The sequence below is a fragment of the Dendrobates tinctorius genome, unplaced genomic scaffold (assembly GCF_039654945.1).
Source record: "Dendrobates tinctorius isolate UK_male_01 unplaced genomic scaffold, ASM3965494v1 ptg000107l, whole genome shotgun sequence".
NCBI lineage: Eukaryota > Metazoa > Chordata > Amphibia > Anura > Dendrobatidae > Dendrobates > Dendrobates tinctorius.
Genome location: NW_027361775.1, coordinates 15,665,652 through 16,233,102, shown reverse-complemented (window position 1 = coordinate 16,233,102; position 567,451 = coordinate 15,665,652). Strand labels below are relative to the sequence as shown.

The following is a 567,451-nucleotide window of genomic DNA, read 5'->3' as shown; positions in this document are numbered from 1 at the left end:
GGCGGTGGTGGTGCTCCATACAGGAGCAGCGCTTGACAATAGTGGTGGTTGTGGCGGAGGAGGGTCCAGCAGCACTCAGACTTGGGGTGGTGTAGTGGTGTCCGGCTTCGCTGGGAATGCAGGTGGCCGTGCAGTGGTATGCAGCAGAAGTCGGTAGTGTGGTAAAGCGAGTCAGCAGTGGAACTGTTGGAAATGACACCACTGACTGCTGAACATACCTATTCTGCTGCATAGCCTGCAAGTGAGCAGTGTTGCAGGCCTGTAACACACTCAGCTGTTGCTCAGGACTAAGGTGTTCCGCCATGCCATGTTCAATTTTACTGAAAAAATGGTGCGCCGGTCTGTTGAGGTCGGCCTCCAGACGGTCAAGGCGGTAGTCAACAGAGTGGAAGCGGTGTTCCATGTGGTTAAAACCACATTCCATCAGGGAAAAACTGCTTTCCGTTCTGGCAGACAGCGCCTTGAGGCTGGCCTGAAAGTCCTCGCTCAAGTGCATGAACTCGGGCATAACAGGCCTGTCCGAGGTCCTCTGCCGCTGGCGGGTAATGCCCGCATAACCAGAGACCTGGGACAGGGGAACACCTGATGGACCAGCTTCCTGGTCACCAGCTGTCTGTGTTGCTGACCTGCAAGATGCTTCCTGGCTGTCGGATGGCTGGGATGGGTCCGAGGTCGATCGATGAAGAACCGCTCCCGGGACAGGTTGCAGGGTGCTGCTCCAAGTGCTGTGTAAAGAAAGGGAAAACATTAGTATCATGTATTTACAAGAAGCATCACCTGTTGAATTGAAAAGCACATAGTAATAACAAAACAAACAAAAAAAAAAACTTGCGCTCTGCTGGCAAGGACCGGTCTCAGGAAAGCCAACTCTCAATAGTAGCAGTACTTTCTTCTGCGCCTTGCCGCTGAACCACTCCGAACCTGTCCCTCAGCACGAACATCAGTGTTGAAGCGGTCCTTCATTGAGCGCCAACGTGTGCGTATTTTGTTCACTGTTGGGGAAAAAAGAAAAAAAAACAGAATAAAATTATAAAATGCACTTACGGCAACTTAAATATCAGCACACACAACAGACTGAACTTTTCACTACAATATATCTAACCATAAAAGCACCAGCACCATGAGGACCATAAATCAATGCAGCAGTTGAAGACCAAAATCAATCACAGTGTGCTACATGGCATTGGTGTTTTTAATGCAAGAATATATCTTGCCAAAAAAACACCAGCACCATCAGGACTAAAAATCAATGCAGCAGTTGAAGACCAAAATCAATCACAGTGTGCCACATGGCATTGGTGTTTTGAATGCAAGAATATATCTTGCCAAAAAAACACCAGCACCATCAGGACCATAAATTAATGCAGCAGTTGAAGACCAAAGTCAATCACAGTGTGCCACATGGCATTGGTATTTTTAATGCAAGAATTATCTTGCCAAAAAAACAGCACCATCAGGACAAAAAAATCAATGCAGTATCATAGAGCATCTTTATACTTACTGAACGCACTTTTGGAAGCTGCAGAGGCACTGTCCCAGACATCCATCATCGCTGCGGCCACCTCATTCCAGAGCTGCCGGGTCACCACTGTGTCTTTGTACTGCTGGTCACGGCTGTCCCACAACGGGATACGCTCCTCAACGAGGCGGATCAGGTGTTCGTTGTCGATGTAGACGTCTTCGTCATCCCGTTGTGGAACCTAGAAAAAAAGAAATATATTAGAATGTAATTTTGGAGAATGAAAAAGATAGAAAAAGAAACAGAGAAGAAGCAAGATAAAAGACAAAAATAAAGAGAGAAAAAAGGCACATTATATACTCACATTGCGTCTCCTCGCCATGACTTGACTACGCTGCTCCCGCTCAGAACGCTCCCGCTCAAACCGCTCCCACACTCGCATCTTCACTGCCCGTGTCCGATGTCTGTAAAGAAATCAAAAATTAAAACACATTTCTAGAGGCAGCTATACTTGCCCAAAGGCAGCAAGATCAGCTTGGGACAGTTCTTGCCGAGATGGCGAATAGACCGATCCAGAAGAAGACATGCTGAAATGAAAACAAAATAAACATTAGTACATTATAAAATTGTACAGGACACACAGACATTATGTTGAAGAATACTCACATTTTGGCTCCTGAAGCTTGAATCCACACTTGGAAGGCTCTTCTGGGCTTTTGTCTGCTCTCTGCAAGGCTGTCTGTAGAGTAATTGTCTGACCCTGAAGACACCTTCTTTTATCTACACTCCTCCCAAACAATGTTGCTTGTTTAGGGGGAGTTTTAGACAAGTGTCTAGACATTGTTTACTCAAAGCGTGTGCGCGGTGCCAAGCGCTCGTCAGCGATCACATAGACTGTAATGCTATTGTGTGCGCGATTTTTTTAAGTATGTAGGCGGAACAAAAAATGCAACATGTAGCATTCGGCGCGTCTGGGCGCACACCTGTAAAATGCGCAGCGCATGCTAAACGCTGATGAGCGCCTACATTCGCAAGACCCTGCGATCACCATGTTAAAGATAAGGGAACATTGCGCGTGCTCCCGATAGTGCACTATGTGCTGTGTGATCAAACGCTAGTGTGAAACCAGCCTAATTCTGGTGCGACAAACACTGGGGTGGAGGTGCCTTGTATGTTTCATAATGGTGAGAACAGATGTCCATGCAAGCACTGGGCAACGCACATTACACAAGTCTGGGATGGTGGCCCAAAAATGGTGAAGAAGCCTCGACTTAAATATCGTCATAAGAAACGTCAACTCAAGTTTGCAAAAAAAAAGTGCAAAAAGAGGACAGTAGAACATTGGAAACGAGTGACTTGGAGCAATGAGACGAAAGTCAATAGACTAGGCTCTGGTGCAAATGGGTCTGGAAGAAGCAAGGGGAAAAGAGGCTAAAGGATCGAGAAATTGAAGGAACTGTCAAGTTTGGTTGAAGCCTTTGATATGGCGTTGTTTCACAGCCAAAGGCGTTGGATTCTTGACCAGGATCAATGGTGGACTCAATGCTGAGCAATATGTGATTATCCTACGAGATGAATTACTTCATACACTCGAGTACTATGGGTATGAAAAGGAAACCATAGTGTTGTAGCTGGACAATGACCCGAAGCATACATCGAGGTTGGCAAAGAAACGGTTCAATGACAATGAAGTAGAGGTGCTGGATTGGCCCCCACAGTCCAAAGACCTCAATCCAATTGAACACTTGTGGGTAGAGTTGGAGGAAAAGCTGTATACATACCTAACTGAATGAGTCGACCAGTGTACACCAACTTTGGGAAAGTGTAGCAGAAACCTGGGATCAGATTTCAGTCGAGACATGCTTGAATCTGATATAGAGCATGCCCAAAACGATTCAGTGGAATTACAAATTACTAACAAAATAATAACAATAAAAATTTTGATTTTTAAGAGCAAAACAGTAACAATGCAGTGACAAGACAAAGATCTGCATAACTAATCATATGCAAAAGAGTTGCACGTCAAATTTATGTATGAGACAGCCAATATGATTGTCTATAAAATGATAGTCTCACATTCGAAGCAGTAGTAGATGGTGAGATATGGAGCCTGAAAGTCAAAAGTTCAAAACATTGTTCCCGTTTTGCTCATCAGTAGACATTTATATGAGGTCCACATGCAGTGCAGAATTTCTTTTGTGGTTTTCACTACAAATTCATTGTATTCTACAGCAAAATCTAACAGTATTGCATTTGGATTTTGCTATGAATTCACTTGATTTGATCATTGATTTTAAATTAAACAGCATGATCATATTTCTGTGTTCAAAAAGAAGCAGCTGTTCAAAGAGACCTTCTATAAAAGAGAAAATGGAGAAGCAAGGAGAAAAAGTGAAGCTGTTTGACAGGAAATAAACACCAGGCTTCACTGAAACTGCAAATCTTTTGTGACAAGTATCTGTCTGGGTTGATCTTGAAACCTCTGCTAAAATGTATGCAATAATTTCTCATGTGTGGGAATTGCTTTGAATTTTACCTGCAGATTTAAACATATCAATTTTAAAGCAAATTACAACAGCGGGCATCTTTGCCTGATCTGAAAAATCTAATCGACGTGCTTATGAAATTTTTTGCATGAAAAATTGACATGTGGTGTGAATCTTATACATTTAATAGCATCCTAAGGGGTGCATGCGTGTGGGGTCTGGCACGTGTCCCCCAGAACCAACGCATTACAGCAACTAAGCATCGAGAAGCTGCAGTTATTTCCACAGCCGGGAATTAATATCTCTCTTTACACAGGTTCAACCTCTGCTTGCTGACATCTACTGTTTATCATCCTGCAACATTTCCTTTAATGGTACAACCTCTGCTTGCTGTCATCTGCTGTTTATCGTCCTGCAATATTTCCTTTAATGGTACAACCTCTGCTTGCTGTCATCTCCTGTTTATCATCCTGCAACATTTCCTTTAATGATTCAACCTCTGTTTGCTGTCATCTGCTGTTATCATTCTGAAACATTTCCTTTAATGGTACAACCTCTGCTTGCTGTCATATGCTGTTTATCATCCTGCAACATTTCCTTTAATGGTACAACCTCTGCTTGCTGTCATCTGTTTATCATCCTGCAACATTTCCTTTAATGGTATATAACAGTACCTGCAAAATCTTTGTTAAATTCATTTGTTGCATTGTACTCAATACTCACTGCTGTACACTTCCTGACAGAAGTTATGTCGCTTATCCATGTTATGTAAATAAAAGCTTATAACCTGATGTTAAATTCATCCATTGGTTGTATAAATTATTCTTTTGAAAGCTGAAACCCCACCCGAAATGTCGTTTAGGTTAAGAAAATAAATTACCATCAATGCAGAAATATTGATCATTTAATGGACACAGAATGGTCAGATTTTGGCAAGACAAAAGTTTTGTCGGCCACAGAAAGTAATGTGATATTCAAACACATAATTAACTTAAAATACAAATATATGTTGCATAACATTGGTGAATGAAGTTAAGTTGTGGTGCTATTAGTCATATTTAATATTTTGTGTGACTTCCATGAGCTTGAAGGACTGCATCCATGCGGTTCAACAATGATTCATACAATTTATTAATGAAGTCATCAGGAATAGCAAAAAATGCAGTCTTACATGCCTCCCAGAGTTCATCTAGATTCTTTGGTTTTGTCTTCCAAGCTTCCTCTTTCATCCTACCCCAAACATGCTCAATGATGTTCATGTCAGGTGACTGGGCTGGCCAGTCCTTGAGCACCTTAATCTTTTTTGCCTGGAGGAACTTTGTTGTAGAGATGGATGTATGAGATGGAGAATCATCCTGCTGCAGAATTTGACCCCTTTTATGATTTGGAATATTAAGAGGTAGCTAATACTTCTTGATATTTTAGGCTATTGATATTGCCTTCCACCTTGCAGATGTTTTGCACACCCCCAGACTGAATGTAACCCTAGACCATGATCTTTCCACCACCAAATTTAAATGTTTTCTGGGTGTATTTTGGATCCATACGGGCTCCAGTAGGTCTCCTGCAGTATTTGCGACGACTGGTGTAATTCTACTGAAGATTCATCAGAGAAATCCACCTGCCACTTTTCAAGCATCCATCTGTTTAGCAGGGTGTGGGACTTTGCAAATGCCACAGGTTTTTTTTATTTGCCTTTTGTTTAGTGCTGACTTCTAGGCACTGATTCGACCATGGAGGCCATTTTGAGACAGAATCCTACAAACTGTTCTAGTTGACACAGGGACATGAGGTGACCAGGCCTGCTGGAGCTCTGCTGCAGTGGAAGAGGGGCTTGCTTTGGATTTTCTAACCAACAAACGTTCCTCCTGAGCAATTGTCTTGCGGGGTCTGCCAGACCTGGGCTTGTTAAACACATCTCCAATCTCTTCTAATCTTTTTTTAATTCTTTGTACTTGACGCTGAGTCACATTAAAGGTGCCAGCCACCTCTGCAGTGGATCTGGTCTTCAGCCTCTTGATAATGCAGGCTTTGGTTGCAAGGTGGATTTTTGGCATGTTGTCAGATCTCAAGTTGCAGCTCAAGTGAAGGTTTGGGGTGCTGGGTTTCTTTTTATACACACCCACTAATTAACCGATCATTTACTGAGCACAGGTGACGATGTAAACTAGGATTGGGTGCATTATATGACCAGGCGACAACTTTTGTCTTGCCAAAATCTGACCATTGTGTCCATTAAATGATCAATATATCTGCATTGATGCCAATTTATTTTCTTAACCTAAACCACATTTCGGAGGGTTTCAGCTTTCAAAAGAATAATTTATACAACCAATGGATGAATTTAACATCAGGTTATAAGCTTTCATTTACATAACATGGATAAGCGACATTAGGGTACCGTTACACTTAGCAATGCACCAGCGATCCCGACCACGATATGACGTGGTCAGGATCGCTGGTACATCGCTAAGTGTTCGCTAGTGAGCTGCCAAACAGGCAGATCTCACCAGCGACATAACGGGGGTCGTGGTTCGCTAAATACCTGTCAGACGCGGCGATCCTGGCGTCCTCCCGCCCGCGTCCACGCCTCGCTCGTCGGCGCCACAGGAAGCGGCTGACGAGAAATTATCGAGGACCTTCTCGCGCGACCAACGATAATCAGCGGGGGAGCTGGTCGGAGGTAAGTATCACATGCAGCGATATCGCTAGCAATATCGCTGCAACGTCACAAAATCGGTGACTTTACAGCGATATTGCTAGCGATATCGCAGTGTGTAACGGGGGCTTAACTTCTGTCAGGGAGCGTATATCCATGCTGGGGTAATTAGAGATGTTATCTGGTGCAAGGTGTTACAGCATATGGATGTAGCCAGACCCAGTGTCTTTGATCAGCTATCCTCCCCTGGTGTGCTAGACAACAGCTAACTTATCCAAAACCAATTCCCACAATCCCTCTCACCTGATCCTTTACTCAGTCCTATAATAATAAATAATAATCTTTATTTTTATATAGCGCTAACATATTCCGCAGCGCTTTACAGTTTGCACACATTTTCGTCACTGTCCCCGATGGGGGCTCACAATCTAAATTCCCTATCAGTATGTCTTTGAAGTGTGGGAGGAAACCGGAGTACCCGGAGGAAACCCACGCAAACACGGGGAGAACATACAAACTCCTTGCAGATGTTGTCCTTGGTGGGATTCGAACCCAGGACCCCAGCGCTGCAAGGCTGCAGCGCTAACCACTGAGCCACCGTGCTGCCCTATAAATTTAGTAGCATCGTAAGGGGTGCACGCGTGTGGGGTCTGGCACGCGTCCCCCTGCACCAAAGATTCACTGCAGCTAAGCATCGAGAAACTGCACTTATTTCAACGGCAGTTTGTCACGGCAGGAGTCAGGACCCCACACTATGTATCTGTCTCTTAGGTATGTCTACCGAGTAAGGACTTCTTATTACTTGGACCTGGCTTTTCTATTAACCCATCTTACTCCTTCACCATGTTTACATATGCCCTTACAGTATTTGCTCCACTAATCCTCACTCTCCTTCGCTATCCCCAAACCTCAGCACCGTCTAACCAAATAATCATCTCTCCTTCCCTCTTAACTCCCCACCTGACCACCTCTGTTCCTCAACCCAGGACCCCAGCGCTGCAAGGCTGCAGCGCTAACCACTGAGCCACCGTGCTGCCCTATAAATTTAGTAGCATCGTAAGGGGTGCACGCGTGTGGGGTCTGGCACGCGTCCCCCTGCACCAAAGATTCACTGCAGCTAAGCATCGAGAAACTGCACTTATTTCAACGGCAGTTTGTCACGGCAGGAGTCAGGACCCCACACTATGTATCTGTCTCTTAGGTATGTCTACCGAGTAAGGACTTCTTATTACTTGGACCTGGCTTTTCTATTAACCCATCTTACTCCTTCACCATGTTTACATATGCCCTTACAGTATTTGCTCCACTAATCCTCACTCTCCTTCGCTATCCCCAAACCTCAGCACCGTCTAACCAAATAATCATCTCTCCTTCCCTCTTAACTCCCCACCTGACCACCTCTGTTCCTCAACCTCAGATCTCTCCTAATAAAACATAAAACAAGCCGGCAACTCTCCTCCCACCTTCTTTCCCTCTCTCTGCTTCTCACAACTGGCGACATATCTCCCAATCCTGAACCCCCACAGCTCATACCTCCCATTACTACCCCCTCCTACCGCTCCCAATCTAATATGAACTACCGCAATCTTTCCAACGTAAAACCCGTGCTACTGATGCCCACCCCCTGCCCTCTCTCTCTGGAGCACTCTGGAATGCCCGGTCCATCTGCAATAAGCTTCATGTGATTCATGACCTCTTTCTCTCTTGCACTCTTGACTTCCTCAGCCTCACAGAAACATGGCTGACACCCACTGACACCGCCTCCCCTGCTGCACTGTGTTACGGCAGCCTTCAATTCACCCACATGCCTCGGCAACAGACATGGAGGAGTGGGTCTTCTTTCCACTAACTGCACCTTCAACCCAATCCCACCTCTACCCTCCCTTATCCTCCCTTTTGAAGTTCACTTAGTCCGCATCTACTTTCCCTCCTAGTGGCAGTCATATGCCGACCTCTGGGCCCGGCTACTGCCTTTATTGACCAATTCTCTACCTGGCTTCTTCAATTTCTTTCCACTGACATACCCACTATCATCATGGGTGACATCAACATCCCCACTGATGCCCTTCAGTCAACAGCCTTCAAACTTCTGTCACTTCATCTTTTGGACTTACTCAGTAGTCCTCATCAGCCACCCACACAGATGGACATACATTAGACCTGGTCTTCATACATCTCTGCTCTCTTTCTAACTTCACCAACTCCCCTCTCCCTCTATCCGACCACCATCTACTCACTTTCTCATCCCTCTCCTCCTCACCTGTCACCCATGTCCAGCAACATGCGCACCCCCACAAAAACCTATACGCTATTGAAACGGTCGCCACTCGTTCATGGCAGAGTGCGACATATCAATAGAAAACCCTGGCACAATAACATCACTAAAAAGCTCCGGCAAGCATCCAGGGTTGGAGAGCGACGTTGGAAGAAAACAAATTCACATGATTTCACTGCATTCAAACAGGCAACGCTCGCTTTGAAATCTGCCCTCAGCTCTGCTAAACAAGACTACTTCACAACCCTTGTATCTTCCCTATCCTACAACCCCAACCAGTTATTCAAAACTTTTAACTCCTTCCCCCTCCAATCTCCCTCATCTTTGCTCAGGACTTTGTCAAACACTTCAAAAATAAGATCGACCAAACAAGGCAAGTCTTTATTGTTCAACCACAACACCTTTGTATACCAGACCAATGCCCAAACCCTATAACCTCCCTCTCCAACATCACTGAAGGGGAGCTTAATTGTCTCCTCTCCAAATCACATCTCACCATTTGTGCACTAGACCCCATCCCAAATCCCAAACTGGAGAAGTGGGCAGCAACTAACAGAATGGTTTTTAACAGGGAGAAATGCAAAGTACTACATCTGGGCAATAAAAATGAAAAAAGCATATATAGAATGGGAGGAATAGGGCTAAGTGACAGCACATGTGAAAAAGACTTGGGTATACTAATAGATCACACTGAATATGAGTCAACAGTGTGATGCAGCAGCAAAAAAGGCAAATGCAATTCTAGGATGTATTGACAGAAGCATGCAGTCTAGTTCACGTGAAGTCATTATTTCCCTCTACTCTTTGGTCAAACCTCATCTGGAATATTGTGTCCAGTTTTGGGCACCACATTTTAAAAAAGACATCAACAAAGTGGAGCAAGTTCAGAAAAGAGCGACCAGAATGGTGACCAGTCTGCAAACCCTGTCTTATGAGGAAAGGTTGCAGGATTTGGGAATGTTTAGTTTGCAAAAGAGAAGACTGAGAGGAGACTTAATAGCTGTCTACAAATATCTAAAGGGCTGTCACATTGTAGAAGGATCAACTTTATTCTCATTTGCACAAGGAAAGACTAGAAGCAATGGGATGAAACTGAATGGGAGGAGACACAGATTAGATATTAGAAAAAACTTTTTGACAGTTAGAGTGATCAATGAGTGGAACAGGCTGCCACGAGAAGTGGTGAGTTCTCCTTCAATGGAAGTCTTCAAACAGAGGCTGGACAGACATCTGACTGGGATGATTTAGCGAATCCTGCTTTGAGCAGGGGGTTGGACCAGATGGCCCAGGAGGTCCCTTCCAACTCTATGATTCTATGATCCCAACCTCACCACCACCACATTTATCCCATCCCTATCCCATCTCTTCAACCTATCTCTATATTCTGGTACCTTACCTTCTGCTTTCAAACATGCCACAATCACGTCTATCCTTAAAAAGTCAACCCAACTGCTATGTCCAGCTATCGCCCAATATCGCTGCTCACTTTCGCTTCCAAACTCCTGGAGCAGCACATCCATGCTGAACTTTCCTCCCACCTCTCATCTAACTTTGCTCTTTGACAATCTACAATCTGGTTTCCGTCCCCATCATTCTACTGAGACTGCCCTGAGCAAAATTATTAATTACCTACTTACAGCCAAAGCTAACAGACAATACTATATACTCCTCCTTCTAGAACTGTCCTCTGCTTTTGACACAGTTGACCACTGCCTCCTAATACAGATCCTCTCCACTTTTGGCATCAAAGACCTCGCCCTATCCTGGATCTCCTCATAACTTTGCAGCCGCACATTCAGTGTCTCCCACTCCCACACTACCTCCTCATTCCACCGTCTCTCTGTTGGAGTCCCCCAAAGCTCTGTTCTAGGACCCCTACTCTACTCAATCTATACACTTGGCCTGGGACAGCTCATAAAGTCCCATGGATTCCAGTACTACCTGTATGCTGACGACACTCAGATCTACCTCTGACCCAGATGTCACCTCTCTGCTGTCCAGAATCCTGGAGTGTCTATCAGCCATATCCTCCTTCTTCACCTCTCGCTTCCTCAAACTCAGTGTGGACAAATCTGAACTCATCATCTTTCCTCCATCTCACAGATCTTCCTTACCTGATCTATCTATCACAATTAATAACATCACGCTTTCCCCCGTACTGGAAGTCCGCTGCCTCGGAGTAACCCTTGACTCTGCCCTGTTCTTCAAACTGCACATCCAAGCTCTTTCCACCTCCTGTCGCCTCCAGCTAAAGGATATCTCCAGAATCCTCCCTTTCATAAAGCCTGCCTCGACTACTGCAACATCCTTTTCTGTGACCTACTTGCTAACACTCTCGCACCTCTCCAGTCCATCCTTAACTCTGCTGCCTGACTAATTCATCTCTCTCCACGCTACTCCTCCGCTTCTCCCCTCTGCAAATCTCTTCACTGGCTCCCATTCCCTCAGCTTATCCAGTTCAAACTACTAATACTGACCTACAAAGCCATCCATAACCTGTCTCCTCCAAATATCTCTGAACTAATCTCCCGATATCTTCCCTCTCGTAATCTCCAGTCCTCCAAAGACCTCCTACTCTTCTCCACACTTATTCGCCCCTCACCTAATCGCCTTCAAGACTTCTCCCAAATATCCCCCATCCTCTGGAATTCTGTGCCCCAACACGTCCGACTATCAACCACATTCGTATCCTTCAGATGGATCCTGAAAACCCACCTCTTTATGAAAACCTGCAATGACACCGCTGCCTCCTCACCAACACCAGAGCTACCACTTCACCAGCACCGGAGCTGCCGCAACACCCAACCCTACTGTTTCCTTCACTAGTCCTCTCCCCTCTGTATCAGTCCATTATTGTAGTTTGTTTACTGTAAATGATACCTGTAATTTGTTTGCAACCCCTTCTCACAGCATCATGGAATCAATGGTGCTATATAAATAAATAATAATTTTTCAGATTGTTTACATTGACTTTCATGCGGAAGAAAGATCCTCAAGTAATGTTATGTGAATTTCAATATAATATGCAATAATCTATGGGATCTAGACTCTTGTAAAGCATGGGTGGGGAATCCTTTTTCTGCCAAGGACCATTTAGATACTTATACCATTATTTAGGGGCCGTACAAATTGCGTGCTAACTCTGCCCACAAAGTACGCTGATGCTAACACTGGTGACAAGAAGTAAACTTTCATTGCATGCGCCTTAGAGTTCAGCAGTGAACACTGCGTGAGCATGCTCACAGAGTAAGGAGAAATTAAAGGGCCAGCGGCCATCAAGATACAGCTGTCAGCCCAAGTACTGCAGTCCCCAGGAATCTCCCCAAGGGCCGGATAAAAGGTCGATAAGGTTCTGCAGGTCTGAAGTTCTTCACCCCTGCTGTAAAGGACAAGAGATATGTTAATCTGCCCATCCTCTATTCATTATGCTGCTATAAATGATGACTTGCATCACCCCTTTTTTTTGTATCCAAAATTGTGTTGGGCTGGAAAAAGTTTCAGAAAATTTGCATATATGATGTCACAATACCAAAACATGGGAAATTTCCTAGTATTTCAAACTCAAGTTTTAATTTACCTATGACGTACACTTTTATTATGTGTCGCTAAACAAAGTATGAAGACGGCTCAGGAGCAAAGCATGCACCATACCAGGCAGATGCCAGCTGTGTTACATCGTCGGCATCTGTCTGTAACTGCAGCGATTGCAGCGGAAGCTTAATTATTTAAATTCAATCTCTGACAGTGGCATTCAAATGATGAGGGGAACCGAAGGTTTACCATGGCAGTTGGGGTTCTGCTGAAGGCCTAGTAATTGTCATATTACTCCTCCTATAAAGCTTAGCCATAGGCTAGGCTTCATTTGAGCATCATGATTTTGAAATATAGTACAATTAGGGTTGCGCGAACCCGAACTGGAAAGTTTGGGGTCCGTATCGGACGGCTAGTGTCTGTTACCGAACCCCGAATATGGACTTTTTACTGTACATCATTTTGCTGTTTGGGTTCACCTTTCTCATAAAGGTTGCTGAAAGGCTGCAGCGCAGTCAATCAACATGATTTAAACTGTGGGAACTTCCGGAGCCATCACAGCCATGCCAAGTATAGGCATGGCTGTGCCAAGTAAAGGCATGGTGGTGATTGGCCAGCGCAGCATGTGAATCGGCCTTTGTAAAGGGCGGATAACAAGTGCAGCCTACATTATGCTCTCACTAGTGTAGGGATAGGATGCAGCTGGAGTGTGGGACAGATTGTTACTGCACACTCTTAAAAAAAAAAAATGCTGTATGTACTCTGCATCCCATATCTGTGCTAGTACTGTGCTATCCGCTGTGTGTACTTTGCACCCATGTCTGTGGGAGTACTGTCTTTTAAGCCACTGTGTGTACTCTGCAACCCTGCTTGTGAGAGTAGTATGCTAAAAGTAGCTCTGTTATACTGACATTACAGCAGGAGATCACAGAGGATACATTTTGTGAGGTAAAATGTTGTTTAAAAACAGCAAGTGAAATATTTAACCTCACAAAATGAATCCTCTGTGATTCTCTGCTGTAATGTCAGTATTGTCTTTTTCTTCCTCCATTACCCAGGAGATGTGGTATGCTCCGTACACGGTCAAACACACACAATTTTTAAAATGAAATTTCGTTTGTGGGAAAACCCCTTTAATGTGACTACAGGCTTCCTCTGCCTGTAGACACGTCGCGCATCTACCACCGGGATCAGCCGAATGATTCACTGCGCCTGCGCGGAATTCGTGCAGGCGCAGTACGACGGTGTTCCGCTGGTGGTACCGCGCAAGAGGCTGCGTGTGAGAGTGTGTGTGGTGCGTATAGAGTGTGTGTGTGTGGTGCGACGATGTGCCGTTGGTGGTATCGCACAATAGGTTGGTACCAGCAGCCATTTCCATATTGAGACACCCATCACTTGGGTGTCCCAATATGGCGGTCAGTGAACTTCCTCCGCTTGGAATTCTGGGATACGGTGACATCTAGACAGAACAGGAAATTAAAACATTATAAGGCAGTTATATAAATAGATGCTTCATTGGCTAGAAAGACCCTCTCAATGTTTCAAAGAATTAACCCTTGAATGACTGGCATTGTTCCTTTCTCCAGAAGTCTGTAAAATAATTTATCACTAGGCAGGACCCTTATCGTTATTATATTTTATAGTTTCCCTAACCAAAGTCTAATTAGTGAGTGTATCTCCAGATTTGATGCATAACAAGCACAATACTTCCCTTAAGCCCTACTATATGCATAAATGCACAATATGAGTACAGAGCCATACTTTAGAGAATGAATGATACAGAGGTCAATGCAATTAGATAAATAAGTAGAAAGCCAAACCAGGGTGTTTCCCATGATACAATACACTGGAGAGGAATGGCATGCATGGGTGTTGTACACAAAGGAAGCCACTCCTAAAGCTGAATCACAAAAAAGCTCACTTCCCAGTTGCCTGGGCCAATGCAGAAAAATGTGAAGACTACATGGATTCTATACTCTAGAGTAATGATATTGTTGGAAATTATGGCTTCAAAACTATATGGTATCACAAAGGTGAGTAGTGCAAATAAAAATGCATGCTCCTACAGTGAGACATGGTGGTGGCAGTGTCCTAATGTGGAGTTGCAAGAGTGCTGTAGGTATCGGGAAGTTACATTTCGTTGATAGTATAATTAATTCACAGATGTACTGCTCTATATTTGAAAGAGAAGATGCTACCATCACTTCAACGCCTTGGTAGACGTGCATTTTCCCTACACAATGATCCTAAATATGCATCTAAGGCCACTGTTGCATTTCTGAACCCAACTGAACACCTATGGGGAATTCTGAAGTAACAAGTTGAGCGTCACAAAAAAATCAGATTGCACTCTGACTAATGTTATTCAGTGATATAGTGTTCATCTGCAATTTTTTTTCTCAGATGGAATCTGGATGAGAAAAAAAATCACAGCATGCTGCAAGTGGCTTCGTACAGTGCCTTGAGAAAGTATTTGGCCCCCTGGAACATTTCAACCTTTTCCCACATATCATGCTTCAAACATAAAGATACCAAATGTAAATTTTTGGTGAAGAATCAACAAGTAGAACACAGTTGTGAGGTTGAACGAAATTTATTGGTTATTTTAAATTTTTGTGGAAAGTCAAAAACTGAAAGGTGGGGTGTGCAATATTATTGAGCCCCTTTAACTTAATACTTTGTTGCGCCACCTTTTGCTGCGATTACAGCTGCAAGTCGCTTGGGGTATGTCTCTATTAGTTTTGTACACCGCAAGACTGAAATTGTTGCCCATTCTTCCTTGGCAAACAGCTCGAGCTCAGTGAGGTTTGATGGAGATCGTTTGTGAACAGCAGTTTTCAGCTTTTTCAGATTCTCGATTGGATTCAGGTCTGGACTTTGACTTGGCCATTCTCACACCTGGATATGTTTATTTGTGAACCATTCCATTGTAGATTTTGCTTTATGTTTGGGATCATTGTCTTGTTGGAAGACAAATCTCCGTCCCAGTCTCAGGTCTTTTGCAGACTCCAAAAGGTTTTCTTCAAGAATGGTCCTGTATTTGGCTCCATCCATCTTCCCATCAATTTTATGCATCTTCCCTGTCCCTGCTGAAGAAAAGCAGCCCCAAACCATGATGTGACAGTGGTGATGGTGTGTTCAGGGTGATGAGCTGTGTTGCCTTTATGCCAAATATATCGTTTGGCATTGTTGCCAAAAAGTTTGATTTTGGTTTCATCTGACCAGAGCACCTTTTTCCACATGTTTGGTGTGTTTCCCAGGTGGCTTGTTGCAAACTTTAAACAACACTTTTTATGGATATCTTTGAGAAATGGCTTTCTTCTTGCCACTCTTCCATAAAGGCCAGATTTGTGCAGTGTACGACTGATTGTTGTCCTATGGACAGACTGTCCCACCTCAGCTGTAGATCTCTGCAGTTCATCCAGAGTGATCATGGGCCTCTTGGCTGCATCTCTGATCAGTCTTCTCCTTGTTTGAGATTAAATTTTAGAGGGACGGCCGGGTCTTGGTAGATTTGCAGTGGTATGATACTCCTTCCATTTCAATATGATCACTTGCACAGTGCTCCTTGGGATGTTTAAAGTTTTGGAAATCATTTTGTATCCAAATTCGGCTTTAAACTTCTCCACAATAGTATCACGGACCTGCCTGTTGTTTTCCTTGGTCTTCATGATGCTCTCTGTGCATCAAACAGAGCCCTGAGACTATCACAGAGCAGGTGCATTTATACGGAGACTTGATTACACACAGGTGGATTATATTTATCATCATTAGTCATTTAGGACAACATTGGATCATTCAGAGATCCACAATGAACTTCTGGTGTGAGTTTGCTGCACTGAAAGTAAAGGGGCCGAATAATATTGCACGCCCCACTTTTCAGTTTTTGACTTTCCACAAAAATTTTAAATAACCAATAAATTTCGTTCAACTTCACAATTGTGTCCCACTTGTTGATTCTTCACCAAAAATGTATATTTGGTATCTTTATGTTTGAATATGTGGGAAAAGGTTGAAAAGTTCCAGGAGGCCGAATACTTTCGCAAGGCACTGTATATCAGTCGAGCCTCACCAATGCAAATAATCAATGGGTGCGAGAATTAAAACGGCCGGCACACGGACCATCTATATGTCGTCCATTTTTACGGATACATTACCATTCTGTAGCATAGAACACTGTAAATGGTCCTGTAAATGACAGTAGAATAATAGCTGCAGAGAAAAAAAATGCATGCCATAGGGATGCTACATGCATTTTACTAGAATGTCACTCATCCTATTTTTTTGGATCAACATTGGAGCAATGTTTTAAAGACAGATGAGTGCGAGACCGAAATTTCAAGATTTTTTTTTTTTTTCATGAAGGTTATATTATCCTTATTTTCATGCTAGAGATTAAAACATTTTCTGTGAAACTCAGTCTTGTCAAAATTTTAGAAATTGTTCAGTGACTGATTAAAATCTTAGTTTTCAAAGGGTGTGTACTCATTTATTCTGAGCAGTGTACGGTACAGACCAAAAGTTTGGACACACCTTCTCATTCAAAGAGTTTTTTTATTTTCATGACTATGATAATTGTAGAGTCACTCTGAAGGCATCAAAATTATGAATTAACACATGTGGAATTATATAATTAACAAAAAAGTGTGAAACAACTGATAATATGTCTTATATTCTAGGTTCTTCAAAGTTGCCACCTTTTGCTTTGATTACTGCTTTGCACACTCTTGGCATTCTCTTGATGAGCTTCAAGAGGTAGTCACCGGAAATGCTTTTCACTTCACAGGTGTGCCCTGTCAGGTTTAATAAGTGGGATTTCTTGCCTTATAAATGGGGTTGGGACCATCAGTTGTGTTGTGCAGAAGTCTGGTGGATACACAGCTGATAATCCTACTGAATAGAATGTTAGCTGCGTTTTTCTTGCCATTACAAATTATAAGTAAAGAAAAACAAGTGGCCATCATTACTTTAAGAAATGAAGGTCAGTCAGTCCGAAAAATTGGGAAAACTTTGAAAGTGTCCCCAAGTGCAGTGGCAAAAACAATCAAGCGCTACAAAGAAACTGACTCACATGAGGACCACCCCAGGAAAGGAAGACCAAGATTCACCTCTGCTGCAGAGGATAAGTTCATCCAAGTCACCAGCCTCAGAAATTGCAGGTTAACAGCAGCTCAGATTAGAGTCCAGGTCAATGCCACACAGAGTTCTAGCAGCAGACACATCTCTACAACAACTGTTAAGAGGAGACTTTGTGCAGCAGGCCTTCATGGTAAAATAGCTGCTAGGAAACCACTGCTAAGGACAGGCAATAAGCAGAAGAGACTTGTTTGGGCTAAAGAACACAAGGAATGGACATTAGACCAGTGGAAATCTGTGCTTTGGTCTGATGAGTCCAAATTTGAGATCTTTGGTTCCAAACACCGTGTCTTTGTGCGACGCAGAAAAGGTGAACGGATGTACTCTACATGCCTGGTTCCCATGGAGGAGGAGGTGTGATGGTGTGGGGGTGCTTTGCTGGTGACACTGTTGGGGATTTATTCAAAACTGAAGGCAAACTGAACCAGCATGGCTATCACAGCATCTTACAGCGACATGCTATTCCATCCGGTTTGCGTTTAGTTGGACCATTATTTATTTTTCAACAGGACAATGACCCCAAACACACCTCTAGGCTGTGTAAGGGCTATTTGACCAAGAAGGAGAGTGATGGGGTGCTACGCCAGATGACCTGGCCTCCACAGTCACCAGAGCTGAACCCAATCGAGATGGCTTGGGGTGTGCTGGACCGCAGAGTGAAGGCAAAAGGGCCAACAAGAAGGGCTAAGCATCTCTGGGAACTCCTTCAAGAATGTTGGAAGACCATTTCCGGTGACTACCTCTTGAAGCTCATCAAGAGAATGCCAAGAGTGTGCAAAACAGTAATCACAGCAAAAGGTGGCTACTTTGAAGAACCTAGAATATAAGACATATTTTCAGTTGTTTCACACTTTTTTGTTAATTATATAATTCCACATGTGTTAATTCATAGTTTTGATGCCTTCAGAGTGAATCTACAATTTTCATAGTCATGAAAATAAAGAAAACTCTTTGAATGAGAAATTGTCCAAATTTTTGGTCTGTACTGTATATCATGCTGACATTCTTTAAATACGGTAGTTCATTTCAGGTGCAGGTTCATTTTCTTTTCGTGTAGTTCTAGAGTGGATTCTACACCAAAGTCTGCGTGAAATCAGGATTCTAATTTCAATAAGAAAAGTGATTTTGTTGGATAAATGCATGATTTCCATATTTGCTGCAGATTTTCAGCACCGCACTATAACATTGGCCAGATGAGATTATCAATTTGACAACCAGTACGGAGTTTGAAATTTGAAGCATGTCAAATCTTTAAATGTTGCAGGAAAAAAAAATGTGTCAAGTGACTTTATCGAGGTGGATTCTGTGTGAAACCCCTTGTGGATTCCACATGCATTAGCCACATTGAATGAGATTCCACATGAAGCTGTACCTCTGCTCCAGAAATCCAAGGGTTAAGGGGAACCAGTAACCTTGGAAAATGCTATTTACCTGCAGATATAGGGGAAATCTGTAGGTTAATAGCGTTCCAGTGGGGGAAGATGAACTTTATTCCTCCCGGGAGCCTCTGGCTTTTAGTCATGGGGTTGTCGACAGGTTCCCTTTAAGCCGTGTCTTCGGTACGTGTAGTGACAGTGTTAACACGTACTGGAGACACACACGTATACCCATTCAAATGAATGGGTCTGTGCACATGTCAGTGTGTTTCCACTGACCGTGTGTCTGTGTGCCCCACAAGTAGACATGTCTGTTTTTTACCGTCAGCACGGATGGCAAAACATCCCGCACATGGAGAACACACATTGATGTCCTCCGTGTGACATGCATTGGCACTGGGGAAGAAGCTCTACAGTAAGCGCTGTTCCCCAGCGACAGGTGCTGAAGATGGCTCTCATCATTCTCCCCTGTTCTGCCGTCGATCGGCGTGAGCAGAAGAGAGTGATGAGTTATATTAAAGTCAGATTGATGACAGCAGGTGGAGGCTTTTGGGACTCTTACTCCCATCATCCGACACCTGCTGCCGCTAATAACAGTGACAGCAGGAGCGGATGATCGGGGTATTCCTCCGAGGCCACCTGCGATATAACAAAATGAATGAAAAAGCCGACGTGGGTTCCCCCCTATTTTCTTGAACCAACCAGGCAAAACACGCAACTGGGGGCTGCAACTCTCAGCTGTCAGCTTCAGCAAGGTTGGTTATCAAGAATAGAGGGGGTCCCATGCCGGGTTTTTTATTTAAATAATTTTAAAAAACGGCGTGGGGTCCCCCCATTTTTGACAACCAGCCCTGTGAAAGCTCACAGCTGGGGCTGGTATTCTCAGGCTGATAAGGGGCCATGGATATTGACCCCCAGCCTAAAAACAGCAGCCCGCAGCTGCCTAGAAAAGGCGCATATATTAGATGCACCAATTCTGGCGCTTTGCTCAACTCTTCCCACTTGCCCTGTAGCGGTGGAAAGTGGGGTTAATATTTGTGGGGTTGATGTCACCTTTATATTGTCAGGTGACATCAAGCCTACGGCTTAGTAATGGAGAGGCGGTTAATTTACAGGGCTATAGTCTGTTCAGAAATGACCGTACAAATAAACGAGGGGGAGGCATGTGTTTATATGTAAAATCATCCTTAAAACCCATCCTGCGTGATAATATATATGAATCTAATGAAAATGTAGAGTCCCTGTGGGTAGAGATAAGGGGAGGGGGGAAAAATAATAAATTACTGATAGGGGTTTGTTATAAGTCTCCAAAAATAATGGAAGCAACAGAGAATATCCTCATAAAGCAAATAGATGAACAGCGACTCAAGGAGAAGTCATTATTATGGGGAACTTCAACTACCCTGAAATACATTGGGGAACCGAAACCTGCAGTTCCAGCAAAGGTAATAGGTTTTTGACAACGATGAGAGACAATTACCTTTCACAACTGGTTCAGGATCCAACAAGAGGGAGGGCACTGCTAGACCTAATATTAACCAACAGGCCAGACCGCATATCAAATGTAAGGGTTGGGGGTCACTTGGGTAATAGTGATCACAAATTAATAAGTTTTCATGTATCCTTTAATAAGATGTGTAGTAGAGGGGTTACAAGGACATTAAACTTCAGGAAAGCAAATTTCCAACTGATGAGAGATGATCTTGGTGCAATTAACTGGGACGATATCCTGAGACATAAAAATACACAAAGAAAATGGGAGACGTTTATTAGCATCCTGAATAGGACCTGTGCACAATATATACCGTATGGGAATAAACATGCTAGAAATAGGAGGAAACCACTATGGCTAAATAGAGCTGAAAGGGGTGCAATAAGAGATAAAAATAAAGCATTTAGAGAATTAAAGCAAGTAGGTAGTGATGAGGCATTAACTAAATACAGAAGATTAAATAAATTCTGTAAAAAGCAAATCAAGACAGCAAAGATTGAGACAGAGAGACTCATTGCTATAGAAAGTAAAATAATCCCAATATATTCTTTAACTACATAAATAGTAAGAAACTAAAAAAATGATAGTGTTGGTCCCCTTAAAAATAGTCTGGGTGAAATGGTGGATGAGGAAAAAGCCAATATGCTAAATGACTTTTTTCAACAGTATTTACACAAGAAAATCCCATGACGGATAACATGATCAATAATAAAGTAACTTGTCACTCCTGAGTGCCAAGTTACTTTATTATTCACTTTGGTCTGGGTAACCTACTTGCGCACCCTGCGGTCGTGCCACGCTATATTGGATAACATGATCAGGGATTAAAATTCTCCATTAAATGTCACCTGCTTAACCCAGCAGGAAGTACGGCGGCGACTAAAAATCACTAAAATTGACAAATCCCCGGGCCCGGATGGGATACACCCCCGAGTACTGCAGGAATTAAGCACAGTCATAGATAGACCATTGTTTCTAATCTTTAAAGATTCCATAATAAGGAATCACAGGACTGGCGTATAGCAAATGTGGTGCCAATATTCAAAAAGGGGGCAAAAACTGAACTTGGAAATTATAGGCCAGTAAGTTTAACCTCAACTGTGGGTAAAATCCTGGAGGGTTTTCTAAGAGATACTATACTGGAGTATCTGGAGAAGAATAACCTCATGACCCAATATCAACATGGGTTTACAAGGGACCGTTCCTGTCAGACTAATCTGATAAGCTTTTATGAAGAGATAAGTTCCGGACTGGACCAAGGGAATGCAGTGGACATGGTGTACATGGACTTTTCAAAAGCTTTTGATATGGTGCCACACAAAAGGTTGACACATAAATTGATAACAATAGGGATAGGGGAAAATATGTGTAGGTGGGTTAAGAGCTGGTTCAGGGATAGGAAACAAAGGGTGGTTATTAATGGAGCACACTCGGACTGGGTCACGGTTAGGAGTGGGGTACCACAGGGGTCAGTTTTGGGCCCGCTTCTTTTTAACATTTATTAATGACCTTGTAGGGGGCATAGAGAGTAGAATTTCAATATTTGCAGATGACACTAAACTCTGCAGGGTAAACAATACAGAGGAGGACAATTTTATATTACAGGAGGATTTATGTAAACTAGAAGCTTGGGCTGATAAATGGCAAATGAGCTTTAATGGGGATAAATGTAAGATCATGCACTTTGGTAGAACGAACAAGATGTATAAGTATGTGCTTAATTGTAAAACACTGGGCAAAACTGTCACTGAAAAAGACCTGGGTGTATGGGTGGACGACAAACTCACATTTAGTGGCCAGTGTCAGGCAGCTGTTGCAAAGGCAAATAAAATAGGATTCATTAAAAGAGGCATAGATGCTCATGAGGAGAACATCATTTTACCTCTATATAAGTCACTAGTGCGACCACACTTAGAATACAGTGTACGGTTCTGGTCTCTGGTGTATAAGAAAGACATAGGTGAACTGGAGCGGGTGCAGAGAAGAGCGACCAAGGTTATTAGGGAACTAGGGGGTCTGCAATACCAAGACAGGTTATTACACTTGGGGTTATTCAGTTTGGAGAATCGAAGGCTTAGGGGTGATCTTATTACAATGTATAAATATATGCGGGGACAATACCAAGACCTATCTAATGATCTTTTTACTCTTGGACCTGTGACGGGGACAAGGGGGCATCCTCTACGTCTGGAGGAAAGAAGGTTTAAGCATACTCACAGACGCGGATTCTTTACAGTAAGAGCAGTGAGACTATGGAACTCTGCCATATGATGTTGTAATGAGTGATTCCCTACTAAAATTTAAGAAGGGACTGGATGCCTTTCTTGAAAAGTATAATATTACAGGGTATAGACACTAGTTTCCTTAATATTGCGTTGATCCAGGGAGCTAGTCTGATTGCCGTATGTGGAGTCGGGAAGGAATTTTTTTCCCCAATGTGAAGCTTACTGTTTGCCACATGGGTTTTTTTTTTGCCTTCCTCTGGATCAACATGTTAGGGCAGGTTAGGATAGGATATGGGTTGAACTAGATGGACTTAAAGTCTCCCTTCAACCTTAATAACTGTTACTATGTATAAGACACCTATCTATTACTAAATATGTGGTAGATTTATTGGCACATGAATAACATGTCCGCCAGGGAAAAGATATGAGGAGTGAAGAACCAGCTGACAATGGCCGTTTCGCGCTATCGAAGCGCTTCAACGGGTCACCGACATGTTATTCATGTGCCAATAAATCTGCCACATATTTCATCAGCTCGTTGAGTGCAACCATTACTCTTTCCTTCTGGATGAATACAACGTTGTGGAATTCCAGGTCAGCACCCGAAGCTGCCATACACCAGCGCTCCGTATGCCGCACACCACCTGACAAGTCACGGTAATAGCTGTGCCGTCCGTGTTTTTCTGTTTCTTTCTATCCCTTACTAATCCTATAGTTATGTGTTAAATACACAGCCAGAATAAAATCCTTTAATTGAAAAAATGACAGACTCCTTTAATATTCTCAAGTAAACCATACTTCCGACCTCACCTAATTCCATCGAGCCCTCGCTCTCCTGTAATAAAAACAAAATAAAAAAACAATATACCATACCTGTCCGTCGTTCTGTCCTATGCCGTAATCCATGTCTGGGGGATAAATAGTTGTCAACCTGGACGGTTCCAAGATAAAACAGTCCAGGCTGAAAACCAGTGGTGAATGAGATGCTGCGAGCGCAGCTTCAGTGACTTCACAGTACCCTGCAATGGATAAGGATTACAGGGGAGTAGTTCAATGAGATGAATGAGCAGAGAAATAGAAAGTAAAAAAATTGTAAGAATATATATACAAAGAGAGAGAGAAAAATCACAAAAAAAGCAAAAAATCATATGCAACTAGGTAAATATGCATTTTTATCTAAAAGCAAAAATACTCAAAAAAGTACCACTGCGTCTGGATTGACCTGATCTATAGAACTGTCACACTATTTAACCCCCATGGTGACCACCGTAAAATAATAAGTAAAAAAAATGACAAAAACAAAGGTTTTTTTTGTCATAACACAAAAAAAAAAAAGTGTAATAAAACGCGATCAAAAGTCATATGTAAATGAAAATGCATTGCTGAAAACAACATCTGATCTCACATAAAATAAACCACAAATCACCTCTGTTAGCAGAAAAGGGAAAAAGTTATAGGTCACAGAATATGGCAATATAAAAACAATTTCATTTTCCGTTTAAAATCTTTTTTAGTGTGCAGAAGTAGTAAACCATAAAAAACCTGCATAAATATGGTATCAAACTAACAAAGAATTTATTTACTTTTTTTATTATACTTACTGATACAGCATTGTCACAGCACTTTATACACATTATCGTCCCCATCAGGGCTTACAATCTTAATTCCCTATCATTAAGTCTTTGGCATGTAGGAGGAAACCCACAAAAACACGGAGAAAACATACAAACTCCTTACAGATGTTGTCCTTAGTGGGATTTGACCCCAGGACCCCAGCGCGACAAAACAACAGAGCTAATCACTAAGCCACCAAATGAAGCTTAAACCTTATATTGCATGGAGAACGGTTTAAAAAAAAAAATTAAAACGATTCCTAAATTGCTGCTTTTTTATTAATTCTGTCTCCCAAAAATCAGAATAGAAAGTGATCAAAGAAAAATATATCTATATTTGCTAGTGTTTACCATACCAGTCTTGATGAAGGGAGTACCGGAGTTATGCCACATTCCTACAGCCGTATGCCACAGTCCGAGCACGGACTGTCCGTGTGTCTCCTATCCTGACATATATGATATATGAGGCTGTCAGGGGTAAGAAGACCTGCAGACAGTCCGGCCATCATTGTTAGTGCTCAGACCATAATACACAGATCTGTGAACGTGGCATAAAATGCGCCACTGGAAGAAATATAATTCAGTCTGGAACTGTTGGTCACAGTTTCCTTGTGAATTTACAGTATGTACACGTGTGTTTTGATTGTTAATGTTATATCATTGGTCATCAATAACATGTGATTCCATGCATGTTTTTATTTAAGTCGGTATTCCCTCCATTTTGGCATAACCCTGAGTAAGGCGTAGCTGAATTGCATTGGTTGGAGACCACTGGAGGAAACACTAGCATCTTATGATGTCTTAATAAATTCTGAAGTATTTTCCATTCAACTGTTTGCTAGAGATTTTTTTTTACCTTTCCTTACACATCACCTAGGTCATCAATATCAGATTGGTGGCGGTCCTGCACAGATACAGTAACCCAAGTCATCAATATTAGATTAGTGGTGACATCACTTAGGTCATCAATATTAGATTGGTGGCAGTAAGGCACATATCACCTAGGTCATCAATATCAGATTGGTGGCAGTAAGGCACATATCACCTGTCATCAATATCAGATTGGTAGCAGTTCTATACAGATCACCCAGGTCATCAATATCAGATTGGTGGCAGTTCCGCACAGATTACCCAGTCATCAATATCAGATTGGTGGCGGTCCCACATATCACCTTGGTCATCAATTTCAGATTAATGATGGTTGTCTGATATGGTTTACCTAGGCCATCATTATCAGATTGATGGTGGTCCAGCATGGATTACCCAGATCATCAATATCAGATTGGTGGTGGCTCCACACAAATCAACTGGTCATCTGGACTTTCGTCCATCCATTCAAAAGCCAAGAGATTGACATCCAGGAAAAATATCGGCGTCAACAATTCTGCTCCTCACAATGTCTATTAGTTATGGTGTATACCAAATAGTAGAAAAGACAGCGCCTCAAACGTTGGTGAAAAAGAATTTACATTTTATTCTGCCTCCTGTGGCAACGTTTCGATCCAAAGATCTTTCTCAAGCTTGAGGCGCTGTCTTTTCTACTATTTGGTATGGACTTTTTTCCAGGATGAACTCCCTGAATATGACGTGCGTCTTACTTAGTGTCCTGTAGGACTCTGGCTATATGAGGAGCGGTTTAACTTATAATTTTTGATCAGTTATGGTGTGACAAACATGGAGATGGCTTGTATGCTTCATAATAGTGAAATCACAGACGTCAATGCAAACACCGTGCGTCACATGTTACAGAATTCTGGAATGGTGGCCCGAAAAATGGTGAAGAAGCCTCGACTTCAATATCGTCATAAGAAGCATTGGTTCGAGTGTGCAAAAAAAGCATGAAAAGTGGACAATAGAAGATTGGAAATGGGTGATTGTGAACGATGAGATGAAAGTCAATACACAAGACTTTCATAGGTGCAAATGGGTCTAGAAAAGACAAGGAAAAAGGGGCTAATGGATTGAGAAACTGAAGAAACTGTCACGCTCGGTGGAGGAAGCCTGATGATATGAGTTTGTTTCACAGCCAAAGGTGTTGGATACTTGACCAGGATCGATGCTGGTCTCAATTCTGAGCTATATGCGACGTCACCACTAGTCATTGATGCTGCGCTCGCAGCAGCTCATTCATCAGTGATTTTCAGCCTCAATGGTTGCATCTTGGCACCGTCCAGACTGAAAACTGTTTATCCCCCAGATAAACCGATAGATATGTCTTTTCTGGGTGGCTGCTGGCTACTATTTTTAGGTTGGGGGGAAATATCTATGGCCCCTTACCAGCCCGAGAATACCAGACCCCAGCAGTCTGCCTTAGCTTGGCTGGTTGTCAAAAATGGGGGGTGACCCCACATCGATAAATTGTTTATTAAAATAATTTAAAAAATTGGAGTGAGGACCCCTCTATTTTTGATAACCAGCCTTGCTGAAGCTGACAGCTGAGGATTGCAGCCACCAGCTGTGAATTTTGCCTGGCTGGTTATCAAAAATACAGAGGAACCCATGCCATTTTTTTATTTAATCATTTATTTAGAGCGCAGGCGCTGGCTGATGAATACTCCCATCAGCCGACACCATTAACCTGAGATAAACTTTTTACCTCTGATCACAGCTTAGGGCTCATGCTGTCATTTGACAACGTGGGAATCGCAGCTGTCTGACCGGCGGTAATGATTTTACTGCCGATCAGAAGCAGCGTTTGCCGCGCTGTCTGTTATGAGCTCATTTTCTGCTCCACCAGTTGAGAGTTCCCCTTCCGTTCTCCCTCTGGTGGTGACAGGAGGTAGTGAGGTTGGTTTAAGTGGTAGTGATCTGCCACCTGGTGAGAAAGATAATGATTGGATCTCTGGAGTATCAGACTGGATATAAGACAGCCGACTCCCTATCCTGGTGCTGGTGATTCAGTCTGCTTCTCAGGTCTAGGACTCATCTCTGTTCCAGTCTTCTCAAGATAAGTTTGTTTTTTGCTAATGTTCACACTTGCTCTTGTTGGTCTTTTCAGTTTTTTGTGTGGTCAGCCAGCCCGGCTGAGCTGTGCTGAATTTCCACTCTTATTTGCAAAATTGCCTTTTTCTGTCCCTTATTAGATTGGCCTCTTTTTGCTCTGTCTCATAATATTTCAGAGTGCTGATATAGTGGGAGAACTCTAGTGACTTCAGGGTTAATTTTGCTATCAGTTGTGTTGGACATTTTGTAGGGTTTTTTGGCAGACTGCAGACAGTGTCTTTCCTTTCCTGTCCCTTCTAGTTATTTTGACCCCATCGTTTGCTCAGCCTATTTTCCTGCCTTTGTTTGTGTTTTCATCTTTTTTCACCGTCAATACATGTGGGGGGCTGTCTCTCCTTTGGGGTCTGCTCTGGGGCAGTTAGTTTTCCTCTTTTCCTGTTTTAGGCTTATTTAGTTCTCCGGTTGTGACGAGGCGTCTAGGACCACCGTAGGAACGCTCCACGACTGCTGCTAGTTGCGTGTTAGGATCAAGGGTCTGCAGTCTGCATAGTTACCATCCTCTTTGGTTTTCTGAGACTTAGCTTGTGTTGTTTTTTATTTCCTCCTTGGCTACCCATTCATAACAGCTGTCATACACATGATAGGGCAACAAACACCCGGTGTTAGGGAGGCCGAACCCAAGCAGGAACATGGACTTCCCCGTAAAGTCCATGTTCGGTGTCCGTGACCGAACAGTAGGTGTTCGGTACGGATGCCAAACTTTACTGTTCGGGTTTGCCCATCTTTACTTGTGGGGAGAGCTGAATAAAAAGCTGTATTCATACCCAAGTGAGTTGACCAGTATGCATCAACTTTGGCAACATGTAGAAGATACCTGAGATCAAATTTCAGTCAAGACATGCTTGATTCTGATTGGTAGCATGCCCAGAAGGATTCAGGCTGTGTTCTAACTCAAAAGTGGATTTAAAAAATACTAACAAAATAATAAAAATCAAAATTTAGATTTTTAGGTGAAAAACACTAAAAATGCAGTGATATGACAAGAATCTGCATAACTAATCATATGCAAATTAGTTTCAAGTTAAATTTATGTATGAGACCGCTAAGATGATTGTCTGTAATCTCATGTTCAAAGCAGTAGTGGATGGTGAGATATGGTGCCTGGACTTCAAAGATTCAAAATATTGTTAGCCTTTTTCTTGTTAGTGTACCTGTCTGCGGCTTTCAGTTCCACTGCTAATGGTTAGATTCTCCTGGACATTTCCTATCTGCCTGCAGATTCCATGGTTTTCAGGTATTCCAGTTACTCCAGAGTTCTGTCTCCTACCTGTTGTCGGTTTTCTAGGACCTCTGCTGCGTGTCCGCTGGCGGTCTCCAGGACGTCTCCTAGCCGCCTGCATCTCCCAAGGTATTTAGACATTCTTGTAACTCCAGAGTTTTGTCTGTTACCTGTCTGCAATCTCAATGCCCGTGACTTCCAGTCTTTGGGTCTCCAGTCTGCCTGCGGTCTTTAGGAAGTCTGAAATTTGCCTGTGGTTTCCAGGAACTCTGCTCTCTGCGGTCTCTCAGACGTCTCCAGTCTGCCTGCGACACCTACTACTCTGCAACCTAGCTGCCTACAGCTTCTAGTCCCTGAGTTACACATCTGCAGATTTCAGTACCACTGCTATCTATCTGCGGTCTTCAAGTAAATATATTTCTAAAGGTGCTATTTACATGAAATTCCTACCAGATGATGATAACAACCCATCCAATCCACACAGACAAAGGGATCAAACCATAAATTTCCATAAATTAAGTTATAGTAATAATGAGAAATGACACAAGAATAAAGTATTGGAAACTCTTACTGAAATTTATTCAGTACTTTGCACAAAAGCCTTTGTTGGTAGCTTCAAGACACCTCCAGTATGGAGAAACTAGTCGCAATGAGACAGGTGTGATGTTAGCTCATTCTTCCACACAAATATTTTTCAAATCCTGAAGATTCCATGGGCTCCTTCTGTGAACTCTGAGCTTTAGTTCCTTCCATAAATGGAAATTGGACTAAAGTCAAGTAATTGGCTGGGCCATTCTAGCAGCTTTATTTTCTTTCTCTGAAACTAATTGAGAGTTTCCTTGGCTGTGTGTTTGGGATCAATGTCTTGCTGAAATGTCCACTCTCATTTCATCTTCATCATCCTGGTAGCAGATTTTTATCAAGAATGTCTTTGTACATTTGTTCATTAATCCATCCTTAAATTATATGATGTTTACCAGTGCCGCATGCTGAAAAACATCCCCAAACCATGATGTTCCCACCTCTTAACTTCACTACTTGTATGTTTTTTGGGGGTGAAATGCAGTACATTTTGGCCTCCAGACATTGTGTGTGTCACAGAGAAAAATGTGTAAAATCCATAAAGAGATCTCTGGAGAGGGGGGCATATTACCCTCACATTGAACATATGGGATTAATTATAACTGGGGAAGTGAGAAAGAGCTGACACTTCAACATCCATTGAAATAGGACCTCCTGCCATGAACAGGTAATTACAACAGAGATCTGCTCAGAGCCAGCCACCAAGTCTAGGATTTGTATATTCAGAGGCAGAGCAGTACAATTCCCCAAGCAAGAGCTTTCTTTGTTCAAAGGAATTATCTTAGATACTCTGGATCTAGTCGTCAGTGATGAATATTGGGGTTTACATTGATCCGATATTTATGGAAGATATATTGTCAGCATCATGGCTAAGCGGCAAACATAACGCATTCACTAACCTTGATCTGACAAAAATCAGAGTTTGGGTTCTTGTCATTTGTCAGTACTGTATTATAATGCTTGCTGTGACCCTGTTCATTTTCCTAAAAGAGGTGCTTCCCTCTGCTAATATCTGAGCCATTTCCAAAACACAGGCTTAGTACTTTTATTTTATGTGATTGTATATACTGTGTTGTTTTGCTCTGATTTTGTATCACCTTTGTATATTTTCTAAAAATACTGCCCACTTTTCCGGATTAAATACATAAAATGTAATAGCTTAGCCAAGTGGCAGTATTGTTTTCTAATTACTGACAGATTTCAGGTGGTGTCAGGACTTTTCATGTTTTTTTTGCAGCTCTCTTCATGTGTTCAATACTTTATCCATGTGTCATTTCTCATTATTACACATAAAATAATTTGTGGACATCTTTGGTTTGATTACTTTGTCTATGTGGATTCGGTGGCCTGTTACCATCGTTTCAATGACACCTTTAGAAATATACTGCTCAAAAAAATAAAGGGAACACTTAAACAACAAAATGTAACTCTAAGTCAGTCACACTTCTGTGAAATCAACACTGATTGTGATTCAATTTCTCCTGCTGTTGTGCCAATGGAAAAAACAACAGGTAGAAATGATAGGAAGGTCACTAACATCCATGTGTCTGCTCAGTAAGGCTACTTTCACACATCAGGTTTTCGGCGTCAGGCGCGATCCGGCGTCGTGCCGGAATGCCGGATCCGGCAAATGTTTTGTAAAACCTGATGTGCCGGATCCGGTTTTCAGCCGGATCCGTCTTGTTCTTGACAGACAAAACCGGATCCGTCTCATCCAGTTCATCCGTTTTTCTATCCGTTTTTCGACGGATTATGCCGGATCCGGTTTTTAAAATTGACCCTCAAGGCAGAGTACACTGGCAGGATGACAGAGTGTGAAAGATTTGTGCCCTAACCAAACTTGTGTACCTTCTGTACCAACAGTATATACCTTTGCCAACCAAAGTTGGCTATCTTGTCATGGTCTTACTATTTTTAGCTTTAGGCCACAGGTGTGTACCTGGTTGTGTTTTATGCAAAGTATTTCACCTTTTAACAAAAGTTGTGTACATTGTTAGGAAATCACCAACAATAAACACAACTTTTTAGGTGAAATACTTTGCTTCAAACACAACCAGGAACACAACTGTGGCAAAAAGCTAAAATTTACCCACAGTTATATACCTGGTTTTGAATACCTTTTTACCTTTGAAATACCCTGTATTTAACCTTTTTTTTAAACATAGTTCGCCGCAGAAAGAAAAGACAGACAACCATTGTGAAACGATAATTTAACTTTTATTTAAATTTTTTTTTTTTTTTTTAAATGTTTTTAAAGTGCAAAAAACTTTTTTAATAAAGGTTTTAAACCCAATGGGCATTTTTATTAAAAAAAAAAAAAATTACAAATCTGTGTAGTGTGGGGTGGAAATACTGCTGGAGGGGCTGCGGGACACTTCGACACTGGGTGTGTGGAGAGAGGACTGGGATCGTGGTGGGGAAGGAACAGTTAGAGGTGAAGGTGTGGAAAAAGCTACAGAATGGGTGGACATGTTGGAGGCAGAAGAGGTGGTGGGCGGTGGAGTGGAGGGTTGGGCAGGGACTGTAGGAGCAGATGATGTTGATGGAAAGTTGTATGGGGAAGGAGTTTGGTACGGGGAAGGAGTTTGGTACGGGGAAAGAGTTTGGTACGGGGCAGGTTGCTGGAAGTGGGGAGATGTCTGGTACTGGGGAGGTTGCTGGTACTGGTGAGGTTGCTGGTATGTAATAGGAGGGGGAGGATGGAAAGTGGCTGGAGGGGGTGCAGATGTAATAGGAGGGGGAGGATGGAAAGTGGCTGGAGGGGGTGCAGATGTAATAGGAGGGGGAGGATGGAAAGTGGCTGGAGGGGGTGCAGGTGGAGGAACTACAGTGGTGGGAGGTGGAGGTTGGGAGGTAACCTGCTGTAGAGCACCGTGGCACGAATGCATTACATGCATCTGCTGGGTAGGAGATAGTGTTGCCATGCGCTCCACAACAGACCTGAAAAAGGTGTGGTTTGGCGAAGATCTTGCTTCTGAATGCATGGTTTGCAGAAGTGTCTTCACCTCCAGAATGCTGGAGTTGATCTGCTGAAAGCCTGCGGAGATTTGCTCTGACAAGACTTTTAGACAGTTCTGGAAAGATGCATTCAGATGCAAGAACTCTTGCGCATAACTCTTTTCCTGACCCCTCTGCCGCTGCCGCCCAGTACCCGCAGGTGTACTAGAGGTGGCAGGGGCAGAAGGGTGGGGTAAAGGGAAAGCGATCTCCTCACCAGCAGCTTCATGTAATGTAGGCGGCCACGATGCTCCTGTGCTGGTGGATGGGACAGATGGGTCGAATGTGTGGGAAGGCTGGGAAGGTGCAGATGTACCGGGGCGGTCGAAGTGTCCCTCGGTGCCGGTCTCCTCAGGGATCGCCTCAGAAGGGTCCAATCGTGCAGGCTCCCGAGTGCTGCTCACCGTGCTGTGGAATAAAGAGAAAAAAAAACAATTAAAATACTGACATGGTATGGCCCTGGCTGAAAAAAAAAAGTTACATCTAACATTTTTTTTCACATGTGGTGTGTAATATTTACCTTCTGGTGAGCATTGTTTCCCGGAGGAACGACAGGGCTTGTGCGTACTTGTACTTGCTCCTGCGTCCTCCAGATCCACTCGGGGCCCGCATCTCTTTATTGAACTCCTTCTTGAAACGATCCCTCACAGACCGCCACCGATTCACAATTCTGTTCCCTGAAACGAGAAAGGAGTGGTTAGTATACAACATCAGTGTTTCACAAACTCCAGTCCTCATGGTCCCCAGGGGTCATGTTTTCAGGATTTCCATAGTAAATAGAAATCCTGAACACATGATCCGTGGGGACCACGAGGACTGGAGTTCGGGAAACACTGGTTTACATCAAGCAACCGGTACTGTATATACTTACGCTCTTTAATCTGGGCCCGAACATCGAGGTCCTCCCAGCGGCCCACAAGGAGCGAACAGATTTCCTCCCAGAGTCGTCGGGTAACGATCAGGTCAGCGTGGCGGCGGTCAGCCATATTCCAGAGCGGCTCCCTTTCTCTGACGAGATCGATGAGGCGGTCCACATCAATCCCTCCATCCTCACCGTCAGAGTCGGGAGCACGCTGTGAAGGCTGTTAAAGAAAAAGACAAAAATAACATAATTAGCCTCCACAAAAGAAATGAAATAAAAAGTGCAAAAAAAAAAAGCAAAAATATTTATACTTACACGATGGTGACCGCCGCGTTGCTGTCGCCGACGACCCTGGGAGGCACTGCGAGGACCTCTTGGCCGAGCACCAGATTGGGAAGACTAGAGAAAAAAACAAAAATGTTATGTCTTTGGATGTAGGCATTTGTTTGCTGTGTGTGGTCTGCAGAACGTTGTTTTCTATGTGTTGTGTGTAGTGTGATGTGTTTCTGCGTTTGATGCAAAAAACTTACCAATTGTGAGCCCACTCCAGGTGTCTGTCCACCCCTTCCTTCTTCTTCTGGGAGCTCCTCTTCATCTTGTGATTCCTGTTTTGAAATAAAAGGCAATGAATAGACATATATTACAGAGATGATGGATTTTGGAAATAAAAACTTACCGTCAAACGCTGACGATGCGAGGGAGGGCTCCCAGAAGAAGATGTGCTGTCCTGTTGATGGCCAGACTCCATGGCTGTGGGTATTGCTGCTGCTGTTGCTGCTGCCAGTGATGCCATTTCTGCTGCTGCTGCTGCTGCTGCATCTCTTTGGCGGCTGTTGAATAAAGAGAAACAAAGGGCCAATGAATATCTTGATATTCCATGGCCCTAGTTTGGAGGAATGGGGGATTTGATAATTACCGTCTCTCATCTGCTGCTGGACTCCCCTCCTCAGCATGTTCCATTTGCTGCTCCATTTGTGGTGGTGCTGATGGTGCTGCTGCTGCAGATGTCTGCTGCCTTCTCCTGCTCCTGGTTCTTGGCTTGGGTGGCATGTTGGGTGTGGCTGAGGGTCCCATTGTCTTGCTTTTATATATCTCCTGTGGGCAGAGCTACTGAGCATGCTCAGACCAAAAAAACGGATCCGGCGCATTGCGGCGCTCATAGGCTTTCATTGTGTGAAAAAGCCGGACGCGCCGGATCCGGCGTGTCCGGCTTTTTCGCCGGAGACAAAAAACGTTACAGTAGCCGTTTTTTCCAGACGCCGGATCGCGACACATTGCCGGATCCGGCGAAAACCGGATGAAACGCATGGCCATCCGGCGCAAATGCAAGTCAATTGGGGGGAAACCGGATCCGGCATTGCATTTCGCCGGATCCGGTTTCTGTCAAAAGCGCCGGATCGCGCCTGACGGCGAAAACCTGATGTGTGAAAGAGGCCTAAGAGTGTCTAGTGTTCCCTTTATTTTTTTTGAGCAGTGAATATTACTTAAAAAATTGGTGATTTATTTAACCCGCTGTACATCACATGAGACACTGGGGATAGAGTATATAGAATAGCAGAGACTGGGGTTGGAGTACATAGCATAGGAGACACTGGGGTTGTTGGATATGCATCACAGAAGACGCTGGGGCAGAAGCATATACTGGTGCACTCATCACAGGATATATTTGGGGTTGGTGCAGGCATCACAGCAGACATTGGGGCTGGTGCACACATTACAGGAGACATTGGGTGTTCTGTCCATTAGAGTAGAAGACGAGGTTAAATTATTGTTATCACTTTAATAAGCTGTAATACTGTTACAGATGTTTGAGGTAATAGCACCATCTGGTGACATTTAATTGTATTACATGTTATTTTTCTGTAAGGCCGGTGTCCCACTTGCAACTGCAATGGGAGAAGCTCGCTTGAGTCTCTCACCTTAATACCCGGCACTGCCGGGTATTGAGGTGAGAGACTCGCGTGAGTTTCTAGCATTGCAGTTGCAAGTGGGACACCGGCCTAAAGCAGTCGATTGCATTGTGGGAGAGTCCAAAGCATGCTGGGTCAGAATGTCCTTTTTGATAGAGTTTTCCAGACACGTGTGTTTGTCTTGTTCCCTGCATTACCTTACTTGAGCTCTATTATCCCGGACAAAGTATATACGTTTTATCACATACATTTCAATTCTATACATCCATCTGTTGACAAATAAACAAGTTAGACTACAGAGACCGGTCTGTTTATTTTTGAAGACAGAAGAGGTTTATGCTGTATGTTAGATTGCACACTGCATGAACGTAAAAAAAAAACTAAACAAATGAACTGGGATATAAGTTGGCGTTCATGCAGCATGTAAGTGTCTGTTCACACTGGCCACTAAACAGACAAAACACAAAATAGAAACATAATAAGCAAACACCCTGCATTAAATGAACATACACCACTTAGGCAAGTTCCGGGGCCCTGAAGAAGAGGGTGGGCCCACTTGCCGTTGGGGACACCATCTTACTATGAGGCCCGTGAGTCGGGAGAGTCTGGTGCCAGTGCCCATGAGTGGAGGGCATCGCTTGCAATATCTCTCTCTGTTACTCTCTGATTTTCCACCTTTTCAGACTTTGTGACATCTCAGGGCAGAGGGGGCAATGATATCACTGCTGTTCGCCCTCTGCTCTGAGCAGTCACAGTGCAGAGTCGGAAAACGGTGAGCATTTGATTTTTGTTAATGTATAGAACAATATATGTGGCCCATTCTATATGGCGCATTATACGGGGCCCATACATTATAACGCAGTATATGGGGCCCATAATGTGTAGAGTATTATATGGGGCCCATACTATATAGAGCATTATATGGGGCCCATAATGTATGGATCATTATATAGGGCTCATTCTGCATGGAGCACTATATGGTGCCCATTCTGTATGGAGCATTAGATGGGGCCCATAAGGTATGGAGCATTATAAAGTGCACATTCTGTATGGAGCATTATGTGGGGCCCATTCTGCATGGAGTATTATATTGGGCCCATTCCATTTGGAGCATTATATGAAACCCATTGTTCTGAATGGAGCATTATGTCGGGGCCATTATTCTGTATGGAGCATTATACTGGGTCCATTATTCTATAAGGAGCGTTATATGGGATCCATTATTCTACATGGAGCATTATACAGGGCCCATTCTGTATGGAGCATTATATGGGGTCCATTATTTTGTATGGAGCATTATATGGGGTCCATTAATCTGTATGGAGCGGTCCATTATTCTATATGGAGCATTATACAGGGCCCATTCTGTATGGAGCATTATATGGGGTCCATTATTCTGTATGGAGCGTTATATGGGGTCCATTATTCTATATGAAGCATTATACAGGGCCCATTCTGTATGGAGCATTATATGGGGTCCATTATTCTGTATTGAGCATTATATGGGGTCCATTATTCTGTATGGAGTATTATATGGGGTCCATTCTGTATGGAGCATTATATGGGGTTCATTAATCTGTATGGAGCATTATATGGGGCCCATTATTCTGTATGGTATGTGTTAAAGGGGCCTACTAACTTATTCATGAATACCTGGAGCTGGCGCAGCCAACTGTCCAGAAATCCCAGGACAGTTCGTAAAAATAACCGCATTGTCGGACTGGAGCACCTTGGGTCAACTATGTAGCTACATAAAAACAAATACAAAATCACCAATTATGCGGTAAAACACGCTAATATTAGGTATAATATAAGGTAGTACATGTCTTAATGATATAGCAGGGGTTGGGGTAGCCCCCCTCATAGAATATAATGTAGCATCCTCATAGAATATAAGTTTTTTGACTATCAAAGGATTGTAAACCCAAGTATGCATAAGGTGTCCCAGAAGGCACTGCTAGGCATAGAACAACCAAAAACAAAAAAAGTGCCAGGACTGAAGTTATACACCAATTGATTAAAAATGTTAAACTTTATTAAATACTAAATATAAAAATATGTAATAAAAATCACAAAATACAGACACAAGGACAAATTGGTGGATAAGCAACTATAGGAACTCCAATAGCAAAAAAGTCCCATTCATAGGACAAAATATATACACGTAATGAAAGATAGACAAAGTATATAAATATATACCAGTATTTTTGAGTCATAGTCCAAGAAAAAAATTGTACTCAGAAACCAAATTTACGAATGAAGACATATAAACTTTATTTAAACACATACATATAAAAAGAGTTAAAAAGGACAAGATCTTAAAAAGTGGGAAACCACAAAATTGGCACCATTACCCACAAAAAAGCCATGAGGAGGCTGCACACACTATAGACATCCAGCAAATGCTATCCATGAGCTAATATCTAAAGCCTCATAATGGCATAGTGTACATACATCAACAGCGTACCGCTAGTGCATAAATAAACAAAGAAAGGTGCAAATAAGTGTTACCTCCTGTGGGTGATGGTGTCAGCCCAAACGTACGTTTCGGCAAACATGCCTTCTTCTGGGGGTGACATCACACCAAACAGAGTAGGGTTTTATAGCCCACAAGGACCAATTAGAAAAGAGATTACATAAATGTCTACACTAAACGTGATGGTGATAGGTCAGGAAGGGAAAGGTCTATCCGGAACTACATATAGGAGGGGTGTAAAATTACTAAACCAATGGAGCAGGGAAGGGGAGTGATATGCCAAAATTCCCCCACCTATAGGGACACAGAAAGTCAGATTTGGGGCGTATATAAGCCTACTATAATAATGCCCCTTTATAACAAAAGAGTCCCATGTTGTAGCAATATGTTATATGTTGATGTGGCCTCTAGGGGTCTCACTACTTTGATGTGTGTCCTATAGAGTGTAAGAACTTGTTGGTTAGTTGTTAGCAGACATCTTGTAATGAAGGAATTTATCACAAGTCTCATGTAATAAACAGTGAAAAATGAGGATGAATGAACTCATGGAGATCAACATCCAACACTGCGAAGACACCATCACATGTTTCTCAACGCAGTGATTCTAGAGCAAAGCCCCCATCCCTTATGGGAAATATGTAAAATATGCAAAACACAAGCCGCGGAGACACCATCACATGTTTCTCAACGCAAGCAATGACTAGCCAGGTCTTTCACTGGGAAGGAACAACCACGGGAAGGGCAGTCTCCAATGAAGGAAACCACCTATGCCAAAACATGGTATCCATCCACAGACAGTTGTTTCGGGGTATTGCCCCTTATCAGTGTGGAGTAGGAAACTGGCCAGTAGGAACAATGCCTAGTAGAAGACTGTGAAAAATGAAGATGAATGAACTCATGGAGATCAACATCCAACACTGCGGAGACACCATCACATGTTTCTCAACGCAGTGATTCTAGAGCAAAGCCCCCATCCCTTATGGGAAATATGTAATATGCAAAACACAAGCCGCGGAGACACCATCACGTTTCTCAACGTAAGCAATGACTAGCCAGGTCTTTCCCCGGGAAGGAACAACCACGGGAAGGGCAGTCTCCAATGAAGGAAACCACCTATGCCAAAACATGGTATCCATCCACAGACAGTTGTTTCGGCGTATTGCCCCTCATCAGTGTGGAGTAGGAAACTGGCCAGTAGGAGCAATGCCTAGTAGAAGACTGTGAAAAATGAGGAAGAATGAACTCATGGAGATCAACATCCAACACTGCGGAGACACCATCACATGTTTCTCAACGCAGTGATTCTAGAGCAAAGCCCCCATCCCTTATGGGAAATATGTAAAATATGCAAAACACAAGCCGCGGAGACACCATCACATGTTTCTCAATGCAAGCAATGACTAGCCAGGTCTTTCACCAGGAAGGAACAACCATGGTAAGTCTCCAATGAAGGAAACCACCTATGCCAAAACATGGTATCCATGTGCTCTAGAATCACTGCGTTGAGAAACGTGATGGTGTCTTCGCAGTGTTGGATGTTGATCTCCATGCGTTCTTTCATCCTCATTTTTCACAGTCTTCTACTAGGCATTGCTCCTACTGGCCAGTTTCCTACTCCACACTGATGAGGGGCAATACCCCAAAACAGCTGTCTGTGGATGGATACCATGTTTTGGCATAGGTAGTATCCTTCATTGGAGACTGCCCTTCCAGTGGTTGTTCCTTCCCAGGGAAAGACCTAGCTAGTCATTGCTTGCTTTGAGAAACATGTGATGGTGTCTCCACGGCTTATGTTTTGCTCATGTAATAAACAAGCCTGGAGATATCCAAGGAGTGTGATCCTTGACCGGAAATACATAACAGAACATGGTGGCAGCTGGGCACAGAACCTGCAAATCCTCAGAGCTTGTGTGAGGCTGGGTCTGTACAGAGGATCACAGAGAATCACAGCACCTGTAAGTACAGACTCCCTGACATCACTGCAAAATGGAGACTGGTCTGAAGCCCCCTCAGGGACTGGATGTTACTTCATGTAATTTGTCCCAGACTTGGAGACATTGGAAGGAAGAGTTTATGTGGATCTCACAGTGGCCAACACTGATGACAAATGAAAAGTGAAGCTGTTTTATTACCTTATTGGGGAAAATGGCAGAGAATTAGCCCACACCTTACTCCTACACACAGACAACCTCCTTCTAGCAGATATTGTGCAGGCATTTGATAAACACTGTGACCCAAAGAAGAATGAGACAGTGGAAAGATATAACTTTTTCACAAGACATCAGGAGGATGAGAAAATGTGGACAGATATCTGACAGAGCTGAGGAGGCTGGCAACAACATGTGGTTTTGGAGAGATCAGGGACAGTCTAATCAAAGACAGAATGGTGTGTGGCATAAGAGACAGTCATCTCAAAGAAAGATTACTGAGAGAGGAAGACATGACTTTAGAAAAATGCATGCAAATTTGCAGGGCTGCTGAACTGACAAAACACAGCCTGAAGATGATAAGGTACATGCAGTATCTATGAAAGGAAAGACAAGACCAAGCTCCCCCATAAGCACTGTCCACTGCATGTATTGTGGGAAAAGACATGAGAGAGGCAAAGCCAAGTGTTCAGCATATGGTGAAACCTGCAGATTGTGTGGAAAGAATCATTTCTCAGCTGTCTGCAGGCATGGAACAGGCAAACAGTACAGACAGCTTCACGCTGTGACACCAGACACTGACAGTGCAGAGGACAACTGCAGCCTGCAGCAGAGAAAGTCAATGTAGTCAGGCAGTCAGTAGGCAAGGATGCCAAGCAGCTTTATGCAACATTCTTGTTGGATGAGAAGCCCATTAGATTTCAGCTGGATTGTGGAGCAAGCTGCAAAGTAATTCTATCTGCTCTGCTGAACAAACAGGTTTCTATTGAGCCATGTACAACAAAAGTGTTCTGAAACCGATGGGGACATGTAAGCTCAAAATACGGAACCCATGTAACAGAAAGAGTTATAGAGTTGAATTTACCGTGTTGCATGGTGGTAACCATGTACCATTATTGGGAGTAAAAGCTGTTCAGGCAATGGACTTAATAAAAGTAGTCACAGAATATTATGTCTGTTGACATTCCCCAGGATATACCAAATCCCAAACTAAATGCAGAGCACAACTTGGATATTCAGAAAATGAAAACAAAGTATGCTGATTTATTTGAAGGTGATGGGTGCTTTGAAGGTAAATATAGGCTAGAAATTGACAACACCGTGCAGCCTACCAGATTACCTACAAGGAGAGTGTCTGTAGCTTTAATGCAACTGCTGAAAGTAGAACTGCAAGATTTACAGAGAAGAGGCATGATAGCACCAGTCCATAAGAGCACAGATTGGATCAGCAGTTTGGTCATAGTGCAGAAACCATCTGGCAAGTTAAGAATATGCATTGATCCTAAGCCACTCAACAAGGCGCTGAAAAGAAATCATTACCCCATGCCGACATTAGATGATGTTCTACCAGATCTATCAAAAGTTAAAATATTTTCTGTATGTGATGTGAAAAATGGATTTTGGCATGTGGCACTGACTGAAGAATCAAGTTCACTGACAACATTTTCTTCACCATTTGGACGTTTTAAATGGCTGAGAATGCCCATGGGACAAAAACCTGCTCCAGAGGTATTCCAGCAGACGTTAATGCAGGCTTTGGAAGGACTTCCTGGAGTGAAGACAATAGCAGATGATATACTAAAAGTGGGAGAAGGTGAAGATATGGAATCTGCAATCAAGGATCACGATCAGAAGATGATACACTTTTTGGACAGATGCAGAGCAAAACACATAAAGCTGAACTTGGACAAATTCAAACTGAAAATGACAGAAGTGGCCTATATTGGACATCGTCTGACTTCAAACGGTGTAAAAGTGGATCCTGAAAAGGTGAGAGCAATACAAGATTTGCCTACCCCTACTGATGTTTGTGGAGTACAACGATTTTTCGGCATGGTAAATTATCTCTCCAAATTTTGCAGTCATCTGTCAGACATGTGTGAGCCACTGAGACAGCTAACCCACAAAGATGTGCTCTGGGAATGGACGGAAATCCAGAAGACTGCTTTCCAATCAGTAAAGAAAGCTATTGCAGATGCAGCAACCCTAAAGTATTTCTATCCAGATCAAGAAGTAGTGGTACAATGTGATGCTTCAGAAAAAGGCCTTGAAGCCACATTAATGCAGAACAAACAGCCACTCACATTTGCAAGCAGAGCCCTTACAACAACAGAGCAGGGATATGCTCAGATTAAGAAGGAACTGTGGTATTTGGGTTGGAGAAGTTTCACCAACACACCTATGGTTGACGGGTAAGAGTACAATCGGATCACAAACCTTTGGAGAGCTTTACAAAGAAACCACTACTGAATGCCCCATAGAGACTAGAGCGCATGCTGTTACGACTTCAGAAATATGATTTTGACATCGGGTACTGTCCAGGAGAAGACTTACTGATTGCAGATACGCTAAGCAGAGCTTACCTTCCTATCCCAAATGATGAGAAAGACATTGAAACCATCAATATGTGTAACTATCTTGCAGTGTCAAAAGAAAAGTTGAAGAAAATCCAGACTTTCACAGAGAAGGAGAAAAGTCTCCAGAGTTTAAAGACTGTCATCCTGCAGGGCTGGCCAAAATACAAGCAACATGCTCCAAGGGAAGTTTCACCATTCTTCCACATAAGAGATGAATTGTCAGTGCAGCAAGGAATCATCTTTAAATGAGACAGGGCGGTTATACCAGACGTTCTCAGAAGAGACATACTGAAAACATTGCACTCTTCTCACTTAGGCATGGAAGGATGTCTACGTCGTGCGCGAGAATCTGTTTATTGGCCAGGTATGAATGACCACATTAAAAATTATATAGCACAATGTGAAATATGTGCATCCTGCAGTGATAAGCAATAAAAGGAGACATTGCAACCACATGAAATTCCACATAGGCCATGGTCAAAAATAGGAACGGACTTGTTCACATGGAATGACAAAGAATACCTGATTACAGTGGACTATTTCTCTAACTTCTGGGAGGTTGATTTGTTGCAGGACACAAGGGCGGGAACAGTGATTAAAAAACTCAAGGCACATTTTGCCAGGTATGGCAATCCAGATGTCGTTTTCTCGGACAATGCGGCGCAGTTTACTTCGGAAGAGTTCAAAACCTTCAGCAAGAAATGGGAATTTGAACACCAGACGTCTTCTCCCAGATATCCTCAGAGTAATGGGAAAGCAGAGTCAGCAGTAAAAACAGCCAAAAGACTCATGCAGAAAGCAAAACAAGCAGGTACTGATGTATATCTGTCTTTACTGGATCATAGATACACACCCACTCAAGGCCTAGACAGCAGTCCGGCACAGAGGCTCATGAGTAGGCGTACAAAGACACTCTTACCAACTGCTAGTCATCTGTTAAAGCCAAAGTTGCTGGGAAACATCAAATCTAAATTACAGAAGAATCAAGATAGGCAAGCTTTCTATTACAATAAATCTGCAAAGGATCTGCCTGAGCTCCAGAGAAATGACAACATTCGGCTACAGCCAAGCAGCACGTTTGACAAACACTGGCAAAAGTTGTCCAGAAACTAGGACCTCGGTCCTACGAAATTCTAACAGAGGAAGGAAGAAGAGTAAGGAGAAATCAGAGATATCTGAGGAAATCACAAGAAAGAGATAATTCATTTTCATGGCCTTTTGAGCAGTATCCTGACACCCAAGACAACGAGGCAGCAAGTACAAGTCAAGTACCAACAGTGACAGCTGACCATCAGGGTGAGGATTCTGTCCAGAAACAGACAATATCAGAAGGCATATTACCAGAATCAGAAGAACTACAAGATGTAGGCAGTGACACATCTTATGTTACTAGAGCTGCCAGAATTATCAGAAAGCCGGCGCACCTCAAGGATTATATCTAACTGGACTTATTATGTTATAGCTCTAACTTGGTCATGGTATACCGTATTTTCCACTTTGTAAGACGCACTTTTTTTCCCCCAAACTTGGGGGGGAAATGGGGGTGCGTCTTACAAAGAGGATATACCCGATATACCTTACTGGGTGTACGCCGCAGGGGTGTCCAGGTGTCCGTCGGCGCTGTGGGTGTCTCCGGGTGCCCAGCGGTGTCTCCGGTTCCCATCCCGGGGATCTGCCGACATTTTGCGACAGGCCAGAGCCCCGGGGCTCCCTCTCGCTTCCCTCTGTATTGGCTCCGGCAATATGGCGGCCGCCGCCGGGGGCAGCGCATTCGCTGATGGTGATCTCGGGACTGAGTGTCCTCAGTACTAATCTCCCCCCACCTATAGGAAGGCAGAGAGTCACATTTGAGGCGTATCCACGTCCTCTTAATCACGCTCCTTCATATCAAAAGTTCCATATACATTAATAATGTGTTAACATTGTATCAGGATCTTGATCCAACTCAATCAGGTTCAACTGGCGCACCCCGCTCTGACAAGAAGCGGGGAGAACATCGCAGCAGCGGGGCAGGCCCGGCGCTTCGGCCGCGAGTCAAGCCACGCCCACAATGACATGGACAAGGCTGAGTCACATGACCGTCACGTCGAGCTGGGAGGCCGCACCCCGCGATGTCTCCCCGCATACAAGTCAGGCGTGTGCGCACAACCTGATGAGCGGATGGGAAGTTAAAGTGCCAGAATAGATACTAAGTCCTATGGATGAGGAGTACAAAGAGCCACCTAGTACATACATATATCATGGGTCCTTTCAAATGTACAAATAGGTTCAACAAATCTAATTCTAACAGGAAGGACTGTAAATTACAATATGACACAATGATATACAGTATGATATAGTGAATAGGATATAACTGCCATTCTAACAAATACGCAATCATTATTTATAGTATATAAAATCCTCAAATAGAATTTGACACATAAATAGACAGTAAGTATCATGCTTATGCAATATAAAGTCATCATAACACTCCACATAAAATATAGGCAGCATACGAATATTAACATACTGTAACAACCCTGCTGGCATCACTGCCTGGCCTCCCATCCCCCGCACATCAACTTACTGCTCCGGGTCATGCTGTGAATTCTGTCTATTGCCAGCCCTGTGCTCTGTGCCTCTGCTCTTCTGTATGTTTCCTGGCTATGTGTGTATAGGGGGGCGGCGCCAGAACTCTCTGGTTCTTATGCAGTCAGGGTGCACCTGTCTAATCTGTCCCTGACCAATCACCTAGAGCCCTTGACTATTTAGTTCTGCCACACCCACTGAAACATTGCCTGTGCAATGTCTAATTTCAGTTAGTATCTTGTTGCTGAGGAAGCCAGGCCCTGTCCTGTGTATTTCCTCCTTCTCTGGAGGAACACTTCTTGTCTTGTTTTGTACCTTGTCTGCTTGCCAGGAGGCTGAATATCCTTGCCCTTGAGTCTTGGTCCCAGTACCTTGTTTGTACTCTGTCCTACCTTAGTCACCCTTTCTCCTTGTCTGTGGCTTCCTTCCTTGCTGTGTCTTTCCTTGTGTCCTCCCTGTCTGTACATCTACACCCTTGCCGCTCTGTCTGTGCTTCTGCACCCTTGCCGCCCGGCTCCCTTGCCACTCTGCCTGCCCAGCTCCCTTGCCGCTCTACCTGCCCAGCTCCCTTGCCGCCCAGTCTACTCCGCACTCCTGCGGCTCAGTTCCCAACCTGTTCCAACATATTCCACTCCTTCCTGCCTGTATTCATACCTGCACCTCCTGTGTGAACAGGTCCATGACAAATGGGTATTCGTGATTCATGTGAGCTTCCATACCTAGTTATTTAAAACTCTTATTGGCCACCCAACCCCATCGATTCATACCCCAACAAAATAAACACTCCAGAGGTATTTGGATAAATTGGCCACAGCAGCCTTTTATTAAACATATAACATAACATTTTAAACGCAACATCCCAGAAGGGGTGGTCCTCGAAGCCCCAAACCATAAAACTCAGATTTGATATTCCCAACTTGGTCCCCAGGTCGAGTCTTGCCTCTAGCACCAGCTCAGAGACACATATCAACCCACCTGGCCAGTTTCCATTACCATTAAGCATGGGTCCACTTTAATCCCTTCCGCGGGATAATTCAATTACCAAAACCATAAAACTCAGGTTTGATATTCCCAACTTGGTCCCCAGGTCGAGTCTTGCCTCTAGCCATTAAGCACCAGCTCAGAGACACATATCAACCCACCTGGCCAGTTTCCATTACCATTAAGCACGGGTCCACTTTAATCCCTTCCGCGGGATAATTCAATTACCCGTCCACTTGAATCCACCCAGGGGGGAGTCCAGGACCTCTTGAGATCCCCCCCCTGAACCACTATTTACCAGCACCACCAACTTCAAGGACCCCTCCCCACGCCACCAACATAAATGTTTTGATACCTCAAACATTTATGTCCCTCCACACATCAGAGCCTCTTTTCAATGTCCTCTGGTTCCACCAAATGCCACGTATCCAAACCGACCCTGTTTAGGCGTATCTTGTTTCTCTTCCAAAATTCCCCATTTACCAAATTCCAACTCCGTGTGGCGCACCACAACCTCCCCATTCCTTGCCATGAAAGACAGGACACTGCTTTATTCACCTTGATCCCAGATTTGTTCACTCACTGAACAGACCTCGCTCCATGCCACACCTTTCCGAAAACTATATGATACCCAACCACCAAAACCTAGGAGACATAGCCATAGCTGCAACATATCAACTTCATATCCTTAATCACATCCCTGCAGGGCCTTTTCCAAAAACCAATCTGTCCCAGATGAATTGCCAGTACATCTGAAGCTTGGGCCCAAGCAAACAAATCTTTTAAATTCGGAGCGTAACTGTTTTCAAACCATCCCCCCGCCTTCTGATCCACCGTGAGACCGCTAGATTCCTTGGCACCCAAGCTGCCAACTATCTCGGCAGACCGCTGCCCTCAATGCTGCCCAAAAGACAAATGAACGTCCTATAATCCACCAGCGCAGTTATCCATACTTAAACAAAATCAACGCTGGACCAACGTACTATTAGAACCTCACAGACTCCCAACGGCCGATCCTCTTCGTCACTTCCTAGCCTAAGCCTCTCCTGACTGTCTCCATGGCTGCTCCCATCAGAAGTTAATGCCCTTTGTAATCCTCAAAAAGGATAACTTCCTAGCCCAAACACCTTTTTTATTGCCTCAAATTGAAAATGTGACAAAAAATAACCATCCTTATGTATCAATAACAGGGCTCCCAACATGCCCATTATCCACAGAAAGAACTCTTCATATAAATCCACTTAACATATAAGAACTAACCACATCAAACAACCTTGCAACCTTTGCCTTTGACATCCGTCTTGGAGGTACGGATAAATGTCGTCCCTCTGATCTCAAACCCATTCGCATCCCATTTCCGCAGCACTCCATCCCGAAATCTAGAAGGACCGACGAACTCCCTCAATTGAAAAGAAAAAACCCAAAATAAGGTTGCTAGGAAAGCACCCTGAAAAGGAGGTAACTCCTGTGAAGAGGAACAGACATCCACTAGCTGGTTGACAAAATCAGTAAATATATGATAAAAAACCAGCCAACTTCCGTCCCATACCCTTAGACCAGAAGGATTTTTGCTAAATCCTAAATACCCCTGAACTTAAAAATTCAAAAGCTATATCCGATATGAATTTATTCAATTTAGAAACAGAAAAACTCTTCTACCGACTATACCCAACCAATAACACCGAATTGCTCTCCTCCTCCAACCCTTTGCCCAATGCCGACCTCCAATTCTCCCAATTACCACATGCCTAAACATATTATGTCCACATACATTAAAGACCTAGACAATAAATCCCTTACTGCCATTACTGCCTGATGGAAAGTTCCAGATCTCAACCGGACACATCCACCTTGTTAAACTCGCTCCTACTGTGGACCCGAAAAAGCTTCAAGAATAGAATAGAGTAACTCATGCCACGCCCAACTTCAGCTGATAACCACGAGTCAAATTAGGCCCAACCAAATCGAATGCTGTAACACAGTGGCCGCTCGGGAGGAGGTAAGGAATTTTAGGGTCCTATCCTCCCAAACCTTTGAAATCGAAACCAAACCGAATCTTCCACCCTGAGAAGAACTTCATTAACCTACAATGATAGTTCCACCATGATTTGGAATACCTGACCCAAACCCGATTATACGCCAGACCATTATTACTCCCAACACTTGGCCCTGACTCTACCAACCACCATTACTAAACCAAACCCTTTGTCCCGACTCTACCAACCACCCAAACTGAAATGTACAAATCGAAACCATGCTGACCCATCAAGCCAACAAAAGGACCTAAATCCACCAGTGCAATCCAGATGGACCTGCTATTATACAACTCTCTTTTGAGGCAAACAAATGCGTAGACACTGTCACCATAGATAGCCGACGGCAGAACACTTTGCCCAATGGCATAATCTTACAGGCAAAATTAGCTTGTCCAGTGGAGATTGAGCCATCTACAAATTAACCGACTCGCTTCTGCCTTCATGTCAACCATCATTTTAACCGGTGACCTGCCGTCCAACGCAAATTGTATCAATTTGATACCCAAGAAAAAAAAAAACTCAATACTGTCACAGGGCCCACCGTATTTTTTTTTTTTTTTTTGGGCCACTTAAGTGGCCGAAACTTCCTGGCCATGCTCTCCATTGTCCATTATAGAATGAACAATCAGGATCCTGTGCCAAACCAGTGACCAAAAATTCATCCAATTAATGAATAGAGGAATTGAAAACAAACATCTCTGTAAGCGACCATTCCAAAAAACCAACCAAGCGTCACAAGAATATGAACATGAAAGGGGACACCCCATAAGTAGACAATGATCAACAAGGAAACCCGATCCCTAAAAAACAACCCAACCAATGCATACTATCCGTTTTGGCCTAGTTCCCTTTCAACACAACCGTACCCAATCCATAGCAGCAACAAAAGAAGTGTACAACACCAAACCCAACCGAGGGTCAATACCCTCAGTCACCGATGACCTTTACGTAAAAGAGTTGTGATGAATTTCTTTAAATGTACTAGGCCCCTCCATTTACCACCACATAAATCGTTGAAACCCTCAAATTGTTGAAGTAGAGCCTATTCAAACAGTCCAGCCCTTTTACCCAAAGCCACATCTTTATATAATTGTTTAGAAAGCAAAGCCCACTTCAAGTTTCGGTAGACAACCAAATTTTAACGTCAACAAGAGGAATCCTGAAAACCGTCCCTAAAACCCTCTCGTACCCGTGGGCTGCCGTCTTATGAAGACACCTATTTAGGAAGCCTCTCTTCCTGACACAATGACCTCGACCCTTTTTTCAATTCCCTCATTATCTCCTTTGCTTTCTTCACATGAAACACTTTACCACCCCATGACCTACTTAAATAATAAACACTCCACTGCCACCAAGTCTCCTGACCGCTACAAAGTCCTGGTGCATACAGGAAACGATTTCCTATGCCCCAGCCTACCCGGGGCCCTTATCCTGTTTTTCACTGTCGGAACTGCTCAACATATTTAACCTAAAAAAAAAAAAAAAAAGATACAAAACCCTCACCAATCATATCCATGTAACCACAAATCCCAAGCAGTTTTCCGGGGACCTTTCGTAAATAACGATAGCTAGTATAGCGGATAACTGTACCCATTAGAGAAAATTCTCCAAATTAAATGAACCCTTTTTCTTTCTCACCTCACCTTGTCTAAATTAAAACGTTCCACTTGAAGCAATGAAAATATCTCAACATATTGTCCTTTCCAAATCGTGTCCCCTACCCCATGTTTCAAGTGCACCCCCAAAGTCCCCTCAAACCCAAACTCACCCTTAGCATACTCATCTAATGGCAATGAATCCACACTTTCCTCCTCGCCTCCTGCCTTCACTAAAAGGCTGCACTTCATGCTGAACTGGATGTATGTATCTCATCCACTCATATCGCCTTAAAAAACACCTATCCTAAGCACTACCCAGCCTTGCTGCGGAAGGTGCTACCCTGCCTTGAGGAGTCCCGGATCCCTATAACCGGACAAAATTCCATAGCCCATGCAAAATAAACATCATGCCTCCGCTAGCTCCCCTTAATAAAACAAAATTTCTCACACATACACTCATAAAAGGCTAGCAAAGGGGTTAAGAGTAAAGACAAAATGATCAGTCTCACCTGGCTGCCTGGGTGCTGTGATCCCAGCAGCCGCAGATCCTGAATCCAGTTGAATCGATTCGTGCGGTGTCCTAATGCTTCACACCATCCTGGTGTTCGATCTGCTGCCTGCATGTTCCATCAGGCTCCCCCTTGCTCTTTGCCCCCGGGCCAGCCTGACACTGCCCGCCATCTTGCTGAAGCGCCCCTTCTGCTGCTGAATGGGTGGTGCCGGCCGGCTGCCGCACGCAATGGTATCCTCGCTGAGGGGCCTGCGTACCAGGCCCTCGTCCCTTTCACCGTATCCTCCTGACCACGCTGAGCAGATCTGCCACTCGACAGGGCGTCCGCCGCACCCGGACCGTAAGCCTTCTGTGATGATGTAGAGAGGGAGGCCGACTCGTCCTCCGCTGCAGGCCCCACCGCCTAATCGGATTCCTCCCGGTTCTCGTAACGTGAGCTGCCAGCTTACAGCTCACACCCCGAGCCGGAGGGTCCCAGTAGGGGCTCCTGATGCGGTGCCGAACCAGAAAGGGACCTGCGGACTAAGGTATGCTGGAGAATTAGCTTCCTGCGGCCGACATCCATCCTGCAGTGCATGAGGTGACCCAGTCACAGCTCCCTGTAGCAAGTTTATGTAGTAGTAGATGTAGTTTGCATCCAGCCAGCACCCTGCGACTCCTCAGCATACATCAGTTGTTGGAGCATTGTTTCCACCTCCATAATTCAGATTCTTCAGGAAAGACCCCGCAGCTTCTTGTCACTATGTGGGGGAACCTAAAATGGTTGCCACACTAAGATGGTCACTGTCTTTAGAATGATAGCTCCTACTCCAGCTCTGACCCCGCCTCCCCCTCATCCCAGCACTAGCCCCCACCTTATCCAAATACATTAACTCCGTAGTACCATCCTAATCCTTAACTCCAGCTCACTATATTCCCACTCAACCCTGTCATGTCGGCCTCCCTTTTAAGGCCTGTGGCCCAGTACGGCCTCTCTAACCTGTTCCTTCATACACCACCCCTGCTTGCCCTGTGTCTCCAAGCCGTGCCTGCTTGCCCAGTGTCTCAGCCTGCCTGTTAGTCACACCTGTCCAAGTGACTTGTCCCCGAGTGGGATCAGCAGCCACAGCCAGACACCACCCTGGAGTGGCACCCGGCAGCTACCTGCCGCACAAGCCTGACCTCACCATCAGAGGCTCCAGTGAAGAACGAGGTAGCTGACGTAGTTACGCCCCTTCCAGGGTAGTCTGGTTTGTGGCACAGTGGGGCCACAACCCCCCAGCTCACTCCATTCAGCCAAGGCGCGAGTGTGACACATACTATTCATTCAGTTATTAAATATAGGCAGCATACGGACATTAACATACTATTCATTCAGATACTAAATATAAAGGAGGTATAAGTCTTGCTTTATGATTTCTCCAGTATAACATATGATGGAAAACTTCATTATTCCCCTTCATCCCATCAATGGTTAGGAATGTTCAAAAATAAACTTCTGTAACGAATCTTGGTCAGTGTGGACAGTTTAGAACCGTACTCTGAAGTAAAGGTAAAAGAATACATTAAAACCAGGAAAAGAGAAAACATATAAAAAAGATGTGATTAAAAATGAGACAAACAATCTTAAAGAAAAGTAACAAAGTTTAAAGATTCGTTGAGCCCACGTGGAAGCATGGTTCCCAGGGTCCAAATCCACCTAGTTTCTAGGCATGCCAAAGGACGGCTCACTTCTCCCCCTCTCACACCCAAAACCAAACAGTCAATCCCCCGTACCCTCAAGAGACTGGGGTCACACTGATGTCATGTGACTCAGCCTTGTCCACGTCATTGTGGGCGTGGCTTGACTCGCGGCCAAAGCGCTGGGCCTGCCGCGCTGCTGCGATGTTCTCCCCGCTGTTACGGAATGTGCTTAGGATGGCAAAAGAGAGCAACCCGGAGTGGACCCTCTGGGTCACGGCTCCAGAGCCCCTGCAGGCGAGCTGGACCAGGTGGAGCCACCCCCTATACAGGGAGTGTTAGGGGCAGGCCCACAAGGGATGGAACCGTGACAGCCGGAGCCAAAGGGACGACTGGGTGAGCACCAGGGGAACTAGGGTGGAGAGTCAGCGGAGCAGCGGTACGGGAGACCGCGGAAGGAGCCAGAGAAGCGCAGAGACTTGGAGGGTTCAGAGCTGGTAGTGGCTGGAGGCTGCAAGAGAGAGAAAAGGGGTAAGAGAGTACACGGACAGGAGGGTCACAGGAGAGCAAGCACACAGAAAGGACGGCAGGGACAGCGAGAGGTGAAGGCACCAGAGGCGAGGGAGAACCAGGACCACCGGAATGGCGAACCCAGAGAGAGACAGCAGAAAACCTAAGTCAGCAAAGCAAAGGGAATATGCAGGGCCTGAGAGCGAACTGAGTACTGGCCAAAAGGACAGCGACCCGGGAACGATACACAGGCATCTTACCTGGGGAGACGCCGGCCAGAAATAGACGATGGGCGCCGCCATGTTGGGGGCGGAGCCACCGCGTCACATGGTGTAGTCAGAGCGCCGGCCACAGGAGCGTGGGAGCGACATCGGGGAGGCCGGAGGACAGGAGCGGGCACGCGCCGGGGTGCGGGTGCGCGCCGGGAGGTGCGCACAGGACCCTGCAGGTGAGTATCAGTGGCGGGCGTGACACCCGCTTCTTGTCAGAGCGGGGTGCGCCACTTGAACCTGATTGAGTTGGATCAAGATCCAGATACAATATTAACAAATTATTAATGTATATGGAATTTTTGTTATGAAGGGGCGTGATTAAGAGGACGTGGATACGCCTCAAATGTGATCGTCTGAATCAATAGGAGACCCACTCTGAAAAACCTTATCCAGCTTAGTCCGCCAGGACACATCCCTGGCCTTATAGTCCATCTGACTACAACAACGAAGCTGTGAAAAAACACAGAAAGTAGTAAACCACAAATAAGTTGTATTCATAAATATCAGGCACCTTGATACACACATTGGAAAACCAAAGTTAATAGTGCCAAGTATAGTTATGGACACTCTAATCGGTTTTGTACACTGAAACATAGTCCGAGAAAAAAATTGTACTCAGAAACCAAATTTATGAATGAAGACATATAAAGTTTATTTGAATAGTGGAAACTGAAAGGAAAAGAGCGCAATAGGGTCTTATCCGAGAAAATAAAGATGTAAAACAATTAGTTATACTCACCCTATGCAGGAGAGTAATAGGCATAAAGGAACACGGTCAGCTTGCTGCACATCCAAATGACCACGCCGTGGCCATAAAATCTTCAGATTCACAAGTAGAATTTTTTATGGATTAAGCGTGCGCTGCCAGACCATCACTCCTCACAAGTTGTGTGCTTAATACATTTATTACCCAACGCGTTTCGAAGTTAAAAACCTCTTCCTCAGGGGATGACATGTACAGACAGGTAAAGACATCGCCGGTTTTATACATACACAGTTCAAAAATTGGCGCCAAGAGTCACATGTTGGGAGGGGAATAAAAGTCAGAGGTCAACAGTATCAAAAAGTGTTAAAAACTTGATACATCCAACAAAATTAATTCATTTGGTATATTTCCAGGTAATTGAATGAAAGGAAAAGAAGAAGAAAAAAGAAAAGAAGAAAATAAGATGAAAAGAACGCAAAAAGAACCTGAAGGAACGGAGTCAAAAAGGAGCAATAGCCAGTGTATAGTCCGCCACTCTAAATGAACGGATGATATGTCACCGAGAAAAAACGAAAGAAAAAAAATAAATGAACATCTTTGTATGGAAATATACGATATTTATAGAAATGAAAATGAATATAATTGATAGACTTTAAAAAATGGATATATTAAAAACTTTATTGTGTGTAATAAAAATGTAGAAAAATATATGAATAAAAAATATATATGAATAAAAAACGCATCTGATCAGATTAAAAACGCTATGAGAAATGGAACACTAAATAAAAAATGGGAAGTTGGTAAAAACAAGAATAAAAAGGTTTGTAAAAACAAAAAAATGTGTATGCATGTCAAATCCACTTAAAAAGTATATCTGGTAACGAATTATAGAGAAAAGGAGGGGGCGCTGGAAAAACGATGTTTCCATAGACAGTCCCACGGTCAGTGGCACGCAGAAGAAGGAGCCGATTCCAAGAAAGAAGTATACCCAGAGCACCAAAAGGAGAAGGATCGCGTCCAGAGGGGGGAAGGAGAAGAGAATGGAGAACGGAGAAAGTCCCACACATTGAAAGCGTGAAACAAAAAACACTGAGCATGGAGAGACTAGTAAAATAATACGCAATAATTTTTAAGCAGTAAAACTGCATATGACAAGACCTAAAGTAGTTATAGACACATAGCAAGTTCAGAGAACGGGGACCGGAATTGAACATAAAGTCGCTATCATAAAAATATATTGCAGATAAGAAATAAATGAGAATCAACTTAGCTAGACCTAAAGTAGTTATAGACACATAGCAAGTTCAGAGAACGGGGACCGGAATTGAACATAAAGTCGCTATCATAAAAATATATTGCAGATAAGAAATAAATGAGAATCAACTTAGCTAGACCGAATATCATCCCAAATAATTATTCAAACCAGGAGAAGAGGTATTAATTTATCTTTACAGAAAAACTTCAGTGATTTCGTTAAGACCATTAGGTCTTAAGGTATTCAGCCTATAAATCCAGAAAACTTCCTTTCTATTAAGTGACCCCATTCTGTCAGCAATATTATTCGGAATGTGTTCAATGGGACTGATTTTCAGACCATTTGGATTTTTATTGTGTTCAACTGTACAATGTCTAGAAAGACCATGCTTTAAAAAACCTTTTTTGATATTGTGTCTGTGAGAGTTAATTCTTAAATGTAGTGGTTGGACTGTCCTACCCACATACTGCTTCCCGCATTCACACTCAATCAAATAAATCACAAAGTCAGTGGTGCAGGAAAGAAACTCCTTGATAGGGAAAACTTCGTTAGTACTAGTAGATTTAAAGTTCTTATCTTTATGTGCGATACAAGTACAGCATAAACAATTCCTCTTGCCGCATTTAAAAATACCCTTGGGGGGAGCCTTATATGCAGATAAAAACTCGTTACTATTTTTTACATTTTTTAAACGGCTAGGAGCCACTGCACTCTTAATGGTGGGGGCTCTTCTAAACGTTACACCAGGGTTACTTGGGAGGAATTTCTGCAGTATGGGATCATTTAATAGAATATGCCAGTTACTACTCAGAATTTTCCTAATTTCTATATGTTCAGAACAAAATTGCGTAATAAAGTTAGTCATGAATTTATTGCTTTTAGATTTAATATAACTATTTGTATCAACATTTTTGAAAAAGGTTTTTGTTAAAATTCTATTATTCTCAATATAAATAGTTAGATCCAAAAAATTAATATTTTCCTTGTCAAAGATTGCTGAGAAGTTTAAACCCCAAATATTGTTATTAATGTCCCGAATAAAATCACCAATATTATTTCCAGAGTTGTCCCATATAAGGAACAAATCATCTATATATCTCTTATAGAAAATACAATTACTGTACCATCTAGATTTAAAAATATAAAAATCTTCAAATACCCCCATAAAAATATTAGCATAAGTTGGGGCCACCTTTGAGCCCATCGTGGTCCCGAGTTGCTGGTGGTATAAAATTCCATTAAAAGTGAAGTAATTATTATTCAATATAAAATCCATACCCTTTAATAAAAAGTTTTTTTGTCCTTTACTAAGTCTTTCATCTTTCAATAGGACCTTATTGAAACATGCCAAGCCCAAATTGTGCGGGATGTTTGAATACAACGAAGATACATCCATGGTCACCAGTATATATTGTGAATTCCATTCAATATGTTGTAAAAATTGGATTAATTGGGTAGAATCTTTAATGAAACTTTTTAGTACAGGAACATGAGAAACCATTATTCTGTCGATGTAATGTGATAAATTACTGGTTAATGAGCTGATGCCAGAGATGATAGGTCTCCCTGGGGGATTGACAAGGCATTTATGGATTTTAGGCAAGTGATAAAAGAAGGGGGTCCTTGGATTCATTATATGAAGAAACTTCAGTTCATTTTTATCAAATATATTATTATTTTTACCCTCCAAAATTAAATTGTCATAGGCAACTCTGGACCTGGTTAAAGTCTCAAAAGGGACTTTGGTATAATATTTATCATCTGAATAATGGTTTCTCATGTTCCTGTACTAAAAAGTTTCATTAAAGATTCTACCCAATTAATTACATTACAGTCTATGGGAACGCAGGCGTGCGCTTGGACATGCGTACGCCTGAGTTTGAAAACGCAAGTGTTTTAAGAGTTAACATGGATAGAAAATGGTTAAAACGCATGCTCCTAAAAAACGCAAATGCATGCAAAAACGCATGATGCGTTTTTAGTGCGCACGAAGTGCTGCGCAAAAAAACGCTAATGTGAAAGTAGCCTAAGAGGGTGAACTGTGATTACAGTGTTTTTGTAGGTGATACTCATTGTGCCATTCCAGGGGGTCCCTTGATATCACTACATTCGATTAACACCTGTTCTCTGAGTACCTGAATTGACCTTTCTGATAGGTAATTTTATTTCAAACCCCTGTGTAATACACTTTTCAGGGAACCTTGGATTGGCATAGTGATTTCAGCTCCGGCTGAGTGAGTGTACTGGATAAGGGTATTTCAATCTGTTTCTTCCATATACTAAGTTCTACTTTATCTGCTGTTTGAGTAAAGACACTTTTGGGATTTCTGCCTCAGTCTCAGTTTATAACCCACTGGATCTTATTCGGACCTCCGGTCATTACCTATGTCATCGGGGTGGTTGGTAGAGATAAACCAGCTATTTAAAGTGCAGATAGTCGATAGAAGACTGGTAATTAAACCAGGGACTCCTATATTCAAAAGACAACACAACAGTATGGGGCGGCATGGTGGCTCAGTGGATAGCCTTGCAGCGCTGGGGTCCTGGGCTCAAATCTCACCAAGGACAACATCTGCAAGGAGTTTGTATGTTCTACCCGTGTTTGCGGGAGTTTCCTCTGGGTATGATGGTGAAGCAGAAGTCCAGCGAGGTGAGCCCTCGCTGGACTTGTGCTTCACCTTCACACTACTTGCAGCACTGCATGATCCGCGTGGTGGGACAGGAGAGGAGGTGAGCTGATCTTTGTTGCTTCTTTTTTCCTCCGGGTTCTCTGGTTTCCTCCCACACACCAAAGACATACTGATAGGGATTCTAGATTGTGAGCCCCAATGGGGACAGTGCCAATAATGTCTGTAAAGCACTGTGGAGCTTATGGCGCTATATAAATGAGTAAAATAAAAATGATAAACACAGCTGAATGACAAAGGAACCTTACGTGCTGTATATGCTGTTGGAAGTCTTAGTCATATGCTAATTAATCACCTAATTGTGTTATGAGACGGAGCCCCTGGTGTCGAGCAGCGTGTGTGCAGTCAAATGTAGTCATCTGACAACAGAGTCATGACGCGTCTGAGTCAGTGTTCTTTTGCGCAGGCGGGACAATAAAATGAGCCCACAGGACAGTCAAATAACGTCGGTCAGGTGACCTACGCGCCATAGAGATGTTTAGGAAATTTACAATGTGCCCAGTGGCTCATAGGACGAGACCATGAAGGAGGCCGCTGCAGCGAAGATCAGGTCCATGTCCTGGCATGTTTTTAGATTTATTTTGATTGTAATTAGAGAGTTGTGACTTGTAATCCAGAGACAATAAAGTCAAGTTGGCGACCCTGGATTAGTGGCAACTGGCAACCTGCGCCCCACCAATCCGCGACGATCAGCTTTGTAGGCAGCCTGATGGAGATTCAAATGACCAGGAGCCGAGCTGCAGATCAGCAACAATCACAAAGCGTACAGAGCGGTGCTGCCGGATGCAGCAGATCATAAGAGGGGCTCGGTGTCGGCCCACCACTGATCTGCCCGATTGCCCGGTGGACCAGTCCCTGCTCATCAGTATCAGGCCATGTTCACACACAGCGTTTTTTTAGCGGTTTTGCCAAAAAAATAAGCTTTCCATTAATTTCTATGCATTTTGCACTTTTTGTGCATATTGACGCGTTTTTTACCACGAAAAAAACGCATCGCGGTAAAAAACGCAGCATGCTCATTAATTTCTCGGATTTTTCCGCGTTTCTGGCTAGTTCAATGCGTTTTTAAAACGCGCCGGAAAAAAACCGCAACGAAAACGCAAAGACAAAAAAGGCGCGGTCTCTGGGAAGGGAGTCAGGTTTTTGAGCAGAAATTTTCTGCTAGGTGTGCACTTAGCCTCAGTGTTGTACTACCTGGCTAGTGCTGCGCAGCACAGACATTGGTGCCCTGTATTTTACCCAGTGTAGATTGTGCCCAGAGCGCCTCCCAGTGGGCGCCATGGCATCACTCAGGTCCGTCACCTAATGAGTGCATCTGCCAGGAATTTGCCCCAGCACAGAATCTAAACATGGCCAGTGGTGTTATCGAATGTGTGTGCAGCTGTAACCTGTGGCGCCTTATACACTCACTGGCCACTTTATTAGGTACACCTGTCCAACTGTGTGTTAAGACTTAATTTCTAATCAGCCAATCACATGGCGGCAACTCAGTGCATTTAGGCATGTAGACATGGTCAAGACAATCTCCTGCAGTTCAAACCGAGCATCAGTATGGGGAAGAAAGGTGATTTGAGTGCCTTTGAACGTGGCATGATTGTTGGTGCCAGAAGGGCTGGTCTGAGAATTTCAGAAACTGCTGATCTACTGGGATTTTCACGCACAACCATCTCTAGGGTTTACAGAGAATGGTCCGAAAAAGAAAAAAAATCCAGTGAGCGGCAGTTCTGTGGCCGGAAATGCCTTGTTGATGCCAGAGGTCAGAGGAGAATGGGCAGACTGGTTCGAGCTGATAGAAAGGCAACAGTGACTCAAATTGCCACCCGTTACAACCAAGGTAGGCAGAAGAGCATCTCTGAACGCACAGTGCGTCGAACTTTGAGGCAGATGGGCTACAGCAGCAGAAGACCACACTGGGTACCACTCCTCTCAGCTAAGAACAGGAAACTGAGGCTACAATTTGCACAAGCTCATCGAAATTGGACAGTAGAAGATTGGAAAAACGTTGCCTGGTCTGATGAGTCTCGATTTCTGCTGCGACATTCGGATGGTAGGGTCAGAATTTGGCGTAAACAACATGAAAGCATGGATCCATCCTGCCTTGTATCAACGGTTCAGGCTGGTGGTGGTGGTGTCATGGTGTGGGGAATTTTTTCTGGGCACTCTTTGGGCCCCTTGGTACCAATTGAGCATCGTTGCAACGCCACAGCCTACCTGAGTATTGTTGCTGACCATGTCCATCCCTTTATGACCACAATGTACCCAACATCTGATGGCTACTTTCAGCAGGATAATGCGCCATGTCATAAAGCTCGAATCATCTCAGATTGGTTTCTTGAACATGACAATGAGTTTACTGTACTCAAATGGCCTCCTCAGTCACCAGATCTCAATCCAATAGAGCATCTTTGGGATGTGGTGGAACGGGAGATTCGCATCAGGGATGTGCAGCCGACAAATCTGCGCCAACTGTGTGATGCCATCATGTCAATATGGTCCAAAATCTCTGAGGAATGCTTCCAGCACCTTGTTGAATCTCTGCCACGAAGAATTGAGGCAGTTCTGAAGGCAAAAGGGGGTCCAACCCCTTACTAGCATGGTGTACCTAATAAAGTGGCCAGTGAGTGTATATGCGGGCCGTGAGGTGAAATAACGCTGTGCTGAGGAGAGGACGCTGCGGCCCCGGCAGAATGCAGATAATGGTACGGTCCCCAGTCACGTGATGAAGCGTCCTGAGAAGGCCGGAAGTGCTGTTGACTGTTGATCACGTGATGCCTGCAGGCTGTCAGTGAGAGTGTGGACGGTGCTGTGAGCGCGGTGTGACCTGCAGCCTCCTGTGAGTAGCCTGTGTGCAGCTGTGTGTGTAGTCTCTGCCATTGTGCAGGTTGTTCTCGGTAGTGCAGTGTTATGACTGTAGTGTCTGCTCCGTCCACAGTGGAATCCTACACCTCGTCCTCAGGACTGTCAGCTGTGCTGCCTGGTAGTCTTGTATGGCCATGTTGAGTTTGGCTTAGCTCCTGTGTGCTTAGACCGTCCTCACATGCTGGATGTGGCTTGGTCAGTGCCGCCAGGGTGACGTCCTCCTGTAAGGGGGGGGACACATCGGGGGTCAGTGCCGCCAGGCTGACGTCCTCCTGTAAGGGGGGGGGGGACACATCGGGGGTCAGTGCCGCCAGGCTGACATCCTCCTGTAAGGGGGGGGGCACACATCGGGGGTCAGTGCCGCCAGGCTGACGTCCTCCTGTAAGGGGGGGGACACATCGGGGGTCAGTGCCGCCAGGCTGACGTCCTCCTGTAAGGGGGGGGGGGACACATCGGGGGTCAGTGCCGCCAGGCTGACGTCCTCCTGTAAGGGGGGGGGACACACATCGGGGGTCAGTGCCGCCAGGCTGACGTCCTCCTGTAAGGGGGGGGACACATCGGGGGTCAGTGCCGCCAGGCTGACGTCCTCCTGTAAGGGGGGGGGACACACATCGGGGGTCAGTGCCGCCAGGCTGACGTCCTCCTGTAAGGGGGGGGACACATCGGGGGTCAGTGCCGCCAGGCTGACGTCCTCCTGTAAGGGGGGGGGGGACACATCGGGGGTCAGTGCCGCCAGGCTGACATCCTCCTGTAAGGGGGGGGGCACACATCGGGGGTCAGTGCCGCCAGGCTGACGTCCTCCTGTAAGGGGGGGGACACATCGGGGGTCAGTGCCGCCAGGCTGACGTCCTCCTGTAAGGGGGGGGGGGGACACATCGGGGGTCAGTGCCGCCAGGCTGACATCCTCCTGTAAGGGGGGGGGCACACATCGGGGGTCAGTGCCGCCAGGCTGACGTCCTCCTGTAAGGGGGGGGGCACACATCGGGGGTCAGTGCCGCCAGGCTGACGTCCTCCTGTAAGGGGGGGGCACACATCGGGGGTCAGTGCCGCCAGGCTGACGTCCTCCTGTAAGGGGGGGGCACACATCGGGGGTCAGTGCCGCCAGGCTGACGTCCTCCTGTAAGGGGGGGGGCACACATCGGGGGTCAGTGCCGCCAGGCTGACGTCCTCCTGTAAGGGGGGGGGCACACATCGGGGGTCAGTGCCGCCAGGCTGACGTCCTCCTGTAAGGGGGGGGGCACACATCGGGGGTCAGTGCCGCCAGGCTGACGTCCTCCTGTAAGGGGGGGGCACACATCGGGGGTCAGTGCCGCCAGGCTGACGTCCTCCTGTAAGGGGGGGGGGGGAGACACATCGGGGGTCAGTGCCGCCAGGCTGACGTCCTCCTGTAAGGGGGGGGGGACACATCGGGGGTCAGTGCCGCCAGGCTGATGTCAGGGGTGGGGGGGACACTTTGGCGTCAGCACAAGCCCCTGACCCAGATCGGTGTGTGACCTGTCTCCTATGTGTAGCCTGAGTTATGACCTGTAACTAGCGGGTGACACTCTGGATATTGCTGTAAGGTCTTGTTCACACAACCATATTGTCGGTCTGAATGCTGTCCATAAAAAATAAAAATGGCCATTGCTCGGACCAATGTTATGTGATGGGACAGTATAGATGTTTTTCGCTGCCTTCATCTAGGTGTGAAATAGCAGCATGCACGATTGTCTTCCCTAAATCAGCTGCGACTCGCCCATTCAAATGGATGGGAGTGTTTTAAAGGGAACCTGTCACCAGGAATAATGCTCTTAGCCTGCAGATATGGGGTTAATCAGCAGGGTAACAGCGTTCTGACGCTGCCTGGCGCCTGCATGTAGCTGAATGCAGCGGGGAGGAAATGATCTTTATTCTCCTCGCCTGCATTTGGTTTTAGTTATGGGTTGGTGCTGGTTCAGTCAAAGATTGTATATGGACTGCACAAATGAGAAACCCATCGTCCCCCTCTGCTGGATGAGACTGAATGATTTGGGTTTCCCCCTTGTGTGACCCTAGCCTCGGTGCTGTCTGCTTCCCTGCGGTAACAATAGAGAAGTGAAGCTGTCACACTGCATGGAACGTTATATCATGAGGTTCCTGACAGTCAGCTGCCTCAGTCATGGGACACGTGCAGTTCTTATTCTGTGTGGGGCCCCATCAGCAGAGTTTTGTTTCCGATTGAAACTGTTGGGGCCCGTTCCTAAACTATAAAGGGTTACAGTGATTTGTGAACCCCCCCCCCCCCACCCAGCTGTCATATATGCAGGCGACTTTAGAGGTGGCCGCTGGGGGGTTTAGTTTGTTAGTAAAAGATCATCTTGCGTCAAATGTAAAGATGTGGGCGGATGTCTTCATAAACACAGAAATGATGCCCAGTAATGGCCGTAATGTAACTGTTGACTTCTTGAAATGGTTTTTGTCTATAGACTACAATCAGCTCTGAGACAGCAGCAAAGACCTAGTGTGACTTTAGACAGTCTAGCTAAATCTGCGCCTGTTATTAAAGGGAACCTGTCATTAGTTTCAGGCTATCGGTCTACCTGAACTGTGGGCAGCATGACTTCGGGGATGGCTGCTTGGAAAAACTGGGATGTTTCAGCATAAATATACTTGGGGTCTGTAGGGAGAGACCTGGCAAGTCCGCTGCAGAACCCGGGGAGCTTCTCGCCAAACTCCAGTACTTCAATTACCTCTGCAACACACAGGTGATGATCAGATGAGCGGTGACCACCGGGCAGTCCTCATAGCAGTCCAGCAATGACAACTATAGCGGTCTGCTTCTGACCTCTGGTTGTCATGCTGACCCATCAGCGACCTGCAATCGTGACGGGGTCACTGATAGGTGGGATTAGCAACACGCGTCTGGTAAGCACAAGTTGAGGTGCTACTGTCATTTAACTAGTTAACAGTTAATATAAAGCTGCTGCTTCACCTGCGCTGGTTATAAAAGGGCATTCCATGCTTTGGTTTTTTAAAAAAAAAAAAAAAAAAAACACATTTTTTTGCGCTGGCTGATAAATACACTAATCAGATTGGCCTGCTCTTGCTGCTATCAGCAGGACCAGGTGTAGGATGATGGTAATACTAATCACCTGACGCGTTCCCATGCTGTCATCTGACAGCATGGGAACCGCAGCACTCTGACAGGAGGTAACTATCTTACTGCCAATCAGAACCCATGCTGTCAACATGAAGAAACAATGGATGTTCCGGCCCCCCATTCATCTAAATTGGGTTCTGATACCCCTGTGGTACTCAACCAAACGTTTTTTTTTCTTTAAAGTTCGGCTGATCCAGCCATACCTGAACATCTTGGGTTTGCCCATCACTAGTCTAGATACTGTAAATTCCTTGAGGGGTCTAGTTTACAAATTGGGGTCTTTTGTGAGGGAGTTCCACTGTATAGGCACATCAGGGGCTTCCCAAACATGACATGACATCCACAGACCATTGCATCAAAGCAGCACTCCTTCCTTTCTGAGCCCTGCCATGCACCCAAACTATTACCCCTCCCCCGCATATGTGGTATCTGCGTACGCAGGAAAAATTGCACAACAAATTTTGGGTTCCATGTCCTGTCACCCTTATGAAAAAAAAAAAAATTGGGGCTAAAATATCATTTTTGTGGGGAAAGTGTGATTATTTTCACAGCTCAATGTCCCAAACCTTTGTGAAGCATCTGGTGTTTCGAGGTGCTCACCACAAATCTCGATACATTCCTTGAGGGTTCAGGTTTCCAAAATGACATCACTTATGGGGGTTTCCACTGTTCAGGCACATCAGGGGCTCTCCAAACAAAACATGGTGTCCACTTTTGATTCTAGCCAGTTCTGCGTTCAGAAAAACAAAAGGTTCTCCTTCCCAGCCCTTCCCCACATATGGTGTATCGGTGTTCTCAGGACAAATTGCCCAACAAGTTTTGGGGGTTAATCTTTTTCTGTTACCCTTGTGAAAATTTGGGTCTAAAGTAAAAATTTTGTGAAAAAAGTTGAATTATTTTTTTTTTTTTTTTTTGTTAAAATGAGAAATCACTGGTCAACTTTTAAACCCTTATGTCCTAACAAAAACAAACTTTGTTTCAAAAATTGTGCTGATGTAATGTAGACATGTGGGAAATGTATTAACTATTTTGTGTGACATATCTCTCTGATTTAAGGGCATAAAAATTAAGTTGAAAAACTACATAATGTTCAACATTTTTGCCACTTTTTTTTTTTTTTATATATATATATATATATATATATATATATATATATATATATATATATATATATATAATATACCAAATGCAAGTCCCATCAATCACACTTTACCACCATCATGAAGTACAATAAGTCACAAAGAAAGCAGTCTCCGAATCAGTGGGATCCTTTGAAGCATTCCGCAGTTATTACCACATAGAATTCTGACCAGTGTCATTTTAAAAATTGGGCCGGTCAGGAAGTTGAAAACAGGGTGGGGATGTGAAGGGGTTAAAGACTGGCTGCTTATTTTCCTAGATTCAGAGGATTGGCATGCACACGGTCGATTTCCGAGGTGCAGGTGTAACAAGGTACATGGCCCCTAAACCTGAGGCAAGAGAAAATCACCGCATACTTTATTTCATTGATGCAAAAAAGTTTATTGTGGGAGCGGATAAAGACCAAATTATAGCTCTGGATTAAGCGACAAAATGTAATGTTTCAACTAGGGATGATCGAGTAGCTTTGGTTAAGTGCTTGTCCAAATAGCTATAGCACTTACTGAATAGCTGCATTGATAACCTGGATACCTGGAGCGCTCCTGATAATCAGCTGTTCGGCGTCGCAGCTGTATGACCGTCACAACCAACAGGCTCTCCATGCATGAGCTGTGACAGTGACACAGCCGCGACACATGGAGCTATGGCGCTGATCAGCCGACTAGATCCAGGAAGAAGGTTCCCACTGCAGCTTATTCGGTAAGCGATATAGCTTTCTGAATAAAAGGGAACCCGAACATATTCGCTCAACTCAAACTATGAAGCAATACATCAGAATATGCTACAGAATGCAGGGATTACATAGCAGTGGGTAAAGGGCTCCAATGTTACTCAGTATATGAAAGGCGACTTCCTTTTAGGTGGTTGGAGAAAGAGAAAATTTTCTCTAAGTGCAGAGTATGTGCTGCAATGGAAGGACATGTCACTGATGGCAGGAAAACTCAGCGTTGCAGAGGACACATTGGTGGATTAGTATGGTTACCTATGTTGTTGCTGCTGGATTCGCGCTCCCGCGCCTGTAAAGCTGTCGGGCAGTGGCTCAAATGAGGCTGGGTGTTTGGTTTCAATGCTGGCGTGTACCGCCGAACCAGAAAAGCGTCATGGCGCAACCACCCACTGGAAGTGATGCGACAAGCAGGTCCTTGCTGTCGGCCTGTGTGCGGTCACTGCTATGGGAGCTGGGACGCTCTTAAGCCCCCGTTACACACTGCGATATCGCTGCAAAGTCACCGATTTTGTGACGTAGCAGCGATATTACTAGCGATATCGCTGCATGTGATACTTACCTCCGACCGGCTCCCCCGCTGGTAATCGCTGATCGCGCGAGAAGCTGCTGGACCATTCCTCGTCGGCCACTTCCTGTGGCGCCGACGAGCGACGCGTGGACGCGGGCGGGAGGATGCAGGATTGCCGCGTCTGACAGGTAAGTAGCGATCCCTGTCCCCAGCGATGTCGCTGGTGAGATCTGCCTGAGTGGCAGCTCACTAGCGACCACCTAGCGATTCACCAGCGATCCTGACCGTGTCATATCGCTGGTCGGGATCACTGGTGAGTCGCTAGGTGTAACGGTACCCTTAGAGGCTGTGTGGACTGCCCGTGTGTGTTTACCCTGATAACTATGGCCTGATTAGCAGGGACTTAAGCGAAAAAGACCCTGGTGGCGTTGAAACGTCTAAACTGTGTCTTAATCCAGAGCTATAATTCTGTCTTTATCCGCTCCTGTTTTGCAGGTATTGCTGACATGTACTCTCCGGAATATGTATAATATGATGCCAGTATACATGTAGAAGGAATCACATACACGACTCGTTCTTCCTGGAAGATGGCTGCTCATCGTGATCTCGTAGCTGCCCTGAGCAGTTTAGACTTTGATTTGGACTACTCATCATGGAACACCCGCCTGACGCTGATATTGGGAGGATTCCTATTTTATGCCGGCGTTTTTGCATTTGGTCACCTTGCATCACTCGTGCTTTTTGCCACTTACAGATCACTACCTGCCAAAGAGAAGGTGTTTTGGAACCTTGCGGCTACACGGGCAGTATTCGGGGTCCAGTGCATTGTGGCTGGGCTAAATGCACTACTCATTGACCCAGTTCTCACTGCTGATCAGATCACTGGTCAGCAGGGGTGGGCTGCTTTTACCATGTTGATAGCAATTGGGTTCTTTATATTTGAAAATCTTGTTCTTCACACATCTAATTTTGTGTTCTGGACATTTGACATCTTTTTGGCTGTCCACCACTTTTTTGCTTTTATAGGATATTCTGGTGCTGTCATCTGTTGCACAGGACATTATATGCCCATGGTCACGTTATTATTAGAGATGAGTACGCCATTCACCTGTATATCATGGATGCTGCTAAAGGTAAGAATACTTTGTTGGATTTGTCCCATAAACCGAAAATGTTCACCTATCTACAGGACATGTTGGATGGCTTGGACTCCAATGATCATAATGGATATTCCTGAATCCCCATAAATGACCATGAGTTTGTTTAAATCAACTGAACAGTAATACAGATTATTCAGCCAATACTGTCAGATGTCCATAACTGGTGTAGTGGCTACTACATCAGTCATTAGAGCTAGTGCAGGACATTGCTGTTGTGTCAATCTAGGATCGCTTGCCAGGAGTCCTGTGAACTACCTGCCAGCATTTGCGGCTTTTCTTTTGATCACCTGGTATGTATATCATATTATGACATTGCGCCAGGCTGGCTATTCTAAAGACTAGCTAGGGATGCTGTCAGGTAAAAGGGGTTTGCCAGTTAGGTCTCCCATCCAGTGGCTACAGATTACTAATATGGATGATTGGGCTAGGTTCTTTGCATAGATTTGCACCAGCTGTAATGACCACTGTAGTATCCACTACAAGGATACGTCAGCTGTGGCGCAACAATCTGTATTAAAGGGAACCTGTCAGCAGGATTGTGCACAGTAACCTACACACAGTGTCAAGTCGACACCGTTATACTGATTAAAATTATACATTGGTTGATGAAATCCATCTTGTGGTTGTTGCTTAACCTTTATTTTCAGTTTTGAGTTAATGATATGCTCGTGCTCCGTGGGGGTCTTCATGTGGTGCTCTGATTAGGTATTCATATGTATGGTTTCTGACAGGTCACTGATCCCTCACTAATTTTAAAAAATGACTGTCACATCCAAGCATAAGCATAGTGTGAACAGGTGCTTAACCTAGAGTCACCAACTCGTATACATTCAAACAAAAAAGGAAGCAGACTGTAGCACCATAACATGCAAACATGAAAAATGAATTGCATTACTGCATTAGAAGTATGAAAAATTGAGAGAGTTCAGCGCATAAAATGGCCAAGTTATGTGTACCTGGAAGCCAGTGGCGTAACTACAAAGTTATGGGCTCCGGTGCGAACTTTCAAATGGGGGGGGCCCCATGCCAAAATACCTGAACATCTCCGCTCCGTACACCTCGTACACACGCACATCTCTGCTCTGTACACCCTGTAAACCCCTCCTGACCCCACACAGAAACTTTACCTCATCCAGCACCATGACAAGCAGCACAGCAGAGTCCTGCAGACAACGAGGCTCCTGATCATGTGACTTCTGACTCCTCCCCTCCTGTGACTTCATCATAGGTCCTGTGCGCACAGAAAAGAACAGCCTAGGACTTCATTGCAGGCTGTGGGAGGGCTGCGGTGGGTCTGTCTGAGGGCGAGGATGGGGTGCATGGGGGGGGCGTGGCGGCTCAGTGCAGGAAGACACGGAGAGGGGGGGGCAAAAAACGGGACTGTCCCGTGAGAATCGAGACAGTTGGGAGATATCATGGTCTGACCTGCCGGGCCCCTGACTCCCCCGGGCCCGGTCGCAGTGGCGATTGCTGCGACCCTGGTAGTTACGCCCCTGCTAGAAGCCACAGTAAGGCATTTCTCGTTTTCCAGGACCCTATCTAATGCCAATCCTAACTTAGGGTACCGTTACACTTAGTGATGCACCAGCGATCCCGACAACGATATGGATAGCTGGTGCATCGCTAAGTGGTCGCTAGTGAGCTGCCACACAGGCAGATCTCACCAGCGACATCGCTGGGGTCAGGGGTCGCTACTTACCTGTCAGACGCGGCGATCCTGACATCCTCCCGCCCGCATCCATGCGTCGCTCGTCGGCGCCACAGGAAGCAGCCGACGAGAAATGATCCAGGACCTTCTCGCGCGACCAGCGGGGGAGCTGGTCGGCGGTAAGTATCACATATAGCGATATCGCTAGCAATATCTCTGCTACGTCACAAAATCGGTGACTTTACAGCGATATTGCTAGCGATATCGCTATGTGTAACGGGGGCTTTAGACAGAAGTCTTTAAATTGAATGGTAACCTATATAAATCCTCTGTTTAGACTGAATTATATATCTCTGTGGAGGGGTACTGGCCCTGCTTTAATTAAAAACGCCTGCGGCTAACAGGTGGAGTGCTCAGTCAGAAGGGTAATGAATACAAATTTCAAAAATTGAAATTGAAAAAAAATTTTGTCTCCACCAAGATGGCAGCGCCTGCGCAGTAGCATCTGTCAGATCACTGATGAATGCAACTGTTGCAGGCGCCCCCAGCGCCATTTTGACACTTTTTTTTTTCAGAATAAATGTATATCGCTAAATAAAATGTAATGCATGTTCTAGATGTGCTCATGCTGCAGACGCCGACGCCTTCCTGCTGAATGTGAATTTTATTTTTCAGTACACATTATATTCAGTATGTAAAATAGGGGGCAGGTCATTGAGCGATCAGTCAGAAGCCAAACGTATGAATAGCTAATCACAGCACCACATGAAGACTCATCCCCCACACTTCAGGCCCACTCCAAAGCACAAGAGTCTCATTAACTGAAAGTACAGATTAAACAACTAGAAAAAGAATCTCCTCAACCCAGGTATCATTTTAATCAGTATAACGGCGCCGACCTGACACTGTCTGTTGGTTATTGTGCACAGTCCTCCTGCTGACAGGTTCCCTTTAATGTTCATGATTGAACATTAAAATCGGGGAACATAAAAAAGCAAGAAACAACACATAACAGCCACCAGAGGGCACCATGGTACAGATCAGTCACAAAATATTCTAGGTTTGTGATGCATACGACTACATAGCGTAAATGCGCAATGCTCAACTGCACAATGGGGTAAACAAAGCTGGCAAAATGTGTAACAAAATATTAGCTGCATGGTTTACCCCTAATACAATCGTATATGGATTTGTTCAGTAAAATGCCACTCAGATACAGGTGCTTCTTGCAAAATTAGACTAACATCAAAAAGTTAATTTATTTCAGTTCTTCAATACAAAAAGTGAAACTCATAATATATAGAGTCATTACAAACAGAGTGATCTATTTCAAGTGTTTATTTCTGTTAATGTTGATGATTATGGCTTACAGCCAATGAAAACCCAAAAGAATCCTTCTCCACACTGATGAGGGGCAACACCCCGAAACAGCTGTCTGTGGATTGATACCTGTCATTGGTATTTCCCTTGTCATATCTGTAAACTCGTAAAGAGCTGGATATTGACTGAAAGGGCCACTTAATATGGTGGTTTCCGAAAGGAGCCACCCCTTGGCTGGGTCCTTCCCTGGAGGAAGATCTGGCTAGTCCCGTGATTGAGACTCTTAAATGAGGCTCCACGGACTTTATTTGCATATCTCAGTAAATTAGAATACTTTATAACACCAGCTTGAAAAATGATTTTAAAATCTGAAATATTGGCCTACGGAAATGTATGTTCAGTAAATGCACTCAATACTTGGTCGGGGTTCCTTTTGCATCAATTACTGTGGCGTGGCATGGAGGCGATCAGCCTGTGGCACTGCTGAGTAGCCCAGGTTGCTTTGATAGCAACCTTCAGCTCATCTGCATTGTTGGGTCTGGTGTCTCTCATCTTCCTCTTGACAATCCCCATAGATTCTCTATAGGGTTAAGGTCAGGTGAGTTTGCTGGCCAATCAAGCACAGTGATACGGTTTTTAAACCAGATATTGGCACCTGTCCCCACTGCCAAAAGTACCAAGTCCTGCTGGAGAATTAAATTTCTAGCTCCAAAAAAAGCTTGTCTGCAGAGTGAAGCATGAAGTGCTCTAAAATTTCCTGGTAGACGGCTGCGTGCTGACTTTGGTCTTGATAAAACAGTGGACCTACACAAGCAGATGATATGGCTCTAGAAACCATCACTGATTCTGGAAACCTCACACTAGACCTCAAGCAGATTGGATTGTGTGCATCTACACTCTTCCTCCAGACTCTGGGACCTTGATTTCCAAATTAAATGCAAAATTTGCTTTCCTTGTGGAATGTGTCAGTGACAGCCTTCTGAACATCTGGCAAGTCAGCAGTCTTCCCCATGATTGTGGAGCCTACTCAAACAAACTAAGGGACCTTTTTAAAAGCTCATCAAGCCTTTGCAGGTGTGTGTTGTTTTTTTTTTGTGTTAATCATTCTAATTTACCGAGATAATGACTTTTGTGTATTCATTGACTGTAAGCCATAATAATCAACATTATCAGAAATAAACACTTGAAACAGATGACTCTATGTAATGAGTTTCACTTTTTGTATTGAAGAACTGAAATTAATTTTTATGATATTCTTATTTTGTGAGAAGCACCTGTGTATTTACAGTTGTGTGAAAAGGTGTTAATCCCTTCTTGATTTCCTATACTTGCTATTGTTTGTCACACTTAAATGTTTCAGATCCCCAATCAAATTTAAATATTAGACCACAAATAAACACGAAATGCAGTTTTTTTGTTTTGTTTTTTTTAAATGAATGTCTTTATTAAGGGAAAAAGAAATCCAAACCTACAGGGCCCTGTGAGAGAAAGTAATTGCTCCCTAAACCTAATAGTTGGACCACCCTTGACAATAACATCTGCACTCAAGCGTTTGCGATAACTGGCAATGAATGTTTTACAATGCCCTGGAAGAACTTTGGCCCACTCCTCTTTGCAGAATTGTTGTAATTCAGACACATTGGAGGGTTCCCGAGCATGGTCCTTCTCTTTAAGGTCAGGACTTTGACTAGGCCACTCCAAATTCTTAATTTTGTTTTTTTTCTAAGCCATTCAGAGGTGGACTTGTTCTGTTTTGGATCATTGTCCTGCTGTATAACCCAAATGCGCTTGAGGTCAAGAACAGATGGCCTGACATTCACCTTCAGCATTTTTTGGTCGATGGCAGAATTCAGGGTCCCATTTACCACAGCAAGTCTTCCAGGTCCTGAGCAACAAAACAGCCCCAGACCATTACACTGCCACAACCATATTTTACTGTTGGAATGATGTTCCTTTTCTGAAATGCTGTGTTACTTCTACACCAGATGTAATTGGACATACACCTTCCAAAAAGTTCAACTTTTGTCTTGTCAGTCCAGAGTATTCTCCCAAAAGTCTTGAAGATCATCAAGATGTGTTCTGGCAAAACTGAGTCGAGCCTTTTGTTATTGCTCAGCAGTAGTTTTTGTCTTGGAAGTCTGCCATGTAGGACATTTTTGCCCAGTCTTTCTTGTGGATTCATGAACACTGACCTTAACTGAGGCCTTCAGTTCTTTGGATGTTGTTGTGGGGTCTTTTGTGACCTCTTGGTGTAATTTTGGTCCGCCTGCCACTCCTGGGAAGGTTCACCACTGTGCCATGTTCTCGCCGTTTGTGAATAATGGCTCTCACTGTGGTTCACTAGGGTCCCAAAGCTTTAGCAATGACTTTATAACCTTTTCCAGACTGATGGATCTGAATTACAAGTTCTTCATTTGTTCCAGAATTTCTTTGGATCGCAGCTTGATATCTAGTTTTGAGAATCTTTTCGTGTACTTCTCATGCATGTCCTATTTGGGTGATTTCTTGATTGAGAACAGATGTGGCAGTAATCAGGCCTGAGTGTGGCTAGGGAACTTGAACCCAGCTTCCCAAAGATCAGATAAACCACAGTTAATTTGTTTTACAGGGAGGGTGGGCAAATCGGTCCCCCCCCCAGGCCCTGTAGGTTTGGATTTCTATTTCCATTAATAATAAAGACTTTCATTTAAATACTGCATTTTATCTTTGTCTAATATGTAAATTTTGTTTGGTGATCTGAAACATTTAAGTGTGAGAGACCTGCATAAGAATAGGGAATCAGGAAAAGGGGCAAGCACTTTCACACAACTTTTGAGTAGAATAAAACCCTGTAATATATCTGATTAAAAAAAAAAAGTGAGCAGACTAGTGACATCACATGCGGAAGTGACAGGTGTCCTGCATCTATCCTAACAAATAGGATAGGTGTCATGGGTTTACCACGACAGAGGAGCCAGGAGACCGCAACGTCTGACCCTGTACTCCTGCACTAATTAGAAGCGCTTCACCTTCATATTAAACGGTGCAGGTTTCTTCTAGCGGTGTAGGCGTTAATCTGCTCAGTTGAGAGTTCTTGGAAGTTTTCCCGCATTAGGGTTCTCAGGTGTTCACTGTTAGCCACTCCCATCTCCTATATAATCTGGGCCATGGCAAGCACTTTTTTTTTTTTTTGTGAAGGTGTTTGAATTTATCTGAGACTGTTGCTAGGTTCTGGATGTGTTAATTCCCCTCCTTCTTTTACTTTGGTTTGACCCCATCCTACACTCCCCAGTGAATAACTCAGTTATTTGTGTGATTTGGTATTTAACGTGTACCTCCCAGAGTAGAGGTCGCCATCTGGCTATAGTCTACTTTCTGGCTAATTTTACATGCATTTTACTGTGTCTCCTCTTTTCTCTTTTAGGCAGGTTGGTCACAGATGTTATTTTGGAAGGTGAATCAGTGGGTTATGATTCACATGTTCCATTGCCGTATGGTCCTTACCTATCATATGTGGTGGGTATCTCTTTACAACTGGGATCGCCTGCTGAGCTCTGTGAATGTGCTATATGTAGCTTTCTTCTTCGTTGGACTCACTTTAATTACACTCATACTAAACCCATATTGGACCTATAAGAAAACTCATCAGCTGCTGACACCTGTTGACTGGAACTTTGAATCAATATCAAAACCATCGTCAAGGGCTAGAAATGGCGGAAACTGCATAAAGAAGAATCAATAGTGCGCTGTTAAGATGGTCACACTTATTGCTCTCTCGAAAGATTAAAATAGAACAGTGTTTTCTTCTGTACAGAACGATCCCTTTGTTCAGGTCTGATAAAGAGAAGAGTACTTCTATTTGTAAAAAGAGAATTGGGCACCAGTTGCTGAATTTGAAGAATGTTCACACCTCAATATGCCACCTTAGGATCTCTGTAGGGTGGTGCACTCACATAGGTAACATCAAGGTAAATCATAAGAAATTGAAAGAATTGGAGCACTCACCCAGATCCTTCTTGATGTGCAATTTTATTCCATTTTAAAACGTGACATCAAACCATATTAAAGTGCGGAGTGCCAGTAGCAGGGGAGCTATGCAGGTGAGAGAGCCTGATGGACTACGGTCCATAGACCTGTAGAAGCGCTAAGCAAGTGTGAAACGACCATAGTCCATCAGGCTCTCACCTGCATAGCTCCCCTGCTACCTGCACTCTGCACCTTAATATGGTTTGATGTCACGTTTTACCATGGAATAAAATTACACATCAAGATGGATCTGGGTGTGTACTTCAATTTCTTATGATTTACAAAGATTGCTGTCTTCTACTCTTGAGTTAATCTAGACCATGTATTCCAATTTCTGCAACACAGTTACCTCGTTCTTTTCCCTCACATGTTTATGGGAAAAAAAACTTTCTACAAGGCTCAAATATAGCACTTAATAATAATGCTACAAAGGTGCCATCTTTTGAAAGAGATAACAGGTGACTGTCTACACCCTTTAAAAAAAAAAAAAAAAAATCAAGGTGATGTGACCACAATGAGGTTTTTTTCTTATTCAGAAAAGTTATTATAACTGCTATAGAATATTTTTTTTTTTTTGTTTATGGGAACATGTTAATCTAATAGTATTTGTTCGCCAGCTTTTTGCAATATAACACTGTGGTGCATGAGTATTACTTTATGCTTTGGGTCTTTTGGAAATACTCGCTCAGTATTTTAAGGCTTGCACAAAAGCTAAGTTAATCCTCATCTTACAGCTCTAACGGGACTGCCCTAGTTTGTACGTAGGAATGTGAAAATGATGCACATATAACCCTATTTAATTTCTTAGCTACCTTTAGGATTATCCCTTTATGTTGGAGTCCCCTGACAAGTCGATCGGTATCTTGCTGCAAGGACCAGTAAATTCAGCTGGAAATACAAGGGGGGGGGGTGAATTGTTCTCCTATAAGTTTGTCTCTTTTGGGCATAAAAGTATGTACATCAATCCTACCAAAGGAAGAAATGATGCAGACCCTAATGAAATGTATTGGCTGGCTGTGTAATGTACAGAAATGCCAGACTGCAGAGAATTGTTCTAGCTTTTCAGTTTAGAGAAGTTAGTTGAATTGAATTTGTCATTTTTTTCCCAAATTACTAGCCAAAGCCAATCACTCCACTTGTGATGTAAATGCATCAGTGGTGCTGCTTTTCATCCTCTGTTATAGCTGCTGGAGAAATGTGCTCCTCCGTTCTCTGCGTTAGGCCGGTGTCACACTTGCAACTGCAATGCGAGAAACTCGCGCATCAATACCTGGCACTGCCGCCGCCACTCGGGACCGGAGCGTTCAGCTCCATAGAAATACATACAGCTGCACACTCCGGTCCCGAGTGCCGGCGGCAGTGCCTGGTATTGATGCGCGAGTTTCTCACATTGCTGTTGCAAGTGTGACAATTGGCTGGAGTGTAATTTATGAATATGCCAACCCTTTTATAAAGGGAGACTCGTATAGAAAGTGTTAACTATAGTATAACTTTAGACTGTTTATGTAATCAAAAATGTCAATGGCCACTTTATTAAACACCTGCATCCACTCCAACACGCTCTATACTAAAGCTGGACAAACTGCGTCCATGGGGGCATATTCGTCCATTTGGCTGTTCCTCTCTGGCTTTGGGGTCAAAGTAGCTAAAGGGTTGGAAGAAGCTGCCTTATAGCTGATAGTGGCCGCTGTGCGATTTGCAACTTGGTACTTGTGAGTGCAAACAGGAGGCCATCATACGGTGTGCAGGGCAGTGTAGGCTTCATGCTGCCTTGAGGGGAGCAAGGTCCATCTATATATAATATCCTTTCAAGGCAGAATAAAATGAACAGAATGATTTTCCACAAAACAGTAACTATATGGTTTTGAATAGCTGCTACTGGTGAGACAGCAGGTTAGAAGCCATGTGGTAAGATATATTGGCAGCAAGTCCATACTTGATTAAAGTGTGGTGTTTGTATAAAAAAAAAAATATTTCTCTTTTTCATTGCGGAGATATTTTGGTAATGACCAGGTGAACAATAACCTGAGATTTGTCACTGGGGGCGTGTACTTCCTACACTGTATGAGGTTAACCAATCATAAGCCAGAAGCATCAAGCATGGGAGAAAAGAATAGCCATTTCCTCACTGATATACAGTAGAGCTGTTATGTATCACTACAAACCACTCCTGATTTCATCTGATGGCAGTCAGTGTGGGGGAAGAGTGAGAACTGACAGGACTGTGATATGAGACTTAGAAGGGTTTGTAGTGATAAATAACTCGGCTCTACTGCATCTCTACACAGCTGAAGAGGTTCGTGAGAAGATGAGGGCACTTTTTTTCCCCACCTCCATGATGATGCCTGCTTATGATTGGTCAGTTTCATACAGGGCAAGAAGTACATGCCCCCAAAGACAAATCTCTGGTAATGCCCAGATGTCTTGCCTTTCTGTTTCCGTTAGATAACAGTTGTTTATAGATATCCATCTCAATAAAAAGGGATCCTGTGAATATTATCAACCCTATTCTTTTTATATCATTGCATGGCAAAACTCAGTAAGGTGACAGTTATTAACATGATGGCTCTGGCTAGGCTAGTACTGATATATGTATTGTTGAAGTCATTCAGATAGTGTGAAAATAGCACAGAAACTTGTCCATGGGAACCTGATTTTATGCTGCCGTATGGAACATTTGTTTGATTTTCATACAGGGTATCTCTAATAAAGTGGCCATTTGGAATAGATTGAGGAGTGTAGCTTTTGGGGTCACAGATGGTGGGTTCGGCTCAAGAGGATTTGACATGCCTGTATTCTATAGTTGCCTATTCATTTGATTGTCACTTAGTATTTTTCAGAATCTGTTGATCTTACGGTGAACTGATGGTACTTCTAATGTGTTTTTTAAAAAAACAAATGCTTTGCTCTAACAGTACAACCCCTTCAAAATATAATGTAGTTTTGCACAACATATGTTACAGAAATTCATTAGCAAGGCTTAGATTATAAGTATTAAAACGTTTTCATTAAGGCAAGTGTTTTAGACATCCGTTAAACAACTAATGCAATAAAGTCCATTTTTAAAGCTTGGATATTTTCAGAATTGAAAACCTAGAAGTGTGAATCTGTATTTAATGTTGTTGATCAGTGTCCTCATGAAGTATGTCAAGATGTTCCCTTTACCTCTTCTTTTTTTTTTTTTTCATATTTTGTATTGACATTTTGTGAGAGCTATTTGTTTAACACGGTTTTCCATTCCTTTTGAAAAGCTTACTGTGTACAGATATTTATGGAAAAAAAGCAATACTTAAAAGGGTTGTCCACTATTTGGACATCTCCCTTCTCATTCCTCATGTTTGGCCCCATTTAATTAAAATGCCTCTACTAAGGCGCCGTTCCAGCGATTGTCGGCACTCCTGTTCCCGGCCCTTACTTGAGGTCGTCATTTGAGCCCTTCACCCAATCAGCACTGGCATCACCGTGCCCACCTTCGGACAAACTGCTCATCATAGGGAAGTCACAACAGCCGCAGTGCTAACTTCTTGTTGATGTTCAATATGTGAGATGGTGGAGCCAGTGCTGATTGGGTGCAGGGCTCACGTGACACATCAACCTCACATGAGGTCTGACACTGCAGGAATAGCGCAAGCGTCGGAGGTAAGTATAGGCGTTTTTATTTTAACTGAGCTAAATTTGCGGAATGAGAGGGGCTGTCCAAGTAGGGGATAACCCCTTTTAACACTAGTATCTGCTGCCGCCCCAATGCTTTCCATTGGGGCCAGAAGTGACTACTCTCCATCCACTAGTCACGTGACTGCTGAAGACACTGGTTGCAGTGTCAGGTAGTTGGACCGTCATCACTTCTAGTACTGATGAGGAGCAGAAGTGCTGGAGCTGCAAGAGATTTTAGTGCTTGTTTCAGAAGAATCTTTTACTCTTTTTGTTATCTTAACAAAGAACAGAGAATCTCTTTAACTTTTGAAATTAAGGATACAATATTTGTATGTCAGTGTTCTGAACATTTGCTGCATAGGTATTAAAACAGTGTACATTATCAGTGTCTGAGATTTCTTAATTTCTATCTAATGCTAACTTATTCTGCTGCACTTTATAACTGGAAAAATGACTTCTAATTTAAGTGGAATGCAGGAGCAGCACAACAGCTACATCTTTAGGGGACCGGTGTCTTCATATTGTCATGGAGAGTACAGATTAAGCCAAGTGAACTTATCTAGCCAACTCCGCACCGATTGGGACCTGTTCAGGTGGTGCACTGGCTATGGACCATAGTTCTGTGACACATTCATTCTTTTTACAATAATCTGTCACCAGGATTTAAGGCCCCGTCTCACATAACGAAATCGTTAGCGAGATTGCTGAAACGTCACAGATTTTGTGACGCAACAGCAATCTCGCTACGTGTGACACATAGCGGTGACCGGGCCCCCCCAACTGGATATCGCAGATGGTGCTCGAATGTCCTAGGCCATTTTTTGATCGTTTGCGTCCCGCTGGCCAGCATGCTTCGCTGTGTTTGACGCCAACGAGCGACCTCGTTGGTGATGCAGAACTCGGGGACGCAGGCGTGAGTGGTCAGAATAGCTGCTGTGTGACAAGGTCCCAACGACCGCCGAGGTCGTTATACGGATCGCCGTATCGTTGCTGCGCCGTTGACTAGATCTGCCCGTTTGACAGCTTACTAGCAACCATGTAGCGACGTACCAGCGATCCTTACCTGGTCGTATCGTCGGGATCACTGGAGCGTCGCTATGTGTAACGGGACCCTTAGTCACTTAATCTGACAGCAGAATGATGTGGGACAGAGACCCTGATTAAAATGATGTGGCACTTGCTGGGCTGCTTGCCGTGACTGATCTCCTGCTGATAAAATAATTTTATCACTAGAGGACTAGTAAACCTGATGCCATATAGTCTACCCTTTCTTTCTGCCTATGCCCAATGTACACAAAGCTGTCAGTGTTGTGGATGGGGTTACAGGGAACTGGCAGAACTGCAACAGATAAAACAGACTTCATCAATGTGCAGCGTTAGCGTTTTTCTACAAGGCTTTCTCAAGTATTCAGGATGATCATCTGTGACGTCTTGTAACAAAGGATGCCAAGCAATGGAAGGATGGGATGAGATGCTGCCACCATGTCCAGATGCTAATTAATATGACGGGTGAGAAGACTATTGGTCATTGGTAAGATGACATGAGGTTGGTTTGTGATGAATGATCCCATCCACCTGATGATATTTTCCACGAAATCTGCTTTGGAGTAGATGCCATTCCTGAAGTAACAGATATTTTCCTTGTTTTTACAACTGCCCTTTTTTCTTGTATTGATGCACTTTTCTCTCATTTGGTGCTTGTTGAAATATACAATCACTGACTGCTATTTCTGAATTTGGGATACTTTTTATATTTTGCCCTAATTTCCTTTTGTATTTGCTTAATTATGGCCTTATTTAAAACATGTTTTCAAATTGCAGCAGTTGCTGTTGTATTTTTCATGTTTTTTTTATATTTAGACCTTTTTGTAGCTTTTTTTCTTAATTACTACACTATCTCAATCATTGTCCTATACACTAATATTTTCTTGCTTTTTCACCACTGTGGGGTCTGCTCTGTATCTACTTGTTTGTTAAAATCAAGGTCATTGACCCCTATTTGCACATATTACCATTTGTACACCTATATACTGATATTTTATTGGCCTTCTTTGTCTGTTTTCTCTGATGCCTCCTTTGCCATTGACACATTTCTTTAAACATTCTTTATTAAAAACAGAAAATTAAGGCTAAATACTTTTTTTTTGTATGATATTTGCTCAAATGTTATTTGATGGGGTATACATTATTGCTACATTATTTGTTGCACATACACCGTGTACAGAATTATTAGGTAAGTTGTATTTGCGAGGATTTTTTTTTTAAACAACAACTATGTTCTCAATCAACCTAAAAGACTCATAAATATCAAAGTTTAATATTTTTGGAAGTTGGAGTGGGTTTTTTTTTTTTTTTTAGATTTGGCTATCTTAGGAGGATATTGTCACGTCCGCCATGTCTGCCATGTTTGTTTGTCTCAAGAACTCCTGGAGCGATGTGCATGCGCATGTTTTGTCTGCTGTCCTGCATGTTCGCTAGAGCTGTGTGCAGACTCACCTCATGTCTGAGCTGCAGGATCCCTGCGTTTCTGCTCTGCCTTCTGTGATCTTCTCGTCATGTCTGGAGTCCTTGATCATGTGATGTTTCTTAAGATCCTGCACTGTCTGGTTCTGCAATCATCTCGTCATGTCTAGAATCCCGGATCATGTGTTCTTCCTAGGATCCTGCACTGGTTGGTTCGGTGATCATCTCGTCATGTCTGAAACCCTGATCATGTGACGTTTCCTAAGATCCTGCACTGTCTGGTTCTGCTATCATCTCGTCATGTCTAGAATCCCGGAAGTTCTCCCCTGGTCCTGACCTCGAGGAGGAGGTGCTATGCCCTATATCAGGCCGCCTCTTCCTATGCTCAGGGCCTGATTATTGTGTTGCTTCCCTGCAAGGCTCTGGGTCTGTGGGGTTGCTCCCTCTATTCTGTGCCCTTGCACTTTGCTCTGTAGTGCGTCTCTGCACACGCTCCGTGCTCGTATTCCGCCTCTTGTCTTGTGCCATGTCTTGTGTTGTCTCTCGTGCCATGTTTGTCTTTGCCTTGCTTTGCCTTGTAGTCCTTCTGCTGTTCTTTGTCTTAGTCTGTTTTGCTATGTCTCGCCTTAGCTATGCCTTGACTTGTAGTCCTTCCTGTGTTCTCTGCCTCGCCTGTTTTGCCATGTCTTGCTTTTGCTATGCTTTGACTTGTAGTCCTCCCTGTGTTCTCTGCCTTGCTATTCCTTGCTTTGTGTTCCTCCCTATGGTCTCAGTCTTTGCTTGCTCTGCCTCGCTCTCTCCTATGGTGCTCTGTAGTGCTCCCTGGCACACGCACCATTTCTCCTCTCCTTAGTGCTCGTTTCTTTGTCTAGTCCCAAGGTCTTCCCTTGGCCCGGCTCTGGTCTTCTGCCTACGCTCCGCTGCTAGACTCTGTCCTCTCTCTGACCTGGCTCTGTTTCTGCCTGTATTCCTTGCCTTGTTCCCTGCCTTGTCCTTGCATTGAACCCCGGCGTGGGTTCCCCTTGGCCGTCTCCTGTGCCGTGGTAAGTGCCACGTGTTTGTGTACAGCCGTGTGCACTGGCCAGTGTGGCGTGCCCCCTGCGTGGCTCCTAGCACGCAGCCCTTCCTTGTGCCCTGGCGTGGCTCATAGCACGCACCCTGCCCTGAACCTGGCGTGGCTCCTAGCACGAAGGTTCCTTTGCCCCCTCCTGTGCCTTAGTCGTGCCTCGTGCTGGTGTTACAGCCGTGTGCATTGGCCAGTGAGGTGTGCGTCCCTGCTTAGCTCCTAGCACGCAGCCCTGCTCTGAACCCTGGCGTGTCTCTACACGCACCCTGTCTTGTGCCTTGGCGTGTCTCTACACGCACTCTGTCTTGTACCTTGGCGTGTCTCTACACGCACTCTGTCTTGTACCTTGGCGTGTCTCTACACGCACTCTGTCTTGTACCTTGGCGTGTCTCTACACGCACTCTGTCTTATTCTATGCTTTGGCGTGTCTCTACACGCACTCTGTCTTATTCTATGCTTTGGCGTGGCTACACACGCACCCTGTCTCGTTTGCGAACCTTGGCGTGTCCCCTACACACGCACCTCGCTTTGAACCCTGGCGTGTCCCCTACACACGCACCTTGCCTTGCACCTAGTCTTGAACCCTGGTGTGTCCCCTACACACGCACCTAGCCTTGGACCCTGGCGTGTCCCCTACACACGCACCTAGCCTTGGACCTTGGCGTGTTCCCTAAACACGCACCCTGCTTGGATATCTGTTGTGCCTCCTTGCCTGAACCCTGGTTTGCCTGCCGGATGCCCGGAACCTGCCGACTGTTGCCAGAGGTCCGGAACCAGATGACTACGGCCTGATGTCCGGAGCTGACGTCCGCAGCCTGATCCCTGGACCCTGTCGGTTTGCCAGCAGTCCGGAGTCCGATGCCATCATGCCATTACCTGTGCCTAGGCGTGCCATCTGGCACGTACCATGTTATGGACCTTGGCGTGCCCACGCGCGCACCTTGCACGTTTTGCTTGTTTTCTCTGTATGTGATCTTGTGTTATTCTAATGAAGATACCTTGCACCTACGTCTAGTCTTGTCTTGCTTCCTGCTCGTCCTTGTCGTCAGACACTCGTCTAGTGTCCCCTGAGCCGGCCGTCTGGTCCCAGCAGTCGTGGTGGCTCACCCCCTTGGTCTTGCCCCTGACACTCCCTGTATAGGGGGTGGATTCTCACAAGGTCAGCTCGCCCTCGGTGGGTGGGTGCCACGACCCAGAGGGTCCACTCAAAAAATGGGCTCAGCAGGAGCTGAGTCCGTCACAGTTATCTGTTTTTGTAGGTAAGTATTAGGCCGGGGTCACACTAACCGACGCAAAATACGGTCAGTATTTTACATGCGTAATACGGATGAATGGCCCCTAAACAGTGCTCCGTATATCATCCGTAAGCAAGGTGTGGTCGCGTATTTTGCGCATGTAAGCATCCGTATGTAATCCGTATGGCGAGATTTTCTCGCAGGCTTGCAAAATGGACATATAATGGAGCCCTATGACAGGGTTTCTAACAGAAACCAAAGAATAGATATAGACACATAGAATGCATATATATATATATATATATATATTCTATGTGTATATATCTATTTTGTTTCTTTATTAAAACTGTCAGTGTGAGTTTACTGTATAGCGCACTGAATTGCCGGCTTTGCTAAAAGACACCGGGTGCGTATTTCTCGCAAGTCACATGTGTGGTCCGTGTGTAATGCGTATTTTTTTGCGCACCCATAGACTTGCATTGGCGTTCTACGGGCGTAGTACGCTGACAATCACAGCATGCTGCGATTGGCACGGAGCGTAGAATACTGATGAGAAATATACGCCTGGTGCGAGGGACCCCATAGAGAATCATTTGTCCGTGTCTAATGCGTGCTTTTAGCGCCTCTCACTCGGCCGTATTCCTCGCCAGTGTGACCCCGGCCTTACCGTGCGGATTTATTAGGCAACTTTAATAAAAACCAAATGTATACCCATATCACTTGTTTATCTTCACCTGGTAAACCAATTTGCCAACACAAAATTTAGAAATAAACATTTCTGACATTCAAAAAAAAAAATCAGTGACCAATATAGCCAGCTTTCTTTACAATGACACTCAAAAGCCTTCCATGCATAGATTGTCAGTTGCTTGATCTGTTTACGATCAACATTGCGTGCCGCAGCCTCCCGGACACTGTTCCGAGAGGTATACTGTTTTCCCTCCCTGTAGAGCTCACATTTTATGAGAAACCACAGGTTCTCTATGGAGTTCAGATCAGGTGAACAAGGGGGCCATCTCATTATTTTTTTTTCTTCTTTTAGATCTTTACTGGCCAGCCACGCTGTGGATTATTTGGATGCATGTGATGGAGCATTGTCCTGCATGAAAATCATGTTTTTCCAGGTCCCTTCCTGACAGCACGATGGAGGTTGTCCTTCCTTTCATCCTTACAAGGACAGGAAATGCACGAGAGGTTAAAGGTACCCTCCCACACCCACCCTCCAGTGTTTTTCCTGTCCCTGTAAGGACACGAAAAAGACGTTTCGGTCAATGTGACCTTCTTCAGTTATGAGGAGAATCTCTCAGGTAATGAGCTTGTCAGTATATAGGAAAGGGGCAAATGTGCCTCCAGAGGCCGTGTCCACCTGTAAGGACAGGCATGAGAGACGCCGTGGAGGAAGTTAACCGTGGCATCCAGCACTTACCGACGGGCCCAGGGGGATTGGGGTCCACACGCCAGCTTCCCCCTGTGAAGCGGTCCGGGGCGGCACCCCCCTGAGGTCCCGTGGAGCGCGGCTCCGACACTCAGAGCCGCTTCCCCTCAGCGGGGCTCTCGGCTCCCGCCATCACACGCCGCATCATCCTAGAGGTCGGCGTCCGGGCTCCCGATTTCCGGTTGCGTCACGGGGTACATCAGAGGATGTGGGGGATAAAGGGGGGGTCGGTCATACAGGTCTGCTGCAACCGCACGCCACCATGGAAAACGCCGCAAAAAATGTCGAGAAGCCAGCGTCTGTAAGTAGGGGGCACGGTGGGCAGTATATACCAAAAAGGAGCTTTAATAAAAAAAAAAAAAAAACTGCTTTATATTAAGGAAAAGACAGCACCGACTCCTGCAGCATCATCCGCCAGGACATCAGGCAGACCCAAATGCCCCATCTGTGCCAGAAAACTACTGGGGTCATGGATAAAACCCTTATGTGAAAACTGCACCCTTAGGATCATCAGAGGCGAGCAGGCCTCTTTCCTTGCAGAGATGCGCCCAATGATCAGAGAGGTGGTCCAGGCCTTAGTCTCCGGACTGCTACCTGCTCAGTCTTCCAGCCAGGCTAAGAGACCAAAATGGGGGTCCAATCAGTTATCAGATGAAGAAATCCAGGGTACGAACTTGGAGGAGGAGGGCGAGATCACCTCAAAACCCCCTGAGATAGGGAAAAGATACTTCTCAGAAAACACGGACGAGCTCGGCGCCGTGAGAACCACTATGCACATTGAGGAAACCCCAAAGACTCAATCCATCCAGGACGCGATGTTCAGGGGCCTAAGAGCTAGGATCCATCAGGTCTTTCCAGTTAATGGCCATATACGTTCAATGATCAGGAGGAATGGGAGGACGCCGAGAAACGACTGGTCGTGCCTCGAGACTTTAAGCTTCGACTACCATTTAACCAGGAGGACATTAACACTTGGGACCAAGTTCCTAAGATCGACACCTGGTGGCCAGGGTGTCAAGGAAGACTTCAATCCCTTTGAAGATTCCTCTAGTCTCAAGGAACCCATGGATAAGAAGGCTGACATGCTCCTAAAGAGGGCTTGGGAGGCCTCTGTGGCGGTTATGAAGACAAACATAGCCGCCACATCGGTCGCCAGATCCATGCATCTATGGATCCACCACTTAGAGCAACAATTAAAAGAGAAAACCCCCAGAGGCGATATCTTAGAAGGCCTTCCCCTGTTAAGGATCGCAACCGGATTCCTGGCGGACGCTTCAGCTGAATCCGTGCGGTTTGTGGCCAGGAATAATTCTTTATCCAATGCGGCTCATCGAGCCATATGGATGAAGACCTGGTCAGGGGCCTACCAGTTGAAAAATAAATTATGTGCCACACCCTCAGGTGGGAAAGTATTTGGGCCGGCCTTAGATAAGATTCTGGAGAATGCCTCGGACAACAAAAAAGGTTTTCCCGAAACCTAAAGCCAAAAAGACATTTTCCCTTTCAAAGGTCCCATCCTTACCAAAGGCAGGAATATAGAGGGAAGGGGAAATCATCTCGCTGAGAGTACACAAGGGGGGGGGGGAAAGTACGGCTCCCCGTCTCGCTCCGGACAAAGTTCCAGAAGCAGGAGACAATGACGCCATACCGGTAGGGGGTCGCCTCAGACACTTCTTGGAGGCATGGGAACGCCTCTCCCAAAACCGGTGGATTCTCAATACGGTCTACCAGGGCTATACCCTTGAATTCACAACCCCCCAGCATAGTTGGTAGTTACAAATCCCTGGTCCAAAACCCTTATAGATCCTATATGGACAGACATAAAAGACCTGCTAAGGTCAGGGGTAGTGGTTCCAGTTCCAGAAATAGAGAGAGGTCAGGGCCACTATTTAACCCTCTTCACAGTAAAAAAAAACATCGGGGGAAAGTCGGACCATTATAAATTTAAAGCCGTTAAATCAATGGATCCGATACAAAAGATTCCGAATGGAGTCTCTGAAAACCACCATCCCGCTGATAGACTGGAACGCCGCAATGTGCACAATAGATCTAAAAAGTGCATACTATCAGGTTCCCATCCACCCTCTCAGAAATTCCTGCGCTTTGCACTAAAAAAAAGAAAGCCGGTACTACTTTCAGTTTCAGGCTCTTCCTTTCGGCTTGGCTTCAGCACCTCAGGTTTTTACGAAGCTGGTCACCGAGATCGTGACACACTTGAGGCAGGATGACCTAATCATCGTGCCATACTTGGACGACTTCCTTGTGATATCTCATTCAGCATCGGAGTTACAAGAACAACTAGTCTCGGTAATTGCCACGCTCGAAAATCTAGGTTGGATCTTGAACGAAGAAGAGTCGGACCTGCAGCCCAGTACCCAGAAGAAATTCCTGGGAGTCATGTCAGAGTCCAAAAGAAGAATCTCATTTTTACCGGAGGTAAAAAAAAAAAAAAACCCATCATGGACAAAGTTCATCAGCTATGGCGAGATCGAATATCCATAAGGACTGCAATGAAGATCCTGCATACCCTGCGTAATGTGGAGCCAGGCTCACACAAGAAGCCTACAAAGGGAGATCCTGACAAAATGTGACAGAGATTCTGCCGTCCCCAGCCTTGAGATCATCTCTAAAGTGGTGGATCAGTCACAGAAATATCAGCCAGGGGTGCTGTTATGATTGGGTCACCGAAGAGGAGAGCAAGACCAAGCTAAGCCACAGAAAACCAGAGAGGTTGGTAACTAAGCGGATTGCGGACCCCTGATAACTGCCCCGGAGCAGACCCCAAAGGAATACATAGCCCCCAAACATATTGTCGGTGAGACAAGATGAAAACACAAACGCAGGCAGGAAAATAGACTGAGCAAACAATGGGGCCCACACTAACTAGACAGGACAGGAAAGACACTGTCTGCAGTCACGCATAAAACCCTGCAAAAAATGTCCAACACGTCTGATAGAAAAATACTGAAGTCGCACGACTTTGCCCACTATATCAGCACTCTGGTATATTCTGAAAGCAGAGCAAAAAGAACCACTCTAATAAGGGACTAAAACAAACTGGCACAAGCAGTAACATATGGATGGAGATTCAGCCCAGCCCCAGCCGGAGCTGGCTGACAACACAACTGAAATAGACAAACCCAGATCAAATGTGAACAATAGCAAAAGAACACTTAGTTTCCAGCTCAGTCCCTGCATGCTCAGCTAAGACCTCAGGAGGCAGGAAAAAATCACCAGCAGGGATAGAGGGAGTCGGTTGTCTTAAATCCAGTCAGAAACTCCAGATCTCCAGTCGTCTTCATTATCAGGTGGCAAGCCTCTGTTAATCAGATCAGCTCCATTACCTCCAGCAACCACCAGAGGGAGCCCAGAAAGAGAACTCGTGACCCCTCTGTCAATATAACAAGCTCCACTACCTTCACTAGTGACCAGAGGAAGGCCAGAAAGCGAATTCACAACAGGGTGCCTTGTATCCTGTCACCATGCGTGACTATCGTCACGAACGCCAGCAGAGATGGATGGAGAGCCCATCTGGAAGGAAGGTACCTGCAGGGAACATGGCCCGGAAACATTAGCTCACCGTCCTCAAACTACAGAGAGCTACGAGCAGTTTGGGAGATGCTAAAACGAAGCAGGTCGAGTCTACGGGACCAACATATAAAGGTCATGTCAGACAATGTGACCACAGTAGCCTTCTTACGCCATCAGGGGGGCCCAAGGCACAGTAAGCTTCAGGACTTAGCAGCCCGCATCCTCACCTAGGCACAGAACGTTTGTTCCTTGTCAGTGGTATACCTAGAAGGCTCCAGGAACAACATAGCCAATTATCTGAGCAGACAGGAAGTCCGAGCCACTGAGTGGGAACTAAAAGAAGAAATCTTCATATACTTGTGCCAGCGGTGGGGAACTCCCCAGCTGGACCTCTTCGCGACAAGAAAGAACACCAAGCAAAAGAGATTCTACGCCCTCAAGCCAGCGGACCATCCAGAGGGGGTCGACGCCCTGAACCAGAGTTGGGGAGGGGGAGTTGCTATACGGGTTTCCCCCTATCGCCATAATACAGAGAGTCCTCAGAAAAGTTCAAGAGGAAGAAGCTTGGGTGATGCTAGTCGTACCCTTTTGGCCCAAGCGAAGTTGGTTCCCCCTCCTCAAGAATATGGCTCAGGAGGGTCCACTCCATCTACCGACGGCAGAGGATCTGCTTTCCCAGGGCCCAGTTCTGCACCCAAATCCGGAGAACCTACAGCTGGCAACATGGATCCTGAAAGGGAGATCCTAAAATCCAGAGGCCTCTCTGACCAAGTGATCTCCACGTTGCAGGCTAGCCGTAAGCCCGTTACGAGTGCAATATATCGTAAAATTTGGAAGAAGTTCTGCTCGGAAGATGGTAGTACCACCATAGACCTGTCTCACCCAAATATCCCTCAAATCCTTGACTTCCTGCAGGCAGGATTTAATAAGGGTCTAAGTCCGAGCACATTGAAAGTCCAGATAGCAGCTTTAAGTACTTTCTTTGCTTTGTCCTTGACTTCTCATACATGGATAGCGCGTTTTACAAAGGCCATCCAGAGATTGAGATCCACGTTAAGGAAAACAATCCCCCGTGGGACCTAAATCTGCTACTTAACGCTCTATGCAGGCCCCCTTATGAACAAATATCTGAAATAGACTTCACAAAGCGTACTCAAAAGAAACATCTTTTTGGTAGCCATCACCTCAGCCAAGCGGCTGGGCGAGATCCGGGTCCTGTCAGTCCAGAACCCCTACATCCAAAGTTTCGAGGACCGCATAATACTAAAACTAAACCCAGGAGTATCTCCCCAGAATCTAAACCAGGAGATAGTCCTACCCTCATTTTGCCCATTCCCGAAAAACGATAAAGAAAAACTCACTCGTTAGACGTCAGACGAGCGGTCACACACTACTTAGAGGTCACGCGAGAGTGGCGACAGGACACAAAATTGTTTATCCAGTACGGTGGTAAAAATAGGGAAACACAGTTGCCATATGGCAACAATGATGTACTAGTCCACAAACATTTATATTCAAATAGAAAAAGCTTTATTGATTAAAATACATGCAAAAAAACTGAAAACAGATCAATACACTGGTTGGTATGAGGGACAGATGGAAAAATTGTGCCAAGAATGCTGCTGCATGAATAGAAATGGCCGCACAACTACCTAGAGCCCATAGGGGGAGCTATAGCGCAAGTGCAAGGAATAGCAACTTAAATGGTTTATTAATATTGTGGAGCCAGTGAGCCAGCTAGGAATAATGTCCCAGAACCACCGGTGAATGCATAGTATGTAATTTTATTTCTAATGCCATTAGTATATTACCTGGATGAAAATGACAGGCTCCAGCTTCCCAATGAGGTCCAGGGGGATGTGCAGGCCAACCCCGTCGCGCGTTCAGGCAGTGCCTTTCTCAAGGGGCGTGCATACAGAGCGGGCAATCATCTTTACATGCGACATTCCGGAAATTAAGATGACGTCACGTCGCCATGACTCCCGCCATGCCCACAGCGCCGTGCGATGCAGGGCAGCCGAAAACCGGAAGCAGGTGGGGCCCCATGTGACCCGGAAATCAGTGCACCGCCGCGTCATGCAGCAATGGACACAAGAGGGGCATGGCGCGTGTGCATACTGTGCGGTGGTCATATAGCTGCAATGTATAATGCTGGCAGACTGCGGGCAAGCAGTATAGTTTAAAGAATCAACCGCGATATAATATATATATAATTAATTAGCCACATCTAGGCAATAGAAATATCCTTATATAGCACTTCATAGATAATAAGCTGCATAATCAGAACAATGCTATTCACAGCAAACACACACAAAAAGGGGATCATTATGAAAATAGCCCATTAGAATTATAATATTTTAGTAGGTATATATAGGCAATATAAATGTCTTACATAGCACCTCATAAATAATAAACGGCATAATTAGAACAATGCTATTCATGGTAATTACACACAAGGCGAGATCATTATAACAATAGCCCAATAGAATTGTAACAATATTATAGCAAATCTATATATACATGAATCAATATTTCATAATGAGGACCTATATAGAAATGTTACCATAAAAAATGACCAATAGAGAATATTTTTTTTTTTTTTGGTCAAGATCCTCACATTGTGTGTATATACTGTACATATCTAATATATAAAGCTCAATGTGTGGGTATGTCCAGGATTGGCATCTGCACCGTCGCAGCTACAGCCACAAAATTTTGCAGTCACACGTCTGGACCCCGAGAGCGTCATAAGCTATGTTGTGAGGCGAAATTTTAACCCCGTGCGTTCCAATTCACCAAACAATTTTGCCTATTATTCTTATCATTTCTATGGTGTTATCGTCCTTCTGTAAAGCTGGAAATAACACAATTTATTACCGTGCCATCACAGACCACCCTCTGACACAGACTGCAGGGGGAGCCCAGTATCACACAGGAGAGGATTAGACACACGGCTCAGCAGTCAGTATCACACAGGATAGGATTAGACACACGGCTCAGCAGTCAGTATCACACAGGATAGGATTAGGTACACAGCTCAGCAGTCAGTATCACACAGGAGAGGATTAGATACACAGCTCAGCAGTCAGTATCACACAGGAGAGGATTAGACACATGGCTCAGCAGTCAGTATAACACAGGATAGGATTAGACACATGGCTCAGCAGTCAGTATCACACAGGATAGGATTAGGTAAACAGCTCAGCAGTCAGTATCACACAGGAGAGGATTAGACACACGGCTCAGCAGTCAGTATCACACAGGATAGGATTAGACACATGGCTCAGCAGACAGTATCACACAGGATAGGATTAGATACACGGCTGAGCAGTCAGTAACACATTAGGATTAGATACACAGCTCAGCAGAAAGTATCACACAGGAGAGGATTAGGTACACAGCTCAGCAGCCATTATCACACAGGATAGGGTTAGAGACACAGCTCAGACACGGGATGTGCCAAAGGAGAGGACATTTTCATTCCAAGAATTCCACTCATTCCATCTTATTTGTTTTTTGATTTTTAACGCCTCCAGTTTCCAGTTCAACTGCTATTTGCAATGTCCATTAACAATGCTCAGGGACAGTCCTTGAAAGTAGTAAGGATCGATTTGCAATCTCCATGCTTTTCTGATGATCAACTTTACGTGGTCTGTTCAAGAGTTGGAACTGCCAAAAATCTGTTCATCTTTGCACCGAAAGGAAAAAACAAAAATGTTTATCAAAAAGCTCTTGAATGAGTTGAAAATAAAATACTATCAATACTTGGGTAATTGTTTAGTTAATTTGTGTTGCAAATCTGTAGTGTTGAATATATGATGTAAAATGTTTTTATGTGCAATATAATCATAATTTGTTATAACTAACCACAGTTGGTTACTATGCCCAGGCAACGCTGGGCTCTTCAGCTAGTAGACTATATTACTGGATTTCATTTCAATTTATGAGACAAAGGGTAGAAGAATACAGATATTACAATCATCATTATAAAAAAGTCCCATGAATTTAGCAGCTCACATGTTGGTCAGAAGTGTACCTGTAGAAGTTGCCACGAAGACGTCACCGAATAATTCGTCCATATGGTGAAAACTACGAAGGTTTGAAAAAGCTGGAACCCGCGTAAGTAATTGGAAAATATAGACGAGCGGTCACACACTACTTATAGGTCACACGAGAGTGGCGACAGGACACAAAATTGTTTATCCAGTATGGTGGTAAAAATAGGGGTAGAGGTGCATCTACACACACCCTAGCAAGATGGATAACATCAATTATCGCCTCAGCGTACGAGGCCGAGGGATTACCTATACCAGAGGGGCTTAGGGCCCATTCCACTAGGGCAATAGCGACGTCAAGGGCAGAGAGGGCGGGAGCCTCCGTAAAACAAATATGCAGGGCCGACACTTGGTCAACAATAAACACTTTCTGTAAAACACTATAAATTGGACACGCTAACAGCTAGCCCGATGACCTTTGGTCGTAAGATGCTACAGGCAGTAGTCCCACCCTAACGAATTCCTACTTTGGTATTCTCCATCATGCTGTCAGGAAGGGACATCCTGGAAAACAGATTAGACCTACCAGTTCCAGGAGTCCATCCTGACAGCACTGGTAGTTCCCTCCCGATGATTTGTATTTGTGATAATATGCTTGTACTAAATATGAATAAATAATAATTGCATCCATACTGGTGTGGTACTTGGGAAAATCACTGGAGTGTGGGTGTGGTAGGGGACCTTCAACCTCTCGTGCATTTCCTGTCCCTGTAAGGATGAAAGGAAGGACAACCTCCATCGTGCTGTCAGGATGGACTCCTGGAAATAACATTACCAGTAGGTCTAATCTCCATTTTCTTGAACGATACCAACTTCTTCCTGTACCACTGCTTGAAGAAGGTGTCTTCCAGAAACTGGCAGTAGGTCTGGGAGTTGAGCTTCACTCCATCCTCAACCCGATAAGGTCCCACAAGTTCATGTTTGATGATACCAGCCCATACCAGTACCCCATCTACACCTTGCTGGTGTCTGAGTCAGAGTGGAGCTCTCTGCCCTTTACTGATCCAGCCTCGGGCCCATCCATCTCGCCAATCAAGAATCACTCTCATTTCATCAGTCCATAAAACCTTAGAAAAATAAGTCTTAAGATATTTCTTGCCCAGTCTTGACGTTTTATCTTATGTTTCTTGTTCAAAGGTGGTCGTGTTTCAGCCTTCCTTACCTTGGCCATGTCCCTGAGTATGGCACACCTTGTGCTTTTTGATACTCCAGTAACGTTGCAGGTCTGAAATATGGCAAAACTGGTAGCAAATGGCATCTTGGCAGCTTCATGCTTGATTTTCCTCAATTCATGGGCAGTTATTTTGCGCCTTTTTTATCAACACTCTTCTTGTGACCCTGTTGGATATTTGCCATGAAACGCTTGATTGTTCGGTGATCACCCGTCAAAAGTTTGGCAATTTCAAGACTGCTGCATCCCTCTGCAAGACATCTCACAATTTTTGACTTTTCAGAGTCCGTCAAATCTCTCTTCTGACCCATTTTGCCAAAGGAAAGGAAGTTGCCTAATAATTAAGCACACCTTTTATAGGGTGTTGATGTCATTAGACCACACCCCTCATTACAGAGATGCAAATCACCTGATTTACATAATTGGCAGTTGGCTTTCAAGCCTATACTGCTTGGAGTAGGACAACATGTATAAAATGATGTGATCAAAATACTCATTTGCCTAATAATTCTGCACACAGTCTAGTGATATATTAACCCCTACACGACCCATGACGCCTACGTAGGTGTCATGAAAAGTCGTGCCCAAATGACCCATGATGCCTACGTAGGCGTCATGCTATAAATCGCGCTCCTGCTGGTCGGGTGACTGGGGTCACTGAAAGGTCACCCGACCCGCACAAAGAGGACAATCTATAGTTAATCCCAGGGGGCGTGGCTTAGCCCCCCACGTGCCTACAATCGCTCTGATTGGCTGTTTCACTTTTAACAGCCAATCAGCAATTTGTAATATTTCACCAATGAAATTTGGTGAAATATTACAATCCAGCCATGGCCGATGCTGCAATAGCATCAGACATGGCTGGACACTGACACCCGACCCCCCCCACATCGACTGGCAGGGACCCATCGCTGCCGTCATCATCTGCACCCCCTCCCCTTCCTTTCGCTCCCCTCCACCTTCCGATTGCCCCCCCTGGTACCTCCGATGTCCTGCTGTGGCTCCCGGTGTCCCGCCGTCTGGATCATGGGCGCCGCCATCTTGGAGAATGGCAGGCGCATGCGCCTGCCATTCTCCAAGATGGCGGCGTCCATGAATTTGCCGGCTGCCCATTCATTTTTCATTTTGATCACTGTGATAAACTTTCACAGTGATCGAAATGAAAAAAAAAGTAAATACACCCCCCGTTTATCACCCCCATAGCCAGGCACAAACAATAAAATAAAAAAAATATTTTTTTTTTCTATTTAGGGTTAGGGTTAGAATTAGGGTTAGGGTTGGAATTAGGGGTAGGGTTGGAATTAGGGTTAAGATTAGGGTTAGGGGTGGGTTGGGATTAGGGTTAGGCTTGTAGTTAGGGTTAGAGTTGGGATTAGGTTTAGGAGTGTGTTAGGGGTTAGGGTTGTAGTTAGGGTTATGATTAGGGTTGGGTTGGGGTTACTGGTGTGTTGGGGTTAGAGTTGGAATTGAGAGGTTTCGACTGTTTAGGCACATCACGGGGTCTCCGAACGTGACATGGCGCCACGATTTATTCCAGCCAATTTTGCATTCAAAAAGTCAAACAGCGCTCCCTCCATTCCGAGCCCCGACGTGTGCCCAAACAGTGGTTTACCCCCACATATGGGGTATCAGCGTACTCAGGAAAAATTGCACAACAACTTTGGGGGTCTAATTTCTCCTGTCAACCTTGTGAAAATAACAAATTGCGGGCCAAAAAATCATTTTTTGAGGAAAAATTTTTTTTTATTTTCACGGTTCTGCGTTATAAAGCACTTGGGGGTTCAAAGTGCTCACCACACATCTAGATAAGTTCCTTGGGTGGTCTAGTTTCCAAAATGGGGTCACTTGTGGAGGGTTTCCACTGTATAGGCACATCAGAGGCTCTGCAAACGTAACATGACGCCCGCAGACCATTCCATCAAGTCGGTATTTCTAAACGTCACTACTTCCCTTCCGAGCCCCGACGTGTGCCCAAACAGTGGCCCCCCACATATCGGGTACCAGCATACTCAGGACAAACTGGACGGCTCTGCGTTACACACTTCTGTAAAGCACCTGGGGGTTCAAAGTGCTCACTATGCATCTAAATAAGTTCCTTAGGGGGTCTAGTTTCCAAATTGGGGTCATTTGTGGGGGAGCTCCAAAGTGTAGGCAGACAGGGCCTCTCCAAACACGACATGGAGTCCGCTAACAATTGGAGGTAATTTTCCATTCAAAAAGTCAAATGGTGCTCCTTCCCTTCTAAGCCCTGCCGTGCGCCCAAACAATGGTTCCCCTCCATATATATGGGTACCAGGATACTCAGGACAAACTGAACAACAACTTTAGCGGTCCAATTTATCCTGTTACCCTTGTGAAAATAAAAAATAGCGGACTAAAAAATCATTTTTGAGGAAAAAAAATGATTTTTTTATTTTCATGGCTCTGCGTTTATAAACTTCTGTGAAGCACATGGGGGTTCAAAGTGCTCACTACACATCTAGATAAGCTCCTTTGGGGGTCTAGTATCCAAAATGGGGTCACTTGTGGGGGGTTTCCACTGTTTAGGCACATCAGGGGCTCTGCAAACGCAACATGATGCCCACAGAACATTCCATCAGTCTGCATTCCAAAATCGCGCTCCTTCCCTTCTGAGCTTTCCCATGCGCCCAAACAGTGGTTCCTCCCCACATATGGGGTATCTGTGTACTCAGGACAAATTGCACAACAACTTTTGTGGTCCAATTTCTCCTGCTAGCCTTGTGAAAATTAAAAATAGTGGGCTAAAAAAATCATTTTTGAGGAAAAATTTTTTTTTTTTATTTTCACTGCTCTGCGTTATAAACTTCTGTGAAGCACTTGGGGGTTCAAAGTGCTCACCACACATCTAGATAAGTTCCTTGGGGTGTCTAGTTTCCAAAATGGGGTTACTTGTGGGGGAGCTCCAATGTTTAGGTACACAGGGGCTCTCCAAACCCGACATGGTGTCCGCTAACGATTGGAGCTAAATTTCCATTCAAAAAGTCAAATGGTGCTCCTTCCCTTCCGGGCCCTGCCATGCGCCCAAACAGTGGTTTATGACCACATATGAGGTATCGGTGTACTCACGAGAAATTGAGCAACAAATTTTAGGATCCATTTTATCCTGTTGCCCATGTGAAAATGAAAAAACTGAGGCTAAAAGAAAATTTTTGTGAAAAAAAAGTCCTTTTTTTTTACAGATCAATTTGTGAAGCACCTGGGGGTTCAAAGTGCTCACTATGCATCTAGATAAGTTCGTTGGAGGGTCTAGTTTCCAAAATGGGGTCACTTGTGGGGGAGCTCCAATGTTTAGGCACACAGGGACTCTCCAAACTCAACATGGCAACCGCTAAATATTCCAGCATATTTTCCATTCAAAAAGTCAAATGGTGCTCCTTCCCTTCCGGGCCCTGCCATGCGCCCAAACAGTGGTTTATAACCACATATGAGGTATCGGGGTACTCAGGAGAAATTGCCCAACAAATTTTAGTATCCTTTTTATCCTGTTACCCATGTGAAAATGAAAAAAATTGATGCTAAAAGAAAATTTTTGTTGGAAAAATTAAAATGTCCATTTTTTCCTTCCACATTGCTTTAGCTGCTGTGAAGCACCTGAAAGGTTAATAATCTTCTTGAATGTAGTTTTGAGTAGCTTGAGGGGTGCAGTTTTTAGAATGGTGTCACTTTTGGGTATTTTCTGCCATATAGACCCCTCAAAGTGACTTCAAATGTGAGGTGGTCCCTAAAAAAAATGGTTTTGTAAATTTTGTTGTAAAAATGAGAAATCGCTGGTCAACTTTTAACCCTTATAACTTCCTAATAAAAAAAATTTGTTTCCAAAATTGTGCTGATGTAAAGTAGACATGTGGGAAATGTTATTTATTAACTATTTGGTGTCACATAGCTCTCTGGTTTAACGGAATAAAAATTCAAAATGTGAAAATTGCGAAATTTTCACCAAATTTCCATCTTTTTCACAAATAAATGCAAACATTATCAACCTAAATTTACCACTAACATGAAGCCCAATATGTCACGAAAAAACATTCTCATAATCGCTAGGATCCGTTGAAGCGTTCCTGAGTTATTAACTCATAAAGAAACACTGGTCAGAATTGCCAAAAATGGCCAGGTCATGAAGGGGTTAATTAGGCATGCACCCATATTTTCCAGCACATTGCAAAGATCAGATGGGAAGGAGTGCCATTTTGCTGGAATAAATTGTACACGCCATGTCACATTAGCAGGGACCTAAGGTGCCAGAACAGCAACCTCTCCCTAAAGGGACCTAGCATAACAAAATGCAGCAGCGTACACAGTGTGAGCACTGCTGAATTGAGCCAATCTGTTTCCAGAACCAGGAACTCGGCGTACTTGATATTGAGTCAAACTCTTAAGGAAAAAAAACAAAATCGCAAAAATTGTTTTCCTGTTTGGATATAGCAATCTGAAAAAAAAAAGACTACTTTAATCCTTTTATGACCTTGGCCATATTCACACATCCAGGTTGGATGGTATGTGGCAAGTTTGGACCTATGAATAAGGCATGGCGATTTTGCGCGCACCGAGGCTATGTGCGCGCGATAGCAGCCGGGTGTCAGATGATTTTATGATTTTTGACAGCTGACACCCAGCATTGACTGCTAGGTGCGGTGCCTGATGTGGTACTTTAACCCCCTAAATACTGCGATCACTACAGATCACAGACCACAGCATTTTGCGGGTATGCACACTTCATCGGGGCATGGGGGTTAATGCAATGTATGACGGCATCCGTTTTATCAGGCACTAGCAAGTTAGTCAGATCATGCGCATGTTCTTACTAACTTGTGTCTGCAGGGCTGACAGTTCAAATGCAATGCTAATGCATTAAAACTGCAGACTGCAGAAAGTGAAAGTCCCTCGCAGGGACTTAGTGGGGAAAAAAACCCTATATTTTTATAAGGAAAAATAAAGTACACATATTTAGTAGCGCCGACTCCGTAACTACCCAACCTATAAAACTTTCCCACCAGTTAACCCACTCAGTGAACACAGTAAAAAGACAAAATGATGCTTTTTCATCATACCACCAAACAAAAAGTGAAATAAAACGCAAAACATTTTGCCCTGCAAAAAACAAGCTTGCCATACAGCTCAAGCAGCGGAAAAATAAAGTTTTATTACTCCCATAATAATTTTTTTTCTCTAAAATAGTTTTTATTGCGTTCAAGCCCCAAAACTATATAAATGTATCACTGTAATCGTACTGATCCAAACAAAGCTGCCTTATCAATTTTACCACACTTGAATCAGCATAAACACACACGCGTAAGGGGAAGGAACTAACTAGGCATGTCTCCTCCGTGAAGGATCCAGAACCATCGGGGCTGTCACCTATATTGCGGGGTATAGAGCTTTGAGACTCCAGACGGTATTCTGGGTTTGAGAGAAGGGGGCGTAGCTAAGCAGTCAGAGCTGCAGCGCGTGAGTCAACAGACAGTTTGGGCGGGAACTTCGGGCGCATGGGACACCTGTGAGGTAAAATCAGCTGAGAGGCGTCAGGGCAGAGCAGAGCCTGGGACGTCGGAGCGTTTTGACAGGAGACCGTTGACTGAGTACTTCTCAGACACCGCTGTCCCAGCCGCCATCGCTGCCCTCACTGAGACCGCTGCCACAGCCGACAACGCTGCCACATCCGACAACGCTGCCACAGCCACCCCCCGCTGACTACTGACCATGAGAGACAAGGTCTTGGAACGGGACTTAGGCGTGTGTCGATTCGGCATAGCGAACCGGGCTGCCCATTGTAAACTGCGTTTGAAAGTGCTGCAAATCTCCGTAGTGTTGGGACACTCACCACTGAGGATAAGGACGTATCCCTCTTCATCACCTCATCTGCTGGACCCAAAACCTGCATCAGGATCCCGAGGATTCGCTGCCATCGTCAGGACCACGGAAGGACACCGCCAAAGTCAAAAAGATACTACATCATTTACCTCAGGATTGTGACAGACCCCCACTGCGATGCAATCCACGCAGCACCAGTCACAGACAGAAGTTCAACCATGACTGGCGCCAGAGTGATAAGTTATATTTTATTGTATTGTCGGTTTTACTTGTCCCTGTTCCTTAAGTTATCCCCATTAGCCTTTTGCTGTATTAGGGAATATTATCCCTCCATTTTCTCCCTGCGTGGAGTTTCTACTGTATAATAAACCCTTTTCACCCTTGGTCTGTGTACAGTCCGTTACTGCATCCTACGTGCCTGCAGTCTCCTCACACACACACAAAAAAAAATTCTGCTTGTTCATTCTACCTCACAAAATGGAATGAAAAATAAACCAACTCTTCACTTGTTGTTGATTTGTTCATACTGTCTCCCAAAGATTGCAGTAAGGCTTGGTACATATCCTGTGCTCTACGCTGAGTGCTTACACCATGGTTTCCGTGCAAATCTCTGAAATATGTGATTAAAATGGAACCTGTGGCAGAAGATTCCTTATAGTGAGTCAGATAAAGGCACTGTGGATGCTGTCTAGCCCATGATCCGGCGGTGTCCATCTTTTTGCATAAAAGTGCCGTCAGTTTTGTGCACCTCTGAAAAAGATGCTGCTAAACCGAGGCCAGATGGAGTCCAGAATTACTCTGCTGCCTAATTATAGTGAATGGATCCCTCGGGGGTTTCATCTGAATCTCGTCACTCGGAGACTTCGATGTAAACTCTGGTGTAAGTGCTCAGCATAGAGCGCTGGATAAATGTGATTCCAAACGTTATGTAACATGTTCCTAACAAAAGTTTAAAATCAATCCACAAAAAAAAAACATTCGGGTCCCTTATATGTCAATGGAAATAAAGGGGGCTTCCACGTTACTAGTAGTGCAAAGGCTCTGGAAAACAAAAATTGGCTCCTCACCTGCAAATGGAAATCCATCTAATTCTGCTCTTGCAAAATGCAAATGTCCTTCTCACTTCTGAGCCCCCAGTGTGCCTAAGCCACATTTAGTTTCCACGTTTGCCATTTCGTAGCGATGAGAGCTCGCCTAATTTACAGGTGCGTGTCTCCAGAAGCATGAGCTGAGCACAATACTACTGGTCACTACAATGGCAATTTTCACTCAAACATCCACTGCTTCTTGTTTCTGGAAAACGCCCATAGAATCAAAATAGTCACTACTCCTGTATATAATTTCCAAAGGGGTATAATTTCCAAAATGGGGTCGCTTGAAGGGGGATTTGGCTCTTCTAGCACTTAGGGGTTCTATGTATGGAGTCCGCAAAGTAATCTAGGAAAACCTGCGCTCCAGGAGGCAAATAGTGCTCCGTCCCTCCGGAATCTTGCTGTTTGGCTAAGCCGTACTGTACAGCCACATATGAAGTTTTTTTAACATTCAGCAGAATTTGTGAGACCAATTTTGGTGCCATTTTTCCCCATTTCCCCATGTGAAAATGTAAATTCTGGAGCTAAAACAAAATTTTAGTGATAAAAATGTAATTTTTTTTCTTCCCTGCCAATAGTCTAAACCTGTGAGGAACGTATGATCACTGGATTCCTAGATGAATTAATTGAGAGGTGTAGTTTGTAAAATGGGGTCACTTATGGTGGGTTCTGATCTGGCACCTTAGAGGCTCCACCAATGTGACATGGCACCCTCAACCAGTTCAGCAAAATCTGAACTCTAATATAGCACTTCTTCACTTCTGAGCTTTGCACTATGCCTCAAAAGTAGTTTTTGACCACATATGGGATATCAGCGTGCTCAGGAGAAATTGCACCATTGGGGTCCATTTTCTCCTGCTATTCTTGTGATAATAAAAATTGTGGGGCTAAAACAACATTTTTGTGGTAGGTTTTGTTTGTTTTTTTTGTTTGTTTTTTTTTTTCATTTTCACAGATCAACGTTGCAATATTCTGTGAAGCACCTTGGGTTCAAGGTGCTCACCAAACATCTAGATAAACTGAGGAGTCTAGTTTCAAAAATTGGGTCACTTGTTTGGGTTTTATCCTGTTTAGGCACCACAGGGGCTCTCGAAATGCGACATGACAGCCGCAGACCTTTCCATCAAAATTTGCATTCAAAAACATCACTCCTTCATTTCTGAACCCTGCTCTGCACCTAAACAGTAGTTTTCCTCCACATATTTGGTATCTGCGTACTCAGGGGAAATTGAACAACAATTAGAACTGTACAATTTCTCCTGTTACCCTTATGAAAAAGCATAATTTGGGGCTAAAAACATTTTTGTGGGAAAAACGTGATTTGCTTTTTTTTATACTTTTCACAAATCCGAGTCAAACTTCTGTTAAGCACCTGAGAGTTTAAGGCTCCATGAGGGTTCTAGTTTCCAAAATGATGTCACTGGTGGGGGATTTCCACTGTTTAGGCACATCGGGGGCTCTCCAAATGATGGCGCCCCCTAATTATTCCAGAAAATTTTACATTAAAAAAGTCAAATGGTGCGCTTTCCCTTCTGAGCCCCGCCGTGCATCCAAGCAGTAGTTTCTTTACACCCCCATCCACTCCACCAATAAGGAATTTGGACGTACTCAAGAGAAATTGCACAACAAAATGTATTTTGCAATTTTTACTGTTACCCTTGTGAAAATGCAAAATTTGGGGCTAAAAGAACATTTTTGTGAGAAAAATGCTTTGTTTTTTTTAAATTATTTTCACGGCTCAATGTTATAAAACACCCGGGGGTTCAAGATGCTCACCAAACATCTAGATAAGTTCCATTAGGGATCTCGTTTAGAAACTGATTTCCCTTGTGGGCGGTTTCCTCTGTTTCGTTACGTCAGGGGCTCTTCAAACGCGACATGGCATCCGGTAATTAGTCCAACAAATTTTACATTCGAAAAGTCAAATGGAGCTCTTTCCCTTACAAGCTGTGCTGTGAGCCCTGTGATTTTCCCCCAAAGATGGGTTATCTGCATGCTCAGGAGAAATTGCACAACAAACTTTGGGATCCATTTTTTCCTGTTACTCGAGTGAAAAAAAAAAAATAGGGGTCTAAAGTAAAAAATTTTTGAAAAAAAGTTAAATCTTCATTTTTTTTCCTTCTACATTCCATTAATTCATGCGAAGCACCTGAATGGCTAATAAACTTCTTGAATATGGTCTTGAACTCCTTGAGTGTGACGGAGTCAGCTATCGCTCAGTCGTTTTCTAGAGTGGACCCTCTGGGTCATGGCACCCACCCACCGAGGGTGAGCTGACCTTGTGAGGAACCACCCCCTATACAGGGAGTGTCAGGGGCAAGACCAAGGGGGTGTACCACCACGATTTCTGGAACCAGACGGCCGGCTCAAGGAGACATAATGTGAAGTGTCTGACGACAAGGGACGTGCAGGAAACAAGACAAGACAAGGCGTGGGTTCAAGGTATCTTCATTAAGGGTAACTCAGGGTAACAATAGGTGCAAAACGTGATAACAGGAAAACACAGCAAGGTGCGTGGCACGCCAAGGTCCATGGCATGGTACGTGCTAGATGGCACGCCTAGGTACAAGCAAGGCACGATGGCATCGGACTCTGGACAGCTGGCAACGATCGACAGGATCAGGGCATCAGGCTGCGGACATCAGCTCCGGACATCAGGCCGCAGTCATCAGGCTTACAATCTCTGGCAGCGATCGGCAGGTTCCGGGCATCCGGCAGGCAAACCAGGGTTCAGGCAAGGAGGCACGACAGATCTCCAGACATGGTGCGTGTTAGGGAACACGCCAAGGTCCAAGGCAAAGTTCCAGGCAGGGTGCGTGCTAGGGGCACACCAGGGTCCAGGGCAATGTGCAAGGCAAGGTGCATGTGTAGGGGGACACGCCAGGGTTCAAAGTTCAAAGTACAAGACATGGTGCGTGTGTAGGGACACGCCAGGGTTCAAGATCCAAGGCAAGGTCCTGCGTGTGCCGAGGAACACACCAGGGTCAGGGTACAAGGCATAGTCCTGCGCATGCAGAGGGGCACGCCAGGGTCAGGATCAAGTCAGGGGCCTGCGCGTGCTAGGAGACACGCCAGGGTTCAGGCTAAGGCAATGGCCTGCGCGTGCTAGGAGGCATGCCAGGGTTCAAGCTAAGGCCTGTGCGTGCAAGGGGGCATGACAGGGTACAAGCTAGGGCCTGTGCATGCAAGAGGGCATGACAGGGTATAGGCTAGGGCCTGTGCATGTTAGAGGGAATGACAGGGTACATGGCAAGACCTGCGCGTACTTTTACAGAAGCACGGATGTTACACCCGGCCCTTGTCCTGGCGCAGCGCCCAGGTCTGCTACTGTTACACCTGGTCTCCGTCCTGGCGCTGCATCCAGGTCTGCCGCTGCTCCCCGTTCTGGGCACTTACCTCGTGCCGCGCACGCTGTCTTTAGGCAGCAGCCTGCCTTCTCTGTGTCTCATGCTGCTGCTCAGCATTCAGGTCGCTCCCCTGCCTCCACCTCCTGGCGTCCTGTTGGCAGATCTGCAACTAGAGCTATTAGGGCCCGCCCGCGTGCTCGCCTGCCTTCTTAAAGGGACAGCGTGCATTTTTCAAAAAGTGCAATTATCCAATGGGAGAGCGCCGGAGCAACGAGTATCAATCATTGCTACATCCGGTTCTTATGCTAACCTGTCTGTGCTGCGTCTGCAGTCTCTGTGCATTGTCTAATGCTATCTGTCTCCACAGAGTATCAGTATCCTGTGCTTCCTGGTTATATCTGCAACCATCTGGGCGAAAGCCATCTTGTTCCGCCAACAGCCATCCGAGTCCAAGGACTGTGTGAAGGTCACTGGAACCGACTCCTTACCAACTACCTGGATCCAGGACCCATCTCATTACGGACTCTGCTGCAACTACTGTTATCCCTTTTGGTCCCGTTGGGACAGCTGCCACGTGTTCGGGGTCTAACTGGAGGTAGCACCTGTGTCCTCCAGGTATTCCATTCTGGCCCTGTTTGAGGGGCTTTACTACGGGTACCCGGGGCTCACTAGTCACGCCCCCTTCGGAGCCCCCCGGACCATGGTTCCGAGGTTCCATTTTAAAAATAAAAATGAATGTGAACTTCACCATCTCTGCCTCCGCTTCCATTCGTTACAACGGGGAGGTATGCCAAGGAGCAGGCTAGGGCCTGCGCGTGCTATTAGAGAAGCACGCAATGCACAGTGTGGGGCAGCATGGGTGCAAGGAAGCACAGAGCACGGCTGGGGCACTAGCTAGCTGGTCGGGCTGAGGCTCAGACCAGCGGGCAAGACTGAGGCGAGCACGGTTGAAGCACAATAGGTGGACACAGCTTAGTCACTGGCCGACGAGCATGGCTGAGGCACAAGCAGGTGGGCACGGCTAAGGCGGGCACGGCTGAGGCACAAACAGGCGGGCGAGGGAAGGCCAGGCGCATGCAAAGGGCACGCGGAGAAACAAGGCAAGGCAAGAAACAAGGCAAAGTACAGAACATGGAGCGGAACATAGACAGAAGCACGTAGCCGGGTCAGAGAGAGTATAGGGCTAGCAGTGGAGCGTAGGCAGAAGCTCAGAGCCGGGTCAAGGGAGAACCTTGAGACTAGCCATGAATGTGCAAGAGAGCACCCGAAGACAGAGTAAGGAAAACCAGGCAAAGACAGGGAATGTGGAAGTACTACAAGGCTAAGAATACCAAAGGCAGACATGGCGAAACAGGCAAGGCAGAGGACATAGGAAGTACTACAAGGCAAAGCATAGTAAGGACAAGACATAGCGAAAAAAAAGGCCAAAGCAGAGAACATAGGAAGGACTACAAGGTAAAGCATAGCAAGGACAAAACATGGCACAAAAGACAACACAAGACAAGGCACGGGACAAGAGGCAGAGTACAAGCACAGAGCGTGTGCAGATAAGCACTACAGGGCAGAGTCCAGGGGCACAGAATACAGGGAGCAACCGAGCAGACCAAGCAGCCATGCAGGGAAGCAACACGATACTCAGGCCCCGACCCTAGGAAAGGGCGGTCTGATATAGGGCATTAGCACCTGCACCTGCACTTCCATGTCAGAACCAAGAGAGGACTTCCGGTTCAGTCCTCCAGGATCATAGAGAGGCTAGCTAGATCAGATTCTGCTGGACCATAGAGAGGGTCACATGATCAGGGCCTCCAGGACCATAGATAGGATTGCTGGATCAGATTCTGCTGGACCATAGAGAGGGTCACATGATCAGGGCCTCCAGGACCATAGAGAGGATTGCTGGATCAGATACTGCTGGACCATAGAGAGGGTCACATGATCAGGGACTCCAGAACCATAGGGAGGATTGCTGGATCAGATTCTGCTGGACCATAGTGACGATCACAGCAGGCAGAGCAGAGATGGGAGGTCAGCCAGCAATGGCGTGCAGCCATGAGGTAAAGCACACGTGCGCACTGGCAATGACGGGCAGCCATGAGATGAGGCGCGCGTGCACACTGATGAGGCATCTTGCAGCACAACAGTCACGAGGTGCATGTGCACACTGCTCCAGGGATCTTGCAGCGTAAGACACAACGGGCATGATAGTTCGGTGCGCGTGCGCACTGCTCCAGGAGTCATGCGGCATACCAGACACGGCGGGCATGATAGTTCGGTGCGCGTGCACATTGCTCCAGGGGTCATGCGGCATAACAGTCATAGCGGGCATGACATTGAGGAGTGCAGTTTTTTAGAACGGTGTCACTTTTGGGTATTTTCTGTCATATAGGCCACACAAAATCACTTCACCTGTAATGTGGTCTCATGTAAATTTTGTTGGAAAAATGAGAACTCGCTGGTCAACTTAACTTATAACTTCCTAACAAAAAAAATGGTTTAACATGTGCTAATGTAAATTAGACATGTGGAAAATGCTACTTTGTTAACTATTTTGTGCGACATGACTCTGATTTGAACCCCTTCACCCCAAAGCCTGTTTTAACCTTCCTGACCAGGCCAATTTTTACAATTCTGACCACTGTCAATTTATGAAGTCATGACTCTGGAACGCTTCAATGGATCCCACTGATTCTGAGACTGTTTTCCCGTAATATATTGTATTTCATGATAGTGGTAAAATTTCTTTGACTCGACTTGCGTAGCTGCGGCTGCATGGCGAGCTGTTGACACCCTCCCTGGAAGTGCCGGCTTGCTACATCTCTCTCTAAACCTGCTGTGTCTAAAGGGCAATACATTTTTTCAGGGTCAGTGCATAATACACTGCACAGTACCACTTCTCCTGTATATATACACTGCACAGTACCACTACTTTTGTATATATACACTGAACAGTACCACTTCTCCTGTATATATACACTGCACAGTACCACTACTTCTGTATGTATATATATATATATATATATATACACACACACTGCACAGTACCACTTCTCCTGTGTATATATACACTACACAGTACCACTTCTCCTGTATATATACACTGTACAGTACCACTACTTATGTATATATACACTGCATAGTACCACTTCTTTATATATATGCTGCACAGTTCCACTTCTCTCGTATATATAGACTGCACAATACCACTTCTCCTGTGTATATATACACTGCACAGCACCACTTCTCCTGTATATATACTCTGCATAGTACCACTTCTCCCGTATATATAGACTGCACAGTACCACTTCTCTTGTATATATATATATACACTGCACAGTGCCACTTCTCCTGTATATATACTCTGCATAGTACCACTTCTCCCGTATATATAGACTGCACAGTACTACTTCTCTTGTATATATGCGCTGCACAGTACCACTTCTGTATATATACTCTGCATAGTACCACTTCTCCCGTATATATAGACTGCACAGCACCACTTCTCTTGTATATATACTCTGCACAGTATCACTTCTCTTGTGTATATACGCTGCACAGTGCCACTTCTCCTGTATATATACACTGCATAGTACCACTTCTGTATATATACGCAGCATAGTGCCACTTATCCCGTATATATACACTGCACAGTACCACTTCTCCTGTATATATACACTGCACAGTACCACTTCTCCTGTGTACATGATGCACAGTACCACTTCTCCTGTATATATACATTGCATAGTACCACTTCTGTATATACACTGCACAGTACCACTTCTCCTGTATACAGTATATACACTGCATGGTGCCACTTCTCCCGTATATATAGACTGCACAGTACCACTTCTCCTGTGTAATACGCTGCACAGTACAACTTCTCCTGGATAAATACATTGCATAGTACTTCTGTATATATAGACTGCACAGTACCACTTTTCCTGTATATATAAGCTGCACAGTACCACTTCTCCTGTATATATACGCTGCATAGTACTACTTCTCCTGTAAAAATACGCTGCATAGTACCACTTCTCCTGTGTGTATATATATACACTGCATAGTACCACTTCTTCTGTGTGTATATATATATATATATACACACACACTGCATAGTACCACTTCTCCTATATATATGTATATATATATATATATATATATATATACTACACAGTACCTTCTGTCCTGTTGTTGGAGAGGATGAATTGCACTTTGAGAAAGTCATTATTATTTTTTATATTTCTATGGCCAAAAATCTTGGAAAACCTGTTTAAATGGGTTACCCCTAGTAATCCCCTCTCCTCGGGATATGGGATAACATTCCAAACAGTAGGACCAACATAATCCTGAAGAACACCATCTAAATAGAGCTGTGGTCGATCCTGCGCAGCAACATTTACATGTGGCTCTTCAAATAACTCAGTTAAAGCCCCACTCCAGCGTTTCTTTATTCCACCACTGGAGTGGGGCTTTAAATGTAAGTCACCTGCCCCGTCTGACACTCACCTTCCGTTGCCTTCATTCGTTTCCAGCATTGCTCCGGTTCATCTGCTGTGAAAAGTGACCTGCTCACAGCTCCAGTGTTTCATGGAGTCCTTCGGAGGTCACCTTTCACTAAAAGCTTATGAGACCCTATTTCTGGCTCTCATAGACTTAAGGCCCCGTCACACTAAGCGACTTACCAGCGATCCCGACACCGATATGAAGGTTTCAGGATCGCTGGTAAGTCGCTATGTGATCGCTGGTGAGCTGTCACACAGACAGCTTCACCAGCGATCAGCACAGCGATGCCGAGCGCCCGGCATCGCTGGCTATCGCTGTAGAAAATAGTATCAAAATAAAAAATATAGTTATTCTCACCTTCCGACGTCCCGTTCAGCAATCCCGCCTCTCTCCTCGCTCCGGTCCCAGTGATCCTTTGCGAGAATGACCGCGAGATGTCACGGTCTCGCGGGATAACAAAGTCTCGCGGTCATTCATGCAAAGGATCACTGGGACCGGAGCGGGGAGAGAGGCAGGATGGCTGAACGGGACATCGGAAGGTGAGAATAACTATATTTTTTATTTTTTTTAATTATTTTTTTACACCTGATCGCTGGTCTCCCGCTGTCACACACAGCGATGCGTGCTGGCCACCGGGAGACCAGCGACCAAAGAAATGTCCAGAGGTTTCTTGCAGCGATCAGCGATACCGGCAGGGGGGCCGCTCGCTGATCGCTGTCACACACAGCGATCTCGCTGGTGAGATCGCTGTTACGTCACAAAAGTTGTGACTCAGCAGCGATCTCGCTACCGAGATTGCTTAGTGAGACGGGGCCTTTACATTGAGAACTTGTGATGTAGCTTCTGACTTCTGTCTGCCAGAAGCTGTGCTTACAAAATGGCGCCTTGGAACCGGAGCGGTGCTAAAAAGCGGGGAAGATGCAGGAGGGTGAGTATATCACTGGGTCAAGGAGGGTGAACCCATCACTAAACTTTTTAGTATTTCATTTAAAAGCAGAGGTAATAACATTAATCATTTGACAGAAACATAAGCAAAGAATTTACCAAGTGGGAGATAAACTCCCTCCCCTGCTCTGGTGACGTCACTACCTCCCCTGCTCTGCTGACATCACTCTCCCATGATGCAGTGCAGCAAGGAAAGTGAGCAGCAGTCTGCCGGCCTGTGCACTGCCCAGGCACTGGGGCTGATGCTGGATGTGCTGTGCTCAGTGCTGCTGATATGTATGTGACGGGTAAGCAGTGCTGCTGACATGTACAGTGGGGCAAAAAAGTATTTAGTCAGTCAGCAATAGTGCAAGTTCCACCACTTAAAAAGATGAGAGGCGTCTGTAATTTACATCATAGGTAGACCTCAACTATGGGAGACAAACTGAGAAAAAAAAATCCAGAAAATCACATTGTCTGTTTTTTTTCATTTTATTTGCATATTATGGTGGAAAATAAGTATTTGGTCAGAAACAAGCAATCAAGATTTCTGGCTCTCACAGACCTGTAACTTCTTCTTTAAGAGTCTCCTCTTTCCTCCACTCATTACCTGTAGTAATGGCACCTGTTTAAACTTGTTATCAGTATAAAAAGACACCTGTGCACACCCTCAAACAGTCTGACTCCAAACTCCACTATGGTGAAGACCAAAGAGCTGTCAAAGGACACCAGAAACAAAATTGTAGCCCTGCACCAGGCTGGGAAGACTGAATCTGCAATAGCCAACCAGCTTGGAGTGAAGAAATCAACTGTGGGAGCAATAATTAGAAAATGGAAGACATACAAGACCACTGATAATCTCCCTCGATCTGGTGCTCCACGCAAAATCCCACCCCGTGGGGTCAGAATGATCACAAGAACGGTGAGCAAAAATCCCAGAACCACACGGGGGGACCTAGTGAATGAACTGCAGAGAGCTGGGACCAATGTAACAAGGCCTACCATAAGTAACACACTATGCCACCATGGACTCAGATCCTGCAGTGCCAGACGTGTCCCACTGCTTAAGCCTGTACATGTCCGGGCCCGTCTGAAGTTTGCTAGAGAGCATTTGGATGATCCAGAGGAGTTTTGTGAGAATGTCCTATGGTCTGATGAAACCAAACTGGAACTGTTTGGTAGAAACACAACTTGTCGTGTTTGGAGGAAAAAGAATACTGAGTTGCATCCATCAAACACCATACCTATTGTAAAGCATGGTGGTGGAAACATCATGCTTTGGGGCTGTTTCTCTGCAAAGGGGCCAGGACGACTGATCCGGGTACATGAAAGAATGAATGGGGCCATGTATCGTGAGATTTTGAGTGCAAACCTCCTTCCATCAGCAAGGGCATTGATGGTGAAATGTGGCTGGGTCTTTCAACATGACAATGATCCAAAGCACACCGCCAGGGCAACGAAGGAGTGGCTTCGTAAGAAGCATTTCAAGGTCCTGGAGTGGCCTAGCCAGTCTCCAGATCTCAACCCTATAGAAAACCTTTGGAGGGAGTTGAAAGTCCGTGTTGCCAAGCGAAAAGCCAAAAACATCACTGCTCTAGAGGAGATCTGCATGGAGGAATGGGCCAACATACCAACAACAGTGTGTGGCAACCTTGTGAAGACTTGCAGAAAACGTTTGACCTCTGTCATTGCCAACAAAGGATATATCACAAAGTATTGAGATGAAATTTTGTTTCTGACCAAATACTTATTTTCCACCATAATATGCAAATAAACTGAAAAAAAAAAACAGACAATGTGATTTTCTGGATTTTTTTTTCTCAGTTTGTCTCACATAGTTGAGGTCTACCTATGATGTAAATTACAGACGCCTCTCATCTTTTTAAGTGGTGGAACTTGCACTATTGCTGACTGACTAAATACTTTTTTGCCCCACTGTATATACTACATGCATGCAACATGCATACTACATATATACCACATATATACTACATGCATGCAACATACATATATACTACATGCAACATGCATACTACATATATACTACATGCATGCAACATACATATATACTACATACAATACATTCATACAATACATACATATAGACATACAGTACATATAACAGAGTACTTACTCACCATCACTTGTCACTTCGATCCCCGAAGCCATTGTCATTTTTGGAATAAATATTAAAATAACAAACAAACAATATACTCCCTGATCCGCAGAAATCCACGAGAGTCCCACGACGATCTTGCGTGGAGAACTGCAGCATCAGCTGATGCTACCGTTCTCTACGGGGCCCAGGAAACCAGTGTCGGAGGTAGGTATCCTTCCGCCCTGTATTCCTCCGCCAGTGTAAATAAAAAAAAAAGTCCCTAGTCTCACTTTATGGCAAAAGCTGCATGGGAAATTTTTCACACAGCAATGCCATAAAATGAGACTAGGGACTTTTTTTTTTCTTTACAGTGGCGGAGGAATACAGGGCGGAAGGATACCTACCTCCCGACACTGGTTTCCTGGAGCTGATGCTGCTGTTCTCCACGCAAGATCGTTGTGGGACACCCGTGGACTTCTGCGGATCAGGGGTGAGTATATTCGTGCTTTGTTATTTTAATATTTATTCCATAGATGACAATGGCTTCGGGATCAAAGTGACAAGTGATGGTGAGTATGTACTCTGTTATATGTACTGTATGTCTATATGTATGTATTGTATGAATGTATTGTATGTAGTATATATGTATGTTGCATGCATGTAGTATATATGTAGTATGCATGTTGCATGCATGTAGTATATATGTTGTATCTATGTATGTTGCATGCATGTGGTATATATGTAGTATATATGTAGTATGCATGTTGCATGCATGTGGTATATATGTAGTATGTATGTAGTATGTATGTTGCATGTAGTATATATGTATGTTGCATGCATGTAGTATATATGTAGTATATATGTAGTATGCATGTTGCATGCATGTAGTATATATGTAGTATGTATGTAGTATGTATTTTGCATGTAGTATATATGTATTATATATATGTTGCATGCATGTAGTATATATGTGGTATATATATAGTATGCATGTTGCATGCATGTGGTATATATGTAGTATGTATGTTGCATGCATGTAGTATATATGTAGTAAGCATGTTGCATGTAGTATATATGTATGTTGCATGCATGTAGTATATATGTAGTATATATATAGTGTGCATGTTGCATGCATGTGGTATATATGTAGTATGTATGTTGCATGCATGTAGTAAGTATGTAGCATGTATGTAGTATGTATGTAGCATGTAGTATGTATTTTTTTTATTTTATTTTTTTTACATTCAACACATAGGCCGGATGATTGGACTACTACTGTCCCATCATTGGCTAATGTGTCAATCACCGTCATGGTAGCAGGCATCGCCCGATGGGACTTGTAGTCCCATCGGACGATCCTGCACAGACCCCCGCAGCCTGCACAGACCCCCGGACAGTCGGACAGCCCCCCGGCAGGCCGGCACAGCCCCCCCCGGCAGTCGGTACAGACCCCCGGCAGGCCGCTCAGACCCCCGGCAGGCCGGTACAGACCCACGGGCAGTCGGCACAGACCCCCGGAAGGCCGGCCCGGACCCCCGGGCAGCCGGCACGGACCCCCGGGCGGCCGGCACGGACCACCGGGAGGCCAGCACGAACCCCCGGGCAGTCGGCACAGACCCCCCCCCGGAAGGCCCGAACTGACGGCGCATCATGATGACGTCATTTCGGCAGCCAATCAGAGCCACAGCAGTGGCTCTTTGCATTATGGGAACGTCCGATTCCGATATCCGATATTGAAAAAAATATCGGTACTAGGTATCGGAATTCCGATACAGCGAATATCGGCCGATACCCGATATTTGCAGTATCGGAATGCTCAACACTACTGGAGAATTAAAGCAACAGACGTGTGGCTGCGTCTCATGCTGTCGCAGAAGCAGCCCCCCTTTTCAGCTACGACCACTAATTACTCCGCAGCCGCAGGTCAAAACTCAGTGGTCATACGAAAACCCGGGGCCTGCTGGCTGTTTAACGAGGGAAACTGCCGTTTCCACATGCTATGCAAATTCAGACATGATTGCTCAGCTTGCGGGGGGCACCCAGCATCAAGGTGCACTCGGGAGCCATATAGAGCGCCTGCAAGACAGAACCCTAGTGAGCGTAAACACGATGGCCCCCTGGCTAGATCTCTACCCCAATAAAAAAGCGGCACAGCAACTACCATCAGTTTTTACGGACGGCTTTTTTATCCCTTTCAAGTTTACAAGAACGCCAACCCTATCCAAGAACCTAAAGTCTGCTCACAAATTCCCCGAAATCCTAAGACAAAAAATACATAAGGAGGTGGAATTAGGTAGAATAGCAGGTCCCTTTCAGTCACTGCCATTTAAAAATATCAAAATATCGCCATTAGGTATTATCCCAAAAAAGGAACCAGGTAAACATCGCCTAATCCATCATTTGTCTCATCCAAAAGGGCGAATCTGTTAACGACGCTATCTCCCCAGAAGAAGCGTCTGTCACATATGCGTCTTCCACATATGCATCTTTCGATAAGGCAGTAGAACTAGTCCGGGCAGCCGGACCCGGCGCCCTGCTGGCTAAGGTCTGTTTCACACTTCTATTTTTTGATGTCAGTCAAAATCCGCCTTTTTTTAAAAAAAAGCGGATCCGCCTTTTTTCCCTATAGACTTACATTGTGGTGGATGGTCATCTGTTACAACTGCCATTCGGCAGATCCGCCATATTTCTGGTGGATCTTGTCTGAGGTGGACGGACTTTGTAACGTTTTTTGTCTGTGTCAAGATGGCGCATCCGCCGCCGTCTGCCATCTCCTAGAATGGCCGCCTATGGGCGGCGTATCCGCCGTGATCCGCCATTTTGCGGAATCCGCCGGCGGAATCCGCTTTTTCGAACTGAGCATGCTCAGAAGAATTGATACTTTTCCAGGCAGCCCCAAAACTATACAAACCTGCAAGGTGGGCTTCATTTCTCATTGTGCCCAGCCATCCAGAAACAGCACCAAGAGGGAAGACAAGAAGAGACACAGCCTGCCAGCACCAAGAGGCCTGCCACCACCAAGCCAGCACCTGCCCAGCACCAAGAGGCCTGCCACCTCCAAGCCAGCACTTGCCAGCACCAAGAGGTCTGCCACCACCAAGCCAGCACCTGCCAGCACCAAGAGGCCTGCAAGTGTGAGTATTACCAGCGTGTGTTTGTGGCCTGCCAGAGTGATTATTGCCTGTGTGTGTGGCCTGCCTGTGTGTATGTGTGTTAGTGTTTGTGTGACCTGCCAGTGTGAGTATTGGCTGTGTGTGGCAGAGGCGTATCTAGGCTTTCTGGCACCCGGGGCAAGAATTCGGTTCGGTGCCCCCCCCCCTACCCCGCACAAGTACATATGCGACTTGCACACTTAGCCATGTACCTGCGAGCTGCTCTCCCTAATGCTCTCAATGTTCAGTAAAAAACTGAGAGAAGCAGGAAGAGAAGCTCGTTGTCACAGGACCATACCTATGAAAATCGCATATGAGTGAAGTGTCCATGTGATGACTGCTGGAACCTGCAGAGCTGAATCCTGACATTGCAGCTTCTGAATTCTCACAACGAATGCACTGCACACTTTTAGGATTCTCCCTTGCCGATGTACAGTCATGTCAGCACAAGCATGTGATTTATATACTTCTGGCCACATTCCGACTAGACGTGCCCGGCCTCGCTCCGTTCATTTTCATTGAGTGAGGCCACACATGTCTAGTCAGCATGTGACCGCATGTATGTAAATTACCAGCACGAGAGAATCCTAACAGCATTCAGTGAGCACTGTGAGAATTCAGAAGTCTGCAGTCACATAGAATGACTGCAGACTCAGCACAAACCTGGACAACCCCTTTAATGCTCCTAACAAATAAAAACATGAGAATTAGTCAGTAGCACAAATAACATTTACATCCAAGTACCTTATAGATGACGTCATCTCTGGAGTCAGTCACCTTTTCTTCTAGACCCCATGATGAGTTTTCTCATCCACATCTCGTCTCTGCAGACTTCCATCTTCTCCGGTCTTTTGCAGCAAATCTCCACACGATACCCTTAAAGATAGAAGTGTCATTATAATGCTCCTAAATAAAAATGTCTGCAATATACTGTCTCCTCACACTATTCCCCTCTATCATCCCACCTGTTCACCATACTGTCTCCTCATATATTTACCCCCTCACTCTCTATACTGTCTGCTCACACATTTCCCTGACTCCCCATACTGTGTCTGCACACACCCCATCACCCTCACTCCCCATACTGTGTCCACTTACATTAACCCATTCGCTCCCCATACTGTCTGCACCAATACCCCATACTGTTTCCTCATACATACTCTTTATTTTGTGTCCTCAAATCTCCCCACACATTAAATCCCCCCATCCCCAATCCCCCACACACATTAAGTACCCCCATCCCCACTCCAAATCCCCCCCACACATTAACCCAATCCCCATCCATTAACCCCCATCAGCACTCCAAATCCCCCCACCCCCACTCCAAATACCCCCACACATTAACCCCAACCCTACTCATTAATGCCCCCACACATTAACCCCCATCCCCATTCATTAACCCCCGCACACATTAACCCAATCCCCACTCATTAATCCCATCACCACTCCAAATCCCCCCACACATTAAATAACCATCTCCACTCCAAATACCCCCACACACATTAACCCCTCATCCCCACTCATTAACTCCCATCCCCACATTAACCCCCATCCCCACTCATTAACGCCCCCACACATTAACCCCCATCCCGACTCATTAACTCCCATCCCCACATTAACCCCCATCCCCACTCATTAACGCCCCCACACATTAACCCCCATCCCCATTCATTAACCCCCGCACACATTAACCCAATCCCCACTCATTAACCCCCATCACATTAAATAACCCCCATCTCCACTCCAAATCCCCCCACACATTAACCCCATGGCATCCCCACTCAATAACCCCCACACACATTAACCCCCATCCCCATTCTAAATACCCCCACACATTAACCGCCATCCCCTCTGCAAATCCCCCCCATCTCCACTCATTAACTCCCCCTCATCTCCCATCTTCGGTGGTTCTTCAGCTCCACAGAGGAGCACACTTACCACCAGCGTTTGCTTTGGGCGCCGGGGAGTGACATCAGCAGCGTGATCACATGACCTGATCACGATGCTGACGTCGCTCTGGCCCGGCGGTCAGAGCTTCATTTGTACTGGTGTCTGTACAGACGCCAGTACAATTGTTCCCGGACCCTGGGAGCCGGCACGCGCTTCTTCTCTGCGCCGGCTGTCAGCTTGACAGCTGACACAGAGAACCGCCGACTCCCAGGCCGGGAGGGCGGCAGAACGCAGCCGCCAAGGAGGACACTGCGGACCGCTGCATTAGGCGGCCCGACTATGCCCCCCTGCTGGCTGCGCCTGGAGCAACTGCCCCAGCTGCCCCCCCCTAGATACGCCCCTGGTGTGTGGGGTCTGCCTGCCTGTGTGTGTGTGGCCTGCCTGTGTGTGTATGGCCTGCCTGATTGTATGTGTGCCAGCTCGTGTGTGTGTGGCCTGCCAATGTGACTTGCATGTGTGTGTGTGTTTGTATTCTGCCTTTTTTTTCATACTTTACTTGTTTTTCCAACTGTGGTGTGGCGTGTGTCCTGCATTTTTTTTTTCAAACTACTGTACTTGTATTTCAATATTTCCAACTGTGCTGTGACTGTGTGGTGTGTGTGTGTGTGTGATTGTATGTGAATTGCATTTCTTTTTTTCATCATACTGTACTTATATTTCCTACTGTTATGTGGCATATGTGACTTTGTAGCATGTGTCTAGCCATGTTTTTTTTGTTTTTCCTTGACTGTAGTTGTATTTAAAATAAAGAGCAGAGTAGGTCCTACTTGTTAAAAAAAGTAAAAACCAAAAAAAATAAAAAAATAAAGAAATAAAAACTGTCTCCAAAAACTGTCCGTAGTATCATTTAAAAATAAGGTCACTTTAAAAGTGTGGGTATACGTGCAATACAAAGGTGTTTGAGTTTTGCTTTTTTGTAAAGCATATACAAATAGGGAAAGCTGAACCCCCTATTATATTTTATCTCGGTATTTAAAAAATTAACTATAGGGTAAATGGAGTTCTAAGTGGGGGATTAGGTATTTAACATTGGGAGAAGGGTGTTATTTTAAGGTGTGTGTGTATGTATGTGTATATATATATATATATATATATATATATATATATATATATATATATTTCTGCCATTCCCTGCTGGGGTGAGCTGAATTCCTTTTTGCTCTGTCTTCAGAAAATAGCTGAGTACTGATATAGTCTTTTTGAAGCCTAGCGTCTTCAGGGCTTTTTTCCCTATCAGTCTGTTGGCTCTTGTTTTGATAGGGTTTTGGCGGATTGCAGACAGCAGCTTTTCTGTCCTTTCCTATTTTGTTAGCTTGGGCCCCATCATTTGCTCAGCCTATCTTTCTATCTGTGTGAGTGTTTTTTCATCTTGCTTCACCGTCATTATATGTTGGGGGCTGCCTATTGCTTTGGGGTCTGCTCTGGGGCAGTTTAGATTTCCCTTTCTGTCTTTAGGCTATTTAGTTCTCCGGCTGTGATCGAGGGGTCAAGGGCACCGTAGGAACCCGCCACGGCTACTGCTAGTTGTTGTTGATAGGTTCAGGGGTCTGCAATCCGATAGCTGCCAACTTCTCTGGTTTTCTGGACTTGGCTAGTATTTCTGTTTTTGCCTCCTACGGTGACTCATTCATAACAGTAACCCGTATTGAAGCAGTCCCTATCTAATGTATTTAAAACCTGAACATGTGAACAGTGTCTAAATGAACAGGATGAAGACAGGCGCTTCCTAGTATGGGCACGTGGTGCAAGCCAGCTCTTTATGTGCATGTCACACAAGAGAGGGGTGGGGTCTCTCAAATCATGCATAGGCACAGAAAAAACTGGATTAAAAACACATGTGACATGCACACATATGAACAAGTCGGTAGGACACTGTTCATACCACCCACTGACTCAAACACAAGCAAAGAGCACAGAGTGACAATTGTGCAGAAATATCCTGCAGTAAAACATATAGCAGTAGTCAGCAAGTGCTGATAAAAAGATGATAACAAATACAGGGTATTTAGTCGATATGTTTTTTTGCAAAAAAATGTATACCAAGCTGCCTCACCGCGTCAAGGTAACCCGTATTGAAGCAGCCCTATCTAATGTATTTAAAACCTGAACATGTGAACAGTGTCTAAATGAACAGGATGAAGACAGGTGCTTCCTAGTATGGGCACGTGGTGCAAGCCAGCTCTTTATGTGCATGTCACACAAGAGAGGGGTGGGGTCTCTCAAATCATGCATAGGCACGGAAAAAACTGGATTAAAAACACCTGTGACATGCACACATATGAACAAGTCGGTAGGACACTGTTCATACCACCCACTGACTCAAACACAGTGGGTGGTATGAACAGTGTCCTCCCGACTTGTTCATATGTGTGCATGTCATATTTGTTTTTAATCCTTTTTATTACCACAATGAATGTTAAACAAAACAATTCAGATGCAGTTGAAGTTCAGACTTTCAGCTTGCATTTGAGGGTATCCACATTAAAATTGGATGAAGGGTTTAGGAGTTTCAGCTCCTTAACATGTGCCACCTTGTTTTTAAAGGGACCAAAAGTAATTGGACAGATTAAATAATTGTAAATCAAATGTTCCTTTCTAGACCTTGGTTGAAAACCCTTTGTTGGCAATGACTGCCTGAAGTCTTAAACTCATGGACATCACCAGACGCTGTGTTTCCTCCTTTTTGATGCTCTGCCAGGCCTTCACTGCGGTGGTTTTCAGTTGCTGTTTGTTTGTGGGCCTTTCTGTCTGAAGTTTAATCTTTAACAAGTGAAATGCATGCTCAATTGGGTTGAGATCAGGTGACTGACTTGGCAATTCAAGAATATTCCACTTCTTTGCTTTAATAAACTCCTCGGTTGCTTTGACTTTCTGTTTTGGGTTATTGTCCATCTGTAGTATGCAACAATGACCAATCAGTTTGGCTGCATTTGGCTGGATCTGAGCACACAGCATGGCTCTGAATACCTCAGAATTCATTCGGCTGCTTCTGTCCTGTGTCACATCATCAATAAACACTAGTGACCCAGTGCCACTGGCAGCCATGCATGCCCAAGCCATCACACTGCCTCCGCCGTGTTTTACAGATGATGTGGTATGCTTTGGATCATGAGCTGTACCACGCCTTCGCCATACTTTTCTCTTTCCATCATTCTGGTATAGGTTGATCTTGGTTTCATCTGTCCATAGAATGCTCTTCCAGAACTGTGCTGGCTTTTTTAGATGTTTTTTGCAAAGTCCAGTCTAGCCTTTTGATGCTTGATGCTTTTGAGTGGCTTGCACCATGCAGTGAACCCTCTGTATTTACTTTCATGCAGTCTTTTCTTTATGGTAGATTTGCATATTGATACGTCTACCTCCTGGAGAGTGTTATTCACTTGGTTGGCTGTTGTGAAGGGGTTTCTCTTCACCATGGAGATTATTCTGTGATCATCCACCACTGTTGTCTTCCGTGGTCGCCCAGGTCTTTTTGCATTGATGAGTTCACCAGTGCTTGCTTTCTTTCTCAGGATGTACCAAACTGTAGATTTTGCCACTCCTAATGTTGTAGCAATTTCTCGGATGTTTTTTTTCTGTTTTTGCAGCTTAAGGATGGCTTGTTTCACCTGTATGGAGAGCTCCTTTGACCGCCATGTTTCCTTCACAGCAAAACTTTCCAAATGCAAGCACCACACCTCAAATCAACTCCAGGCCTTTTATCTGCTTAATTGAGAATGACATAACAAAGGGATTGCCCACACCTGTCCATGAAATAGCCTTGGAGTCAATTATCCAATTACTTTTGGTCCCTTTAAAAACAGGGTGGCACATGTTAAGGAGCTGAAACTCCTAAACCCTTCATCCAATTTTAATGTGGAAACCCTCAAATGAAAGCTGAGAGTCTGAACTTCAACTGCATCTGAATTGTTTTGTTAAAAATTCATTGTGGTAATGTCTAGAACCAAAATTAGAAAAATGTTGTCTCTGTCCATATATATATGGACCTAACTGTGTGTATATATATATTTTATTTGGGGGGGTTTAATACAGGTGGTGTTGAGGGTTTGCAAAGTTGTGCATAGCGCATATCACATCAAGTTGGAAGGAGTGTGGGAGGTATTTTCAAGGTGTTTTTTCTTTTTGAGGGGAACAGGAGAGGTGTACGGTTGGGAAGGTTGCGCAAAGTGCATATCAACATTCAACGATATTAACCATTAAATTAAAGAGGAGGGGGAACCGGTCAAGTACTTAGAATTTTTGTGGTGTTAGGTTTAAATGTTTGGGGGTGGTTTTGAAAACCAAATATATCTGAAGATACCTTTTTGCTTTTCCTAACAGCGGATAACACAGAATCAGTACAAGTGTATTTATACTTTCATATCCTTACAGTGACCCACACAGGCTGCAGCAGACACCGCCAGGCCATAGCAGACACAGCCAGGCCGCAGCAGACACCGCCAGGCTACTAGTTCAAGCTTTGCTGTAAGTATAAAGGCCTGAAAGCATTTTATGATCCTTTGTATAGTAGCTTACAAGTGTCTTTATACTTGCAGATCCTTTGATGAACCCCCGCCAGGCCGCAGCAGACACCACCAGGCTACTAGTTCAAGTAAAGTATAAAGGCCTGAAAGCTTTTTATGATCCTTTGTATAGTAGCTTACAAGTGTCTTTATACTTGAAGATCCTTTGAGGAACCCCCGCCAGGCCGCAACAGACACTGCCAGGCCGCAGCAGACGCCACCAGGCTACTAGTTCAAGTAAAGTATAAAGGCCTGAAAGCTTTTTATGATTTTTTGTATAGTAGCTTATAAGTGTCTTTATACTTGCAGATCCTTTGAGGAACCCCCGCCAGGCCGCAGCAGACACCACCAGGCTACTAGTTCAAGTTTTGCTGTAAGTATAAAGGCCTGAAAGCTTTTTATGATCCTTTGTATAGTAGCTTACAAGTGTCTTTATACTTGCAGATCCTTTGAGGAACCCCCGCCAGGCCGCAGCAGACACCGCCAGGCTGCAGCAGACACTGCCAGGCTACCAGTTCATGTAAAGAATAAAGGCCTGAAAGTTTTTTATGATCCTTTGTATAGTAGCTTACAAGTGTCTTTATACTTGCAGATCCTTTGAGGAACCCCTGCCAGGCAGCAACAGACAATGCCAGGCCGCAGCAGACACCGCCAGGCTACTAGTTCAAGTTTTGCTGTAAGTATAAAGGCCTGAAAGCATTTTATGATCCTTTGTATAGTAGCTTACAAGTGTCTTTATACTTGCAGATCCTTTGAGGAACCCCCGCCAGGCCGCAGCAGACACCGCCAGGCCTCAGCAGACACTGCCAAGCTACTAGTTCAAGTTTTGCTGTAAGTATAAAGGCCTGAAAGCTTTTTATGATGCTTTGTATAGTAGCTTACAAGTATCTTTATACTTGTAGATCCTTTGAGGAACCCTGCCACATTTCGGTACAAATGTTTTCTGGGAGCCCCCCCCTCACAACGTCAGTTAACTAAGGTAATAAAAAATTTTTTTCTTTTTTTCTCTGATTTGTAACAGGTTTTTTTTTTAACCCTATATGCATGTATTGTTTTCACAGGAAGCTGAATCAGAGGATCTTCCAGAAGACATGCAGGTTGGAGAAATGCTAGGAGAGGGCACGCAGAGTGTAAGTTTTGCAGATACAGATACTCGCATACATCACACTACACCCAAAACAAACATTCATCACAGCCCACACAATACACAATAACTATTCCTTCATCCAAGCACATAATCCTGTTTTTATTTTTTATAGTTTTCACAATCCGGTGCCTGCACTAGAGCAACTCCCAGGACATGCCAGAGTCGTCGAGGTGATGCTCGCGGCGGTCAGCGAAGAGTGAGTAAAAATTTATTTGGGTGTTTGATTAATGAAGTGCATGTGCATGAATTTATTATTCATTTTTTTTTTTTCACAGGTTTCACAGTGTGCTCCCGACACAGAGTCCAACGAGGGCATTATTGATGTGGACACCCTTATCAATGAGGTGCGAGAGCGGGAGCCGCTGTGGAACATGGCGGACCTCCGCCATGCTGACCATGATGGGACAGTAGTTGTCCCATCATCCGGCTAATGTGTTGAATGTAAAAAAAAAAAAAACAAAAACATACATACTACATACATACTACATTCATACAACATACATACATACTACATATATACAACATTCATACAACATACATACTACATACATACTTCATAAATACTACATTCATACAACATACATACATACTACATATATACTACATTCATACAACATACATACATACTACATATATACTACATTCATACAACATACATACTGTACATACATACTACATATATACAGTTGTGGCCAAAAGTATTGACACCCCTGCAATTCTGTCAGATAATACTCAGTTTCTTCCTGAAAATGATTGCAAACACAAATTCTTTGGTATTATTATCTTCATTTAATTTGTCTTAAATGAAAAAACACAAAAGAGAATGAAGCAAAAAGCAAAACATTGATCATATCACACAAAACTCCAAAAATGGGCCAGACAAAAGTATTGGCACACTCAGCCTAATACTTGGTTGCACAACCTTTAGCCAAAATAACTGCGACCAACCGCTTCCGGTAACCATCAATGTGTTTCTTACAATGCGCTGCTGGAATTTTAGACCATTCTTCTTTGGCAAACTGCTCCAGGTCCCTGATATTTGAAGGGTGCCTTCTCCAAACTGCCATTTTTAGATCTCTCCACAGGTGTTCTATGGGATTCAGGTCTGGACTCATTGCTGGCCACCTTAGAAGTCTCCAGTGCTTTCTCTCAAACCATTTTCTAGTGCTTTTTGAAGTGTGTTTTGGGTCATTGTCCTGCTGGAAGACCCATGACCTCTGAGGGAGACCCAGCTTTCTCACACTGGGCCCTACATTATGCTGCAAAATTTGTTGGTAGTCTTCAGACTTCTTAATGCCATGCACACGGTCAAGTAGTCCAGTGCCAGAGGCAGCAAAGCAACCCCAAAACATCAGGGAACCTCCGCCATGTTTGACTGTAGGGACCGTGTTCTTTTCTTTGAATGCCTCTTTTTTTCTCCTGTAAACTCTATGTTGATGCCTTTGCCCAAAAAGCTCTACTTTTGTCTCATCTGACCAGAGAACAATCTTCCAAAACGTTTTAGGCTTTTTCAGGTAAGTTTTGGCAAACTCCAGCCTGGCTTTTTTATGTCTCGGGGTAAGAAGTGGGGTCTTCCTGGGTCTCCTACAATACAGTCCCTTTTCATTCAGACGCTGACGGATAGTACGGGTTGACACTGTTGTACCCTCGGACTGCAGGGCAGCTTGAACTTGTTTGGATGTTAGTCGAGGTTCTTTATCCAACATCCGCACAATCTTGTGTTGAAATCTCTTGTCAATTTTTCTTTTCCGTTCACATCTAGGGAGGTTAGCCACAGATGGGCTTTAAACTTCTTGATGACACTGCGCACGGTAGACACAGGAACATTCAGGTCTTTGGAGATGGACTTGTAGCCTTGAGATTGCTCATGCTTCCTCACAATTTGGTTTCTCAAGTCCTCAGACATTTCTTTGGTCTTCTTTCTTTTCTCCATGCTCAATGTGGTACACACAAGGACACAGGACAGAGGTGGAGTCAACTTTAATCCATGTCAACTGGCTGCAAGTGTGATTTAGTTATTGCCAACACCTGTTAGGTGCCACAGGTAAGTTACAGGTGCTGTTAATTACACAAATTAGAGAAGCATCACATGATTTTTCGAACAGTGCCAATACTTTTTTCCACCCTCTTTTTTATGTTTGGTGTGGAATTATATCCAATTTGGCTTTAGGACAATTCTTTTTGTGTTTTTTCATTTATGACAAATTAAATGAAGATAATAATACCAAAGAATTTGTGTTTGCAATCATTTTCAGGAAGAAACTGAGTATTATCTGACAGAATTGCAGGGGTGTCAATACTTTTGGCCACAACTATACAGTACTACATACATACTACCTATATACAACATTCATACAGCATACATACATACTACATAATACATACATACTACATGTATACTACATACTTTCATCAGGGTCAGAATCTGGCTCAGTAGACTGCGAGGGCAATGCAGTGCTCTGGGTGAATGTACCAGCGGAATCATATAGCACGGGCTGTGCATCAGTGCACTCCATGTCATATTCATCTTGGACTGGGGAATTCAGGTATTCACTTGATAACTTAGGCATGGTATGTGAAAAGAGCTCCAGGGAGTAATCTGAAGTATGGCCTGCGGGATCCTTCACTTTTGGTGGGGGTGAAGGACACGTGAAGGACACAAGAAAAGGCGTTGTTCCTGACCAGAAGCCAGCACTGACGACTCAGTGCTTGCAGTTTTTGAAACTTCAGAAGAAGAGGCGATAGAGCTGGAGGCTGTTTCGGCAATGTAAGCTAAAACCTGTTCCTGATGCTCGGCTTTAAAAGCGGTTTACCTACTCCCAGAAAAGGGAGCCTTCTGGAGCCAGATGATGATGCAGGCTCAACACCTCCTTCCTTAGGTGCTATTGTGCTTTTGGCACGACCAGCAGATGCATCACCATCAGTACCAGCTGCCCCCCCGCCCACGTCCGCAGCCTCTTCCACCATACTTCCTCATGTTTGGGAAAGTGTACCAAAAATACCAGCAGATATATGGTACTGTATGAGGAGCGTACAGTTGTATACAGTGTAGGGAAAAATTTAAATCACTGTATATATTTCCGGAGTCACACACAGACGCTCACTCAGTATGGATTTGACCGTAATACAAACAGCAGATATACGGTACTGTATGAGGAGCGTACAGCTACTGTATATACGGTGTAGGGAAAAATTTAAATCTCCGTATTTATTTCCGGAGTCACACACAGATAGTCAGCATGTATTTGTCCGTGATACCAGCCGGTACACGGTAGTGTGTGAGGAGCGTACAGCTCTATACGGTGTGGGAAAAAATGAACAGTCGGTAACTGTGCAAAAAAAATAATAAAAGTAGTAGTGCTGTGTAAAAAGCAGTCTGCACAGCAGTGTACACACAGCAATACAGCTATCAATCAGCCTAATGACCAGCGCTGCTGCACACAAGAAAATCCTCCCCTGTCACTGCACACTAACTGTACAGCACAATTGCTATCAGCACAAGCACATAAGAACTTCTTATATCTTTACAGCCCTAACTCTTTCCCTACTGATAAACAGCAACCTATCCCTACTGTTAAGATCAGAAGTAAAATGGAGGTTGGCGGTCAGGGCTTTTATAGACACTATGACGCCCCCCAAAGCAAGCCAATCACTGAAATGCCCTTCTCTACGATGGTGGTGGACGCTGCACATGTCATCTCGTTGCCCACAGTGTACGTCCTTGCTTATTGGCTGAAAAAAAGGCACCTGTAAGCATTCTGGGAAATCCGACTTTGGCACTCGTTTTTCCAACCGCATGGCCGACTTCACGCTATGGTTGGGTTTCAGTCGGCGAAACCTGACTTTGGCATAAGTCGGCGACTTATGAATCTAGCCGACCTGTTTCTCTCAACTCTAGTTACAGCATGTAAAGTGTTGAATACTAACCATTTTGTGTTTTCACTTTCAGGTGACAGGGTTATCACGCAGTGGCGGTCACTCAGGGATCACTTCTAGAGGGAGTTCAACAAGGAAATGCAGGCCCCGAGTGGATTGTTAGGACGCAGGAGCAGCCGGAATAAGTACTACAGAGCTCTGTTGTTCCTCCGGTCGACGATGGTGAGCAGAAAGTAAATATTCCACACACCATTTCTGTAATACATATGTTTACATCATGGGTCCTCAAACTATGGCCCGCGGGCCACATGCGGCCCGCGACGGACTTTTATCTGGCCCCTGGCCAGGCCGACATTAAACTGCACTGATTACAGGGCAGACGGGCCCTGTAATCGCGGGCGGGATGAGGCGCTGAGGAAAGGCGTTGCGCAGCCCTCAGTATGCAGCAGAGACCACACAGGCGACGTGATCATCATCACGCCGCCTGCGCGGCCTGATGACGTCACGCCGCCTGTGCCTGTGCTGGAAGAAGAAGGAGATGAGCGGGCGCCTCTTCAGAGCAGCAGGGGGCATAGGTGAGTACTGTTTTTTTTTTTCTTTTTAACTCCGGGTCCTATTGGGGACCTGTGCTGCATAATGGGGACCCGTACTGCCTTTTGGGGACCTGTGCTACGTATTGGGGACATGTTCCTGCCTATTTGGGACCTGTGCTACCTACTGGAGACCTGTGCTACCTTTTGGGGACCTGTTACAGTACGTATTGGGGACATGTTCCTGCCTATTTGGGACCTGTGCTGCCTACTGGGGACCTGTGCTACGTATTGGGGACATGTTCCTGCCTATTTGGGGCCTGTGCTGCCTACTGGGGACCTATGCTACCTTTTGGGGACCTGTGCTACGTATTGGGGACATGTTCCTGCCTATTTGGGATCTGTGCTGCCTACTGGGGACCTGTGCTACCTTTTGGGGACCTGTGCTACGTATTGGGGACATGTTCCTGCCTATTTGGGACCTGTGCTACCTACTGGGGACATTTACCTGCCTATTGGGGACCTGTGCTACCTTTTGGGGACCTGTGCTACCTGTTGGGGACATTTACCTGCCTATTAGGGACCTGTGCTACCTATTGGGGACCTGTAACTGCCTATTGGGGACCTGTGCTGCCTATTGGGGACCTGTACCTGCCTATTTGGGGCCTGTGCTGCCTATTGGGGACCTGTGCTGCCTATTGGGGACCTGTATCTGCCTATTGGTGACCTGTATCTGCCTATTGGTGACCTGTGCTGCCTATTGGGTAACTGTGCTGCCTTTTGGGGACCTGTGCTACATATTGAGCACATTTTCCTGCCTATTGGGGACCTGTGCTGCCTATTGGGGAACTGTGCTGCCTATTGACAACCTGTGCTGCCTATTGGGGAACTGTGCTGCCTTTTGGGGACCTGTGCTACATATTGAGCACATTTTCCTGCCTATTGGGGACCTGTGCTGCCTATTGGGGAGCTGTGCTGCCTATTGGGGACCTGTGCTACCTGTTGGGGACATTTACCTGCCTATTAGGGACCTGTGCTACCTATTGGGGACCTGTACCTGCCTATTGGGGACCTGTGCTACATATTGAGCACATTTTCCTGCCTATTGGGGACCTGTGCTGCCTATTGGCGACCTGTGCTGCCTATTGGGAAACTGTGCTGCCTTTTGGGGAGCTGTGCTACATATTGAGCACATTTTCCTGCCTATTGGGGTCCTGTGCTGCCTATTGGGGACCTGTGCTGCCTATTGGGGAACTGTGCTGCCTATTGGGGACCTGTGCTACCTATTGGGGACATTTACCTGCCAATTAGGGACCTGTGATGCCTATTGGGGATCTGTGCTGCCTATTGGGGACTGTGCTGCCTATTGGGGAACTGTGCTGCCTTTTGGGGAACTGTGCTACATATTGAGCACATTTTCCTGCCTATTGGGGACCTGTGCTGCCTATTGGGGACCTGTGCTGCCTATTGGGGACCTGTGCTAACTATTGGGGACTGTGTTGCCTATTGGGGAACTGTGCTGCCTTTTGGGGAACTGTGCTACATATTGAGCACATTTTCCTGCCTATTGGGGACCTGTGCTGCCTATTGGCGACCTGTGCTGCTTATTGGGGACATTTACCTGCCTTTTAGGGACCAATGCTGCATATTGGGGATTGTTGCACCACACTAGTCTGAGACTGTGGTAAAAGTGGAGTTCCACCAATATGGGCACTGGTGAGGCTGCATTGATGTGCACTGATCAGGCCGCATTGATGGGCACTGATCAGGCCGCATTGATGGGCACTGATCAGGCCGCATTGATGGGCACTGATCAGGCTGCATTGATGGGCTCTGATCAGGCTGCATTGCTGGGCGCTGATCAAGCCGCATTGATGGGCACTGATCAGGCCGCATTGATGGGCCTATTTTGTTTTATTATTTCTAAATAAGATATGTGCAGTGTGCATATGAATTTGGTCCTAATTTTTTTTAAACTATATTCCAGCCCTCCAGTGGTCTGAGGGACTGTGATCTGGCCCCCTGTTTAAAAAGTTTGAGGACCCCTGGTTTACATGTTTAACCTTATTTTTTTTTCTTTCAGCAAGTGCAATGTACTATCAGTATATTAATATTTTTTTTACAGCACCATCTACAGCACTTGGGAGCCTGCTTCTGAGTTGGCTCCCTCTGGAGGGATCCCTTTGGAGACCGCCACCAGGAACTACGTCGAGGTACCCGACCCCTCTGCACCTTCCCTCTTGTCTCGTCCCTCTGTCCCATCCACCAGCACTGGAGCAGCAGGGCAGTCTTCATCACATGAAGCTGCAGCTGACGATTTAGATTACCCTTTACCCCACCCCTCTGACACTGCCGCAACATCTCTACCAACTTTTGGTTCTGGACGGCAGCGTCTGAGAGGTCAGGAAAGGCTGTTATTTTCTGAATTTTTGAGTCTGAATGCATCCTTCCAGAATGCCATCAAACTTTTAGGGCAACAAATAACTTCTGGGTTGAACATGATAAATCAAAATATCATGGAACTCAGAAGTTATATGGAGAGGATGCATTCAGAGCCAAGCCAGACACCGAGACATATTTTTTTTCAATCAGTGGTCCGGCACATGGAAAATCTAAACCCTCACCTGCAGATGCATGTGATAGAAGGCTGTCACAATGCTCTAGTGACTGCAATATCACAGGCCTCCCAACCTACCCATCTACCTATTCCATCACCTTCTCATTCCACTGTCCATCCTCCTACCGTCCATCCTCCTACCACTCCGTCTCCCTTACAGGTTTCCCCATTCCATTCTTCCCAGTACCTTCCTTCCCCATTGCATTTTACCCCCAATGACCTCACCGTACCCACCCACACACCTTCAATGTTCCCACAAACGTCCATTTGTCCATCAACTCCCGTCCCAACCTTATGTTTTCCACCCCCCTTCCACTTCTGATCCTCACCAACCTCGTTCCCAGTCCACCCCCCCTCGACGTGGTCAACCCTGTTAACCCCTCCGATGATATCTCCACCCAACAGTATCGTCAGTTGTAACACTTTGTACAAAATTGTTAATAAAAGTTTTTTTGTTCAAAAGAATTTTATTGTCTTTCCTTTTTTGTATTGTTAAGTTAAAAGTTAAAAACATACACAACTTTTTGGTAAAGGTGCACATAGTAACATAGAGACATAGTAACATAGAGAGTAAGGCCAAAAAAACACATAGAATCATAGAATCATAGAATCGTAGAGTTGGAAGGGACCTCCTGGGCCATCTGGTCCAACCCCCTGCTCAAAGCAGGATTCGCTAAATCATCCCAGTCAGATGTCTGTCCAGCCTCTGTTTGAAGACTTCCATTGAAGGAGAACTCACCACTTCTCGTGGCAGCCTGTTCCACTCATTGATCACTCTAACTGTCAAAAAGTTTTTTTCTAATATCTAATCTGTGTCTCCTCCCATTCAGTTTCATCCCATTGCTTCTAGTCTTTCCTTGTGCAAATGAGAATAAAGTTGATCCTTCTACAATGTGACAGCCCTTTAGATATTTGTAGACAGCTATTAAGTCTCCTCTCAGTCTTCTCTTTTGCAAATTAGTCCATCCAGTTCAGCCTATAAAATTCTGTCAGAATAAATCCCCAGATCTACGTCCTTCTAAAGAACCTAACAATAACTGTAAGATACAATATTGTTACGCTCCAGGAAGACATCCAGGCCTCTCTTGAACCCTTCGACTGAGTTCGCCATCACCACCTCCTCAGGCAGGGAATTCCAGATTCTCACTGCCCTAACAGTAAAGAATCCTCTTCTATGTTGGTGGAAAAACCTTTTCTCCTCCAGATGCAGAGAATGCCCCCTTGTGACCTTCCTTGGTATAAACAGATCCTCGGAGAGATATTTGTATTATATACTTATACATGGTTATTAGATTGCCCCTCAGTCGTCTTTTTTCTAGACTAAATAATCCTAATTTTGCTAATCTCTCTGGGTATTGTAGTTCCCCCATCCCATTATTAATTTTGTTGCCCTCCTTTGTACCCGCTCTAGTTCCATTTTATCCTTCCTGAGCACCGGTGCCCAAAACTGTACACAGTACTCCATGTGCGGTCTAACCAGAGATTTGTACAGAGGCAGTATAATGCTCTCATCATGTGTATCCACACCTCTTTTAATGCACCCCATGATCCTGTTTGCCTTGGCAGCCGCTGCCTGGCACTGGCTGCTCCAGGTAAGTTTATCATTAACTAGGATCCCCAAGTCCTTCTCCATGTCAGATTTACCCAGTGGTTTACCATTTAGTGTGTATTTGTGATATTGATTCCTTCTTCCCATGCGTATAACCTTACATTTATCATTGTTAAACTGCATCTGCCACCTTTCAGCCCAAGTTCCCAACTTATCCAGATCCATCTGTAGCAGAATACTATCTTCTCTTGTATTGACTGCTTTACATAGTTTTGTATCATCTGCAAATATCGATATTTTACTGTGCAAACCTTCTACGAGATCATTAATGAATAGGTTGAAGAGAATAGGTCCCAACACGACCCCTGCGGTACCCCACTGGTCACAGCGACCCAGTTAGAGAATATACCATTTATAACCACCCTCTGCTTTCTATCACTAAGCCAGTTACTTACCCATTTACACACATTTTCCCCCAGACCCAGCATTCTCATTTTGTGTACCAACCTCTTGTGTGGCACGGTATCAAACGCTTTGGAAAAATCAAGATATACCACATCCAGTGACTCACCTTGGACTCACAAAGGGTTAAAGTACACAGTTGGTGTACAGGTCACATACACAACTTTTTGGTAAAGGTACAAAAAGGGTCAAAGTACACAGGTGGTGTACAGGTCACATACACAACTTTTTGGTAAAGGTACAATAAGGGTCAAAGTACAGAGGAGGTGTACAGGTCACATGCACAACTTTTGGTAAAGAAAAATTGGTGTAAAGGTACCAAAAATAATAAACAAAAAGGGTAAAATTCCAGGTTTTTGTTATCAAAAAATGGAACCTTGGTATAATCTTAAAAAAAAAAAAAATTAAACCATGTCATCCTGCCAGTCAAGTCCTCCTTCTGGTGAGAGAAAGTAATCAGCAAATGTGTCCCTCATTTTTGAAACTGACAGAGTACTCCCACAAGGTTGTTTCACGCAGATTTTCCTCAATGGAAACTGGTTCCTTTGAAATGACAAAATTGTGCAGGATCACACATGCATTCACCACCTCATCCACAGTCTCAGTTTTCAATTTCATAGCAGATAACAGGACTCGCCATTTTGCAGTTAAAATCCCAAAAGCGCACTTCACCACTCTTCGCTCTCTGGTTAAGCGATAGTTGAAGATTTTTTTCCTTTGCGTCAATCCATGACTCATGTATGGCTTGAGAAGATGTTTAGACAGTTGAAATGCTTCATCACCAACACACACAAATGGCATTGGAGGGCCTGTGGTTCCAGGGAGTGGTCTTGGAGGTGGGAATTGAAAATTTTCTCCATATAAATGACACCCCATTGCAGACATCTTGAAAACCTGTGAATCATTTGATCGACCATACGCACCAATAACGACTGTGATGAATTTGCATTTTGAGTCAGCAATTGCCATCAGTACAATTGAAAAGAATTTCTTATAATTGTAATATTCTGATCCGGATCCAAAGGGTTTCACAATCCTTATGTGCTTCCCATCCACTGCACCAACACAATTAGGAAACTGACATACAGTATTTCTTGAAAGTTGTCAGCAATCTCCAGCCACCTTTCCTGTGTTGGATGTGGGAAGTACTCCTCGTGTAGACAATCCCACAATGCCCGGCAGGTCTGTTGGACTATTCCAGATATTGTAGATATCCCCAGCCGGAACTGGTAATAGAGGGAAGAAAAGGATTCTCCAGTTGCCAGGAATCTGTTAAAAAAAAGGGAAAAAAAGAAAATTAATATAAACTACCAGCAACAACATGAAACAAGAAGTCTGCAGAATCAGAAAACATTTAAAAAGGTAACTTACTGAAGGGTCACCATCAGACACTCCGCCGGTGATATTGAAAACCGCAAGTAGGTGTCCCTTTTCTGGATTTGAGCTCCAACACGCTCCACCTAAATCTCAATGAGGTCCGGTCTCATCCGCACATAATTAAAGAACTTCTTCGGGTTATTCCTCAATTCAAGATAAAGCGTAGAAAATACACCAAGGGTCAATCGCTGTGCATTGATAGGATGAATCCACTGACGTCTCTTCCTTCGCAGACGCAGGATGCGCAGTCTTGTTTCCTCCTTGTGCCGAGCAATCCTTGCCAAACGATTGCACTCAAAATCAAAGTCCACACATATGCTTACAATGTTCGCTATAACTCCTTCTATCTCTGCCACTAGCTCTACAACCTTTCAAAGATGTGGTGTTAAAACACGCTATATAGAGTTTTCCAGTAGTTTCCAGTATCCAATCACATTTGGGATCATTTTCCAGTAGTCAATCATGTTTGGGAGCATCCCATTTGGGAGGTCTGGAAAAAACGGATCAGTCGAAAAATAGATCTAACGGATGGGAAAAACGGATGTAACGGATCCATTTTTTGACGGATCCGTATAGCGATCCATATAGCGGATCCGTCAAAAAACGGATCCGTTTCATCTGCTTTTTCACATTTTTGGTGGATCCATTAATCCGCCACGATGTCGGATTCTGACTGTCGTAAAAAAACGGAAGTGTGAAACAGGCCTAAATCTGACAGAATCGGCATTCCGTTTACTACCTGTGCACCCCAAATGTTTTCACCTACTGGGCTGAAAAGTGGACCAGCACTATTATTTTGATATGTGCTTACCAATGGGATGTTCCATCTCATGTCAACATTTCGAGTTATTTAGTACCTTCTTGGATTGGGTAGTTCGGTACGAAACAGTCAGCAAATCCCTAATTCACTACCTCGACGATTTTTTGTTCGTCGGCCCCAGAAATTCAAAACTCTGCACCTACCTACTAGAGAAATTCAAAACTATCTCACGGCAAATCGGTGTACCATTGTCGCCTGAAAAAACAGAGGGACCATGCAATATTTTGCCTTTCTTAGGTGTTCTGCCCTCTAATATAGGGCAGTCTGTTTGTGTTATGTGCTCTGAATAAAGCAATATGTTTGTATTTTGTGCTGGGTTAATTATAGCACCATCTAGTGGTGGCTGAATTTATAGCAGTGTCTTTGATAGCATTATATAGTCTGTGCCTTTAACAGAAGCAATGCACATGGGATTGAAGCAGTGCTTTGTGCGAAGGAAGCAATGTATTCTGGGATGAAGAAGGGCCATTTTGCTTCTCTGTATATCATAGGTTGCACGTGTTTACCTGTCCTCCATCTTAATTCTCCAACTTGAATTCGTTATCCGGTTAAAGCATATCTGGTAAGCTTAATCTTTCTTCCAATGCAGTGTGTGTGCAGAGAGTTTATTCAGTAGATGTAATTAGACACCTGTGTTTTTTCTATGTAGATTGCATCACACTAAATGCTTCCTGTATCTGTGTTAACTGTGTGATCATCTACCCAATACTTATGTATGTCATTGTATTCTTTACAGTTTTACCGCATGTTCTATACTCTTCACAAATAAACAAGTTAGACTACAGTAAACAGTCTGCTTATTTTGGAAGACAGAGCTGTGGTTTATTCTGTATGCTGGATTGCACATCGTGTCAGCGTGCCTCAAGGTAGAATATTAGGCATCGAGATAGACACCAATTCAATGGCTTTCCGCTTACCAGCGGATAAAATACAAAAAACACAGCGCAGATGTTGGAAGGCTTCTGCAAAGTTAACAAAGTAACACTCCAGCAAATGCAGGCATTATTGGGTCTACTGACGTTTGCCTGCCACGTAATGCTGGTCAGCAGGGCATTCTCGCGCAGACTATCATTGGCAACTAAAGGCGCTTCTCAGCCCGGCCATAGAATAAGACTCACTCGCGCGTTAAAAGCAGATTTACTAGTATGGCAGACGTTCCTGCAATCGTACAACGGTCACACATAGAATCATAGAATCGTAGAGTTGGAAGGGACCTCCTGGGCCATTTGGTCCAACCCCCTGCTCAAAGCAGGATTCGCTAGTCATGGCTAGAGAGACTGCAAGCAAGGACTTGGGGCTGGCATTAGGGTGGAGCAAAAAAGAGGGTTTTGCGGCAATCTACAAAAACCAATGGTGCAAAAACGACATGGCCGGAGCTATGGACCACATCGAGCTGGGGTCGCGACCCAGCCCTATGGAAGATATTTGCAATAGTGGCAGCTGTTGAGGTATGGGCTAATCAGTTGAAAAATAGCAACATTCATTTCTGAACAAAAAATACAAAAATAGCAAGGTGTCTAAATCACATGTCATCTTCATCCCTGCCCATACTTGCTCTATTACATAGGCTAGCGCTGATATGCCTACAAAACAATATTTGGTGTATAGCCACCGTTGTGGCGGAAGTAGACGACAACATTATTAACGTATTGTTATTTTCCAATTGGCAGGCTTTCAGAATCCAGCATCCCAACGCACAACAACGGAGTATTCAGTGTCCGCTATCCCTGTGAGACACAGTGGCCAATCACTGATACCACTAATCCGTGCCTCCATGTCGCCGGCTACCTGGCAGGTCTATGGTAAGGCTTGGGAGGAGTGGTGCTCATTAATTAAGGGTAGGCCAGTCGATAAATGTGATCGAACATGAGGCTCAGTGACGGCGGAATTTCTAGTACGGCTGAAGGAAAGCGGGTTGTCGGGGATGTCGGCGCAACGGAAATTATCGGGGTTAGCCTTTTTCTTTCAAGTAATGGGATGGGCAGACATAACAATGTTTTGTTTCATTAAGCAAGCCATTAAAGGATGGAAAAAGCTTCAACCAAGCCAAGAATGCTGCCGCCCCATTTCACTGAGATTATTGCATGACATTATTTCCATATCCCCATCAGTCTGCACATCGCAATATGAGACAGTCCTCATATCTGCAGCTTTTGCGATCGCCTTTTTCGGAGCACTGCACATTAGCGAATTACTACCACGGTCAAAAAATGCGTCGGAAGGTGGCCTAGTTAACGAGGACATAGTTATATGCAGCGACGTTCTGCGCATTCGGGTGAGGAAATCCAAGTGCGATCCCACTGGTAGGGGCTCATGGGTTCTGGTTAATGCATCAAATGGCCCAGTTTGCCCGCTAAAGATCATCGAGAGATACGCCATAATAAAACACGCAAGTAGATTTTTCTTCACTCATACAGACGGGTCCCCTCTGACCAAGTACCAATTCCAATCAATGTTCAAGCTATGCTTGGAAAAAAACGGCGCAAATCCAAAAGTGTACGGGACACATTTGTTCCGAATCAGGGCAGCCAAATAAGCAGCTAGGGCAGGAGTGTCAGAGGCCGAGGTGCAGAGAATGGGTCATTGGAAATCCGCATGCTTCACCAGATACATAAGACCTGATTTGCTGAATTAACATATGTTATCACTTACAGGAGTTGAAGTTTGGGTTGTAGGACATTCCTATGTCTATTGGGTGGAAAAAAGGGCCAAACTGAGTCCGGGGGGAAGGAATCTTGGCCTCCCGAGCCTAGAGGTTAACTGGAGGGGTATCAGAGGCCTCCAATGGAAACAGGTGTTCAAAGAGATGGTTGACATTTCAAGGAGGGCAAAGCGCCCGCTGATAATGGTGTTACACGTGGGTGGCAATGATCTATGCAAGCAAAAGGTGGCGGATCTGTATAAATGGATGACAACGGATATAGAACGGTTCACCTGTTTATTCACAAATATGATACTCGAGTGGTCAGAGATGATACCACAGGCCGTGTGGCGAGGCGCAAGAGATAAAAAAGCCAGAGAGCGCACAAGGAGGAAATTCAACTCCCGGATGGGAAAATTTGTGACAGGAAAAAGCGGTATCGTTATCCGTCACCACCAGCTGCAAGGGGATAACACGAGACTATTAAGACCGGACGGAGTTCACCTGACTGACATTGGCCTTGATATTTTTCTGTCTGATTTACAGGATGGGGCTGAACAGGCCCTAATGCTGATGGGTGGGGGTCAGAGACCCGTATAGGTTATACACAGGATCCTCCGTGGCGGAAGAAGCAGAGGAGGGAAAAGGTTTGTAACCGCTCGATGCTCCAACTCACCTGCCGATTGTGGACAGGATCTCGGCACGAGCCGCCCTGTTGTGAACTCATTTTCTGGTCTGCCTCTGGTTTCTGAAGAGGGAGCTGGTTGTGCTGACAGAGGAGTTGTGAGTTCTCTTTCCGGGCTCCCTCTGGTGGTGGCAGGAGGTAATGAAGCTGATCTAATTAGCAGAGACCTGCCACCTGATAATGAGGATGAAGATTGGACATCTGGAGTCTCAGACTGGATTTAAGACAGCCAACTCCCTATTCCCATGCTAGTGATTTTTTCCTGCCTCCTGAGGTCTTATTTTCCAGCTCAGTTCCTGCCTTCTCAAGCTAAGTGTTCTCTGCTAATGTTCACATTTGTTTTGGTTTGGTCTATTCAGTTTTTTGTGTGGTCAGCCTGCCCCGGCTGGGGCTGTGCTGAATTTCCATTCTTATGTTACTGTATGTGCCAGTTTGCTTTTTGTGCCTTATTAGATTGGCCTCTTTTTTCTCTGTTCTCAGAATATACCAGAGTGCTGATATAGTGGGAGAAGTCTAGTGACTTCAGGGGTTTTTTGCTATCAGAAGTGTTGGACATTTTTGCAGGGTTTTTTGACGTGATTGCAGACAGTATCTTTCCTTTCCTGTCCTTTCTAGTTAGTTTGGGCCCCATCGTTTGCTCAGCCTATTTTCCTACCTGTGTTTGTGCTTTCATCTTGTCTCACCGTCAATACATGTGTGGGGGCTGTCTATTCCTGTGGGGTCTGCTCTGGGGCAGTTTAGATTTCCCCTTTTCTTGCTTTAGGCATATTTAGTCCTCCAGCTGTGATGAGGCGTCTAGAATCATCGTAGGTACGCTCCACGGCTGCTGTTAGTTGTGTGGTTAGGATCAGGAGTCTGCAATCCGCGTAGCTACCAACCTCTCCGGTTTTCTGTGACTTAGCTTGGTCTTGTTTTCCTCCTCGGTGACCCAATCATAACACCGCCCGTTACAAAGTGTAATTGCCTTTCTCTGCTTATGGAATTAATAAACTGTGACCGACCTGTTCAACCTACCTAGGATTGTCGGTGTTCTCATTACGGGATTGGAGGGAGGGGGAGGGCACTGGTTACGACATACAGGTTTCCACAGTCTGGCAGGCGCAGAACTGCATAAGGAGCGTGCCTCTGACTGTGGAGCCCATGTTACAAACAACAATAAAATACTGCCAGTGCCCAGTCCCCCCTCACACCAATCCCCTTGGTGATGCACTAATTGGGATGCCCCTGCCGACCAATGGTTCTTAAAGGGGAAGGGTCCTACGGCCACACCTACAGGGGTTAAAACCAGGTGTCCGTGCCATTAACTTCCTCTTTTCCCCCCCACAGACACCTGGAAGCTATTGTGCTATTGTCCCACGCTCCTTCCCTTATAAGGGTTATTGGAGGTGAATGGCCATACTAACTGGCGGATAGATGTAAATTTGTAATTTATATTATTAATATTAATTTAAAAAAGTATATATGTGTATATATAACTGACTATTGTTACCTTTACTAAGTCACAGCGGAAGAAGCAGAGGAGGGCAAAGGTTCGTAACCGCTCGTTGGGCCAACTCGCCTGTCGTGGATAGGATCTCGGCGCGAGCCCGTTACGAAGTGGAATTGCCTTTCTCTGCTTACGGAATTAATAAACTGTGACCGACCTGTTCAACCCACCTATTTTCCTACCAGTGTTTGTGCTTTCATCTTGTCTCACCATCAATACATGTGTGGGGGCTGTCTATTCCTTTGGGATCTGCTCTGAAACAGTTTAGACTTCCCCTTTTCTTGCTTTAGGCATATTTAGTCCTCCGGCTGTGATCAGGCATCTAGAATCATCATAGGTACGCTCCATGGCTGTTAGTTGTGTGGTTAGGATCAGGAGTCTGCAATCCGCGTAGTTACCAACCTCTCCGGTTTTCTGTGACTTAGCTTGGTCTTGTTTTCCTCCTCGGTGACCCAATCATAACAGAATCACCAGCCATACCGCAGATTCTAGGGTACTCAAAAGCAGTGATGAATTGTTAACAAAAAAAAAAAAAAAAATTCTATGTATTTTTTCCTCTTTTTCTCTGGGGCCTTAGGAGGACTTTTTCTCTAATGGAGATTAAGCAATTGTCTGATCGTGTGGAGCAGCTCGCTGCTGAAGTGCGGGGAATTTCCGCCTATCTCACTCAGTCACATGCTGTTGAACCAAAAGATCCCTATTCCTGATGTGTTTTCTGGGGATGGGTCTAAATTTTTGAATTTTAAGAATAATTGTAAATTATTTCTTGCCTTGAAGCCTAACTCATCGGGGAGCTCTTTGCAGCAGGTTAAAATTGTCATCTCCTTGCTGCGCGGCGATCCCCAGGATTGGGCTTTTTCTCTGACACCTGAAAATCCTATTCTGACTAATGTGGACGCATTTTTTCAAGCCTTGGGGTTGTTGTATGATGAACCTAATTGTCACGGTCACGTGTGTCTGGGCGCAGCGAGTACCGCAAGGCGAACCCATGTGACGCACGTGACCCTGGATACACCGCCTCCAGTGGGGCAAATTTAAATAATAAACACGTGCAGTTGGATACACCACCTCCAACTGGCGAATTTAGACATTACACTATATAAGTCTGGAAACCCCGCCTCCAGTAAAGCGAATTTAAATAATAAGGGAAACCTGGGAAACATTAACAATGGTGGGCCCTGCGATAGGGAATAGGGAAGTGGAGACCTCCTGAGCTCCCCTGAGCCAGTGTCCCTGCACTCCTAACGTTCCCTATGCCGGTTCCGCACCGGGCGCGCAACAGGAACCTAAAAACCCTAGCTTGTCCTGACCTAAACCCTCACTAGGGAATTGGTCGGTGCGGAAACTAATCCCACCACTGCACTAAAACACACATGAGGAAAGATGACAAAACAGGGGAAACACCACTTAGCTTTGCTCTGTTGCGTACGCTCCTAGCAACAGAACCCACCACCTGTGTGCATCTTCTCCTCTACCCGGATCCATCACCATAACTGGATCCTTCACCATAGTGCAGCCTTGGAGCAGAGTCCACCACCAATTGCAGAAGTCCAGTAACAGAGTCCCAAAGATGAGTTCAGCTCCTGCCCGAAAAGTCAAGCATGCTTGAGTCCAGCTCTGAGCAACCAAGTCCCGCAAGCTGAGTGCAACTCTCTCCATAGTCGTCACTCCACCAAGCCATGCAAGCACTTCCTGCCGACACCATAAACAGTGACGCCACCACGTCATGCCATACCTTCTTGCAGACCACATAGCTGCCACTCGTCCCCTCTAGCTGGGCTGCGCAGGACTCATGTTCAGCTCCTTCCTCACCCAGGCTTCCATGCCAAATGAACACACAATATCACCAACAGTGATTGAACCCACCTGGCTCTCTTTTATTGAGCCTAACACCTGATTAGTAATTGTGTGCACATTAACCCTAAAACTAAGGTGCGATACCACTCACCACCACCGGGCAACTTAGAATGAAACACCACATGTAATAATTCTAATGGCCACCGGGGGCAATCACATCACTTTGGCACCTAGCGAAAAAGGAAAAAAGTTCAACTTTGTCCTTTTAAACTGTCAGATCCAGCCTGGATCATGACAGTACCCCCTCCTTAATGAGGGGCCTCTGGACCCTCAAGACCACTCTTCATTAGGGAAACACCTACAGCAGGGATGCCCAGATCCTGAGTTAACCCCACCACTACCTGAACTTCAGGTTAATGACAAACGCACCGCTGGTATGTTCTGGAGGCACCACACATCTCCACAGCGCCGACCTGGGGAACAAGTTTATGTATGTGTATGTTTGCTATGAGCTGATCAGACTCCACAACACACTTCCACAAGATGCTTCCTGGTGGCCACCCACACATGCTCGCTCACACACAGGTCCGGACCTGAACGTTTATTGCACACATTCGTTTGTCATATATTTGGTGAACTCCTTCTGGACACGACAACAGAGGCGTCCCCCTGCTGTCACCACACTCACTCTCCCGCTATTCACCAAGAGACACCACCCTCCAACCCTTTCACCATGAGGTCTGCGCCTCCCCGGGTTGGTTAATGGCGAGAGCTGAGATTTGTCCCTACTCCCCCGCAGCACACCTGCCCTTCACACCTGGAGGAGAAGGGGACAGGAATATGGAGGAAATATACACTCGCTGGTCGCCTTCCTCCAAATGACCAGGAGGGAGGCCACTTCGGTGGTATAGAAGATTTAGAGTGAGCCCCGCGGACTATCACCAGTCTGCTCACTACAGGGACGTACCCCTTCACCTCGGGGAACCCCAGACAGCTCCATGGGGATCACCAACTCCACCCACCTGTCTGGTTACGTCCGCCTGTATGAACAAGTCCCGCTCCCCAGCAGCGACTCTAGGGGGCACTTTACCAAAGCCGCAGGGACATGGAGGAAAAATACACTCGCTGGTTGCCTCCACCCGACCAGGAGGGGTGGCTTCTTCGGTGGTATTGAAGATTTGGCGTGAGCCCCGTGGACTATACACCAGTCTGCTCACTACAGTGACGTACCCCTTCACCTTGGGGAACCCCAAACAGCACCATGGGGATCACCAACTCCACCCACCTGTCTGGTTACGTCCACCTGTATGAACAAGTCCCGCTCCCCAGCAGCGACTCAAGGGGCTTTTGCCAGACCCACAATTTGCCAAAGCTGCCATTTTGATTTCCTGGTTACCTGAGCAGAGGCCCCAGACCCTGATAACTGCTGCTGCAGCGGCTCTAAACACCTTGCCGCTCCCCACTCACCTCAGTGAGGCCCAGCAGCAATTACTCAGCGGTCTCCACATGGCCAAAGCTCACCACAGAAAAAAAAATATAGGGTTGGTGATAATGTCACGGTTGTGTCTGGACGCAGAAGAGTACCGCAAGGCGAACCCATGTGACGCACGTGACCCTGGATACACCGCCTCCAGTGGGGCGAATTTAAATAATAAACACGTGCAGCTGGATACACCGCCTCCAACTGGCGAATTTAGACATTACACTATATATGTCTGGAAACCCCGCCTCCAGTAAGGCGAATTTAAATAATAAGGGAAACCTGGGAAACATTAACAATGGTGGGCCCTGCGATAGGGAATAGGGAAGAGCCAGTGTCCCTGCACTCCTAACGTTCCCTATGCCGGTTCCGCACCGGGCGCGCAACAGGAACCTAAAAACCCTAGCTCGTCCTGACCTAAACCGTCACTAGGGAATAGGTCAGTGCGGAAACTAATCCCACCACTGCACTAAAACACACATGAGGAAAGATGACAAAACAAGGGAAACACCACTTAGCTTTGCTCTGTTGCATACGCTCCTAGCAACAGAGCCCACCACCTGTGTGCATCTTCTCCTCCACCCAGATCCATCACCATAACTGGATCCTTCACCATAGTGCAGCCTTGGAGCAGAGTCCACCATCAATTGCAGAAGTCCAGTAACAGAGTCCCAAAGATGAGTTCAGCTCCTGCCCAAAAAGTCAAGCATGCTTGAGTCCAGCTCTGAGCAACCAAGTCCCCCAAGCTGAGTGCAACTCTCTCTATAGTCGTCACTCCACCAAGCCATGCAAGCACTTCCTGCCAACACCATAAACTGTGACTCCACCACGTCATGCCAGACCTTCTTGCAGACCACATAGCTGCCACTCGTCCCCTCTGGCTGGGCTGCGCAGGACTCATGTTCAGCTCCTTCCTCACCATAGCTTCCTTGCCAAATGAACACACAATATCACCAACAGTGATTGAACCCACCTGGCTCCCTTTTATAGAGCCTAACACCTGATTTGTAATTGCGTGAACATTAAACCTAAAACTAAGGTGCGATACCACTCACCACCACCGGGCAACTTAGAATGAAACACCACGTGTAATAATTCTAGTGGCCACCGGGGGCAATCACATCACTTTGGCACCTAGCCAAATGGAAAAAAGTTCAACTTTGTCCATTTAAACTGTCAGATCCAGCATGGATCATGACACTAATGCTGTTGATCAAGCTAAGAAAACCCTGCTGGCATTGAACCAGGGTCAGGATTCTGCAGAGTTATACTGTCAAAAATTCTGAAAGTGGGCGGTCCTTACTACATGGAATGATGGTGCATTGGCAGCTCTCTTTCGGAAGGGTTTATCAGAGACCGTAAAAGATGTTATGGTGGGATTTCCTGTTCCCTCTGGTATTGATGATGCTATGTCATTAGCCTTTCAAGTTGATCGGCTTTTACGTGAACGTAAGACTATATGAGAGGCGTTGCCACCTTTTAAACAAACGTCTGAACCTATGCAATGTGATAGGGTTTTGTCTAGGGCGCAATGTCAGGAGTTTAAAAGGCGTAATAAGCTGTGTTTTTTCTGTGGAGATGCCTCTCATACTATTTCTGTCTGCCCTAAATGAGAGAAACATTTTGCACACACATTTACTGTGGGCGGTGTGCAACCTAAGTTTCTTTTGGCAATTACTCTGATCTGCTCTTTATCCACATTTTCCGCTAAGGCTTTTGTAGATTCAGGAGCAGCTTTGAATTTGATGGATTTGGACTAAACGTTGTGGTTTTCCCATGATACCTCTGCGGACGCCTATTCCTTTGAGGGGTATTGATGCTACTCCTTTGGCGGAGAATAAACCTCAGTTTTGGACCCAGGTGATAATGCGAGTTGCCCCAGACCACCAAGAAAATTGAAAATTTTTGGTGCTGCACAATTTGCATGATACTATTGTTCTGGGTTTTCCCTGGTTACAAACTCATAATCCAGTTTTGGATTGGAAATCTGTGTCTGTGGTGAGTTGGGGTTGTCAGTGTGTTCTTAGGGACACTCCTGTTTTCTCCACCTCTCCTCAGTCTCATGATATTCCTGATTATTTGTCTGATTTTTCTGATGTACTTAGTGAGATTAAGTCTGCGTCTTTGCCTCCTCATAGGAGTTATGACTGTGCAATTGAGTTGATGCCTGGGTGTAAATTTCCCAAGGGTCGGCTTTTCAACTTATCAGTACCCGAACATGATGCTATGCGATCCTATATTAAGGAGTCGTTGGAGAAGGGTCATATTAGACCATCCTCTTCACCCTTAGGTGCTGTTTTTTTTGTGGCCAAGAAATATGGTTCATTAAGACCTTGTATTGACTATCGTTCCTTTAACAAGATGACGGTTAAATATCAGTACCCGTTACCCCTGATTTCTGATCTATTCTCCAGAGTTAAAAGTGCCTGCTGGTTTACTAAGCTTGGCCTCGGGGGGGCGTATAATCTTATTTGCATCAAGCACGGGGATGAATGGAAGACGGCGTTTAATACTCCGGAGGGACATTTTGAGTACCTGGTGATGCCTTTTGGGCTCACTAATGCCCCTTCTGTCTTCCAATCCTTTATGAAAGATATTTTCTGGGACTTTGTGGATAAGTTTTTGATCATCTATCTGGATAATATTTTGATCTTTTCCAGTGATTGGGATTCTCATGTGGAACATGTCCGGACTGTGTTCCGAATTTTGAGGGAGAATTCCCTGTTTGTTAAGGGATCGAAATGACTCTTTGGTGTACAGAGGATTTCATTTTTGGGATTTATTTTGTCTCCGTCGACGATTGAAATGGACCCGTCCAAGGTACAGGCCATTTATGATTGGGTTCAGCCCACTTCTTTGAAGGCTCTCCTGAAGTTTTTGGGTTTTGCTAATTTCTATCGTAAATTTATAGGTAATTTTTCTGGTATTGTCAAACCACTGACTGATCTGACCAAGAAGGGCGCTGATGTGCTGAATTGGTCTCCAGAGGCTGTCTCGGCATTTCAGGAGCTTAAGCGGAGATTCACTTCTGCTCCAGTTTTACGGCAACCTGATGTCTTACTTCCATTTCAGGGGGGACGTAGATGCTTCTGAGATTGGTGCAGGAGCTGTTTTGTCCCAAAAAGATCCTGTGACTTCTAAAATGAATCCCTGTGGCTTCTTTTCTCGAAAGTTCTCCCCATCTGAACGTAACTATGACATGGGGAATCGGGAATTGTTGGCCATGAAATGGGCATTTGAAGAGTGGAGATATTGGTTGGAGGGAGCTAGACAACAAGTTGTGGTCCTCACCGACCTCAAGAATTTGATTTATCTGGAGTCGGCCAAACGCTTGAATCCTAGACAGGCTAGGTGGGCCTTGTTTTTCACGCGTTTTAATTTGGTGGTCTCTTTTCTTCCAGGCACTAAGAATGTTAAGGCAGACGCCCTTTCTAGGAGTTTCTTTGCTGATTCTCTTATTGTGACTGAGCCTACTACCATCCTAGGTGAGGGGGTAGTTCTTTCTGCCATTTCGCACGATTTGAGATGCACCCTGGAGGAATTTCAGAAGGATAAACCTGACCGTTGTCCTATGGGAAAATTGTATGTTCCTGACCAGTGGAGGAAGAGAGTGATGTCTGAAGTTCATTGCTCCGCATTGGCTGGTCATCCAGGTATTTTTGGTACCAGAGATTTGGTGAGTCGGTTTTTTTGGTGGCCTGCCTTATCTCGTGATGTCAGGAATTTTGTGCAGTCCTGTGGGACTTGTTCTTGGTCTAAGCCCTGTTCTCGTTCTAGTGGGTTGTTGATGCCCCTGCCGGTGCCCAAGAGGCCATGGACCCATATCTCAATGGATTTTATTTCTGATCTTCCTGTCTCTCAGAGAATGACTGTTATCTGGGTGATTTGTGATAGATTTTCTAAGATGGTCCATCTTGTACCACTCCCAAAGTTGCCATCCTCCTCAGAGTTGGTGCCCTTGTTTTTACAACAGGTGGTTCAGTTGCATGGGATTCCTGAGAACATTGTGTCGGACAGAGGAGTCCAGTTTGTTTCCAGATTCTGGAAAGCCTTTTGTTCCAATCTGGGAATTCACTTATCCTTCTCCTCTGCGTTTCATCCTCAGACCAATGGGCAGACTGAGAGAGCAAACCAGACTTTGGAGTCCTATTTGAGATGTTTTATATCTGCTGATCAGGATGACTGGGTCTCATTTTTGCCCTTGGCCGAATTCGCGCTAAACAATAGAGCTAGTTCTGCCACTTTGATGTCGCCCTTTTTCTGTATCTTTGGTTTTCATCCTCGATTTTCGTCAGGGCAAGTGGAATCTTCAGCCTGCCCAGGTGTGGACACTGTGGTAGAGAGAATGCAGCAGATTTGGGACCTAGTGGTGGATAAGTTGTCACTCTCTCAGGAAAAGGCACAGCGGTTTTCCAACCGGCACAGGACCATTGGTCCCCGGTTTAAAGTGGGTGATATGGTTTGGTTGTCGTCAAAGAATATCTCTATGAAGGTTGCATCTCCAAAGTTCAAGCCAAGATTTATTGGACCTTATAAGATCTTGGAGATTCTTAATCCTGTTTCTTTTCGATTAGCTCTTCCAGTTACGTTTAAAATCCATAACGTGTTTCATAAATCTCTGTTGAAGAGGTTTGTTGAGCCAGTAGTTTCTATGGCGGCACCTCCTGACCCTGTATTGGTTAAAGGCAATGTGGAATATGAGGTAGAGAAAATATTGGATTCTCGTTTGGCTAGACAGAGACTCCAGTATTTGGTCAAATGGAAGGGTTATGGCCAGGAGGATAATTCTTGGGTCTCTGCCTCTGACATTCATGCCAATAGATTGGTTCATGCTTTTCACCAGGCCCATCCTGATCGGCCTGGTGGCGTGGATGAGGGTTCGGTGACCCCTCCTTAAGGTAGGGGTACTATTCTGAACTCATTTTCTGGTCTGCCTCTGGTTTCTGGTGAGGGAGCTGGTTGTGCTGACAGAGGAGTTGTGAGTTCTCTTTCCGGGCTCCCTCTGGTGGTGGCAGGAGGTAATGAGGCTGATCTAATTAACAGAGACCTGCCACCTGATAATGAGGATGAGGATTGGACATCTGGAGTCTCAGACTGGATTTAAGACAGCCGACTCCCTATACCCATGCTGGCTGGTGATTTTTTCCTGCCTCCTGAGGTCTTAGTTTCCAGCTCAGTTCCTGCCATCTCAAGCTAAGTGTTCTCTGCTAATGTTCACATTTGTTTTGGTTTGGTCTATTCAGTTTTTTGTGTGGTCAGCCAGCCCCAGCTGGGGCTGTGCTGAATTTCCATTCTTATGTCACTGTATGTACTAGTTTGCTTTTTGTCCCTTATTAGATTGGCTTTTGCTTTGTTCTCAGAATATGCCAGATTGCTGATATAATTGTATACACTAAAAGGTTGAGACAAGAGCGCAATAGGGTCTTATCTGGGTAAAACGTATAAATGAAAAGGTATTTATACTCACCTTTTCGAAGAAAAAGTAAAGCCTGTATAGTATGTCAGCCACAGTGGTGACCGCAACAAAGATTCTTAGGAATAAATTCTTGGACTTTTAGGTGCACTACAAGACAAATTCCATAACCACACAAGGTTAAAAAGTTAACCCTTTAATCCCTACGCGTTTCGAAGCATAACACTTCTTCTTCAGGGGTTGACACCTGAAGAAGAAGTGTTATGCTTCGAAACGCGTAGGGATTAAAGGGTTAACTTTTTAACCTTGTGTGGCTATGGAATTTGTCTGGCAGCGCACCTAAAAGTCCAAGAATTTATTCCTAAGAATCAGAGTGCTGATATAGTGGGAGAAGTCTAGTGACTTCAGGGGTTCTTTGCTATCAGAATTGTTGGACATTTTTGCAGGGTTTTTTGGCGTGATTGCAGACAGTATCTTTCCTTTCCTGTCCTTTCTAGTTAGTTTGGGCCCCATCCTTTGCTCAGCCTATTTTCCTACCTGTGTTTGTGCTTTCATCTTGTCTCACCGTCAATACATGTGTGGGGGCTGTCTATTCCTTTGGGATCTGCTCTGAAACAGTTTAGACTTCCCCTTTTCTTGCTTTAGGCATATTTAGTCCTCCGGCTGTGATGAGGCGTCTAGAATCATCGTAGGTACGCTCCACGGCTGCTGTTAGTTGTGTGGTTAGGATCAGGAGTCTGCAATCCGCGTAGTTACCAACCTCTCCGGTTTTCTGTGACTTAGCTTGGTCTTGTTTTCCTCCTCGGTGACCCAATCATAACACCGCCCGTTACAAAGTTTAAATGCCTTTCTCTGCTTATGGAATTAATAAATTGTGACCGACCTGTTCAACCTACCTAGGATTGTCGGTGTTCTCTTTACGGGATTGGAGAGAGGGGGGAATGCACTGGTTTCGACACACAGGTTTCCACAGTCTGGCAGGCGCAGAACTGCATAAGGAGCGCGCCTCTGACTGTGGAGCCCATGTAACAAACAACAATAAAATACTGCCAGTGCCCAGTCCCCCCTCACACCAATCCCCTTGGTGATGCACTAATTGGGATGCCCCTGCCGACCAATGGTTCTTAAAGGGGAAGGGTCCTACGGCCACACCTACAGGGGTTAAACCAGGTGTCCATGCCATTAACTTCCTCTTCCCCCCCCGCGGACACCTGGAAGCTATTGTGCTATTGTCCCACGCTCCCTCCCTTATAAGGGTTATTGGAGGTGAATGGCCATACTAACTGGCGGATAGATGTCAAGTTGTAATTTATATTATTAATATTAATTAAAAAAAAGTATATATGTGTATATATAACTGACTATTGTTACCTTTACTAAGTCACAGCAGAAGAAGCGGAGGAGGGCAAAGGTTCGTAATCGCTCGTTGGGCCAACTCGCCTGTCGTGGATAGGATCTCGGCGCGAGCCCGTTGCGAAGTGGAATTGCCTTTCTCTGCTTACGGAATTAATAAACTGTGACCAACCTGCTCAACCCACCAAGGATTGTCGGTGTTTTCATTACGGGTTTGGAGGGAGGGGGGAAGGCACTGGTTATGACACACAGGTCTCCACAGTCTGTGTATGTACACTGTCTGTGCTCTGCCTCCCTGTGTGTATATGTACACTGTCTGGGCTCAGCCTCCCTGTGAGTGTATGTATGCTGTCTGTGCGCAGCCACCCTGTGTGTGTATGTACGCTGTCTGTGCACAGCCAGTCTGTGTGTATGTACACTGCCTGTGCTCAGCCTCCCTGTGTGTGTACGTATTCTGTCTGTCAGGGGTGAACCTAGCTTCTCTGCCGCCTGAGGCGAACTGCACAACGCCCCCCCCCCCCTCCAGTAAGTTTTTCAAATCGGTAGAAATTAATCTGGTTCATACAGATTTATGTCTATCCTGTAAAAATTTGTACAATAGTGGACATATTAATTTAGAGAAATAGAGAAAAGATGTCTGAACACAAGGATGTCAGCGCCATCACCGCGCATACAAGAACCACACAGAAGAATCCAGAAGAGGGATAATTAATGGCAATGGCAGGCCTGGCACAGCATACAGTACACCACATATCCCTACATACAGTATTATGGGCACTGCATAGTCCTACATACAGAATTATGGGCACCACATAGTCCTCCATACAGAATTATGGGCACCGCATAGTCCTTCATACAGAATTATGGGCACCACGTATCTCTCCATACAAAATTATGGGCACCATATATTCCTCCATACAGAATTATGGGACACCACGTAGTCCTCCATACAGAATTATGGGGCACCACGTAGTCCTCCATACAGAAATATGGACACTGCATAGTCCTCCATTCAGTATTATGGGCACTGCATAGTCCTCCATACAGTATTATGGGCACCGCATAGTCCTCCATACAGTATTATGGGCACCGCATAGTCCTCAATACAGAATTATGGGCACCGCATATCCCTCCATGCAGAATTATGAGCACAATGTAGTCCTCCATGCAGAATTATGGGCACCACATATCACTCCATGCAGAATTATGGGCACCGCGTAGTCCTCTATACAGTATTATGAACACCACATAATCCTCCATACAGTATTATGGGCACCACATAGTCCCCCATACTGCAGTATTGGCACCACGTAGTAATCCATATAGTATTATTAGCACCACATAGTGCTCCATACAGTATTATGGGCACTACATAGTCCTCCATACAGTATTATGAACACCACACAGTGCTCCATACAGTATTATGAGCACCACATAGTCCTCAATACAGTGTTATGGGCACCACATAGTCCTCAATACAGTGTTATGGGCACCATATAACCATCCATACAGTATAATGGGCCCCATATATTGCTCCATACAGTATAATGGCCCTATATCTTATATCTTACTCCATACACTCTCATGGGCCCCAAATATAACTTCACACAGTATAATGGGCCCTATATAATACTCCATACATAAAAAAATCATCAAATACTCACTTCTCCCTGTACCCCACTGCTCTGGTCTCCTCAGCGTATTCTGACCCTTTGCTCTGCTCGGCACAAAGGATGCGCTGTAGTGATGTAATTGTGCCCTCTGAGCTAAGACGTCACAGAGCTCAGACACAGAGGGGGAATGATGGGAAAGGGAGCATCTGCGCATGGCTCCCTCACTCATCATTGTTTTCAACTGTGTCGGTGCTGGCACTGGGGCCCCACGACTTACGAGCCCCATAGCATGCCATGTCCTCGATAACTGAGCACCACCAAATATTAACCAGTGGGTGAAGTGCTTTTAGGACACACACCCTTAAATCAAAGTGATTTATAAAAAGAAAATAATCAGCACACCGATTAAATAAGAGAAAAGTGGAGGACTCTTTATTAGCTCATGTGGTAATATTTCAATTCCATAGCAGAGAAATATTCTGTTATGGATCTGAAGCATTGCCACATGGGCTAATAAAGAGTACGGCACTTGTGTGCTTCTTATTTTCATATATATAGACACTTAGAGTAGATACTTATATTTACACCATGTATACAGGACAGGAGGAGTATACACAATGTACACAGCTCCACAATATATATCGTGGTAAGGAATATAGAGTGGAGCTGTGTATATACTATATAGTGTAGAGCAGGGCCGGCTCCAGGTTTTCCTGGGCCCTGGGCGAAAGAGTCTCAGTGGGCCTCTTTAACACATACCACTATTCATGATGCACAGATACAGCAAAGAAATATAGGTATAGTACAATGCCAATGGATTCACCTACTTCTTGCATTATGTGAGTAAATTATTGTAAATTCTATAATAAGTCAGAAACCGGCGAATCCTCACAGCACAAAGGACATAAAGTGACTGCAGACTTATCATTTTAGACCGGACAGTATAGTCCTCCATACAGTATTATAGGCACCACACAGAGCTCCATACAGAATAATGAGCCCTATATATTGCTTCATACTGAATAATGAGCTCTATCTATTGCTCCATACAAAATAATGAGTCCCATATATTGATCCATATATTGCTCCATACAGTATAATGAGTGCCACATAGTCTTCCATACAGTATTATGGGCACCATATAGTCCTCCATACAGTATTATGGGCACCACACAGAGCTCCATACAAAATAATGAGCCCTATATATTGCTCCATACAAAATAATGAGCCCTATATATTGTTCCATACAGAAAGATGAGCCCCATATAGTCCTCAATACAGAATAATGAGCCCTATATATTGCTTCAAACAGAATAATGAGCCCCATATATTGATCCGTACAGTATTATGGGCACCTCATAGTGCTCCATAGAGTATAATGGATCCCAAATATTACTCCATACAGAATGATGAGCCCCATATATTGCTCCATCCAGTATAATGAGCCCCATATATTACTCCATACAGAATGATGAGCCCCATATATTGCTCCATACAGTATAATGAGCCCTATATATTGCTTCATACAGAATAATGAGCCCCATAAATTGCTCTATGCTCAATAATGGACCCCATATAATGCTCCTTACAGAATAATGAGCCACATACATCGCTCCATACAGAATGGGCTTAAAGGGAATCTGTCACCCCATTTTTCGACTATCAGCTGCGGTATAAGCCCCCGATGTAACCTGAAAGAGAACCAAAATGAATTATATTATACTCACCCAGGGGCGGTCCGAGTCCGGTTTTGGTCTGATAGGTGTTGCGGTCCGGTGCCTTTCATCTTCTATTGGTGATATCCTCAACTTCCCATTGCGGCTCCGGCGCACTGCTCTGCCCTGTTGAGAGCAGAGTTCTGCAGTGCGCAGGTGCCGGGAAAGGTCAGAGAGGTCCGGCGCCTGTGCACTGCAGGACTCTGCTCTGCCCTCAACAGGCGCCGGACCGGACAGCGACACCCATCGGACCAAGACCGGACTCGGGCGGCCTTCAAGTGAGTATAATATAACTTGCATTTCTTCTCTTTCAGGTTACATCGGGGGCTTATCTACAGCATTAAAGAATGCTGTAGATAAGCCCCTGATGGTGGTGCCGGCCACAGATAGGGCTAAAAATAGGTGACAGATTCCCTTTAATATACTACATAAAGAATAATGGACCCCATATAATGCTCCATACAGTATAATGACCCCCATATATTGCTCCAAACTGTATAATGGGCCCTACATAATGCTCCATAAATAATGAGCCCCATATATTGCCCCATATATAATAGGCCCCATATAATATGCCATACAGTATAGGATGGTCCCCATAGAGTATAATGAGTCCCATATATTTCTCCATACAATGTATAATGGGCCACATATATGATGCTCTGTGTATGATGGTCCCCATTTCTCCTCACTTTCTGCTGCTCTGGTCTGGACTCCTCAGCGCCGCCATCTTTCAGATGTCTGCATTGAGTGTTCAGGCAGAGGGTGTACAGACTTGACGTTATTGTGCCCTCTCACCTGAACATCGCAGTCAGGAGATATTGAAGCTGCCACAGAGGTAGAGCAGGGAGAGGTAAGTATCGCAAGTGCCAGGTCCCTGAGCAAGCAGGGGGCCCTTTCGTGGGCTCTGACATTGGCACAGGCACTAGGCGCCCATAGCATGCCGGTGTCCCTGACAGCCAGTGGACCCCCCACCTGCTCAGGGCTCTGGCACTTGACCGGGTGCGCAGGGTGCTTACGCCGACCCTGGCTGTTGGGGGCTATTCCCCCCCCTCTCCCCCGGGTCATTTGCCCCCACCCCGGTTCATTCGCCCCCTGGCTCATTCTCCCCCCGATTCATTCTCCCCCCCAACCCCCAGCTCATTTGCCCCCCGGCCCATTCTCCCCCCGACTCATTCTCCCACCACCCCCAGCTCATTCTCCCCCCACCCCCGGCTCGGCACGCTGCTCACCTGAGTCCTGGCGTGGTCCCTGCATGTCCGGTATCTTTTTCCAGTGAGAGTGCGTGGTCACGAGGTACCGCTCATTAAGGTAATGAATATGGGCATCACACCTATGAGAATGGAGTGGAGTCCATATTCATGACCTTAATGAGCTGTACCACTTGACCGTGCGCTCTCACAGGGAGAGGATCCTGGCGCCAGAGAGCATTGGAGCTGCAGGCACCGCTGGAGGAGGTGAGTATAATGTCTTGCGGAGGGAGGCAAAGGGCGGAGGGTGGAGGGCGGGGGACCGACCACAGACTTATAAAAAAAAAAGCCTTACTCAGGTGCCGAGTGGGTCCCCCAGGGCCCCGGCACTTGCCCGGGTGCGCCGAGTGCTGATGCCAGCCCTGGTGTAGAGATGTGCCAGTGTATATAGTGTGGATTCGATACTATATACACAGAAATATACTATATGAACAGCTCTACACTATATACACACACAACTCTACATTATAATTAAGACAGTATTATACTATATTATGATGCATACATCACATAGGAGACACACATATACTGTATATCATATAGGAGACACCGCAACTGCTGAATACATATATCACATTGAGACTACTGTATATACATTATATAGGTGATACTGCTGTATATAACTGCAGTATCACTTATATATTGAACTAGCTGAAGAGCCCGGCGTTGCCTGGGCATAGTAACCAACTGTGGTTAATTATAACAAATTATAATGATTACATTGCACATAAAAACATTTCACATCACATATTCAACACTACAGATTTGCAACACAAATTAACTAAACGATTACCCAAGTACTGATAGTATTTTATTTTCAACTCATTCAAGAGCCTTTTGATAAACAACATTTTTGATTTTCCTTTCAGTGCAAAGATTAACAGATTTTTGGCAGTTCCAACTCTTGAACAGACCACGTAAAGTTGACCATGAGAAAAGCATGGAGATTGCAAATCGATCCCTACTACTTTCAAGGACTGTCCCTGAGCATTGTTAATGGACATTGCAAATAGCAGTTGAACTGGAAATTGGAGGCGTTAAAAATCAAAAAACAAATCAGATGGAATGAGTGGAATTCTTGGAATGAAAATGTCCTCTCCTTTGGCATATCCTGTTTCTGAGCTGTATATCTAAACCTATCCTGTGTGATAATGTCTGCTGAGCTGTGCACCTAATCCTCTCCTGTATGATACTTTCTGCTGAGCTGTGTATCTAATCCTATTGTGTGTTACTGACTGCTCAGCCGAGTATCTAATCCTATCCTGTGTGATACTGACTGTTGAGCAGTGTATCTAATCCTATCCTGTGTGATACTGACTGCTGAGCCGTGTACCTAATCCTATCACGTGTGTTACTGACTGCTCAGCCGTGTATCTAATCCTATCCTGTGTGATACTGACTGCTGAGCCATGTATCTAATCTTATCCTGTGTGATACTGACTGCTGAGCTGTGTATCTAATCCTATTCTGTTTGAACTGGAAACTGGAGGAGTTTAAAATCAAAAAACAAATCAGATGGAATGAGTGGAATTCTTGGAATGAAAATGTCCTCTCCTTTGGCACATCCTGTTTTTGAGCTGTGTATCTAACCCTATCCTGTGTGATAATGTTTGCTGAGCTGTGTACCTAATCCTCAGGCGGGTGTCCTTTGCGTGCCGCAGCGGCGGCCTTTTTAAACTTCTGCACAGGACCTGGTACGTATGCTCTCCTGTTTGCCCGCACTGACCAGGGCCGCAGACGAGCGCAAGAACGAACAAGGACTATGGGGGTGCATTATGCAATAATGAGGACTGTGGGATGCATTATACTATATTGAACACTATGGGGCATGTAATATACTGCATGGAGGTGAAGCGAGGCTCACCCCTCACCGAGTCCATGGCACAGCAGTGGGCACACAGTCCTGGCAGCCATTAGCAGACAAATGGCAGCTGTATTGTGCATGTCAGAGAGAGAGGCCACATACTGGACAGGTGCCCAGTCAGATACAGGGGGTGATACCTAATAGAACAGGCAGTGGGCAGCATGCCACATGCTGGGAGTTGTAGTGCTGATCAGCAGGAGAATCTCTGGGTACAGATCCCACAGACTTGGATAGAACAGCAGCAGTGCTCCATCACTGCTTATAGGCAGGAGTCCAGGACGAGTACTCCATATCTGCACTGCAGACATGACACTGCGCTGTGCCCGGCTCACACCCATGTGTGACCATGGGAATGGACGGGGCAGAGCAGCATGTCGGACACTGAGGGGGCTATCTGCATAGCCGTGGGGTGCACTTCATGTGATGGGGCACCCAGCACGGGAGGGGCGGCGCCGGCACGTACCAGGGACCGGGGCACAAGGCTCTTTTTTGGCTGCACAAACTTCGCTGTAACCCGAGTATTAGCCGTAGAGGAGTGACTACAGGACCTGTGATGATGTCACAGTCATGTGACTAGTCATGTGAGGGGAGGGGTGATGCGGGCTGGAGTGTGCTGTGCTGCATGAGGGAGTTGTCTAGTGATAGGTGTGAGGACGCACAGGGCAGAGCAGCTAGATTCAGCTATGGCTGGGAGCGCTAGTTCTCCTTGTATACAGCCTCTTTTGCATGGCACGTTATCTGATTGGTTGGAACGGCGCTGCGCTGCCGCCCCTCTCTTCAGGGACTTGATGCCGCCTGAGCTGATGGCTCAAATTGCCTCATTATAGATGCGGCCCCGCTGTCTGTGTGCAGCCAGCCTGCGTGTGTATATATACTGTCTGTGCGCAGCCTGCCTGTGTGTGTATGTACACTGTCTGTGCTCAGCCAGTCTGTGTATGTACACTGTGTGCAGCTAGCCTGTGTGTGTATGTATACTGTCTGTGCTCAGCCTGCCTGTGTGTGTATGTACACTGTCTGTGCACAGCCTGCCTGTGTGTGTGTAGGTACACTGTCTGTATGCAGCCTGCCTGTCTGTTTACTGTCTATGCGCAGCTTGCATGCATATATGTACACTGTCGGTGCCGGTCCATTGTGCGTATTTACACTGCCAGTCCGCAGCCAGCCTGTATATGTACACTGTCGGTGCGCAGCCAGCCTGTATATGTACACTGTCGGTGCGCAGCCAGCCTGTATATGTACACTGTCGGTGCGCAGCCAGCATGTTTATGTACACTGTCGGTGCGCAGCCAGCATGTTTATGTACACTGTCGGTGCGCAGCCAGCGTGTGTATGTACACTGTTGGTGCACAGCCAGCGTGTGCATGTACACTCGGTGCACAGCCAGCGTTTGTATGTACACAGTTGGTGTGCAGCCAGCATGTGAATGTACACTGTCGGTGCGCAGTCAGATTGTGTATGTACACTGTCGGTGTGCAGCCAGCCTGCGTATGTACACTGTTGATGCGCAGCCAGTGTGTGTATGTATACTGTCTGGGCACAGCCAGCTTGTGTATGTATAGTAGATAAAAAATGTATTTAGTCAGCCACCAGTTGTGCAAGTTCTCCCACTTAGGGCAGAGGCACCCTGCTGTATTTCGCATGCGAAAATCGCATGGTAAAACTCGCACTGGCTGCCGACTCTCATGACTCTGGAGAGGTTGACTTCCCATGACTTCCCAATTCCCCCCCCCCCCCCCCCCCGATCACCCTTCTTCCATCGTCGGGTATCCCCAAGGTTTTTCACCAGACCATCACCAATACTAATCCCACAAAAAGGGGATCTATGCAATGCAAGAATCCCCACTTCCAAATTTTAAACCAACTTCGAGGACCCACCAACGCCACACCGAGAGCACCTCAAGTGCTCGAGACCCCACCAACCACCTATGCGTAACCCCTCTTGAAGACCCATAATCCACAAGTCCGTCCCCACTACATTCAAGTGTACCCCGTCTGCCATCCAAAAAGTCTAGATCCTTATGGCGTACCGCCACTCCCCCATTGCACCACAACAAATTTGGACACAGATTTGTTTACCTTAATGCGGGCCTTATTGATTCTTCGAACTGACCGTGCCCCACGCCAACATTTCCTGGACACAATGTCAGACCACACTACTTTTATATTTGGGTAAGTAATGCTTAGCTGCCTTAGAACCTCTTTGATATTGCTAGTCAGACCCCTTCCTGAGCATTTTGCAAGATCGTTGCCCCCCACATGCAAAACTAATATATCTGGTGGCCCATGGAGGTAAACCGCCCGCTGAAATTCACGGAGTACCTGGCTCCAAACCAAACCCCTATACCCAAGCCACTTAATTAACGCTACTTCCTTTGTAAAACCTAGCTGTCTCCCGTCAGTCTGTCTGTCAACTCGTCGTGCTCCCCAATAAACGTAAGAATGTCCTATAATCCAGATTAGAGTTGGAACTTGTCCTGTAACAAAACAAACATAAGTTAATGAACATTTTAGTTGCTTGAAGGGTTGGCTCCTTCATATACTTGAGGTCGTACGTAGGACCTGTATCGTTGTGACTCCCACCGACCAATTCTTTTTAAAATTTCCAGATTCAAACCTCCTACTGCCGCCTCCATTGCGGCTCCAATGCGAAAAGAATGGCCCGCATAAAAGCCCGGTTCAATGCAAGCCCCCGCCAAACACTTCCTAAATACCGTGATGAACTGATACCTCGACAAGAATGACCCATCTTTATGACATAATAATGGTCCCTTCTGCTGCAGCCTGATGGTCATAAAAACCTTAAAACACTGTAAAGGGCACATGACCGAACCTTTCACCCTTCCTAACATAACCCTTTTGCCCTTTCCCACCTGATCCATTTTTGACTTCCTTATCCTAAATTCTATCCCCTTCTGGGTTTCCCTGATGTCTTCTGATAAAATGCCCCCAACCTTGGTTCTGCTCGGTGTTACCAGTTCTCCTAGTCTCATAGCCCCGAAAAATGCCAATTAAAACGCCAATCTAAACAACCCTATCTCGAAACGTGACCTGCAAATTGCCTTTAACTGAAGGCCTAAATTCTTCAATACCTCAAATGACACTGGTCGCCTGCTATCTCTTTGACCTTTTCCTTTCCGAAAACCCTTGAGCACCTGTTTGACTAAAAAACTCTTTGTCAAATCAGCTCTATTTCTGATTTTAAACCCGAAGGCTAACCCTGAAATTAATTGATTTAACTTTGCTGTCGACCACTTACCATCTGCCGCCTGTCTAATTCCCATCAACAACACCCCTATCTGCTCCTCCTCTGTTAAGTACTCATTCCCTCATCCTAACCATTGTTCCCACAATTGCCATGCCCGTACATAAGCTGCCCAAGTTCTACCTGACTCCAGAGCCCGGGAGAGCAGGATAGGCCATTTTTCTTCTGCGTTCGGAGCCAATGCCCGGAAACGCTCCCACTGAAAACGAGAAAGTGCGTCAGCTGTTGAGTTATATTTTCCGGGAACATGTGATGCAGTGAAATGAGCATTGATGGACAAGCACTCTAACACCATCTGGCGCAACACTCTAATCACTGGCGGTGAGGATGCGGTGATATTATTTATAGCCATAACCATGCCAATGTTATCGCATTTAAATCGAACCTTTTTATTTTCTAGCCATTCCTTCCATAATGTCACAGCTACTAAGATAGGGAAAATCTCCAGTAACGCTATGTTTTTGACCAGTCCTGATTGAACCTATTCGTTTGGCCATTTGCCCGCACACCATTATCCCTGAAAGTAAGCTCCAAAACTTCCAGCTGCGTCTGTGTATAAATCAATCTCCGAATTGCAACAAACACCTTCCATCATCAGGGATCGGCCTTTATACTTTTCTGAGAATGTGCACCAGACTGCCAGATCCGCTTTGTTATGCTAGTTTCACACTAGCGTTCTTGGGCGCAACGCAGGGCCGCTGCTAAGCCCCACCCCCAGCCGCGCCCCCTCCGGTCAGTTCCTCCTCTGATTGCATGAGGCTGCATGCGATCAGCATATCCTATATTTAGCGTTGGATACGCTGATCGTGCGCTGACCATGCGCTGGTCTGATTTTGCTGTGTTGCATTTTTGTGCTCTGGGCGCAGCGCCAGCAAAATCAGACCAGCGCACGGTCAGCGCACGATCAACATATCTAATGCTAAATATAGGATACGCTGATCGCATGCAGCCTCATGCGATCAGAGGAGGAACTGACCGGAGGGGGCGCGGCCGGGGTGGGGCTTAGCAGCAGCCTTGGGCTGCACCCACGGACGCTAGTGTGAAACTAGCCTTATCAGCCGATAACCTAACATAAAGATGAGGCGTTTCACTCCAGCCGTTGCTCCTGCTAACTTCCTTGAAAAAATTCTGCCCATAGGCATGACACGACAAGCAAAATTTAAGCTGCCTAGCAAGGGCTGAACCTCCCGTAACCTCAGTTTTTCTAATGCTCTGCCTATTACAGCTTTTAAAGCTGTCAACTTCTCCTCTGGCAGCCAGCATTCCCACTGAACTATATCGATCACAATACCAAGAAAAGAAATACAAGAAGTAGGCCGAACCGTTTTTCTGGCGCTAAAGGGACCCCAAATTTCTTTGCAACCCACTCCAGGCACTTTAAAATGGTATCACACACTTGCAATTGGGGTGGGCCTACACACTAAAAATCATCCAGATAATGGATTAAAGATCCCAGACCTGAGAAGTCTTTCACCACCCATTTGAGAACGGTACTAAAGGTCTCAAACAATGAACAAGACAAAGAGCAGCCCATAGGTTAGCACCGTCAACAAAATATTCTCCTTCCCAATGGCAACCGAGCAAAGGCTGGCTGTCTGGATGTACTGGCAGTAACCGAAAAGCTGATTCTATGTCCGTTTTTGCCATCAGAGCTCCCTTACCACATTTTCTCACCAACTGCCCTGCTTCATCAAAAGATATGTATACCATCGGATCAATGCCGTCATTGATGGACTCACCCCGAGGGTAAGACAGGTGGTGAATCATCCGAAACTTATTTGGTTCTTTCTTTGGCACAATACCCAATGGAGAAACTACCAAATCTGGGATGGGTGGGGCCTTAAATGGGCCCGCCATTCGGCCCAAGAGCACTTCTTTTTGTAATTTTTCTCTAACCACCCTAGGGTGCTGATAAGCAGAACTTAGATTTTTTAACTTTCTTTGTGTTTGGAGTGTCGGGGAGGGGATAATGAAACAGTCTCTGAAGCCTCTGGTTAGTAGGTCAGCTTTTTGTCTATCCGGGTACCTATTTAGGTAAGGCAGCATTGCGTGAAATCTGATTGGTGTTCGGCCCTTGACCATAGCCGGCTCCTCCTGCCTTACCGCTGTTCCTTCTGAGACATTTAATGGCCCCGTGTGATGTTCCATTACAGACAGAACACAGGTGTCTAAATTTGAAACCAGGGCCGAACCTGCATTGACTTTCATTAAACTACCAGTACAAACCAGATTTCTGTGTGAAGTTACGACCCTGAAAACTTCCTGCCGCCTGACTTCCTGAACCATACCCTGCATGGCCGGCATTACCGGCCCACCCATGAAAGGGGTTCCCATACCTGTTGCTAGGGGCCATAATCTTAAGCCAATGGCCAATATCTTTCTGATCCCATCTAATAGAAGGGCGAATAGCCTTACGCTGACAAAATTGCTCGTCGTATCACAACCATGCTTGCCCTCCATACGCTCTGTAAGCTTCTCCAATAGAGTCCATGTAGCAGAACAATTTTGAGCAGTTTTCAGGCGCTTTCTCCCCTATGACACTGGCTAAGATGGCGAAGGCTTGTAACCAATTTGTGAACGTATGACGTATCTGACCTTGTCTCCTTTCCTCCTCATCCTTTTTACTTCCTTCCTTTCCTAACCTCTCCCCATTCAACTTATCTAATGGTAGCAATGAAAAGATGTCAACGTACTCATCTTTTCAAATTTTTTCTCTAACATCTTTTTTAAGATGAGCACCTAGGGGACCTGAGAAACAAATATATACCTCCCTTCGGGCCCTGTCATCTAAGTGATCACTTTCTCTCTCCCCAGCTGACATAGTTTCAGACACGTTTAAAGCACCGTTTACCAGCGTTTCCCCTTTGAGGTGTGTAGGGGCTAGTCCAGGCGGATAAATGCGCTGGTTCTGACCCTTCAAAGCAGTCCATCCTCCTCATTAGGGTTGATAACAATATTCCCAACTCATTGCTAGGTGACTCTGCGGTTAATGTAGTGTGATTTTTTAAATTTCCTCCCAGGGATCCCTGATAAACCCTACCCCTTTGTGATGGATCTGCAAAAGAAGACATACAAGACGTGGAATTATAATTACCAGGCCGCCTGGGAGTTGTCATCCCACCGGTCGTTGTGGCTCTGGAATCCTCCACGTCGTCCTCCTCCTTGAATTGGTCCTGTGTCGGCCGGAAAAGGGGTCTTGTCCAACCCATCTCCACATCCTCACGCGGCCATCTGTAGTTTGCCAGAACAGATGTGCGTGCTCCGAGCTTCTGTCGCTTTGATGGCTGGGGCCCCCCACTGATCATCGTGACTGCATCTGACCTTCCACAGCCGCCCTGGGGGGCATGCCGCAATCTCTCCCCCTGGGCTATCATCCTGCCTATTTAATGACTCCCTCCTCACCAGGGGCATGCTTCTTCTAACATGACCCGGGACTGGAGGGTCTCTAGAGGGGCTTCTTGCCCACCGCTGCCCCCCGCACAGGCATCTCTAACGATAGCCTGTCTGGGGGCCTAGTTATGCAAGTCAGCCTATTGGGCCTTCCTATTCCTTCCTCTCTGGGCATCCCCCCTCCTATTTGTACTTCTGATACAGGCGCCTCACTGGGCGACCTGTTTTCTTGTGTCCTTTGTAAAGGACCCTGGAAGTGACATGCTCCAGGCATTTCCTGTGGCCACCCCTTTTCTGCCTCATTCTCCCCAGGCACCTCCCTGGGCAGCCCTTCTGTACAGGACCTTGGAAGATGGCGCTGCCCAGGACCCGCGATTCTCCTGCACAGCGGGGGGTCCCCTGTTATCACCAACGGAGTGTGCAGCATCCGTCGGGAGGGATTCTCCTGAAGAACCCCGCTCCTGCCTGGTGCCGCTCCTCGCTGAAGGCGCCGCGGACCTCTTACTTGACCCTGCCTCCTGTGGGACCTCGCATCTAACCTCCAGATGGCTGGCTCACTGGCCCCCCTACCAGCGCCACCTGAGCCCTCCTGTAATATTGTATTAATCGCCCCCTCCAGCCAGCCTGGGGGGCAATCCCTGGCCACTGCCTGCAGCCTGCTTACAAGCCCTTCTACATCCATCTTGGTAAGGATAGGGACAGATCTTTTTATAAGGTAAATAAATAGTAGGATTGCGGGGACCTTTGTCAAAGGAGAGGAGGGGACCCTTAACCCCTTCACTACCAAGGGTGGTTTGCACGTTAACTACCGGGCCAATTTTTACAATTCTGACGACTGTCCCTTTATGAGGTCATAACTCTGGAACGCTTCAACGGATCTAGGCGATTCTGACATTGTTTTCTCGTGACATATTGTACTTCACTTTAGTGATAAAATTTCTTCGCTATAACTTGCGTTTATTTATGAAAAAAAACGGAAATATGGCGAAAATTTAGAATATTTTGCGATTTTCAAACTTTGAATTTTTATGACCTTAAACCAGAGAGTTACATGACAGAAAATAGTTAATAAATAATATTTCCCACATGTCTACTTTACATCAGCACAAGTTTGGAAACAAAATTTTTTTTTGTTAGGAAGTTATAAGGGTTAAAAGTTGACCAGCGATTTCTCATTTTTACAACAAAATTTACAAAACCATTTTTTTTAGGGACCACCTCACATTTGAAGTCACTTTGAGGGGTCTATATGGCAGAAAATACCCAAAAGTGACACCATTCTAAAAACTGAACCCCTCAAGCTACTCAAAACTACATTCTAGAAGATTATTAACCATTCAAGTGCTTCACAGGAGCAGAAGCAACATGGAAGGAAAAAAATAACATTTAACTTTTTAGTCACAAAAATGATCTGTTAGCAACAATTTTTTAATTTTCCCAAGGGTAACAGGAGAAATTGGACCCCAAAAGTTGTTGTCCAATTTGTTCTGAGTACGCTGATACCCTATATGTGGGGGGGGACCACTGTTTGGGCGCACGGCAGGGCTCGGAAGAGAAGCAGCGCCGCTTGACTTTTTCTACCTAAAATTGGCTGGAATTGAGATTGGACGCCATGTTGCGTTTGACGAGCCCCCAATGTGCCCAAACGGTGGAAACCCCCCACAAGTGACCCCATTTTGGAAACTAGACCCCCTAAGGAACTTATCTAGATGTGTGGTGAGCACCTTGAACCCCCTCGGGCTTCACAGGAGTTTATAACGCCCGGGCGTGAAAATAAAAAATCATATTTTTTCCACAAACATGATCGTTTAGTCCCCAATTTTTTATATTCCCAAAGGTAGCAGGAGAAATTGGACCCCAACAGTTGTTGTCCAATTTGTCCTGAGTACGCTGATACTCTATATGTGGGGGGGACCACTGTTTGGGCGCACGGCAGGGCTCGGAAGGGAAGCAGCGCCGCTTGACTTTTTCAACCTAAAATTGGCTGGAATTGAGATTGGACGCCATGTTGCGTTTGACGAGCCCCTAATGTGCCCAAACAGTGGAAACCCCCCACAAGTGACCCTATTTTGGAAACTAGACCCCCTAAGGAACTTATCTAGATGTGTGGTGAGCACCTTGAACCCCCTAGGGCTTCACAGGAGTTTATAACACCCGGGCGTGAAAATAAAAATTCATATTTTTTCCACAAACTTGATCGTTTAGTCCCCAATTTTTTATATTCCCAAAGGTAGCAGGAGAAATTGGACCCCAAAAGTTGTTGTCCAATTTGTCCTGAGTACGCTGATACTCTATATGTGGGGGGGACCACTGTTTGGGCGCACGGCAGGGCTCGGAAGGGAAGCAGCGCCGCTTGACTTTTTCAACCTAAAATTGGATGGAATTGAGATTGGACGCCATGTTGCGTTTGACGAGCCCCCAATGTGCCCAAACAGTGGAAACCCCCCACAAGTGACCCCATTTTGGAAACTAGACCCCCTAAGGAACTTATCTAGATGTGTGGTGAGCACCTTGAACCCCCTAGGGCTTCACAGGAGTTTATAACGCCCGGGCGTGAAAATAAAAATTCATATTTTTTCCACAAACTTGATCGTTTAGTCCCCAATTTTTTATATTCCCAAAGGTAGCAGGAGAAATTGGACCCCAAAAGTTGTTGTCCAATTTGTCCTGAGTACGCTGATACTCTATATGTGGGGGGGACCACTGTTTGGGCTCACGGCAGGGCTCGGAAGGGAAGCAGCGCCGCTTGACTTTTTCAACCTAAAATTGGATGGAATTGAGATTGGACGCCATGTTGCGTTTGACGAGCCCCCAATGTGCCCAAACAGTGGAAACCCCCCACAAGTGACCCCATTTTGGAAACTAGACCCCCTAAGGAACTTATCTAGATATGTGTTGAGAACTTTGAACCCCCAAGTGTTTCACTAAAGTTTATACTGCCCAGGCGTGAAAATAAAAAATCCTATTTTGTGCCCACAAAAATGATCGTTTAGTCCCCAATTTTCAATTTTCTCAAGCGTAACAGGAGAAATTGGACCCCAAAAGTTGTTTTCCAATTTGTCCTGAGTACGCTGGTGCCCCATATGTGGGGGAAAACTACTGTTTGGGCACACGTCGGGGCTCAGAAGGGAAGAAGTGACGCTTTGGAATGCAGACTTTGATGGAATGGTCTGCGGGCGTCATGTTCCGTTTGCAGAGCCCCTGATGTGGTTAAACAGTAGAAACCCCCAACAAGTGACCCCATTTTGGAAACTAGACCCCCTAAGGAACTTATCTAGATATGTGGTGAGAACTTTGAACCCCCAAGTGTTTCACTAAAGTTTATACTGCCCAGGCGTGAAAATAAAAAATCCTATTTTGTGCTCACAAAAATGATCGTTTAGTCCCCAATTTTCAATTTTCCCAAGCATAACAGGAGAAATTGGACCCCAAAAGTTGTTGTCCAATTTGTCCTGAGTACGCTGGTACCCCGTATGTGGGAAAAAACTGTTTAGGCACACGGCAGGGTCGGGAGTGACGTTTTGAAATGCAGACTTAGATGGAATGGTCTGTGGGCGTCATTTTCCATTTGCAGAGCCCCTGATGTGCCTAAACAGTAAAAAAAACCCACAAGTGACATTGATTTGGAAACTAGACCCCCAAGGAACTTATCTAGATGTGCCCCAACTAATCTAATGTTTCCGGTAATGAAATTTAGTAGTGCATTGAGGTGTGGTACAATTTGAAGCAATCCTTCATACACAGGCCAGGTTTTTCGGGGCAGGTGTCGCATTGATAAATGGTGTCCTTGCGTATTCCGTTTTTGTAACACACTCGGCACCTTTTTTGCGATTCACCTCTTTTTCCAGTTTGCGGGACCTCCCCCGGGAAATGCTGACCTGGTACAATACGAGCACCTTCAGTTCCGGAAGTTCTGGGGCCCGCTCCTTCCAGAGTGCCAAACATCAGGGCCTTAACCACTACCTCCTGAAACTGAAGGTACGACGTATCGCTGGGGCATGCACATTGTGACAATAGGAATGCGTTGAGCATTGCCAATTGGACGATGTGCACGACCAGCTTTTTGTACCACGCCTTGGCCTTTCTCAAAGCATTGTACGGTTGGAGGTATTGATCTGAGTGATCAACGCCCCCCATGTTTTTATTGTACCCCAGCACACATTCAGGTTTGCTGACCTGTGCCGAGGTACCCCGTACAGTGCTGAGGGCGCTGCCATCACCGTGTATGGTGGTCAAGAGAAAGACATCCCTCTTGTCCTTGTACTTGACCACCAGCAGGTGGTCGCTACATTGGGCCCTGCTCTCACCTTTTCGGAGCATCTGCCCAAGTAGCGTCTTTGGGAGGCCTCTCTGATTTTTGCGGACAGTACCGCAAGCTGCGGTACCTCGCGCAAAGAGGGCTTTGTAGAGTGGGACACTAGTATAAAAGTTATCAGTGTAGAGGTGATAACCTTTATCCAGCAGTGGGTGCACCAAATCCCACACAATTTTCCCACTCACTCCCAGGTCAGGAGGACACTCAGGGGGTTCAATCCTGGTGTCCTTTCCTTCGTACACTCTAAACTTGTGGGTGTACCCTGAGGTACTCTCACACAGCTTATAGAGTTTGATTCCGTACCTGGCCCTCTTACTGGGCAGGTATTGACGGAATCCGAGCCTGCCCTTAAAATGGACCAAGGACTCGTCCACGCAGATGTTCCTTTGGAGCACGTACACTTCAGCAAACTTTTTGTTGAAGTGTTCGATGACCGGCCGAACTTTGAACAGACGGTCAAAGTTGGGGTCATCTCGTGCGAGACACTGTACATTATCGTTATAATGCAGAAACTTGAGGATGGCCTGAAAACGCGCCCGGACCATGACCATTCGGAACACTGGAGTGTTGTATAAAACATCAACACTCCAATATTGCGAAATTTCAGGCTTCTTCAGGATACCCATGTGGAGGACCAGGCCCCAAAACTTCGTCATTTCAACTGCGTCCACAGGAGACCAGTTAGTATAGGATGAAAGCGGGTTTTGCTCCAAAAATTGCCGAGCGTACAAATTAGTTTGCTCCACCATGTGGTTAACAAAATCCTCAGAGAAAAAGACTTTGAAAAAGTCAATTTCTGTGAGGCCGGTGGTGTCAAATTGATTCCTGATTCTGCCACAAAATCAGGAATCAGTGGCTTGTAATTTTCGGGGGGCGAGGTCCACACAGGGTCTGCTGAATCAGCTGCGGGCATGGTGGGCGCTGCCTCATCTTCTGTCCTGGAGCGTCTGCGTGGCGGTTCCGCAGGACCCGAGGAGGAAGATGAGGAGGGGGAAGAGGAAGAAGAAGAGGATGAAGAATCCAAAAAATAAAGAAAAGTCGGATCGTCATCCTCGCTATCAGTGTCGGAGGCAAGGTAAGAATATGCCTCCTCCATTGAATAGCGCTGTTGGGAGGAACGTGATGGGCGGGACATTTTTTTGTGTAAATATGGTGCTTGGGTGTACTTTATTTATAACTGTGTATGTGGTGGGGGGCTAGTGATTGGTGCACACTATCCTGTAAGAAAAAGCTAAAAGGAAATGTGGAAAAAAAAGTCTAAAACAGCAGGACCTAGATATGGTAAGTGAACGGCGTCACTTACCAAAATTTAGTGGCTGCTGGATGTGTGCACAGGGGTGGCTCAAAGGGGGGGGGAGGTGAAAAAGAAAAATGGAAAACAGCCGGCACGAACTTTTATAAGTGAATTGTGTCACTTATCAAAATTCAGCGGCTGCTAAATGTGCACACGGAAACGGCGCAAAGGGGGGTAAAAAGAGGGGGCTGGGGGGATTGGGGTGGATGAATAGAGATCGGACAGGGATCAACAGTTAGGGTTGTAGTTAGGTGGCACAAAAAGGGGAGAAAAAAATTTAAAACGGCAGGCAGGTGGCGCAAAAGTGGGGTGGAGGGGGGTGGGGGATGGGGGGATTGGGGTGGATGAAGAGAGATTGGGCAGTGGTCAGTTAGGGTTGTTGTTAGGTGGCACAAGGGGGGGAGAAAAAAAATGAAAAACGTGATGTGAGTGCGAAGGAAAAAAAGCGAGCACGAGTGTTGATCGGTGAACTGCGTCACCGATCAACGCTCGGTGGCTGCGCACGGAGGTGGTGCAAAAGTGGGGTGGAGGGGGGTAAAAATAGGGGGAAGGGGGATGGGGGATTGGGGTGGATGAAGAAAGATTGGGCAGGGGTCAGTTAGGGTTGTAGTTAGGTGGCACAAGGGGGGGAGAAAAAAATGAAAAACGGGATGTGTGTGCGGAGTAAAAAAAGCGAGCACAAGTGTTGATCGGTGAACTGTGTCACCGATCAACGCTTGGCGGCTGCACACGGAGGCGGGCCAAAAGGGGGGGTGGAGGGGGTAAAAGGGGGATGAGGGGGGTAAAAGGGGGGACAGGGGGGATGAAGATAGGTGGGGGGGTGAAGATAGATTGGGCAGGGGATCAGGGATCAATTAGCACTTACAGTTGTAGTTTTCTTTCTTCTTCTTCTTTCTTCTGCAGGGATTGTGATGCTACAAGCTTTGGCACCACAATACCCAGCACAGGAGCTCTTGCTGCGTCCGACCTCTCTGCAGGAATCCTCAGCTAGAGTGAGGACCCCTGCAGACAGGTCAGACAGGTCAGAGGCAGGTCAGGGGGCAGGTCACAGAGCGGTCACATCGCTGCTGTGACCTGTCATTGGTGGGATCGAATGATTACATCGATCCCACCAATCCCTGATCTGCCTGGTGACCATGGTAACTGCCTAGGATTGGAGCTCACAGCTCCGATTCCTAGGCAGGTCATGGCCAGGTCATCAGCAGGGCACAGAGCGGTCACATGGTGACCGCAGCTGTGCCCTGTGGCTGGCGCGACCGCCGATCTAATCGATCGCGCCAACCACTTCCTGCAGGCCCTGCTGGGCCTGTCCTAGGCTCTGGCCTAGGATCGGTGCTATTACAGCACCGATCCGGGCCGGTACCGGCAGGGCACAGCGGCGATATTGCGCCGCTGTGCGCTGCGATTGGCGCGATCGATTAGATCGGCGATCGCTCCAATCTGGGGGCTTTTCTCCGGTGCCTGGCGTTGCCAGGCACCGTTCCTAGGATCGAGTACATCGGTACTCGATCCTAGCCTAGATTCCTGTTGTTTCAGCCAATCTGATTGGCTGAAACAAAGAGAATTGCTGTGATTGGTTGTTCTGAATTGAACAGCCAATCACAGCTCAGAGAGGGGCGGGCCAGGGCGGAGACTGCCCGGGATGCCGAGGCCATCTATCCTGAGGTAAGATGGCATCGGCATTTTAATGCGATCACCGCGACTTAAGTCGCGATGTCGCATTAAAGGGCATGACGTAATATTCCGTCCATGGTAATTAGGTCCATGGTCACATGGACGGAATATTACGTCAATTGTAGGTAAGGGGTTAAATAAGGAAAGCGGGGGGGCAGCTGCCGGTCTTCTTACTGTATGTCTTGCTGTCCAGATGTCCGTGGTTGAAGAGGACAAATCCCCCCTTGCTCTGTCCTTTTGTCCCTGGAACCCCCACCTCTGCCTATGTCATTTCCTCACTCTCCGAGTCCCATCCACATTGGCTACATTCAGTCAGCCTCCCCTATTCGCCCCCCTATCCTTTTTTTCTACTTCATCCATAGGTCACTTCCTCCCTTCCAGGTTCATGCCCTCCTGCCCTATACGTGTTGTGTCTGGCGGCTAACTGACCTGAGCTTGACAGATGCACAGTAATCAATCATGCTGTCATGCTCGGGTCAGGAGAGGTGTCGGGCCAGTCTGTGCAGTGCGATGCGATTGTAGCACGAGAAATATGGCAGTGTGACTCCAGCCTTAAAAAGATGAGTGAGGCCTGTAATTGACATCATAGGTAGACCACAACTATGAGAGTCAAAATGAGAAAACAAATCCACAAAATCACCTTGTCTGATTTGGCAAGATTTATTTTACAAATTACGGTGGAAAATAAGAATTTGGTCAACTAAAAACATGCAAGATTTCTGTCTCTCACAGACCTGTAACTTCTTCTTTAAGAGGCTCCTCTGTCCTTCACTCATTACCTGTACTAATGGCACTTGTTTGAACTTGAACCTGTAAATGTACGTGTAGCAGACCTGTGTGTCAGTGTAAATGTGCATGTAGCAGAGCTTTGTGTCCATTGTGAGGCAGTGGCAGGGGTCAGTTTTTTCTCCCCAGGATGAGCACAGAGGCGTATTGAGGCTGTGGGGGGCATTGACGTGGCATGAGCATGATGGAGCAGCCTCTCCGTCCAGGGCCATCATGGCAATCTCTGTCTCCACTGCAGGGGTAATGGGGTGCTTCCTCAACATATCCCTGACCCGCTCAGTCCAGAGTGTTGCTCCTTGCAAATTTTTGGAGGTTACTCAACATTGCCCCCAGTGATATGCTAGCCCTTGGCAAAGCGCATGGTGCTAAAATACCAAAAAAGTGGAAATAGGAAGCATTCCGAAATTCGTGTCGGTGTGTGCATATCATAGCAACCAGGAGGAACGTAAAGGTATAGACCTCCTATTTCCACTTTTTTTGGTATTTTAGCACCATACACTTTGCTGTTTTATGGAGTGTTGCCTGCCTCCTATTGTAGCCCTATGGCACTTTGAATATTACAATTGCACTAGTTTTCTTTTCCCCTCACTATCTAGATTTATGTTTTTACACTGTGATTTTTTTAATGTATATTTATATAATTTTTGTTGGGAGGTACTCTTTGAGGTGTCCATATTGCTATTCTGGTCTATATATATATATTTATTTGTATTATTTATGGCCCACGTTCTTTCATTGATTTTATTTAGGTCATGATTGGATTATATTTTTTATGTGTACTATGTTGTGTGCATGTTTTTAATTGGTATCTCTCTTGCTATTATATTTAATAAAGGCAGATAATTTAATTGCACAATCCTGCCTGGGCTTTTTATGGTTTTCCATAGGTGTTTTTATCCTTCCTTGAGTGGTGTTCACTCGTTTTTGATAGTACATTAGGGCTATTTGATATCTGATATATAATTTTTTTTTTGTTATTTCTTGAATATTGATCCATGTTGTGCTACTATTGTATTGTTCTAATGGAATAGTCTCAGCACAGTCCTATTGCTGTGTGTGTGAAATTTCCACACGCAACCAGGTGAAAGCCTTCAGATTTAGAATGGAAGCAGCGCTCCATGGAAATAAGTGAGAAAGGTGGATTTCAGCCAGCCTTGTCAGATGAGTGAGGAATGTCGACCTTTTTCACTTATTTCCTCTGGAGCGCTGCAGCCATTCTATTATATACAGATACATAGACACACTTGCTCCTGATTTAGCCAGTGGATATAAATGTGAATTTTTATTAGCTGATATGGGTAACTTTTTCCTGGCTCCACAGAGTATATATTGTATGTGTGTGTACTGTATATACCATTATTTTCGGATTAGAAGATGCATTTTTCTCCCAAAAAAATTTGGGCTGAAAATGGAGGTGTCTCTTAGGCTGTGTGCACACGCTGCGGATTCCGCTGCGTTTCCGCAGCGGTTTTGGCCGCTGCGGACACGCAGCAGTTTTAGCTGCGGTGTACAGTACCATTCATTTGAATGGAAAAACAAAAAACGCTGTGCCGACGCTGCGGAAAAAACCGCGCGGATTTGCTCCGGTTTTGAATCCGCAGAAAGAATTGCATGTCAATTCTTTCTGCGGAAACCGCTGCGGGTTCCTATCTCCACCATTGTGGAGATAGTGAATCCGCAGGACCAAACCGCAGGCAAAACCGCAGATAATCCGCAGGTCTTTGGACCTGCGGATTATCTGCGGTTTTTGCAAAATCCGTGCGGATTAATCCGCAGTGCAATCCGCAGCGTGTGCACACAGCCTTATAATCTGAATGTAGCTTACCATAGGGGCGGCTGTGGTGGAGCAGGGTCCCAGGAGGCAGCATCGTCTCGTCTCCCAAGATCTCGGTGCCGGGATAATAAAATGAAAGTTCACTGATCTGGGGTGGGAAGTGTTATTGTATGTGGGCTGGTGGGATTTGTGTGGCAGGGCAGCTTTTTTGCCCCAGTCCGGCCCTGGCTTACTTCCACTCTCATTAGCAGTAGGTCCTTGGCCTGTGTCACTGGTAATAGGAAGCTGTATATTGAAGATAGAGGAGGGAGGGATGTGAGTGGAGTTATCAATGGGTGTGATTGGTGATGGCTTACGGGCCAGTGTAAACCATGGTGAAACATGTAGTAATACATTGCCGGAAGCTCTGGGGAGAGGAAGCAATGGATGTAAGCATCAGCGCTGCAGCCAGCAAAGAGAAAGTGCTGCTAACCGCATGATAAAAGGTATATACTGCTAAAATAAGATTATAGATATATTTAGAGGCAGATAACAGCAATATTTATTGAAGAAAACAAAACAGTAACCTCTTAATAATCAGACAATACATAGCTGTATAAATTGACAGGCCACTGGAGTTTAGAGCATGGCCTGGCGATGGAGCTGCGCAGGTAACAGCACCCTGATCTTCATGTCCTTCCAGTAATTTTCAAATGTACTTTTGGTGCTTTACCTGAAGCAATTGTTCCGACAGAGAGGACATGTAGGGTTGGACTGGAGCCAAGTCAAGATGCAATGCCGATGGTAGTTGTGGTTGCACGGAAGCATTGTAACCTGCTCCCCAGTCTCATACTCTGTCATACATATGACGCATGACCCAATGTCCTCCTGTGATGTTATAGTCCTGGTTGGGAAAGTGTCAATTTGCAGAGTTCTAATGCTGGGCTGAGAATGCCATTGTTCTTGATAAGCAAAATTTTGTGCTGGTGATGCTTGTGCCTGCACCTGTGGCATTGGTCTTCTCATTCCTTGCACCCGAATGAGAATGTTGAGAATATTGTTCACATTTTGTACCTCACTAAATCTGCCGTGAGGTGGAATTGGATTTGCCGGTCGATATTCAATGATGATGTCTACAGATCCACTTCTATTATGGCCGGCATTCATGTGACTTTCTCTAGTTGTTGCTGGAAGCTCCCTGGGTCTGTAGTTAAGTGAGATGGAAATTCGTGGACCGAATCTAAATGCTGTGGTGGTTGTTGCAGATTCATTTCCTGGAGCTAGAACCTCCCTGGTTGTGTGACTCTGCAGGATGGTATCTGGCAGTTGGAATTCCAATGCAATGGTGGTGGCTGAAGATCCACTTGCTTGTTCATCATCCTGGCTGCTGTGTCCTGTGGTGGTTGTTGCAGATTCACTGCCTGGAGCTCGAACCTCCCTGGCTGTGTGACTCTGCAGGATGGTATCTGGCATTTGGAATTCCAATGCAATGGTGGTGGCTGAAGATCCACTTGCTTGTTCATCATCCTGGCTGCTGTGTCCTGTGGTGGTTGTTGCATATTCACTGCCTGGAGCAAGAACCTCCCTGGCTGTGTGACTCTGCAGGATGGTATCTGACGTTTGGAATTCCAGTGCATTGGTGGTGGCTGAAGATCCACTTGATTGTTCTTCATCGCTGCTGCTGTGTCCTGTGGTTCTTAAAGATTCCAAAGGGACACGCCTTATTGGAGACCTACTTCTTCCAGTACTTCTTTCTTGTCCCCTATGATGTGGAGGGGCTCTGGCACGTCTCCCTCTTCACTCAGTGCCAGAGGTGCTGAAACTCTGTTGGCCATCATTAGCAGAGTGTCTTCCCTGATGTCTTTGAGATGACCTCAATCTATGGACAATTGTTGCCTGACCTGCAATGACAGACATTATAATTTAGTTAACAAAATACCTTTTAGAAATTTGGGTGGGCCTTGGTATTACTATGTCGTTTACAGATATGGGAACTTTTAACTAAAATTGTGTGAAATGTGAGCTGAGTAAACCTGCTCAGTGCATGTCTTTTCGGAAGACATCAAATGGCAGGGTTGGAACTGGACATTTGGTAAATTAGCCCCCAAGTAATAAGGATAGAAGGTGGAGAATGCACTGACACATTACTCGGCCAACCCATGGATAACTCTACCCAGGAATGCTCAGATATGAGGAAAATATTGTTTTTCTACCCCAAATGTTTCTCTTACCTCGATTTTGTGGTCGGCTCAACCATACTTCATTGTCCTCAATCAGCTGTCTTAGCTCTCGGGAACTCAAGGCCTAGTTTCCAGAGGCTGGGGTGATGGAGTATTTGAGAGATAACTTCTCTGGCAGCACCGATATTATTGTGCAAATATCAAAGAATAAAAATAAACAATGCAGAAACACTAGATATGTAAAACAATCTAGAGTGCTTTCCAAAACCAAAGTGATGTCTTAGCTAAAGCATAAACTCACAAAATGGCGCTGAAGTCACTGTGCGTAGTGATTGCCTAGCCTTAGGACATTCTAGAAAGCCAGTATGACATCACTGGTGATTGTGACCTCACCTTCTCCTAAGACGTGACTTTCACCCCTGATGATAGCTTTGTGACACCATGGCAGTCAGGCTTCAGTGCTGCTTGCTAACCATTGCTGAACTACAGGGCTGAGAAATGTTCCTAACTGCACCATATTGTAATCCACACACTTTTATATAAATTATGAATAGGAAATAAAATATTTTATTATTAACTGGCTCCAAGTTTGTACAAAGCAGATATTTCACCTATTGGCATTAATGACATATGGGTTAATAAATGCTCACCTGTATATTATAAGTAGATTAGTCATTAAATAAATGCGCAATGCCCCGGGTGACTCTTAAAATTCTTATAAGTTATAACAGAGATTACATTATTCGCTATAATAGATATCTTCTGCTGCATATGCCGTTCTCAAAAGCAACCTGTTTCTGAATAGTAAGCCTGAACTTAGACATCCATAAAACACGATCTGAGTACAATTGTTATTTCCAGAATGGTCAAGGAGCCATATTTATCCCAATCATGCCAGGCCGCATGTTGCTGGTGCTACTGTGAGCGGCCTGCATGGCCTGAATGTGCTTCCATGGCCTGAAGCATCTCTAGACTTGGCTCTCATCGAGCCCATATGGGACCTCATAGGTGAGAAATTACAAAAGGACCTGTTAGCAGTGGATCTTGAGGATTTGCATGCCCAATTGCATTTAGCATGATAGAACATTACTCAGATAACCATTAATAACCTCACTGATGGCATTGAGATGTTTTGAAAACTGTTTCCATTTTTCCATCATTTGCTTATCAATAACTTGTCTCACAATCCCACAATTTTTATTTTTATAATTTCACATTGTTTCCTTCTTCTGTTGACATTTCAATATTGTGGAGCATATGAGGCTGCTGAGTTTGGGTCAAGAGACCTAGAACCTGTCTGGTCAACATGGATCGTACGTGGACCACATTTCAGACGTCTGATTTAGGACAAAGGCCTAATGTTAGGTAGCGAAAATCTTGGAACTCAGAAAATTGATGAGATGAATATATCCTTTTAACCCCTTTCTGCCATGTGACGTACTATCACGTCCATGTGCCCTGGGACTTAATTCCCAGGGACGAGATAGTACGTCACAGCGATCAGCGGCGCCCACGTGGTGAGTGCCGCTGATCACGGCCGGGTGTCAGCTGATTTTCACAGCTGACACCCGACACAATGTGTCAGGGGCGGTCACGGACCGCCCCGACACGTTAACCCCTTGCACACCGTGATCAAACATGATCGCGGTGTACCAGGGGTTAAAGGGAAGCATCGGCAGGGAGGGGGCTTCCCCCGTGCTTCCCTGAGCCCCCCACAGCTGCGCAATGTGCAGCGCTGCTGCGGGGGGGCTCCTTCCCTGCAGGTCCCCGGATCTAAGATGGCGACGGGGACCTTTGGGGGCCTGCAGGGAGCGCAGGCAAGAGGAAGTCTGTTTCAATGCCTGTGACAGATCACTGATCTGTCACAGTGATCTGTGATGTGACAGATCAGCGATCTGTCATAGGACAGTGATGTCCCCCCTGGGACAACCTAATAAAGTAAAAAAAAAGTGTAAAAATAATTTTAAATAAAATCGCTAAATAAATTAAAAAAAAAAAAATATTCCCTATTAAATTCATTTTTTGGAAATAAAAAAAACAAAACAATAAAAGTACACATATTTCATATTGCCGCGTCCGTAACGACCTGCCCTATAAAACTGTCCCATTAGTTAACCACTTTAGAGAACCCCTTAAAAAATAAAAAACGAAGCAAAAAATAATGTTTTATTATCATACCGCCGAACAAAAAGTGCAATAGCGCGCGATCAAAAAGACGCATATAAATATCCATGGTACCGCTGAAAACATCATCTTGTCCCGCAAAAAATAAGCCACCACACAGCATCATCAGAGAAATAATAAAAAAGTTATAGCTCGCAGAAAAAAGCGATGCAAAAATAATTATTTTTTATATAAAATTGTTTTTATTGCAAAAAACGCCAAAACATAAAAAAAGACATAAATGAGGGATCGCTGTAACCGTACTGACCCGAAGAATAAAACCGCTTTATCAATTTTACCGCACGCGGAATGGTGTAAATGCACCCCCAAAAGAAATTCATGAAACGCTGGTTTTTGGTCATTCTGCGTCCCAAAAACCGGAATAAAAAGCGATCAAAAAATGTCACATGCCCGAACATGATACCAATAAAAACGTCAACTCGTCCCGCAAAAAATGAGACCTCGCATCACTCGGTGGGTCAAAATATGGAAAAATTATAGCTCTCAATATGTGGTGATGCAAAAACTATTTTTACAATAAAAAGTGTCTTTTAGCGTGTGACAGCTGCCAAATATAAAAACCACCATAAATAGTAAATCAAACCCCCCATTATCACCCCCTTAGGGAAAAATAATAAAATTAAAAAAATGTATTTATTTCCATATTCACATTAGGGCTAGGGTTAGGGCTAGGATTAGGGCTAGGGTTACGGTTAGGGTTAGGGCTAGGGTTAGGGCTAGGGTTAGGGCTGAGATTAGGGTTAGGGGTGTGTTAGGGTTAGGTTGGAGTTAGCATTGGGAGGTTTCCACTGTTTGGGCACATCAGGTGCTCTCCAAACCAACATGGCATCTGATCTCAATTCCAGCCAATTCTGCATTGAAAAAGTCAAATGGTGCTCCTTCCCTTCCAAGCTCTGCCATGCGCCCAAACAGTGTTTTACCTCCACATATGGGGTATCAGCCTACTCAGGACAAATTGCAAAACAACTTTTGGGGTCCTATTTCTCCTGTTACCCTTAGGAAAATAAAAAATTGGGGGCAAAAATATCATTTTTGTGGAAAAAAATATGATTTTTTTATTTTAACACCTGGGCGTTATAAACTTCTGTGAAGCACTTGGGGGTTCAAAGTGCTCTTCACACATCTAGATAAGTTCCGTGGGGGTCTAGTTTCCAAAATGGGGTCACTTGTGGGGAGTTTCAATAGTTTAGGCACATCAGAGGCTCTCCAAACGCACATGACACCCGCAGACCATTCCATCAAAGTCTGCATTCCAAAACGTCACTACTTCCCTTCCGAGCCCGAAGTGCGCCCATACAGTAGTTTTCTCCCACATATGAGGTATCAGCGTACTCAGGACAAATTGGACAACAACTTTTGGGGTCCAATTTCTCCTGGTACCCTTGGGAAAATAAAAAAATTGGGGACTAAATGATCATGTTTGTGGAAAAAATACGATTTTTTTATTTTCACGGAAATTTACATTCTTTTAAAAAGAAACATTTTATTAAAATATTTGAATATAAAAACTGTTTAAAACAGGGAGATGTGACAATGAGTGCATCATCACCGGAAGAATATGGGAATCCACAAAAATAGATGGAAATCAAACAATATTAAATATCAGTCCAATGGTACTGGAACAAGTAGATAAACACTCGAATCAATAATCATCAAGTGTGTAAGGGAAAAATAAGCTCCTCAAAAAATAGTACAAATTGTCAATAACTGGAGAACAATATTGATATGACCAAAGAGAATATAGAATGAATAGAAAAATATTCAGGATTGAGAGTCCTCAGTAGTTGATACCTTTTAATGGCTAACTGAAAAGATGGTAACACATTGCAAGCTTTCGAGACTACTCAGGTCTTTTCATCAGGCTAGACTAATACAAAATCTGAAGTCACATATTTATGCACAATACAGCCTAGAAAAAATGCAATAGATAAGACAAGTGACGTGAAGCAGAACTATCAATATGGGAGAGGGAGAAACATAAATATAAACATTGGACCAGTTCATAGATAAGGAGTCCGGATGTTTTATGGTCCTCTGATTGGGGTCTAGTTCTGTGTTGTCTAGCCCAGGGTTCCCCAACTCCAGTCCTCAGGGCCCACCAACAGGTCATGTTTTCAGGATTTCCTTAGTATTGCCCAGGTGATAATTGCATCACCTGTACAATGCAAGGGAAATCCTGAAAACATGACCTGTTGGTGGGCCTTGAGGACTGGAGTTGGGGAACCCTGGTCTAGCCTGATGAAGAGACCTGAGTAGTCTCGAAAGATTGCAATGTGTTACCATCTTTTCAGTTAGCCATTAAAAGGTATCAACTACTGAGGACTCTCAATCCTGAATATTTTTCTATCTACTGGCTAACACGGTACAAAGATATACATCTTTCCTGTATAGAATGAATAGGAATATTAAAGGCAAGAGATCAGTACAAGACAGGAAGAAGTTTTCTATATAAACAGAGCTCTAGGTCAAAAGAAGATCCTAAATAATGTAATATATCCAGACCTGTCACATGCAAAAACCCTGTATAAAATCGGCCCCAATATCAAAATTATTCTCATAAAGCAAACATAGATGTTAAACAGATCTCAGAAAAATACATAATGTAACCATATATAACCTGGTGATGGGATGCAACTAACCCCAACGCGCGTTTAATGTCTGACATACCAAATTTTTCAAACTATAATGCGCATTCTTTAACCAGAAAAATTCCAGCTAAAAAGTGTGCACGTCTTATAGCATAGTTCCAAACCGTCCTGGATTTGGCGGGATTGTCCCAATATGAGGGCTCCGTCCCATGTCCCACCACATCTCAGCTGTTCTCCCGGCTTCTATATTCACCTCTCTGATGTTTTCATCGCTCCGGTAGATCCTCCTCCTCTGGGGACGGGAACGCTACCTCTGATCAGTTCATAAATTCAATCACATATTCACTTCTCCCTCCTGTGAATGGTCTCCTCAGGACTCAACCTTCCATCTCAGTGTCTGCAGGCTGTTACATTACCAGTAAGCCACAGCTCACAATGCTGGAGATAAGAGAAAAGCAGAGTATACCTTTCCATAGAAATACACTGTGTATATAACAATGTATTTTTATGGTAAGGAAAAAGAAAAAGGTCCAGCTTTGCAAATTCAAGTGCAATTTATTGTTAAAAACAAGTCCAAAACAGAGCAAAAAATATTGTGTTCACATGAGTAACAAGTAGTAGATTACGCGTTTCGAACAATAGCTTGTTGTTTCTCCCCGCTCTCTTCCCCTGTATGTCAGCCGGACATCAGCCGTCAGCGGCGTACTGAGAGCACATTGCATCAGGCTACACAGCGTTCTACTGCTCAACAGCGGTACCCCGCAAGTTTGTTCCACAACTTCACGAGTAAGTGCCGAAGCTCACCGTTACCTGCCGACAGCAGTGAGGGCTTAATGTGCACAGCATCCTTGCGGTTTAATTATTGTTTGCTAATCAGTTCATCACTATTTAAGCAACAACAGTGTGGAGCATTGCTGAGGGGTCATTTCTTAGAGTATACATATGGTATAACGATCATGTGGTATATATCCATTCAGATTTTTGGAGTATAAGCGCAGTGAATTTTATATATCCTTGTTTTCAATTTCATTTATTCAACAGGATTTGCACAGTGCCTGTATTTCACTTGCAGCTATCTCGGCAGTTTTTTATTCTAAGGTGGAGCGCCAGTGGGCTTAATTGATTGTTTTAAAGTTTAATATGGGGCCCTAAATGCGAACATATTGCACATCACACAGAAGCATTTCAATTGTAGTTATGTGTGCTGAGTTCAGGCCGCTAAATGAGTGTGATCGACAATATTGAAGTCGTTCAACACTTGTTTCCTGGCCTCTTTCCACCGTCTGAGAAAGAATGATGGGGATAGAACAATCACTAATGGATCACTAACAGATCACCATACATGTAAGTCCGCAAGGACAGAGTCCTCTCCCCTCTGTCTGTCTTTGTAAATTTGTTTACTGTTAACGATATCTATAACTTTGTATGTAACCCCCCTTCTCATGTACAGCACCATGGAATTAATGGTGCTATATAAATAATAATAATAATACAGTATCATGTTATCAGCAGCACATCTACAGTTTACACCCCATAATCCTCCATATAATATAATGAGCCCCATAGTCCTCCATATAGTATAATACAATCCTCAGTCCTCCATATAGTATAATACACTCCCCATAGTCCTCCATATAGTATAATAAACTCCTCCATATAGTATAATACACTCCTCATAGCCCTCCATATATTAAAATACACTCAGTCATCCATATAATATAATACACTCCTCATAGTCCTCTATATATTAAAATACACTGCTTGGTCCTCCATATAGTATAATACACTCCTCATAGTGCTCCATATAATATAATACACCGCCAGTCATCCATGTAGTACAATTCACTTCCCATAGTATAATGCACCCCATAGTTCTTCATATAGTATAATGTATTCCCCATAGTTCTTGATACAGTATAATGCAGCCCACATATAGTATAATGCAGCCACCCCATTAGAGCATAATGTAACCCCCCATAGAATATAATGCAGCCCCCCTCTTATAGTATAATGCAGCCCCCCATAGAATATTATGCAGCCCCTTATATAGTATAATGTAGCCCCTCCAAAAAATCCAATGTAGCCCTCCTCATATAATATAATGCAACCCCAATAGAATATAATGTAGCCCCTCATAAAGTATAATGAAGCCCCCATGCAATATAATCTAGCCCCCCATAGATTATAATGCAGACCCCATAGAAAACAATGTAGCCTCCTCATATAGTATAATGTAGCCCCCTCATAGAGTATGATGCAATCACCCCCAATAGAATATAATAAGCATAAGACAACTCACCGCCCCATAGAATATAATGTTGCCCCCAATATTATATAACACAGCCTTCCCCATAGAATATAATGTACCCCCATGGTATATAACACAGACACATATTATATTGCACAGCCCCACATGGTATAAAGCACCCCCCCCCGAGTATGGCCCCACAGTCCAGTACTCACTGTTACATTAAAAAAAAACAAAAAAACACTATCCTCACCTCTCCTTGTGCCCGTGCTGCTCCCGGCTCCTGCCTCAGCCTGCTCTGCCTTGCACACAGTGAGTGCGTAATGACATTATCGCGCACCCACCATATCAGAGGCAGAGCGGGGAATGATGGGAGAGGGAGCGTCAGCTGACGCTCTCTCCTCCATCATTGCTTTGAACTGTACCGGCGTCCATGATGCCGGTAGAGTTCAATGCGGCAGCGGAGGGAGTTGGCGCTGGCGGCAGGCGGGCCCCCCTGCCTCACAGGCCCCATAGCAGCTGCATGATGTGCCGCTAGCTGGGGGCCCCTGGGATAGCGGGGGCCCTAGGCAGCTGCCTGGTCTGCCTGCCCCTAACGCCAGCCCTGTATGCAACTTATTATTGTTATAAAGTTATTAAAGATCTCCTGCCAGCTGATACCTGCCGCCTAAACCACGTGCAGCGGGTACCATCTCAGCCAGGTATGTCTGTCTCTGGAATGCTGTGGCATTTCAGAGATAAAACATGATTTTAATAGCTGCTGAGGACAGAATCGCGCTGCGCACTAGTTGTACAGGTGGTTTCTCCCCACCTGTTGACAGTGACTGACAGGTCTCTTTAGTCACTGTCACTAAAGAACCATTATTGTTTACACGAGCGCCAGTAGCGCAGCTACCAGGTGGGTAGAGGGTACGATCACCCCAGGGCCACCCGCTTGGAAGTGGTAACCCAGAGTTACCACCACTCCTAACTGTATCGGCATATGCAGCTCGCTGATATAAATACCAAAAAGAAAAAAAAGAACCAAGAGAAAATGAATAAAATATCTAATTTTATTAATATCCAAAAATTAATAAAATGAAAATTTATAATGAATCAATCACATAATAAAAATAAGGGAATCAGCAACACCCAGTTACCACATACAGATAGAAGGAAGTAGAAGTGGCAATGTGCAAACAATTGCATATAATGATTATAACCTTGTGAAATGCACAAAAGGATATAAAAGGATACGAAGAGAATTCTATATATATTTTTTTTCTTTAAAAAGACATAATCTGTTCTCAATATTCATATAAAGTGCAATAGTGCATAATAAAGTGATCCATACTAGGACCTACAGATGCATCTACCTCCTTCTATCTGTATGTGGTAACTGGGTGTTACTGATTCCCTTATGTGATGGATTCATTATAAATTTGCATTTTATTAATTTTTGGATATTAATAAAATTAGATATTTTATTCATTTGCCCTTGGTTCCATTTTTTTATTTTTGGTATTTATATATTGATTTAATGGATGAGCTTTAATATTAGTAGCCGTTTTTGGTATTTTTAGCTCGCTGATATAGTTAAGCTCTGTGGTAATGCAGAGCGACATAATCTCCCTGAACTATTGCTCTCCATTTTGTAGAACGCATATCATTTTAACATAGCAACATAAGTAGCAAGGCTGAAAAAAGACATTTGTCCATCCAGTTCATCCTATATTCCGTCAGAATAAATCCCCAGATCTACCGTCTTTCTAAAGAACCTAATCAGGGTTGGTCTGGCCTGGCGGGATACCGGGGATTTCCCCAGTGGGCCCTTGGCTGTGGGAAGGAGAGAAGAAGAAAAAAAAGTCTGCGGTTTATAGGGGCGCGGGCCCTTTAAAAGCGCAGGCCGCGTATGTGCAGGGGCGCCCGCATGCAGCGTTCATTACCTGAACCACTGCGGCGCATATCCCGATCAATACTGGCATGTGTGTGCCCAGCGTATGATGTTAGTGTCAAGCGCCGGACGCACACATTCACCTGCCTCTGCTATGTCGGCGGCCATTTTAGTATGAGCCCGCCGACTGCAGAGGAGGACGCCACTGGGAGCGCAGGAAGGTAAGAGCAATATTATTTTTCTTCTCTCTCTCTCTCTCATAAGGGGGCCAGGATGGATATATATGGGGGAAGGGCCTAGGATGGATTTACATATGGGGGAAGGACCCAGGATGGATATATATACAGGAGGAATGGGCCCAGGATGGATATATATACAGGGGAAAGGGCCCAGGATGGATATATATATATATATATACGGGGGAAGGGGCCCAGGATGGATATATATACGAAGAAGGGGCTCAGAATGGATATATATACGGGGGCAAGGGGCCCAGGATAGATATATATATACGGGGGGAAGGGGGCCAGGATGGATATATATATATGGGGGGAGGGGCCCAAGATGGATATATACAGGGGAGTGGGCCAGGATGGATATATATACAGGGGGAAGGGGCCCAGGATGGATATATACAGGGGAAGGGGGCCAGGATGTATATAAATATATGGGGGGAGGAGGCCAGGATGGATACACATGCGGGGGTGGCCAATATAGATACACATACGGGGGTGGGCAAGATAGATACACATACGGGGGTGGCCAGGATGGATACACATGGGGGCCAGGGGCAGCACAAGGAGCCAGGATAGCTACACATTCAGGGGGAGCAGGATGGATTTATGGGGGGCAGGACAAGGGACCAGGATGCATTTATATGGGGGGTAGGATGGATATATATGAGGGTGCCAGAATGCATATATGGGGGGCTAGGATGGATATATGGGGGAGGGGCAGGACAAGGGACTAGGATGGATATATGGGGGGCCAAGATGGATTTATGGGGGAGGGTGGCAAGACAAGGGACCATTATGGATATATGGGGAGCCAGGATGCATATATATATGGTACAACCAGGATGCATATATAGGGGGCAGGTTGCATATATGTGGGGCCAAGATGGTTATATGGGGGGACAGTACAAGAGACCAGGAAGCATATATATGGGGGGCCAGGATGGATATATATGTGGGGCCAAGAAGGATATATGGGGGAGCAGTACACAAGACCAGGAAGTATATATATCGAGGGGCCAGGACAAGGGACCAGGAATGATATATGGGGGTCCAGGAGAGATATATGGTGGGGCAGGACAAGGGACATATGTGGGCCAGTATGTATAGCTGGGGAAGCGGGATGGATATCTGGGGGCCAGACAGGACAAGGGACATAGGGGGCCAGGCCAGGCTGGGGCATATTATAAAATAAAGGGGGCCAGGCTGGGGCATATTTTAGAACAAAGGGGGCCAGGCTGGGGCATATTATAAAATAAAGGGGGCCAGGCTGGGGCATATTATAAAATACAGGGGGCCAGGCTGGGTGAGATTATTAAATAAAGGGGGTCAGGATGAGGGACTTAATTACTGTTTGAGGGCCAGAATGAGGAACATGCTATATTAGTTTATGGTGACAAGTGGGGAACATAATTTATTTAGGGTCCAATTAGGGACATTATTACTCCTGTAATATAATTTACTTTTTAGGCAACGGTTTTCCATGGAGGGAACAAAAGGAAGGTCCTTTTACTGTGCAAGGCTGTACTATGTCGCTTTTCTTCTTCATCTGACGTAGTGTAGAAGTCAGGGAAAAAGTGGGGAACGTGCTCTGGAAGCGATCAGCTATTGTTGACTGTTATTTTTTGCAAACACGAGTCCTGGCTGGAAGAAGTGATGGCCGTTTGTGCTGGTTGAAGAAGAAAAGCGAAGATGAAGGACTTCAACTACAGACGTCACTGGTGAGTCAGTGTATTACATGTACACACACACTATATACTGTGTACAGAGCTCCTGTGTATAATGTCACTGGTAATCACTGTATTACTTGCACACTGACACTATGTACAGATCTCCTGTGTATACTGTCACTGGTGTTCACTGTATTACCTGTACACTGACGCTATATACAGAGCTCCTGTGTATAATGTCACTGGTGATCACTGTATTACCTGTACACTGACACTATATGCAGAGCTCCTCTGTATTTCACTGGTGACCCCTGTATTACCTGTACACTGACACTATATACAGAGCTCTTGTGTATAAAGTCACCTGTGATCACTGTATTAGGCTAGTTTCACACTAGCATTTATTCGACGCAGCGCACGGCGCCGCTAAGCCCCGCCCCCTACTGGCTCCCTGCCCGCCAGATCCGGTCATCGCCGCCTAGTATCGCACATGGACGCTTGCGATCTGCGCACCCTATCTTTAGCATAGGGTGCGCAGATCGTGCGCCAGTAGGATTTTGGCGTGCGCTGCGCACTTTTGAAGGTGCGCCCGTGCGTGCCAAACGCAGAATGTTGCATTTCGGCGCGCACAGCGCACCTTCAAAAGTACGCAGCGCACGCCAAAATCCTACTAGCGCACGGCCAGCGCACGATCTGCACACCCTATGCTAAAGATAGGGTGCGCAGATCGCAAGCGTCCATGTGCGATAGTAGGCGGTGATGACCGGATGGGGCGGGCAGGGAGCCGGCAGGGGGCAGGACTTAGCGGCGCTGTGCGCTGCGTCGAATAAACGCTAGTGTGAAACTAGCCTAACCTGTACACTGACACTATATACAGAGCTCCTGAGTATAATGTCACTGGTGATCACTGTATTACCTGTACATTTGCACCAGAGCTCCTGTGTATAATGTCACTGGTGGTAATAACAGTGTTGTTAGTAATGTGATTTGTATTCGTAATTAGTATTGTAGTATTCGGTCACTATATGGTGGTAATTTGTGGTCTGGTCACGGTGTGGCAGTATTTCTCCTTGTATGTGGTATTATTTGGGCCCTATATGCTAGTAGTATGTCATATTATTCAGTCACTATGTGGTGGTAATATTTGGTCTGATGATGGTGTGGCAGTATTTGTCCCTTGTAAGTAGTATTATTCGGTCACTATGTGGTCTGGTAATGGTGTGGTGGTATTTGTCCCTTGTGTGTAGTATTATTCGGTCACTGTGTGGACTGTTCATAGTGTTTTGGTATTTCTTCCTGTATGTTGTGGTATTGATCTTGGTATAGGGGATTGTGTTGTGTATGGCGGTCATTTGTTCTCTCTGATATTAATTTGGTGATTCTTTATTTCCATTAGAGATTAAATACTTTGTACACAGCGGCAGAGATGCACTTACAGGGGTTTCCTGTGGAAAAAAGTAATCAGCTCTCTACAGGATAAGTGATAACATATTGATTGGTGGGGTTCTGACTACTTGGACCCATTCAGCAAAATGTGGAACTTTGTACCCACATTAGACTGGAGTGGCATGTCTGACTTGATCACTGATCCATTCATTCCCTCCATGGCTGCACTTGTTTTTTTCTAGAAGCCCCAAAGAGAATGAATGGAGCAGTGGTCAGACATCCCACCTGCCGCTCCATTTTAAAATGAGGATGTGTTCTATCAACGATAAAACTTCCCCATTCTTCCAATCGGTGCAGTTTCTAATGGTCGGACCTAAGCTATCACATATCCTGTGGAGCCCATGGATCGGTGATAACTTGTTTCAACCAAATAACCCCATTAATGTAAAATACCATAATTATACAGTACATCCCAGTTATGGGGGCGCACAGTATATGTGCAGGAGTCGCCTGTGTTTTACAGCCGATGCTTCTCTATAATGGGGATAACGACTGACAGATATTTACTTATAGCTGAAGGGTGGGCCCCTAGAGTTCATTCCCCTGGTGGGCCCCAGACACGGCAAGGTTCAGAAGAGAAGGAGCGCTATTTCACTTTATGAATGTAAAAACTTGCTGTATGCCCAGCTCGAGCTTCTGGAGACATGCACCTGTAAATTAGGCAGGCTCTCATCACTACAGAAATGCCAACCATGTGGGCGCTATATGTGGTTTAGGCATACTGGGGCTCAGAAAGGAGGGGGCATTTGGATTTGGGAGCAGAGAATTTGCTGATTTTCTTTTTTTGTTTGGGGGGGAGGGGGCGAGGAGTCATTTCACTTTTCCTGAGCCTTTGTGCTTCCCGTAATGTGAAAGCCCATATATTTCTGTTAACAGAGACAGACCTGAGTGAGGGCTTGTTTTGTGGATTGAGTTGAAGCTTTTATTGGGAACATTTTGCATAAAATTTATGATCTGAGTGACGTTATTCAGATGAAACCCCAGAGGGATCCATTCACTATAATGAGGCAGAAAAGTTACTCTGGACTCTGTTCAGCTGTGTCCTTCTTTTCAGAAGTGCACAAAACTGTGGCTGACAGGACTTCTATGCCATCCTAAAAAGACGGACACCTCCAGATCACAGGTCCTATGGCGTCCACAGTGACTCCATCTGTCTCATTATAGGGAATCTTCTGCCGGGGGTTCCGTCTGAATTGCGTATTTTAAAGATTTACATGGAAACCCAGGGGTAAGTGCTCAGCGCTGGATAAATGTGTGCCAAGTCTTACAGCGGTCTTTGGGAGGAAGAATGAAACAAATCAACAGCATGTGAAGACTTGGTTTGTTATTTTTTTAATAATGTATGTGTTACATTTGATGTCGGAAGTATAATTTAGACGCAACAAACCATGTTTCTCTATAAATCGCTAAACCTAATTGGGGGGGGGGAATAACGGCAATTTCACATCAGAGGTTTTTCTTTCAAATTTTCCACAGTATGAGGCTTCTTCCAATAGAACATCAAAGGAAGAAGTCTGATGGTGACAGATGCAGTCACAGTAAGTCCACTTGAAATTACCTTGTTGATGAAAGAGCAGTCAATATTTTCCATTTTATTTCCACCTTTAAACTACTCTGAATTCGACACATTTGACTAAATTCTTTCACATTTTCATGTTTCTTTTGTACAGTAACTTTGACTTTTTGGTCCTTTATTTCGTCAACTTTTTTTTTTCTTAAATTTGTCCTCTGAGCCTTTAAAATGTCATTTAATTGACTTCTACTTCTTTAATAACTGTTCTGATTCGTTCAACCTCAATTTTTTTCACTATATCAGCATTTTACATAATCTTTGACACTTACCAATTTCTTTTTCTTCAACTTTTTTTTTTAACTTAATTCTTCAATATTTGATTTAGACTACATTGACTTTGACTGGAACTCCTCTTTGACTTTTCCTTCAACTGCTTTGACCTACTTGAATTCTCTTCCTTTGTCTTTAACATTGTTAACTTTCACACTATTTTTTTATATCTTACTTTTTAGAATTCATATTTTTGAATGTAACATTCTGCTTGATAAGATTTTCTTTTTTTTCTTAGTATACTGAAATTCAAAGAATAGGTAAAAAAAAACAAGAACCAACAAGTCAAGAAGTTGAACAAGTCAGAAAATATTGAAAAGTCAAATAATTTAATTCTAAACATTAAAAGTAGTAGACAATGAATGGTTTAACTTTGTACCACTTGCTGTACCTATGCGACCAATGATGTATAGGTACATTATGGTGATCGTGCGTGGCACAGGTGCTGTACACGCACGATCGTTGCCGGGGGGAGCTTGCAACGTTTAGGAGGCTGGGTGAGGGGGCTCTCTATTCCTTCCAACTGACACCTGCAACATCATTGCGAGAACCTGGTGGTAGTCATGGCAACCTGAGATTATCGTGACGACTGCCAAGTCTGTCAGCTACGGTGGCCTGTTAGACCATGTCAGGAGCATTGTGTAAGAGGTGTTTTGTCAGTATAACAATGATGGTGCATTGCAATTCATTATACCAGTGATAAGAGTATGTAAAGTTAAAGTCTCATACAGGGACTAAGTAAAAAAAAAATATATATACAAAAAAACCCACAAAATAATAATAAAAAAAAAAAAATTAAACCCATAAGTACATGTATTGTATGGGACGTCCTGATCTCTAAAACTTTCAGACTGGCTAACCCCATTCAGTGAACAGTGTAAAAAAATAAATAAATAAAAAAGTGGCAAAAAAGCTATGTTTTTTATCATACCACCAACAAAAATAGAATAAAACGCAATCAAAGCGTCAAATGTAGATACAAATGTTTTGGCTGAAAACGTCATCTTGTCCTGCAAAAAAAACCCAAAAAAACAAGCCACCATACAGCTCTGTCAGTGGAGAAATAAAAAAAGTTATAGCTCTCAGAATGTAGAGATGCAAAAACAATTTTTTTCCTATAAATGTAGTTTTTGTGTAAAAGCGTCAAAACATAAAAAAATATAGATGTGGCATAGCGGTAATCATACTGATCTGAAGAATAAATCTCATCAATTTTATCACATGGTGAGTGGCATCTTTTTAAGCGTGCATAAAAGCAACGGCCGCCACAGTTTTCTGCACTTCTGAAAAGGTCAAGGCTGGACTCAGTCTGACCTCTGTTCAGAGTAACTCTACTGCCTCATTAGTGTATGGATCACCAAAGGGGTTCCATATGAATCACGTTATTCGGAGATTTAGCTGGAAACCCCGATGTAAGTGTTCAGGGCAGAGCACGCGATAAATGTGATCCAAAATGTTATGTAACATGTTCCCAATAAAAGCTTCAACTCAATCCACAAAAAAACAAGTGACCTCTTAGGTCCATCATCTGTCAATAGAAATAAAGGGGGCTTCCATTTCACAGGTTGCACAAAAGCTCTGGAAAAGCACTATGGCTTCTTGACCCCTAAATGAAATGCAGATAATTCTGTGCTCCCAAATCCAACTTTTCCCTTCTCTTCTAAGCACCACAGTGTGCCTAAACCACATTTAGTGTGCACATTTGCCACTTTTGTAGCGATAAGAGCCCCCTTAATTTAAAAGGTAGATGCCTCCAGAACCACGACCTGGGCATAATATAATGGGCATAACACTGTATGGTCACTACAATTACTAAAACAGAAAAAACATATTTAAAAATTGGCTGCGCTGCTGGAAAGAAGTCTCTTGCTGTAATATTTATTGGAAGGTTCTTTATTGTCCACTACACGTTTCAATGCCGTAAGTGTAAAGACTTGATAAAGATGCCAGTACAGCATTGAAACTTGTAGTGGACAATAAAGAACCTTCCAATGAATATTACAGCAAGAGACGTCTTTCCAGTAGCGCAGCCAATTTTTAAACATTTTTTTTCTATTTTGGTAATTTCCCTGTGGAGGACCCTTTCCCCAACCACGGGGCAGAACCAACTGGTGGTTGTCTTCACACAAACACCCAAGGTGAGCAAATCTATTGTTTTTACTGTCTCCTATATTAGGGTTTTACCATATTGTGCACAGTCACTGTATATTCATGAGCACTACAATGTCAGACAAATTTCACTCTGCAACATCCACTGCTGCTTGTTTCTGGAAAATATCCATGGAGTCAAAGTTGTCAGTACATCTGTAGATAAATTCCCTGAGGGGTATAATTTACAAAATTCTGTCACTCGTGGGGGTATTCTGCTCTTCTGGCACTCAGGGGCTCTGTATATGGAGTCCCTAAACTATTATAGAAAGTTTGTTCTCCAAGAGTCAAGTAGCGCTCATTCCTTCCTGACTCTTGCCATGTGGCTAAGCAGTACTGTAAAGACACATATGGGGTACAGCCACATTCAGCAGAAATTGTGTGACAAATTTTGGAGCCATTTTTACCCATTGTGAAAATGGAAAATCTGTGGCTAAAACTTTTTTATGGTGAAAATTGTATAACTTTTTCTTCCCTATCCAATGGTAAATTCTGCAGCAGAGCTTACAGGATTATGGAAGGACTGCTGCTGCAAATGTTTGTAATGAAACAAAGTTCACTTCTGCTGTGATAGTTCTGATCTCACTGCAGAGCTGTGTGTGATTTATGAGAGCAAAATGTTAGTTATTCAACATCACACTGTTAACTCCCGATTTCATTGAAATTTAAGCACTGTAGGCAGATTTCTCATGCAGATCAGTGTCCGGCCCATGGATCTTAACAGCTCATTTACATACAAGAAAACCATAGATTTATCTGGAATGATATATCAGACTAGCTATGAACCCGTACTCCCTCATCCCCCAATCCTGGTATGCATGGTCCCCTCACCCCCCAATCCTGGTATGCATGGTCCTCTCACCCCCCTATCCTGGTATGCATGGTCCTCTCTCCCCCCCCTATCCTAGTATGCATGGTTCTCTCACACCCCCTATCCTGGTATGCATGGTCCTCTCACCCCCCCTATCCTGGTATGCATGGTCCTCTCACCCCCCCTATCCTGGTATGCATGCTACCCCTCATCCCCCTATCCTAGTATGCATGGTCCTCTCGCCCCCCCCAATCCTGGTATGCATGGTCCCCTCGCCCCCCAATCCTGGTATACATGGTTCCCTCAACCCCCTTTTCGTGGTATGCATGGCCCCCTCACCCCCCTTTTGTGGTATGCATGGTCCCCTCACCCTCCTTTCGTGGTATGCATGGTCCCCTCACTCCCCTTTTGTGGTATGCATGGTCCCCTCATCCTCCTTTCGTGGTATGCGTGGTCCCCTCACCCCCCCTTTCGTGGTATGCGTGGTCCCCTCACCCCCCTTTCGTGGTATGCGTGGTCCCCTCACCCCCTTTCGTAGTATGCGTAGTCCCCTCATCCCCCTTTCGTGGTATGTGTGGTCCCCTCACTCCCCTTTCGTGGTATGCGTGGTCCCCTCACTCCCCTTTCGTGGTATGCGTGGTCCCCTCACTCCCCTTTCGTGGTATGCGTGGTCCCCTCACCATCCTTTCGTGGTATGCGTGGTCCCCTCACTCTCCTTTCGTTGTATGCATGGTCCGCTCACTCCCTTCTTTCGCGGTATGCGTAGTCCCTCTCCCCCTTTCCTGGTATGCATGGTCCCCCTCACCCCTATTAAACTACACACATACAAAGAAAAAATTTATATTCAGCCTTCTTCCCTGTGCTCCAGCGCTGCCTGTCACGTTCTGCTGGAGGCCGGGGAGGAGTCTAGTGTCGGAGTACGCGCATGCCCATAGCGCTGTCCGGCGCCATATTGCTGAAGACATACTGCAAATCTGTCTTCAGTAAAATGGCACCGGATCGCACTATGCACATGCGCGATTCCGGCCGCATTCCTGCCCCGGTCTCCGGCCGAAGAGAAGCGCCGCGGCAACGCTCCTTCCGGTCAGTTAAGTTTGGTGCCGGACATAGCGGTATTCAGTGTGTATGCCTACCGCCATCTCCGATGCCATACACATTCCTCACCGCTGGATGCCTCATTCTGTCTGGAGCAAGACTGCGCAGGTGCGTCGCGCTTGCGCAGTCTATAAAGGCTTCGGACAGAGTGACGCTTAGCCGGTTATATTATAGATTGCAGATATCAAGGTATCATTTTATTCAGCTTACTATGACCTGCTGTAAGGCCACTGCTGGCCTTCCGGCATGGTTCCCTTTCCCCCTTCATGCAGCGTGGCGTGTCTATCGATGTTCTCCCTGCTTCTCTGTGTTCTCTATGGCGCGCCTAGTGCATGCGTGCTGCCCAGTTCTTTAAGGGCCACGATGTGCATCTGCAAGATGGCCCCCAGCCAATAGCTGGGAGGCTCCTTGTATAAAAGACACCCTCCCCTATAAGGAGGGGCCAAAGCAAAGTTAATTCATTTGTGAGTAAAGTTTACTGCTAGTGGGTTGTTAGGTCCCCTAGTCCTGGTGTAGCCAATGTCCTGAACTCATTGTCCCTGGTCTTTGTGTGGCCAGTCCTGAACCCATAGTCCCTGGTCCTTGTGTGGCCAGTGCATGAACCCACTTCAGTGTTACTTGAATCTATATCTGAGACCTGTGTGTCATGTACCTACCCCAGTAGTCCGTGTCAGTAACCATTCTGCAGAGGATCCAGAACCCAGTAGTCTGAACGGAGCCCAAGTCCTATCTGTGTCTGTGTACCTGACCCTTTCAGTCAGCAGCTGAAGAAGACCCTTTCTTCTAATGGACAGTAGAAGTTGTGGTTCTGAAGAGAAGTCGTGGAAGTTGGCCTCCAACTTCTCTGCAGAGTGCCCTTGCAGGCTTAAAGAAGACAGGGCATAACGGGGAATACTGTAACTGCCGGCGTCCCCACATTGCTCCCATTCCCCTCCATGCAGGGATGCCGACTTACGACCCTGGCTGTGTGTCATATCCCTTGGCATTCTCCCGGCCTCCTTTTTATGTGTTCTCGGCGGCACGCCTAGTGCGTGCACTGCCCGGTTCTCAAATGGCTAGTGCGCACCTGCAAGATGGCCCCCAGCCAATAGCTGGGAGGCATCTTGTATCAAAGACACCTATATGGAGGGGCCGAAGCAACATTTATTCATTAGTGAGTTAGGTTTACTGCTAGTGAGTTGTTAGGTCCCCTGGTTCTTGTGTAACCAGCGTCCTAAACCCATAGTCCCTGGTCCTTGTTTGGCCAGTTCTGAACCCATAGTTTCTGGTACTTTTGTGACCAGTTCCTGAACACTGAAGCCGATGTAACAGGCTATAGTATACCCCGAGTCCAGACTATAACCGGGGTTAAAGCGGCCTAGGCTTGTATCTACCCTGGGTATATTATGGCCTAGGACAATTTATACTCCGAGCTACAAACTGGCCAAGGCCATTTCATACCTCCTCATGCCAGATTATACCTCCCCCTTGATAGCAGTGTTGAGATACAGTATGTACACAAGAATTACTTAATTTTCTCCTTCCCCCATGACAGCACTACGAAGAGAGGGGATCCGCCCATCAGGGACAGGAAAATTACAGATAAAAAGGAGGTACCTCTCTTCCTGCATCAGTTGGTTTCCTGTCTCTGACGGGGAACCTACAGTCGATGTTGGAGGACAGGCTCTGCAGTCCCAGTCACTTCATCATCACGAGCAGCAGTAAAAGAAACAAGCAGCAGGAGACCCTTCACATCGCCATAAATGGAGCAGCAGCGGAAGTGGCCACTCAGGTTCCCAGCACAGCAAGGGCTCCAGTGTGGCGTAGGGCGCAGGAGAGAATCCATCTTTAGGAGTGGTTCCTCCTCCAAATTCGGGGAATAAAAATACAAGCAAAACTAAGTATAAGATCTGTGAACTCTGTACGGAAGGGCTACCCACTACGTGGGAAAAGAGACTTCGTAACTCCTTCATAGAACAGACAATCTGCGAGGAGACTCCGGGGTTTGCCTCAGATCTTAGATCTTTAATTAATGGTCAGGTAGAAAACACCTTAAGGCTCTTCAGGAATCAGGGAAGAAATGGCACAAAACTAGACACAGACCCTTGATCCCAGGTCTAGTAGTATGGCGAGCGAGGGAGGCGACTCAAATACATCCTATTCATAATCATCAACATCTTCCTCTGGGGATAGAAATGGATGCAGCTGTTTTCTTGTAGAGGAAACAGCCTCGTTAAGGCAGTCAGAACCACCATGGGACTGGTAGACCCTCGCCCCAAAAAAACGGTACAGGACATTATGTTTGGGGGACTAGAGGAAAAAAAGGGGAGGTCCTTTCCATTGCATGAAAAAAACAATACTTAATTAAAAGGGAATGGAAAAAGCCAGAAAGGAAAGGCCTTCTTACCCCAAAAAAGAAATATCCATTTGAGGACCCTGTTTGTTCTTTCTGGGAGAAAGCACCAAAGTTAGACGTAGCAAGTGCCAAAGCCTCCAAAAAGTTTGCACTTTGAGGATATGGGGGTGATAAAAGATCCCATGGACAAAACAACTTATACGTTCCTGAAGGGTTCACGGGAGGCCGCTAGGGGTGGGCTAAAACCAGCGTTAGCTGCCACCTGTACGGCCAGGTCTCTAATGGTCTGGCTGGACCAGCTAGAATCACAGCTAAGGGACAAAACCTCTAGAGACACGATATTAAATTCTATACCCGTAATGAAGGGGGCTGCTGCCTTTCTGGCGGACGTGTTACGGGCTGGCGGAATGCACCAAATAATAAAGAAGGTATTTAGGTGTGTTAGCAGCCCGGGGTCCACCGTGCAGAGATGGTAACTGCTGCTCTGTAATGACGGACGTTATATAGCGGTAGAATAGAGGAACACATGGGGTTAACTCCACCTAGTGTGTACAGAGGCGGACTCTGTTACCTCACAGAGCCGCCCGACCGCCAAACACAAATGCCGCATCCTGTTTATGCTCACAGAGCTCGGCAATGTGAGCCCTGGTGTAAAGACACAGGACTTTACCCCTGAGACACAGGGTTAGAGTCCCTCTAGTCACAATAGTGCAACTGTGGTAGCAGGAAGAGACAATATTAATAAATAAAGCGCACTATGTGTGAACTGCACTGCTCTGGCGGACACCACTAACCACCCAGACAAGGGAGGAAAGCGCTAGACTTGCGCACAGCGTCGCACTGGCGGATGCAGCCACTTAATTTGGTACTGAAGGTGCCCAGAGCTGGACAGCACCATATGGCGCTGAGAGAGGTGCTGAGACGTGGAAGCACCGTGGCGCAGACCAAGCCACTAGTAGGCGCTGACTCTAACTCTAAAGCCCTATAACATACGTATCCAAGGGAGGGGAGTTATAATGCCTCAGTCACCAGTTTCATGCATCCATCATCACTCACACAAAATACAATAAGAGACTATACTAGCGTATGGCCATGCGACTCTTTTACAGCAGCGTCCTTCTGGGACCTTCCTAGTGTTCCAATGGGAGCAGCAATAGGACCTGAGCATGTGACCTCAGACCTCCAATGAGAGGACTTCCCTCGGGTATGCTGAGTGGGCCGAAAGAAGGACTTAGTCCCAAGAGCTGCTCGCTGCTGGCTATTGCAGGTTACTATAGCTGAACCCTGATTGGCAGCAGTAAACAAGCCAACAGTAGTAGACTGAGCAAGACGCCGGGAACGACATCTTTGCTGAGCAGACTCCTCTGTGGCCGGAGAGGAATGGGAGACCACAGAAGGCAAGGCTCGGGATTCCTCCTGTGCAGAGGCAGGAACCCGATGCCTAACAGGACGCATCAGCGGAGTCGGTCAGGCTAGCCGCTAGATTGGCATCCTTCTCCAACGCAGCCTGGCGAGCACTCTGGCTTAAGTGTTGGCTGGGAGATCACCAAACAAAATCAAAATTGTGTTCCATACCGGGCGAGTTCTTGTTTGGCTCCACGCTGGATGATATTCTGGATAAAGCAGGGGATAAAAAGAAACGCTTCCCTATCCTCTTCAATCAATCCTATAAACGGCCCTTTCGGAATAACAGATTTATCCAGAGGAAACCCCCCCCAAACTTCCCCAGGATAAGTGGGAAGGTAGAAGCACAGGGTTCATGTTCAACAGGGGCCCCAATGACAACAAAAAGCCATCCCAATGAGGGTTTTCCCCAGGTAGGGGGAAGGCTTTCTCGCTTTCTCCCGGCTAAGGAAAAAATATCCAATTGGACCTGATATAATCAGGCCTATTACTTGGTTTCCATTCCCCTCCACTTCCATCCTTCATAGTGACTCCTTAGAGATCCTCAGGAGAGGAACAGCTAGCCTTAGAACAGGAGATTCTAGGTCTAGTGGAGAAGACAGCTCTTCAGGAGGTCCATCACCAAGAAAGAGGCGAAGGATTTTACTCCCCCCCCCCCCTCCGACGTTAACTAAAGAAAAAATTGGATGGGACATTCAGAACGATTACGAATTTGAGGAAACTGAACAAGTGTCTGAAAGTGCAATCCCTCAAGATGGAAACAATAAAGACATCAGTAAGAATGCTATGCTACTTCCATCCTGTTTCATGACTGTTCTGATTCTAAAAGACTCATATTATCACATCCCCATCCACAAAGTCTATCAGAAGTTCCTCAGGGTGGCGGTCACAATGCAGGGGGTGATAAGACATTACCAGTTCTAAGCCCTTCCATTTGGTCTGGCCATAGCTCCATGGGTATTCACCAAGGTGGTGGCGGAGGTGAATGCTAATCTAAAGGAACAAGATATCTTGATCGTCCCGTACCTAGATAACTTCTTGATAATAGGCAACTCCCACCCAACACTGCAAAGACCAGCTAGAGAGAGTCATGAGTTCCTTTACCAACTTAGGCTGACTCATGAATCTAGGGAAATTCAGAACTGTGCCGAGCCAGGTACAAGAATACCTGGGCATCATACTAGCCTCAAACAGGAGTGTTGCCTCACGGTAGAGAAAGTTCAAAAGATAGTAGAGCTGGTATCTCAAGCAAGGGACCTCCCCTACATAGGGATCTCCCCTCCATAATCTTACGGAAGGCGATGTCACTTCTAGGGTCCATGACATCTTGTATCCCGGCAGGTCATTTGGCTCAGGTACATATTAGAGAGTTAGTGGGAAATATTGACAGCAGAAAACTCTTTAGAAGGAAATTTAGAAGGGCAGTTAACCATGTTATCAAAAACAGCTCTCTCGCTGGAATGGTGGATGAGGGTAGACAACCTAACTCGGGACATTCTTTGGGTATTACCAATTTCCAAAGTCTTGACAACAGCCGCAAGCCCCGGGGGTGAAGGGCTCACCTAAACGACCAGATGGCTCAGGGGGTCTGGACTGAGGAATTAAGATCAGTATCCTCAAACATGAAGGAACTGTTGGCAGTGAAGTTTGCCCTTTTAAAATTTTTGAGCACCCTTCAGTCACATCATGTGATGGTATTTTCGGACAACCGAATTGTAGTAGCTTATTTGAATCTCCAGGGAGGAACCCGGTCCGCCCGCTTATGGAAGTAACAAGGTCCATTTTCCAGCTAGCCGAGGACAACTTGGGGTCTATTTTGGCAATCAATACAAGGGGGGGGTAGAAAATTGCAGGGCAGATTTTCTGAGTCAGACCCAGCTGAGGCAGGGGGAGTGGGAACTGAATCAGGTAGTGTTCGATCAAATTTCAGAAAAGTGGGGGTACCTGGCCATAGATCTGTTCGCCAAAAGTCAGAGCCAGAAAGTAGACGCTTTCTGCTCAACAGAGCCCCTGGGGAACCCCGTCGCACTGGACGCCTTCATGATTCCATAAAACTACCATCTAGCATATGCCTTCCCTCCAATTGCCCTGATCCCGGCAGTTCTGAAGAAAATACGGGCAGACAAGGCAAGAGTGATTGTAATAGCCCCCTTCTGGCCAAGGAAGACATGGTTTTCTTGGCTGAGGATGATGTCCTTCTCCGACCCTTGGGTACTTCCGGAGATTCCGGATCTTCTTTCTCAGGGCCGGTGGTTCACCCGCAGGTAAAAAACTTGCACATGACAGCCTGGAACTTGAAAGGGCTCTCCTGAGCAATAAGGGGTTTTCACCAAACCTAATCTCCACTTTGCTTCAAAGTAGAAAGCCTGTGACCACCAAACTGTATGGGAAGACTTGGAAGAAATTCCTTTCAGCTTCAGGCTCCAAGTTAGATGGAGGGGGGGTACCACTAACGGCCATCTTAGCGTTCCTTCAGAAGGGTTTAGAACAGGGGCTGGCCACAAGTACTTTAAAAGTTGAAGTCGCAGCTCTGGGGGCCCTGTACAATTACGACCTGGCTGGGAATCGGTGGATATCTAGGTTCAAAGCTTCGGACAGGTCTAGACCCATCCCCTCCCAGTGTGCTCCTCCGTGGGATTCAAATTTGGCCCCCTTTTGAACCCTTGTTGGAAGCCTCACTGAAAGTCTTGTCCCTGAAAACATCACTTCTTGTAGCTCTTACATCAGCTCGTAGGGTCAGCGACATTCAGGCTCTATCAGCCTGCCCACCTTTCACACAAATTTTAGAAGATAGGGTTATTCTAAAAACTGACCCAGCCTACCTTCCAAAGGTGGCGTCACATTTTCACAAATCTCAGGAGAGCTAATTTCCCTCTTTTTGCCCCAATCCCATAAATAGGGTAGAGGAAGTTTTATACACACTAGACGTCAGAAGGTGCCTAATCCAGTACTTAGTGGCCACACGAGAGTGTAGGAAGGATAGGTCTCTCTTTGGGTGCTTTCAGGGTCCTCAAAAAGGGAAGAAAGCATCCAAGGGCATGCTAGCAAAATGGATAAGAGATGCCATCACCCTGTCATATTTCTCGCATGGGGTGGCTGTCCCGGAGAAAATAAAGGCTCACTCAACAAGAGCATTGGCGACCTTCTGGGCGCAAAAAGCCGGCGACTCAATAGATCAGATATGTAAAGCCACGGCGTGGTCTTCCCCCTCTACATTCTTTAATCACTATCTGCTGGACCTAGCCTCTTCTTCAAAGCTTACCTTTGGGAGAAGGGTTCTGGAAGCAGTGGTCCCTTCGTAATGTACAAATCTCTGCAATTATCTCCATAGTGCCGTCATGGGGGAAGGAGAAAGACGTAGTTACTTACCGATAACGGTATTTCTTAGAGCCCATGATGGCCCATGTACATTCCCTCCCTTCACGTGTTTGTGTGAACACTTAGTTTGGTTAACGTTAATACTTAGAGGTAGCCACGCAGTGTCTCTGTTAAGCTTCATAGTAATGTTAAAATTTTGTTATGTTCCTCTCATGCTCTGTAAAACAACTGATGCGGGAGAGAGGTACCGCCTTTTTATCTGTAGATTTCCTGTCCCTGATCAGCGGATCCCGTCTCTCCATGGTGCCGTCATGGGCTCTGAGAAATCCCGTTATCGGTAAGTAACTACGTTTTTTCAACATGTTATTGGGGGTTCAGGTTTGTCAGGTAAGTTATGTGAGAAGGCTTTTATTATTTGAACCAGAAAACTTCAATCAGTAAAAATATTAGCGTATGTGCCAACGATGAGGAACTGCTGCAGGTTTGTTGCTACATATTTTTGCAGCATCAAACCCACAGTGGCCAGCTGTGTCAGCATAGTGGATGGGATTTGAAGAAATCCCATGTCCACTATGCGTCCACAGACGCCAGCAGATCACCTGCAGACACTGACATGCGGCGCGTCTTTCCAGACCACAATGTCAAGAGAAATGACATCAATAGAAATGTATTAAATGCGGTAAATCCGCATGGTTCAATGAACACATGCGGATTCATCTGCGTTCAATAGCAGTCAGCGCTTTGGATGCAGCGAATGTCTGCTGCATCCAAAGTGCTGCTAGTCCCGGATCATGGGCACCCGACCTTAGACTTTCACTTTCTCGTAGTTTGGCCTAGGTCTTTATTATATTCTGGCCTGGGCCAAAATATACGCGGGTTCAATCTGGACAAGGGGTTAATTTGGCCTTTTACATCAGTCCCTGAATCTATATTCGACATCCATGTGTGAACGTGTGCCTATCCGAGTAGTCCGGTCTGCATCAGTAACTGTTCTGCAGAGCTTCCAGAACCTAATAGTCTGAACGGAGCCTGAATGTTATCCTTGTCTGCGTACCTGACTCCTTGGGTCAGTAGCTGCATTACCAGGGACTGATTAGTAGTGATGAGCGAGTATACTCGTTACTCGAGATTTCCCAAGCATGCGCGGGTGATCTCCGAGTATTTGGATGTGTTCGGAGATGTAGTTTCTGTTGCCGCAGCTGCATGATTTGCGGCTGCTAGACAGCCTGAATACATGTAGGGATTTCCTAACAAACAGGCAACCACCACATGTATTCAGGCTGTCTAGCAGCCGCAAATCATGCAGCTGTGGCGACAGAAACTAAATCTCCGAGCACATCCGAATACTCGGAGATCACCCGAGCATGCGCGGGAAAGCTCGAGAAATGAATATACTCGCTCATCACTAATTAGGAGTGGTATGCGGCAACTACCTGCAGCTCAAGTCTGACTCCACCATCAGGAGCTCCAGTGAACACCAAGTAGCTGCCTAGCTATGCCCTTCTTAGGGTGTGTGCACATTGTACACTACCTTTCTATTCAATGGAAAATGAAAAACGCTGTGCACATGCTGCGGATTTTTCCGCGGTTTTAAATCTGCAGCATGTCAATTCTTTGTGCGGAATCCGCAGCGCCTTGACACCTGCTCCATGACCAGGTGTCAAAACACAGGGGAAAACCGCAGGCTAATCCGCAGGTAAAATGCAGGTCTTTTGATCTGCGGATTTAGCCAAATCCGAGTGGAAAAATCTGCAGCACAATCTGCAACGTGTGCACTCACCCTTAGGCAAGCCCGGCCCTGTGGCAAAGCGGTTCCACAAACCACATGTGCCACGTGAGTGTCCATATCAAAGGCTTAGGATGGTGAATGCTACTGACAGATGCCTTTAAAAGAAAAAAAAAAGACAACTTAAAAACTAACGCAAAACTTATAGAGGGTAAGGTGCAAATACTAAAGCCACTAAAAGGAGGAAATTCTGTCAGAAAACTGGAGACTAAATGATGAATTTGGGCCATAATCTCTTCTTTGTGGAATTAAAGGGGTTGTCCAGTGAAAGCAAGTTATCACCTATCCACAGGTGTGTCGGTAGCCTACTGATCGGTGGGGGTCTGACCACTGGGAAACGCAGAACAGTGACATTTTATCCCCGATTGAGAACCTTTATACCCATTACAAAACGGAACTTGATTGTTAGCCGACCGCTCTTTAATTTTCTGCGTGACTTCCAGATAAAGCCGAGTGCAGCTCAGCAGCCCCGTAAGGAATGAATAGAGCACGCGCACTCACACTCCATTCTAATGGGATAAAGTGCCCCGTGCTGCCGACCAGTGCAGGGTCCCAGCGATCAGACTCCCAATCAGGTGAACAGGTGATGCCTTGTTTTCACAGGACAACCCCTTTAAGTCACCCTCTCTATGCATTCCTATGAAACCTCCAGTGCCAGTCTCATACAGGGAAGCCGACTTCCAGTCCATCCTTGTACGGCTGCGTGACGTGGGCAGCCAGTGTCGGGCGCGTACTACAAGGCTCGGAATTTAGAAATATGGCATCAGGTAAGAGAACTAAAGGCCACTACTTTTTACAAGATGGTAACAGAGAATTAAAGGGATTGTACAACACCGAAATAACTTCTTCATTTATGGTTTTAAAAGGCTAATAGGAGAAACCATTCCCCTTCCAACTCCACCAGGCATATGCTGCTCCAGAAGCAATGTCTGCTCCATCTGGAAGACAAGGGACCGCTGCAGCTTGTGATTGACTGCAGCAGTCAGGGGACTAGAAAAACATCTGAAGACTCCATGTTCTAGTCACCTGGCAACCGTAACCAACGACAGGCTGCAGCGGTCCCGTGACTACCAGTGGTGTGACCAGCTGGCTCCGCTGTGGGAAGACGAGTATACTTCTGTTTATTACTTTCATTCCATCAATACCTAAAGAGTTCCCCTCGGTGCTGGACATCCCCTTTAAGGGCTCTACTAGTTTCAGGACCAGAGGATAAGACGCCCGCTCCTGCCTAGTTATGGGGTCGCTCGCGGTATATGGCTGACTCCACATTCCAATACTGGCCAGGTGACTAGTGGGCAGCTGCCGCCTTCCCGGTCCCCGCTGGTCGGTGATGGGGCGGCCATCCAGCTGTTGGGGTAAATGCCATGGGGCGGTCAGGTGACCGGAGAGGAATGCCGCCGCCGCGCATAGAGCGTGTGTGGGGGCCGGAGGCGCAGTCTACCCCACGCCCGCATTAGACTGACGCGCGGCACAACCAATGGGGGTGGAGAGCTCCATAAATCCAGCCAATCAGCTTCTCGTTCTAGCCGGCGGACGTTTTGTACATCCCAGTTTGAAAAAAATAGCAAAAATAATGAGGCGAATCCTCGGGTGAGTGTCGGTGGCAGCGGCGGAGCGGGATGTGAGCACTGAGGCGGCTCTCTCCAGCATGGTGAGTGCTCTGCTTCTTCCCAGAGGCGCCGCACACTTTGGGGATGGAAAGGGAGTTTAGTGACGTGTCTGTGGTCTGCCGCACTCCGGAGTGACTGCTTACTAAGGGGTTAATGCTGCTCATTAATCACCTGGTCATTAGCAGTTCCGGTCCGATCCAGTCCGGTGTGACAGCCCCATGTGTGCAGCCGCTCGGGGATCGCCACTGTGTCTGCAGGATTCAGGCTGAGGCCACGTTCACACGGTCAGGATTTTACCTCAGCATCTGTAACCAGAAGTGGTGACGAGTTTCTATTATCTTCTCCTGTCCGGATTTTGACGTAAAAATACTGCGGCAAATTACTGTCCGTGTGCATTGGGCCCGATGGGTATGTTTGCAGCTGCAGACATAGGTGCTGTTCTGCCCCCTCACTCCTGGATGTCTGGCCCGTGGCTTGGTGGCCACTTTGGCAGCAGAGTTGTGCCATAACTAACACCTCCAGTATAAGCCGTGGAATCACTGGTGCTGTGCAGAGCTCCTCCTTGACTTCTCTGTGACCCGCGTCCTGAACCTGCTGCATGTTTTCCTCCACACTTAACATTTCTGGCTTATCTACACACTTATCGCCACCGTCAGCCGTTCCCAGCCTTGTCAGACTGTGGGTGTTAAGGCCCCGTCACACTTATACTGCCCGTCACGGTAAGGTTAGCGCTCCCAATATGGAGGATAAACTGCATGAGACCCTTCCTGGAACGTCTTCCCTGGCCACTGCTCCATCGCAGGGGACTGCACAGTGTGACCCGCAAGGCACAGAATGCTGTTAGATTTTCAGCAGCTTCTTGTTTGTCGCGGCACTATCTGACCCCATTCACTTGTATTACGCTGCCGTGTGCCCCCGGCCTTAGGCTGTGTGCACACGCTGCGGATTTTTCTGCACAGATTTGTCAGAAACCGCAGTTTTTCTGTGGTTTTTCCCCTGCGGTTTGACACCTGCCATGGAGCAGGTGCCAAACCGCAGTGGAATCCGCATAAAGAATTGACATGCTGCGGATTTGAAACCGCAGCAAATCCCTGCGGAAAAATCTGCACCGTGTGCACTGCGGTTTTCATTTTCCATTGATTTTAATGGTACTGTACACCGCAGCAATAACTGCTGCTGATCCGCAGGACCAAAACCGCTGCATATACTCAGCAGAATCCGCAGCGTGTGCACACACCCTTAGTGGCCATGCAATGGTCAGTCCCACAGTCATTGTGGCCACTGTGTAAGTGGAACTGTTATGTGAGCATCTCTAGTCTCTGCAGCTTCTATGGGAAGGGTGGAAGCCACGAAAACAAGCCCCCTGGCTGACCTGCACTGTGTTCCAAATTATTATGCAAAAAATATTTCCTCATATTTTCTCTAAATTACCTATATGAATTGCAGTCATTGTTATTTTCCAGTCATCTAATATTCTAGTATAATTGCAATGTTTTTGAACAAACTGCCTATGAAAACAGTATATTTTTAAAAATAAGAAACTCAGAATGCATGTTCCAAATTATTATGCCCAGCAGAGTTTTCAACCTTTTTATTTTTATTTTGAACAAAAAAATGGTCAATTGTGAAATGATAAGCATTATCATCTTATTACAAAATGAAATAAAACAGTTTTCAAGTCAAAACTTTCTTCTAGGTGATGTTACATTTGCACATAGGACCCCTTGTTCGAAAGAAGCTTCTGAACTCTCTCGCCCATTGAATTTGTCAGTTTTTGGATGGTTTGTGCTTTAATTGTTTTGCATGTGGACAGAAGACCCTCCCAGAGCGGTTGCTTAGATGTGAACTGCCTCCCGCCATCATAGACACTCCTTTAGATGATGCTCCAGAGGTTCTCAATGGGGTTGAGGTCAGGGGAAGATGGTGGCCACACCATAAGTTTGTCCTCCCATAGCAGCCAGAGATGAAGATGTGTTATTTGCAGCATGAGACGGTGCATTATCATGCATGAAAATGATCTTGCTGCGGAAAGCACGGTTCTTCCTCTTGAACCATGGCAGGAAGTGATGTTTTAGAAACTCCACATAGATTATGGAGTTCATCAGGGCTGTGGAGTCGGAGTCGGAGTTGGAGTCGGTATAAAATGGACCGACTCCTAAAATATATAATAAATTGGGTACAGTAATTCAATGCAGGATGTGCTGAATATTTTTTCATAGGAGTTTGGGAAAGTTATTTAATGTCCTATAAATGGCTGTTATATTCCTGATCTAAGGCTACATTCACACACAACGTTTTTCCTGTGTTTTTTGAGGATACGTTTTTCAGCTGCAAAAGCTGATCATCTTTTTAAAAAACTGCATCACCTGAAAGGTTTTTGAGCTCATAGATAATGTTTTCAATAGCAAAAGCAGATTAGAAATCTGCTCTATCTATATATCCATTTATCCATATCTGTCTATCCATATCGTATCTGTACCAAAAAGAATGAAAACCGGGTAGTACACCAATATATATTCTGTTCTATCTAAACATCTTGATTATTGGATCATAAAAATGATTAAATGTCTGAGGTTCACATTGTACTACAATAAATTTTTCACTTAAATATAAGCAATATGTGTGGGAGTCGGAGTCGTGGAGTCGGAGTCGGTGTGAGGGAAATTGAGGAGTCTGAGTCGCAGGTTTGGCTTACCGACTCCACAGCCCTGGAGTTCATCTTTACCCCTTCAGGGATCCTAAAGGGGCCAACAATCTCTCCCCATGATTCCAGCCCAAAACATTACTCCACCTCCTCCTTGTTGGCGCCTTAGCCGTGTTTTCATGGGGTGTCCATCAACCAGCCATCCTCCACTCCATCCATCTGGACCATCGAGCGTTGCACGGCACTCATCGGTGAACAAAACAGTTTGAAAGTCAGTCTTCATGTATCGTTTGGCCCACAGGAGCCGTTTCTGCTTGTGTGCAGTGGATAGAGGTGGTCAACAGGATGGCTTACGCACAGCTGCAAACCTCTGAAGGACCCTGCATCTTGTTGTTCGGGGGACATTGGAGGCGCCAGCAGCTTCAAAAACTTGTCTGCTGCTATGACGAGGCATTTTTGCAGCTGCTCTTTTAACCTGACGCAATTGCCTGTTGGAAAGAGTCCTCAATTTTTCCTTATCAGCACGCACACGTGTGTGCTGGGAATCAGCTACATACTTCTTGATTGTGCGATGATCACGATGAAGTGTCTTGGCAATGTTGATTGTAGTCATGCCTTGACCTAAATACTCCACAATTTGTTGCTTCTCAGCAGCCGACACATCCTTTTTCTTTCCCCTTTTTGGCAAAAAATGTAGGCTGCTTAATAATGTGGAACAGCCTTCTTAAGTAGTCTTGCCTTTATTTGGACACACCTGCCAAACTAATTTGCACAGGTATCTGCAATTGCTTGCAGTGATATAAAGAGCCCTGACACATCCCCCATCAATGAGTTTAAATGACAAACAAAAAATTCTAACCTTATCACTCCTAAACTCTTTTTGCATAATAATTTGGAACACAGTTTAGTGCTCATCTCTGCTCTTAAATTGTCGCATTCACCCATTACAGCACGGTGGCTCAGAGGTTAACACTGCAGCCTTGCAGCGCTGGGGTCTTGGCTTCAAATCCCACCAAGGACATCTGCAAGGCATTTGTATGTTGTCCTAGTGTCTGTGTGGGTTTCCTCATGGTACTCAGGCCTACTCCAAAAACATACTGGTAGAACATTTAGATTGTGAGCCCCAATGGGGACAGCTATGGCAATATCTATAAAGCGCTGCAGAATATGATGGTGCTTTATAAGTAATGCATAATAAATAAATTGAAATCTGATGGAAAATGTGGTCCTGGTGCTTTAATAGTATGGCTGCTTTACTATCCATACTGTGCCCTACCACCTGCTTCATCCTAGAGACGATGTAAAGAGGCTCATAACTTGACTGCCTGTGTAGTGTATATAGATGTTGAATTGCAACATCTCCATCCTTTTGTTCTCGAGAGCCAAGAAGTCAGAGGTGTGTGGCAGTGGCTCATTTCCTTCTTACTGCTGCATATACAATACATGCTTGCTCAGCTGAACGTAGAATGAATGTTTAGGGGGATTGGGAGGAAATTATCAGCCAAAAGTGCATCGTCCTACAGCTATCTCATACATAAGGGGACCTGGAAATGGTTCTTAATTTGTTTGTCAGATGCTACACATGCAGAGAATGCCTAACAAACAGACCCTCCTTGCATGTGTTGCAGTTGTCAAACAGCCACGAGACATGCAGCCGCGGGGATTTGAACATATTATTAGAGTATGCTGAAGATGCTCTATTAGCACCTGAGCGTGCTCGTATAACACCTTATCGTCGCTCATCACTATTCTGCAACACTTAAAACTGCAGCTGAAAATCACCATTCTGTGACAATAAAGGAGTTGTCTCAAGTTCATGGATAAAGCTACAAACCTTGTAATCCGGGGGAAAAAAAAAAGGAAAAGTGAGATCCAGCTCCTTAAAACTCAATACTTACCGTATTTTATTTTTGCTTAAAAAAAAAAAAAAATTCCGTATCACCGGGTAAAATTGGCAACTTGTTTTGCGTGCACTTGGGCATTCTTTGTGTAAGCTCAGACGAGTAACGCCAGAGTGAGTTCGAAACACGTTGGCAGTTTTACCTGCTGATATGGAATCTAATTTTCTTTCTGCTTAATAAAATCTCGCTTTGCTGGATATCCCTTTTTTTTTTTTTTTCCTTTTTCTCGGATTACTACTTTTGGTCACAATGGATGTCTTTGCTCCTACACTCCTTTCAAATCAATGGTGAGGTGGTTCCAGAAACATTTTTCCAGTATTTATAAAATAAAAGGTGTCGAGAGCAGTGTGCTCCTGAAGATACATTTTGATTACAACCCCTTTAAGCATTTTTGTCATTTACATGTATTAGAAACTTAGAAACCATATGACAGTCCTGTATAATCAACAAGCAGCTCCTAACAAAAAGAAGCAAATGTGAACAGGTGCAAGCTGTAGTGTGTATTGTATCCAAATCAGAGAGTGCAGCAGCTCACTGATGTGTATACAAACGTTGAATATATTACATTTAAGCAGTATTACGGCCATATAGACAATTCTTATGAAATTGAGATACTAGGCGCAAAAAGCAAATTTGTGTTCCTACCACTGCTACCAGCTATGGCGAGGCTCAGTAGTGAGGCAGTGCTGTGGAGCTGTAGTGGAGATGAATCTGTGCTGCACTTTATGTACATACTCAGTAGTGAGGCAGTGCTGTGGAGATGAATCTGTGCTGCACTTTATGTACATGCTCAGTCAGAGGCGTATCTAGGCTTCCTGGCACCCGGGGCAAGAATTTGGTTCGGCGCCCCCCCCCCCCCCCCCCCACACCAAGTACATATGCGACTTGCACACTTAGCCATGTACCCACGAGCTGCTCTCCCTAATGCTCTCAATGTTCAGTAAAAAACTGAAAGCAGGAAGAGAAGCTCGTTGTCAAGTATGAAAATCGCATATGAGTGAAGTGTCCGTGTGATAACTACTGGAACCTGCAGAGCTGAATCCTGACATTGCAGCTTCTGAATTCTCACAACGAATGCACTGCACACTTTTAGGATTCTCACTTGCCGATGTACAGTCATGTCAGCACAAGTATGTGATTTATATACTTTTGGCCACATTCCGACTAGACGTGCCCGGCCTCGCTCTGTTCATTTTCATTGAGTGAAGCCACACATGTCTAGTCAGCATGTGACCGCATGTATGTAAATTACCGGCACGAGAGAATCCTGACAGCGCGCAGTGAGCACTGTGAGAATTCAGAAGTCTGCAGTCACATAGAATGTCTGCACACTCAGCACAGACCTGGAGAACCCCTTTAATGTTCCTAACAAATAAAAACATGAGAATAAGTCAGTAGCACAAATAACATTTACATCCAAGTACCTTATAGATGACGTCTCTGGAGTCGTTCTCCTTTTCTTCTTCTTGTCCAAACCCCATGATGAGTTTTCTCATCCACAGCCGTCTCTGCAGACTTCCATCTTCTCCGGTCTTCTGCAGCAAATCTCCACACGATGCCCTTAAAGATAGAAGTGTCATTATGCTCCTGAATAAAAATGTCTGCAATATACTGTCGCCTCACACTATTTCCCTCCCTCCTCTAACATCCCTCTGTTCACCATACTGTCTCATCATACATTTACCCCCCTCACTCTCTATACTGTCTGCTCACACATACCCCTGACTCCCCATACTGTGTCCACATACATTAACCCGTTTCCTCCCCATACTATCTGCACCCAACCCCCATACTGTTTCCTCATACATACTGTGTCCTCAAATCTCCCCACACACATTAAATCCCCCCATCCACACCCCAAATCCCTCACACACATTAAGTAGCCCCCCATCCTCACTCCAAATCCCACAGACACATTAAATAACCCCCATCCCCATTCCCAAATTCCCCCCACATATTAACCCCATCCCTACTCATTAACCCCCCCAAACAATAACCCCCATCCCCACTCATTAATTCCATCCCCACTCATTAACCTCCCCTGTCCCTACTCCCAAATTCCCCGACACATTATGTACCCCCCCACTCCAAATCCCCCACACATTAACCCCCATCCCCACTCATTAACTCCCCACTCATTAACCCTCCACAAATTAATTCCATCCCCACTCCATAACCCCCATCCCCACACACTAACCCCCATCCCCACTCATTAACTCGCCACACATTAACCCCATCCCCACTCATTAACCCCCCACACATTAACCCCCATCCCCACTACACATTAACCCCCCACTCATTAACCTCATCTCCACTCTTTAACCCCCCCACGCATTAACCCCCATCGCCACACATTTAACACCCCCCATCTTCGGTGGTTTCTTCAGCTCCACATTGGAGCACACTTGCCACCAGTGCTGAGCGTTCACTCTGGGCGCCGGGGAGTGACGTCAGCAGCGTGATCACATGACATGTCACGCTGCTGACGTCGCTCTGGCCCGGCGGTCAGAGCTGCAATTGTACTAGCGTCTATACAGACGCCAGTACAATTGTTCCCTGGGAGCCAGCATGCGCACCTTCTCTGCGCCAGCTGTCAGCTTGACAGCTGACACAGAGAACCGCCGACTCTCAGGCCAGGGGGGGGCGGCAGAACGCAGCCGCCAGGGAGGACACTGCGGACCGCTGCATTAGGCGGCCCGGACTGCGCCCCCTTCCAGCAGCGCCCGGGGCAACTGCCCCCCCAGATACGCCCCTGTGCTCAGTAGTGAGGCAGTGCTGTGGAGTTGTAGATGAGATGAATCTGTACTGCACTTTATGTACATGCTCAGTAGTGAGGCAGTGCTGTGGAGTTGTAGGTGAGATGAATCTGTGCTGCACTTTATGCACATGCTCAGTAGTGAGGCAGTACTGTGGAGTTGTAGCTGAGATGAATCTGTGCTGCACTTTATGTACATGCTCAGTAGTGAGGCAGTGCTGTGGAGTTGTAGGTGAGATGAATCTGTGCTGCACTTTATGCACATGCTCAGTAGTGAGGCAGTACTGTGGCGTTGTAGCTGAGATGAATCTGTGCTGCACTTTATGTACATGCTCAGTAGTGAGGCAGTGCTGTGGAGTTGTAGGTGAGATGAATCTGTGCTGCACTTTATGCACATGCTCAGTAGTGAGGCAGTACTGTGGAGTTGTAGCTGAGATGAATCTGTGCTGCACTTTTTGTACATGCTCAGTAGTAAGGTAGTGCTGTGGAGTTGTAGGTGAGATGAATCTGTGCTGCACTTTATGTACATGCTCAGTAGTGAGGCAGTGCTGTGGAGTTGTAGGTGAGATGAATCTGTGCTGCACTTTATGCACATGCTCAGTAGTGAGGCAGTACTGTGGAGTTGTAGCTGAGATGAATCTGTGCTGCACTTTTTGTACATGCTCAGTAGTAAGGTAGTGCTGTGGAGTTGTAGGTGAGATGAATCTGTGCTGCACTTTATGTACATGCTCAGTAGTGAGGCAGTGCTGTGGAGTTGTAGGTGAGATGAATCTGTGCTGCACTTTATGCACATGCTCAGTAGTGAGGCAGTACTGTGGAGTTGTAGCTGAGATGAATCTGTGCTGCACTTTTTGTACATGCTCAGTAGTAAGGTAGTGCTGTGGAGTTGTAGGTGAGATGAATCTGTGCTGCACTTTATGCACATGCTCAGTAGTGAGGCAGTGCTGTGGAGTTGTAGCTGAGATGAATCTGTGCTGCACTTTATGTACATGCTCAGTAGTGAGGCAGTGCTGTGGAGTTGTAGCTGAGATGAATCTGTACTGCACTTTATGTACATGCTCAGTAGTGAGGCAGTGCTGTGGAGTTGTAGGTGAGATGAATCTGTGCTGCACTTTATACACATGCTCAGTAGTGAGGCAGGACTGTGGGGTCGTAGCTGAGCTGAATCTGTGCTGCACTTTATGTACATGTTCAGTAGTGAGGCTGTGCTGGGGAATCGTAGTTGAGAGGAATCTGTGCTGCACTTTATGTACATGCTCAGTAGGGCCTGCGTACCCAATGTTAAAAATAGGTACGCAGGATGCATGCAGACGTAGGCGGAGCTGAAGGAAGAGGTGCGGCAGTGGGCAGAGCTTAACGGAGGAAGTAGTAGGCCATCCGCAGCGCTACACAACGCAAGTGTGAAGCCAGCCTTACACTGTCATGACTCATACAATGCAATACATGTTGTAGTGTTGATCAGGAGACCAGTGATCAGAGAAATAAAAATTGAAATGTTAAAAAAAAATAAAATGTTTTCAAACTATAAAAGAAAGAGAGAAAACAATTAAACCAATAAATACGTATATTTATGTAAAAACAAAAAAATACACATTTGGTATAATTGCGCCCAGAACAACCTGACCTATCAAACTGTACCACTAGTTCACTCCTTCAGTGCACACCGTAAAACAAGGAGCAAAAACCTTTGCATTTTCATCATGCCGCCAAACAAAAAGTATAATAAAACACGATCAAAAAGTCAAATTCAGTAACAATGGTAGCCATGAAAGCGTCATCTTGTCCTGCAAATAAACAGCTGCCATACAGCTCCAACAGCGGAAAAATTAAAAAGTTATAACTCTGAGAATAAAGCGATGCAATTATTTTTCTATAAAATAGTTTTTGTGTAAAAGTGCCAAAACCTAAAAAAAAGAAAAACCAGGGGTATCACTGTAATTGTACTGACCCAAAGAATAAAAGTGCCTTATCAATTTTACCACACATAGAACAATATAAAAAAAAAAACCCACGACAATTCCTGAAATGCTGGTTTTTCGTTCTGTCTCCCAAAAATCGGAATAAAAAGCGATCAAAAAATGTCACGTGCCTGAATATGGTACCAATAAAAATGTCAACTTGTCCCGCAAAAAAACAAGCCCTCACATGACTCTGTGGGCCAAAATATTGGATAATTATAGCTCTCAAAATATGGTGACGTTAAGGCTATGTGCCCACGTTGCGTGTTAAAACGCACTCAGAAAACCGGACTCCTTCCCAGAAATCGTGCGTTTTTATGATAGCGATTTTGCCGCGATTTTCGCGTGCGATATTCAAGCACTTTCCAAGCGATTTGAAGCATCGCTTGGAAAGTGATTGACAGGTTGGTCACACTCGTCAAACATAGTGTTTGACCAGTGTGACCAGGTTTTTACTATTGAGGCTGCCTATGCGGCATCAATAGTGAAAGATAAAATGTTAAAATGCTAAAAAAAATAAAAAAATCAGGGTATATTTACCTTCCGGCGTCCCGCGCTGCCATCCCGGGCCTCAGCGTTCCCAGTAATGCCTTGCGAGACCTGTGATCACGTTGGTCTTGCGTTACTATAGCGATCTCGCGAGACCACGTCATCACAGGACCTTGCCGCAAGGCATTACTGGGAACGCTAGGCCGGGAATGCAGCGCGGGACGCCGGAAGGTAAATATACCCCGATTTTTTTTTTTTTTTTTTTTTTTTTTTTTTTTACAGGGGTATGGTACCCAGGGCCTGGAGGACAGTCTCCTCTCCTCCACACCGTGGGTACCAACCGCACATGAGACACTTAACTTCCCGCATGGTGGGCATAGCCACATGCGGGAAGTAAGCGATTCTCATGCATTCCTATGGGTGCGGAATCGCGGCAATTCTTTGCGATTCCGCACAAAAGAATGAGCATGCTGCGATTTTTTTCCGCGATGCGATTCTGCCGCGGAAAAAAGAGCAGCATTAGCACAGCATGTGCGGAATGCCATAGGAATGCATGGGGGGCGTTCTGTACACGATTTTTAAACGTTTTCGCGCCGAAAATCGCGGCAAAAACGCTTAAAAATCGCTACGTGGGCACACAGCCTTAAACAAGTTTTTGCAATAAAAAGCATCTTTTAGTGTGTGATAGCAGCCAAGCCTAAAAACCCAATATAAATCTGGTATCGCTGTAATCGCACCGACATGAAGAATGTCGCCTAAACACTCTTACCGCAGAAGGAATGGCGTAAAAAATAACTAAAACAAATTTATTGCCTCATAAAGTGACACTGGCTCAGAATTGAAAAAATTGGCCCGTCACAAAGGCGAAAACGTGCACTGGCGCGAAAGGGTTAAAGGGATTTAGGAGATATAAAGGGGTTGTTCCTTTTCAATTAAGTTTCTACCCTGGCTGCAGACTGTACTTTGTTGTCACCTTCATCTTCTGGGGGAGAGTGAAGTACTCCCCATACACTTTACAGACTTCTTACCTCTACTTCTAATATTCACTTAAAATGCACTATATGAACAGAAAAGCGCAAATAGGGTCTTATCCGATGATAGTTAAAAAATATAAGAAATCCACTCACCTGCTATAGGAGAGATCACGCATATAAAATTGGTAGTCAGCTGCTGCACGTCCAATGGTCAAACAAGTGACCGCTGATATATCAAATCTTGTGGAACTTATTTTTGGACTTCCATGCGCTGCTTGGCATAATACACGATTGCAGTTATAATAGGAGATTAATAATTAATTCCCAACGCGTTTCGAAGTAAGAACTACTTCCTCAGGGGATGACAGATATAAAATAGCGTTGTTTCCACATTCAATACACTCCAAGTTTGAAAATTGGCGCCAACAGTCACATGCTCTTTTTACAAAATGTCAAAGTTCATACTATGATGAAATGGATCAAACAGTTAGAATAATATAATCATTAATCTCTACATAATAAAATTCCTTTATTCCTAATATTCACTTGGTATGTCTTTCAACTAACCCCCTGCTTTACCCAAGTGTTGTTTATGACCTTGTTTACTCTGGCTTAACCCCTTCATGACCAAGCCTCTTTTGACCTTAATGACCTGGCCATTATTTGCAATTCTGACCAGTGTTCTTTTATGAGGTAATAACTCAGGAACGCTACAACGGATCATAGCGATTCTGAGACTGTTTTTTCGTGACATATTGGGCTTTATGTTAGTGGTAAATTTATGTCAATATTTTTTGCGTTTATTTGTGAAAAAATCTGAAATTTGGTGAAAATTTTTAAAATTTTGCAATTTTCAAATTTTGAATTTTTATTCTGTTAAACCAGACAGTTATGTGACACAAAATAGATAATAAATAACATTTCCCACATGTCTACTTTACATTAGCACAATTTTGGAAACAAATATTTTTTTTGTTAGGAAGTTATAAGGGTTAAAAGTTGACCAGTGATTTCTAATTTTTACAACAACATTTACAAAACCATTTTTTTAGGGACCACATCACATTTGAAGTCACTTTGAGGGGTCTATATGGCAGAAAATACCCAAATGTGACACCATTCTAAAAACTGCACCCCTCAAGGTGCTCAAAACTACATTCAAGAAGATTAACCCTTCAGGTGCTTCACAGGGACTAAAGCAACGTGGAAGGAAATTAATTTTTCCAACAAAAATTTTCTTTTATCATTAATTTTTCTTAATTTTCACATGGGCAACAGGATAAAATGGATCCAGAAATTTGTTGGGCAATTTCTCCTGAGTAAACCGATACCTCATATGTGGTCATAAACCACTGTTTGGGCGCATGGCAGGGGTCGGAAGGCAAGGAGCACCATTTGACTTTTTGAATGGAAAATATGCTGGAATATTTAGCGGTTGCCATGTCGCGTTTTGAGAGTCCCTGTGTGCCTAAACATTGGAGCTCCCCCACAAGTGACCCCATTTTGGAAACTAGACCCCCCCCAAAGAACTTATCTAGATGCATAGTGGGCACTTTGAACCCCCAGGTGCTTCAAGAATTGATCTGTAAAAAAAAAGTACTTTTTTTTTCACAAAAATTTTCTTTTAGTCTCAGTTTTTTCATTTTCACAAGGGCAACATGATAAAATGGATCCTAAAATTTGTGGGGAAATTTCTCCTGAGTACACCGATACCTCGTATGTCGTCATAAACCACTGTTTGGGCGCACGGCAGGGTCCGGTAGGGAAGGAGCGCCGTTTGACTTTTTAAATGGAAAACTAGCTCCAATCGTTATCGGACACCATGTCGCGTTTGGAGAGGCCCTGTGTGCCTAAACAGTGAAAACCCCCGACAAATGACACCATTTTGGAAACTAGACCCCTTAAGGAACTTATCTAGATGTGTAGTGAACCTCCAAGTGCTTCACAAAAGTTTATAACGCAGAGCAGTGAAAATAAAAAAATCATTTTTTTCCTCAAAAATGATTTTTTAGCACGCTATTTTTTATTTTCACATGACTAACATGAGAAATTGGACCACAAAAGTTGTTGTCCAGTTTGTCCTGAGTATGCTGGTACCCCATATGTGGGGAGGAACCACTGTTTGGGCGCACGGCAGGGCTCAGAAGGGAAGGAGCACCATTTTACTTTTTGAAAGGAAAATTAGCTCCAACAGTTAGCAGACACTATGTCGTGTTTGGAGAGCCCCTGTGTGCCTATACTTTGGATCTCCCCCACAAATGACCCCATTTTGGAAACTAGACCCCCTAAGGAACTTATCTAGATGCATAGTGATCACTATGAACCCCCAGGTGCTTCACAGAAGTTTATAAAGCAGAGCCGTGAAAATAAAAATAAACTTTTCCTCAAAAAATTATTTTTTAGTCGGCTATTTTTTATTTTCACAAGGGTAACAGGATAAATTGGACCCCTAAAGTTGTTGTCCTGTTTGTCCTGAGTATGCTGGCACCCCATATGTGGGGGGACCACTGTTTCGGCATATGTCGGGGCTCGGAAAGGAAGTAGTGACATTTTGAAATGCTGACTTTGATGGAATAGTCTGCGGGCGTCATGCTACACTTGCAGAGCCCCTGATGTACCTAAACTGTGGAAACCCCCCACAAGTGACCCCATTTTGGAAACTAGACCCCCAAAGGAACTTATCTAGATGTGTGGTGAGCACCTTGAACTCCCAAGTGCTTCACAGAAGTTTATAACGTAGAGACGTGAAAATAAAAAAACTTTTTTTTCCGCAAAAATAATTTTTTAGCCCCCAATTTTTTATTTTCTCAAGGGTAACAGGAGAAATTAGACCCCCAAAGTTGTTGTGCAATTTGTCCTGAGTACGCTGATACCCCATATGTTGGGGTAAACCACTGTTTGGGCACACATCGGGGCTTAGAAGGGAGGGAGCACCGTTTGACTATTTGAACGCAAAATTGGCTGGAATCAATGGTGGCACCATGTCGCGTTTGGAGACCCCCTGATGTGCCTAAACAGTGGAAACCCCTCAATTATAACCCCAACACACCCCTAACCACACCCCTAGCCCTGACTCCACCCCTAGCCCTAATGGAAAAATAAAAATATTTTCTTATTTATTTTTATGTGCCTACCTATGGGGTGATAGAGGGGGGGTTTATTTACTTTTCATTTCATTTTGATCACTGAGAGTGATAAAATGAATGAATCGAATCTGCAGCCGGCAGATTCGGGTGGGCGCACTGCGCATGTTTCCGCCATTTTCCAAGATGGCGGCGCCCATGATCCGGGACTAGGGGACACCGGGAGCGACAACGGCACTCTGTAGGTACCAGGGGGTGAGAGGGGGGAGCGGAGGGAGGTGGGGGTTTCTGATGATGACAGTGGCGGCACATCGCCGCTGTCATTCAGTGGCGGGGGCCGATCGCCCCCGCCAGCCGGTGTGTGGGGGGGTCACATTACTGTCTCCAGCCATGTCCGATGCTACTGCAGCATCAGCCATGGCTGGATTGTAATATTTCATCAATTTTCATTGATTAAATATTACTATCGCTCTGATTGGCTGTTTCACTTTTAACAGCCAATCGGAGCGATCGTAGCCACGTGGGGGCGAAGCCACGCCCCCTGTGGTGAAAAACAAAGCCCCCTGTATCTGCGGGTCGGGTGACCTTTTAGTCATGACGCCACATAGGCGTCACTGGTCAGATTGGCACAGGTTTTCATGATGCCTAGGTGGCATCATTTGTCTTGAAGGGGTTAATCATATGCATCTGGTCCACTCTTAATTGTCTGACCAAGATGAGCTCAGACCACTCCTCTCTGCTTCACACCTGAATGCACATATATTGCATAGCACAAGTCTGCCAAGACTTTAGTCTGCAGTGTGTATCTTAAAAGTTTGAGATGATATCAATATATGAATTAATCCAGAATTGGAACAGAAGGTTACTGGAAAGAGGCACTGTAAACAATGTTTCTGTTTGTTTCCACTCTGACCCATTTCTTCTTCAATCCTTCCAATCCATCTCACCTCTTGCTCAGATCTTTTTCTCGACATACAATCCTCTGTCTCCAAACACAGACAGCCCCCCTCATGCCCTCTCCTGCTCCCACCTGCTAACACTCTCTCTGCTCCTCCTCACTGCCGGCGATATCTCTCCAAATCCTAGTCCTCACCACATTCCTACAGTCATTTCTACCTCCCATCCATGCCCAATCACATCTTTCCGTAACTACTCCAACCTTATACACATTCGCCCGGCCCCAGCTTCCCCAGTCCCACTAACGGGAGCTCTGTGGAACGCTCGCTCTGTCTGCAATAAACTTTCCTTCATCCATGATCTTTTTATTACTAACAAACTTTCCTTCCTCGCCATCACCGAAACCTGGCTCACCCTCTCCGACACAGCCTCTCCTGCTGCACTCTCGTATGGTGGATTCCACCTTTCCCACACACCCTGCACCAGCAGCAAGCATGGTGGAGGAGTTGGTTTTCTCCTGTCAGATAATTGCTCCTTCACCCCAATCCCACTGCCACCCTCTGTTACCCTCCCTTCCTTTGAGATGCACTCTGTGCGCATCTACTCCCCCTCCAACCTCCAACTAGCTGTCAAATACCGCCCTCCAGGGCCAGCCACCACCTTCTTTGACCACTTCACCATCTGGCTTCTGATATCCCCACTATCATCTTGGGTGACTTCAACATCCCCATTGACACTTCCCTCTCTGCTGCCACTAAACTTCTATCTCTCACTTCCTCCGGCCTCACTCAATGGTCTTTTGCAGCCACTCACAAAGATGGCCACACACTAGACCTCATCTTCACCCACTTCTGCTCCCTATCTAGCTTCTCCAACTCATCTGTTCCTCTCTCTGACCACAACTTACTTACATTATCTTCCCTCTCCTCCTCAGGTCCACAACCCCCACCTCAAAAACTTGCACACCCTCACAGAAATCTATAACACCTCGATCTACACTCATTATCTGAATCCCTCCTCCCTCTTACAGACATAAGTTCCCTACACAATGCAGATGCCGCTGCCGCTCTATATAACACCACAATAGCTGTAGCTTTGGAATCAGTTGCCCCTCTCAAACATACCAAAGCTCGCAAAATCAACAGACATCCCTGGTACACCAGTCTGACCAAAGAATTGAGGCGGGCTTCCAGGGCTGCTGAACGGAGTTGGTAAAGATCCCACTCCAATGAGGACTTTATCGCATTCTAACAGTCCCTCACTACTTTCAAGGACACACTCGCTGCAGCAAAACAAACCTACTTCTCATCTCTCATATCTTCCCTGTCTCACAACCCTAAACAGTTATTCAACACCGTCAATTCTCTCCTCTGCCCCCCAGCACCTCCTCCCTCCCCACTCATCTCAGCTCTGAAGACTTTGCCTCATTTTTCAAGGAGAAGATTGATAACATCCGAGACAGTCTTGGTCAACAAACCCCAGTGCCCTTCCTCCTAACTGCCCTGCCCTCCTCCTCCAAAACCAACTTCTCCACCATTACAGAAGATCGACTCTCCACTCTACTCTCAAGATCACATCTCACTACCTGTGCACTTGACCCAATCCTATCCCACTTCATCCCAAACCTCACCACAGTCTTCATCCCAACCCTAACCCACCTCTTCAACCTTTCACTAACAACTGGTGTTTTCCCCTCAAGTTTTAAACATGCCTCAATCACACTTATCCTCAAAAAGCCCTCTCTTGACCCATCCTCTGTATCTAGCTATCGCCTTATATCACTTCTCCCCTATGCCTCAAAACTACTGGTACAACACGTCCATCTTGAACTGTCCTGCCACCTCTCTTCTTGCTCCCTCCTTGACAGATTACAATCTGGCTTCCGGCCACACCACTCCACTGAAACTGCCCTAACTAAGGTCACCAATGACCCACTAGCCGGCAACGCCAAGCCACACTACTCTGTCCTCCTCCTCCTGGACCTGTCCTCTGCCTTTGACACAGTGGACCATTCCCTATTATTACAGACCCTCTCATTTCTTGGTATCATAGACTTGGCCCTATCCTGGATTGCATCATACCTAACAGACCGGACATTCAGCGTCTCCCACTCGCACACCACCTCCTCACCGCGCCCCCTATCCGTCGGAGTCCCGCAAGGTTCAGTCCTAGGGCCCCTGCTCTTCTCCATTTACATCTTCGGCCTCGGATAGCTCATAGAATCTCATGGCTTTCAGTATCACCTCTATGCTGATGACACACAGATCTACATCTCTGGACCAGATATCACCTCCCTACTAAACAGTATCCCTCAATGTCTGTGCTATTTCATCCTTCTTCGCTAGATTTCTAAAACTTAATATAGACAAAACAGAATTAATCATCTTTCCCCCATCTCACGTGACCCCCCCCCCCCCCTCAACGGACCTATCTATTAAAGTAAACGGCTGCCCACTCTCTCCAGTCCCACTAGCTCGCTGCCTCGGGCTTATCCTTGACACTGATCTTTCAAACCACATATCCAAGCCGTTTCCACTTTCTGCCGACTTCAACCCAAAAATATTTCACGGATCCGTACATTCCTCAACCAAGAATCTGCCAAAACCCTAGTCCATGCCCTCATCATCTCCCGCCTTGACTACTGCAACCTCCTGCTCTGTGGCCTCCCCTCTAACACTCACACCCCTCCAATCTATTCTAAACTCTGCTGCCCGACTAATCCACCGCTATTCCCCGGCCTCTCCCCTCTGTCAATCCCTGCACTGGCTCCCCATTACCCAAAGACTCCAGTTCAAAACCTTAACCGTGACATACAAAGCCATCCACAACCTGAGTCCTCCATACATCTGTGACCTCGTCTCCCGGTACTTACCTGCACGAAACCTCTGATCCTCACATGATCTCCTTCTGTACTCCCCTCTTATCTCCTCTTCCCACAATCGCATAAAAGACTTCTCTCGCTCATCCCCCCTACTCTGGAACTCTCTACTACAACATATCAGACTCTCGATTACCATGGAAACCTTCAAAAAGAACCTGAAGACCTACCTCTTCCGACAAGCCTGCAACCTGCAGTAACCACCGATACACCAAACCGCTGCACCACCAGCTCAACCCTCGCCTACTGTATCCTCACCCATTCCTTGTAGAATGTGAGCACTCGCGGGCAGGGTCCTCTCTCATCCTGTACCAGTCGTGGCTTGTATTAAGTTGTTCTTTGTCACAAATATGGTATGAAAGTGTTTAGATTGGGATTACAACTGTGGATAATAAAATGACATCAAATAAACGATGTTGTAAAATACAATAAAAATTGTCCAATACGCACAACCAGCAGCAGCAACAGTACAGAGTCTAGATATAAGGCAATGTAAGAGCCATTTCTCTGTTACATACAGTATGTGCCCTCGGACATGTTTGTACGTGCAGCTTTGAAACGTACATCTGAGTATCCTAGACGTGTAGAATATTGCCTGTATAATCATATTTATCACACGGTTTCCTGTGCGGTGACACCCATTAAATTCACAGTCCTACTTCATAGCAGTCCTTTCTAGGCATGAACTTTTGAATTCAGGTAAAAATAGTCAATGAATGATCTAATGTAGATTTTCTCATTCCATGTATCCTGAGGGCCTGCTCAGACAAGAGCATTGTAGTCATGTCCCTTCTGATGGATTTGCGGTGATATTTGATCAGGCTGCTTGCTTTATACTGCTGTGGAATGTAGGTATGCAGAATCTAATTGTGTGGTGTACAGTCTGACCATGATGCCTTCAGAGCTGTTCTTCCAAATCCATGATAGAGTGGTATATTTACTTTTATTTCTCATATAATATTGTCAGTTTTGTAAAAACAATTTCTACTCCTGTAGGCTACGTTCACACCGGAGCAGGCCAACGAGAATAACAATGTGTATTGGCCACATACACATTCACATGCTTATGTGAATGTGTAAAGTTCTTTTCTATATTTTTGGTAGAGGGAAACAATACTTGGGCTCAGAAGGAACAGGTTGATCAGCCTCATGGAAGTGAAAAAGTACACGTTTCCAGTGAAAAATTTCTGGTAATGTCCACTTGGACTTAAAATAAATTATTACTTAAAGGGGTTGTCCGCTATTAGGGCAACCCATTTTACAATCTGAATGTTTGCCCCCCGATAAAATAGAAACCCCTTTCCCCGCCGTCACCATTCCATCAGTGTTGGTACCCGTGTTCGCCGGCATGGGAGGGGAGTATGAGTGTTTTTATTTTAACAGAGGCAAACCTTCAGATTGAGAAGGGGTTGTCCTAGTAATGGACAACCCTTTTAAGTTTTACAAGCAAATATCTCCACAATGGAGGGGAAAAATGAAAAGATATTGTATTTTTATTAAGTCTGCAGCCAGCCACTACTCCATAGCTAATTTAACGTGCTTGAATTGGTGAAAGATCCTCTTTAAAGGGGTTGTTAATTACTTTTATGATTATGGCCTATCTTTTGGATAGCTAATTAATGTCAGATCGATAGGAGTATGAGAATCGACACCTCTGCTGATCAGCTGTTCCCGTGGCCAAGTACAGCTATGCATTGCCAGTAAATTGTAGTGATGTGTATGGACTAGTTCTAAAAATATATGATATAGAAACAACAAGTTGCATATCAACATGACATTCAGAAAATACATATTGGCCACCTCAAGCTACTGCAGTTTCACTTCAGTGCGTTATCGGTGACCTCACTAATGATTTACTACAGAAGTCGTCTCACCGCGGTGGCCAATTACAGGTCTCTGCAATCCTGCTGCCACTTTGAATGGTGACAACTTCCTGTTGGTGTACATGCAGAAAACGGAGTGGCCTGCACTAGATCCTGGTAAGTGTAGGAAAGTGAGTATAGCTTCATTTATTGATTTTTAACATACCAAGCCATCAGGAAAATCTTTTTTTTTTTTTTTTTTTGCATGCAACAAATTTAGCAATACCTTTTTATAATGCCAGTGTGTTCCTCCTTTACTGAGAGATCAGCGTTTGAATTAGATGTGCAAACTGCTATGGTAAACATGGGCACTACAGCTAGATTCTCCACCCAGCGCCGTCTCCTCCTGTTTCACTGATAACTCATCCCTAACTTGGCCACAGTCTTCATCCCACCTCCAACACACCTCCTCAACCTTTCACTTACAAGTGGTGTTTTTCCCTCATCCTTCAAACAAGCCTCAATCACACCCATCCTCAAAAAGCCCTCCCTTGACCCATCCTCTCTGTCTAACTATCGCCCGATATCTCTTCTCCCTTACGCCTCAAAACTACTGGAACAGCATGTATATCTTGAACTGTCCTCCCACCTCTCCTCCTGTTCCCTCTTTGACCGGTTACAATCTGGCTTCCGACCGCATCACTCAAGTGAAACTGCCCTAACTAAAGTCACTAACGACTTACTAACCGCCAAGAGCAAGCAACACTACTCTGTCCTCCTTCTCCTGGACCTGTCCTCTGCCTTCGACACCGTAGACCATTCCCTCCTGCTACAGCCTCTCTCATCTCTTGGCATCACTGACTTGGCCCTATCCTGGATCTCATCATACCTAACAGATAGAACATTGTGTCTTCCTCTCACACACCACCTCCTCACCTCGCCTCCTGTCTGTCGGTGTTCCTCAAGGCTCTGTCCTAGGACCCCTACTATTCTCCATCTACACCTTCGGCTTGGAACAGCTCCTAGAATCCCACGGTTTGCAGTATCAACTCTATGCTGATGACATGCAGATCTACCTATCTGGACCCAACCTCGCCTCCTTACTGACTGAAATCCCACAATGTCTGTCTGCTATCTTAGCCTTCTTTTCTTCTCACTTTCTCAAACTGAACATGGACAAAACAGACTTCATCATCTTTCCCCCATCTCACTCTACCCCTCTACCAGACCTATCCATCAATGTCAATGGCTGCTCTCTTTCCCCAGTCCCGCACGCTCGGTGCCTTGGGGTGATCCTCGACTCTGCGCTCTCTTTCAAACCACATATCCAAGCCCTTGCCTCCTCCTGTTGCCTCAAACTCAAAAATTATTTCCCGGAGCCGCTCATTCCTCAACCACGAAACCACAAAAACACTAGTGCATGCTCTTATCACCTGCCCCGACTACTGCAACGTCCTACTCTCTGGCCTCCCCTCTAGCACTCTGGCACCACTCCAGTCCATCCTACACTCTGCTGCCCGACTAATCCACCTGTATCCCCGCTATTACCCAGCCTCCCCCCTATGCCAGGCCCTTCACTGGCTTCCTATTGCCCAGAGGCTCCAAGTCAAAACCCTAACCATGACATACAAAGCCATCCTCAACCTGTCTCCTCATACATCTGTGACATGGTCTCCAGGTACCTACCTGCACGCAACCTTCGATCATCTCAAGATCTCCTTCTCTACTCTCCCCTTATCTCTTCTTCCCACAACCGCATACAAGACTTCTCCCGTGCTTCCCCCATACTCTGGAACTCTCTGCCGCAACACATCAGACTCTCAAAATCAACGGAAACCTTCAAGAAGAACCTGAAGACCCACCTGTTCCGACAAGCCTACAGCCTGCAATGATCCTCGGTCTACTGAACCACCGCACGACCTGCTCTACCCTCTCCTACTGTATCCTCACCCATCCCTGTCGACTGTGAGACCTCGTGGGCAGGGTCCCCTCTAATTATGTACTTGTGTGTCCCTTGTCTTATACATGTCTATTATACTTGTCTATATTTCCCCTTTTCACATGTAAAGCGCCATGGAATAAATGGCGCTATATAAATGCATAATAATAATAACTCCTTTGCCTGAAGTCACACATCGTAGAGGCTGTCAGTCAAGCAGGAAGAGATTGCACGGGGTGGGGAATAGAGCTGGAGTGACAGGCTTCAAATCTACAATAGCCATTTGTATATCAATTCAAACACTGATTTCTCAGTAATGGAGGAATGGAGTGGCTATGTAAAGGTATTGCTGGACTTGTCTTTTATAAGGGCTGCATGCACATATTAATAATTTTGGGGATGGCATCTTGCTGACAGATTCCCTAGAAAGGCTGTGATTGTCCAGCGTAAATGAATCCGTAGATCTAAGTACCTCATATGTAACGTCTTCTCTTATTGAAGTTAGACTCCTAGAATGTTAGAGTTGGAAGGGACCTCCAGGACCCCCCCCTACTCATTGCATCATTAACTAAACCATCTCAGACAGATGTCTTTCCAGCCTCTGTTTGAAGATTTTCATTGAAGGAGAACTCGCCACCTCTTGTGGCAGCCTGTTCCACTCATTGATCATCCTCACTATCAAAATTTTTTCTAATATCTAATCTGTATCTTCTCCATTTCAGTTTCGATCCATTGCTTCTCATGTTTCCATGTACAAATGAGAATAATGATGATACCTCTACACTGTGACATCCCTTCAGATATTTGTAGACCGCTATTAAAGCGAACCTGTCAGCAGTTTTGGCCTATATAAGATACGGCCACCGCCTTTCAGGGCTTATATACAGCATTCCGACCTGAACGAACTGAAAAATAAGTTTTCTTTTACTCACCTGCAGGGCGGTACGGTCTGCTGTGTGTCGCAGGTCCGGGTCTGGCGCCTCCCATCTTCTTATGATCACCGCCCTCCTGCTTGCTTCATGGCTCCCTGGCATCGCGCCCCTGCACAGGCGTACTCATCTACCCTGTTGAGGGCAGACCAAAGTACTGCAGTGCGCAGGGAAAGGTCAGAGAGGACCAGCGCCTGCGCACTGCAAAATTTTGCTCTGCTCTCAACAGGGCAAATACGTATGCCTGCGCAGCAGCGCAATTCCGGGCGATTCTGAACACGGCGATACCAAATATGTGTATGTTTGATTTTTATTTTGAATCGGGGCGAAAGGGAGGTGATTTGAACTCTTTTAAAAAATATTTTTAAATACTTTTTTTTTTTTTTTTTACTTTTGGCATGCTTCAATAGTCTTCAGGAGAGACTAGAAGCTGCTATAACCCAATTGGCTCTGCTACATACAGGCGATGATCAGAGGTCTCCAGGAGACATCTGGCTGTCATAACAACCTATCGGTGACGTGCGATCACATGACGGGGGGTCACCGATGGCTGGAAGCGCGAGTTAAATACCACTGTCCTCTGACAGCGGCACTTAACGGGTTAATACCCGTGGATGTTTCGGGCATATGTTCAAAACAGCTGCTATGTGCCGGGAAAGGTGTGGGCTCACCACCGGAGCCCACATCAGAGAGGGAGTATGACATCAGCATCCTATTATGACCGATGTTGGAAAGGGGGTTAACCGTTCCTCTTAGGACATACTTTGCAGTCCACTTACCATACTTGTAGCTGTTCTCTGAACTTTCTCCAGTTTTTCAATGTCTTTATTAAAATGTGGTGCCCAGACCTGGAAACAGTATTCCAGATGAGGCCTACCTAAGGAGGAGTAGAGGGGGATAATTATTTCACGTGATCCAGACACTGTGCTTTTCTTGATGCATCCTAGAACTTTGCTCCTTTTTTTTCTTGCTGCTGCATCACACTGTTGTGCAGTCTATGATCTTATTAGAATTCCTAAGTCTTTTTCACGTGTGCTGTTGCTTAGTTCTATTCCTCCCATTCTGTAGATGTAATTTTTGCTTTTCTTGCCCAGATGTAGAATCTTGCATTTCTCTCTGTTAAATACCATTCTATTGGTTGCTGCCCATTATTCAAGCTTATCTAGATCTTTCCGAATCCTTTCTCTGTCTTTTCTAGTGTTAGCTATCCCTCCTATCTTTGCATCGTCTGCAAATGGACCATAAGACGAACCCCAAATTTTGGGGTGGAAAATAGTGAAAAAAATGTGTCAAATGGGGGTCCGTCTTACAGTCCGAATTCAGCTCATCAGCGAAGGGATCAGCACAGGTAGAGGAGTGGTCACAGGGGTTGTTCGGTGGTCCATGCTGGTGCGATGGTGGTGCTCTGTGGGGTGGCTGTGCTCTGTGGAGTGGCTTTGTCCGTGGGGTAGCTGTGCTCTGGTCACAATATACTTACAAATTTTGTTGTGGTGGTCCCAATGCAGCCTCCCTGTGCTCTGTGGTGCGGTGGTGTTGGGGCTCTGTAGTTTGGCTGCAGCGTGGCTCTGCCGGCATTTCGTTAAAGCCCGAAAGCCCCCCGCAGCTCCATGGCTGCGACGCGGAGGCCTCCGGAAAGATGACCGCTGCTCAGTTTCATATCTCCGGGACGAGATCTCGTTGCCGAGATTTGAATTCGAGTATGCGCCGCTTCCGGCGGCCATCTTTCTGAAGACCACCGCGTTGCAGCAACGGAGCTGCGGGGGGCTTTCGTGCTTTAACGAAATGCCGGCGGAGCCCCCCACGCAGCACAGAGCCCCGCTGCAGCCACACTACAGAGCCCCGACACCACCGCACCACAGAGCACAAGGAGGCTGCATTGGGACCGCCGCAACAGGATTTGTAAGTATATTGCGACCATAAGATGCACCCCCATTTTACCCAAAAATTTTTTGGGGAAAAAAGTGTGTCTTATGGTCTGAAAAATACCGTAGTTTACCTTCAGTTCCCTTATCTAGGTCATTTATAGAAATGTTGAACAACTCTAGGGCCAGGACAGAGCCTTGTGGTACCCCACTTGAAACACTTTTCCAATTGGCTGTGCAGCCATTTATTACCAGTCTTTGAGTACGATCACTGAGCGAGTTATGAATCCGTGGCCTTGTCAATCCCATACTTTGTCATTTTTTCAAAAAGGAAAGTATGAGATATTTTATGAAATGTTTTGCTGAATTTGAGACCGCATTTCCCTGATTCACTGACTGGGTGGTTCTATCATAGAAGGAAATTAGATTAGTCTGGCATGACTTGTTTGCTGCAAACCCATGCTGACTCTAGATCTTAACTTTATTCTTATCCAAGTAATTACATACATGCTGTTTAATAATCTGTTCAAATATCCTTCCTGGCATAGAAGTAAGGCCCACTGGCCTGTAATTTCCTGCCTCTGTCTTCTTTCCTTTTTTGAAGATGGGGACAACATTTGCCCCTCTCCAATTTTCTGGGACTTTCAAAGATTCTGGCTAATGGGTCTGCGATTTCCTGTGCTAACTCTTTCAGTACTTTAGGATGTAATTCATCTGGACCAGGAGATTTAAATTCAAAATTGGCTAAGTGATCCCTCACCATCTCTCAGTTTATGGATAGAGTGGATTATTTTGTTCCTTCAGTTGGTTACATTTGCTTTCTTAGAGAACACATGCTGTCATGAACTGGGGGTGTGAGGTTGCCCCCAGTTGTCAAGAATTTATTATATCCCACCTTCCAGTTCTGGTTTAGAAACTTGCAGCTCTCTGACGCCCCCCTTACCCTCAGGTCAGTCAGGGTAAGGGGGGCCTCAACCTAGGATAAGTAGTCGCCAGAAAGGCTGCCATGCTATGTACTGGCTATTAGGCACTCTGCAGGGAGGGCGATATGTATGTCCCAGTCTCAGGCAGTTAATACACACATAAAACCTCTTTTCCTTCACTAGCAGAGTATCCCAAATACCCCAGAACACTTTTCTGACACCAGCTCCTCGTTCTACAGAAAAATCAATATCGGGTCAGGAGGCAATCCACACGGTAGCGTAAATTTAGCACAGAGGACGTGGCGGTACGTTATAGAGCAAGGAAAACGAAACTTGTAAATTTTTATAGATTAACTCCAGAAAATTTAGTTAGTGCTTACAAAAATATAAAAGATGTTACAAATGAGACAAGATACAATATATACAGGCAATTATAAAATAAAATGGATTAAAATAAGAAACTTGCATATGTCAGTCAATGGCACGCCATGTGGAGGAGAGGGGAGGGGTGCCTTCCCCAAGGGAAAATGGTCTATCAGCACAGCTTCCTAGCTGGCTCCCCGGGCAAATGACCCCCCCCCCCCTCCTTTGTCTAGGCCTCTGAGCTTTATACCTTTGCCCAAAACTAAGGGTCTTCCACCTAGATGACCTCAGAGGGTGGCTGGTTACGCCCCCTTTAGAAAGTTATTAAGAAACTACTATTAATCACAACTCTGGGTGGAAACCTTGCGATGAGACGACAGGGTTATCATTTTTCTTATTGCAAAATTACCTTTCTATCGATACCAAACAAGAACACCTGCGGGCTAGTGGACGGCGGGAACCCTTTTCTTGATTCCGGATGGTCACCAAAGCCTCAAAACTCACCTGTGGCTACCTCTGACCCTGCAGTTTCCAGAAATACAAGTTTCCTGCTTCTATGAATATTCTGTGTTATTATATTTGATCTGAGATAGACCAAGGAACCATGTGCTTTTAGACAAAGGCTGATTTAGCTGATCACATACCCCATTCCGGAGGGAGGGGCAAAAGTGGGGTAGAATTAGGGGCCCGTCACACATAGCGAGATCGCTGATTTTGTGATGCATCAGCGATCTCACTAGCGATCTCACTGTGTGTGGCACGCATCAGCAACCGGCCCCCCCCGCCGGGTATCGCTGATCGTGCAGGAATGTCCTGGGCCATTTTTTGATCGTTGGTCTCCTCCTGGCCAGCACACCGCTGCGTGTGGCAGCGGGAGACCAATGATCAGTGAGCTCCCAGTGCTGTAAGCAGACGCTGGGAGCTGGTATCCAAGGTAAATATCGGGTAACTAAACGAGCGTGTCGCTTAGTTACCCGCTGTGTACCTTGGCTACCTACGTGCTCGCGCTGGGAGCTGGTATCCAAGTTAAACAGTGGATAACTAAGTGCTGCGTGCGCTTTGTTACCTGATATTTACCTTGGATACCAGCTCTCAGCGCGAGCACGCTGGTATCCAAGGTACACAGTGGGTAACTAAGCGACACACTCGCTTAGTTACCCGATATTTACCTTAGATACCAGCGTCCTCGCTGGTCCTGATCGCTGGTGTCTGCCTGTGTGGCAGCTCACCAGCGATCATGTAGCGAAGCACCAGCGATCCTGACCAGGTCATATCATTGTCGGGATCTCTGGTGCATCCTTTGGTGTAACGGGACCCTTACACGCAGGTAGAGAGACTGCAGGTATGTGCCATTCCAACAGGGAGAAAGAAGGAGCGGGAAGAGGAGGGGGGCTGCAGCTTCCTGAGCCTGAGGAGTTCAGTGTTAACTGCACAACCTAATGGGGGATGGGGCAGCATGTCAAACCCAGTAGATGCTGCGGAAAGTTCTGGAGGTGTAATTAGAACAATAAGAATACTTCATATTTCCTGACAGATGCAAAATAGGAATTTAAAAGTTTGGCCTTCTCAACATCATTTTTTACCACTTCACCCTTTTCATATTGTAAAAATCCTATAGCATTTTATTTATTTATTTTTTTAATTTTGACATACCCCCCCCCCCCCCAAATCATTTTTTGCTGCTTTTGGTCTCCTTTGCAAGCCTTACTTCATTACTGGCTTTAGCTCTTCTAACTCTTGCCCTGCATTCCCTGCAAACTGTATTATAGATATGCCCCCTCTTTCTATTTGATATACATTTCTTGAAATGCTTCCAATTCTTCCTTCTTTTGTTATTTTTTGTTTAGTTACCAATTGTACAGTGAGAATTTCACTTAGGCCGGGATCACACAACCGTGTGTGATGCGAGAAACTCGCACGAGTTTCTCGCATCAACATCTGGCACTGCTGCTGGAACTCAGGATCGGAGCTGCGGCTGCATAGAAATACATGCAGCCGCAGGTCCAGTCCTGAGTGTCGGCGGCAGTGCTGGGTGTTGATGCGAGTGACTCGTTTGAGTTTCTTGCATCACACATGGTAGTGTGATCCCGGCCTTAGCAAAATCTCCCATCTGTCTTTGAACATTTCTGTCTTTTAGAACTTCTAGCCCATGGCCCTTTCCTACCCTCTTTTTGAGTCTTATTAAAATCTGCCTTTCTGAAGTCCAACCTTAAGGCTGTGTGCCCACGTAAGCGTTTTTTAAGCGTTTTTACCGGCAAAAACGCTTAAATCGCTTAAAAGAAGCATCTTATTAATTTTAATGCATTTTGCACTTTTTGCATATTGATGCGTTTTTTTCCGCGTAAAAAACGCATTGCGGTAAAAAACGCAGCATGCTCATTCATTTTGCAGAAAAGTCCGCGTTTTTAGCTATTTTCTATGAGACTAAGGACGCGTGGAAAAAACGCATAAAAAACGCGCCTTTTCTGGGAAGGAGTCCGGTTTTCATGGAGAAATTTTCTGCATACGACGTGGGCACATAGCCTCAAGTGTGAGTCCTCGCTGGTCTTTCCTCTCCTGTAATCCAAAATTCGAGGATAGCATGATCGCTGCCTCCTAAGATTGTCCTCATCAATTTCTTATTCATTTATTCTTGATGCTATGAGGAATTTTCACAGCCAGAGCCTTGTCTCTGCAGTTTTCCCTCTTCTCTGGTCCTCTACATCAGGGTTCCCCAACTCCAGTCCTCAAGGCCCACCAACAGATCATGTTTTCAGGATTTCCTTAGGCTATGTGCACACGTTGCGGATTCCGCTGCGGTTTTTTCCGCGTGGAAACGCAGGTAAAGTGACCTGCGGTTTTGCTGCGTTTTTGCCTGCGGTTTTGCCCTGCGGTTTCACACCTCTACTATGTTAAAGGTGTGAAACCGCTGCGGAAACCGCACAAACAATTGACATGCTGCGGAAAAAAAACCGCAGCAAAACCGCGCTGAAAAAAACGCAGCGTGAGCACTGCGGTTTTGAAAACCCATAGGCTAACATGGTAAAGTACCATGTCTGCGGAACTGCTGCGGTTCCGCAGGGCCAAAACCGCAGCGGAACAGCAGCAAAAACCGCAGCGTGTGCACACAGCCTTAGTATTGCTCAGGTGATAATTGCTTCACCTGTGCAATACAAAGGAAATCCTGAAAACATGATCTGTTGGTGGGCCTTAAGGACTGAAGTTGGGGAACCCTGTTCTACATCATATCTGGACTTGGTGCCATTAAAAATATACATCTACCCCGACACGGTCACTGCCAACTCCACAATACAAAGAACTAATAGCTGCGCGTATAATCTTCCTCTCCTCACCTGCATGCTATGTAACGAATGCCCACAAGTTTTGGAATAGAAGACTTTTAGCAATGAAGATCCGGTGAGGACTTCCTTTTAATTCTTCTTCTGCAACATTTATTCAAATCTCAGCATGTGCACCGCCGATTATGGTGATCTAAAAAAGTTGCTATTTTCTGGGATCATTTTATAAGTCGTTTTGAATTGGTGCCTTGATACCTCTGCTTCTTTCTCTCTGCAAATGACCCAAACCCAAATACTGCTTTTTAGCTCAAGGTTACACCCACATACCTCCCCTAGATGAGCTGATGTGGGGGCTGATTGTGGAATGTGCTAGGTCTGTTAGAATCCTAGGAGAACCCCCAACTTACAGGATATCTTCACCCTGGAGGTCCCATGCAGTAGATATTGTCGTCATGTTCCTTATCGCGATTTTGATATAGATATCAAACGCGTCCTAAATAGCATCATCCATTGCATGTCATTAAGTTGGAATTGTTAGAATGGCCTTAGTGATGGTAGTGAATGTGTTCTATTAGACCCTTCGCGACTACGCAGAAAATATATCTCCCTTAACTATCACATTGGCGCAAACTCCAATATTCATATCTGGACACAGAAGACAGAGTGTCTATGAAAGATGCTTTGATGAGAGGAAGCTTATGCCTGGCAAGGCAGTTCTGCTCTGTGTAAACGAATCTTAGGCCGGGGTCACATTTGCGAGTGCAATGCGAGAAACTCGCTCGAGTCTTTCGCGTCAATACCTGGCACTGCCGCCAGGGCTCGGGACTGGAGTGTGCGGCTGCATGTATTTCTATGCAGCTGAACGCTCCGGCCCCGAGTGGCGGCGGCAGTGCCGAGTATTGATGCGAGAGTTTCTCGCATTGCACACGCAAGTCTGACCCCGGCTTTAGACTGATTGTCTCTCTTCCCTCAAATCCCCCTGCTGTAATTACCTGACGATTGCAGGGGGTTCCTACTGCAGTGGAGATGATGTTGGCTCTCTTTCTCTGTTTTTAATTTAGTTTTTCTCATTCTTATGTTCAATGTGAGGGTGATGCATCTCCTTCTTTGGATTTAAATCTTTCTCTACGGATTTAAATCTTTCTCTATGGATTTAAATTTTTCTCTATGACAAATTTACTTTTTATCCAGATGCCACAACCCACCTGATGTTTCTCAAGTAGTTTACCATTCAGGTTCTGGCTTCTGATTGATTCAGAAATCTAGCCTTACATAAAGTAGTCTGTCTGTTCTCTTACCATCAGATCATGAATACATCGGGCCAGAATAGTACATTCATCTATGCCCCCTCAGAACTTTGGTATGTTCTCCGTGTGCATTCTGTGGTGTACACGGACAGCATACGTCTGTGTTTAGGATTAGTTTTTCATCCATATTTAGTTTGCGCATTTTTACCATCAGTGTGTCATTAGTTTTCCAAACTTCTAGCAGCCAGTCAGTAAAAAAAAAAGAAAAAAAAAATTCTCAAGGATATAACATGGTTGGCATGCATGTGTAGGCAGTTTTTTTTTTTTCTGTGAACCCATTAATTTAAATGCACATTGTTTCACGTCAGTAGGGTGGGTCTCCGCTTTTCTCCTTTGGTCAGCAAAATAAAAAACCTGACGTGATTGTCTTGTAGAATATAACATGTCAGTTTGGTGTCAGGGAAAAAACTGACCGCACACATACATCAAACCAGTGACATGTGAATAAAGCCTTAGATCCGCTAGACACACCCAGGCTTTAGCTAGCAGAAAACAATGTCGCGTTAAAGCTTCCCTCATGGACAAAAGAAATGGTAGAAAAATGACACAAACTTTGCATAAGTCCCAGATAGCTGCTGTTGTATTCTACCCCATTTATGTAGAAGCACTCTTCTCTAGCTTCAGGTAATGGAAAAAGCTGTGATGCTGCACCACTGCAATGGAGCTTGTAGCTGCAGTTTTCATAAAACAGCTGCTTGTATACAGGTGGGCTGATTACTCCCTTATCTACATGTATCTGGGTCTACCCAGGAGGTGGTTTGCAGAGGTGACTTATCACAGCGGTTATAACAGCATCTAATTTGGCAGAAGAGGTAGGAGTGTAGGCGTCAGCATCAGGGCTGTGGAGTCGGTAAGCCAAACCTGCGACTCCGACTCCGACTCCTCAATTTCCCTTACACCGACTCCGACTCCGACTCCACGACTCCGACTCCGACTCCCACACATATTGCTTATATTTAAGTGAAAAATTTATTGTAGTACAATGTGAACCTCAGACATTTAATCATTTTTATGATCCAATAATCAAGATATTTAGATAGAACAGAATATATATTGGTGTACTACCCGGTTTTCATTCTTTTTGGTACAGATACGATATGGATAGACAGATATGGATAAATGGATATATAGAGCAGATTTCTAATCTGCTTTTGCTATTGAAAACATTATCTATGAGCTCAAAAACCTTTCAGGTGATGCAGTTTTTTAAAAAGATGATCAGCTTTTGCAGCTGAAAAACGTATCCTCAAAAAACACAGGAAAAACGCTGTGCGTGAATGTAGCCTTAGATCAGGAATAGAACAGTCATTTATAGGACATTTCATAACTTTCCCAAACTCCTATAAAAAAATATTCAGCACATCCTGCATTGAATTACTGTACCCAATTTATTATATATTTTAGGAGTCGGAGTCGGTCCATTTTATACCGACTCCAACTCCGACTCCACCAAAATGAGCACCGACTCCGACTCCACGACTCCGACTCCGACTCCACAGCCCTGGTCAGCATGCACAAACATATAGTGTGCTCACTTCTTTACAATGGGTCCTTGTGGCGGACTAATGACTAGGTATTACATAAGAGAATACGTTTGCCTTGTTCATGTGTGGTTTTCTTCTTGTTAGTCTCTTAGTGTTGGGTTACTTTTTTCTTAAGTAGTCAATGATGGGTTCAAGAAAATCTTTTTCTTGTGTAATGCTGGACAGCAGAGAACAATCTAAGTTTGTTGACCCCTTAGTAATATAATAGTGAATTCTTGTCTCTGGAAAGATGCAAGTGTATGTGGGAGGCAAGAGCATCTTATACCGGTTACTATGTGAACAGCGCAGAAGGAATGTGTAATCTATTATGTGATGTGAATCCCCCTCTTCCTCCAGGCTCTGACTCACCCGAGGCAGCGGTATTCCCTGGGAGTAGACATTTTTTATTCCTGGCTTTCCACTCCACTTTATAGTAAAAAAAAAAAAAATAAAAAATAAAATTACAGCTGTCATTGTAATGTAGAGATTGGTCAAGCTCTGTGTAGCTGCTCTCTCCGCTAGTAGGGTCATAGAACGGGTGTTTTATGTCGGCCGTCCAATCCCTTTTAATAGTTGTAAAGCTTTGTACAAATGTGGTTTATTTCACCTGACAATTCATTCTGTAATATAAACTTATTACAATCTGAAAACCTGGCCCTAGCATTAAAACAAAACGTTTTGTACTCCGCTTTGCTAGCATAATGCAGAACTCCCTGCTATCAAACATCATTATTGGGGTTACAGGGCTTCTCCATTTAATGGGAACCTGACTGGTGATAAATGCTGCCCAATCCATGGGCAGTATGTATCTAGCATTGGCTGTATGATCTCAGGTATGTGTGACTCTGGATCGCTGCAGCATTTCAGAGAAAACCCTACTTTAATAGCTGCACGGGACACTAATAGGACAAGGCAGATCCCCAGTGGCTTCTCCCATTCTGCAGCCCTGGATTGACAAGTCTCTACTTACGTGCAGGTATAGGCAGAGACGTGTCAATCCAGGGCAGAGGGTGGGCAGAAGCCATTAGTTCCTTGTCAGGATCTAGTGTACAGCTCTTTCTTGGTCCCTGGCAACTACTAACTCCTTCACAACCTTTTGGATTTTCCACTTTTGTGTTTTCAATTTTTTTGCTCCCCTTCTTCCCAGAGCCATAACTTTTTTATTTTTCTGTCAATATGGCCGTGTGAGAGCTTGTTTCCTGCAGGATGAGTTGTACTTCTGAGTGATACCATTGATTTTACCATATAGTGTACTGTACTAATATTGCCAAAAAAGTGCAATTCCACTTTTTTTTTTTTTTTTTACCGTAGTGACTAAATGCTAAAACTGACCTGCCATTATAATTCTCCAGGTCATTACGAGTCCTCAGATATCAAACATGTCTAGGTTTTTTTTTTTATTTAAGTGGTGAAGAAAAAAACTAAAATTTGTATTAAAAATATGATATAATATATTGATGATGTTTTGATCGCCTGCTATTGCATTTTATTGCAATTTTGCAGTTACGTATTGGATTAATGTAGTTTATATTTTCCTAGATCTGGTGTTTTTTTTTTTTTTTAAATTTTATTTTGAATGTGGCAAAAGGGGGGTGATTTGAACTTATATATTGAAGACTTGAAACTGCGATCATCTGATCACTTGGGGTACATCACATAGCAGGGCTTTTGTGTAACAAAATTCATCTCTGGCCTGCGTTCGTAGGAGATCTGCATAGTTAAGCACAGTGGTCTTCTGCAAACCCCTGATGGTTATTCCAACCCATTGGTGCCCTGCTATCATGCATCCGGAGCGCCAATGGGCAGGGTTTGTGACCCTGCTTCATTAGCTTCCCGGGACATAGCTGCATGAGAGACTAGTCAGAAAGGCGAGTCACTGACGGCTTCTCCCGGTCTGCTGCCTGGGTTGTGGAGAAGGGTGGGGAGAAGCCACCGGCGACCCACCTTTCCGTCTAAGAAAACTTCTTTTGCAGGAAAATCTTCTGTGAATGGGTGGTTTTCACTGGCCCACTTAATGTTTTCATAATGGAAATATGATAATGTAGGAATGATCTATGAAGCCTCAATAGTTGTCATTTTCTATAAATGACACTGTAGCCTTAAGTTTTGAAATAAGGTCTCAACTACTTCATAAGTGGTTAAAATTGTGCAAGATAATTTTGCAATTACTTGAGGTTCATCTTTGTTTAGGTAATCTTACGACCTGTGTTTTACCATTTAATTAAGTTGGGTGAGATATGATTTATCATATAACATCTGTCCTAACAATCACTCCTATCCAGACCCTCCCACGCTTATGGTTTCATTCATTGCATTCTTTTCTCTCCTTAAAAGTGCCCAAGTGATTACTTTTGCTAAAAAGCATGCTGTGTAGACAGATATACAACTTTAAAGTAAACCTGTCAGCAGTTTTGGCCGATATAAAATAAGCCCTGAAAGGCAGTGGCTGTATCTGCAGCATTCTATAAATAAAGCTGTATATCTGCCCCCAATCCGACCTGAAAGATAAGAAAAATAAGTTTTATTATACTCACCCTGGGAAAGGGGGGGCTTTCAGGCATGGTCCGGCCGATGGGTGTCACAGGTCTGGGTCTAGCGCCTCCCATCTTCTTGTGATGCTGTCCTCCTGCTTGCATCGTCGCTCCTGTGCAGGCGCATTTCTCTGCGCTGTTGAGGGCAAACCAAGGTAATGCAGTGCGAAGCCGCTGGGAAAGGTCAGAGAGGCCCAGCGCCTGCGCACTGCAGTACTTTCCTCTGCCCTCAACCGGGCAGATAAGTACGCCTGTGCAGGAGCGCAATCCCGGGGAGTGTTGAAGCAACAGGAGAGCGGCATCGTAAGAAGATGGGAGGTGCTGGACCTGGACCTGCGACACCCATCGTACCAGACCGCCCCCCCGGGTGAGTATAATAAAGCTTATTTTTATTATCTTTCAGGTCGGACTGGGGGCTTAACTACAGCATTAGAGAATGCTGCAGATAAGCCCTGAAAGGTAGTGGCCACTTCTTATATCGGCCAAACCTGGTGATAGGTTCGCGTTAAAGTGAACATTTTACTGATTTTTTTTTTTACTGTATTCCAATGCTACCTTCACCCTTTCCCTGTTAATAAAGATGCATTTTTTCCTGTCAACTAACTCGACATAGAATACAGAAATTCTCTGTGGGCATTAGCTTTTTCTCCTCTAGGAAGCAGGCCAATCCAAAAGATCTGCATCATACAGGGGAAAAAGCATATGACCACCAAAATGGGCACAGCTGCAACCTGGCTTAGCGTGTGCTCACACTGCTGTTGCGCCCCTTCCTGCTATTGTGAGTGTAGAAGTAAGGAGTAGTATGGTTAGATATTCCACAATGGGGGTCACTAAATGGTGCCTGAAACTGCAGCTGACCCAGCTGACCACGCAATAGTTGTGATGATGTATATGACATGACTTTATTGATAGTCTCATGTCGATATTCACATATGTCGATATGAGACTTGTGACTTCTCATTAGGGTATGTCACATAGGCACCAGAGATTTTGGGTAGTAGCAGCAGTGACACAGCTTCATTGTACTATTTGCCTACTTGGGAGTTGTACCCCTATTAGCACACCCCCACAAGGTGAGCACCTTCTGTTTTCATTGAAATTTCTATGAACGTATTGCCCTATGTGCACCATGCGAACAGCAGACGGCATTTCCTATGCTAACAAAACGATCAGTAATAGATTATTCTCAGCTGCAAATGTCCTGTTTACACAGAACAATGGGCTGTTCAGATAAGAAGGTGTTTTACAAGTGTTGTCCAACTTAAAATTATTTTTTTTTTTAGCCATGGATAGATCAAACATAATGGAAGTATTCCTTCCTTCCAGTGCCCCCATGGATAAACACAGGCCATTCCAGAGAGCTCAAGAAACCGCTTTGGCCACATTTTGGAAGTCCCAGCTACAGCCTCTAATTGGCTGAAAATAACATTGAATGTTTCTTTAATGACACGCTCTTTTATTCACATGGCCACTACAGCCAATTACAGGCTACAGAGGCTGGGGCTTCTGAACTGGGCAGACATAGTCTGTAGAGCTGGTGGAGACCTGTCTGCAATGGATCCGCAGGGGAAGCTGGAAGGTGAATATGCCTTCATTTATGTTTTTAATTAATCCTTGGATAAAAAAATGAAATTATTTTGGACAAACCGTCTCAGCAGGCTTAAAAATCAATTTGCCCAATGAAATGCCTATCCGCCCCTTGATTGGTAGGATATTTACACTTCCTAATTGTCAGGAAATGGACATTCTTAGGAACTCTGGTTCACAATAATTGTGCAGAGTAAATCCTTCCTAAATGGAATCTATCACGGGGTTTTTGCTATATAATCTGAGAGCAGCATGCTGTATGATCTGAGACCCTGATTCCTGTGATGTCACATACTGTGTTTTGTGCCGTTTTTTCAATAAAATCAGTGTTTTATCCACAGGAGATTATCACTAGACTAGTTCTCTTGTGCCATGTTGTCCTCCTGCTCTGTGTAACCCTGTCTTATCACTGATTAGCAGCTTTCTGCCAATGTACAGTATATACAGAAAGCTGCTAATTCCCCGATATGGGCAGAGTTATAGAGAGTTCTGGTTCAAATGTAGGGAAGGTGACCTGACGGACGGACTGACTGGTCAGATTTCAAAAGGGAAAACAGCTAGGAAAGTGTAGGTGACGAGCAGTACCTTGAACTGACATTAGAGGGCAGGGAGGAGTGTGAGCATAGGACTTGACATCAGCTTAGGGCTAAGAAACCGTTGGTCATGGGGGGCGGAGTTATAGGAAACCGGGAAAGCTATAAATTTGACAGGAGGGTTCCAGAAAGTTCCAGTCCCCAGGGGGAGCTCAAGTGATGAGGAGACTGTGACAGTTGCTGCACTGTGAGGAAAACCCAACCAGGGGGACTGAGGAGAAAGGAAGTCAGGGGGGTGGTCCTGACATGAAGTACCGCAGTATAGACGAGGCTCCGGGTGTGAGACACCGTATTGGACCGACGCTTGACCAGTAACCTTACTGTTGGTGTATAGGCCTAAGGCAGCCGCAGTGACGGAGCTGTCAGAGTGTCACTGAGTAAAAAAAGGGGACGGTACGTAAATATACGTCCCTGGAGAAAGTGTGTCACCCTGTGTTCTGTAACCGGAGCATTGTGAAGGAAAGTGCGGTGTGCTGTGAGGCCGTCTGGCGGACGGCGAGGGAAAGAATAAACTTGTACCTGTTGCACCTGAAACTTGCCTCCAGCTTGTGTCTGTACGTCTCTGCGCGGTATCCAGAGGGACCACCCTCCAGCCCGGCCCACCGACCCTACACATACACCACCGCTTGTCATTCCACGGTCTATTTATTGTAGGCACAGTGGTCAGTCAGTCCACGCTCTAGTATAAATGCTTTCTTTATTTTCCATGTAATAATGTACAGATAAAATTTTGCTTCTAAAAAATGTCATATCTGGCAAAATTCTTTGGCTCCCAAGTCTAAAAGTTTAATTGATATAATTTTTTCTTTTTATTACTATTTTTTTTTTTTTGCCTAGAATCTTGGATTGATTAGGAGTTTCTCTTCACACTATGGCATATTTGGTATCCCAAATATATACTGAACATACAATGGGATGCCTGTGTAATTACACATATTTGCCTTTTTCTGTAACATCTAAATTTAACCTTAAATTGATTATTTAAACCTAATTCTGAATTTCTGCTCATCGATTTCCACATTTATTTCTGAGGTTTCTAGGATTATCTTTTATTGCCTATAAGACTTCAGAGGTAGAGCATAATAAACACCCCAGTGCTCGCCCTTCGCAGGTTGATGTTTGCCTTTCCGTAGCTGTTCCAGTCTTTGTAGATAGTGTGGCTTCAGAACTGCAGCCTAACAACACCCATGATTATAACAGCCAATCATTTTGCTCTCTGTTTCTGGCTCCGTCAGTCACTTTCAATATCGGTCCCTCTTGGTTTGCTCTCTTCCTGCCTCCAGTCGGTCATCTATAATGAACATGAACTTAAAGAAGCACTCCCATCAAAGTTTTTATTCACTTAATACAATTGTGTGAAAAAGAGTTTGCCCCCTTCCTGATTTCCTATCCTTTTGCGTGTTTGTCACGCTTATATTTCAGATCACCAGACAAATGGAAATCTAATGTATAAAGCTCAGTGTCGGTATGTCTTTATGTCCGGGATTGGCATCCGCACCGTCGCAGCTACAGCCATAAAATTTGACACAGTCACACGTCTGGACCCCGAGAGCGTCATAGGCTATGTTGTGAGTGAGGCGAAATTTTAACCCCGCGCGTTCCAATTCACCAAACAATTTTGCCCCTATCTACATAATGAGGGGAAAAAGTGAAAGGAAAAGTGTTGGAGGCAAATTGACAGCTGCCAGATGTGAACAAGGGAGACTTAAAGAATGAGAGCGATGGCGCCAAAGAGTATATACCGTACAGTTGCTAAGGTGGGACCCTGACATGGGATACTCACCTGTTGTGAGTTCACTTTCCCCTTCACCGTCGATGTCTGATGAACTCCCTCTTCTGGTGAAGGAAGGTAGTGAGGCTGATTACCAAACACCTGATCTGGTAGATGATGACTGGGTAACAGGAAATTCTGACTGGATATAAGGCACCTGACGCCCTTCTGAGTCGCTGGTGATTTCTCTGCTGGATTCTTGGAGACCAGTCTGATTCCTGCTTCCCAAAGATAAGTTTTTATTCTGCTGTTGAACTTATTAGTTTTGTTTTGCTTACCTTGTTTTTTGGAGTTCAGCCATCCCCGGTCGGGGGTGTGCTGAGTTCCATTTTTGTCTCTGATCAGTTTGTCTCTTTGCTCTGTCTTCAGAATTTACCTGAGTGCTGATATAGTCTTTTTGAAGTCCTAGCGACTTCAGGGCCTGTTTTTCCTATCAGACGGTTGGGACATTTTTTGGTAGGGTTTTTTACGGATTGCAGACAGCAGCTTTTCTATCCTGTCCTTTTTAGTTAGCTTGGGCCCCATCGTTTGCTCAACCTATCTTTCTATCTGTGTTTGTGTTTTCATCTTGCTTCACCGTCATTATTTGTTGGGGGCTGCCTATTGCTTTGGGGTCTGCTCTGGGGCAGTTTAGATTTCCCCTTTTCTTTCTTTAGGCCTATTTAGTTCTCCGGCTGTGATCGAGGGGTCTAGGGCATCGTAGGAACCCCCCACGGCTACTGTTAGTTGTTGTGGATAGGATCAGGGGTCTGCAATCCGATAGCTACCAACCTCTCCGGTTTTCTGGACTTAGCTTGTATTTTAGTTTTTTCCTCCTTCGGTGACTCATTCATAACACTCACCACACACTGGGATATGAACACACACACACAAAATGTGCCACACACTACCACGTGCTTCAACACATATACCACCCTCAGCACACATTTCACCACACATACACCAACCTCGCCACATAAAAGTCGCCACTCAAAACTCGCCACGCTGTCCCAGAGCTGTTTAAAAGGTGAAAAATGAGCTGTGATTGGTTGCTATCATCAACAGTTTTCTTTGTATACAGTTGTGGTAACTGAGGCCTATTATTTTTATAATTTCTATGGTGTTATCATCCTTCTGTAAAGCTGGAAATAACACAATTTATTACCGTTCCAACACAGACCAGCCTCTGACACAAACTGCAGAGGGAGCCCAGTATCACACAGGATAGGATTAGATACACAGCTCAGCAGGCAGTATCACACAGGATAGGATTAGATACACAGCTCAGCACACAGTATCACACAGAATAGTATTAGATACACAGCTCAGCAGACAGCATCACACAGGATAGGATTAGATGCATGGTTTTTATGTGCAATATAATTATAATTTGTTATAACTACCACAGTTGGCTACTATGCCCAGGCAACACCGGGCTCTTCAGCTAGTATTAGATAAAGACAACATAAGTAAACATGAAATGCAGTTTTTAAATGAAGGTCTTTATTAAGGAAAAAGAAATCCAAACCTACTGGGCCCTGTGTGAAAGTCATTGCCCACTCCCCTCCCTTTAAACATAAACTGTGGTTTATCACATATTTGGGAAGCTGAGTTCAAATTCCCTAGCCCCACACATGCCTGATTACTGCCACACTTGATGAAGTAGACCAAAAGATCCTCAAAAGCTAGACATCATGTCACCATCCAAAGAAAATTCTGGAATAAATGAAAAACAAAGTAGCTGAATCTATAATTCTGGAAAAGGTTATAAAGCCATTTCTCAAGCTTTAGGACTCCAGCAAACCACAGTGAGAACCATTATCCACAAATGGCGAAAACAAGAAACAGTGGTGAACCTTCCCAGAAGTGGCTAGCTGACCAAAATTACCCCAGGAGCGCAGCGATGACTCATCCAAGACCCCACAATAACATCTAAAGAACTCCAGGCCTCACTTGCCTCAGCTAGGGTCAGTGTTCATGACTCAACGATAAGAAAGAGACTGGGCAAAAATGACCTGCATGGTAGTATTCCAAGACAAAAGCCACTGCTGAGCAATAAGAACATAAAGGCTCGTCTCAGTTTTGTAAGAAAACATCTTGATGATTCCCAAGACTTTTGGGAGAACATTCTGTGGACTGACGAAACAAGAGCTGAACTTTTTGTAAGGTGTATCATACCATTTCAGAAAAGGAAGTTGAACATCATATGAACAGTATAATACGATGTTGGTAGTGTCATTGTCTGGGGCTTGTTTTATTGCTTCAAGACGTGGAAGACTTGCTGTGGTAAATGGAATCATGAATTCTGCTATCTACCAAAAAATTCTCAATGAGAATGTCCAGCCATCTGTTAATGATCTCAAGCTGAAGCACACTTGGGTTATGCGGAAGGACAATGATCCAAAACGGGACAGTAAGTCCACATCTGAACGGCTTAAGAAAAACAAAATTAAGACTTTGGAGTGGCCTAGTCAAAGTCCTGATTTTAATCCGATTGCGATGCTGTGGCATGACCTTTAAAAAGGCGGTTCATGTTCGGAATCCCTCCTATGTGGCTGATTTGCAAAAATTCTGCAAAGATGAGTGATTCAAAATTCCTCCAGAGCATTGTGAAAGACTCATTGCCAGTTATAAATGACTGATTGCAGTTGTTACTTCTAAGGGTGTCACAACCAGTTATTAGATTTAGGGTACTATCACTTTTTTACACAGGGCCCTGTAGGTTTGGATTTTTTACCATTTAATAATGAAAACCTTCATTTAAAAGCTGCATTTTGTGTTTACTTGTGATATCTTTGTCTAATATTTACATTGTTTGCTGATCTGAAGCATTTTTGTGACAAACATGAAAAAGAATAGGAAATTTGGAAGGGGCAAGCACTTTTTTACGCAACTGAATATTGCAATTATCTGTGTTCTTTTTAGGCGTGTATAAAAGCACGGTTGGCCAGTTTTGTGCACTTCTGAAAAGGACACCTCTGAACAGAGGCCTGACTGATTTCACAATAACTCTGCTGCCTCATTATAGTGAATTAATCCCTCGGAGTTTGCCTCTGAATCATGTCACTCGGAGATTTAGATGGAAACCCCTATATACAAGTGCTTCTCACAAAATTAGAATATCATCAAAAAGTTAATTCGGTTCTTCAATACAAAAGTGAGACTCATATATTATATAGAGTCATTACAAACAGAGTGATCTATTTCAAGTGTTTTTGTTAATGTTGATGATTACGGCTTACAGCCAATGAAAACCTACCCTTTCAGTGATGCATTGTCTCAATTGTTCAGATCCTGTGTCTGGGAGGGCAGATGCCATGACTGATTTGATGTAGCCTCAATAGAAGACGTTGTAGGGACTTAGATCTGGTGACCTTGGAGGCTAGTGCAGCATTGGTGAAGCAACCTGAAACAACACATCAGTGAACATTTGTAGTGGATAGGTCAATCTTGGCTAGATCGTGCATCTTTTCAGATGAATAAACTTGTCTTCTGTTCTCAGTTATGGATACCAAGGCTATCAATTTGCCCTGTAGCTGAAAGTATTTTCTTTCCCAATTTAAAATTTTATGGGGTTGAACTATAATCAGGATTACCTGTTTCTTCAGAATGACCTCCTTCTATGCTTCTTGTTAGGACATAGTGTCACCGGTGTTTCTCTTATTCTGGAAGCATAAGATAATGTCATACGGTGGCATGTTCATTTAAGTGGGCGTCTTGTAATACCATCACAGATCTGAAATGTGCCAATACTGGTGTTATTTCTAAATATTTGCACATAGTGTGTGGTACTGCTGCTGTCAAAGTTTTCATCGGTATTAGTGTCTGGGACTGTTCATGGGAAACTAAAATATGCAGAAGTAACAAGTGGCTTTGAGATCTGTACCGATACTAATCTATGCCAAAAGCAATCTTATAAAGAAGATATTGAAACATGGATGTTGTGAACTTACATTCTTCTATAGTATTTTCAAGCAAAAAACATTTGGATGGGCGAGGCTCCCTAAGGAGAGGGTGTATTTTTCCAAATGACGTCCCTAAGTTGGCTGGATGTGCAAGTTTATAGCTTGCTCAGACAAAATTTGTCTTGTATGTAATTTTTCCAGCTACTTTATTTAATAAGTGGAAAAATTGGGAAACATGTTACATTTCATGAAATACATTTCTATATGGGTAGAAAATGTCGGTGTATCAACTTTGCTTTTTGCCAATGCTCTGGGACAGTTTTTTTTTTCCCTTTTATTGTTTATAATTTGGGAGTGTTCATTTGCTAGTAACATAAATGTAGATTATTGTGTTTATACTTCGTCTGTCAGATTACTATGTAAGTGCTCGTGCTTCAGGGAAGAACTGTTCACACAGTCTAATCCAAGAACCCTTATTTTAAATCTGTTGGCAGCTCTTTTCTCCAAATGTCTATTCTATATTTATGTGCTTAAAATAGAACTGGATGTGATTTATGGAACACAGCCCTAAAATTGCAACATAGTTTTGTAAACCACTAATTGTTGTGGATATATTGATTCTAATTCTCACCCACTTCGTATCCCAATTCATGCTTTCTCCAATGTTCACTAATTCATATAAGTACAGAGTTATTTATGGCTGTGTAAATTGTATACACAAGAGTTACCAATGCTTTTGGCAGTTTTGTGCTTTACGTTTATTTAATCAGTTTTTTGCCTAATATTTACTTAACCACTTACCAAAAAAGACATGATAAATAGATATCTATCACAGGAAAAAATGCAGCAGTATTTATCAACACAAGGTCACAATACTGATGCGCTACAGGACGCAGCAGACCCCCATTACAAAGGCGAAGGCAGCCCTGGTGTAGAATACTGGTATAAGTTGCCAGTCACACAGATGCGTATGATGATCATTTTGGATGGCAGAAGAATCTGGCATGTCCGATTTTTGGAATGCTGATCCTATTGCTCTCAGCCACAGATTTCCCTCAGTGGATCTCTGATAGACTGCTCTGCCAGCTGCGTGCACCTGTGCATGGAAAAATATGGGGAGAAAGTTGTCAGCAGAGACATTATTTGGCCCATAACGATCAAAAGTGTTTAGGGGGGCTGTGTGGTGGCAGTACCCTGCCCAAACTGTTAAATGTCCCAGAGGACACAGTAGCTCATTACAAGCCTCTGACATCTACACTGTTATCTTCCCAGATCTAATGTTTTTGCACAAATGATCTGATGTACGGTTCATTTGGCCTCATTTCAACTGATACTTTTTCACCAAATGGATTAAATGCTGAAAAATACCAAGGACGTTTTCAATGATATATTAAAGCCAGCTTGATTCTTCGGTGGGGAACAGCCTTTTTTTTCAACAATCTGTTTAGCACATTCCCCGTGTGCAAAACAGTGGGTTTTTTTTATTTAGTCTGTGGGGATATGTGAGTGCATGCAATTTTGGAAAACATCTGTTTTCTAAGTTTGTTTTATAGCTGTAAAAGTATAAGGCGAAAAATAGTTAAGACGACACTCATTAATGGTCTATAAAACGTGCTCAAACCTGTGTTTAAGAACAGTGAAAGGGATCTAAATGTAGTGTTTCCTTGGTGGTTGTCTTGACATGACTCTACTCATAACTGTCTATATCATATAAAGCTGTGACGGAAAGCACACACTGACATATCCAGACATATATACCTGCATGGTTTTTATAGTCCTTTTTTATGTATAGTTGTAGTCTGCTTTGACAGTAATTAGTTAAAAGTTTCCCTCAGGCTATGTACCCACATATGCAGAAAAAAACGGACTTCTTCCCAGGAAAAATGCACGTTTTTTAATGCGTTTTTTACAGGAGCATCCTCCTGCTCATAGAATATAGTGAGAAATGCGGATTTTTCAGCAAAATTAACAAACATGCTGCGTTTTTTACAGAGATGCGTTTTTTTTGTGGCAAAAAAACGCATCATGTGCACAAAAATTGCAGAATTCATTTAAAAGAATGGGATGCTTCTTGCATGCGATTTTTGAAGCGTTTTTACCTGGAGAAACGCGAAAAAAAAAAAAAAAGCTTACGTGTGCACACAGCCTCAGAATTTAAATCTGTGGTACTACTTACTTTGGCTGGTGTTTCCTTTTAAAAGGGGTTGTTATTGACCCCTGGACGAAGCATATCCTGTGAAACACGCGTCGTGTGCTGTGGGACACTGCCAACGCCTTGTCACCACTACTGGAATCTCTTGGGTACCACCTATGTGAATACTTCATTGTATCTAATTAATGCTCAGTGTATTATATAGGAGGCGTACTTGGGCACAGCACTATAGAGCAATAGAGCACTTTACTTTTTATCACTTACATGTGAATGGTTTGGTACATGGGAAACCTACTTGGGTATAATACTAGATGAAATTATTTTCTGTGCTATCATAACAAACTTTTGGTCTTGCTTATCCATATTCTGTTTAGAAGATAAAAACTCTTTTCCTATTTGGCAAGATGCTTATTATGGTTTAAATCCTTTTGGTAGTTGTCTCCCAGTGTTTCATTACTGTGTTGGCTGTATGTATTAAATAAAGATTTGTAGAACAATTTTAAATGGATTGCATTGTTCCTTTCTTTTGTGTTTCTGGACTTTAAAAGTCAATAATGACACTAAATCTGCTGAGTTAAGGAGGATATCCTTTTAACAAACAGTTTACAAAATTCGCCTCAATTTAATTTCAGTAAACATGGACATCTAATTTGCATTTAAGATCAGTCTCTGATAGGGAGCAATTGCTTCTTACAAGAGTTGTTCCTGTAAAATTAATGTGCGGGGTCTACTGTGCGGAGTCTACTGCACAGCAAATTTAGCATAAGATGGCCACTGTGTTATGGCTCATATAGGGACGTCTACCTGTGACTCCTTGGTGATAGACTACCTCGTTAAGTTGTCAGTAGGGTTATGATAAATATTGTCTGTGTAGTGTGATTCGTAAAATTTTTAGGCTTCACCTATTTTTGGCATATGGATGGATGATTTATAGGGCTATTAGTCAGCCCTACCCATTCACAAATAAAGTTCATCCTTTGGAGTTTGAAGCCCACTCCCTCAGAGCAATTTCTTCTTCTTGGGCTGAGTGGGGAACATGTTTCAATTGAACAAATTTTGTAAAGCTGCCACTTTCAGATCCTCAAATACTGTAGCGCTTTCCAAAAGGGTTGTCCAGCCTTGGGCCAAAAGCCTTTATCTGACCACAGGCTACCGAATTGTGACACTGTGACTAAATTGAAATGGTTACTGACAAAAAATCAGCATAATTATACATGTAAAATCGGTGCTTTACCATTACTTGAAGATTATGGCGGCAAATGAGGTGCACTGGAAGCGGTGATGGTATCAGGACATGGATCCCATTAGGCAGTATTACAGGATTACATCGGCTGGTTTATTTTTGTCTGTTGCCAGAGAGCCAGCATTTATATTTGTTGAGGGATTAATTAACCGTTTGAAAAAATAAAAACTATTTTATTTTGTTTCACCGTTTTATCTTCATCTTGCAAAAGTCAAATCATCTTCGTTTTTGGGGGATGAGTGGTTTTCAGTAGCAATGTTTAACTTGCCATCAAATTTAATGAAAAACTCAATGCAATTTATTGTTGGATGTAATGGGAAAAAAAAATTCTCATTTTTGTGTGGATTTAATTTTTATGGTGTTCACTATGCAATAAAAATTGTTACCTCTAGTCTGTGGATTTTTAACATTTATTGATTTAAAAGAAAATAAAGCAAAAGGTTACTGCTTTATTTTATTTTTTTACATACATGTAAGACTGTCAAGTTCTGCATGGATACTGAATATACACTGTAGGTGCTTAACGCGTATAAATGAGTAATTTATGTATGTGAGAGTATATTTCATAGATTAATGGGGATACATAGGAGAGTCCTGGGGGCGGAGGAATATATACATCTTGCCCAAAGGCCTTTTGCTGCCTGTATCTGCCCGGCATTTCCAGGCCATGTGAATAGAAGGTAGTGTTGTTTTGAGCTGGGTGGTTAGTATTTACCCCACATATCACCTTCTCCAGTGCAAAGTGGGAAATATGCAATTAAAATTCCCCAGCAATAAACTGACAAATTTCAAAACCGCAGTAGCAGTCAGTCATATTCTTTGTTTTATTTGTGCTGTTTAAAGGGGTATTCCCATGTCCAAGCTCCTATACCAGTATGTAGCAGGTGTAATAATATTAGCAATACCTCCAATTAGAAATCTAGTCTAGTTCTTCAGATAAGCTATGTCGCTTACCCAGTTTACAAGGCATTGCAGCATCTTAGGTACATTACCGTTCAAAAGTTTTGGGTCACTTAGAAACTTGCTTATTTTTGAAAGAAAAGCACAGTTTTTTCCAATGAAGCTAACATTAAATGATTCAGAAATACTCTAAACATTGTTAATGTGGTAAATGACTATTCTAGCTGCAAACGTCTGGTTTGTAATGCAATATCTTCATAGGTGTACAGAGGCCCATTTCCAAAAGCCATCACTTGTGTAAGAAGGATAATGGATGGTTAGAATACCCTTAAACCCTTGTGCAAGTATGTTGGCACAGCTGAAGACAGTTTGGCTGATTAGAGAAGCTATAAACCTGACCTTCCTTTGAGCTAGTTGAGAATCTGGAGTATTACATTTGTTGGTTTCATTACAGACTCAAAATGGCCAGAAAAAAAGAACTTTCATGTGAAACTTGACAGTCTATTCTTGTTCTTAGAAATGAAGGCTATTCCATACGAGAAGTTGCCAAGAAACTCAAGATTCCCTACAAAGATGTGTACTACCCCTTTCAGAGGAGAGCACAAACAGGCTTTAACCAGAGTACAAAGAGAAGTGGGAAGCCTCGCTGTACAAATGAGCAACAAGAGCAGTATAGTCATGGCCAAAAGTTTTGAGAATGACACAAATATTATATTTTCACATGATCTGCTGGCCTCTGGTTTTTATGTGTGTTTGTCAGATGTTTTTATCACATACAGAAATATAATTGCAATCATATTATGAGTTTCAAAAGGTTATATTGACAGTTAGAATGAGTTAATGCAGCAAGTCAATATTTGCAGTTTTGACCCTTCTTCAGGACCTCAGCAATTCTCCCTGGCATGCTCTCAATCAACTTCTGGATCAAATCCTGACTGATAGCAGTCCATTCTTGCAAAATCAATGCTTTTATTTTGTCTGAATTTGAAGGTTTTTGTTTGTCCACCCGTCTCTTGATGATTGACCACAAGTTCTCAATGGGATTAAGATCTGGGGAGTTTCCAGGCCATGGTCCCAAAATCTCTGTTTTGTTCCCTGAGCCATTTAGTTATCACCTTTGCTTTATGGCAAGGTGCTCCATCATGTTGAAAAAGGCATTGTTGATCGCCAAACTGCACTTGGACGATTGGGAGAAGTTGCTCTTGGAGGACATTCTGGTACCATTCTTTATTCATGGCTGTGTTTTTAGGCAAGACTGAGAGAGAGCCCATTCCCTTGGCTGAGAAGCCACCCCACACATGAATGGTTTCAGGATGCTTGACAGTTGGCATGAGACAAGACTGGTGGTAGCGCTCACCTGGTCTTCTCCGAATAAGCCATTTTCCAGATGTCCCAAACAATCGAAAAGGGGATTCATCAGAGAAAATGACTTTACCTCAGTCCTCAGCAGTCCACTCCCTGTACCTCTTGCAGAATATCAGTCTGTCCATGATGTGTTTTCTGGAGAGAAGTGGCTTCTTTGCTGCCCTCCTTGAGAGTAGGCCTTGCTCCAAGAGTCTCCGCCTCACAGTGCGTGCAGATAAACTCACACCTGCCTGCTGCCATTCCTGAGCAAGCTCTGCACTGCTGGTAGCCCTATCCCGCAGCTGAAACACTTTTAAGAGACGGTCCTGGCGCTTGCTGGTCTTTCTTGGGAGCCCTGGAGCCTTTTTGGCAACAAGGGAACCTCTCTCCTTGAAGTTCTTGATGATGCGATAGATTGTTGACTGTGGTGCAATCTTTCTTGCTGCGATACTCTTCCCTGTTAGGCCATTTTTGTGCAGTGCAATGATGACTGCACGTGTTTCTTTAGAGATAACCATGGTTAACAGAAGAGAAACAATGATGCCATGCACCAGCCTCCTTTTAAAGTGTCCATTGGTGTCATTCTTACTTAATCATGACAGATTGATCTCCAGCCCTGTCCTCATCAACACCCACACCTGTGTTAATGGAGCAATCACTGAAACGATGTTAGCTGGTCCTTTTAAGGCAGGGCTGCAATGATGTTGAAATGTGTTTTGGGGGTTAAAGTTCATTTTCTAGGCAAATATTGACTTTGCAAGTAATTGCTGTTAAGCTGATCACTCTTTATAACATTCTGGAGTATATGCAAATTGCCATTAGAAAAAATGAAGCAGTAGACTTTGTAAAAATAAATATTTGTGTCATTCTCAAAACTTTTGGCCATGACTGTACATTAGAATCTGTAGTTTGAGAAATCGACGCCTCACAGGTCCTCAACTGGCAGCTTCATTAAATAGTACATGCAAAACGCCAGTGTCAACATCTACAGTGAAGAGGCAACGACGGGATGCTGTCCTTCAGGGCAGGGTGGCAAAGAAAAAACCATGTATGAGACTGGCTAATAAAAGGAAAAGATTAATATGGGCAATTAACACAGACATTGGACAGAGGAAGATTGGAGAAAAGTGTTATGGATAGACGAATCCAAGTTTGAGGTGTTTGGATCACACAGAAGAACATTTGCGAGATGCAGAAGAACTGAAAAGATGCTGAAAGAGTGCCTGACGCCATCTGTCAAGCATGGTGGGGGTAATGTGATGTCTGGGGTTGCTTTGGTGCTGGTAAAGTGGGAGATTTGTACAAGGTAAAAGTTATTTTGAATAAGGAAGGCTATCGCTCCATTTTGCAAACGCCATGCCATACCCTGTGGACAGCGCTTGACTGGAGCCAGTTTCATCCTACAACAGGATGACCCAAAGCACACCTCCAAATTATGCAAGAACTATTTAGGGAAGAAGCAGGCAGCTGGTATTCTATCTGTAGTGGAGTGGCCAGCACAGTCACCAGATCTCAACCCCATTGAGCTGTTGTGGGAGCAGCTTGAATGTATGGTACCCAAAAAGTGCCCATCAAGCCAAACCAACTTGTGGGAGAAACTTCTGGAAGCATGGGGTGAAATTCCTCCAGATGACCTCAGCAAATTAACTGCTAGAATGCCAAAGGTCTGCAATGCTGGAATTCTTTGACAAAGCAAAGTTTGAAGGAGAAAATTATTAATTCAAATGAAAATCCTTTTTTGAACCCTGTCAATGTCTGGACTAGATTTTAAATTCATTTGGCAACTCATTTGATAAAAGTATGAGTTTTTATAGAAAACACAAAATTGTCTGGATGATACCAAACTTTTGAACGGTAGTGTATACATGGTTACGACCACTCATATAGTGAGTTAGTTGTTAGTGGTCGTAACCATGGATGCCTGAGCTTATTGCAATTCCCTGCACATGAGGTAAGTGATATAGAGAAACAGAAGAACTATTCTGCATTTCTAATTTGAGGTATTTGCTAATATTATCATTATTATTACACCTACTACATATTTGGGAATATGATCTTGTAGATGGGAATACCCCTTTAAATTTCCCAACCTCTCAATAAATAGGCTGACACTAGGTTTTTCTTTATGTGCAATTAAATTCAGACTGCAACTGAATCTGAATGTCTTGTGTCTTTTACATTTTAGTAGTGTAATGTTCCACCATGTGAGTGAACGGGGATTACTCACTTTGCAGGTCTTTGAGGTAACCACTGGCACACTCAGGGTTAAAATGAAGCCATTCAGTTTATTACTAAGACAGTTCTATCAGCCATTTCACTGTCAATTAAACATCCAGCTTTAACACGTGAATACAGTCTCTCACTGACCCCGGTCAGTATAATACGAACACCTGTCTGTTACCTGCTGGTGTCGGCCACACAGGTTCCCGGGTCCCTCTTGTCCTCAGAGGTATCCGTAGACATGGAACAAAATACAGTCTTTTCCTGAAACATACTTCTCACTGACCCCGGTCATTATAACACACGGTTGTCAAGACCATTACCTGTTGGATCGCCACACAGGGTCTCGGATTCCTCTTGTCCTCAGAGGCATCCGATAAATGTCCATTCACACACAGTCTCTTTCTGACCCCGGTCAGTATCACACAGTTTTCAAGACCATTACCTGTTGGCCACACAGGTTCCTGGATCCCTCTTACTGCAGAGGTATCCTGTAATCACTTGTCTCTGACCTCGGTCAGTATCACACGGTTTTCAAGACCGTACGCCCCTTTTGGCTTGGACTCGCCGGCACGGCTTCCCCAGGCTATGCGACGTCCGAGCCTGGAACATGGGAGCTCTGTCTGGGCTGACAGACTCCAACACACTCCCTCACATGTGCAACACACCTGCCTTAGATAGCTGTAACCACTCCCACTTACCTATCACATGGCTAGTCACATGATCATGACCTCATCACAGGTCCTGCAGATTCACAACCACACACACATCTCTTCAGCTAAAACGGGATACAGTGAGCCCCCTCACCACAGTGTGTGCTACATGGGTATCCAGACCCTCCCAGCTCTCATAGATACCCGTAGCCCGGACCCAAATGTGAACAGCAACACTTAAAAATCTATGTACACTTAAGAAAAACACTCTGGGCTACATCACAGGGAGCTACCATCCCTGTGACACATACCTTCCATTAACCACTTGACCACCAGTCACACCACAGTAGTTCTAGGTTTGCAGACCTATAAACTAGAGCAGTTCCATCCCCGGATGCAGCATTGACAGACTGCAGTGGTGACGTGACATTTACAGTCCTATGTCACCAATACAGGCCATCACTGAGCTCAGCGACTCTTGCCATCTCCATCAGCATCACCTTAGATGTGAAGTGTGCTGTAGACGTGACATCACCGCTGCAGCCTATTAACACAGGCTAAAGCTGCAGCAGAGGAGCTGTGCTGGACCTGGGGAATGGTGAGTAACTGCTTGTTATTTTACAGGTCAGCAGCCCTATGGGCATGAAAACTGTGAAATGGATCCACCCCTTTAATTACATAGTTGTCCTAATAACTCCACAGAGTCTTGAAAGTGTCATATGAGTCATGTCGGTTTTTTTTCAATTCCTTTTACTGTCATTAGTCTGTTTGTCATTCCAAATTATTTTGAAGAATGGTTTCATAATCATATGCACACGTTGTTACTATAATATGTATGTAACATCACTCTATGTATTCACTACAGGATGGCATTTTATACTGAAAGAAAAAGACTGGGAGCATGGGAAGTCTGGAAAACCCAGATTTAGAGGAGTTCCCTCCTCCACCGCCTGAAGGTAAGACCAGCTGGAAAGGTGAATGTCTTCTATTGCATGATGGACTACATGGCTTTTAATTTTGTCACACTTTGCAACATTTTTGTTTTATAACACACCCTGCAAGACTTTGCCATCAGCACTTATTCAGATGACCTCGACTGATATCCATCCCTCCACAGGTCAGATGATATCATCTACAGTGGGGGGAAAAAGTATTTAGTCAGCCACCAATTGTGAAAGTTCTCCCACTTAAAAAGATGAGAGAGGCCTGTAATTGACATCATAGGTAGACCACAACTATGAGAGTCAAAATGAGGAAACAAATTCAGAAAATCACCATGTCTGATTTGGCAAGATTTATTTTGCAAATTATGGTGGAAAATAAGCATTTGGCCACCTAAAAACATGCAAGATTTCTGGCTCTCACAGACCTGTAACTTCCCCCTGTGAAGATGCCCAGGGCCGATACTCTCCGGTGGGGAATCCCTCTGCTCCAAAGGCTAGGAGCAGGACGTCGCTCCTGGTGGGAGCCGCTCCTCCTGGTGGGAGGCTCTCTGCTCCAAGTGTGGCCGCCCTGGTTGCGAAGGTCTGTCCCCCGCAGGCAGCTGGTCGCGCGGGCATCAGGAAGAGGCGGGGCTGTGTCCGGGTAGGAGGAAGTGGCCGGAGTGATACCCGGCCTATCGCGTGAGGATGCGCGTCACTTCCGGTGACGTCACGCTCTGGGTTTGAATCTCAGCGCGCGCTCCAGGAACCCGGCGTCTCTCTGGAAGAGCGACAGCATGGATGCCGATCAGGCGAATGGAGGGGTAAGTGCGCTGAGCGCAAATCACCCTCCCCATACCACCCTCCACAGCTCAGGGCAAGGGCCTGACTACCCTATCCTCTATCAGGATAAGGGAACCCCAGCAGCCCCCCGTCAGCGGCCAAAGACCCGGCCAAGGCCACATCTAAGTCGGTCAGATGCCCAGTATGCAGGGTAAAGCTGCCAGACACCTATGCCAAAACCCTCTGCGGGCCCTGCACGTCAAGGGTGATAGGAGATGAGCAGCCGTCCCTCCTATCCAAGATGAGCTCTCTGATACGGGAGGAAGTCCAGGCTTCCAGAGTCAGCCTTGCACAGCAGTGGTCCCCCAGCCTAGGGCCAAGCCGAAAGCGTCCAAGGTGGGAGGCTGAGTTATCCGAACCAAGCTCCGAGGAGGGGTCAGGCTTCCGGGACTCGGATCCAGAGGAGGAAGGAGAGATCCTGGTGGACAAGCAAGATCAAGGCAGGAAATACCTGTTCAGACTAGAGGACACGGACGATTTGGTCCAGGCGGTGAGGAACACCATGCAGATGGAGGAAGTTCCTAAACCACAAGACAAGATCAGATGTTTGGAGGACTCGTGTCTCGAACACAGAGAGTGTTCCCCGTAAGTGAATTCATCAGGACGATGGTCCGAGAAGGAGGCGGAGAGACGACTGGTGCTATCCCGGGACTTTAAAGGTCGACTGCCGTTCGATCCCGAGGAAACACGATCATGGGAGGAAGTACCGAAGATCAACGTTCCCGTAGCCAAGGTCACCAAAAAGACCGCCATCCCGTTCAAGGATTCATCAAGTCTCCGGGACCCGATGGACAGGAAGGCGGACGTTTTATTAAAAAGAACTTGGGAGACCTCGGCGGCCCTTATCAGGGCTAACATAGCAGCCACCTCGGTGGCCAGATCTATGTTTTTGTGGTTGGGGCAGTTGGAGGAACACCTGACCAATAAGACCCCTAGGTCCGAGATCCTAGCTTCTCTTCCCCTCATGAAGTCGGCCACGGCATTCCTATCGAATACGTCGGCCGAATCAGTAAGATTCGCGGCCAGAAACAGCTCCCTTTCTAATGCGGCCCGAAGAGCAGCCTGGCTTAAATCTTGGTCAGGAGATAACGCTTCTAAAGCGAAGCTCTGCTCCCATCCCTTCTCAGGTTTAAGAGTATTCGGACCAGCCCTAGATAATATCTTAGAGCTGGTGTCCGACAAAAATAAAGGGTTCCCAGAAGAAAAATCTAAGCGACCCCAGCCTTTTCGGAGAGGCCCCTTCTATAGGAGACAAACCGACTCTAGAGCCCAGGTCAGGTCCAATAGAGGCTCATACAGAAGCTCCCAGGGCCAAGGTGGGAGAAGCAAAGCCCCCCTTTTTCCGTCAACCTCCAGGTCTAGAAGGCAATGACGCCATAGGTATTGGGGGAAGACTTCGCCACGTCGCAACAAAATGGTCCCGAATTACACAGGATCAGTGGGTCCTCAGAACCATTGCTGAGGGCTACAGTATAGAACTCTATTCACCTCCCCCCGACAGATATATTACCCCCACCATAGTCCCGGCGGACTCAGCAATGTGGGCAGACATACAGGATATGATCAGATCGGCGGTTATAGTACCAGTTCCTCTGACAGAAAGGAGAAAGGGACACTACTCCTCCCTGTTCTCCATTGCAAAGCCATCCGGCGAGGTCCGGACTGTTAAAAATGTAAAGCCCCTAAATACCTGGGTAAGGTACAAGAGGTTCTGGATGGAATCTATTCGATCCGAAATACAATTAATAGACAGGGACACTGTCATGTGCACCCTCGACCTGAAGAGTGCATGCTATCAGGTCCCTATCCTTCCCTCACCCCAGAATCTACTAAGATTTGCAGTCAAATTACCAACTCGGACCTGCCACTTCCAGTTCCAATGCCTTCCATTTGGGCTGGCTTCGGCCCCCCCCCCCCCGAATCTTCACAAAGCTGGTAGCGGAGGTAGTGGCCTTCCTGAGAAGTCAGGGTATCGTCATCATCCCGTACCTAGACTACTTCCTCCTGGTGGCAGTATCCGAAGAAGCGCTCATCCGAGACAGGGACCGAGCAGCAACTGTAATGGAGTTCCTCGCCTGTGTGATCAACTAAAAAAAATCAGACCTCATACCAGAGTGCAGGAAGATCTTCCTTGGAGTTCTCTTAGACTCACAAGACAGGATATCTCTGCTACCAAAGCGCAGGCAGAAGACCATTCTGGATAGAGCCAGGGATCTCTTATCGCATCGCTCTTCCATAAGAGAGGCAATGGAAGTTCTGGGCTTAATGACGGCCTGCATTCTGTGTGTCAGATAGGCCCAGTCCCACTCAAGACCGTTACAAAAGCAGATCCTTGCAGTATGGGATGGAAGTCAGGTTTCACTTGACAGACCCATAAGGCTGTTAGGACAAGTGAGGGAATCACTATGATGGTGGACACAAACCAGAAATCTCCAGGTGGGCGTATTATGGACAACCTCTCCATACGTGGTACTCACACCAGACGCCAGTACGTGGGGATAGGGAGCCAACGTAGAAGGGAAAATCTTCCAGGGAAGATGGCCAGCAGAAATCGGAAACAGATCCACCAACTACAGGGAGCCCTACGCGGTCAGGGAAGGCCTGTGGCGGAACCGACCGATCCTAAAGAATCGACACGTCCGGGTACTATCCGACAACATAACAGCAGTGTCATTCTTGAAGCACCAAGGAGGGCTCAGGCACCAACCGCTCCAGGCACTTGCAGGAAGAATATTCTCCTGGGCAGAAAGAACAGTCCTCTCGGTAACAGCAGTCCACCTAGAGGGTTCCCAGAATGTGGTAGCAGATTACCTAAGCAGACAACAGGTCTACCCGACAGAGTGGGAGCTGAACGAAGAAATGTTTCATCAACTGTGTCACCGTTGGGGGACCCCCAGTATAGACCAGTTCGCAAATTGGAGAAACTCAAAGGTCCCCAGATTTTATTCCCTGAACCCGGCGAACCACCCGGAAGGAGTAGACACCCTGAGCCAGACCTGGGAAGAACCCCTCTCTTACGCATTTCCGCCACTAGCGCTCATACCGGCGGTGTTAAGGAAGATCCGTGAGGACCGCGCAGAATGGTGGTGGTTTCATACTGGCCAAAGCGAAGCTGGTTTCCCCTACTGGGAGATATGGCAGTGGGAAGCCTGGTCGAACTACCTCTGAGGAAAGACCTCATCCACCAGGGCCCGATCTGCCACCCGAATCCAGCAAGGCTTCACCTCTCTGCTTGGATTCTAAAAGGAACATCTTAAAGGCAAAGGGCTTTTCAGATCAGGTCATATCTACCCTACAGGCCAGCAGGAAACCAGTTACATCCGCAATATACCGGAAGATTTGGAAGAGATTTTGTCTGACCTCGTGGCAGGTACCCCTGACCTCCCTAGTATCTTAAACTTCCTACAGTCAGGGTTTAATAAAGGTCTTAAGCCCAGAACTTTAAAGTCCAGATTTTGACCTTAAGCTCCTACTTTGATTACCCATTAGCTTCTCATCCCTGGGTAGTAATATTCGTAAAGGCCACGCAGCGTCTTCGCCCCACGATTAGGCAGCTCACCCCGCCTTTGGACCTTGGCCTGGTGCTCAGATTCCTATGTAGGGATCCCCACATCCCCAGTGAGGAAATGACCATCTCGACTCTCATTCGCAGAACGGCCTTCCTAGTAGCCATTACCACGGCCAAGAGAATAGGGGAAATCCAGGCCTTGTCCACCAGAGACCCATATCTCCAGATCAGAGAAGACCATATAATCTTGAGATTAGACCCGGCATTTATCCCAAAAGTAGCCTCTTGTCAAAACATAAACCAGGAGATAGTGTTGCCATCCTTCTGCGACAATCCTCGTAATGAGAGAGAGCAGCGTCTTCACTCACTGGATGTGAGACGCGCGGTTATTAACTATTTAGAAGCCACAAATAGTTGACGTATTGACCCAAATCTATTCGTCCTCTTTTGGGGTAAAAATAGGGGGAAAAAAGCCTCTAAGGCAACCATCGCCAGATGGATTACATCAGTAATCTCAGACGCCTATCAGGGCGCGAACCCACTGGATAGATTAAAGGCCCACTCTACAAGGGCAGTATCGGCCTCATGGGCCGAACGGGCGGGCGCCTCGGTTGATCAGAACAGCAGCAACCTGGGCCAGACTTAATACTTTCTGCAAGAACTACAAGCTTGATGTGCTGGCTAGCCAGCAGACCGCATTTGGGAGAAAGGTTCTCCAGGCAGTAGTCCCACCCTAGGGGAGGTGCTTTGGTACTCTCCATGGTGCTGTTAGGGGGACGTCCTGGAAAATAGTTATTAGACATACCGGTAATGATGTTTCCAGGAGTCCATCCTGACAGCACGGGTAGTTCCCTCCCTGTTATGCTAGGCTCTGTTATGTCATGTCATATGCTGTAATATGATTGTATCATTTAAAATTTTACGTGCATTATCCACACTGTGGTACTTGTCAAATCACTAAAAGAGATGGGGTGGGATGGAACCTTTCTAACCTCTCGTGTGCTTTTCGTGGCCCTGTGAGGAGGAGGAGGACGTCCTTCATTGTGCTGTCAGGATGGACTCCTGGAAACATCATTACCGGTAGGTCTAATACCTATTTTCCTATTGCTGAGATAGAAACTTACCAGTAGAAGCGGTCTTATCCTGCGTAGATGGGAGAATGATGAAAGAACTAGAGGCTGATTCATTGAAGAGCGACCTGTCGGTCAAAGTGCTGTTAGCATGTTAAATGCTGCTGTCAATCTCCGACAGAGACAGTTAAAATGGCTGTGCGGGAAGCGCCTGTTACGCTCGCACCCTGACAGGTTGGCGCGAGCGTGGAGGGTGTGGCTCCACTGCCACAAACTAGACTACCCTGGAAGGGGCGTGACTAAGCAGCTGCCTTAGTGTTCACAGGAGCCTCTGATGGTGATGTCTGGCTTGTGCGGCAGGTAGCTGCCTGGTACCACTCCAGGGCTGTTTCTGGCTGTGGCTGCTGATCCCACTGACTTACGGAACGCTAGGACAGGTGCGGGTGACAGGCACGACTGGCAGGCAGGTGAGCACGGCAGGTACTCTGGCGAGTAGGCAGGCACGGCTGAGACTCTGTTAGGCGGGCACGGCTGGCACTCAAGCAGGACAGGTACTGACTAGGTAGGGACAGGAATACGGGCAGTTACAGTATATGGAAACGGGTAGGGACCTGTTCAGACTGGAGGAACTGGAGCTGGTTTTGGAGCCAGTACAAACTGGCAGGACAAAGGTCCGCAGGATGCGGAACGGAAGCAGAGAAGAGCCGCAAGGTTGTGGAGCAGGGCAAAACTGCAGGTATGCGGAGCAGGGCAAAACTGCAGGTATGCGGAGCAGGGCAAAACTGCAGGTATGCGGAGCAGGGCAAAACTGCAGGTATGCGGAGCAGGGCAAAACTGCAGGTATGCGGAGCAGGGCAAAACTGCAGGTATGCGGAGCAGGGCAAAACTGCAGGTATGCGGAGCAGGGCAAAACTGCAGGTATGCGGAGCAGGGCAAAACTGCAGGTATGCGGAGCAGGGCAAAACTGCAGGTATGCGGAGCAGGGCAAAACTGCAGGTATGCGGAGCAGGGCAAAACTGCAGGTATGCGGAGCAGGGCAAAACTGCAGGTATGCGGAGCAGGGCAAAACTGCAGGTATGCGGAGCAGGGCAAAACTGCAGGTATGCGGAGCAGGGCAGAACTGCAGGTATGCGGAGCAGGGCAGAACTGCAGGTATGCGGAGCAGGGCAGAACTGCAGGTATGCGGAGCAGGGCAGAACTGCAGGTATGCGGAGCAGGGCAGAACTGCAGGTATGCGGAGCAGGGCAGAACTGCAGGTATGCGGAGCAGGGCAGAACTGCAGGTATGCGGAGCAGGGCAGAACTGCAGGTATGCGGAGCAGGGCAGAACTGCAGGTATGCGGAGCAGGGCAGAACTGCAGGTATGCGGAGCGAGAGCAAGGCAAACAGAGTAAACACGAGGATACAGCAGGGAAAGGAAGCCACAGCGAAGTATTCAAACAGGTTAGGGCTGAGTTCAGACAAAATACAGACAAACACGGACACGGGAACAGATACTGGACAAGGACACAGGCCTGAGTATGCAGCCCTCAGGGAGGCGGAAACAAGACCGGACCTGGCAACTCAGCAGCAAGACACTGACTGACGGGAAATAGTTGCTCAGGCATCCTCCTATGGGCGGGGATGCCTTAAGTACTTGAGGCCTCTTGACAATTGGCAAGGGGCACCTTTGAAAGGTGTACACTGACTCAATAAGAGCCAGGGAGTACCGGCGCTTCCCCCCTGTGCACACAGCCTGGAAATATGTAGACAGCAGGCAGGAGACCAGAGGCAGCCAGCATAGAGCTGGCAGAAGACAGAACTCACAGCATGGCCCGGAGCAGTGAGTAAGTTGGTGTGTAAGGCAGGTGGGGGATGGGAAGCCATGCAGTGATGCCAGCAGGGTTGTTACAGCGAGTCACTAATCCTGCTCATTGGCACCGTGTCACGTGATTGGGGTGCTGATAGGTTGGCATGGCAACCCGGGGTTTGCACAAGACCCCTGAGGTTGTCTTGCTGATTTGCTGTGAGCTCCACTTTGTGGCCAGCGCTCCTAGCACATGATCAGTTTAGCTACACATAGCACAGGCGATCAGATGATCACATCTCCCATGGCGACTGTTGAAGCAAATGAAAAGTAAAAATAAAATATTTTTAAAAATCACCCCCCTTTTGGCCCATTAAAAAATAAAACAATTTAAAAAAATGCATGGATTTGGTATCCACACGATCATAAATGCCTGATCTATCAAAATATAAAAAGAATTCATCCAGTCAGTAAATGGCATAACAAGAAAAAGTCAGAAATACTTTTTTTTTCGCTGCAACATTGCAATAACAGACGATCAAAACATCGTATCTATTCCAAAATTATATTAATAAAAACATCAGCTCTGCGTGCAAAAAATAAGCTCTCGTCTGGCCCCAGATCCAAAAGAAATTGAGACACTACGAGTCTCAGAAAATAGCACCACTTTTTTTTTTTTATTTGGAAACTTTGATTTTTTTATAATTAAAAAAAACATACATGTTTGGTATCTGTGAAATAATAATGGCCTTGCGAATACTGGCAGGACAGTTTTAGCATTTAGTGAACCTGGTAAAAAAAAAAAAAAATTAAGCAATTGTGCAATTGCACTTTTCTGCAGTTTCACCGCACTTTAAATGATTTTCCCCGTTTTCTAGTACACGAAAAGAAAAATCCTCACATGGCCATATTGACCAAAAAATAAAAGTTATGGCTCTGGGAAGAAGGAGCAAAAAACCCCCAGAAAACCCCAGGGTCATGAAGAGGTTAAAGTAGAAATTTTTCTTTTAAATCTAGATACTGTTGTTCCTATTGACATAACCAAAAAGAAAAATGTGCCACAACATGCCACTCTGCACCAGACTGCAAGTGCACCGCTAACGCCGATTCACATCCTTTATAAGGGCCAGAGAGCCGAAACATTGGAAAATTTTGTCTTGTCCGTTTCCTTTGTTGGCTGTGAATAAAGATTCTTTCAATCATATGGAAACTCTACAGAAGTATCATTTCTGAGTGCCGAAGGTGTTTACTATAATTTTTAACAAAAAATGAAACATTACAAATAACTAAAAAAATAATCTTTATTGCATAGAAATTCTAAAAAAAACAAACAAATACAGGTAGTTCCAGCAATACAGGCAAGGACTAAAGAGTTGGTGGGTGAGCTAAAGTGGGAACCCCAGAGACAGTACGTATAGATCACATAAACTATATGTATATTTTACAGTTCACATGAAATAGTATTCAATTGTATACAAAAATGAGTGTCTATACATAAAAAATGCCAAAGCATTATATGACCCATAACAAATATCACAAGTAATAAGTATAGATGATTAAATACCAAAAGTTCATCCACCAAACACCCAACACGCATTTTTCACATGTTGCTTCATCAGGGACATTTCTGTTCATATTGACAGAGGCATTTAGGGGGATAAATGTGCAGGATTGGTTCCAACATAGATCGTGGGCAATGCAACCAGCTGCATTTTCATTCCTCATGTGCTATTCTTCTTTTTATCAGTTCATTAAAAAGGAGTGTATTAACAGCTTCAGTCAGGGAAGAGGAGTTTTCTGAAAGTGAAAAATCCCTTTAGGCTACAAAGGGATTTTATTGCGTTTTTGATGTTGCCGAATTTCTGCACCTATAATTTACTGTAAATTAGGCTACTTGTAGTTTTTTTTTGCATATTGTGTGTTTTTAACATTTGTTTTTATTGCGTTTTCGACGCTGTGATTTTTGTATCTTGTTGGTATGTCATGCTTTAAATAAAGCTGCTTTGTTTGACACTTCCTGGTTTTTAGCTTTGGCAAAAATTTTATATGTTTTGGTGTGGATTACATTTGTTTTTGATGCTATTATGCCACAGAAAAAGCACCAAAAACAAAAATACGCAGTGTCAAAAAACACACCAAAAGCTGATCGTGGGATATTATCCTTCAAGAAGGGATTGTCCTAGTAGTGAACAACCCTTTTAATCAAACTGTTTGGCCAAGCTGAAATAATAAAGCTTGCGCTCGCCTCCCATGCCGGCGCCATTGCAGAAGTGTCGGCACACTATCTCCCTGGGGCTCTTAGTGCGGTGTTGTTACGCAGCTGCAGCCCAGACTTCCTCTTTGTTTTCGATTTGTCCGAAGGCGAGGACAGTAACGTCGGCGCTGGATGGGCGCCACAATCGCATGTCACAGCAACAGCATGGGAGTCCCAGGAGAGCGACTGCCGACACCACTGAAACAGCATCGGCTCGGGAGGCGAGTATGTAGGGTCGGAGGGCCGAGCTAGGTGGTAGTCCCTCGATATACCGCGCAGAGACAAAACAGAGACGAGATGGAGGCAGGTTCTGGGTGCAACAGGTCCAAGTTTATTCCACTCGCCGTCCGCCTGACGGCCTCTGCAGTACACCGCACTTCTCTTCGCCTCAGGGCCCTCCGTTTCTAGGGCCTGTGATACGCACCGTACTTTCACACTAGGGACGTACATACACGTACCGTGCCTGCTTCACTTGTTGACGCTCCTGACAGGTCCGTTACTGTGGCCACCTTAGGCCCGTAAACAGCAATTTTACTGGTCAGGCGTCGTGTCAAATACGGTGTCCTACACCCGGTGTCTCGTCTCCACTGTGGTTCTTCCTGTCAGGACCACCCCCCTGACGTTCTCTCTCCTCAGTCCCCCTGGTTCGGTACTCCTCAGAGTGCACAGACCGTCGTAGTCCTCCTGACACCGGAGCTCCCTCTGGGGACTGGAACTTTCTGGAACCCTCCTTCAAATTTATACCTTTCCCGGTTCCCTGTAACTCCGCTCCCCATGACCAACGGTTTCCTAAGCCCTAAGCTGATGTCAAGTCCTTTGCTCACACTCCTCCCTTCCCTCTAATGGTCAACCCAAGGTACTACACGTCCACTACACTTTCCTAGCTGTTTCCCCACTGTAGTAACTGACACCTACCTACACTGTGCAAACCTTTCCTTTTTCACTCTGACAAGTCCGTCCGTCAGGTCACCTTCCCTACACTCCACCTTCCTTTGTCTATTGTCGTCCTCGACAATTGTAATCCCAGCGTTCGTCGTTCTGAAGCTTCACCTACACTCTGTTGTTGGGCCAAACCCACTACCTGCGGGGGCCGAACCATACTGGGAGCACCATGCTCTGAGCAGCCTACTGCTACTCACCCGCGCGCACGCCACATGACAACGTCTTTCAAATTGGGCTAGGTACACCCATATTCTCTCTATGGCGTGTACCTTCCCCTACTCTCCCCTTCTGTTACCTTCCACTGTCCGGGACGCCATGATCGAGGCCTCACACCTACCAGATCATTACTGGCGTCCACCTTCCTCCTTCAGGGGTGTCCGTGGTGTCGGGGACCTGACCTAGGACGGCTGTCTTTCTCACGTCATCCATCTCTTGTACCTTTCTTTCAGTTTCATGTCATGGTCGGCGTCTCGGTCTCCCAGACCCTCTTCACACATAGACCCCTCTTCGGATCTCACACTTCCCGTTGGTCCCTCAGACCTTCCCTCACCCGGACCTGTTGCATTTTACTTTTGCATATTATACATCAAACAACTTTATAATAGCACAAGTACCCATTTTTATATATTTTTTTTTTTCATTTTCTTTTGCTCATTTTCTTCAAACCAGCATTTAACAAATAAACATCAGATGCTTTTTCCTTCCCCCCCCTCCTTCCTTGGCCATATGCACTCCCTCGCTTCTTGACACCCCCGCTTTGCCAGGCTTAATAGAACCAACAACTTTAACTTCTTATATCAAACTTTTCATTAACGTATACATCAACTGTCTTTATGCTTTGCACAACGGTGCAACGAAATTTTGAGTTCAAACCACTCCCAGGCGGCTGGCAGCGAGGGGGCCCCACAACCGTGGAGCGCCCGGGGTATAGGGAGTGTCCTAGGAGTTCTTACTACGGGGGTTCACGGTCCTCTGGCTCAGCAACCACATCTACCGCGTAGTAGTCATGGGGGGCAGTACTCCTTGTAGTACGACACCCAGTCCCTCTCATGTAGAGCCCGGCCGTGACGATTAGATGCCACATTAATATAGACCTTTTGTCCAGTCTCATCCCGGATAAAACCGTATCCTCTATCGATGTTGGTGTATACCAGCCGGCCCCGTGATCTCTTCTCCGCCATGCCAGCCTCCGCTTTTGAGTGGAGCAGGCTCCATACCTCCTGCTCCCGGACCTTCTTCTGCTTGATCTCCTCCGCGACCCAAACGGAGGGTGCCGCGCCAGTCCCAGAGTCCGGTGGGCGGGACTCAGCCGAAAAAGAGCGTGGGGCAGAGGCGGCGGATGGGGTCAGCGGCCCAGCAGCCGCTGGGGCCGGGCGGCGGATGGGGGCAGCCGGGTTCTCGGTGGGTGGGGGGCACAGGGCCTGCCAAATAGGCTGCAGCCGGTTCCAACTCTGGCATAACCGTGGCCGCAGGGTAGGCCGCACTCGACGTTTCAGCCGGGGCCGGACTAGTGACCGATTTGACAAATGAGGTCGCTGGTGGCAGGGGAAGCGCAACAGCGCCCTCTGGGATCAGGCTCCGCTCCGGCGACACCGAGCGGGGTGACTCGGGAGCTGGAGTGGAGGCCCGGCTTAATTCTGCGTAGATGGTCAGGGCCTCTTAAGCCGGGCCCTCGGGGACACGGGGTGCCGCACGCTGCGGCTGTATGGTAGGAGCCGCCTGCAGAGCTGTCAGCAGGGCCGGGGGAACTCTCATCTTCCCCGGCGCCGCGGCCTCCGTCACGTCACCACACCACACGGCTCCTCCCGCAATCCAGCAGGCCTAGCCTCCAGGCTCAGAGGCTCCGTGGGGAAGTTCTCCGCCGGTATCAGTGGCGGTCGCTCTTTCTGGCTCAGCACAGGTTCCACCGTCCTGCTCAGCATTCCGCTGCCTTCCCGTGGTCCTAAGGGTGACGTCTTCTGGCATAGCTCGGTCTCCCGCCGCCATTGCCACTCCAGGCGGCCGATGCCCCGACACCCGCAGCGTCTCATACCGTCCGGTAGGCAGCACTCGAATGGCGCCAGACAGCCGCAGCCAAACTTTTGCTTTGTGCCACTCCCTCCGCTGGGTGGGGCATTGGCAGGCCTTTCCACCCACTTGTCAGGGTCCAGTATGGGGGAGCATCGGCCTCCCGGTACATAGCGCTGGCCCCCGGGATACGAAGGAGGGGACCCCAGTCCATTGAGAACCACAGCAAACACCTGGATCTCTCCTTTGCACTGGAGCATCACCGCCATCTTGCACCAATCCTGGTACCTCCCCGGATCTTCTGCTGGTGACGCAGATACGCCACAGCGCTCCAAAATTGTAATCCACAGGTGGGTAATTTGTAATCCACAGGTATTTGTAATCCAAGCAGCGTTGGCCAAGTCTTTCTCCATCCTTTAGGGCAGGCCTGCCGCAGAAGATGACGTATTAGCGGCGTTGATCCTGCCGACTACGTCAAGTGTAGGGTCGGAGGGCCGAGCTGGGGGGTGGTCCCTCGATATACCACGCAGAGACAAAACAGAGACGAGATGGAGGCAGGTTCTGGGTGCAACAGGTCCAAGTTTATTCCACTCGCCGTCCGCCTGATGGCCTCTGCAGTACACCGCACTTCTCTTCACCTCACGGCCCTCCATTTCTAGGGCCCGTGATACGCACCGTACTTTCACACTAGGGACGTACATACACGTACTGTGCCTGCTTCACTTGTTGACGCTCCTGACAGGTCTGTTACTGTGGCCGCCTTAGGCCCGTAAACAAACAGCAATTTTACTGGTCAGGCGTCGTGTCAAATACGGTGTCCTACACCCGGTGTCTCGTCTGCACTGCGGTTCTTCCTGTCAGGACCACCCCCTGACGTTCTCTCTCCTCAGTCCCCCTTGTTCGGTTCTCCTCAGAGTGCACAGACCGTCGTAGTCCTCCTGTCACCGGAGCTCCCTCTGGAGACTGGAACTTTCTGGAACCCTCCTTCAAATTTATACTTTTCCCGGTTCCCTGTAACTCCGCTCCCCATGACCAACTGTTTCCTAAGCCCTAAGCTGATGTCAAGTCCTTTGCTCACACTCCTCCCTTCCCTCTAATGGTCAACCCAAGGTACTGCACGTCCACTACACTTTCCTAGCTGTTTCCCCACTGTAGTAACTGACACCTACCTACACTGTGCAAACCTTTCCTTCTTCACTCTGACAAGTCCGTCCGTCAGGTCACCTTCCCTACAAGTATACGAAGGCACGCTGCCAAAACGCACGTAGAAGTGGCACCATTGGATGGTGAGGTAAGATATGCTTATTACATTCATTACATCAATGTAGGATACTATGGTCGTCACACCTATGCTCCAGTGTTCTATCCAATGAGTGTTGCAAGCACTCTAGCTGTAATTTTTGATTGTTTTGGGAATACAGTGAATACACTATATAATTTTTTTGCTAGTCTCTGGATGCAAGTTTTATTTATGTTGGTACTTATTTGTGTATTTTCAATTTTTGACTGCATTGTTTAGTAGCATTACATCTTGCTCTTGCCTGCCATCTGGTGGTGCCACTTACTTACTTGGCTCATCACCTTGCACTGTATTGGCACTTTTTTAACATTGTTTGTCTTTAAACAAAAGTTTAAAAAGTAGAAAAATATTGTACTTTTATTGTTCATCTTGCGCCTCCCTTATATGCATTCTCTGTTGTAGCGTAGAGCAGCTTTTTATATAGTCCTATTTGGATGCTAGAAAACTTTGTCACACTGGACCATAGAATTACCTTTGATTTATTATTTGCATCATTCGCTAGGAATTCAGTCTCTGCTTTTGTCTCTCTCCATACATGTATAGTAGCGTTTGCCACTGTCTCGTGTAACCTAAGGTTAGTGTTTTGTAAGGGGGGAGAAAACGCTGAACAGTCTGGACGTGTTCTGCTGTGGAATAGGTCATTAAATGAAATGGTTCGGCGCTGCCTGGTGGCTCATTGTTCATAAGAGGGTTTTTTTTTTTTTTGCACAAGGGAGCTCTCTGGAGCAGGGTGGTATGAGGGGGCAGCGTGGTGGAAAGAGCCGAAAACAGAATATGAATTGTTCCCATCAAAGCTCCCTTGTCACTGGTGCTTGACACACTCTGAGGCCTTCATGAAAAGGAAAGATTATTTAAAATGGCAGGCCGCACAGCTCATCCAACATAAATGCATATGACAATAGTTGGATTGAGGAGACGGACATGCTTTTTTACCAGGCCGTTTTTTAAACATGTGGTTTTACAATTCATCCCTTTGTCTATTATGTGCAGACATATCATTATGGCATGAATATTATATATAAGAATTATAACTAGATGTGTATTTCCTGAAGGAAGTACAGATAGTGATTTGAAATGCTGCCCATGCTGCCCCTTTAAGAGAGACTTGCCTGCTGCACCTGCAAGACTTTCAACTCGGGATCCGTTTTAACTGTGGGTGCCTCTCAGGGGCCACTTTGGCCTCAGGGTCCGATTTTGTGGGTGGGGCCCTCAGGGCCCGATTTTGTGGGTGGGGCACCTCAGGGTCAGATTTGGTGGGTGGGGCCCCTCAGGGTCCGATTTGGTGGCCAGGTCCCCTCAGGGGCTGATTTGGTGGGTGGGGCCCCTAAGGGTCCGATTTTGTGGCTGGGGCCACTCAGGGTCTGATTTGGTGGTTGGGGCCCCTCAGGGTCCGATCTTGTGGCCGGGGCCCCTCAGGGTCCAATTTAGTGGGTGGGGCCCCTCAGGGTCCGATTTTGTGGCCGGGCCCCTCAGGGTCCGATTTGGTGGGTGGGGCCCCTCAGGGTCTGATTTGGTGAGCGGGGCCCCTCAGGGTCTGATTTGTTGAGAGGGGCCCCTCAGGGTCCGATTTGGTGAGCGGGGCCCCTCAGAGTCTGATTTGGTGGGCGGGGACCCTCGGGGTCCGATTTGGTGGGCGGGATCCCTCGGGGTCCGATTTGGTGGGCGGGGCCCATCGGGGTCCGATTTGGTGGGTGGGGACCCTCGGGGTCTGATTTGGTGGGTGGGGCCCCTCGGGGTCCGATTTGGTGAGCAGGGCCACTCTAGGTCTGATTTGGTAGGCGGGCCACTCTGGGTCCGATTTGGTGGGCGGTGCCCCTCAGAGTTCAATTTGGTCAGCGGGGCCCCTCAGGGTCCGATTTTGTGGTTGGGGCCTTTCAGAATCCGATTTGGTGGGCGGGGCCCCTCAGGGTCCGATTTGGTGGGCGGGGCCCCTCAGGGTCCGATTTTGTGGCCGGGTCCCCTCAGGGTCTGGATTTGTGGGTGGGGCCCCTCAGGGTCTGATTTTGTGGGTGGGGCCCCTCAGTCCGATTTTGTGGCTGGGGCCCCTCAGGGTCTGATTTTGTGTCTGGGGCCCCTCAGGGTCTGATTTTGTGTCTGGGGCCCCTCAGGGTCTGATTTTGTGTCTGGGGCCCCTCAGGGTCTGATTTTGTGGCTGGGGCCCCTCAGGGTCTGGATTTGTGGGTGGGGCCCCTCAGGGTCTGATTTTGTGGGTGGGGCCCCTCAGTCCGATTTTGTGGCTGGGGCCCCTCAGGGTCTGATTTTGTGGCTGGGGCCCCTCAGGGTCTGATTTTGTGGCTGGGGCCCCTCAGGGTCTGATTTTGTGGCTGGGGCCCCTCAGGGTCTGATTTTGTGGCTGGGGCCCCTCAGGGTCCGATTTTGTGGGTGGGGCCCCTCAGGGTCTGATTTTATGGTTGGGGCCTTTCAGAATCCGATTTAGTGGGCGGGGCCCCTCAGGGTCCGATTTGGTGGGCGGGGCCCCTCAGGGTCCGATTTGGTGGGCGGGGCCCCTCAGGGTCCAATTTGGTGGGCGGGGCCCCTCAGGGTCCAATTTGGTGGGCGGGGCCCCTCAGGGTCCAATTTGGTGGGCGGGGCCCCTCAGGGTCCAATTTGGTGGGCGGGGCCCCTCAGGGTCCAATTTGGTGGGCGGGGACCCTCAGGGTCCAATTTGGTGGGCGGGGACCCTCAGGGTCCAATTTGGTGGGCGGGACCCTCAGGGTCCGATTTGGTGGGCGGGGCCACTCTGGGTCTGATTTGGTGGGCGGGGCCACTTTGGGTCCGATTTGGTGGACTGGGCCCTTCAGGGTCCAATTTGGTGGGCGGGGACACTGAGTCTGATTTTGTGGTCGGGGTCCCTCAGGGTCCGATTTTGTGTCCGGGGCTCCTCAGGGTCCGATTTTGTAGCCGGTGCCTCTCAGAGTCCGATTTTGTGGTTGGGGCCCCTCAGGGTCCGATTTTTGGGGCCGGGGCCCCTCAGGGTCCGATTTTGTGGGTGGAGCCCCTCGGTCCGATTTTGCGGGTGGGGCCCCTTGGGGTCCGATTGTGTGGCCGGGGCCCCTTGGGGTCCGATTGTGTGGCCGGGGACCCTTGGGGTCCGATTGTGTGGCCGGGGCCCCTCAGGGTCCGATTTTGTGGGTGGGGCCCCTCAGGGTCCGATTTTGTGGGTGGGGCCCCTCAGGGTCCGATTTTGTGGCCGGGGCCCCTCAGGGTCCGATTTTGTGGCCGGGGCCCCTCAGGGACCGATTTTGAGGGTGGGGCCCATCAGGGTCTAATTTGGTGGGCGGGGCCCCTCAGGGTCCGATTTTGTGGGTGGGGCCCCTCAGGGTACGATTTTGTGGCTGGGGTCCCTCAGGGTCCGATTGTGTGGCCGGGGCCCCTTGGGGTCTGATTGTGTGGCCGGGGACCCTTAGGGTCCGATTGTGTGGCTGGGGCCCCTCAGGGTCCGATTTTGTGGGTGGGGCCCCTCAGGGTCCGATTTTGTGGGTGGGGCCCCTCAGGGTCCGATTTTGTGGCCGGGGCCCCTCAGGGTCCGATTTTGTGGCCGGGGCCCCTCAGGGACTGATTTTGAGGGTGGGGCCCATCAGGGTCTAATTTGGTGGGCGGGGCCCCTCAGGGTCCGATTTTGTGGGTGGGGCCCCTCAGGGTCCGATTTTGTGGCTGGGGTCCCTCAGGGTCCGATTTTGTGGCTGGGGTCCCTCAGGGTCCGATTTTGTGGCTGGGGTCCCTCAGGGTCTGATTTTGTGGCTGGGGTCCCTCAGGGTCTGATTTTGTGGGTGGGGCCCCTCGGGGTCCGATTTTTGTGGTCGGGGCCCCTCAGGGTCTGATTTTGTGGTCGGGGCTCCTCAGGGTCCGATTTTGTGGCCGGAGTCTCTCAGGGTCCGATTTTGTGGCCGGGGCCCCTCAGGGTCTGGATTTGTGGGTGGGGCCCCTCAGGGTCCGATTTTGTGGCTGGGGCCCCTCAGGGTCCGATTTTGTGGCTGGGGCCCCTCATGGTCTGATTTTGTGGCTGTGGCCCCTCAGGGTCTGATTTTGAGGGTGGGGCCCCTCAGGGTCTAATTTGGTGGGCGGGGCCCCTCAGGGTCCGATTTTGTGGGTGGGGCCCCTCAGGGTCTGATTTTGTGGGTGGGGCCCTTCTGGGTCTGATTTTATGGTTGGGGCCTTTCAGAATCCGATTTAGTGGGCGGGGCCCCTCAGGGTCCGATTTGGTGGGCGGGGCCCCTCGGGGTCCGATTTGGTGGGCGGGGCCCCTCGGGGTCCGATTTGGTGGGCGGGGCCCCTCGGGGTCCGATTTGGTGGGCGGGGCCCCTCAGGGTCCGATTTGGTGGGCGGGGCCCCTCAGGGTCCAATTTGGTGGGCGGGGACCCTCAGGGTCCGATTTGGTGGGCGGGGCCCCTCAGGGTCCAATTTGGTGGGCGGGGCCCCTCAGGGTCCAATTTGGTGGGCGGGGCCCCTCAGGGTCCAATTTGGTGGGCGGGGCCCCTCAGGGTCCAATTTGGTGGACGGGGACCCTCAGGGTCCAATTTGGTGGGCGGGGACCCTCAGGGTCCGATTTGGTGGGCGGGGCCACTCTGGGTCTGATTTGGTGGGCGGGGCCACTTTGGGTCCGATTTGGTGGACAGGGCCCTTCAGGGTCCAATTTGGTGGGCGGGGACACTGAGTCTGATTTTGTGGTCGGGGTCCCTCAGGGTCCGATTTTGTGTCCGGGGCTCCTCAGGGTCCGATTTTGTAGCCGGTGCCTCTCAGAGTCCGATTTTGTGGTTGGGGCCCCTCAGGGTCCGATTTTTGGGGCCGGGGCCCCTCAGGGTCCGATTTTGTGGGTGGAGCCCCTCGGTCCGATTTTGCGGGTGGGGCCCCTCAGGGTCCGATTGTGTGGCCGGGGACCCTCAGGATCCGATTGTGTGGCCGGGGCCCCTCAGGGTCCGATTTTGTGGGTGGGGCCCCTCAGGGTCCGATTTTGTGGCCGGGGCCCCTCAGGGTCCGATTTTGTGGCCGGGGCCCCTCAGGGACCGATTTTGAGGGTGGGGCCCATCAGGGTCTAATTTGGTGGGCGGGGCCCCTCAGGGTCCGATTTTGTGGGTGGGGCCCCTCAGGGTACGATTTTGTGGCTGGGGTCCCTCAGGGTCCGATTGTGTGGCCGGGTCCCCTTGGGGTCTGATTGTGTGGCCGGGGACCCTTAGGGTCCGATTGTGTGGCCGGGGCCCCTCAGGGTCCGATTTTGTGGGTGGGGCCCCTCAGGGTCCGATTTTGTGGGTGGGGCCCCTCAGGGTCCGATTTTGTGGGTGGGGCCCCTCAGGGTCCGATTTTGTGGGTGGGGCCCCTCAGGGTCCGATTTTGTGGGTGGGGCCCCTCAGGGTCCGATTTTGTGGGTGGGGCCCCTCAGGGTCCGATTTTGTGGCCGGGGCCCCTCAGGGACTGATTTTGAGGGTGGGGCCCATCAGGGTCTAATTTGGTGGGTGGGGCCCCTCAGGGTCCGATTTTGTGGGTGGGGCCCCTCAGGGTCCGATTTTGTGGGTGGGGCCCCTCAGGGTCCGATTTTGTGGGTGGGGCCCCTCAGGGTCCGATTTTGTGGCTGGGGTCCCTCAGGGTCCGATTTTGTGGCTGGGGTCCCTCGGGGTCTGATTTTGTGGCTGGGGTCCCTCAGGGTCTGATTTTGTGGGTGGGGCCCCTCGGGGTCCGATTTTGTGGTCGGGGCCCCTCAGGGTCTGATTTTGTGGTCGGGGCTCCTCAGGGTCCGATTTTGTGGCCGGGGTCTCTCAGGGTCCGATTTTGTGGCCGGGGCCCCTCAGGGTCTGGATTTGTGGGTGGGGCCCATCAGGGTCCGATTTTGTGGGTGGGGCCCCTCAGGGTCCGATTTTGTGGCTGGGGCCCCTCATGGTCTGATTTTGTGGCTGTGGCCCCTCAGGGTCTGATTTTGAGGGTGGGGCCCCTCAGGGTCTAATTTGGTGGCCGGGGTCTCTCAGGGTCCGATTTTGTGGGTGGGGCCCCTCAGCGACCGATTTTGTGGGTGGGGCCCCTCAGGGTCTAATTTGGTGGGCGGGGCCCCTCAGGGTCCGATTTTGTGGGTGCAGTCCCTCATGGTCTGATTTTGTGGGTGGGGCCCCTCAGGTTCTGATTTTGTGGTTGGGGCCCCTCAGGTTCTGATTTTGTGGCTGGGGTCCCTCAGGGTCCGATTTTGTGACTGGGGCCCCTCAGGGTCTGATTTTGTGGTTGGGGCCCCTCAGGGTCCGATTTTGTGGCCGAGGTCTCTCAGGGTCCGATTTTGTGGCCGGGTCCCCTCAGGGTCCGGATTTGTGGGTGGGGCCCCTCAGGGTCCGACTTTGTGGGTGGGGCCCCTCAGGGTCCGATTTTGTGGGTGGGGCCCCTCAGAGTCCGATTTTGTGGCTGGGGCCCCTCAGGGTCTGATTTTGTGGCTGGGTCCCCTCAGGGTCTGATTTTGAGGGTGGGGCCCCTCAGGGTCTAATTTGGTGGGCGGGGCCCCTCTGGGTCTGATTTTGTGGGTGGGGCCCCTCAGGGTCCGATTTCGTGACCTGGGCCCCTTAGGGTCTGATTTTGTGACTGGAGCCCCTCTGGGTTCGATTTTGTGGCCGGGGTGTCTCAGGGTCTGGTTTTGTGGGTGGGGCCCCTCAGGGTCTGGTTTTGTGGGTGGGGCCCCTCAGGGTCTGATTTTGTGGGTGGGGCCCCTCAGGGTCCAATTTTGTGACCGGGGCACCTCGGGGTCTGATTTTGTAGTTGGGGCCCCTGAGGGTCCTAGTTTGTGACTGGGGCCCCTCTAGGTTCGATTTTGTGGCCGGGGTCTCTCAGGGTCCGATTTTGTGGTTGGGGGCCCCTCAGGGTCTGATTTTGTGGCCGGGCCCACTCAGGGTCCGATTTTGTGGGTGGGGCCCCTTAGGGTCTGATTTTGTGGGTGGAGCCCCCTGGGTCCATTTTGGTGGGCGGGGCCCTTCAGGGTCCGATTTGGTGGGCGGGGCACCTCTGGGTCCGATTTGGTGGGCGGGGCCCTTCAGGGTCCGATTTGGTGGGCGGGGTCTATCTGGGTCCGATTTGGTGGGCGGGGCCCCTCAGGTTCCAATTTGGTGGGCGGGGCCCCTCAGGGTCCGATTTGATGGGCGGGGCCCCTCTGGGTCCGATTTGGTGGGCGGGGCCACTTTGGGTCCGATTTGATGGGCGGGGCCCTTCAGAGTCCGATTTGGTGGGTGGGGTCACTCTGGGTCCGATTTGGTGGGTGGGGCTTCTCAGGGTCTGATTTGGTGGGCGGGGCTCCTCAGGGTCCGATTTGGTGGACGGGGCCCTTCAGGGTCCGATTTGGTGGGCGGGGCCCTTCAGGGTCCGATTTGGTGGGCGGGGCTCCTCAGGGTCCGATTTGGTGGACGGGCCCTTTAGGGTCCGATTTGGTGGGCGGGGCCACTCGGAGTCTGATTTGGTGGGCGGGGCCCCTCAGGATCCGATTTGGTGGGCTGTGCTACTCTGGGTCTGATTTTTTGAGCGGGGCCACACTGGGTCCGATTTGGAGGCCAGGGTCGCTCAGCCTCCGATTTGGAGGCCGGGGTCACTCAGCTTTCGATTTGGCGCGCCGGCCCTTTAAGACTCATTTCGGTGCGCTGGCCCTTTAAGAATCACTGTGGCACGTCGGCCCTTTAAGAACCAGGGTGGCTCACTGGGCTTCTAAATTCACTTTGGCGCACATTCTCTCTCAGGGGCATGTGTTATGTGATGAAGCTAGATTTGCATTTGTGCTGTGGGTTTCACTTTAAGAGCTGATATTATGTGGCAGAAGCTCTGTCCTTGGGATGTCATGTGACATTCGTAGGCGTTGGCATAGTAACTGGGTCTGCCTGCGCATATCAATGAGCTCAACTGCCATTTCAATCGCCTCAGGGCACGTTTTGCCATTACCCATTGAAAAGCATTGGAGACAGTGCATTCCAATGACGGGAAAAAAAAATTCAAACGCAAATTGCGCAAAAACTACAAATCCGATCGACACGAAAAATACTTAGCACACCTCTCATGGACGCTGGCTTCGAAACGACACCTTAACGGCGTCTGTGCGTGTAGCGGTTTGGGCCGCATTAATTGCGGAAATCAACTGGAAAATAAGAAGAACTAGATGTGTATTTCCTGAAGGAAGTACAGATAGTGGTTTGAAATGGTGACCGGGCTGCCCCTTTAAGAGAGACTTGCCTGCTGCCCCTGCAAGACTTTCAACTCAGGATACGATTTAACCGTGGGTGCCTCTCAGGGGCCACTTTGGCCTCATGGTCTGATTTTGTGGGTGGGGCCCCTCAGGGCCTGATTTTGTGGGTGGGGTCCCTCAGGGTCCGATTTTGTGGTTGGGTCCCCTCAGGGTTCGATTTTGTGGTTGGGTCCCCTCAGGGTCCGATTTTGTGGTTGGGTCCCCTCAGGGTCCGATTTTGTGGCCGGGGCCCCTCTGGGTCCGATTTTGTGGCAGGGGCCCCTCTGGGTCCGATTTTGTGGGTGGGGCCCCTCTGGGTCCAATTTGGTGGGCGGGACCACTCTGGGTCCAATTTGGTGGGCGGGGCCTCTCAGGGTCCGATTTTGTGGTTGGGTCCTCTCAGGGTCCGATTTTGTGGTTGGGGCCCCTCAGGGTCCGATTTTGTGGCCGGGGTCTATCAGGGTCCAATTTTGTGACTGGGGCCCATCAGGGTCCGATTTTGTGGCCGCGGCCCCTCGGTCTGATTTTGTGGCAGGGGCCCCTCTGGGTCTGATTTTGTGGGCGGAGCCCCTCTGGGTCCAATTTGGTGGGCGGGACCACTCTGGGTCCAATTTGGTGGGCGGGGCCTCTCAGGGTCCGATTTTGTGGTTGGGTCCCCTCAGGGTCCGATTTTGTGGTTGGGGCCCCTCAGGGTCCGATTTTGTGGCCAGGGTCTATCAGGGTCCAATTTTGTGACTGGGGCCCATCAGGGTCTGATTTTGTGGCAGGGGCCCCTCAGGGTCTGATTTTGTGGCAGGGGCCCCTCTGGGTCTGATTTTGTGGGCGGAGCCCCTCTGGGTCCAATTTGGTGGGCGGGACCACTCTGGGTCCAATTTGGTGGGCGGGACCACTCTGGGTCCGATTTGGTGGGCGGGGCCTCTCAGGGTCCGATTTGGTGGGTGGGGCCCCACAGGGTCCGATTTGGTGGGCGGGGCCACTCTGGGTAAGATTTGGAGGCTGGGGTCGCTCAGCCTCCAATTTGGAGGCCGGGGTCGTTGAGCTTCCGATTTGGAGGCCGAGGTCAAAGAGCCTCCGATTTGGAGGCCGGGGTGGCTCAGCCTCCGATTTGGAGGCCGGGGTGGCTCAGCCTCCGATTTGGAGGCCGGGGTGGCTCAGCCTCCGATTTGGAGGCCGGGGTGGCTCAGCCTCCGATTTGGAGGCCGGGGTGGCTCAGCCTCCGATTTGGAGGCCGGGGTGGCTCAGCCTCCGATTTGGAGGCCGGGGTGGCTCAGCCTCCGATTTGGAGGCCGGGGTGGCTCAGCCTCCGATTTGGAGGCCGGGGTGGCTCAGCCTCCGATTTGGAGGCCGGGGTGGCTCAGCCTCCGATTTGGAGGCCGGGGTGGCTCAGCCTCCGATTTGGAGGCCGGGGTGGCTCAGCCTCCGATTTGGAGGCCGGGGTCAAAGAGCCTCCGATTTGGAGGCCGAGGTCAAAGAGCCTCTGATTTGGAGGCCGGGGTCGATGAACTTCCGATTTGGAGGCCGGGGTGGCTCAGCCTCCGATTTGGAGGCCGGGGTGGCTCAGCCTCCGATTTGGAGGCCGGGGTGGCTCAGCCTCCGACTTGGAGGCCGGGGTGGCTCAGCCTCCGACTTGGAGGCCGGGGTGGCTCAGCCTCCGACTTGGAGGCCGGGGTGGCTCAGCCTCCGACTTGGAGGCCGGGGGGGCTCAGCCTCCGACTTGGAGGCCGGGGGGGCTCAGCCTCCGACTTGGAGGCCGGGGTGGCTCAGCCTCCGATTTGGTGTGTCGGCCCTTTAAGAGCTAGTTTGGCTGACTGGGCTTCTTTTAAATCCACTTTGGCGCACACATTCTCTCTCAGGGGCATGTGTCATGTGATGAAGCTAGATTTGCATTTGTGCTGTGGGTTTCGCTTTAAGAGCTGATATTATGTGGCAGAGGCTCTGTGCTGGGGTTCAAGTGAAGTTCGTAGGCGTTGGCATAGTAACTGGGTCTGCCTGCGCATATCAATGAGCTCAACTGTCATTTCAATCGCCTCAGGGCACGTTTTGCCATTTCCTATTGAAAAGCATTGGAGACAGTGCATTCCAATGACGGGAAAAAAAATTTTCAAACGCAAATTGCGCAAAAACTACAAATCCGATCGACACGAAAAATACTTAGCACACCTCTCATGGACGCTGGCTTCGAAACGACACCTCAACGGAGTCTGTGCGTGTAGCGGTTCGGGCCGCATTAATTGCGGAAATCAACTTAATAATAAGAAGAAGAATAAGTTAGCAGCGTTCGGATTACAATATAGTGGTTTTTTCAAACCACTATAATTAGAGAACATGTCATCAGGTTTCCTGCAGCTAAACTATTGACACCAAGTTGTTTTGTCAATTATTCAGCATCTAAATAATCTGTCTCTTGCAACCCTGCATCCCCCCAGACTACCATCGAATATGGTCTCAGAACACCGCTCTCGCTACTGTATATGCAAACGATCATCAAGTAGTCTAATGGACAAAACACTCCCATCCTTAGCTCCTGTCATGAGCCAACTATTAACCCAGCCCCCTGCTGTTGTGGATGGTACCCCTTAGTAGCCCATCAATCAAAGAACACATGCTCACTACTTCCAAATAATAATAATAATAAATTTTATTTCTATAGCGCCAACATATTCTGCAGCACTTTACATTTCAGAGGGGACTTTTACAGACAATAGACATTACAGCATAACAATAGTCACATAGATCATAACAGATACCAAGAGGAATGAGGGCCCTGCTCGCAAGCTTACAATCTAGGAGGAAAAAAGGTAGACACGAAAGGTGGGTGGGTAACAATTGCCCTGATTGTATGGACCAGCCATAATGTTAAGTGTGTAACAGTACAGACACAGAGGGCTGATAGACGCGTAAAGCATATGGGAACATGATGCGGGGAACCTGGTTATGGTAAAAACTTTTGACTGTGCCACACAGGGATAGATTAGGTTAATGTGCTGAGGCGGTAGGCCAGTCTGAATAAATGCGTTTTCAGGGCACGCTTAAAATTGTGGGGATTGGGGACTAATCGTATTGACCTGGGAAGTGCATTCCAAAGAATTGGCGCAGCACGTGTATAGTCTTGGAGACGTGAGTGGGAGGTTCTGATTGAGGATGCTAACCTCAGGTCATCAGCAGATCGGAGGGCGTGGGTAGGGTGGTATACTGAAACAAGGGAGGAGATGTAGGGTGGTGCTGAGCCATGAAGAGCTTTGTGAGTGAGGGTAATAAGTTTGTACTGGATTCTGGAGTGGATGAAAAAAGTGGATCAAAAAGGAGGAACCAGGACCAATGTTAACATAATTTTGGGGATCTCAATCATACACTAAGCACTTAGCTCGTGGATAGGTGATAACTGGTGTTAGTGGGATAACTCTTAAAATATTTTTTTTTAAGCTTTTGTTGTGCGGTGGGTTTGCACTCGCATTCCTAGCACACTGAGGAGAAACCGGAGACTGGGGGCATCTTTCACCTTTCATGTGATTTCTCTGGCCCCGAGGATTATATACTCACTCAATATTGAAATTGCAACATCTAGAAGGGAAAATTCATAGAATTCTAGAAATCACAGGATTGATAGATCTTTTAATGATAAGCAAATTATGAAAAAATGGAAGCCAATAATTTCAAAACATCTTGTTTTATTCAGCATCAAGTATTAGTGTCACAGAAATACACGCACTTAAAGGGAACCTGTCCACCCCCCTGGGCGGTTTTAACTAAAAGAGCCACCTTAAGCAGCTCTAAGGCTGCATTCTGTGAAGGTGGCTCTTCCGTTTCTGACCCCCAGTAACACCGAAATATTAACTTTTATAAGTAGGTACTCATACCTGTAATGAGTCCCATAGGTATGGAGCCTCCCCGCCATCAATCATGTCTCTGTAGCGTCTGGGCACCGCCCTCCCACAGCCGTCAATCATGCCCCTGTGCTGCTGTCTGTGCTCTGCCTCCCATAGCCATCCGTCATGCCCCTGTGCTCCCGTCTATGCCCCACTTCCTTCTTTCTCCTATGCCGGCGCCTGCTCTGTGAAAACAGTTCTCGGGCATGCACAGTGCGAGCTGCCCATGAACTGACATCAGGTGATCACGCCTGCGTGTTGTGGAGGCCCCAGATCCTGTGTGTGTCATGATGTATTCACACTGCGGGGCTGGGAATCTGGGGCCTCCACAACACGCAGGCGTGATCGCCTGATGTCAGTTCACGGGCAGAGCATTGTGCATGCCCGAGAACTGTTTTAACAGAGCAGGCGATGGCATTGGAGACAGAAGGAGGCGGGGAACAGAAGCAGAGCAGGGGCATGATGGACGGTTATGGGAGGCAGGGCACAGATGGCAGAGCAGGGGCATGATGGATGGCTATGGGAGGCGGGGCACAGACGCAGCACAGGGGCATGATGGACGGCTATGGTAGGTGGGGCACAGACGGCAGCACAGGGGCATGATGGACGGCTATGGGAGGACGGTGCCCAGATGCTACAGAGACATGATTTACGGCGGGGAGGCGGCTGCTTCAGGGGGAGACTCCATACCTATGGGACTCATTACAGGTATGAGGACCTATTTATAAAAGTTAATATTTCGGTGTTGCTGGTGGTCAGAAACGGAAGAGCCACCTTCACAGAATGCAGCCTTATTGCTGCTGAAGGTGGCTCTTTTAGTTAAAAACGCCCAGGGCGGTTACAGGTTCCCTTTAAATGCTGTAGCATGCTATCAGTGAGGTTATTAATGGTTGTCTGAGGAATGTTCTGCCATGCTGAATGTACTTGGAATAGCAAATCTTAAAAGTCCACTGCTGGTAGCTCTTTTTTGCAAGTTTGACAACTCTGGTGTGCTCAATGAGAGACAAGTTTAGAGACCTTGCAGACAATGATAGTACATTTAGGCCATGCAGACGGCTCACAGTAGGGCGATTAAGATGTAGCTTGTTGTTCGGCTGATAAACAGCTCCTGGAACACTTTGGAGAAATAATCATACTACTGGTTCCACCATCAAATCGTTGTAATGCTGGATGTACCTGGAATGAAAGCTAGATAGGTCCAGTTCCTGTATATGATGCCACTCGAAAACCATAATCCCGGGAGTAGGACCAGTGTAACCTTCCCTTATTGACAGCATGCCAAGGCATGTAAGAGCATGTATATTTGTAAGTAGCGTTCATACTCCATACCGAATAAATTGAGATGTTTTACAAATGTTGGTTCCATTTTTTTCACCATTTGACTTTCTTTCATTCCATCATTAACTTGTCTATCGATCTTGTTGTTTCCATGTCTTTTTTTTTTTTGTTTGTTTTCTTGGTGGTGAAATTTCAATGTTGAGAAGTGTATATTATCAATCCTTGACTACAATCTGGTTTCATTTAACCAGTTAGCATCTGGCCCCCTCATGAAATTTGTTCCAGCTAAACATCCTGTTTTGTGCTTCAGTCTTAGAAAATACTGATAATGAGGACAACGAGGATGAAGGAGAGAAATTTGATTTTGATAGTGGTGATGATGCTCCAGAAGCTGACCGGCAGCCACTTCAGATGGCCAAGGATGATTTCATTGACCTGGACCTTAAGCTTCCTGATCCTCCAGGTGTGTTTGTTTTTTTTGTAAATTATTTTTGTTATAAAATTTGATATACCGTAAGTTAAGCATTTCCATTTGAAACCGCTTTACTTACTGTTTTAGAGCTATGCTTAGTATGGATGCTGTATCTTGTAGCCTTGTACTGATGTGCAGTGCGACAGCCTCTCCAAATGAATTTACACATAACATGTATTCAAGGCATATGTAGGGAATTTTAATTATAGTTTTAATATAACTGTCTATTTCCATAAATTAGATCAGCTATTAGAAGATGATTGTGATTCCATACTGCAAGATTCGCCAGCTCAAACTGATCTGAATACCGCACCAAAAAAAGTGAACCCTTATTCTGTTATTGATATTACACCCTTTCAAGAGGGAGAATCTACTTCTCAAGATTCTCCGTGTGTGGAAGACCTCTCTAGTCCCCGGGTGCCAAGTGGTTATTCTGTTCCTGTGCCTTGTGGATATGCCGTCCCTTCCAACCTGCCTTTGCTTTTGCCAGCGTACTCCACTCCAGTTATAATCCGTAACATATCTGTTGATGAACAAGGTAAGTTATACCGCCAGGCTGTGAGCATGTTAAAAATGTGTACCAGACTTCTTGTACTTTTGTGTTAAGCTAACTGGACTTACATTTTACTTCTATTTATCTAACTTAAGCTACTTATATACTTATACATAGTCATTACAGTTTTCATAGTCTTTTTTGAATTTTTTTTCTTTCCAAATACTAGCGTTGATCCCATCAGAAGAACGTAAAGCAGCGCGCTCTTCTCCATCTGCAATCCTGCTTTTGGCATATAGACATTCTAGAACAGCAATGTAGCATAGAGATTGATGTAGTAGTTGTGTCCTTGTACATAGTGGCACTTTTTCTATTTTTCCACTGACCCCATTAGTCTTGGTGACAGTTTGTATTAAAAATCTCTAATCATCAATGACCAAGTAATAGTACTAAATGGTGTGTAAATGATTGTGCAAGGAGGAAAGACAATCCACCTTCTAATTCAGGTATCAATAAAAAATGTCCTTTATTATAAATGACTAAAGTATATAAAATACATGATTAGCCATAGATTATAATGTGTAAGGGGCTATTTGGAAAACACCATGTGAGAACCGAACGTGTTTTGAACGTGCACCTTGTTGTTAAACATGGTTTGAAACCAAACCAGTATGGATTGGACCCTAAAGATTGATAGGATCGTTAATTAAGCAACATGCATGGAATATGAATAAACATTTGGACAAGCAAGGGATTCCACAGACCTGACAGCACACACTTTTACAGCAATCTCAATTTCTTAACCGTCACCTAAGCAGTAAGATGTTGTTCTCTGATTTCAGGAATTCATGAGGAGGTATCCAACCCCCACCTGCAGCTTGTGACTGACAGCCATCATATAAGGTATGTAACGCACAGTATGCATACCGTATGTTACCAACGGGAGCTGGGGACCAAAAAAGAGCAAGAGGGTATTATCCGATAGCAACATGTATATTAGTGGGGAGTACTTGCACATCTGATGGGCTTGTGTAGCCCACAACAATTCTCAAAGCTTTGGTAGAACAGCTGCTGCAGAACTACGGGTCATAAACTCAAGAGTTCTGTAAAGGAAAATTAATCAACAAATTCATCTCGAATAACAAGAAACCTAGGACCCCATTAAGTATTGCATACGGTGGTCTAGGAATCCCAAACATAACTGCCCACCACCTTACGACTTTGATAAAACAAAGTCAACATTGGCTATCACCATCTAATTCCCCAGCCTGGTTAGGATTGGAAACCTTTCTTAATAAAAATAAACATCCTAAAGACCCTCTCTCTACTATCTATGCATTCAACAATGCAGCTCTATCCACTACTTGGGAGGAAAATGGTATTTCCCAGCTGGGGGACATTTACGGCGAAAACTTTTTTAAATTTCAGCAACCTAAGAAACAAACACAAAGTTCTGTCGTCTATGTTTCTACAGTTCTTGATCTTAAAAGACCAAGTCATGTCTTAACTCCAGAAGAAACCCAAATTATCATAAGCAACTTTAAATTTAATAAGCAACACTGAACATGGGATCTTCTGGAGCTACAGATATATTTATAACTGGCTTAATCATGACTGGGACATGCCAAAAAACTTGTATATGCATAGATGGTAAAGATGGCTAAATACAACTTTTAGTCGAGAAGAATGGGAAGACGCTCTGTCCTCTATGTATGCTTCTATGCTATCCATGTCACTGCAAGAATCCCATTTCAAAACCATTTCACGTTGGTACTACACACCAGCAGCAAGGTTGGCACATTTTAAACAAGGAGGTTCCCCTGAGTGCTGGAGGAATTGCAGTCTTAAAGACTACCTCCTACACACATAGTGCCATGCGAAAGTATTCTGCCCCCTGGAACTTTTGAACCTTTTCCCACATATCATGCTTCAAACATAAAGATAACAAATTGTACATTTTTTGGTGAAGAATCAACAAGTGGGACACAATTGTGAAGTTGAACGAAATTTATTGATTTTATATTTTTGTGGAATTTCAAAAACTGAAAATTGGGGCGTGCAATATTATTCGGCCCCTTTACTTTCAGTGCAGCAAACTCGCTCCAGAAGTTCATTGTGGATCTCTGAATGATCAAATGTTGTCCTAAATGACTAATGATGATTAATATAATCCACCTGTGTGTAATCAAGTCTCCGTATAAATGCACTTGCTCTGTGATAGTCTCAGGGTTCTGTTTGAAGCTCAGAGAGCATCCTGAAGACCAAGGAACACAACAGGTAGGTCTGTGATACCGTTGTGAAGAACTTTAAAGCCGGATTTGGATACAAAATGATTTCCAAAACTTTAAATATCCCAAGGAGCATTGTGCAAGTGATCATATTGAAATGGAAGGAGTATCATACCACTGCAAATATACCAAGACCTGGCCGTCCCTCTAAACTTTCATCTCAAACAAGGAGAAGACTGATCAGATATGCAGCCAAGAGGTCCATGATCACTCTGGATGAACTGCAGAGATCTACAGCTGAGGTGGGACAGTCTGTCCATAGGAGAACAATCAGTTGTACACTGCACAAATCTGGCCTTTATGGAAGAGTGGCAAGAAGAAAGCCATTTCTCAAAGATATCCATAAAAAGTGTTGTTTAAAGTTTACAACAAGCCACCTGGGAGACACACCAAACATGTGGAAGAAGGTGCTCTGGTCGGATGAAACCAAAATCGAACTTTTTGGCAACAATGCCAAACGATATGTTTGGCGTAAAGGCAACACAGCTCATCACCCTGAACACACCATCCCCTGTCAAACATGCTGGTGGCAGCATCCTCGTTTGGGCCTGCTTTTCTTCAGCAGGGACAGGGAAGATGGTTAAAATTGATGGGAAGATGGATGGAGCAAAATACAGGACCATTCTTGAAGAAAACCTATTGGAGTCTGCAAAAGACCTGAGACTGGGACGGAGATTTGTCTTCCAACAAGATCCCAAACATAAAGCAAAATCTACAATGGAATGGTTCACAAACAAACGTATCCAGGTGTTAGAATGTCCAAGTCCAGACCTGAATCCAATCGAGAATCTGTGGAAAGAGCTCAAAACTGCTGTTCACAAATGATCTTCATCAAACCTCACTGAGCTTGAGCTGTTTGCCAAGGAAGAATGGGCAAGAATTGCAGTCTCTCAATGTACAAAACTGATAGAGACATACCCCAAGCGACTTGCAGCTGTAATCACAGCAAAAGGGGGCGCAACAAAGTATTAAGTTAAAGGGGCCGAATAATATTGCACGCCCCAATTTTCAGTTTTTGACTTTCCACAAAAATTTAAAATAACCAATAAATTTCGTTCAACTCACAGTTGTGTCCCACTTGTTGTTGATTCTTCACCAAAAATTTACATTTGGTATCTTTATGTTTGAAGCATGATATGTGGGAAAAGGTTGAAAAGTTCCAGGGGGCCGAATACTTTCGCAAGGCACTGTATTTTGGTACTGCCTTAAGTTAAAATCCCTTTGGTCTCAAGTATCTGCTCTCATTGATATAATAACAGGTAAATCAACCATTCTGAATCCCCGAATGAGACTGCTTTCTCTTGGCCTTGAAAACTTCAGTTTGGACAAAAAATACATGATCATTCACATTCTGCTTGTGGCCAAAAACAGTATAGCTTTTAAGTGGAAAAACCACAGCTCTCTCTTTTTCTCTGATTTGATAGAAAAAATTTTTCTGCATAGATCATATGAGTTATCATTTGCTCTGGCGAATAATCAACTAGTTAAGTTCTCTAAAAAATTGCCTCACTGGGATAGCATTTACCCTTAATCACTACTACTATGTACCTCAAAGCCTGTTTAGTACTTCTTAAATGACAATGTTATTGTTATAAGTTTTTGATCAGTTACCCTCCTTCCCCCTCTCCCCCTCCCTTCCTCTCCCCTCCATCTATGATCTACCTACATGGATACACGAAATGAAAATATTCAATTCCCCCCCCCCCACACTTTCCCTCTGCGATTTACCCTCAATGGTACACAATGTTATACAATGTTATATGATTGATAAATTTGATAATAAAGACTATTAGAAAAGGAAATGTTCAATCTTGGGTGAAATGGTTGGAGATGTATCCGAACTCAATTGACTAACATAATAGTGTGTACCAAATTAATTCAAAATAAGATATTGGATTGTATGTTTAATGCAAATTTTATTTAGAACCTGCTAGAACTTTGTAGTCTTCTCTTTGCTATTTCCTGTCTCCCCCCCCCCGTCCCCTTTTTTTCCAAAATTATTGGAAAACAGGTGACAGGTTTAGTTTGATGATTATATAAGCTTTTTTCTTTTTAAATAGTTTGTTAGAATATGAGGTATTTTGTTGTATCATTTTTGTGAACACTGTGGTCAAAAATATGTAGTGTTGTTTCTTCATTACAGTGAAGACTTCCAAGCCTTGAAAGAAGAGGATGTACTGGCAAAGTGGGTGTCCGATCCTGCAAATACAGAATGGATGGAGAGTAAATACCACAACTTTTGTTATCTAAACACATTTCTATATCCCTTTAAACTTGCCTTGAAATTCCTTCTCTTCCACCCTTCCTATCTTTTTTGTTGCTTCTGTTTCTTTGATAAGATTCTTTCCATTTTTTTTTAGTATGTTGCCTTGTTCCTTTTCTTCTCTTATTACACATGGCAATAAATTAGAAAGCTGATGGCTTGCTGTGACTGCTCCCCGTGTCAAGGAAGCAAGTTCTCAAGCACCAAGTCAGCACTGTGTGGATGGTATCAGACTCTGTCAGACCATACCATATTGTGTCTTATATTTCTCTTTATTGCAATTTGAAAAGGGGAATGATAATGCCTTTTTTTTTTCTCCAACCATAACCAGTAAGGAGGTCAGATAATGGCGGTTCAAAGTAAATATGTTCTAGACTTATTGCCTGGGGAACACAAGAAATTACTAAATCTGATGTTAGACAGGTAGGGGTGTGATAGGTCTTTTTTAGGCTAAGTTCACAATTTACAGACATCATCCACACTGTCCCACAGGGAGAACATATAAATGCCTGGCAAATGTTGTGTTTTTTGGGATTTGAACTCAAGACCCCGACTCTGCAATGTTACAGTGCTAACCACTGAGCCACCGTGCCAGTGCACATTATAAATAAATGGGAGTCTAACAGATCTCATTCCCAATGTTTTGTTTTATTTTACACTGCAGATTTTTAAATCTACAACATGTCCAGTCTTCTTGTGGTAAATATTAGTGATGAGGAAGTATACTCATTATTCAGGTTTCCAAGAGCATGCTTGGGTGGTCTCCGAGTATTTTGTAGTGCTTGTAGATTTTGTTTTCGTTGCCGCAGCTGCATGATTTGCGGCTGCTAGACAGGCTGAATACATGAGGGTATTCCCTAACAAACAGGTATTCCTCACATGTATTCAGGCTGTCCAGCAGCCGCAAATCATGCATCACTAGTAAATATGTATTTTATTTGCAGATATTTGTCATACATAGACTTAAATTAGAAGAAGAAATGTGCAGATAAAAATGCATATACATTTGAGTGCATTTGCACAGCCTAAACTCAATATAAACACATGTAATCTACACATGACTTTATCAAAGACCAGTTTCACACGTCCTGATATTTCCGGTACCGGAGATATCAGTATCCGTGTGTGTAATACTTGTGGCATACGTGTGGCAACCGTGTGCCACATCAGTACCACACGTACCGGCACCTGTGAAGGCTCTGAAGACCGATCTCGTCATTCTCCCTTGCTCTGCCGGTGATCAGCGCGAGCAGGGGAGAGTTTTGAGAGTTGTATTCAACTGATAACGAGAGCAGGTGGTGGCTGATGGGACTATTACTCCCACCAGTGCTATAAATAAATAGATAAATCGGCGTGGATTCCCCTGTATTTTTGATAACCAGCCAGGCTAAACTGACAACTGCAGGCTGCAACCCTCAGCTGTTAGCTTCAGCAAGGCTGGTTATCAAGAATAGAGGGGTCCCCACGCTGTTTTATGAAATTTAAATAATAATAATAATAATAATAATAATAAAAAAAAAAAAAAATACTTTTGACAACCAACCTTGCTAAAGCAGACAGCTGGGTGCTGTTGTTCTCAGGCTGGTAAGGGGCTGGGATATTGACCCCTATTTGATGTGCCAATTCTGGAGCTTTGCCCGGCTCTTCCCACTTGCCCTGTAGTGTTAGCAAGTGGGGTTCATATTTGTGGGGTTGATGTCATGTTTGTATTGTCTGATGATCTCAAGCCAATGGCTTAGTAATGGAGAGGCATCTATAAGACACCTATCCATACTATAGTTGTATGGTAAATAAAAACACAGCAAGTATATAGTCCTTTATCTAATATATAAAGCTCAAAGTGTGTATGTATGTATGTGTGTATGGGCAGTGTGACGTGCATGGGAGGGGGGTGGTACTGTAATGGAGAGGAGGCATAGATTTCTTCCAGGCACCACACGCCTTGGAGCCTGGAAGAAATAATTAACGTAAAAGATTAAAAGTGCATTTCTCAACATCTACTGTAGACCGCAGCTCTGAGGCATACAGGTAAGACTAGCTGAACCATTCTATCACCTGTATGCCCATCGTACTAGCTTAAAAGCAGCCCAGATTCCCTTTAATGAATTGGAACTCAATTAATTTGGCTGCTTTTTTTTTTCAATGCAACAGTGTTTGTGCTGAAATATACCATATTTTTCACTTTATAAGACAAACCTAGGTTTTAGAGGAGGAAAATAAAAATAAGAAAAGAAAATGTTTGGAGCCAAATAGTTTGCTAAAACATGTAATAATATGGTAATACTGTATACATGAGTTTATTCATGAGTTCATTCTTAAGTATGGTGAGGGTGGTAATCACAGTTTGACTACCATCCCCTCAGCCTTAGGAATGCACCCACGTACTGTGTACATTGATGTATTTGGAAAGATGAGGGAGGTGGTAGTCACATTTACAATAAACACTTTGGCCACTTAAATTACAGTCCCTGGAGTGTTTATACTAAATATGTCTACAACCCCCATCATCCTTCGGAATGCACCCATTGGTAGTGTATATTCTGAAGGATGATGGGGGTTGTACTTATATTGCACCTCCTAGGTTGTCCACTGAGCTCCCCTTCAGGGTCTTTTCTCACCTAATTTACAGCGTAGATCTTTTATTAAGGTCCACAAGATCCTTCATAGCAGGGACACAAATATTGTCTGGGACAGATCACTGATGGTGGATGGAGCTAAACACCAGTTTCCGCCACCAATCAGTATCCAGCCCTGCAGAGTAGTCGACCCTGCCCCCATGCTTCCTGTGACTGCCTGCCCTGCGATTCACAGCCCGCTGTCTGGTTCACATGACCGCTTGCTGCATGCTTGACATGCCTGCCTGCCACAAGCTTCCACTGGGCTGCGGTGAGTCATAGCGCAGTTTGCACTTTCATGTAAATGTGTTTCTTAATGCAGAATATGGCCCTGTCTGCTTTATACAGCTCAGTGAGTTTTTTTTCCCCCTCAATGGGGAAAAAAAGTCTTGTCTTTTAAAGGGAAAAATACAGTAATAGAAGAGAAGGCGGCATAGTTACCGATACCTCTCTGGCCAAAATGTCCTTTTTCTCTTTCGTTATATGACAATGTATATAGTATACTAGATGGTGGCCCGTTTCTAACGCATCGGGTATTCTAGAATATGTATGTAGTTTATTTTATTTAAAGGGAATCTGTCAGCCCATTTTTGCCCCATAAGCTGGGGCCACCGCCATCAGGGGCTTATCTACAATGTGTAATGCTGCAGATAAGCCCGCGATGAAACCTAAAAAATAAGAAAAACACGTTAGATTATACTCACGGGGGGGCGGGTGCGGTGGGTGTCGTGGTCCGGTCCGGCACCTCCCATCTTCATACGATGATGTCGTCCTCCTCCTTGCTTCTCCCTCGGCTTCTGCGCACGTGTACTTTATCTGCCCTGTTGAGGACAGAGTAAAGTACTGCAGTGAGCAGGCGCTGGGAAAGGTCAGAGAGGTCCCGGTGCCTGTGCACTGCAGTACTCTGCTCTGCCCTCAAAAGGGCCGATAAAGTATGTGTGCGCAGGAGCCGAGGGAGAAGCAAGGAGGAGGACATCATCGTATAAAGATGGGAGGCGCCAGATGGGATGGCGACACCCATCGGACCGGACCGAACGCCTGGGTGAGTATAATCCAACTCTTTTTTTCTTATCTTTCAGGTTTCATCGGGGGCTTATGTACAGCATTACAGAATAGTATAGATATGCCCCTGATGGCGGTGGCTGTAGCTGATAGGCCAAAATTGGGGTGACAGATCCCCTTTAAATTGCGCGTCAATATCGCTGATTGCGGCAAATCCATGTGGCAGGAGATGACGCCGTGCGCGACCAATCAGCGATGCGGGATTTCCGTTACAGACAGACAGAATTAGATGATTTTATAGTAGATGTACAATTATGATATTATGCACAATTTATAGTATCTATGTTATTACTTTTTATCATCGCTGAAGTATCTGGCCCTTTGTCTAAGTGTTTATGTTTTGCCTTATGTTTTTTCTAGATCCTGATGAAGTTATTTATGATGATGTTCCGAGGGAAAACTCTGATTCCGCTACAGGTATTAATTGTGTGATCAATCTTGAAATCGATTTAGAAAATTGTTTTTTTGTTTTTTTTTAAAATGATACTAGTCATGAAAATATTAGACACCTAAACAATTTTGTTTAAACCGATTCGACATTATCAAAGAGCTTTCGATTTGAGGAGTGTACTTCTTCCACATTCTGTCACTGACCAACCAAAAGCAGGCAGCAACACCCCACAGTAGCTTAGAACAGGTTTTCATTGTGAGACAATTACTGACAGTCTGTCTGCGTCCCTCACTGCAGTGTGATGACAAGTGCTGGAGCACGGCAGACCTGAGTGTGATTAACGGGCTGACGGCTTTCAGCTCCAGCAGTAGGAGGAGGGTCAGTGCTTCAGAAGTGGAATCTCATTTTAAACATTTCTAGTAGCTCTTCTCTTAAAATCCAATGAGCTTTATGGTTAAACCAAATACTCAATAGCATTCCCAAAGCAAATGTAGTGCTGTCATCTCTGCTGTACTGCCCCCTCCAGTAGGGGAGATGAAAGCTCTTAATCACACTTACTGTATGTCTGCTATGCTCCAGCACATGTAATCACTCTGAAGTAAGGAGAGCAGACTGTCGTTATGTCTTAATCAGAGCCTGTTCTAAGCTACTGTGGGGTGTTTTCTTTTCCCCGTATGTATGCAGAAGCATGTTTCTAATTGTCCGAGTTGGTAGCACTAGGAGAGGAGAGTGTTTATAATGGGACTCCCCTCTGCAGTACTGCCGTCCCCCCACACTGGCTGTCAGAAATGAAAGCAGAGATCGCTTAGCTAATCGCACTCGGCTCTGCTATGCCTCAGCACTTGTCATCAATCGGCAGTGAAGAAAGCAGACTTTGTCTATACATGTCTCACGTAATCTGGTCTAAGCTTTTGTGGGGGGCGTGTTTTTATTTATCCACTGTGTTTCTGCCTGCTTATGATTTGATAGAAAGAGAAGTACATGCCCCCAATGGAATCTCTGTGAGAATACCCACTAGGACTTAAAAAAAATAAAACTGTTTAGTTGCCAAATACTTTGATTGCTCATGACTCAATAACAGAAAGGCACAATAAAAAAGTGTATATTACAATCACTTTATGTTTATCTTGATGTTGATTTATCTTAAAAGGGATATATCATAAGGGTTTTTCTATTTAAACTGAGAGCAGCATGATGTAGGGACACAAAGCCTGATTCCAGGTATGTGTCACTTGTTCAGCAGCTTGCACTAGTGTCAGTACAGTCAGTATTTTATCAACAGGAGATTATCACTGCCAGACTAGGCGTCTAGTACAAACCAGACCAGCTAATCTGTGTAACCCCAGCCCAACGCTTATTGACAGCTTGCTGACAATGCACTGTGTACACAAGAACCTGCTAATCAGTGGTGTGGGCGGAGTAATACACAGCTCGGCTTTCTGACCACTGCCACATCTACAACACAGAAATGGGGATACTATCAAAAGTACACCAAATAGCCCAGTAAGTGATACATAACAGGAATCAAGTTATCTGCCCCCATATCATTGACACTCTCAGAATCCGTAGCCAATACCTGCTGACAGATCCTCTTGAATAGATTTATCTTTTTGGGAGTATTCCTACTTCAGGCTTGAGATATGTCAAAAATGCTTGTGTGATAAGTGCGAGCACCCACTCTACCTACATGGGAATCACTGTACTGGAGATGGCTGCAGTAACCAGAGGTCATACAGTGGGTACAGAAAGTATTCAGACCCCTTTTAAATTTTTCACTCTTTGTTTCATTGCAGCCGTTTGGTAAATTCAAAAAAGTTCATTTTTTTTCTCATTAATGTACACTCTGCACCCCATCTTGACTGAAAAAACCCAGAAATGTAGAAAAATGTAAGGGGGTCTGAATACTTTCTGTACCCACTGTACCTGCATCTCCCATACATTATGGCATGTGGATATACTATAAATATCTAACATTAGAATACACTTTTAAATTACAAGTTAGCATTTAGATCAACCATTTTCTTCTGTAAAGTAAAATGTTCTATTTTTTAGATCCTGAGGAGATGATTTATGATGATGTGGAGAATGAAGAGGAGGCTGGGAACAGCTCTTTGGATTATGGATGGAGTTCCAGTGAATTTGAAAGCTATGAAGAGCAGAGTGACTCAGAATCAAAGCATGGCATCCCAAACTCTTTCCTCCGAGGAGGCAACAAGAGACATGTACGTGTGTTAGATTTGATCAGTCTGGTTATAATATAGTGTAATATTTCCTTTGATGTCAGAGAATAGGTCACGTAAAGCTCCTGTCTAAGTAAGAGTCACACAAGATGTGATGGTTAAGAATACATCTACAGGGATATTGGCGTAGAAGTGTCAAATGAGCTTTGACCTTATAGGCAAAATAAGTGGCGTCAGCTCTCAACACCATTTTTTTTTCTTTGAGTAAACCTCTTCCCAAGAGTTTGAGATCTCAATAAAAATATCTTTGGAATAGACAGATTTCCTTTCCAGCCATTTGACCTCAGTATGGGTGCGCACATCACCCTGCATCAGTCAGAATTGTGCATGGATAAGCAAGGCCATATTCACCCATGCCTTGGTCTTTAGGCTTTCAGCTTGCTGCCTGCCTCACCCTGGTACAGTAGTTGCTAAGAAGGAGTGTCTCATTCTATACCCATTTTTAAATTATTTTATTGCGCAATTAGATTTTTTCAATTTTTATTCACAACACAGTTGTTCTTCTTTCTCCTTTTTTGTCTTGAATCCTGAATTGCGTTTCTACATTTTGGCTGCCATGTTTTCTTTTTCTAAACGTATGAATAATATCTGTTTCGGCTGGTCCCAATGAACTGTCATGTTCGAGCGCACGTTAAGGTAACGGCTAGACTGTTGTTCATGGAAATTTACCATAATAAGGGAAGAGGCATGATGTCACATCCCTGACGCTAGCGCGCTTTTGGTCTACTATATTTATTATTACCATGGAAGGCAAGTAAGCTTCAGTCTAGTAAGCCCTATGATTAATATGGCCCTGAGGATGAGGCCACACAGAGCAGTTTTTAATGCATTTCTTAAGCCAAAATAAGGAGTGGATAAAATAGGCAGTCCTGTCATAAAGTTGTATTTTTTATGTTTATTAGGATTTTAATATGTTAACTTTAAGTTAAACAGTTATAAAAAGTAATACTTAGTTCAGAAGAATAGCATGTTTCACTAGATTATAGTTATTGACTGTATACATAAAACGTCACACAGTCAGATAAAATACAGTAAGGTGATAAACATTTATATAGTTGCCACATTGAAAACCGAGATTGAGAAAGGTGTAGAAATTAGAAATATTTGGAGGAGAAACACAGTTACGCCAAGGACGCGGTTTCGTGTAGAAGTTAGGGAATGAATGTTTATGTAAGGCTGTCATTTTTTCATACACACCGGTGTTGTTCCTGAGAAAGATCACTTGATTGATATGAGGAGAGTCCTTCTTTTTCCAATAACAGCAACAGTCCAAGCGATTGCCATAGACATCTTCTAAAAAGAATTACTTTATTGGTCCATTATTATAATAGGCAAAAAAAAATTGTTTAAAACAGTACAAAAATTTAAAAAGGCATAAAAGGAATATCCGCTGTGCTCCTGGGAAACATGTTTCAGACCTACATGGTCCTCTGTCACGCAAGGGCATGACTAAGGACCATGTAGGTCTGAAACCTGTTTTGTGGGAGCTCAGCGGTTGCATCCATCCATATTTGTGCCTTTTTATACTACGTCATTAATGAAGCAATTATTTTAGAAGATGTGAGTACTGGCTATTGTGTGGACTGTTGCTGTTATTGGAGTGTTTTGCCGTGCACCCGGACAGGTGAGCTGATTGCTCCTTTTTCATATTTCTTTTTCCAATGTGTAATGATTGTTAACTTGGTGGATATTAGAATGTGAGCAATTAGGTAAGTGCATTATGTGCGGTAGTTTTTCTACTCCCAACAACAAGTGAACCATGTAAGTGGTAAGAATGAATTCAACTCCTATAACGCTATTGATAATTTGGTTGGCTGACTTCCAGAGTGGTTGAATCCAGGGACATATTCACATGGAGTTTTTTTGTGTTAACTTTTATTTTGTTGCCTGGAGATTACTGCATCTAATGTGCTGTCATGGTTACTTTGGATGTAATCATTGAAGCCTCTTATTCTTATTTGAGCGTCCATCTTATTTCAACACCGAATGTGCTGCTTTGCTGACTAAGAAATTAGTGGTATAAGTTATGGAAGCCATACTGCAGAGGAGCAGGTAACTATATACAGGCCTCTATCCTGACAGTGCCAGATGCTAGTTTTTAGGAAGGGTTAAGGTATTAATGGCCTTGGCAGCTGCGTTTCTATACTTCTTATGTCAACCCTCCTAACATTATGGATACAAATGACCATTTTTTTGCTAGTCTATCTTTTAATAGTGCATTTTACCCAAACATTTACTGATTTAGTCTAAATTCACTGTCTGCTGTTATTGGTATTTACTGTGTTATTTTGATATACACTTGTTTTTGCCATAATATAGTTTGTAATTGTCATTTTATTTTCTTCAACAATACATAAGCTGACAAGCTGTGCTATTGTAATGAACTGCAGTGAGAAGGGTTGTAAACTTCCCACCCGGAGCTCTTTAGTACATTATTACAGTCTATTACCAGAATATAGCTGGTGAAATCAATTCACAAATGTCACTTTCGCTGTTCAGAAGAAAAGAATATTTGTTTCTAATTTTTTGTAACATTCACTTATGATTGTAAAGAAGGAACATTTAATCGCTACATTAGCAAGCGGCAGGAGAGAAATGCAGGTCTACTTGTTCTGCAAACATTGGTGCATGGTTCTTACATTCTATGAAGAAATTTACCAAGACTGGTGTTTCTTGCACTGGTCTATGGCCAGAGTGCGCAGGAGTAAAATGCAACAAATTGATTAGGAAGTACAACCGTTTTAATCCATGGGTAGAAAAGCAACACTATCATTTATACCAGGCAATGGCTTGAATAGTAATAAACCTTTCTGCCAAGTCCAACCAACTTTTTTTTTTACAAAGCTAGCACCGTTGTCTTATAATGAAAAAGGCACACATTTTTGCACAATAAAGTATCCTTCTAAAAAATGTGCAAATGTAATTTAATAAATCTGCCCCTGTGCACCCTGTGCTGGTGAAGATTTTTGACATGTTCGGTTACTTGTTTAGCGGTTAGTTATTCCGGGGAGATTATAGTTTGAGGGCAGGGACAGTATAAACATTTAAGATGAGATGCCCAGTGCACTTTAATTATCTTTATAACCCTTGTAGTCCATGTGACAGCAGCTGCTCCTCACTGCTCCCCCCCCTCTCTTCTGGGACTTTACATCATACACCAGTGTGCGTCTTCTCCCTGTGAGTAACAGCCTGCCTCAGAAGAGGGGGTGTGGTGGAGACGTGGCCACTCCCCCTGTTCTCTGCAGAGATCATACAGTGATTATTGGGAGACTGTCTGATTACAGCAGTGTGCAGCTTCATGCTGTTATGTCCCAGACGGAGGGCTGAGCGGTGCAGTGAAAAGCAGCTGCTCTCACCCCAGCCCCCTGATGATGGCTCCCTGTCTGCAGTCTGAGGCGTGGTGGCCTGCAGGCTCAAGGCTTTTAGTAGCAGCAGCCAGCCCCTGATAATGTCTCCTTCACTGCAGACGGGAGGCATTATCAGGGGGATGGCGTGACAGGAGCTGCTTTTCACTGCACTGCTCACCCCTCCGTCTGCGACATAATGGCAAGGAGCTGCACACTGCTGTAATCAGCCAGTCTCCTGATAATACCTGTATCCCTGCAGAGAACAGGGGGAGTGGCCACGCCCCCACCATGCCCCCTCATCTCACACTGGTGTGTGACATAAGGTCCCAGACAGGAGGGGGCATCAGTGAGGAACAGATGCTGTCACACGGAATTACATGCGTTATAAAGATGATAAAACTGCTAGGCATCTCATCTTTATAGTTTATAAGGGCAGGGACAGTACAAACATTTTTATCTCTCTGGAGCACCACTTTAAAGAAAACCTGTCATCAGATTCATGCTGCAGGATTGCAGTCAGGTAGATTTTACTTAAAAGCCGGCTTGGGCCTATGTGTCTCGGCTGATTAGTCCAAGGCAGGTCCCTGGCCATATCCTCACCACCCTGATCTATTTGACTTGCATGTTTCTCTCTATGACAAGCATAGTAAGAGACTTTTCAGTTAACTTTAGTGAGATGGGGCGAGGCCGGCCGGGGACCCGCCTCAGACTAGTCAGCGGAGACACCCAGTTTTCAGCCAACTTCTCCAACTATGTTTATTTGTTTGAGGTTTTTTCCTAAGACTCATCAGGAGCCGCTGCAAACTAGTGACGTGGATGTTTTTTTTTTTTTTTTTTTTCCTTTTTCTCCACCAGTTGTTTTTCAATACCTGAAGCTGAAAGAAAAAAAATGCTCAAAACACTAAAGATATGAACAGCAAAGTGGTTTTATAATTAATACTAATTTAAAATGTCTTTCAAACATTTTTTTTTTATTTATAAGCTGACCCACTCCAAAAACTTTATGCATATATGCCCTGAAACGTTCTGTTAGAAAAATGTACAGCACATACTGCATTGAACTACTGTACCCAATTTATTATATATTTTAGGAGTCTGAGTCGGTCCGTTTTATACTGACTCAGACTCCACCAAAATGGACACCTACTCTCCGACTCCACAGCCCTGCTTTAAACTTACGAGTTCTGTGCTGGAATGAAGTAGCATACAGTATGTGGCAGTGTAAGATGGATTCCTGTGTATTGTGGAACAGCAGGGTGGGGAGGAGGTTAGAAAAAACAGCTTCAGAGGTAAAATCTTCCCAAGCTTTTCCCAAGTGTGGCTTACGGCTCTGTGTGTTTGTAGTGAGAGACTCGGGTACATTCTTTAAAAGCAGCTATTTGCTAGTGTTGGGAATCAATCTACTAGAAGGGAAATAGATACTTCTAAAAGCTTAATTTACCAAGTGTCAGTCTTGTCTTCATTTTGTGGAGTATAAGCAGCTGTAATTAATAATACATCAAGGTATATTATTACATGGTAGCTATAAAGCTATTATATCTGAAACTGAACCTGTCAAAGACTGAACTCCTTGTGTTTCCTCCCGCTACTAATGTACCTACACCCGACATTGCCATTTCCGTCTGTGGTTCCACTATTACTCCCCAGCAACATGCCCACTGTCTTGGGGTCATACTTGATTCCGAGCTTTCCTTTGCCCCCCACATTCGATCACTGGCTCGCTCTTGTCATCTGCACCTCAAAAACATTTCTAGAATTCGACCTTTTCTTACTTTTGACTCTGCAAAAACTCTTACTGTTTCTCTTATTCATTCTCGTCTCGACTATTGTAACTCTCTTCTAATCGGTCTCCCTCTTACAAAACTCTCCCCTCTCCAATCTGTCTTGAATGCTGCAGCCAGGATCATATTCCTCACCAATCGTTACACCGATGCCTCTACCTTGTGCCAGTCATTACACTGGCTACCCATCCACTCCAGAATTCAGTATAAACTTATTACCCTCACCCACAAAGCCCTCCATGGCTCAGCACCACCCTACATCTCCTCCCTTGTTTCAGTATACCACCCTACCCGCGCCCTCCGTTCTGCTGATGACCTGAGGTTAGTATCCTCAATAGTCAGAACCTCCCACTCCCGTCTCCAAGACTTTACACGTGCCGCGCCAATTCTTTGGAATGCACTTCCCAGGTCAATACGATTAGTCCCCAATCCCCACAATTTTAAGCGTGTCCTGAAAACGCATTTATTCAGACTGGCCTATCGCCTCAACACATTAACCTAACCTATCCCTGTGTGGCAGAGCCAAAAATTTTACCATAACCAGGTTCCCAGCATCATGTTCCCACATGCTTTATGCATCCATTAGCCCTCTGTGTCTGTACTGTTACACACTTAACATTATGGCTGGTCCATACAATCAGGGCAACTGTTACCACCCACCTTTCGTGTCTACCTCTTTCCTCATAGACTGTAAGCTTGCGAGCAGGGCCCTCACTCCTCTTGGTATTTGTTATAATCTACTGTATGTGATTATTGTTATGCTGTAATGTCTATTGTCTGTACAAATCCCCTCTGAAATGTAAAGTGCTGCGGAATATGTCGGCGCTATAAAAATAAAATTTATTATTATTATTATAAAGTACATAGCCAAGCCCCTGAGGCACAATTCCTTGCACACTGCATTTCTAGTGTGATGTTAAAAAAGAAGCTTTTCATGAAAAATCTGGTGCAAAAATGTTAAAGCAATGATTTTATGAGCCCAATTGAAGCTACCATAGATATTTGTAAGTATCTTTCCCATGTACTGTACTTTTATTGTTTGCCTGCTGGTTATGTAAGTATGCCTAACAGAACTTTGCCTTTTTAGGCCAAGGAATGATCTATCAGTTCAGGAATGTTTTAGTAAATTCCTGTACACATCTTAAGTGATGATCTTGTCCTTTTGAGCTTTATTTTTCCATTTGCAACAAGTCCTATCTGCCAAAAGGAAAAAAGTGCAAAGGGGATATAGTGTGACACCATAAGGGAATTTAACTATTTTATTTTGTTCATTAAAACCTCCCAACACCGAGCATGTCCTGCTGCACTGTACAGTTGTAATTCTGTTCACAGCTCAGTCATTTTCTTCAGAGTTCTCCTAAAGAAGCCGAAAGTGATTGTCAGGGTCTGCATTGAGATTCATGGTCCCAGTCCCTTCCGCCCTGCCTTCTGGCAGTCACAATGTGTGCGTTACTTTTGATCATCGCACCCCTGAATCCATGAACTGCTCAAGTATTACATCATCATATGATTTGATTCAGTGAAAAATATTTTGGCTTTTATAAAAATAATTCTAAAGTTAATAAAAATTATCCAATTTTAGGTGGCATTTTTTAATGTAAATATTAATTACAATATTGTTTGTATTGTGGAAACATGGTAAATAAGTCCAATCACTATGCTCATAGTGCTTGGGTTCTGGAGCACACCCGCGGTGATACCCTTACAGTGCAGTGTGTATGTTATGTTCACACGTGATGTTTTTGTGGTATTTTCTTTGCTACCTTTTTTTTCTGCAGCAAAAACAATGTGTATTACTATACCATCAAAGTGACTGACCGAGATTTCAAAATTTTCATGCACTTTATTTTTCATATAGTACCCTGAGGATAGGGAATATAAAAGGGACAGCACCACGCAGGATTTAAGTGCAATAATAAAAATGTCCCAAATAGAAATACAAAGCTGATGCACTCACCAAATTGAGGATGAAGGGACAGCATATTGGCCCTGGGGGAATGTCCCAAACCAAGGTCCTATTACTCGGTTTGCTGCACGGCTCCTGGTCAACAGGGCGATCCTCAGTCGTCCACAGGTACAAGATAAAAGAAAAAAATCCAGTCTGGTACCGGCGCTCCCGAAAGAAGTATAATGTGAGAGACCGGCTTACTTAAAAATTTTTTTTAAAAGATTTTTATTCTGAAGTGTAGCAGTAAAAACAACAATGCATTTCGGCTTAAAAAAGCCTTCATCGGGTCAAATATACATCTATACCAAACCAATGACCATGTCTTTATATACCCTTTTTACAACTGGAAAGGAAGGGGTGTTTGTTACTAGCACCAATCCTTCACTTTATTTGCATGCTCCTCTTAATTGGTTTAACTCTTTAGCACAGATAGATAAGATATAATTCACTTTACTTAAGAAGTTATACTCCAGTAGGAAAAGTATAGAAATAAATAAAAAAAAAAAAAGAAATATATTTATATATATATACATATATATATATATATATTAAAAAACCTAATAAACCTAATCTCTATATCCATAGGTATAGCATCTCTAAACTTTCTCAATCACATCGTATCGTTCAAACCATTTGGGTACTAGGTTTGTAACCGAAAAATCCAAAAAGATTCCTTTTTGTTTAATGTTTGGCGATTTGCATAATTGGCATATTTCCCAGATGAGCATTACGGCTTTAAAGGCCCTTTTACATTTAGCGATGCACCAGCGATCCGACCCGGTCAGGATCGCTGGTGCATCGCTAAATGATCGCTAGTGAGCTTTCATACAGAAAGATCTCACAGCGATGCAGCAGCGTCGCAGCGCACGATACTCACCTTTCACACACAGCGATCCTGACGTCCTCCCGCCTGCATCCAGCGTCGCTCGTCGTCACAGCAGGAAGCGCCCGACGAGAAATGGAGCCGGACATTCTCGCACGATCAGCGATTAACAGCGGGGGAGGCGGTCGCTGGTAAGTATCACACATAGCGATATCGCTAGCAATATCGCTATAACGTCACAAAACCAGTGACGTTTTAGCGATATTGCTAGCGATATCGCTTAGTGTAAAACCCCCTTAAGTCTCCTCATACTGATAGAGAATTTAGATTGTGAGCCCCAACGGGGACAGTGATGATAATGTGTGCAAACTGTAAAGCGCTGCGGAATGTTAGTGCTATATAAAAATAAAGATTATTATTATTGCGGCATGTCATTCTCCGCAAGGAGAAATGATGATACTTGGATATCGGTCAGACGCCTCTCTCACAGCCAAACCAGATCTCACGCTTTGCACTGACGAGGGGCAGTACCCTGAAACACAGTGTCTGCAAATTGAGATTCTGGCTTGGCTTTTGTCCTAAAGGCCCCGTCACACTAAGCGACTTACCAGCGATCCCGACACCGATATCAAGGTGTCAGGATCGCTAGTAAGTCGCTATGTGATCACTGGTGAGCTGTCACAAAGACAGCTTCACCAGCGATCAGCACAGCGATGCCGAGCGCCCGGCATTGCTGGCTATCGCTGTAGAAAATAGTATCAAAATTAAAAATATAGTTACTTTCACCTTCCGACGTCCCGTTCAGCCATCCTGCCTCTCTCCACGCTCCGGTCCCAGTGATCCTTTGCACGAATGACCGCGAGATGTCACGGTCTCGAGGGATAACAAAGTCTCGCGGTCATTCGTGCAAAGGATCACTGGGACCGGAGCGTGGAGAGAGGCCGGAAGACTGCGCGGGACATCGGAAGGTGAGAATAACTATATTTTTTATTTTTTTTATTATTTTTTACACCTGATCGCTGGTCTCCCGCCTGTCACACACAGTGATGTGTGCTGGCCAGCGGGAGACCAGCGACCAAAGAAATGTCCAGAGGTTTCTTCCAGTGATCAGCGATACCGGCAGGGGGGCCGCTCGCTGATCGCTGTCACACACAGCGATCTCGCTGGTGAGATCGCTGTTACGTCACAAAAGTTGTGACTCAGCAGCGTTCTCGCTACCGAGATCACTTAGTGAGACGGGGCCTTAAGTCATGTAACAAGGCTCCTTAAAGGGTCGAAATTGACTTTTAGGATTGTTACTTCCAATAGGTGGCACTAGAGTTCTAGTCCTCTTCCTCTCTGAAGAGACAATGTGCATAATTAGATTAACCCCTTAGAGACAGCCAGTTTGCAGCTTAATGACCAGGCCAATTTTTACAATTCTGACCACTGTCCCTTTATGAGGTTATAACTCTGGAACGCTTTAAGGGATCCCGCTGATTCTGAGATTGTTTTTTCGTAACATATTGTACTTCATGTTAGTGGTAAAATTTCTTCGATAAGTCTTGTGTTTATTTATGAAAAAAACGGAAATATGGCGAAAATTTTGCAATTTTAAAATGCCCGTAAATCAGAGAGAGGTGTCACAAAAATTTCTTAATAAATAACATTTCCCACATGTCTACTTTACATCACCACAATATTGGAAGCAAAATTTTTTTCTGTTAGGAAGTTATAAGGGTTAAAAGAAAATTTACAAAACCATTTTTTTAGGGACCACATCATATTTTAAGTCATTTTGAGGGGTGTACATGACAGAAAATACCCAAAAGTGGCACCATTCTAAAAACTAGACCCCTCAAGGTGCTCAAAACCACATTCAAGAAGTTTATTAACCCTTTAAGTGCTTCACAGGAACTAAAGCAATGTGGAAAGAAAAAATTAACATTTAACTTTTTTTTTTTTTTTTTTTTTTTTTGCAAAAAATTTACTTCAGAACCAGTTTTATTTTCTCAAGTGTTAAGAGAAAATCAACCACAAAATTTGTTGTACAATTTCTCCTGATCACGCCGATACCCCATATGTGGGGGTAAACCACTTTTTCAGCACACGGCAGAGCTCGCAAGGGATGGAGCGCCGTTTGACTTTTTCAACGCAGAATTGGCTGGAATTGAAATCGGATGCCATGTTGCGTTCGAGAGCCCTTAATGTGCCTAAACAGTGGAAACCTTCAACAAGTGACCCCATTTTGGAAACTAGACCCATTAAGGAACTTATCTAGATGTGTGGTGAGCACTTTGAACCTTCAAGTGCTAAACAGAAGTTTATAACGTAGAGCCGTGAAAATCCATTTTTTTTTCACAAAAGTGATCTTTTCGCCCCCAAATTTTTATTTTTACAAGGGTAACAGGAGAAATCATACCCCCACAGTTAGGCCGGAGTCACACTGGCGAGGAATACGGGTGCGTGAGAGGCGCAAAAAGCCCGCATTATACACGGACCAATGATTCTCTATGGGGTCACTCGCACCAGCCGTATATTTCTCCTCAGTATCCTACGCTCCGTGCCACTCGCAGCATGCTGCGATTGTCAGCGTACTACGCCCGTAGTACGCCAATGCAAGTCTATGGGTGCGCAAAAAATACGGATTACACACGGAGCACACATGTGACCTGCGAGAAATACGCACCCGGTGTCTTTTAGCAAAGCCGGCAATTCAGTGCGCTATACAGTAAACTCACACTGACAGGTTTAATAAAGAAATGAAAGAATAGATATAGACACATAGAATACATATACACTCACTGGCCACTTTATTAGGTACACCATGCTAGTAAGGGGTTGGACCCCCTTTTGCCTTCAGAACTGCCTCAATTCTTCGTGGCAGAGATTCAACAAGGTGCTGGAAGCATTCCTCAGAGATTTTGGACCATATTGACATGATGGCATCACACAGTTGGCGCAGATTTGTCGGCTGCACATCCCTGATGCGAATCTCCCGTTCCACCACATCCCAAAGATGCTCTATTGGATTGAGATCTGGTGACTGAGGAGGCCATTTGAGTACAGTAAACTCATTGTCATGTTCAAGAAACCAATCTGAGATGATTCGAGCTTTATGACATGGCGCATTATCCTGCTGAAAGTAGCCATCAGATGTTGGGTACATTGTGGTCATAAAGGGATGGACATGGTCAGCAACAATACTCAGGTAGGCTGTGGCGTTGCAACGATGCTCAATTGGTACCAAGGGGCCCAAAGAGTGCCCAGAAAAAATTCCCCACACCATGACACCACCAGCCTGAACCGTTGATACAAGGCAGGATGGATCCATGCTTTCATGTTGTTTACGCCAAATTCTGACCCTACCATCCGAATGTCGCAGCAGAAATCGAGACTCATCAGACCAGGCAACGTTTTTCCAATCTTCTACTGTCCAATTTCGATGAGCTTGTGCAAATTGTAGCCTCAGTTTCCTGTTCTTAGCTGAGAGGAGTGGTACCCAGTGTGGTCTTCTGCTGCTGTAGCCCATCTGCCTCAAAGTTCGACGCACTGTGCGTTCAGAGATGCTCTTCTGCCTACCTTGGTTGTAACGGGTGGCAATTTGAGTCACTGTTGCCTTTCTATCAGCTCGAACCAGTCTGCCCATTCTCCTCTGACCTCTGGCATCAACATGGCATTTCCGGCCACAGAACTGCCGCTCACTGGATTTTTTTTCTTTTTCGGACCATTCTCTGTAAACCCTAGAGATGGTTGTGCGTGAAAATCCCAGTAGATCAGCAGTTTCTGAAATTCTCAGACCAGCCCTTCTGGCACCAACAATCATGCCACGTTCAAAGGCACTCAAATCACCTTTCTTCCCCATACTTATGCTCGGTTTGAACTGCAGGAGATTGTCTTGACCATGTCTACATGCCTAAATGCACTGAGTTGCCGCCATGTGATTGGCTGATTAGAAATTAAGTCTTAACACACAGTTGGACAGGTGTACCTAATAAAGTGGCCAGTGAGTGTGTATATATATATATATATATATATATATATATATATATATATATATATATATATATATTCACACTCACTGGCCACTTTATTAGGTACACCATGCTAGTAACGGGTTGGACCCCCTTTTGCCTTCAGAACTGCCTCAATTCTTCGTGGCAGAGATTCAACAAGGTGCTGGAAGCATTCCTCAGAGATTTTGGACCATATTGACATGATGGCATCACACAGTTGGCGCAGATTTGTCGGCTGCACATCCCTGATGCGAATCTCCCGTTCCACCACATCCCAAAGATGCTCTATTGGATTGAGATCTGGTGACTGAGGAGGCCATTTGAGTACAGTGAACTCATTGTCATGTTCAAGAAACCAATCTGAGATGATTCGAGCTTTATGACATGGCGCATTATCCTGCTGAAAGTAGCCATCAGATGCCTGTTCTTAGCTGAGAGGAGTGGTACCCAGTGTGGTCTTCTGCTGCTGTAGCCCATCTGCCTCAAAGTTCGACGCACTGTGCGTTCAGAGATGCTCTTCTGCCTACCTTGGTTGTAACGGGTGGCAATTTGAGTCACTGTTGCCTTTCTGTCAGCTCGAACCAGTCTGCCCATTCTCCTCTGACCTCTGGCATCAACAAGGCATTTCCGGCCACAGAACTGCCGCTCACTGGATTTTTTTTCTTTTTCGGACCATTCTCTGTAAACCCTAGAGATGGTTGTGCGTGAAAAATCCCAGTAGATCAGCAGTTTCTGAAATACTCAGACCAGCCCTTATGGCACCAACAATCATGCCACGTTCAAAGGCACTCAAATCACCTTTCTTCCCCATACTTATGCTCGGTTTGAACTGCAGGAGATTGTCTTGACCATGTCTACATGCCTAAATGCACTGAGTTGCCGCCATGTGATTGGCTGATTAGAAATTAAGTCTTAACACACAGTTGGACAGGTGTACCTAATAAAGTGGCCAGTGAGTGTATATATATTATGCTTTCTATGTGTCTATATCTATTCTTTCATTTCTTTATTAAAACTGTCATAGGGCTCCATTATATGTCCATTTTGCAAGCCTGCGAGAAAATCTCACCATACGGATGCCATACGGATTACATACGGATGCTGACATGCGCAAAATACGCTACCACACCTTGATTACGGATGACATACGGAGCACTATTTAGGGGTCTGTCATCCGTATTACGCATGTAAAATACTGACCGTATTTTACGCAGGTTAGTGTGACTCCAGCCTTACTGTGAAATTTGTCCTGAGTACGCTGATACCCCATATGTGGGGGGGGGGGGACCACTGTTTGGGCGCATGGGAGAGCTCGGAAGGGAAGGAGTGCCATTTTGGAATGCAGACTTTGATGGAATGGTCTGTGGGCGTCATGTTGCGTTTGCAGAGCCCCTGATGGGCCTAAACAGTGGAAACCCCCCACAAGTGACCCCATTTTGGAAATTAGACCCCCTAAGGAACTTATCTAGATGTGTGGTGAGCACTTTGAACCCCCAAGCACTTCACAGAAACGCAGAGCCGTGAAAATAAAGTCTTTTTTTATTTACACAAGTGATTTTTTTGACCCAGTTTTTAGACCCCCAAAGTTGGTAAATGGTGGAAACCCCTCAATTCTTGCTCCAACCCTAACCTCAACACACCCCTAACTCTAATCCCAACCCTAACCTTAATCCCAGCCCTAATCCTAGTCCAACCCTAGCCCAACCCTAACCCTATTGGAAAACTGATAAAAAATTTTTCGTTATTTTGGCCTTACTAAGGGGGTGATAAACGGGGGGATTATGTACTATTTTGTTTATCTTGATCACGATGATAGTTTATCATCGTGATCAAAATGAATGAATGGAATCTGCCAGCCGGAGCCTGCAGATTCCCGGCGGGCGCACTGCGCATGCGCCCGCCATTTTCTCCGGATCCAAGATGGCGGCGCCCACCGGAGGACGTCGGCGGGACGCAGGACCACCGGGAGGGGACAGAGTACCGCGGAGAGGTACCGGGGGGGGGGGGGGGGGGGATCGGGGACCCTCTTTCTCTCTCCTCTGATGTGCGATCACTTCAGAGGAAAGAGAAATTTAATGCACAATCGCGGCTTTTTTTTTTTTTTTTTGCGGTCGCCGTTATAATACTAAAATCGGCTTCTTTCAGCATAGTTTATCGCGTCACATGTTATTAAAGCACAGCAAACAATTCCAAATAACAGTTATACCAGTAGTAATTATACCTTCCGGAGTGCTTAATCGCAATCATGCAATAAACAAAAAGGAATCTTATGGGATTTTTTGGTTAGAAACCTTGTACCCGAATGGTTTGAACGATGTGATTGAGAAAGTTTAGAGATGCTATACCTATGGATATAGAGATTCGGTTTATTAGAGAAAAAAAAAAAAAAAATAAAAAAAAAAATATATATATATATATATATATATATATATTGTGGTGTAGTGACCACTGTGTCCACTAGGGGGCACTGTGTGGGTGCCCCAGGACGGACGGATAGCCATGTCCAGAGTGGTAACAGGAGCAGGGTGCTAAAAGATCGTTATGTATCTCAAGGTGGGTGGCCTTGGGATGAAGGCTTGATTATGTGAAGATCGGCAGAGCTGATCTTTCGTGCCAGTGTATTAGGGAGAAGCCTTCAGGTGATTGATGAGACGGGTGGGATCAATCACCTGCTAACCCACCTAGGGGCGGGTGTTTAGAATGCCATAATAAAGTATATGTGTGTGAATGATTGAAGGACCTGTGATGAGGTCATAGCCATGTGATCTGGTGGGCGTGGCTACGGACCATATAATGTGGCCAGGGTAGGTCACACAGGTGAATGCTTGGACCCGGTTGGTCCATATGGAAGGTCTTGTCTGGTTGACGTGGCTGCCTTCCTGACAGCACGTGGAGAGGCTGTATAATGGCTGCATGTGCCTGAGGGTTCCCAGGGAGAGGGAATGAACGTCTGCACGGAGAAGCAGCCTTGAGGTAACCCTGACAGGGGATATAACTGTGAGGCTAGAGAGCCTGTGTGCTGAACATTGCACAACCTGTCTGACCACAGGATAAACAGAGTGAAGCTCTGTCATGGACGCTATGCTGTTTATATGAACTTGCTGTTGCTTTGGTTTATGCTGCATAATAAACCAAATGGACTGAGTTATGTTAAGAAACCTGTGCCGGACCTGATTTATCGGCTGCCTAGCGAGTATCCCCTACCTGAATAACAAGCGCTACCTTACAATTGGTGGAGGATGCGGGCAGTGTTGTAGCCTTATTGCTAGGGGCAACGGACGAGGACTGCAAAATTTGGTTGGGCAACGGTTCTAACAGCACATGATACAGTGCTGGCAACGCTGAGCCCGGAGGGCTGACGGTCTTAAAAGCCGTGTGATATGCTGACCAGGGTCAGTAGAAGAGATTTATAGGACAGCTCTGCGGTAGAGGGGTCCGAGAACCTGCGTGGTCGACACAGGTAACGGACACGTGTCCGTGTTGTACTGACCAGGGTCAGTGAGAAAGACTGTGTACCTGGAGGGTTCAGTGTGCAAGGTCCTGGAGGGTCAGTGTTGGGAGGTTCTGGGAGAAGAATCGGACCCTGGAGCACGTGTTATGACCTTTGACCTGGTGAGGCGTGAGTGTTGGGCAGTCTCAGCGGAGACGGATGTCCTGAAGAGCACCCGCTGAGCCCCTTGACCTGGTGAGGCCGGTGTGTTGGGAAACCCTGGGAGGAGGGTCGGCTCCCTGAATAGCACCCGGTGCGCCCTGTGTGTTGGACGATCTCAGGAGGAGACGGACGTCCTGAAGAGCACACAGACAGGACACGTGAGTTTTGTGTTGTGTGTGTTTTGTTTTTTTTTCTTTTCCCTCTCAAGTCAGCTGGCGGTGGCTCAGTGGGGTCAAGAAGGTGACAAGCGGCTTGCTGTAACTCGGCGGGGTTACGAAGGTGACAAGCGGCTTGCTGTAACTCGGTGGGGTTACGAAGGTGACACCAGCAACTGTGTGTGAACGGCAGCTGGAGGTGTCAGAGATCGGTGACAGCAGGAGCTGTGGTGGTGCCAACAAGAACTTGTGTGGTATCGTTAAAGACATAAACTATGTCGTGTGAACAGTGGTCTAAGGAGACCTGTAGAAAGGACATGGGGAAATCCCAAAAGGGGGCGGTGACCCAAATCGGGGTGGTAACCCAAAAAGGGGTGGAGTCCCAGAGGGAGGCGTTGACCCAAATGGGGGTGGTAACCCAAAAAGGGGTGGAGTCCCAAAAGGGGGTGGAGTCCCGGGGAATGGGGGTGGAGCATCCTGATGTGAAAAAGCTGGTACAGATGAACTGTTGCCAGGAGCAAATGTCCTATGTCTGTCCTATCTGCCTAGTGAACAACCCAGCCGGCACGATGCCAAGGGGGTGTGGCCTCCAGATAGATAATGAAGAGATAGTTGGTCTGGTTGACTCTGGGAGCCCAGTGACTAGTGCCGGTTGCTCCTGAGATACCTGGCAGAAAGGTGGGGGTTACTTGCAACCACGGGCGCACTGAGTTGCCCGGTCACCAGGGTAGTCTTTGAGACAGGTTGGGGCATCGAGGGACAGGTTGTCGCGATAGTCCCGTGTCACGTGGACCCGTCCTGTATGATGCGACCAGCAGGCTGGTAACTGAAACAACAAGACATGGCACGTGAAACTGTCCTGTATGACACGGCCCGCAGACCAGTAACTAAAACAACAAGACACGGGGGAAGGGGAAACAGTTAAAACGGTGGGCCCTGCGATAGGGAACGGGGATGTGGAGACCTCCTGCACTCCCCTGAGTCAGAGTCCCTCACACTCCTAACGTTCCCTAGGCCGGTTCCGCACCGGGCGCCGATCAGGATACCTGTCACCCTAGCACACCCTACACCTATCCCTTTCTAGGGAGCTGGGTGAAGCAGGAACTGGCCCCACCGCTGTACTAATACACACCAGGGAAAAATACAAACAGGGAAGCATCACTTAGCTTTGCTCTGTTGCTCTTGCTCCCAGCAGCAGAGTCCACCACCAGAATGCAGCTTTCCTCCTGAATAGCTGCCACCAAGCTTTTTCAGAGCTGCAAGGAAATCCCCTCTGACTCCTTCCACACCAGGGCTCTGACTGAGCTGCCAGGACCTCTCTCTAGATCCTTCCTCCACCAAGGATGTTTGAAATGAAAACTATCACCAACAGTGATTGCAACACCTGACACTCTTTTTTAATCATGTGCAATAATGCTCACCACCACCGGGGGCAAACTAGAACAAAAGACACCACTGTGTAATAATCCTAATGGCCACCGGGGGCAAAACCAAACCCAAGCACACAGCTTAAGGAAAAAAAAAGGTTACCTGTCCTTTTTATCTGTCATGATCCACCATGGATCATGACATCCCGAATCAGTCCTATCCATTGATTATAGGCGGGATTCTAGACTGTTCTCTGGCTTGTGGGAGAGGGGAGTTCCTCTACAGCAAGGGGATGGAGACGTTCCTACTGTTGGGCTAACAGATATTGAGACGGTAACTGCTCCTGACGTGGACAGGTCGGAGATAGAAGTGACCGGAGGAAGGGGTGCGTCTGCCCAACGGACGGACCTGTCGTCTCGTGACATGACTGGTGGTGAGCTGGTAGATGAGACGACTGGGGTGGACACACGGTCAGAGGGTAACTGGAGGGTTCACTCGGATGATCGGGGTGACTCAATCTCTGGTGGTGACTGTGGCTCTGAGAGAGAAAGGGAGCACAGACTAGAAGAGCTAGAGAAGGAAGTCTCCGAGTTCAAAGGTCACCTGGTAACGTGACAAGATCTGAATAAGTCCCTTAGAGAAGAGATACGAGTACTAACAGAAACGGTAAGAGGTCTTCTGTGGGAGAACTGGGACGAAGGCTTACAGAGGCCAGGCCCAAGTGGTGAACAGAGTGAAGATAAGAAACTGAAAAGTATGGAAGCAGAGATGATCCATATGCAGGAGGAGCTTGCTGCTGTAGAGCATGCTAAGAGGCAAGCACAGCAGGAAAGAGATGAACTGGCTGATGAAATTGCCAACAACAGTGGTAAAGATGCTCTGGCTTTGGAAGAAAAGAGGCGGTTAGAGTCTCGCATTGCTCAGCTTGAAGAAGTAGTGGAGGAAGAACAAGGCAACGTTGAATTAGCCAATGACAGGCTGAGAAAGGCCACACTTCAGGTTGACCAGATGAATGCTCATCTAAAGGCGGAATGTAGTAATGCTCAGAAGAACGAGAATGCCCGTCAGCAGTTAGATCGCCAGAATAAGGTGTTACAAGCAAAGGTTGCACAACTGGAGTAACAGCTAGAGGCTGAAACTAAAGAGTGACAATCTGCAAGCAAACAAGTATGTCGTGCGGAGAAAAAACTGAAGCATGTACTAATGCAAATGAATGATGAAAGGCGTAATTCTGAGCAGTACAAAGGCCTGGCGGAGGGAAATAATGTTCTGCTGAAACAGCTGAAGCGCCAGGTGGAAGAAGTGGAGAAGGAGGCTCAATGTGCCAATACGTTGCACCGTAGATTACAGCGTGAACTGGAGGATGCTACAGAAACAGCAGATGCAATGAACCGTGAGGTTAATGCACTGAAAAGCAAGCTTAGACGTGGTGATGTGCCATTTGTTACAAGACACATAGGCAGAAAAGGAGGTGGCGGAGCGCACTGGATGAGTTTGATGACTAAACAGTGTCTGATGATGCAGACAGACTGTGACTGGAGGGCCAAAGATCAAGGCCGATATTCTGACCGCTGGGGGCGGGGAAGGCCTAACGTAGAAATGAGGCCATATGACAGACAAAACAGACAGACGGTTCTCTCGACCTGTTGGGCAAGGTGACATGGGTGCCCGGTCTCGAGATCCCGGAGTGATGTTGTGTGTTCAACCCCACAAGCTTGAACAGAGGGGGAGGTATGTGGTGTAGTGACTGTGTCCACTAGGGGCACTGTGTGGGTGTCCCAGGATGGATAGCCATGTCCAGAGTGGTAACTGGAGCAGGGTGCTAAAGTATCATTATGTATCCCAAGGTGGGTGGCCTTGGGATGAAGGCTTGATTATGTGAAGATCGGCAGAGCTGATCTTTCGTGCCAGTGTATTAGGGAGAAGCCTTCAGGTGATTGATGAGACGGGTGGGATCAATCACCTACAAACCCACCTAGGGGCGGGTGTTTAGAATGCCATAATAAAGTATGTGTGTGTGAATGATTGAAGGACCTGTGATGAGGTCATAGCCTTGTGATCCAGTGGGCATGGCTACGGACCATATAAGGTGGCCAGGGTAGGTCACATGAGTTATTTGGACCTGGTTGGTCCGTACGGAAGGTCTTGTCTGGTTGACGTGGCTGCCTTCCTGACAGCACGTGGAGAGGCTGTGTATAATGGCTGCATATGCCTGTGAGTTCCCAGGGAGAGGGAATGAACGTCTGCATGGAGAAGAAGCCGAGCGGTAACCCTGACAGGGGATGTAACTGTGAGGCTAGAGAGCCTGTGTGCTGAACATTGCACAACCTGTCTGACCACAGGATAAACAGAGTGAAGCCCTGTCATGGACGCTATGCTGTTTATATGAACTTTCTGTTGCTGTTCCTTTGGTTTATGCTGCATAATAAACCGAATGGACTGAGTTATGTTAAGAAACCTGTGCCAGACCTGATTTATCGGCTGCCTAGCGAGTATCCCCTACCTGAATAACAAGCGCTATATGTGTATGTGTGTGTGTATGTATGTGCGTGTGTGTATGTATGTATATATATATATATATATATATATATATATATATATATATATATATATATATATATATATATATATATATATATATATATACACACCAAAAGTTTGGACTCGCCTCTTTCAAAGAGTTTTCTTTATTTTCATGACTATGAAAATTGTTGATTCACTCTGAAGGCATCAAAACTATGAATTAACACATGTGTAATTATATAATTAACAAAAAAGTGTGCAACAACTGAAAATATGGCTTATATTCTAGGTTCTTCAAAGTAGCCACCTTTTGCTTTGATTACTGCTTTGCACACTCTTGGCATTCTCTTGATGAACTTCAAGAGGTAGTCACCGGAAATGGTCTTCCAACAGTCTTGAAGGAGTTCCCAGAGATGCTTAGCACTTGTTGGCCCTTTTGCCTTCACTCTGCGGTCCAGCTCATCCCAAACCATCTCGATTGGGTTCAGGTCTGGTGACTGTGGAGGGCAGGTCATCTGGCGTAGCACCCCATCACTCTCCTTCTTGGTTAAATAGCCCTTACACAGCCTGGAGGTGTTTGGGGTTATTGTCCTATTGAATAATAAATGATGGTCCAACTAAACGCAAACCAGATGGAATAGCATGCTGCTGCAAGATGCTGTGGTAGCCATGCTGGTTCAGTATGCCTTCAATTTTGAATAAATTCCCAACAGTATCACCAGCAAAGCACCCCCACACATCACACCTCCTCCTCCATGCTTCACGGTGGGAACCAGGCATGTAGAGTCCATCCGTTCAACTTTTCTGCGTCGCACAAAGACATGGTGGTTGGAACCAAAGAACTCAAATTTGGACTAATCAGGCCAAAGCAGAGATTTCCACTGGTCTAATGTCCATTTCTTGTGTTCCTTAGCCCAAACAAGTCTCTTCTGCTTGTTGCCTGTCCTTAGCAGTGGTTTCCTAGCAGCTAATTTACCATGAAGGCTTGCTGCACAAAGTCTCCTCTTAACAATTGTTGTAGAAATGTGTCTGCTGCTAGAACTCTGTGTGGCATTGACCTGGTCTCTAATCTGAGCTGCTGTTAACCTGCGATTTCTGAGGCTGGTGACTTGGATGAACTCATCCTCCGCAGCAGAGGTGACTCTTGATCTTCCTTTCCTGGGGCGGTCTTCATGTGAGCCAGTTTCTTTGTAGCGCTTGATGGTTTTTACCACTGCACTTGGGGACACTTTCAAAGTTTTCCCAATTTTTCGGACTGACTGACCTTCATTTCTTAAAGTAATGATGGCCACTTGTTTTTCTTTACTTAGCTGCTTTTTTTCTTGCCAGAATACAAATTCTAACAGTCTATTCAGTAGGACTATCAGCTGTGTATCCAGCAGACTTCTGCACAACACAACTGATGGTCCTAACCCTATTTAGAAGGCAAGACATCCCACTTATTAAACCTGACAGGGCACACCTGTGAAGTGAAAACCATTTCTGGTGACTACCTCTTGAAGCTCATCAAGAGAATGCCAAGAGTGTGCAAAGCCGTAATCAAAGCAAAAGGTGGCTACTTTGAAGAACCTAGAATATAAGACATACAGTATTTTCCGTTGTTTCACACTTTTTTGTTAATTATAAAATTCCACATGTGTTAATTCATAGTTTTGATGCCTCCAGAGTGCATCTACAATTTTCATAGTCATGAAAATAAAGAAAACTCTTTGAATGAGAAGGTGTGTCCAAACTTTTGGTCTGTACTGTGTGTGTGTGTGTGTGTGTGTGTGTGTGTGTGTGTGTGTGTGTATGTATGTATGTATTGTAGGGATTCGACTCGCTCAGGTGCAGCGGGAGACAATCATGAGGCAGGTTCTTCCCAAAGTTCATGAGGTTTATTTGCTCCATAAACCATAAGGGTATGTTCCCACGTAGTTTTTAGTCTCTGCGGATTTTGTAGAGAAAACCACAGGAAATCCGCAGGACAAAGTGCCGCGGTTTTTCTGCGGATTATCTGCGTTTTTTCTGCGGTTTTGCCTTGCGGTTTTACACCTCATAATGGATGAGGTGTAAAACTGCAGCGTTTCTGCACCAAACAATTGACATGCTGCGGATTGTAAACCGCAGCAAAACCGCGCGGAAAAAAACGCAGCATGTGCACAGCTTTTTTTTATTTCCATAGGAAATAAAGGTACTGTACAACGCAGCAAAATCTGCTGCGTTTCTGCAGAGCCAAAAACGCTGCGGAAACGCAGCAGAAACCGCAAAGTGTGCACATACCCTAACTCAGCATATCAACAAAATAGCCTCTAGCTTAGGCACAAAAGAACATAAACGTCCGTGGCTTCAGACTCGGACCGAGAGTCTCAGCACATGCTGGGAGCTGTAGTCCTCCCCATATACACTCTCTGTAGTGTCCCACCTGGACACATGGAAGTCTGTCCACACTCAGACAGACTCCCTCCACACTCTCTCACATGTGCCAAACACCTCAATTACATAGCCCTGTAACCACACCCACAGGTGATCACATGGCTATGACATCACTAAAGGTTGTATAGACACACACAGGCTTCCCTGACACAGTGTAACAGAAAGATCAGCAGTACCTCTGCTGATCAATACACCCTGGAGCCTGCATCCCAAGGCCACCCACCTTGAGACCCATAATGGTCATTTAGGACCCTGCTCCTGTTACCACACTGAATGTGCCTGTACACCCGTCCTGGGACACCCACACAGCGCCCCCTAGCTGACATAGTGGTAACTACACCACAGTATGTATGTATGTATATATATAATGTTTCTTCATATATTTTTTATCTTTTTTTATTTACTAGCTGAAGAGCCCGGCATTGCCTGGGCATAGTAACCAACTGTGGTTAGTTATAACAAATTATAATGATTACATTGCACATAAAAACCGTGTATCTAATCCTATCCTGTGTGATACTGCCTGCTGAGCCATGTGTCTAATCCTCTCCTGTGTGATACTGACTGCTGAGCTGTGTATCTAATCCTATCCTGTGTGATACTTACTGCTGAGCTGTGTATCTAATCCTATCCTGTGTGATGCTGCCTGCTGAGCCATGTGTCCAATCCTCTCATGTGTGATACTGACTGCTGAGCCATGTATCTAATCCTATCCTGTGTGATACTGGGCTCCCCCTGCAGTCTGTGTCAGAGGGTGGTCTGAGTTGGCACGGTAATTGTTATTTTCAGCTTTACAGAAGGACGATAACACCATAGATATGATAAGAATAATAGGCCTCAGTTACCACAACTGTCTACAAAGAAAACTGTTGCTGATAGCAACTAATCACAGCTCATTTTTCATCGTTTAAACAGCTCTGGGACAGCGTGGCGAGTTTTGAGTGGCGACTTTTGTTTCGACTTTTATGTGGCGCGGTTGGTGTATGTGTGGTGAAATGTGTGCTGAGGGTGGTATATGTGTTGAAGCACGTGGTAATGTGTGTCACATTTTGTGTGTGTGTTCATATCCCCGTGTGTGGTGAGTATCCCATGTCAGGGCCCCACTTTAGCAACTGCACGGTATATACTCTTTGGCGCCATCGCTCTCATTCTTTAAGTCCCCCTTGTTCACATCTGGAAGCTGTCAATTTGCCTCCAACACTTTTCCTTTCACTTTTTCCCCATTATGTAGATAGGGGCAAAATTGTTTGGTGAATTGGAACGCGCGGGGTTAAAATTTCACCTCACAACATAGCCTATGACACTCTCGGGGTCCAGACGTGTGACTGTGCAAAATTTTGTGGCTGTAGCTGCGATGGTGCGGATGCCAATACATACATACACACACACACATACACACACTTTATTTATTAGATTTATTTCTATACTTTTCCTACTGGAGTATAACTTCTTAAGGAAAGTGAATTATATTTTTTATCTATCTGTGCTACAGAGTTAAACCAATTAAGAGGAGTATGCAAATTAAGTGAAGGATTCGTGCTAGTAACAAACACCCCTCCCTTTCCAGTTGTAAAAAGGGTATATAAAGACATGGTCATTGTTTTGGTATAGATGTAAATTAGACCTGATGAAGGCTTTTTTAAGCCGAAGCGCGTTGTTTTTACTGCTACACTTCAGAATAAAAATCTTTTGAATTTTTTTTTTTAAGTAAGCCGATCTCTCACATTATACTTCTTTCAGGAGCGCCGGTACCAGACTGGATGTTTTTCTCTTATCATCAGGGCTGTGGAGTCGGTAAGCCAAACCTGCGACTCCGACTCCTCAATTTCCCTTACACCGACTCCGACCCCCACACATATTGTTTATATTTAAGTGAAAAATTTATTGTAGTACAATGTGAACCTCAGACATTTAATCATTTTTATGATCCAATAATCAAGATATTTAGATAGAACAGAATATATATTGGTGTACTACCCGGTTTTCATTCTTTTTGGTACAGATACGATATGGATAGACAGATATGGATAAATGGATAGAGCAGATTTCTAATCTGCTTTTGCTATTGAAAACATTATCTATGAGCTCAAAAACCTTTCAGGTGATGCGGTTTTTTAAAAAGATGATCAGCTTTTGCAGCTGAAAAACGTATCCTCAAAAAACACAGGAAAAACGCTGTGTGTGAATGTAGCCTTAGATCAGGAATATAACAGCCATTTATAGGACATTTCATAACTTTCCCAAACTCCTATGAAAAAATATTCAGCACATCCTGCATTGAACTACTGTACCCAATTTATTATATATTTTAGGAGTCGGTCCATTTTATACCGACTCCAACTCCGACTCCGACTCCACCAAAATGAGCCCCGACTCCGACTCCGACTCCACAGCCCTGCTTATCATGCACTTTATTTGTGTCTTTTGAAATCTGCAGTGTCAATTATTGTAGCTTTTTGTGCAGTATTTTTCAGTTATTCTAATGTATGGGAAAAAAACTCAGCAAAAGCTCTGGAATTTAGTTGCAGAAAATGAATTATGCAAAAAAATGCTATGTTCCCATGATGAGTATTTGGTGGGTTTTTTGGGATTTCACAGATTGCTTTTGGTGCATCATATTTTAAATTAAGCTGCTTTGTCGTTGATACTTCCTGTTATTTTGTTTTGCCAAAACTATATTGGTGGAGTCATATTGTGGAATATGTAGTTTTTTACCTTTTGGTTTTCGCATCTAATGGAATTCTATGGGGAAAATCCACTCATAAAATTCAGCACATAAAATTAAGCCTATCTGGAAAAGAAATTGACATGTTGCAGATTTCACATGCTCACCACAGGTCAGTTTATGCAGGAAAAAAAATGTATAGTGGGTCTGAGCTTTCTATAAATACCATCCACAATGCAAAAACTCAGTGGGAACTTAACCTAATCCTCTACATAGCCTTCCTAAACCCCATTATTTTAGGTTAGTGGCCACTAGTGATGATGAACGTGCTGGGATAAGGTGTTATCTGAGCATGCTCGGGTGCTAACAGAGTATCTTGGCCGTGCTCGAATATTATGTTCGAGTCCCCACAGCTGCATATCTTGCGGCTGATCAACAACCACAACACATGCAGAGGTTGTCATCTTGTTAGGCAATCCCTGTATGAGTTGCAGCTGTCGAACAGCTTTGAGAATTGCTACCACGGTGACATGAACATAGTATTAGAGCACGCCCACGATACTTTATTAACACTGAAGCATGCTCAGATAACCCTTTATCCTAGCACGCTCGCTCAACACTAGTGGCCACTATCGTCTGGCACAAATTGCTGTCAGTTTCCGGTGGCCAAGGATAAAGTCACACACTTTACGTGTTTCCCCTCCGTTCTGTATGACGAGAATGAAGAATAAAGCCTGTCATAGCAGCTACTGTTTGTTACCTGCTTATTCACAAAGATTATACTAATATTTTTCCATATAGCTTTCTCAGGACCTAACACGTATAAAACAGCACTACGAGAGAAAGATGAAAGATTTGGTGGCAAACAAAGTGGGAGGCGTAGAGATCCAACAGTTAAAACAAAAACATGAACTCAAGGTGATGTAGCCGAGTTTCTAGCTCCTCATTAGTGCATGGCCAGTACGTCCTTACAGATCCTCTGCGACACCCTCCATTACCTAACTGTACTGTGCCTTGTGATTTAGGTGCAGAGGCTGATGAAGGCTGCAAAGGAAGGCACAAAAGACGGGCTGGAGAAAACCAAGGCTGCGGTGAAGAAGGGTCGATCCTACATCAGGACCAAATCCTTTGTTTTGCATGGTACAGTCACATAGCTCCCCAAACTCTATGCTAGGATTCAGTATCAAAGACACCACTCAGAGATGCACTGCTTGGCTACTTACTGCTGACCGGACAGCTGTGCCAAGGTGGTCATTAACAATTGTATTTTGGACTCCTGAATGGTATACATCAATTAGCCATAACATAAAAACCACTGACAGATGATTGAATAACCTGGGTTATGTTCTTAATGCAATGTATCATTAGGAGCCAAATACACAATTATCTCAGTGTATTGGAAGCAGGAAAAATGGAGAAGCATAAGTTTCTGAACCACTTTAATATAGCGAGTATTGTGATGGTGAGATGACTGGGTCAGAGCATATCCAATACGGCCGACTTTTTGGAGTGTTCCTGGTAAACCAGCACACGGCCATGGACGACACAGGCTCTTAGATGCACATGAGAAGCGAAGGCTATTCTGTCTGATCCAATCCCACAAAAGAGCGATTATAACATAAATCCCTAATAAAGGTATTGCTATATGAAACCTAGGTGTCAGAACATACCTCGCTTCACAACTTGCTGCACATGAGACTTTGGCATTAAGACTGGTCAGCGTGTTCAGGCTGACTCCAATTCACTGCCGAAAGCGCTTCTGGGAGAACACTTTGGCATCATGTGGACAGCTGGGTGTCTACTCCTTGCTTACCTGGGCAAGAGGTAACTCCAGGGTGCATTATAAGAAGAAAGCAGTAGAGGCCACGTGGCTTCAAAGAGGTTTTCCACTATAAAGAAATGCTTTCACATACATAGCAATCAGAGCAAGTAATCCTGCTCCCTGACGCTCCGCTGCAGCTCTGGTGACATTACGTCGAGGGCTCACATCACTGCTGCAGCCAATCACTGAGCTTCCAGGCACTGCCAATGTAGGCAGCACAAGCTGGCGAGCCCCTACAATGGCATGGTTTATCTGCTTCATGTTTAGTTATACTGTGACCACTCCTAAATGCTTAAGTTTGCCCGTCCCTTGTTTGCAGCTCAGTAATATCAATCAACCAGTGGTATATTATCCCACTCACTGTATAAGAGACAAGCAATGTCTGAATGATTGTCATTGAATAACTCCCATCTCGCTGACCTTTACCAATACAAGACATCATCCTGTGTAGATCTTCTTAGCCTTCTTTTAAAAGGTGAACTATATGTATTTCATAGGAAGCCGTATTACTGCCGTCCAATGCATTCTTCTATTTCGTCCCTTTTAGTTGCTTCATGATATCCATTACATTTCAGTTTTAGTCTCTATTACTTGTGAAATCTCCTTTCATTTGAAACCGTTGCTTCTGAAGTATAGGGTTTCTTACACTGTAGTAGAAAATCGTGCTTCTGAGTTCATCTGAATACCGAGGAGACACGTGAGATTCAGCAGCGGTTTCTTTTCCCTAAACTGTTCCCATTGTTTTGTAGAAGTGAGTACACCCTTTTGCTCTCTTGGGACAATACCCCAGGAGTCTCTGTTTGGACTTTTTGGTCTGTCGTGCAGGTATTCTTAAAAGGCAAAGTGGCTAAACTAGACCTCAGGCATAACAAGGCAGCCGCAGTGTATCCATTAAACTTCTTTGTTTTTATTGTCCTTTCTGTATGTTGTAAAATATTTAATGAAGCGAATAGTTCCCTCATACAGAACCCGCTATCAGTTGCCATTCACATTTATGACCCTTTAGAAACTCCTGCTTCTTTTGATACAAATGCCTACATTTGCAAAGTTCTGCTTAATAAAGCCGGTTTTTCTTTTATCTTTGGATTTCAGATCGTAAATCCGCCTGTGTTGAAGATGAAGAGTTGAAATTATTTATAGATGTAGACTGTGTACATACAGAGGCGATCATGTCCCCTATGCCAGAAGGGTTAACCCAGCAACAGGTAAATATTTTCCCTTTTTTTTTTGCATTTACTGTTAGGAATGTGGTTGATGTAATCCTTTATACCATATCCCATGTCGTTCACTATTGCACACGGAATCTTTGCGTATTACTGTGTGAGACTAGAATTCTAATTGTACCATATACTGTGTACTCTACAAAATTTTGTTGAGGCTGCCATCTAGTGGACAATCTAATTAACACTGTAGCTAAACAGTATTAAAGTTGGTTAAACCTTACCATGAAACTGCAGTCCCATGTGCAGGCACCTTGTTCATGTATGCTGTAGTTTTGTGAGAAAAAATTCATTATAAGGGCTCGTGCAGACAACAATGTATTCTATTATCCGGGAGCATTGGGCGATTATGCTAATCACACTCTGAGCAGATTATGATCAAGCTGTAGTCCAATTTTCTTGAATGAGGAGAATATGGAAAAAAAATGTTCTCCATCTTCTCCATTCTGTCAGTCCGTGCAAATCGGACCACACTCCAAAGTCATCTGAGTGCTGTCCGATGTTTTCCACAGACATATTCACTTGCATGTCCGAGCGCGATGTGGATATCGGTTGCAAATCGTGAACGCTAAAATTTTTTTTCCCCTCGGACAGACTATTTGACGAAAACATTAGACTAGAATAATATTAGTCCAAATGCACTCAGACGTTTTGACGGACCGCGCTTAGACCAAAAATAGTCATCTGCACGAACCCTAACTTTTGGTCTAGTGGGTGATACTATCATTGACTGCTATCTATCCATGGACACTTGTACAAAGGAAACTGTCAATCAGTAGTGCATTTCAGCGATTGTAGGTTCCCTATAACCCTTTCCAAAATCTGCCATACATGTGCGACTCAAGTCAAGAGCAAGACCTGCCTCGAATAGCCAGAATGTTAACCTGTTATATGTTGCTGTTAGTCTCCGACAGCATATTTAACAGTACACCGCCATGGGGTCGTGTCATTCTATGCGCCCATCAGTTGCCCCATGATGTGATCTTGGGGTGCTAATGGATTGCTGTGACAGCAAGGGGTCTATTGAAGACATCAATGCCTGTTACCGCAGAGCTCTGTTGAAACTCTGCTTGTGGCCGGAGTTCAAAGGAGCAGTATGCAGCAATACCGTGGTATTGTCGGATATAGCACAAGCAATCAAACGATTGCAGGTTCAATTCCCCTGAAGGGACTAACAAATACGGTAAAAAAAATAATAAAGTTTGAAAAAAAACCCCACAAGTTGTAATCACCACCTTTTTTCCGTACCATTAAAAAAAAAAGATATAAAATAAAACACGTGGTATTACCCCTTCCATAAACATACAATCTATCACAATATAAAATCCGATCAATAAACACCATACACAAGGAAAACAAAATGTCAATATTGCATTTTTTTGGTCACCACAGCACCACTGTAAGGAGCAATCAATCTTCATATCTATTCCAAAATGGCAGCCAGAAAAAAAAAACTCATCTGGCCCTTAGAAAACTAGCTCTTAGGCTAGTTTCACACTAACGTTACCGGGCGCAGCGCACGGCCACCGCTAAGGTCCGCCCCCGGCCGAGCTCCCTCCGGTCAGCTCCTTCTCTGATCGCATGACGCTTCATGCGATCAGCGTACCCTATATTTAGCGTTGGGTACGCTAGTAGTGTGCGCTTGTACACTTTTGCCGGCGCTGCACCGAGTGCACAAAAACACAGTGGAGGAGGAGCTGACCGGAGGGGGGGCGGAGCTTAGCGGCGGCCGTGAGCTGCGCCCGGTAACGCTAGTGTGATACTAGCCTTATGCAGCTCCATTGACTAACAAAAGAAACCGTTACAGGTCTCGAAAAATGGTGACATACCGTATTTTTCAATCTTTAAGATGCACTGGACCATAATGCACACCTAAGTTTGAGAGAAGGAAATAAACAATTTTGAAGCAAAAAATGTTGTAAAACATTTAATAACATGTGTGCTGACACTATTATAGGGGAGATCTGTTGCAGGAGTGCCTCAGGTTGTACAGCACTCTTGTATGGGGAAAGCAGTATTGCGCAACCTGTGTGGCTCTGCACCTGTTGCCAGACTACAGCTCCCATCATCCCAACCTGTCCAAGCATGACTGGAGATGAAGTTTTGCAATAGCTGCAGGCCACATTGGCAGGTGGAATTTAAAAACGGAGACTTGTAAAAATTGCAATGACAAAACCTGTCATCACGATTTGTTTTAGCCTCCTTTCTTAAATTTCGCTCTAGTTGCTCTTGCTGTGGGTGGTGCTTGCTCATATTCATGTCCCGGCGTTCTGCAGCAAAATGGCTCCGGGGCGATGCATGCTCAGATTAACCTCCAGTGCTCTTCAGCAAAATGGTTGATGCGCATGCGCAGATTAGGACCTCCTCTCAATGACTAGCAGAGATCTCGATCTGCACATGCAGTGCCATTTTGCTTGAGACTGCCGTTGGCTTCCTGCAGCGGCGACTCTGCTCCTGCCCCTTGTGACCCCGCTCCACTTTGTTTCTTGCTATTTAGCCAGTTTCTTACCCATCTGCATATAGTTTCCCACAGTCCTTGCCTCTGTAGCTTCAGTATGACTCTTATGTCACAACACTTGGATTTTTTTTTTCCATTTTCCCATACACTATGTGGTAAAATGAATAGTGTTGTTCAAAAGTACAACTTGTCCTGCAATAAACAAGCCTTTATATGTCTGTCAGTGTTTCTCAACTCCAGTCCTCAAGGCCCACCAACAGGTCATGTTTTCAGGATTTCCTTAGTATTGCCCAGGTGATGGAATTAATGCTTGAGCAGGTGTTGAAATCACCTGTGCAATGCTAAGGATATCCTGAAAACTTGACCTGTTGGTGGGTCTTGAGGACTGGAGTTGAAAAACACTGGTCTATGTGTTCAGAAAAATAAAAAGTTATGGCTCTTGGAAGAAAAGGAGGAAAAAAAAATGGCCCAGATCCGGAAGGGGTTAAGTTCATATAGTGTCTGGTGTTTCTGTTTAGCAGGACTGTTTCAACATGGGCCTCAAGATCCTTTTAGTCTGAGCAAGTGTCTGCCAAAAGGACCCCACCGAAGTCTTGGGGCACATAACGCTGCATATATTTATCGTCAACACTAACGTGACTGATATTTCTGAGACATATAATAACTCCTTAATGACATCTTGTTCATAATTTGGTGCTAATTTTCGCATCATGACAAATATATGAATATGATGTCATTATGATCCTTTGGGTCCAGCCCAATGTCCGCTGAGATCGCAGGCTGAATGCAGCTGGTCTTCAGAGCGGGGCACATCTGGCAATAATCATGTATGGGAGGTGGGTTTATTGTCCTTGTGTGGTACTATTGGATCCATGGCTATGATATTGTAGGCTTGTGGGGACTCCCACTCTGCATTCACTTATGCAATTTACCTATATTATGTGTTTTTACCATAATAATGCATTACGCTATGTGCACACACTGCAGATTCACCTGCGGGTTTTTTCCCGCTGAACCGCAGGTAAAGTGACCTGTGGTTTTACTGCGGTTTGGCCTGCGGTTTCACACCTCTACTATGTTAAAGGTGTGAAACCGCAGCAGAATCCGCAGAAACAATTGACATGCTGCGGGAAAAAAAACGCAGCTTTTCCGCAGGTAAAAAACCGCAGCGTGAGCACTGCGGTTTTGAAAACCCATAGGCTAACATGGTAAAGTACCATGTCTGCGGAACTGCTGCAGTTCTGCAGGGCCAAAACCGCAGCGTGTGCACATGGCCTTTAGAGTATGTTATTTTTGCATTTCATGGTTGATTATTCCTGGCCTGTATTTGCACATAGCTGTGTATCTGTATAGAATCATTTTTGGATTCCATGATTTTGCATCATATATTATACCCATATGGACACTAATTGTAATAGGGGGTGTTGTGATTTTTTTGGTTTTAACTGTTTTTATCATGTTGTCCTGTTATCAATAAAGATGCTTTTTTACACACTATGCATATAGGTTTGCACATATACTGTTTATACGCATGTCTTTTTCTATGGTTTCCAGTTGTTAGTTTTTCCATGCGTTTTGTAGCACCCTACCCTGATTTACTTAAATATACTGTGTAGTGCCCGCTATCTCTCTCATTTTGTAGAGTACATAGCAGCACCTAGCATCTCTCTGAAATCACCGATAGCTGCTATTGCACAGGCGCTGGCTGCTCCATCTTGGAGGAGGAAATCTTTTTTTCTCCTCCAGCAAGATGGCGTCGCCTGCGCAATAGCAGCTATTGGATCTCTATTTACACCGATAGCTGCTACTGTGCAGGCGCCATTTTCAAATTTACTTTTTTTTTTCTCTCGCTCAGTTAAATAAGAAAAAGGGATTAAGTGCACAGTAACCATGCAATTATGTAGCAGCACAGATCCTACGGCCCGCACCTGTCTGCAGAAGCATTTTTTTTTTTTTTTTTATTCAGTATGTGCTGGTATTCATTATGAAAACTAGGGGGCAGGTCAATGTGCACCACATACCCCAGCCCCGCCTTAGGGCATGACCATTTCATTAGCACAAAACTGAAAACAAAGATTAAAGAAACAACCATAAGAGGGAAACCTCACCCAAGGTATCAATTATATTCAGTATAATGGCGCCAACCTGACACTGTCTGTAGGTTACTATGCACAATCCAGTTGACAGGTTCCCTTTAAGTTCTCTGAGCATGATACATCACTTAACACCTCATTTGCAAATGAATGAAACATCTAATGTTTTGAGAATGCAGCAACAGATTGAAGATGGAAATGTACCATAATCTATAGACACCTTTTATAATAACACCTGCATGCCCATATGTTTGTTTGCATGTTAAAGCAGTGCCCCCTTGCAATATTAGATGTATTGAAATTGTGATTGCATTTTATCTATACTATGAATATACCTGCTAATTAATCTACCTGATGGACAGCTAAAATAACAGGATTTATATTTATTAATGACATTTACCATTGTTTTATAGATTGTAAGAAGATATATTCTTGGATCAATTGTGGAAAGTGAGAAAAACTATGTTGACTCCTTAAAACGAATTCTTGAGGTACTATAAAGTTTTTATAAACCTTGTAAATTTGCCAAGGTATAGACATGCAGAAAAATGGAGAATATTAAGCTGTAAAATTATATGAAATTAACTTTCTGAGTGAGCTCATGGTCACATAATACCCCCTCTAGATATTGAAGAATGTAGCAGTGAGTATAGAGGAGTGGTGCTGCTCTGGGACGGCAGTTTAGCATTTTTTTTAATTACCATATATACTCGAGTAGAAAACTTATTGACTCGAGTATAAGCCTAGGGTGAATTTAAAAAACAAAAATAGATACCAATAAAAGTAAATTTAATTGAGACATCAGTAGGTAAAATCTTTTTGAATATCCATATTGAATCTGGAGCCCCATATAATGCTCCATACAGTTCAGTTAATGGCCCCATAAGATGATCCATAGAATAATATGCCCCATGCTGTTCCATAAAGGTTATGGCCCCATAAGATGTTCCATAGATTATGCACTCATTTGCTGCACCCATAAGATGCTCCATAGATTATTCCCCCATATGCTGCCCCCATAAGATGCTCCATAGATTATGCCCCTATATGCTGCTCCCATAAGATGCTCCATAGATTATTCCCCCATATGCTGCCCCCATAAGATGCTCCATAGATTATGCCCCTATATGCTGCCCCCATAAGATGCTCCATAGATTATGGCCCCATATGCTGCCCCCATAAGATGCTCCATAGATTAAGCCCCCATATGCTGCCCCCATAAGAAGCTCCATAGATTATGGCCACATATGCTGCCCCCATAAGATACTCCATAGATCATGCCCCCATATGCTGCCCCCATAAGATGCTCCATAGATTATGGCCCCATATGCTGCCCCCATAAGATGCTCCATAGATTATGCCCCCATATGCTGCCCCCATAAGAAGCTCCATAGATTATGGCCACATATGCTGCCCCCATAAGATACTCCATAGATGCTGCCCCCATAAGATGCTCCATAGATTATGGCCCCATATGCTGCCCCCATAAGATGCTCCATAGATCATACCCCCATATGCTGCCCCCATAAGATGCTCCATAGATTATGGCCCCATGTGCTGCCGCTGCTGCATTTAAAAATAAAAAAAAATGACATACTCACATCTCCGTCGCTGGGGCCAGGTGCCGGTGTCACTGCTGGCACCTGAGATATTCACCTGTCGGGGGGGCCATCGCTGCTTGCTGCTGTCTGGCACATCATCTGTCAGTGACGTTCAGACTGCAGGGGGTGCGGCGCACTAACCACGTCACCGCACCCTCTGCTGTCTGAACGTCACTGACAGATGACGTGACAGACAGCTGCAAGCAGCCATGGACTCGGGACAGGTGAATATCGCTATACTTACCCGTAGCGGCGCTGTCTCTTCAGCCCCCAGCTTCTCCGCGATCTCCCTTCCTGCCTTCAGCGGTCACGTGGTACCGCTCATTAAAACTCATGAATATGCCCACAAAAAATGGGCTGAAAATCTCGGCTTATATTCGAGTATATGCGGTAATCCATGTTGAGCCCATTCAAAATACCTATTAAAATAGTTTAGGTATATGGCCAATAATGCACACCTTTTGGAGATAGATAGATAGATAGATAGATATATATATATAATTAGCTGAAGAGCCCGGCGCTGCCCGTGCATAGTAACTAACTGTGGTTAGTTATAGCAAATTATAATTATCCTCCATCCCATAGTCCCGTGCCCATATACCCATCATACATATCCACGATCCCATAGGCCCGTGCCCACATACCCATCATACATATCCTCCATCCCATAGTCGAGTGCTCATATACCCATCACACATCCTCCATCCCATAGTCCCATGCCCATATACCCATCATACATACTCTCCATCCCATAGTCCCATGCCCATATACCCATCATACATATTCTCCATCCCATAGTCCCATGCCCATATACCCATCACACATCCTTCATCTCATAGTCCCATACCCATCATACATATCTTCCATCCCATAGTCCCGTGCCCATATACCCATCATACATATCCACCATCTCATAGTCCCGTGCCCATATACCCGTCATACATATCCTCCATCCCATAGTCCAGTGTCCATATACCCATAGCACATCCTCCATCCCATAGTCCCGTGCCCAAATAATCCGTCATGCCATGGTCCCGTGCCCATATACCCGTCATACATATCCTCCATCCCATAGTCCGGTGCCCATGTACCCATCACACATCCTCCATCCCATAGTCGAGTGCTCATATACCCATCACACATCCTCCATCCCATAGTCCCATGCCCATATACCCATCATACATACTCTCCATCCCATAGTCCCATGCCCATATACCCATCATACATATTCTCCATCCCATAGTCCCATGCCCATATACCCATCACACATCCTTCATCTCATAGTCCCATACCCATCATACATATCTTCCATCCCATAGTCCCGTGCCCATATACCCATCATACATATCCACCATCTCATAGTCCCGTGCCCATATACCCGTCATACATATCCTCCATCCCATAGTCCAGTGTCCATATACCCATAACACATCCTCCATCCCATAGTCCCGTGCCCAAATAATCCGCCATGCCATGGTCCCGTGCCCATATACCCGTCATACATATCCTCCATCCCATAGTCCGGTGCCCATGTACCCATCACACATCCTCCATCCCATAGTCAACCATTGTGATGAGCGGCGGCAGGGCTCGCAACCTATGATGAAATTAGCGTCGCCATGGCAACCATTATGACATCATAATGAGGGGCGGGGCTTGATACGCACACACTGCTTCCTCAGTATGCAAATAGGGGCATTGTGACATCACAATGAGGGGAGGGGCTTGACGCACACACACACTTTTTCCCCCAGTATGTAGATAGGGGCAAAATTGTTTGGTGAATTGGAACGCGTGGGGTTAAAATTTCGCCTCACAACATAACTTAGGACGCTCTCGGGGTCCAGACGTGTGACTGTGCCAAATTTTGTGGCTGTAGCTGTGACGGTGCGGAAGCCTATCCCGGACATACAAACATACATACACACTTTGAGCTGTATGTATATGTGTGTGTATATATGTGTGTATATATATATATATATATATATATATATATATATACACACACACACATTTTTAAGTGTCACAATACATACACTTAGTCAAAATTAATCAGTCTGAGTCAGAATAAAATGGACAGCCTTCTAAAATATATAATAAATTGGGTACAGTAGTTCAGTGCAGAATGTGCTCTAAATATTTTCATAATAATTTGGAAAGTTATGAAGTGTCCTGTTCCTAATCTAAGGATCTCGTCTTTTTGGTGAGATGAATTTGTGCTGCACTTTATGGACAAGCTCAGTAGTGAGGCAGTGCTGTGGAGTTGTAGTTGAGATGAATCTGTGCTGCACTTTAAGGACATGCCCAGTAGTGAGGCAGTGCTGTGGTGTTGTAGGTGATATGAATCTGTGTTGCACTTTATGGACAAGCTCAGTAGTCAAACCTTCTCTACAGATCAGAGGGAAAAGGCACTGGGAAGGAATGCCTGCACTCATCTCAGAACTGCTACAGTGAACAGGAAATTGCTTGATTATTGTATTCTAACGGTGATGAAAAGCCTGATGTTACCATTTTACTGCAGTAAATTTATCACTTAAGCTCGATCCATGTATGACTGAGTCGAAGTCAGAGAAATTGAGGAGTTGGAGGTTGGGCTTACAGACTCCACAGCCGTGGTTATTTTACTTGTTTTGAGCAACTTACATTGTTCGTGTTTGATTGCTTTATTGCAAACAACTGAAAGCTAGTACATTCTGCCAAAAAACCTAATTTGCAATGGGAGTGATTAATTTGGATTTTAACTGTAGCAGTCTGCTGAATGAGTCCTTGACAGAGAAATGTCACAGGCTTGTACACTGCTCACCATCTGCATTCTCCATTCAGCTTGCTTACACCAAGGGACAACATTACAAAGTAATGTGCTGTATGGCCAGTGGACCGGAGGAGTAAAGCTGTACATTTACATGTACTGTACATACAATATACCATTGGATAAAGCAATTTAAAAAAAAAAAAAATACTTTTAATTATTGTGACTCAAAAGTATACTCCGAGATGCTAAAATATATAGATTACAATGTGACCAATTTAATAGTGAATTATTTTTATTTATAAAAAAGCAATAATTAAAGGAAACTTTTGAGGATGTTTAGTGTAACTAAACAAGAATGCATAGAAATACAGTGTAATGCATACCTGTTTGACCCCAAACAGATGTGCAAGTTTGGGGAAAATCCAGTTAGGTTTATGCAAATGAGCCTAGAAGTGCACTGGGCAAGTTGAGGAATACTGAGGTGGGTAAATTCAAAAGCCATATGTCAGCCTGCCACGTAAACGAGTTGTCCAGTCTTAGAATGACTGCAAACTTGTAGTTTGTGATTGCAGACTTGTGAATCCTCACATTTTCTGGTGCTGACGTCAGGAATGGCAGTCTTTTGACCACCGGTATGCAATATACATACTCTCGGCCACAATACAACTTGACTGTTTCAAGCCTCTCTTGGTACATTTGCATTGAGCGAGGCCGTGCCCATCTAGTCAGATTGTGGCCTGGAGTATGCATGAATTATACTTGTGGTCACATGACCTCTGCTCCAATCATCTGAGTATACTCGCAGCGTGGAGTGCGTGCAATGTGAGGATTCGCAAGTCTGCAGTCTCGGTGACTGCAGACTTGTAGTTTAAGACCAGACAACCCATTAAATGCACTTTTAGGGTCGTTCTCCAAAAAAATTGAAGCCAGGTTTTCTCTGCACTGGAACATCACCTTGGAACCCTAAAGATATCTACGAACTCCTGTTTCTATGGCTTATATGGTCATGTATCCTCACTAAACTTCCTGACACTCCCTTCACAATCACTCACTTTATAATTACTCACATAATTACTTCAAAGTGATGTATAATCAATGGCCTCTCACTGAAGGCGACTGTAACCACCAATACTGAAATCTCCGGGACATGTATAATGGCTCATACAAACATTATAAGTTCGATGTGCTGGAATGAGGAGCTGGAAACAGGTGCGAGAACATGTGTTTCCTTTTCCTGGAATGCTGGGAGTCTCGTATGCTATGCAGGAGATTTGCGTTTTGCTAACAGATGTTCTGTAATGGTATTCTTTGCCTAGGCCATTTCTGTACAGATGTCACATTTATTTCGTGTATCCATATAGAATACCATTTGGTGAAGCTGCTAATGCTTGCAGAATTTTTATTATCAGGAAACCGTCAGGCGCTTATACTGTACTAATTAGAAATACACAGAGGAAATTTTGTTCCTTTGCTCTTGTTGTCTATCTCATATTGACACTGACTTGCCACTTTTTTCAGAATTACGAAAAGCCGCTGTGCGACATGGAGCCAAAGCTAATAAGTGACAGGAAGCTGAAAATAGTTTTCCATCGGATAAAAGAAATTCTCCAATGCCACTCGCTGTTCCAGATTGCTCTTGCCAGCCGGGTATCGGAGTGGGACACGGCAGAAATGATAGGAGACGTCTTTGTAGCATCAGTAAGTGCAATAACAAAATCTAATATATAAAGCTCAAAGTGTGTGTGAATATGTGTGTGAATATGTGTGTGTGTGTATGTATGTATGTCCGGGATAGGCATCCGCACCGTCGCAACTACAGCCACAAAATTTGGCACAGTCGCACGTCTGTACCCCGAGAGCGTCCTAAGCCATGTTGTGAGGCGAAATTTTAACCCTGCGCGTTCCAATTCACCAAACAAATTTGCCCCCATCATTATGATGTCATAATGCCCCTATTTGCATACTGGGGAAACAGTGTGTGCGTATCAAGCCCCGCCCCCTCATTATGATGCCATAATGGTTGCCATGGCGACGCTGATGTCATCTAAGGCCTGTTTCACACTTCAGTTTTTTGTGCCAGTTAAAATCCGCCAAAATGGCGGAAAGCGGATCCATTGCTAAACTGATGTGAACGGATGCCACCGGACCGTTTTTTTGACGGATCCGATGAATGAAGAATTTTAAAGGAACCGTAGCCCGGGGAGGAGAGAGAGGGAGAGAGAATTTTTTTCCAGCCGCCAGAACAGACTTTAGGGTTAAATTTCAGGCTGAGTGAAGTCTTTCGGGCATGCGCAGTGTGAAGTGCGGATCCTGCCGCCCGAAAAAACGTTACAAGCTCCGTTCGGGCATGTCGGCGGACGACAACATTTTGGCGGATCCGCAAAAAAACGGATCCAACGGATGGCCATCCGTCAAGATCCGCCGGTAATGCAACTCAATGGGAAAAAAAAAACATATCCGCCAAGCAAAATGGCGGATCCGTTTTTTTTGCAAAACCGCGGATCTTGACTGATGGACAAAAACTGAAGTGTGAAACAGGCCTTAGGTTGCAAGCCCCGCCGCTCATTGTGATGTCATAATGGTTGACGATGGGATGGTGGATGTGTGATGGGTATATGGGCACGGGACTATGGGATGGAGGATGTGTGATGGGTTTATGGGCACGGGACTATGGGATGGCGGATATGTATGATGGGTATATGGGCATGGGACTATGGGATGGAGGATATGTATGATGGGTATATGGGCATGGGACTATGGGATGGAGGATGTGTGATGGGTATATGGACACTCTACTGTGGGATGGAGGATATGCATGACGGGTATATGGGCACGGGACTATGAGATGGAGGATGTGTGATGGGTATATGGGCACGGGCCTATAGCATGGAGGGATATGTATGATGGGTATATGGGCACGGGACTATGGGATGGAGGATATGTATGATGGGTAAATAGGCACGGGACTATGGGATCGTGGATATGTATGATGGGTATATGGGAACGGGACTATGGGATGGAGGATAATTATAATTTGTTATAACTAACCACAGTTAGTTACTATGCCCGGGCAGCGCCGGGCTCTTCAGCTAGTATTTTATAAATGTATTATGGACAGTGGTGAAGAAGTGAATGGTGTTATCCAGTTGCATGTTTAGGCCCCGATTCATGAAAAAAATTTCACCAGAATTCTGGAGTACCTTGCTTTGAAAAGTTGCTAAATTTTTGTGCAACTTAGAGTTGCGCAAAAATTTTTGAAAGTGTTATCGCGCCAGATTATCCCAGCTCAACCAAATGGGCATAGCTAAGGTGGAACAGCGGCACAGTAGGGGCCGTGATGCCACAGCTCTGCTCTTGTTGTATGTTCTCCCCGTGTTTGCGTGGGTTTCCTCCTGGTACTCCGGTTTCCTCCCCCATTCCAAAAACATACTGATAGGGAATTTAGATGGTGAACCCCATCGGGGACAGTGATGATAATGTGTGCAAACTGTAAAGCGCTGCGGAATATGTTAGTGCTATATAAAAAAAAAATAAAGATTATTATTATAAGGTGAAGCTCCAACCCTTACCCCAAAAATCTTTCTTCAGTCGGTGACTGGAATAAGATTTGTGGCGAGGTGCACACCACTCGTCAGACACTCCCGATTCATGAAAAGGCGTGTACCCCTTCATAAATCCAGAGAATCTGACTCCACCACGCCTCCTTATCAAGACCAGCAAGAAAATCACAGTCTTATGAATGAGGGACTTTAGTGCTTTTATGTTATCTTTTTCATTTTTCTGCCTGACCCAAAATCATAGGCCCCGCTCACCTTTTCACTTATGAGTCCAAACAGTTTTCCATATTGTGACTGAATAGTGACTTCATGAAGTGATTTAATAACTACTTTATTCAGTGATTTGCTAGTACTGTCATACATGAATTAAAGGGAATATGTCAGCAGGGTTTTGCTAATGTGAGAACAACATGAAGTAGGGGCTGAGACCCTGATTTCATCGATGTGTCATTACGCTGTGTGCTGTACTTTCAATACAATAAGTATTTTATCAGCAAGAAGATTCACTGCCGGACTAGCTGCCCATGTGCCTCCTGATCCAACCACACCCCCAGCACTGATTAGCAGCTTACTTACATTTACAATGTACATAGAAAGCTGCCAATCAGTGCCGTGACCGTGGTCAGCTTTCTGAGCTTTGCTAAACCTACAGCAGAGAAAACTCCCTATTCTATCACGACTGCTGCACCAAATAAAGTAAGTGATACATCGCTGGAATGGAGGCATCTTTCGTTACATTATTCTGCTCTCAGATGAGGTAGCAGCAAAAACCTGGCAATAGATTCCTTTTAACCCCTTCCCAACATGCGCTGTACATACAGTATACTGCTCTCCGGGAGGTGCGTTCCCACAAAGAGCAGTTTATGTACGGTGCCCCCATTTCTGGTCACCTTGCGGCATTGCACGGTGACCGGGTTAAGATCGCTGCTGTCCCTGACAGCAGACTGTCTCTGCTTGTCGTCCTGGGGGTCTGTACCTCCCCCCACAACGTCGATCGCTTTGATTGGCTGGTCAATTCTGACCAGCCAATCACAGCAATATGTCAATAAAGTAAAAAAAAAAAAAAAAAAGCGACATGCTATGATCGGTGCTGTGTGACACCGTACCAATCACAGCCATCGCAATGGGTGGAGTGATCGCCAAGTCACCTCACCTGATTAACCCCTACAGCTGATTGGCCAGAAACTATTCAGCCAATCAGCGCCACAGGGGTTAACCCAAATTAGCGATCACCGCTCTGCAAGGTCATCTTTATCTCAGATTTGGCATGCAGAGAGATTGTATAGCCCCTCTGCTACCTGAGTAAAAGATTCATTGGTGGCCGGTGGATTTTCTTTTTTCCCTGCAATCTTCTGCCTCCTGCTCCAGCGTCCAGCTGTGCTGTGTGCTGCTATCTGTCTTCTGTGCTGTGTGCTGGCTGTTGTGTGACTCATCAATGATCACAGCAGTAGCAACAACTCCCCCTCCCCTTAATTGAATTTTTACCGCACTTTTTTTCGTATGCGCGGCGTTCTGCTCAGAGCATTCATGGTCTGCCTGTGTCCGCAGCGCTCTGATCAGTATCGTTGCTGATCAGAGACTGCGCCACAGAACTTTCTTATTTAGTTACTTAATGTGGCGAACGTCGCAGTGTAAACGACGTCCAATTTTTTTTTTTTTCTAGATAAAAATGATAGTAGTAGTTAGTACAGCGTAGTTTTAGAGGTAGCATAGCCGACGAATGACTTTGTTTTAAAGGGAAAAAAAAATCGTACAGAGTAGTTTTATAGGTAGCGTGCTAGTGTGTCATATCGTTGGTGACGTTCGTTTTTCTTTTGTAAAAGAATTATTTGCGTCCAGTAAATCTTTAGCAAGTGCATTAAGGGAGCGTAAGTTACAGTGTGGGTGACGTCCGTTTTTCTTTTTTAAAAAATAATTATTTGCGTCGGGTAACTTTATAGGGATAGCATTAGTGCAGTGAACGTCTGTTTTGGGGGAAAAAAAAAGGGCCCATTCGTCAAGACGCTATTCACCAGAGGAGCCATACGCCTTCCTTGCCTCTGACACGGATTCATCCAGTGAGGATGATCCCACATTCGTCTACTCCTCCGACTCCAAATCTGAACCAGGCAACTGCTGCAGCAATTGATTCCACATGGATTGCACCCATGAAAATTATCAGCCCGTCATTCCGGATTTCATCGGCAGCTTAAGAATCCAGTTGGACACCACTGGCCTCACTGAAATTGACTTCTTCAATTCTTTTTCAGTGATGAAATAATAAATATCATAGTGGCCCAGACAAACCTGTATGTCCATCAATTTTTCACCCAAAATCCCACATCGTCATATGCCAAATGGACCCCTGTAATTGCAGCAGAGATGATGACATTTTGGGGAATTGTGCTGCATATGGGCATAATGAAAAGACATAGCTTCAGCAATACTGGAGTATTGATATTCTCTACAGTACACTAGTATTCCACAAGGCCATGACAAGAACATGATTTGAAGCGTTCCAAAAGTTTTTTGCATTATAGTGATAATGTGAAGTGTCCTTCCCAAGACGATCCAAACATGCATCTGTAATATCCCTGCTGTTCTGTTGGCTGTCTTTTTATAGATCCAAACTTTGATAGTCTAAATAAAATCTGGCCAGTAGTTAACCACTTCAGCAGAAAATTTGCTGAGGCGTGTACACACCCCAGAGGGATATCGCTATAGATGAATATACACGCCCAGTAAGAGGGCCAGGTACGGATCAAAACTGTATAAACTGTGTGAGAGTACCTCAGGGTACACCCACAGATCTAGGGTCGACGAGGGTAAGGACACCCTGATCAACCCCCATACCCCCCCCCCCCCCCGAATGTGCCACCCACCATCCTGGGGGTGAGTGGGAAATTTGTGGGGGAATTGCTGCACCCACCTCTACATTGACATTTTTTATGCCAGCTTCCCACTCTTCAAGACCCTATCTGTTAGGGGTACAGTTGCATGTGGCACCGTGCAAAAAAAGATCAGCGAGGCTTCACTAAGCCACTAATTGGGCAAATGCTGAGAAAAGGAAAAAGCAGAGCCCAATGCAACTACAACATCCTGGTGGTCAAGTATAAGAACAATAGGGATGCCATTATGTTGACCATGATACACCGTGACGACAGCTCCCTTGTCACTGTTCGTGGTACCACAACACAAGTTCCAAAGCCAGATTGTATCTTGTATTACAGTTGGTTCATGGGGGGTGTAGCTCTCTCAGATCAGGTCTTCAAACCATACAGTGCCAAGCAAAAAGTTTAAGTTTAGTACAAAAAATTTGCAGTGCACATTGTACAGATGGCACTATGCAATGCTTTTATGCTGTTCCGATCTACAGGCAATACAGAGACCTTCATTCAGTTTCAGGAGGTAGTCATCAAGGCCCTAATGTTTGGCACTCAGGAAGGCGAGAGTCGCACTACTTCTGAAACTGATAGTGCCCATATTGTCACCAAACAGCAAGGAACGGTCGATCACAAAAATGGTGCAGAATATGCTCCAAGAGGGGAATCCGAAAGGACAAAACTTACCATTGTGAAACCTGCTCTGAGAAACCTGGCCTTTGCATTAAGGATTGCTTCAAAGCATACCACATGTCTACAAGTTAATTTTAAAATTAGTTTATACCCTGTTGACAAAACACACTTTTATAATTTGATGTACCCCGCACATCTTACACATAACACTACATTATAAATTCATACACCAGTAAAACCAAAAGCATTATAATCATTACTATAAAACTATGCCTTTAGATAAAATCCGTCAGGGGTGTAGTTTCCAAAATGGTGTCACTTGTGGGAGATTTTCACTGTTGTTAGGTACATTAGGGGCTCCGCAAACGTGACATGACGCCCAAACCAAAGACCATTCCATCCAAATCCGCTATCCAAAACGTAATTCCTTCCCTTCCGAGCCCTGTTGTGCGCTTAAACACTGGTTTTCCTCCACATATGGGGTATCGGCATACTGGGGGGGGGGGGGGGGAATTGCACAAAAAACTTTGAGTTCATTTTCTCCTGTTACCCTTGTGAAAATAAAAAAATGGACTAAAAAGATCATTTTTGAGGAAAAAAAAGTTCTCTTTTTATTTTCACGACTCAACGTTCCAAGTGTCTCACAGAAAATTATAAGTTCACAGTGCTCACCACATATCTAAATAAATTCCTTGGAAGTTCTAGTTTCCAAAATGGGGTCACTTGTGGGAGATTTCCTCTGTTTAGGCACATTAGGGGCTCTGCAAACGCGACATAAAGCCCGCAGACCATTCCATCAAAGTCTGCAATCAAAAACGTCACTACTTCCCTTCCGAGCCCCGCCCTGCACCCAAACAGTGGTTTCCCCCAACATATTGCAAATTGGCATGCTCAGGAGAAATTGCACAACAACTTTATCGATCCATTTTCTCCTGTTACCCTTGTGAAAATGTAAAAAAATGTTGCTAAAAGATCATTTTTTGGGGAAAAAAATGTGTTTTTTTTTCCACGGCTTTACGTTATAAACTTCTGTGGAGCACCTGGGGTTCAAAGTGTTCACCACACAGCTAGATAAGTTCCTTGAAGGGTCTAGTTTCCAAAATGGGGTAACTTGTCAGGGTTTTCCAATGTTTAGGTAAATCAGGGGCTCTTCAAAGGCGGCTTGGCATCACTCTCAGTTCCAGCCAATTTTGCGTTCAAAAAGTCAAAAGGTGCTCCTTTCCTTGCTAGCCCTGCCGTGCACCCAAACAGTGATTTTCCACCACATACGGAGAATCGGCGTACTCGGGAAAAATTGCGCAACATCTTTTGTGGTCCATTTTCTCCTTTTACCCTTGTGAAAATATAAAAATTGGGCCTGAAAGATCATTTTTTATGACTAAAATGTTAGATGTTCTTTTTTTTTTTCCTTCCACATTCCATTAATTCCTGTGAAGAACCTGAAGGGTTAATAAACTTCTTGAATGTGGGTTTGAGCACCTTGAGGGGTGCAGTTTTTAGAATGTTGTCACTTTTGTGTATTTTCTTTCATATAGAGCCATCGGTGACTTCAAATGTTGTGTTCCCTAAAAAAAAAAAGTTTTGTAAAATTAGTTGAAAAAATGAAAAATCGCTGGTCAACTTTTAACCCTCATAACTTCCTGACAAAAAATATTGGTTCCAAAATTGTGCTGATGTAAACTAGACATGTAGGAAAGGTTATTTATTTACTATTTTGTGTGACCTAACAGTCTGATTTAAGGGTATAAGAATTAAAAATTCAAAAATTACTACATTTTCAATTTTCGCCAGATTTCTGATTTTTTTACACAAATAAACGCAAGTCCTATCGAATAAATTTTACCACCATCATAAAGTACAATATGTCATGAGAAAACCGTGTCAGAATCACCGGGATCCATGAAAACATTCCAGAGTTATTACACCATAAAGTGACACTGGTCAGAAATGAAAAAAAATGACCTGGTCAGGAAGGTAAAAAAACAAGCTCTGGGCTGAAGGGGTTAATAATGTCAGTTACGAAAAAATAGCATGTTGTAGTAAGAGAATTATGACACTATATACTGACTAAACTTGCTGTGTATTGACTTATGGCTCTCACCTTTATCAATGCTTACTTTTTTTTTTTTTTTGCAGTTTTCAAAATCCATGGTACTCGATGCTTATAGTGAATATGTCAATAACTTCAGCACTGCAGTCGGGGTTCTCCGGAAAACATGTGCCACCAAGCCAGCATTTTTGGAATTCTTGAAAGTAAGTCCATTCTTTTGTTTCTTTGTTTTTTACCTTTTACTTCCATTATTTGTTTTATTTGATGTTTGGTATAGACCGTAAACCTATGCTTTCTTGTATACGTCTTCTTAAAGAGTTTCTCCTTCAGGACAATCTCCTTTCTCAAAATATTTTCTTTGCAATGAACAGATCACTGGACGTGCCGATGCTGCAGAGATGAAACTGCTTCAAATCTGCAATGAAAAATAAGCAACATGTGCATGATACTTTAGAAATCTCATTTGCTTTGCTGGGACAGTGCAGTGCCTCCCTCAGACCATCCTCATGGAGTCAGTTTCTAACTGTTTGTGCAGACACATGCACATTTGTGGCCTGCTGGAGGTCATTTTGCAGGGCTCTGGCAGTGCTCCTCCTGTTCTTCCTTGCACAAAGGTGGAGGTAGCGGTCCTGCTGCTGGGTTGTTGCCCTCCTATGGCCCCCTCCACGTCTCCTGGTGTACTGGCCTGTCTCCTGGTAGCGCCTCCAGCCTCTGGGCACTACGGTGACAGACACAGCAAACCTTCTTGCCACAGCTTGCATTGATGCGCCATCCTGGATGAGCTGCACTACCTGAGCCATTTGTGTGGGTTGTAGAGTCCGTCTCATAACTACTACAAGTGTGAAAGCACAGCCAACATTCAAAAGTGACCAAAACATCAGCTAGAAAGCATTGGCACTGAGATGTAGTCTGTGGCCCCACCTGCAGAACACTCCTTTATTGAGGGTGTCTTGATAATTGCCAATAATTTCCATCTGTTGTCTATTCCATTTGCACAACAGCATGTGAAATTGATTGTCAATCAGTGTTGCTTCCTAAGTGGACAGTTTTATTTCACAGAAGTTTGATTTACTTGGAGTTATATTCTGTCGTTTAAGTGTTCCCTTTATTTTTTTGAGCAGTGTATTTGTTAGAATACTGTTTGATTTCCTATTTTAAAAGAAAAATCTAGAAGTCAGACAACCTGTAAATACACATGCAAATCTCACACTCGCGTGTCCTCAATTACTTTCTTTTCTGTCGTTCCTACAGTATTTCATGGAGTCTATTTTCATTATTTTTACGAACTCTAGATCTTAAAAGGTGATGTACAGTGTGTGCTATGAATCTCTAATACGTGTAATACGTGGTTGTTGTGTGCAGTTGTGAAATGCTTATATAGTTATAGTATGATGCATGCACATTATGTTAGTGCAAAATGTCAAATGTTGCTGCAAAAAATATGTAGAAACCATACATTATATATAAGAATTTATGGTGTAGACTATGACTTTGGCCTTTGGTATATGCTTTGCATGTCACAGTATTTGTAAGTGTTTGACAATACTATTGCTGTTAGCTACTTGATATCATAATGTCGGAGATTTTATGCCCTCTTTCTCTCCTATCCCCATTAAAAACACATACGCGAGCCAAGCTGACAAGAAAGCAGTCGGTCAAATGAATGTGAATATGATGGCTCTCTGGCATGTATGGGGGCCTCTTAAGACCAGTATGAGGCCTCCATCTTATTTACATGTCACATTGTTTTATTAGTGGAGTTATCATGTAAAACACATCTGTTTTACTGTACAAACTTCATACATTACTAAATAGATTTAGATCTTACAAGGATGCTGTATTTAGTATGAAAATCCATGTCAGAATGGCTGTATAATCATACATGAAAGTTTAACCTAATCTTCCTTCATCTAGCCTGATGGACGGCTCCTCATACTTAAGGCCCTTTTACATTTAGCGATACACCAGCGATCCGACCAACGATCCGACCCGGTCAGGATCGCTGGTGCATCGCTAAATGATCGCTAGTGAGCTGTCACACAGGCAGACCTTACAGCGATGCAGCAGCGACGCAGCGCACAATACTCGCCTTTCCCACACAGCGATCCTGACGTCCTCTCCCCGCCTCCACGCGTCGCTCATCGTCACAGCAGGAAGCTGACGACGAGAAATGGAGCCGGACATTCTCGCACAATCAGCGATGGACAGCGGGGGAGCCGGTCGGAGGAAAGTATCACACATAGCAATATCGCTAGTGATATCGCTATAGCGTCACAAAATCGGTGACGTGATATCGCTATGTGTAAAACCCCCTTTAGGTGCGTATTTTATGCGCTTTCGATGTGTTTCTGCTGCAAACGCATGTGGATTTTTTACCTGCAGATTTTCTGCACCTAATGCAAGTCTATGGAGAAAATCCGTCAAGAAAACTTGGCGTACTTTGCAAGAGAAGGAATTTAAATGTGCACTGCAGTTTAGTTTATGCTGCTTTAAAAAGCAGCACAGCGGGCATGATACTTCTATAAATTCCATCCACTTTGCTGCAACTCTAAGAAGATGATGCATTTTTGATGCAACAAAAACAGCATCAAAAACATACCAAAAGTTCATCATGTGACCCTAGCCTTAGACTGAAACCCCGATGTAAGTGCTCAACATAAAGCACAGGATAAATGTGATCCTAGCCTTTTAATGAAAACGATCTAAAAATGTTATGTACTTAAATTTTACCAATAAAATCATCTTCAACTCAACCCACAAAAATAAGTCCTGTTCAGGTCTGTCATCTGTCAACGGAAATATAGGGGGTTTGCATGTTACTGGTAGCACAAATGCTTTGGAAAAGCAAAATGGCTCCTCCTGCCAAAAAACAAACAAACAAACCAGAAAAAAACAATCCAGCAGAATCTGAGCTCCCAAATCCATATGCTCCCCTTTCCTCCCTGCTGAGCCCCACATTGTGCCCCTAACTTTCAGTAGGGATCCACATCTATGGCATTGCTTTACTTTACCAAGAAAACCCCACTTGGCAATTTATGGGGTGCATGTCTGTAGAAGCACAAACTGGGCACTAAGCTGTTTTTTTTTTTTTTGTTTTTTTTTTTGCTTTATTTGTTCAATTCTCACTGTGCAATCCATGCCTTTCTACTGGGGAAAAAAAAATGTGAGAATAAAAATTTGCTGAATTTATAGATTAATTCATTGAGGGGTATAATTTCCAAAAAGGAATCACTTGTGATTGGTTTTAGCACCTTTGTGACTCAACAAATGTGATATGGCATCCGCAGTCTTTTCCAGCCAAATTTGTACTCCTTCCCTTCCCTGTGCCCTGATGTGTGCAGGAATTTCTTAGCCCGTATTGAGGAATTGCCACGCTCAGGAGAAATTGTGTAACAAATTATCTTCTATCACTCTTGTGAAGATGAACATTTTTAAGTCTAAAGCAACATTTTTGTAGAAAATAAAATGAAATTATTCATTTCTGTGTACCAATGTTCTAAACTTTTATGAAGCACCTGTGGGTCCAAAATGGTCACTGCACTACACCTTTTTTGAATTGAAAAATGTAGAGCTAAAGCAATATTTTAGTGAGAAAAGTGTCCTCTTTAATTTTTTATTCCACGTTACGATAATTCTTGTGACACGCCTGAAGGGTTAACACCTTCTGACAACAGTTTGGAATACATTGGGGGGTACAGTTTTTAAAGTGGTTTCTCTTTTCACTCATTCCATGGTTATTTACGTTACATTCACAAGCCAAAATAATAATGGCTACAGACTGTTCTTTGAAGGCAGGCACAAAAATGAGTGAATGTATATTGTACATTAAACTATTCTCAATAGATTTCAACACAGTTGAATCTTTCAACAATACAAATTAAATACAAAATACAGTGTTATTACTTGGTAACTTAAGTTACACAAAAAGGAAAGGCAATTGTCCATATCATGAGAGTGCCAAGTTTTCTGTTCTGGTAAACAGGGGAGAAGCACTATTTTTATTGTATTAAAACACCATAGTCCAAGCAACTTTACAAATTTATTTTAACCTCTCAAGTTAAATGCAACAGTTTTTATTACAAGAAATGAAGGTAACTTACGTTACAAAATAAAGAATGAGTTCAACTTTGTCAGTGTTCATATTTGAGAAGGCAAACTGACTTTATTTAGACGAAACATAGGCTGCATGTGAATTCATTGGTGTGAACTACATATTTAGGCTCAAATTTAGTATAAAATGTAATCAATATTCATACTTCAGTTGTCAACATATTTTCCAGGAAATTTTGATTACAAAATATGACCGTTGATCAATTACATAATGTAGACTACGTTATCATCTAGGCCTACATATGTGGTCCAGTCCAATGAATTCAGACACCGCTAATGAAGAACTTGAACAAGGATGTAAATTTGTGCTCACTGCTCATTTAGGGTGTGTGCACACGCTGCGGATTCTGCTGCGGATCCGCAGCGGTTTTGGTCCTGCGGATCTGCTGCAGTTTTTGCTGCGATTTACAGTACCATAATATCCTATGGATATCAAAAACCGCAGTGCAGACGGTGTGGATTTTTCCGCGCGGATTTGCTGCGGTTTCTAAACCACAGAAAGAATTGACATGTCAATTCTTTCTGCAGATTCCGCTGCGGTTTACCATCTCTTCCATTGTAGAGATGATAAACCTCAGGGCAAAACCGCAGGCTAATCCACAGGTAAAACCGTCTTTTGACCTGCAGATTTACCTGCAGATTTTACAAAATCCGCGCGGCCAAATCCGCAGAGAATTCCGCAGCGTGTGCGCGTAGCCTTAACTTCCTGGCTAATCAAAAACTTATTGGAAAAACTGAATTATTTTTTTTTTTTTTTTTTGTGTTGTGGATTTCACCCTTTCCAATATAAATCTGTAGTATTTCTGAAGCAAAATCCGTAGTGGCCACATCATATGAGAAGACCATCTTATGAATTTAATTTGTGTTTCATTAATTGGAAATAAGGCTGAAATGTCTGCTAATTGCTACTTTTAGAGATGAGCACGTATCAGATCAATGTTTGTCTCTTGGATATAGTCCATTTTAAATACAAGCTGGACTAAAGATCAGCTAGACGGGCATGCGCTTCTCTGTGTGGTGTCATTAAAGGGAACCTGTCAGCAGGCTTTATTACCACAAACCAAACACATCTATGTTAGATGGCTGTATTCCACCTTCAATCCATACCTTCATTTTTTTAATTCTTTGCATTCCAAAGTAATTCTCTGTTCAATTTTATACTAATGAGCGGCAAGTGCAGGTAACTTGGCTGCACTTACAGCTCTCTGTGTTAGGCACCAGGATTCTCCCTCTGCACAGGGTAGATCCCAAGCCTTATCTCACTCTGCAGTCCCCCATTCAGCTTCGACCACAGTGGGTGCTGCTGAGCAAAGTCGTCGGTCTCAAAGTCTTGCTCATACTCATGCTGTGCACTTTGTTACTGCTGGCTCTACAGCTATAGTATCTAGCAATAGGCAGCGACGAACAGACGTTCCTGAGGCTAAGTCTGGGAATTACCCTACTGGGCATGCTTGTGAGGTGGCGACCTCTCATTGGTGGTTGGTCATCAGCTGCTCAGGTGATGTGGCAGTTCGGGATTGGTGCACAAGCAAGGTCCTGTCTGACTGGACTTAAAGGGAGTCTGTCACCCCATTTTTGGACTATCAGCTGCCGGCACCGCCATTGGGGGTTTATCTACAGCATTCTGTAATGCTGTAGATAAGCCCCTGATGTAACCTGAAAGATAAGAAAAATTAGTTATATTATACTCACACAGGGGCAGTCCGGGTCCAGTTTTGGTCCGATGGGTGTAGCGGTCCGGTCTGGCACCTTTCATCTTCTAACGGTGACCTCCTCTTCTTTGCTACCCGACGTGGCTCTGGCGCAGGCGCACTCTGCTCTGCCCTGTTGAGGGCAGAGCAGAGTACTGCAGTGCGCAGACGCTGGACCAGGTCGGAGAGGTCCGGTGCCTGCGCAATGCAGTACTTAACTCTGCCCTCAACAGGGCAGGTAAAGTACGCCTGCGCCGGAGTCGCGACGGGAAGCAAAGAAGAGGACTTCACTGCTACAAGATGGGAGGCGCCGGACCGCGACACCCATCTGACCAAGACCGGACCGCCACCCGGTGAGTATAATATAACTCATTTTTCTTATCTTTCAGGTTGCATCGGGGGCTTATCTACAGCATTACAGAATTCTGTAGATAAGCCCCTGAGTGTGGTGCCGGCAGCTGAAAAGTTCCAAAAATGGGGTGACAGATTCCCTTAAAGCGCAGTCTATAAAAGGTTCTTTGGGGCGCCCGTCGGCACGCTAAGATTTGTGGTCGTGTGTGTGTGTGTGTGTGTGTGTGGAGACTCTTCTGCTCCGTCGGTGTGTGAATGTCTAGCTTTCCTTAGAGAGGCAGGTTTTTCCTTGGCTTGGCCTAGCGCCTGTCTCGGCCACGTGTGCTATTAGCATGGGTCAGTTACGGGGCACAGTCAAACCCATGTCCTTTAACCCTTTTGTTTTGGGTATAGCACACACCTATTTTGGTACCGCTCGGCAGTTAGCTGAGCTTGGTACTCTTATTTTTGCGCCACTCTGTGGAGCTGAATTAGATATATCTTTGTTGCCACTTGGCGAATAGCTGAGCTGGATTAAAAACACATGTGACATGCACACATATGAACAAGTTGGTAGGACACTGTTCATACCACCCACTGACTCAAACACAAACAGAGAGCACAGAATGACAATTGTGCAGAAATATCCTGCAGTAAAACATATACCAGTAGGCAGCAAGTGCTGATAAAAAGATAACAAATACAGGGTATTTAGTCGATACATTTTTTGCAAAAAAGTGTATACCAAGCTGCTCCACCGCGCAAGCTAACCCCTATTGAAGCAGTCCCTATCTAATGTATTTAAAACCTGAACATGTGAACAGTGTCTAAATGAACAGGATGAAGACAGGCGCTTCCTGGTATGGGCACGTGGTGCAAGCCACCTCTTTATGTGCATGTCACACAAGAGAGGGGTGGGGTCTCTCAAATCATGCATAGGCACGGAAAAAACTGGATTAAAAACACATGTGACATGCACACATATGAACAAGTTGGTAGGACACTGTTCATACCACCCACTGACTCAAACACAAACAGAGAGCACAGAATGACAATTGTGCAGAAATATCCTGCAGTAAAACATATACCAGTAGGCAGCAAGTGCTGATAAAAAGATAACAAATACAGGGTATTTAGTCGATACGGTTTTTTGCAAAAAAAAATGTATACCAACCTGCTCCACCGCGTCAAGGTAACCCCTATTGAAGCAGTCCCTATCTAATGTATTTAAAACCTGAACATGAGAACAGTGTCTAAATGAACAGGATGAAGACAGGCACTTCCTGGTATGGGCACGTGGTGTAAGCAAGCTCTTTATGTGCATTTAACACACGAGAGGGGTGGGTGTTATGAATGGGTAACCGAGGAGGAAAAAGACAACAAGCTAAGTCTCAAGAAAACCAGAGAAGTTGGTAACTATGCAGATTGCAGATCCCTGATCTTAACCACACAACTAGCAGCAGTCGCGAAGCGTTCCTACGATGGTCCTAGATGCCTCGTCACAACCGGAGAACTACATAAGCCTAAAGCAGGAAAAGAGGAAAACTAACTACCCCAGAGCAGACCCCAAAGGAAAGCCAGCCCCCCACATGTATTGACGGTGAAACAAGATGAAAATACAAACAAAGGCAGGAAAATAGGCTGAGCAAACGATGGGGCCCGGCTAACTAAAATGGACAGGAAAGGAAAGACACTGTCTGCAATCTGCCAAAAAAAACTACAAAAATATTGTCCAACACTTCTGATAGCAAAATTAACCCTGAAGTCACTAGACTTCTAAACCTATATCAGCACTCTGAAATATTCTGAGACAGAGCAAAAAAGAGGCCAATCTAATAAGGAACAAAAAGTAGATTGGCAAATACTGATTAATAGGAGTGGAAATTCAGCATAGCCCCAGCAGGGGCAGGCTGATTACACAAAAAACTGAATTGACCAACAAGCGCAAGTGTGAACATTAGCAAAAAAACAAACTTAACTTGAGAAGACTGGAAGAGAGCTGAAGTTCAGGACCTGAGAAGCAGACTGAATCACCAGCACCAGGATAGGGCTGTCTTATATCCAGTCTGATACTCCAGAGATCCAATCGTTATCTTCCTCATCAGGTGGCAGATCACTACCACTTAAACCAACAGCACTACCTCCTGTCACCACCAGAGGGAGAACGGAAGGGGAACTCTCAACTGATGGAGCAGGAAATGAGTTCATGACAGGTGGGGTCTCTCAAATCATGCATAGGCACGGCAAAAACTGGATTAAAAACACATGTGACATGCACACATATGAACAAGTCAGTAGGACACTGTTCATAACACCCACTGACTCAAACACAAACAGAGAGCACAGAATGACAATTGTGCAGAATAGCTGAGCTGGTATTCCTCGGCCAGTGCTAACCCCTCTGAGAAGTTATCAGAGTAGGGTAATCTACACTTGAGCCCCCATTACACAAAGCGATATCGCTAGCAATATCGCTGTAAAGTCACCGATTTTGTGACGTAGCAGCGATATTGCTAGCGATATCGCTACATGTGATACTTACCTCCGACCGACTCCCCCGCTGCTCATCGCTGGTCGCACGAGAAGGTCCTGAATCATTTCTCGTCGGGCGCTTCCTGCTGGGCTTCCTGTGGCGCCGACGAGCGATGCGTGGACGCAGGCGGGAGGACGTCAGGATCGCCGCGTCTGACAGGTAAGTAGCTACCCCAGCGATGTCGCTGGTGAGATCTGCCTGTGTGGCAGCTCACCAGCGACCACTTAGTGATGCACCAGCGATCCATATCGTTGTCGGGATCGCTGGTGCATCGCTAAGTGTAACGGTACCCTTAGTCCACACAGGGTGATGTTTAACCCCGTGTGTTCTTTGTGATCGCTCGCAGCACTGCTCCGCCTTTACGCACTAGCAGCAGGTTAACATCTCTGCACAGTGGACACCGGATTGCGATCGTACTAAATAAAATCTAATATATAAAGCTCAATGTGTGTGTATGTATGTATGTGTGTATGTCCGGGATTGGCATCTGCACCGTGACAGCTACAGCCCCAAAATTTGGCACAGTCACACGTCTGGACCCCGAGAGCGTCATAGGCTATGTTGTGAGGCGAAATTTTAACCCCACGCGTTCCAATTCACCCAACAATTTTGCCTATTATTCTTATCATTTCTATGGTGTTATCATCCTTCTGTAAAGCTGGAAATAACACAATTTATTACTGTGCCAACACAGACCACCCTCTGACACAGACTGCAGGGGGAGCCCAGTATCACACAGGATAGGATTAGATACACGGCTCAGCAGTCAGTATCACACAGGATAGGATTAGATACACAGCTCAGCAGTCAGTATCACACAGGAGAGGATTAGATGCACGGCTCAGCAGACAGTATCACACAGAATAGGATTAGATACACGGCTCTGCAGTCAGTATCACACAGGATAGGATTAGATACACGGCTCTGCAGTCAGTATCACACAGGATAGGATTAGATACACGGCTCAGCAGTCAGTATCACACAGGATAGGATTAGATACACGGCTCAGCAGTCAGTATCACACAGGATAGGATTAGATGCACGGCTCAGCAGTCAGTATCACACAGGAGAGGATTATATACACGGCTGAGCAGTCAGTAACACGATAGGATTAGGTACACGGCTCAGCAGTCAGTATCACACAGGATAGGATTAGATACACGGCTGAGCAGACGGTATCACACAGGATAGGATTAGATACACGGCTGAGCAGTCAGTAACACGATAGGATTAGATACACAGCTCAGCAGAAAGTGTCACACAGGAGAGGATTAGGTACACAGCTCAGCAGTCAGTATCACACAGGATAGGATTAGATACACAGCTCAACAGTCAGTATCACACTGGATAGGATTAGATACACAGCTCAGCATTCAGTATCACACAGGATAGGATTAGATACACAGCTCAGCAGTCAGTATCACACAGGATAGGATTAGATACACAGCTCAGCACACAGAATAGTATTAGATACACTGCTCAGCAGACAGTATCACACAGAATAGGATTAGATACACGGCTCTGCAGTCAGTATCACACAGGATAGGATTAGATACACGGCTGAGCAGACGGTATCACACAGGATAGGATTAGATACACGTCTGAGCAGTCAGTAACACGATAGGATTAGATACACAGCTCAGCAGAAAGTGTCACACAGGAGAGGATTAGGTACACAGCTCAGCATTCAGTATCACACAGGATAGGATTAGATACACAGCTCAGCAGTCAGTATCACACAGGATAGGATTAGATACACAGCTCAGCACACAGAATAGTATTAGATACACTGCTCAGCAGACAGTATCACACAGAATAGGATTAGATACACGGCTCTGCAGTCAGTATCACACAGGATTGGATGAGATACACGGCTCTGCAGTCAGTATCACACAGGACAGGATGAGATACACGGCTCTGCTGTCAGTATCACATAGGATATGATTAGATACACGGCTCAGCAGTCAGTATCACACAGGATAGGATTAGATACACGGCTGAGCAGTCAGTAGCACACGATAGGATTAGATGCACAGCTCAGCAGAAAGTGTCACACAGGAGAGGATTAGGTACACAGCTCAGCAGACATTATCACACAGGATAGGGTTAGATACACAGATACACATGTTTATCAAAAGACTCTTGAATAAGTTGAAAATAAAATACTATCAATACTTGGGTAATCGTTTAGTTAATTTGTGTTGCAAATCTGTAGTGTTGAATATATGATGTGAAATGTTTTTATGTGCAATATAATCATTATAATTTGTTATAACTAACCACAGTTGGTTACTATGCCCAGGCAACGCCGGGCTCTTCAGCTAGTAAATAATAAAGTGCGATCTGCCAACCCTAACAGTATCTTAGCGCCAGGGTCTGGCTAGTAATGGCGGACGAGCAGCAGCTTCCGCGTAGTATTCAGAAGCTGGAGAGCAGGTTGTCCACGTTAAAGCGAACAACTTCAGCTGTGGATCGATCCGCAGTAGCGGCGCAGGCAGCCAGTGAAGCTGCTATTAGGGTTTCAGCTGTGACTTCTGTTCCGTTTTTCCCACTCCTCAATAAGTTTTCTGGATTAGCAAGGATTCGTGAACCAGTGCTCGATCCAAAAATTGAATGGCAGGTAACTTACATTGAAAAGCTGAAGTAACTTACGTTACAATAAGTTTACTTCATGCAGCAACATGAAACTTAGTGAATAGTTAAAACATTATGCAATGTAAGAACTCTGCAAGCTACAACTTAATTTATGCTTAGTTCTCAATCCTACAAAAACTTTTTATCTTTTTGGTAACTTACGTTACTGAGAAAATGTCTACAATATTTATGTGCAAAATTTCTGGTAAACAATAATCTTACAGAATCAAAGTTATTATAGTATTTTGGTTTCCTAAGAGTACTTCTTTTATATTTACTGAACTTAAGTTATGCACGTTGCTAGTTAATAGTAATGCACTTACCAATATAGCCTGTTACTGTATGATTCCAGTAAGAACAGTGCATGTTCGCATGCAACCCTCTGCTATCTTGGAAATATATGGAATTTGAAAGAAACCGTGTTGCCACCTTATGCCATGTGTAATGAAGTACCAACTTACAAAAAAATAACTATTTCCAAAATATTTGAACATTTTCCCTCTCGGCATGGACCTGCCCTTTTGGGGATTTTTAAATAAATAGACCTCTCAAAGTGACTTCAAACTTGAATACGTCCATACATAATGAGTTACTTTTAAAAACTGTAAATCGCCCTTCTAGCATCCTAAGAAAATAAATGGTCAGTGAAAAAATAGTTCTGTTGTAAATTATACATATGGGAAATACTAGCTGTGGGTGTGGGATAAATATACAGTGCTTGCAGATTTTTAATTTAAAAAAATTCACAACATTTCCAATAATTTCATGAACACAAATTTTATTAACCTAAATTTACCATTATCATAAAGTACAATATGTTTTGAGGAAAATAATTTCAGAATCACTGGGATATTTAGAAGCCTTGCTGTTATTGCCACATAGTGACACTGGTTAGAATTGAAAAATGTGGCTTGATCGTTAATGTCAAAAGGGGTTAAGCAGATGTCTATATTTTTATTTTAGAAATATATTCAACTAAGTGTAATACAGGAGTGCTCAAAGGGTTTTGCTGTTAGTGGTCAGACATATTCAGATGGATACACACTGTTGCATGATTTATTTTTTTCTCTCCGTACCATCCTCCCACCCAAACTGTTTATATAGTCATGTTGCTCTCTTAAGGCCCCGTTACACATAACGATGTCCCAGCGATTCCACCAACGATCCAACATGGATGGGATCGCTGGGACATCGTTAGGCTGATCGCTGGTGAGCTGTCACATAGACAGCCCCTCCAGCGATCAGGACCAGAGAGCAAGCTGGTTTCCAAGGTAAACAGCAAGTAACTAAGAGCCGCGCGGCTCCTAGATACCCGCTGTTTACAATGGAAACCAGCGTGCAGCGTCGCTGATTGTTGCTCTCCCGCTGACACACTCAGCGATGCGTGCTGGCCAGCGGGAGACCAACGATCAAAAAATGGCCCAGGACGATCCTGCACGATCAGTGATACCCAGCAGGGGGGCCGGTCGCTGACCCATGTCACACACAGCAATGTCGCTGGCAAGATCGCTGTGGCGTCACAAAATCAGCAATCTCGCTGTGTGTGACGGGGCCTTTAAAGATAATGTCGTACATATCTTTACTTGTCAATCTGTTGCTCCCTGACTGAAATATCACTGTTTTAACTCGTATGCAAATAAGGCCTTGCGTGCTCTGGGAGTGTCAGCACTTCCCAAGCCTCTACCTCCCTGGCTCTATTCCTCACCCTGCACATCTTCCTCTGCCTGACTGAAATCTCAATGTCATTTTTTAATCCACTTATGTAGTATGACTTAATTCCTGGGAATAGTTATGTGAGTAATATTCTACCAATACATAAATGACTATATGAGTTTTATTCTTGTGTTTGATCTTGTGTTACAGCAGAGTCAAGACTGCAGTCCTGATCGCATTACTCTGTATGGTTTGATGATGAAGCCTATCCAGCGCTTCCCACAGTTTATTCTTTTGCTCCAGGTCAGTCTTTTCCATTTACACCAGAATTTATCTAGTTTGTTACATGCAATCGCGCTGCTGGAGGATAAAATGATGCAAAAACGTCACAGTATACTTCACAGAAATACTGTAGTAAACTGCAGCTGTAAATAAAGTACGCAGTGATAAATACGTGCGCTAGTATTCACACTGCAGCAGTGACATCGAACAGCTTATATTGTACATTCAGCTTTCTTTTGAGATGCTGTTTTGATTTTTTTTTTTGCTTCGCCATCTTTTCAGTAATAAAGGCCCAATATAGACAGGGTGATGATGGGGTCCTTCTACTACTAGGATGTTTGCTATTATATAAGGTTAAATTATTGTAAAATTCCTTTACAGCACACCCATTAAAAGATTCAGGCCAATGTGGATTCCCCAAAGAGAAAAGTTTTGTCTTGTTTTTCTAAGTAAAGAGCAGCCCCCTGCATTTGCACAGTATAGCTTGGTTACAACACAGACACTGACTTAATGGTGGATAAATAGAAAAAAAAAGGGGTTTTCCCACAAGCAAAGTACATTCTAATTAATAGATCTTGGAATAATAATTTCCACAATTGTATGTTATTAAAAAAACTGTTCCTGCACTGAGAGAATCTTATAAATGTGCCCTGCTGTGTACTGTGTAATGGCTGTGTCTGACCGTACAGGAACATGGTCTGATCATACCACAGCTCCTGGTCTGGGGAGGACGCAAAAGACTATACAGACAGGACAGCACGGGATCACAGCTGATTCTTTTTGTGAGGTAAAACATTTCATTACTTGTTTTTAAGCAATGATTTACCTCAGTAAAAAGATTTGCAATCGCCTGCTGTAATATCTGTATACTCCTTTGTTCCCTTCTCTGCCCAGTAGCTGTGATATGATCAGACCATGTCCCTGTACAGTAAAGGGGGTTTTACACACTGCGATATCGCTAGCAATATCGCTAAAACGTCACTGGTTTTGTGACGTTATAGCGATATTGCTAGCGATATCGCTATGTGTGATACTTACCAGCGACCGGCTCCCCCGCTGTCCATCGCTGATCGCGCGAGAATGTCCGGCTCCATTTCTCGTCGGGCGCTTCCTGCTGAGACTTCCTGCTGTGACGACGAGCGACGCGTGGAGGCGGGCGGGAGGACGCAGGATCGCTGTGTGTGAATGGTAAGTATCGTGCGCTGCGTCGCTGCTGCATCGCTGTGAGATCTTTCTGTATGAAAGCTCACTAGCGATCATTTAGCGATGCACCAGCGATCCTGACCGGGTGGGATCGCTGGTTGGATCGCTGGTGCATCGCTAAATGTAAAAGGGCCTTAAGACACAGACATTACACAGCACACAGCAGGGGCACATTTATAAGATTATCTCAGCACAGGAATTTTTTTTTTTTTTAAACACATCCAATTGTGGAAATTATTATTATTCAAAGATCTATAGATTAAAATTAACTTTGTTCATGGGAAAACACCTTTAGCAGTGGTGCCCTTCTGAGCAAATAGTAAAGGGAATCCTCAAAGCGAACCCGCCACCAGAAAAAATATATGGGATTAATCTGCTGTTTGTGCTGTTCCTAGCATCTTGGCTTCCCTGTTACAGCTCTGCTCTGCAGTGTGCTACTGGCAGAACTAACAGAAGAGGGATGCCGGCAGAAGCGCGCACTGTGAAGATGTGATGGTACCGTCAATCATGTTTAGGGGGGTATGACTGCAGCCACAGAACCGGACTAGTCCTGGCTCATTAGCATTACAGTGTGATGCTGTATATAAATTAATCTTACTGAAATATTTGAAGCTATGGCATGATGGGTTGTGGCGACCCCTGGTTGTCAAATTCTTGATGAGTGGTATTGTACTTAATCTCACAAATCTTACTCCAGTCCCCTCGCACTACACCCTCCTACATATCAAGACCGGCGTTTTATAATGCATATTGAATCAAGGCAATTGTCTTTATGCCTGGACACGGGGTTATCACTAGTGGTTATAATTTAGCTTAGCCAAATTTCACCATCTTAAGATGGAATTTAATCACAATATGGAAGCGACAATTGGGGTAGACTAACATCCAATCAGAGCTCAGTTCTAAAGGGAGTCTTACTCAATTCAATTTCCTTAAAGGGGCTGTCTGGTCTAAATTACAAGTCTGAAATCACTGTATGTGACTGCAGACTTGTGAATCCTTACATCTCGCACACTGTGTGATGGGAGGATTCTCCGGTGCTGGCAGTATGTCATGTGACTGCAAGTATGCAATATTCATACTCCTGGCCACATTCCGACTAGATGGGTGCGACTTTATTCAGTGCAAGTGTATTGAGCATGGCCTGAAAATTTAGTTGGAATGTGGCTGAGAGTAGGAATGTTGCATACTTGTGGTCACGTGAGCACGCTGCTCCCGGCATCGGAGAATCCTCACAGCGCGCACCTTCGTTTTAATGATGTTTATTTCTTTTGGCAGAACAAGGGGTAAATTGGCCATGTTGGAAATTCTGAGCTCTTAGCGGAGCTCAGTTATCTACTCCTATCCCCTTTATAATCTGGGTCCTGATTCCATTCCATGTCACAACTAGCATTTGCTGCATGGCTTAGGAGGTGTTCATATAAGAAGGAATTTTGGAAGAGTTATCTGTGACTGTTTAGTGGTTTGTAAGTGTGATATTTCCCACCCCTCTTCTACTTTGTTTTTTTTTCCCTATCCTCCACTCCAAAATGCATTCCTCTGTTGTGTGAGTGAATATATGTGTGCCTGGTGTTTTTCAGTTTACCCTAGTTTGTGTAGCCTTGTTTGTCGGGTTTGTGTACTGTGGTGTGCAGTAGCGTTCCTCTTTCCTGGATGGAGGAAGAGAACAGACGAAGGGCTAACTCAGGCGATAAGGCAAGGGTGGCGGCCCCGACATCTTCACAGAAATTTCCCGGGGAGCAGGGCGAGCTAGGGCGCCCCTTATTGTTAGGGACAGGGAAGGGAGCCCCTGGTCTTGTGTCACCCGACAGCTGAGTCATGACATTACCTAAACACAACGAGGCCATCTACAAAAATAAAAGTTACATATCCTAAAAGGGCTGCCCAAGCCCTTTTTCAGGATACTATTAGTATGATACACAAAAATGACTTGACAGATTGCCTTTAAACCCTTTTACTACCTTGGACATATCCATATGTCCAGGTTGGCTGGTAATTACCGACCTTGGACGTTTGGATACGCCATGGTGATTTTGTGGGCACAGAGGCTGTGTGTGCATGAACACCGCGAGGTTGTCAGCTGATTCTGACAGCTGACACCTGGCACTCACTACCAGGAGCAGTGCCTGCACCGCTCCCGTCATTTGAACCCCCTAAATCAGTGTTTCTCAACTCCAGTCCTCAAGACCCACCAACAGGTCATGTTTTCAGGATTTCCTTAGTATTGTACTTTTGATGCTGTTAATACTTGAGCAGGTGATGAAATTATCACCTGTGCAATACTAAGGAAATCCTGAAAACTTGACCCTTTGGTGGGTCTTGAGGCCTGGAGTGGAGAAACACTGCCCTAAATGCTGTGATCAATATCAATCGCAGCTTTTAGCAGGAATGCAGAGGGAGGGTGCCCCCTCTGCTCGGCGCTTCCGTGACATCGCAAAATGCCAATCATTACCATTGTGACCCAATGTCATCTGACATCAGGGTCAACAGAGCTAGCAGACTTGCTACTCCATGCCCAGAGCATGGTGTACCAAGTTTCAGTGCAGCGCTGACAGTTTTTAAAGCATAGCAAAGCTCCTGCTTTGCTATGCTTTACAATTGATCAGATAAGTAAATATTTTTTATGACAAAAAAAAAAACCAGTACACATATTTGGTATCGCCGCATCCAGAACGACCCGACCTATAAAACTGGCCCACTAGTTAACTCCTTTAGTGAACACCACAAAAAATAAAAGGCAAAAAACTATTCTTCATCATACCACCGAACAAAAAGTGGAATAAAGCGTGATCAAAAAGATGAATGTAAATAAATATGGTATCTCTGAAAACATCCTCTTGTCCAGCAAAAAACAAGCCACCACACAACTCCATAAGCTGAAAAGTAAAAGTTATAGCTCTCAGAATAAAGCGATGCAAAAATAATAATTTTTTCTATGAAACAGTTTTTATTGAGTAAAAGCAGCAAAACACACACAAAAAAAAATATAAATGTGGCATCACTGTAATCGTACAGACCCAAAAAATAAAGTTGCCTTATCAGTTTTACAACACACGAAATGGCATAAAACACCCCCAAAAAAACAATTCCTGAATTGCTGGTTTTTGTTCATTCAGCCTCCCAAAAATCAGAATAGAAAGCTGTCAAAAAATGTTGTGTCCGAAAATGGTACCAATAAAAACTTCAACTCGTCCCGCAAAAAACAAGCCCTCAGATGACTGTCTTCTGAAATATTTAAAAAGTTTAGTTCTCAAAATATGGCAATGCAAAAAATTAGTTTATGCAAAAAAAAAAGCGTCTTCATTTGCGACAGCAGCCAAACAGAAAAACCTAATATAAATCTGATAACTCTGTAATCGCACCGACACAAAGAATAAAGCAGTCTAATCACTCATACCGCATGAGGAATACACAACCCCCTACAGAATATTCCCTATAATAAGTCAGATGGAGGCACTGTGGATGCAGTCTGACCTGTAATCCAGTGGTGTCCTTTTTAAGTGTGCATAAAAGTGCAGTCCGCCATAGTTTTGTGCTTTTCTGAAGAAAAAAAAAAAAAAAAAAAGACATTGCTGAAGAGAGGTTACTCTGCTGCCTGATTACAGTGAATGGATCCTTCTGGGCATTTCATCCGAATCACGTCACTCTGAGATTTAATGGAAACCCCAAAGTAAGTGTTCACTATAGAGCACAAGATAAATGTGATCCCAAACGTTCCCAAAGGCAAATGGCTTTTATACCCCCCAAAAGAAATTCTGCAAATTCTACGCTCCTTAATCCAAATGCCCCCCTCCATTGTGAGCCACAAAGTTTTCCTAAACCACACTTCGCATTTGGCATTTCTGTAGCGATGAGAGCCACTGCGTCTCCAGAAGCATGAGCTGGGCATAACATAGTGGTTACTACAACATACTCGTCAGTACAACAGCAGTTTGCAATTTTTCAATCAGCAACATCCACTGCTGCTTGATTCTGGAAAGCACCTAGAGAGTCAAAATCGTCACTACACTTGTAGATAACTTCCCAGAGTTGTATAATTACCAAAATGGGGTCACTAGATGTGGTAATCTGCTCTTGTAGCACTTAGAGGCTCTGTATATGGAGTCTGCAAACTATTCTAGGAATATTTGGGCCACAGGAGGCAAATAGCACTCCGTCCTTCCCAAGTCTCGCCATGTGGCTAAGCGGTGCTGTACAGCCATATATAGGGTATTTCTACATTCAGCAGAAATTGTGAGACAAATTTGGTGCAATTTTTACCCATTTTCCAGTGTGAAAACACAAAATCTGGGGCTGAAACAAAACCTGACACCTCAGGGGCTCTGCCAATGTGGCATGGCACCCTCAAACCAGTCCAGCAAAATCTGAACTTTAAGATGGCGTTCCTTCCCTTTTGAGCTTTGCATGTTTTGATCACAAATGGGGTATCAGCATACTCAGGAGAAAGTGGAACACAAAATTTCTTGTGCAATTTCTCCCGTTACCCTTGATCAAATAAATAAATAATTTAGGACTAAAATAAATTTTTGGTGGAAAAAATGTGATTTTGAATTTTTTTTTTTTTTCTCAACTCTTCCGTATAAAGCACCTGGGGGTTCAAGGTGATCACCACACATCTAGATACATTACTTAAAGAGTCTAGATTCCAATATGGGGTCACTTGTGGTGGTTTTCCACTGTTTAGGCATATCAGGTGTTCTCCAAACGCAGCATGACATCCGCTGAACATTCCATCAAAGTCTGCGTCACTTTCTCTCTCACCAATGACAGCACCACGGAGAGAGAGGGGATCCGCCCTTCAGGGACAGGAACCTACAGATAAAAGGGCGGTACCTCTCCTCCGCCTTCAGTTGGGTTCCTGTCCCTGACGGGGGACCCACAGTACGGTACCTTGCGTGTGTCCAGGATCCGGGGCCGGCCTGACCGGTGATGGCAGCGGGGAGGCCCCTGCCTCAGGAAGGTGTGGTGCCCGAAGCTGCCACTGCTGGGGCCGATGCGGGCTGCCGGGTGAGCAGGAGGGAGAGACGCCGGAGCCGCCGCTCCGGAGAGGAAGTCGGGGCTCACAGGGACCCGGCAAACATACGGGCGGCACTGGGGTGCAGAGGTGTACCAAGATGGTGGCCGCCCCGGAAGTAGAAGCCAGCTTCCGGGTCCCGAGAACCAGCGCATGCGCAGGAGCGCTCTCCCGGGGACCGCGGTGCAGGATGGGAGCAGTGACATCACAAGGGGTGGCAAAATTTAAAATGGTGGTTTCACAACTCCTGGCTGGAAGCGATCCTGATAATGGAGGATAGCGACCAGCAACAGGAGCAGCATGCCAGGCTGCAGCAGCAGCAGCACCACCAACACCACAACCGGCAGAAGGAACGAGACAGAGATGGCCGTTCCAGCAGTCGCTCCACGCGGTGCAGTACGTCAGCGGCAAGGAGCAAATCGCCACCAGGAGATCAGCCTATACAGGACCTGACTCCATCTCCCGAACCGGTACCTGCAGCCGCGCACCTTTGGGGGTAAGTGATCTTCGTGAATGTTCACCCTTGTAATACATTCCTCTCTCTTATTAGGGAAAGAAGAAGGGGAAAAAGAACAGGGAATGCCCCACTTGCACTAGAGCCCTAACTGTATCATGGGAGAAAAAACTATGTGAGTCTTGCACGAAGGAAAATCTTTGTCAGGAGACTCCGGATTTCGCATCCGACCTAAGGGCCGCAATTAAATCAGAGGTTCAGAGTGCCCTCGTGTCCCTTAAGCATAGGGATAAAACGAGGAAGAAAGACACGATAGAAACCTCCCAGTCAGACTCTTCCACGTCGGGAGAAATCACGTCTAAAACCTCAGAATCCGGCTCCTCATCCTCAGACAATGAAACGGGAGGGCGTCACTGGTTTACCCTAGAAGAGGTAGACAGACTAGTAAAAGCGGTAAGGTCTCCCATGGGGGTATTGGACCGTAGGCCGGATAAAACAGTCCAGGACATAATGTTCGGGGGACTAGGCCAGAAAAAACAGAGAGTATTTCCGCTTAATGAAATTGTCAAGGGCCTAATCAAAAAAGAATGGGACAAGCCAGACAGGAAAAATACTACAGTCCCTTCCCTTAAAAGAAAATCTCCCTTTGAGGAGGAGGCATCTACGTCTTGGGATAAAGCCCCGAAACTCGATGTAGCAGTCGCTAAGGCCTCAAAGAAATTCGCCCTTCCCTTTGAGGACATGGGCACCCTCACGGACCCCCTAGATAAAAAGGCGGATACCTTTCTAAAGGGGGCATGGGAGTCGGCAGGCGGTAACCTCAGGCCAGCAATAGCGGCGACATGTACCTCAAGAGGCCTAATGGTATGGGTGGACCACCTTGAGAAACAGCTGAGGGAAGGGACACCAAGAGATAAGATCTTAGATTCTATCCCAGTAATAAGGGGAGCGGCTGCATTCCTAGCGGACTCATCGGCCGATTCAGTCAGGCTATCGTCCAAAACGGCAGCACTTTCAAACGCGGCCCGAAGGACACTATGGCTTAAAAGTTGGCCAGGGGACCTACAGACCAAAATGAAATTATGTTCAATCCCCTGTGAAGGGAAATTCCTTTTTGGGGAGACGTTAGATGACATCCTCCAGAAAGCAGGGGACAAGAAGAAAGGATTCCCAAATTTGGGGCCAGCAGCATATAAGAGGCCCTTTCGAAATAGAAGGTTTTTTCAGAGGAGACCACCGAGGGAACAAAAGTGGGATGACAAAAGGAGAGAGAGGGTTCTTCTTTAATAACTCTCCCTGAGACAAAAAGCCTTCCAAGTGACAGTACGCCCAGGGTAGGGGGAAGGTTATCCCTTTTCCTGCCAGCCTGGAAGAGAATCTCAAACAACCCATGGATAGTAAACCTAATCCAGGAGGGCCTAAGAATAGACTTTCTCTCTCCTCCACCTCAAAAGTATGTAACAACGCAGCTGAGATCCAGTACGCGAGAACAGGAAGCACTAGAAAGCGAGATCCTAGGCCTAGTTAAAAAAAGGATGCAAAACACAAGCCGCAGAGACACTATCACATGTTTCTCAACGCAAGCAATGACTAGCCAGGTATTTCCCCGGGAAGGAACAACCACGGGAAGGGCAGTCTCCAATGAAGGAAACCACCTATGCCAAAACATGGTATCCATCCACAGACAGCTGTTTCGGGGTATTACCCCTCATCAGTGTGGAGTAGGAAACTGGCCAGTAGGAGCAATGCCTAGTAGAACACTGTGAAAAATGAGGATGAATGAACTCATGGAACTCAACATCCAACACTGCGGAGACACCATCACATGTTTCTCAACGCAGTGATTCTAGAGCAATGCCCCTATCCCTTATGGGAAATATGTAAAACATGCAAAACACAAGCCGCGGAGACACCATCACATGTTTCTCAACGCAAGCAATGACTAGCCAGGTCTTTCCCCGGGAAGGAACAACCACGGGAAGGGCAGTCTGGCTAGTCATTGGAGAAAAAGGAGAAAATCGCTCAAATTACAGCGAGAGCAATCCAAAATCCCTCTATGACACTAAGGAAGGCTATGTCACTGCTGGGTTCCCTATTCGCCTGCCTGCCAGCAGTTCAATGGGCTCCAGTGGGACGTATTAGCCAACCAGGCAGCAATAGGGGGACACCTAGAGGGTCGTATTACCCTAAATTCAAGAACTATTCATTCCCTAGCTTGGTGGGGAAACCAGGAAAATCTGTCCAAAGGGATCCCCTGGGTAACAAAGATAACACACATAGTGACGACGGATGCCAGTCCCACGGGATGGGGAGCACACATAAACAACGAGGTGACTCAGGACGTATGGGGAGATCAAGAACTAAAAGCCTCCTCAAATCAAAAAGAACTTCTAGCAGTAGGCTATGCACTGACACACTTCCTACCCCTGCTCCAGAATCACCATGTCCGCATTCATTCGGTCAATCGAGTCACAGTAGCCTATATAAATCATCAGGGGGGAACCAGGTCCCAAGCCCTAATGGACACATCCGCCAAAATCCTCAAACTGGCAGAGGCAAACCTGCTATCTCTGACAGCCCTACACATCCGGGGTACAGAAAATCAAAGGGCAGACTTTCTGAGCCGCACCCAATTACGACAGGGGGAATGGGTACTAAAGTGGTCCATTTTTCGGCAGATTGTAAAAATGTGGGGGACCCCAGACATAGATCTGTTTGCTGATTTCAAAAACAAAAAAGTAGACACCTTCTGCTCCCTAGATCCCAGGGGGAATCCTCTAACTCTGGACGCGTTTATGCTCCCATGGACACAGAGTCTAACATATGCCTTTCCCCCAATCATGCTCATTCCAGCGGTCCTAAGGAAAGTCAGGGAGGACGGGGCAAGAATGATACTGATAGCCAGGTTCTTTTGGGCCAGAAAGGGGCTAAGAATGCTCTCAGTAACCGACCCATGGATCCTACCAGATCTCCCGGACCTGCTATCGCAGGGCCTAGTGTTACATACTCAGCCACCGGACCTCCATTTACCAGCATGGAATTTGAGAGGGCACTGATGAGGGACAGGGGATTTTCAGAGAACCTGATGACTACACTACAAAAAAGTAGGAAACTGGTTACAATGAGAGCTTATGGCAGAACATGGAAAAAATTCCTATCCACTTCTAGGGCAAAGGTTCAGGACGGTGTTCAGATTGATAAGATCCTAGAATTTCTACAAAAAGGGCCTAGAACAGGGTCTGGCGGTCAACACATTAAAAGTACAAATAGCGGAGTTAGGCGCCCTCTATAACCATGATGTGGCAGGTGACCCCCTGGGTAGCACGGTTTATTAAGGCCGCAACCAGATCTAGGCCAATAGCTAGTCAAAGGTTACCGTCATGGGACCTGAATCTTGTACTTTCAACACTGATAGGCCCTCCTTTCGAACCAATTTACTCGACACCCCTAAAAATCCTATCACTTAAAACTGTGCTTCTGGTGGCACTAACATCAGCTCGAAGAGTGAGCGATATTCAAGCCTTATCAGCAGGGCCACCTTTTACAAAAATTCTAGAGGATAGAGTCATCCTAAAACCTGACCCAGCCTATCTACCTAAAGTATCATCACGTTTCCACATGTCCCAAGAGGTAGTCCTTCCTTTTGCCCAAATCCAAAGAATAGGGGGGAAGAAAAATTCCACACTTTAGATGTTAAAAGGTGCCTAGTACAGTACTTAGAGACCACCAAAAAATGTAGGAAGGAAGGCTCTCTTTGTATGTTTCCAGGGTCCTCGGAAGGGGCTCAAGGCATCCAAGAGTACCCTGGCAAGGTGCATAAGGGATGCGATTGTCCTGGCATACTCATCCAGTGGAAATACCATCCCGGAGGGGCTGAGAGCTCATTCCACAAGGGCAATGGCGACCTCATGGGCTGAAAGATCTGAGGTATCAATAGAACAAATCTGTAAGGCGGCCACCTGGTCATCACCTTCGACCTTTTTCAGGCACTAAAGATTAGATCTAGCCTCTGCGTCTGACCTGACCTTCGGGAGAAGGGTCCTTCAGGCGGTGGTCCCTCCCTAAGCTACCAATCTCTGTAATTCTCTCCGTGGTGCTGTCTTGGGTGAGAGAGAATAGCTTAGTTACTCACCGATAGCGGTGTTTCGCGAAACCAATGACAGCACCCGCTTATTCCCCTCCCCTTTATGAGTGTGGTGAGCACGTGATACTGTTAGTAGAGTGTTTCCGTTTAGGCACGGTGCTTTTGATAAATAAGTAGTATTATAATATTGTGTATATATTTCTGTTGTCTAACTAACCTGGAGACCCTCTGATGCTCTGTAACCAACTGAAGGCGGAGGAGAGGTACCTCCCTTTTATCTGTAGGTTCCTGTCCCTGAAGGGCGCATCCCCTCTCTCTCCGTGGTGCTGTCATGGGTTCCGAGTAACACCGTTATCGGTGAGTAACTAAGCTATTTTCCCTTCTAAGCCCTGTCGTGCGCCCAAACAGTAGTTTTCGTCCACATTTGGCGTTTCTGCATACTTAGGAGAAATTGCACAACAGATTGTATGGTACAATTCCTCCTGTTACCCTTATGAAAATGCTAAATTTGAGGCTAAAAAAACATTTTTGTGGGAAAATATTTTTTTAAAATTTTCACAGCTCAGTGTTATAATCGTCTGTGAAACACATGGGGATCATGGCACACATCTAAATAAGTTCCCTGAGCTGTCTAGTTTCCAAAATGGTGTCACTTGTGGGGGGTTTCCACTGTTTTGGCTCATCAGGGGCCAAACGCAGCATGGCTTCCTCTAATTTATGCCAGCAAATTTTTACATTCAAAAGGTCAAATGGCCCTCCTTCTTTTCCGAGTCCTGCTGTGCGCCCAGACAGTGGTTTTCCTCCACATATGGGGTATCTGCATGCTCAGGAGAAACTTTAGGGTCCATTTTTCCTATTATCCTTGCAAAAATAAAAAAAATTGGTGTCTAAAATAACATTTTTGTGAAAAAAAAGATTTTTTTTCCACATTCAAAATTTTTTTGGTGTAGATCGGAAGGGTTAATAAACTTCTTTGAATGTGGTTTTGAGCACCTTGAGGGGTGCAGTTTTTAGACAGCTGTAACTTTTAGGTATTTTCTGTCATATAGACCCCTCAAAGTCACGTTAAGTGTTATGTAATCTCTAAAAATATAAATAATTTTGTTGGAAAAATGAGAAACTGCGGGTCAAATTTTCGCCCTTATAACTACCTAACAAAAACTGTGTTTTAAAAATTTGTGCTGATGTAAAGTAGACATGTGGGAAATGTTATTTATTAGCTACCGTATTTTGTGTGACAACCTCCGAATCAGTGGGATCCATTGAAGCGTTCCAAGGTTATTACCGCATAAAGTGTCACTGGTAAGAATTATAAAATTTGGCCTGGTCATAAAGGTGAATACAGGCTTGGAGGGTAAAGGGGTTAAGACCGGACAACTCCTTTTAAAATGCTGTGGCAAAATACTGTACAATCTGCTCTGTTATTGATTGCTTCATGTAGGATATTCTATTTGCGTTCTCACTTTAAGCCAACAGCCTGTCCTATAACTCATAGACTTTGTATTGCTCTCCTGACGTTTCATGTTTGTTTGTTTTTTGCAGGATATGTTGAAAAACACAATGAAGGGTCATCCAGATCGACTTCCCCTACAGATGGCTCTTACAGAGCTGGAAACATTAGCAGACAAACTTAATGAGAGGAAGCGAGACGCAGATCAACGCTGTGAAATTAAGCAAATCGCCAAGGCAATGAATGAAAGGTACCTCAACAAGGTAAGTGGCTATAGTGACAACACGATAAATCATATCAGATGGCTCCCCTGTTCCCGCCTGGTTCTGTTCACAATGCTGTCAACAGGACGTGTCATTCCAACATGTTCATATGGTAGCACGTAGGTGACGGCAGAGGTGACACATTGCTGTCCAATGCAAAGCTAAAAAGAAAACCATTATGGATCCTGCCCACCCAATGGGAAATGTTCTTGCTCGATGCTCAGTAGGTTAATAATCTTGAAAAAAAGATACGGTAAGCCTCTGGTAGCAAAATTTGCGAAAAAATAGTGAGCAAGATTAATGGCAACTAATCAAAGTGTAAATTTTGTTTTCTAAACTGGACTGAAAAAAATGCTCCATGATGTGCTGGCTGTGGCTAGCAGTGCAGCCTGTGTGATATTTAGCTGTATATTGTCGGGGTCTCCAGCCCAGTCCACACAACAGCTTCTCGGTGCCATGCGCACTGTGGGGTCTCTAGCTGATACTTTGCCAGCCTCCGACAGCAACCAGAGTGGGTGCAGAATAGTGTTACCATGGATTTTACACTTCATCTGAGATCTGTCACTTCTCAAGCCCATAAAATAAACTCGTAATCTAGTATCTAAAGTCTGCTGTGGGTTTCCCAGGAGTTGTTATATAGGTTTGCTGCATTAATATCTTGCTCACAGCTACAGATGCGTTTTTTCCAAATTTGTGTCTGCACCTGACATATCTTGAGTATCTGGAGATTTATGGAGCAAGATGTTAAAGAACCCATACAGTTTTTTTTTTCTTATCTGCTGACAATCCTTTACTTTTAGATGTTAAAAAAAAATGACATTTTTGTTGTACTAGATAAGGGCAGACATTTGGTAGGAGGACTGATTGTCAACTCGTGGGCAACCACTTTACATTATACAATCGCATATTAATAAACCAAGGATGCTGCATAAAAGAAAACAAAACTATCAATATCTCCCCAACTTGCATCACTCCTCTAATCTCAGCAATGTCTCTTCACTGGTCACCTGAAACCAAAAAAAAGTGTCATGTGACCTCTGAATTCAATGAGCGGCCACAGATTGGCTGCAGCCTTTATTTCATTCATTTCAGTGGAGCAACCGTGTTTCTTCTGTTTCCACAGACTAGTAAAGGCTGCAGCTGGTCCCCAGCCACTGATTGGCTGCAGCAGTCACGTGACATTGTTTAGGCCTCATTCACACGTCCGTATTTGGTCAGTGTTTTTCATCAGTGTTAGCATGCCAAAACCAGGCGTGGACCTTACAGGGAAAAACTATAATTGAAAGACTGACACCTGTTCTATGTTTTAGAGACACCCCTGGTTTTGGCACAGAAATACTGATGTGTGAGTGAGGCCTTAGAGATAGGGTGGTACCAAACAGATGGAACAAAGTCTGACATTCGTTACACTTTAACAAACCTGTCACCAGGTGAAAAATGGCCGCTTTTTGCTCTTATTTTATTCTTATTGCTCTCCTGGGTATTCTGGTTTTATTTATTTATTTTTTTAAATCCATTGTATGATTCCAGAGATGTCAGCATTTTTATTTAGTAACTAGCTGAAGAGCCTGGCGCTGCCCGGGCATAGTAACTAACTGTGGTTAGTTATAGCAAATTATAATTATCCTCCATCCCATAGTCCCGTGCCCATATACCCATCATACATATCCTCCATCCCATAGGCCCGTGCCCATATACCCATCATACATATCCTCCATCCCATAGGCCCGTGCCCATATACCCATTATACATATTCTTCATCCCATAGTCCCATGCCCATATACCCATCATACATATTCTTCATCCCATAGTCCCATGCCCATATACCCATCATACATATTTGCCATCCCATAGTCGAGTGCCCATATACCCATCACACATCCTTCATCTCATAGTCCCATGCCCATATACCCATCATACATATCCTCCATCCCATAGTCCCGTGCCCATATACCCATCATGCATATCCGCCATCCCATAGTCCCATGCCCATATACCCATCATACATATCCCCCATCCCATAGTCCCGTGCCCATATACCCATCATACATATCCACGATCCCATAGGCCCGTGCCCATATACCCATTATATATATCCTCCATCCCATAGTCCCGTGCCCATATACCCATCATACATATTCGCCATCCCATAGTCCCATGCCCATATACCCATCATACATATTCTTCATCTCATAGTCCAATGCCCATATACCCATCATACATACTCGCCATCCCATAGTCGAGTGCCCATATAACCATCACACATCCTTCATCTCATAGTCCCATGCCCATATACCCATGATACATATCCTCCATCCCATAGTCCCGTGCCCATATACCCATGATACATATCCGCCATCCCATAGTCCAGTGCCCATATACCCGTCATACATATCCTTCATCCCATAGTCCAGTGCCCATATACCCGTCATACATATCCTCCATCCCATAGTCCAGTGCCCATATACCCATCACACATCCTCCATCCCATGGTCAACCATTAAGACATCATAATGAGCGGCGGGGCTTGCAACCTATGATGACATCAGTGTCGCCATGGCAACCATTATGACATCATAATGAGGGGCGGGGCTTGACACGCACACACTTTTTCCCCAGTATATAGATCGGGGCATTATGACATCATAATGAGGGGCTTAGGACGCTCTCGGGGTCCAGACGTGTGACTGTGCCAAATTTTGTGGCTGTAGCTGCGACGGTGCGGATGCCAATCCCAGACATACATACACACTTGAGCTTTATATGTTAGATTACCTTTGCCAAAAAACGATCTGATACAGATCTGCCAGTCTCCAGCCACAACTAGGGAGCGCAGCGGCATTTGCTGCATAGTCTTATTAATAGTTGTAATTCCATCTTCAGTGAGACTCCTATTGTGATAGTTGCAGTGTTTAAATTTTTATTACTAATTTAAAAGTTCTTTATGATAAATTTCTTTTCACCATATTTATCTGTGTCTCACAATGTGGCCCACCCTTAGATACAATGCATTTGTCTAGAGCTTTTTTTAAAAAAAGTCCCAGTTCCTTAATCTGGCCTAGACCTATTTGCCTATCTAACCAATAATTGAATTGATATAATACAAAATGTTAAGGTAGGGTCGGTGAAATATGGTGGAGAGCCAGTAGTAGGAGGCCCCAAAGAATGGCAAGGTACAAATAATTTTTTTTAATAGTAGCAAAAGTGTTGCAAAATCGTAGTAAGGCCTGTTTCACACTTGCTTTTTTTTGCAGCGCGTTTTTCCCGCAAAAAAACGCATTGAAAAACGCATACAAAAGCATACAACTGCTGCGTTTTTTTCAAGCATTTTTATGAGCATGCATGAAAAAAACGCAGCGTTTTTATGCGTTTGTATGCGTTTTTAGTGCGTTTTTACCGCGTTTGCGTTTTTTTCCAACATTAGGTGGCCCCTCACACTAACCCAAACCATGACTTTACTAACCCTAACCCTAACCCTGACCCTAACCCTTAACCAAACCATACTTAACCCTAACCCAAACCCTAACTAACCTTAACCCTAACCCTGACCCTAACCCTAACCCTAACCCTTAACCAAACCATACTTAACCCTAACCCTGACCCTAACCCTTAACCAAACCATACTTAACCCTGACCCTAACCCTTAACCAAACCATACTTAACCCTAACCCAAACCCTAACTAACCTTAACCCTAACCCTGACCCTAACCCTAACCCTGACCCTAACCCTTAACCAAACCATACTTGACCCTAACCCTGACCCTAACCCTAACCCTTAACCAAACCATACTTAACCCTAACCCTGACCCTAACCCTAAACCCCCTTAACTAACCCTAACTCTAACCCAAACCCCTAAATTCCATGGTTAACAAAAAAAAAACGCATGTGCAAAAAAACGCATACATAAGCATGCCAATGCGCACATATGCGCACCCATAGACTTATATTGGGTGTCTTGCTGTAAAAAAACGCATTGCGCGCGCATGCGTTTTTTTGAGGCAAATCGGACGCACAAAAAATGCAACAAGTTGCATTTTGTGCGCCCGAGCGCATACCGCAAAAAAACGCATGCGCGGTAAAACGCGTACAAACGCATGTGTATGCGCACATAAGCGCATCCCATGCAAAGTATAGGAAAAAAAAACGCATGCGCTATTTAGCGCTAAATTACCGCGAAAAAAAACGCAAATGTGAAACCAGCCTAAGTCCGTTTTTGCACAAAATAATTCTGCAATGAAATCTGTGACTTCTTGACAGCAGAAAACGATCTATAAAGGCTTGCTGCATTTTCTCTATTGTGTAAAAAGCTTGTAACCTTGTCCATTTGCCCTTAACATGTAGCTTCTTAGCAATGGAAGCAGATATCTCATCCGGTCAGATGACATGGTAGAAACTGTCTACAATGAAAAGGGTGAGATACTGAAAACTAAGCAGAGACGTCTCTTTATGCTGAATGATGTCCTGATGTGTGCCACCGCCAACTCCAGGTGGGTCTTTTTTATATATATTATATTTAAAAGTAGTTTCAGAATCAAGTGGCGGAACACAATGTTTTGTGTAATGTACAGGCTGTAGTGACTAATATGAGTAGTCGGCTCTTGTCTCTAGCACTTCTGCTCTGGCCTGCCATAGTGCATGCTACTAGTGGCCAGCAGATGGCAGTAGATTGCACTTGTACTGTCAGCTTTGGCAGAGTCCCTATGTTACCAGGTCAAGTTCAGCTTTATGTATCAAATGATGAGAAAATGTAAATGAAGATGAATCTGTTTCATATGCAATCATCCAGCATACACGAGGACTACAGTTGTGTAAAAAAGTACTTGCCCCCTTCCTAATTTCATGTTCTTTTGCATGTTTGTCACACTTGAAGGTTTCAGACCACGAAACAAATTTTAAATATTAGACAGAGAAGACCAGATAGTTGGCCAAAATTCCTCTAGAGTGTTTTAAAAGTCTCATTGCCAGCTATCGCAAACACTCGATTGCAGTTGTTGCTGCTAAGGGTTGTCCAACCAGTTATTAGGTTTAGGGGCAATCACACAGGGCCTTTATAGGTTTGGATTTCTTTTTCACTTAATAAAGACTTTGATTTAAAGGGAAGGTGCCATCAAAAAATTTTTTTGCAGTAATTGAAAAAATGTAAAGAATTAATGTTTAAATGTTCTTAAAAAATATCATTTGTTTATAATTTAGTTAAATATGAAAAATAATTTTAAAAGGTTTGGTTTTTCCACTTTTAAACACAAGAGGGAGCAGCTACTGAAATTTGACAAAAACCTAGTGTACAACTAGCTCACATTACTGCCCTGCGGTAAATATGGGCTGAGTCTGCTGATATGGGTGTGATGTCACTCAGTCTCCTCCCCTTCTGGGTGTTTGCTAAGGGATGAGAGGATGACATTTAGGAACACAGTGAGCAGTCATTTTGTTGGTGACTTCAAAGTTATACTGACAAGTAGATGGTCACCGAGGATGGCAGGCAGCAAGGATTCTGGGAGATGTATGGTGGAGGGAGTAGGGTGACAGCAGCACAGAGTATTTCAGGAGAGCAGTGTGCTGGTCTATGGGGGGACAGGAATTGTACATAGAGTGCTGTGTTTTATACACATGGATAGACCGTCTGCTTTTGTCTGCTCCACAGAAATCCAGGAAACATTTCTGCTGATTGATGGCCTGTTTTGATCCAGACTTTGCAGGCAAAGACCCCATTCCCCTCCTCAGATCCTGTTTTCTCCATCCTGTCCTGGCGATGTGTGAAAGCGAGGCAACAGGCGCAGTCCGGGGTGACGTTGGGAAGCAGGCTGAGGGGAAATGTAGCCATATAGTAAGAATAAAAAGGAAACCTCTCTTCAGCTGCCTCACCAGCCCTCCCCTGACTGCACCTAACTGGAGGTCATGCTGCCCCCTCTATTACCCCAGACCTGTGTGCAGGTGCTCATCCAGAACCACCTTAGAATGGGTCCCCTTTCTGCAGATAATAATAAATGTTATTTCTATAGCGCCGACATATTCCGCAGCACTTTACATTTCAGAGGGGATTTGTACAGACAATAGACATTACAGCATAACAATAATCACATAGATCATAACAGATACCAAGAGGAATGAGGGCCCTGCTCGCAAGCTTACAGTCTATGAGGAAAGAGGTAGACACGAAAGGTGGGTGGTAACAGTTGCCCTGATTGTATGGACCAGCCATAATGTTAAGTGTGTAACAGTATAGACGCAGAGGGCTAATAGATGCATAAAGCATGTGGGAACATGATACGGGGAACCTGGTTATGGTAAAAACTTTTGGCTGTACCACACAGAGATAGTTAGGTTAATGTGTTGAGGCGGTAGGCCAGTCTGAATAAATGCGTTTTCAGGGCACGCCTGCCATAGTGTTCTCACATCATGCCACCATAGTGTTCTCACATAATACCGCCATATATATCACACACAATACCGCCATATAGTTCAAAGCAATACAGCCATATAGTTCACACATAATACCGCCATATGTATCACACCTAATACCTCCATAGTGTTCTCCCATAATACCGCCATACAGTTCACGCTTAATACCGCTCATATAGTTCACACATAATACCCCCCATACAGTTCTCACATAATACCGCCATATAATTCTCACATAATACCGCCATATAGATCTCACCTAATGCCGTCAGTGTTCTCACATAATACCGCCCATACAGTTCTCGCATAATACCGCCCATACAGTTCTCACATAATACCGCCATATAGTTCACACATAATACAATCAGTATCACACATGGGAGGATTAGATGCACAGCTCAGCAGACAGTATCACACAGGAGAGGATTAGATACATGGCTCAGCACAGTATCACACAGGAGGTGATTAGATACACGGCTCAGCAGACAGTATTACAGGATGGGATTAGATATGTGGCTCAGCACAGTATCACACAGGATAGGATTAGATACACGGCTCAGCAAACTGTATCACACAGGATAGAATTAGATACACGGCTCAGAAGACTATCAAACAGGACAGGATTAGATACACAGCTCAGCAGTCAGTATCACACAGGATAGGATTAGATACACAGGTCAGCACACAGTATCACAGGCTAGGATTAGATGCACGGCTCAGCAGTCAGTATCACACAGGATAGGATTAGATACATGGCTCAGAAGACTATCACACAGGATAGGATTAGATACAGAGCTCAGCAGTCAGTATCACACAGGATAGGATTAGATACACGGCTCTGCATACAATATCACACAGGATAGGATTAGTTACATGGCTCAGCAGACAGTATCACACAGGATAGGATTAGATACACGGCTCTGCATACAATATCACACAGGATAGGATTAGTTACATGGCTCAGCAGACAGTATCACACAGGATAGGATTAGATACACGGCTTCACAGACAGTATAAAGAGGAGAGGAATAGATACACAGCGCAGCAGTCAGTATCACACATGGGAGGATTGGATACACAGCTCAGCAGACTGTATCACAGAGGATGGGATTAGATGCACAGACAATCACAGACAATAGGACTGAGCTGTGCAGACTCCTCACCCCCCACAGCTGCAGGAGCTGAGACAATTCACTGCTGTATGTGTGCGAGTGAGAGGAGCCTTCGCAGGTCAGCTGCTGCTGTCTTTTCACTCCTCCCCCCCTCAATAATTACCTCACTGCTCCTTCCCCCTGCCTCCCGTCCTCAGTCCTCTTCGCCTATAACCGCGTGGCTCCTGCGATTATAGGGTGAAAGTGAAGCTCACAGTATACACTGTGGGCTCCAGAAAAATGGCGCCGATCTCCTCCCTTCTCTGTGATCTGGACAGCCCAGGGACGTGCCCAGATCACAGCAGGGAGCATCTGAATGCTAAGTATGGGGTCTGCAGGCGACTGCTGTCTCCTATGCCCAGGGCAGCCCTATTTGCAGAGTGTAAGTGTCTCTTACACTCCTGCAAAGCAAAATGGCAGCACCCAGTGGCTGCAAAAATAATTACCGTATATACTCATGTATAAGCCGACCCCCTTAATTTTGCCACAAAAAACTGGGAAAACTTATTGACTCATGTATAAGCCGAGGGTGGTGCTGCACAAGGGTTAATGGTGGTCCAAAAAAGATGCTCCATAGATAAATATCCCCATAAAATGCTGCAACAGGGTTAATGGTGGCCCAACAAGATGCTCCAAGGATAAATACCCCCATATATTTCTGCACAAGGGTTAATGGTGGCCCAAGTAGAAGCTCATACATAAATACCCCCCCATATATTGCTGCACAAGGGATAAATGGTGGCCCAAGTAGAAGCTCCATACATAAATACCCCCATATGCTGCACAAGGGTTAATGGTGGCCCAAGTAGAAGCTCCATACATAAATACCCCCATATGCTGCACAAGGGTTAATGGTGGCCCAAGTAAAAGCTCCATACATAAATACCCCCATATGCTGCACAAGGGTTATGGGTGGCCCAAGTAGAAGCTCCATACATAAATACCCCCCATATGCTGCACAAGGTTAATGGTGGCCCAAGTAAAAGATCCATACATAAATACCCCCATATGCTGCGCAAGGGTTAATGGTGGCCCAAGTAGAAGCTCCATACATAAATACCCCCCATATGCTGCACAAGGTTAATGGTGGCCCAAGTAGATGCTCCATACATAAATACCCCCATATGCTGCACAAGGTTAATGGTGGCCCAAGTAGATGCTCCATACAGAAATACCCCCATATGCTGCTGCTGCTATAAAAAAAAAAAAAAAAGACATACTCACCTCTCCGTCGCTGGGGGCAAGGTGCCGGTGTAGCCGCTGGCTCAGGCCCCCGGCACTGGCTATATTTACCGTTCCCAGTTCCATCGCTGTTTCCCGGGTCCTGTGCAGTGACGTTAGCAGAGGGTGCGCACTGACTGCGTCATCGTGCCCTCCGCTAAATGTCACAGCCAGAGGACCCGGAGACAGTGATGGAACAGGGAGCCGTAAGTATTGCTCTGCTCCCCTGTCATGCTCACCACCCCCCTCCTGGCGCCCGGTCTCTTCAGCCCCTGCTTTCCAGCATGATGTCGGCGTCCCAGGCTGTTCCTGCATTCAGCGGTCACGTGGTACCGCAGCCGCTCATTAAATATGCACATATTCATGAGTTTAATGAGTGGTACGACGTGACCGCTGAATGCAGGAACAGCTGGGACACTGAGATCATGGGGGAAGCAGGGGGGCTGCAGAGACCGTGCCAGGAGGGGGGAGTATGGTCTCTGACACTCCTCCCTCCCCCGCCGACCCCCGTATATGACTCATGTAGAAGCCGAGAGGGGCACTTTGAGCCCAAAAAAATGAACTGAAAATCTCGGCTTATACACGAGTATATACGGTAATAATAAAAAAAAATTAACGTTAAATTTAATTTTGTATTAAAAATAATTGTTTATTTAAATAATCATTTTTAATGCAAAAAAAATTGCGGCACCTTCCCTTTAAAAACTGCATTTTGTGTTTACTTGTGTTATCTTTGTCTAATATTTAAAGGGAATCTGTCACCCCTTTTTTGAGATATCATATAATGATATCATTCAATTGTGTGTCACATAAGGATTCTCTTAATACTTTTGCTTCCCCCTGACCCCTCACCTTTCATGCATAAATACCTTTTTTGTATTGGTTCAGATGTATGTAAACTGCAACGGTCCGGTCCGATGGGCGGGGCTTATTCTCCTCCTCCTCCCCCCCTCCCTGTCTTGCTCTACACAAGAAGAAATGCGTAGAGCAAGACAGGGAGGGGGGGGAGCAGGTGAATAAGCCCCGCCCATCGGACCGGACCGTGGCAGTTTACATACATCTGAACCGATATAAAAAAGGTATTTATGCATGAAAGGTCCAGGGTCAGGGGGAAGCAAAAGTACTAGGAGAATCCTTATGTCACCCACAATTGAATTATATCATTATATGATATCTCAAAAAAGGGGTGACAGATTCCCTTTAAATGTGTTAGGTAATCTGAAACATTTAAGTGAGACAAAAATGCAAAAGAATAGGAAATCAGGGAGGGGGCAAATACTTTTCCACACAACTGTGTGTATATGTGTGTCTATCTATTAGGCTCCTCGTGTATATAATAAAGAGATCCTTATGAAACAGCTTGTGAATGATAGATTAGGTATGGCTAATGTTTGTGAAAGAGGGGAAAATGTAGTGTATGCCTATCTGTTCTGTTTCTGTATGTGCCTTGGTGATCTATACATTGTGACTGTAGTCTCTTTTTTTTTTTTTTTTTTTTTTATCTATATTAGATCATCCAATGAAGGCAGCAGTATGGTAACAACCAGCCAAAAATACTTACTAAAATGGAGTGTTCCCTTGGGCCAGGTTGAAGTTATTGAATATGCTGAAAGTGAGGAACAAGGAAATCAACATCGATTTTCTTCTTTGCATGCAGCTGAGAAAGTTGTTTGTGTCAAACCAAGTAAGAGCCCAATACAAATTTCACTAGTTAAAATGGCTGCATATTTTAGTTATCGTGATTTTATTTCTTGTAGTATTTTTTAATACTGTCATCGTATACTGTTTATATATTTATTTTTTTTAAGACCTCAAGGCATCGCAAGCGATTTATAGAACAGGTATACTGGGTGCGCCACTTTGACAGCTGGGCTCCTGCTCTAAAGGCCAGGATGAAAGCCACCTCCTACACCAGCTGTCTAAGTCTGTGCACCTAGCCCACAGCATGGGTCAGGAGCTTTTCCTGACGTTTTCCTACTGTAACATGCACATTGGACAGCCATACAGCAGACTTGGGTCAAAAATGTCTTTTTCTTCTTTTTGGCTTCTGGCCCTGGCTGGCTGCTCTCAGTGCTGCTAGATGTGATTGACTGGTCTCTTCCATAGCGAGAGACCATTCAATCACCTCTAGCAGTGCTGGGAGAAGCTGACCGAGTGTGGGGCCGGAACCTTTTGGAGTGAAATACAGTACAGACCAAAAGCTTGGACACACCTTCTCATTCAAAGAGTTTTCTTTATTTTCATGACTATGAAAATTGTAGATTCACTCTGAAGGCATCAAGACTATGAATTAACACATGTGGAATTATATAATTAGCAAAAAAGTGTGAAACAACTGAAAATACTGTATGTCTTATATTCTAGGTTCTTCAAAGTAGCCACCTTTTGCTTTGATTACTGCTTTGCGCACTCTTGGCATTCTCTTGATGAGCTTCAAGAGGTAGTCGCCAGAAATGGTTTTCACTTCACAGGTGTGCACTGTCAGGTTTAATAAGTGGGATTTCTTGCCTTATAAATAGGGTTGGGACCATCAGTTGTGTTGTGCATAAGTCTGGTGGATACACAGCTGATAGTCCTACTACATAGACTGCTAGCTGCTTTTTTCTTGCCATAATACAAATTCTAAGTAAAGATAAACGAGTGGCCATCATTACTTTAAGAAATGAAGGTCAGTCAGTCCGAAAAACTGGGAAAACTGAAAGTATCCCCAAGTGTAGTGGCAAAAACCATCAAGCGCTACAAAGAAACTGGCTCACATGAGGACCGCCCCAGGAAAGGAAGACCAAGAGTCACTTCTGCTGCGAAGGATAAGTTCATCCGAGTCACCAGCCTCAGAAATCGCAGGTTAACAGCAGCTCAGATTAGAGACCAGGTCAATGCCACACAGAGTTCTAGCAGCAGACACATTTCTACAACAACTGATAAGAGGACACTTTGTGCAGCAGGCCTTCATGGTAAAATAGCTGCTAGGAAACCACTGCTAAGGACAGGCAACAAGCAGAAGAGACTTGTTTGGGCTAAAGAACACAAGGAATGGACATTAGACCAGTGGAAATCTGTGCTTTGGTCTGATGAGTCCAAATTTGAGATCTTTGGTTCCAACCCCCGTGTCTTTGTGCGACACAGAAAAGGTGAACGGATGGACTCTACATGCCTGGTTCCCACCGTGAAGCATGGAGGAGGAGGTGTGATGGTGTGGGGGTGCTTTGCTGGTGACACTGTTAGGGATTTATTCAAAATTGAAGGCATACTGAACCAGCATGGCTAGCACAGCATCTTGCAGGGGCATGCTATTCCATCCAGTTTGCGTTTAGTTGGACCATCATTTCTCTCTCACCCATGACAGCACCACGGAGAGAGAGAGGGGATCCGCCCTTCAGGGACAGGAACCTACAGATAAAAAGGGCGGTACCTCTCCTCCGCCTTCAGTTAGGTTCCTGTCCATGACGGGTGACCCACAGTACGGCGGTACCTGCGTGTTCTGATGGAGTCCGGATCCGGGGCCGACCTGACCGGTACACGGCCGCGGGGAGGCCCCTGTCGCGGCGGGTGCGGTGCCTGAAGCCGCCACCGCTGGGGCCGATGCGGGTGGGCGGGGGAGGGGGGGAGGGGTGGAGACGTCGGAGCCGCCGCACCGGAAAGGAGATCGGGGCTCGCGGGGACCCGGTAAATGTGCCATGGTACAGAGGTGTACCAAGATAGCCACTGCCCCGGAAATAGAATCCGGCTTCCGGGTCCCTGGAAACGGCGCAGGAGTGCTCTCCCCGGCAAACACGGTGCAGGATGGGAGCGGTGACGTCACAGGGCCGGGAAATTTAAAATGGTGGGGCCAGAAACACTCCTGGCTGGAAGCGATCCTGAGCAATGGGGGATAGCGACCAGCAACAGGAGCAGCAAGCCAAGCAGCAGCTTAAGCAGCACCAGCAGCAGCACCACCAACACCATCACCGACAAAAGGAACGAGACAGGGATGGCTGTTCCAGCAGTCACTCCACGCAGAAGAAGAGAGGGTTCATCTTTGGTAACTCATCCCTAGACAAAAAGCCCTCTAAGTGACAGTTTGCCGGGGGGGGTTTAACCCTTTTCCTTCCAGCCTGGATGAGAATCTCAAACAACACATGGATAGTAAACCTAATCCAGGAGGGCCTAAGAATAGACTCTCTCTCTCTCTCTCTCTCTCTCTCTCTCTCTCCCACCTCAAAAGTATGTAATAACGCCACTGAGATCCAGTACGCAAGAGCAGGAAGCTCTAGAAAGCGAGGTCCTAAGCCTGGTAAAAAAAAGGAGTCCTCCAGGAGGTTCCCCTGCAGGATATGGGCAGAGGGTTCTACCCCCCTCTTTTTCTGGTAACCAAACCAGACGGCACCTTTCGGATGATCATAAATTTTAAAAAATTAAACAAATACGTCAGGAACCAAAGCTTCAAAATGGAGTCCATCAGGTCCACCACCAAAATCCTGTTCCCGAACTGCTTCATGACGGTGTAAGATCTTAGCGACTCCTATTATCACGTCCCCATCCACAAAGACTCCAGAATATATCTCAGGTTAGCCGTCTCAATAAAGGGCAGGGTAAAAGAATTCCAGTACAGAGCCCTGTCGTTCGGAATATCGGTAGCCCCGCGGGTATTTACCAGAATAGTAGCGGAAATGATGGCCCATATAAGGGAGCAAGACATAATAATAATCCCGTATCTAGACGATTTTTAAATAGCAGGCAGCTCGGCTCAAAAATGCCAAGAACAGAGGGACCGGGTGATGGACACTCTACAGGGCCTGGGGCTGGCTCCTAAATCTGAAAAAAATCAAGATTGGAGCTCAGCAGAGTACAGGAATTCTTGGGTCTAACACTGGACTCAAACATACAAGAGTGCCACCTCCCAGAACGCAAGAAGGAGAAAATCGCTCAAATTATAGCAAGAGCAATCCAAAATCCCTCCATGACATTAAGGAAAGCTATGTCACTGCTGGGTTCTCTATCTGCCTGCCTGCCAGCAGTCCAATGGGCTCAGTTACACACGAGAGATCTCCAGTGGGACGTATTAGCCAACCAGTCAGCAAGCAGTAGGGGGACACCTAGAGGGTCATATTACCCTAAATTCAAAAACTATTAATTCCCTTGCTTGGTGGGGAAACCATGAAAATCTGTCCAAAGGGATCCCCTGGGTAACAAAAATAACACACATAGTGACCACGGATGCCAGTCCCACGGGATGGGGAGCACACATGAACAACGAGGTGGCTCAGGATGCGTGGGGAGGTCAGAAATTAGAAGCCTCCTCAAACCAGAAAGAGCTCTTAGCGGTGGACTACGCAGTAACACACTTCCTACCCCTGCTCCAGAATCATCATGTCCGCATTCTTTCGGACAATCGAGTCACAGTGGCCTATATAAATCATCAGGGGGAACCAGGTCCCAAGCCCTAATGGACACATCTTCCAGAGTCCTCAAGCTAACAGAGGCAAACCTGCTATCTCTGTCAGCATTACACATCCGGGGCACGGAGAATCAAAGGGCAGACTTTCTGAGCCGCACCCAATTACGACAGGGGGAATGGGTACTAAAGTGGTCCATTTTTCGGCAGATTGTAAAAATGTGGGGGACCCCGGACATAGATCTGTTTGCCGATTTCAGAAACAAAAAAGTGGAAACTTTCTGCTCCCTAGACCCCAGGGGGAATCCTCTATCTCTGGACGCATTTATGCTCCCATGGACACAGAGTCTAACATATGCCTTTCCCCCTATCATGCTCATTCCGACGGTCCTAAGAAAAGTCAGGGAGGACGGGGCAAGAATGACACTGATAGCCCCCTTCTGGCCAAAAAGAACCTGGTTCTCCTGGCTAAGAATGCTCTCGGTAACCGACCCATGGATCCTACCGGATCTCACGGACCTGCTATCGCAGGGCCCAGTGTTACACCCTCAGGCAGCGAACCTCCATTTAACAGCATGGAATTTGAGAGGGCGCTGATGAGGGACAGAGGATTTTCAGAGAACCTGACAACTACATTACAAAAAAGTAGGAAACCGGTTATGATGAGAGCTTATGGCAGAACATGGAAAAAATTCTTATCCATTTCTGGGGCAAAGGTTCAGGACGGGGTTCAGATTGATAAGATCCTAGAATTTCTACAAAGGGGTTTAGAAAAGGGTCTGGCGGTCATCACATTAAAAGTACAAGTAGCGGCGTTAGGCGCCCTTTATAACCATGATGTGGCAGGTAACCCTTGCGTGGCACGATTTATTAAGGCCGCAACCAGATCTAGGCCAATAGCTAGTCAAAGGTTACCGTCATGGGACCTGAATCTTGTACTTTCCACACTGACAGGCCCTCCGTTCGAACCTATTCACTCGGCATCCCTAAAAATCCTGTCATTTAAAACGGTGCTTCTGGTGGCACTAACATCAGCTCGCAGAGTGAGCGATATTCAAGCCTTATCAGCAGGTCCACCTTTTACAAAAATTCTAGAGGATAGAGTCATCCTAAAACCTGACCCGGCCTATCTACCTAAAGTATCATCACATTTTCATTGGTCCCAAGAGGTAGTTCTTCCTTCCTTCTGCCCAAATCCAAAAAATAAGGGAGAAGAAAAATTCCACACCTTAGATGTAAAGAGGTGCCTAGTACAGTATTTAGAGGCCACCAAAAAATATAGGAAGGAAGGCTCTCTTTGTGTGTTTCCAGGGTCGTCTGAAGGGGCTCAAGGCATCTAAGAGTACCCTGGCAAGGTGGATAAGGTATGCGATTGCCCTGGCATATTTATCCAGTGGAAATACCATCCCGGCAGGGCTGAGAGCCCATTCCACAAGGGCGATGGCGACCTCATGGGCTGAAAGATCTGAGGTATCGATAGAACAAATCTTTAAGGCGGCCACCTGGTCATCACCTTCGACCTTTTTCAGGCACTATAGATTAGATCTAGCCTCTGCGTCTGACCTGACCTTCGGGAGAAGGGTCCTTCAGGCGGTGGTCCCTCCCTAAGCTACCAATCTCTGTAATTCTCTCCGTGGTGCTGTCATGTGTGAGAGAGAATGGCTTAGTTACTCACCGATAACGGTGTTTCTCGGAACCCATGACAGCACCCGCTTATTCCCCCCCCCTTCACGAGTGTGGTGAGCACGTTTTACTGTTCGTAGAGTATTTCCGTTTAGGCACGGTGCTTCTTGATATATAAGCAATATTATAATGTTGTGCATATATTTCTGTTTAACTAACCTGGAGACCCTCTTATGATCTGTAACCAACTGAAGGCGGAGGAGAGGTACCCCCCTTTTTATCTGTAGGTTCCTGTCCCTGAAGGGCGGATCCCCCCCTCTCTCTCTCCGTGGTGCTGTCATGGGTTCCGAGAAACACCGTTATCGGTGAGTAACTAAGCTATTATTTTTCAACAGGACATTGACCCCAAACACACCTCCAAGCTGTGTAAGGGCTATTTGACCAAGAGGGAGAGTGATGGGGTGCTTCGCCAGATGACCTAGCCTCCACAGTCACCAGACCTGAACCCAATCGAGATGGTTTGGGGTGAGCTGGACCGCAGAGTGAAGGCAAAACGGCCAACAAGTGCTAAGCATCTCTGGGAACTCCTTCAAGACTGTTGGAAGACCATTTCCGGTGACCATCTCTTGAAGCTCATCAAGAGAATGCCAAGAGTGTGCAAAGCAGTAATCAAAGCAAAAGGTGGCTACTTTGAAGAACCTAGAATATAAGCCATATTTTCAGTTGTTTCATACTTTTTTGTTAATTATATAATTCCACATGTGTTAATTCATAGTTTTGATGCCTTCAGAGTGAATCTACAATTTTCATAGTCATGAAAATAAAGAAAACTCTTTGAATGAGTAGGTGTGTCAAAACTTTTGGTCTGTACTGTATATCTGGCTGTAATTATGCAGCAGGGCTCTGATTTTTGTTGTCCCCAACATGAATCTGGTGGCAGGTTCCCTTTCATCTTGCAAAACAATTTATCTTTTTAGGTTATGTGGCATTTGCTTAAGGGCCCCGTCACACGCAGCGATATCGCTGATTTTGTGACGCATCAGCGATCTCTCCAGCGATATCGCTGTGTGTGACGTCCATCAGCGACCAAACGGCAGCGGGAGACCAACGATCAGAGACGCTGCACGCTGGTATCCAACGTAAACATCGGGTAAATAAGAGCCACGCGGCTCTTGGATACCCGCTGTTTACCCTATATACCAGCGCGGCTCTTGGATACCCGCTGTTTACCCTAGATACCAGATTGATCGCTGGTCTTGATCGTTGGTGAGTCTGTCTAACTAACTATGTCCCAGCGATCCGATCCATCTCAGATCGCTGGTGGGATCGCTGGAACATCGTTGTGTGTAACGGGGCCTTAAGAGTTGCAGCATTCTGCAGAATGATTTCCTACGCTCCTCTGCTTAGACTCAGTCAAATACGGGCTACCTTGTGGGACTGTGAATAAGCCTGGAGTTTGTAGCACCCAGTACTATTTATAATGACCACTGATGAACATAGCTGCACAGCTCCTTTTTATTGCTTTACTATGAATGATGCTGTGGTCTTTTCTTGTCTACCACTATGTGCGCAACACAGCCTCCTTGTCCTGAGAGCTTCATTTTGTCTCTAGAAGCAATGTGGTTAAAGTGCCTGATCTGCCCTGATTGTGTTGGCATCACACTGATGTCTCTGCACACAATAGGAGCCTTCTTGTCCATTCATTATACTCATTAGTATTTTCTGAATACCAATTAGCTATTTGGGATCTAGTCCACATGCTTCCAGGACTTCCGCTCAACAGTTTGGGTAGATGCTTGCTTTGTGTTTTTTGTTGTTTTTTTTTGGTTTCTTTTTTTTAATTTATAGTTGTATTTGCATTATTTTTCATTTCTTTTTCTGCATATAAACATATTTCTCGTGGCAAACATAAACATGGCCTTATCCACTTATTCAAGCTTTTGTACACTTATTTTTTTTTTTGTTACCAAGCTTCTCACCTTTCTATTTTGCCACCTGTCTGTTTCCATAAGCATTTTAATATCCTTGTTTTTTTTCTTTACATGTTTTCCTGTCCTATAGAAAATGCCTACAAAATGCCTTGCCTAGAGCATGCTGTATTTTGGAGAAGAGCAACGAACGCCAAAACTGCACCACAGATATTGAGAAAAAATGCCTCTAAAAATGCAGTCTTAACTTTGTAGTGTGTTTAATAACTCCCCATTTACTTACAGCTAATATTTGTCCACATATAAAAAATGCAGCGTGAACCCAACCTCTCCCCCCTCCCTAAAGTCATATAGCATCTAGGTACAAATTTTTAAGACCTGTCAATTAATAGGATAATCAGTGTCAGTGAGCAGAGAGCAATTTTGCATAACTTGTCAGTTTCTGTCTACACATTAGGCCTCTTTCACAAGTTAGGCTAGGTTCACATTTGCGTATCATCCGCATTCCCAAACGCATGTTTACGCAGCGTTTTTTATCCGCATCATCTTACGCATGATGGCAAAAAACGCAGCGTTTGCATGCGTGTATGTGTTTTTGCATGCGTTTGCGTTTTTATGCGCATGCGTTCGAAATTTCCAATGTTGTCCAGTAGCTTTTCCCTGACATCAGACACCCAGTAAGCGTGTCTCATGGGATATATATATATATATATATATATATATTGTATGTGTGTGTACGTACAGTTAGGTCCATATATATTTGGACAGAGAAAACATTGTTTCTAATTTTGGTTCTAGACATTACCACAATGAATTTTAAACAAAACAATTCAGATGCAGTTGAAGTTCAGACTTTCAGCTTTCATTTGAGGGTATCCACATTAAAATTGGATGAAGGGTTTAGGAGTTTCAGCTCCTTAACATGTGCCACCCTGTTTTTAAAGGGACCAAAAGTAATTGGACAATTGACTCCAAGGCTATTTCATGGACAGGTGTGGGCAGTCCCTTCGTTATGTCATTCTCAATTAAGCAGATAAAAGGCCTTGAGTTGATTTGAGGTGTGGTGCTTGCATTTGGAAGGTTTTGCTGTGAAGGAAACAGCGGTCAAATGAGCTCTCCATGCAGGTAAAACAAGATATCCTTAAGCTGCAAAAACAGAAAAAAACCCATCCGAGAAATTGCTACAACATTAGGAGTGGCAAAATCTACAGTTTGGTACATCCTGAGAAAGAAAGAAAGCACTGGTGAACTCATCAATGCAAAAAGACCTGGGAGTCCACGGAAGACAACAGTGGTGGATGATCGCAGAATAGTCTCCATGGTGAAGAGAAACCCCTTCTTGTGAACCAAGTGAACAACACTCTCCAGGAGGTAGGCGTATCAATATCCAAATCTACCATAAAGAGAAGACTGCATGAAAGTAAATGCAGAGGGTTTGCTGCACGGTGCAAGCCACTCATAAGCATCAAGAATCAAAAGGCTAGACTGGACTTTGCTAAAAAAACATCTAAAAAAGCCAGCACAGTTCTGGAAGAACATTCTTTGGACAGATGAAACCAAGATCAACCTCTACCAGAATGATGGAAAGAGAAACGTATGGCGAAGGCGTGGTACAGCTCACGATCCAAAGCATACCACATCATCTGTAAAACATGGCAGAGGCAGTGTGATGGCTTGGGCATGCATGGCTGCCAGTGGCACTGGGTCACTAGTGTTTATTGATGATGTGACACAGGACAGAAGCAGCCGAATGAATTCTGAGGTATTCAGAGCCATACTGTGTGCTCAGATCCAGCAAAATGCAGCCAAACTGATTGGTCATCGTTTCATACTACAGATGGACATTGACCCAAAAGATAAAGCCAAAGCAACCCAGGAGTTTATTAAAGCAAAAAAGTGGAATATTCTTGAATGGCCAAGTCAGTCACCTGATCTCAACCCAATTGAGCATGCATTTCACTTGTTAAAGACTAAACTTCAGACAGAAAGGTCCACAAACAAACAGCAACTGAAAACCACCGCAGTGAAGGCCTGGCAGAGCATCAAAAAGGAGGAAACACAGCGTCTGGTGATGTCCATGAGTACATACATACATACATACATACATACATACATACATACATACATACATACATACATACATACACACACACACACACACACACACACACACACACACACACACACACACTGCACTGAGGAAATCCTCGTCTTTGGCTGCTGTATTTAGCTGCAATATGGATCTTGCCCTTGACAGCTTCCTAGAATATCTGGATTTACAACTAAAATCGGCTGCTGCCTTTGCTTTTGCTTGTCAAGAACAAAGAAGAAGAGAAAATCGGAGAAGACGTCGCTGTTGGTAGCACCCCATCCTTGAACTCTGAGAGAGCCATGGAGCTTACCACTGTTTGTACACTGAGCTGCAGCAAAACCCGGAGAAGTTTTTTGACTACATGAGGATGCCGCAACAGAGCTTCCATGAGTTGCTGCTACGTGTCCAAGGATCCATCGCCAGGCAGGACACACAACTCCGTCAAGCAATTCCTGCTGAGGAACGTCTCTTGGTCTCTCTGAGGTACGTAGTGTTGAAAAAGAAACTCCTGTCACAAATAACCTTAACCCTATTCCAAACCCTAAGCAGTGTACTGATTTTTGTTTTTCATTTTCTTTTCCGCAGGTTCCTGGCTACTGGAGAGACATTGTCATCGTTACATTTCCATTTCCAGGTTGGAGTATCCACCCCTTGTCGTGCTTTAGTTGGCATTCTGCGGCAAGAATTCCTGCCCCCAACCCACAAGTGAACTCTGGATTGAAAATGCTTCCAAATTCCAGGAAATTTGTAATTTTCCTGACTGGGGGCTGTGGACGGCAAACACATTGGGATTATTGAACCAGCAGAAAGTGGAACAGAGTACGTCAATTATAAAAAATATTTTTCCATTGTTCTAATGGCTGTTGCGGATGCCGATTGTATATTTGTTGCCTTGGACATTGGCTCATTTGGATGTGGCAATGACTCGCAGACGTTCAAAAGCTTTGACATGGGCCAACGTCTGTATGGGAATGATTTTAATTTTCTGCCGCCATGACCTCTTCCCAACACTGATGGACCGCCAATGCCTTTTGTTGTTGGTCATGAGGTGTTCCAAATGTGTGCCAACCTCATTAAACCATACTCGAGTCGGAACTTAAATCACACAAAATAAGTTTCAACTACAGACTGACAAGGGCACGAAGAACCGTGGAGTGTGCATTTGGATTGCTGGTATCGAAATGGCGCTTTTTGTGCACATGCATTAATCTAAAAATTGACACTATTCATAAGGTTGTGAAAGCATATGGTGTTCTGCACAACTACATCATGGTAAAAGAGCAACCAAGCTTACAACCTGAGGAACCTGTTACATTGCATGATTACCAGTTTCACCCTCTGAGAGCCACAGTGGAAGTTGCCCAGATGAGGGAAAAGTTTGCTGCTCACTTTGTTTCAGATAATGGACGTGTGACATGGCAAGAAGAAATTATTTAAGCCGCCAAGTAAAATGTACCTGTAATGTTTAAATTTACCTGTAATGTCAAATATTACATACCTGTTATGTTTAAATGTACCTGTGATGTCAAAATGAACATGTAATGTAAAAACTTACCCCTAATATTTGCTGGGTTAAATATAATAAACTACCTTCCCTCAAAAATTAAGTGTGTTTGTGTCAGCGGCGGCGCATAAAGATAAAAATAGCACAAGATATTCTGCTAACAAAATACAACTTTTATTTTCAATACTTTTACGAAAAAAAAAGGTTACGGCTGGGGTGATTTGTTTTTTTCTTCGGGGTTTACGTGAGGGTGAGATGGGGAGGACCTTGAGGGTTTGGAGCTGTGAGAATTGGGTGGTAGTTGATGAGGAAGGGGTTACAGGGGAAGGGGCAACAAATTGAAGGATTGGATCAGGGATGGCAGTGGAGATATTGGGGATAGATGACAAAGTGGAATCATGGGAATCGATAGACAAACTGGAAGGAACCAGACACAAGGGTAGGTGGAGGTGGTGGGTTCAAAGTGGGTATAGTTTTCTGGCTCCTGGTTTTGGTTCTGGTGCCAAGATATTTTTTTTTTTTTGGACCTTGCTTTTCTTGGCCGAGTGGGTGTGGTGGGCTCTGTAGCAGTCATCTGACATGGTCCTGGACTGAGCCGCATTGTGGATTCTGCTGGCTAAAGGGATGCTGGACTGGACAGGGGTGATTGTAGTGGGCAGGGGTGGTGGACTGGGCAGCATCGTTGATACTGCTGACTGCATGGATGCTGGACTCTGGAGCATGGTGGATGTTGCCGGCTGCAGTGTTGAAGGACTTGGCAGCGTGGTCGCTCGGTGAACCGGAGGAGGTAGTGGTGGCGGCGGATAGTTCGGTGCTGTGGGAGCTGGAAAGTAGATTGGCTGCTGGTAATATCCTCCGGCCTGTTGATTTTAGGATTGTGACTGCTGCTGCTGTAATGCGCGGCTGTAAGCAACCTGGCAGGCCTGCATGATGTTCAGCTGAAGTTGAGGCATAAGGTTTTCTGACACGCTCTGCTCAATTGCAGAAAAAGAATGTTGCGCCGGTCTCTCAAGGTTGGCTTCCAAGCGGTCAAGGCGTTTGTTGACTCTTCAGCAATCAACCTATTCCCATCCTGGAAGACCGAGCTTAATTGCAGAAACTCGGGCATGCCTGACCTCTCCCAGGCCCTCTGCTGCTGATGAGAAGAACCAGCAAATGCAGAGGCAGAGGGCGCTGGGAGAGGGGAAAACCTGATGGACCGACTGCCTGTTCCACAGCCTGCAAGGTTGCTCTTTCGCTGGTGGATGACTGGGACTGCGTCTGTTCAGTGTCTCGTAGATGAGGGGCCGCTTCAACAGAGGATGATATGGGTTATGTGGTGTTGCACCAGGTTCTGTGGGGAAGAGAGAAAAACATTATTGCAAAAATCAAGGTTGTGTTGTGCTGCTCCTGGTTCTATATGTGGAAAAAAATTAAACATTAGACATTAGTAAAAATAAAAAAAATTAGATACTTGCGTTCACTGAGCAAGCGCAGGCCTTAGAAAGGCAAGGTCCCGGTGGTACTTGTATTCCCGGAACCTTGCAGCAGAACCACTTCGAACCCAAACCTCCTCTCTCATGTCCTTGTTGAAGCTGTCCTTCATTGAGCGCCAACTGATTTTGATTCGCTTCACTGTGAAGGGAAAAAAAATAAAAAAAAATTAGAAAACAATTCACATCTATTCACAGGTTCACTGCCGGTTCAGACCACATTGCAATACTTACCAAAATCTGTTCTGGCACACGGCGTGGCACAGTCCCAACCAGGCAGCAATGATGTTGCCGCTTCTTCCCAGAGACGTCGAATATTGTCCGAGTGCTGACTGTCGCTGGTGTTCCACAACGGTACTCGCTCATGCACAAGGTGGATTAGTTTGTTGTCTATATCCGGTGTGTCTTCTTCCCGTTGTGAAACCTATAGATAAAATAGAAAAAAATACATTTTAAGTAAAACTGAAAAAATAATTGATTACAACTCTGATGAAAAGAATACTTACACCCCTACTTTCCTCCTGAGACACATGAGCCTGACGACCCTGGAAACAATCCTCTCCACTCGACTGCTCCTGCTCTTCATCACTACCAGGTACCTGTAAAGAAATTAAATGATTTAACACATGTGGCGTATTGCCAGTCACAATCAGTATAGCAAATGTGATTACATAATCTTTGTCGAGTACTGGGATGAAGTCTGTTCTTCACTTGAGGACATTTTGAAGAGCAGGCAGCAGTCAAGTGAAACACTACAGAAAAGAAGAGAATAAAAATTAAATTTGTAAAGATCCAAAAACAATGTAGACCAAAAAAAAATTCAATGGACAACAATACTTACATTACAGGCAGTAGTCCAACACCACAGCAGTCAGCACAGGCCAGGGACAGACGGCAGCAACTGGAGACAACCACAGCACCAGGAGACTACCAGTAGAAAACCGCTGCACCAGAAGACAACCACTGAACCAGGGAGTTCGGCCAGTTTACAAGGAACAGAAAAAGCATTCAGAGAGACGGACATTTCCAAACCTTCTATACTTACATAGACAGTGTTGTCCTCTCCATGACAGAAAGCAGAACCAGGAGATGAACTAGAGAAACCCGCTGCATCAGGAGCAAACCACTGCACCAGGCAAGTCGACACGTCTAAAAGTAAACAGAAAAAAAATTAAGTACAAAGTGCAAACAGCTGTGAGAGAGGATGACATTTTCTAAGGTTCTATACTTACATAGCCAGTGTTGTGGTATCATCCAGAGAGTTATGGCCTTGCTGTGTCCACACTTTCTTTTATAGAGCTCTCAATTAGCAGGTGGTTAAATCACTTCCTGGACCAACTCATTAAAAAAAACGCATGCGTATAGAACGCATTTGCGTCCGCATGTCCTTGCGTACGCATGCGTTCCCATAGACAGCAATGCGTTTGACGCACTCATGCGCATAAATGTGCATATTTGACAGATTTTTGCAGTTTCCAAAAATCCAACATGTTGCGTTCGCCAGACCCTGCCGCACACAGAAAAACAACACGTGTACGCTGATACATGCGAACTGATGCAGACGCATGCCCATGCGTACACCATGTTAAAGGTAGGCAAACATGACGCATACGGATTGCTGCGGATGAAACGCTGTGCAAACAGACGCAAATGTGAAACCAGCCTTAGGCTAGTTTCACATTAGCGCTTTTTAAGCGCACGCACGGCCGGGGGTAGCTCCGCCCCCGAGCCGGCTCTCTGCCCGGCGTGCCCACCCCTTGCTTGTAGCGCCGCCTCCTAGCGGACAGCGGCGCCTGCGATCGGCGCACCCTATCTTTAGCATAGGGTGCGCAGATCGTGCGCAGGCCGTGCGCTAGTTGCGCTTTGACCTGCGCTGCGCACTTTTGACGGTGCGCCGTGCGCGCCAAAATCAAACTTTTCGGATTTTGGCGCGCACGGCGCACCGTCAAAAGTGCGCAGCGCAGGTCAAAGCGCAACTAGCGCACGGCCTGCGCACGATCTGCGCACCCTATGCTAAAGATAGGGTGCGCCGATCGCAGGCGCCGCTGTCCGCTAGGAGGCGGCGCTACAAGCAAGGGGCGGGGACGCCGGGCAGAGAGCCGGCTCGGGGGCGGAGCTACCCCCGGCCGTGCGTGCGCTTAAAAAGCGCTAATGTGAAACCAGCCTTAGTGCGTCCAGTACATGTCGTGATAGTTTTCTCATGTACCGGAGACAGTTACACACGTGTTTCCATGGACTATGTGTCCCCGGGCAACTACACTGGCATGTCTGTTTTTTAACACAGCCACAAATGTCTTGCACATGTGCACACTGATAACACGTGCATGACATCCATGTGGCACGTCCTAGCGCCTGGGAAACAGTGGTACTGTTATCGCTGTTCCACGGTGCCGTGTGCTGAAGACAGCTTACATCATTCTCCAATGCTCTGCTAACGATCAGCATGATGAGGGGAGAATGTTGAGACTTGTATTCAACTGATAACAGCAAGAGCAGGCGGCGGCTGATGAGACTATTACTTGCATCAGCTTACACATGCTGCCACTAATAACAGTGAGAGAAGGCACTGGCTGATAGGAGTATTCAGCAGCCACCACCTACGCTGTAAATAAATAACTAAACTTAAAAAAATGGCGTGAGTTCCCCTATATTTTTGATAACCAGCCAGGCTAAACTGACAGCTGCGGGCTGCAACCCTCAGCTGTCAGCTTCAACAAGGCTGGTTATCAAGGATAGAAGGCTCCCCATGCTGTTTTTTTTTTTTTATTATTAAATAATTTAAAAAATGGCATGGGTTCCCCTTCATTTTTGACAACCAGCTGAGGTAAAGCTGACAGCTGGTAGCTGGTATTCTCAGGCTAGTAAGGGGCCATGGATATTGCCCCTCCTCCCAGCCTAAAAATAGCCCACAGCCACCCAGAAAAGGTACATCTGTTAGATTTGCCAATTCTGGCACTTTGCCCTGTCTTCCTACTTGCTCTGTGGTGCTGGCAAGTGGGGTTCATATTTGTGGGATATATATCACCTTTTTATTATCTGGTGAAATCAAGCCCACGGGTTAGTAATGTTTTAATTACTAATCCTATAGTTATATGGTAAATGAACACAGCAATTTTAAAGTATTTTATTTGAAATAAAAGCAAAACACTTTTCAATTTTTATTTAAAAATAACAAACCGTTATACATGCCTAACGCTCATTCCATTGAAGCCCTCATCTCCTGTAATAAAACAAAAAAAAAAGCAACAGTATCCCTCAACAGTGCGACGTTCTGTCCTACGCCATAATCAATGTCTGGGGATAAAGTTTTCAACCTGGACAGTGCCAAGATTTAACCGTCCAGGCTGAGATTCACTGATGAATGAACTGCTGCGATCTCAGCATCAATGGCTAACGGTGACATCATCGACGTTACCACGGGTCATTGAAGCTGCATTCTCAGCTTGGCTGAACTGCCGTGACTTCAACATCATGAGAAAAGGTCACTGAGTTCACTGCAGTTCTGCTTAGTGAGAATGCTGAACTGCGGTGAACTTGGTGGCTTTTTCTCACGGTGCTGAGTTCACCGCACTTCAGCTCGGCTGGGAACGCAGACTCGATGACCCGCGGTAACCTCGATGATGTCACGACTGATCCCTGATGCTGCGATTGCAGCAGCTTATTCATCAGTGGTTCTCTGCCTGGGTGGTTGCATCTTTGCAGGGAAACCCACGGCGTTTTTTTAATTTATTTATAGCGCCGCCAGCGGCTGAGCGGTCTTATCTCATCAGCCGTCACCTGCACTTGCTGTTATCAGCTGAATTCAACCCTCAACATTGTCCCCTGCTAGTATTGATTGCAGCGCCAGCAGGGAAGAATGATGAGAGTGGTCTACAACACCCGGCGCCAGAGAACAGCTCTAAAGGGGGTTTTACACATAGCGATATCGCTAGCAATATCGCTAAAACATCACTGGTTTTGTGACGTTATAGCGATATTGCTAGCGATATCGCTATGTGTGATACTTACCTCCGACCGGCTCCCCCGCTGTCCATCACTGATCGCGTGAGATCGGGCGGCTCCATTTCTCGTCGTCAGCTTACTGCTGGGCTTCCTGCTGTGTGAGACGAGCGACGCGTGGAGGCGGGCGGGAGGACGTCAGGATCGCTGAGTGTGAAAGGTGAGTATCGTGCGCTGCGTCGTTGCTGCATTGCTGTGAGATCTTTCTGTATGAAAGCTCACTAGCGATCATTTGGCGATGCACCAGCGATCCTGACCGGGTCGTATCGCTGGTCGGATCGCTGGTGCATCGCTAAATGTAAAAGGGCCTTAAGAGTACCTCTGCTTCCCAGGCGCCGGTACGTATGGTTCTGGTGTGGCCGGTACTCTTTTTTCCGGTACCAGAAGTATCAGGACGTGTGAAAGAGGCCTTAGGCTATGTGCACACGTCCGGAATTCCCGTGGATTTTATGCCTTTTTGCTGAGTTTTTTCGCCGCAAAAACGCATAAAATAAGCAACCCATTGAATTCAATGGCATTCCGCACATGCTGTGCTAATGCTGAGTATTTTTCCGCGGTAAAATCGCATCGTGGAAAAATATGCAGCATGCTCATTCTTTTTGCGGAATTGCGGGAATTACGCACACATAGGAATGCATTGTTCCGCTTTCTGCATGTGGCTATGCCCACCATACGCAAAGTAAGCGGAAAATGTGCGGATGGTAACCAGAGTACAATAATCTTAAACATTACAAGTCACCGACTGGTACAGGAGGAGGAGAGAAGACCCTGCTAACGAGGGCTCACAATCTACAAGGGATGGGTGAGAATACAGTAGGTGAGGACAGAGCAGGTAGTGCAGCGGTTTGGTGAATCAGTGGTTACTGCAGATTGTAGGCTTGTCGAAAGAGGTAGGCCTGAATAGATTCTGCACATAGAACACAAATAACTTTGTGAGCCAGTGGAATTTAATACACTCTATGGAGACTGGTTGTATACTGAAAACGTGGAATAAATGCACTTTTCTATTGAGACATTCGCTAAGATGTAGCTAGTGATGTACATGCCATTATCTACCTGATCTTTGCTCTAATTCAACTCTGGAACTCATTTACTTGTTGTTCATATGTACTGTACGTATATGTTTTTCTGTGAGTTCAATAAATTAGTATTTTTTTTTTTTTTATGTACCATACCTTTTGGATATTTACTCCTTGTTTTCAGTATACAATGTCCTCCTCTTGCTCCCTACTGGGTCCCCCTATATAGGCAATGGGTCCCGTTACAAGCCATAAGTTATGTTTTCTGTTCTGGTTACTATTCTCATTGTATGGAGACCTCACTGCATCTCTGCACTTTTTATGTGATGTAATTTTTAGCTGCATGAAGACACACATAGACAAAGAAAGTAAAGCCTGGCTGTGGTGTGTATCTGAGAGATTTCATAGGTGTTTTCATATCAAAAGCAGACCACCTGTCTGTAAATGATAATTTACTGGACTGGTGGTGAGACTGGAGGTCACATAAATCAGGTGTCCATAAACCAGGGTTTAAAGTACAGTAGATGGATACAATCGAGTTGGGATGAAATGGATGATATAATATGTGATTCATGGTGAAAAATATAATTGTTCAGAAATGGATCAGACCTAGATCTCATAGCTCCTTTATAAACTAAAATCATGACCCCCCCCCCCCCCCAGTGTGAATAAAACGTATATATGCAAATGTTGCCAATTTCCAGATTTTGTTTTACATAGCAGCTTTGAAAATCAGTATTTTATTAGTTGTAATGGGATCTTTATACATAATGATGTGTCCATTTTGTACACTTATATTTTCCTTAACCAGTCTAAATGGAATATGTCGCCTTGAAAAATATTATTTACCTTATTTATAGGGTTAATCTGGTGATAAATAGTATCATAATGCTTCCTTGCTACCTTAAAGTGCCTCTACTGGGAGAACATGAACTTATTTCCTCCAGGAGCCTGCCAGCTTTCAGTCATTGCAGCATGAATGGCTCAATTACAGTGAAAGCTCACAACACTGCTCACTATACTATGAGCGGCAGCTGTAAGCTTGCCCCAACACTTTGACAGCATTTGACTCTCCAGCATATCTATTCAGTATAGTGAGCAGTGCTGTGAGCAATGACTGTAATTGCTATGTGCATGCCCCCATGACTGAAAGCTTGCTCCCTGCAGGAAACAAATTAAATTTCCCCCAGTAGCTGCATTTTCAGTGAGGCAGCTGGGCAACATTGGAATGCCATTTACCTGTAGATTAACCTTTTATCTTAGGCTTTTTGTGATGTGATGGATTCCCGTTAATTCCTCGGAATGCAGTATATTACATATTTAATTTACAGTGTTATTTCTGTACCCCTACAGATAAATTATACATGGGACCCGGGCAACTTTATCAAGACTTACAGAATCTACTTTCCGATTTAGGTGTTGTAAACCAAATCTCTCAATTAATATCACAGCTAAGAGGAAACTATCAGGTAAGTTCTTTTGAATTTCCCTGAATTTGATCTGACTTCAATTGTGTATGTAAGTATAATCTGTATGAGCAGGTGGTGAGGAAAGGGTCTATTTTTATAAGGCTAAAAAAAGGATTTGCGGTCTGAGATCAAGATTACATAGCTTATGTGCATGTCATAGATATTCATTTTCATCTAAATAAATGTGGCGGCTCTTGAAATGAACTTTTGTATGGTGTGTAGAATAAATGTGTATTTATTAACCGAATGGATCCAATTATCCCATGATATAAAGCTGACCCTTTCCATTAAAAAAATCAGTAGGTCAAATTTTTGAATCCTTTTAGCAACAGAAAGACACCGTATGGTCAAACGTATTGGGACACCCTACACATTTCACGTAAAAGAGCTTTTACGATATCAGTCTTCTGGGAAGGCTTTGAACAAGATTTTTGAATGTGTCTGTAGAAATTTTTGCCCATTCAAGCAGGAAAGCATATGTGAGGTTAAACACTGATTTTTGGATGTGAGGCCCTTTTGGGGTTATGGACAGGGCCCTGTGCAGTGAGTGAGTCAAGTTCCTATATACCGAACTCAACCAACCGTGCCTTGGGCCCTGGGAATTAGTCTTGCCCTTCCCAATCTGTTCTCACAACGTTGAAGCATTAAATTGTCCAAAATGTCTTGGTAAGCTGAAGTATTTAGGTTTCTCTTCACTGGTACTTTGGGCCTAGTCCAATTCTGTAAAATAACCCCACAGCATTATCTCTACTCCACCAAACTTTACATTTGGCACTATGGAGTCAGGCAGACAACGTTCTCCTGGCGCATCTCTGACTCATCCATCATACTGCCATATAGAGAAGTGTGATTTGTCACTCCACAGAACACATTTCCACTACACCAGAGTTCCCGTTGTGGTGTGCTTTGCACCACTCCATCTGTTGCCTGTCATTGTTCTAGTAAGACTTGCAAGAACCTGATCAGCCAGTGAAACCCATGCTGTGAAGCTCCAGGGACACAGTCTTTCATCTCTGAGCCTCAGTACTCAATGGCCCTGCTCTGTAACTCTCTATGACCTGCCACGTTGGGCTGGATTGCTTGTTGTTCACAAACTTTTTGATTTTTTAATACCACAACAGTTGATTGTGGAATATTTAGGAGGGTAGAAATTTTGTGAAGTGACCTTGTACAATGATGCTTGAATTCAGACAACGCTTTAGGACGGCCCGTTTTATCACATATGTTTGTAACGGCAGACTGCACGGCTTGGTGCTGGATTTAATATACCTTTGTCAATTGGACATAATGAAAAACGTGAATTCGCTGATTATGAGGTTTAAGTCCATGTAGTGTAGATATTGCATAAATTCTACAAAATATTTCAAAATTAAAGTGCCATTTTATTGTAAAGACTGTCTCTTCACAGCTGTTTTCTCTACGTGTTCCTTTCCTTATTGGAGTCAAATGATTCAGGGCTCACACATCAGGTTTTTTGCACTTGTGCTGTCAATTATTTTTACGGATACAGACCTATTACAATCAATGTACTTTTTCACATGTTACTTTTTTATGGACCTATTGTCTACAAAAAAAGCAAAATGGAGATGTTTTACTTTGATCCAGGTATCCGCTGTGTCCTGCCAATGCTAGTCAATTGCACTAGATAAAAAAAAGAACAGATTGCACAAGTAACATATTTTACAGTCACGAGCATTTTGCTACACCATCTGAGAACATCATGATTTCAGGACAGAGACCCTGATGTCAGTGATGTCACTTACTGGGCTGCTTGCTATAGTTTTGATAAAATCGCTGCTGTAGAGCTACCAGTTCTCATTGAATGATGGACTTTGTATAACCATGCCTACATAACTGATTAGCACTTTTCTGTGTACACTGTGCATAGGTAGAAAGCTGCCAATCAACAGTGGGAAAAGGATTATACAGAGTTCATGAGTTTGGAGATCTAGATGACTGCAGGATTACTAGTCCTCTAGTAATTATCTCCTGCTGATAACTGACTGTACGAATATTACAGAAAGTATCCCAGTGATACATCCCTGGAATCGGGGACACTGCTTCTATATTATGCTGCTTTCCTGGTGAAATATTTTCTTTAAGGACTCATTCAGATGTCCAGTTTTCACATATGCGTACTATCCATATTTTCTACATATAGCACTTGTACCTGTTATAGTCTGAGGCCATTCACATATCCGTGATTTTTTGTGGAGACATGTCCGATTTTAATCCAAGGGTCTGAGCAAAGTAATCAATGCAAGTCACTAGGTCCATGAAAAAATCAAACTGCACTCAGATTACATCCTATTTTCATGGACTGTCCGAATGGTTAAGGTGGATAAACTTTTTTTTATTTTTCTCTTTCCCCCATGACGGCACCACGGAGAGAGAGGGATCCGCCCTCAGGGACAGGAAGCCTACAGATGAAAAAGGCGGTACCTCTCTCCCACATCAGTTGGTTTACAGAGCATTACACAGAACTTCCAGCTGCAACTCAAATGGTTATAAAAATCCAAAATTACTCAAACTAAGCTTAATAAAGGCACCGCGTGGCTAAGTACTAAGGCTAATTAACTCACTCTAATGTGCACACCTGTGTGTGAAAGAGAGGGGCTGTACGGGTGCAGTCATGGGATCAGAGAAATACCGTTATCGGTAAGTAACTACGATTTTCTCTTTCCCCCACGACGGCACCACGGAGTGAATTACAAAGATTGTACATCTAGGGAGGGACCACCGCCTCCAGAACCCTTTTCCCAAAGGTGAGATCTGAAGAGGAGGTCAAGTCTAGACGGTAAAGTTTGAAAAATGTAGAAGAGGAAGACCAAGTGGCAGCTCTACATATCTGGTCTACTGAAGCGCCGGCTTTCTCCGCCCAGAATGACGCCACTGCCCTGGTTGAATGGGCCCTTAAGTCCTCCGGGTTGGCCGCCCCACAAGAGGAGTAGGATAGGGTGATGGCCTCTCTTATCCATCTCGACAGTGTGGCCTTCGATGCTTTTTGACCTACGGCACATACCTGGGAAGCCGGGGATCGAACCAGTGCGGCAACAGGCAGTGGGGTTCCCTGCCTCGGCTGGGTCGGGGCCATGTGCTTGCTTCCCCCGAAGCGCCACCACCGGAGTTGGCGGGCCTTGAGGGTGAGTGGGGAGAGGCAGTGAAGATGGAAGAAGTCTGCTGATCCCCCCCCCCCAAAAAAAAAAAAAAGGGGGTGCGGCCTCCTCCAAGAATAGTGGCGGCGGTCACTAATGGAGAGCCTCCCGCCGAGCGCTGGGCCTCGGAGCAGCCAGTGGAGGGTGGCAGCGGCCACCGGGAGCCGCTGTATACAGGGCTTCTATAGACGCTGGGTCTCGGAGCGGCCAGTGGAGGGTGGCGGCGGCCACCACCGGGAGCCGCGATATACAGGTCCCTCTGCAGCAGGACGCCGGCATTGGGCGCGCGCCAGCACAGCTCCCTTAACAAAGGGAGGCGCAGTGCACTGCTGGGAAATTCACAGTGCGCATGCGCGGGCGGCCACTTCCGGTGAGGACACAGAGCACCACTGGGAAGGGGAAGCGGCACCGCGCTGCAGGGCAAAAAAAAAAGAAAAGGGGCCATAATTAAAACCCCACTAAAGGGGGAGAGGTGCGATCACCAAGAGTGAAAAGCCACAGAAAGAGAAGGAGTCGCGGCAGCGGTTCCCGAAGCAGGGGCAGCGGCAAACACAAGAGCAGCGCCAGCATTCACAGCTCCAGCGCGTCCCTTCCCAGCAGAGCAGCAGCAGCGGTCATGCAGGATCGCGGCGCAGCCAAAGCGCCACCATGGCGGCACAGCCAGAAGTGGAAATAATCCCTACACCCGAGATCCATTCATAGGTCTCCAGAGTCCAGTGTTAGTGAGTCAGGAAGTGAACTATCTGACTCAAGTAATTCATCATCCTCCAAGTCCTCTTCATCATCCTCAGAAGGGGGTCGCAGCTGCTTCCCTGTTGAAGAAACAGACGCCCTGGTAAAAGCCGTGAGGACAGCTATGGGGCTGGTAGATGAATGCCCTAAGAAAACAGCCCAAGATTTAATGTTCAGTGAGCTAGAACAAAAAAGCGGAGGGCTTTTCCAGTCAACGAGAAAATCCACTCCCTAATTAAATGAGAATGGAAAAAGCCAGACAATAAAGTCCTCCTAACACCCAAGAGAAAATACCCCTTTGACGACCCGGCCTGCTCCCTATGGAGTAAAGCACCTAAATTAGACGTAGCTGTGGCAAAAGCTTCTAAAAAATTTGCCCTGCCCTTTGAAGACATGGGCACCCTGAAGGACCCAATAGATAAAAAAAGCAGAAACTTTTTTTAAAAAAATGCTTGGGAGGGGGCAGGAGGTGGTCTAAAGGCAGCCATAGCAGCCACGTGCATGGCACGTGCCCTAATGGTCTGGCTGGATCACTTAGATTTCCAAATAAAGGAAAAAGTCCCAAGAGAAACAATGCAAAGATCAGTGTCTGTAATGAAGGGGACAGCACCTTTCCTGGCGGATGCGTCAGTAGACTTCACTAGGTTGGCAGCTAGAGCAGCCTCCTTCTCAAATGCCACGAGACGCACCTTATGGCTGAAATGCTGGCCGGGAGACTTGCAGACTAAAACCAAATTGTGCGCAATCCCATGTGAAGGGAAATTTTTATTTGGGCCAACGCTACATGACATCTTTTTTTTTTTTTTTTTTATTATCCAATAAATTTTTATTGAAATTTTCAAAGACAGAAATGATCTTACAGAAAGGAAAACCAAAGATCATAATATAGACAGACAAAAATGCAAACAACAATAACAATATCAGACAATGAGACCATAGGAAAAGGAAGGGAGGGCGGGGGGGGATCCGGTAAGACTCAAGAAATCCTAATCCGATCCGATGTATAGACTAAGTACTAAACTTTATGGGAGATGCCAAGGGGTGGGAAACCCAACCCGCCCAGTTCTTCATTACCCTGTCTCTGACCCCTGCATCTAGTGAAAGAAAGTACTCATGATGAAATGTTGAGTTAAGTCTGACCACCAACTCCGCGAGGGTAGGCGGGAGCGGGGCCTTCCATTTAGCAGCAAGGCTAATCCTAGCAGCCATCAATATATTCGAGACCAAGGGTATGAATTCTAGGGGAAGTGTTTCGATCCCAATGTTTAGAACTGCCAGTTGAGGAGATAGAGGGAAATCAATACCCGTCACAGATTTAAGTAAGTTTGAGACAACTTACCAAAAGGGAGTCAAACTAGGACATTTCCACCACATGTGAGCCAAAGTACCTCTTCCTCCACACTGTCTCCAGCACAAAGGGGAGAAATTCTTTCCAAATTTAGATAAAGTAATCGGGGGATAGTACCATCTAAGATGAATCTTTTTTAGTGTCTCAAGGTGGTTGATACATTTAGATGCCCGCTGTATTGCTTTTATTCCCGCTCTCCACTCTTCATCCGAGGCGTGAAAAGATAAATCCTCCTCCCAACGCGACATATAAGTTGGTCTTATAGGAAATAAAAGGTTATTACAAGCTTTATATATAGCAGATAAGCCCTTGTACTGGTGAGGGTTGGATAGGAGAAATTTTTGAAAAAAAGAGGGGCATACAGGTAATAAGGGGAAGGAGAGGCAGTGTATTGATGATAATAAATGTTTCACTTGGAAGTGTTGGAAAACCGTTTTCTCTATACCAGAGAAGTTCGAGCATAATTTGGAAAAGGACGAGAAGGTACCCTCCCACAACATATCTCCCAGTGAGTGGATACCAGCCTTCATCCAGGGAAGGAGATCAATATAGGGTATGTGAAAGGACAGGGCCTTGATATTTATCAGGCTCGGCGGCAGTGAGATCCAATCTCCCACCACTCGTCTCCAACCTACAAGGGTGGCCTGCATTGTAATTAGCGGAGAGGAATAAGGCGTCGGCCGGAGCGATTCTGCCTCTAGTAGGCACCGTAATGAGGACCCTTCGACAAAGCTCGATTCTATCTGTATCCAGCCCAAATTCTCAAGCGGGGTTGACCACCACTTTTTCAACGCTTCTAAAACAGCAGCCTTATAATACCCGGCTATGTAGGGAACTCCCATGCCACCTTCTGTATATGGAAGATACATAATTTTACCCGCTACTCTAGGTTTTTTATTAGCCCAGATATATCGGTTAGTAATATTTTGGAGTTTAGTGAGGAATTTGGAAGGAATTACAATAGGGAGGGAACTAAAATAATAAAGAATTTTAGGGAGAAGAAACATTTTAAAGGCTTGGACTCGGGCTATCCACAAAAAACCATGTAAAGGGTGTCTAGAGATTTCGGAATTTAGAGCTGAGACCAAGTTTCCCATGTTAGTTGAGGCGATATATTTTGAGCGGGTAAGGGTTATACCTAAGTATGGAATTCCGTCATCCCGCCATGTAAAGGGGAGTTCTGTTTTCAGTCTCTCTTGAAGCGGCGAAGGGACTGCTATAGGAAAAATAAGAGACTTAGTCGCATTAAGTTTATAAAAGGAAATTGCTGAGAATAAGGACAGAGAAGTCATAACAGCCGGTAAAGATTTATGCAAGTCAGTACAAGTGATAATAATGTCATCTGCATATAAGCCAATCAAATGGTGGTGTGAACCTATATGATAACCTGAAATATTTTTGTTAGATCTTATGGACTCAGCCAGGGGTTCTATAGCCAAAGAAAATATAATCGGTGACAGGGGACAACCCTGACGGTTTCCGTTAGTGATCTGGAAGGGGGAGGACAAAAAACCTGAAGATAGCACCCTAGCATTAGGGTTAGAGTATAACGACAGAATAGCCGACAATATTGGGCCATCAAAACCGAACTTTTTAAGGACAGAGCTAAGGTATCCCCAATGTACCCTGTCAAAAGCCTTCTCTGCGTCCAATGAGAGAAGCACACCGGGGACACCCATCTTTTCAGCCACATCAATAACGTCAATCATACGTCTAGTGCCATCTCCAGCCCTCCTACCGGCCACAAAACCCACCTGGTCTGGATGAACCAGGGACGGGGTAATTACATTCAATCTAGATGCCAATAATTTAGAAAAAATTTTTACATCACAGTTCAGTAATGAGATGGGACGATAATTTCCCGGGTCCTCTGTAGATTTACCTGGCTTGGGTATAGTGACAATGGTAGCCTGAAGGGAGATAGCAGAGACCGACCCAGACCTTTGCCACGAGGAGAAAGTACGGAGGAGGTATGGGGCAAGAACAGAAGAAAAATGTCTATAATAATCGTTAGGAAGTCCATCTGGACCTGGGGCGGAATGAAGTTTAGTAGTTTTTATAACCTGCTTTATTTCAGATAAAGAGAAAGGAGAGTTAAGGGCCTCAAGTTGGGTCTGCGACAATTTTGGGAGAGAGATGGAATCTAGATAGGTTTGGATATCTGTCTGTGATGGAAGCGGGGTATTCACATCTCCCTCTAAGTTGTATAATTTAGAATAAAATTGTGCAAATACCTCAGCTATAGCGATGGGGTTACGTATAAGGGTTCCGGAATGATCTCGCAAAGCCTCAATATGAGCTAACCTTTCCCTCTTTTTGATACGTTTAGCAAGTAATGAACCCGCTCTGTCCCCCATTGCATAAAAAGAAGTTTTCATTTTCCTCAAATACTTCTCATGCTGATCTAATAGAAAGGACCTGAGTTGTGAACGGGTTAAGGCCAGTTGTTTAGAGACCAAAGGGGACGGGTTAAGCTTGTTAATGCGTTCCAACCGTTGCAAATCAGCCACTAAGGTCGCTCTAGTGTGCTCGCGCTCTCTTTTAAGTTGGGATGCTCTTTGTATAAAAAGGCCTCTAACAAAAGCCTTGTGGGCTTCCCATATAGTTTCATCAGAAACTGACTGATTATCATTGATGGAGAAGTATTCCGCCAGCTGCGCCTCCACATCCGTCCCCACCTCCTGCCTAGTTAAAAGAGCAGGATTTAGTTTCCATTGACAGGGAGTCCATGGCCGAAACCCCACAGATATTTCCAAACTGACAGGAGCATGGTCTGACCAGGAGATTGTTCCCACCTCCGCCGAAACACATGCCGGGAGAGTTCCGCTGTCAACTAAGAAGTAGTCAATTCTGGAGTAGGAGCTGTGTCTATGGGAAAAGAAAGAAAAATCCCTCTCTGTAGCATGTAAGTATCTCCAGACATCATGTAAATGTTTTTCCAAACAGAGAGAGCTCAGTTCACCTCGACCCACTTTTGAGCGAGGTGAACAGTCTAAAGCCCTTGAAGGGACAACATTAAAGTCACCACATATAATAACTCCGCCTCTAGCCTCCACCTCCACAACTTTTAACAATTCTCTCATAAATTTCACAGGGGAGAGGTTAGGGGCATACACATTAACAATAGAATATGCTGAACCATCTATAACACAATTCAGAATAATAAATCTCCCTCCCGGGTCCGCAATCTCATTGAGGAGTTGAAAAGGAGTATCCTTTTTAACAAAGATACAGACACCAGCTTTTTTTGAAGTATTATTGGCAAAGAAGGCCGTGGGATACATGAGACTACGGACCCGGTGGTTGTCCCCTTCAAGCATATGGGACTCCTGTATACACAATACGTCTGCTTTATTTCGGCGAGCCTCCTCCCACAACATAGAGCGTTTAAACGGCGAGTTAAGCCCCCTAACATTTAAAGAAACAAGTTTCACTGTCATGTGTAAAAAAGGTTTCGAAACTGTGGAGAACACGTCTCACCAGACACACCCAGGGACGACAAAAAGGGATACACATCAAAATGAGGGAAACAAGTAAACAGACAATAAAAAGAACATCTATGTAAACGTAACAGGCAGTATGAATACTGCAATGGGGCAGATAAACAGCATCAGGAGAGGGAAAAAAGGGAAAACCAGGTCCCTTTGAATACACCATTCTCCCACGCTGCATCAGGGAAAGAAAAGCTATCTGCAGACAGAGGCCACAAGAAGAATTTAAGGCTGTGTGCCACCTAGAGTAGTTTTAGGAAGGTCAACCTGCCGTCTCCCAGTCCGCTCTTACTCTTCTCGAAGGCTGTACTCGACCAGGTTGTGGACTACCCCTCTTTGGGGAGACCAGTAGGTTCCAATCACGAAGCGCTTGTTCCAGCTTTTTAGGTGAGTGAAAAACGTATCTTGTCTCCATATGCACAAATCGGATCTTCACCGGAAAACCCCAGTTATAAGGAATGCTATTTTCTCTTAACACCTTACACAGGGGCGCAAACTCTCTTCTTCTGGCTAAGGTCCCTGCCGAGAGATCCGGAAAAACAGCAATTTTTGAAAAGGGCTCCGGAAGGGTTCTCTGATCTCTCATTGCATGCATGAAATCTTCCTTTACCCTAAAAGAGTGGAGACAGGCAAGCACATCCCTGGGAAGAGATTGATTAATGTGGGAGGGTTTGGGCACCCGGTGAATCCTTTCTATTCCCAGGGGCCTGGATTGAGCATCAGGGAGAACCTCTTTGAGAAAGGCCGTAAAGTGATCAGACAGATCAGCCTCTGTAACAGTCTCAGGAATACCACGAAGTCTTATGTTACATCTGCGGGATCTGTCCTCCAAATCCCATAGTTTAAGTTGCTGGGTCGAAAAACGTTCCTCTAGGGCAGAGTAATCATCAGCCAGGACATTATGAGCAGTCGCATATTCCACCATTTTCTGCTCAATATGGTCTGTGCGGTCACCCAGGGAAACAATGTCTTGCCTAAGCTCCCCAATCATACCTTTCATATCGTCATGGAGAGCCTTCCTGAGGGAGGACAAGAGGCGCTGCATTGTGGCCTGGGTAAGAGGAATATCTTCTGTTTCCATCGCCACTGTCTCTCTGATGTCCCTAGAGGAGGGATGGGAGGATGCAGAGCCTGAGTGAGATGCCGGAGCCATCTTGGATTGCTGCAGCCCTTCCCTGCTGTAGAAATCTGTAAGCTTTGCCGGGTTACTGCGCAGTTTCGGGGGTCCTTGCGGCATGCTATGTGCTCCCTGGGTCCTCTAGTAGACAAAGGTGACAAAATCAGCCTGTTTGAGCCGCTTGAAGCCGAGTGGTAGCTCGTGTCTGCAGGAGCTCCCTGACTATGCAGCCTGCACCATGAGCTTCCAGGCCATGCCCCCCGCTACATGACATCTTGGGCAAGGCAGGGGACAAGAAAAAATCCTTTCCCGGGTTCCCTAGTCAGTCATACAAACGGCCTTTTCGGAACAGAACATTTATGAGACGAAGAACCCCAAAAGGGAACAAAGAAGGACGGGAGGATAAAAGAAATAAAAACAAAGGCTTTATGTTTAACAAACCCCCCCGACAGCAAAAAGCCACAATGGAGGTGCTCCCCGAGTCAGGGGATGATTGTCCTTCTTCCTCCAGGCCAGGGAAAAAATATCTGCGAGTTCGTGGATACTGAGCATAATAAAGGAAGGTCTGAGGCTAAAATTCAACACCCTCCCAAACAATTCTTTTGTGATAACACCCCATCACATCACACAAGCAGCTGGCTCTGCAACAAGAAATCGCGAATCTAAGGGAGAATGACTTATTACAAGAAGTCCCCTACCAGGACAGAGGCAAAGGCTTCTACTCCCCTCTCTTCCTTCGCAGAAAGCCAGATGGAACGTACAGGGCGATCATATATCTAAAAAGACTGAAAAAGTTCCTGGAAGTTCAGCATTTCAAAATGGAGACAATAAAATCTTGTGTAAAAATGCTTCCCCCATCGTGCTTCATGGCCGTATTAGACTTGAGAGACGTATATTACCATGTGCCTATTCACAGAGACCACAGGAAATACCTCAGGGTGTCGGTGACGATCCAGGGGGAGATAAAACATCAGTTCAGAGCTCTCCCCTTCGGGCTAGCTATTGCTCCAAGAGTATTTACAAAGAGAATGTCAGAAGTAATGGCCCACATAAGAGAGCAAAACATCCTGATAGTCCCATACCTGGACGATCTCTTAGTAGTAGGCATCACCTTTCACCACTGCAGACAACAATTGGACATGGTCATGAGATCTGAGTCTAGGATGGATGCTGAATTTGCCCAAATCCAGACTTGTACCAAGTCAGGTACAGGAGTACTTTGGGATAATACTGGACTCAACCGAACAGAAATGTTATCTTCCGCAGACGAAGATTCAAAAGATGACACTAATGGTGTCACCAATGATAGCTTCCCCAGTCACTACCATGAGAAAAGCAATGTCTCTATTGGGGTCAATGACAGCCTGCATGCCAGCAGTACAGTGGGCACAAAGCCACACTCGAGACTTACAGTGGGAAATATTAGACGCAGACGTTTCCCTACTTGGGAATTTAGACAGGCAATTAGACATCTCACCAAACACAATACACTCCTTTAACATGGTGGACTGATCCAGCCAATCTAACCAAGGGGGTTCCTTGGGCGTTACCAGCGACAAAGATCCTAACTACGGACGCAAGTCCCTGGGGGTGGGGTGCACATCTAAGCAGCCAGGTGGTGCAAGGGCCCTGGACTCAGGAAAGAGAGTCAGCTTCCTCAAACATAAAGGAGTTGCTGGCAGTAAAGCTAGCTCTCGTTCATTTTTTGGATTCACTTCGCTCACAACACAAAAGGGTCTTCTCAGTCAACCAGGTAGTGGTAGCATATCTAAACCACCAGGGGGGGGGGCACCAGATCTCGAGCGCTGATGGAGGTAACAAAATCCATCTTTCACCTAGCAGAACACAATCTAGAATCCCTGACAGCCCTCCACATAAAAGGTTCAGAAAACCGAACAGCGGACTTCCTAAGCCGAACAAGTCTAAAACAGGGGGAGTGGGAACTAAGTCAGTTAGTCTTCGACCAGATTGTGAAACTCTGGGGCCGGCCAGAAAGACTTATTTGCGAATAGTCAAAACCGGAAATTAGAAACCTTCTGCTCGATCGATCCCCGGGGGGCCCAGTAGCCTTCACGATACCCTGGGATTATCTGGCTTACGCTTTCCCACCAATATCTCTCATCCCCTTAGTACTGAGGAAAATACGGGGGGAAACAGTGACGGTAGTGGTAATAACGCCCTTCTGGCCCTGCAGAATATGGTTCCCCTGACTGAGAAGAATGTCCATTACAGACCCCTGGGTTCTACCAGAAACTCCAGAGCTTCTATCCCAGGGACCAGTGTGTTACCCCCATATAAAAAACTTACACATGACAGCTTGGCTTTTGAGAGGGAACTCCTAAGCAATAGGGGCTTCTCGTCAAACTTGGTAACCACGCTACTACAAAGTAGAAAGCCAGTAACCCCTAAGGCATACGGGAAAGTATGGAAAAAATTCATGTCAGTATCAGGTTCAGGCCCAACGGGAGAAATCCCAATAAACAAAATTCTGGAATTCCTACAGAGGGGGCTGGAAAAGGGGTTAGCTACCAGCACCTTGAAAGTACTGGTGTCGGCCTTAGGAGCTTTGTATAACCATGACTTAGCCAGAAATCAGTGGGTTAGGAGATTCATGAGAGCCTCAAGTAGATCCAGGCCGATCCCACCCCTGCAGGATCTAAACCTAGTGTTAAACGCACTGACCAACTCTCCCTTCGAACCCCTAGAGGAAGCTCCCCTAAAAATATTATCCCTTAAGACCTCCCTCCTCGTAGCCTTAACTTATGCCTGTCGCATTAGTGATATGCAAGCTTTATCTGCCCACTCACCCTTCACTCAAGTACTGGATGATAGGCCGGGTCGGTTTTGAGAATTACCCTATCTCCCCAAGGTTCCATCACAGTTTCATATGACCCAGGAGATCATCTTACCCTCCTTCTGTCCCAATCCCAAGAACAAAACAGAAGATGTACTGCACACCTTAGATGTAAAAAGGTACCTGGTCCAATATTTGTTAACCACAAGGGAGTTTAGGAAGGATAGGGCTCTGTTTGTCTGTTTTCAGGGTCCACGGAAGGGTCAGAAAGCATCGAAGGCCACACTGTCGAGATGGATAAGAGAGGCCATCACCCTATCCTACTCCTCTTGTGGGGCGGCCATCCCGGAGGACGTAAGGGCCCATTCAACCAGGGCAGTGGCGTCATTCTGGGCGGAGAAAGCCGGCGCTTCAGTAGACCAGATATGTAGAGCTGCCACTTGGTCTTCCTCCTCTACATTTTTCAAACTTTACCGTCTAGACTTGACCTCCTCTTCAGATCTCACCTTTGGGAAAAGGGTTCTGGAGGCGGTGGTCCCTCCCTAGATGTACAATCTTTGTAATTCTCTCCGTGGTGCCGTCATGGGGGAAAGAGAAAATCGTAGTTACTTACCGATAACGCTATTTCTCTGATCCCATGACTGCACCCGTACAGCCCCTCTCTTTCACACACAGGTGTGCACATTAGAGTGAGTTAATTAGCCTTAGTACTTAGCCACGCGGTGCCTTTATTAAGCTTAGTTTGAGTAATTTTGGATTTTTATAACCATTTGAGTTGCAGCTGGAAGTTCTGTGTAATGCTCTGTAAACCAACTGATGTGGGAGAGAGGTACCGCCTTTTCCATCTGTAGGTTTCCTGTCCCTGAGGGCGGATCCCTCTCTCTCCATGGTGCCATCATGGGATCAGAGAAATACCGTTATCGGTAAGAAACTGATTTTTTTCTCCACATACAAGAAAAGCGGATGTCACTCAGACCACACACTCTGATCAAAATAATCGGTCCATTTTTTTTCATGCGTGCAAAAAATCGGACATGTGAGTGAGCCTTAATAGGTAGAAGAAGCTAAGAAATTGTTTTCTTTGTTCAAGAAAAATAGATGCAATGAGGATTGTAAAAACTGATATGAATATCAAAAACGGATGCAGCACACTGGAAAAAGACATACAATCTATTTTTCACGTGTGAGAGAAAAAAAACCTGACGTGTAAAGCCGGCCTTAAGGCTCTGTCGAGAGAATACTATGACAGAGAGGGGTCTGAAGATCGCGGCATTTGGCTACACATGCATCTGCATTAGTTGGATTTGCTTTGCCTCCCACTTAGCTGTGCATATTTCCCTTGCTCTGTTGCAAGGGTTGAACAGTTCTGTTTGTCTCTTAGAGCTCTGTCCTGAGTTATCTCAGCTGTTCTGGTTTCTCCACTCCCCTCAGGTATAAATGCTCACCTCTTACCTTGAGTAGTTATCAGTGATAACTTGCTATAACCAGGTTTTGAGCTGGAGAGGTGTGAGCTGTGTGAAAAAGGGTCGACTCCTTTGGAGATAAGTTTGGAAGTTTTTGAGTGTCTTCCTTTACCTTATCTCCAATTTGGTTTGCCTCACATTTTCCTTCCCCTTTCTGTAGCCTGGGAGCTGGTTGAGTGATTGCGGTTTCTTTTATCCTTGTCTGTTTAACTTTGTATCTTTATGTTAGAGCTGGACTAGCCTTTCTGCTGCCCTAGGCACTAGTTAGGGTTGTTCTCGGTGTAAGACAGGGATAGGAGCGTGATTGCCCACCAGGGTGAAAGAACCCGTCTAGGGACGCTAGAGAGCTTGGAGTTGTGCAGGGCAAGTGTCAGGGGTGCTCCCCTTTTAATCTTTCCCTTGTGTTAGAGCTCTTCAGTCTCAGGATGTGCCCATCTTGCTTCTGGCTGAAGTGTGACACTCTTTCAGCTGTCAGTGATTTTCTCATATTCATTCAAATTTTTTTATCAAGGTTTGGTTAGTGTCAGTTCCTAGCCATGACAGTTTGGTCGGAATTTCCTCAGTTTTTTGGTTGAGAAATGAAAATTAATAAATACATACATTTCTCTTTTTTGGCATCCAGTGCTGTCCAATTTTTTTTTTCATGGACCCTTCAACACTGCTAATTTTGATCCAACATTCTGATCAATATTAGTCATGCCTCCTCTATATTCTGCGAACCGTTCGGACGTGTGTACGACCCTTGTCACTCATAGCTACTAGTGTTGTCTGTGAAAAACACTGATATCGTTCTTGCCAAAAAAGGTACGTCTGAATAAGCCCTTAGTCTGATTTCACAAGTTCTGGACAATAGGGATTTTCTTTTCTGATTAAGTAGAAAAAAAAGTATTGTTAAAATGAGTGAAATCAGGAGGCAGCAACTTAGCGCAACCACTGGTGTTTAAATAGCTCATCAATAGCATAAAATGGCCATAGCTAACAAACAAAAATGTTTGGAGATTGTATATGATAGTTACCATCTCATGGAAGCGTTCTGCACAGAGATTGACTAACCAAGAATGCGGTTTATCAACAGGCCCTTCTCAGAGATTCCTATGGAAAGTGTGTGTCTTAGTTACCAGACGCTCTGACGATATCTGAGGAGGCACACTGTGTAACAGTATAAATGTCATGTAACATCTGAGCCCGGTCTCCTATCATCTTACAACTTCTCCTTTTCATAAAATTAACATTTCTTCTGAGACTGAGCGTCACTTCTCCCCTTTAAAAGGTTAGAGGAATACCAAACCTAGAAATAAACGAGAACAAAAACATGCCTATGTCAGGAAGACCTTCTGCAAGTTTCTTAATCAATGCTAATTAATAGTAATCGTGTGGTTCATGTACATTTCACCCAGCGTAGCCATGCATGTTCGCTAGCAAAATGTGCTGCAGAGCAACTGTTTGACACCTATTCCCGATTCATATGGCTTCCTTTAAGCTGTGCACTCTGTTCACTTAGTCTCCTAGACTAAAGTGCTTCAATCCCACTGATATCGGGGATTGGCCGACAGTCTTTTGTATGTATAGGGGCCCCCGATCCTCTCCCGGCAGATGAGTTTTGGGGGAGTTAAGGATCCGGTCTGCTGAATTTCAGTAGCTGATCCTTTTGTTCTCATTTGAGATAAGCCATTCCCAGAGAATACTGGCAGCCGCTCTCTTAGGATACAGGTGGCCGAGCCTAGCGTTCCTGTGTATGGAGAAGTTGGGAAAGATAGCTCAGCCGTACTGGAGCATCGGCTACAGGAATAAAATTTACATCGCCATGTAACTGTTCGCTTCCAGTCTTCAGGGTGGTGCAAGGACTGATTAGTCACCCTTCACTATATAGTAAGTACACTGTAATCACGCCCCGGCATATTGATTGACAGGCTGCTCTGCAGAATTTGTGTGCAGAGTGGGCTGTCAATGGCAGGGAGTGATTTTAGCGCACACACCATATAGCAAATGGTAACTGTAACCACTCCCTAAACCACCCCAATGACTATAAGCAGGCGATTACAGGGAGGACAGAAGTTACTTTTCCCACTGTAGTTGCTGTTCCAGTAAGGCAGGCAGATATGGTTGTAACACTATATATCTGTAGGTGAACAGGATGCCTAGATCTGACGGGATCAATACAAAAAATGGTGGGGGGAACAAGAGGCGCAATAGTGCCCTATCACTAGTGACACTTGAAGTATGAGCGGTATAATGCAGTTCCACTCACCTATTCCAGTTGTGTAACCCACAACTGGCTTGAGAGCATATCACAGAATCAGCTGCTGCAGGACCTCCACCAACCACTCACACGTGGAAAAACCTTCAGAAAGTTGTGGGAAGCAGGGTGTGTTGCAGTCCGCGCTGCCGAGATTCACAAATCACCTGGGATACAAGATGTTGTAGCAGTATACTCCTTTATTTCCTCCTACGCGTTTCGGCGCCCTTCCTGGCACCTTCCTCAGGGATATCCCTGAGGAAGGTGCCAGGAAGGGCGCCGAAACGCGTAGGAGGAAATAAAGGAGTTTACTGCTACAACATCTTGTATCCCAGGTGATTTGTGAATCTCGGCAGCGCGGACTGCAACACACCCTGCTTCCCACAACTTTCTGTAGATGTGACGGGGTCCTTTTAAGAAATGCCACATTCTGTAGACAAGTAAAGATATTATTAGACTTGTTGACCTCCATAATGTTTTCAGTGTGTATTCCCATTTTCTAAATTAGTGGCATTGCTGTATAATATGGGAAAAGCCTTTTAGGCTAAATTCACTTGACCATATCGGATTTTCCTTGAGAGAAAAACAATAACTGATAAGGTGTCTTCAGTGTGTATTCTTTGGTATCTCACTAAGATAGATTTGAATGGTCCAGACTGATATATAAAAATTGACCAGAATTGGGCATAAATTGAGTGAGTGAGTTTTTCTCAGATCGGGTCAGTAGGTTTGTGAAAAAAGTGTTAACAGCCCCATTGACTTCTACAAGTCAATGAGCTGCCAAAGCAAACAGATGAGAAAAGGGATCACAAATGACCCAGCCAAGTCTCCCAAAGCACCATTACCCTTTTTTCTTTCCAACCCTTCGCTAATGGAGACCCCCTCTACAACTTATACATTTCATATTAGACAGGGGTGGGAACAAGCCCATTATCATTGGTTAGTTATCTGGATTTCTAGTTAGAAAACACTTTACACAACGAAAAAAAAAGTAATTTTAAATTTGAACATGTTATGCTAATTGGATGTACATGTGCCCCATTTGTTTTAGTGATTAGCTGTAAGCAAGGTAGATCATGTCTTCTCCAGGTAGATATAACTCAGCGCTGTGCTTACTGCCTGATGATACATGTAATGGGTACTGGAGACTTTCACAATTGTATATCCATTTTGTGATCTGATTAATCCTCTATTTTAGAATTTGAATCCCACAATTGCTCAGGACTGGTCTTCAGGATTACAAAGACTGATCTTGAAGAAAGAGAATGAAATTCGAGCTGCAGACCGCTGCAGAATTCAGCTCCAGCTTCCTGGCAAGCATGACAAGTCAGTGGTATTTGTTTTTGATAATTTTCTGGCCATGGTGTTCATATTCTGCGTGTTTTTAGAGACACCAAATATTTCCACCACGCATATTCTTTTCATCTTCTTTTCTAAATGTGTTACAGATCAGGACGGGCCACTTTCTTTACTGCAGTCTTCAATACATTTACTCCTGCTGCAAAACAGTCATGGATCAATAATTTACAGATGGCAAAGCTTGCTCTTGGTAAGTGCGGGTTGTGATGTAAAATATCCCTTTCATGTACATAAAAGAATAATTCGGCATTACTCCACAGGTACTTTAGCAGCAGGCAGTTTCTAATTTGAAAGGTTAGCAACTCTGGATTGTATTGGTCGCACCTGTCAGTTTATTATTAACGTTTATTATTGTATTATAGATGTAGTCCCTGTTATATTCATGATTCAGAGCAAAGAATGCCTTCATTGATAAACTCTTACATTATAGGTTGTATCATACAAAACCTAAGATAAAAACAGTAAGAAAATACCCTGTAGTAAGTAAATGAAAAAATAGTCCTAATAAATAACATAGGGTACTCAGTTAACACTATTTTGATCAAAACTATCCCACCGCGACAAGGTGTACCCAATCAGGAAACTCCTATCTCTAGTATTAAACCTCTCTTTGTTTTGAGCAGATCTCAAAATAGATGGGGTCACAGCAGTACCCAGTCCCAAATGTTCAGCACCTCCCTGTGGAAAGCTAAATAGACAGAATGAATGATCAGCTCAAAAAGGGGGAGCGATGCCCCAATTTTGTACAAAGAGCAACAAATTAAAGCAATCCCAAAGAAATAAGCCGGAATATATGTTGGTATAAGGGCAATATGTAGGGGCATATTCACACTGCGTCCATTTAGCAGAAAAAACAAAGTGAGCAAATACCCTGTAGTAAGTAAACAAATAATTAGTAATAGTACAAGTTAACACTGTTTTGATTAAAAAAAAGCGTAAAGGCAATCTGATATTGCCCTTTTTTATTGCTAGCTATTGTAGGTGTGATACCCTTTAATTCCTTTCTGATGTAGTATGTAACAGTATGCCCTACCTCGGGTCTGCATGTATGGAGCGAACTCAAAAGCTGAACTCGCACCATACCCGGCAGATGCCAGCTGTGTCAGACAGCCAGCATCTGCCTGTAATAGCTACAACTGGAGCAAGTTCCGATCACTGACGTTTAATCAGTTAATTGATGCTTTCAGTTTCTTACAGTGACATTTAAATAGCTGTACTTCCATTGCGTGCATGCACTAGCTCCCATCAGCTTCCTCTGTAATCTGATTGCAGGTTAATGAGGGGTTTTCATGGCAACCTGGGACCTGTTGAAGGCTCCATGACTGCCATCTCTTCTCCTGTGAAGCGCAGCCTGTGGCTCGTCTAAATAGATGAACCTCATTTTGACTATATACTACAGCACAGCAGGTTTGCAGTATATAGAACATAGTGATCAAACAATTTTAGGTTAAAGTCCCCAAAGAGGACTACAAATTGAGTGCGGTTCAGTGTTTAGCACTGTAAATTTGCAAAGCTGGGGTCCTGGTTTCAAATCCCACCAAGGACAACATCTGCACGGAGTTTATGCTCTCCCTGTATTTGCATGAGTTTCCTGCAAGTGTTCCGGTTTCCTCCCAAAGACATACTGGTAGGGAATTTAGATTGGGGACAGTGGTGATGTCTGTACAGAATTGTAGAATTAATAGTGCTGTATTAATGAACAAAATAAATGAGTAAAAAAAGTTTTAAAGAAAGTATTTGTATACAAAAATGTATAACATTTCAAATCGACCACTTTATCCCAGTTTATAAATAAAAAATAAATATATTTAATGTATCTCCCCATCCATAAGCCTGATGTACACTCACTGGCCACTTTATTAGGTACACCATGCTAGTAAGGGGTTGGACCCCCTTTTGCCTTCAGAACTGCCTCAATTCTTCGTGGCAGAGATTCAACAAGGTGCTGGAAGCATTCCTCAGAGATTTTGGACCATATTGACATGATGGCATCACACAGTTGGCGCAGATTTGTCGGCTGCACATCCCTGATGCGAATCTCCCGTTCCACCACATCCCAAAGATGCTCTATTGGATTGAGATCTGGTGACTGAGGAGGCCATTTGAGTACAGTGAACTCATTGTCATGTTCAAGAAACCAATCTGAGATGATTCGAGCTTTATGACATGGCGCATTATCCTGCTGAAAGTAGCCATCAGATGTTGGGCACATTGTGGTCATAAAGGGATGGACATGGTCAGCAACAATACTCAGGTAGGCTGTGGCGTTGCAACGATGCTCAATTGGTACCAAGGGGCCCAAAGAGTGCCAAGAAAAAATTCCCCTCACCATGACACCACCACCACCAACCTGAACCGTTGATACAAGGCAGGATGGATCCATGCTTTCATGTTGTTTACGCCAAATTCTGACCCTACCATCCGAATGTCGCAGCAGAAATCGAGACTCATCAGACCAGGCAACGTTTTTCCAATCTTCTACTGTCCAATTTCGATGAGCTTGTGCAAATTGTAGCCTCAGTTTCCTGTTCTTAGCTGAGAGGAGTGGTACCCAGTGTGGTCTTCTGCTGCTGTAGCCCATCTGCCTCAAAGTTCGACGCACTGTGCGTTCAGAGATGCTCTTCTGCCTACCTTGGTTGTAACGGGTGGCAATTTGAGTCACTGTTGCCTTTCTATCAGCTCGAACCAGTCTGCCCATTCTCCTCTGACCTCTGGCATCAACAAGGCATTTCTGGCCACAGAACTGCCGCTCACTGGATTTTTTTTCTTTTTCGGACCATTCTCTGTAAACCCTAGAGATGGTTGTGCGTGAAAATCCCAGTAGATCAGCAGTTTCTGAAATACTCAGACCAGCCCTTCTGGCACCAACAATCATGCCACGTTCAAAGGCACTCAAATCACCTTTCTTCCCCATACTGATGCTCGGTTTGAACTGCAGGAGATTGTCTTGACCATGTCTACATGCCTAAATGCACTGAGTTGCCGCCATGTGATTGGCTGATTAGAAATTAAGTCTTAACACACAGTTGGACAGGTGTACCTAATAAAGTGGCCAGTGAGTGTATATATAATTGTGTTTTTATCTGTTACCAGACCACTATAAAAAAATAAAAGAAATGCAATAAAAAGCTATGATAACAGTATCTTAAAAATGTCCGTGCACAACAAGCCTTCAAACAGCTCCATTGACAGAAAAATAAAAACATTATGGATCTTTGAAAATGGCTAGTGAAAAATATTATTTATATTTTCAAATTTCCAAATTAAAAAAAAAAAAAGTGTACAAGTTTGATATTGACGTAATCTTCCTGACCTGGAAAATCATGTTACCAGGCTATTTTTACTACAAACTGATCAAAATACAGCCAAAAGCGGGAAAAAAAAATGGAATTTGCAGTTTTATTTCACCATTTCATTGCAAGTGGAATTTTTTTTTCCAGTACATTCTATAGTTAAATATATGATGTCTTTCAAAACTACAACTTGTCCTGCAAGAAAAAGCTCTAATATCCTGATAGAATGGAAGAAAAATGAAAGCGTGAAAAACCAAATTGCCCATGGCTAGGTAAAATAAAATGATGTTACAAAGTAAACTTTTGAGATAACGTAAGCCTCTTATTCCAGCATGGTATAGCAAAATAGCTGAAGAAATACAATGTTATACATGCGTAGATTGTAGGGTGAATCCTTAGTTAGTTTTACATAAGCTGAGTAAAAGGTCATTGTTCCTTAATTCATATAAGTTCAAGGACCTGGTGCCCAAGATCAAAAGGTTTATTTTAAAATATATGGTGTCCCTAGAAATTGGTAGCAAGATTAGAAGTCTGTAGCTGTAAACTGGATGTTTACATGTAGTACGCAGGGACGGACTGGCCATCTGGCAATTCTGACTAATGCCAGAAGGGCTTGTCTGGTCATGGGCTGCCTTGTCTGCTATGTTAACAGAATCGGTGTTCTCAAGGCATCCATACTGTTAAGAGATGTGATGAAGCACAAAGTCGCTGACTCCCATCACTCCAGCGGGCCACGGGTATCATTAGAAATATCGGTCTTGTTGTAAATCTTGCTTTCCTCCATCTATGGTAATATTAGTAATACGTCCTATCTGGTGCTTGGGGAGAGTGACAGCATGGGCCTGTGTGATTTCAAATGCCAGGGCTGAATTTCAGTCCCAGTCCGTACCTGTGTGGTAGTGACCTAATACCGAGGGAATCGGTGAATAATTGTCTTTGTTGCGTTTCTTCTACACCAGGAGAGGAGAACCAGCTGGGTTGGTTCTGTCTGGAAGATGAGGGAAACCAGATCAAAAAGGAGAAGCACCCCTTACTGGTTGAGCACCTTCCAGTTATCATGTCTAAGCAACAGGAATTCAAGGTGAGTTTTAGACTGCAGCCATTAGAAGCGGTTCTTGAGCAACAAAGATCTTTTTTTCATATCATACTTTAAAATGCAATAACTCCATCTTGACTTGGCATTCAGAGAACATAGAATGGAGGCCCATCTGGTCTGGTCAGCAAATATGTTACATACACTCAGTCAGATCTGCGTTTCAGAGGTCGTGCACATATTTTTAACACCAGGATGACCTTATTAATAGCACTGTCTTACCTTCCACATGATTAATGCCTCTTCAAGTCAGCGATACCTACTGTACATGATGTAAGTGTATTTATAGAGCCAGGTATGGACGTAATGTTCTCTGACCCAATTAGCATTTCCCTGATTTATTTTCAGATTGAATGTGCCATCTATAATCCCGAACCATATCTCAGTAGTGAAAATGATCCTGATACTCTTTCAATGCATCATGGATTTCTGTGGGTAAGTGACACCTCTTCCATGTTCTGATTTACAGCCAGTGCTGAAATGAAATGTATCCTTTGTCTTCAATATTGTATCTGACTAAATTACTTTGCTGTTTTCTGTTTTGAAATGTTAGAAAATAAAATGTAATGAAAGAACAGTGTTTAATTAGCCAAACCAAAATTTGTCAGTCAGTGACTTCACTATTTCCCAGTTTTATAAAACAGAAAACATAATAATATCCTTCTGTATCGATGTATTTTTTAAGGAAGCACCTAAAATAATGGAGCCTTCAAGCAAGTATGCATAAATAATGCATACAAAAATTAATGTACTGGCCATACACTATCACTATATAGAGAGCTGAGTCTGCTCTGGGCAGCGCGGATCCTATCTGTTTTAAATAGTCGGCACTCAGCAGCAACTGATGGGATTGGAGCCAGCTAACGCCTGTCAAATCAGTTTAATATCTTAAAAAAAGCTGTTGTCAGAAAATAACCTATTGGTTTTTGTGCTATGTTTTTTTTTGCTCAATGGTTTATTCTTCCATATCACAATTTGTATTAAGAATGAAAATGAAAATCTTGCAATTCTCACACTGGCCACTGGGACTTTTTAGTGACATTGCTTACAGTAAATTGTATTTTGTGTTTATCAGTTTTATATAAAGATGTGAGCAGTTGTGATTGTATTCAGTTCAATGTGCATTCTGTGCATATAAGGGTGTGACCACCCTGTTTCTGAATATATGTATTTTGCACCATATGGGGAATTGAAACATTTCCATTTTTGCTGGTTATTCTTATCCCCTTTATGTTGGAGACCCCTTTACTCTGTCTCCTCATTGGGGGACACAGAACCATGGGTGTTATGCTGCTGTCCACTAGGAGGCGACACTATGCATAATCTGAAAAAGATTAACTTTGGCTCCTCCTCTGCAGTATACACCCCTGGACGGCATCAGCCTTCTCCAGTTTTTGCTTAGTGTCGCAAGGAGGCACACCTTTTTTTCCGTTCTCTTTTTTTTTTTTTTTTTTTTCGTCAGGAACAGATGAAGAAAAGTGGGTCTCCAGCGAGACTCCCGACATGGCTCCTTCCTTGGCCCCCTTTTTAGGGGTGCCCGGTTGAAGTTGAGATGGCTATTCCTCATGTCGCTCCTTCCCCAGTCCTGCGGGTACTGGTCCGAAGTTGAGTCCCCCCCTCCTTCCCCAACCCCTTTGGGGTCTGGGTTGAGGCGAGGATGAAGACCCCCTGACGGTGACAGACGCACCCTCCCTAATCATTAGGTTGAGACGCCTCAGGTAGGGTCAGAGAATAGGCATCATTCCGCAGCTTCCAGGGACCCCAGACCAGCTGAGGGATCCTGTTGGGGCCGGGGGAGGGTGCGGACTGGCATGGCACAGCAGAGACGGGGCTTTTCTGCGTCTCTGTCTCTGCAGCAGCAGCGGCTCCATAGCGCTCCAGGGGCCCCCCATACAAGAACTGCTGCCCCTGCTACCCCCACCGCTATCTAGTCGACCATTCTGGGGGGGTTTGGTACAAATCAGCCCCCCCCCCCCCCGGACTACCGCGCCGCTCTGGAGCCCTCCTGGGCATCAGGCCTCTAATTTAGACCGCGGCTTCGGCCTAGCCGAAGCTGCTGCCTTTTCCCAGCCCCCCGGCCCGCCCCCCGGATGACTAAAATGACACGCTGGAGTGTCATAGAAGGGGCGGATTGAGGCAGAAAGGGCGCGTTTTTACACAGCCCAGCGCGCCCTTTTCAGCTCTCCGCCCCCTCCTCCCTCTCCTCAGAGTCCCGGTGGCCATTTTTTTTTTTGGATGAGATCCAGGAGAGGAGCATCACAGCGGTCTCCGGGGGGCACAGAACTGGGATCTGTCGGCGCTGGACCTAGGGGCACACCGGTGGGGTAAGCTCACAGCTGGGTTCTCATTACTCAGCTGTGAATCCATACTTCCTAGAAGGCTCTCTGTGGGTTGCCTCTGCGTAGCCACCCCTGTACGATCCCTGATAGCCAGCCTCTGTGCACTATGCCGGGCTCAAGGAAGAGAACTAGGCAGGAATGTTTCTATGCATTCTGCACAGCCTGCAAAGCCACGCTCCCTAGTGGCAGCATGTATCCGCACTGCCGGGACTGCATCCAGAACTCTGGGTCAGAACCCCAGGGAGTCCCTACTGACGCTTCAGTGTCAGAGGCCACGCCGGAATGGGCAACTCAGATGTCACAGTCTATGACACAGTCCATAGACAACCTAACTGCCACATTGCTGCAAGCTCTGCAGAGTCGGGCCCCGGCTATGGACGTTACACAGCAAACGGACAGCTTGTCTCAGGAACATGCTGCTTCCGACTCTCACAGACGTAAGCGGACCCACAGGTCTCGATCACCTGAGTCGTCCTATAGCACAAGGTCGTCCCCCCCAGGGAGAGACAGCGTCATTCCAGGTCTCCTAGGCAGTCCCCTGTCACAGACAGACAGTGCAATTTACCACAGAGATCCCCCACCACAGAAGACCCCCGCCCCAGGTCGCCCTCCAGGGATCACCTTAGTGAGGCACAGGATTCGGAGGGCATCTGTGACTCCGACTCAGATAACGAAACGGAGAGGTCTGTGCAGGGCTGTGGAGTCGGTAAGCCACAGTTGCGACTCCGACTCCTGGATTTTATCAGGCTCCGACTCCGACTCCTTCATAAATGGCCAATTCATAACAACAAATTTACTGTTGTAAAATATTAAACATCGTGCTTATTCAGTTTCTCACCATCATATAAGTAATCAGACCACATAGAGCAAAAACTACATTTATTAGAATACAATTAGAATATAGCAAATAACTTTTATAAACTTTTCTAAACTGTAAGTAAATATGCAATAAACACTTTTATGCAGTTAATAAGAAGAAATCTATAAATTTGTCCTCAGAAAAAGTATTGCCTCTGTCAGATCCTCCTTCATGGATGCCCTCAAATCTGATCTAATTATTTTGAGAGCAGAGAACAACCTCTCTACACTAACTTGTGTTGGTGGCAAAGCAGTAACCACTCGGGCAACATCTCTGACAATGTCAGGATACAGAGGAATCGCTTGTTGCACTGTTATTTTTGATGAACGGTCAAATTTCTCAATTTCTTTTAGTGCACATGAAAAATTCTGCTGAAATGTACTGGCTGTGTTCCTTGATGGGGATGACTCTTCTATGCGGGAACGCTTTGCACGGTCCTTGTGATCCAAATATTTTTCGAAATTAAATTCTTCATCAGTTGATGATGAGGGTGAAGATGTGGCAGGACGACCAAATTCTTCTTGTTCCTCCTGACTGTTCTGCAACCCTTTCATCCTTACTGCTATTTCAAACAGAGCTTCTTTTCCTTTACTTAGCTGTTGATCATCTAGAAGAATCCGATGCATTGGGTCTACATAAACAGCTGCCAAAAGAATGTTATTTTGTAATAGTAGCTCCTCTCTCCGTTTCATTGATGTAGCAATGCCACTTGCAATTAACCCTCCTCTTTGGGACAGGCGAAACATCAGGTTCTTCCACTCCTTTAAGAAAATACCTGGAGTTAAGTCCTCTGCTTGTAATTTTTTAGTCACTGTAAATGGTTGCTCTAGCAATTTTTCCAGCTCAGTCACCTGATTCCACTGACTTTCATTTAGCGTCAGTTGAGGGTTAGCCATGTCTACAAGAAAGGTTTTCAGTTCAACCAAGCGCTGAATCATTAAGTAAGTACTGCCCCATCGTGTGGCTTGATCAATAATTGCCCCTTTTCCAGCACGTCTCTTCAAAATTGAGTCAACTTTAGGGGTTCTGGCAACGGTAGCCAATTTTCTCACCTTGCCAATCAGTGCAGCAGCATGTCCTTCTTGCAGACTGTCTCTTATAGCCAGCTGTAGCGTATGCACAACACAGCGCATGTGATGAATGAAAGAACATATTGACACAGTTTCAACAAGATCATCTAAACTATCATGTTGCTGTTCATCTGAAGCAACTTCAGTTTGCTCCTCAGTTACAATACTGTGTTCCTCTATTTCAAACATTTCTGTGTCTGTGGACCCAGAATGTTCTTCTAGCTGCTGGTCACCATCATTACTCTCATTCATTAGCTTAATAGTACTTATCATATTTGAAGCATTGTCAGTTACGACAGAAAGAACTTGCTCTTTTTTAAGTTCATAGTCTTGCAGAACCTTTTCCACCAAGACCTGGAGAAACTCACTGGTGTGATGAGCTTTGGTGTCTTTTACTGCCAATGTCTTGGTAACTATTTAATTTTTGTCACAAACAAATCGGACATTGATGGCAAAATAGTTCACTCTGTGACGTGTGCAGGCATCCATTTTAAGAAACAGAAAGCGTCCCTTGAGAGTTTTTTTAAGTTCTTCCTTTTGTTTAAAAGCTTCTTCGATTACTAATTTTCTAATACTCTCTCTCTCCAGAGAAAGACCAAGCTTGCGGGCCATTTCCCCATTCAGACACATAAAAGCTGGTCGTGAAAATAATGAAATAGGCACACTATCCTTTACAACAAGCTCTATGATCTGTTTTTTAAATGTATCTACTGTCATTGTCACAGTAACTTTGTCACTGACAAAATATCTTGCAACTGATGGCTGCAACTCTGCTCCTTTGTTTGGCTGGAAGAGCTGGGCACTGGTTCATTGGTTTGAATGCAGTCTTTCTCATCCACTGCTTTCAGTACTTCTGGATGAAAGCGCTGTAAATGTCTCTTTAGATTAGAAGCTCTGGTAGGAGCATTTTTATCTTTGCCTGAATATGCACTCATCTTGGCTTCACAGCATTTGTTTTCGTCTGGATCATTTGTCATACACTGACAGACATAATGTTTTCTATCTTGAGTGATGGTGAAATGTTCAAATACAGCTGATTTAATGTGATGCTTCTTTGACATTCTCAGGTTTTTAATTCTGCATTCACAATCCAAATGACAATTGTTTTTCCTAAAAACAATTGTACAAAATTATTGCCAGGTCGTACAACTGATATAGTGGTCAGTAATACTGTTATTATTCCTCATGTACTCCCAGTTAACTGATGCAAAGTTTGTTGAAAGGGTAATACTTCTTACAGTCTTCCTCTTCTGAGTAGCAGGCAGCTGTGAGATGCTTGGAAGACGCACACCTAGTATGATCTAGTCTAGAGGAGGAGCTTTACTACTAAGAATTTGCAACACATTTTCACTTTCAGTTTCATACATTGTAAGTAGGGGGGTTGGGGCAGCATGAGGTTAACCAAGTATAAGATTAGATAAGGGCAGTGGAGAACAGTGACACACAAGAAGTAAGAAATGTCTCTATCTCCAGCAGAACTGCTTATCACTGTTGTTCATAGTTTGATAGAACATATATATTTGAGTAACATTTATAAAATTCATATGAAAGTTCAATTATGAAATATTAATACATTTTTTTTTAAAGCTGGAGTCGGTACATTTCTACCGACTCCGACTCCAACCAAAACTAACTCCGACTCCACAGCCCTGGGTCTGTGGTACCTTCTCCCCCTAGCAATACATTGCTAGTTGAGGACATAATCTCTGCCATTCATCGTGTGCTAAAAATTCCAGAGTCGTCCCCGGAAGTCCCAGAACATAGGATTTGCTTCGAAAGTGTTCAGAAACCACCTAAGGTCTTCCCTAATCACCATGAGTTTGAGAAAATACTTACCAAACAGTTTGCGCAGCCTGAGAAAAAATTTGCTAATCGCAAATATTTGGAAGCGAAGTACCCCTTCCCACAGACAGACACCAAACAATGGACAGATCCACCTGAAGTGGACCCCCCGGTTTCTAGGCTAGCAGCGCAGACCTTACTCTCTCTGCCAGATAGCTCAACCCTCAGGGACGCAGCAGACCGGCAAGTAGAACGCATGGCTCGTTCTATTTTCGAAGCGGCAGGCGCCTCTCTGGGCCCTGCGTTTGCTTCAGTTTGGGCGGCCAAGGCCATCCTGGCTTGGGCCAAAAAACTACAAGAGGGTCTTCAAGCTTCAAATCCCGAGCTCTCGGACCAAGCGGTCCAGATAGCAGTGGTAGCAGACTACATGCTTCATGCAGCCCTGGAATTCCGCAAGAGGTGTAGCGGGAATAGCATCAAACGCCATCACGATCCGACGCATCCTCTGGCTGCGAGAATGGAAAGCGGATGCGGCCTCAAAGAAGTCCCTCACGCGACTTCCGTATCTTACTGGAAGACTTTTCGGCGAAAAGTTGGACACAATGATAGCCAATTCCACTGGGGGTAAGAGTACCTCTCTCCCTCAACTAAAACCGAAACGCATGTTTAAACGAAGAAACCAGACGCGATTCCGATCCTTTCGGAATTCCTCGGGCTGGTCCGTCTCGCGCCCAGTGCAAAACCGTAACCGCTCTCCACGCAGGGACAACCCATGGACGCAGCAGCGACCGGACAGGTCTTGGCAGTCGAAAGCAGGCCAAGCGAAACCCAAGGGAGGAAAACCTCAGAACTTCGCTTCATCATGACTCGCGAACTCCGGAAGACACCCCACCAGTAGGCGGACGACTTTTACTCTTCCAGCAAGTCTGGCTGCCTATTACAGAAGACAGGTGGGTCAGGGAAATAGTGTCTTCCGGATACAAGATGGAGTTCACTTCCGCTCCACCGAACCGGTTCTTCCTTTCTATTCCTCCAACACCACCAGACAAGGCTCGTGCTTTCCACCAAGCGGTGGTCTCTCTCCTTCAAGCAGGAGTTGTGGTGCCGGTTCCCGCGAACGAGAGATTCCGAGGGTTCTACTCAAATCTGTTCGTAGTCCCCAAGAAAGGAGGCAGCGTCCGACCCATACTGGATCTAAAACAGCTCAACAATTACGTACGGGTCCGTGATTTCCGCATGGAGTCCCTCCGGTCCATCATTGCATCCATGTAGCAGGGAGAATACCTTGCCTCTATAGACATACAGGATGCATATCTGCACATACCAATTGCTCCCGCCCACCAAAGGTTTCTCAGGTTCGCGGTCAACCAAAACCACTACCAGTTTGTCGCCCTTCCGTTCGGACTCGCCACGGCTCCAAGAACGTTCACCAAAGTCATGGCGGCCACCATGGACGTCCTGCACTCAAGAGGCATTCTAGTCATCCCGTACCTGGACGACCTCCTCATCAAGTCTCCCTCTTTTAAAGACTGCGAGGTCAGTGTCTCAATCACAATAGACACACTGAGTCGCCTGGGATGGCTAGTCAACCTACAGAAATCGTCGACTATCCCAAGTCAGACTCTAACATTCCTGGGAATGTTATTCGACACCTCCAGGGGCCTGGTGCTCCTTCCCAAGGACAAGACACTGGCCATCCGTTTGGGATTTCGTACACTCCTTCGCAGTCCTCCTCGATCTCTCCGGTTTGCCATGAGAGTCCTCGGCCGGATGGCAGCAGCAATAGAGGCAGTGCCATTTGCCCAGTTTCACCTCAGGGTCCTTCAACTAGCCATACTCTGATCTTGGGACAGGAATCCCTTCTCCCTCGACAGGGAGTTCAGGTTGACGTCGTCAACCAGGAGGTCCCTACATTGGTGGCTCAAACCAACCTCGCTTACACGAGGGAAGCCCTTTCTCTCAGGACAATGGAAGATCCTGACTACCGATGCAAGCCTGACAGGCTGGGGGGCGGTGCACCTACATCACAGGGCACAAGGCAAGTGGTCACCGAGGGAAGTGACATTGCCCATCAATATTCTGGAAATCAGGGCCATCCTCTTGGCACTGAGAGCCTTTCATCACTTGCTTGCAGCCTCGCACATACGGATACAGTCGGACAATGCCACGGCTGTGGCATACGTGAACCACCAAGGCGGGACCCGCAGCGCCCAGGCGATGAGAGAAGTGGCGCATATCCTCCGCTGGGCGGAAGACACGAGGTCGGTACTTTCTACGGTCCACATTCCGGGTGTAGAAAACTGGGAAGCCGACTTCCTCAGCAGGCAAGGAATGGACTCGGGGGAGTGGTCTCTCCATCCCGAGATTTTTTACCAGATCTGTCAACGCTGGGGAACCCCGGAGGTGGACCTAATGGCATCCCATCTCAATACCAAGGTCCCCAATTTCATGGCCAGGACACACGACCCGCGGTCGCTCGGAGCGGATGCCCTGGTCCAGGACTGGTCCCAGTTCCGACTCCTGTACATTTTTCCACCCCTCCCCCTAATTTCCAGGGTCGTGAGGAAGATCAAGCAAGAGGGAGTTCCAACCATCCTCATCGCGCCAGACTGGCCCAGACGTACATGGTACGCCGACATCGTTCAACTTACAGCAGACGTCCCCTGGCGTCTACCCGACCGTCACGACCTTCTGTCTCAAGGTCCGTTCTTCCATCAGAATTCAGGGGCTCTCAATTTGACGGCATGGCCCTTGAAACCTGGATTCTAACCCAGGCAGGTTTTTCACCGGCAGTCGTTGCAACTATGATCAGGGCAAGGAAGCCTGCCTCCGCCAAGATCTATTATCGTACCTGGAGAGTTTCCTTTTCTTGGTGCGAATCTCATGGACAAGTCCCACTCCTTTATTCCCTCCCGAAGGTACTAGGTTTTCTTCAATCGGGCCTAGACGCAAAGCTATCCTTAGGCTCGCTTAAGAGTCAGGTGTCGGCGCTGTCAGTCCTTTTTCAAAAGCGCATTGCTATTAAACCGCAAGTAAGGACTTTCATCCAGGGAGTTTCCCGATTGGTTCCTCCCTACAAACGTCCGCTGGATACGTGGGACCTCAATCTGGTCCTGACAGCATTGCAAGCTCCACCCTTCGAACCTCTTAGAGGAGTTCCACTTTCCATTCTGTCTCAGAAAGTGGTTTTTCTAGTGGCGATCACCTCGTTACGCAGAGTGTCGGAATTGTCAGCACTGTCCTACAGACGGCCTTTCCTAGCCTTTCACCAGGACAAGGTGGTTCTCCGCACGGTACCATCCTTCCTTCCGAAGGTTGTGTCCAACTTTCACCTCAATGAGGAGATTTCACTGCCATCCCTTTGCCTGGTTCCGGTTCATAGAGTGGAGAAGGCTCTGCATACGCTTGACCTCGTCAGAGCATTGCGGATTTACGTGTCCAGGACTGCACCTTTCCGGAAGTCTGATTCCCTCTTCATTCTTCCAGAAGGTAGTCGCAAGGGACTGACGGCTTCCAAGGCTACCCTTGCCAGGTGGATCAAGTCCACCATACATGAGGCCTACCGACTTAACAGTTCCCCTCTTCCGGCCGGTATCACGGCACACTCTACACGGGCAGTAGGGGCCTCCTGGGCCATTCGGCATCAGGCTTCGGCACAACAAGTGTGTAAGGCGGCCACTTGGACTAGCCTACACACGTTTACGAAACACTACAGGGTTCATACCCAGTCCTCAGCGGATGCGAGCCTGGGTAGACTGGTTCTGCAGGCGGCACTGCCCCAAATTTAGGGACCTGCTAGCACATTATTCGTCCATTGCTTCCCACCCAGGGACTGCTTTGGGACGTCCCATGGTTCTGTGTCCCCCAATGAGGCGACAGAGTAAAGGAGATTTTTGTGTACTCACCGTAAAATCTATTTCTCTTAGCCTCTAATTGGGGGACACAGCTCCCACCCTGTTGCCCTTATGGGCCGTTGTTTACGGTTGAGTTCTCATATTGTTCTTTGAGCTCGTACATAGTAGCCTTCTTACAGGCATGGTTATGTTATTTGGTTATGTTCCTCCTAATGCTTTTGCACAAAACTTGGAGAAGGCTGACGCCGTCCAGGGGTGTATACTGCAGAGGAGGAGCCAAAGTTAATCTTTTTCAGATTATGCATAGTGTCGCCTCCTAGTGGACAGCAGCATAACACCCATGGTTCTGTGTCCCCCAATTAGAGGCTAAGAGAGAGAGATTTTACGGTGAGTACACAAAAATCTCCTTTTTTATGTCTTCTTTATGTAATTCTTTACTATTTTAAAATTGTGTATCAATAAAATTTGAACTTTTTTATAACTTCTATTTTCACTTCTTCAATCTTCGTGATATATCTCATGATGATTTTTGTTTGGATATACAAAGAAATAGGAATAAAAGGCTGTGTTCTTCCAAATATCGGTTGCAGATCGCACTTCCCACAGCTCCCTGACACAGACACTGAAATCCGAGCTTCAAATACCTGCTGCTTCCGAAATCAGAATTCTCTCCTATTTATTGTAGTTGTCAATCTTTTAAAGTGATCGCATATTACGTTGGCATGTACTACTAAGTCCTTCTGCAGAGTTTTTTTTTCTGTTTTGATCTGTCAGATTCATTATTGTCATAGAGACCTTGTGTGGCTCCAAGCCAACAAATATAAGTCAATTTCTACAAATACGCACATAAAACTCTAAGATGGTAAGCCCTTAGACGATATACAGTACATATTGAGGTTTTTGAACATTTGGATCAGTGCAGTGTCTGCATGATAAAACTGCATGTAAAATTAGAACAGGGAAAGTCACAAAAGTTTCTTGGCAGTGCAGCTTTAAGGTATAATTAACTTTTAGCTGACATTTGAGCGTGAGGATTCATGTATGTATGTGTGAGAAATAACACAACTTCTGATTTGTATCCTGCATCTTTTTAGCATGTGTTGCTCTTTCTTTTTCTTCCTTCTCCTTACTCTGTCTCTCCATAGACTTTTAGAACTTCAGCTGTAATCTGATCTCTCAGTGATCTAAAAACCTGTCTTTACCAAAGACCGATTTCAGCAGTGAATTCAGAGAAGAGGACTCTAGAAAGTGGAGAAATAAACATTTTTCTTTAGTGGGATATATAGCAAAGTTTCTCATCTTCACACTTGCAATCAACAGTTTCTCTTTTAAGTTTAAAATAGCATTGTCTACTACACTATTGAAATCCCTTTTTTCCTGCAGGATACTGATGTACATCATCGAGAATGGGCCAGGAGGACACTTTTTTGGCCTTCGTCTGGTAACAGAAGTTTATGGACTTCTGGTCTAGCGTGTATTTCGGGAGCGTTTCTGGCATACACTATAAGGCGATGTTCACATATTGCGTTTTTGTAGCTTGTTTTTTTCTTTTTTGCTGTGTTTTTTTAATGAACATTTAAAGCTGTTTTTTACAGTACCAGCAACAGGCATGAGATTTCAGAAATCTCATGCACACATTTACTTTTTTTTTTTCCTCACTGAGCTGAAAAATTACTTTTTTATTTTTGTATCTGCAGGATGTCTATTCTTTCACCGTCTTTGCAGCTTTTTCTCACCATAGAAAGTAATGAGAACCTTCAAAAAAAAACGCAACCATGCGTTTTTGCTTAAGAAAACGAACCTTATTAAACATGTACAGTAGATAAATATCTGATGAAATCTGCACCAGAAACGCAGCAAAAATGAGCCCAAACCTGCTTTGTGAGCAGCTTCTTTACTGCCAAAAGCAGATTTTTGTCTGCTGAAAAAAAACTGCAGCGTACGAACATGGCCTAAGGGTGTATGTGCACACTTGAAGTATTTATTGCAGCAGAAATTTCTGCATCTCTTGGCAGGAAAAACATTGCGTAAAATAGGTGCATTTATGCATGTTTTTGATACGGTTTTGATGCAGATTTTCCCCCAGTCATTATTGGTGAAATCTGCAGAAAAAAACTGAGGAACATGCGGTAGATTTCAATCTGTTGAAAATCTGCAAGTAGAAAAATAAGCAACATGCGCATAAGACTTTGGGAATCTCATTTACTGTTGGCATCAGGAAACCCTTCAAGTTTTGTAACAAATCTGTACAAAAAAAAGCAAAATTAATGCTATAAAAACGGAACATGTGCACAGACCCTAAATGTAGATGAAATAGGAGTTATGACTCCAGCCTTTCAGGTACAAGTGTAGACCTGGTGTAAACTCCTTCTGGGAGGTCTAAAACACAGAAACTAAATGTCTGAATAAATAATGAATGAGTTCTCACCGTGTCACGCTGCTGAAATCATGCTCTGGCTTTTGTTTTGTTTCCTGTTTTGTTTAGATTGGCAGCTGCACTAATCAGATGGGTCAGGTCGCTGTTGTTTCACTTCACAACCGTAGCCCGAAGGTGATCGAATGTTTCAACGTAGAGTCACGAATACTCTGCATGGTCTATGTCCCTGAGGAAGAAAAGCACAAACTATTAGGCGATGTCCCAGATACCGAGTGTAATACTATACGAGCACCAGATGTGCCCACAATTTGCCTGGGCATGGAAGAGGGAAGGTAGATGTCAAACATTGGGATGTGTCTGGGGAATGTCAGATATTAGTTTATGGGTCGTATGCTAATCTGATCAGTGATCGTACAGTTTTATATATCTTCCCTCGAAAAGTAACAACATCTTGAAGTAAATTTGCATGATACAGAATTTAGGCTAATTGAAGTGAAGGGCTTTCAACTTTTCTGGTTGCCTAGCTACTACTATTTATAACATCGATATACATATTAATATTCCTAGACCAGATGTCCTAAATCCTAACACTGTAGTATTATTAGTACCTACGGATCTTTTCAAGAGCAGAACATTTCCACTTGCAAAATTTATAAGCTTGTATATGAGTGATAACATTTAATTGACGTGTGTATTTCTATGTACATCAGTAGGTAAGTGCTGCAAAATAAAAATGCTTTGAAAAATAGCAGTGTTAATAGTTTGTGTCAATTATCAAAATGCAAACCTACATCCATGGAAGATCCATGCCAAATTCATTCAAAAACTGTGCAAGTACCTAGAAGAATTGATGCTGTTTTAAAGCAAAGGGTGGTCACACCAAATATTATTTTGATTGAGTTATCTTTTCGTCATCCACATTTCATTTTGGTAGTTAATAAACATAAACTGTTAACACTTCTATTTTTGAAAATATTCTTACTGTGCAGCATTTTTCAATATCTGCCTAAAACGTGTGCACTGTACTGTGTATGTAAATATATATGACGTGCACTCACTATATATATATATATATATATATATATACATACATACACACACATATGCAAGCACAGATATACAGGTGTTTGTAAAAGTTTGTGCACCCCTGGTTAAAATTGCTGTTATTGTGAACTGTTAATCAAGATAAAAGGAAAACGGCCCAATGGAAATGTTTCAACACCCTTGGAGATTTGTGTGCTCAGATAACTTTGACCAAGGCTTCAGACCTTAATCAGCCTGTTAGGCTGTGTGCCCATGTTGCATTTTTTTAAGCGTTTCCGCAGCGCAGCGTTTGTGCCGGCTCAGACGCTGCAGAAACGCTTAAAAGAAGCTTCACCTTAAATTGCATGCGTTTTTGGCTTTTTGTGCCAATGCATGTGTTTTTAAACGCTCAGGAATCGCTTAGCGGCTAAAAACGCAGCATGCTTATTAATTTCCACATTGCTAAGCGTTTTTAGCCTTTTCCAATGTTCCCAGAAAACGCGCCGGAAAAAAGCGTCAAAAACGCGCGTCTTTTGTGCAAAAAACGCACAAGAAACGCGCGGAAATAAAACGCGCGTTTTGTGAGAAGGGGATCAGTTCCTGAGCGTTTAAAAACGCTAACGTGGGCACATGGCCTTATGGTTATGGCTTGTTCACTATCATCGTTCGGAAAGGCCAGATAATGCAAATTTCCCAGCTTTATAAAAACCCAGAATCCTCTAACATTGTTCCAAAAAACAGACATCAGTTCTTTTAAGCAGCTGTCTAGCACTCTGAAAATGGTGGAGGCCCACAAAGCAGAAATGTAATTAAGAAATGGCAGTTAACAAGCACAGTGGAGGTCAAAAAAAGGTCTGGAAGACCAAGCAATATTTCAGTGACAGCTGCTAGTAGAATTGTCAGAGAGGCGAATAAAAACCCCCTCTTGACTGCAAAAGACCTTCAGAAAGATTTAGCAGATTCTGGAGTTTTGGTATACTGTTCTGCTGTTCAGAGACACAAATATGGCCTTCATGGAAAAAGCATCAGAAAAAACCTCTCCTGTGTTCGCAACATAAAATTTAGCTTCAGAAGTATTCAAAATAACATCTGAGCAAGCCTCATGCGGTTTTGAAACCAGTCCTGTGAACCGATGAGATTAAAATAGAACTATTTGGACACAAATATCAAAGGTATGTTTGGTGAAAAAAGGGCCCAGATTTTCAGGAAAAGAACATCTCGCCAACCATTAAGCATGGGGGTGGATCAATCGTACTTTTGGGGTTGTGTTGCAGCCAATAGCACTGGGAACATTTCACGGGTATAGAGAAAAATGCATCAAGAATTTATTGAAATTTCATTGAATGCAAACGTAACACCACCTTTAAAAAAGCTGGATATGAAAAGCCTATGGCTTATACAATTGGATAATGATCCTAAACACACGTCAAAATCCACAATAGACTACCTAAAAAGGCGCAAGCTAAAGGTTTTACAGTGGCCCTCACAATCCCCTGATCTGAACATCATTGAAAATCTGTGGCTAGACCTCAAAATATCTGTGCACGCAACACGACCCAGGCTACAAAGAGTTTACAAGCTATGATACTTGTAAAAGGCGATGCTACTAAGTGCTAACCAGGCTGAGTGCCCAATCATTTGCATCGGCGATTTTTCCTTTTTGTAAGTTTTAAAATGTAAAAGATGAAGAAAATAAATATATACCGTATATACCCGTGTATAAGCTGAGATTTTCAGCCCATTTTTTGGGGCTGAAAGTCCCCCTCTCGGCTTATACACAAGTCATATACCTGGGGGTCGGCAGGGAGGGGGAGCGGGGGTGTCAGAGATCATACTTACCCCCGACGCGTCTCTGCAGCCTCCCCGCTTCTCCCATGGTCTCCCTTCCTGCCTTCAGCAGTCATGTGGTACCGCTCATTAAACTCATGAATATGCGCATATTCATGAGTGTAATGAGCGGTACCACGTGACCGCTGAAGGCAGGAAGGGAGACCGTGGAGAAGCGGGGCTGCAGAGTCCGCGCCAGGAAGTGGTAAGTATAGCGATATTCACCTGTCCGGGGTTCATCGCTGATCACCGCTTTCTGCTGCGTCCTGTGTCAGTGACGTTTAGCCAGCAGAGGGCGCGGTGACGTGGTTAGTGCACGCTGCACCCTCTGCTGGCTGAACAGTCACTGACACAGGAAATGGCAGACAGCGGTGAGCAGTGATGGACTCCGGACAGGTGAATTTCTCAGGTGTCGGGTCCTGAGCAGGAGAGGTGAGTATGGCATTTTTTTTTTGCAGCAGCAGCATATGGGGGCATAATATATGGAGCATCTTATGGGGGCATATTTTATGGGGCAGCATATGGGGGCATAGTCTATGGGGCAGCATATGGGGGCATAGTCTATGGGGCAGCATATGGGGGCATAGTCTATGGGGCAGCATATGGGGGCATATTCTATGGGGCAGCATATGGGGGCATATTCTATGGGGCAGCATATGGGGGCATATTATTTGGGGCAGCATATGGGGGCATATTCTATGGAGCAGCATATGGGGGCATATTCTATGGAGCCGCATATGAGGTCATAATCTATGAAGCAGCATATGAAGGCATATATATATACACACACAATATTTATTGCTTAAGGAAATTAAACACAATGTATCTCCAAGTCAGTAACTGTGAAATCAATCTACCCAGTTATGAAGCAACACTGGTTGTGAATCAATTTCTCCTGCTGTTGTGTAAGTAGCACAGACAACAGGTAGAAATTATAGGCAATTGGCAAAGCAAACCCTATATAATAGTGGTTCTGCAGGTGGTGACCACCGATTTCTGTTCTCATCCTTTTTGGCTGTTGTTTTGGTCACTTATGCATTTTGTCATTGCTCTCACCCCTAGAGGTGGTGTCTACAACCCACAGAAGTTGCTCAAGTAGTGCAGCTCATCCAGGATGGCACATCAATATATATATACAATATACACTGCTTAAAAATATAAAGGGAACACTAAGATACCACATCGTAGATATCACTGAATGAAATATCGCAGCTGCAAATCTATATTCGTTACATAGTGGCATGCGTTGAGAACAAGAAAACATAAAAATGATCATTGTAAATTAAAATGAATATCCCATGGAGGTCTGGATTTGGAAGGATACTGAAAACCAAAGTGGAAAATCAAATTACAATCTGATCCAACTTCAGTGGAAATGCCTCAAGACAAGGAAATGATGCTCAGTAGTGTGCGTGGCCTCCACATGCCTGTTTGACCTCCCTATGACACATGAGCATGCTCCTGATGAGTTGGTGGATGTTGTCATGAGGGATCTCCTCCCAGACCTGGACTAAAGCATCTGCCAACTCCTGGACAGTCTGTGGTGCAATGTGATGTTGGTGGATGGAGCGAGACATGATGTCCCAGATGTGCTCAATCGGATTCAGGTCTGGGGAACGGGCGGGCCAGTTCATAGCTTCAATGCCATCATCTTGCAGGAACTGCTGACACACTTCAACTACATGAGGTCTGGCATTGTCCTGCATTAGGAGGAACCCAGGGCCAACCGCACCAGCATATGGTGTCACAAGGGGTCTGAGGATCTCCTCTCGGTACCTAATGGCAGTCAGGCTACCTCTGGCGAGTACATGGAGGGGGCTGTGCAGACCATCCTCATGGAGTTGGTTTCTAACCGTTTTTGCAGACACATGTACATTTGTGGCCTGCTGGAGGTCATTTTGCAGGGCTCTGGCCATGCTCCTCCTGTTCCTCCTTGCACGAAGGATAAGGTAGCGGTCCTGCTGCTGGGTTGATGCCCTCCTACAGCCCCTTCCACGTCTCCTGGTAGCGCCTCCAGCCTCTGGACACTACACTGACAGACACGGCAAATCTTGCCACAGCTCGCATTGATGTGCCATCCTGGATGAGCTGCACTACCTGAGCCACTTGTGTGGGTTGTAGAGTCCGTCTCATGCTACCACGAGTGTGAAAGCATAACCAACATTCAAAAGTGACCAAAACATCAGCCAGAAAGCATTGGCACTTAGATGTGGTCTGTGGCCCCCACCTGCAGAACCACTTTTTTTTTTGAGGGTGTCTTGATAATTGCCAATAATTTCCAACTGTTGTCTATTCCATTTGCACAACAGCATGTGAAATTGATTGTCAATTAGTGTTGCTTCCTAAGTGGACAGTTTGATTTCACAGAAGTTTGATTTACTTGGAGTTGTATTCTGTTTAAGGCTGAGTTCACATGTGGCTTTTTTTCGCGTTTCCACGGCTGTTTTAACCGCGCGATTTTGCCGCGAAAACGCAAAAAATAAGCATCCCATGCATTCCTATGGGATTCCGCAATGCTGTGCTAATGCTGCGGTTTTTACCGCGGCGGAATTGCTTCGCGGTAAAAAACGCAGCATGCTCATTAATTTTGCGGAATCGCGGCGATACCACACCCATAGGAATGCATTGTCCTGCTTACTTTCCGCATGTGGCTGTGCACACCATGCGAAAAGTAAGCAGAACATTTACGGATGGTACCCACGGTCCGGAGGAGAGGTGACTGTCCTCCGGGCTTTGGGTACCATATCCCTGTAAAAAATAGAATTTAAATTAAAAAATATTGTTATTCTCACCTTCCGACGTCCCGCGCAGCCTTCCCGCCTCTCTCCACGCTCCCGGTCCCAGTAAGCCTTTGCGAGCGATGACGTCCATTCTCACGGGATTGCGAAGTCTCGCGGTCATTCGCGCGACGTCATCGCGAATTACCGCGAGACGTTGCGATCCCGCAAGAACGGACGTCATCGTGGTAATTGTCGCAAAGGATTACTGGGACCGGGAGCGTGGAGAAAGGCGGGAAGGCTGCGCGGGATGTCGGAAGGTGAGAACAGCAATGTTTTTTTTTTTTTTTTTTTATTAATATTATTTACATTCTATCTTTTACTATTGATGCCGCATAGGTGGCCTCAATAGTAAAAAGTTGGTCACACTCGTCAAACACTATGTTTGACGAGTGTGACCAACCTGTCAATCAGTTCTCCAAGCGATGCTACAGATCGCTTGGAAAACGCTAGCAATTCTGCAAGCTAATTACGCTTGCAAAATGCTAGTTTTTCCGCTGGAAAATCGCGGGAATTTAAAATGCAATTTTCCCGCGGAATGGAATTCCGGAATTCTCGCGGTAATATCAGCGAGAGTTCCGTTACGTGTGAACCCAGCCTAAGTGTTCCTTTATTTTTTTTGAGCACTGTATAATATTATTATTATTATTATTATTATTATTATTATTATTATTTCTTTGCCTAAAATGGAAAGGACATGTTATTTTTAACTTTAGGCTTGTTAGAGACCATTTCATCTTCAGCTTGCTTAACTGTTCACAATAACAGTAATTTTGAACTGGCATTCTCAAACTTTTACATGCTCTTTATACTGTATATCTAATATATAAAGCTCAAGTGTTTGTATGTCCGGGATTGGCATCCGCACCGTCGCAGCTACAGCCACAAAATTTGGCACTGTCATACGTCTGGACCCCGAGAGTGTCCTAGGCTATGTTATGAGGTGAAACTTTAACCCCGCGCGTTCCAATTCACCAAACAATTTTGCCCCTTTCTACATAATGGGGAAAGTGTGTATCAAGCCCCGCCCCTCATTATGATGTCATAATAGTTGCCATGGCGACGCTGATGTCATCATAGGTTGCATGCCCCGCCGCTTACTATGATGTCATAATGGGTGACTATGGGATGGAGGATGTGTGATGGGTATATGGGCACTCGACTATGGGATGGCGAATATGTATGATGGGTATATGGGCATGGGACTATGGGATGGAGGATGTATGATGGGTATATGGGCATGGGACTATGGGATGGAGGATGTGTGATGGTTATATGGGCACTCGAATATGGGATGGAGGATATGTGTGATGGGTATATGGATACGGGCCTATGGGATCGTGGATATGTATGATGGGTATATGGGCACGGGACTATGGGATGGAGGATAATTATAATTTGCTATAACTAACCACAGTTAGTTACTATGCCCGGGCAGCGCCGGGCTCTTCAGCTAGTCTATAATATAACGCTGGAAGCGTCGCTCTGTCCGAAGCCTTTATAGACTGCGCAAGCGTGACGCATCCCCCTAGGAGATCGCGGTATGCGTAAGCACTGAACGCATGCCGCAATCTCCGGCACAACACCTTACTGATCCGGTGTTGCTGTTGCCGCAGGGTCTTGCGTCTTGCTGTGATGTCAGGAGAGGGCGGGTTAAGGCGCCAGAGTCGCCATTTTGTAGAAGACACACTGCAGTGTCTTCACACTACAGTGTGTCTCCAACAAAATGGTGCCGGAAAGCGAGGACTGCGCAGGCGCCGAGTCCGGCACCACAGCATGCCCTCTCCAGACATCACGGCACAACAACTTTAACGATCGGGTATTGACGCGGGCCCTCTCCTGACATCACGGTGAGACCCCGCGTCAATACTCGATCATTACGTTGTTGGGCCGTGATGTCTGGACAGGGCGTGTTGTGGTGCCAGACTCTGCATCTGCGCAGTTCTCGCTTTCCCCCTCCATGTTGTAGAAGACTGCAATGTGTCTTCAAAGCGAAGGCTGCGCGGGCACCACAACATGCCCTCTCCAGACAAGACGACACAACAACTTAACAATCTGGTATTGACGTGGGGTCTCGCCGTGATGTCAGGAGAGGGCGGGTTGTGGCGCCGGAATCTGGTGAGGGGACCATGCATACCAGGATAGGGGGTGAGGGGACCATGCATACCAGGATAGGGGGTTGAGGGGTACCATGTATACCAGGATTGGAGATGAGGGGACCATGCATACCAGGATAGGGGGTGATGGGAACATGCATATCAGGATTGGGGATGAGGGGACCATGCACACCAGGATTTGGGGGTGAGGGGACCATGTATACCAGAATTTGGGGGTGAGGAGACCATGCATACCAGGATTGGGGGAGTGAGGGGACCATGCATACCAGGATTGTGGGGTGAGGGGGACCATGCATACCAGGCTAGGGATGAGGGGGTACCATGCATACCAGGATATGGATGAGGGGGTGTCATGCATACCAAGATTTTTTTTTGGGGGGGGGGCATACATACCATTTTAGGTTTCAGAGGGCCATGCATAGCAGGATAGGGATGAAGGGGTACTTTGCATACCAGGATAGGGATGAGGGGGCCATGCATACCATTATAGGGATGAGGGGGCCATGCATACCATTATAGGGATGAGGGGGCCATGCATAGCAGGATAGGGATGAAGGGATGCCATGCATACCAGGGTAGGAGGGTGGCAGCACATACCAGGATGGGAGACCCTATACAAAAAAAAATGCTCGCCACCCGGGCGTAGAACGGGTTCATAGCTAGTATACATAGATTGATACAGTGTGGACAATAAGTATTTGATACACTGACGATTTTGCAGGTTTTCCTACCTACTAAGAATGGAAAGGTCTGTAATTTTTATCGTAGGTACACGTCAACTGTGAGGGATAGAATCTAACAATAAAAACAGAAAATCACATTGTATGATTTTTAAATAATTAAATTGTATTTTATTTAATGAAATAAGTATTTGATCACCGACCAATCAGCAAGAATTCTGGCTCTCACAGACCTGTTAGTTTTTCTTTATGAAGCCCTCCTACTCTGCACACATTAACTGTATTAATTGCACCTGTTTTAACTCATTACCTGTATAAATAAAAAACAGCTGTCCACACACTCAATCACACTACAAACCTCTCCACCATGGCCAAGACCAAAGAGCTGTCTAAGGACAACAGGGACAAAATTGTCTACCTGCACATGGCTGGGATGGGCTACAGGACAATTAATAGGCAAGCAGCTTGGTGAGAAGGCAGCAACTATTGGCACAATTATTAGACAATGGAAGAAACACAAAATGACTGTCGATCTTCCTAGGTTTGGGGCTCCTTGCAAGATCTTGCCTTGTGGGGTAAGGATGATTCTGAGAAAGGTCAGGAATCGGCCCAGAACTACAGGGGAGGACCTGGTCAATGACCTGAACAGAGCTGGGACCACAGTATCAAGCATTACTGTTTTTTTTTGTTTTTTTTTGCCAACAACGTCATTTCCACAGTAAGAGCATTGAAGATGGGTCATGGCTGTTTTTTCCAGAATGTCAATGACCTGAAAGACACTGCCAGGGCAACTAAGGAGTGGCTCCATAAGAAGCATTTCATGGTCCTAGAGTGCCCTAGCAGGTCTCCAGACCTGAACCCAATTGAAAATCTTTGGAGGGAGCTGAAACTCAATGTTGCCCAGCGGCAGCCCTGAAATCTGGAAGATCTGAAGAAAATCTGTACAGACGAGTGGGCCAAAATCACTGCTGCATTGTGTGCAAACTTGTTGAAAAACTACAGGAAACGTCTGACCTCTGTAACTGCAAAGGTTTCTGTACCAAATATTAAGTTCTGTTTTTCTATTATATCAAATACTTATTTCATGCAATGAGATACAAATCTATATATATAAAATTGAATGTGTGTATTCACCAACCAATCACGAAGCATCTTTCATTTCACCAGAGCTGTTTAAAAGAAGCCGAGCTGTGATAGGATGCTATGAGCAACAGTTTTCCCACTCGACAAAACCTCAGCAGACGCTGACATGGTGGGAGAAATATAGCATCCCCGGAAACATAAGCTCCCAGCCATTATCTGCCCCCCCCCCCCAGAAAGGAGCAGAGAGCACATGACAAAAATGAATCCCCCTTCCCGTGGCCATATACACATCACACATCCTCCATCCCATAGGCACATCTTCCCTCTTAAAGGGATCTCTGGTATGGAAGTTGGGGCAAATCCCTCAGCGCTCTGATTCTGACCCCAGGCTTCTATTAAAGGGACCATTGGTATGGAAGTCAGGACCGTTCCACTCAGCTCTGTGGTTCTGACCCCCCAGGGTCTCTTAAAGGGATCATTGGTATGGAAGTTAGGACAATTCCACTCAGCGCTCTGGTACTGACCCCAGGCCTCTCTTAAAGGGATCTCCAGTATGAAAGTTAGGGCAAATCCCTCAGCTCTCTGATTCTGACCCCAGGCTTCTATTAAAGGGATCATTGGTATGAAAGTCAGGGCAAATCCACTCTGCGCTCTGGTTCTGACGCAATGAGAAAAAACTTTGTCCAGCTCCACGATGTAGTGAAAAATATTCTTTATTCACTCAATAGAAATGAGGTTTAAAAGCCAGCATGAGTTACAAGGCATGCGATCGATCACATGCCTTGTAACTCATGCTGGCTTTTAAACCTCATTTCTATTGAGTGAATAAAGAATATTTTTCACTACATCGTGGAGCTGGACAAAGTTTTTTCTCATTGCCTTGGATTGTGCGCTTTGACACAGCGGTCTCGTGCTCCGATGTTGGAATGCCGTATCTGGTGAGCTGGATTTGTATCCTGCTCTGGTTCTGACCCCAGGCTCTCTTAAAGGGATCCCCGTTATGGAAGTCAGGGCAATTGCCTTCAAATGCTCTGGTACTGACCCCAGGCTTCTATTAAAGGGATCATTGGTATGGAAGTCAGGGCAAATCCATCCAGCACCTTGGTTTTGACCCCAGGCCTCTCTTTAAGGGATCCCCGTTATGAAATTTAGGACCGTTCCACTCAGCGCTCTGGTTCTGACCACTCAGCGCTCTGGTTCTGACCCCAGGCCCCTCTTAAAGGGATCCCCTGTATGGAAGTGAGGGCAAATCCACTCTGCGCTCTGATTCTGACCCCAGGCCCCTCTTAAATGGATCCCCAGTATGGAAGTGAGGGCAAATCACCTCTGCACTTTGGTACTGACCCCAGGGCTCTTAAAAGGATCTCCGGTATGGAAGTTAGGGTAAATCCCTCAGCGCTCTGATTCACACCCCAGGCTTCTATTAAATGGATCAGTGGTATGGAAGTGAGGGCAAATCCACTCAGCGCTCTGGTTCTGACGCCAGGCCTCTCTTAAAGGGATCCCTGGTATGGAAGTTAGGGCCATTCCACTCAGTGCTCTGGTTCTGACCCCAGGCTAATGGGATGATGTGGAATATTAGGGGTAGTAGTCCAGTGGCTCTGGCTGATGGGATGATGTGGGATATTAGGTGGAGTTGTCCGGTGGCTATGGCTGACGGGATGATGTGGGATATAAGGGGTAGTAGTCCGGTGACTTTGACGGGATGATGTGGGATATTAGTAGTCCGGTGGCTCTGGCTGACGGGACGATGTGGGATATTAGGGGTAGTAGTCCGGTAGCTCTGGCTGGTGGGATATTAGGGGTAGAAGTCCGGTGGCTCTGGCTGACGGGATGATGTGGGATATTAGGGGTAGTAGTCCAGTGGCTCTGGCTGACGGGATGATGTGGGATATTAGGGGTAGTAGTCCGGTGGCTCTGGCTGATGGGATATGTGGGATATTAGGTGTAGTAGTCCAGCACCTGTGATGGGATGATGTGGGATATTAGGGGTAGAAGTCCGGTGACTCTTGCTGACGGGATGATGTGAGATATTAGGGGTAGTAGTCCGGTGGCTCTGGCTGACGGGATGATGTGGAATATTAGGGGTAGAAGTCAGGTAGCTCTGGCTGACGGGACGATGTGAGATATTAGGGGTAGTAGTCCGGTGACTTTGACGGGATGATGTGGGATATTAGTCGTCCGGTGGCTCTGGCTGACGGGACGATGTGGGATATTAGGGGTAGTAGTCCGGTAGCTCTGGCTAATGGGATGATGTGGGATATTATAGTGAGTGTGGCTATGCGGAGTGGACGGGGCTATACACTCAGCTAGATGTATGTATGTATGTATGTGTGTGTGTGTGTGTGTGTGTGTGTGTATGTATGTTTATTATAATTTGTTATAGCTAACCGTAGTTAGTTACTATGCCCGGGCAGCGCCGGGCTCTTCAGCTAGTTAATTATATAAAAATCATACAACGTGATTTTCTGGATTTTTTTTTTTTTTAGATTCTGTCTCTCTCAGTTGAAATTTAGCTATGATAAAGATTACAGACCTCTCCATTCTTTGTAGGTGGGAAACTTGCAAAATCTGCAGTGTATCAAATATTTATTTTCCTCACTAGATTATAAATGTATGTATATGCATATATTCATACACATGCACACGCATGTATATACAAATACACACCGAAATATATACAGACATAAATTTATAGTATAGCAGGTGAAATGAGAACTGAACAATTCACCAGTTTTATAAGGAAATACATTTCTAAAGGTGCTATTGACTTGAAATTCTCACCAAATGCCGATAACATCCAATCCACTCGAGCAAAGAAATCGAACGTTACTTGTTCATTAATTAAGGTTTGTATAATAATGACAAATGACACAGGAAAAAAGTATTGAACTCCTAAAGGTACAAAAAGCCATGGAAAGTCATGGCAACAGCTGAAATCTTTCAGTAATTAGAGAGCAATCCTGACACTTAGTGAAAATAACATCAGTTGGTTCAACTGATGGCCTATAAAAAGTTGTCCAATTACACTGGTCAACAGCATTTTTGGTGCCAAAGATATTTCATCGAATTTAGGGTATTTTTGGGGTGCTGATTCTGAATATGTCATCAGTTTTGCCAGATTGGCTCAAGTTTTTGAGATTTTTGGTATCTTATTTATAGCACTTGTTGGTAAATGCGACGCATCATCTCATTAATTTCTTTGGATTAGTACTTGAACTGAGCAGTTCTCAATATAGTTTTGTGTTAATTAGTGTTCTAAAAGTTTGTTCATAGCTTGATTTTTGCACTAACTTTATGTTGTTGTCTGTTTTCCAGTGAAAAGCATGAACTCATCAAGAAGAAGTTGTCTTAACGATCCAGACTCATTCTGTTACATTTGTGGTGAATACACACTGCCAAAACATAGAAGAAACATAACAGACTTCGTAAAAAAAGTGTATTTTGCCTATTTTGGGGTTATGCTTGGGGACCAAGACAAGTTTTGGGCACCACACATAGTGTGCAAAGCATGTATCGAATTATTACGAAAATGGAGCAAAGGACAAAGAAAAAGCTTCAAATTTGGTGTTCCAATGGTGTGGAGAGAGCCAAAAAATCATCATGATGACTGTTATTTATGGTAAACACAGGTACAGGCACATCTTCACAATGAGGGACAGGCCTTCTTGCAGATTCCATGTTACTCCCATTTTCGTTTCTTATGCTTATTGAATCCTTGCACTTGCACTGCACAGAAATAACAGTCATCATGATGATTTTTTGGCTCTCTCCACACCATTGGAACACCAAATTTGAAGCTTTTTCTTTGTCCTTTGCTCCATTTTCGTAATAATTCGATACATGCTTTGCACACTATGTGTGGTGCCCAAAACTTGTCTTGGTCCCCAAGCATAACCCCAAAATAGGCAAAATACACTTTTTTTACGAAGTCTGTTATGTTTCTTCTATGTTTTGGCAGTGTATATTCACCACAAATGTAACAGAATGAGTCTGGATCGTTAAGACAACTTCTTCATGATGAGTTCATGCTTTTCACTGGAAAACAGACAACAACATAAAGTTAGTGCAAAAATCAAGCTATGAACAAACTTTTAGAACACTAATTAACACAAAACTATATTGAGAACTGCTCAGTTCAAGTACTAATCCAAAGAAATTAATGAGATGATGCGTCGCATTTACCAACAAGTGCTATAAATAAGATACCAAAAATCTCAAAAACTTGAGCCAATCTGGCAAAACTGATGACATATTCAGAATCAGCACCCCAAAAATACCCCAAATTCATTAAAATATTTTGGACACCAGAAAAAAAAATTTTTTTCGTTGACCTGTGTTATCAAGGTGTCACACAAGAAAAATCTTGTGACGGGTAAAACTAGTGAGCTGACTGAAGACCTTCGCAATTGACTACAGAAGAATTTCTAAACTACAGAAGATCCCAGTGAGCACTGTTGGGGCCAAAATCTGGAAGTAGAAAGAATGTCATTTTACCATAAACCGGCGATGACCAGCTGCTCCCCGCAAAATTACAGACAGAAGAGTGAAAATAATTATCAGAAGAGTAGTCCCTGAGTCGAAGAGCACCTGTGCAGAGCTACAGAAAGACCTGGAATCAGCAGGAACAATTGTTTCATAGAAAACTACTCAACCTCCATGGCCTGTATGCACGCTCAATATGCAAGATTCTATTACTGAACAAAAAGCACGTTCAAGTGTTTTAAAGTTTACTCAACATTATTTAGGCCAGCCTGTGAAATACTGGGAGAATATAGTCTGGTCAGATGAGACCAAAAGTGAACGCTTTGAATGCCATAATACACCCCAAGTTTGGTGGTCAAAAGGCACTGCATATCACCCAAAAAATACAATACCAACTGTGAAGTTTGCAGGTGGAAAAATCATGGCGTGGTGTTGTTTTTCAGCATACTGCACTGTACCAAGACTTTTTTTTTATAAAAAATTGCCGTCTACCAGGATGATGAAGATAAAATGAAGATGAATATTTCAGCAATACAATGATCCCAAACACACAGTCCAGGAAACTCTCAATTGGTTTCAGAGAAATGAAATCAAGCTGCTTGAATGGCCCAGACAATCACCTGACCTGAATCCAATAGAAAATTTATGGAAACAACTAAAGCTCAGATTTCAAAGACGCCATGGGACCTTTTAAGATTTGAAGAGTGTGTGGAAGAATGGGCCAAAATCACCTCTGAGCAATACATGCAACTAGTTTCTATAATACAGTTGTCTTCTTGAAGCTGTCCTCACCAACAAAGGCTTTTGTAGAAAGTATTAAATTTCAGTAAGCATGTTCAATACTTTTTTTCCTGTGCCATTATTTTTCATGCTTACACATAAAGTAATTTATGGACATCTACGGTTTGTTTCATTTGCCTGTGTGAATTGGATGGTTTGTTACCAACATCTAGTGAGCATTTCATGTCAATAGCACCTTTATGAAGATGGGAAGAGTTTGTGGATGTTTCCCCCGCTGCTGTGTATGGAAGCCTGCAAATCTCAGCAATTTATTCAAACGTGGTTTTTATTCTACTCAACGCATTTCAAACTGTCAAGCACTTCTTCTTACGTGGTCATCTCCTGAGGAAGAAGTGCTACTTTGAAACATGTTGAATTAAAACCTGAATAAATTGCTGAGGTTTACCGCATTTCATACACAATAGCACGGAAGACATCCACAAATTATTCCTATCTTCATACTTGTCGATTTTGTAGCCTGTGGATCCCCAAGCAGCTATACAGATGATTTGAAAATTCTTTTTAAATTGTAAATCAGGTTAGTACAATCTGATTAACAACTATGAATGTACGTCAGAGTCCTGTCCTGCCCTGCAGCTTCTTCCTGTGCAGAGCGGTCATGTGGTACCGCTCATTAAGGTAATGAATATATTCTCCACGACTATGGGAGTGGAGACGCGTGCATATATTCATTACCTTAATGAGCGGTACCACGTGACCGTTCTGCACAGGAAGAAGCTGCCGACGCCAGACAACGGAGATGCAGGGATGGAGATCCAGCGATGGAGGGTGAGTATTGATGTCTGACTCATGTATAAGCCGAGGGGGCGTTTTCAGCACACAAAAAATGTGCTGAAAAACTCGGCTTATACACGGTATATTATAACATTAGTGTGCGTGTTTTCTATAAATCCAGCAATTTTTAATCTGTCTACTGACCCTCAAAATAAAACTGATCTCTTCAGAGCAAGAAGAGGCAGTCTAAGTGGTCATCCCATCATCATCGCGGGTTGGATTACAATGAGAGAAGAACACCTCTACATGTGGTTACTACATTCTGCATAATTGAAGGTCACAGCTCACCTCCTCCCTTTCTTTTCACATTGATCTTTGCGCTGGTTAAAGGGAATTCCAAAAACACTCTTATAGGCATTGATATACATCTTCAATTTACAGTTTTCTATGGTTTATGTGGCTGATGTGAACCATGTCTGTTAACAGAAGCCCATCCAAGATTGACATTCCCATAATCCTGTTCAAAAAATAAAAAAATAAAAAGTTGTAATAAAAGTAATTCAAGCCACAACTGTAGATTATTTTGTCTATGAAATATTCAGAGACTTATATTTTGAAATCCTTTTTTTTTTCCAGTATATGTGTTTACAAAAGTAGCCAGGGCTCAAAAAAGGTTCGTTTGCGACACTTTTTTACCCCAGAAAAAGCCACCGTCATGAGCCTTGCAAGCATTCCCCGAAGCTTGTACGCCGGTCTTGTGAATGGCAATCTTGTAATCTACGCAAAGATGGAAGGTAATTTTCTGCAGTAAGCACTTGTCGATGTAATGAATATGATGCTGTAAGATACAGAATGAAATCAGTTACTATCAAATAGGTGCACAGAGGTCTGGTCTGCGACTATCCACTCTGGAATAGCATTTTTGTTTTTTAATGGGTTGTCCTCTACTTCTCAATTACCATAATTCTCCCCTTTAAAGTAATAGCAGCTACACTCCCCTCTGATGTTGGTGCCGTTCCAGCGATTTCGGCACCTGCAGTCCTGGGGCTTACGTGATACTATGTAACGCAAGCCCTGCAGCCAATCAACGGCCACTGACATTCGGAGAAAGTCAGAGAGCAACAGCATGCTATAATTTCTTCCAGGTGTCTGTTTCGGACTAATTTAATCTAAATTAACACAATATTCTGTGCCAATTTCTTCTAGAAATTACACCATTTTTGTTCATCTCTCCATAGCTCTTTTTCATTTACATGACCCCTAATTCCTTGGCAGCTATAAACTGGTAACTGGACAGTTGAATGACGCCAGGATCTATCATTTAACCATATAACATGTATGGGTGCTAAAAGGTGGATATTCATATTCCAGACTGAAGCAAGAGTTTGATGGAGTAAAATGTGCCTCACAATAAGTTTGGAGTATCTTATGCTATGTGGGCACCAGAACAAAGGATGCTGTGCTGGTGCACAAAGTATATCGAGTTCTATCCATGAAAATGCGGCTATCATTTGGGTTGCTTGCATGATCCCAGGAAATCAACATTAGTGGTTTGTTGGTCCCCACCAATCTAATGTCAATAGGGATTACCACACAGTACTCACAACATTTGCAGTTAGTGACCTTTGATCCAGTCTTTCTCCTTTAAACTTATTTGCCAAGTAGGTTTACACATCTGCCCAGGACACAACAGAGCTAGGGCTCGATTACTACAAACATTGTGCAAAACCGCTTTTTAATTTGAAGGCGTTAATAATTTCCAAACACACAAAAAAATCAAATTATTGTGTAGGAGTTGTGAATCGCAGCATGGACTGGCTAAACTGACTCTACCCCCATAAACTCTTAACACTGATAACAAGTTTTTTGATGGAAAATGTTTCAAACTTCACATAATTGCAAAGGGTAACATTTCTCCTTGGGGAGAGTGACATATCAAGCTTGACATGCCAACGTGAGGAGACTTTTAAGCCTTCCAATGCTCCTCTGGGAAGTATGCAAATTATCTCTTCACAAAGCAAGAGGACTAGAACTCTAGTGCCACCTATAGGAAGTAGCAATCCCAAAAGTCCATTTTGAACCTCTAACTAGTCTTGCTACATGACTTAGGATAAACGTTACTTCTGATGGGTGGTATTAGCGTTATAGTCCTCTTCCTCTCTGAAGAGACAATTTGTATAATTGTGAAGATAATTCTAGCATACCTCAGAAAATTATGTTTAATTCAGTCATGTGTCGTAGGCCAAAAAAAAATGACTTTCAACAATGGATGTTCAATCTTCAGTGAATTGCCCTGTCCTATTAGTGGCAACCTCTCCATTATGCTCTTGATTGCTGCCTACTACTTTGTTTGAAGTCAATCAAAAGCAGAGCGGTTTAGGAGGTGTATAATAAGTATAATTGTGTACCTTTGAGCATCATTTTACAGTGTACAGTATATGTACTGTGTATCTGCATATCTAAGTTTGCATCAGATGGTTGGAACACACATTAGTTTTCACTCACACTGTAGAAACTGGCTGCAATCTGCTTTATTTATACAGCAAAGCAATACATCACAGAGGAAAAGGAAATCTTTGGCCTCCTGGCCACTATCAAAGTACAGTAACTATTTTATAGCTAAAGAGGCAAAAATATCATCTCTTATTACCTCAAATATAAGTGTCCATTCTGTACCATATGGTGATGATGAGACAGGACTTTGCAAAATAGGAGGCAGGCAGCAGTCGGAGCGTAGGGATAGAGGTGAGAGAGCTGGAAGCGCAGTGAGCGGCGGGAGAGCTGGAAGTACATTGACCACTCTACTGCACTTGCAACTCTAGCATAGAAGTTCAACTATGGATTTCTCTGAAACAGTGAAACAAATTTCTACCAGCAAGGTCAGGATTCTTTTTAAAAAGTTGCTTCAGCTGACTACTAAAGAGGCTCATTAGGAGCCTGCACTGTCCTGAATTAAGCAGAGTGTTCTCTTTCTTGCCACATTTTGATTTTTACATGAAATATTTTTTTTTTTTCTGCTTGACTTTGTACTGTTTCTGATATCTTGATTGTGTCCTACCGAAAAAATTTCCTTTATTTCTTTTCAACTTTTAAAGACTCACTGTAGCTGATCAGAAAAAAACAAGTCCAGTGCTGTTTAACCAGATTATAACCTTCAGTGTAATAATTAGTTTTGTTAAACATTACGTTGCTTCCCTACCATGCAGGCCGCATGCTGCGGGGTGCTGTGGTGTGTTCAGCCGAAGGCTTAGTTTTCATAAGCATTGACCTATTTTCCAATGCTGGCGCTGTCTGGTTAGCAGGCATATGGAGCAGATTACTAGAGTGCACTACTTTTTTATTGGAAGATATAGGAAAAACAAGCAGCTGTTTTACTGCCGGGCTTGCTATCTTTCAACTTCTATGAAGGCAGGTTTGTGATCGGATGAAGCCAAACATATGACTCTGCCTTCTTCTTGAAGAGGACCTTTCGCCAGCTTTAGCATGTTAACCCCTTCCCGACCTGTGAAACAGCGTATGCGTCATGAAAGTCGGGGCCAATACGACCCATGACGCATATGCTGTGTCGTGACTTCAAAGCCCCCCTGCGGGTCGGGTGACCGGGGTCACAGAAAGGTCACCTGACCCGCAGTGACAGGACACTTTGTGCTTCACCACAGGGGGGGTGGCATAGCCCCCCCCCCGTGGCTACGATTGCTCTGATTGGCTGTTGAAAGTGAAACAGCCAATCAGAGCCATAGTAATATTTCATCAATGAAATTTGATGAACTATTACAATCCAGCCATGGCCGATGCTGAAATAGCATCGGACATGGCTGGAGACACTAAGTTAACTCTCACAGTGATCAAAATAAAAAAAGTAAATCACCGCCCCCCCTTATCACCCCCCCATAGGGACAAATAAAATATTTGTATTTTTCAATTTGGGTTAGAAATGGGGTTAGGGTTAGAAATAGGGTTAGGGTTAAGATTAGGGGTGGGTTGGGATTAGGGTTAGGTTTGTGATTAGGGTTAGAGTTGGGATTAGGGTTAGGGGTGGGATGGGGTTATGATTAGAGTTGGGATTAGGGTTAGGGGTGTGTTGGGGTTAGGGTTGTGGTTAGGGTTATGATTAGGGTTGCGATTAGGGTTAGGGGTGTGTTGGGGTTAGGATTGGAGTTAGAATTGAGGGGTTTCCACTGTTTAGGCATATCAGGGGGACTCCAAACACGACATGGCGCCACCATTTATTCCAGCCAATTTTGGGTTCAAAAAGTCGAACAGTGCTGCCTCCATTCCGAGCCCCGACGTGTGCCCAAACAGTGGTTTACCCCCACATACGGGGTATCAGTGTACTCAGGAAAAATTGCACAACAACTTTGGGGGTCTAATTTCTCCTGTTACCCTTGGGAAAATTAAAAATTGGTGACTAAAAAAATAATTTTTGTGGAGAAAATTTCTTTTATTTTCACGGCTCTACGTTAAATAAAAAATAGTGGGCTAAATATCATTTTTTGAGGGAAAAAATATTTTTTTATTTTCACGGTTCTGCATTATAAACTTCTGTGAAGCACTTGGGGGTTCAGCGTGCTCACCACACATCTAGATAAGCTCCTTAGGGGGTCTAGTTTCCAAAATGGGGTCATTTGTGGGGGAGCTCCAAAGTTTAGGCACACAGGGGCTCTCCAAACACGACATGGTGTCCGCTAACGATTGGAGCTAATTTTCCATTCAAAAAGTCAAATGGCGCTCCTTCCCTTCCGGGCCCTGCCGTGCGCCCAAACAGTGGTTTATGACCACATATGAGGTATCCTTTTTACAAAAAATGCAGAGGGCACCATCAAATAAATAGAACTAGTAGATAGGGATCCAACCACAGTATGTCCAAACTATATGTATATCAAAAGAAAAAAAAAATAACACCAAGAAGACATACATCAAAAGCAGGGATCACCATAGAAAAATTGTCAATTTTATTGCATAGGATACACAAAAACACCAAAAAATATTAAAAACATTTAAAAAGAACAACGGTTATTTAGACATAACCTGGGAGCAGTGACAAGTCCTACATAACATCACACAGTTATACATATGTAATGTGTACAGCAAGTCCGCATAGTAAATATTATGTATACAATAAACTCAGCCCTGACAAACAATCTAAATGTATGCTACTACTAGGCACAATGATTTCAATATATCCACAATCGGGTCCTGAGAACCTAAATATACAGGTAAATATGGGAAGAGCAAGGATGTAAGAGACACAAATTGTGTATAATAGACTCTGTCCAATACAGCTCAATCTATGATATTGCTAAATGCATCACTCGCATAAAGAGATGAATAAAGTGCATAATAATCTGTCAGGCTAATATTTGATGCCACAATACTTTGTCTTGATGTGTTGTATTTTAATTCCACTATGCACTTTTTTCATCTCTTTTTCATATAGTTTACTGGGTTCACCATTTATGTTAGTCGCCGTTTTCTCTGCTGTAGATCTAGCAGAGCTCAGTTGTTGAACTGTATATAGCCTGCACCACAGCTTCCTGTGTACACTGCACAGGATATCCATTGCTCTGGGTGTGGTTGGACTAGGAGGCCAGATGCGTGGGGCGCCCCTGCGGTCTCAGTCGCCACAGGGTACTGCACTTCATTCAGAGGTGTGGTACTCTGCTCTCGAGTAAGGAAGGGGCACTGCCAGGACTCTCACACCCAGCATCCAACACTAGCCCTCAACTCCCCCCTGGCCAGATAAGTAGAGGGTGTGGATGGAGTAAGTTAGAGAGGGAGGAGTCAGTGTGGTAAGCAGAGAGCTATTAGACTAAAGGAACAGTCTAGAAGGGGAGCTGCAGCTGAATGAAGCTTGTTCCCAGACTACAGAAAGAGAAGCAAGAAGGAAGGAAAGGCTCCAGTAGTGGAGAGGAAGAACAGGTCTCAGGGGCCATGGATAGTGAGATTCAATCTGTGGGGGCCTGTATCCACCTGTCCTCACCAGGTTGAGGGACCAGATCGCAGTAAGGGACCGGCCCCAAAACCAGTGGAGAAACTAAGGACTCGGCTAGGAAACCGGAGGCTGCAGTATTTGCAGGTGCTGCAGCCACATCCATACATATTCGCTGATAAGGCAGACAGATAGGATCCTGGGGTCTGACCAGCGTCACCCAGCAAGGTCAGAGTCTGCTAGTTCGAGACACTTAGTATGAAAAAGCAGGGCAGGAGAGGCGGTAGCCAGCGTAATGAGACGGCCAGGAAAGGAACATCTAAGGGAGCCCTGGCAAAGTGCACCCCAAGCTACCTGAGAGCTGTCTGGACCACCATCCCTGAGGACACAGCACCCCCGGTTGGGGTTTGCACCATCTGAACTGTGAGTCAAACTTGTGAAGACTGCACCTTTTTGTGTCCTCCAATTTATTGCTGCATCATTTGGCCTGCACTACAACCACCATCATCACCATCCTAAACTCCTTAATTTGCCCTGGGGAATAGCTTTGCCTGTGGAGAGCTGAACCAACCCTGCTGCATTAACATCTACCCCAGTGGACTGAATCTGCAGTGTCGGCTAACATCTTTACTTGCCGAATACCACAGGTGGCGTCACAAACTATCTTTTAATAAACTTTATTATTCCTTTATCTTTTTCATTGCACGCCCAGGGCTACGGACCGGGTCACAGCTGCCGTGACATCCCCTTTAAGAACTGACCGGCCCGGTACCGAGTACCCTGGCCCTAGGGGGCACTGCAGTTGTCCTGTGATAATCTCCTGCTGACAAAACACTGATTGAATTGAAAATTGAAATTGCAAAACACAGCCCATTAAGTGACATATCCCTGTGATTGGAGCTCTCTGCTTCTACGTTATGGTGCTCTCAGATTAGAGTAAAAACCTGGTAACGGATTTCCTTTAATGCTTCTTCTAAGTCAGGGGTACACAACGTTTTTTGGTCCAAGGGCCACATTGCTGTAGTGAAACAATCCCAAGGGCCGCAAAATCTTTTAAAGGGCTATTTACATGAATAAATCACCAGAACCACCATCTGTACACTAATACATCACAAGAACTAAGTTTGGCGTATTTGAAGAAGATTGGAGCGTTTCTGCTGCAAAAATGTCAGTGTGAAAACACACTAACTTAAAATGAGCTTTTGGAACAAAAACTCCAAGTCCTCCACATAATCGCAGATCTCTAAATTTTGAGGATTTTTAATTTTTAACATAGCCATTAAACAAGGTATGGATTGCTACATGTGTACAAGATCAGAACCATAGTCAGGACATGAATGCAGGACCAGTAACACTGTCAGTACAGCAATCAATTGTAATGTCAGCTCAGCCCAATATACAATTGTATTGCATGAACCTAAAACTCCCAGTATGTCCTTAACAGTGGTAAGCAGATACTGGGAGCCAGCAATCATAAGCGTATGGACCAAACAAAAACCACAGTACTGATGCGTCGTAGCCAGTATCACAAATAAATAGTTGCATCCAATTATTTTATAGGTGACATCTTCACTGATCCCTTTTTTCTCCACATCGTTCAGACACCATGATAAGATTTCTCTCCAGATCTCCCTCTTCTGTCTTTAGCAGCATTTCCCCAAACAGTGCCCTAAAAATAAAAGTATCATTATACTGTCACATAAATATCTCCCATGTTGCGCCCCAGAATAAATAATTGCCCCTCACTGTGCTTTCTGCACAAAATATCCCTACCCGCGCCAAAAAATCTCCCCATGTGCTGCCCTATTCTATAATGTCTCCCACACTGCCCCTTTCTTTAATATCTTCCTCCACAATGCCTCACTGCATAAAGTCTTGCCCACCCAACTGCCCCTCGCTATAATATGCCACATTTTGCAATGCCCCAATTGTCCCATAATGTCCCCCATGAGGTGGCTTGAAATAATACAACGCTCAGTAACACAACCCTCCCTTCATCTAAAATAATACCACATTTAGGCTATGTGCAAACGCTGCGGTTCTGGCCGCAGCAGTTCTGCAGACAGTGTACAGTAGCATGTTATCCTATGTGATTTACATTCTACTGTGCACATGCTGCAGATTTTTAACTGCGGAAAAGCTGCGGTTTTGAATCCGCAGAGAGAAATGACATGTCAATTCTTTTCTGCGGATTCTGCTGCGGTTTACCATCTCCTCCATTGTAGAGATGATAAACCTCAGGGAAAACCGCAGGCCAATCTGCAGGTAATTTTACCTGCGGTTTTACCTGAAGTTCCGCAGATAAAAAATCCGCAGACCAATCCGCAGCGTGTGCACATAGCCTTATTCTTCAGCTCCTCCATGGAATTCTTACCGATGCATGCAGCCTGTGCATCGTCTGTGACAGCAGTAGTGTGATGACATAAGCAGCATGCTGACCTCATCACACCACTGCACACTGGGGCAGAGACTGACGAGCGCTCCTCTACCCCAATCCCAGCGCCACAGTGTTCAAATATATTTGTGAAAGATGCAAATACATTTTAACCCCTTTCTGCCATATGATGTACTATCCCGTCCATGTGCCCTGGGACTTAATTCCCAAGGACGGGATAGTATGTCATAGCGATCAGCGGCGCTCGCTGATCGCGTCCAAGTGTCAGCTGATTATCACAGCTTACACCCGACACTGTCAGGGGCGGTCACGGAAAGCCCCAAACACGGTAACCCCATGGCACACTGCGATCAAACACGATTGCAGTGTATCGGGGGTTTAGGAAAGCATCGGCAGGGAGGGCGCGCCCTCCGTGCTTCCCTGAGCCCCCCGGAGCAGCGCGATGTGCAGCGCTGCTCCGGGGTTCTCCTTCCCTGCAGGTCCCCGGATCCAATATGGCGGTGGGGGCCTGCAGGGAGCCGGCTTCCTTAGAGCCTGCAAAGCGCAGGCATGAGGAAGCCTTCTGCACTGCCTGTGTGAGATCGCTGCTCTGTCACAGCGATCTGTGATGTGTCAGATCAGCGATCTCACACATGACAGTGATGTCTCCCCTGGGACAGTATAATAAAGTTAAAAAAAAAAAGTGTAAAAATAATTCATTTTTTGGAAATAAAAAAAACCGTAAAAGTACACATATTTAGTATCGCCGCGTCCGTAACGACCTGCCCTATAAAACTATCCAATTAGTTAACCCCTTTAGCGAACCCCTTAAAAATAAAAAACAAAGCAAAAAATAATGCTTTATTATCATGCCGCCGAACAAAAAGTGCAATAACGCGCAATCAAAAACACGGATATAAATATCCATGGTACTGTTGAAAACGTCATCTTGTCCCGCAAAAAACGAGCCACAACACAGCATCATCAGAGAAAAACTAAAAAAGTTATAGCTCGCAGAATAAAGCGATGCAAAAATAATTATTTTTTTATATAAAATTGTTTTCATTGCATAAAAGCGCCAAAACATAAAAAAAGACATAAGTGAGGTATCACTGTAATCATACTGACCTGAAGAATAAAACTGCTTTATCAATTTCACCACACGCAGAACTGTGTAAACGCACCCCCCAAAAACATTCACGAAGCGCTGGTTTTTGTTCATTCTGCGTCCCAAAAATCAGAATAAAAAGCGATCAAAAAATGTCACATGCCCAAAAATGGTACCAATAAAAACGTCAACTCGTCCTGCAAAAAATAAGACCTCACATGACTCGGTGGGTCAAAATATGGAAAAATTATAGCTCTCAAAATGTGGTGATGCAAAAACTATTTTTACAATAAAAAGCGTGTTTTAGCGTATGACAGCTGCCAAACATAAAAACCCGCCATAAATAGTAAATCAAACCCCCCGTTATCACCCCCTTAGTTAGGGAAAAATAATAAAATTTAAAAAATGTATTTATTTCCATTTTCCCACTAGGGTTAGGGTTGGAGTTAGAATTAGGGGGTTTCCACTGTGTGGGCACATCAGGTGCTCTCCAAACGCAACATGGCGTCTGATCTCAATTCCAGCCAATTCTGCGTTGATAAAGTCAAATGGTGCTCCTTCCCTTCCAAGTTCTGCCATGCGCACAAACACTGTTTTACCCCCACTTATGGGGTATCAGCCTACTCAGGACAAATTGCAAAACAACTTTTGGGGTCCAATTTCTCCTGTTACCCTTAGGAAAATAAAAAATTGGGGTCAAAAATATCATTTTTGTAGAAAAAAATGATTTTTTTTTTTTTATTTTCACGCCCCGGGCATTATAAACTTCTATGAAGCACTTGGGGGTTCAAAGTGCTCACCACACATCTAGATAAGTTCCATGGAGTGTGTAGTTTCCAAAATGGGGTCACTTTTGGGGAGTTTCAACAGTTTAGGCACATCAGAGGCTCTCCAAACGCGACATGACACCCGCAGACCATTCCATCAAAGTCTGCATTCCAAAACGTCACTACTTCCCTTCCGAGCCCCGACGTGTGCCCATACAGTAGTTTTCTCCCACATATGGGGTATCAGCGTACTCAGGACAAATTGGACAGCCACTTTTGGGGTCCATTTTCTCCTGTTACCCTCGGGAAAATAAAAAAATTGGGGACTAAAAGATCATGTTTGTGGAAAAAATATGATTTTTTTATTTTCACGCCCGGGTGTTATAAACTTCTTTTGAAGTTTTGCATTGAAAAAGTCAAACGGCGCTCCTTCCCTTCTGAGTCCTGCCATGCGCCGCAAGAGTGGTTTCCCCCCACATATCAGGTATCAGCGTACTCAGGACAAATTGCACAATAACTTTTGCAGTCCAATTTCTCTTGTTACCCTTGGTAAAATAAAAAAAATTGGACCGGAGTAATTTTTTTGTGAAAAAAGTTAAATGTTAATTTTTTTTTTTTTAACATTCAAAAAATTCCTGTGAAGGACCTGAAGGGTTAGTAAACTTCTTGAATGTGGTTTTGAGCACCTTGAGGGGTGCAGCTTTTAGAATGGTGTCACTTTTGGGTATTATCATATAGACCCCTAAAAGTGACTTCAAATGTGATGTGGTCTGTAAAAATAAAATGGTGTTGCAAAAATGAAAAATCGCTGGTCAACTTTTAACCCTTATAACTTCCTAACAAAAAAAAATTTTGGTTCCAAAATTGTGCTGATGTAAAGTAAACATATGTGAAATGTTACTTAAGTTTTTTGTGTGCCGTATCTCTGTGATTTAAGAGCATAAAAATTCAAAGTTGGAAAATTGCGAAATGTTCAAAATTTTCGCCAAATTTCCATTTATTTCCACAAATAAACGCAAGTTATTTGAATGAAATTTTACCACTAACATGAAGTACAATATGTCACGAGAAAACAGTGTCAGAATCAGTGGGATCCATGGAAGAGTTTCAGAGTTATGACCTCATAAAGGTACAGTGGTCAGAATTGTGAAAATTGGCCCGGTCATGAACGTGCAAACCACCCTTGGGAGTAAAGGGGTTAATATAGGAAAAAGTAAAGTCGCCCTGTCGTGCCGCATGTCACCCATGGGTCGTATGTTGTCAAGGCCTGTTCTAGGTCATGCGGTTACTAATTGCATGCGCACAATTATGTTTGAAAACTGTTGCCTGTGCTAGATACTGAAATGCGTTCTAGTGCCAATGCTGCTGACATTGATTGGAAATGGCAGCTGTCAGATTGCTATGTCAAGTTGTGTATATAGTTGTACAAAGCTATGTATTCAATTAACCTGACTCGTTTTATTATATAGATGGATCCTGGAACACAGAGTCTCCAAAGCTGATAAAATTAGGTGTTTTACCTGTTCGTAGTTTGTTAGTGATGGAGGGAACTATTTGGGCTGCTTCTGGAGGACAGATATTCATCATTGGCAAAGAAAGTTACAACATAGAGGTAACTGTAGTTGTGTTTAACTTAAAGTTTGCAATATGGTTACGGTACATGCTTGACCTTTTTTCTTTTCTTAAAGTATAATTTTGTGGTTTAATACATCCACAAAATGAATTTATTAAGCCAAAATGAAAATTCTGACCTCTTGCATATTGTGTAAGATATGGCCTAGAAGCTCGTATTGTAAAGGTAAAATTCATTGACTTTACTGCAACAGCTGGTAATCTGCTAGGGGTTGAAAATCAAGGCAGCGTAGGGGTTGAAAAACCCTTTTAGAGAAAAATGTGGGCCCTATACACTTAAACCAATTGAAATCAAATCTGGATTCCGATTAAGGTAAAACCAATGGATGCTTACCCCCCTCAGCACCGCTGCTCTTGGGATGTTGGCGCCACTATTCCCAGCAGTTGATGTGACTTTGAGGTGTCACGTATCCACTGCAGCCAATCGGTGGCCACTGATTGGCTGCAGTTTTTACTTTTGTCAGCAAAGACATCCACCATAAGGGAATATTGATCAGCTGCAGCCAAACGGCGGCCACTAATTGGCTGCAGCGAGCATGTGCACAACAATGCACAACAATGTCAAGTCACCCACCAGGAATAGCAGCGTCCACACAGCAGGAGCGGCTCCACTGTGTGAGGCAAGTATCTGTTGTGTGTTTTTTTTTAAATTGGGGTTCACAATTGAATAAACAGGAGTTGTACAGTAAATGCCAAACATCTACAATCCCTAATGAGTAAATGCAATGTAAAACTTTAGTTTTTTTTCCTTATTTCCCTTTGTAAAATATGAATCAGTTTGAGAAGTATATGGTTTCTTGAAGTATATTAATAAGGTGAAATTGTGGTGTCTGTAAAATATAGATAATACTGAGTACAAGTTGGACAAAGGTGATGTAGTATCAGGACATAAGATTAATCAAATTAATATATGATTAAGGCTGTGTACCCACAGTAACGTTTTTAATGCGTTTTTTAGGGGTCAAACCGCTTCAGAAACGCTTAAAATAAGCTTCCCATTCATTGTAATGCTTTTTGACCTTTTTGTGCCAATGGATGCGTTTTTTACCGCTCAGGAAACGCTTAGCGGCTAAAAATACAGCATGTTCATTAATTTTGCCGCTTAGTCCACGTTTTTAGCCATTTCCTATGGTCTAGAAGACTCGCGGAATAAAAAACAAATCAAAAATGCACGTTTTTTGCTCAAAAAAAGCGCTGGAAAAAACGAGCATTTCTGGGAAGAAGTCCGGTTTTCTGTCAGGTTTAAGATGCTACTGTGGGCACATTGCCTAATTACTAATTGTTTTGGAGATCTTTTGGCAGATGTTTTACGTGGCTGTATTGTTTTCTTATTCTTTTTCTGAATATGGTACAGCTGAGTGTCAGGATAAAGTTTTAATTCCATAATTTCAGTTTAAGGGCTATTTATTTTTAGCTGAATGGATAAAAATCTTCCTAAAGATATCTATTTGTTCTGGGGCAATAGACAAGGTTGCAGCCTAGCCGTAGTATCAGCAAGCGGATTGCCACTAATTGCCTTGCTGTACCACTGTCTGTCACTTGAGCCATGACAAGTGCCGATACAGAACAGAAATTAGACGTAGTCGGTCTTCTGTTACTATGGCTCCATTCGAAACATGTACCGTAACAACTCTTGTATTGGTCCTTAATTCTGTTTAGTAGGATATAGCTGCAAAAGTTACATTTAAATGGAACCTGGCCCATGAATCCATGGGCAGTATGAATCACAGACTCTCTCCCTCATTTTAAACCTGTATTTTTAAAGGGGTTTTCTGTACTCCAAAGAAAATAAACAGTCTGGATATTGTTTTAATGACTCCCTAATCCTCATGTTACTTTTATCTTCATCTTTAGCTCCCATTAATCCGCTTACAGCCATTTTTCTGGTTTGTTATTATTTACATCCTGAATTTCCTATTTGCTTTGTTTGTGCTTCAAGCTTACATTACCTACGAAGCAGAGCTGTATCCACGCCAGCTCACTCGCATCCATCCTCAAAGCACCATCTAGAGACTCCTTTACAGTCTCAATATGGATAAATCGCTGGACACAGTTTCTCCTCCCTAACATTTCCTCCACTTCACCTAGTATTTGCTATACAGAGACTCTCTTACAGTCTACAATGTTACAGTTGCTGACACAGGTCCCGTGTACTGTACGGGATCAATGAGTCTTATTATTGTTACAATTATTGTAATGTAATCTATGGTAGCACACTGGAAGCCCAGCACTATCCCTTCTGGCCATACTTATAAGTTACTGTTTCTGTGGATCCAGCTTTTGTGGCTTCAGATCTCCATCCCTGTGTACATTACTAGTCAGTCACTGACTGTGCTGGATTGACAGGCTACGTTCTGTTCAAAGCATAAAAAAGAAAATCTCTGTACTTTGAACAAAATTAATGTAACACAAAGTAAGGAGCCTGTTTCACACATTAGTTTTTTTGGTCAGTCAAAATCCACTAAAATGGCGGATAACGGATCCGTTCCTGTACTGACCACAACGTTTGGCAACGGACCGTTATTTTAACGGATCCATCAAAGGAAGAATTTTAAAGGAACTGCTGCCTGGGGAAGGAGAGAGAGAATGAGAGAATTTTTCTGCCGCCAGAACAGAGTTTAGGGTTAAATTTGCAGCTGAGCGAAGTCTTTCGGGCATGTGCAGTGAGAAATGCAGATCCGGCCGCCCGTAAAAATGTTGCATGGTCCGCTCGGGCATGTCGGCGGACGTCAAAATTTTGGCGGATCCGCAAAAAACGGATCCAACGGATGGCCATCCGTCAAGATCCGCCGGTAATGCAACTCAATGGGAAAAAAAATGGATCCGCCAAGAAAAATGGCGGATCCGTTTTTTTTTTTTTTTTTTTGCAAAACGGCGGATTTGGACTGATGGACACAAACGGATGTGTGAAACAGGCCTAAGATCGTATGACCACCTGTGAGAGCTCAGAAAACAGGTTTCTCCTATACACAGGTGGAGGCCTGAGTGGGCTGTGAAAACACAATAGTGACTTGCCTCTTGGACTCAACACCTTTTCCCATACCAAGCTTTTATCTGTTTTTCTTTGTTATGCTACAGCATTTCAGAGTAAACATAGATGTTGGTAGCAAGTGAGCTGGACTGTGCTTCATGCGGCATGTGGTTCCGACAGCTTGAATCAACAGACAGGTTCCCTTTAAATAATATGTTATGTTTCCCACATATGTTTTGTCTGTCTTTACAAGTGTTTTATCAAAATTGGGCATTTATATTGGTATACAGAATTTAAAGCGGGTCAGTCCAGAACAACGGCTCATGAGGACATTTTCATTATGGCAATAAATTATTTTTTTTTCAGTTAGATTAAATTATTTTCTCTAAGGAGTTTTCACACTCAGGAGTTTGTTGGTCAGTTGATGTGATACATAGCTTTTCTTTCTTTTTTGCTCTACGGTCATGAAATACTAAATTGTCCTTGTTTTTGTGGCCGAATTTTCAGCACCAGTTTGAGGCTCACCAAGAAGAGGGCATGGTGATTTCACATATGGCAGTTGCGGGGGTTGGCATCTGGATTGCCTTTACGTCTGGCTCAACTTTACGTCTGTTCCATACCGAGACCTTTCAACATCTTCAAGATATCAATATAGCAACTCCAGTTCACAACATGTTGTCAGGTAGGTAGATTTATTGCATTCTACTCTACAATATACTAGACAATTTGTATAAAATCATACCAATATTCTGTGGGAGTTCTTTACAGCAAAACTGTCAGTGTGCCTGTTTAATTGTCTACTTTTGTGTAATAGGCATGCATTACCTTATTAGAGCAATATCAACGTCTCGGACACAACTATAGTTCAAGTGGTTGTGCAAAAAAAAACATGACAAACCGATGTTGATAATTTAATTATCTCAGCCATAATTTGCACACTACTATCCGCAGATTTGCAAGATCTAGAAGTCATTCAGCAAAGCAATTTGGAGTTTACATTCTCTAATAATGTGGACAGATTTCTCCAGCATGACAACCACTTTTTGACTATAACCCTTGATTATTATTTTTTTGTGTAGCGTGATATCTTCTTGATGTTGCAACATTATTGGAAAACCGTTTATTAATGGCCTGTGAGTGTTACGTAAATAAAAAAGAAAAATCTGTACTTGCCTTCCAGATGGCAACGCTCCTTCATTCGCGGCCTTGTGTTCTGTGTTAGCCTCCTGACATAAACAATGTCGCGTGACCAATGCAGCCAATCAGAGGCCACTAAATTACGCTCGTATTAAAATGTGAACATTGCATCTAATCAGAGGCCGCTTATTGGCTACAGCATTCTCGTAAGAACTAATGTATAAATTGGACGAGTGCAATCAGATAAAAAAAAAATCAGATTGCACTCGGACCAATCTTATTTAATGAGGCAGTGCAGGTCTGCGTATTTTTATCTCCGCTTTATTCGGCATGAAAAAAAATCACAGCATTCTGCAATTTTACTCCAAAATCTGAATGGTGTGAGAAAAAAAAATGCATGCCATGTGGACTATCAGTATGGCATCAATTTTTACGGATATGGTACATTTCTGTAACATAGGAAACTGTAAACTGTCCTGTAAGTGATTAGTAGCTGCTGAATGAAAAAACAAATTGTATACGGATAGCACACGGATGACAAGTGGGAGAAAATCGTCCCACTATGAGAATGGGACCTATTATTTATACACAGGTGTGAGGGAACCCAAAGATGATATGTTTCAGCAGACCGATGGAGGACACAGCTGATATGAGAGAAGGGGTGCCAATCCTGGAAGTGTGTGTGTGTGTGTGTTTATGTATGTATGTATATATATATATATATATATATATATATATATATATATATATATATATATATATATATATATATATATATATTGACCACTGATAAGATATTTTCCAATATTGGACAACCCCTTTAGTATCTTTGTACTACATACGTATGGATTAAGACTGTTGTGCGTCAGAAGGACGATTACTCAGCAGCCCACTGCAAATAAATGCTCTTTTATTATTGTCATTTAAAGGGAAATGAGGACATATTTCCGTAAATCTTCCATTACAGTACAATGTTCCCCTCTCTTTTAGAAAACTGTCTTTCAACAACTAAACCATGTGTATGTACGCCTGACAAGTAATGTTTATGCAGTCTAGATAAAATGTGCTGTTTTCTTATCTCTTTTGAAAATATTTCAATAATTTCTTTTCAATGGAATAAAACTTGTTGCTATAGTCCAAACAGCAGGAACATTACAATGTCTCAGTGGAAATTTGGAGGAAGTAGGAAATATCACTGTAATATGTTTTCCACCCATAGAACGACATGATAAGCAATGGTGCATGTTTATGAGTGGGTGAAGGGTTATCGCTGAATGCTGCATTTCTCACAAAATGTTCTAACTACCTGTCTTTGAAGACGAAGAAAAATATTTACAGGTTATAAACTAGGACAAAGAAAAATATATGTTACCCCTGTGCAATATATACATATGTATACATATATGCAAAATGTAAAAGCAGTTAGACATAAAGTCAAAAAATGTGTAAGGAATCCAATTCCCAAATACGTACCGTATGTTCCATCAGTACTGTAATTAAGCATTTGCATTATAGGTTGGAAATTTTTGGAATCTTTGAGCTTATTGTTACAGGAATTTTCCAATATTTTTGTATTTAAAGATCTTATGTACACTTCAGTTGTCCCATGTGTGTAACAGGAATGTCTGCTACATCATTTTTAGAGGGCTTAGAAATGGTTAAAATAATGGAAGCAATGACCTCTGTGATCCCCTGCCACGCTCATTTGACACCATCCAGTCCCCTTCCATTCTGCTTTTCCTGATCCAGGGAGTTGTGACACATCACTGCCATTCACTGGCCATAGTAGATCCCTGCAGTCACCTGTGATTGACTCATGGGTTCCAGTGTCAGAACGTCGTGACCTCTACAAGACCCATTTTGAGAATTTAGAAACCCAAAGAGGCCAGACTATAATGATTGACTCCTCTACATAACTACACAGAAACTCAAAAATTAAGGAGTACAGACCAAATTAAAAAGTGTAGTAGTCACTGCATGGACTCTCTTAGGTAGCACTGCACATGTCTCAATGATGCCATGTATTATAGATTAAGTGCATGTGTACAGTATAAGGATTAGTCATGACTCATGAGGGATAAATCTACGGTATTAGAACGGCTGTTGTAAGAGATGTTGCCCTACTTCGCACAATCGGGAGTTTTTTTTCCCTGTGGATAGCTTGGATCATCTTAATTGGAAGTGACAATTGCATCCAAATTGACACCAAGAACAGATATTTAGCTGTGCACTTTATTGAGCAGGATTATAATGACCAGTGGAAGGCAAAGTTAAATAAAGCAGTTCAAACCCTTTAATTATGACAAAAAACAATTGGATAACTGTGGATGTGGTAAAGTGCATTTAAGTCATGTCCCAAAATCATCTTGCAAAAAAAAACCCTGTTTGGGAGAGAAGAACAGACAAATCGCAGCGGCCTAAGTGCGTAAACTCAATATTGTGGTCTTTAAAGGGTGCACAATTTTATGCACTCACCTGATAGACTAATATGGCTTTAGATTGTGTATCCTCAAAAATCCTTCCTTCTGGGATACTTCTCAATAGACAGGGCTTGCAGCTTGCCTCGGATGGATCCAAGTGAAAGAGCCAGATTCAGGCTAACACTTGATGAGTAAATCAAGAAAGGCACATCCAGCCCATGAATGGCAGCGCTTCCCAGGACTCGCATCCAAAGATGATATTTCATGTCAAGGTTGGATCAATCAGTGGGGGTGTTCCTGAACTTGGTCCACACCCTAAATCAAGTTTCTGAGACTGGGATAAAAGGTTGCTGCTGTATATAAGTGTAACTGAATTTTATACTATTAGGATTTGTACTGTGTTTTTATGATACCTGATGAAGGATATACACTGTATCCGAAATGCGTTCTCTTTTTTAACCTATCAAATAAAAAAAAAATATGAAATGGCAAAATCATTTTGATATAGTCATATGTTAAAGCACCCCTATTAATGTTAACCTTTTTTCTTTATAACAATTTTGGTTTTTGCAACAGCTATTTCAGTTTCATATATCTAATAACTGATGGACTCAGTTATATTTCTGGATTCAAATGAGGTTTATTGTACTAACAGAAAATTTGCAATCTGCATTTTAACAAAATTTGACTGGTGCAAAAGTATGGGCACCTCAACATAAAAGTGACATTAATATTTCATAGATCCTCCTTTTGCAAATATAACAGCCTCTAGTCGCTTCCTTTAGCTATTAATGAGTTCCTGGATCCTGGATGAAGGTATTTGTGACCATTCCTATTTTCAAAACAATTCCAGTTCAGTTAAGTTTGATGGTCGCCGAGCATGGACAGCCCGCTTCAAATCATCCCACAGATGTTCAATGATATTCAGGTCTGGGGACTGGGATGGCCATTCCAGGACAATGTAATTGTTCCTCTGCATGAATGCCTGAGTAGATTTGGAGCAGTGTTTTGGATCATTGTCTTGCTGAAATATCCATCCCCTGCGTAACTTCAACTTCGTCACTGATTCTTGCACATTATTGTCAAGAATCTGCTGATACTGAGTTGAATCCATGCGACTCTCAACTTTAACAAGATTCCCGGTGCAGGCATTGGCCACACAGCCCCAAAGCATGATGGAACTTCCACCAAATTTTACTGTGGGTAGCAAGTGTTTTTCTTGGAATGCTGTGTTTTTTAGCCTCCATGCATAACGCCTTTTTGTATGACCAAACAACTCAATCTTTGTTTCATCAGTCCACAGGACCTCCTTCGAAAATGTAACTGGCTTGTCCAAATGTGCTTTTGCATATCTCAGGCGACTCTGTTTGTGGCGTGCTTGCAGAAACGGCTTCTTTCGCATCACTCTCCCATACAGCTTCTCCTTGTGCAAAGTGCGCTGTATGGTTGACCGATGCACAGTGACACCATCTGCAGCAAGAAGATGCTGCAGGTCTTTGGAGGTGGTCTGTGGATTGTCCTTGACTGTTCTCACCATTCTTCTTCTCTGCCTTTCTGATATTTTTCTTGGCCTGCCACTTCTGGGCTTAACAAGAACTGTACCTGTGTTCTTCCATTTCCTTACTATGTTCCTCACAGTGGAAACTGACTGGTTAAATCTCTGAGACAACTTTTTGTATCCTTCCCCTGAAAAGCTATGTTGAATAATCTTTGTTTTCAGATCATTTGAGAGTTGTTTTGAGGAGCCCATGATGCCACTCTTCATAGGAGAATCAAATAGGAGAACTACTTGCAAGTGGCCACCTTAAATACCTTTTCTCATGATTTGATACACCTGGCTATGAAGTTCAAAGCTCAATGAGGTTACAAAACCAATTTAGTGCTACAGGAAGTCAGTAAAAAGTAGTTAGGAGTGTTCAAATCAAGAAAATGATAAGGGTGCCCATACTTTTGCACCGGTCAAATTTTGTTTAAATGCAGATTGCACATTTTCTGTTAGTACAATAAACCTCATTTGAATCCAGAAATATAACTGAGTCCATCAGTTATTAGATATATGAAACTGAAATAGCTGTTGAAAAACCAAAATTGTTATAAAGAAAAAAGGTTAACATTAATAGGGGTGCCCAAACTTTAACATATGACTGTACCATGATTAAAGAGAACATATCACTAAAATTATTTATTTTAAAAGCAAAGTTATTTTAGACAGGACTAACTCTTACCAAAGGACCTCTGTTAATTATACCAAGGGAATGGCTTTAATATGCAAATAGGTTGGTGTAGCAATGCACCAAGGCATAGGCCATGCCAATGGTGCACAGCACACTCATTTGCATATAAAATATATATAAATGTGTATGCATAATAATTGGCATTTTGGGGGTGAAAGACTCCTTTTATAGATCATCATTCTCATGTTAACGATTGTTCAGTGCACATGAAAGTGAGACCACATCCTGTCTAAACAGGTTATTAAGTGACTGCTGATCGGCTTCTTATAGCAGCTCAGCGGTCATTTAAAGGCTGCAACTGACCAATGTACATGCACCTTAGATCTAGGTACCTGACTCAATGATGACTTCTCACGGCCACATCTCGTCTATGCAGACTTCCATCTTCTCCAGCACATCCCAAAACGGTGCCCTTAAAAATAAGTGTCATTATAATGTTCTCGAATAAGAATAACCACCCACTCTGTGCCCTAAATAAGCCACATGCTGTGCCCGTGAATAAATAATTACCCCACATTGTGCTCCCTATGCAAAAAATTATCTCTACACTGTCTCACTTATGGTACATGGTTTCCACACTATTCGCTCCTATAAAATATTCCCTCCACATTGTCTGCCCTAGTGAAATATGACAGTCACCGCAAACACAGTCAAACGAAAACCACCACACTGTCATGTCCATTCTCCCTACAGAGTTCCCCCCGCTCCCCATTTTCTCCATGTCCCCCCTACCACCACCATGTACTCCGTGCAGATATAAATACAAATTAATGCGGCACGCTCCCTCCCTCCTCCAGAAAGGCACCAGTTTTCTTAAAAAGCCAGGAAGAGGATGATTTAAAAATAATTATATTTTATATATGCCATGAAAAAGTTGTTTGCTGTATCCTTTCTTTATCAATTTTTGTGAAATCTTTAATACTACATCAGCTTATTTTTTTTTTTCTAATGGACCAGTCACTTCCTTTAGCCGCTTCATTTCTTTGGAAACCTGAAGTGGTTAAAAAAACCCTCAAAAGACTGAGTCGTTTTTACAGTACAGTGTATGAGTTCATTCTTTTTAGCATTTATGTAGCACTTTCTAACGCTGATCTGGAAGAAAAAAGTGTACATACCCTTAGTCTGACTGATCAGTAGGGGTGTGACCACTTACAATGTCAAGGCAGCATGAATACCATATAGGGCTCTGCTCTCAGTCAAATGAGCCAACTTCAGCTGAGTTCGCCTCCAGGGGATTTTGCAAGCTACTCTACTCTGCTGACATCACTGTCCCATGATGCCTAGCACCAGGAGAAAGTGAGTTATGTGCACTTAAAGCTGTTTATCTCTCCCCAGTGTGGTGCCGAGACTTTGAGATCTCGGGAGACGAGATCTTGTCCCGAGGTGTCAATCTACGCAATGTGCTGCCTCCGATGGCCATTTTCCCAAAGCTCACCGCAAGAAAATTAGTGGGAAGGGGGGGACTCTGCTCAGCGCCGACCTCTTAACAGAGCCCAGTGCCTGCAGCCTTGGAGTGCCAAGACAGCCCCTCCTCCCAGCCTGGGGCATGCAGCATCGCCCCACTCCTGCCGCAGTCCTCCTGAAGCAGCGACCATGCCTCCTGTGACCCTGCTCCTCCGCAGCTGTCCCCCACAGAAAGCAACCATAAATTGGGACTATAATGTTTCTTCTAATTTCCTCCCCAAAATTTGGGCTGCATCTTATGGTCCAGTGCGTAGTTATAGTCCACAAAATACAGTACACTTTTAGTTTTCTGTCCACATAGACATATGAGGGCTTGATTTTTGCAGAACGAGTTGGAATTTTTTTCACGTTTTCCAGTACACCGTGTGGTAAAATGAATGGCGTTATTCAAATGTACAAGAGGGGAGAAATTGTGGAAAAAAAAAACAAAAACGCATTTCTGACATTGTTTTTTGGAAATTGTCCTTATAGTGTACATTTTTCAGCCAATGGAGCTGTGTGACTGCTTATTATTTGCAGGGTGAAACAACTTTTATTGATATCATTTTGGAATAGATATTTTGATTGCTTGTTGCAGCATTTTTTGTGGAATTGCAGCAACCAGAAAAAAAAGGAATTTTGGTGTTCTTGAATTTTTTTATTTTTTTTTGATTACCGATCGGGTTAATTATTTTTATATTTTGATAGATCAGACTTTTCTGAACTCAGTGAGACCAAATACAGTATGTTTTGTTTTTTTTTTAAATCTTTATTTTCAATGGGGTGATTTGAACTTTTTGTTTTATTTTTTCATATTTTTTAAACTATTTTTTTTTTTACTTAGTCCTTTCGGGGACTTGAAGTTGCGATCGTCTGATCACTTGGGATTTATACAGCGATGCCACAATATTGCTGTATATAGCTGAAATCACTGTCTCCTTTGAAGCCATGCAACAGGCTCCATTTCAAGGGAGCTCGATAATTAGAAGCACGGAGTTCTTCCGTACACCTACTGCTGTCATAGCAACTCATCTGCGATCTCTTCAGGGGCGCGCCATTGAGTGCAGGGAATGACATTCACGCATGCCGGGCGCATGTTAAATACCGCTGCCAGAGATAACAGCCGCATTTACTAGGTCAACAATCGTTGGCAGAGCTCAGCCCGCGATTGTTGGAGGCAGGTCCTGGCTGTAATGCATCACCCCATGAGCCAGCTTCCACTTGTGCTGTACATGTACACCGGATGTAGTGAAGGGGTTAAGAGTTGGGAGGTGTGCCCATAGTGGAGACGGGATTTCCTTAAATCCCCTCCACTATGCTGTAACATCTGGACGCTGCGCGTCTGATGCTGCGGCTGTACCCAGCGCAAAACACACAGCGTTTCCTGACCGTGGAAACATTTTATTTTACACCTACAAACAAGGAAATGAAATGAAAAGCAAAGTGTCATATAGGAAAATTTAAATCCATAAGAACTGCCCCCCTCACAATGGGAAGAGGAAAAGCGACATATAGCTGTAGAAGATGTCCTTTTTGAAGTGGGATTAATTAGACACAGGAACAGAGAAACCAATTAACACAGGGGAAATCAGTGATGATTCTCAAAGAGTGGTAATAGATGGTTGCACATCCAATTGGAAGAGTATTTCAAATGGGGTACCACAAGGCTCTGTCATGGCCCCAGTGTTCAACATTTTTATAAATGATCTAGATAAGGAAACGATGCAAAGCTAGGAGGGATAGCTAAAACTAGAGAAGACAGGATTCAGACAGCACTAGATAAGCTTGTACACTGGGCAGTGACTAATAGAATGGTATATTTCAGGAAGAAATGCAAGATTCCACATGAGTCAACAGTGTGATGCAGCCGCAAAAAAGGCAAACACAGTTCTAGGATGTATTTAGAGAAGCATAGTCTAAATCACGTGAAGTAATTATCCCCCTCTACTCCTCCTTGCTCAGGCCTCATCTGGAATCCTGTGTCCGGTAAGGGGCACCATATTTTAACCCCTTTTACCCCCAACGGTGGTTTGCACGTTAATGACCGGGCCAACTGGCATTGTCAATTCTGACCACTGTCCCTTTATGAGGTAATAACTCTGGAACGCTTCGACGGATCCTGGTGATTCTGACATTGTTTTCTAGTGACATATTGTACTTCATGTTAGTGGTAAAAGTTCTTTTATATAACTTGCGTTGATTTGTGAAAAAAATGGAAATTTGGCAAAAATTTTGAAAATTTTTCAGCTTTGAATTTTCATGCCCTTAAATCACAGAGATATGGCACACAAAATACCTAAAAAGTAACCTTTCCCACATGTTTACTTTATATCAGCACAATTTTGGAACCAAAAATTTTTTTTGTTAGGAAGTTATAAGGGTTAAAAATTAACCAGCGATTTCTCATTTTTACAACACCATTTTATTGGGGGGACCACATCACATTTGAAGTCACTTTGATATGATAGAAAATACCCAAAAGTGATACCATTTTAAAAACTGCACCCTTGAAGGTGCTCAAAACCACATTCAAGAAGTTTATTAACCCGTCAGGTGCTTCACAGGAATTTTTGGAATGCTAATTAAAAATTGAACATTTAACTTTTTTTCACAAAAAAATTATATCGGGTCCAATTTTTTTTTATTTTTCCAAGGGTAACAGGAGAAATTGGACCCCAAAAGTTATTGTTCAATTTGTCCTGAGTAAGCTGATACCTGATATGTGGGGGGAACCACTGTTTCGGCGCATGGCAGTGCTTGTAAGGGAAGGAGCGCCGTTTGACTTTTTCAATGCAGAATTGGCTGGAATTGAGATCAGACGCCATGTCGTGTTTGGAGAGCCCCTGATGTGCCTAAACAGTGGAAACCCCCCAATTCTAACCCTAACCCCAACACACCCCTAATCCCAACCCTAACCCTAATGGGAAAATGGAAATACATTTTTTTAATTATTTTCCCCTAACTAAGTGGGTGATAAAGCGGGGTTTGATTTACTATTTATAGCGGGTTTTTATGTTTAGCAGCTGTCACACGCTAAAATGCGCTTTTTATTGCAAAAAATAGTTTTTGCATCACCTCATTTTGAGAGCTATAGTTTTTCTATATTTTGGCGCAGAGTCATGTGAGGTCTTATTTTTTGTGGGACGAGTTGATATTTTTATTGTTACCGTTTCCGGGTACGTGACTTTTTTTCATCGCTTTTTATTACGATTTTTGGTAGGCAAAATGAACAAAAAACATTTCTTTTGGGGGGGGGGGCGTCTGTACCGTTCCATGTGTGGTAAAATTGATAAAGCGGTCCTATTCTTCGGGTCAGTACAATTACAGCGCGATACCTCATTTATATCTTTTTCTATGTTTTGGCGCTTTTATACAATAAAAACAATTTTATATAAAAATAATTATTTTTGCATCGCTTTATTCTGCGAGCTACAACTTTTTTATTTTTTCGCTGATGACGCTGTATGCCAGCTCATTTTTTGCTGGACAAGATGACATTTTCAGCGTTACCATGTTTATTTATATCTGTCTTTCTGATCACGTATTATTCCACTTTTTATTTGGCGGTATGATGAAGCATTGCTTTTTTGCCTTTTTATAGAGTTCACTAAAGGGGTTAACTAGTGGGACAGTTTTATAGGGCGGGTCGCTATGGACGCGGCGATACTAAATGTGTGTACTTTTATTGTTTGTTTTTTTAACATAAATGTATTTATTGGGGAATATTTTTTTTTCTTTAGTTAGGTTTTTTAATATTTTCACACTTTTTTTTTTTTTTTAACTTTTTTACTTTGTCCCAGGTTGGGACATCACTGTATTACATCAGATCGCTGATCTTACACTTTGCAGAGCACTGTGTCAGATCAGCGATCTGACAGGCAGTGCAGGTGTCTTGCTGGTGCCTGCCTCTCAGCAGGCACTGACAAGCCACCCCCCTGCTGGACCCGGAAGGACCCCACGGCCAACTTGGATCCGGGGTCCTGCAGGAAGGAGGCCCTCGGAACAGTGCGATCACATCTCAGGGGTCTCAGGGAAGCACGCAGGGAGCCCCCTCCCAGCGCTATGCTTCCCTATGCCACCGGAAAGCTGCAATCATGTTTGATAGCAGTGCACCTGGGGTTAAAGTTCCGGGAGCGTCCGTGACCATTCCTGGCACATAGTGCCGGGTGTCAGCTGTGATAATCAGCAGACACCCGGCCGCTATCAGCCACGCTTCCCCCGTGAGTGTGGCTTATCACGTATGATGTACTATCCCGTCCATGGGCATTCAGGCCCAGGGCACCTGGATGAGGTAAGTACATCATATGTCAGAAAAGGGTTATAAAAAAGACATTGAAAAGCTGCAAGTTTAGAGAAGAGCTACCAGGATGGTGAGCGAACTGCAAAGTATATCCTACGAGTAACAGTTAAAGGATCTGGGAATGTTTAGCTTGCAAGAAGAAAGTTGTGGGAAGCAGGGTGTGTTGCAGTCCGCGCTGCCGAGATTCACAAATCACCTGGGATGCAAGATGTTGTAGCAGTGTACTCCTTTATTTCCTCCTACGCGTTTCGGCGCCCTTCCTGGCACCTTCCTCAGGGATATTACATCAGCCATAGGAGCAGGGAATTTATAGCCCCTTACATTAGCAATTATGGGTGTGTTCTGTTTACATGTGATGTCATAATGGTCATAGTAACAGCATCCACACTGCTTGGTATGAATGTATGTAGTGCCATCTACTGGTGCTTTAGAATACTAACACAAGATCTAATGAACAGCTATATGAATTTGTCTTGTTTTTTTCTGGTTATTGAAGATAGTATATGAATACCAACACAAGATCTAATGAATAGCTTTGTGAACTTTCTGGTTTTTCTGATGGCGTGTATTTTCTCCTCATTGTCCTTTATGCTATATTGCTTGTGCTATATTGTTTGCGCCTGTATGGAGACCTGTGATCTTCCTGGGTATTAGAACCTAGGTTTGCTGTACCAACAGACACACGATCTATGGGTGATACCACCACAGCCAATATATAAAATAGTGACCATAAACACACGGAAGATGAGAAACACAGTTTTTAAGCCATTTTTAATAGTTTTAATACAATTTTTTAGATAATTTTTTATTGACAATAAATAATTAAAATAAAATAAAAATAAAAACTTTTAAGAAGCAGTTGATCTTAGGAATAATCTGGTTTATATTTTATGAAGTTTATTTTAATAGCAGTACCACTCTTTGCTCCCCTCCTAAAACAAAAATAAAGAAGATTGTTTGTTACAATAATAATAATATTTTTGACATATTTCTTTGATAATTTTTCATAACAATTCTTTTATAACAACCATAGGACCATATATTTAACAGGATAGTGTCATGAAAAAGCAGTTTATAGAACCTTCGATCCACAGGCACTGATACCAGTGAGACGGTGGCGCTCAACATTAGTCACAAGAGAAAACACTGAAACCAGCAAATACATGGGTTCTACTACCCTGAAAGTCGGGTGACAATGGGTTTATAAAGCATTTTTTCTGCAGTGATAGTCTGGATATTTTAGCAATGTTTCTGCTGCACTTTTCATGGAAATTTTTACATCATTATGTTTGTAAGATTTTTATGTACATTTTAGCAAGTGTTTTGGACCATTTTCTTGTTTTATCATGCTATTTATGTGAAATTCCGCCAAAAATGTTGGCCCCTCCCCCAGTGATGACCATTATGACATCACATGTAAACAGAACACACCCATAATTGCTAATGTAAGGGGCTATAAATTCCCTGCTCCTATGGCTGATGTAATATCCCTGAGGAAGGTGCCAGGAAGGGCGCCGAAACGCGTAGGAGGAAATAAAGGAGTACACTGCTACAACATCTTGCATCCCAGGTGATTTGTGAATCTCGGCAGCGCGGACTGCAACACACCCTGCTTCCCACAACTTTCTGAAGGTTTTTCCACGTGCGAGTGGTTGGTGGAGGTCCTGCAGCAGCTGATTCTGTGATATGCTCTCAAGCCAGTTGTGGGTTACACAACTGGAATAGGTGAGTGGAACTGTATTATACCGCTCATACTTCTAGTGTCACTAGTGATAGGGCACTATTGCGCCTCTTGTTCCCCCCACCATTTTTGTATTGATAGCTTGCAAGAAAGAAGGCTAAGATGAGTCTTAATAGCGTCTACAAATATCAGAAGAGATGTCAGTGTCGAGGGATCATCCTTATTGTCGTTTGCACATGGAATGAAGCTGAAAGGGAGAAGATACAGATTAGATATTAGAAAAACTTTTCTCTTTCCCCCATGACGGCACCACGGAGAGAGAGGGATCCGCCCTCAGGGCCAGGAAACCTACAGATGAAAAAGGCGGTACCTCTCTCCCACATCAGGGAAAAGAGTCAGCTTCCTCAAACATGAAAGTTGCTGGCAGTAAAACTAGCTCTCGTTCATTTTCTGGATTCACTTCGCTCCCAACACACACGGGTCTTCTCAGACAACCAAGTAGTGGTAGCATATCTAAACCACCAAGGGGGCACCAGGTCTCGAGCACTGATGGAGGTAACAAAATCCATCTAGCAGAACACAATCTAGAATCGCTGACAGCCCTCCACATAAAAGATTTGGAAAACCGAACAGCTGACTTTTTAAGCATAACACGCCTAAAACAAGGGGACTGGGAACTAAGCCAGTTAGTCTTCAACCAGATTGTGAAACTCTGGGCCAGCCAGAAATAGAATTATTTGCGAACAGTTAGAACTGGAAGCTGGAAAACTTCTGCTCGATCGATCCCCGAGGGGGCCCAGTAGCTCTAGACGCCTTCACGATACCCTGGGATTATCAGCTGGCTTAAACTTTCCCACCAATATCTCTCATCCCCTTAGTACTGAGAAAAATACGGGAGTAAAAGGTGATGGTAATTGTGATAGCACCCTTCTGGCCTCGGAGAATATGGTTCTCCTGGCTGAGAAGAAAGTCCGTTACGGACCCCTGGGTCCTACCAGAAAATCCAGACCTTCTATCCCAGGGACCAGTGTATCACCCCCACATAAAAAACTTACACATGACAGCTTGGCTTTTGAAAGGGAACTCCTAAGCAATAGGGGCTTCTCGTCAAACCATAGCAATAGGGGCTTCTCGTCAAACTTGATATCCGCGCTACTACAAAGTAGAAAGCCAGTAACCACTAAGGCATATGGGAAAGTATGGAAAAAATTCATTTCAGCATCAGGCTCTGACCCAAAGGGAGAAATCTCAATAGACGGAATTCTGGAATTCCTACAGAAGGGGTTGGAAAAGGGGTTAGCTACCAGCACCTTGAAAGTACAGGTGGCGGCTTTGGGAGCTTTGTATAACCATGACTTAGCCAAAAATCGGTGGGTTAGGAGATTCATTAGAGTCTCAAGTAGATCCAGGCCGATCCCTCTACGCACCCCCCCCCCCCGGATCTAAACCTGGTACTAAACGCACTAACCAAATCTCCCTTCAAACCCATAGAGGAGGCTTCCTTAAAAACATTGTCCCTTAAAACCTCCCTCCTCGTAGCCTTAACCTCTGCTCGTCGCATTAGTGATATGCAAGCTTTATCTGCCCACTCACCCTTCACTCAAGTACTGGAGGATAGGGTAATTCTCAGAACCGACCCAGCCTATCTCCCCAAGGTTTCGTCACAGTTTCATAGGACCGAGGAGATCTCCTTGACCTCCTTCTGTCCCAATCCCAAGAATAAAACAGAAGGGGTACTGCACACTTTAGATGTAAAAAGGTGCCTGGTCCAATATTTGATAACCGCAAGGGAGTTTAGGAAGGATAGGGCTCTGTTTGTCTGCTTTCAGGGTCCACGGAAGGGGCAAAAAGCATCGAAGGCCACACTGGCGAGATGGATAAGAGAGGCCAACACCCTATCCTACTCCTCTTGCGGGGCGGCCATCCCGGAGGACGTAAGGGCCCATTCAACCAGGGCAGTGGCGTCATCCTGGGCAGAGAAAGCCGGCGCTTCAGTAGACCAGATATGTAGAGCTGCCACTTGATCTTCCCCCTCTACATTCTTCAGCCATTACAGTCTAGACTTGACCTCCTCTTCAGATCTCACCTTTGGGAAAAGGGTTCTGGAGGCGGTGGTCCCTTCCTAGATGTACAATCTTTGTAATTCTCTCCGTGGTGCCGTCATGGGGGAAAGAGAAAATCGTAGTTACTTACCGATAACGGTATTTCTCTGATCCCATGACGGCACACGTACATGCCCTCCCTTTCACACACACAGATGTGCACATTAGAGTGAGTTAATTAGCTTTAGTACTTAGCCACGCGGTGCCTGTATTAAGCTTAATTTGATTAATTTTGGATTTTTTATAACCATTTGAGTTGCAGCTGAAAGTTCTGTATAATGCTCTGTAAACCAACTGATGTGGGAGAGAGGTACCGCCTTTTTCATCTGTAGGTTTCCTGTCCCTGAGGGTGGATCCCTCTCCGTGGTGCCGTCAAGGAATCAGAGAAATACCGTTATCGGTAAGTAACTACGATTTTTTGACCGTTGGGGTGATCAATGAGTGGAACAGGCTGCCAGGAGTGGTGGTGATTTCTCCTTCAATGGAAGTCTTCAAGATGATTTAGTGAATCCTGCATTGGGTATGATGACCCTGGAGATCCCTTCCAGCTCTAACATTCTATGATAACTCCTTTTTGAAGTAGGCCTCACATTGAACATTTGGGAAAGGAAGATAGAAACTAATTAAAACAACTTTTAAAGCTGAGACCCTCTGCCGTGGACAGGTAATTAAGACCGGAAGATCTACTCTGATAGCCAGATGGTAAAAAGGACGTTCGTTTACACAGAGGAGAACGGTCTTCCCCAAGACAGAAGCTTCCTTTCATGAAAGAATCTGTCAGACCCACCTTTGCCTGCATTCAGATAGGAATACTGGGATTTGCATCAATCTGATAATTATGGGAGATACATTTTCTGCATTGTAGCAAAGGGATGGACTTGACTCATTCACTCACATCCTCGTGGGGCCACTAGAATGCCTCCAACTTGATAACAGTCCCAATAGATGATGTGAACCAGCTCATGTTTGATCTCTTGTGAAGGTAAAACGACAATAAAAAATATTACGTCAATATCTAATGCCTGGGACCTTCAGAGGCGAAGATTAACTGTAAGTTGGGGATCTCATAAAATTCTGAAGGGCTAAGAATATTCCTCAAATGGCCCCCTCGTGTAGTCATCAAGGGGATATATGTGGGCATAGCATGGAGATAATAAAAATGAAAGTTTGGGTCTCTTTGTCAGCCCTTGGAAGACATGGTTCGCTGTGGAAGTTCTGTGTATTTTATCAAAGTGCTTCCCTTCCCTAAACTGTGAGCCATTGCAATGACCATGTTTAGTATTTTTTTTCAGTATTCCTTTTCATTTTATGTAAATATATATATCGTATAATTTATTCCCATTTTGTGTCAGCTTGTATATTTTTTTTATAAACACTGCCCATCTTTCTGGATTAAATATATGAATTTAATAGCTCTGTTCCTCTTGCTCTGTAAACTGCATTCCTGGCGTTTGATTGGTGCATTCCTGCATTCCTGAATTGATTGGTGGTGGCAGCTAGTAGTTATTTTTGATATTGCTGAACTGGCAATGACCGTGGTGTATATACATATATTCCTTGTATTGGAATCAGAGGTATATATACCATACGCTCACTGTGAGTTCTACAATTACCGATCTAGTAATAGAAGCAGCTACGGCCTCATCCATCACTCATCATACAATTGCGTAATTGCCCGACGATGAAGTTGTGTTCCCTTGACAACTGTGGCAGCGGTGGGATGTGCGTGATTTCTAACTTCACCACCACACAGGTTTGTGGAAAAATGCTAAACATTGTTCCTGGCAGTTTTATGTACCTGAATACTGTGTATTGAAAAAGATTCCTCTATAATTTTACTCAATATATTAGCGTAGGAGTTGTATTAATATCAGCTGCTCTCTTCTTTGTGGCTTCCACAATGTGAATCAGAATTCCTGCCATGGTTTTGTATTTCAGTGGTGTTCATTTCTATGTTGTTTGTTTTAGTTTGTAGAACCATGAATCTTTTTATTACAAAAAAAAGTGTTTAATATTAAGACACTAATATCTCAATACATTGTATTGCAACCCTACAAGTGCTTCTCACAAAATTAGAATATCATCAAAAAGTTAATTTATTTCAGTTCTTCAATACAAAAAGTGAAACTAATATATTGTATAGAGTCATTACAAACAGAGCGATCTATTTCAAGTGTTTTTTTCTGTTAATGTTGATGATTATGGCTTATAGCTAATAAAAATCCAAAAGTCATTATCTCAGTAAATTAGAATAATTAAAAAAAACACCTGCAAAGGCTTCTTAAGCATTTAAAAAGGTCTCTTAGTATGTTTCAGTGCGGCTCCACAATCATGGGGAAGACTGCTAACTTGACAGATGTTCAGAAGGCAGTCATTGACACACTCCTCAAGGAGGGTATGCCACAAAAAAAGGTCATTGCTGGCTGTTCAGAGTTCTGTATCCAAGCATATTAATGGAAAGTTGAGTGGAAGGAAAAAGTGTGGTAGAAAAAGGTGCATAAGCAACCAGGATAACCGCAGCCTTGAAAGGATTGTTACATAAAGGCCATTCAAAAATTTAGGTGAGACTCATAAGGAGTGGACTGCCGCTGGAGTCATTGCTTCAAGAGCCGCCACGACACAGACGTATCCAGGACACATGGGGTGCAAGTGTCGCATTCCTTGTGTCAAGCCACTCATGATCAATAGACAACGACAGAAGCGTCTTTCCTGGGCCAAGGAGAAAAAGAACTGGATTGTTGCTCAGTGGTCCAAGGTGTTTTGAGATGAAAGTAAATTTTGAATTTTATTTGGAAATCAAGGTCCCAGAGTCTGGAGGAAGAGTGTAGATGCACACAATCCAATCTGCTTGAGGTCTAATGTGTAGTTTCCACAGTCAGTGATGGTTTGGGGAGCCATATCATCTACTGGTCCACTGTGTTTTATCAAGACCAAAGTCAGCACAGCCGTCTCCCAGGAAATTTTAGAGCACTTCATGCTTCCCTCTGCTGACAAGCTTTTTGGAGATTTAAATTTCATTCTCCAGCAGGACTTGGCACATGTCCACACTGCCAAAAGTACCAATACCTCGTTTAAAAACAACAGTATCACTGTGCTTGATTGGCCAGCAAGCTCGCCTGACCTTAACCCCATCGAGAATCCGTGGGGTATTGACAAGAGGAAGATGAGACACCGGACCCAACAATTCAGACGAGCTGAAGGCTGCTATCAAAGCAAACAGGAGTTCCATAACACCTCAGCAGTGCCACAGGCTGATAGACTCCATGCCACGCCACATTGATGCAGTAATTGATGCAAAAGGAGCACCGACCAAGTATTGCGGGGATTTACTGAACATACATTTCAGTAGGCCAACATTTCTGATTTTAAAATCATTTTTCAAGCTGGTGTTATAAAGTATTCTAATTTACTGAGATAATGACTTTTGGGTTTTCATTGGCTGTAAGCCATAATCATCAACATTACCAGAAATAAACACATGAAATAGAGGACTCTGTTTGTAATGACTCTATATAATGAGTTTCACTATTTGTATTGAAGAACTGAAATAAATTAACTTTTTGATGATATTCTAATTTTTTGAGAAGCACATGTAAATGGTTCAAATAGACTGACTAGTCATGAGCCTATATGTATGTCAGTACCTTACATACTGGGAATGATTACCTTCAATTTGTTTTCCTTAAATCTTGCTGTTTGGCTGTTTTTTTGCTGTGCGGCATTTGGGCAGAGCTGCGATATGTTATTGTAGCTTAGCTACAATATCTATGAGGAGTCTTGGTCTGAAACACACCTATTTCATCATTGGTTCAAGTTGCTGCTCCCGCCATCCCTTTGCCTCTGCTCTGCCTTTTCAGATTGGCTTATGTGAGTAATCACTAGAGATGAGTGAACCTTTCAAGTTGGGTTCGGATTTGCCGAACGGACCTTCATTCGCCACACGTACCGAACCCTATTAGATTCAATGGGAGGCAAACAAAATGCATAGACAACACCTAAAAGGGTAACAAAAAGCTTCCCAAACATCTAAAATTAGGGGAAGACACCAGGAAAAGTGTCAGTTGAACCACAGTAGAATTTTGCAAATGGCACAGCAGCAGTCAGCCATGGGCCGGCCATGCATGAGGTATCTTGGTCTGGCCAAGCACTTACAGCTTGGAATTGAAGATTCAATGAGGTGGATAAGGGAGCGGTGTAAGCCTTCTTATCTGGGAGACCTTATACATCTTGTAACACCTCCAATTTTTTTATTCCAACCACAATCAAATGGCACACAGATCAGGTTTTTTTTTAGACCACTATTGATAGAAAAATGTAAGAATCGTAACACAGGTAGTTGACTGATCAATTGGCCCACAGTAGAACCTGTTATGTTGGCACACAAGAAGTCAGCCATAGGCCATGCATGAGGTATCAGGCTCTGGGCCAGCATTTACAGCTTGGAATTTAAGATTTAATGAGGACCTGGTGGATATGGGAGTGGAGTTAGCCTTCTTAGCTGGGAGACCTCACACCTCATGCAACACCTCCAAATTTTTTTTTATTTATTCCAGCCACACTCAGATAGCACAAACATCAGTTTCATACAGTAATATTAGAAGAAAAATGTAAGGAAAGTAACACAGGTAGTTGACAAAGTAATTGCAGGCCTGCCTGTCTGGGAGACCTACTTACAACCCACCAGATGGAGACCGAACTTAGTGTCTCCACATTTCATAAAATTGTTTGTAACAGCAGTAGTAGCAATAGCAGGCACCGAAGACACCACAAAGATGGCACAGACTGCAATAACGCGAGATCAATACATGACACTAAAAACGACACCATTGCCTAGTCTGCCCAATCTGACTGGGGTGTAAAAGTCATTGGAGATCCATGACTTGTTCATTTTAGTGAGAGTTAGATGGTCTACACTTTGAGGGTACAGCCGGATGTGCTTATCCATCAGGATACCACCAGCAGCGCTGAAGACACGTTCTGAGAGGATGCTAGGCATGACAAAACCTCCAAGGCAAGACAGGCAATCTCAGGCCACGCTTCCATTTTTGAAGACCAAAATGTAAAAGGGTCCAAACCACCCAATGGCATTGATATTGAACTCCTGATACTCCTGCATCATGCTCTCCAGTCGTTCACAACGTGACAGACTTGTATTCTGTTCTGCTGGTGCATGGGCTGATTTAAAAAAAATGTGTTAAATGACTCACAGAAATTGCTTATGCCACTTACACTGCTGCCCCTGCTAATGTTTTGGTGATGACGACTTGACGTTCCAGGGATTGGATGTCTACAACTGGGATGCACACTGTGTACCTCACTGCTGTCATGGGGAAAACCACTCTTAAGCTTGTCTACAAGCTGTGACGTAGCAATCACTAAGCAGGTTGGGGTACATTCACTTAGCAGCGATATTTAAACACACGGCAATAGTCTCCATGTAAATACATCCATTTATGGTTTATTACACCATCATAAACCACTATGTCCGCACAGTTCCATAACTGACACCCGTCAGTGCACACAATTCTCCATGCTCTGGGTTACCTGCTTAACAGTTTTTCAGGCTTCCCATTCTGGCTTCATATTGGTCCTGTCACAAGTCCAGACCCGCTGGAGCTCCTGAAAGTCCAGGAAGCTACTGACTCACACGTGGCCTATTTCCTCCCATGTGGTGCCACCAGGAAGCATATAGGACCTTTCTGACATCACAGGAACACACCCTAATAAAATATACAGGTTTGTGTTACAACAAGACCCAGCCAACTGTCCTGGATTTAAATCACAGCAGACCTCTGTCTGTGGGATACATACCTGTCTCTCATAATACCACTAGTTGGTACATCACAAAGCGTATTTAGATACTCCAGCATGTGTGCATCCTTTTCTAGGGGGAGAAGCATCTGGCTAAATTTACTCTCGTACTGTGGATCTAACAGAGTGGCAACCCAGTAGTCAGCATTATTTCTAACCCTAAGAATATGGGTATCGTGTTTTAGCAAGAAGGCGCTCATATGTCGGGTCAATGAGGTCCATGCTGTGTTGGAGGCGGGGAAACACTGAAGATTGCTATCCCTGTCCCCTCCCGCCAACATCGGACAACAGAGAGCATATCATTATACTCTTCATCTACTGACTGTTGCACATCCATCACCTCATCCTCCTCAATTTGTTCCTTGGCTCCTGCATCTTCACTAACTGTTTGTCTGTTGGTGAGCCCCCTGTTGATCGTTGTAAACAACCCTCCCATGGCACCTGCCTGTGCAATGACAGTCTAGAAATTTGAGATATTGTTATCCCTTCCGTATCCTCCTCCTGCTTCCAACTCTTTCTGTGGGACCATCACCTCCTCATGCAGCCTATTCAAAGTGTGCTCCAGTATGTAAATGACTGGAATAGTGATGCTGATGATGGCATAGTCGACGCTAACCATCTTGGTAACCATTTCAAAACTGTGCGGAAGGGTGCAGAGGTCCTTCACCTGTGCCCACTCCGCAAGTGTGATTTGCACCATGTCCGGACTGCGTTGTCCCAGACTATGCAAAAGGACATACTGCATCAGGGCTCATTGCAGCGGCTGTGGCATGGCAGCAGCGACATGTGCAGAGTTTAATTCCACCGTGTCGGACCATCGCTTATCAAAGGGGGGGTTTCCACTGTCTAGGTTCATCAGGGGATCTCCAAATGCGACAAGGCGCCCGCCATTGATTCCAGCCATCCAGGTATCGGCGTACTCAGGACAAATTTCACAACAAATTTTCTGGTCCATTTTCTCCTGATATCCTTGTGAAAATAAAATAAGTTTGGTTCCAAAGTAAGTTTTTTGTGAAAAAAGTAAAATATTTGTTTTTCCTTCCACGTTGCTTTAGTACTTGTGAAGCACCACAAGGGTTAATAAACTTCTTGAATGTCATTTAGCGCACCTTGAGGGGTTTAGTTTTTAGAATGTTGTCACTTTTGGGTATTTTCTGTTATATTGACCCCCCCAAATGCACTTCAAATGTGAGGTGGTCCCTAAAAAAATGGTTTTGTAAATTTTGTTGGAAAAATGAGAAATCGCTGGTCAACTTTTAACCCTTTTATAACGTCCTAACAAAAAAAAAATTTGCAAAATTTGTGCTGATGTAAAGTCGACGTGGGAAGTTTTATTTATTAACTATTTTGGGCGATAATGCTCTCTGATTAAAAGGCACAAAATTAAAAGTTTGAAAATTGCTATATTTCAAAATATTTGCCAAATTTCCGTTTTTTTCATAAATAAACGCAAGTCATATCGAAGAAATTTTACCACTAAAATGAAGTCCAATATTTCCCGAAAAAAACAATCTTAAAATCCGTGGTATAGTGTGCCAAAGCTATAACCTCATAAAGTGGCAGTGGTCAGAATTTAAAAAAATTGGCTTGGTCATTAAGTACCAAATTGGCTTTGTCAGTAAGTGGTTAGTATCAGATAATTGCCATGCATATGAAGATTTATGTGGCTTAGAATAAGATATACTAGGTAATTAATAGGTATTTGAATATTTTGACTATATTATTTTAATATGCATATTTTAAAGGGAATCTGTCACCCCATTTTTGCCCCATAAGCTGGGGCCACCGCCATCAGGGGCTTATCTACAGCATTCTGTAATGCTGTAGATAAGCCACCGATGAAACCTGAAAGATGAGAAAAACACGTTAGATTATACTCACCAGGGGGCGGAGTCGGGTGCGGTGGGTGTCGTGGTCCGGTGCCTCCCATCTTCATACGTTGTCCTCTTCCTTGCTTCTCCCTCGGCTCCGGTGCAGGCGTACTTTATCTGCCCTGTTGAGGGCAGAGTAAAGTACTGCAGTGCGCAGGCGCCGGGAAAGGTCAGAGCCGTCCGGCGCCTGCGCACTGCAGTACTCTGCTCTGCCCTCAACAGGGCAGATAAAGTACGCCTGCGCAGGAGCCGAGGGAGAAGCAAGGAGGAAGACATCATCATATGAAGATGGGAGGCGCCGGTTGGGACGGCGACACCCATTGGACCGGACCGAACACCAGGGTGAGTATAATCTAACTCGTTTTTCTTATCTTTCAGGTTACATCGGGGGCTTATCTACAGCATTACAGAATACTGTAGATAAGCCCCTGATGGCTGTGGCCGCAACTGATAGGCCAAAAATGGGGTGAGAGACTCCCTTTAACACCTCCAAGCTGTAAAAACTTGAAGCTTATTGAATGAACCAAAATTATTGTGTAATGAGAGGGAGGGAGGCCTAAGGATAGCATTATCCTTTATCAAGTTGTGCAGAATTGTTAGGCAGCTTGTTTTAGGTAAAATGGGCAAAAAAAGATTTGGCTGACTCTGAAATGTCAAAAATTTGTGACTGTTGTTGAAAAAGAGGACTATATTCATCACTGATATAATTTTTTAAAATAATAGAAATGTATTTTTGCACATTTTGAGTTGTTTCTTTATTCTCATTTTAACAACCAAAACTGTAAATTTGTTATGAGTCTTTCTCTTGTGAGCTCAATCATTTTTTTTCCAATGGGACCTTTCCCCCCCCTAACCCCCCCCCCCCCCCAAGAAAAAAGAAACAGTTTTCGACTTTCTGCAACCTACCTATTGTCTAGTTCTCCCAGTCAAGTCTTTTTTTTAATGAAGCTTTTCCTTCTCTCCTTTGGTAATCGCTCCCTGTAAAACCATGTAAAAGACCACTACACCTGGTGGTCAAACATCAGGAATAGCGCTATTATATTGACATGGAAGTGCTGGTATCTGCTGCTACTTTCTGAACATTACAGGGCAAGCCGCAATTTATCCTCTCTGTTGGATAGGCGATAACTTGCTGGCTGCTGGGAGTCTCTGTGATTTTGAGAACGTACTCGTTAGAGCCACGTCTTCAATGGAGCAAAGGTGCGCATGCTTACTCTCCGAAAGCTTATATTTGCAAACTTTGAGAGCTTTAGGTAGTTACATCATAATAACTATCATAAATCAGAAAAGTAAAGTTTTTGATGTTTTATATGCAGGTATTCATTATCTGTGGGCCTGCTGTAGAAAGTGTTGTACAATACTCTGTTACTTTTGCCAATCCCATTTCTACATTTCTAGTTGGTGTAGCGGAGGCCAAACATGCTCACTCACCACTGCTATATACATGACTGTGTTTTTATAGAGCCACATTCTTGGGATTTCTGGGTATCCCAGAGGTTGGACCCACAGGAATAAACAAGTTATCCCTTACACTCCTATCCAATGGTTAGCGGATAGTTTGTCATTTTGGGAAAATACACCTCATGATGTCTGCAATAGACGGTTAAAACTGCTAAACTATATTTTTAAATAATGTTCTTGTATTGATTCAAAGTTAATAATTCTTTTGATATAAAATTCTTATTTACCCTGCAGCTCTTTCTGGCACCAATGATGATTCCAGATTGTACATTATGTTATTTTTCTTTCTTTTTTTAAAATGTCCTACTGACAATAGTTATTTCATTTTTTTGTTTCTTTTTTCCCCCCATAATTTCAGGACAGCAACGTGTGTCTGTAACTAGCTTGCTGGTTTGTCATGGATTGCTAATGGTTGGAACAAATCTCGGTGTCATTGTAGCGTTTCCTGTCCCCCGTCTACAAGGAATCCCAAAAGTAACCGGTAAGTATTATCTAGAGAAAAATAAAAAATATTGTAAAAAAATCCCCAAAAAAACTAAGCTGGAGTATAGGTATGCATTTACACTTTGTACTACATATGTTGGTAAAATCAATTTTAGGTTTTTATTGCTGTTTCACATGGTATAGTAAGGGTGGTTTTACACTTACCGTATTTTTGCGGGTCAATTTTGTGGCCCCAATGCATTTCTATGGGGCCGCAAAATCGGCCCACAAAAATTCAATGATGTGCCATACGGCTGTGAAAATTATCGAGCTTGCTAAATATTTTTTTACGGCGTACGGACATGGCGCCCATTTAAATCAACGGGGCCGCAAAAACAAACCAGAGGTTTTGCTTTTTTTTTTTTCCATAGCATTGGGGGGGGGAAACGTTGATCCGCAAACATTTTTTGTGGCCTGTTATTGCATTACACCACAAAAAAATGCGGCGATACGGCACGCAAAAATGGGCCGCAGTAACAGACCTCAAAAAATGCGGCAAGTGTAAAACCACCCTAAGTGTACACTCACTGGCCACTTTATTAGGTACACCATGCTAGTAAGGGGTTGGACCCCCTTTTGCCTTCAGAACTGCCTCAATTCTTCGTGGCAGAGATTCAACAAGGTGCTGGAAGCATTCCTCAGAGATTTTGGACCATATTGACATGATGGCATCACACAGTTGGCGCAGATTTGTCGGCTGCACATCCCTGATGCGAATCTCCCGTTCCACCACATCCCAAAGATGCTCTATTGGATTGAGATCTGGTGACTGAGGAGGCCATTTGAGTACAGTGAACTCATTGTCATGTTCAAGAAACCAATCTGAGATGATTCGAGCTTTATGACATGGCGCATTATCCTGCTGAAAGTAGCCATCAGATGTTGGGCACATTGTGGTCATAAAGGGATGGACATGGTCAGCAACAATACTCAGGTAGGCTGTGGCGTTGCAACGATGCTCAATTGGTACCAAGGGGCCCAAAGAGTGCCAAGAAAAAATTCCCCTCACCATGACACCACCACCACCAACCTGAACCGTTGATACAAGGCAGGATGGATCCATGCTTTCATGTTGTTTACGCCAAATTCTGACCCTACCATCCGAATGTCGCAGCAGAAATCGAGACTCATCAGACCAGGCAACGTTTTTCCAATCTTCTACTGTCCAATTTCGATGAGCTTGTGCAAATTGTAGCCTCAGTTTCCTGTTCTTAGCTGAGAGGAGTGGTACCCAGTGTGGTCTTCTGCTGCTGTAGCCCATCTGCCTCAAAGTTCGACGCACTGTGCGTTCAGAGATGCTCTTCTGCCTACCTTGGTTGTAACGGGTGGCAATTTGAGTCACTGTTGCCTTTCTATCAGCTCGAACCAGTCTGCCCATTCTCCTCTGACCTCTGGCATCAACAAGGCATTTCCGGCCACAAAACTGCCGCTCACTGGATTTTTTTTCTTTTTCGGACCATTCTCTGTAAACCCTAGAGATGGTTGTGCGTGAAAATCCCAGTAGATCAGCAGTTTCTGAAATACTCAGACCAGCCCTTCTGGCACCAACAATCATGCCACGTTCAAAGGCACTCAAATCACCTTTCTTCCCCATACTGATGCTCGGTTTGAACTGCAGGAGATTGTCTTGACCATGTCTACATGCCTAAATGCACTGAGTTGCCGCCATGTGATTGGCTGATTAGAAATTAAGTCTTAACACACAGTTGGACAGGTGTACCTAATAAAGTGGCCAGTGAGTGTATAACCTGTTGCCGTAAACCAATTAATACAGACCTGGGAAAACTGTGGCCCAAGACAGCTGATGGGCTGAAACAATGGCCCACGGACTGTACCCTGCCATCCGGCTCCTGCTGTCACCACTGACTGCATCCTCAGTATGCAGACAGGGGTGAATACATTGCTGCAGGACTAGGCCACTGTCTCCATCTTCCACCAATCAGCATGTGAGACAGCAGACTTGTTGACATCATTTCATTGCGCTGCTGCTGAGACTTGGTGCACAGGGGACAGGAGCAGAACATCGGGGGGGGGACGAGAGTGAGGGTGAGAGTGTTTTGTTTTTTTTTCATGTGTATGGGATATTTGTATGTATTTAGGAAGCCACATGGGGCTCACACTGTAGATATGCAGTCCACGTGGGGCTCATACTATATATTTGGAGGACACTTGTGGCTCACACTGTATATATGGAGGCTAAGTAGGAGCTCATATTGTATATAGAAGGCTATGTAGGGGCTCATACTTTGTATAGGGGACTGTGTGCTTTTACGATATATACGGTGCTGTGTTCGGGCTCATACTGTATATAGGGGATGTCCTCATACTTACTTCTGCTCCATATTAAGTAATATAATTATAATTATTATTAATATGTTAATATTGAGCACAATTTCAGCCTATTGGTTCGGCCCTCCACAACAGTCACAATCTTTCATGTGGCCGCTCACGAAAATTAATTGCCCATCCCTAGAGTAATAGATCCAAGGTGAAAATATAATTTTAGAGAAAAATTCACTAAAACGCTTCTACAAGTTGTCCTGTGCCTGGTGTTAGGAATCAGCTCATCTGAACCTTTTCGCAGAAATCCTGTGCTGGAAATGGAAATGATTTGGACGACAAATTCACACATCTGTGGGTGAAGCTAAAAACATGGGCTCAGTGTTTATCCTGTGAGCAGATAACTCTGCCAATTTAATGGAATCTCTCACCAACTTTATTTGTCTTGCAACTCAGAACATCGGAAACCTGATGAACTTGATCTTTTTACATTGTCATTGTTTTGCTTTGCTCTGTTTTTCAGGACAGTCAAGCTGCTTTTATTTTTTTATGAATGTGTTCTTTTTATCTTGTTTTTCTGTGTAAATATCTTTTATTTAAAAAAAAAAAAAAAAATATTCCAGGAGTGATACTTTTATTGGCTTCTCAGAGTAATTATATTTGTAAACATTCAATTCATAGAGGCCCTTTTGTTTTTCAAAACTTTGTTTTTAAAGTGGTTGTCAAAACAGATAAGTCGGCAGTCAGTCTGCGTGACTGCAGACTTATGAATCCCCCCAGTGCAAGCACTGTGCGCTACGGGGATTCGCCGGTTTCAAACCTGAGACCGGAAGGGTATGTATGAGTTATACATATCCTAGGCCAGTGGGAGTGGCTTCGCTCTCCATACACTTTTATGGAAAAAGGTCGCGCCCTCTAGTTGACCACACCTACTAGACGACCGCGTCAGTAGATGGGGCTCAGCTTTGGCTCAATACAAGTGTATGGAGAGCGAAGCCGTGCCCACTGGTCAGGGGTATGTACTGTATAATGTATACATACCCTCTGGTTCCGCGTCTGAAACTAACATATCCCCTCAGCACACAGTGCGTGCACTGGGGGAATTCATAAGTCTGCAGTTTAGTGTACTTGGGGAGAGCTGCAGACTGTTTTTTACCTTACGTCCTCGGTCTTCAAGGAGGAGTCCCAACGGGTAGGATATTCATGTCCCTATTGCGAGGAGTTCCTCAGACTTAGGCATTCTCTTTGTCAACACTAGTCCCAGAACGGTCTCCCGTTGATGCCTTTTTTGATGCCTTAGGGATGATTTATGATGAAGCTGCAGTTGTCTAGGTCGCATAGGCAAAGATCATGATCCTGATGCAGGAGGGCCGCACCACAGATTACTATAATTCTGAGTTCCGACAATGGTCCTCTAAGGTTCTGTGGAATAATGCAGCCCTCAGGTGTCAGTTTCACCATAGCTTTTTGGATACTCTTAATGATGCTCTGGCTCTGCTTACTCCACCCTGTTCCCTGGTGGGGAAGCCATGACTCAGGCCATTTGAATGGATCACAGAATTTGGGAGAGACATGATAAACGACAAGGGGTTTTGGTCATCCTGCCCGAGTCTGTTCACTTAGCAGAGATGTAACCAATTGAGGTTATACTGCTCTCGGATCGTGGAGAGGCGCTGGCATGATCTTGGACGCTGCTTAATTGTGGTCGTCATGGACATTTTCTCAAAGAATGCTCCTTACACCCTCAAACAAGCAAGCCACCGGGAAATGTCTAAGTCTGGCTGATGATTGAAGACTTAGACTCAGAAATTTGTTTTAAGAACCTGTGGGTTATCTGCTCTTGTTTCATTGACTGTGGGTTTGCCGCCAATTTCATTGATTCTGGATTGGTTCTTAAAATAGGATTAAGGACAGTTAGATTGGATATATCCATTCAAATTGTCACTATTGACAAGACACTGTTACTTCAGAAATTTGTCCAGCTTATAACGGTGGCATTCACACTTAGAGTGGGAACTCCTCCATCTGAGTCCATGTCCTGCTATGTGTTGGATAATTTACCTGCTGGGTTGGTGTTGTAATTTCCATGACTGCACATCAAAAATACTATTATTGATTTGGGTCCGAAGGATATTGTAAATGGAGTTCCCACTGTCATAAGAAATGTCTTAGTTCTGCACACATTTGCTCCGCTAGTCTTGAGTGTCTGACGGCGTGCATGAAAGACTTCAGAGATGTGTTCTCAGAAAAAGAGGCAGAGATACTACCTCCCCATCATCCTGATGATTATGCTATAAATCTTTTTACTAATGCCAATTTGCCTAAAGCCTGCCTGTATAATTTGTTGGGACCTGAGCGTGCAACCATGAAAGAATATGTAAACAAAAGTTTAAGGAAGGGTTATATTTGTCCTTCCTCCTCGCCTGTAGCTGCGAGGTTTCTTTTCTGTGGGAAAAAAAAAAGATGGGGCGGTCTCCGCCCTTGCCTCAATTTACATGAACTAAGCTACATTACGGTTAAGAATACTTAACTACTTCCACTCATCCCCAACCTATATAATCGGCTTACAGGGGCGAATTAGTTTTATAAACTTGACCTTAGAGGATCTTACAACTTGATACTTATCCGGAAGGGTGATGAGTGGAAAACAGTGTTTTTTAAACTTCCGAGGGTTTATTTGAAAATCTTTTCATGCTTTTTGGATTAACCAATGCACCTTCAGTCTTTCAGAACTTTATAAATGACATTTCTTATATTATTGGAAGTTTTATTGTAGTATATCTTGATGATATTCTAATTTTTTTCCCTGGATTCACACTACGAGCATGTTCAGTTTGTTTTACAGAAGCTCAGGGAAAATTTTTTGTTTGCTAAATTGGAAAAATTGACTTTTTTTCTGTTCCAGAAATATCAGTCATGGGGTTCATTGTATCAGATGAACCTTGGGAAAGTGCAGGCTATAATTCCTTGGGTTTAACCTTGTGACCTTAAAGCAACGATTTTTAGGATTTGCCAATTACTATAGAAAATTTATTAGAGGTTTTTCTGTAAATTAAAGGAGTTCTTCATGTCTGCTCCAGATCAGATTTCACCCGATCTCCAGAAACCATTCATCGTAGAGGTAGATGCTTCGGAGGTTGGAGTAAGGTTTGTTTTGTCTCAAGTTTCCAAAACTCTAACTAACTTGCAACCATGTTCATTTTTCTCTTAGAAATTTTCATCTGCTGAATGAAATTATAATGTTGGGAATTTATATTTTTTTAGGTTCAAATTTTCCATCATTTTCAGACCTGGGTCTAAGAATGATAGGGCTAACGCTTTGTCACACAGCCTTGATTCCATTTCTCCTCCAGAACCTCCATTCTTCCTCTAGTAATTGTGATTTCTATGGTATCCTCAGGATTGGAAGCTGAAATTCGTCAGGTCCAGTCAATAGCCCCATGCACTACTTGTGATTCTAAATTATTTTTGCCCATGTATCTAAGATTAGTCTATTGTAGGAGTTTCAGGATTCCGTCTTAAAGGGAATCTGTCACCTATTTTTTCGACTATAAGATGCGGTCACCGCCATCAGGGGCTTATCTACATCATTCTGTAATGCTGTAGCCCCCCGATGTAACCTGAAAGAGAAGAAAAACAAGTTATATTATACTCACCCAGGGGCAGTCTGGGCCCAGAGGATGTCACGGTCCGGTCCGGCGCACTGCCCTCTGCCCTCAACAGGGCATAGCAGTGCGCCGGAGCCATGACGGGAAGCAAAGAAGAGGACGTCATTGCTAGAAGATGGGAGTCGCCAGACCGGACCGCGACACCCTCCGGACCCTGACCGCCCCTGGGTGAGTATAATATAACTTGTTTTTCTTCTCTTTCAGGTTACATCGGGGGCTTATCTACAGCATTACAGAATGCTGTAGATAAGGCCTGTTTCACACATCAGTTTTTTTGTGTCAGTTAAAATCCGCCAAAATGGCGGAAAGCGGATCCGTTGGTAACTGATGAGAACGCATGCCACCGGACCGTTTTTTTGACGGATCTGCCGAATGAAGAATTTTAAAGGAACCGCTGCCCGGGAAGGGGGGAGAGAGAGACTGAGACTTCATTCCTCCGGGCATGCGCACTATAAAAATGCGGATCCTGCAGCACAAAAAACGTTGCATGGTCCGTCCAGGCATCTCGGCGGATGCAAAAAAATTGACGGATCCGCAAAAAAACGGATCCAACGGATGGCCATCCATCAAGATCTGCCGGTAATGCAAATCAATAGGGAAAAAAACGGATCCGCCAAAAAAAAATGGCGGATCCGTTTTTTGCAAATCCGGCGGATTTTGACTGTCAAAACGGAAGTGTGAAACAGGCCTTAGCCCCTGATGGCGGTGGCCACATCTTATAGTTGAAAAAATAGGTGACAGATTCCCTTTAAGTGGGCACACAGTGGTCACTGCTACACAGAATGCTGTTTCTAGTCTCTTTTGATGGCCATTCATGCTTAAAAATATTACAGATTTTTTTATCAGTTTGTGAGGTTTGTGCACGCGCTAAAGTCTGTCGGGCCGGGGAATTGGCTTCATTGCTTATTCCAGAAAGACTGTGTAGTCATTTGTCCATGGATTTTATTACTGATTTGTCTTTTTCTGATTGGAAAACTGTGATTTGGATGGTAGTTGACCGATTCAGTAAAGAAGCTCACTTTATTCCATTATCTGGGTTACCTAATGCTGAAACGCTTTCCATATTTATCAATCGTGGTGAGCTTGCATGGCATTCCTTTGAACATTGTATCTGATAGAGGGGTGCAATTTGTCTCTAAATTCTGCAGGGCATTTTGTAGAAAATTAGTGATTGAATTGTTGTTTTCTTCTGCTTACCACCCTGAAACCAATGGTAAGACAAGGAGGATAAATTAATCAGTAGAACAAAGTTTAAGATGTTTTGTTTCGGCTCAGCAGGAGCACTGGTCCTCATTTTTGTCTCTCACTGAGTTTATCTTTAACAGTTGGGTCAGTCAGTCCACTGGAACCTCTCCTTTTTTTTGTAATTATGGTTTTTATCCTCATTTGGGTGATTTTTTTTTTCTAGGATAAGTTCTGGGTGTTCTAGAGTACAGGTGACCATTCAGAAACTTGGTGATATTTGGAGGGAGGTTCAGAGGAATATTGGGGTGGCTCAGTTTAGTCAAAAACGTAAGGCCGACTGGAATCGTTCTGCAGGTTTCACTTTTAAAGTTTTTGGTAATTTGGTTTTCGTCCAAGAATATTAGGATACAAGTGCCTTTGGCGAAGTTGGGGCCTAAATTTATTGGCTCATATGAGATTCTGGAGGCAGTCAATCCAGTTGCCTTTAGATTAAAGCTTCCACAGTCACTTCGTGTCCCCAATGTTTTCAACAGATCCCTGTTAAAGAAGTTTGTTCGTTCGGTGATGTCTGTCTCTTCCCTACCTTCTCTTGTCTGTGTTGATGGAGGTTTGGAGTACGAGGTGCAGAGGATCGTGAATTCTAGGAGGGTCCAAAATTCCCTTCAATATCTTGTTCATTGGAGGCAATACGGACCCGAGGAGAGATCCTGGGTTCTGTCTCGTTTGGTTGGAGCTTTTCATCGTAGGTTTCCTGGGAAACCTAGGGGTCCTGTGCCCCCCCTAGAAGAGTGGGTACTGTCATGATTCCTTCGCTCCCTATGTCTGGGACTCGGTGATGGACAGCTTTGTCATCTTATCTTGTGCAAGCACACCGAAAACTGAATGACTTAGAAGGCTGCCTATTTACCTCCTAAACCTCACCCAGCGATGGAGATACGGTGAATAGCCTTCCACCCTCTCTTCCACTGTTTACAAAACAAAAACCTAGCCCTCAAAATGGCCGATTAACACCTCCAGTGTGCTGGAGCATTTTACCTAGGTTCAGATTATTGAAACTAACAACCTCAATAATGCATATCTCCTATCCAGTACTTTACCAATGACAAAGCACAAAAGCAAACTAATAAACATAAATCCCTAGTATTGTCCAGATGCTAACTAAACAGAACAGACCCTGGCTGCTCATCGTCACTGAGCAAGCCCTAGCTTGGTCAAACAAAGCTGCTTTCGTCCATAGCAACCACTGATACTTGCGGTTTTCTGCTCACGGCCTGTGCAAACTCTTTTCAGAGAGAGATTCTGGCTTCTTTGTTTTTAACTTCAAAACACATCCAGTCTGGTCACCCCCCCTGAGCGGACTGCCTCAGATGAATACCTAGCCTGTTTACATGCAGAGCTAACCATCTGCACCTAATTAAAGCCTGCAGAGCTAGTATATAACCCTAGCCTACCTGGCATTGCAACAGTACATGTTTATTTTTATTTCACATGTGTATATTCACACTTGAATGGAAATATGTTATTAATGTGTACTTAGACTTGCATGAATGTATAATGTCATAGTGAGCAATGCTAACCGTTTCATTACTTTTTACAGGCAGAGGAATGGTATCTTACCATGCACATCATAGTGCTGTCAAATTCCTTGTAAAGGCTACTGCTGTGCACAGAAGACACAAGAGAACACCAAGTAGATCGAGTCAAACTTCAAATGCGGAGGAGAAAACAGAGGACGCTCGTACTGCTCATATACAAAATGAGGAGGCCAGCACCAATAATGACACCGCTGTTTGGCTTGGGGGCTCCATGGGGTCCATTGCACATAAAAGTGACTTATCTTCCTCTTCTGGTTCTCTCACACTGTCCCATGGCTCTAATTCATACGACCTAGGAAGGGAAGATTGCACTCTCTATGATCTTCTAAGCGACTCCAGCGTAGCACCACAAAGCAGCCGAAGACAAAGAGCAGGGAAGTTTAAGGCGGACTCCGTCATGATTATCTCTGGGGGGCAGGGCCACAGAAGAATAAACAAGAAACATAAACCACAGCGTCAAGAAGAGCCGGTTTCTTCTGCTATGGTTTGGCAGATCCCATTGTTACATATCTAATGGCACACTGGAGCACAATAAATACGTGCCATAGTCCATACAGTATTTTGCATCTGCGCCTTCTCATTTTTAGTTCTCCTTGTTAACACTAAAACGTCATAACCTAATTTGCTCCCATTTTGTTTGATCCATACTACTCATATAAGGGTTGGATCTTTTCCTATATTCATACACATGAGAAATTTATGCTGCCGCCAATACACAATCTGTGTAAATGTCTATGGAACACTAATAACCACAAATATCATCGTTTTCTTATGTTGCTTTTCTCTTAACGTGATGAGCTTTATGCTGTCTTCTTTTTACAGGTACAGTCATAGACTTGAATATGAGTACACTAATAGTAATACTCCAGAATATGATAAGCCATTTTATATGTATTCTGCATGTGAGAAAATTTGCACAACCGAACAGGACTTAAGACAAACTGTCCTCTGTGTAAGATGGAACATGTATCCTAAACGTTTTACAGGATACTCAGTACTCAAATGAATGTCTGCCATTATGTTACTGTGCACGTAAACCAATGTGTTACCACTAAAGTCTATGGGCCTAGCTTCTGTATGAGTGAATATGAATGAAAGATGTGTTAAACTGTAATAGTCTGGGCTAATGATGACTTTTTAATGATGTACACTTTAAGTGAATTACTTTCTATGTTGCTAATACTTTTTAGGTTTTGGGGAAAGAAAAATGATGGGGGGAATTTAATAAATGACTTATACGAAATAACATGCGACTTTTCTACACTTGTTTGGCATATCATATTCTCACTAAATCTGCAGCTTTCTAGTTCAGTCAATTAATTCTATGCAATTTAGTCTTAAAGAGGTGTGTCAATCACCGTTTTTAGAAAAATTCCACCTACTAAATGTCAGATATGATACATTTCATTATTTGCCATACATTATCAGAATGGGGCAGCAAGTCAACTCAGTTGTGTATTTTTGTCATTTTATATCCGACATGTGCCACAAATACATTAGACCTAATATCCAAACATTTTGATTATTTTACCATTGGTTAGTTCTGTGGCTAAGAGTATTAGTGTTTTCTGCCATGTTATGGTGCCAGTTATTGCTTCATTATTTTATAAGTGACAACCAAATCTTAAATAATCATTACAACTCTGCCTATGTCATGAACATCACCGAGAAGTGATATGGTTGTTCTGTAAGTTTTTTTTAGGTTTCACTTAGATGTCTGTTTTTCATGTACTCGTTTTGTCCTTGTTTTTGTATGGCTAGATCATGTACCCATAATCTATTGAGCTGTTCAAATAATTTAGACTTTTTTTTCACAGATCATGTATCCACAAATTTTCATCTGAGGGATGGAGCAAGGGTCACCCTTACAACTCTATGGGTTTCATTAAAGGGAACCTGTCAGCAGGATTGTACATAGTAACCTACACACAGTGTCAGGTCAGCGCCGTTATACTGATTAAAATGATGACTAAATCTGTCTTATGGTTGTTCTTTAATCTTTATTTTCAGTTTGTAGTTAATGAATAAATGAATACCTAACATAGTGAATTAAGAGACTACAAATGCTTCTGCAGGCAGCATAATCGCTTGTTTAGTGTGCCAATAATCCAGTTTCTTGATGTTACTCAACTAGGGAAAAAAAATGTATTTGAAAACTGCGCAGTAGCAGCTATCAGTGTCTATAGCTGTGATCCGATGGCTGCAACTACGCAGGCGGCGCCATCTTGGGGGAGGAATTTTTTTTCATCTCCATTAAAATGGCACCGCATGCGCAGCAGCAGCTGTCAATCACAGCTATAGACACTGATTGCTGCTACTGCGCAGGCGCCATTTTCAAATAGTTTTTTTTTTCCCTAGCAGAGTAACATCAAGAAAATAGATTATTTGCACACTAAACAAGCGATTATGCTGCAGAATCGTCTTTTGTCTGTCTTCAGTATGTTAAGTATTCATTATGCAAACTAGGGGGCAGGTCAGAGAGGGATCAATGACCTGTCAGCAGTCTGCATTATGAATACCTAATCGGTGAACCACATATACCAGCCCCGCCTTAGGGCATGAGAATCTCATTACCTACAAACTGAAAATATAAAGAACCTGTCAGCAGATTTTGCTATGTAATCTGACAGCAGCATGATCTATGGGCATAGACTCTGTTTCCCAGCTTTGTGTCACAATCCGTTTTCTCTACTGCATATAACCCCATCCACACCACTGATTGGTAGATTTCTGTGTAAACTGTGCATAGGCAGAAAGCTGCTAATTGGTGGTGAGGGCAGGGTTACACAGACCAGTTGAGTAGGAGGCAAGAGACACTTAGTCAGTGTGCTGGGGAGCGTTCTAGCCATAACTGTGAGATCACTGCAGGACTGACAGCTTACTCTGCACACATGCCGGAGAGCAGATCATCAGTGACAGAGAATTGCTATATTTGACACAAGAATATGCAAGCACTGATTATGTACATGTTAATAGGAAAACTCATTTTTATTCAAGGCATATACAGTTCCTGTCACAAGTTTGGGCACACCTGCTTATGCAATGGTTTTGCTTGTTCTTGTTCCAATACTCAAAGGTTCAGACTTAAGGGAGCAAAACCTCAAAGGAACATTTAGGCTATGTGCCCATGTTGCGTGTTAAAACGCACACTGAAAACCGGACTCCTTCCCAGAAATCGCGCGTTTTTTTCCGCGCGATATTACTGCGATCCTGTTCGCGATTTTGCCGCGATTTTCTCAAGCATCGATTTGAAGCATCGCTTGGAAAGTGATTGACAGGTTGGTCACACTCGTCAAACATAGTGTTTGACAAGTGTGAGCAGCTTTTTACTATTGAGGCCACCTATGCGGCCTCAATAGTAAAAGATAGAATGTTAAAAATGATTAAAAAAATAAAAAATTGGGGTATATTTACCTTCCGACGTCCCGCGCTGCCATCCCGGGCCTCAGCGTTCCCAGTAATGCCTTGCGAGACCTGTGATGACATTGGTCTCGCGTTACTATAGCGAGACTACGTCATCACAGGACCTTGCCACAAGGCATTACTGGGAACGCTTAGGCCGGGAATGCAGCGCAGGACGTCGGAAGGTAAATATACCCCGATTTATTTATTTATTTTTTTTTTACAGAGGTATGGTACCCAGGGCCTGGAGGACAGTCTCCTCTCCTCCACACCGTGGGTACCAACCGCACATGAGACGCTTAACTTCCCGCATGGTGGGCATAGCCACATGCGGGAAGTAAGCGATTCTCATGCATTCCTATGGGTGCGGAATCGCGGCAATTCTTTGCGATTCCGCACAAAAGAATGATCATGCTGCGATTTTTTCCGCGATGCGTTTCCGCCCCGGAAAAAAGCACAGCATGTGCGGAATTCCATAGGAATGCATGGGGGGCGTTCTGTACATGATTTTTAAACGAGTAAAGAAACACTTGGGGTATTTTTCATAATATTCGTTTAAACCTTAGATGCCTCATAGTTGCCCCATCTTATTGTGACAGCTTTACACGACATTGGAATTCTCTCAAGCAGTTTCATCAAGTATTACCTGGAATGGCTTCCAATGAACAGTTATGTCTTGTGAAGAGATCATTTGAGAAATCAACGGCCTTCAGATGTATTTTGCAGATTCTGTTGGTAAACTATTTCATACAGATCTGAGCCCTATTCCACATCTGTGCTAAACCAGAATATTGAAAAAACCACTCAAATAAGTAAAAATAAATTACAAGCCATCATTAACTCACCGTTATGTCTTAAAGCAATCTGGAAAATTGCTGGAACCTTGAATGTATCCTCAAGTGCAGTAATAAAATCCTTCAACTGATATGATGATACTTTCTCTCATGAGGACCGTCAGAGAAAAAGAAGACCTAAAAATACTTCTGCTGCAGAGGATGCGTTAGCGTTATGAGCATCAGAAAACCGTCTTCATAAATGATGCACAGGCATCAAGTAGCAGAAAGATCTCAACATCAACGGTCTTAAGACTTTGAGAAGTAGGACTTTATCTGTCAAATTGCTACAAAGAACTACTGAGGATGACAAACAAGAAGGGATTTGTTTGGGGTGAGCAACACAAGGACTGATCATTTGACCCCTGCACTGTGGTCTCATGCAAAATTTTAAATTTTTGATACCAATTGCTATGCCTTTGTGAGCTACAGGATAGGCAAGTGGTTGGATTCAACATGTGTGGTGCTATTCGTAAAGCATGGGGGGGTGAGGTGTTGGGGTGCTTTGCTGGTGATAACTTTGGTGATTTATGCTAACTTCAAAGAACACTTTCCCAGCATGGCTACCAAAGCATTCTGCAAAAACATGCCAACCCACCCATCTGGTTTGTGTTTAGTAGGATCAACGTTTGTGTTGCAGCAGGACAGTGGCCCAAAATAAATTTCCAGGCTATGTGACCAAGAATGAGAGTGATGTAGTACTATTTCAGGTTACATGGTTTTCACAATAACTTGATAAGTTGGATGGCGTAGTAAAGGCAAAGCAACCAACAAATGCTCAATACTTCGGTAACTGCTTCAAGAGTGGTTGAAAGTAATTCTAGATAACAAAGTTTCTTGAAAGAATGTCTAGGCAGTGTTTTGCTGTCATCAGAGTAAAAGTGGGGTACTTTTGTGAATCTAAGGTCTAAAACACATTCTGAATTACTTCAATCGTGTTTATTCACTTTTTGTTTCTATATGTGGTCCTTTGTGGTTTTGCTGCCTTCTGACTGAATCTACAATATGCACATGCCAATAAGAACAAGGTTTTAACCGGTACTGTACAATAAGTATAATTATCACTTGAGATTGGACAGGAACATTTGATATACAGTTCAGAAATAAGTAATTAGTTAATAATCTGATTGTACATCCATCCAGACATCTTGTTCTATAGCTAGATTTGAAAAGCGTAATTATTTTTAATGACATGAAAGTGCTCTTTTTAGCTAATGGCTTTTGAATTCAGACAGTGAATTACTGAACATTAGTCTGTATTTATATAACCCAGTTACCGCATCCTTAGCTTATTTATATAGCCTACCGTATTTTTTTTCCACCATAAAGCTTTCAATAAAGAGCAACTGGGTTTACAATGAGACACAAGCTACTTAAGAAAATATTTGGGTTCCTTTGTGTGCTTTTTATGTTTTGCGACTTAGTGAGAAGCTGTAGTGTATGTAGGGCATTGGCTGAGGTCGTACTACATCTATTTAATTGTTTTCCAATACTTAGAAGTGTTTACTCTGCAAGAATATAATTTTGGTGTAGAATATACTGCATTAGCTGAATCTCACAAGCGATCTACAAATAAGTTGTCTAGCTACTGAAGAAAAAAAAATAAACAAGAATGCTATAAAATAATAAAAATAGTATCCCAGTGATTCTCCATCATCCACAACATTGCCTGGGTGTCCCACCTATCTATTTCCCTTTCAGTCCAGATGCGCATGGACTATTACAGAAAATTGGTAGAAAAATCCTATATGACACTCCGGTAAGGAACGGTGAGGTGCCCGAGTAGGGTTCCAATCCGTGACTAATAGTAAAACTCGACACTCAGAAGGATGTGTGGTAATAGATGTGAAATTTATTTACAACTAGCTGAAGAGCCCAACGCTGCCATGCCATAGTAACTAACTAAGGTTAGTTATAACAAATTATAATGATTATACATATTATAATATATAAAGCTGAGTGTATAGCCCCGTCCACTCCGTATAGCCACATTCACTATAATATCCTACATCATCCCGTCAGCTAGAGCTACCGGACTACTACCCCTAATATCCCACATCGTCCCTTCAGCCAGAGCCACCGGACTACTACCCCTAATATGCCTCATCCCGTCAGCCAAAGCCACCGGACTACTACCCCCTAATATCCCACATCATCCTGTCAGCCTGGGGTCAGAACCAGAGTGCTGAGTGGAACGGTCCTTAATTCCTTAAGAGAGGCCTGGGTCAAAACCAAAGTGCTGGATGGATTTGCCCTAACTTCCACACCAATAATCCCTTTAAGAGAGGCCTGGGGTCAGTATCAGAGCGCTGAGTGATTTACCCTAATTTCCATACCGGAGATCCCTTTAAAAGGGATTATGTGCCTATGGGATGGAGGATATATGATGGGTATATGGGCACGGGAGGGGGGGATTCATTTTTCATGTGCTCTCTGCTCCTTTCTGGGGGGCAGACAATGGCTGGGAGCTTATGTTCCAGGGGATGCTAGATTTCTCCCACCATGTCAGTGTCTGCTGAGGTGTTGTCGAGTGGGAAAATTGTTGCTCATAGCAACCAATCACAGCTCAGCTTCTTTTAAACCGCTCTGGTGAAATGAAAGATGCTTAGTGATTGGTTGCAAGGAAAACTGTTGCTCATAGCAACCAATCACAGCTCAGCTTCTTTTAAACAGTTCTGGTGAATTGAAAGATGCTTCGTGATTGGTTGGTGATCCACACATACATTCAATTTTATATATATATATATATATATATATATATATATATATATATATATATATACAGATTTAACCTGTCCGGAGAAACCGCTAGTATAGGAAATCAGTGCTGGAGTATTGTGGCTATGTCACTATCTGAATAGGTGCTGAGGAGATCTTGACCACATGTGTCCTTATACTGTGGCTATGAAGTGTTTCCTGTGTGATGTCACGGGGGAGAAGTGGGGGTGGATGTGAAGCAACTCCTATAGGTTACCTGGTGCAATAAGGAATGTGTCCTGTCATAGTCCCGGTGATTGTGGGCATCAGCATAACGGGGGATGAGATTTTCATGACTCCATAGTCTGGCCACGTCATGTAGAGGTGGAAGCTTTTGGGATGCACTAGACATGTGAGTAATTGTCATCAGGAGGTGGGGTTACAGTGATGTGAATGTTCAATCTCGTAATTGGGAGATTGACTTATGAAGCATTGGACACGTCAGTCATAGAGGGCTTGGCTTACTGCTGCGTTCTGAAGCAAATGTGGCTCATGGAGAAGTGTCATATTGTACCGAAATAAATATCATAGAGCAAATATACAGACAGTCACACAGTTTGGGGGGAGTGGCTATCTTGAGCAAAGGAGTAAAGGAAAATATGTAGATAGGTACAGTTAGGTCCATATATATTTGGACAGAGAAAACATTTTTCTAATTTTGGTTATAGACCTTACTACAATGAATTTTAAACAAAACAATTCAGATGCAGTTGAAGTTCAGACTTTCAGCTTTCATTTGAGGGTATCCACATTAAAATTGGTTGAAGGGTTTAGGAGTTTCAGCTCCTTAACATGTGCCATCCTGTTTTTAAAGGGACCAAAAGTAATTGGACAGATTAATTGTAAATAAAATGTTCATTTCGAGAACTTGGTTGAAAACCCTTTGTTGGCAATGACTGCCTGAATTCTTGAACTCATGGACATCACCAGATGCTGTGTTTCCTCCTTTTTAATGCTCTGCCAGTCCTTCACTGCGGTGGTTTTCAGTTGCTGTTTGTGGACCTTTCTGTCTGAAGTTTAGTCTTTAACAAGTGAAATGCATGCTCAATTGGGTTGAGATCAGGTGACTGACTTTGCCATTCAAGAATATTCCACTTCTTTGCTTTAATAAACTCCTGGGTTGCTTTGTCTTTATGTTTTGGGTCTGTCCATCTGCAGTATGAAACCACGACCAATCAGTTTGGCTGCATTTGGCTGGATCTGAGCACACAGTATGGCTCTGAATACTTCAGAATTCATTCGGCTGCTTCTGTCCTGTGTCACATCAATAAACACTAGTGACCCAGTGCCACTGGCAGCCATGTATGCCCAAGCCATCACACTGCCTCCGCCGTGTTTTACAGATGATGTGGTATGCTTTGGATCATGAGCTGTACCACGCCTTTGCCATACTTTTCTCTTTCCATCATTCTGGTAGAGGTTGATCTTGGTTTCATCTGTCCAAAAAATGTTGTTCCAGAACTGTGCTGGCTTTTTTAGATGTTTTTTTAGCAAAGTCCAGTCTAGCCTTTTGATTCTTGATGCTTATGAGTGGCTTGCACTGTGCAGTGAACCCTCTGTATTTACTTTCATGCAGTCTTCTCTTTATGGTAGATTTGGATATTGATACACCTACCTCCTGGAGAGTGTTGTTCACTTGGTTGGCTGTTGTGAAGGGGTTTCTCTTCACCATGGAGATTATTCTGCGATCATCCACCACTGTTGTCTTCCGTGGGCGCCCAGGTCTTTTTGTATTGATGAGTTCACCAGTGCTTTCTTTCTTTCTCAGGATGTACCAAACTGTAGGTTTTGCCACTCCTAATGTAGCAATTTCTCAGATGGGTTTTCTCTGTTTTTGCAGCTTAAGGATGGCTTGTTTCAACTGCATGGAGAGCTCCTTTGACCGCATGTTTCCTTCACAGCAAAACCTTCCAAATGCAAACACCACACCTCAAATCAACTCCAGGCCTTTTATCTGCTTAATTGAGAATGACATAACGAAGGGATTGCCCACACCTGTCCTTGAAATAGCCTTGGAGTCAATTGTCCAATTACTTTTGGTCTTTTTTAAAAACAGGGTGGCACATGTTAAGGAGCTGAAACTCCTAAACCCTGCCTGGAGGCACATATGCCCCATCAGTCCACATAAATAAGTTAACTCATGCTGACAGACAGACTGTCTTTATTATGAGCACAACGAGCTATTCAAGGGCTGTATAATCCCCTGCTGAATACCTAATACAGCACGTAACTGAAGGTCGCAATTGACCGAAACATTTTGTATGCGTACTACAATAAATCTTTCCTATTAATTTTGGGATATTACTAGCTCTTGTTTTGCCATCCAGCTTGTCCTGCTGCAAAAAGATTGTGAACACCACAGAAGGGTTTTTTTATACTTTCCTTCTTTAAATAAGATTTGGTTCAGGTGATCACCTAATCAGAAGCATATTAAGTAGAATGAGATGTACTCTGGTTGGAATTCAACTGACACTGGAATGGAATGGCTGTCAGACATGTAGAGAAACTGATTTTTATTAAATTTTTGCCAGAGCTGAAATATATGAACAAATGGCGGAACCGTGTATCAATAAAGAATGTTTATTACACCCAAGTCTACAATTATATTATTAAATTACCACATGAATACCGGTTGCAATGATAGCACACAATCCTAATATACAATTAAATCCACAATTACCTAATTATATTTCCCACCCACGTTACCTAAAAGCGCACAATAAGTACAGCCCACTCATCTATCACTCACTATTCCTATGGAGAACAAGAGGTTAAAAGCAATGTCACAAAGGAGTTAATACAGGGTTTATATTGCAGAGGTCACAGTGGAGGATACTTAACACAGTATGGAGTGCTGAGGCTGCTGGGTCCTGGTCTGAATATCCTGTTGGAGAGAGAGCACACAGATGGTGGAGCTGTGTGGGAAGAGGAGATGCTCAGAGGAAGTGGAGCAATCAGACAGGTGAGGACTGTAGCTGAAGAGGGGGCAGAGGAACTGAGAGGGATCATTGAGTGGGGCCGTTTAGGCAGCGAGATGAGGATGCTGATGGTGCGCCTGTAGAGGAGGGTGCAGAAGGACAGTGCAGGAGGGGGCAGATGGGAGATGAGGGCTGACAGCGGTTGGTACATGGAGCAGAAGTATACTTGGGAGGATAACCAGATATCGTGGTCAGGAAATAGCCAAGGGTCAGTACACGGAGAAGCAGTATAGTTGGGAGGATAAGCAGATATCGTAGTCAGGAAATAGCAAGAGGTCGGTACACGGTGGAGCAGTAGAATCTTGAGTATAAGCAGCAGGTGGAAAGAAGCTAGACTAAAGGCCAGGCGCTCAATCTCACAAGGAAGTGCAGTGCCAGGTTTAAGTAGGGTGTTCAATCAGGATGTCACAGGGTTGAGTCAATCAGGAACAACACAGGTACTAGTATCTGGTTCAGCAAGGAACTGTCCAGCGAGCTGAATAGCTCAGAGGGAAGAGCTCCTGCTTCGTACAGAAGAGCTGCCGGGTTTGAGTCCTAGAACCACTCTAGGAGAGAAAATCGCAAATAGCGTCTGATAGTTTCAAAATAAATATCAGTTTGCACTCACCTAGTCTTCCATATTATAAAAGCCCATAGGATGCATCAGAGCCAACAGCTGCCGCAGATCCACAGGTCAAACCACTGAGGAAGAAGTTTTGTGACCTTTGAAACACCTTGAGATAATAGTGAATAAAATACCATTTTTTTCATCCATATACTGGGATTGTGATTTCTACAGCAGCGCGGTCAATATCCACGTTTCCTTCTATCAGGTTTTGGGTTTGAGTCCTGACAGAGGGACTGCAGTGGAGCGAGCAGATGAAGGGGACACCGGGGGGGCTGAGGGAGGAAAGCAGAGTGAGTCTGAGTGCTTCTCCCGCCTGGTATTTAAACTCAATGGGGCACATGTGCTTGCAGGGCATGAGTGCCCACGCGGTGATATGACAACGCGTCCTGGCGGAAGGATGTTTTGAAGTGATGTGCATCTGTACTGATATGATTATATTAGTGTTGACGTTCCAACCCTTGCATGCAGCGGCTTCTGCCCGAACAAAGGATTTCTTTGATCTTTCATTCTGGCTTCCTGTATTCACCTGCTGACATAATTAACCACGTCCTTAGATGGATTTTATCAGATGGACATTTGTTCATTTTCTTTGACATGTTCGGACTGGACATAAATGTGGGGGCACTATTATATACAGGTGGGGGAATATGAGGACATATTTGAGTGAGGGGTGTGGTGAAGCATAGTGACATCATTGCAGGTCAACTTTAGGGAAAATCCTGGCCAAACTTTATATCCTACTGGGAGAAATATATCTTCCATCCAGCACTACACCCTTGAAAGGCAAGAAAAGGTCATTCAAAATTTGGGGGAGATTCACAAGGAGTGGACTGCTACTGGAGTCAATGCTTCAAGAGCAACCACACACAGATGTATCTAGGACATGGGCTACAAGTGTCGCATTTCTTGTGTCAAGCCAGTCATGACCAATAGACAGTGCCAGAAGCGCTTTACCTAGGCCAAGGAGATAAAGAACTGGACTGTTGCTCAGTGGTCCAAGGTGTTGTTTTTAGATGAAAATAAACTTTGCATTTCATTTAGAAATCAAGGTCCCAGAGTCTGGAGGAAGAGTAGAGAGGCACACAGTCCAAGCTGCTTGAGGTCTAGTGTGAAGTTTCCACAATCAATGATGGTTTAGGGAGCCATGTAATCTGCTGGTGTAGGTCCACTGTGTTTTATTAAGACCAAAGTCAGCACAGCCATCTACCTGGAAATTTTAGAGCACTTCATGCTTCCCTCTGCCGGCAAGCTTTTTGGAGATGGAAGTTTCAATCTCCTGCAGGACTTACCGCCTGTCCATACTGCCAAAAGTACCAATATCTGGTTTAAAAACAATAGTATCACTGTGCTTGATTGGCCAGAAAACTCACCTTACCTTAACCCCTTAGAGATTCTATGGGGTATTGTTAAGAGGAAGATGAAAGACACCAGACCCATGAAGTCAGACAAGCTGAAGGCTGCTGTCAAAGCAACCTGGGCTTCCATAGCACCTCAGCAGTGTCACAGGCTGATCGCCTCCAAGCCACGCCACATTGATGCAAACGAAGCCCCGACCAAGTACTGAGTATATTTACTGAACATACATTTCAGTAGGCCAACATTTCGGATTTTAAAATCCTTTTTCAAGCTGGTGTTATAAAGTATTCTAATTTACTGAGATAATGACTTTTGGGTTTTCATTGGCTGTAAGCCATAATCAAGACTAACAGAAATAAACACTTGAAATAGATCACTCTGTTTGTAATGACTCTAATATATGAGTTTCACTTTTTGTATTGAAGAACTGAAATAAAATAATTTTTTGATATTCTAATTTTGTGAGAAGCACCTGTATATATTGGGACTCTTCCCTCTACAGTAGATGTGCTCTTTTTCAACATGACAATGATCCAAATAAAGATCTATGGCCACTGTTGCATTTCTGAAAAACCAGGGTAAAAGTGATTTGGTGGCCAGATTTGTCTCCTAATTTGAACCCAATCCAACACCTATGGGGACTTTTGAAGAGACAAGATGAGGAACACTCTCCATCCAGGCTATAAAAGAGGTCGTTCTTGAACAATGGGAAAAGATAGATGTTGCAGTATGTAACCAACTTGTTCATTTAAGGTCTACATACCTTGATTCTATCCTAAAGTTCATGGAGATCATACAAAATACTAGAAAGTCATTTTTTTATGTGGAGTGTGTTCAATTTTTCATCAACTAATTTGAGTAAAACTTAAGGTTTTGTAATGATAGTTATATTGTTAACCTTACTTTTGTATTATGGTTTAAAAAATGTTATTTGAAACTCGGTGTTATTAAAATTTTGGAAATTGCTCGTATTTAGTGAGATATTGGTTAAAATTTTACTTTTCAAAAAGGTGTACTCATTTACTGAACACTGTATATGCATGGTCTGTTTTGTTTTTTCACATGGAAGCCTATGATGTCATTTGCCATTGTATGCATATCTAGTGGTCTGCATCGACAACGACTTTGGAGATAGAAGTCGAAAAGTCGTCCAGACATTTATCTTCAACTGAGGACTTAAATGCATTCTGAATGGAGCCTTTTGGCCATTTTGAGAACTCGATACCTTTGAAAGGATTGTATTAAGGTGGAAATTTATCTAGCCCAAAATTTTGCTACCCTAATTTTAGGTCCAGCCAAATTTCCACAGGTAGTTTATAGTTCCTTATAGCCCAATAGTTGATCTGCATTTCTTAATGTATTTTGGTGTGTACAAAATTTGTGGTGTCACAGAAAACAACCAATTTTTGGGCATTTAAAACTTCTTTGCAGTAGGTACATAAAATAGTGGGATCTAAATACTTACCACTAGATAAATATCTTGGTTGTTTGAGGCTATGTTCACATGGACCAAAAGCCTCCTCAAAAACCATTGTACAAACACTTGGAAAAATCGTCCTATTCATTTCCATGGGAAATACCATTGTCTATACATAGGAGTAGCCAGGGCCGGCTCCAGGTTTTTGAGGGCCCCAGGCGAAAGAGTCTCAGTGGGCCCCCCCTTAACACATGCAACTATTCATGCCGTGTGGCATCCGTGGTGCCAGCCAAAAACGGATTTGTCTCTGTGGATCACACGGACACGCATGTGATCCACACGGACACACGCTCTGTGGCAAAACACGTTCATGTGAAGGAGGCTATTGATTAGTAGTGTACATGTGAAAGAAAGATGAGAATGAAAGAACAGAGAAGGAAAGAAAAAACAACAGCAAGAGAGAGAAAGAAAGAAGGGCTAGAAAGAACAGAGAGAAAGAAAGGAAGAACAGAGAGATTGAAAGTAAGAAGAGAGAGAAAGAGGGGAAAGAAAGAACAAAGAGGGGAAAGAAAGAACAGAGAATGAAAGAGGAGAAAGAAAGGGAAAAAAGAACAGAGGGAGAGAGAAAGAAAGGGGGAAGAAATAAAGAGAGCACGAAAGAGTGGACAGAAAAAAAGAACAGAGAGAAAAGAAAGAGGGGAAAGAAAAAAACAGGTAGTGAGAAAGAGGGGAAGGAACAGAGAGAAATAAAGAGGGGAAAGAAAGAAGGAACAGAGAGAAAGAAAGAGGAGAAAGAAAGAACAGAAAAAGAAAGGGGAAAGAAAGAACAGAGAGAGAGAAACAACAGAAAGAAAGGGGAAAAAAAGAACAGAGAGGGAGAGAGAAAGAGGGGAAAGAAAGAACACAGTGGTAGAAAGAAAGAGGGGAAGGAACAAAGAAAGAAAGAGGTGAAAGAAAGCACAGAGAGATAAAGAAAGATGGGAAAGAAAGGACAGAGAAAGAGGGGAAAGAGAACAGAGAGAGAAAGGGGAATAAAAGATTTGAGAGAAAGAACAGAGAGAGAGAAATATTCTATAAAGATACTATAGCAGCCTGGCTCCCATTGTAGTGCCCACCTCAGCCTCCCGATGCAGTACATATCATGATCCGCTCACATGGCCGGCAACCCCCGATTTCAAGGCGATTTCGCTGTTCGCGCTGTCAGAGGAGGACACTGTGATGGATCTGAAGCATTCCCTGAAGCGCCTCCATGGTTCCGTCAAAATCTCCCAAAATTACCTCATTTCCGGTCAGCTTCCAGCACGTCCCTTCCAGTAGAACGTCATGTGCAAGTTTTAAAGTGCTCCTTGGGGCTCCGCTGTGTACTCCTGCGTCCATGGGAAAAGTAAGCTCACGGCTGGGGCAGTCTCTCAAAATCGGGATTGTCCCGCTGGACCTGGGACAGTTGGGAAGTATGAATGCTCGACAAGATATAGAATAAACGGGCACCAACCACAATATCAATTTAGGTGGGATCACCTAGTGCATATAAATGGATTGACATGAGAACACATGAAAAGAAGAAAGTATATGCACACAAATAGGGATCACCACAAAGATATGAAAAAAGTATCAATTTTATTAATGGACACAACAAACAGACACTTTGTGGTTAAAAACAATTAAAAAGTCTGAACAACCAGACATTAACAACAAAACAAAGACAATGGGTCATTTTGATAAATAGTTAAATGCTATGGGTCCCAAGACCAACCATACAGTATAATGCCAGGTATCTGCTAGTTACCATAACCTAGGGTCTATCAAATCAATTGTTATGACAATCATGACCTTAAATCAAAAAATACCATATTATCAATAACTACTATGGTTACATAGAAATTCTACATATACCATGGACAGAAAATTGAATGCTTATCATGTTGCCAACACAAATAAACATACATTAATAAGTCCCTTTCCCTAGCATGATATCACCTGGTTTCTGAGGATGAACAAGCTACCGGGTAGGTTACATGGGACCCCCAAACCCACGCGTATCGACACAGTGATGTGTCTTTCTCAAGGTTAGTGTGATGTTCTGTTGAAGTCCTTTATATACCTATCCAATTAGTAATCACTCTTACCAGCTGAGTTTCAGAGTGGGGGAGAAAGGTAGACCGGATCTGAGTTTAATGTAACAGCGTCCTGCTCCCATCAGTGTGCAGGAGCTTATATTAAGATCATATATCACATCAATACATTCAAGCACAAGCACCAAAACATAAGGTGACGCATAGTGTGAACACGGCCACAATTTGATGTGTCAAAAAACTATCTGGACACTGGCACAACATAACATAACAGTAATAATAGACTTAATCTGTGCACTCAATATAATGCGCTAAAAGCGCTACCATAAGATGACGCATAGTGTGAATAAGGCCACAATTTGATGTGTCAAAAAATAATCTGGACACTGGCACAACATAACAGTAATAATAAACTTTATCTATGCACTCAATATAATGCGCTAAAAGCGCTACCATAAGATGACGCATAGTGTGAATAAGGCCACAATTTGATGTCTTCTTTTTTGGGGCTTTATTCACACTATGCGTCATCTTATGGTAGCGCTTCCAGCGCATTATATTGAGTGCACAGATAAAGTTCATTATTACTGTTATGTTGTGCCAGTGTCTAGACTAAAAATTTTTTTGACACATCAAATTGTGGCCTTATTCACACTATGCGTCATCTTATGGTAGCGCTTTTAGCGCATTATATTGAGTGCACAGATTAAGTCTATTATTACTGTTATGTTGTGCCAGTGTCCAGATTGTTTTTTGACACATCAAATTATGGCCGTGTTCACACTATGCGTCACCTTATGTTTTGGTGCTTGTGCTTGAATGTATTGATGTGATATATGATCTTAATATAAGCTCCTGCACACTGATGGGAGCAGGACGCTGTTTCATTAAACTCAGATCCGATCTACCTTTCTCCCCCACTCTGAAACTCAGCTGGTAAGAGTGATTACTAATTGGATAGGTATATAAAGGACTTCGACAGAACATCACACTGACCTTGAGAAAGACACATCACTGTGTCGATACGCGTGGGTTTGGGGGTCCCATGTAACCTACCCGGTAGCTTGTTCATCCTCAGAAACCAGGTGATATCATGCTAGGGAAAGGGACTTATTAATGTATGTTTATTTGTGTTGGCAACATGATAAGCATTCAATTTTCTGTCCATGGTATATGTAGAATTTCTATGTAACCATAGTAGTTATTGATAATATGGTATTTTTTGATTTAAGGTCATGATTGTCATAACAATTGATTTGATAGACCCTAGGTTATGGTAACTAGCAGATACCTGGCATTATACTGTATGGTTGGTCTTGGGACCCATAGCATTTAACTATTTATCAAAATGACCCATTGTCTTTGTTTTGTTATTAATGTCTGGTTGTTCAGACTTTTTAATTGTTTTTAACCACAAAGTGTCTGTTTGTGTCCATTAATAAAATTGATACTTTGTTCATATCTTTGTGGTGATCCCTATTTGTGTGCATATACTTTCTTCTTTAGAAGTATGAATGCTCCCCACCATACACCTCGTACACACATGGCTCTGCACACCTCATACACACACACGGTTCCGGTTTGTATGCCTCGTAAACACACGACTTGGCTCCGTACACCTTGTACACAAACGGCTCCGTTCCATACACGCGTGGCTTCACTCTTTACACCCCGTACACACCCGGCTCTGCTCCGCTCCGTAACACGGCTCAGCTCCGTACACCTTGTACACACACGGCTCCACACTGTACACCTCGTACACACCCGGCTCCGCTCCATACACCTCGTACACACGTGGCTCCACTCAGCACACTTCGTACACACGCGGCTCCGCTCCCCACACCTCGTACACATCCGGCTCCGCTCCGTACACATTGTACACATCCGTCTCCGCTCCGCACACCTCGTACACATGCGGCTCCACTCTGCACACCTCGTACACATGACTTCACTTTGTACACCTCGTACACACACGTCTCCGCACCGTACACCTCGTACACACGCGGCTCCGCTCCCGCTCTGTACACCTCGTACACATGCAGCTCTGCTCCGTACACCTCGTACACACACGGCTCCGGGCTCCGCACCGTACACCTTGTACACACGCAGCTCAGCTCCACACACCTCGTACACACACGGCTCCCCTCTGTGCACCTCGTACACATGGCTACACTCCGGTACACCTCGTACATACACGGCTACGTTTCATACAACTCATACACACACGGCTCCGCTCCGGTACACCTTGTACACCCGCAGCTCCGCTCCATACACCTTGTACACACGCGGCTCTGCTCCATACACCTTGTAAACACAAAGCTCTGCTCCGTACACACGGCTCTGCTACATCCCCCCTGTAAAACCCCTCCTGACCCCACACAAACTTCCCTCATCCAGCACCATGACGACCACCAGCACAGCAGAGTCCTGCAGACACCGAGCTTCTGATCATGTGACCCCTGACTCCTCCCCTCCTGTGACCTCATCACAGGTTCTGTGCCAGAAGAGAACAGCCCAGCGATGACTCATTGTTGACTGCCGTGAGTCTCTGGGAGGGCGAGGATGAGGTCGGTGCATGGGGGTTGTGGTGGTGGATATCCCAAACAGCGTGAGTGGGCCCCCATCTCGCCAGGGCCCCTGCACTTGCCCGGGTGTTGACGCCGGCCCTGTGAGTAGTTTTTGAGCTTTTTTCTCCCCTAAAGAGGTTTATAAAGCGATTAGAGAAAAAAGGGCATGTCACCTTTTTGAAGCAGATCCTGATGAAATCTGCTTCAAACTAGGTACTACTATATAAAAAAGATGTACAGTCATGGCCAAAAGTTTAGAGAATGACACAAATATTAATCAAGTCTACTGCTTCATTTTTTCTAATGGCAATTTGCATATACTCCAGAATGTTATAAAGAGTGATCAGCTTAACAGCAATTACTTGCAAAGTCAATATTTGCCTAGAAAATTAACTTTATCCCCCAAAACACATTTCAACATCATTGCAGCCCTGCCTTAAAAGGACCAGCTAACATCGTTTCAGTGATTGCTCCATTAACACAGGTGTGGGTGTTGATGAGGACAGGGCTGGAGATCAATCTGTCATGATTAAGTAAGAATGACACCACTGGACACTTTAAAAGGAGGCTGGTGCTTGGCATCATTGTTTCTCTTCTGTTAACCATGGTTATCTCTAAAGAAACACGTGCAGTCATCATTGCACTACACAAAAATGGCCTAACAGGGAAGAGTATCGCAGCTAGAAAGATTGCACCTCAGTCAACAATCTATCGCATCATCAAGAACTTCAAGGAGAGAGTTGCCAAAAAGGCTCCAGGGCACCCAAGAAAGACCAGCAAGCGCCAGGACCGTCTCTTAAAAGTGTTTCAGCTGCGGGATCGGGCTACCAGCAGTGCAGAGCTTGCTCAGGAATGGCAGCAGGCAGGTGTGAGTGCATCTGCACGCACTGTGATTCGGAGACTCTTGGAGCAAGGCCTGGTCTCAAGGAGGGCAGCAAAGAAGCCACTTCTCTCCAGAAAAAACATCATGGACAGACTGATATTCTGCAAGAGGTACAGGGAGTGAACTGCTGAGGACTGGGGTAAAGTCATTTTCTCTGATGAATCCCCTTTTCAATTGTTTGGGACATCTGGCAAACGGCTTATTCGGAGAAGACCAGGTGAGCGTTACCACCAGTCTTGTCTCATGCCAACTGTCAAGCATCCTGAAACCATTCATGTGTGGGGTGGCTTCTCAGCCAAGGGAATGGGCTCTCTCTCAGTCTTGCCTAAAAACACAGCCATGAATAAAGAATGGTACCAGAATGTCCTCCAAGAGCAACTTCTCCCAACCGTCCAAGAGCAGTTTGGGGATCAACAATGCCTTTTTCAACATGATGGAGCACCTTGCCATAAAGCAAAGGTGATAACTAAATGGCTCAGGGAACAAAACAGAGATTTTGGGACCATGGCCTGGAAACTCCCCAGATCTTAATCCCATTGAGAACTTGTGGTCAATCATCAAGAGACGGGTGGACAAACAAAAACCTTCAAATTCAGACAAAATAAAAGAATTGATTTTGCAAGAATGGACTGCTATCAGTCAGGATTTGATCCAGAAGTTGATTGAGAGCATGCCAGGGAGAATTGCTGAAGTCCTGAAGAAAAAGGGTCAACACTGCAAATATTGACTTGCTGCATTAACTCATTCTAACTGTCAATATAACCTTTTGTTACTCAGAATATGATTGCAATTATATTTCTGTATGTGATAAAAAAATCTGACAAACACATAAAAACCAGGGGGCAGCAGATCATGTGAAAATATAATATTTGTGTCGTTCTCTAAACTTTTGGCCATGACTGTACAAAAAAGATTCAAAACTTTTTCAGAAAAACAAAAACACCCAAAAAGAGGACCGTTTTCAAAACTGGTTTCTGCTTCAAAAACTTGTTGATCACATCAATAGACTCAATATGAATGCAACCTCAGTGTTCTACCATGTCTTAGCCTATGAAAACTTGAAGCATAAAAACAAAAAGTATCACGAAATGCAAACAAATAACTAAAAAATCTAAAAATATATTCAAAGTCTCAAACATTTTTAGATGATTGGTGTCAATAATAATAAAATATGGAAATGCTATATATATATATACTTTATATAAAATTGAATGTACAGTTGTGGCCAAAAGTATTGACACCCCTGCAATTCTGTCAGATAAAACTCAGTTTCTTCCTGAAAATGATTGCAAACACAAATTCTTTGGTATTATTATCTTCATTTAATTTGTCTTAAATGAAAAAACACAAAAGAGAATGAAGCAAAAAGCAAAACATTGATCATTTCACAAAAAACTCCAAAAATGGGCCAGACAAAAGTATTGGCACCCTCAGCCTAATACTTGGTTGCACAATCTTTAGCTAAAATAACGGCGACCAACCGCTTCCGGTAGCCATCAATGAGTTTCTTACAATGCTCTGCTGGAATTTTAGACCATTCTTCTTTGGCAAACTGCTCCAGGTCCCTGATATTTGAAGGGTGCCTTCTCCAAACTGCCATTTTTAGATCTCTCCACAGGTGTTCTATGGGATTCAGGTCTGGACTCATTGCTGGCCACCTTAGAAGTCTCCAGTGCTTTCTCTCAAACCATTTTCTAGTGCCTTTTGAAGTGTGTTTTGGGTCATTGTCCTGCTGGAAGACCCATGACCTCTGAGGGAGACCCAGCTTTCTCACACTGAGCCCTACATTATGCTGCAAAATGTGTTGGTAGTCTTCAGACTTCATAATGCCATGCACACGGTCAAGCAGTCCAGTGCCAGAGGCAGCAAAGCAACCCCAAAACATCAGGGAACCTCCGCCATGTTTGACTGTAGGGACCGTGTTTTTTCTTTGCCTCTTTTTTTCTCCTGTAAACTCTATTTCTTTATCGCCTTATTGGGGGACACAGATTACCATGGGTGTATGCTGCTGCTGCTAGGAGGCTGACACCAGGGCTGTGGAGTCGGTAAGCCACAGTTGCGACTCCGACTCCGACTCCTGGATTTTATCAGGCTCCGACTCCGACTCCGACTCCTTCATAAATGGCCAATTCATAACAACAAATTTACTGTTGTAAAATATTAAACATTGTACTTATTCAGTTTCTCACCATCATATAAGTAATCAGACCACTTAGAGCAAAAACTACATTTATTAGAATACAATTAGAATATAGCAAATAACTTTTATAAACTTTTCTAAACTGTAAGTAAATATGCAATAAACACTTTTATGCAGTTAATAAGAAGAAATCTATAAATTTGTCCTCAGAAAAAGTATTGCCTCTGTCAGATCCTCCTTCATGGATGCCCTCAAGTCTGATCTAATTATTTTGAGAGCAGAGAACAACCTCTCTACACTAACTTGTGTTGGTGGCAAAGCAGTAACCACTCGGGCAACATCTCTGACAATGTCAGGATACAGAGGAATCGCTTGTTGCACTGTTATTTTTGATGAACGGTCAAATTTCTCAATTTCTTTTAGTGCACATGAAAAATTCTGCTGAAATCTACTGGCTGTGTTCCTTGATGGAGATGACTCTTCTTCTATGCGGGAACGCTTTGCACGGTCCTTGTGATCAAAATATTTTTCGAAATTAAATTCTTCATCAGTTGATGATGAGGGAGAAGATGTGGCAGGACGACCAAATTCTTCTTGTTCCTCCTGACTGTTCTGCAACCCTTTCATCCTTACTGCTATTTCAAACAGAGCTTCTTTTCCTTTACTTAGCTGTTGATCATCTAGAAGAATCCGATGCATTGGGTCTACATAAACAGCTGCCAAAAGAATGTTATTTTGTAATAGTAGCTCCTCTCTCCGTTTCATTGATGTAGCAATGCCACTTGCAATTAACCCTCCTCTTTGGGACAGGCGAAACATCAGGTTCTTCCACTCCTTTAAGAAAATACCTGGAGTTAAGTCCTCTGCTTGTAATTTTTTAGTCACTGTAAATGGGTGCTCTAGCAATTTTTCCAGCTCAGTCACCTGATTCCACTGACTTTCATTTAGCGTCAGTTGAGGGTTAGCCATGTCTACAAGAAAGGTTTTCAGTTCAACCAAGCGCTGAATCATTAAGTAAGTACTGCCCCATCGTGTGGCTTGATCAATAATTGCCCCTTTTCCAGCACGTCTCTTCAAAATTGAGTCAACTTTAGGGGTTCTGGCAACAGTAGCCAATTTTCTCACCTTGCCAATCAGTGCAGCAGCATGTCCTTCTTGCAGACTGTCTCTTACAGCCAGCTGTAGCGTATGCACAACACAGCGCATGTGATGAATGAAAGAACATATTGACACAGTTTCAACAAGATCATCTAAACTATCATGTTGCTGTTCATCTGAAGCAACTTCAGTTTGATCCTCAGTTACAATACTGTGTTCCTCTATTTCAAACATTTCTGTGTCTGTGGACCCAGAATGTTCTTCTAGCTGCTGGTCACCATCATTACTCTCATTCATTAGCTTAATAGTACTTATCATATTTGAAGCATTGTCAGTTACGACAGAAAGAACTTGCTCTTTTTTAAGTTCATAGTCTTGCAGAACCTTTTCCACCAAGACCTGGAGAAACTCACTGGTGTGATGAGCTTTGGTGTCTTTTACTGCCAATGTCTTGGTAACTATTTCATTTTTGTCACAAACAAATCAGACATTGATGGCAAAATAGTTCACTCTGTGACGTGTGCAGGCATCCATTTTAAGAAACAGAAAGCGTCCCTTGAGAGTTTTTTTAAGTTCTTCCTTTTGTTTAAAAGCTTCTTCGATTACTAATTTTCTAATACTCTCTCTCCAGAGAAACACCAAGCTTGCGGGCCATTTCCCCATTCAGACACATAAAAGCTGGTCGTGAAAATAATGAAATAGGCACACTATCCTTTACAACAAGCTCTATGATCTGTTTTTTAAATGTATCTACTGTCATTGTCACAGTAACTTTGTCACTGACAAAATATCTTGCAACTGATGGCTGCAAAGTTCTCTGCTCCTTTGTTTGGCTGGAAGAGCTGGGCACTGGTTCATTGGTTTGGATGCAGTCTTTCTCATCCACTGCTTTCAGTACTTCTGGATGAAAGCGCTGTAAATGTCTCTTTAGATTAGAAGCTCTGGTAGGAGCATTTTTATCTTTGCCTGAATATGCACTCATCTTGGCTTCACAGCATTTGTTTTTGTCTGGATCATTTATCATACACTGACAGACATAATGTTTTCTATCTTGAGTGATGGTGAAATGTTCAAATACAGCTGATTTAATGTGATGCTTCTTTGACATTCTCAGGTTTATAATTCTGCATTCACAATCCAAATGACAGTTGTTTTTCCTAAAAACAATTGTACAAAATTATTGCCAGGTCGTACAACTGATATAGTGGTCAGTAATACTGTTATTATTCCTCATGTACTCACAGTTAACTGATGCAAAGTTTGTTGAAAGGATAATACTTCTTAGGCTAAGTGCACACGTACCGGAACTCTCGCGGAAATTACCGCGAGAATTCCGGAATTCCAGTCCGCGGGAAAATCGCATTTTAAATTCCCGCGATTTTCCCGCGGAAAAACTAGCATTTTGCAAGCGTAATTAGCTTGCAAAATGCTAGCGTTCTCCAAGCGATCTGTAGCATCGCTTGGAGAACTGATTGACAGGTTGGTCACACTCGTCAAACATAGTGTTTGACAAGTGTGACCAACTTTTTACTACTGAGGCCGCCTATGCAGCATCAGTAGTAAAAGATAGAATGTAAAAAAAAAAAAAAAAAATGGTGTTATTCTTACCCTCCGACGTCCCGCGCATCCGTTCCCAGTAATCCTTTGCGAAAATGCCCGCGATGACGTCAGTTCTCGCGGGATCGCGACGTCTCGCGGTAATTCGTGATGACGTCGCGCGAATGACCGCGAGACTTCGCGATCCCACGAGAACGGACGTCATCGCGGGCATTTTCGCAAAGGACTACTGGGAACGAGAGCGTGAAGAGAAGCAGGAAGACTGCGCGGGACGTCGGAGGGTGAGAATAACAATATTTTTTATTTTTAAATTCTATTTTTTACAGGGATATGGTACCCAGAGCCCGGAGGACAGTCTCCTCTCCTCCGGACCGTGGGTACCATCCGCAATTGTTCTGCTTACTTTCCGCATGTTGTGCACAGCCACATGCGGGAGGTAAGCGGAACAATGCCTTCCTATGGGTGCGGGATCGCCGCGATTCCGCAAATTAATGAGCATGCTGCGGTTTTTACCGCGAAGCGATTCCGCCGCGGTAAAAACCGCAGCATTAGTACAGCATTGCGGAATCCCATAGGAATGCATGGGATGCTTATTTTTCGCGTTTTCACGGCAAAATCGCGCGGTTAAAACCGCCGCGGAAACGCGAAAAAAACGCCACGTGTGAACTCAGCCTTACAGTCTTCCTCTTCTGAGTAGCAGGCAGCTGTGAGATGCTTGGAAGACGCACACCTAGTATGATCTAGTCTAGAGGAGGAGCTTTACTACTAAGAATTTGCAACACATTTTCACTTTCAGTTTCATACATTGTAAGTAGGGGGGTTGGGGCAGCATGAGGTTAACCAAGCATAAGATTAGATAAGGGCAGTGGAGAACAGTGACACACAAGAAGTAAGAAATGTCTCTATCTCCAGCAGAACTGCTTATCACTGTTGTTCATAGTTTGATAGAACATATATATTTGAGTAACATTTATAAAATTCATATGAAAGTTCAATTATGAAATATTAATACATTTTTTTTAAAGCTGGAGTCGGAGTCGGTACATTTCTACCGACTCCAACTCCAACCAAAACTAACTCCGACTCCGACTCCACGACTCCGACTCCGACTCCACAGCCCTGGCTGACACTATGCAAAACAAGAAAATTAGCTCCTCCCCGGCAGTATACACCCACCGACAGGCACCAAGCACCTCAGTTTGTGCTTAGTGTCTGTAGGAAGCGGACCAGGATCTCCCCAGATCCGCTCTTAATAATATCCCTTTTTTCTTTTAGGTTTACAGTTGAACCTTTTAATCTTTTTGCTTTAATTTTCAGGTTCTCCATCAGGAAACAGGGTGTAGCTATCACCCTGATTTCCCATATCAGGCTGCTGAGCGAGCAGTGTGGTGTTATCCACATCGCACCTCTCAGTTCCGCAGGCAGGACTTTGGCCCTATCACCTTCCAGTGCTAGGGGCTGTGGACAGGTGGCTGGTCCTTGCCAATCCCCCTCCTCACCCCTCTCTCTGGACAGGGCTGAGAGGAAGACGGCGGTCGCAGGAGGTCTACGCCGTCTTCTGCAAGATGTGGGCATAGAGGATCTTCTCCAGCGTCTTTCACCGCGGGCCCCTGTGACATCCTCTTCAGGGATGTCAGGTAAGTGCCTGTACGATCCCTCCAGCCCCACATCATACCCAGCCTGCCTGCCAGCGTACATCTGCAGCATAACTAGATTCCCAGATTCGAATCTCCCGCCCCTTCTCCCCTGCATGCCGCGCGCCGACCTCTCAGCCGCGCGTCTCCCTTCCTATGTACTTTCCAGGGGACAGGTCAGTGAGCATAGGGGGAGTCGTCCGCCCTCAGCTCAGTATCCTACCGGCGCTTATATCGCCCCCCGGAGTGGTTTAATCGGTTAAGGCAGTGCGGGGCTGCGGCGTCCGGAGTCCATGTCATTTTCACTTTCGCTTTCGTTCAGGCGCCTCAGCGCGCTCCTCCCCTGTTCTGAGCGCGCTTTCCTGCGCGCCCTTTTCTAGCCCATCACAGGGCTCCTTTAACTTTGTTACTCCAGCCTCCTTAGCTTTTCTCCAATCGCGGCGCGGATGCTAAGCTCCGCCCCTCCTTCCTTATCGGGTGTTTCCTGGTTCCTCATCTCTCTTCCTGCGCTGTTTGGGGGACACTTCCGCGTTCGGCTGCTCATCTGAATCTGGGTAGGCTCTACACTGTGGCGCTAATTAACTCCCCTCTGCAGTTTTCTCACGACCTACTGCGGTCTCTCAGTGCATTTTTACTTATGCCCAATCCTTCAAGGGATCTCTGCCTCAGGCCCACCGCTACTCATTACACCTGTGCACGCTGTAAAAAGAAGTGGGCTTCGGGTCGCCTGTCCCCCTTCTGCCCGTCCTGCAGTCCTTCCGCTATGTCTGCATCCCAGGAGCACGCAGAGTCCCGGGCTGAGGACGCTCAACCTCCCCCGGAGTGGGCCATTGTAATGTCTCAGTCGGTCTCTGACTTGACTAAGGTTTCCCAGTCGCTGGTCCAGGTCTTAGAACGACTTCCACAGCTGTCTACTGCCACCTGCGCGCCGACCGCCTCTCAGGGTGAGTCGTCCACTCCTGACCGCGACCTTCCGAGAGACAGACAAAGCAGGAGCTCTAGGAAGCGGGCTCTGTCTACCTCGTCCTCTAGCTCACAGGGTCCCCCTGAGCCTGTCAGGTTTCATTCTCCGTCCTCCAAAGAAGACCCCAGGTCTGGCGATGACTCTCAATCGGAATCGAGTTCAGAAGCAGACAATGTTTCTAAAACACGGGACATGGTCAATAGTCTCATTTCGGCTATTTTTCAAACCCTTAAAATTAAGCAAGATAAGGCTCCCCCTCAGGAATGCTCTGTACTCCTTATACGAGCAAGACCTCCGTCTCGGACCTTTCCCAATCACAAAGAGTTCGATACTACCTTGGTCAAACACTGGGAGCGCCCTGAGCAACGTTTCTCAGGCCGCAAGTACTTAGACGTGCTGTACCCCTTTGAGGCAGACCTGCTCACAAAATGGGCCAAGGCTCCTGGGGTTGATCCCCCGGTTTTCCAGATAGCCTCCAAAACGGTGCTATCCCTACCAGATGGGGCATCGCTTAAAGATGCTACGGACAGGCAGATCGAATCTCTGGCTAAGTCAATTTTTGAGGCATCCGGCGCCTCTCTCTGTCCTATTTTCGCATCAGCCTGGGTAGCGAAAGTCATATCCGCTTGGGCAAAAATCCTTCCCAGGGGCATATTGGCAACAGCTCCTCAGGACGAGTTGGCAGATCTTGCAGATCAGATTAACCATGCGGGTAAATACCTTTTGGCCGCCTCCTTGGACGCAGCTGGGTGCGTAGCAAGGGCTAATAGCAACATAGTAGCTATACACCGAGTTCTTTGGCTAAAGTCATGGAATGCGGATACCACTTCAAAAAAGGCCCTTTCTAATCTGCCATTCCACGGTTCTAAGCTCTTTGGAGCCAAGCTGGACCAGCTAATCTCCGATGCCACTGGTGGTAAAAGCACTTCTCTTCCCCAGTCTCGCCCACGACGTTTCTTTAATAGAAAGGGTTTTCGCCCGTTTAGGCCCTTTCGTCCCTTCTTGTCCACTGACAGATCTGCCCAGCAGGATCGCTCATCTGCCACTAGAGAGCGAGAACAGAAAAAGCCATCCTACAACCCAGCTCCCCGCTGGAGATCTAGAGGACAATATTCCAGGTCTTCAGGCACCAGCTCTGGCAGGTTTTCTTCCAAGTGACGGGTCACCCCCACCTGGAAGTTCTTCCAGGGTGGGAGGCAGACTTTCCTTTTTCGTGGATGCTTGGCTGTCTGTTGTCGACGACGCTTCAGTCAGAGAAATCGTCGCATCTGGATACAAGATCGAATTTGCTTCCCCCCCGAACAGATGTTTTTTCCGGTCTCGGCCTCTGCGACAGCGGTCCCAGAGTCCCGGGTTTCTCCAGGCCATTGCCTCCCTTCTTTCCGCCGGAGTGATTGTTCCCGTTCCCTCAAACGAACGGTTTTCCGGGTTCTACTCAAATCTCTTTGTAGTCCCGAAGAAAGACGGCTCCCTTCGTCCAATTCTGGACCTCAAGTTGCTCAATCGCCACGTGAAGATTCTTCATTTCAAAATGGAGTCTCTTCAGTCGGTGATTGCCTCCATGGAACCCGGGGAATTCCTCTGCTCTGTGGACATTCGGGACGCCTATCTACACATTCCGGTTTGTGTGCAACATCAGAAGTATCTTCGATTTGCGATTCAGGGAGACCACTATCAGTTCACGGCTCTTCCTTTCGGCCTAGCTTCAGCGCCCCGTGTTTTCACGAAGGTGATGGCGACCGTCATGGCCATCCTTCGCTCCAGAGGGATCCTCATCATTCCTTATCTGGATGATCTTTTGATCAAGGGCTCGTCTCGTCAGGACTGCCTCCAGAGTCTTCAGATCACTCTGGACACTCTCGGCCGCCTCGGTTGGCTAGTCAACAGGGAGAAGTCCATTCTGACCCCCACTCAGCATCTGACTTTTCTGGGCATGAAATTCAACACGAATCTAGCCCGAGTGTTTCTTCCGAGTGAAAAAATTGCGGCTCTTTCCAAGGGCATCAGAATTCTCAAGAGGCCAACTCCCATTCGGTCCTGCTTGAAGGTTCTGGGCAACATGGTGGCTTCCATGGAAGCAGTGCCCTTTGCGCAGTTTCATCTTCGCCCCCTCCAGCTGTCTCTGCTTTCAGCCTGGGACAAGACCACGATGTCCTTGGACCGTCCTATTCTGCTCCCTCTCAGAGTGAGGCAATCTCTCACTTGGTGGTTACTGCCAGCGTCAGTTCTCCAAGGGAGGTCCTTCCTTCCGCCTCAGTGGCAAGTCATCACCACCGATGCCAGCCTTCTGGGATGGGGAGCCGTGTTCCATCAGAAAGCGGCCCAAGGACGCTGGAACCCACAGGAGACTCTCCTCCCAATCAATCTTCTGGAGATCAGAGCAATCTTCCTGGCCCTTCTTCACTGGCAGCCTCTCCTCTCCGGCAAGCTGGTTCGTATTCAGTCGGACAACGCCACGGCCATGGCGTACATAAACCATCAGGGGGGCACGCGCAGCAAGCAAGTAATGTCCGAAGTGGCCAATACATTCCGCTGGGCAGAACGTTAAGTTCCGGCAATCTCCGCCGTTCATATTCCAGGGGTGGAAATTTGGGCTGCCGACTTTCTGAGTCGTCAAGGCCTAGCGTCCGGCGAATGGTCCCTGCACCCCACAGTCTTCAATCAGATATGCCACCGTTGGGGCACCCTGGATGTCGATCTCATGGCATCCCGGATGAACCACAAAGAGCCGCAGTTCATAGCCAGGTCCAGGGACCCTCTAGCCGTCGTGTGCGACGCTCTGGTGATTCCGTGGTCCCAGTTTCAACTTCCTTATCTGTTCCCGCCTCTGGCCTTGATCCCACGAGTGGTCAAAAAGATAAAATCGGAAGGCGTACCAGTGATTCTAGTCGCTCCAGATTGGCCAAGACAGCCTTGGTACGCGGAACTGGTGAACATGCTCGCGGACGTCCCCTGGAGGCTTCCAGACCGTCCAGACCTTCTCTCGCAATGCCCCCTTTACCACAAGAATTCTCAGTCTCTGAGTTTGACGGCATGGCCGTTGAGGCCACAATCCTGAAGGAATCAGGTCTGTCCAGTCAGGTTATTCAAACTATGATCAGAGCCAGGAAACCAGCCTCTTCCCGCATTTATCATAGGCACTGGAAGGCTTTTTTCCGTTGGTGCGATGATAAAAAAGTCTTTCCAATGTCCTTTTCCATTCCATCTATTCTTGGGTTTCTCCAGTCTGGTTTAGAAGCGGGTCTGTCCCTCAGTACCCTCAAGGGCCAGGTCTCCGCTCTTTCTATCCTCTTCCAAAGAGAGCTCGCTTCCTTACCACAGGTCAAAACCTTTCTCCAAGGGGTCTCCCATGTGGCTCCTCCTCATCATTCGCCGATAGACCCGTGGGATCTCAATCTCGTTCTTAGCGCTCTCCAGAAGTCGCCGTTCGAGCCTATCCAGGACATTCCTTTGCCCCTTCTCTCGTGGAAGGTCACCTTTTTGATTGCCATTACATCCATCAGTAGAGTTTCTGAATTGGCGGCCTTGTATCGTTCCCCTTACCTTATTCTCCATCAGGATAAGGTCGTCCTCAGGCCCATTCCTTCTTTTCTTCCAAAGATGGTTTCCTCTTTCCATATCAATGAGGATATCGTTCTTCCATCTTTTTGTCCGGCTCCCTCTCATCCGCTTGAGAAGTCTCTCCACAAACTGGACGTAGTTAGAGCCCTGCGTGTCTATCTCGCCAGGACCTCTTCCTTTCGTCAGTCTGATTCCTTGCAGGTCATCTCTGAAGGTCGCCAGAAAGGACTTCCGGCATCCAAATCCACGATCGCTCGTTGGATTCGTTCTACCATTCTGGAAGCGTACCGACTTCAGGAAAAACGGCCCCCTCCGGGAGTAAGAGCTCACTCCACCCGGACTGTGGCAGCTTCGTGGGCTGTTCGTCACCAGGCTTCGGCCATGCAAATTTGCAAGGCCGCAACCTGGTCGTCCTTGCACACCTTTGCGAGGTTCTACAGGGTTCATACCCAGGCCTCGTCTGATGCAGTTGTTGGTAGGAAGGTTCTGCAGGCGGCGGTGGCTCACCGGCCGATCTAAGTCTTTTCCGATTCTTTCGTTCCTTTTTGCTGTTCCCACCCTTGGGACTGCTTTGGAACGTCCCATGGTAATCTGTGTCCCCCAATAAGGCGATAAAGAAAGATGGATTTTTGGTTCTTACCGTAAAATCTCTTTCTTGGAGCCTTCATTGGGGGACCCAGCACCCTCCCTGTTTAAGTTGTACCGTGTTGGGTCTTTAGAGTCCCTTGTTGGGTTGGTACATATGTTTAGAGTTTTCTCGTTGCTTCTCCTACTGCTTTTTCACCAACTGAGGTGCTTGGTGCCTGTCGGTGGGTGTATACTGCCAGGGAGGAGCTAATTTTCTTGTTTTGCATAGTGTCAGCCTCCTAGCAGCAGCAGCATACACCCATGGTAATCTGTGTCCCCCAATGAAGGCTCCAAGAAAGAGATTTTACGGTAAGAACCAAAAATCCATCTGTTGATGCCTTTGCCCAAAAAGCTCTACTTTTGTCTCATCTGACCAGAGAACATTCTTCCAAAATGTTTTAGGCATTTTCAGGTAAGTTTTGGCAAACTCCAGCCTGGCTTTTTTATGTCTCGGGGTAAGAAGTGGGGTCTTCCTGGGTCTCCTACCATACAGTCCCTTTTCATTCAGATGCCGACGGATAGTACGGGTTGACACTGTTGTACCCTCGGACTGCAGGGCAGCTTGAACTTGTTTGGATGTTAGTCGAGGTTCTTTATCCAACATCCGCACAATCTTGCGTTGAAATCTCTTGTCAATTTTTCTTTTCCATCCACATCTAGGGAGGTTAGCCACAGTGCCATGGGCTTTAAACTTCTTGATGACACAGCGCACGGTAGACACAGGAACATTCATGTCTTTGGAGATGGACTTGTAGCCTTGAGATTGCTCATGCTTCCCCACAATTTGGTTTCTCAAGTCCTCAGACAGTTCTTTGGTCTTCTTTCTTTTCTCCATGCTCAATGTGGTACACACAAGGACACAGGACAGAGGTTGAGTCAACTTTAATCCATGTCAACTGGCTGCAAGTGTGATTTAGTTATTGCCAACACCTGTTAGGTGCCACAGGTAAGTTACAGGTGCTGTTAATTACACAAATTAGAGAAGCATCACATGATTTTTCGAACAGTGCCAATACTTTTGTCCACCCTCTTTTTTATGTTTGGTGTGGAATTATATCCAAATTGGCTTTAGGACAATTCTTTTTGTGTTTTTTCATTTAAGACAAATTAAATGAAGATAATAATACCAAAGAATTTGTGTTTGCAATCATTTTCAGGAAGAAACTGAGTATTATCTGACAGAATTGCAGGGGTGTCAATACTTTTGGCCACAACTGTATGTGTGTATCACCAACCAATCACAAAGCATCTTTCATTTCACCAGAGCTGTTTAAAAGAAGCTGAGCTGTGATTGGTTGCTATGAGCAACAGTTTTCCCACTCCACAACAACACCTCAGCAGACACTGACCGGGTGGGAGAAATCTATTATCCCAGGAAACATAAGCTCCCAGCCATTGTCTGCTCCGCATAAAGCAGCAGAGAGCACATGACTGAAATGAAACCCCCTCCCTGACCATATACCCATCATACATCCTCCATCCCATAGGCACATCTTCCCTCTTAAAGGGATCTCCAGTATGGAAGTTACGGCAAGTCCCTCAGCGCTCTGATTCTGACCACAGGATTCTATTAAAGGGATCATTGGTATGCAAGTCAGGGCAAGTCCACTCAGCGCTCTGGTTCTGATCCCAGGCTCTCTTAAAGAGATCCCCGGTATGGAAGATAGGGCAATTCCACTCAGCGCTCTGGTTCTGACCCTAGGCCCCTCTTAAAGGGATCCCTGGTATGGAAGTGAGGGAAAATCCACTTTGCACTCTGATTCTGACCCCAGGCCCCTCTTAAAGGGATCCCTGTTATGGAAGTGAGGACTGTTCCACTCAGCGCTCTGGTTCTGACACCAGGCTGACAGGATGATGTGGGATATTAGGGATAGTAGTCTGGTGGCTCTGGCTGATGGGATGATGTGGGATATTCGAGGTAGTAGTCCGGTTGCTCTGGCTGACGGGATGACGTGGGATATTAGGGGTAGTAGTCCGGTGGCTCTGACAGGATGATGTGAGATATTAGTGGTAGTAGTCTGGCGGCTGTGATGGGATGATGTGGGATATTAGTGTTAGTTGTCTGGTGGCTCTGGCTGACGGGATGATGTGGGATATTAGGGGTAGTAGTCCGGTGGCTTTGATGGGATGATGTGGGATATTAGAGGTAGTAGTCCGGTGGCTCTGGCTGACTGGACAAAGTGGGATATTAGGGGTAGTAGTCTGGTGGCTCTGGCTGACGGGATGATTACGGGTAGTAGTCCAGTGGTTCTGGCTGACGGGATGATGTGAGATATTAGTGGTAGTTGTCCGGTGGCTCTGACGGGATGATGTGGGATATTAGGGGTAGTGGTCCGGTGGCTCTGACGGGATGATGTGGGATATTGGTGGTAGTAGTCCGTTGGCTCTGGATGATGGCATGATGTGGGATATTAGGGGTAGTAGTCCGGCACCTCTGGCTGATGGGATGATGTGGGATATTATAGTGAATGTGGCTATGCGGAGTGGGCGGGGCTCTACTCTCAGCTTTATATATATGTATATATATATCATTATAATTTGTTATAACTAACCGTAGTTAGTTATTATGCCTGGGCAACGCCGGGATCTTCAGCTAGTGTGTGTGTATATGTATATATATATACTGTATATATATATATATATATATATTTTGTGGGAATAGATAGCTCAGCCGGGATCTTTGCTTTGGCACAAGCGTGTGGCTATGGAGTCACTTCAGCAGACTAGCAAGTTCCACATGGATATGGACACGGCATATTTATTGTGCACACTTGTTATTCAATGTTACACATGCCAAACATGAAATAAAACATCTAAGGCCGTCTGGCCACTAACTAACAATAGCAGGCTAACTACAAAATAAACCTATATAACAGCAAAGAAGTCCATGTAATCTTACTGTGTCAGCTCCCAGCTCAGCAGACGAGATAGACTGAGAGATCCCAGCTCCTCCTGATTATATCAGCTGGACCAGTCAGGAAACCAAAACCTGGATTGAATTAGTGGAGGGGGAACTACCAGTCCTTTCCATGCTGATCACTAAGGAAACCAGGACTGGATTACAGTGAAATAAACTGGCTTCATCATCAGTACAGGGATACATATGAAATGAAACGGGGTGAAATATACCTGTTTTCTAGTACCTCTCCCCTTGGCACCTCACACACCCCCCTCCTCTGTTCAAGCCCGTGGGGTCGGACACGAGTCACCAAGCAGTGCATTCTAGACAACGCATCTGCATTTCTGTGCGTTGTGCCCGCCCTGTGCTCAACGGAAAATTTAAACCCTTGTAATGCTAAGAACCAGCGTGTCACTCGCGCATTGCCTTCTTTTGCCCGGGACATCCACGTTAGGGGCGAAAGGTCCGTCACTAGCCTAAACTGGCGACCTAGTAAATAATAGAGCAAGGTGCACAGGGCCCATTTCACAGCCAGGGCTTCCCGCTCAACTACACTGTAGTTCTTTTCTGCTCTCGTAAGCTTTCTGCTTAGATAGGCCACTGGGTGTTCCTCACATTTACTTCTTGAGACAAAACCGCTCCGAGGCCCACCCCAGAGGCGTCCGTTTGGACAATAAACTCCCGTTTAAAGTCTGGTGCAACCAACACTGGTTGGTCACAGAGGACTGTTTTCAATCGCTGAAAGGCCTCCTCTGCTTCTGCGTTCCACTTTATTGTGACAGATTTCGACCCCTTAGTAAGATCTGTGAGAGGAGCTGCGATGGTCGCAAAATGTTTGATGAACCGCCTATAATAACCAACGATCCCTAAAAAAGCTCCAACCTGTTTTTTGGTTACCGGTCGTGGCCAATTTTGAATAGCGTCCACTTTATTGGCTTGAGGCTTCACGACGCCTCTCCCTATGCTATATTCCAGATAGCGAGCGTCTTCCAATCCCAACGTACATTTCTTGGGATTGGCAGTCAACCCAGCTGTTTTTAGGGATTCTAAGACGGCTTGTACTTTTGACAAATGCGTGTCCCAGTCATCGCTAAAGATAATGATGTCGTCCAAGTATGCGGACGCATACTGGCCATGGGGTTTTAGGACAATATCCATTAGACGTTGGAAGGTGGCTGTGGCACCATGCAACCCAAATGGCATATCTCGGTACTGGAATAATCCCTGGGGTGTAACAAAGGCAGTTTTCTCTTTTGCTGATTCCGTGAGGGGAATCTGCCAATAACCTTTTGTTAAGTCAATAGTGGATATGTACCTGGCCGAACCCAGTCTCTCTATCAGTTCATCGACTCTTGGCATCGGGTAGGCATCGAATTTCGATACTTCATTTACTTCCCGAAAATCGTTACAAAATCGGATAGTCCCATCGAGGTTTGGGCACCAGTATGATAGGGCTAGCCCAATCACTCCGGGACTCCTCAATGACCCCGAGCTCTAACATCTTCACTTCCTGGGCAATGGCTTGTCTCCGATCCTCCGGAATTCGATATGGTTTTAGCCGTACCCGCGCCTGTGGATCAGTAACAATGTCATGTTTAATTAGGTGAGTCCGGCCAGGAAGTTCCGAGAAAACATCTGCGTTCCTCTGTATGAACACCCTGGTCTCTCGTTTTTGGCTTTCGGATAGCGTGTCTGCAATACCCACTTCTGGCGGAGCTACCTGGGGGTCTTTTACCTTAGAAGGTGGTGCCCCTCAAGGGTAGCTCCTGCCACCAGACTCTCCCTGTCCCGCCAGGCCTTAAGCAAGTTTATGTGGTATATTTGTTCGGGCTTTCTCTTGTCTGGTTGGTGTATCTTATAATTTACTTCACCTATTCGTTCCAGAACTTCGTATGGTCCCTGCCATTTCGCAAGAAATTTATTTTCTACGGTAGGTACCAATACCAGCACCCTGTCTCCGGGTTGAAAGACTCGTGTTTTAGCCGCTCTGTTGTATACCGTGCTTTGGGCATGTTGTGCGCGCTCTAAACACTCTTTAACTATTGGCATAACTGCTGCAATTCGGTCCTGCATAAGTGTTATGTGTTCAATTACACTGCGATAAGGAGTCACCTCTTGTGCCCAAGTCTCCTTTGCAATATCTAACAGGCCTCTAGGACACCGCCCATAAACCAACTCAAAAGGTGAAAAGCCTGTGGAGGATTGGGGTACTTCACGTATAGCGAACAGGAGGTATGGTAGTAGGGCATCCCAATCTCTCCCGTCCTTATCCACCACCCTTTTCAACATTCCCTTTAGGGTTTTGTTAAAGCGCTCCACCAAACCGTCAGTCTGAGGGTGACATACTGAGGTACGCAAATGGGAGATTTTTAGTAGTTTACATAAATCCTTAAGTATACGAGACAAAAAGGGGGTCCCTTGATCCGTAAGTATCTCTTTCAGAATGCCGGTGCGGGAAAACATTAACCAGCTCCTTTGAAATTGATTTCGCATTGGCATTCCGCAAGTGCACTGCCTCGGAATAACGCGTGGCATAATCCAATACTACCAAAATGTACTGATGACCCCTGGCAGATTTAACTAACGGACCGACTATATCCATTGCTATCCTCTCGAAGGGCACCTCTATTATTGGTAAGGGCACTAAGGGGCTTCTAAAATGTGACATAGGTGCGGTCAATTGACACGTAGGACATGACCGACAGTACTGGGTCACGTCTCCCACTAGACCCGGCCAAAAGAAACGTTGCAGAATACGGTGTTTTGTCTTTTCTACCGCCAGGTGTCCTCCCAAGGGATGTTTATGTGCCAACTCCAAAACTACCTGGCGAAAGGACTTAGGTACCACTAGTTGTTTTACCACCACTCCTTGCACCTTGTCTATGTGATACAGCATATCCTGCTGCACCGCCATGTGTGGGAACTCGTCTTGAGCCCCTGGGTACAATGGTCTTCCCTCGGAGACCTTTACGTTTTCCCACGCCCTTGCTAGAGTAGGATCCTGGTGCTGAGCGGTCCTGAACTTACCACAGGCCAGCTCAAGATCAGGCATTTCTAAAACATCCTCTAGCTGGTCTGCCTCGCCTGCATACACAGCCAGAGGAGAGTCCACAGATTCTAGTACTTCCTCTGAGATGGGTTCTCCGTCATCTTGCTGCAATGGTTTAGGGGCTAGCTCCAGAGTACCGTCTTCAACTAGAGGGTTCACGCCACTTTTGAAGTTCCACAAGTCCCAAAATAAGGGAAAGTCTCTCCCCAGGATTACACTGTGTCCCATAGACTTTATGACTGCCGCCTGATGTCTTTTGGTCCCTACTGGCGTGGCAAGAGTAACCCAGGCAGTGGGGTAGTTCTTAGTATCCCCATGGATGCAACTAATGCCCACGGTTAAGTTCGTTAGGGTGCTAGAGTCCACCAAACTGGCATGTACCAAAGTTACTTGACTGCCGGAATCCAAGACGGCATTCACACTATAACCGTCTACCTCGACGTGGCACATGTGTTGTTCATTTCCCGTGAGGGTCTCCGCCACACAGACTGACTGCACATATAACGAAAGACGCCTCATAGCGTTACAGTCCATTGGCTCTGTAGTCATTGGGCAGTTAGCTGCTACATGGCCAAGCCCGCGACATCGCCAACATTGTATAGGCCCTTGCCTCCTCGATGGAGATCCCAGCCGAGGTCTGCTGGCTTGATGTGAGCCCGTACCACCTCCATAGTCCTTTGTAGGTCTGCTACCCTTCATTGTGACGTTCTCTTCTTTTGAAGATGAAGTAGGTTTCGCAGGACTCTCCAGCGATTTCTTGGGGAGCCAGTGGGGTGCTAACGTCCCTTGGAGTAGGCTTTCAGAAGCATTGTAGCGTTCGACCATATTCACCAACTGATCAGCAGTAGTTGGGTCACCCTGTCCAACCCACTTAGCGGGTAAGGACCGCAGGTACTTGTCTAGAACAACACGGCCCACCATCTGTGCGGACGTCAAGGCCACTAGTTGCAGCCATTTTTTTACTAGATGGATGAGATCATGCATTTGTGAGCGGGCTGGCTGATGCTCCACAAAAGTCCATAAATGCACCCTCTGTGCGCGTACATACGTGTTTACTCCCAGCCTTGCCAGGATTTCGCCTTTGAGTTTGATATAGTCCATAGCATCCGCTCCACTCAGATTGTAATAGGCCTTTTGTGGATCTCCGCACAGAAATGGAGCAACTACCTCAGCCCATCTGTCCAGCGGTAAGTGCTCACGTTCTGCAATACGTTCGAACACGGTGAGGTATGCTTCCACATCATCGTCTGTGGTCATTTTAAGCAAAGACTTCTGTACGGCTTTCTGCGCACTAGCAGCGCTTTGTGCACGGTCTCCCTCATCTCGGGGTTGCCGAACCAAGGCCTGTTTTATTGCCTCCAACTGCTCTTGCTGCATCTGGTGTTGCTGCTCCAGAGCCTTCTGGAAGCAAGTATTAGTCTGCTGTTGTTGCACATTTGCTTGCAATAACTGCTTCACTAGTTCCTCCATATTACTGGACTCTTGGCTCTTGGCTCCTTGTTAGGACAGGAGTAACACTGGCGCCCGACAGGGAGTGTAGGGGAACACTTTACATTAACACTGGTTTTCCCATATCTCAGCTCCCCATGAGTGGATCATCTCTCCAGCAATATATACCCTGATGCTGGAGCTATATCTAATAACAATGGTGAGACCAAACCATTTTTTATTGAGCACTGGTTCACATGAGCACTTTTTTGTAATGTTTCTGTGTGTTATGTCCTTTTTAATGGTTCATTAAATGTTATGTTTTAATTGACTTTATGTGGGATACTCTCTAGGCTGTGTGCAACATTTGACCCCTGAGGGTTTTTTGGAATAGTGTCAAAAAGCTCACACTGAAGCTGAGTGCACAAAGTTTGCAACAAGCCACCTGGGAGACACACCAAACATGTGGAAGAAAGTGCTCTGGTCAGACGAAACTAAAATTGAACTTTTTGGCAACAATGCCAAACGATATGTTTGGAGTAAAGGCAACACAGCTCATCACCCTGAGCACACCATCCCCCCTGTCAAACATGGTGGTGGCAGCATCATGGTTTGGGCCTGCTTTTCTTCAGCAGGGACAGGGAAGATGGTTAAAATTGATGGGAAGATGGATGGAGCCAAATACAGGACTATTCTCGAAGAAAACCTGCTGGAGTCTATAAAAGACCTGAGACTGGGACGGAGATTTTTCTTCCAACAAGACAATGACCCCAAACATAAAGCAAAATCTACAGTGGCATGGTTCACAAATAAACGTATCCAGATGTTAGAATGGCCAAGTCAAAGTCCAGACCTGAATCCAATCGAGAATCTGTGGAAAGAGCTGAAAACTGTTGTTCACAAACGATCTCCATCAAACCTCACTGAGCACGAGCTGTTTGCCAAGGAAGAATGGGCAAGAATTGCAGTCTCTCAATGTACAAAACTGATAGAGACATACCCCAAGCGACTTGCAGCTGTAATCGCAGCAAAAGGTGGCACAACAAAGTATTAAGTGAAAGGGGAGGAATAATATTGCACGCCCCACTTTTCAGTTTTTGAATTTCCTCAAAAATTTAAAATAACCAATAAATTTCGCTCAACATCACAACTGTGTTCTACTTGTTGTTGATTCTTCACCAAAAACTTACATTTAGTATCTTTATGTTTGAAGCATGATATGTGGGAAAAGGTTGAAAAGTTCCAGGGGGCCGAATACTTTCGCAAGGCACTGTACATAGTACATTTATGTGACATAGCATTTGAAATGCTGGCAATATTTTATTTAATAAGTAAATGAAAACTCAACTTATTTTTGTCCTCAATAGAAAGTACAAATGACAAAAAACTCAAACAATTAGTTATTTCTTTTATATACAGTATTTACACATACCAGCATACCAGATTTTTTTTAAAAATCTGATTTTTTTTTCTTAAGGGTTATCGATATAAGTCATGGATCCATTAGTCATGAAGTTAAATCTGCCAAGCAAATTAAACTGTCATTTTCTTCCTGGTTGTGCAATTTTGTTCCATTATGTATAAATGTGAGAATTTCCAATCTGTCACATTATGTTAGAGGGAAGAGATCATATAAATGTAATTCATTTTATTTATTACTGGTTACTCATAGAACCAGCATATTCTGGTGCGCTGTACAGAGATTGTCACATGCTAATTAATGGCACTCTTTATAGGCTTCTCTCCATTATCTGTTATTTGCCAATAGTTGATAGTATTGTGATATTTGTATATTGCACATGCAACATTTGTGTGCTGTTTTACTAAATATCAGAGTTGATCATTTTGATTGTCCTATGGAACAGTACAGATTCCATATTGTACCTGTAGCCGGTTTCGACCTATAGAGTTTTAAAGATTTTTAAACATGAACAGAAAGAGAGATTTAGTAAAGTAAATGTGCCAGAATTCTGGCTTAGCCTACATAAAAAACACTGATATGTACATAGTGACGTTTGTTAGGAGTTTATTAGTGTGCATTCATTCCAACATTCTGCTATAAAAAAAAAAAAGCTTCGAAAACTCTTATTTTTCATTTTAAGAAATCCACTATATTTTTCGCATAGGGAATTGTTTTGAAAATAATTTTTCTCTTCCTTAAAAGATTTGAAAAATGTATGGTGAAAATAAACCATTGCTTGTCAGTTATTGTAAGCAGATTCTTTATGGGATCTGCTTCAAATTAGGCATAGAATCATAGAATCATAGAATCGTAGAGTTGGAAGGGACCTCCTGGGCCATCTGGTCCAACCCCCTGCTCAAAGCAGGATTCGCTAAATCATCCCAGTCAGATGTCTGTCCAGCCTCTGTTTGAAGACTTCCATTGAAGGAGAACTCACCACTTCTCGTGGCAGCCTGTTCCACTCATTGATCACTCTAACTGTCAAAAAGTTTTTTCTAATATCTAATCTGTGTCTCCTCCCATTCAGTTTCATCCCATTGCTTCTAGTCTTTCCTTGTGCAAATGAGAATAAAGTTGATCCTTCTACAATGTGACAGCCCTTTAGATATTTGTAGACAGCAATTAAGTCTCCTCTCAGTCTTCTCTTTTGCAAACTAAACATTCCCAAATCCTGCAACCTTTCCTCATAAGACAGGGTTTGCAGACCGGCCACCATTCTGGTCGCTCTTTTCTGAACTTGCTCCAGTTTGTTGATGTCTTTTTTAAAATGTGGTGCCCAAAACTGGACACAATATTCCAGATGAGGTCTGACCAAAGAGGAGTAGAGGGAAATAATGACTTCACGTGATCTAGACTGTATGCTTCTGTTAATACATCCTAGAACTGCATTTGCCTTTTTTGCTGCTGCATCACACTGTTGACTCATATTCAGTCTGTGATCTATTAGTATACCCAAGTCTTTTTCACATGTGCTGTCACTTAGCCCTATTCCTCCCATTCTATATATGCTTTTTTCATTTTTATTGCCCAGATGTAGTACTTTGCATTTCTCCCTGTTAAAAACCATTCTGTTAGTTACTGCCCACTTCTCCAGTTTATTTAAATCTTTTTGAATCCTCTCTCTCTCTTCTCTAGTATTAGCTATCCCTCCTAGCTTTGTGTCATCAGCAAATTTAATCAGTTTACCCTCAATTCCTTCATCTAAATCGTTGATAAAGATGTTGAACAATACAGGGCCCAGGACAGAGCCCTGTGGTACCCCACTTGAGACATTCTTCCAACTGGATGTGCAGCCATTTACGACCACTCTTTGGGTCCGATCACTAAGCCAGCTATGAATCCACCTAACAGTTGCCTTGTCCATTCCATACTTAGTCATTTTTTCAATAAGGATTGTATGAGAGACTTTGTCAAATGCTTTGCTGAAGTCAAGATATACTATATCTACAGCATTTCCTTGATCCACCCAATCAATGATACCGTCATAGAAGGAAATTAAGTTAGTTTGACATGACTTATTAGTTACAAACCCATGCTGACTCTGTTTGATCACTTCATTCTTATCCAGGTATTGACTTACATGTTGTTTAATAATTTGTTCAAAGATCTTTCCTGGTATAGAAGTCAGACTCACCGGCCTATAGTTGCCTGGGTCCACCTTCTTCCCCTTTTTGAAGATAGGAACAACATTTGCTCTTCTCCAGTCTTCTGGCACTTCTCCTGTTCTCCAAGAATTTTCAAAGATTATGGAGAGTGGTTCAGAAATTTCTTCTGCTATCTCCTTCAGTACTCTGGGGTGTAATTCATCTGGACCTGGAGACTTGAATTCATTTAGGTTAGCTAAGTGTTTCCTCACTATCTTTCTGTTTATAGATATCCTGGATTCTTCTATTCCCTTAATAGGACAGTGAATAACAGTTGGTGTTACATTTCCTTTCTGAGAGAAAACAGATGCAAAATAGGAATTTAAAAGTTCAGCCTTCTCAACATCCTGTCTTACCATTTCATCATTTTCATCCTGTAAAAATCCTATAGCATCTTTGACTTTTCTTTTACTTTTGACATATCCCCAAAATCCTTTATTATTGCTTTTGACATCTCTTGCAAGCCTCAATTCATTTTCAGCTTTAGCTAATCTGATTTGTGCCCTGCACATTCTGCAGACAGCATTATATTCTTCTTTAGATATGCCTCCCTCTTTCCATTTTATAAACATTTTTTTCTTCCTTTTTAGCATGTGCTTAAGTTCTGTGTTCACCCATCCTGGTTTCCTTAAATGCTTCCTATTCTTCCCTCTTTTCGGAATTGTTAACAACTGTGCTTTGAGAATTTCATTTTTCAAGATTTCCCATCCTTCCTGGACATTTTTGTCTTTAAGGATATCCAGCCATTGGATCTCTCCAATTATCTTTCTGAATCCCTTAAAATCTGCCTTTCTGAAATCTAACCTTGACGTCTGAGTCTTCACAGGTCTTCCGCCTCTAGTTATCCAAAATTCTAAAATAGCATGGTCGCTACCTCCTAGGGTTCCAGCCACTTTTACCTCCTCAACCATTTCCTCCCTGTTTATAAGGATTAGATCCAAGGTAGCAGTTCCCCTTGTTTTCTCCCCTACCTTTTGGAAGATAAAGTTGTCAGCAAGAGAGGATAAGAATTTCCTTGACCTGTTAGTTTTGCCTGAGAGAGATTCCCAACAAATGTCTGGATAGTTGAAATCTCCCATGACAACTATGTCATATTTTTTGGAGAACTTGGCCATTTGATGCATAAAGAGTTCATCCATATCTTCAGCTTGCACAGGCGGCCTGTAGTAAATGCCTACAATGGTGTCCTTTCCATTGTTCTGTCCTTGTATTCTTACCCAAACAGTTTCCACAGAACTCCCAGTCTCTGAAGCTTCAATCTCTGTGCAGATATACGCGTTTCTAACATACAATGCAACACCTCCTCCTCGTTTATCAAGTCTGTTTCTTGCAAATAAGTTGTATCCTTCTAGTCTTGTATTCCAATCATGTGTATCATCCCACCAAGTTTCAGTGATTCCAATGACATCATATTTCTTTTCCTGTGTTAGTAGTTCCAATTCTCCTTGTTTGTTGCCCATGCTTTGTGCATTAGTATAGAAACATTTTAGTTTGTGATTGGTTTCTCTTTCTCCAATATTTTTATTAATTAGATTCTTTCGTCTTTGTTCTTCCTTTCCACTTCTATTAGCAGAGTTCTCAATAGCATCTGTCAGGTGTATGGCTTTTTCTGGTCTTTTGCTTCCCTTCCCATGTTGTTCTAGTTTAAAGCTCTCCTTACAAGTGTAGCAAGGCGACTTCCAAATACATGCTTTCCAGTCTTCGTAAGGTGCACCCCATCTCTAGCAAGTAGTCCATCGTATAAGTAGTTCACTCCGTGATCCAGAAATCCAAATCATTGCTGACGGCACCATCGACGTAGCCAGTTGTTCACCTGCAGAATCTTATTCCACCTCCTTGTTCCATGGCCATCCACTGGGAGGATGGAAGAGAAGACCACCTGCGCTCCCAGTTCTTTCACTTTCTTGCCTAAGTCTTCAAAGTCTCTGCAGATGGTTTCCAGGTTGTTTCTTGCTGTGTCATTTGTCCCCACATGTAGTAGCAGGAATGGGTAGTCATCTGTAGGTCTGAAGAGTCCTGATATCCTGTCAGACACATCTTTAATTTTTGCACCTGGAAGACAGCACATTTCTCTTGAAGTTATATCCGGTCTGCAGATAGCGGCCTCTGTTCCTCTCAACAGGGAATCCCCCATGACCACCACTCTCCGTTTCTTCTTCACAACATTTTTCTTTCTCCATCCAGGAGGACTCTGAAGGCGTACAAGGTTGCTGTTTGTTGGCAAAGTCTTATCCTGATGTATTTCTTCATCATTTTCCTGCGTGAGAGCCTGGTACTGGTTTCTGAGCAGTATGGGTGCTGACTGCCTCCTGATCCTCCTGCTTCTCTGGGTCACATGTCTCCATTCCTCTGTTTCTTCAGGTGCACTTCGAATTTCTTCTCTTTCTGTAACATGAAGAGATAATTCTGCTCTGTCCAAGAACTCTTCACCTTCCTTAATGATCTTCAACGTAGCCAACCTCTCTTCGAGATTTTGCAACTTTTCCTCCAACAGGGACACAAGCTTGCATTTGTGGCATGTGAAATTTGGCTTTTCCACTGGTAAGTCTGTGAACATGTAGCAAGAAATGCAGCTCACCAAATGGCTCCTGGCCTCTTCCATCTTGAGATTTCTTAAAAACGATGAAAGATGAGCCAAAATTCGGCGCGCGGTTTTTCCGATTTCCTCTTTTCAGCTGCAACGGCCAAAACCCAGTGATCGTAGAGCTCGCGGAGACTCTTCACTTATCCCAGAAGGCACTGGGAATATGCAAATGATCTCCTCAAGACTCTTCCCCTGGTTTTCCGATTTCCTCTTTTCAGCTGCAACGGCCAAAACCCAGTGATCGTAGAGCTCGCGGAGACTCTTCACTTATCCCAGAAGGCACTGGGAATATGCAAATGATCTCCTCAAGGCTCTTCCCCTGGTTTTCCGATTTCCTCTTTTCAGCTGCAACGGCCAAAACCCAGTGATCGTAGAGCTCGCGGAGACTCTTCACTTATCCCAGAAGGCACTGGGAATATGCAAATGATCTCCTCAAGGCTCTTCCCCTGGTTTTCCGATTTCCTCTTTTCAGCTGCAACGGCCAAAACCCAGTGATCGTAGAGCTCGCGGAGACTCTTCACTTATCCCAGAAGGCACTGGGAATATGCAAATGATCTCCTCAAGGCTCTTCCCCTGGTTTTCCGATTTCCTCTTTTCAGCTGCAACGGCCAAAACCCAGTGATCGTAGAGCTCGCGGAGACTCTTCACTTATCCCAGAAGGCACTGGGAATATGCAAATGATCTCCTCAAGACTCTTCCCCTGGTTTTCCGATTTCCTCTTTTCAGCTGCAACGGCCAAAACCCAGTGATCGTAGAGCTCGCGGAGACTCTTCACTTATCCCAGAAGGCACTGGGAATATGCAAATGATCTCCTCAAGACTCTTCCCCTGGTTTTTCGATTTCCTCTTTTCAGCTGCAACGGCCAAAACCCAGTGATCGTAGAGCTCGCGGAGACTCTTCACTTATCCCAGAAGGCACTGGGAATATGCAAATGATCTCCTCAAGACTCTTCCCCTGGTTTTTCGATTTCCTCTTTTCAGCTGCAACGGCCAAAACCCAGTGATCGTAGAGCTCGCGGAGACTCTTCACTTATCCCAGAAGGCACTGGGAATATGCAAATGATCTCCTCAAGACTCTTCCCCTGGTTTTCCGATTTCCTCTTTTCAGCTGCAACGGCCAAAACCCAGTGATCGTAGAGCTCGCGGAGACTCTTCACTTATCCCAGAAGGCACTGGGAATATGCAAATGATCTCCTCAAGACTCTTCCCCTGGTTTTCCGATTTCCTCTTTTCAGCTGCAACGGCCAAAACCCAGTGATCGTAGAGCTCGCGGAGACTCTTCACTTATCCCAGAAGGCACTGGGAATATGCAAATGATCTCCTCAAGACTCTTCCCCTGGTTTTCCGATTTCCTCTTTTCAGCTGCAACGGCCAAAACCCAGTGATCGTAGAGCTCGCGGAGACTCTTCACTTATCCCAGAAGGCACTGGGAATATGCAAATGATCTCCTCAAGACTCTTCCCCTGGTTTTCCGATTTCCTCTTTTCAGCTGCAACGGCCAAAACCCAGTGATCGTAGAGCTCGCGGAGACTCTTCACTTATCCCAGAAGGCACTGGGAATATGCAAATGATCTCCTCAAGACTCTTCCCCTGGTTTTCCGATTTCCTCTTTTCAGCTGCAACGGCCAAAACCCAGTGATCGTAGAGCTCGCGGAGACTCTTCACTTATCCCAGAAGGCACTGGGAATATGCAAATGATCTCCTCAAGACTCTTCCCCTGGTTTTCCGATTTCCTCTTTTCAGCTGCAACGGCCAAAACCCAGTGATCGTAGAGCTCGCGGAGACTCTTCACTTATCCCAGAAGGCACTGGGAATATGCAAATGATCTCCTCAAGACTCTTCCCCTGGTTTTCCGATTTCCTCTTTTCAGCTGCAACGGCCAAAACCCAGTGATCGTAGAGCTCGCGGAGACTCTTCACTTATCCCAGAAGGCACTGGGAATATGCAAATGATCTCCTCAAGACTCTTCCCCTGGCATTGTTTAATCACAAAAGAAAAAAATTTCAGAAAAAAATAAACTCTTCTGAAACCCCTTAAATCGTTTCAGGAATAAAACCTCTAGCAAAAATAAAGCATTTCCTGAAGTAGCTTCCGCTTGAAAAATTTGTCATTTTTAATGCCTTAAAAACGTCATGTGAATATAGCTTTACACTGCTTGTATCACATATATTATGTGTTTTAGACTAGTTTGCCAACTCGTTCAACAAGGGGCAAAGCCTTTGTGTTTTTACAGTATATACCGATGTACCCGTGGAGGTTTTCAAGTAGAAAACATTTTGGGAAAATGCGAGCAGTGTCTTTTTTGATGTCTTCTTTTCCAATATTGGCGGTAGCTAAGTATATCATAGTGATTGACTTTCAAGCTGAAGCCACCTGAAGAATTATTAGATGATCTTTTTTTAACCGCCTCATGGATTTTTAAGAAAAGTAGCTTATAAAGACTTATGATATGCACAGCAATGTCATTTTTACATTGCAGTGTATATATTCGTTCTTTTGAGCATTTTTCAAGTGCTTTTTGGCGTGGGCCCACCTGAAAAAGACATTATGTGCATGTTCCCTTAGGCCAGGGTCACACTTGCGAGAAACTCACACGAGTCTCGCTTCTTAGTACCCGACACTGCCGCCGGCACTCAGGACCGGAGTGTGCAGCAGCATGTATTTCTACGCAGCTGAGCTCTCCGGTTCGAGTGTCGGGTACTAAGACGCTAGACTTGTGTGAGTTTCTCGCAAGTGTGCCCCCGGCCTTATAGTTTATGTAAACTTACAGTACACGTTCTAAGCATGCACCAAATTTATCAAACCGCAAAGGTGATTTTAATAAATTTGGGGCATTTTAAAAGTTTCTTATCTTGATTTACACAGTCTGAAAATTAAACTCTTTTAGTAAAACTTTCCCAATTGTTATTTTAGATTATTGTTATTTTAGGTTGTGCAGGTTCCAGTGTACATAAAGTAAGTACCTGTTTTCACAAAAGGAAGTCGGTATGAAACTGCATATTTTTCCCATCACCGCCACTTTAGAGCAAAACTACTTTATACGGTGTCCACTGATTTTAATTAGCAGAGATCATTACTTGACAAGACTCTTGGACCTTTCTCAGTGTCTTGTCAAACCCCTTTTATAGAACAAACATGGACTGTGCAGTTACATGCAAAAAGACTTTCTTGGCTGCATTAACCATTGCGTTTGAAAATATGATATATGTAAAAACTAAAGTTTTCTTTAGAAATGAGCTGCTATATTGTACATTTATTGCACATTAAGATTACTTTACAATGTGTCAAGTCTAATGTACACCATCTGGATCTAGAAATGCAATCTGCCAAACCTTACCGCACATACTGATGGATCGCTCCTTACTACAACTGATCTAATAAAACATTTGCTGTGTTATGAATATATACAAATTTCTGACCAGCACATAAAGAAACTCATTGTAATATAGAACAATGTCCACACAGATTTCCACTATTTACCTTGAAACGAATTCATGGATCACTCACTGCTTATTTTAAGTGGAATACTTTTCTGGTTCACTCCCAAGCCTAGGGAAAATATTGCTTTTTATTTTTTTTTATTTCTCCATTACAGTGATTTTTTTTTTTTCTGGTTTTGTTCCATTTCTTTTAGTAGCAGGAAAGGAAAATGTAGGAAAATAGTTCAGCAAAGAGAAAATAACTAATAACTATGTATATCTATGAATAAATGGTAACAAAACAAACTCTATCCAAAATTAAGTGCAGTGCAGTAACTTATTGTATCTCATAACTAGTGTTGAGCGATACCATCCGATATTGAGAAATATTGGATCGGCCGATACCCAAAAAGTATCAGGTATCGCCGATTCCGATACCGGAAGTCCCATTCAAGTCAATGGGACAGAAATATCGGAACTATAAAAACCCCTTTCTTTACTTGTACATCCAGTTTGGGAGGGGGGAAGAGTGTGGGCGGTGAGTGGGCGGACACTGTGCGTGTATGTGTGTGCGGGCGGGGTCTGTACGGGCCTCTCGGGGGTCTGTGCGGGCTGTCGGGGGTCTGTGCAGGCTGTCGGGGGTCTGTGCGGGCCTGCCGGGGGTCTGTGCGGGCCTGCCGGGGGTCTGTACGGGCCTGCACGGGACTGCCGGGGTCTGTGCGGGCTGCCGGGGGTCTGTGCGGGTCTGCCGGGGGTTGTGTGTGTGTGCAGGCATCGTCGGATGGGACTACAAGTCCCATCGGGCTATGCCTGCTACAATGACAGTGATTGACATATTAGCCAATGATGGGACAATAGTGGTCCCATCATCCGGCTAATGTGTTGAATGTAAAAAACAAAAAAAAACATACATACATACTACATACATACTACATACATACATACTACACACATACTTCATATATACTACATTCATACAACAATGCTAATTATGCAAATTGTCTCTTCAGAGAGGAAGAGGACTAGAACTCTAGTGCCACCTATTGAAGGTAGCAATCCTAAAAGTCAATGTTGACCCTTTAACGAGCCTTGTTACATGACTTAGGATAAAGGCCAAGCCAGAATCTCCATTTGCAGACACTGTGTTTCGGGGTACTGCCCCTCATCAGTGCAAAGTGGGAGATCTGGTTTGGCTGTGAGAGAGGCGTCTGTCATTCTCCGCAAGGAGAAATGATACTTCTTGGATATCGGTCAGACGCCTCTCTCACAGCCAAACCAGATCTCCCACTTTGCACTGACGAAGGGCAGTACCCCGAAACACAGTGTCTGCAAATGGAGATTCTGGCTTGGCTTTTATCCTAAGTCATGTAACAAGGCTCGTTAAAGGGTCAACATTGACTTTTAGGATTGCTACCTTCAATAGGTGGCACTAGAGTTCTAGTCCTCTTCCTCTCTGAAGAGACAATTTGCATAATTAGCATATTTCCCAGAGGAGCATTGCGGCTTTAAGTCTCCTCACCTCGACATGCTTAGCATGTCATTCTCCGCAAGGAGAAATGATTCATACAACATACATACATACTTCATATATACGACATTCATACAACATACATACATACTACATACATACTACATTCATACAACATATATACTACATTCATACAACATACATACATAGTACATACTACATACATACTACATACATACATACAACATACATAAAATATGCTACAGACATACAACATACATACAATACATTCATACAATACATTATATTAGAGATAATCGGGGTGCTCACTGTTGTGATCAGGTGCTCAGAGGTAAAAATTCAATACTGAATGTAATACAAATAACCTCGGCACACAAGAAGAGAGAATTCAAATGATCCAAGAGCAAAGTTTATTGCATATCACAATTCCATATAATGATAGACCCAAAAGAAGATGTGACAAGTGATCCACAGAAAAAAATTATTATCGACGTTTCGGCTATAATGCCTTTTTCAAGAATTTATCTGTGGGAATAATGATCCATAGACATCAGAATGATGCTCAACACTACTCATAACCTGAGCTCTTTATTGCCTACCTTAATTTTCTAGGATAGGAAGTAACTATAATAACTACCATTGCCACGCATAATAAGTAGAGATGTGCGAGCACTAAAATGCTTGGATGCTCGTTACTCGAACTGAGCAATTCCTAATTCTCGAGTAACGAGTTTAATGGGCGTCAATGGCAAATCCGAGCATTTTTCACGCAAACTCTACAAGGATGTTTGGGGGCAGTGAAAATGTGAACATAGATGGAAAAAGTGCTGAATGGATGGAGAACAACAATGAGGAAGACCTCTGGAAGCATCTCTGACTCCCAGATCGCTGCTGAGAACAATGGTGTCACATATTTACTCCACTTTAACCCCTTAACCCCAAAGGGTGGTTTGCACGTTAATGACCAGGCCAATTTTTACAATTCTGACCACTGTCCCTTTATGAGGTAATAACTCTGGAACGCTTCCATGGATCCTGGTGATTCTGACATTGTTTTTTTCGTGACATATTGTACTTCACAATAGAAGTAAAATTTAATTGACATAACTTGTGTTTATTTGTGAGAAAAATGGAAATTTGGCAAAAATTTTGAAAATTTAGCAATTTTCCAACTTTGAATTGTCATGCCCTTAAATCACAGAGATTTGGCACACAAAATACTTAATAAATAACATTTCCCACATGTCTACTTTACATGAGCAAAATGTTGAAACGAAAAAAAAATTTTGTTAGGAAGTTATAAGGGTTAAAAGTTGACCAGCGATTTCTCATTTTTACAACACCATTTTTAATTTAGGGACCACATCACATTTGAAGTCACTTTGAGGGGTCTATATGATAGAAAATACCCAAAAGTGACACCATTCTAAAGACTGCACCCCTCAAGGTGCTCAAAACCTCATTCAAGAAGTTTATTAACCCTTCAGGTGCTTCACAGTAATTTTTTGAATGTTTAAAAAAAAAATGAACATTTACTTTTCTTCACAAAAAAATTAATTCAGGTCCAATTTGTTTTATTTTACTAAGGGTAACAGGAGAGATTGGACTGCAAAAGTTATTGTGCAATTTGTCCTGAGTACGCTGATACCTGATATGGGGGGGAACCAAGGTTTCGGCGCATGGCAGAGCTCCGAAGGGAAGAAGCGCCGTTTGACTTTTTCACCACAAGATTGGCTGGAATTGAGATCGGACGCCATGTCGCATTTGGAAAGCCCCTGACGTGCCTAAACAATGGAAACACCCCACAAATGACACCATTTTGGAAATTAGACCCCCCCTAGGAACTTATCTAGATGTGTGGTGAGAACTTTGAACCAACCCCTAAGGGCTTCACAGAAGTTTATAACGTACAGCCGTAAAATTTTAAAAAATCATATTTTTTCCACAAAGGGAAACAGGACCTCAAAAGTTATTGTGTAATTTGTCCTGAGTATGCTGATACCCCATATGTGGGGGTAAACTACTGTTTGGGCACATGGCAGAGCTTGGAAAGGAAGGAGCACTGTTTGACTTTTTCAATGCAGAATTGGCTGGAATTGAGATCAGATGCCATGTCACGTTTGGAGAGCCCCTGATGTACCTGAACAGTGGAAACCCTCCAATTCTAACTCCGACCCTAACCCTAGCCCTAACCCTAATGGTAAAATGTAAATAAATACATTTTTTTATTTTATTATTTTTCCTTAACTAAGTGGGTGATTACGGGGGGTTTGATTTACTATTTATGGCGGGTTTTTATGTTTGGCAGCTGTCACACACTAGTAATAGTTTTTGCATCACCACATTTTGAAAGCTATAATGTTTCTATATTTTGACCCACAGAGTCATGTGAGGTGTTATTTTTTGCGGGACGAGTTGACGTTTTTATTGGTACCATTTTCGGGCACATGAGATTTTTTGATTGCTTTTTATTCCAATTTTTGGGACGCAGAATGAACAAAAACCAGCAATTCATGAATTTCTTTTGGGGGGGGGGGCGTTTACACCGTTCTGCGTGTGGTAAAATTGATAAAGCCGTTTTATTCTTTAGGTCAGGACGATGAAAGCGATACCTCATATACACCATTTATGTTTTGGCGCTTTTATACAATGAAAACAATTTTTACATAAAAAAATAATTATTTTTGCATCGCTTAATTCTGCGAGCTATAACTTTTTTATTTTTTCGCTGATGACGCTGTATGGCAGCTTGTTTTTTGCTGGACAAGATGACGTTTTCAGCGGTACCATGTTTATCCGTCATTTTGATCGCGCGTTATTGCACTTTTTGTACGGCGGTATGATGATAAAACATTGTTTTATGCCTTGTTTCTTTTTTTAAGAGGTTCACTAAAGGGGTTAACCAGTAGGTCAGTTTTATAGGGCGGGTCGTTACGGATGCGGTGATACTAAATATGTGTACTTTTATTGTTTTTTTGTTTTTTTATTTACAACAAAAAACTAATTTATTATGGAATTTTTTTTAAATTTATTAGGATTTTTTTATTTTTACACGTGTTTTTTTTTTCTCTTTATTACTTTGTTCCAGGGGGGAACATTGCTATATTGTGTCAGATCGCTGATCTGACACTTTGCAGTGCACTGTGTCAGATCAGCGATCTGACAGGCAAAGCAGGCGGCTTCTCAGCGCCTGCTCTCAGCAAGCACTGAGAAAGCCGCCTCCCTGTAGGACTTTGAAGGCCCCCGTGGCCATCTTGGATCCGGAGGCCGGTAGAGAGGAGGCCCTCGGAGCAACACGAGCACATCGCGTTGTTCTGAGGGTCTCAGGGAAGCATGAAGGGAGCCACCTCCCTGCGCGATTCTTCCCTATGCCCCCTGTACACTGCGATCATGTTTGATCGCAGTGTGCCAGGGGTTAATGCTCCTGGCACATAGTGCCGGGTGTCAGCTGTGATAATCAGCTGACACCCAGCCGCGATCAGTGGCGCTCCCCCTGTGAGCGCCGCTGATCTATGATGACGTACTATCCCGTCCTTGGGAATTAAGTCCCAGGGCACATAGACGGGATAATCCATCATCTGTCAGAAAGGGGTTAAGGACTGACAGTAAAAGGCCAGGATCACACTACCTTGTGTGATGCAAGAAACTCGCACGGGTCTCTCGCATCAACACCCGGCACTACCGCCGGCACTCAGGGACGGAGCTGCGGCTGCATAGATATACATGCAGCCGCAGCTCCGGTCCGAGAGCTGGCAGCAGTGTCGGATATTGATGCGAGAGACTCATGCGAGTTTCTCGCATCACACACAGTAGTGTGATCCCGGCCAAACATTCAAAATTGATGAGAAATTGGAGTATACAGGAAAAAAATGTTAAGAAACATTCTTTCCTGTATAATGACTTGGATATGAAGCAAAATTTAAAGAGTATTGAAAAAAATAATTAAACCAAAATTTTAATTTTAATAAAAACATTGGAAATTTCAGTTTAATTCATGAAGGAAGCAAGAACTGTAAAAAATATGATGGAAGAGGCACTCAAATACACCTTGTATTAGGGATAAAGGAGGGCCTCATACACATTCTGTTCAAATTGTGGTACTCCTAGACTCTCATGAAATAGGCCCAGGCCTTTGACAGTGTGACCCTGGCTACCTGATGTGAGTTTCCCTTTGTTTCCTAGATTAAACATTTGTTTTATTCACTTTTATAGTTCCATTACTTCCATAGCACTTTACAGACATAATAAAGCTGTCTAAGGCTGGTTTCACATTCGCGTTAAAACGACGCTGCGCACTGCGTCGTTAAGCCCCGCCCCGATCCGGCTCCCTGCTCGCCCCATCCGGGATCACCGCCTACTTTCGCATTTGCACGCATGCGATCGGCGCACCCTATCTTTAGCATAGGGTGCGCAGATCATGCGCTGCCAGTGTGAAAATAGCGTGCTGCGCACTTTTGACGGTGCGCCGTGCGCGCCGAAGTGCAACATGCTGCATTTCGGCGCGCACGGCGCACCGTCAAAAGTGCGCAGCACGCTACTTTCACACTGGCAGCGCATGATCTGCGCACCCTATGCTAAAGATAGGGTGCGCCGATCGCATGCGTGCAAATGCGAAAGTAGGCGGTGATCCCGGATGGGGCGGGCAGGGAGCCGGATCGGGGCGGGGCTTAACGACGCAGTGCGCAGCGTCGTTTTAACGCGAATGTGAAACCAGCCTGATGGGGCTCACAATCTAAATCCTATATCAATATGTCTTGTGTGGGAGGAATCTAGGGTACCCAGAAGAAACCCACACATAAACAGAACATACAAACCCTGGGAGAACATACAAACTTGTCTAAGACAAGTTATTTTTACTTATCTTTTCTGTCTGGTGCAATCCCCAATAGGATGTGCTCCACTATTGCCAATGCCATCCAGTGTACATCTTGCCGCATGTATGCAATCCTTGACCAGCCGGTCGAGGGTGCATTCTGCTGTGTGAGATGTGAGCACGTTGTGCATTTGGAAGCCCAAATACTAGATCTAAATGTGCAGCTGGCAACACTGAGATCCATAGGCATTATGGAAAGGAGTCTTCTGCTCACTGAGCAGATGCTCAATGGGATAGATGGGGGGGATGCTAGGTTAGAGCTGCAGGACAGTGAAGCAGCTAGCTGGGTGACAGTTAGAAGGTGGGGTAGAGGGAAGAGTGCCAGGGAGGCTAGTCCTTATCTGGCACAACCCAATAAGTTTGCTAAGTTGGCAGATGAGGGGAGTGTCAGTACAGGGGTAGCACTGCTGCAGCAAGACATGTCCTCTGAAAGCCGGAGGAGTGTCTGCTCCAGTAAGGGGGGAAATAGGAGAGCAGGGCAGACCAGACAGGTGCTGGTAGTGGGAGACTCAATTATTAGGGGAACAGATAGGGCAATCTGTCACAAAGACAGGGATCGTCGAACGTTGTGCTGCCTACCTGGCACTCGAGTCCGACACATCGCTGATCGGGTTGAAAGATTACTGGGAGGGGCTGGTGAGGACCCAACGGTCATGGTGCACATTGGCACAAATGACAAAGTTGGAGGTAGGTGGAAGGTCCTTAAAGATGATTTCAGAGAATTAAGCTGCAAGCTTAAAGCAAGGACCTCCAAGGTGGTATTTTTGGAAATACTTCCTGTACCACATGCCACACCAGAGAGGCAACTGGAGATTAGAGAGGTTAATAAGTGATTCAAGAATTGGTGTAGGAAGGAGGGGTTTGGGTTCCTGGAGAACTGGGCTGACTTCTCAGTTGGCTACAGGTTCTACGCTAGGGACGGGCTGCACCTCAATGGGGAGGGTGCAGCTGTGCTGGGGGAGAAAATGGCTAGAAGTTTGGAGGAGTGTTTAATCTAGGAAATGGGGGGAGGGTATTCATTTTATAGGAGGGGAAGACAGTGCAGATACAGACCTGGGCACAAATAATGAAATTGGGGGTGGGGGTTGCTTGGGGGGTGGGGTTAGACAGTTAATAATTTAAGAAAGAATAGAGGTACAGAAAGATACATAAAGTGTATTTATACTAATACCGGAAGCCTCACCGACAAAATGGAGGAATTAGAATTAATTTTGTTGGAACATAATTATGACATGGTGGGGATATCTGAGACATGACTGGACGAGAGCCATGACTGGGCGGTTAATGTACAGGTCTATAGTCTGCTCAGAAATGACCGTACAAATAAACGAGGGGGAGGCGTGTGTTTATATGTAAAATCATCCTTAAAACCCATCCTGCGTGATAATATATATGAATCTAATGAAAATGTAGAATCTCTGTGGGTGGAGATAAGGGGAGGGGGAAAAAATAATAAATTACAGATAGGGTTTTGTTATAAGCCTCCAAAAATAATGGAAGCAACAGAGAATATCCTCATAAAGCAAATAGATGAAACTGCAACTCAAGAAGTCATTATTATGGGGGACTTCAACTACCCTGAAATACACTGGGGAACCGAAACCTGCAGTTCCAGCTGAAATCTGCAGTTCCAGCAAAGGTAATGGGTTTTGACAACTATGAGGGACAATTACCTTTCACAACTGGTTCAGGACGCAACAAGAGGGGGGCACTGCTAGACATAATAACAAACAGGCCAGACCGCATATCAAATATAAGGGTTGGGGGTCACTTGGGTAATAGTGATCACAAGATAATAAGTTTTCATTTATCCTTTAAAAAGATGTGTAGTAGAGGGGTTACAAGAACACTAAACTTCAGGAAAGCAAATTTCCAACGGATGAGAGATGATCTTGGAGCAATTAACTGGGACGATAAAAATACACAAAGAAAATGGGAGACGTTTATTAGCATCCTGAATAGGACCTGTGCACAATATATACTGTATGGGAATAAACATGCTATAAATAGTAGGAGACCACTATGGCTAAATTGTGGTGTAAGGGGAGCAATAAGTGACAAAAAGAAAGCACTTAAAGAATTAAAGCAAGTAGGTAGTGATGAGGCATTAAATCAGTACAGAAGATTAAATAAATTATGTAAAAAGCAAATCAAGGCAGCAAAGATTGAGACAGAGAGACTCATTGCCAGAGAAAGTAAAAATAATCCCAAAATATTCTTTAACTACATAAATAGTAAGAAACTAAAAAATGATAGTGTTGGCCCCCTTAAAAATAGTCTGGGTGAAATGGTGGATGAGGAAAAAGCCAATATGCTAAATGACAACAGTATTTACACAAGAAAATCCCATAACGGATAACATGATCAGGGATAAAAAAATTCTCCATTAAAACCCATCCCAGCAGGAAGTACGGCGGCGTCTAAGGCCTCTTTCACACTTCAGTTTTTTACAATCAGTCACAATCCGCCAGGTTTTGAAAAAAACGGATCCGCAATTTTCTTTTGAGGATCCGTTTTTTTCCCCATTGACTTCCATAATTGGCGGATTGTGACGGATTGCCGTCCGTTGCATTTTTTTTTTTTTGCGGATCCGCCAAAAGTTGCTGTCCGTCACCATCCTCAAAGATTTCAAAACGGAGCTTGCACGTTTCTTTCTCTGGTGGATCCTCCAGACACTGTTTTAACCCGAAATTCTTTCCGGGTGCCGGACAAAAAAAAACTCTCTCTCTCTCGCTCTCTCTCTATCTCTCTTTTCCAGGCTGCGATTCCTTTAAAATTCTTCATTTGTCGGATCCGTCAAAAAAGCGGACGGGTGGCATCCGTTGTCATCAGTACTACAACGGATCCGCCATCCGTCCTTTTGGCAGATTATGACTGATGCAAAAAACTGAAGTGTGAAAGAGGCGTAAAAATCACTAAAATTGACAAATCCCTGGGCCTGGATGGGAAACACCCCAGAGTACTGCAGGCACCCCAGAGTACTGCTCCATGCTACATTTAATATACTTTCTGTGAAAATCAATCCTGAGAACTACAGCTTAGGATATGGAAAATCCAAAATCTAACATTCCTCCTTTCCTGTAGGTAAAATTTTATTAAGGTCATGTTGATTAAACAAAGCTTGTTTCTTCATGTCTAACTTTATGATTGTTATCCTCTGATACACAGAAATAAGATTGCACATGATACATGCTTAACTAATTTACTTTCCATCCATTTTTATTAGAAAAAATAGTGATATAGTCTTTAATATGCATCCAGATTTTTCATATTCAGTACTGCATGGTCACGAATTGAAACCATGGAACCAACTTCATAAGTGTAAGATAAACTTATAAAACAATCAGTTGGTGCAGAAGCAGAGCTATATCCAAATTTTCTTTGGCTAAAAATGTAGGGTGTAGAGCACCATTTATGAAGTTGTGTAGCACATCTCCACACAATACCCTTAACTCCTTCATGACCCAGCCTATTTTGACCTTAATGACCTGGCCATTTTTTGCAATTCTGACCAGTGTCCCTTTATGAGGTAATAACGCTTCAATGGATCCTAGCGATTCTGAGATTTGTTTTTCCGTGACATATTGGGCTTCATGTTAGTGGTAAATTTAAGTCGATAATTTTTGTGTTTATTTGTGAAAAAACGGAAATTTGGTGAAAATTTTGCAATTTTAAAATTTTGAGTTTTTATTCTGTTAAACCAGAGAGTTATGTGACAAAAATAGTTAATAAATAACATTTCCCACATGTCTACTTTACATGAGCACAATTTTGGAAACAAATTTTTTTGTTAGGAAGTTAGGCTGGTTTCACATTTGCGTTTTTTTGCGCTGTAAAAAAAACGCATACGTGCGCATGCGTTTTTTCCCCTATATTTAACATGGGTGCGCATACCTGCGCGCTGGTAAGCGCATGTATGCGATTTTCATGCGCTGCGTTTTTTTGGGGTGTGCGTTTGTATTTTCCAGACGCAGCATGTTGCATTTTTTGGCCCTGCAAAAAAGCGCATGCGCACGTATGCGCACGTTTTGCGCTAAAAATGGCCATTATAGCCTATGGATGCGCATACGTGCGCACTGGCATGCTCATGTATGCGTTTTTTTGCACATGCATTTTTTTTTGTTAACCATGGAATTTAGGGGTTTGGGTTAGAGTTAGGGTTAGTTAAGGGGGTTTAGGGTTAGGGTTAGGGTCAGGGTCAGGGTTAGGGTTGGGGTTAGGGTCAGGGTTAGGGTTAAGTATGGTTTGGTTAAGGGTTAGGGTCAGGGTTAGGGTTAAGTATGGTTTGGTTAAGGGTTAGGGTCAGGGTCAGGGTTAGGGTTAGGGTCAGGGTTAAGGTCAGGGTTAGGGTTAGTTAGGGTTTAGGGTTTGGGTTAGGGTTAAGTATGGTTTGGTTAAGGGTTAGGGTCAGGGTTAGGGTTAGTTAGGGTTTAGGGTTTGGGTTAGGGTTAAGTATGGTTTGGTTAAGGGTTAGGGTCAGGGTTAGGGTTAGGGTTAGGGTCAGGGTTAGGGTTAGGGTTAGGGTTAGGGTCAGGGTTAGGGTTAGGGTTAGTTAGGGTTTAGGGTTTGGGTTAGGGTTAAGTATGGTTTGGTTAAGGGTTAGGGTCAGGGTTAGGGTTAGGGTCAGGGTTAGGGTTAGGGTTAGAGTTAGTTAGGGTTTAGGGTTTGGGTTAGGGTTAAGCATGGTTTGGTTAAGGGTTAGGGTTAGGGTCAGGGTTAGGGTTAGGGTTAGGGTCAGGGTTAGGGTTAGTAAAGTCATGGTTTGGGTTAGTGTGAGGGGCCACCTAATGTTGGAAAAAAACGCAAACGCGGTAAAAACGCACTAAAAACGCATACAAACGCATAAAAACGCTGCGTTTTTTTCATGCATGCTCATAAAAATGCTTGAAAAAAACGCAGCAGTTGTATGCTTTTGTATGCGTTTTTTCAATGCGTTTTTTTGCGGGAAAAACGCGCTGCAAAAAAAAGCAAGTGTGAAACTAGCCTTATAATGGTTAAAAGTTGACCAGCAATTTCTCATGTTTACAGCAAAATTTACAAAACCATTTTTTTAGAGACCACCTCACATTTGAAGTCACTTTGAGGGGTCTATATGGCAGAAAATACCCAAAAGTGACACCATTCTAAAAACTGCACCCCTCAAGCTACTCAAAACTACATTCAAGAAGATTATTAACCCTTCAGGTGCTTCACAGGAACTAAAGCAACGTGGAAAAAAAAGGACATTTTAATTTTTTTTAGCATTAATTTTTTCATTTTCACATGGGCAACAGGATAAAATGGATCCTAAAATTTGTTGGGCAATTTCTCCTGAGTACACTGATACCTCATATGTGGTCATAAACCACTGTTTGGATGCACGGCAGGGCTCAGAATGGAAGGAGTGCCATTTGACATTTTGAATGGAAAATATGCTGGAATATTTAGCGGTTGCCATGTCGCATTTGGTGAGCCCCTGTGTGCCTAAACATTGGAGCTCCCCCCACAAGTGACCCCATTTTGGAAACTAGACCCCCCAAAGAACTTATCTAGATGCATAGTGAGCATTTTGAACCCCCAGGTGCTTCACAAGTTGATCCGTAATAAAAAGTACTTTTTATTCACAAAAATTTTCTTTTAGCCTCAGTTTTTTCATTTTTACATGGGCAACTGGATAAAATAGATCCTAAAATTTGTTGTGCAATTTCTCCTGAGTACACCGATACCTCATATGTTGTCATAAACCACTGTTTGGGCGCACGGCAGGGCCCGGAAGGGAAGGAGCTCCATTTGACTTTTTGAATGGAAAATTAGCTCCAATCGTTAGTGGACACCATGTCACGTTTGGAGATCCCCTGTGTGCCTAAACAGTGAAAAAACCCCACAAGTGACACAATTTTGGAAACTAGACCCCTTAAGGAACTTATCTAGATGTGTGGTAAGCACTTTGAACCCCTAAGTGGTTCACAGAAGTTTATAATGCAGAGCAGTGAAAATAAAAAATCATTTTTTTCCTCAAAAATGATTTTTTAGCCCGCTATTTTTATTTTCACAAGGCTAACAGGAGAAATTGGACCACAAAGGTTGTGCAATTTGTCTTGAGTACACTGATACCCCATATGTGGGGGGGAACCACTGTTTGGGTGCATGGGAGAGCTCGGAAGGGAAGCAGTGCCATTTTGGAAAGCAGACTTTGATGGAATGTTCTGCAGGCGTCATGTTGCGTTTGCAGTGCCACTGATGTGTCTAAACAGTAGAAACCCCCCACAAGTGACCCCATTTTGGAAACTAGACCCCCAAGGAGCTTATCTAGATGTGTAGTAAGCACTTTGAACCCCCAAGTGCTTCACAGAAGTTTAAAACCAGAGCCTTGAAAATAAAAAATCATTTTTTCTTCCTCAAAAATGATTTTTTTTAACCCCGCTATTTTTTATTTTTCCAAGGGGAACAGGAGAAATTGGATCCCAAAAGTTGTCCAGTTTGTTCTGGGTATGCTGGTACCCCATATGTGGGGGGGAACCACTGTTTGGGTGCACGGCAGGGCTCAGAAGGGAAGGAGCGCCATTTGACTTTTTGAATGGAAAATTAGCTTCAATCGTTAGCGGACAACACATCGTGTTTGGAGAGCCCCTGTGTGCCTAAACTTTGGAGCTCCCCCACAAATGGCCCCATTTTGGAAACTAGACCCCCTAAGGAACTTATCTAGATGCATACTGAGCACATTGAACCCCCAGGTGCTTCACAGAAAGTTATAACGCAGAGCCGTGAAAATAAAAATCATTTTTTTTTCTCAAAAATTATTTTTTAGCCTGCAATTTTTTTTATTTTCACAAGGGTAAAAGGAGAAATTGGACCCCAAAGGTTGTTGTCCAGTTTGTCCTGAGTACGCTGGTGCCCCATATGTGGGGGGAAACCACTGTTTGGGCACACGTCGGGGCTCGGAAGGGAAGTAGTGACGCTTTGAAATGCCGACTTGATGGAATGGTCTGCAGGCGTCATTAAACATCATGTTACGTTTGCAGAGCCCCTGATGTGCCTTAAGGGTGTCTGCACACGTTGTGGATTCTGCTGCGTATCCGCAGGGGATTTGGCCCTGCGGAACCACAGCAGTTTCTGCTGCGTTGTACAGTACCCTTTTAGTCTATGTAAATCAAAAAACGCAGTGCCCACGGTGCGGAATTTTCCACGGATTTAAATCCCCAGCATGTCAATTCTTTGTGCTGATTCCGCAGCGGTTTGGCACCTGCTCCATGACAGGTGTCAAACCACAGGGGAAAACCACAGGCTAATCCACAATAAATTCGCAGATACACCGCAGGTCTTTTGACCTGCAGATTTTTTTAATTCCGCGCGGAAACTTCCGCAGCAGAATCCGCAACGTGTGCACACACCCTTAGAGTAGAAACCCCCCACAAGTGACCCCATTTTGTAACCTAGACCCCCCAAGGAACTCATCTAGATGTGTGGTGAGCACTTTGGATCCCCAAGTGCTTCACAGAAGTTTATAACGCAGAGCCGTAAAAATAAACATTTTTTTCCACAAAAATAATTTTTTTAGCCCCCAATTTTTTATTTTCAAAAGCGTAACAGGAGAAACTAGACCCCCAATGTTTTTGTCCAATTTTTCCTGAGTACGCTGATACCCCATATGTGGGGGTGAACCACTGTTTGGGCACACGTCGGGGCTCGGAATGGAGGGAGCACCGTTTGACTTTTTGAAAGCAAAATTGGCTGGAATCAATGGTGGCGCCATGTCGCGTTTGGAGACCCCCTGATGTGCCTAAATAGTGGAAACCCCTCAATTCTAACTAAACCCTAACCCCAACACACCCCTTACCACAACCCTAACCCCAACACACCCCTAACCCTAATCCCAACAATGACCCTAATCTCAACTCTTACCCTAACCACAAGATTAACCATAATCCCAACTCCAACCCACCCCTAACCCTAAACTTTACCCTAATTCCAACCCTAACCCTAGTTCCAACCCTAACACTAATTATAACCCTAACCCTAATGGAAAAATAAAAATATTTTCTTTATTTTATTATTTGTCCCTACCTATGGGGGTGATAAAGGGGGTTTATTTACTTTTTTTTATTCTGATCACTGAAATAGAGTTTATCGCAGTGTTCAAAATGTCCCTGCAATTACTGAATGAATCTGCAGCTGGCAGATTCGGCAGGCGCATTGTGCATGCATCCTCCCATTTTGCAAGGTGGCGGCGCCCATGAACGTTCCAGGAGGGACATCGGCACAGACACAGGGACATAGGAGGTACCGGGGGAGGTGAGGGGGGAATCGGAAGGCGGGGGAAGTGGAGGGAAGGGGGAGGGGAGCAGGTGATGGTGGTGGGCGATCGCAGCCGTAAATTGGTGGCAGGGGCCAATCGCCCCCGTCAGTCGTGGGGGGGTGGTCGGATCAAGGTCTACAGCCATGGCCGATGCTATTGCAGCATCGGCCATGGCTGGATTGTAATATTTCACCAAATTTCATTGGTGAAATCTTACAATCGCTCTGATTGGCTGTTTCACTTTTAACAGCCAATCAGAGCGATCGTAGCCACGGGAGGACATCCTGGCTCCTCCATATATCCAACTTGGTCCTTGTCCTGGCCCCCCATATATGCATCCAGGCACCCATATATGCATCCTGGCCCCCCATATATCCACCCTGGCCCCCATATGCTCCTTGTCGCCCCATATGTCCCTTGTCCTGGCTTACATATATCCATCCTGGCTCCCTCATCGACTGTAAAACACAGGAGGCTCTTGCCCCCCAAAACATCCATCCTAGCCCCACCCCCATATGTTACTTGTCCTGGCTCTCATATATCCATCCTGACCCCCATATGTCCCTTGTTCTGGCCATCATATATCTATCCTGTCCTACATATGTCCCTTGTCCTGGCTTCAATATATCCATCCTGGCCCCCATAACTCTTGTCCTGGCCCCCATATATCCATCCTGGCTCCTCCATATATATTCAACCTGGTCCCTTGTTCTGGCCTCCCATATATCCACCCTGGTCCCCCTCAGATATGCATCCTGGCACCCACATATTCATCCTGGCTCCCTCGTATATCCAACCTGGTTCCTTGTCTTGGCCCCCATATATGCATTCTGGCCCTCATATATCCATCTTGTCTTGGCCCCCATATGCTTCTTGTCCTTACCTCCATATGCCTCTTGTCCTGGCCCCCAATATGACCCTTGTCCCCATATGTCCCTTGACCTGGCTTTCATATATCCATCCTCGCTCCCCTAATAACTGTAAAACACAGGAGGCTCCTGCCCCCCAAAATATCCATCCTTGCCCCACCCCCCATGTCCCTTGTTCTGGCTCCCATATGTCCTTTGTCCTGACCCTTATATATCCACCCTGTCCCCCATATGCCATTGTCCTGGCTTCCATATGTCCATCCTGGCTTCTCCATGTATCCAACCTGGTCCCTTGTCCTAGCCTCCGGATATATCCATCCTCCCATATGTGCATCTTGGCCCCCCATATATCCATCGTGGACCCCCATATATTCATCCTGCCCCCCTTCATCTATCCATCCTGGCTCCCCAATATTTTCATCCCGGTCCCTTGTCCTGATTCCCCATATATCCATCCTTTCTCTCTATATATCCATCCTTTCCCTTGTACCATGCCGCATGCAAGAAGGAAAAAAAACTCCTCCTGTCGACATATGCTGGCGACGTTAGACGCACACTCGTCAGAATTCATTGGGACGTGCGATGCGGCAGTTCAGGTAATGAACGCTCTGTACATGCACTACTGCACATACTCTGCCTGCAGTTTTAAAGGGTTCATGCCCCTGAAAATCACAATTTTTTTCCCACCGCTATCTCTCTGGTCCACAGCAAAGGCCCACCAGGGATTTCCCTGATACCCCACCAGGCCAGTCCGACCCTGCCTTCACTCCCCATACTGTCAAAATAAATTTTTCCCCTTGTAACTCATACTGTATACAGACTCATCCCCCACTAACTCCCCATACTGTGTCCGCATACATTACCTCCTTTGCTTCCCATACTGCATTCGCACCCATCCTCCCCATTCTGTATCTACACCAATCCCCCACTCACCATATTGTTTCGGCACCTATTCCCCTCAGAAATTCCCCCATCGCTCCTCATACTGTGTCTGCACCCCCCACTGTGTCTGCATCAATCTCCCCCATTTACAATAATGGGTCTACATCCATCTCCCCATACAGTTTCCTCATGCATGCCCCCCATCTCCCCCTTGCTCCTCATACTGTCTTTAAATTTCTCCTGCTTCCCATATTGTGTCTGCACCTGTCCCTTCTTTGCTCCCCAAACTTGTCGTCAAATGTTCCCCGTTACACTAAATCTTCCCCACTACCATTACACTAAATCTTCCCCACCCCTCCCACCACATTAAATCTCCCCCTCCCCCACACTAAAACTTCCCTCACCCTTCTCCCTGCAGAGCAAATCCCCCCACGGGGTAAAGTTCCCCCACCAAAGTAAATCTCTCACAGAGTAAATCTCCCCACATTAAATCTTCCCCCGTTACACTGAGTCTTCTGTCTTCAGCTCCTCTGAAGCACTTACCATCACTGTTCTTTGCGCGCCTCTAACCGCAGTCAAGTGGCGTCAGAAGTGTGATCACATGACCTTTGACAATTGTTCACTGGGAGCCGGCACGCTGCACCTTTTTTGAGCCGACTGTCACCTTGAGAGCCAGCTCAGAATATACCATTCCCATTCCGGGGTCGTAGCAAAATGTAGCTGCCAAGGGAGACACCTCGAATCGCCGCATTAGGTGGTACAACTGCGCCCCGTGCCAGCTGCACCTTGGGCAGAAGCCCTGCCTGCCTTCCCTTAGATATGTCTCTGGGTAAAAACCATGAAGTAGCCTGGGTTCAATCCTTTGACATGCTTTCAGATTCATGAGAGATGTATGTTAAGAATAAGATGATGGGTCACTCTAGAAAGAAGGTGTTGAGGTTTTGGTAAAAAGTAAGGGAATGTTTCAGGCTGGTACACTGTAAGTGTGGGATGACTGGAAAGTGGCCAATGGTACTATGTTATGTAAGCATTTACTGCACCTTTATTACAGCAGGAAAAATACAGTTATCATAGCTGGCTATTGTGAAAAGCCATCAATCTAACACAGCCTATAAATAACATAATCAAATGCTTCATGTTTCTATGTTTTTTTTTACTTTAGTGGGAGATGTTCTCTCTAGGAAGGTTTGGACGATATGCAGATTCAGTGTATGATTAGGTTTGAATACAATTTTGGCAGCGTGAGTTTGGCAGCAAATGAACAGGAAAGCTCAAGCAGAAAGAAGGTTTGCAATATAGAATTAGTTTAGTAACTACATATCTGACTTGTTTTATACTAAGATGTACAGAAACATGAAGCATTTGTCTTGATTTTTTTGTATTGTACATTTTTTGTTTGCCATGAGAATTAAAATGTCCAAGGCCTAGGGAATGGCTCAGATGAGAGTAATATATGGACGTGTGCTGTCCATATTGAAATCATATAGCACACAGACCAATGTTATCCTGAAAAATCACAGCATGCACTAGATCCTCTATATTTTAGAAGAAACTCCCTCCCAGCATTTATTCTTAATTATGCCAGATGTGTTATTGGTAGGTCAAGAGACATGAGAAATTGTTCACAATGAGCCTTCACTTTGACTGTGTTGTATGTTGACTTGTTGTATGTTGATTTTTTGAATGCCTACTGATTACCTATTGCATCAGCCCCTGTAGTTTATTATTCTAATAACCTTGGAGGGCAAAGATGCAGGTTAATTGAACAATCAAAGTTTGCTTATTTGTTGAATGCGTGCTGTTTACCCATTGAACCAGTCCTGCAGTTAATTTTTCTACGAACCTTGGAGAACAAACTATGCAGGTTAATTGAACACTTGAACAATGAGGGATTTCCTCCTCCCACCTTCTCACAATCCTGTGGAATAATGCCCTGTGGAATATAAAATGGGGATCTGCCTCTGTTTCCAGGGAGACTCTACAGCAGGGATCCCCAACCACCAGTTCGCGGACCAGGACCTGGCCATTGGAGTTTTTTTGCCGGTCCATAGCGCCACGGCTCAGAGCACTCTGCAGGTACCTGCCCTGGAGGTTCATTAACACCGAGGTGCACGTACGCACTCAGCGCTCATCATCTGAATGCTGCGACACACGGGGAGCCGGCGGCTGTAGCACAATGACAGCTGCAGCCACCTGCTTCCAGAAGACATCCAGAAGTGGCAGCTTCTTCTTGTGCTGAGTGGTCACGTGGTAACGCTCATTAAGGTCATGAATATGGACTAGACTCCACTCCCATAGGCGTGGAGCTCATATTCATGACCTTAATGAGCAGTACCACGTGACCGCTCCACACAGGAAGAAGCTGACATGCCGGGATAGAGGTGCAGGGACGTTCAGTGACGGTGCGAGGAGGGTAAGTATGACGGAGGACGGAGGAGCCCAGCCATGCATACAAAATGGGACAGGCGAGTCATGCATACAAGGATGGAAGGGGGGAAGCAATCCAAGCCACGCATACAAGATGGGACCGGGGGAGCCATGCATACAAGGATAGGAGGGGGGGAGCCGAGCCATACATACAAGATGGGACCGGGGAGCCATTCATACAAGGATGGGAGGAGGAGCCGAGCCATGCATACAAGGATGGGAGGGGGGTGCCAAGCCATGCATACGAGAATGGGAGGGGGGGAGCCAAGCCATGCATACAAGATGGGATCGGGGGAGCCATGCATACAAGGATGGGAGGGGGGAAACCGAGCCATGCATTCAAGATGGGACCGGGGAGCCATACATACAAGGATGGGAGGGGGGAGCCGTGCCATGCATACAAGATGTGACCGGGGAGCCATGCATACAAGGATGGGGGGAGCCGAGCCATGCATACAAGATGGGACCAGACGAGCTATGCTTACAACAGGGGGAGCCACACAGAGCTGGACAGGATGGGGGGAACCACACATACCGCACATACTATATATGGGGGGGATTATATGTGTGGAACAATCATACTATACATGGGGGGATTATATGTGTGGGACCATCTTGTCATACATGGGGGATTATATATGTGGTACACCTTTTGAATATTTGTCAAATTTTCTTACACCATGATTAAATAATAATCAGCATGTACAGTACTCCAGTACAATTTTTATAAGTGCTCAATGCTCCATTTCCCTGTAGGTTCCAATCATCAGCAGCAGTGACTGTTATTAGTAGCAGTAGCCATTTTTCAGCGTTAGGGGCGCACTACACCTCGCTGTCTCCCATCACCCCTTGATGGGACCGTCATGTTGTAGGAAAACAAGCCCAGTGCTCCCACCGATTCAGGGAAACAAGTCCAGTGCTCCCACTCATTCTAACCCTGTGGTGAGTTGAGTCACATAAACATTATAAATGTTATAATTAAATGATAAGTATGCACTGAACTAAACTCCAACCCCCTCCATATCCCCACCCCATATGACCAAAGCCCTGCCCCTGTCCCACCCCGCACTGCTGGGCCATGGAAAAATAGTCTTGCTTGAAGCTGGTCCCTGATGCAAAAAATGTTGGGGACCACTGCTGTACAGGACAGCAGCCAAGGCACCATGACTCCAACCGTGAGAATACACCTGGCCTGGTCAATGTACTCTGTCAGTTTCTTAAACTTGATGCTACCTCCTCTCTGTGGGTGCCCACCAAAACTGGAGTGCTGCTGCTTGGTGTTGTTGGCGCTGGAAGCCTTGAAGTTGGCAGATCTTCTAATTCTCGATGAGCCAGCAAAAGGGTGAGACTGTGATTTGCATCATCTTATGTACTTGCTGGGATTGTAATATATAGCTCTGGCAAGATTAACTTGGAATTATATCTCCAATATTCTTCACAATGCCCTTGGTAGATATTATTGCCAGGCTTAACTATCAAGAACTAATATCTGGCTAATAACTCACATCTTAACTTTCTCCAGTTCCTTTGCAATGTACAACTCTGGCAAAAATTAAGAGACCACCGCAAAATTTTCAGTTTGTCTGATTTTTCTCTTTATAGGTATATTTTTGAGTAAAATGTAAATTGCTCTTTTATTCTATAAACTACTGACAACATGTCTCCGAATTTCCAAGCACTAAATTTTGTATTTATTTTCAGAAAATGAGAAATGGTCAAAATAACAAAAAATGCAGTGCTTGCAGACCTCAAATAATGCTAAGAAAACAAGTTCATAATCATTTTTAGAAGCAACAATACTAATGTTTTAACTCGGCAAGAGTTCAGAAATCAATATTTTTGGAATAACCATGATTTTTAATCACATCTTTCATGCTTCTTGGCATACTTTCCACCAGTCTTTCACACTGCTTTTGGGTGACCTTATGCCACTCCTGGTACAAAAATTTAAGCAGTTCTTCTTTGTTTAATGGCTTGCAACTATCCATCATCCTCTTGATTACATTCCAGAGGTTTTCAATGGGGTTCAGGTCTGGAGATTGAGCTGTTCATGACAGGGATTTGATGTGGTGGTCCTTCATCCACACATTGATTGACCTAGCTGTGTGTGGCATGGCGCATTGTCCTGCTGGAAAAACCAGTCCTCAGAGTTGGGGAACATTGCCTGAGCAGAAGGAATCAACTGTTTTTCCAGGATAACCTTGTATGCAGCTCGATTCATACGGTCTTTGCAAAGATTAACCTGTCCAAGTCCAGTCTTGCTGAAGCATCCCCAGATCATCACCGATCCTCCACCAAATTTCACCGTGGATGCAAGACGCTGTGGCTTGTACTCCTCTCCAGGTCTCCGACTAACCATTAGATGACCAGGTGTTGGGCGAAGCTGAAAATTAGACTCATCAGAGAAGATTACCTAATTTCAGTCCTCTATGGTCCAATCCTTATGGTCTTTGGCAAACTTCAGCCTGGCTCTCCTTTGCTTCTCATCGATGAAAGGCTTTTTTCTAGCTTTACATAACTTGAGCCCTGCCTCTAGGAGCCTGTTACTAACTGTTCCTGCCGTGCACTTCACCCCAGCTGCCATTTGCCATTCCTTTTGTAGGTCACTTGATGTCACCCTGCGGTTGCTGAGTGACATTCGAATAAGATGACTGTCATCCCGGTCAGTGGAGAGTCGTTTTCGTCCTCTGCCGGTCTGTAGCTTTGTTGTCCCCAATATCTGCTGCTTGACCTTGTTGTAATGGACTGCCGTCTTAGAAATTTTAAGGATGGAGGCAACATGACGCTCACTGTATCCCTCTGCTAGAAAATCCAGAATTGAGCCCTTCTTTTCATCACTCAAGACTTTTCTATTCAACTCTTTTGACATGATTAAAAGTTATTTTTTCTTTCCTATTACTTTTGGGATATTACTAGCACTTGTTTTGCCATCCAGCTTGTCCTGCTGCAAAAAGATTGTGAACACCACAGAAGGTTTTTTTTATACTTTCCTTCGTTAAATAAGATTTGGTTCAGGTGATCACCTAATCAGAAGCATATTAAGTAGAATGAGATGTACTCTGGTTGGAATTCAACTGACACTGGAATGGAATGGCTGTCAGACATGTAAAGAAGCTGATTTTTATAAAACTGTGCAGTGGTCTTTTAATTGCTGCCAGAGCTGTATGTTATTGACTGTTGGTGATCCAATAAAGTATCACCCCATTGTGTTACCCTCACCCTGTGTTGTCAAAGTAATATTCTGCCCACAGGGAAGGAGAATGGGCGTTTAGTGGGATGAGCCCTGGACCGTGTGGTCTTTCTAAAAACATCCAGACCAGCGGACAAGAGCACCCACTGACTCTCGTGTCTCTACACTCCCCTATTCAAATCTAAAAAAAAGTCATATCCCATGCAGATCATCCGTATTACATTTGAATTTTACAAATATATTGCAGTTATTATCATAGAAATCTGTTTTTGAGTTTTATAATTTTCTTTAACGGTTGATGTATAAAAATGAATGTCATATGGATGTAAAAAAACAGACACACGGATGAAATTTGAATGAAATGCAAGCAACAATATTGTTGAAAATCTTCCATTTTTTCTGGATGGAAATCAGATGATTTTTCATTTGTTCATTTGAACCCATATAATAGGAGATATAAGCAATTTACTTGATATGTAGCAGTGTATATCTACGTTGTTACATGCCCAAAATATTGACTCAAGGTGTATGTAGATAACAAGTTCCTACATTAATATTGTCAATGGAACATAACAAATTAGTAAACCACTGGAGATACTTGCTTGTGGGAAACAATATTTTTACCTGTTCATTCCTCTCTCTCCCTGATAAGCGATGGATTTCAGTCGCTTATCTCAATCAAATCTTAGGCCGGTTTCACATTAGCGCTTTTTAAGCGCACGCACGGCCGGGGGTAGCTCCGCCCCCGAGCCGGCTCTCTGCCCGGCGTGCCCGCCCCTTGCTTGTAGCGCCGCCTACTAGCGGACAGCGGCGCCTGCGATCGGCGCACCCTATCTTTAGCATAGGGTGCGCAGATCGTGCGCAGGCCGTGCGCTAGTTGCGCTTTGACCTGCGCTGCGCACTTTTGACGGTGCGCCGTGCGCGCCAAAATCAAACTTTTCGGATTTTGGCACGCACGGCGCACCGTCAAAAGTGCGCAGCGCAGGTCAAAGCGCAACTAGCGCACGGCCTGCGCACGATCTGCGCACCCTATGCTAAAGATAGGGTGCGCCGATCGCAGGCGCCGCTGTCCGCTAGTAGGCGGCGCTACAAGCAAGGGGCGGGCACGCCGGGCAGAGAGCCGGCTCGGGGGCGGAGCTACCCCTGGCCGTGCGTGCGCTTAAAAAGCGCTAATGTGAAACCGGCCTATGACATATTCTGGAAATATGACTGGCGACTGAATTGTATTTGTGATGGATTTAAATTATTAACAAATACAATTTTAATAATCCTATTAGCTATTAATTTTTGTATACCAATGATCATAGGTGTTGATAAGAAGTGTTTGGATTTTAGTAATATCTTTATGTACAGTCTGCTCTAATTGATCTTGGAAAGATACAAAAACCGTTCTCCTCCCTGGTAATTCAGCTCTGGGGGTAAATAAATAGGGTCCCTCTCTCTTTACCCCTTCTCTAGCTTGGATACTATACAGTGCTCAGCATAAATGTGTACACTCCAACAGATTTGCCAGAAAACGTTTAGTTTTCTTTGAGAATCAACATTTTCTATTGGAAACCCTGCTATAAAATACTCCGACAAATGTGGGCCATTGATTGCAAACAAGATTTGCTATTCTGCAGATCCAAAAAAAAGCAATTTTTCTAACAAATTAATTCAAGACTATGTAGCAAAAATAAGCATACCCCAATGAAAGTCTTCAGTACAAAGCTTAAGTTTACACTACAAATTTCGAATTAACAAGAATTCAACCACAGGTTAGTTTAATTACTCATTAAACAGGTGTCCAGCAAACAGTTCACTATACAAGGGTGTTACATAGCAAAGAAAACTACTTCCAATTCCATGCTGTCAGCAATGGCACTACATGGAAGAGAAATGTCACAAGACCTGAGAAAGCTAATAAATTCTTTGCACAAGAAATGTGTCGGCTACAAGAAGATCAGCAAAACTGTACGTATAGTTCAGAACAGAGTAGCAAAAGTAATATAAAAATGTAACAAAGATGGGACTGCAATCATCTTTTAGAGACTTCCAGGCCAACCATGGAAGTTAACCCCTAAACAGGAGCATCTTCTGGTGAGAAGGGTTAAAGAAAATCAACATGCAAGTTCACTGAAGTTAGCTACAGAAGTAGAAAGCTAAAATAGGGTGTGTTATTCATGACACAATATGGTGTACACTGCAAAAGAATGGCATGCATGGGTGTCATCCATTGAAGAAAGCCTCTAAAGCCTATGGACCAAAAGCCCACTTATAATTTGCCAATGCCCATAATGAAAAATATGATGACTACTGGACCTCTATACTCTGGAGTGTTGAGACCAAGGTAAGAATTTTTGGAACTGATGGCTTCAAAACTATATAGCGTCAAAAAGCTGAGGAGTACAAAGAAAAATGCATGGTGCCTACAGTATAACATGTTGGTGGCAGTGTCCTTATCTGGGGTTGCATGAATGCTGCAGATGTTGGGGGGGTTACAGTTTATTGATGATACCATGAATTCATAGATGTAATGCTCTATATTTAAAGATAAGATGATACTATCACTCTGTGATCTTAGTAGATGTGCACTTTTATTATATGGGTTAAAAAACGGTCTACAAAACTCTTGTTTTAAAATTGGAAATTTTCCTTGTGTTGCGTGAGATACTGATTAAAAGATTACTTTTTCAAAGGAGGTGTACTCATTTATGCTGATCATTGTATGTATCTATGCTATGCAGATAGGGGTTGTAGAGGAATACTATGTAATAGCAGCTTTAGGTACAATACAGTGTGTCCTAAACAAATCAGGGTTCACAATGGGTTTAAAACTGATAAGCAATGCATGCAGGATGAATCTAAGGGTCCCGTCACATTTAGCGATGCACCAGCGATCCTGACCACAATACGACCCTGTCAGGATCGCTGGTGCATTGCTAAATGGTCGCTAGTGAGCTGCCAAACAGGCAGATCTCACCAGCGACGTAGCAGCGGTCGGTGGCCATTACTTACCTGTCAGACGCGGCGATGAAGACTTCCTCCCGCCCGCATCCACGCGCCGCTCGTCGGCGTCAGCAGGAAGCGGCCAACAAGAAACGGTCCAGGACGTTCTCGCGCGATCAGCGATAGCCAGCGGGGGAGCCGGTCGGAGATATCACACATAGCGGTATCGCTAGCGATATTGCTGCTGCGTCACAAAATCGGTGACGCTTTAGCGATATTACTAGCGATATCGCTATGTGTGAGGCCCCCTTAAGTCTTCCCTATTTTAATGTTGCTATTATACTACCAAAAACATAATGAAAGATCAAGAATTCATACAACATTTGACCTGGGGTGTTTTCTGAGTCCTAAGGTGGACAAGGGCTGAGAGCTGTAGGATATGTGGAGGAATGAGACAGTGGGACAAATGATTTTTTTTTGTAGGAATAGGAGATTACAGAACCTTATACACATTATACCAATGTTGAACAACAATCTGAGGTGTATGCGTCTTTCTGTTTCTCCTTTGAGAGATGAAGTCAGGGGAGAGAAAAAATGACTGTATGAAACACCCAATCAGTTTGTTCTAAAGGGGGTGGTAAGCAACTGCCAGAAGAGTCTGGCAGTGGCTTTTTCCCATTGAAAACAAATGAACCCAAGGCTGACATTCATCTCATGTGTATGTACACCGTGAAAAGATTTGTTTTGTACGCTTATTGATGTTTATTTTGTGAATCTTCCATCTTAGTGTGAATTCCTGACCAATCTACATGTATGGAATGATATGATTATAATGTATATTAATACCTGCAGGCATAAATGCAATATGGATGTTTTCATTGTATTAGTGAAGTATTTGTACATTTAATTCTACACCAGATGTTCAATTTACAAAAGCCTCTAATACTGAAAGTTTGGAGATGAAAGACCTGGTAAAATCAATATTAAATCTAAATGAAGACTGAATTAGACCGGCCAGTTGCTGCAGGGATTTCTAATGAGAAGCTTAAATAAGAACATGTGAGGTTATTGTAGAATCAGATCAGTATTGCAGAAAAATGTAAAATGAGATGTGTCCGATAGATATAGACGTGCTGTATGTCTGAGCTAATCCGTAGCATGTTCTTACATTATTCTTAGCCTACACATCACAGGAAGGGGCCCAGTACGGTAGACAGTACCCAGGTCTATCAGGCGACTCATGGTTATTACAGGAGTGCACTGATCAAAGTACAAAGCAATTAGCTAAGTCCTATGGAGATGAAAGCGTAGCCTGCTAGGCTTCTGCATACCACAGAAAAGGTAGTTTAGATGTGTTTGTATGGTACAGTCAGTTTAGGGTTAATGATAGAATATATACCATGCATATCTATAGTATATACCCGATATTGACATAAGTATTGACACACATCTCTTTATGACTAAATTCCAATTTTTTTTTTAATAGGTTTCATTGGCAAGTATTGGAAGGAGTTGTGTAAAGCGCGGCGCCTCCTGAGGGCCGGAAATTGGTTATGTGGAGCGACGAATCCCAGGTCCTTATCTTGCAGTCTGATGGACAATGCTGGATTTGTGGATTGAGCATATGCTCGGAGAATGCTACCTGGCTGACTCTATTTGGTGGAAGATGGACAATGCTATGAGGTTGTTGCTCAGTGGTTGGCGTAGGCCCTTAGATTCTGTGAAGGGAAATGTTAAAGGGAATGTGTCATCAAAAATATTAATTTTCAAGAATTGATGTTTTAATTATTTTAAAAATATCTACATTTCTTAAATGGTATTAAATATGACAGATGATTTAAAAAGCGTTGATATTTTTAACTTTTATACAATAGGGGTAGGATAATGTTTAGGATCACAGTTCAGCACCATTTTGTTGATGTCTACAATATGATACTGAGATATGGACAGTGTTACTTACCTAGGATCTCTAGCACTGCCGGTTTTGTTAGTTGCTACTGTGCTGCTCACTGATCTTTACAGAGATCAGAGCGGAGCAGTCCTGTCGTTGCGGCTGCGGTGCACAGATCACATTAATTACACAATTCAGAAGGCAGTATCACAGATGATAGGATTAGCTACACAGCTCTGTTTAGATACAGGGATCAGTGGACTGTATTAAGGTACTGTCACACTTAGCGATGTACCAGCGATCCCGACCAGCGATATGACGCGGTCAGGATCGCTGGTACATCGCTAAGTGGTCGCTAGTGAGCTGCCACATAGGCAGATCTCACTAGCGACATCGCTGGGGACGGGGGTCGCTACTTACCTGTCAGATGAGGCGATCCTGCGTCCTCCCACCCGGCTCCACGCATCGCTCGTCGGCGCCACAGGAAGCGCCACAGGAAGCAGACGACGAGAAACCGTCCAGCCTGTTCTCGCGCGATCAGCGATAATCAGCGGGGGAACGGGTCGCTGGTAAGTATCAGACACAGAGATATCGCTAGCAATATCGCTGTAACGTCACTAGTTATAGCGATATTGCTAGCGATATCTCTTAGTGTGACATGCCCTTAACACATGAAATTATTAGATGCACAGCTCAGCTGATTATGATCCATGATCGGAGTAAGTACACACCTCTGTGGACTGTATCACATACGATAAGAATAAATATGTGATATGTTTCAAGAGGGTTTCCTAGGGGGGCTGTAGCACACTGTGTGTTATGACCATCTACAGTGGGGTAAAAAAGTATTTAGTCAGTCAGCAATAGTGCAAGTTCCACCACTTAAAAAGATGAGAGGCGTCTGTAATTTACATCATAGGTAGACCTCAACTATGGGAGACAAACTGAGAAAAAAAAATCCAGAAAATCACATTGTCTGTTTTTTTTTTTCATTTTATTTGCATATTATGGTGGAAAATAAGTATTTGGTCAGAAACAAAATTTCATCTCAATACTTTGTGATATATCCTTTGTTGGCAATGACAGAGGTCAAACGTTTTCTGTAAGTCTTCACAAGGTTGCCACACACTGTTGTTGGTATGTTGGCCCATTCCTCCATGCAGATCTCCTCTAGAGCAGTGATGTTTTTGGCTTTTCACTTGGCAACACGGACTTTCAACTCCCTCCAAAGGTTTTCTATAGGGTTGAGATCTGGAGACTGGCTAGGCCACTCCAGGACCTTGAAATGCTTCTTACGAAGCCACTCCTTCGTTGCCCTGGCGGTGTGCTTTGGATCATTGTCATGTTGAAAGACCCAGCCACGTTTCATATTCAATGCCCTTGCTGATGGAAGGAGGTTTGCACTCAAAATCTCACGATACATGGCCCCATTCATTCTTTCATGTACCCGGATCAGTCGTCCTGGCCCCTTTGCAGAGAAACAGCCCCAAAGCATGATGTTTCCACCACCATGCTTTACGGTAGGTATGGTGTTTGATGGATGCAACTCAGTATTCTTTTTCCTCCAAACACGACAAGTTGTGTTTCTACCAAACAGTTCCAGTTTGGTTTCATCAGACCATAGGACATTCTCCCAAAACTCCTCTGGATCATCCAAATGCTCTCTAGCAAACTTCAGACGGGCCCGGACATGTACAGGCTTAAGCAGTGGGACACGTCTGGCACTGCAGGATCTGAGTCCATGGTGGCGTAGTGTGTTACTTATGGTAGGCCTTGTTACATTGGTCCCAGCTCTCTGCAGTTCATTCACTAGGTCCCCCCGAGTGGTTCTGGGATTTTTGCTCACCGTTCTTATGATCATTCTGACCCCACGGGGAGGGATTTTGCGTGGAGCACCAGATCGAGGGAGATTATCAGTGGTCTTGTATGTCTTCCATTTTCTAATTATTGCTCCCACAGTTGATTTCTTCACTCCAAGCTGGTTGGCTATTGCAGATTCAGTCTTCCCAGCCTGGTGCAGGGCTACAATTTTGTTTCTGGTGTCCTTTGACAGTTCTTTGGTCTTCACCATAGTGGAGTTTGGAGTCAGACTGTTTGAGGGTGTGCACAGGTGTCTTTTTATACTGATAACAAGTTTAAACAGGTGCCATTACTACAGGTAATGAGTGGAGGAAAGAGGAGACTCTTAAAGAAGAAGTTACAGGTCTGTGAGAGCCAGAAATCTTGATTGCTTGTTTCTGACCAAATACTTATTTTCCACCATAATATGCAAATAAAATGAAAAAAAAAACAGACAATGTGATTTTCTGGATTTTTTTTCTCAGTTTGTCTCCCATAGTTGAGGTCTACCTATGATGTAAATTACAGACGCCTCTCATCTTTTTAAGTGGTGGAACTTGCACTATTGCTGACTGACTAAATACTTTTTTGCCCCACTGTATATATATAATTGCCTTAAATTGTCTGTCATCCACTTCCATCTGGATGTCCCCGAATCCCACAATCCACCGCGCCGACCGGAAGTACGCCCACCGCCATATTGGAATACCCATGGCACCACCTGGTGGTACCAGGCGCTTCCACAGTACCACCAGCGGGACACCGCCGGGACCCCCCGCCGGACCCCCCCGCCACTGCCGCTGCTGGACCCGCCGCTGCCTGCCCACCTACCTCCGTGCAGTCACAGCTGGCAGGAAAGACCGCGGCTTGCGGCCTGTGCTGGAGATAGGGTGCGGCGCCACCAATCTCCAGCACAGGCTGCAAGCCGCGGTCTTTCCTGCCGGCTGCCCGCCGCCACCCCCAGGACCCCCACCGCCGCTGCCTCTGGACCCGCCGCCTGCCCACCATGTACATACATACACACACGTACACACACGTACACACACACATACGTACACACACGTACTCACATACACACACACGTACTCACATATACACACATGTACTCGCATACACACACACGTACTCACATACACACACACACATACTCACATATACACACATGTACTCGCATACACACACACGTACTCACACACACACACGTACTCACATACACACACACGTACTCGCATACACACACACACGTACTCACATACACACACGTACTCACATACATATACACACACGTACCCACATATACACACGTACCCACATATACACACACACACGTACCCACATATACACACACACACGTACTCACATATACACACACGTACTCACATACACACATACGTACTCACATATACACACACATGTACTCGCATACATACACGTACTCGCATACACACACACACACACGTACTCACATACACACACGTACTCACATACACACACACGTACTCTCATACACACACACGTACTCTCATACACACACACGTACCCACATATACACACACGTACTTACATATACACACACGTACTCACATACACACACACACATACTCACATACACATACATACACACATACGTACTCACATATATACACACACACATGTACTCACATATACACACATGTACTCACATCTCCAGCACAGGCCGAAAACCACCTTCTTTCATGCCGGCTGTGACTGCATGGAGGTGGGTGGACAGGCAGCTGCGGGACACACACACACGTACTCACATATACACACACACTCACATATACACACACACACTCACATATACACACACACACGTACTCACATATATATATACACACACACGTACTCACATATACACACACATCTACTCACATATACACACACACAAGCACTCACATATACACACACACGTACTCACACACACACTCACATACTCACACTCACACACACACACACACACACACACATGTACTCACATACACACACACGTACTCACATATACACACATGCACGTATTCGCATACACACACACATGTACTCACATCTCAAGCACAGGCCGCAAAACACCCTCTTTCCTGTCGGTTGTGACTGCACGGAGGTGGGTGGGCAGGCAGCTGCGGGACACACACACACACACATGTACTCACACACACATGTACTCACATACACACATGTGCACACACGTGCACACAC

At 44.6% G+C, this 567,451-nt stretch overlaps 2 protein-coding genes across 6 annotated transcripts; both read left to right on the top strand.

Annotated features, from left to right (window-relative positions):
- Positions 1 to 59,201: 59,201 nt before the first annotated feature.
- On the top strand, positions 59,202 to 77,109 carry CLN8 (CLN8 transmembrane ER and ERGIC protein). 2 transcript variants are annotated; one of them, XM_073589193.1, is made up of 3 exons: positions 59,202 to 59,287; positions 65,436 to 66,073; positions 72,472 to 77,109. In XM_073589193.1, exons 2-3 carry the CDS (start codon positions 65,528 to 65,530, stop codon positions 72,787 to 72,789), a joined length of 864 nt encoding a protein of 287 aa, XP_073445294.1. In that variant the 5' UTR covers positions 59,202 to 59,287; positions 65,436 to 65,527; the 3' UTR covers positions 72,790 to 77,109. The 2 variants fall into 2 exon arrangements, with proteins under 2 accessions (XP_073445294.1, XP_073445293.1); XM_073589192.1 differs by having other exon boundaries at positions 59,287 to 59,421.
- Positions 77,110 to 199,091: 121,982 nt separating this feature from the next.
- On the top strand, positions 199,092 to 490,383 carry ARHGEF10 (Rho guanine nucleotide exchange factor 10). Of its 4 annotated transcripts, none has more exons than XM_073589190.1 (29): positions 199,092 to 199,151; positions 251,243 to 251,333; positions 278,631 to 278,783; positions 279,034 to 279,330; positions 280,128 to 280,188; positions 283,717 to 283,796; positions 287,874 to 287,930; positions 289,957 to 290,126; positions 315,618 to 315,734; positions 315,842 to 315,956; positions 317,731 to 317,843; positions 322,823 to 322,900; positions 328,281 to 328,460; positions 335,950 to 336,066; positions 349,025 to 349,117; positions 361,394 to 361,564; positions 365,907 to 366,052; positions 371,848 to 372,020; positions 390,701 to 390,816; positions 408,351 to 408,478; positions 408,601 to 408,701; positions 412,764 to 412,885; positions 413,246 to 413,332; positions 425,287 to 425,510; positions 441,322 to 441,479; positions 452,333 to 452,475; positions 455,974 to 456,148; positions 480,285 to 480,407; positions 489,140 to 490,383. In XM_073589190.1, the coding sequence occupies exons 2-29, from the start codon at positions 251,279 to 251,281 to the stop codon at positions 489,649 to 489,651; spliced, it is 4,065 nt and encodes a 1,354-aa protein (XP_073445291.1). In that variant the 5' UTR covers positions 199,092 to 199,151; positions 251,243 to 251,278; the 3' UTR covers positions 489,652 to 490,383. The 4 variants fall into 4 exon arrangements, with proteins under 4 accessions (XP_073445291.1, XP_073445292.1, XP_073445289.1 ...); XM_073589191.1 differs by lacking the exon at positions 199,092 to 199,151 and adding an exon at positions 199,883 to 200,035 and having other exon boundaries at positions 349,028 to 349,117; XM_073589188.1 differs by lacking the exon at positions 199,092 to 199,151 and adding an exon at positions 199,883 to 200,035.
- Positions 490,384 to 567,451: the final 77,068 nt, after the last annotated feature.

Bases quoted from the DNA above. Each gene is read 5' to 3' on its own strand.
- CLN8 (XM_073589193.1), top strand. From the start codon at position 65,528: ATGGCTGCTCATCGTGATCTCGTAGCTGCCCTGAGCAGTTTAGACTTT. The intron at 66,074-72,471 runs GTAAGAATACTT...TTTCTCTTTTAG, and splicing joins TATCATGGATGCTGCTAAAG to GCAGGTTGGTCACAGATGTT.
- ARHGEF10 (XM_073589190.1), top strand. From the start codon at position 251,279: ATGGGAAGTCTGGAAAACCCAGATTTAGAGGAGTTCCCTCCTCCACCG. The intron at 280,189-283,716 runs GTATGTAACGCA...TCTTCATTACAG, and splicing joins ACTGACAGCCATCATATAAG to TGAAGACTTCCAAGCCTTGA. The intron at 408,479-408,600 runs GTCAGTGGTATT...AATGTGTTACAG, and splicing joins CTTCCTGGCAAGCATGACAA to ATCAGGACGGGCCACTTTCT.